This window comes from Felis catus, chromosome X, assembly GCF_018350175.1.
Source record: "Felis catus isolate Fca126 chromosome X, F.catus_Fca126_mat1.0, whole genome shotgun sequence".
NCBI classification, from domain to species: domain Eukaryota; kingdom Metazoa; phylum Chordata; class Mammalia; order Carnivora; family Felidae; genus Felis; species Felis catus.
Window position 1 is genome coordinate 80,271,106 of NC_058386.1, and position 576,716 is coordinate 80,847,821.

The following is a 576,716-nucleotide window of genomic DNA, read 5'->3' on the forward strand; positions in this document are numbered from 1 at the left end:
AACTATTGTCTCACAATGAACTAAAGAAATTACAGTTTGAAACTCAGAAATGAGCAATGATACATTTGTTCCAGGAGCAGTAAATTCAATTGATTCAATGAGTAGGAGTACAAGACAAAAAGGCAACAGATTATCAGGAGCAACTGGCAACAAAAATAGGTTTAATATCTTAAATATATATATAGCATACACATTCATTCTTCTATTTAGACAAAAATAAATTTTTAAGCACTTACCATGTTAAGGTCACCCACTGGTCTGGGTAGATGCACATAATGAATAACAACAAACACCCCAGATCAATTTCTAGTACCACAAATTTACTATAAAACAAAACCATTTCCAAATCATTGGCAGTCATTTTGGCTGCTGTTAATACAATGACACACCATCATTCCCAATCCTTTTTTCACTGGGTCTGAGAATAAAATATTGTGGCTGTTTTTTGTTTGGGTACATTGGGGGTAACATGACACCTTATTATTTTTCAAAATCTATAGCTAGAAATCCTCTGAGTCCAATTTCGTGCCTTAGTGAGTACAGTATAATAAGTTACATTAGTGAACAAAATTTAATATTTGAAGATTGAAGATATTACTGGGTCTGGGAGTCATCTTTCCACCATCTATGGCATCAGCCAAGATTAGTGATGTAGCTGTAAAAGGCTTAAGAGATTGTGTTTAACCCATAGTGAACTCACAATATATTGGAAATGGCCATTTTTTAAAAGAGTAGAACATGATGATCTTTTGATACACCTCTTCCTGCAAAAATATAATTTAAGAAATTGTTTAGTTAATTAAAGGTATTGGTTAAAGAAAATTGTATTAGTCACTTGGACACTTGTTTGGAGCTCACTGGAATGAGATTTTGAACTACATTAAAGGAAATGTTATTTAGTGGCGCCTGGGTGGCTCAGTCGGTTGAGCGTCCGACTTCGGCTCAGGTCATGATCTCGCGGTCCGCGAGTTCGAGCCCCGCGTCGGGCTGTGAGCTGATGGCTCAGAGCCTGGAGCCTGCTTCCGATTCTGTGTCTCCCTCTCTCTCTGACCCTCCCCCGTTCATGCTGTGTCTCTCTCTGTCTCAAAAATAAATAAACGTTAAAAAAAATAAAAAAATAATAATAAATAAATGAAATTTTATTTCAAATGATGCTGCAAGATTCTTAGACATTCCAGTAAGCTTTCTTCTTACTGAAAGATCTTTAAGATTGTTCACCATTATCATTTTGCCTTACTGAGTCTAGAATGCAATGACTTTTATATTTCCAAATAAGACTTGAATAAAGTGCTTATAAGCTTTCACAGCAGAAACTACTTATTAGGGCATTGATGTTATTCTTAAATATTTCCTGATGTTATTGTACTGCCCCAATATTGTTCAGAATCATTACAATTCTTGCTCTAATTTGAGAGAAGCTGTAATTAGTTAAAGAGATTCTTTAAACAAGTCACTAGGAGCATCTTGCCCTTCCCCTCAATAATTACATTTTCTACCTAATGATAAACTTGTGGTTAAAAAGCATCTCCAGTTATATCCAGGCAAAAACATGAAAGGAAGAGCTACTTACATGAATATATGAGATTTCATACCTTTTTAATTGCTAAACAAATTTTGCAGACTTGAAAGGGGCTAGTTTGACAGCCCTGAAGCAAAAGCCCAAGCTTATTAACAGTTGTAACCTTAACCTATTGAAAAACAATATGAGGCTAAAATAGAGAGCAACTCAAGGGTTTCTTAGGAATGGGAGTATAAGAGGTCATGAATGAAAAGTTGCCTAGCAGTTGAGGCAATTACCCCTGTCAAGGGAAGAGCAAAGTACCTTTATTTTTCTTCTCCTTTCCTCCCCCAAACCTGGTAGAAATTGCCCTTACATCAATAAGATAGGCTTGGTGATTAGAGCAGAAATATTCTCATCCAGGTCAACCACCACTTCCTCTTCACAGGATGTCTTAGGGAAAATTACAATGATTGATTTATGTGCATAGATGGTGGGCCACTCTAAGATGACAGTTAAGGAGGGCTTGAGAATGTATTGGAGAATGTCTTAACGGTAGCAGGGACATTTCTAGCAGCAGGGGAAACAGAGAAGGCTGGGTGGTGTATGGATGAACGCCAGCTAGCAGAAGCCAAGAGGCCCAGCCCAGGGCTTGTCTGCTAATCACATTCAAACCTACACCTTGCCAGAAAGCCACGTCCCAAACTCTAAATAGTGCTTGCTTCAGGGGTCAATTTTTCCAAGAGCTTTCTCTGAAAAGATTTTAAATGGAAATATAAGTTTCATGTGAGCAATACGGAAGAAAAATGTAAATCTCTTCTCCACCTGCATTTACTTTCCCTGGTGTGTTTTAGGCAAAAGAAAAACCCATCAGAAATGACTCCAGAACCCAGACTCTGACCTCCTCAGATCCTGCTCCCTCTAATCAGGCCACAGTTGACTGACAGTCAGGAAATAAACTCTTCTTTGAAGGTACAGCTGGAGCAGGTTTATAGCAAATGACTAATATGATCTAATCTTGCAGCAATTTCGACAGTTTTCAATTCTGGAAGATTCATATATGTCTGTTTAACTTTGTGATGCTGTCCTGTCACTGCTCATTGAATTATCCTTCAAGATTCAATCTTCTCAAATATTGCAACCTTCTTCATTACCAAACTCCAGTGTAATATCAGGATCCACAATGTGCCCAAGCCCCACAATATCAATCTGGACACATTGAAAAGACAAAAAAAAAAAGGCCTAACAGCCAAAACCTTATTGGTAGGAGGAGTAGATAACCATTTATCCAATTAGCAAATTCTCATTGAACTACTACTAGGTGTACCAGCCACTGTTAAGTATTTGGGGTGGTACAATCATCCATAAATTTCTGAGATGCCTAAGGTCTGGTGGCCAAAAATCTACCTTCCCCACAAGCTGGATGCCTGAAATCTATTTAATAAGAGACAGTATTTAATTCTATAATTGGAGATAAGCTTAGAAAAATGCTCTTTGTGAGGGGGAAGAAAGTTGATTTAAATCCATACGAAGTCATAAATGATTAATATTAGAGTGACTCCTCAGAGCAGATTTTAATAGGAAGGAAGAAAGAGAACAGGCAGTACTGGAAGCAGGGAAGGAGGAGAAGAGGTGGGGAAGAGGAGGAGGGCAGATAACACAAAGAGAAAATCCAGACAGAGTAAGGAAGCTGGGGGGTAGCGGAGGGGGAGAGGGTGTCCAAAAAGTAACTTGGTCAATTACACTGTTTTACCAAAGGCAATCTAGCCTGGAACTCAAGTAAGCAACACTGGGGCCTAAAAAGGAAGATACAAAATTCAGCTGGTGCTAGACCAGACTCCACAAGAGTTTTACATTTTCTTTTGAATCCAGTAATAAATTATATACCCAAAGGATACTTATTGGAATAAAAAACACTGCCTCAAGTGTAAAGCAGGATGAAATTCAAAACTTAAAATTACAAAGGGTATTAACATAAATATTAGCTATTCCTAAAAGATTTTCAGACTCACCTGTGCACATGGCTCATTTTCTTTGGCCCATTTTAATTACCTTTTACGTTTGTAGCTCCATTTTATTTTATTTTTATTTTATTTTTTTTCCATTATAAAAATTTATCAAGGGAATACTTTGAGTTTTTAAAGGTTTGGTTTGGCAAAGTAAAAGACTAAAAACCATGAAAACACTTTAAATTCTTTTTTAACCTACCAAGTAGGATGTAAATTTAATAAATCCTGTATTACTTTAGGAAAGAGACTGCTTTCCTAATTCAGAAAAATTGATTTCCAAGTCATGCTCTCTTATCTCTACTGCCTTGTAACCTGAAGGAGAACTGAACTTCATCAGGGTATGGCTCCTCTGGAAATCAAGGTGGGAAGAATAGTCAATATCCAAACACGGATTAGGTGGAGACCGAGCCAAAAGCAGAGTCTGTGAAACAGGGTGTGATCATCCAACCAGGGTACTTTTGAGAGAGAAAGGGTACTAATTACTTGAGAACAAAAGGCATAAAATGGGACATGTGGCCACTCTAGTGATAAGATAGTTTGAGAAACTACATTTCTCGGTATGCCCTGCCACTTGAAAGTCAAAAGGCCCAACTGGAGCAAAGCACCCTGGGACCTGTAGTTAGCGCCATTTAAGATATAAACAGTATAGGGCTCATTCTGACATGGAGCCTTCCACCTTCCACGGGATATTTAACCAGACACAGAACACAACACTTGAGGTGAAATTTCAATCGATATTAAGTCTGGGTGGAAGCTCTCTCTCCCTCACAACTTGAGTTTGCAAAGAGGTGGAGCTGGTAGAGCTGTCCACTGATCGAAGGCCCTGTTTCTCCTGGGTGCAGTGCTGCTTCTACCTTTCCACATCACCAGCGTCCCCATTGCCACTAGTCTTTTGGGGGATTCTGGGGCAGGCTGTTCCCACCCGACTTCAGCCAACTCATACAACTTAATGGTGACTTGAGCGTCTTCCACAGAAGAATGTCCACTTTTCCCAATCTGGATGTCCCATTTCAGAAGCTTCTTGGTGAGATTCTTCAGAGACATGGTAGCATTCTCCAGGCAGTCAACCTTCCGTTTGATGGCTGGGAGGATATGGGAGGTGTTGCAGGTGAGGGATGTGGTGTGGAAGTACTAAAGGGCTTTGAAATTGTGAATGGGATGCCCCACCACTATCTTCCCTGTGAGTATCTTCAAGATCTGGTTCTGAGTAATCTTAAAGGGTGTATCATTCATCATGCACTGCTTCCAGATGCCACTCTATCTTGTCCGGTAGTCCACGATGTGGCAGGGGGGAAGGATGTACTCATCATAAAGCACATCTCCATGGTAGTTGACAGTGCTACATCAGGCCAAAGAACTTATATGCCCCTGGGATCCTGTGCCCACCATCTCACAGTCAATTGGCATCATCTTCTTTGGCATCTTCTAGGATGCTCCAGAGCATTTATTCTCTGAATGAGATTGGGTAGAGTTCCATAGAGCATTCTTCTGAGTAGGGTTCTTCTGGGGTCCTTACTTCTAGAGGCAAGTTGAGTGGCTCATAATCTTTGGGAGGGCACTCTGGAACTCCCATTTTGGACTTCACTATCAGATCAGGTTCTTTATTTGCTTTGTTTATAATTTGATACATAGGGCTCCAAAATGTCCTAACATACAATTCAGACTCCATCCATCCTTATTTCTATTTTAATTTTCAATGGTCTGTGCAAGGGCTGTGCTTTCATAGCATGAGAGGGAGTATGTGTGCATGTGTGTCTAGTGGGGAGACAGGGGTTTCCAGATTCTCACAGAGTACATCTTTCAAATGGAGACACAAATGAAAGCATAGTTACAAAATCAGGAGAACACATTCTACACTGATGGAACAGGTTTTCTGAAGCTCATAACTCTACCAAAGAGGAGACAAGTCTTAGGTCTGACACACTGCTGCATTCGTGATTCCATTTCCTTCTAATTAGGAGGTGTTGAGATTGTAGTGCTCAGCCAGTTTCTGACAATTATTATGCTCTTTTTTGTTCCTTCACTGGGACTTTTAGAACCTTAGGATAGTTGGTAAAAAGAATGTTCATGTATAGCTGATAACATGAAAGCCTTTATGGGCTCCATGGGAAAGAGACATTTCATATTTAAGAAGAAAAAATTAGAAGAGAGGTTTCTTTCTGTCATTTCTCTGATAGAGTTATGTCTCTCCTGCTGGTAGCTTTTAAGACAAGGAGATTTGTATGAGTTGCCATGAAATTCATTATCATACATTTATGCTCTAAAAATGCAATTGCAACCACTCTTCATGTATGTCACATTTACAATAAGTATCCCAATAAAACCTTATCCACATAAATGACTAATAAGAACTCCAAGTGGGAAAAGAGATGTTTTTTTCATTATCTGATCATATCTCAGAGCTTAGGACAATCATGTTATATAAGCCAAATACAGCCTTCTCATGAGTGACACAATTACCTTTTCATCTAAGAATGCTCACTCCCAGCCAAAAGGCCTTTCCAAGCAAGGTCCATTGGACAAATCAGTTCACAATCCACCCGGCTCTCCAGAGTTTTCATGCTCCTTCATTATGCTGAAGAAACAGCATAAATGTGGGAGTTAGAAATGTAGGGGTCTAGGTTTGGCTCTGTGAGCAATTCATGGCATAACTTTAATGGGTCTCAACTTTCTGGTCTATGCAATAAGGCAAACAACACTACTTGAACACAGTAACATTTGAGCTTTCTGTTCCAAAAAAGTTTAAATGTGGTAATGAATATTAACATAATTTTAACTGTATAAAATGTAATACAAATGCAAGATGAAATTATTCCTTTTAACTCCAGAGAAGAAAGATGATCCAGTGGGGAAAAATCATGACTAATTTTCTCTTCTTGAAGATATGCACAAGACCTTTTGTACCATTAAACTATAGCTGTGGAAGCTTTTGATCAATTACCAATTAATTCAGTTCTTCCTCTGGTTTCTCCTCTCTCCCAGCCTTTTTATCTGTGACGCTCACCTATTAATCTCCTCAATGATAATTTATTTTCTTCTTACATCTAATGCTGCTATTGAGAAGTCTGAGATCAACCTGATTCTTGTTCCTTTGTAGGTGCACCATTTGTCCTTTCAGGACACTTTTAGAATTTTCTCTTTGATTCTCTTAATGTTTATTATAAAGTATCTAGTATAAGTTTTCCTTTTCTCTCCTGTTTGACTCTCTATGACTCTTTACTACATGAAGTCTCTCATTATTTTTCAATTCCAAAACATTTATCTCCATTATTTCTTTTTTTAATATAATTTATTGTCAAGTTAACTAACATACAGTGTATACAGTGTTCTCTGGGCTTCAGGAGTAGATTCCCATGATTCATCATTTACATACAACACCCAGTGCTCGTCCCAACAAGTGCCCTCCTCAATGCCATCACCCATTTCCCCTCCCCACCCTGGGCCCCATCAACCCTCAGTTTGTTCTCTGTATTTAAGAGTATCTTACAGTTTGCCTCCCTCTCTGTTTGAAACTATTTTTCCCCTTCCATTACCCATGCTCTTTTGTTAAGTTTCTCAAATTCCACATATGAATGAAAACATATGATATCTTTCTTTGACTTATTTCACTTAGCAAAATATCCTCCAGTTCCATCCACATTGTTGAAAATGGCAAGATTTCATTCTTTCTCATTACCAAGTAGTGTTTCATTGTATATATAAACCACATCTTCTTTATCCATTCATCAGTTGATGGACATTTGAGCCCTTTCCATAATTTGTCCCTTATTTCTTAAGGTAGTTACTTCTCCCTATTTTTTATTTTCTCTATTTCTTGGACTGCTTTTATTTCATGTTGGAATTTTACTTCCATCTTCCATATCCTACAGCTTTTCTTTTATATTTTCTATCTTTTTACCTTTTCCTGCTATCTTCTGGGAAAGTTCTTCAATTTTATATTTAACTCACTAATTTGTTCCTTAGCTAAATTTATACTGGTATTAACTCCGTCAGTCATATTTTTTTAATTTCAATTATTATATTTTTTATGAATAGAATTTCCACTTACATTCATGACAGAGAAACTGGCACGGTCTTGTCTTCTTACCATAAATGACTAGAAAACTGAACAAAATATAGGAGACAATTGTTTTCAGACAATAGACAACAGGCAGTGCAAGACTGCAATTTTTGAAAGAAGGGGAAAAAATGAGGTAATCTCTATGATTGTCTCACCTTGCTGCCTACAGGCAATTTCTGGACAACAGCATAGGGATGGAAAGTCCAAGCACAACATAGTGATCTTGCTGATTTGAAGAGTCAGAGATCAGAATTCAGGGAGGCTGAGGCAGCTACAATTAGTGGAACAGAGAAGTGGAGAGGAGAGAGCTATGCAAAGAAAGAACTCTACAAATTGGCTTAGCAACACCCTTGAATCTTTGATATGTACTGAGCTCTGCATACATAAAGCAAAATTCCAATGAGAATGGGCAAAGAACAACTGCTGGGGAATGAACAATTCCTAGAGCTCACACACAGCTAGGAAATGATTGATTTCCAGCCAGCCATAGCAGACAAATGTTGAGAATCAAGAAATTTAAGTAGAGACCCCAGGATGATGACACTTTAGTGTGGGATAATCTAGCCCTTCAATAAAGGCTATCCTAGGCCTACCATAACAAAACTTATCAACAATCCTTGAAAATTTGAAGCTGATATGAAACTGACTTTGCTTCCCAAAACAAAATTCAACATTCTCTAAAGTAAAAGTAAAATCCAGGCTCTCAACAATAAAACTTTCACAATATCCAGCAACCAATTAAAAAAACTACTAAACAAGTGAAAAAGCAGGAAAATATGACCTATAACCCGGAGAAATATCAGACAACATAAAAAGACACAGAAATGACAGAGAGGATGGAATTAGCAGACTAAAATTTAGAATCACTCTTAAAATATTAAGGTTAAAAGTTAAAGAAGGGTCAAAGGTTAAAGTAAAATATTGAAGTAATTAGGAAAGAAATGGAAAGTATAAGAAAGAACCAAATGAAAGTATTAGAGGTGGCTATATAATATTTGAAATGGAAATTTCACTGGGTACGATTGACAGCAAATTAGACACTGTGGAAAATGAGTAAATTTGAGGACATAGCAGTGGAAACTATCCAAATTGAAGCCCAAGAAGAAGAAAAAAAATGAGGGGCGCCTGGGTAGCTCAGTCAGTTAAGTGTCTGACTTTGGCTCAGATCATGATCTCACAGTCCATGCATTCAAGCCCCATGTCGTGTTCTGTGTTCACAGCTCAGAGCCTGGAGCCTGCTTTGGATTCTGTGTCTTCCTCTCTTTCTTCCCCTCCCCTGCTTGCACTATGTCTCCTCTCTCTTTCTCCTTTCTCTTTCTCTATTAAAAAAAATTTTGTAAATAGAAGGAGAAAAATGTAAGAAAAGATGAGCACAGCCTCAGTGGCATGTGGGTCAATATCAAATAGTGTAGCCTATAAGCAATTGGAGTCCCAGAATGGAAGGTTCAGAGAAAATGCTTGAAGAAATAATGGCTGAAAGCTTTCCAATTTGATGATAACTGTGAATTCACAGATCCAAAAAATTCCACAAGACTAAGCAGTATAAAGTCAAAGAAAAACATGTATAGGCACATCATAATCAATATGCTGAAAACTGATACAGGAAAATCCTAAATGCAGTCAGAGGAAGAAAAAGAATACCTTATATATAAGGGAATAAAGATAAGAATGAATACTGACTTCTTGTCAGAAAGAATATAACCTGGAAAAGAATTCTATATCCAAGGGGGGAGAAACTTCAAAAATAAAGACCAAAGGAATACTTTGCTAGGCAAATGAAAGCTGAGAGAATTTGTCACCAGCAAACCTGCACAAAAGGAAATATTAGACCCAGTGCCCAGATCTTGGTTTCTAATATCATTCTGCAATGAAAGAAACAAGGGCTCTTTGTAGAAATGGCAGACTCTAAGGCTGCAGATGGGAGTAGACAAGATGAGCCTGGAGCATCTTGTAATACCAGAAACTAAGGAAGTGTTAAAAAAAGAAAAAATGATGGGGTCATGTCAAAGAGATACAGCAATCAACTGAAAGAGCTCCCAGTGGCCAAAGTTGGAATTATGTGAAAAAGAAAATAAATTAGTATTAGATTATAACCCAAATTATAAAACAAATATCCATAAGTCCATATTGGTATAAATAAAAGATGTAGTAAACAAATAGAGGATAATATACCCATAATAAACCTCCTATATATAATAATTCCAAATAAATTAGGTATTGTCTCCGCTCGAGGAGGTAGAGCCTAAGTTCCACTCCTCAAATGTGGGTTGCACAAAATAACTCCATTCCAAAGAGAACAGTATGGAAAAATAGGAGAAAGAGTAACTTTAGAGTGGAGAAATCTAACAAATACTGCTTCCGACAAATATCAAGGTTAATATAATCAGTGATAAATCATGCTGATAGCATGTACACATGATAGGATATGATGAGAAGTGAACTTTGTGTCTTCCTCCCAAGAGCACATAACCCAGTCTAATCATGAATAAAACATCCTACAGACCCAAATGGAGGACAATCTACAAAATACCCGACCAGTATTCCTCAAAATTGTCAAGGTCATCAAGAACAAAGAAAGTCTGAGTAACCATCACAGCCAAGAGGAGCCTAAAGAGACATGATAAATAAGTGTAATGTGGTATCTTGGATGTGTGTCTAGAAATGAAAAAAGAAACGAGATTAAAAACTAAGGAAATCAAAAAAAGTATGGATTTTAGTTAACAATAATGTATCAATATTGGTTCATTAGTTGTGAGAAATGTACCATACTAATATAAGATATTAACAGTAGGGGAAACAGAATGCAAGGTATATGTAAACTCTCTGTACCATCTTTGCAATTTTTTATAAATCTAAATCTATTCCATAATAAAAATATACTTAAAAAGAAATGACAAGGGATTGTTTTCAGGCTGAAGTAAAATGTTATGAAATGAAAATTGAGGTCTACACAAAGGAATGAAGAGTGTCAGAAATGGTAAATATGTACATAAATATATGTTTTATGGCTAATATTTTCCATTTGATCCTTTAAAATTATTTTATTTCATATTACTAATTTATTACCTTAAATCTTTAAATATATTTACCTTGTATATTTTAAATTATTAGCCCATCTATTCCAGTAATTCTGAATTGAATGGTATATATTTTCAATTTGTTGTCCTTTTCTATAGTAGTCATCCATCCTTCTCAGAGGTTTAAGTATGCTTATTCTTATTTCCTGGGGGTATCAGCTACTGCATCTCATAAATGTATATCAAAAAAGGGTCAAGGATCAAGGGCCAGGCTCTAGTTCAGTCCTAGTGAAGAGTCCCAGATACCACAGAACTACTGTTACTCCTGCATCGTGGCACCTTATGAGGCAACTCTTCTTGTTAGTTGCCTTGAGTTGCAAACCATCAGATCAAAGAGTTTGGAGGGGGAGAGGTGGAGGAATGAATGTCAGAGGGCAACTGGTTAGTCCATCCTTATGTCCATCAAGTCACTCCAGTAAGACTTTTGCATTGCCTATCTACTCATGAGCCTGCTGATACAGGCAGTTTGGTCTATTGCAGCTGATTTCTTCAGTGAATGAGGTAGGCGGAAATTATACTAAGGATATACGAGGGATCATAAGGAACAGAACTCTAGAAGTTTTGTTCTGCCCTATCCCATCACCAATACCTCTGATCATCCCTTGCACCAAGCTACAACCATCTAACTTCTACACACATCAGTTCGAGGCAGTTTTCAGTTTCTCCAGGGACTTCTCACAGTGGTATTGCCATAGTTGTTGATATTTTTCCTGGAATCTATGTTTCCCTCTGGCTTCTCTCTCTATAGTTGATTTTGGGTAGGAAGTAAAAATCCATTTGTCAAGAATTGTAAATATAACTCTTGTTAGGAGCTTACTCTGTGCATAGAACTTTACTTGCATTAATCTCATTTAATCCTGTCAACATCCCTATGCAGTACATACTATTTTCATACCCATTCTACAGATGAGGTAACTGTAGCACAAGGACATTAAGCAACTCACACAAGATCACAGTGTAAGAGATGGAGCCAAAATTCAAAACCAGTCAATCTTACTTCAGAAACTAGGATCTTTGCTCACCACCAGATACCCAGTGATTAGCATATTATAAGTGCTCAAAAATATTTATTGAATGGTTTTCAAATAATGAACAAGTGGATAGATGGCTAGAAGTACACTGCCAGCTTCCTCAGCAATCCATTTCTCTGTTTTCCTCTATTCAATTGCTTTAGTGTCTCTGAAATACACTATGAAGCCTATCTGTGTATCTTTCACAGAGTGACACATTTTACTTTCCTTTTAGTCTTTATCATTTAAAAAAGCATATTTGTACTTCTAATGAAAAGAAGTATCTTTTGCTTTTTCAGAGTAAGTATAGGAGACACACCTTTTTCATTACCAGAGCTCTGTCACAAAAGCTGGATTGTTTTCCCTCTGCAATTTCTGATGAAAATAGGTCCTGCAAGAGAAAGAACATAAATGGCCATCAAACATATGGAAAGATGCTCTGCCTCACCAACTGTGAATGAAATACACATTAAAACAACACTGACCTGGAAAAAAAAAAACTTTTCAAACTGGCAAAAAATTACAGGATTTAAATACCCTGTATTGGTAAGGGTTATAGGAAACAGGCCCTCTTAGACATTGGTAGAGTTTAAATTGGTACAGCTTTTGTAAAAAGAAATTTGACAATCTACCAACATTTAAATATGTAGACATTTTGACCCAGGATTTCCATTTCTAATAATTTATGTTACCAAAAAGAACCTTGTGTCATACAACACATTTGTTGTAGCATAATTCATATAGAAAAAAACTGAAATAAATGAGATTTCTGTTAATAGGGGAATGGTTAAATAGATTGAAAATGGGATACTATGGAATCATGAAGTGAGGGAATTCTATATGTATTTATGTTGGAAACTATTCATAATATGTTGATAAATTAGAAAACATAGAAAAGTATATAAAATACCATCCAATTTATATAAACCAAAATAATTTATATATCTAACTGTATATGTTTACATATGCATATTAAAATTCTGAATTTATACCAATCTGTTAACAATTGTTACCTCTGAAGAGTGCGATTAAACAGAGAACAGATTGGTGGTTGCCAGAAGTGGAGGTTAGGGGTGAGCAAAATGGATGAAGGGGGTCAAAAGGTATAAACTTCCAGTTATAAGTTTTTGGAGTGTCACTGTACAGTATTGTGACTATAGTTAATACTGTACTGTATATTTGAAAGTTGCTAAGAGTACATCCTAACAGTTCTCATCACAATAAAAAATGTATATGTGAGGTGATGGATATTAACCAAGCTTATTGTAATAATCAAAAAAAGGGGGGAATGATGAAACTTCACTTATGTAATATTTGAATTTTTTTCAACATAGAAGCTCTTTTATAATTTTTAAAAAAGGAAGGAAGACAGAGAGAAAGGAAGGAAGGTTAACATTCACTTGGAATCTTCACTCAAATCAACTGGAATTGTATTTGAAAAATAGCCAGGAATCAGAAGGCCCTTGTTTTGAATTCCTCTAGGCTTGAGCTTATAGAGAATGCACACTAAGACACTCTAGGAAGCTTCTTGTGAAGAGTTCAGTCCTTCTTCACAGAAAACTGTTGTATTTTTAGGTTGCTGTGCTAGCGATTATGGCAGTCTACACCCTTTAGGTAGAAAAGAAAGCATAACAATTGCCCTAGCCATTAAAAGAAAATTTTATTTAAATGCAAAAGCAAAACTCCTTCATTTCTTCCTATGTGTTATTTTATTTTAAAATAAATATCTATAAAATATATATCTATATATATGTATATAGATAACCTCTTCCTTCAGCTACACATGAAAGTGGACCTCCAGGTGGTCAAAGGCTGCTGAACAGATCTTGCTATTTCCAGTGGTTAAACTTAGGTGGACGAAGACCTCATAAAGTCATACTAAGAATCTCAACAGATGGGTGTCCTAAACACTGAGAGAAAAGAAAAGGCAAGGGTTCAAATGGTGGGTCTCTTTGCTTCCAGATTCCAGGCTGTGTGAATATGTCATTGTTAGGCCAAATATATCCCATAAATATATTTGGGGGATGAGGTGAGGAATTGTGATCTTACCCTAAAGGCTGGCATCTTTCTTGATAAGGGTATAATTATGCACTCAGGCCTTTCTCAGCACAGCTGAAATGTGGCCAGGTGGTATTGTGTAATTAATTGGAAGCCAATTAATATATGCAACAATTTACCATCACTTTCATTTTCCTCATGGAGACCATTCCTACCAATTCTGACATTCACAATGATAGGAATAAATATTTTTTAATGGATCAATTTTTTACTTAGGTTCTTTGTAAGAAATTTAGAACATCAATTTGTGAAGATAAACTCCTTTTGTAAGAGAAAACACAGAGCAGAGGCAGCCCTGAAGAGGGAGAACAGCTTTGATTTTTGGCAGAATTTACGAGTCCACAGCTTTCTGATCAACCTTGTGCTGCTCTGTAATCTATTTCTCTTTCTCTGTGTTGAAGATCTCACCTTCCTGCTGTCTGGGTTTCCACAGCTTCTTCATCTTGAAGTAAGCAGAAGTGAGGTGTTTTGAGATTTTCACACTGTTGATAGCAATTTTGGCCGAAGTGTCAATGATACATTTCTGGTGTTTTCTATGGAGAGGAACTCATTTGAGGGCCAGAGGGCCAGTCACAAGTAGCAAGCCATTGCTCATTTGCATCAGGAAAACCACCCTCTTGCCTATGTGTTGCCCAGTGAGGATGATCAAAATGGTCCCAGGAGTGCTGAGTGCTAAATCTCAGCATCCACCCATCTTACATGCTGACTGAAAGGTTTTTTTTTTTTTTTTTTTTTTTTTTTTTTTTTTTGCCATGGCTCAACAGTTTTTGAGGCACATCTTCAGCAGAATAATGCTTAGGCATTTTGCAAAGTTTAACCACTCTGGTACCACCATTCTTGTCATAACCAACTGGCTTTGTGACAGTAGCAAAAATTTTCTCTTTCTTCTTCTTTTCAACCCTGGATTTCACTGCTAAATGGCCTTTCTGGAATACATAGCCAATGGGGAATGTCTGCCAATTCCACTGACTAGGACAGGGATTCTGTTACACTGGTGTTTCCCCTTCTTTGGCATTTTAGCTTTGAGGCTACTCTTCTTAACATTGTCACCAGCACCAGCCTTCTTGGCTTCAGGTTTCTTCTCCTTAGTATCCGGCTTCTCAACTTTTTCACCCACCATCTTGCGAGATGAGAAAGATGACTCTATAGGAATCAATATTAAACTTGTACAGCTCAGCCTACTCAAAAGATGAGGAAAATGAAATAAAAATAATAAGCACCCAGAAAAGGCACAACTTATGTTGTTACAGCCAGATTTATTTATATAACAATAATCATTTTGAGAATAGCAGTGACTAGAGTTTGTCCATTGTGTGAGTTATTAGCCTGAGAAACATAGGCTTGTAATTATTAAGGAGGAAATAGGCATGGAATTTAGACAGAAAGGATGTTCAATCAATAAATAAGTATCTATTTGGAGAGTAAGGGCTTACAATTACATTTATTTATTATTTATTTATTTATTCTCAAGTTAGTTAACATACAGTGTAGTCTTGGCTTCAGAAGTAGAACCCAGTAATTCATCTCTTACATATGACACCCAGTGCTCATCCCGAAAAGTGCCCTCCTTAATGCCCGTCACCCATTTAACCCACCCCCCATCAACCTTCAGTTTGCTCTCTGTATTTAAGAGTCTGTTAAGGTTTGCCTCCTTCTCTGTTTTTATCTTATTTTTCCTTCCCTTTCCCTGTTCATCTGTAAGTTTCTCAAATTCCACATATGAGTGAAATCATATGATATCTTTCTCTGACTGACTTATTTCACTTAGCATAATACACTCTAGTTCCATGCTGTTGCAAATGGCAAAGTTTTCATTCTTTTTGATCACTGAATAGTATTCCATTGTATGTATATACCACATCTTCCTTATCCATTCATCAGTTAGTAGACTACATTACACTCTGAGTCCAACCAGAAAGAACAATATTCATCAAAAAAAGTGTTTTAAATGGCATGGATTAGATGCCATTAGTACAAATATACCTCAACAATTCTAATGGCAGGAAATCTTTATAAGGTACTTTAAATTTGAGCTTTTCTATCAGCTATACTAAGTGAAGAATCCTTAGTTGTGCAAAATCATTTAGGAGTCTGGAGTCTGCAAATGTCAATGAATTGAGGGGGAAGGCATTTTCAAATCATTGCTACTCAATGTTTGGTCCCCAGACTAGCAACACAGACATCATTTGGGAGGTTATTAGAAATACAAGCTCACAGGTCCCACCCCAGTCAGCTGCATGGAATCAAAATCTGCACGTTAACAAGATCCTCAGGTGATTTATATTAAAGCCTAAGAAGTGCTGCTCCGGTTGTTAGCTGGGAGTTGGATTTGCCTGATTTCAAGCACCAGAATCATGTTTCTAGAAGCTAAATCTCAGCATCCACCTTTGTAGTTCTGACAGCCAAACTCTTATGAGATATAACTGCATCCCTACTGTGCACCTAGCCAAGTATCAGGCCCTTAGAGAGGAACAAAAGACAAGGTCCCCCTCCCCTCCAGTATTCTCAAGACTGAATCCTCTGGTTGGAGGAAATATAAGCGCCAAGCCAGTGCCTGCCTACCCTAAATTACTCTACCATTCCCCAAGAGTGCATTCCCATATGTACACCTTCACCATTATCCAGTAACATTTGGCTTCAGACTAGCTGAAAAGATTGATGAAGCTCTCTGAAGCAAAAAAAAAAAAAAAACAAAAAACAAAAAAAAAAAAACACAAAAAACAAAAACAAACTTCAAGCATTATTTCATCTTTCTTCAAGCTAAACACAATATCCCCCTTAATTCTTATATTTAGGGTTGTCTTTGACCTCCTCCTCTTCTTCTAAATGTTTTCATTTCATTTCCAAAGCACTATTGAGGTAAAGCATTGCCAAAATGTCTCTCCTAGTTTGAAATAAAATATTAGGACTTCACAGAAAGTTTAAATGTTCCACTCAGGGATCACACTATCAGTCCCCAAACACTGGACTGCAGTGAGAATATTTCTCACCCTCCTATATGACTTAAAAAAGCAACAAACACACAAACACATGCATGAACCTGAATTAATAGCAAACACTGGGTGTAATTTTAAGTGGATACTCTAGATGGTAGCATTGTGCATATTATTCTTGTACTTCTCTTTATTGCTTCCCTAATTCATTTTATACATCAGGAAAGGCATATGTGTGGAAGGGAGATAGAAGTCATATATTAATAGGTATCCATACGAGGTGAAAAATAGCAATGATATAATATTTCCAAAATTCTATTGCTTCTCAAGTCAGCTTTACAACTCTCTTTTCTTCATTGCTCAAATTCTCAGAATTGCACTCCCAAACCATTGACTTTACTGCCTCACTTTCATTCCATTTGCCAAACTTCTGCAGTCTGATTTTGTCCCCCTCACCACCCAAGCCTACTGAAATCATTATTTCTTTAATATCTCCTGTGGTCTCCTGGTCCCTAGATTCAGATGCCTCTTCTTAGGGCTCATCCTAATTTATTTCTCCAAAACATTTACAAAGTGATTACCTCTTCTTTTTTCTCACAATTTTTGCAAGTTCTTTATTTTGAAAATTTTCAAAATATATAAAATTGAAAGAATACTACAGTGATAAGCCATACAGCTTTAACTTAACTTCACAGGTTAATGTTTCACCACATTCCTCCATCCTTCATTCCCTCTCCCTCCTCCCCTCCTCCATCTCTCTCTCCCTTCTCCTCTATTTCTCTCCAGACATCATGACACTCTAATACTTCAGCATACATTTTTTAAGTTGCAGATATCATTACACTTGAACTCTAGATTTTTTAACATTCATCTCCTAAGAATAAGATTATCCTCCTTCAATACTCTCCTTGAAACTCTTAGCAATCCTTGCCTTCCCTTGATTCTCCTACCTCTGACCACACCTTTCTAGATACACAAGGCAGAGGGCAGGAAGGCATGAAGAGTCTGGTCCTGGCTCTGCCACAAACTGGCTCTGTGCTTTGAAAGAAAAACATTTTCCTAAATTATCAAAGTAATATATGCTCATTGTAGAAAATAGGGAAAATACAAGGTTTAAAGAAAATAAAAAGTATCTAAATGTACCATCTAGAGATGATTTCATTTTTTTAGTATTTACCAATGCATAATATATTTTATATAATTGAACTGATGAAATAGATACAATACTCTATCCTGTTTTTTATTTAACATTGAAAAGAAGCACTAAAATTCTTCACAAAACATTTTTATTGGCTGTGTATTATTTTATTGAATATAATCTTAAAGAAAAAGTTATGCTTCATTTTTTAAATGAGCAAAGCGTTAAACAGACAATTTATAAAAGAATACAAATGGCCAAAGGTTCATGAAAAAGTATCCAACATAACTAGGGATCAAAACTAATTTCAAATTAAATACATCATTTTCACCTACCAAACAAAATGTTTTAAGAAAAAAATTAATAACCAAGGTTGTAAAAAGATATGAGAGAACAGATATTTCATAAACATTGCTGATTAAAGTAAAATTAGTATAATTTTTGGTGAAATTTAGCAGTATATAATTTTAAAACCTTAAAAACACACATACACTTTAACCAGCAAATATACTTGTAGGAATTTATTCTAATAAGAAAGTTGTGCAATTGCACCACCATGTATGCACAAAGATGCTCATAGCAGGGGGATTTATTACAGATTGCTTCCAAATCATTGTTAAATAAATATAACATGGAACTAACTCAGTAAATTATGGTACAGCCGTACAACAGAATACTAAGCAGCCTTTAAAGTATATTGTTGTATTAACTATTAATAGAATTCTGAGGAAGTAATAAGATTATGTGAAATATTTGGTTTTCTGTGTTTGACATTTGTATTCTTTGAGATATTTTTCCAATGAGCATGCATTACTTTTGCAATTAATGGGAAATAAAGATTTTTTAAATGTTGTAGAAATATACTTATTACCATGAAATATGTTAACAATAAACTGATAATGAAATAGTCATTTATAGAAAACATGTGTGATGCTATCATTAACAACTTTAGTAAGATGCAATTTATACACCATAAAATTCACCCATTTAAAGTACAATTCCACAGGGTTTGGTATACACTATAAAATTTACCCATTTAAAGTGCAATTCCACGGGTTTTGGTATATTTTCAGAGTTGTAAAAACAATCACCATAATCTAATTTTAGGGCACCTTCATCATTTGTAATTTATTCCTTTTATGACTGAATGATATTCCATTGCATGGATATATGATATTTTGTTTATCCATTCATCAGTTGATGGACATTTGACTTCTTTCCATTTCTTAGCTATTATGAATATCCATGTCATGTGCAAGATTTTGTGTTGACATATGTTTTCCTCTCTCTTGAATATATAAATAGGAGGAGAATTGCTAAATCCTATGGTTAAACTATGTTTAACATTTCAAAAAACTGTCAAATTGTTTCCCATAGAGTCTGGACCATTGTACATACATACCAGCAACGTATTATGGTTCCAATTTCTTCACATCCTCACCAATACCTGTTGTTATTTATCTTTATTATTATAGCCACTCTACTGAATATGAAGTGGTATCACTTTGTGTTTTTTTAAATGTTCATTTATTTTGAGATAGAACGCACGAGCAGGGGAGGGACAGAGAGAGAAGGAGAGAGAGAATCCCAAGCAGGCTCCGTGCTGTCAAACACAGAGCCCAATGTGCAGCTCAATCTCACAACTGTGAGATCATGACCTGAGCCGAAATCAAGAGTCAGGCACTCAACCGACTGAGCCACCCAGGCACTCCATCACTTTGTGGTTTTGATTTGCATTTATTTTTGACTAATGATGTTGAACATCTTTTCATGTGTTTATTAACCATTTATATATGTGTTGTATTTTTTATCATTGAATTTTAAGAGTTCTTTATATCTTCCAGATACAAGTTCTTTGTAATGTATATGACTCTGCAAATATTTTCTTCCAGTCTGTGAGTTGTCTTTTCCTTTAGTGGCTGGTGCTTTTGGTGTCACATTTAAGGAAACACTGCCTAACCCAAGGTCATGAACATTTACTCCTATGTCTTCTTGTAAGAGTTTTACACTTTCAGCTCTTACATTCAGGTCTATGGTCTAGTTCAGCTCTATGAGTTAGTTTTTGTAAATGGTGTAATGTAGGGGGTCCAAATTCATTCTTTTGTATGTGGATATCCAATTGTTTTAGCACTATTGGTTGAGAAGACTATTCTTTACCCAGAATATTATCATGGCTACCTTGTCAAAAATCAATTGATCATAAATATTAGGGTATTTTTTATGGACTCTTAATTCCATTCCATTGATCTATATATCTATCCTATGCCAGCACAACACTGAATTACTATTTGTAATCATATATACATATGAAGAGAAAAACAATCTGAAAATAGATACACCAAATTATTAAAAATAAAATATTCTGTTGTATGGCTGTACCATATGTACTTAACTACTTCTTTCTTGTTAGGTATTTTAAACTGCCTCCACGTTTTCACTATTATAAGTAACATTGTGATGAGCACCCTCCACAAATCTACTCTATTTCAGATTACTTCCTTAGGGTAGATTCCTACCAATGGACTCACTAAGTCAAAAGTAAGAATATTTTTAAGATTCTAGGAGGGAGGGAGGGAGGGAAGGAAGGAAGGAAGGAAGGAAGGAAGGAAGGAAGGAAGGAAACATGCTGAAATTACATGATATCTTCGTTAATTTACATTCCCAACAAGATGTGTTACTTGGAGCAAATCACTTATCTTCTCTGTGCCTCAGGTTTCTCATCTGTTAAAAGAGGTTAGCAATGCTAGCCCTCTTTTGTTTACAAGGATGCTGTGAGAATCAAATGAAATCCTCAATACAACAGAGCTTTCACAAGTTTTAAAAGTGCTACAGGCATATAGAGCACTAATATTTCTGTTTATTTTGTCCAAATATATTCAATAAGCATTTATTGAACACCTATTTCCTATAGAGAACTATGAGAGGCACAAAAATGAAAAAATAAATTTAAAAGTGAAGAAAAAATCCATTTTTGAAATAAAAATGTGTTGAACGGATTATAAACTGCTGGGAGGCAGAAACCATATCTGGTAAAGGATATAAGAAAACTTGTAGTACAAGGGAATGTAATAGATGTTATAAACAAAACCCTTTTGATTCACAGAAGATGATGAGATTAATTTTATGTGGGGAAATTAGAAACACTTCTCAAAAAGGTAGTACTTGCACTAGGAATGAAAATTTGATGGGGTTATCATGTTGTGTCCTCAAGATTTATGGAGAAAATAGTAATTCTGTAAAGAGATGTTTCTTGTCTTTTCTATTTCTAATTCTGTTTCTGATTTGTTTTTCTTATTATTTTTTCCCAGAGTTAAGGTTTTATTCAACTAACTAGAAAGTTAGCATTACTGTATCAGGCCTGGAATGGTTAAAGACACTTGTTGATGGTCAAATAGAATACAGAGACTTGGGTATGCCTTCCACAGCAATTGTACTCTAGCTTTTTAGACAAAGGAAAAGGTTTATTTGTATAGTTTAACCTCATCCCCCATATCAGGAGATGTAAAAATAATTGACTTTGATCAAAAAGGGTTTTATTTCTTGTGACCTTAGTCTTATTACTATCACAATAAAAATGTACTGTTCTTCAATCCTGTCAACATTGTATTGGGAGGCAATTATTCACTTTTGCATGTTTTGCAAGCAGAGGGACTGACTATATTTTCAAGAACGTTTATAAAGCAAACATCCATGAAAGATAGAAATAGCATCTTCCTCTGAAGTAAAGGGCAGATTTGTTTATTGTCCAGTATGGTGTAAGTTTTCCTCCCACTCTGCTCTCATAGATAGGATTCCCTAGCCATACAACCTTCCTTATCAAGGGGACAAAGCATAGCTCCTGCTTATCCCAGAGTAGGGGGTTTCAGTTCCCTGCCATCCTGAAGAATTATCCAAGCAAACTAATCACATCTTCCCACAGGAACCAAGGGGAACCTCACAGGGTAGATGCTACAAAAGTTGCCTTTCACAGCCCCTGATTGTTAATTCAGTCCCTGTGTGCAACTCGATGTGCCCTGCAAGGCGTGTGGTATTTTCCTTGTCTGGGCTGTGAGTATATGTGAATAATAAACTGCTGTGGATCTCATCTGTCCAGTGTTATGTGTCATGTGTTTGGCCATCCCGTAACCCTAGAGTAGGATTTCCTCAATCACCAATAGGGTGCAGAAAAGGTGACTAAAACTAGTTATTATACTAGTTATACTTCTATTATACTATATTATACTTCTAGTATAATAACAATAATGTTTCCATTTAAAGTAAAAGTTAAATAGTTCAATGTACAGCCCATTATAATTGAGTTCCCTAAATGCAGGATTCCTCAGCTATGATGCAAACCCACTGTGTACACACATTCCACGCAGCCCCCTCTATATCACTCTGTGGGAAAGGAGGGGTAGGCATGGCAAAGGGGATCTGATATTGAATATGAAGCTCATGCTGCTTGCTGTGCAGTGAGTAGTGATGTCCTTTGTCTCTGACCCAGGAGTTTCCATATCTTCTGCTATCATCCATGAAAATGGCATGCAATTAAAGTCTTGGATCCTTCACATTCTTGACACATTGTACAGCCTGATGTAACTACCTCACAGTGTTTTCCTGAGTGTCTTTTCCTTATTAATCAATCAATGCAACTTTCAATGGTTCTGAGTGGTGCATGGTCTGGTTCAGTTCAAGTTAAAGCCTCTAGTCAATCTTGTTCACTGATATCACAAGTTTTCTTTCTTGTAGATTATGAAAACCTACAATATTGAGTATCACTGGCTGAAAAATGTCATTTATACCACTGGGGCACTGAAATCACTGACTGTTGCCTCCAGTAAAAGAGTCCTAATTAAATAAAGATGGAAATTATTGGGACATACAAAGATCTTATTGTTAACCAAGTATCCATTTTCAGATCTACACAGTAGGGACAAAAGTTGCCATAACACAAAAAAAATTCACAAATGAACTAACCATAGTAAAATTAGGTGCCATTTGAACATCCTCCTTGACTAGAGTTAGTGTCTACCCCTGGACATTGCAGCAATGGTATTTATTTGCCATAAATATCCAACAATGCATGGTGCAAATTTCAAAGTGAAATTGAAAATTTGCAAAAGATATAGAAATATGAAGTAGATAAAAGTTGTTGGTAAGTTACTCAAATAACTCACAAAGTCATTGGCAAATGATGATCTGACAGATCAGTTAACAATTGAAGAGGAGAAAATGGACAAGGATGATGATAGCATTGACATTCCAAAGAGATTTGAATGATAAAAGCTTAAGAGAGTTCCTTGTAAAAAAATGATGCAGCTTTCAAACATTTTTGCAAAAATGACCCTCAAATGAAAGTCAAAAGTGAAAGGTATTATAATACTATCGCATAAGTTTGTCAGAAAAATACACCCCCAAAAGCAAAACATCGTCCTTTGTTTTAAGAACTAGAAAATAGTTTAATTTGAGTCTGAATTAAGTTAAATGTAAAGTAAACTGCTTTTCATAATTGTTCCTTTCACTTTTGATTTAAAATCCCAATAAAACCTTTTATTTTTCCACCATTATCATGAAATGTCCCTTATTTTATGTACATTTTCTTTAAGTGCCTTTTTCTGCTACCAGTTTCTCCTAGATAATCAGAACTCCCTGTGATTAGTTAGCATTCCACTATATATATATATATATATATGTATATATATATATATATATATATATATATATATAATGGATTATCACTCACCAATCAAAAAGAATGAAATCTTGCCATTTGCAACAACATGGATGGAACTAGAGTGTATTAAGCTAAATGAAATAAATCAATCAGAGAAAGATAAATATCATATGATTTACTCATGTGTGGAATTTAAGAAAAAAAACAGATGAACATAGGAGAAAGGAAGGAAAAATAAGATATAAGGAGAGAGGGAGGTAAACCACAAGAGACGCTTAAATACAGAGAAAAAACTGAGGGTTGTTGAAGGAGTGTTGGGTGGAGTGATGGGCTAAATGGGTGATGGGCATTAAGGAGAACACTTACTGGAATGAGCACTGGGTGTTATATGTAAGTGATGAGTCACTAAATTCTACTCCTGAAACCATTGTTACATTATATGTTAAATAACTTGAGTTTAAATATTTTTTTTTAAAAATAAGCAAAGATGCAAAATACAAGGTTAATATACAAAAGTCAGTCACTTTCGTATACACCATCAATTAACAAGAGGAATTTGAAATTAAAAACATACCGTTTACACAAGCATCAAAAAAATGAAGTACTTAGGTATAAATCTAACAAAATATGCACAAGATCTACATGAGGGAAACTATAAAACTGATGAAAGAAATCAATAAAGAATTAAATAAACAGAAGGATATTCCATGTGTATGTATAGGATGACTCAATACTATCAAGATATCAGTTTTTCCTATCTTTATAGATTCAGTGCAATCCCAATCAAAATACCAAGACACTATTTTGTGGATATTGACAAACAGATTCTAAACTTTATACAGAGAAGCAAAAGACTCAGAATGGCCAACACAGTGCTGAAGAACAAAGGTGAAGGACTAACATTACTAACTTCAAAACTCTCTAATAAAGCTACAGTAATTAAGACAATGTGGAATTGGTGAAAGAATAGACAAATAGGTCAATGGAACCTAATAGACACTAATGGACCAACATAAATATGGTCAACTGATCTTTGACAAAGGAGCAAAGGCAATGCAATGGAGCAAAGATAATATTTTCAACAGATGACACTGCAATAACTGGGCATCCATATACCAAAAAACAGAAAAGAAAAAAAGAAAAGAAAAGAAAAGAAAAAAGAAGGAAAGGAAAAAAGGAAAGGAAAGGAAAGGAAAGGAAAGGAAAGGAAAGGAAAGGAAAGGAAAGGAAAGGAAAGGAAAGGAAAGAAGTCTGGACACATACCTTACAACCTTCGCAAAAGTTAACTCCAAATGGATCATAGACCTAAATGTAAAATTAAAGTCTATAAAAATTCTGTAAGATAACATAGGAAGAAACTTAGATGACGCTGGGTATGGTAATGCCTTTTTAGATACAACTCCAAAGCACAACCCATGGAAAGAAATAATGAATAAGCTGGATTTTGTGAAAATGAAAATCTGCTATGTAAAAGACATTGTCAGAAGAATAAGACAAATATACTAGGATAAAATCATTGTAAAATACATATATGATCAAGGATTGTTATCCAAAATAACAAGAAACTCTTAAAATTCAGCAATAAGAAAACAAACATACCAATTTAAAAATGGGCCAAAGATCTTAACAGACCTCACCAAAGAAGATATACAAATGGTAAATAAGCATATGAAAAGATGTTCCATATCATATGTCACTAAAGTAATATAAATTAAAAGCAACAATGAGATTTGACTACACACCTATTAGAGTAGCCAAAATCCAGAACACTGATAACACCAAATGCTGACCAGTATATGGAGCAACAGAACTCTCATTCATTGCTGGTGGGAATGCAAAATGGTACAGCTATTTTGGAATACAGTTGGACAGGTTTTTTTTTTTTTTTTTACAAAACTAAACATACTCTTACCATGTAACCTGGCAATTGTACTTTTCTGTATTTACCCAACACAGTTGAAAACATGTCCATAGAAAAATCTGTACACAGATGTCTATAGCAGCTTTATCCATAATTGCCAAAACATGGAAGCAACTAAGATGTCCTTCAATAGGTCAATGTATAAATAAACTGTATATATCCATCAATGGAATATTTTTTATCACTAAATTAAAATGAGTTATTAAGCTATGAAAGGAGGAATCTTAAATGCGTATTATTACTAAGTGAAAGAAGTCAATCTGAAAATGCTACATATTATATGATTCCAACTATATGACCTTCTGGAAAAGGCAAAATTATTGAGATAGTAAAAGAATCAGTGGTTGTTCACAGCTAGCAGGGAGGGAGACAAGGATAGGTGCAGCAGAGAGGAGTTTTAGGGCAGTGAAAGTATTCTGTATGATACTATAATGGATACATACCACTATACATTTGTCAAAACCCATAGTATGTACAACATCAAGCATGAATTTTAATGTAAACTATACACTTTGAATGATGATTATATGTCCATGTAGGCTCATCAATTGTAACAAATGTACTGTTCTGGTGCAGGATTTTGAGAGTGGCGGAGGTTATGCATATGTGAGTACAAGGGGCATATGGATAACCTTTGTACCTTCCACTCACTTTTGCTGTGAACCTATAAACTGTTCTAAAAATAATTTGAAAAACACTAAACCAATAGGTAAAGATATAAAAATCGTAGAGAAAAGATAATAAAATTTAAGCATCAATCTGGTGGGTCTAACATCCACATGATAATCAAAGTTCAGAAAGAGAAAATATAGGGATGAAATTATCAAATACATAGTGCAAGAAAACTTTCCAGAATTGAGGAATACAAGTCTCTAGGGTACTTGGTGAGCCCACCAAATGCCCAGCAAAATGCATAAAAAGAGACTGACCAGTATGATTTTTTTTAATCAATGGCAACTGGTCTGTAGTAAGCTTATGTTGACAAAGATATAGCTCTTTTTCAGTAGCTCTAGTTTAAGGCTTGGGAAGCCATTTCAGCCACCTCAGTGGAGCTTTCATTAGAATCAGTTGTCTGAGCCATGTTGCTAATAAGGCCCCAGTTATGGGCCCAAAGTCTGGGTGGGCCATTCCATTTATTCTGTTCCCTGGCAAGCCTCTTAGCACTGAGCATGAGGGAGGAAGAGTTAGAAAGTACAGATGGATCAATACAAAACCACCCCAAGTATGAAAAAAATACTCCAAATACCTGCCCTAATGCAAGTTCTGTACCTTCATATAAAAAATGCAGCATCCTCATTTTGGATAACCAAAAGCTACCAATTGTTTTATATGGTTAATTACTATCTACACGGTAGGCCAGATCTGGACTTTGAACTATTCTCTGGAGGAGAAAATAGTTGGATTCTCTGTGTTTTGGTGGATTCCTAGTTTTCTCTGTTAACATAAAAATTCAAGCAAGAGCCCAAAAGTAATTTTTCAGGCTAGTATTTCCAGCCACATGAAATTTATATGCCAGTCAGATTTATTGTAATAGGAATAGAATGAATTAAGTCAGCTGCTTCTAGATGATGTTTCTGATTGATTTTCCAGAGCACCTTGGAGACTGCCCATTTATCTCCTACTGTTCTCAGTTAAAAAAAAAAAATTAAAGCTCTTTGGCCAGGCACATGCTATTTTCCACCCATCCTCTTTGGCACTTACTACTACACAGCACCACATGTTCTTTTCACCCAAATTGCTTGACTTTACCACGTCTCTCTGAGGTTTTATTCTCCCTACAGTCATTGCTTTTTTGTAAAATTCTCTTTGAATGATCTATTTCTTTTCTTGTCTCTTTCTTTCATGTTCATTTTCTAATGAATCTTTTAGTAAAATCTAATAGGCCTATTTAGAAAAAAGATCAGTAGTAAGAAAAACATCTCCTACTCCAGAGTTTTCTCCCATTTCAAAACATGATATTCTCTTTATCTTGGAGAGTTTTTTTTTTAAGTTTCAAAAGTGAAAATTAATCAAGACACAGTGAGGAGTCCATTAAGCTTTCTTATCTTTTGTAAAAGGCAGTCACTAAGTTGTCCAAAGCTGATACTCCTTGAATACAAGTAACTTCTTTTTTTTAAGCAACTGCTTTCTCATTGGTCTCTGTCTAAGCACTCTGAGTAGAATCCTCTCTATAAAATGAAGAAACTGAGAGACAGAGGCTCATGATTTGATGAGGGTCACATGGCTGGTCAGTGGCATTCAGAAATAGCCTGGTAAACCCAGTATGCCAGACAGTCTTCCCACTCAATTGTAAATCATTTAAACTCAGATTTAAGTATAATACCTTGCCTTGGTCTCAGTGCTACAGCAGTCATTTTATTGTTTCTGGCAGAGATGAGGGGGAAAAATGAAAACTAATACAGTGGTTAAAAGTTAAATCTTTTTAACAGACTAAGCTTAAAAAGAAACTCACTATTTTCCTTCAGTTCTTCCTTTTGCACACCAGACTTGGTCCTACTTGAAGAACATATGAAAAATCATTAGTTTATCTTCTCTGGGGATAACAATCCCTGCTATAGTAGGAAATAGTATATATAGTAGCTTTGGAAATAGAATCAGAAGACCTTGGTCTGGTCTTCCCTGGGTCACTAACTAGCTGTGTTACTGTGGGCAAGTTGTTTCATGACTCTGGCCTTGAGTTTTCTTAAAATAAAATAAAGTAAAAATAAAATCTCTAAGTTCACTTTAGTCCCAACTTTCCTTGATGCTATGATCAATTAAAAAAAAAAACCCTCTGTGAATAAGCACAAGAAGTAAATAGTGAATTAAGAAAAGAGATTAGGGGTGCCTGGGTGGCTCGGTTGGTTAAATGTCCAGCTTCAGCTCAGATCATGATCTCACAGTTCATGGGTTTAAGCCCCACCTCAGGCTCCATGCTGACAGCTCAGAGCCTGGAGCCTGCTTAGATTCTGTGTCTCCCTCTGTCTCTGCTCCTCCTGTGCTCTCTCTCTCTCTCTCTCAAAAATAAAAATAAACCTAAATTTTTTTTTTTAAAAAAGAAGAGACTTTTTGGTCAGAAAAAAAGATAATGCACAAAGAAAAATTCAAAGAGGCATGAAGCTGAAAAGTATCAGAAGCTATTAACAACCTAGGAATAGATTTAGATATTGTTTGATATGTCAGTCATTTTATAGAAAACCTCAAGACATGGATTAGATGGTCAATTTCCACCCCTAAATTCCTTTTTTGTTTAAGTTGATGTAGTTACTGATCAAAAGGGATATAAGATAGATCAAAAGCAAGGAGTCTTGACCTTAAGAGACGAAGAATATAGAAAGATGAAACCTGACCAATAGAAGATCTTAACACTACTTAATAACTCACACAGGAAGGGCATCATTATTTTAACCAAATGCTAATGACATCATTGGAAACATAACAGAATGTTTGACAATTGGCATTTTTTGAGGCTGTGCACCCTTGTACCCAAAGTTAGCCAAATAAACTCATGTTGCTATAATCAGTGTCTCTTTTAAGTAGGTCTCATCTCTGTTGCATTCGAGTAAATGAGTCAGCTTAACTAACTTTTAGAAGGATGCTTCCTCCAGGACCAAGCTTTTCAAATTTAGGTGTGCATAAGAATTACCTGACGGAAGTTGTTAGGATGCAGATTCCAGGGTACCACTCCTGGGGTCGTGATCCAGTAATTATGTAATTTGTACCTTTAACTAACCAATTTGTACCTTTAGAAATATTGCTGGTGATGCTAATGCAAGTCAAAACATAGTTTGAGAAACTCTGGCATAAAAAGAATAGATCAGACCTCTTCTACCCGGAACCTGCTTATATATGACCTGTCTTCCAAGCAAAGAATCCCCTACAGTAAGTTTTCTACTATATCAAAAAGCTTAAGTAATATGCAGAAAATTCAGGTGTAATTCATATCCAAAGATACTATTCAGTGACTCAAATAAATATAGTTTACTGATTATCTCCTCTGTCTTTATTTAGTATCTGTACCATCACCTTTACTGGTTTTATTCGTTAAGCATTTTAACATGCCCTAATCTACCCAAGACATTATTTTACTAAAGTTTTCAGCACCACTGAAAGCATTTCATGTCCCCCAAACTAATGACTACTCTCATTTTTTTGAAACTCTTTCTTCCCTTGACTTCCATAACACTGCACTTTCAAGATTTAACTCTTAGTTTTCTGGCAGTGACTACTCAATTACCTTTGTGATCTCCTTCTTATCCCCATTATTTATGGGATATTGACCTCTGTTCTAGGCCTCGTTCTTATTCTAAACACTTTTCTTGGGCAATGTTATCTTTTCAAGGGATTCAATAAATATCTCTTTGTTGACATCTACTAAATCTGAATCTCCAGAGCAAATCTCTCTCCTAAATAAATAAATAAATAACCAACTATCTCCCTGACTTCTCCTCTTAAATAATGTTCAAGGACCTCTACCTCCGCATGTCTAAAACTGAATTTGCAAAACAAAACCAAAACCAAAGACAACAACAAAAAAATTTTCAAAAACCTCAATTTTCAAAACTCGGTAGATCTACTATAAAATCTATCCAGGATAATTGGGCAAATAAAAGAAATAAAAGCCATCAAATATGGAAATAAATAATTAAAACTATATTTGCATCTGACATGATCCTATAATGGAAAAACCTAAAGAATCCACTAAAAAAGTATTAGAGCTAATAAGTTCAGCCAGGTTTTAGGATGCAAGATCAATATACATAAACCACATGTATTTCTATACACTGTCAATTGATCCAAAAATGAAATTAAGAAACAATTTCATAATAACACCAAAAAAAATAAAGTTTTAGTAATAAATTTAGCCAAAAGTGTAAGACTTGTATACTAGAAACTAGAAAGCATTATTAGAAGACATTAAAGAAGATCTAAATAGGGGCTCCCGGGTGGCTCATTCGGTTGAGCGTCCAACTTCAGCTCAGGTCATGATCTCACAGTTCATGAGTTCAAGCCTTGCATCAGGCTCTGTGCTGACAGCTCAAAGCCTGGAGCCTGCTTCAGATTCTGTGTCTCCCTCTCTCTCTGCCCCATCCCCACTCATGCTCTGTCTCTCTCTGTCTTAAAAATAAATAAAACATTAAAAAATTTTTAAAAATAAAGAAGACCTAAATAAATGAAAATATGTCATCATACTTTTATGGGTTGGAAGACTTAATATTGTTAAAAAGGTAATACTCCCGGGGCGCCTGGGTGGCGCAGTCGGTTAAGCGTCTGACTTCAGCCAGGTCACGATCTCGCGGTCTGTGAGTTTGAGCCCCGCGTCAGGCTCTGGGCTGATGGCTCGGAGCCTGGAGCCTGTTTCCGATTCTGTGTCTCCCTCTCTCTCTGCCCCTCCCCCGTTCATGCTCTGTCTCTCTCTGTCCCAAAAATAAATAAACGTTGAAAAAAAATTTTTTTTTAAAAAAGGCAATACTCCCCACATTGATCTACAGATTCAAAAAAATCCCCATCAAAATTCCAACTGCCTCTTTTGCAGCAACTGAAAGGCTGGTCCTAAAATTTATATGGAAATGCAAGGGACCCACAATAACCAATAGTTTTCTTCTTGTAAAAAAAGGACAAAGTTGAATAAGCCCCATTTTCTGGTTTTAAAACAAGGTGATACTGGCATGAGGATAGACACATAGACCAATGGAATAGAATTGACAGTCCAGAAATAAGCCCAAATCTTTATGGTCAATTGAATTTTGACAATTGAATTTTGACAAGGGTACCAACATCATTCAATGGAAAAGGACAGTCTTTTTAACAAATGGTGGTTTGAGGATGAATGGATAAAGATTTGGTATGTATACAATGGAGTATTACTTGGCAATCATAAAGAATGAAATCTTGCTATTTGCAACTACATGGATGGAACTGGAGGGTATTATGCTAAGTGAAATTAGTCATAGAAAGACAAAAATTATATGTCTTCACTCATATGAAGACTTTAAGAGACAAAACAGATGAACATAAGGGAAGGGAAACAAAAATAATATAAAAACAGGGAAGGGGACAAAACATAAGAGACTCATAAATCTGGAGAACAAACAGAGGGTTACCGGAGGGAGTGTGGGGGGGCGATGGGCTAAATAGGTAAGGGGCACTAAGGAATCTACTCCTGAAATCATTGTTGCACTATATGCTAACTAATTTGGATGTAAATTTTAAAAATATATGGTGGTTTGAAAACTGGATTTCCACATGCAAAAGAATGAATTTGGATCCTTACCTTATATCATATACAAAAACTAACTCAAATGGATCAAAGATTGAAATGTAAGAGCTAAAACGATAAAACTCTTTGAAGAAAACATAGGGATAAATTTTCATGACCTTGGATTGGACAAGAGTCTTAGATATGACACCAAAACCACAAGCAACAAAAGAAAAAATATATATAAGTTGGAATTCATCAAAATTAAAACTTTTGTTCATCAAAGAGCATTATCAAGGAATAATATGGCCAAATAAGAAGAAAATATTTGCAATTCACATGAGAAACCAGGTATTTGTATTCGGAATATATAACAAAATCTCTTACAACTCAATAATAAAAATGCAAATAACCTAATTTAAAAATGGGCAAAGGATTTGAATAGACACTAAAAAGGGTACAATGGCTAATAAGAGCATGAAAAAATGCTAAACATCATTAGTGATTAGGGAAATGTAAATCAAAACCACGATGCAATACCACTTTACATCTACTTGGATGGTTATAATTTTTTAAAAGGACAATAACAGGGGCACCTGGGTGGCTCAGTTGATTGAGCGTCCAAATTCAGCTCAAGTCATGATCTCAAGGTTTGTGAGTTTGAGTCCGCGTTGGGCTCTGTGCTGACAGCTCAGAGCCTGGGGCCTGTTTCAGATTCTGTGTCTCCTTCTCTCTCTGCTCCTCCCCCATTCACACTCTGTCCCTCTCTCTCTCAAAAATAAACATTTCAAAAAGGACAATAACAATTTGTGGCAAGGAGGTGGACGAATTAAAACACTCATACATTGCTGGTGGGAATGCAAATGGTACAGCCACTGTAGAAAACAGTTTGGTGGTTCCTCAAAAAGTTAAACATCTAGGGGCGCCTGTGTGGCTCAGTTGGTTGAGCATCCAACTTCAGCCCAGGTCATGATCTCACTGTTCATGGGTTCAAGTCCTGCATCTGGCTTGCTGCTGTCAGTGCAGAGCCCACTTGGGATCCTATGTCCTCTCTCTCTGCTCCCCCCCCCCAAACTCTTTCTGTCAAAAATGAATAAACATTAAAAAAAAAGCTAAATATATATATATATACTGAAAGATATCAGATGACTCAGAAATTCTACTCCTAGGTATAATCCCAGAGGAATCTAAAAACATGTTCACACATAAATGTACATCATATTTCATAATAACCAAAAAGTGGAAACAAATCAAATGTCCATATACTAATAAATGATTGAACAAAATGTAGTATGTTCATGCAATGGACTATTGTTAAGCAATAAAGAAGAATTAAGTGTTTATACATGCTAAAATATGAATGAACCTTGAAAAGATTATGCTAAATGAAAGAAGTCAAATACAAAAGGTCGTATAACATATAATCTCATTTATATGAAATGTCCAAAATAGGCAAATCCATAGAGACAAAAATAGATTAGTGGTTGCCAGGGGCTGGGAGAAGGGAGAAATGGTAAGTGATAGTAATGGCTACAGGGTTTCTTTTGCGAGTGATGAAGATGTTCTGGAATTAGTGACGATGTTTGAACAACTCTTGAATATACTAAAAATGACCCAATTGCACAATTATAAATGGTGCATTTTTATGGTTATTAACAATCAATCCACATAAGAAATACTAACAGAACTGCAATTAAATTGAGATATAATTTTTTCAGCCTAAATGCAGTGGCTGCCATCCTTGTAAGGAAAGGGAGATTTGAAGATACACAGATTCACACATGGAGGGAAGAAGGCCATTTGAAGACAGAGGCAAATATTACAGTGGTGCAGCTATAAGCCAAGGAATGCCAAGGATTGCCCAGAGCCATGAGAAACTAGGAAGAATCAAGGAAGACCTGTGAGAGAATAAATTTCTATTGTTTTTAAGTCACCAAGTTTGTGGTTATTTATGGCACCCCGAGGAAACTAATATACCCTACTAAGAATCTATCCTACAGAAATGCTTATAGAAGTATGCAAAGATACTTATAATGCATCAAGGGACTTGTTGCAACATTCTTTATAATGTCAAAAAATAGAGGTCATCCACACGTCTGTCAATAGTGAACCTGTAAATAAATTACAGTATATTCTATTGTATGTGGAATGTCATTTAGCTATTAGAAATGAGCTCTTGTACTGACAAGGAAGGAGGTCTATGATATACTTCTTATTTTTAAGTTTTTATTTTAATTCCAGTTACTTAACATATAGTGTTATAGTAGTTTCAGATGTACAATATGATTCAATAATTCCATACATCAGCCAGTGCTCATCACCTATTTCACACATTCCACCACCCACCTCTTCTCTGGTAACTATCAGTTTGTTCTCTACAAGATCAAACAAGGCTGTTCCTTGGTTTGTCTCTCTTTCTTTTTTTCTCTTTGCTTATTTGTTTTGTTTCTTAAATTCCACATATGGGTGAAATCATATGGCATTTGTCTTTCTCTGACTTATTTCACTTATCATTATACTCTCTGGATCCATCCATATCATTGCAAATGGCAAGATTTCATTTTCTTATGGCTGAATAATATTCTAATGTATACATATTCCACCTCTTTCTTATCCGCTCATCGGTCGATGGACACTTGGGCTGCTTCCATAATTTGACTGTTTTAAATTAATGCTGCTATAAACATAGGGCACTGCATGTATCCCTCTGAATTACTGTTTTTGTATTCTTTGGTAATTACTCAGTAATGTGATTACTGGATCATAGGGTAGTTCTGTTTTTAAATTTTGAGGAACCTCCACACTATTTTCCACAGTGACTGCACCAGTTTGCATTCCCACCAACACTACAAGAGAGTTACTTTTTCTCCACATCCTCACCAACACCTTTTGTTTCTTGTTTTTTTATTTTAGCCATTCTGACAGGTGTGAGGTGATATCTCACTGTAGTTTTGATTTATATTTTCCTGATGGTGAGTGGGGATGAGCATCTTTTCATGTGTCTGTTGGCTATCTGTATGGTTTATTTGGAGAAATGTCTGTTCATGTTTTCCGCCCATTTTTTAATTGGATTATTTGGTTTTTGGGTGTTGAGTTTGATAAGTCTTAAAATATTTTGGATACTAACACTTTATTCGATATGTCATTTGCAAATATCTTCTCCAATTATGTAGGTTACCTTTTAGTTTTGTTGATTGTTTACTTCACTGTGCATAACTTTTTTTTTTTAATTTTGATGTAGTCCCAATGCTTACCTTGCCTTAAGAGAGACATATCTAGAAAAAAGCTGCTATGGCTGATGTCAAAGAAATTATTGCCTGTGCTCCCTTCTAGGATTTTTATGGTTTCAGGTCTCATATTTAGGTCTTTAATCCATTTTAAATTTATTTTTGTGTACGGTGTAATAAAGAGGTCCAATTTCTTTTTTTTTTTTTTTTTTTGCATGTTGCTGTCCATTTTCCCAACACTATTTGTTGAAGATACTTTCTTTATTCCCATTGGAATTGTTTCTTGCTTTGATGGAGATTAATTGACTACATAATCATGGGTTTATTTCTGGGGTTTCTATTCTGTTCTATTGATCTATATGCCTATTTTTGTGCCACTACCATACCATGTTGATTACTACAGCTTTGTAATATAACTTGAAGTCCAGAATTGTGATGCCTCCAGCTTTGCTTTTATTTTTCAGAACTGCTTTAGCTATTCGAGGTCTTTTGTATTCCCATACAAATTTTAGAGCTGTTTCTTCTAAACAGCTTCTTATTCTAGTTCTGTGAAAAATACTATTAGAATTTTGATAGAGATTGTATTAAATGTGTAGACTGTTTTGGGTAGTGTAGACATTTTAACAGTATTTATTCAATTTTTTCCATCAGTGTTTTATAGTTTTCAGTGTACAGGTTTTTCACCTCTTTGGTTAGGCTTATTCCTAGATACCTTATTATTTTGGGTATAATTGTAAATGGGATTGTTTTCTTAATTTCTCTTTCACTGTTTCATTATTGGTATATAGAAATGCAACAGATTTTTGTGCATTAATTTTGTATCTTGTGACTTTACTGAATTTATCAGTTCTAACAGCTTTTTGGTGGTCTTTCAAGTTTTCTGTATATAGTCTCATGACATCTGTAAATTGTGAATGTTTTACTTCTTCCTTACTTATTTGGATGACTTTTATTTATTTTTGTTGTCTTATTGCTGTGGCTAAGATTTGTAGTACTGTGTTAAATAAAAGTGGTAAGAGTAGACATCTTTGTCTTGTTTCTGACCGTAGGTGAACAGCTCTCTGTTTTTTCCCCAATATGGATGATGTTAGCTGTGGGTCATAGATGGCCTTTATTATGTTGAAGTATGTTCCTTCTCAATCTACTTTGTTGAGAGTTTTTATCATGAATGGATGGATGTTGTATTTTGTCAGGTGCTTTTCCTGTGTCTCTTGAAATGATCGTTTGGCTTTTATCTTTTCTCTAATTGATGTGATGTATCACATTGATTGATTTGGGAATACTGAACAACCTTTGGAACACAAGAGTATCTCCCCTTTGAACATGGTGAATGATTTTTTAATGTATTTTTGGATTTGGTCTGCTAATATTTTGTTGAGGATTTTTGCATCTGTGTTCATCAGGGATATTGGCTTGAAGTTCTGTTTTTTAGTGGTGTCTTTATCTAGTTTTGGTATCCGTGTAATGCTGGCCTCCTAGAATGAATTTGGAAATTTTCCTTCCCTTTCTATTCTTTGGAATAGTTTGAGAATAGATATTAACTCTTCTTTAAATGTTTCGTAGAATTCACCTGTGAAAGCATCTAGTCCTGGACTTCTGTTTGTTGGGGGTTTTGATTACTGGTTTAATTTCCTTGCTAGTTATAAGTCTGTTCAAATATTTTATTTATTCTTGGTTCAGTTTTGGTAGTTTATATGCTTCTAGCAATTTATCCATTTCTTCTATGTTGTCCAATCTGTTGGCATATCGTTTTTCTTAATATTCTCTTATAATTGTTTGTATTTCTGTGATGTTGGCTGTTATTTGTCCTCTTTCATTTGTGATTTTATTTGAGTCCTTTCTCTTTTTTTCTTGATAAGTCTGGCTAGAGGTTTATAAATTTTATTCATTTTTTTCAAAGGACCAGCTCCTGGTTTCTTATTCTGTTCTATTGTTTTTTCAGTTTCTATATCATTTATTTCTGCTCTACTCATTATTATTTCTTTCCTTCTACTGGTTTTAGGTTTTGTTGTTTGTTTTCTGGCTCCTTTAGGTATAAGGTTAGTTTGTCTACTTGAGATTTGTCTTGCTTCTTGATGTAGGCCTGTATTACTCTAAACTTCCCTCTTAGAACCACTTTTGCTGAATCAAAAATGTTTTACAGCATTGTGTTTTTATTTTCATGTTTCCATGTACTTTTTTACTTCTTCTTTCATTTTATGGTTGAATCATTCATTGTTTAGTAGCATGTTGTTTAACCTACATGTATTTGTGATCTTTCCAGATTTTTTCTTGTGGTTGACTTCTAGTATCATAGCATTGTGGTCAAAAAAGATACATGGTATGACTTCAATCTTTTTTAATTTGTTGAGACTTGTTTTATATGGAGTAATATGTGATCTTTTCTGGAGAATGCTCCATGTGCACTTGAAAAGAAGGTGTATTCTGCTTTTTTAGGATGCAATGTTCTGAATATATCTGTTAAATACACCTGGCGCAGTGTGTCATTCAAAGCCATTGTTTCCTTCTTGATTTTCTGTCTAGATGACCTGTCTATTGATGTAAGTGAGGATATTAAAGTCCTCTAATATTATTGTATTATTATCAACTAGTTCCTTTATGTTTGTTATTAACTTTTTAATGTATTTGGGTGCTCTTTTGTTGGGTGCATAAATATTTATAATTGTTATATCTTCTTGTTCAATTTTCCCCTTTATTCCCCGAATAGTGCCCTCTTCGTCTCTTGTTACAGTCTTTGTTTTAAAGTCTAGTTTCTCCGATATAAGTACTGCTACTCCAGCTTTCTTTTGACATCCATTCTAGATGTTTCTCCATCCCTTCACTTTGAATCTGCATGTGTCTTTAGGTGTAAAATGAGTCTCTTGTAGGCAACATATAGATGGGTCTTGATTTCTTATCCATTCTGTCACCTTATGTCTTTTGATTAAAGCATTTAGCCCATTTACATTCAAAGTGATCATTGATAGATATGTATTTATTGCAATTTTATTACCTGTTTTGTGGTTGTTTCTGATGATTTTCTCTGATCCTTTCTTGTCTTTCTCTCTTTCATGTTTTTCTGATTTTCTTTAGTGATATATTTCATTTCTTTCTCTCTATTCTTTGCATATTTATTAGTGGCTTTAATTTGTGGTTGCTATTTGGTTTGTATATAGCACCTTCTGCATACAGCAATCTATATTAAGTTGATGGTCATTTAAGTTTGAACCCATTCTTAGTCCTCTCCTCCCCACATTTTAAGTATATGGTGTCATACTTTACTTTTGTGTGTGTGTGTGTGAATCTCTTGACTGATTGTTACATATATACTATTTTTACTGCTTTTGTGCTTCCTAATTTCATTACTCTTACTTATGGTCTTTCCTTTCCACTCAGAGTCCCCTCTAGCATTTCTTGTAGGGCTAGTTTAGTGGTCATGAACTCCTTTAAACTTTGTTTCTCTGGGAAACTCTTTATCTCTCCTATTCTGAATGATAGCCTTACTACATAGAGTATTCTTTGTTGCATATTTTTCCCATTGAGGATTTTAAATATCATGCCACTCCTTTCTGCTGAAAAAATCCCCTGATAGCCTTATGGGGTTTCCTTTGTATGTAACTGTCTTCTTTTGTCCTGATGATTTTAAAGTTTTTTTTTTCCTTATCAGTGTATCTTGCCATTTTAATTATAAGTCTTGGTGTGTATTGGCTTTTGTTAATTTTGTTGGGAGATCTCTATGCCTCCTGCATCTGGATATCTGTTTTCTTCCCCAGGTTATGGAAGTTTTCATCTATTATTACTTCAAATAAATCTTCTGCCCCCCTCTTTCTCTTCTTCTTCTTCTGGGACTCCTATAATGTGAATGTTACTACATTTGATGGAGTCACTGAGTTTCCTAAGTCTATTATCATTTTGCATATTTTTTTTTCTCTTTTTTTCAGCTTGATTACTTTCCATTATTCTCCCCTCTAGGTCATTAATTCATTCTTCTGTTTCTTCCAGCCTGCTATTCATTCTATTAAGTATGGTTTTCATTTTGTTTATTGAGCCTTTTATTTCTGCTATGTTATTCCTTATCTCTGTGTTAAGGGTTTCATTCCACTCTTTTCTCAAGTCCATTGAGTATCGTTATGATAATTACTTTAAGTTATTTATCAGTCATGTTATTTATATCTGTTTCACTGAGATCTCTAGTTGTGGCCTTGTCCTATTCTTTCATTTGTGACAAATTTTTGTCTTCTTATTTTGTCTAAGTCTCTGTGCCTTCTTCTGTGTTAGGAAAGCCAGCTACTTCTCCTGTTCTTGAGGGCAATGGCCTTATAAAGAAGAGGTCTTGTAGTCCCTTTTTCCTCAGGGCCTAGGAATTTGGGAATTTCTCTAATGTGTGTTGCATGGGCTCTGTTGTTGTGCCCTGGCTGCTCTATCCTTCAGGTTACTCATTTTCAGAGGCTCTCTTTGCCTGCTGTGGGTAGTGTTTGGTCCCTGGCCTGAATGTGGCAAGTTTTAACTAGGTGTGCTCTGGTCTGCTTGTGAAATTAAACTTGTTGCCACTACCGCCAGATCCAAGGCCTTGCAAAACTTCTGGGTTAGGAGACATGGTGTGGGCAGGGGTACTGGCTAGTCTTCTGGTAGAAGGGGTCCACTTGGTGGAACTGAAGCAAGTGTGACTGGGAAAGGCAATTGCACTGGGGCATAGAGGGCCAGGCTTGCTGTAAGCAAGTTAGGTAGTGAGTGTTCGTGATCATGCTATTTTTACAGTCCAGAATGCTCTTCCACATTCCCCCTACTAAAAAAAATATATTTTTCACAGTATTTCAAACTTATAGAAGGTTTAATTGAGTTCAATGCCACCTTCTTTGTCAAACACACTTTTTTATTGGCTTTTGTCACACCTCAGTGTTTTCCTCCCATTATCCTGGCCACCCTATTTCTCATTTGCTCGCTCCATTTCCTCTATCGTCTGACTTCTAATGCTGGAATCTCTGCAGTGAAATATGGCCAACCAAAAAATAAATGGAGAGACCATAGTTAAAGGACCAGTGTAACCCACAATGCCAAAAGGTAGTGAAGCAATATCAAACTCTTGAGAGAATCAAAGTGTGACCCAAGAATTTTATATGCTATCATTTTTCCCTTCAACAGATATTTCCAAGTATGCAAAAGTTCAAGAAATGTAACATTTATGAGTGCCTCTTTTTTAAAAACTAGTAAATGAGAAAATGTAGACAACCAAGTGATATATCAAAACAAATAACTCAGGAATAAAGAATTCCTGGGTGTTACATATAACAGCCAGTGGTCATCATAACAAGTGTTCTCCTTAATACTCATAAACCATTTAGCCTACCCCTCACCCATCTCCCTGCATCAACCCTCAGTTTGTTATATATCATTAAATAGTCTCTTATGGTTTGTTTCCCTCTCTCTTTTTTCCCCTTCCCATATGTTCACCTGTTTTGTTTCTTAAATTCCACATATGAGTGAAATCATATGGTGTTTGTTTTTCTCTGACTTATTTCACATAGTATAATACACTCTAGCTCCATCCACCTCATTGAAAATGGCAAGATTTCATTCTTTTTGATGACTGAGTAATATTCCATTGTATATATATGCCACTTCTTCTCTATTCATTCATACATTGATGGACATTTGAGCTTTTCTATAGATTAGCTATTGTTGGTACTGCTCTTATAAACATCAAAATGCACATACCCCTTCAAATTTGTATTTTTGAATCCTTTGGGTAAATACCTAGTAGTGCAATTGCTTGATTGCAGGGTAGTTCTATTTTTAACATTTTGAGGAACCTCAATATTGTTTTCCAGAGTGGCTACACCAGTTTGCATTCCCACCAACAGTGTAAGGTTTCCCTTTCTCTGCATCCTTGCCAACATCTGTTGTTTCCTATGTTGTTAATTTTAGCCATTCATTGAATTCATTTAAACATAGAACCAAGACCAAATGTAAAGAATTCTGGGGTGGAGGGTGTGAAAAACAGAAGGTAAAAATAATAAAATAACTAACAAAAATCAGAAAATGGTAGGGAAAGTGCAAGGGGTCTCATTTTATCATGTTTCATAACAATAACACATTTCTTCACATTTATAATAATAGTTTATTATGTACCAGGCACTATACCAAGTATTTTATACATATTAACACATTACTCACAACAACTCAATGAAGTAGCTACTTGTTAATCCCTATTCTGGAAATAAGAAAACTGAGGCATGTAGAGATTAAATAATTTGACCACCTAATAGCTAGTCAAGTGGCAGAACTGATTTGAACCAAAGCAAGCTATCTACAGAACCCATGCTCTTAACCAACTACCCAAGGAATCAGTCAACACTATCAAAAATTTAAACATGGTAATAAAAATATAGTGACCACAACTTCTTTATATTTTTCAAATCGTTGATCTTAACTTTAAAATAGTTTTTCAGAAACTTCTATTTTTTGAGAGAGAAGAAACATTGATCTGAAGTATATCAATTCCTTTCACTTTGATTTATTTTTCTTTTGTTCAAACAATTAAAAAATCTCATACTTTTTAAAAATAGCATGTATATTACTTCCATTTAACTTTTGTATTCATTTATTAATCCTATATAATAAAATTGATGCCCAGAATAATGTTCATTAATCTTAGCAGCTAATGCTTATGAAGTGTTTACTATCTCCCAAGTAACAGAATAAGCACTTTAAATGGTTATCTCACTAAATTAGCACAGGAATCTCATAAATAGGTACTATATTTATCCGTCTTTATTCCGATAAGGAAAATGAGACCCAATAATGGCTATCCCTGGTTAGTGCTGATTTGGAAAGATTTTTTCCCCTTTGCTGGGTTTTTCTATATTACTTGCATATTTTTTAATGGGTATGTATCTTTTTCATAAAAATGTAAAAACTATTATAAAAGTACATTTTCAAATAAGTAACTGAAGATTCCCCAGGGCTTAATCTTGAGCCTTTTTCTCTTTCTATTCTGCACTTTTTCTCTATACCATGTCATCAACTGCCATAGTTTTGAATACCATCCAGTCAAAAGGCTTGCAAATCTACAGGCGTAACCTCAGATATATTGTGAGTTCAGTTCCAGATCACTTCAATAAAGTGAAAATCACAATAAAGTGAATCAAATGAAATTTTTGTTTCTCAGGGCATATAAAAGTTATGTATATACTATGCTGTAGTCTATTAAGTGTGCAATAGCATTATGTCTAAAAAATGTACATACCTTAATTAAAAAGTACTTCATTGCTAAAAAATGCTAACCACCATCTGAGCTTTCAGTAATCATAATCAGTGATCACGGATGACCATAAAAAATATAATAATGGGGGCGCCTGGGTGGCGCAGTCGGTTAAGCGTCCGACTTCAGCCAGGTCACGATCTCGCGGTCCGTGAGTTCGAGCCCCGCGTCGGGCTCTGGGCTGATGGTTCAGAGCCTGGAGCCTGTTTCCGATTCTGTGTCTCCTTCTCTCTCTGCCCCTCCCCTGTTCATGCTCTGTCTCTCTCTGTCCCAAAAATAAATAAACGTTGAAAAAAAAAATTAAAAAATATATATATATATAATAATGAAAAGTTTTTCAATATGAGAATTACCAAATGTGACAGACACAAAGTGAGCAAATGCTATTGAAAAAACGTGGCACCAACAGACTTGATCAATTCAGGGTTGCCACAAAACTTCAATTTGTAAAAAATGCAATATCTGTGAAGCTCAGTAAAGCAAAGTACAATAAAATTAAGTATGCCTGTATATTTCCACTCCAGGTCTTATCTTCTGACCTACAAAGACATATACCCAACTGCCAACTAGACACCTTTTGTATGCTTCATACATACCTCAAATTCAACGTGTCCAAAGCCATACTCATTACCCCAAACATGGTCCTCCTCCATGTTTCCTAATCCCAGTGAATGGCACCACACTCCACCCAAATTCACAAACAAACAAAAAAAAAAAAAAACATGAATCATTTTTTATTCCTCCTTTTTTCTCACCTTGTATATCCAATCTATCACCGAGTATGTGCTACCTCTAAAATATACCCCAAATCTGTCTACCACCTCTATTATCACTTCCTTGGTCCAGGCTACCATCATCTCTTGCAATTACCTCCTAACTGATGAAACTTTTAAAATTTTTGTCTCCTCACAATTGATTCTTCTCATAGCATCCAGAGAGATGCTAATAAATGAAAAAGGAATTGTGTGTCTCTCTTGCTTAAAACCCCTCAATGAATTTCCATTAGAATAAACTTCAAATCCTGTGGCAGAAACTGTGAGTTACCTGCCCAATATGTTTCCTCATTCTATAACAAACTCAGCATTTTGTTAGGAGTAGTAATAGGCTGAGTTGAAAATAAAACCTCCCCAGACTCCAGTATAGAGAACCCAGTTCTAGCCAATAAGATAAGCAGAAATCTACAATATAGGGATTCCAGGAAAACTCCTATTTTCCTGATGGAAAGAGATAGATTCACCTGTCACATGTCTTTTGCCTTTTACATTATTTTCTTTTTCCTGACTGGGAGTGAAATAGTCATCTTGGAAGCATGAAGATGGAATCGATGGTCAAAGGATCACAGAAAAAAAATTTGGAAGCTTGGGTCCTAGAACTTGTACAAGCCCTGGACTGCTGACACTGAGGTTGTTACCTCAGAAAAATAAACTTCTTGTTGTGTTAAGCCACCATAGCTTGGTTTCTTTTACATGCAGCCAAAAACAATCCTAATAGACACAATCTTATATGGGATGGTCCTTTCCCACTTCGTCAGCCTTATCTTAAACAACTTTCTTCCTTATTCACTGTATTACAGTCACACTGACTTTCCTTTTACTCTTCAAATACAAGATCTCTTCTGCTTCAGGGTATTTCCATGTGTTGTTCCCTCTGCCTGGGATAATCTTTTCTTCACTCTTCATCAGCTAACATCTACTCATTATTCATGTCTGAGCTTAAGATATATCTCAGCATGGACTTCCGTGACACCTCCAATTCAAATTAGGTGATTTCATAGCACCCTGAACTTTTCTTTCTTACCATGATTCATAATTTATATTTTTTCTTTATTTAAAGGATACAGGATATTTTCCTTTTAGTTTAGCTTTTCGCTCCCCAGCTAGACTCTGAGCTCTATAATGTCAAGGGCTGTGTTTCTCTTGTCCACTACTAAATATATATCTAGCCCATATAACAGTGATTATCACATAGAGGGCACTGAATAAACAGTGCTAATAAATGACCAATCTGAAATTCCATGTGCTTAGTGCAATTTTCTTTGCACTCCTGAATCAGAAGTGATCACACACACACACACACACACTGGCTATGCTTCCAAGGCATATTGCTTTGTCCTCAATTTTAATTAAATACTTTTTAACAAATGTGGCACGTTTCAAAATATCTCAAAATCTTCTCAGGAGAAAACACATATAAATGGGTTGTATTGCAGTATAATAAGTGCAACATTTAAAGTGGTAAGCAAGATACCAAAAAACAAACAAACAAACAAAGAAGGGAAATCTAAGCGAAGAGTATAGTGTGTGCAAATGCCCTGCAGTGTGAAAAAGTGCAGGGTCTCAGTATCAATAAAAGGTAAAGTATAAGGAAGGTATTTGAGGCATAATGTCACATTGGGGAGGAGGAAATAATCTAAAACAGTAAACATAAGTTTCTCATGACTTTCTCTTTTTCTCCAAGCTTGGCCAAAAATTGTAAAACAAATGGAATCATGAATTAAATTTCATAAATTACAGAATCAATGTCATGCAAAATTATGCCTGCAACAATTAGAAAATTATTTTTCTTTGAGACATTAGAACATGGATGAAGTCACATGAACATGCTTCATGGCCCTGCCCAGCTGACACCCCTGGTTGGCTCCATCTCTATGAAAGAAATTGTCTAAAATCAAAGCTGGAGTATGGAACCACAAAAGACCCTGAATAGCCAAAGTAATATTGAAGAAGAAGACCAAAGCGGGAGGCATTACAATCCCAGACTTTAGCCTCTACTACAAAGCTGTCATCATCAAGACAGCATGGTATTGGCACAAAAACAGACACATCGACCAATGAAAGAGAATAGAGACTCCAGAATTGGACCCACAGAAGTATGGCCAACTAATCTTTGACAAAGCAGGAAAGAATATCCAATGGAAAAAAGACAGTCTCTTTAACAAATGGTGCTGGGAGAATTGGACAGCAACATGCAGAAGGATGAAACTGGACCACTTTCTTACACCATTCACAAAAATAAACTCAAAATGGATAAAGGACCTGAATGTGAGACAGGAAACCATCAAAACCCTAGAGGAGAAAGCAGGAAAAAAATCTCTCTGACCTCAGCCTCAGCAATTTCTTACTTGACACATCTCCAAAGGCAAGGAAATTAAAAGCAAAAATGAACTATTGGGACCTCATGAAGATAAAACTCTTCTACACTGCAAAGGAAACAGCCAACAAAACTAAAAGGCAACCAACAGAATGGGAAAAGATATTTGCAAATGACATATCAGACAAAGGGCTAGTATCCAAAATCTATAAAGAGCTCACCGAACTCCACACCCAAAAAACAAATAATCCAGTGAAGAAATGGGCAGAAAACATGAATAGACACTTCTCTAAAGAAGACATCCAGATGGGCAACAGGCACATGAAAAGATGTTCAATGTCACTTCTCATCAGGGAAATACAAATCAAAACCACACGTAAGATACCACCTCACTCCCGTCAGAGTGGCTAAAATGAACAAATCAGGAGACTATAGATTTGCTGGTGAGGATGTGGAGAAATGGGAACCCTCTTGCACTGTTGGTGGGAATGCAAACTGGTGCAGCCACTGTGGAAAACAGTGTGGAGGTTCCTCAAAAAATTAAAAATAGACCTACCCTGTGACCCAGCAGTAGCACTGCTAGGAATTAACCCAAGGGATACAGGAGTGCTGATGCATAAGGGCACTTGAACCCCAATGTTTATAGCAGCACTCTCAACAATAGCCAAATTGTGGAAAAAGCCTAAATGTCCATCAACTGATGAATGGATAAAGAAATTGTGGTTTATATACACAATGAGGCAATGAGAAAGAATGAAATATGGACCTTTGTAGCAACGTGGATGGAACTGGAGAGTGTTATGCTAAGTGAAATAAGCCATACAGAGAAAGACAGATACCATATGTTTTCACTCTTATCTGGATCCTGAGAAACTTAACAGAAGACCATGGGGGAGGGGAAGGGAAAAAAAAAAGAGGTTAGAGTGGGAGAGAGCCAAAGCATAAGAGACTCTTAAAAACTGAGAACAAACTGAGGGTTGATAGGGGATGGGAGGGAGGGGGCGGGTAGGCGATGGACATTGAGGAGGACACCAGTTGGGATGAGCACTGGGTGTTGTATGGAAACCAATTTGACAATAAATTTCATACATTGAAAAAAAACTGAGAATAAACTGAGGGTTGATGGGGAGTGGATAGGACGAGAAAGTGGGTGATGGGCATTGAGGAGGGCACCTGTTGGGAGGAGCACTGGGTGTTGTATGGAAACAAATTTGACAATAAATTTCATGTTAAATAAATAAATAAATAAATAAAACCATCATATTGCAACCAAAAAAAAAAAAAAGACATTAGAGGTAATGCTTGGTATCATACTTTTTCATTAAGTTTACTAGGGTGAAGGGCGCCTGGGAGGCTCAGTCGTTGAGCGTCCGACTTCGGCTCAGGTCATGATCTCAGGATCTGTGGGTTCGAGCTCGCGTCGGGCTCTGTACTGATATCTCGGAGCCTGGAGCCTGCTTCGGATTCTGTGTCTCCCTCTCTCTCTGCCCCTCCCCTGCTCGTGTTCTCTCTCTCTCTCTAAAAAATAAATAAACATTCAAAAAAAAAAGTTTACTAGGGTGAAATATCGCTGTTATATAAGATTTGACGATACTATTGCTATTGATTGAAATCTGAGTTATAAACGATACCCGATTAAAAACCATTCAAAAGGAAAAATAAAAAATAAAAATTAATTAATTAAATAAATAAATAAAAGCTGGAGAGATAGGCAGAGTCCAGACCATGAAGTCCCTATGATGTCACCATAAGTAGCTTTGATATTAATTATAGATAATGAATATACAGGAAAGGATTTTAAGCAGGGGAAAGAGTATCCTCAGATTTGAGTCTTAGAAAGATCACCTTGAAGGCAATGGATTGGAGGCAAAGAAACCAGTTAGGATTCTAATGCAACAGTAAAAGTATAAGAACCTCAACTAAGTGGCAATTGTGGATGGAGGCAATAGAACTGGAGAGATAATTCAAAGGCAAAATTGACTGGATTTAATAGCTGATTAAGCATGGGAGTGAACAAGAAAACAAAACTAAGGATCACTTGGACTAATTATTGTGTCATTCAGTGAGGAAGGTAATACAGAAAGAAGAGTATGTTTGGAAGGGGAGATAATTAATTCAGTTTGGGACATGTAATATTAGAGGTGCCTATGAAATATCCAAGTGAAGAGTTCCAACAGGTTAGATAAGACACATGGATCTAGAGCTCTAAAAGAACAGCCTTGGTTAGAGATATGCATTTGAGACCTCTCAAAGACTTAGACTAAAGTTTTAATGGTCAACATAGAGAGGAAAGAATGGCTTTGAAGGATGTAAGAATTTAGAATCCATAAGATTTGGTGACTGATTAAATCAAGGGAATGTGAAAAAGAGGAGGGAGTCTAGGACAAACCTCAGTTTTCTGGTTTTGGAGCCAGGGTGGGTGATGGTTCCACGGTTCTGGGATGAATTGTGCCCTCCATGCTACCAAACTCATGTTGAAGCCCTAATACCCATTATCTTACAATGTAACTGTATTTGGAGATAGGGCTTTTAAAGAGGTAATTAAGGAAAAATACGGTTATATGCATTGGCTGTAGCCCAATATGACTGTTGTCTTCATAAGAAGAGATTAGAACATAGACATGCATAGAGTGAGAACGCCATGTGAATATGAAGAAGTCCATCTGCAAAGCAAGGAGAGAGGCTTCAGAAGAAAGCAAGTCTTCTGACACCTTGCTCTTGGATTTCTAGCTTCTAGAGCTGTAAGAATATAAATTTCTGTTGTTTACACCACCCAGTCTATGGTACTTTGTTATAGCAGCTCTATAAAACTAATACAGCCACCAACCAAGATTAAGAATATGGGGGGCAGGGAGGGGCACCTGGGTGGCTCAGTCAGTTAAGCGTTGAACTTCAGCTCAGGTCATGATTTCACTTTCAGTGGGTTCGAGTCCCGCATCAGCCTCTGTGCTGACAGCTCAGAGCCTGGAGCCTGCTTTGGAATCTGTTTCACCCTTTTTCTCTGTCCCTCCCCTACTTGTGTTCTGTCTGTCTCTCTCTCTCAAAAATAAATAAACATTAAAAATTTTTAAAAAAGAATATAGGGGGCATGGAATAGGTTGGGAGAAGAGGGTGTCAAAAGAAGAGTTTGATGTGGGACACATTGAGTTTGAGGTTTCTGAGGTATATCCAGGTAGAGATACTCAAATGGTTTTTTAATTCATGAGATAAAAAGTGGTTATAGATACAGATTTGGAAATCATTGATATGCAGCTGATACTTTATAGGAGTGGGTGAGATCATACAAGAAGTGTATGTAGATTAAGAAGATCATCAAGGATAGAACCACAAAGAATATCAACATTAAGGAACAGACTGAGGAAGAGGATTTAGAAAAGGAAAATAATCAGAGAGCTAGGATGAAGAGAGAGAGAAAAGTTATAAGTAATCTTTTAACCCTGTTTTTAATTAAAATTAGTTGATAACATATTGGTCTCTGTCCTCAAAGAACTTTATCATAGTGGCAGAGGCAGTCTCTTATTCATTTCTGAATTTCCAACACCAAGTACAGTGCCTGACATTTAATATTCCTGCAATAAATATTTGTTAAATCACATGGAATTGAAATCAGGACTTCATTCCTTTTTTTTTGTTTTGTTTGCTTATTTCTGGAGTGTGCAGCATGTGTTGCCACTGATACTTTAAGTTCATAGTGAAAAATCATTTCAATGTGTCCTAGGCTTGGTCCCATTCCAAACCAACCCCCAGGACAATAGTTTTCATTACAACCTTCTGTCTTTGCCAATCAGGATGGAATTCTGTGCACAGAAGTTATATACATATATGGGTATATCTATGTAACAAATCACAGCACAGGAGCCCCCTGGGTTACCTCAGGCTCTGGTATGACATATTTGAGCCATATAAATTCAGCTTCTCCTCTGGCATCTGTTAGCTGACTCACTTGCAACTCCACCTCAGCAGTGGTCTCTCAGTCCTCTCAAAGCAGGAAAAGAGTACTGTGCGCTGAGAGAGCATGGCAAAGAATCCTCCAGAGAACTGTGAGGACTGTCACATTCTAAATGTAAGTTGATTCATATTTTTTCCCTTTTGAGCAGAAGCATGGTTTCACAGATTTATTGTATCGCAATGTGAACATTAAAAAGAGAAATCAAAGGTGATTTTGAATTTGGCTTGCTATTTTAAGAGCTGTTGTGTATTGTTTTATTCTCTCTTAGGCAGAAGCTTTTAAATCCAAGAAGATATGTAAATCACTTAAGATTTGTGGATTGGTGTTTGGTATCCTGGCCCTAACTCTAATTGTCCTGTTTTGGGGGGGCAAACATTTCTGGCCGGAGACACCCAAAAAAGTAAGTAAATGCACATATTATCTAATGCTTCTGTTTTGAGTTTGATTGAATTTAGTGCTTGACGTGTATATTACTCTGAAAATGAAAATCATTAAGTCCCTTTTGCATATATTTTCTGGTTTTATGAAGAACTGAATCAAGATTTTGCTTTCTTTCATTTGTGTAATTATTTTGGTAAAGGAAAGTTTGTTTTCTGCATTTCAGTTAATAATGATAAGAGTAGAATTAGCCATTCTTTTATAATGCTTGGGTTTAAGAAGTTAAGACTCCTACTAGAAGCAAATTTTTTACTGTAAGAAAAAATATTTTTCATCTCCCTTTCAATTATCTGGGCAGAAGTTGATGGAAAAGTAATATACAACCACATAAAAAGAAATCACCAGAAATGGCAGCAAAGGATTTTCAGGGATTATGTTTCTGACTTAATGTATTTGTTCTGAGGTCAGGCAGAAAATACCTTTTCAGAAGAAGCAATTCTCATACCTGACTTCACATGCATTTATGACTTAAAAAAAAGCAGCACTTTTCTGCTCCTCACTAGCCATAATTGTCACTGACCCATGAGATAGTAATGCCACAAGGTAGAAACAAGGGACACCAAGTCATTAATCACAGGTATCTCAGAAAACTTCTGATATTAGGGTAATTTGGTAAACCTGACTGGCCATTGTCGTTGATATTTGTGTACCTTAGTGTTATTGTTATACCCAGACTCACACACAATAGGCAAATTTAGATGTGACCCAAAGAAAGTGGTCCCTTCATGCTAACCATTTCCATTTAAGAGAGAATTAATAAATGTATAAGCTACAAGGTGTGAAGATGGTTTTATGTCTTTGCCACATTTTTCTCTCTGCATGTGGGTTGTTGTTACTGTTGCTATTAATTTGTTATAATGAGATCATAATTTTTATTTGATAACAAATGTAGGAAGAGAAAGGCACATATCCAGGAGGGGGGATGAAAGATAAGAAGAAAATGGGTTTACATAGGCTACTGGGAGCCAAAGGAGTGATAAGAACAGACAGAAAAGAGTATGGATTGATGAAAAAGGAGAGGCAGTGGGGAGAAAATAGAAAATTAACTACACAAGTGTCCAAAAGAAAACAGAGAAATAAGGCATAGTGAAGGATTCTTCACTTTTACTGTCATATCCACTTTCATCTAGTCCTAGAGTCTACCTTATCAAGTTTAAGTAAGAGGGAGAATGAAAAGCAAACCAGTCCATCTTTGTCTGCTTTTTTATTTGCACCTTGTTCCAGAATGGATTTCAGGCATCACCCAATGGTTATAGTTAGCCATTTCTCTCATTCTCTCTCTCTCTCTCTCTCTCTCTCTCTCTCTCTCTCTCTCTCTCTGTCTCATCTCATCTCATCTCTTGCACTGTGCCCTGCTTCTGAACTACTTTCTGTTCACATATCTTTCTAGAGAAGCCACCTATATTCAGGCTGTCAAGGTGGGCAAAGAAATAGAGATCAGGAAGGAAACAGAAAATGAATAAGAGCGCCAAAATGCATTCCATTCCCATTCTGTTACCATTTAGCTAATTCTCTAGGTGATGTGTTGCCTCACATATTGAATATAGGGTCCTTTTGACAATTATGGGTGAGTTAGAGGACAATAAACCCTTTTGTTCTCCATGGCCATAATGTACTTAACTGAGTGTGGTAGGTAGCTAGCGCTTTTGACCACCTGTACAAGCTTGATTAAACAGTGGGTCAGATGGCCTTTTTTGTGACTGTTGGTACTGCAAATGCTATTTTGAAAGAGTTTATGTGTTTTTCTAAACGTTCAATGTTATTTGCCTCAGTACTATAAATGACAAGTGGGACCTTGCTTTTATCTTGCAAGGTGTCAAACTCACTAACAGGGCCCATGGTTCCCTCTACTTCCATATCATATCATCTTTGTTTCTCACTTCAGTTCTCTTCTTAATGCATTATAAGGAGCAATCCTGTGATTCCTCAAACCAAAACTAAAACCTAGTCAGTGCATGCACAGAAGAGGTCAAGTATGCTATGAAATAAAGTAATCCATCTTGGGATGAAGTAATCCATCTTGGGATGTACTTTTCAGCAAAGGGGTTCTCAGAAATGAACAAAATTATTGTGAGGTAATCTGGTAAAAGACAATATGTGTCCCCTGGGTCAAGTTTTCCCACCATGAACAAAGGTTATTTGTTCTCCATTCCAGTGGGGAGCTGTAATTTGTTGTCTTTGATATTTAAGTCCTGGCCTTCACCACAAGACCCAGCTGGCTCTGTTGCAAACTCAGGAACCAGCTGGAGATGTGGATGCTTCACTCAGTCCACCACTACCTTTAATTCCCAAAGAGCCCAAGAAACCATCTATGTTTCCAATGGCTGAGACTGCCAATAAGCCTGCCTCAGAGCTAACTTATGAATCCTAGGAAGGAAAAAGAAGTCAGATTAGTCTTGGAAGATTTGCAAGGGAAAAGGATCCAGGCACCTTGCACAAAGACTCTCCCCTTAAGAATATGGCTTAGCAAGAAATGTGGGGCACCTGGGTGGCTCAGTCAGTTGAGCTTCTGACTTCGGCTCAGGTCATGGTCTTGTGGTTTGTGGGTTCAGGCCCTGCATCGGGTTCTGTGCTAACAAACAGCTCAGAGCCCAGAGACTCCTTCGGATTCTGTGTGTGTCTCTTTCCCCACCACCCCCCGGCCCCCGCTCATGCTCTGCCTCCCTCTGTCTCTCAAAAATAAATAAATGTTATTTTTTTTTAAAAAAGAGTATGGCTTAGCAAGAAACAAAAGTTAACAAATTAAAACCCAGGTTCTTCTGGGCTTTCCTTTACAAGCCTATGGGACCTGTGGGAACCCGTGGAGACAGAATTGTTGAATTTGTTGTGCTTATGGATGGACTGATTTTTTTTGTTGTTCTCCTGGGGCTTCCTCCAAGCTCTTAGTGTTTGCTCCTTCAGCCTCCATCATAGCTTCTCTTTATTTTGCTTTTCTTTTTTTTTTTGACATCTGTTTATAATAAACAGTGTTTATTTAACATCTCACATCTGATGTTGACATTTCCATGCCAGTAAGTCCTCCCCCTCCTTCCATTACCTCCCACCTTGATGTGTACAAAAGACCCAGATGCTTGATCCCAAAGTGAGAGTAAGCCATGCTTGATTCCCTCTCCTCACACACCCCAGGCATAAACACATGTGCATGCATGCATGTGCAAATGCATACACACACATACACACACTCCAGAAAGTGAAAAGCATCAAAATGAAGTGAAATGAAAGGGACTAAACCTAGGGGAACAGCTGCACTCCCTTACAGGCTCCAGGCCCCTAACCCACAACCACATATAGGAGCCACTTAAGCTGAATGAAAGCCAGACCATCAAGTGCTTGTATTCAGCTTTCTCAGCCAAACGGAAGGTACCTATTAAGTCCCAGAGATTTTGAGAGTGCATCACAGTGAAGCTCCACTTCTAGGCAGTGACTGCCCAAGGATCTTTGAAGCCAATACCCTAGAGAAACATTCTTCCTTTAAAGTTCCCTGCATTACACATTTAACTTGAAACAATTAGAAGCCAACTCCCCAGCTAATTCATCCAACATGGAGAAAGCAAGTCATAAAAATCCCAGCCCTTATATCAACAATCTATAGATGTAGCACAAACCTTGTAACCTATCCACTCCAATCCTTTGTAAGATGAGGCAAAAGGATAATAAATTAAATAAATGAAATTCTGCCCTTCCTACCATATCCAGGAACTACCTGGTGACTTTAGGACTCTTTAGAAACTGTAAATCCTAAGGCCCACACAGCACTCAAGATTACTGGGGGTATCCTCACAACTCCTCCATACTATCAGTATGAGAAGAGAAGTGGTAAGGATTTGTGGGCATCCTTCTGCCTTCTCCCCACCTCAACTGCAAATAATCAAGACAGCATCACCCAGGATTGCCAGCTCAATATCATCGTATGCTGAAAATCCTTTGTTCAGAAAAAGCACTTCCTTGCTAAGTCTGGATCTAGCTTTCCTGTGCCTATTTCTCTAATACTAGCATTGGCCAGAGACCCATCTTCTTCTTCTTCAATGCCTCTTCTAGGCACATAAAGAATAAAACTCTCTTTCCTGAGTTTTCTGGGCTTTCCTACACAGCAGTTTGGTGGCTAAAATGTGGGTCTGGAGAAGCATTCATACCCTCAAGGAAAAAGTTGGAGTTATACCTGGAATCTCTTTAGCAGAGGGACTGAGCTTCACCAGATGGTGCCACATTGGCATTTTAAAAAAGAAGGCTTCTCTTCATTTTATTTTCCTCCCAAACCATTGCAGAAGGAAAGTCCACCCTTATACAGACAGCAGCTCTCACTGGGCCAGTTCTTGCTGTAGGTTATTAAGAGGTTAATACCAATCATGTAGATGAGAACTCTGGCTACTAATGGGCACATTCTGATTTAGTCCCTCCATTCTACCAGGCAGCATTTGCTGAGCAACTTACATGGCACCAACAAGGAAAACCTGGCTCCTCAGAGGGAACTGTCTTTTAGAGGCTGAGAGTGGGACTGGAGCTGTATAGGGAAAGTAGCCCAGGTGATCAACAGATAATAGCATAGTAGCAGTCCAATCATCAACCTGATAGGTATTAGTCCAAATCTGAGCAAAAGTAATTTTGTCAACTATTCAACATTGCATCTGGCAAGGAGTGGGAGATAAAGATGGGAACTGAACTTCCAGAGAAATTTGGTGACTTGCTCAAGGTCACACAGCTTTTAAGTGGCAGAGTTGAGGCTAGGACTAGAACCTGGTCTAAAGATTCTTTCTACTATTCTTAAGATGCATATAAGAATGAGGGGTAGTGGGGATAGTGGGTATGGGAAAACTTCCCAGCCAACTTGAGTCTGTAGATGAAAGAAATGTTTTTTTTTCCTCATTGAAAAAGAGGAATGTTTGTGCTGCTTATGCCAATTTTTTTCAGGGCTGAGAGCTGGTGATTGAAGATGCAGAAGTCCAACTTTGCATAAGAAACAATCTGTCTGCTCTGTGTTGGTAAAGAAATACCCAGAGGCCCTTTAATTCCCACAGGCTAGGTTGGTAATAAAATGGTACAATGCATTCCCTTCCCTTCCTTCCAGCCTAACACCTGATAACCAGCTATTCTGAGCATGTATTTCACCTTTGGAGAGTGTACCTCATAAACAGTAAAGGATGAAGGTGGAGAGAAGAGCAGCTAGATTAATCACAGGCTTTAAGAAACAAACTTAAGCCAAATGTCCTCAAATCCCTTTCAGGAAAGGCTAAAGGCACTTGCCCCCAAAATCAATCCGTCACACTGGGGTCTGAGGCAACAGTATTTTTTTACAAAAACTAATCTCAGAGATTGCCACAAACTGAGGCAAGAAATGGAAGACTGTGAAAGAGGGAAGTTAGGGCTCATTTGTACCTGAGTGGAGGATTTAACTGGAATGAGGAAAGAATGTATAAGGGCCAGGGAAGAGAAATGAGTTTGGTTTTGCTCCATGTTTTCTCAGTGTGGTCTTCTTACATCTCTCACCACCTGAACTTAACCACATATCTATTTCATTTCACTTCTGAGTCATATCCCACTCCATAGGCTTCCCTGTCCCACTCCAGTGTCCTTACAGTTAAGATGAGACCTATGTGTGGGTAGAATAAGAACGTATCAGAGTGGTGCTGGAAGGATGCCCTTGCCTCTCAAATATTTCCTATTCCTGGTGTCATTGTGCTTAAAATCCATCATTAGTAATTCATTCTTTTGACTTAAGTATTTCACTCCACTTTTTAAAGAGATAAATACCAATCACAGTCATCTTAGTGTGAAATCATTTGTCAAATTTATTTTTTCTTTGACATAAGGGACCTGAAGCGCCATGAGATTCTTTGATGTCTAGACAGGAAACAAAAGGATAGAGGAAGATGGGAAGAAGGGGAAGGACTAAGAGAGTACAAAGGAAACAGGATATGAAAAGAACAGAAAAGGGAACCTAGAAACGCCAATAATTAACTTTCCCTATTTGCCAATTTGACAGTAGTGTCGTCCTCATCACAGTCTGTCCTTGCTCTGTCCTTCCTGAAGTAAAGCTGAGTTGGGGACAGTGTGAGATGAGCTACTGAGCATCCAGTCATACGTTTCTCAGGCCAGTCATCCTGCCTCTGCTATAGTTAGTGCCTGGAAAGGACAAAACCATTTGGTCCTTTATCTCCAGAAAGACCCTCAGCCCCTGAGCCATTGAGCTTAGTAGAGAGAAAAGTACTTCTGAGGCCAAAGGCATGAGCTCAGTCTTCTTATGGGCCAGTGGCGCTTGCATAGCCATTTCCCAGGCAATGTGCTCCACAGGGACCTGGGCGAGACAGTATGTCTGGATTTGCTCAAACCCATCCCCAAACAGCCCAAAGTGGGCCACCAGCATCATCTTCCTAGACAAGGACAGTTTGTTCCAAAAGGATACTTCCGATAGTAGAATTCCATCTGGGTGAATATATAGCTTCCCACTCCTACCCCTTATCCAGGATTCACACGTAAATGAAGTCATTATGATCCCACTCCATTTAGCAGCCTATCATTGCTAAAAATAAGCCAATAATCTGGTTAATGAATGTGATCAGAATGGACCCCTTCTCTCCCACGAAATCAAACCAAACCAAAGAAAAACCCAAAAAACCTCTTTGAAGGAATGTTGAAAGTAATCAAGATCTGCTGAGCTTGGCAGTTTCCAATAGTTTTCATCTAGCAAGGTGTCCAAGTGAAGTGCATTGCCAACAGTGCAGGAAAAGTCATTCCACAGAAGTACACTGAAATTCTAAATGTCACCGGTATGGTTCCATAGTCTTCTACCAATGATTGAAAATACAGCCTGTATTTTTTTCTTTTGCCCAGGTAGGCAGCATTCCAACATCCCCTAGTCTCTAACCTCATTTTTCCATGCAATAATCCATCAGTGGTGCTGCTCATGAAACAAACACCCCACCCCACCCCCAATGACTAGTAGTGTCGACATTTGTCTCAACAATGTATAGTACTTCTAAAAAAATTCCCTCCCTTTAGGAGATCTGACAAGACTGGATCTGAAGTAGATGCCTCTCTCCTCTACTTAGGTCAGGCCTACTTAGAGTTCAATTTCTTGCCATAGGTAGACATTTCTCAAGCTGCCTGCAGAGCTGAAATTGAGGAAATATTTATAACTAGAAGCAAATAACAAGCCTAAAGGAATTTGTTTGCTACCTGTCACAAACCAGGCCAGAATTCCTGAGTTAACTCTGCAGTTGCTGGAAGGTTGTAAATACCATTTTCCTTCCCCCTTTAAAGTATGGTGTCTTAAAAGACCTTGCAAATGTTTAAAATCTCTTTATGAAGCTGAGAATTTGTCCCTGGTGGGAAAAACATATGCTGTAAAGTTAATATTTAATTTAGTATACCCAGTACTTAAGTACTGACCCTGTCCAAGGCACTGCAGAGCTACAAAGAGGTAAATGACATTATTGCTTCCTATTCAGCAGCTACAAAGACTTTTAACACTTGAAGCAACATTGTTTCTACAAACCCTTCCAACTTCTTTTTCTAGTTGAGCTAGGGAGAATTTGACCAGGTTAAACTAACATTCAGTCACAGACACCCGCAGACATTAAAAAGCATCCCAACCCAGTATAAGCTCTAAAAGGCCTTCTGTCACTGGAAGCCATATCATTAGAAAGCAACACTGGCTCTATAAATGACTTGTTTTAGGGGAATTTTCATTTACCAAATGTTTTTTGTAAGGAAAACTAAGTAGGAAAAAACTTGATAGCAGGAAGCATCCTAACAACAGGAATAAGAGATTTCCACCTGGCACCATCAGGTCTGGCTTGGTTTGTGACAGGTAGCATATTACTTTAGGTTTGTTATTTGCTTCTAGCTGCAAATATGTCATCAGTTATGGGTAATGGGCTTACTCCTAAACTGGGACACTTGATGGGACTGGTCCTCTTGGTCCTAAGAAAAAATTACCTCTTGTAGACAGCCAGAGAGAATCTGGAGTTTTGCTTCAACCACTCAGGAACAACCTGATAAAGAATCCTTTTCAAGGCACTATTCTTGTATGATACTGTATTACTTAGTGCAGGGAACTTGACACAATTGTCGAATTCTATATATATTCAAGTATAATATATTTCTACATATATTCAAGTATAATATACTTGAAGCCAACTGAATTACGTTTGGAAAACAAAACTCAGGAATAAACTGAGTGGGTTTAGTTAGCCCATAAAAGAGACGGTCAGGGGAAGGCAATAAATGTATCCTGGAGTCGAAATGGAAGGAAAAGAAGCAGTTGAGGTTAGATAAGAGTATTACCTAATATTGGCTGAGGAGAATGGTCTTCAGATTCTAAAAAAGACCCAAGACTGCTGAGGCAATGTTAAAGTCCTGGTTAGATAAGGAGATAAAGAGCAATACCTAAGCATTCTACATGTGTTCAAATCTGTTTCTCAGCCCCTAATGAATTTCATAGGGAGAGGGGGTGAACACTACTTGGAAGGGAAGTGGTAACTTAAAGAAGCAGCAGCAGTTTTACATGATCCCTCTGCTTAACATAAGGGAAAAATACTTTACAGGCTGGTTTGCAAAAATATCATTCACTATTTAATCAAGGCTGCCAAGAAAAAATGTTGGAATTTTAGTGATTAGTTCAGCAACTTGGGTTGAATACAAAATACTGGCTCTGAAAGGATCCCCATATCAGCTTCAGTGCCAAGAAGCACCTCACTTTAATCTTGAGTCTCAGAGAATTCCCAATGGTAAGCTGCTGAGATGGCACCTCACCACAAAGGCTCCAGAAACAGAAGGTGCCCCAGATATTACCCAATTAAAGTGTCTTATGAAGGGACACACTGAGTATCTTAGAGCTTGTTTTCCTCTGTTCTTCCAGACATATGACATGGAGCACACTTTCTACAGCAATGGAGAGAAGAAGAAGATTTACATGGAAATTGATCCAGTGACCAGAACTGAAATATTCAGAAGTGGAAATGGTACTGATGAAACATTGGAAGTACATGACTTTAAAAATGTAAGTTGGTTATTTCACCCCTCAAGGTTTCCCACTTAAAATATTAGAACATTTGAGTCAAGTTAAAAAATAGCCTTTAGCCTCCACTGAGTTTGTAAAACAAAAGCTTTCCCTTTGAATTCAAATTTTGCCATCCTGGGGCCTTAATAGATCATGGACCTCATTAACTGTCACTATTTCAGGAAGGTCTATTTTTTTGTCTGTTTATAGGGTTACACTGGCATCTACTTTGTAGGTCTTCAAAAATGCTTCATCAAAACTCAGATTAAAGTGATTCCTGAATTTTCTGAACCAGAGGAGGAAATAGATGAAGTAAGTAAGAATATTAATAGTGGTAGGAAAAGCCATCATTTATTGGGTGTTAACTATATGCCAGACATTGTACTAAATGCTTTACTCTCATTTGATGCTTACAATGACCCTACAGAGAGGTGCTATTATTATCCCCACTTTCCAATGAGGAAACTGAGTTCAGAACCAAAATGTGACTTTTCCAAGGTCACACAACTAGTGAGGAGCAGATTGGGATCTTGAACTTGGGCCTTTTGAAAAACGAAAGTTCATGCTATTAGGAGCAACACTATACTTTTATACCTGGGTAGCCATTAACATTCTGTACATTTGCTTCTAAACCAAAGATTTCTAGTAAGATGTGTGAGCCAGAGGAACCAAAGCAATCCTGCTTAAAGATAAAGTCTTAAAAAGAAAAGTCCCAAGGCCACCTGAGATCCTTGCCGCTTTTTTTTTTTTTCAACGTTTATTTATTTTTGGGACAGAGAGAGACAGAACATGAACGGGGGAGGGGCAGAGAGAGAGGGAGACACAGAATCGGAAACAGGCTCCAGGCTCCGAGCCATCAGCCCAGAGCCTGACGCGGGGCTCGAACTCACGGACTGCGAGATCGTGACCTGGCTGAAGTCGGACGCTTAACCGACTGCGCCACCCAGGCGCCCCCCTTGCCGCTTTTATAACACTGTGGCATTCACCTATTTAAAAGATTCCTGTTCATTCACTTTACCATTGTATGCTAGACTCTGCTAATGAAATAATCTGCATTTAACCTCACTAAGAAAGGCAAAAGCAAAGAAGGTAAGAACCGCAGTGTAATAACAAATTCTCTGAAAACATACTGTCAGGCCAAGGTAAGGCAACCTAAGATACTGGTGCAATCACTAAATGGCCCCTGAAAACCTAGTGGGTGATGGAGGATTATTCACTAAAACACAACTATCATTAAAGCCCTTGAGGCTCTTAATGCTTTCCTGATATTCCTCCTGTAACTAAAGTATGTTGCTATCAGTGAAGGAATAAGGGGAACCTTAGCTAAAGCCATATTGTGGCAGCATATTCCCACTGTAGCCAGAAAGAAACAATTATTTGTTTGGTTTATTTGGTTTTCTTTTAGTGTTTAACTGGCAAATGTAAAATGAAATTATGGCAATGGCACAGTGGCCTCTCTATGTACTGTAAAGACCTCTTTCTTCTTTCTCTCCCCCATTTTTTCACTATTTTCCTACATAGCTCTTTCTATTTTAATTCTCATCTACCCATTTATTTTTTTCTTCCCTTTTTCTATTTTTTGGGGGGTGATGTGGGATAGGGAGCCCTTTATCCTTTCCTTTACCCAAGTCTCAGAACTGTCATTGGCTCCCCCAGACATGCCACTGGTCTCCTTATGGCCAGGGAAATTACAGACCCTTGTTACTAGAATTTCCAAGGAAAAAAAGAAACTTTCCCAGAGACAATACTGTGTTCTCAAGGTCTATGGTAGTGAAAAATTTTGGTGATTAAAAAAAAGCATAAATTCAATGCATCTGAGGAACAGAACAACTTCCAGGATATTAGGAATTACTGCCTAATTAGGAATTAGGCAAGGATAAGATGAAGGGAGAGTCAATAGGAGAAAAAGGCAGTACATGTTGCTTTTTTTTTTTTTACAGAAAATAATGTAAACATTTGAGTAGGGCCAGGCAGCAATAAAACCTTGAACTAATACAACAGGATTTATTTTTCTGAAAAAGATAAAGGCAAAGGCTCATAATGTCTCATTTTGGCCCTAATTTATTCTTCAATTAATTTTGCCAAATCTTTTAAATAACATAAGTATTTATCTCATGATAGTGAGATTACTTTTATCTTCAATTATATATATTCAGGCTACAGATTTTTTATGAGTTAAGTTTGCAGTTCTGGATGACAAAATCCCTCTTATTCTGTTCTCACCACTGTATCTATGGTTTGCGCATGCTGAACATACAGAGCAGGTATATAAATAGCCCTGATTTTGCTAACAAAGCTAGTCAGCATACCAACCTCATTTTCTACAATCCGTTTCAACACATCCCAAGGTCTTTACAGACTCAAAGTTGAAGAAGCTAAGACTTGAGAGTTTTAAATAACTAGGGAAAAATTATAGAAAGCCATATTTCAGAGAACGTATTAATAAAAACACTGAAATCATAAAGCTAGAAAGAAACAAAAAAGAAAAATAAAAGCCTTATTAAGAGTAGGGAAAATGTCGGGGTGCCTGGGTGGCTCAGGTGGTTAAGTGTCTGACTCTTAATCTTGGTTCAGGTAATGATCTCACAGTTCATGAGATTGAGCCCCACATTGAGCTCCACACTGTCGGTGCTGGACCTATTTTAGATTCTCTCTCTCCCTCTCTCTCTGCCCATCCCCCATCTGCTCTCTTTCCTTCTGTCTTTCTCTCTCTCTCTCAAAATAAATAAATAAACATTAAAAAAAAAATTTTGAAGAGTAGGGGGAAATGTCAAGGCCCAAAAGACAAGTGAGTAAGAAAGTAGGTACATAGATCAACTACTTCCAATACAAGGAAACTGAAGAGAAGGCAGTGTTCTTGACAATATAAGAAAAGCTACCTAAAGAAAAATACACTGTGAGACAAACTCTAAGCATCTAGAATGAAAAGAGTAAAACAACGGTAAGGCCAGTGAAGTCACAATCTAAAGACTGGACTGTAACACACAAAAAAAGACATCTTTCACACTACAACTAGCCACCATTAACAGGCAAATCTTGTAAAACCAAAATAGTAAGTTCGATTGCTATTTAATTGATCTCACCAGTTTGGATTATAGGAGTTTTTTCAGCTTGAGATCAAATCCTGCTTGCAATCTTAGTTGCAAGCCTAAAACAAGGCAGGCACTCACAACATCCATTTAAAAGAGCAAAAACAAATGTAAATCACTCAGGGTTCCAGAAGCCCAATTAAAACATATATGGCCCAGTGGGAGGCCCAGAAAAAACGATGGATAACCTTCCTAACTGTAAGTGAAATGGTAGCAGAGCAAACTCCTGGTACAGTGACTAGCTTTACTGTTAGACCTGAGAGAGGGATCAATTTTTAACTCTCTCAAAGGCACCTACTGTATGCACATACACAGCTAGTTCACAGACAGCCCTGGGATTGGAATTGTTATCCAAACTTAAAATAGAGTGTTTTCCAGTATTCCATAATGTCTCACTCATTTTATTAATTTCTCTGCCTATCCCCACCCTGAACTTCTCTCAGAATGAAGAAATTACCACCACTTTTTTTGAACAGTCTGTGATTTGGGTCCCAGCAGAAAAGCCTATTGAAAACCGAGACTTTCTGAAAAATTCCAAAATTCTGGAAATTTGTAATAATGTGACCATGTATTGGATCAATCCCACTCTAATAGCAGGTATGACCTCCTTCTCCTCCTCCTCTTTCCAAAGTCAGTAACAGGTTAATTTTCCCATCATTTAGAAACTACATTTCTAGGAACACAAATGATCAGCTTGTATCTTAGATGAAACTGTATATGCTCACCACCAAGGGAGGAAGGAATTTCTCACAGCCAAGTTATAAATCAGATAAATAAATGCTGACAGGCTTTTAAATATCCCAGCAAAGTTAATGCCACCCTAATGTGACTAGTGATAGCAAAAAACTAATCTTTCTTTGCACATCTATATTCATTGCAGTTGAGATATCAGACTATTGCTCAAACCACTGTGTACCCAACCCAAGAACAGACGAGAGAAGCCAAAACAATTTTCTGTTGTCACAAGAATGATTCTCTGTGTTGACTGGTGGCATTCTCCCCAGAAGACAGGACAGTCATTGTAATACAAATTTCTTTGTGGCTGTTTTAGGAATCACTATAAAAGTAATTGAGGGCTAGAGATCCACAGTAGAAGAGGTCAGCTCTCAATTTCCAATCAGCTCATAGAAAAGGCAAAGGTCTCTGGACGTCTTATTCCTCACAGCTAATATAGAATTTGACCTCCCTCATTCTAGACAGAATAAATTACTATTTATTCAAGACAGACCACTCTTACCAAACCAAGAAGCTATTGGTACTTTTTGGCAGCTTAAAAAAAGAGGCAACTAAAGACAATGTGATATTCTGGATTGGATGCTAAAACTTCTGCTTCAACATTCTTTTTCTAAAAGACATTAATGGAAATAATGATGAAATCTGAATAAAGTCTATAGTTTAGTTAATAGAATTGTATCAATGCTAATTTCTTAGTTTTCATAATTGTACCAAGGTTATTTAAGATGCTAATGTTAGGAGAAACTGGATAAAGGGTATATAGGAACTCTGTACAATCATTGCAACTCTTCTGTAAATGGAGGATTATTCATAAATAGAAATTAAAAAAAAAACATTTTAAGACAGGAAAGAGAGGAGAAAGCAGGGGAAGACAGAGGGCACTAAATCAAATCCAGCAATCAAAAAATATTTACTCAGCACTTATCAAAGGTAAAATCATTGTTGGGAGACACCTAAGTCCCCTCTCCTGGTTTTTAAAATTAGGGTGCTAGTAAGGCAAACAGTAAGTATTCAATGCCAAATGAGCAAAGAAGAGATCTGCGTACATGGGAATAGTCAGATTTGTTTGGGGGGAAATCTCTTTATAATTGCAGCTGAAGGAGTTTGGAAAAGTGGTTCATGCTTGCCTAAATGATGGCATTGACAAGATAATGAAAATCTCTATTCCCAACACCATAACCCAAAGACTTCTTTTGGGAACCATTTGCGAAGGAGGTGCATCAAAACTTTGTGTTTATTCCCTTAGTTTCAGAGTTACAAGACTTTGAGGAGGATGGTGAAGATCTTCACTTTCCTACCAATGAAAAAAAAGGGATTGAACAAAATGAGCAGTGGGTGGTCCCTCAAGTGAAGGTGGAAAAGACCCGCCATGCCAGACAAGCAAGTGAGGGAGAACTTCCAATAAATGACTATGTAAGTTACATTCATGTCACTCTGTTAGAGGGATAGCAAAGAGCCCTCAAAAAACTCACTACCCCTTAGATCTAAGTCATTAAAAGGTGCATGGTCATTGTTTTCACAAAAAATATTTAAGAAACTTGTAATCCCTAAGGGGCTCATTCATAATCAATCTTGATCAATCTTGATCAGACTAAGGAATTTAGTTTCTCACCAGTCCCCAGTTCATGTAGTCTTATAGTCCTTCCCTGCTTGGTGGGCCTTTTCTTAGTGAACCTTACCCTCCAACCACGGTTTATTCTTCTTTCAGACTGAAAATGGAATAGAATTTGACCCCATGCTGGATGAGAGAGGTTATTGTTGTATTTACTGCCGCCGAGGCAACCGCTACTGCCGCCGTGTCTGTGAACCCTTGCTAGGTTACTACCCATATCCATACTGTTACCAAGGAGGGCGGGTTATCTGTCGTGTAATTATGCCTTGCAACTGGTGGGTGGCCCGCATGCTGGGGAGGGTCTAATGGCAAGTTTGAGCTCAAGTGCTTAAACTTCTGGCAGCCAACATATAATAAATGCATGCTATTCAATGAATTTCTGCCTATGAGGCATTTGGCTCCTAGTAGCCAGTACTCCAGAATTACTTGTAGGTAATTTCTCTCTTCATGTTCTAATAAACTTTTACATTATCATCAATGGCCTGATTGCTGTTGAATACACTAGGTAAATGTTTACTAAGAATATTTCCTGCAACTGAAATGGAGTAGATCTGTCTAACATGGATGACAATGATGAAAACTTGCATTGTATCAGGTTTGGGGAGTAGGAAAGGGCAAAGAATAAGGATTCTCAAATATCGTAGTTTACTACGTTGTATTGAGAAAGTAGAAATGAGGGGCTGATGATAAAATGTCCCCATAATTGATGCATAAAAAAACTTGTCCTCTTGTGCATAGCCCCAGTGTTTAATTATCTGAGAGACATATTGTGGTCTTGCTCAAGCATCTGTTAAGCTGCTGGCTAGGCAGTAAGTCACAGCAGGCCAGCACTAAAATGTTCCAAGTGCTCAGACTCAGCAAAGGAGAAAGGTAACCTAGCAAAAAGGGTCCCAGGCTCTCCTCCAATAAACAGGAACTCAACTTTGGACACATTCAACATTTATAACCTTCAGTCTGACTTCTTTTTAGATTAGGGTCTGGTTACATAAGTTTCCAAGGCAATTGTCTGGAAAGGGGTAATCCATAAATATCATTCACAAAAATAGGCATCATAGCAAATCACCCAGCTGAGGAAACAAATGGGATTTTTCCCCCTCCAAAACGACAAGGAACTAGCAGCATGCCACTTTCCTTTTTTTTTTTTTTAATGTTTATTTATTTTTGAGACAGAGAGTGTGTGTATGTGTGTGTGGGATTGGGTAAGGGGCAGAAAGAGTGAGACACAGAATCTGAAGTAGGCTCCAGGCTCTGAGCTGTCAGCACAGAGCCTGACGCAGGGCTCAAACTCACAAACTGTGAGATCATGACCTGAGCTGAAGTCGTAGGCTTAACTGAGCCACCCAGGCGCACCTAGCAGTATGCCACTTTTTTAAAGGAAGGGTAAGGCCTAGTTTCTGATCACATGACACTTTGCTTGGGAAAGGGAAAAGGGTCATAAGAGAGAGAAAAAGCAGTGGTTAGAAGATAATATTAACCTTGATGTCCCAGCCAGTTGTAGCTTCAAAATTCCTGTCTACCAATCTGTCTCACCTTCTAGTCTCATTTGACTTTAGTCCCTCCATTGCTCAACTCCTAGGTTAATGTGTCATGAAAATATCTGTCACTTTCATGGGGCACCTGGGTGGCACAGTCGGTTAAGCGTCCGACCTCAGCCAGGTCACGATCTCGCAGTCCGTGAGTTCGAGCCCCGCGTCAGGCTCTGGGCTGATGGCTCAGAGCCTGGAGCCTGTTTCCGATTCTGTGTCTCCCTCTCTCTCTGCCCCTCCCCCGTCCATGCTCTGTCTCTCTCTGTCCCAAAAATAAATAAACGTTGAAAAAAATTAAAAAAAAAATATCTGTCACTTTCCATCAGAAAAGCATTTCCAAAGAGTAAAGTCTTCACCAAGATGCCTGTGGGCCAGGAGTCATTTCCCCCCTTTTAATAGTTGAAGAAGCAAATAGAAACAGATTTGCCCAAGGTTAAGATTAGCCAGTCATTGATAATTATCATGCATACCATACTTGGATTACAATTTCCACAGAATGAGAGCACAATAAAACATATATAACAATGCAGCATCACTGCTTCCCTAAGCCCAGCCTCCCCATCATAAGAAACGACACCAAATCAACTCTGACCCTCCACACCAGAGACCTTGTAGTAATTCTAATGTTCCCTGTCCTCCACTCCAGTCTCTCACCAAATACTGCCAGCTTGCCCTCCTAAACCACCCCTCAATTATGCTTATAGTCTCAGCCACAGGTTATTTCTTAGCACAGCTGTCACAACTTCCTCCCTACTGAAGTCCCCAGGCTGTGGACTGAAGCTAGGACAAATGCTTTTAGATACAGTTAATTTTTCACTAACAGATTTTATGAATGCCATTTCCTTTCCTGAAAGTCTATAGTGGCTACTTACTACATTAAGAACTGAGCCTAACTTGCATTCATATAGTCCTTCCTCAAACCACTCTCAACCACCACTTCCTATCACTTTTCTCCTGATACACTACCCGCCCCTTTGCTTGTCTCAATCACATTAGCTTCATGCTCCATTTGTGCAGCCATTCCATCTCCTTCACAAACTTTTCTCTCACTAATTTGTGGAAATTTAAAAAAACCCACTTTTTTCTTACCTAAACATGAAACTTAAATCCTCTCTACTTCATACTATGCCTATGTAAGTTAATATATCACTCAATGCACACATCATTTACATAGGATTTTAATGTGCAAGTTCTAGAAGAGAACTCTCCCCCATTTTGCTCTGTTCAGAACCTAGCACAGTACCAAAAGCATGCAAGTGGCTTTTCCATTTTTATTATTGAAAGCAATGAGAAAATAGAGAGGGAAGAAGTTCAAACAAAACAGGAGGTTATAGAAGAGCACAACTATGAGATTGTTTAGAATATTATTACCGAAAGTTGGCTGTGAGTTCTAGTGAAATTTGGGATGAAAGTTCTTATGTTACTTAAATCCATTTTTGTATTCCTTTTCTTTTGACACAGTCCATTTCTAGAAGTATGAAGAATTCTTCTAATCCCAGAATGATCTAAAGTATCAATGATTGCCCACAGCTGATTATCTATTTCCATTATAATGCAGGCCTTTTGCATTTTCTTCAGAATTTTCAATGATTCCGTGTATAAAAAAGAAAAAAAGGCAAAAACCACATCTGCCATGAAACCACAAGAAATATCATATTACCTTTCAGATTCTTTGGGGTTCTAAATTCCAATCAAGGAAAGTCAGGTGAGGCAGAGCCATCCATTGCTCCCACTCAGCATAAGGGCACTATGCATTAGTGTGCTCATCACCTTCCTGCACACCTAAAATGGCTCTTTGGAAGGACTAGGGGCAAAAGATATCTAGTTTGAGTCTTTATATATAAGGCTCACTGTCTGGCTGAGTCCAAAACTGTCACTTTGGCCCCTAAAGTCTAATGCTGAAAGCTTACTGAGATAAATATGGACCTTCTCATTCAGGCTGTCAGGAAATGTGTGGATCTATTTTATTTATACCCTTTAAAATGATTTTATTTTGGATTTCCTTTTATGAAGAAATTTCATTCTGGGGCTTAATTTTGCTGACAGCATGCTGTTCCCTAACAAGAAGGAAAAGTGGCTCCACATTAAAAACCAGGTATTACTGTATACACACAAAAATACTGTCCATGACTCATTCCAAAGTCCTGTTCCTAAGTCTCCTCTGGTATCTTTAATTAATTCCCATGAAACCTACTTACCCAAGAACTACATTGATAATTCATTTATATTAATAGTCAACTCTGGCATTGTGTATCCTAATGAGTGAATAGTCACTTGTATGTTTACTGCTTTGAGTTCCATTTGCCTATGTTTTCTTTCACTTATTTGACACTCAGACCTATTGTCCTTGCTAAAAGGATTCAGAAAGAGACAGGTAGATTGAACACAAGGGAAATAGATTAAGTCACAATAAATCCTTCAACCAAAACAAATAAACAAACAAAACCAAGCAACTCCACAGTACTGCGATGATCTTAGTCTAACAGTGATATGAACACACTGTCTATATCCTTCCCTGCTGATGCTACCAATTGCGATTCTGAATTTTCCATTGACAGCAGTATTTCTGCTGGTCTTACAGAGATGTTGGCTACTAAAATACAATTCAGGCTCATACCCATATCAATCATCAGTTAACCAAGAAAAAGAAACTTGTAGGGGATTTAGGGTAAAGGCCTTAGCCATGGTTGAGTTGCTGAAGTAGAGAGTAAGAAAGCAGCAATGTGACGAGCCGCAAGTAGAACACAAGGATTTGAGCTTATTTTGCAAGGGGTCCATGTGTCATGCCAGCTCACAAATTCACTGTGTCCACTAAAATCCATTCCTTGTGATGGGGGTTGTTGCTTCACAACAATGTTGCTCTAGTCATGGCTATCTATCTGGTGCACTACTGTGGTGTAAATTCCCCACGTTCACAATAATAGCACTTGATGTTTTGTTTATGCTAAATCATGATTAAATCAGAATTGTTTGTAGTTGACCTTTTTACATTTCCTTTTCCTCCAAACTACTTCTCTTTTTGAGAGGTGTCTTTCTACTAGGGCATATCAATCTAGGGCAATTGTTTCACTAATATGATCTACAAGTTATGAAGAGTCCATCATCTACTCTGCTAGACACAGAGACATGCCAGAGAGAAAATAAGTTATTCTCTTTATTGTCTAGTCATTTACAATATATTTGGCACAATAAGATCTCTACTCTCTAAACAGCTAAGAAAGTATATGACAGAACTTTTCAGAAGGATTCAAAAAGGAGAGCAAGAATTCTACCTATGCTCTCAGACAGAGAACTTCTTTCTTCCAAAAGCCAATAGTGATGGTATTCTCAGAATTAGCCTACCAATTTTGCTGAGACATACCACAAATCCCTGATTTCCCAAATATGTTTGTCTTCTATCTCCTTAGAACCAATTTCAGTGGAATGGAACATAAAATCCCAAAATGACTTAAACAAAGTCTAAGTGGGCAGTCCAGGTAGTCCAGTCAATTGACCCATACACCTATCTTTCTTCTCTACCATCTTCAGTATGCATTTTCCATCCTCAAGGTCATTTTATGATCTGAGCTAACTCCAGCTCTAGTCTTCATGTTCATATTCCAGATTGGTAGCACAAGGAAGCTGGGCAGGATAAAAGGCTATCTTTCATGGAGACTTCTACTTACATGTTATAAACCTAAACTTAGCCACTTGGCCAAAATAGCTTCAAAGGAGATTGGTAATAGTCTTTGATCTCGATGCATTACCACACCAAATGAAATCATGATTCTGTTACTGAGGAAGAAAGACAGAAGTTATTCTAGGGAATGCAACTGCCAATGCTGGCCACACCTAGTTATTTGTTTAGGATTTAGAATCTCTATTATTAAAGCCATCCCTTTTGTATTCAGTACCTATCTTCCAAAATCTCTGAATATAAATGTAGTACTTGAAAAGTGGTAATACATTAACAAATTAAGATTCATTCTCATATGATCACAAACCAGTCTATGAGATATTTTTTCTCTGAGGAAGGTGACCATAAGTAAAGAAAATAAAAAACACTTATGGGGAAACAAAGGATATGTTAAGGGAAAGCATCCACAGGACTCTATGAAGTCAAGACACTACAGGTTGAAAGGCTGAGAGCAGGGAGAGAGCCAAAACCAATTTTGTTACTTCACAATCTTACTGAGGACTAACCCCACATGTCTAGGTTGATACAATGGTATGCAATTACTGTAGTATATACATCATGACCAAAGATAATGTGTCACAAAGCAGATAATTCCATTAACTAGTATCTTTTGTAAGGTTTTTATTTATTTTTCACTTTTATCAGGAAATTGGGGAGGTGGTTCTAAAAGATGTAGATCTGTTTGGAAAAAGGAGAGAAGAAAAAATTTTCACATAACTATAGCTCTTATATTGGAATCAAAATAGAGCATCATTTTGAAGAAAAGTATTTCTTTTCAAAAATCCTTATCAGTTTCTGGAGTAAGACCTTTATAAAATGAATATTATTCATCAAAGAGGTTTTGTTTTGACAGACTTAAATTGACTAGAGGAAGTTCATCTTCTACATTATGGGGAATCAAAATGTGTCTAATAGAGCAAATTTCATGACACATCATACACGGAGCAGATGTGAGAATTTAAGGCCAGAAAAAACAATTTCTATTTTACTGCCACCCAGGGAAATTTCCCTTTTGTTTCAAGTAACCAATAATCCACACTTATTTTTCTAAATCTTCATTTTTTTGCACCATCAATGGATCTCATCCACCATCCCTATGAATATAGCTTTGAAGATATAAAAGACTGCAACCAATTTATAGATCAATCCCAAGAGCTTAAGCCTTTATATTCAGAGAAACTTGGATGACTGTTTAGGCCACCAGAGAAAAAAAAAATTTTAAAAATTTATTAGTTTGAAACTTATTTACAGTATTCAGGCCAAGCCATACAAACTGTTTCCTTACAGCACATTCATTGTTGGTATTCAATAAATATTAACCAACATTCCCCAGTGTTCTGACTCACTATTATATTTAGGCATCTTAAGAATGAAATACATTTCAAGTACTGAGAGATTTCTTCACAAAAATTCTACTTGTCTTGAAACTGGGTCCAATTTTTTTCTAAAACTTGTTTTTCTAGTGTCTACATTTTATTAATGAACTAATCCTTCCCTTTGAGTTTATAAAAAGTTATACAAAAAAAAAACACTGAGAAAGGGTTTCATTTGAAATATTGTTATCATGGTCTCAGATATTTTTACTTTGGAGATTGGGAGAATGGTAGGGAAAGTTGATGTGTTTTAGCTTTTCTTCAAATCCCTCAAACCCTTGCCCTTCCAGTTTGTGTTTAGATGATAATTAAATGGTCTATAGGAGCTGAGAAAAAAAGTACCTCAAACCACAGAAAATTGAAATTTATCTCTCATCAAGCATTCAGGTATTTCCTGCCAGGTGTCTAATTTTACATACCAAAACACTTTGTTTTAAAAAATAGAATAATTTAGAAGATGGTGGCACAGGAGGATGCTGGGCTCACCTCGTCGTGCTGATCGCTTAGATTCCACCCACATCTGCCTAAATAATCCAGAAAACCGCCAGAAGACTAGCAGAATGGACTCTTCTGAGCCAAGCATAGACAAGAGGCCCAAGGAAGAGGATAGGAAGGGCACAGAGGCAGTGCGTGCTACACAGACTGGCAGAAGGGAGCCAGAGCAGTAGAGGGGCAGCCAGCCTGGCAAAGCAGAGCCCCCGAAGTCTGGCTTGCAAAAGCAGAGGGGCCTGACTCCGTGAGTTCTGACAGCCAGCGGGACTTAATATCTAGAATGTTAAAAGTGAACAGCTCTGCTCTCGGAGAGCCAGGAGGGTGAGAGGATGGCGGGAGGAAGAGTTGTTGAGCCCCAGAAGACAGAGCTCAGCTCAGCAGGGGAACAAAGGCCTTGGAAAGAGCCATCTCCCTCTCCCACCCCCCAGCCAAAATTCCAAAGGGAACCAGTTCCTGTCACCGAAATTGCTTGCACCACACAAACTACCAACACTGTGCTTCTGTGGGTCCATGCCTCCCTCCCGGTGCTGCAGGGCCCCTCCTGCAGTGGACCACCAGCAACAAATCAAGCTAAGCTTGCCCCTCCCGCCCCTGTGAACCTTGCGGATCCACCCCAGCTAATACACCAGATCCCATAGAAGCAGCACCAAAAGCCTGGCAGTGGCAAAGTAGTCCAGTCAGAGGCCACACTACTCCACAGTGAGTCGTGCCCCTGGGAGATGGTAAGATAAGGTACACATCAGCTCGACTATGGCCCCAGTGGCGGGCTGGGGGCAGACATCATGTCTGACTATGGCCCTGCCCAACAACACAAGTTACTCCAGACAGCACAGGGCAAGTGCCCTGAAGTTTAGAGCCACCTCAGGGACTACCCAAAATGACAAAACGGAAGAATTCTCCTCAAAAGAAACTCCAGCAAGTAGTGACAGTTAACAAATTGATCAAAAACAATTTAAGCAATATAACAGAACAAGAATTTAGAACAATAGTCATAAAATTAATCACTGGGCTTGAAAAAAGCATAGAGAACAGCACAGAATCTATTGCTACAGAGATCAAGGACTAAGAAATAGTCATGAGGAGCTAAAAAATGCTATAAATGAGGTACAAAATAAAATGGAGGTGGCCATAGCACGGATTGAAGAGGCAGAGGAGAGAATAGGTGAATTAGAAGATAAAATTATGGAAAAAGAGGAAGCTGATAAAAAGAAAGATAAAAAAAATCCAGGAGTATGAGGGGAGAATTAGAGAACTAAGTGATGCAATCAAACGGAACAATACCCATATCATAGGAATTCCAGGAGAAGAAGAGAGAAAGGGGCTGAAGGTATACTTTGAACAAATCATAGCTGAGAACTTCCCAGATCTGGAGAAGGATACAGGCATTAAAATCCAAGAGGCAAAAAGAACTCCCTTCAGACGTAACTTGAATCAGTCTTCTGCATGACATATCATAGTGAAACTGGCAGAATACAAGGATAAAGGGAAAATTCTGAAAGCAGCTAGGGATAAACAGGCTCTAGCTTACAAAGGTAGATACATAAAAGTTCTGGCAGACCTATCTACTGAAACTTGGCAGGCCAGAAAGGAGTGGCAGGAAATCTTCAATTTGATGAACAGAAAAAAAAATGCAGCCGAGAATCCTTTACCCAGCAAGTCTTTCATTTAGAATAGAAGGAGAGATAAAAGTTTTCCTAAACAAACAAAAACTTTAGGAATTCATCGCCACTAAACCAACCCTACAAGTGATCCTAATGGGGATTGTGTGAGTGAAATGTTGCAAGGACCAAAAAGTACCAGAGACATCACTACAAGCATGAAACCTACAGACATAACAATGACTCTAAACCCATATCTTTCAATAATAACACTGAATGTAAATGGACTAAATGTGCCAACCAAAAGAAATAGGGTATCAGAATGGATAAAAAAAAAAACAAGACCCATATATTTGCTTTCCACAAGAGACTCATTTTAGACCTGAGGACACCGTTAGATTGAAAGTGAGGGGATGGAGAACTATCTATCATGCTACTGGAAGTCAAAAGAAAGCTGGAGTAGCCATACGTATATCAGCTAACTAGACTTTAAATCAAAGGCTGTACCAAGAGATGAAGAAGGGAATTATATAATAATTACAGGGTCTATCCATCAGGAAGAGCTAACAATTATAAATGTCTATGCAACGAACACAGAAGCCCCGAAATATATAAAACAATTAATCACAAACATAAGCAATCTCATTGATAAGAATGTGGTAATTGCAGGGGACTTTAATACCCCACTTACAACAATGGATAGATCATCTAGACACAGGATCAATAAAGAAACAAGGGCCCTGAATGATACATTGGATCAGATGGACTTGACAGATATATTTAGAACTCTGCATCCCAAAGCAATAGAATATACTTTCTTCTCGAGTGCACATGGAACATTCTCAAAGATAGATCACATACGGGGTCACAAAACAGCCCTTCATAAGTATACAAGAATTGAGATCATACCATGCATACTTTCAGACCACAATGCTATGAAACTTGAAATCAACCACAGGGAAAAGTCTGGAAAACCTCCAAAACATGGAGGTTAACGAACACCCTACTAAAGAATGAATGGGTCAACCAGGCAATTAGAGAAGAAATTTAAAAATATATGGAAACAAATGAAAATGGAAAGAAAATAATCCAAATGCTCTGGGATGCAGTGAAGGCAGTCCTGAGAGGAAAATACATTGCAATCCAGGCCTATCTCAGGAAACAAGAAAAATCCCAAATACAAAATCTAACAGCACACCTAAAGGAACTAGAAGCAGAGCAGCAAAGCCACCCCAAACTCAGAAGAAGAAGAGAAATAATAAAGATCAGAGCAGAAATAAACAACATAGAATCTAAAAAAACTTGGAGCAGATCAATGAAATGAAGAGTTGGTGTTTTGAAAAAAATATTGATAAACCTCTAGCCAGACTTCTCAAAGAGAAAAGAGAGAGGACCCAAATAGATAAAATCATGAATGAAAATGGAATGATTACAACCAATCCCTCAGAAATACAAGCAATTCTCAGGGAATTCTATGAAAAATTATATGCCAGCAGACTGGAAAACCTGGAAGAAATGGACACATTCCTAAGCACCCACACACTTCCAAAACTCACACAGGAAGAAATATAAAACTTGAAAAAATCCATACCAGGGAAGAAATTGAATCAGTTATTAAAAATCTCCCAACAAATAAGAGTCCAGGACCAGAAGGCTTCCCTGGGGAATTCTACCAAACATTTCAAGAAGAGATAATACCTATCCTTCTCAAGCTGTTCCAAAAAATAGAAAGGGAAGGAAAACTTCCAGACTCATTCTGTGAGGCCAGCATTCCTTTGATTCCCAAACCAGACAGAGACCCAGCAAAAAAAGAGAACTACAGGCCAATATTCCTGATGAATATGGATGCAAAAATTCTCAATAAGATACTAGCAAATCAAATTCAACAGCATATGACAAGAATTATTTACCATGACTGAGTAGGATTCATTCCTGGGCTGCAGGGCTGGTTCAACATTGAATAATCAATCAATGTGATACATCACATTAATAAAAGAAAAGATAAGAACCATATGATCCTGTCAATCGATGCAGAAAAAGCATTTGACAAAATTCAGTATCCTTTCTTAATAAAACCCTCAAGAAAGTCGGGATAGAAGGAACATACTTAAAGATCATAAAAGCCATTTATGAAAAGCCCACAGCTAACATCATCCTCAATGGGGAAAAACTGAGAGGTTTTTCCCTGAGATCAGGAACACGACAGGGATGCCCACTCTCACCGCTGTTGTTTAACATAGTGCTGGAAGTTCTGGCATCAGCAATCAGACAACAAAACGAAATCAAAGGCATCAAAATTGGCAAAGATGAAGTCACGCTTTCATTTTTTTCAGATGACATGATAGTATACATGGAAAACCCTATAGACTCCACTAAAAGTCTGCTAGAACTGATACATGAATTCAGCAAAGTCACAGGATACAAAATCAATGTACAGAAATCAGTTGCATTCTTATACACTAATAATGAAACAACAGAAAGACATAAAAAGAAAATTATCCCATTCTCAATTTCACCAAGAATCATAAAATACCTAGGAATAAATCTAACCAAAGATGTAAAAGATCTGTATGCTGAAAACCATAGAAAGCTTATGAAGGAAATTGAAGAAGATACATAGAAATGGAAAAACATTCCTTGCTCATGGGTTGGAAGAATAAATATTGTTAAAATGTCAATACTACCCAAAGCTATCTACACATTCAATGCAATCTCAATCAAAATTGCACCAGCATTCTTCTCAAAGCTAGAACAAGCCATCCTAATTTTGTATGGAATCACAAAAGACCCTGAATAGCCAAAGTAATATTGAAGAAGACCAGAGCAGGAGGCATCACAATCCCAGACTTTAACCTCTACTACAAAGCTGTAATCACCAAGACAGCATGGTATAGGCACAAAAACAACACATCGACCAATGGAAGAGCATAGAGACTCCAGAATTAGACCCACAAAAGTATGGCCAACTAATCTTTGACAAAGCAGGAAAGAATATCCAATGGAAAAAAGAGTCTCTTTAACAAATGGTGCTGGGAGAACTGGACAGCAACATGCAGAAGAATGAAACTAGACCACTTTCTTACACCATTCACAAAAATAAACTGAAAATGGGTAAAGGACCTGAATATGAGACAGGAAACCATCAAAACCCTAGAGGAGAAAGCAGGAAAAAACCTCTCTGACCTCAGCCTGAGCAATTTCTTACTTGACACATCCCAAAGGCAAGGGAATTAAAAGCACAAATGATCTATTGGGACCTCATGAAGATAAAAAGCTTGTGCACAAGAAAGGAAACAATCAAGAAAACTAAAAGGCAACCAACGGAATGGGAAAGGATATTTGCAAATGACATATCGGACAAAGGGCTAGTATCCTAAATCTATAAAGAGCTCACCAAACTCCACACCCAAAAAACAAATAACCCAGTGAAGAAATGGGCAGAAAACATGAATAGACACTTCTCTAAAGAAGACATCCAGGTGGGCAACAGGCACATGAAAAGATGCTCAACGTCACTCCTCATCAGGGAAATACAAATCAAAACCACGCGTAAGATACCACCTCACTCCCGTCAGAGTGGCTAAAATGAACAAATCAGGAGACTATAGATTTGCTGGTGAGGATGTGGAGAAACGGGAACCCTCTTGCACTGTTGGTGGGAATGCAAACTGGTGCAGCCACTGTGGAAAACAGTGTGGAGGTTCCTCAAAAAATTAAAAATAGACCTACCCTATGATTCAGCAATAGCACAGCTAGGAATTTACCCAAGGGATACAGGAGTGCTGATGCATAGGGGCACTTGTACCCCAATGTTTATAGCAGCACTTTCAACAATAGCCAAATTATGGAAAGAGCCTAAATATCCATCAACTGACGAATGGATAAAGATATTGTGGTTTATATACACAATGGAATACTATGTGGCAATGAGAAAAAATGAAATATGGCCTTTTGTAGCAACGTGGATGGAACTGGAGAGTGTTATGCTAAGTGAAATAAGTCATACAGAGAAAGACAGATACCATATGTTTTCACTCTTATGTGGATCCTGAGAAACTTAACAGAAGACCATGGGGGAGAGGAAGGAAAAAAAAGTTAAGGAGGGAGAGAGCCAAACCATGATACTGTTAACTGAGAATAAACTGAGGGTTGACGGGGAGTCGGAGTGGAGAGTGGGTTATGGGCATTGAAGAGGGCACCTGTTGGGAGGAGCACTGGGTGTTGTATGGAAACAAATTTGACAATAATTTTCATATCAAAAAATATTTTTAAAAAAGTAAGTAAATGCTAAAAAAATAAAAATAAAAAATAAAACAAAATAGAATAATTCAACATCTCATAACTTTTCTTTCATGTTTCTCTACATTTCACACCTTATTCCAAAGTGCTCTATGGGGATGCATGTTACTCAAAGAAGGGCTCTTTTTCACTATAGAGTTGCAAGTCTAGGAGACCATATTTTCCAGATATAATATTTATAGATTTAAAAGTTTCATTCTGTGTCATCTTTGAAAAATGAGCAATCCCATTCTGAAGGTCACATTCCTATCCCACACAGAAGTGGCTGGCACCTGTCTCTTACTCTTCAACCCCTTGGAAAAGATTTCCATACTAAAATAGAGAAAAGACCTTCTCAGCCTTCTTTGTTATATAAAGCCTAAGATCAATAGTCTGACTGTGCTCCCTACTGGTAAAATTGAGAGCTACATCCAGCATCAAAAATTTATTTGGCAAAGCCTTACTAGAAGTTTTAAATTTGTTTATTATACCCAGAAACAGGGTAGGTTGCCATTTTAGGTCAAACTTTACAAAAAAGACTATTCATTGGCCTGAGACAAGAAGCAAAGTGAAGTCAGAGCACCTCCTGGTCAAGCTGAATAGGGATTCATATACTAGTACCATTCCACATTATTGTTGTTGTTACTAGCTGTTTACTGGGTTCTGACAAAGCCGTATCTAAATATAGCCTGACCCAGTGGTTCTGAAACTTCAGCCTGCATCAGAAGCTCCTGAGGTGTTTATTAAAAATGTATATTTTTAGATCTAAGGCCCAGAAATTCTGATTCTGCATGTTTGGGACAAAACTCTGGAATCTGCGTTTTATCAAGTCTTCCCTCCCCTGGTGATTCTGATGTAAATTACTCAAGGAATACATTTTTTAATAACATTGATATATTCTTTGCAAAACACCCTAATAGTATGGCCAAAATAATTACTTACTTATAGGTCAACAATACCATCATCAAAAGTATGACCTCTCTTAGTGGGACTGAAGGAATGCTTCGAAATTCCTTGCTTTCATACATATCAACCCTCTGCCTCTACCTGCCTTACTGGTTCCTGTTAGGTGCCTGGCCAAAGGAAAGCATTAATTAATAATAATAGCAATAATATCTGACATTTGTTGAGTGTTTTCTCCTTGCCAAACACAGAGTGCTTTTCTTATACAGGCTTCCCTGCTATCCAAAAGTAGAGGATTCCTATGAAATCCTTCATAAGCTCAAATGGAATAAAGCAAAGAAGCATTTATTTATATTAATTTATATTTATTTATGTGGAAAAATTTTGGAGCATTCCCACACCTCAAAAATTAACCTCCATAGGCTTTAGTAATATCTTAAGACACATCTTGCTAACAGATGCACAACGTAAATGGAGGTAAAACACAGATGCTCACAGACACAGTTCAAAACTATGGCAACTTGATGCTGAGATGCTGAGTGTAGCTCCCAGGGAAGGAACTTGGCAGAGCCACTCACGTTACCTGGGTGTACACTGCCTGTATAAGGTCTTGCTGCAAAATAAAGTCTGAACATTGTTTTTAATATTTCTTTTTTCATAAAAGTGAAAATCCTCTTCGAATATCTTTCAGTTAGTGAAAACACATGGTAATGTAGGTCTTTCTTAAAAGCAAAGTCGCATAATGTGAACTTTTGAAAAGCAAGAGATACCTGTATTAATTAACTTAATCCTCGTTAATCCTATGGATGAGTTAGGAATTATTATTATTATTATTATTTCACAAATGAAGAAACACACATTGCCTAAAGTCACACTTATCAGTGACAGAGCCAGGATACAAAGGCAGGCAGTCTGGCTCCAAAGCCCATGCATTTAGCCACTAAGTTATACTAACTGTCTATATTTAAAAGGAAAGTACTAGCGTTTTGCTTCTTTGTTAGGGTATGATTTTTATTTTTCTCACTAAGATACAAAATTACACAATTATTGTAAGGAGAAAAAAAAGATTTAAAGTATAGCTTTTCATCAGATCAGTATGTGATCATGATAATACCCACTATAATGCTTTTATAATGCTTTCCCTATTCCCAGCTAATTCATTGCCTCACTTAAGAGATTTGTAAACTGAGACATTAAGCAAAATTTTCAAGGCCACCATGGAGTTGATAATGATACACAGTAAAACCTGTTCATGTTCCCCTGAACCCCCAATTCCTGCATGCTCCCTACTCAGTTCCTCTACATAGAGGCCTGATTTGAATAGCACAGTATCTATAACCTGGGAATGGTCATGTATGGAAAATGTAAAAGAACAAGCTGTGTATTGAGCTTGGCATGGCTTTTGGAAAGCATGTTAATGCCTAAAAGACAACAAACACAATTGAAGACATCAGCCTAGACAAGAGATATGCTTTCTTTACAGTTGTCATAATAAATCTCTCTCTGAAATTTACCTGGTATTTAGGTATATCAAGTCTTCAATTGCAGACCTTTAATTTTTTTCCCTTTCTTAACCTCACTTTAAACATCACTATTTCCTTCTCTATACCCACCTCATAAAATACTTTTGAAGGAACATGGACAAAGCGCCTGGGTGGCTCTGTTGGTTAAGCGTCCAACTTCATCTCAGGTCATGATCTTGCGGTTTGTGAGTTCCAGCCCCACGTCGGGCTCTGTGCTAACAGCTCAGAGCCTGGAGCCTGCTTTGGATTCTGTGTCTCCTTCTATCTCTGCCCCCTCCCCCACTTGTGCTCTGTCTCTTTCTGTCTACCAAAAATAAATAAATGTTAAAAAAATTTTTAAAGGAACATGGACGTAATAGCATCCTTCACATGCCATGTACAAACAATTTGTGGGGTTAAAGCATGTGCAATTCTTTCTAGTTGCAACTGTAAAAAAAAAAGTCACCAGTAGCTGGTTATGTTCATGCACAACTGTAAGTTCCAGTTAGAACTTACCAGGTCCCAAGAGCAATTTATAAGAAGAAGTGGCATTCACTATCCTAAGTCATCAAACCAAATTCGAGGGTGTAGGATTCCATTTTTTCCAACAACAATAACCATGAGTCTTAATAGTGTGAAGTTATCCAAATTCATGACAACAATGGTAACAGCAGGTTTTGACTGACAGCTTTATCCCCAGACTGCTTTTGTAAACCATTGGAAAAGTCACTTTGATAATAAAACATTCTCTGCAATGCCCCTACATCTGTAACTGTTTTTCCTGTTCTTCTTGTTTATTATTACTATATAACAAAGGTCCAAAGGACCTTTCAAATTGTATGTGTGAGGTAAGCAGATAGTCATCCTTACACTAAGCTGCTTAATCATATTTATAGCATTAAAACCAAGAAAAAAAATAAGTGAATCAATGAGATGAAGTACCATTCTCTGAACTACTTAATTAGCAAAACTTAAGAAGATTCTCAGTGTTGGCAAGTATATGTGATAAAAGGCACTTTGATATAGTGGTAGAGAGAATACAATTGGTGCAGCTATTTTTTTAATATGAAATTTATTGTCAAATTGGTTTCCACACAACACCCAGTGCTCAACCCAAAAGGTGCCCTCCTCAATACCCATCACCCACCCTCTCCTCCCTCCCACCCCCCATCAACCCTCAGTTTGTTCTCAGTTTTTAAGAGTCTCTTATGCTTTGGCTCTCTCCCACTCTAACCTGTTTTTTTTTTTCCTTCCCCTCCCCCATGGGTTCCTGTTAAGATTCTCAGGATCCACATAAGAGTGAAACCATATGGTATCTGTCTTTCTCTGTATGGCTTATTTCACTTAGCATCACACTCTCCAGTTCCATCCACGTTGCTACAAAGGGCCATATTTCGTTCTTTCTCATTGCCACGTAGTACTCCATTGTGTATATAAACCAAAATTTCCTTATCCATTTATCAGTTGATGGACATTTAGGCTCTTTCCATAATTTGGCTACTGTTGAAAGTTCTGGTGCAGCTACTTTGAGGAAAAGTTGGTAATATCAGTCAAAATGAAAACTGCACATACTCTGAATAGCTATACTTCAGATGGGAATTTTACCTTAAGATATATACTTGCAATACAAATAAAAGATAATTCAAAAGGGTATTATTGCATTGGTTGTATTGGGAAAAAACTCAACAACTCAGTTATAAGGCATGATTAAATAAATTATGTCACAACCCTACCCTGGAACAATACAAAAAAATCTCCATGACCTGATATAGAAAAATCCTCAAGAGTCATTGTTAAGTTGGAAAAAAAATAAGTGAAGAAGAAGCTTGTATAATGAAATTAATAACTAACCAGGAAGGACTTCTGGAATGGCAAAGTAAGGACTTCTGTAAATCCATTCTTCTATTAAAGAAATGAAAATCCTGGCAAAATTATAAAAACCAACTTTTTTCAGAAATATGGAAATTAAAGCCTGAAACAATCTAAGGAACATTTAATCAAGAAAAACTATGTAACCTCTGTTAAGAACACTTTATGGGGGCATCTGGGTTGCTCAATTGGTTTAGCATCTGACTCTTGATTTCAGTTCAGGTTGTGAAGGATGAGTCCTGCATAGTGGGATTGAGCCCCATGGTGCACTCTCTGCTGAGTGTGGAGCCTGTTTGGGATTCTCTCTCTCTCTCTCTCTCTCTCTCTCTCTCTCTCCCTGCACCTCTGCCTCTTTCTCTGGTTCACATATTCTCTCTCTCCAAAAACAAAAGGAAAAGAAAAGAACACTATATGGCATTTTTAACTTGGTCTACTCCCATGTCCCTCTCTCCAGTTCCATAATAGCCTTGATAAACAGCAGATTCACAACTGTAGCAGCTGTAAAGAAAACAACAACAGAATTACAGCCATCAGAGGGAGCATACTGGGTTTGGAGCTCCTCAAAAAGTTCCACCTCTAGAGCATTGTCATTATTTAACCTGTTTCATATCTCTCTAGAAAGCCTCATTCATAGAGTGTTTTCTTTATTTGACCAGACATGGTGCTTGCTCTATGAGAAAAGCTTTATTTGCAGAACATTTATTGAAAACAATAAGCATCAATCTAACACCACAGTTGCTTATGATGACTATACCACTTTGGGCAAACAAGAGCCTAGCTAAAAATGTAAAATAAAGATCTAGAGAATGAGATGTCCATAGTGACCTTTAAAGAGCTATGATATATTTCAGGGCATCTAGAAGGCTACATATATGTACAGGGCTGTGCACATGCCCAGGAAAGCCCTGAGAAGACATCAGTCTCTCACCTCTGCCTGACCTTAAGGCTCTATGCAAAGTGAAAGTTAAGTCAGATTTGTAAACTGCCTAAGTGTTGAAAGCATGCCAAAGAGCACAGAGCCCCACCCTCATAATCCCCCTAAGCAAAGGATGGAATAATTATTGATTCAAGACATTTAAGGAAATATCTGATAAACCATTATGTACACTAAACTGTGTAGAGACTTTCATGGTCACATACTATACAATAGAATTAGTCCAGAAAAGTCACTAAACAAAAGGACAAAACAAAGTAACACAGTAACAAAACAGTAACAACAATAAATTCTGGGGATGATGAGGATGTGATCCAGAGTTGTTAAATTATACTATCTAAAATGCCCTGTTTTCAACAAAAATTATAAGACTTAAAGAAATAAGAAAATGCAGCCAATATATCAGGGAAAAACATTCAATAGAAACTGTCCCTAAGGAAGTTCAGGCATTAGACTTACTAGACAAAGACTTCAAAGAGCTTTTATAAATATGTTTTAAAAACTAAGGAAAACCATGTCTAAAAAATTAAAGAAAAGTATGACAACGATGTCTCACCATATACAGAATATTGATGAAAAGAAATATGTTTTTTTAAAAGATCCAAATAAAAATTATGGAGCTGAAAAATACAATAACTGAAATGAAAAATTTACTAGAAGGATTTAGCAGAAGATTTGAACTGACAGAAGAAAGAATCAGAGAACCCAAAAACAGGTCAATTAAGATTAGCTTATCCGAGTAACAGAAAATAAGAAAAATGAAGAAAAATAAACAGAGTCTCACAGACCTGTGGGAATGCATCAAACATACCCACATACATATAATGGAATTTCCAGAAAGGTGGGAGGGGGCAGGGAAGAGAGCAGAAAGAATATTTGAAAAAATAATGACCCAAAACTCCCCACATTCAAGGAAAAGCTTTAATCTACATATTCAAAAAGCCCAACAAACTCCAAGTAAGATAAAGCAAAGGATATATACAACCAGACACATTGTAGTCAAAGTATTGAAAGACAAAGACAAAAAGATTTTTGAAAGCAGCATGAGAGAAGCAATTTGTCATGTATAAGGGATCCTCTATAAGATTGATAGTGGATTTCTAAACAGAAACAGTGGAAGCCAGAATGCAGTGGAAACACATATTTAATGTATTGAAAGGAAAATATCAACGAAGAACTCTGTATTTGACAAAACTATTCCTCAAAAATGACGGAAAAAATGAAGACATTTCCACATGAATGAAAAAATAATTTTTTACTAGCAGACCTGCCATACAAGAAATACTCAGGGGAGTCCTTCAGTCTGAAACAAAAGGACTAGGCAGTAACTCAAGTCCACACAAAGAAATAAAAAGCACCAATAAAGGTAACTATGTAGCTTCATATAAAAGATAGTATAACTGAAACTAATGTAACATTGTGTGTCAACTATGCTTCAATAAAAAAAGATAATGTAAATGTATTTTTTGTAACTCTTGTCCTCTCCTACCTTATTTTAAATGAAATTTAATAAATAAATAATTATAAAACTGTGTTGGTGGAACTAAAAATGTGTGAAAGAGCAATTTCTATAATAATAGCTCAAAGGAATTATACAGAATGGAGCTGTATTGGAGTGAAGATACTGTATAGTATTGAAATTAAGTTAGTATTAATCTGAACTAGATTGTTTTAAAGTGATCATTGTAATCCCCAGGGCTACCACTAAGAAAATAACTTGAAAAATATATAGTAAAAGAAACAACGAAGTAATTTAAATGGTACACTTGAAAATACCTATTTATCAAAAAAGAAGTAAGTAATGGCAGAGCAGAGGTACAAAAAGACAGAAGACATACAGAAAACAAATAACAAAATGGCAGAAGTCAGTCCTTCCTTATCAGTAATCAAATTAAATGTAAATGGAATAAATTCCCCAATTAAAGGACAGAGATTGACAGAATGGATAAAATCAAAAATGATTCAACTATATACTATCTACAAGAAACATACCTTATGTTTAAAGATGCAAATAGGTTAAACATAAAAGGGTTGGTGGGGCGCCTGGGTGGCTCAGTGGGTTAAGCATCTGACTCTTGGTTTTGGGTCAGGTCATGGTCTCGTGGTTCATGAATTCGAGCCCCTTGCTGGGGCCCCATGCTGGCAGCGCAGAGCCTGCTTGGGATTCTCTCTCCCTCTTTTTGCCCCTCTCCACTCTCTTTCTCTCTCAAAATAAATAAACATTTTTAATATAAAATCATGGAAAATGAGATACAAATAGTATGTGCAAAAATATATGTAAACAATAACCAAAAGAAGACTGGAATAGCTATTATTAATAGCAGAAAAAATAGCCTTTGAGATAAAAATTGTTATTAGGATCAAAGAGAAAGATTTTATAATTATAAAAGGGATCAAATAAATGGGAAGATACAATTTGTATATTGCCTGCAAGTAATAAAAGACCCTCAAAATATGTGAACAAAAAATTAACATAATTGAAGAAATATGTGAACATAAAATTGACATAATTGGAGAGGGAAATAGATAATGCAATCATAATAGTTAGATACTTTAATATCCCACATTCACAATGGATAGAAAAATTTGGCAAAAGATCAACAAGAATATAGAAGACATGAATAACACTATCAGCCAAATCAGTGTAACAGAAATCCATTGAACACTTCACCTAATGGCTGTAGAATTCATATTTTTTTCAAGTGTACATTATTAAATCAAGAATGAAAAAGCATAAGAGACTCTTAAATATGGAGAACAAACAGAGGGTTATTGGAAGGATTGTGGGAAGGGAGATGGGCTAAATGGGTAAGGGGAATTAAGGAATCTACTCCTGAAATCATTGTTGCACTAACTCAGATGTAAACTAAAAAAATTTTAAAAGTTAAAAAAAAAAGATTGAAGGAGTAGACATCACTACCAACCTTAGAGAAATAAAAGTATTATAAGGGAATATCATGAATAATTTTATGCATCAAAGTAGATAATCTACATGAAACAGACAAATTTCTAGAAAGATGCAAGGTACCAGAACTAATTCAAAAAGATATAGAAATCTAAACAAATTTATAACAAGTAAAGAGATTGAATTGGTAATCAATAAATTTTCCACAAAGAAAAATACAGGTTCAGGTGGCTTCACTGGTTAATTCTTTCAAACATTTGAAGAGGAATTAATACCAATCCTACACAAACTCATAAGACAGAATACCTCACAACTAATTCTATAAAGCTTCTATTATCCAAATTAGACAAAGACATGATTAGAAAGATACAGACCAGTATTCCTTATGAATATAAGCACAAAAATCAACAAAATTCAGCAAATTTAATTGAGCAATATATAGAAAAGTTTACATACAATGACCAAGTGGGATTTAAGGTTGGTTCAATATGTGAAAATCAATCAATGTAAGATATCATTCCGATTGAATAGACAAAAACTACATGATAATCTCAATAAACACAGAAAGAGCATTTGACAAAATATAGTGTCCTTTCATGATAAAAACATTCAACAAACTATAAATAGAAGGTAAGTTCCTTAACCTGATAGAAGACATTTACAAAAACCCCATGGCTAACAGCATACTTAATTGTAAAAGACTGAAAGCTTTCCACTAAGATCAAGAACAAGACAAGAATATCTGTCCTCCTCATGTTTATTCAACATTGGACTGGACATTCCAGACAGGGAAATTAGGCAAGGAAAAGAAATAAAAGATATCCAGACTGGAAAGGTATAAGCACAACTATATTTGCATACGACACAATCTTGTGTATAAAAAATCCTTAGGAACCCACAAAACAAAACAAAAAGTAGAACTACACCAAGTCCACAGGATAGAAGCTCAATATACAAAATCAATTGCATTTCTGTCCAAGAGCAACAATCCAAAACTCAAATTAAGGATGCAATTTCATTTATAATAGTATCAAAAGAATGAAATACTTAGAAATAACTTTAACAAAGCAAAAGTCTTGTAAACTGATAATTACAAAACTTTACTGAGGGAAGTTAAAAGAGACACAAATGAGTGGACAAGCAGTCCATGTTCTTGGATTGGAAGACTCAATATTGTTAAGATAGTAATTCTCCCCAAATTGAGGTATAGATTTAACACAATTCCAGCAGGTCTTTTGCAGAAACTGATGAAGAGATCTCAAAGTTCATATGGAAATGCAAGAAATCCAGGATAGCCAATGCAATCTTGAAAAAAAGAAAATAGTTGGAGGACCTCATTTCCCAATTTCAAAAGTTACCATAAAGCTATATTTATCAAGAAAGATACTGTGGTGCTAGCATAAGGAGAGTCATAATGATCAATGAAACAGAATTAACAGTTCAGAAACAAATCCTGATAAAGTCAACTAATATTTGACAAAAGTATCAAGGCAATTCACTGGGGGAAAAGAATGTTCACAAAATGGTGTTGGGATAACTGGATATACACATATAAAAAGATAATCTTAGACCCTTATCTCACATTACACACAAAAATGTAGTCTAAATTTTTCACTTACATATAAGAGTTAAAAACATAACACTTTTAGAAGAAAATATAAGAGGATCTGTGGGACCTCAGGTTAGGCTAAGATAGAACACCAAAAGCATGGTCCATAAAAGAGGAAAAAAATGGATAAATGGGACCTCACCAAAATCTAAATTTTTATACTTCAAAAGACACCATTAAGATAATTAAAGACAAATAAAACTAGGAGAAAATATTTACTAAGCACATACCTGATAAAGGTCTTGTATCCAGAATACACAAAGAATTCTTATGTTAACTAAAAAAAAAAAATAATAACCAAGCTTTTTAAATGGACAAAAGACATGAGCAGAATTTCCACCAAAGATTTACAAATGACTAATAAGTACATGAAGGGGGCGCCTGGGTGGCTCAGTTAAGTGTCCGACTTCGGCTCAGGTGATGATTTCGCGGTTTGTGGGTTCGAGCCCCGCATCCGGCTCTGTGCTAACAGCTCAGAGCCTGGAGCCTGTTTCAGATTCTGTGTCTCCTCCTCTCTCTGCCTGCCCCCCCCCCCCATGCTCATGCTCTGTCTCTCTCTGTCTCTCAATAATAAATAAATGTGAAAAATAATAATAAGCACATGAAAATATGCTTAACATCAATCATCAGTCATTAGGGAAATGCAAATTAAGGCCACAATGACATACCATTTTGTGCTCAGTAGAATAAGTGTAAGTAAGACAATGCCAAATGTCAGTGAGAATATGGAGAAACTGGAACCTTTATTGGATGCTGATGGGAATGTAAAATGGCACTTTGAAAACAGTTTGGCAGTTCATCAAAATGTTAAATATAAAATTACCGTACAACCCAGCAATTCCACTCCTAGGTACCTATTCAAGAAAAATGAAAACACATGTCCATACAATGACTTGTATAGAAATATTCACTACAACATTATTCAGAATGGCCAAAAATTGGAAACAACCAAAATGTACACCAACTGGCAAATGGATAGACAAATATGGTATATTTATACAATGGAATGCTATTCAGCAATAAAAAGAAATGCACTACTGATATCATGGATGAACCTCCAAAGCATTTCATAAAAGGAAAGAAGCCAAGCACAAGAGCCCGCATATTATATGATTCTACTTCTATTAAATGTCTAGAAAGGCCAAATCTATGGAAACAGAAAGATTAGCGGTTGCCTAGGGTTACAAGTAGGACCAGGGTTTAACTATAAATGAGCATGAAAGACCTCATTGTGGGGATGAAAATGTTCATCATAGATTCAAATCATTGTATTGTATACTTGAAATGGGGGAACTTTAGGATACATAAAATATACCTCAATAAAGTTATTTTTTGAATTATAGCTAATATTTATATAGCCCTTTTTATGTACCATGCATTGTGTTGTTCTTAGCATGCAGTATCTCATTCAATATTTGTAACAGCCCTATAAAGTAGGCAATATTTATCCGTCCTTCATGAATTAAGAAACTGAGGAACAGAGAGATCAGGTAACTTGCTGAAGAGCACACAACACATAATTGGTAGAGATGGGATCCAAGCCCAGGTGGTCTGGCTCCACACTCTATGATCTTATCTGTGGCTTCCATTTGTGGGAGAGAAAAAATATGCAGATATACTTTTATATGGCAATATGTGGAAGGATTCACAAGGAACTTTTATCAGTAATTCCCTCTGGGAAGTGGCAATTAGGGTGGGCAGGAGAGGGAGACAAATTTATTACTTTATACCACTTTGAACTCTGAATTTTTTATATATTTTAGAATCCATGCCTTCATTTTGTAGATAAGAAACATCATTTTTAAATCAAAACATTGGTTATCTTTGATTTGTCAGATTTTTGCATTTTTAATTGTTCCTAAACTGTTTGATATTTTCTAAATTCTTCGGGGTAAACATTCAGCCATGTTTCCAAATAATATGATGACGTGTTTTGTTACATTTTGCTCTTCCAATGTCAGAGCCCCAGGATGGGGTTCAGGCCAAGAAGGGTAGGGATGGGAGCCGAGGAGGACTTGATGAAAGAAAGGCCTGTGTTGCTTGCTCCCCTGCCAGGGCCAGGCTATTACTGGGCTGGATTCAAGACTGCACTGAGCTGTGGTGTGCTGCTCTGAACTGCAGAGATGCCCTGAGGCACACCCTGGGGACTGGCTGCCTCCGAAATTGCTGCTATGCTGTAGGAGATAGATTATCTGCATGCATACGCATGTGTGCACACAAACCCATTCAAGAAAAGCACGTGTTTGGATTTGTGCCTACAGGATGTGAGTGATTCTACCTCAAGCCTATGTGTGCTTCTGTGTAGCAGAGGTTTGGTATTTTGGGTGGTTTTCCACTCAATATTTAAAGATATTCACAAGAGATTACATTATGAAAACAGTTAAGTATTGAGGAGTATCTTTACTAACATAGGAAATATTAGCTTGTAAACTTTAGGAAGCATTCACTGTGTGACAAGACACTTAAAAGAAAATGTACAGGGTTAATGTGTAGAATGTGATTAACTCTTTGCAAGCATATCTTTGGCTTAATAACGTTATTGGGGGCAGGGAGTAACAACAAGCTTTGTTTGTTTTTGTAATTGAATGTCAACACCCTACAACAGCATATTGTGAGAAAATGGGGTACTCTTTTTCATGAAAGCTTCCTTTTTAAAACTTCATATTCAGTAAAGACTAATTAAAAGGTATTTGAAGAGGGGGTGCCTGGGTGGCTTTGTAGGTTAAGTATCCTGCCTTTGATTTCGGCTTAGGTCATGATCTCACAGTTCGTGAGATGGAGCCCCGTGTTGGGGCTGTCAGCACAGAGCCTGCTTGGGATTCTCTCTCTCCCTCTCTCTCTGCCCCTCCCCTGCTCATGTGCGCATGCTCTCTCCCTCTTAAAATAAATAAATAAACATTACAAAAAGATATTTGAAGAATAATCTTTTTTTATTTTTGTACTTCTCTTCTCTGGATATGGACTAGCTTCACATAACCTCCAGAGTCTTTTTGCTATTGAGACACAGAAAAATCCAATGAAGGAAGCATGGGGCTTCAGAGTCATACAGATTAAAGTTCAAATCACAAATCTGTCTATTACTAGCTTATGTGATTTTGGGAAGATTAATTAACCTAATCTTCAGCTTTTTGTGTGTGGTTTTCTGAAAAGATGGAATAACACTACCTCCCCACACAAGTTAGTCGATTGCAGCACCTTACACAGTGTCTGGCAATTAGTGAGTGTTCAATAAACATTAGTTCTCTTATCTCCTCTGACTAGGAGAAAAAATAAAGACTTTTTACAAAGATTCTACCTTCTCTTATATGCTATTTTCCTGCTAAGGAAGTGTATTACAGAGTGAAAATGTATGGATGTCGTCCCTCACCTCTCAAAATCTCTTATACCCCAGGTGTGTTTCCCTATGTCCACAGTATAGCTACTCGTCCATTCCAGTGATGTTTCTGAGCAGTTGTATCAACTACTTAGATGCTGTGTACTCTCATTTGTGAACTGATCATCTATATCCAGGTAAGTACCATGAGAGTTTGGTTTGTTTTGAGGATGTTGCTACTAGGCACCTTTCCCGGAAAAGGTGGTGAGAAACTTGTGGGAAGACAGAAGAGTCTTTACAAGTTACTACTTCAGTCGTCTTTATTTTTTAAATAAAAATTTTGAGGACACGGTAATGAGAACAACACCAGATCAAATATGAGAATTTTACACAAATAACTTACATTAGCCTGATAAATAAATGCATGCGGCAGAGACAATGGTAATGAACTCTTAGAGCAACTGACCTATTTCCCCCAATTCCCATAAACTGTGTTATTCCTGGTGAAGGAGCCAGTTCAGTCAACATCAGATGAGGGCCTACTATGCATGGATTAGATGTTATAGGAGGAGTTTTTGACTTTTGAAGTGTTCTGAATGCTGAGCTTTTGGGTGTTGGAGCAGGGAGGACCTGCTATGACCAGCACACAACTAAAGTGTACAACCAGAGGGGCACTTTGTTGGCTCAATCGGTTAAGGGTCCAACTTCAGCTCAGGTCATGATCTCACGGTTTGTGAGTTCAAGCCCCGTGTCGGGTTCTGTGCTGGCAGCTCAGAGCCTGGAGCCTGCTTCGGATTCTGTGTCTCCCTCTCTCTCTGCCCCTCCCTCGCTCATGCTCTTTCTATCTCTGTCAAAAATATTTAAAATATTTTTTATTTAAATATATTTATATATTTTTATATATAAACATATATATTTATATATTTATTATTTATTATTTATGTATTTATTATATATATAAAATATATATTATATATATTTTATGTATTTATATTATAAATATATATTTATAAAATATATAAATTTATATATATAATTTATATATTTTTTATATATTTAATATATTTAAAATATTATATATTAATATATATTTAATATATGATATATATAAATATATATTAATATATATTAAAATATTAAATATATTTTAATATTTTAAATATTAATATTTAAAAAATTAAAGTGCACAACCAGAGAGCAAAGGGTTAGTTAGGCCTGATGATCCTCTACATTTAATCCTTCCAAGGCCAGCGTAATATAAGAGCAGAAAGTCAAATGCAAGCCTTTTGGGGGGAAGCCACACTTGAAAGCAGGAGGAAATTAAGACAGTAAAGTAAACTAGAAAGGGCAGTAAAAAGGAAAGAAAGCAGGACATTACAAGGTTAAAGCAAAAAACAAAACAAGAATCTTCAGCGGCATCAAAAGTAGCAACGAGTTCAAAAAATAGAAGCAGCAAAAAGTGATTTGACCAGGAGGAAGTTAGCAGTGGTTTCTGAGGTTAAGTGGTTCCTGATGGGGCAGGTGGTTTCTATTATATAAACAATGGTTTATATGGAGTGAGGTATTTAGATCAACTGCTTATTTCTCACAGAACATTACAGAGCCATTATAATTAGATTCACTCATTCATTTATTTCATTAACATTTGCTATACTCTTACAAATGCCTAATTCTACTGAGCTCCATGGGGTAGGGGTACCTAATAGAAAAGCCATAATTAAATCATGATGGCTTCTTTCTCACAAGGAATCTGGGTGAAGTTTTAGACCTATGACTTAAAAATTAAAGTCTCATTTCCCACAACTGTTTCAGTTTATGTATTATTTTCTGATATATTAGCCTTTTGTTTTCCTTTTTGATTTCAAAAAGTTTGGTTCGCCGCATCAGAGGCAAAGTGTCAATCTCAAAGGGCAGCAAGTGTAAAAAAAAATCTAATTGTATCTTTTTTTTAAAACAATGTTTATTTTATTTTTGAGAGAGACAAAGTGTGAGCGGGGAAGGGACAAAGAGAGAGGGAGACACAGATCTGAAGCAGGCTCCAGGCTCTGAGCTTGTCAGCACAGAGCCTAACACGGGGCTCTAACTCACAAACTGTGACATCGTGACCTGAGTCGAAGTCGGACGCTTAAACCACTGAGCCATGCAGGTGCCTCTCAAATTTCAATGTATCTTATGTACGCAGTGAGGAAAGGCAGAAATGGTATTTATACCTTGTGTTAGTTTTTTTTCTACAAATACAAAAGCCCACACAAAGGAACCAAAGTTTCCTCAGTTTCACAAAAAATGCGTACATTGCTTTGCCTTTCAATAGTTTAATCAGTTTGGTTAGCTGCATCACTGGCAAAGGACCAACTTGGATTCTGATAGGAGGTTAAAAGCATCAAGTCTCAAAGAATCCTGTGTGAGCTTTGAGGAGAAACAGAAATGACATTTATACCTTGTATTGGGTATTTGTTTCCATGAAAGTTTGATGCCTACAACATAAACCTAATCCCCCACAGGAATAAGCCAAAGTTGCCAGGCTTTCTACACGTTCAGAAAATATACCTGTGGAGCTCTGCTTCTCAAGGTGGAGTTCAGAGCCACTTTGCAGTAAATAACCTGGTTCCTGGAAGTGAGACAACCCACAGGATGCCTTTGGCACATTGAAGACGCAGGTGAATTTTACAGTCTGGGATGCACAGGCACACATCAGCTATAAGGGACTTTTGTAACTGGCCATCCAAAATAAGCCCACCTTAAAATAAATACACCAACCCATCTACAGCTGTGGTGGTTTTTTTCTTTCTACATTCTGTATTTTATGTTTTTTTTTCCTTTTTAACAATGAGGGAACGCTCTTAACTTTAAGAAAACTACTTAGACAACTTAAGGTTCTTCTAGGCCATCCTAGTGAAATATACCTATTTGAAAACTGGATTATCCTTTAAAAATGTTCTTCTTTAGATTTACTAATTCCAATAGCCAAAAATCTAATCTACTACATTTGGAAAGCCACTATTTTTCAACTGTTTTATCACTTTTTTTTTTTATTTTAAAAAGACAGTGTGCAAGAGGCAGAGGGAGAGAATCTTTTTAATTTTTATTTATTTATTTTTTAATTTACATCCAAGTTAGTTAGCGTATAGTGCAACAATGATTTCAGAGGTAGATTCTTTAATGCCCCTTACCCATTTAGCCCATCCCCCCTCCCACAATCCCTCCAGTAACCCTCTGTTTGTTCCCCATATTTAGGAGTCTCTTCTGTTTTTGTCCCCCTCCGTTTTTATATTATTTTTGCTTCCCTTCCCTTATGTTCATCTTTTTTGTATCTTAAAATCCTCATATGAGTGAAGTCATATGATATTTGTCTTTGAATTTTAAGCAGGCTCCATACCAAGTGTGGAGCCCAATACTGAGCTCGATCCCATGACCCTGGGATTATGACCTGAGCCTAAATCAAGAGTTGGATGCTCAAACTACTGAGGCACCCAGTTGCCCCTAACACTCCATCATAAGTCAAAAGCCCTGTCAAGGGGTGCCTGGGTGGCCCAGTTGGTTAAGCAACCAACTTCGGATCAGGTCATGATCTCACAGTTCATGGTTCTTGCCCCGTGTCAGGTTCTGTGTTGACAGCTTGGAGCCTGGAGCCTGCTTCTGATTCTGTGTCTCCCTCTCTTTCTGTCCTTCCCCTACTCGCATTCTGTCTCTCTCTCTGTGTCAAAAATAAACATTAAAAAATTTTTTTAAATCCTCGTCAAATGTTTTCATGGAGAAGGTTCTTTGCACAGTAATTCCAAGCATATAAAGACATGTACCCAAAGACACCATGATTCTTAACTAGTACTTTTTGTCCAATTTATAACTGTGATTGACTCCCCCTTACATCAAATTCAAGGACAGTGTGGATGCATGGCAAAGAAGAGCTAGGTTCTACTAACAGATGTGTAAAGAAAGTCAAAACCAAGGAAAGAATTCTCCACATTAGCTCAAAGTTTAGTTGATTATTAATTTCCTTATTACCCAGAAAGTACACGTTACATCTGTCCCTATCCAACTTCTTAATGTAAGCTATACAGTCAAAATAGCCGATCTTCAGGAGAATGCCAAGCATATGCTATTTCATAATACAGAAGGTTATCTTTTCACAGGGAATACTTTTTGTAAACAAATACTTTTTTGAAAATGACAGAGTCAAGACCTCAGTTTTATATTTCTTATCTGAAACCATACCCTAGTAGAAATGTGGGGTTTAGCCTTTTCCATGAAAACAACCATGCCAGATTTTCTAAAAGTTAAACATGATGGTTGTAGAGGAAAACAATATTTATCATGTAAAAGATTTATATTTAGTCAAAGGCACAAACTGAAACCAAGACTATGAAAGGTGACTATAATATTGACAAGTCATATCAAACTGAAAAATACCAACTAAAGCTAATAAAGATGAATTGCTTTAAATTCCTAAGGAAAGTACAGAATTCCAACACCATTATTAGAACCTTTCAAACAGTAGGGGCAAATATAAAAACATCAATATAAACACCTTAATTTGGAGGCAAAGAAATGCAAAGTGTAACATAATATTGGTACTGCTTTTAGCCTTTAGTGCCTCAGGTTAGAGATGGATCAGACCATCCGACAACTCCAATGATGAGTACCATCCAACTGCTGGCCAGAATTAAATTATACAGTGTGACTCTCCATCAGCAAAACAGAGATTACAGAACATACAACTTGATACAAGTTGTACAATAATTTAAACTTGTCTGGGAAATGGCCAGTTCAGAAGGGTCAATTTTCTGTCACACTATATCAGTAAGCAAATTCAGAGGGATCATTTTGTAACACTACATAAAATAGCAAATTCACAGCACCTTTCAAAAGCCCCACCTTGTAGGGCACCTGGGTGGCTCAGTCGGTTAAGCATCTGACTCTTGACTTAGGCTCAGGTCATGATGTCACAGTCAGTGAGATCAAACTCTAGAGCAGGCTCTGGAGCCTGCTTAAGATTCTCTCTCCCCGGGCACCTGGGTGGTTCAGTCGGTTAAGCGTCCAACTTCAGCTCAGGTCCTGATCTCACGGCTCATGGGTTCGAGCCCCACATCAGGCTCTGTGCGGACAGCTCAGAACAGCTCAGAGCCTGGAGCCTGCTTTGGATTCTGTGTCTCCCTCTCTCTGCCCACCACTACCCCTCAACTTGCATTCTGTCTCTCAAAAATGAATAAACATTAAAAAAAATATTCTCTCTCCCCCTTCCCTTCCCTTGCTCATATTCTCTCTAAAAATAAATAAAAGGCCCCAAGGCCCCACATTGAGCAAAATAAGAGTCAAGAGGAACACAACTTTGCTTCATTTACAATTTACTAGCTCTTCCAGTGTTTCACAGTGATACAGGGGTTTCAATGATCTAACATGAATGGGCCAAAAGGTGGACCTATATTGAACAAATGTCTTGATTGAATCAGGCTATTTATATAATTTTTCAGTGATCTAACATGAATGGGCCAGAAGGTGGACCTATATTGAATAAATGTCTTGACTGAATCAGGCTATTGATGTAATTTTTTGGTCTACTGGTAAGAAGTATTAAGCTGTCTTCCATCCAGGCAATATCATAGTTCACAGGGGGGGATGTAAATGTCCTAAAATTAAAGAAAAAAAGTTAATTTACTTATAACCCAAATTTCAATATCTATATTCACTTGCACACATTAGCATCTACTCTGCTAATGAAGACTTTCATGTGTTCCCAGTCAGTGGCTCAATTAAAATGTGAAGGATACCTTAAGGGATTAATTCAGCCAGCAAGAGTTTTCACGGTTTACCATTCAAATACTGGAAGTATTGAAACACATATTTCCTCCAAATCGGGTTCCAAGGTAGGCTAAATCCGTTTATGGCTCTAAGAATAGTTCACCAGGGGAGTGTGGTAAATGAAAACTCAGTAAAAGACCAGGGAAAATGCCAATATTGGGTCAAGAGCAGAGTGTACTTCCCAGGGAACCTGACAAGTAAGGTCACTACTAGGGTTCTCCATTTTTTTTCCATGTAGGTACAAATTTGTCAGAAAGGGGACCACTTAGGACCTTTAGATTGATGTGTAGGTAAAACCCCGAAAGGCTCTTCTGCCCTTTGTGGCCATGCCTTGTATTTTAGAGACCTGACCTACCTATGCAGGGCTAACACAGTACCAACAAGACTTGAATGCACCACTCGGCAAGACCTTGGCAAACTCAGTCCATCCATCACATGAACAGGCTAAAGGAAACACCAAGACAGAGTTGAGGACTAAAATGAACATACCTTAAAATTGGAGAGGAGTCAGCCCATGATTTGCTGATTACACTATCTCATACTGGTTATTTGTTATGGCTCGAGAGAGGCAGTAGGCTAGAAAGATTCCAATCAGCTAAAAACAAAATACAAAAACAATTAAACACACACACACACACACACACACACACACACAAAAGAGCTTAAAGACCTCAGGATATAGGTTTATTTTCCTTTCACGTCTAATTCACTAATAATTTCCTGAAGTTTTTCTCGACAGCTGTGTTTGATACTCAGCAGCACCTAAATAACATTCAAAGAATATAAGGGAAGTTTTACCACTACTGTGACCTGGAATTTCACAACAGTCACTGACAAAAGTCCTAAATGTCATTAAGTTTTGGGGAAACTTACCAGATAAGTTATCAGCTATCAGAACAAAAAGGATTTGGCTTAGCATAAGCATCACATAAAATCTCCATCTGTGAAGGCTGTTCCATAAGCAAACCACTAGCCACAGGTGGCTTTTGAGCACTTCAAATGGGGCTAGATTGAGGCATTCAATTTTTTATTTCATTTAATTAGAACCTTTCAAACGTGCTAGTGGCTATTCTATTAGTACAGATTGAGATACAGCTATATCTGCTATTTTAGAAATGCATTAAGGTTAGACTTCCAAAACCAATCACATAGGTCAAAATGAAGTGTATCAATTCTTTCAGTTTTATCTCCACGATGTTTAATATAGGAAAACCTCCCAACCCCTAAAAAAAATTGTTCAGAGCCACAACACAAAATTTTCATGTCACAGTGAGAAGTAGCACAACTCAGAAAATACAATTTGACCCACAACATAGCACATACCCAACGTAACAGGCACATATTCAATGTGGGGATCGTGTGATCAAAATTTTTTAAGTCAGACCTTATATGCAACTCATCAGGCAGTTGCAGCCCAGGAAAGAAAAATCTGAATCATGTAGAATCTTTACTGCACCGAAAAACACTGTTCCCATCTATCTAATGCTTTTGTTTAATTAATAAACTATGATGCTGGAAAACTGCCATTCCCAACAGGGAACCAGGTATGTACTACTAGGAGGTAATTCTAAGTCTTGCTTTTTGTAGTTTCAAAGCATGACAGGCTATGGTCAAAGAGCCGGTAAACTGAGAATAAAATTTAGAGAATTCTAATTGTGGAAAACAGTGTGGGAAAAGATAAGATCCAAGGCATCAAAATACTGGAATGAAAATAGCAAAACATCCCCTCCAAAATAAAACAAAGCTACTGTTTTCTTTACTGGGTCTATTTAAGAGCCAAATGCAAATGATTGACTCCATATGTGTCTTATATAAAATAAAAGTCATGCAATACTGTGATGAGAAGCTGACACTTTGTGAAAATGTGACTTCTCTGGAAGTGCCCTGAATCCTTCACAGTGGAAATATTCTAGCTTACATCTAACAAGAGTGACAAAACACTCCTAACTACAAGGACTTACCTGGAAGCAAGCAACTCCAAAGGAAATTCCTGCAACCACTCCCATTTCTGACTCTATAATGGTCATCACCTTTATAAAACAACCCTAATGGGAGTGGAAAATAAAATATTAAGTACAGCACAAGCAACAAGGAACACTTCTGCCAAAACAGGAGCTTTAGCTACCACTGCCTTTGTCATTGTATTAAAATTTACTCTTTTATATAACAAATCTTATCTCCTCTCAGGCACAATGTTCTCGACAGAAGTTTGAAGAGTAGAAGTTCCACCTCTTGGATTATGCATTTAAAAGTGTTATTTGCTCATTGTGTGAACTCAAGTGAAATTGTCTGAGCTTCAGTTTCCTCATTTACTCAATGAGACTAATACTTGCCCTGCCTATTTCTGATTATATTTATTGTGACTAAAAATTAAAAATGGAGTCAACTCTGTATTAAGTTAATATTTTCAAATAAAACAATTTTAAAGGCTCCTTACTTCATTGTTTACTTTATCAGCATCTCTCTGTGGAGAACAATTTTCAAGTTTGCAGCAACTCTTGGGAAATCCTTTTTCTAAGTAATAATTAGTATCCTTCCAATCTCTATAGTCGGTGACACCACAACAATGCAACTGAAAAAAAAAACACATTTATAGTTTACATCATTGTAGTCAAACATTTAACCTATCATCTTAGACTGCAATTTGTCCTCAAAACAATATTATACTCAATGATCCCTATCCTAATATTTTTAAGTGGCTGTCCTCAATCAGCATTGTAATTCAACAGATTAGCACCTTTTTTTCCCCTAATAACAAGTGTAACATTTTTGCACTGGACTCACTTTCCTGCTCTAGTTGGTACTAACAGTACTTGGTCTGTGATGTGAAGAGTGAAGAGGTGTACATGTGAGGAGAATGATTAGGAGAAAATGGAGATATGTGACTTAGTATCATCCCACACTTTTTCCAGGGACCTATCTTTCCAGGGACATATTTTCCCTGATCAAAGATTGTAATGAGAATATCGTACAAGTGGACAACACCTAGTAGCCAGGGGCCTATTTCTCTTCTCTAAGGAGATAAGGAATGTGTTCCCCACTTGAGAAGCCACCACCTATGACCACTTACCGTATTTTGAATCTTGTCTACTGCATCGCTTCTATAATCTCCCGTAGAGTTATACTGCTTTATAGTTTTCTCATAATTATTCTTAAAACTGTTCTTAATCTACAGCAAAGAAATACAATGCTAGTAAATAAAAATTCTACAAAGTCTCTTAGGTTTCTATGTCAAATAAAAAATCCCCACATCTGACCAATGATCATATCTTTGACGATAACAACATGTATGGTAATTAATTTCTATGGTGCAATCCTGTCCTCTATGGGATATAGTCTAGTTGAGAGGATTACTAAGCAAAACATTACAATAAAAGATGATAAACACTCAAGTTCAAAGTGCTATGGGAGCATTTATTCAAGTGGCAGCTCTGTACTCCTGTATCCCTCCCCCAAGTTTTTCTCTACTTTAAGTACAAATTTGATGCATGTAAAATTTTTAAGCTACAAAACCTTACTTTGGGAGACTGTACTACCACACTTTGTAAAACACTCTCATTGAAGAACCTTCACTACTCACCAAATGATTCCCCAACCCCAGGTTTAACAGTGGAACTCTGATTTCTAATTCAATATTAAAGTTTTGATGATTTGCACTAAGTATATCCAATCTGTTAGAAATATGTGGCATAATGGGGCATGTGGGCGGCACAGTCAATTAAGCATCCGACTTCCAACTTCAGCTCAGGTCATGATCTCACAGTTCGTGAGTTCAAGCCCGGCATCAGGCTCTGTACTGACAGCTCAGGGCCTGGAGCCTGCTTCAGATTCTGTGTCTCCTTCCCTCCCTGCCACTCCCCTGCTCATGCTCTGTCTCTCTCTCTCAAAAATAAATAAACATTAAATAAATAAAAAAATAAATATGTGTGGCATAAGTGGAGAAGGTATCAATCTTGTGTTATAAATTTTGTGCTTTAAATATTGTCCTATCAGTAAAGTTATAAATTGTACTATCTTCACTTCAGTAGGTACTTGTACACAGAAAAAGAACTGGAAATACATGTCATTATGGGTACCTGTAATTTCCTTCTGTGATTGTCAGTCTTTACAATTTTCTAATTTTTTTATTAAAAATGGGTTAGAATTTTTACAAGAAAGCCATTATTGTCAGCTACAGGCAGAAAAAATAAGCATTACTTAAAAGTAAGCTTTAAGAGTGGTTTTTGAACTTTTAAAAATTGCCTTTAACTCTGTTTTTTATGTCTAGGAGAATAACTTTTAACATATTAATAGGTTGCCTAATTCAAGCTTACCTCATGTCTAAAAACAAATCCTACGATGGCAGCGACCAGTTCAACCAAAAAAATGAGAGTCAGAAACATTGCATACTGTGGGATAAAAAGAAAGTCCAGGTCAGCATAAATAAGATATATCACAGCAGCAAAGAGAGTCAAAGAAAAATATAGTCTGCTCAATCAGTTCAGCATGTTTTTATTAAAAAGGACAGGGGAAACACAACAAAAGTGGGAACTGAAAGGTGAAGTGTTACTTGGGAAGTAACGGGGAAAATCCTAAAGGACCGTGGCCAGTTTCAAGAAACAAAGCCTACAACATATAAGACTCTTCTAAAACCAAGAATCAATTCTAAGGAAAACAAGGACTCACCAGTTTTAGCATCCATGCAGAAGCTCGGCAGGTAGCAAAACAGCCAAAGGTGCCCAAAAGAATAATGACAGTGCCGGTGCCAATGAGCACGAAGGGGACATTGGTGGCCTTCTCATTTAAAAGGGAAAAATAATTCTCCAGGCTCACCTTGCCCCAAATGCCAACGGCAAGAAGGATAACACCAGTGATCTATGTGGGAAACCAGAGAACAGAAAGTATAATATACACTGTATAATAGAGAACAGAAAGTATAATATACACAGCAGCACCTTCAAACCACAAACCACTGGGTATTTAAGATACAATAGGTGTACGAATTTAGCAGTCTGTGGCCACAGAGCTGTGGCTGGGATATGGGAGACAAGGGGTAGGAAGGGGATCTTCACAAAAGGACAGGCCTTGATAAATCCACGCGAGATCACCAGGTAACCCAGGAAACCAGGGCAAAACCAGGGGGGCTGCTAGAGAAGGAATCTTAACAAAATTCTTAAACTTCATCTTTTTTTTTTTTTTTTTTTGTATAAACAGAAGCCTGTGGCATATCTGTCCTAGGAATAACAACTTATTTAACTGCTTTACTCCTGCCCTAGGAAGAACACCTTCCTGGAGAAGGGAAAAAAGTGTTTCTAGGAGTTCCTGAAACTTCCCCCTCCCCCAACCCCAGTTCTGAGTTGAGCACAGCGTACAAAAGGATACTACACAAAAGCAAGCCGGATGGTAGGTTGGCGGGAGTGCAGCCATTAGTATACTTACCTGTGAAATACTCCCCTCTTACGAAGCAGTGAAAAGAAAGAGACTATTAAGCGAGTGAGCCCTCAGAGGGGAGGGACAAGCTTTGCCTCCGAAAAGGTCCGGGGACACCCTCTGAGAGCTCTGGGGTGTTAACTCCCTTCCTCGTCCCCCGCCTCAAATTCGAATCCTAAGCGCGTCTGTGTCCCAGCACAGCCTATTGGCTGCCACCGTCCAGCACTCCGACCCCGGAGTGGGCAAGATGCCCGAGCAAGACCCCGGCAACTCATTGCCACCGTCAGGGTCACTGCGGCGACAGCCGGCCAACCCCCTCCCGCGCCTCCCTCCCCACCCCGGACCTGAGCGCCCTCTGCTCAGCGTCACACCCCCCACCAAAGCCCGCAACCCCACCCGCCCCCGGGCTCCTCCGTTTCTCACCCAGAAGATGAAAGTGTAGATCAAGAGGACGCTCTTGAAACAAGTAATGACTGGTTTGGTCTGCAGTCTCCGAGACGGGGACGCCATGATTAGCTCAGGACCCTGCCCCGCCGCACCAGGCGAGCGGAATAGAGCAAGAGAAACGCAGAGTCCCCGAGTCTCCCCGGAAACTGCCGGAAACTTACGAGCGTCTACAACTGAGAAGAGCCACAAACACTGTACAATTTTCTAGAGGGTAAAGTCCGGGAGGCTATCCGGAAAGTGACGACAATTTCTGTGCGCCCCCTGCTGAAGGTTACCGAAAACCATACACAAAGTTCTATTGTCGGGAATTTCTTAGATCTTCAAGTAGAGCTTTCTTAATTTTTTCTCTCAAGGAATCTTTCCCGCTCCCCACCCCTCCCTACCCTTATAACTTGATCATATTGTTCTATCACCAGGAGTGCCAGCAGCACTCTGAGATTCGGCCTTGCCCGCCCCTGGTGCCCTAAAGGGAAAGAAAGGAATGAAAAAAGAGGTTAAAAGTGATCTAAGAATCTTTTATTACGTGGCTAAATATCCTCAAGAAATATATTTCCAATGAGAAAGCGTATTACAAAGCGACACGTACAGTCATATGTTTTTAGACAAAAACTGAGGAAAAGTAAAATTTACCTGAGTGGTGGTATTAAGCTGATTTCTTTTTCACTTGTTCTGTGATTTTCAATTTTTGAACATTGTTTCATGTGGTGGGGAGCGGGGCATTAAGAGTGAATGGACTGTGGGAAGTAATCACTTCTTGAAAGAATTCCAAAGTTAGTATGAGAGATTGTTAATGAATTTGACAATTTTCCTACAGAAATTTGCAAAATCCATTATCTTTCTCCTCTGTTATCCTCTAAACAATTGGAAAGTCGAGGGAAAATGTTCTAAAGTGATTAATATTGAAATGTAACATCAGCTATCAACAGTAAAGTTTTAAAAAGGGAAGGTGCTACTGAGAATGTCAGGTAAGTGTGACCTCCCCCCTCCACATTTTAAATGTTAAAACTGAACGGCACTGTATATTTGAGCCCCCTGGGTTTTCAGATCGAGAACCAGCTGATCACAGAGAGGCTGAAACCGAAAGCCACACAACTAACAGCAAAGCCAAAATTAGAGATCACTGTGCTTTTCGATCCCCTCCCCTGTTACACCAGCCGCATATGGTATTGAGATGTGGCGTGTCTGTCCATCTCCCTAAAATTCTCCCAATTGCTTAGATCTTCCTAGAACTTGAGACAGTGTGCTCCTGAGGAGTTAAACTGCTTACAGAATGGGATCAATCACCCAAAAGTTTTCTGTCCCAAATGTCCAGAGGCAGCCCTGAGTGAATCCAAGGGGTAAAGTGGAACAAAAGAAACCCAGCCCTCTTCAGGGTCTCCGAAACATTGGTGACAAAAGCTGAGGCTCTTTTTGTTTGGGGCTTGAGTTCAGGAAAGGCCAAATGTAAAGACAAGTCTCCAGATAGTTGAAAGGCCTAGAAAATTTGAACTATGCAAATCTGCAGAGCCCTAAAGGGTATTTAAAGTTTCTTGGTACATCTGTGAAATAGGGAAATCTCATAAAGGATTCATGTGCATGTGCTTTGCTCAGCACACAAGAATAAGCATATATTTGAGCTATAAGTTAATTCTATGCCTGTAGTTACAGGGAAAAAAGAAATGAGCCTAGACCTTATAGATACTCACTGTTTCCTGCTTTCTGGTACCTCTTAGGCTTCAAGAGTGACTAAATGAGCCATTGAAATTGCCCACAATTTAAATAGGTCATTTACTTTTCATGGGAACCTCAGAATAGAGAGGTTTTTTTATCTAGTCAGGTTCAAAGCAATTCACAAAATGAATTAAATACAAATGAATTAAGGAAGTGCTATAGGCATCCTGGTCTCCCATTTTACTTAGGAACATTAGTTAAATCCCTAGCATTCATCTTTCCAGGAATTCAGGACAGGTATAATCAAGAAGAAAAGAAAGATTACCAATGGGTGTGAAGACTCAATTTTCTGATTAATGGAAAATACATACTTTGTGAAATTTTCTCTGGCCCTTCTTGCTCCCTCCATAAAAATATATACTTGTGAGAAAAAATAGTTACTTCTAGGAAATCTGAGTTGATACCTAACACCAACAATACTATAGATATGTATGCTCCTTTATCCCTATGGTAAGACACAGAACATTTAAGTTTCAACCAAAAACAACTTAACTCTTAAGGAAAGTTTATAATTGTACATCCCTAGTAAACTATGGATGGCACTTAAAGTATGGAAGTGTATTTTTTTCCTATTAAATCATGTATGTAGATGACTCCACATTTCTATGTTATGTATAATAACTGGTTGATCTATATTATAGCACACAGAGTATGTATTAAGGTGTGGTTTCTTAACTAAGGTGTAAGCTCTTCAAGGGCAAAGACTGAGTGTCCAGTGAGTGTGTGCTGTTTCTTGAAGGATGGGAGTAAAAGACAATATCAGTCCCCTATGCAATCCATCACATCATCACTGACATAAGCTTAACATCACAAGTGGGCATTTACTGTATTGCTATTATATTGCTATATATATAAAGAAGAGGTGATGCCCAGACTTTTTTGCTTGAAACTTTGTTTTAAATATATACCACAGAAACAGAAAACAAGAAAGTTACATTGACTTGGTCACACAGAGCTTCCCTGTACTTTGAATATTGTCTTAGGACCAGCTCCTATAGCATCATGCCAGATGTCTGAGATCCAAGAGAGCAACTACTAGAGAATGAATATTGCACCAACAGTCTTTATCCTAAAATTTTATCCTAAAATTTTAAAAGCCTAACATATAAACACATGGGGAGAATGGGTAAAGTATACATCTCTGCAACTATAAACACTGAGGGAAGGTTATCAGGAAATATAGCAGATGTCAATTTTGAGAGAAACATGTGCCATAACTACAAGAAATGAGGTTGAGGAGGCTCTAAGTAAATGCAAAGCTTTCTTCCTAGGCTAAATAACAGTATGTGAGGGGTTCTCATATTAAAACAAACAAGTATCAAGGGAAGTCTTGCTAACTTCTTGTCATCTTAAATGGAAGCTTCCTCTGAAGCTTAGATTTGTACCACGTTCTGGAAGGGAGTTTCCTTGTGAGCCCACAAGCAAAGAAATATTTTTGTGGCTGAAGAGAAAATGAAATAGTTAAAGCAAAAGCCACATCTAATTTCCAAGAATGTGTTGATTTTCCGCCTCTCCCTTCCTCTACCACTTACAATGCTGCTTTGTTTGAATAACAGTCAGTGCCAAATTAAACCAAAGGCTGACACAGAATTTAATATTCCTATGGCCGCAACACCTTGCACCATTGCCTCTCACTCTGCTACACCCTCTTACCCTGCTGCCATGTCACAAAACCCAGAAGTTCAATTTACTTCAAATTCAGGCCTGGGTCCCAAACCCAGACCAAAGGGGCATCTAATCCCACCTAAAGTAATATAAGTAGTAATTCTCTAAGTCATAAGATACATATATTCTTTAAAGCATTAATATTGTAATACTTAATTGTACTATTGATATTACATTCTATTGTATATTTCTATTATATATAGTATTATCAATATTACATTCCATTATATATTATATATTGTAACTATAATATTGAGCATTGAATATGTACTGTTGCTAAGCGCTTGACAGGTGGTACCTCATGCATACATCACAAGAGCTACCTTATTGTGAGGTCAAGACTACCACTGCCCTCACTTTACAGGTGAGGAAACAGGTTCAAAAAGGCTAACTTGCCTAAGACCAAGCCCCTCCACCTTCTGTTTCTCTCATCAGAAATAGGGTCCACTCTATGATGAGACATGGCTGCCATCGTATAAATAGATGTCTTGGCTGGGAATAACCAAGCAAAGACTGCTATATTCAGATGTTTAACCACAAACAAGGGCTCTTAGAATCCCCTGAGTCATAAAAACCTCAATGATTTCCCCAATTCTTCCTTGTACTTGGGGGTTTTGTTGAGTTTTACTTGTGCCTTCATTCCAATAGCCCAATCACCTAAGACATAACCCTGCCCATCCCAGAGTGGCAAAGTAGAGAGTTCAGTACTTTTTCTGGTTCAATCTGTTTTCCTCCCTCTTTATGACCGCAAAAACACTTGTTTGATGCTGAAAATATGGGGGAAAGGCAAATATTTTCCTTAAGTATTGTTGCTCTTTGTTTTACATTCCATATTCAGTAGGGATTTGTGTCCCTTTCTATTAATTTCCTGTAACCTTCAAGATTAAGTTTAAGTGTTGTTCTTTGGAATTTAAACTATGTCTCCCCCAGGAAATATGATATCAGCTTATTTCCTACTGCTTTTCCAACATGAATTTCCTGTTCCACAATAAGCCAGTATGATTATCTCCCAATAAACAAGATCTGTTCCCTGTTCCCTTCCCATTCTCCAACCTCACTCAAAATTCCTACTCCTTACTTAAGGTACATCCCAATCCCAACTCAACGAGAGTGTGAATCTACCCCCTTTAACCATCTCCCCACACTAACCCACACACACCTCTTTATCTAGCATCAGAGCTCATAGTCTGACCACTCACATTAACTCAGATCCTTAGCCAATTACTATGGTACCTCCTTGCTTCTCTACTTACCTGTCTTACATCCTGCTGTCTACATGTTCAGAAACTACTGAAAAGCCAGTGTGGCAGGGCTCTTGCACCCCCTTTTATACTCTCCCCAACACCCTAGGACACAATGCTTAATTGATGAACTCATTTGGTTTCAACCAATCCCTGTTGAGCCCTTTGGTTACAGCTGGTCTCTGAGACTAACCACTTAGTAGTGACTTAAGGTTTGATCAATTCAATTAAATAAACTAAATAAATGTCTAAGCCATCCCAACATTACACTATCACAAACAAAACAATTAAGTTGAGCTGCTGGATAATGTCTTCGAACATTAATACTCCCTATCCTAGGAACCAGTAAAAAGACACCAACTATTTCATTCAGAATATATCTTATCTCTTATTCACATAATGACCTTACCATTTTCAGTTTCTAATACCTTTTATAGAATCCCTTCAACTACCTTTGGCTAAGTGCCCATCATAAAATTTAAAAAACACCTCTTGTTTATTTTCTTAAAATCTCATATTACACATTACAACCATCAGATTAGCATCATTTAAACAGGTAATTTGAACATCATCATTTAAATAGATAATTCATATGTACATAAGTTTCCTGAACAGGAATATCTTTATTCCTATTGTGTCTTGTGTATTGTTATTATTTCTTCTGTGAAATTCTCTTCTTTGTCTGTTTTTCATTCACTTTTTTTCCATCTACTCCTTTCATATTCTCCATGAATATTTTCCTCCCTTTCTAGCCCTGATCTTGTCTGCTTTTAAAAAGCTCATAATATACAATTAGGGACCCATAGAAATGAGAAATACTCTTGAATGGTATTAAAATTCACAATTTCATGTCAATTTGCCTTAGTGTTCTAAGGAAGTTGTTTCTACTTTAGTTTTGTTAAGCTTTGCTGAGACCTTATCTAGGCAAGTCAGTTTCCACATCTAACATTTCTTAAAATAATATGTTATTGACTGCCGAGGAACTTCGTATTGAATGTCTTCATGTTGAAAATAGTACTGAACTTTAAGAACTTTACATTTGTTTATGTATAGATGTTGTCGGTCTCTTTGTGTGTCTTTGTCTTATCTTCCCAACCAAATCACAGAGAGGTGTTTTATTTAACCTGACACCCACAATGTCCGACACAGTGTTATCCACACATAGTGGATGCTGAAGAAATGCTGGGTTTTTTTTAAATGACCCCTCTTATTTTGCATAAGCTTTTCATCTTGCCCATCTTTGTGCTTCACAGAACTGCTGCCGGTCTCCATATACACTTACTTTGATCTCCCTATGATTTCCATATTCTCCTCCTTCACTTTCTTCTTTAATTTCTCTCTGCCACACCTCTGTCCTGCTCCCTCCAGCTATGAGTGGGACCTGAGGCCTTACACAGCATCCTCAGCCTAGCATGTGCTAGGCTCTGTGTTGTGTGCTGGAGAAATGAGGAAGACTAAGGCAAGGTTGTTGCCCCCTAGGCTCTCATGGTCTGGGAGGGGACAAAGATGAGTCTGAGATGAACAAACTAGTAAAGCAGAGGATAGTGATTGTCATGGGTAAACAATGACAATGAATGTGATAAACTTGTAATTGAGATATGTACAAAGTAATGTGATAGAAAAGGAAGACAAAACCGATCTCGCTGGGGTGGGCTGAGGGAAATTTCTCAGCAGCAAAGATGGATACAGTTTCAACAGTCCAGAAAAGGGAGGAAAGGAATACAGGGTAGAGTCAGTATGCCTGGGCAAAGGTACCAAAGTATGAAAGGAAGAGTAAGAAATTCAGTATGACCTAATGAAGTGAATGTTTAAAACTAGGCTGAGGACATAGATGGGGTTTGCTTGTGAAGGGTATGGAATTCCCTGCTAAGAGCTCAGACTGTACTCTTTGCCAAAAGGGTTTTTTTTTTTTTAAGAATAAAAACAACCCTACTAGAAATTATTACTCTGCTCTCTCTCCCTCTCTCTCTTTACACACACACACACACACACACACACACACACACAAAACACATGCACTTAATAGATTTACTATTTCCTAACACCTGAGTTTAGAGTAAATTTTTATATCTGAGTAAAAAGGCCTCACAATCTGGCCCTACTGTATCTATTCAGTTTTGTTCCCTATCACTCTCTTGATCTGTCTAACCAGTTTGCCCATTCCCCTCTGACCTAACTATGAGCTATTATTTATGTGGTTTCCCTTGCCCCAGAGAAGACCAAGGCCTACCTTTCCCCACAGAGTGTTCACACAGTCCTCACAGTCTATACCATAACTTTTAGAATTTTATATGGTCATATATTATTTTCAAATTGTTTATGTCCCCCTTATCTCCCCTCCTAAACATAAATCCTCTGGGAGCTGTAGAGTAAGATTCATTAGATGAAGGATCAAACACTTCATGTTCACCACTGTTCTCTGTTCTTAGCTTATATTAGATGTCCAATGAAAGCTAATTCCCTAAACACACACAATTGTAATCAAGAACATTTTTATTGAATGTCTGCCTCCTACATTCCATGACGGCAAGGATTTTTTTCAATGTTTATTTATTTTAAGAGAGAGAGCAAGTGTATGAGCTGGAGGAAGGTCAGAGAGAGAGGAAGAGAGAATCCCAAGCAGGTTCTGGCTGTCAGCTCAGAGCCTGAAGGTGGAGGGGGAGGGGGGACTCTGAGATCACAACGTGAGCCAAAATCAAGAGTCAGTCGCTTAACCTACTGAGCCACCCAGGGTCCCCAGGGCAAGGTTTTTTGTCTCTTTTGTTCACTGATGTTTCTCAAGTACCTAGAACAGTATGTGGCGTATAATACATGCTCAATTAAAACTGTTGAATTAATTATGCATTAGGATGCCAGGGATTTTGTGTGTCTACCATCCTTAACATAATAGAAGCATGATAAACTTATTGAATAAATGAGGCCAAGATTGTCTTCATTTTTTTTTATTTTTTAATGTTTATTTATTTTTGAGAGAGAGAGAGAGAGAGCACAAGTCGGGAAGGGGCACAGATAGAGGGAGACACAGAATCTAAAGCAGGCTCCAGGCTTTGAGCTGTCAGCACAGAACCTGACGTGGAGCTTGAACCCACGAACCATGAGATCATAACCTGAGCCGAAGTTAGAGGCTCAACCGACTGAGCCGCCAGATGCCCCTGTCTTCAGTTTTTTATACCACTGTCACACTGGTGAACACATAGTAGACAGTCAATACATATTTCTGATTGGTGGATTGGAAATGAAACAGGCTTGCTACTGAATATTTTATTATCAGAAGCACAATTCTTCCCTTTATAACTGAGAAGAGGTTACTAATTTGCTTGCACACACAGCGAAGAAACCCTTTCTACAGCACCTAAAAAAGTTCTTCTACAATCACTGATTTTTCAAGGATGGAAATGCCCACTCTGAGAGGAGGAAGAATGTGGGAAGCTGGTGTGCACTATGTTAGAATACTCTCATTACCAGATACTAAAAAGAAAGGTTGATAAGTGAAGCATATCCCTCCATCAGAGGTCACTGGTAAATAGCTTAGTCAGGGCTATAATCTTGCCATGCACAGATCATCTAGGTGTGCTTGAATAGGCTCCCCCTAAAGCCTCTCTAAGCGTGCTTTCCCTGCACTCTTATTACAGGAATCAGTCTTGATTCTTCAGGCAAAAAGTGCATGATATTTTTTGTAAACAACATAATCTTATCAGAAACTAAAGTCCATAGAAGTTAGGTCATCAGTGAGATAGTTTCAAAGTGTGTTTGACCTTGTATATATGGATGGCAAGGCAACTGAAGAGCTGGGAAGTACTCAAGAATTACAGGGGAAATCTCTAGGGAATGTCAAAGTCAGCTACACTCTTCCCCTCTCCTTGGAGTTTGTGAAATTCCTTTTAATTCAATCCTGATGTCATGTTGAGTCATAAAAAGAAGTGTTCTTCAGCACACCACATCTCTGGAGGCCCTTTAGCCAGCCTCTGTTAGTTATTACTATACTCATGGGCTCTGGGCCAGCACCTTTCACACTTTCCCTCTGTTCTGTGGCAGATGGACTGTGTTCCTCTAATCCTTGTGTTCTTTCTCCCCCATCTCTCTAAAGTCCTTCTCTGAGGGAGGAATAGCTTATAGCTTTGGGGATAATACAGCTTTAAGGAAACTTTTGGCAGATGTGGATGTCCTAACATCTGGGCAGTGTTAACAGAATCCCGGAGGCCCGGACGGACCAAGAGCCACTCGTTCTAGGAATGGTAAAGTAGAAGTTTTTCCGACTGATGAGAGGAGCACAGAGGAAGGAGAAAGAGAAGGAGAAAGAGAGCACAAAAAAATATAAAACAGGTAAGTAAGATCTGCTGCTGAACCCCTCTACATTATACTACCTCATTTCACAATCATCAAAGGTAATGAGACCTAGGACATGGGCAATATGGGTTGTAGTGGGGGGTGGGTTCTTTTATGAAACTGGATTATATGCTACTTGCCATTTGAACCATGACCTGGCTGCAGATACAGGTTCCCACTACCTTCCTGACCTGCAGCAGAGGGTGGCTGACTCCCAGTGAGTCAGGTTTTCAGTCTCCGATCAGGGAGGAGATAGGGAAGCAGTCACAGATGCAGACTAGTGGGTTGAAAAGGAAAGCCTGTGTTCCAGGACCAAGGAACTGGATTGAGACTGCATATGTGAGAGGGGTCAGTGATTAGTTTATTTAGCTGTTCATTTTCCTGGATCTCTCTTGAATCCTCCCTTTCTTGTCCTTTTGTTCCCTCTTTATGCTTTTATCTCTTTCCTTCAGCCCTAACAGATTTTCTTTTTCTAGCTTCCTTCCCACATCTTTCCACTTTCCTTGCCTCCCTTACTTGTTCTCAATTTTTTTTTTCTATTCTGCTTCCTTGCCAGTGTCTGGACAAAATCTGAATTGAAGTGGAAAATGAATTTTTGCCATTCTTGGACTTTTCACATCCGTTAGGGACTCTGGCCAGAATCTGCCATCTTTTGTTTCTCCATTTCTGGAACTGACTCCTCCCCTGAGCATGGCATTTCATTGACATTATGTGGGTAAATGGGTGCTTACTGAAAAGTTCAGTGACCAGTTTATACCAATAAGCAGCAAGTTTTAATACTGTTTTGGATGAATTATTTGCCTACTGGGAACCTCAAAACTCTCATCCCATTGTGAAGACAGGACAGGAAGTGAGAAGGCAATTGAAGCTTGCTCACCCTCTCCTCATGTCCCTCAATAGGTTTTTCCCAACGTCATGGACTTCCTGCTAGCTCAGCAGAATAAAACAAGAAGGTTAGGCTAGACTTAAAAACCAAAAGCCACTACCAAACCACTAAGTCTCAAAACCCAAAGCTAAGAAAATATCCAGACCATAGTTAATGTCTGAGAGACTAGAGAAAGGAAACATGTAGTCCTGTCTAATACAAAGTGGGGTATAATAATATCTAATATATATTGATTGCTTCCCTATGTGCCAGGCAATAATCTATTGTATAAGGTAGATACTATTATGATTCCCATTTTATAGATGAGGAAACTGAGGCTCAGGGAAGTTAAGAAAGTTTTCCAAGACCCCATAGCTAATATGGACAGAATTGAATACACATACAGATCTGTGTAACTCCAGAGTTCAAGCTCTTAGTCCATATATGCTAATGCTTTCCCAGATTAATAGTTAGGAAATGCTAGTTAAACAGATGAAACCATCAACTGGCAGCTTTTAGATCGCAGGATTCCCTCTTGGTTCTATATGACTTTATGTTGGCCCCTTCCTGATTTTGGTTCCTCCATGTCCCTGTCTATAATTTGGACAATGAAACATTTGCATCTGATCTCACCATGGTTAATTGAGAATTGGTTGTTTTATGTCATCCTCCTCCTGGGAGGAAAGGAGATCAGAAATAACAAATAGAGTCTTGCTATTCTATAAAGTGGAAGGTCCTTACAGAGGACACAATGTAACAGGCATTCAATAATCTAAAAATTTCTCTTCTTCCTCACAGATCCGCATTTCTGCTTCTCACTTTTGGAAGTTCATTGATGGCTGATTTATGAAACATATTTTCTTTTCCCTGGTACTTCTGGCCACATATCTCTATTCTTGTCTCCCTAACCTCCCGACTTCTTTTAAGGATGGCTGGTCAACTAACCCAAAGAGGAGCTCTATCTATCCTGCTCTTCTTCACTCCAGCAGTGACAGCAACATGGTATGCAGGTAAGTTTTAGGATCTGTTGCCCATTATTTCCATGGAAGGCAAGACCTAGACTAAGCATTAGAGAAGGGAGAGTTAGACTGCAATAAGAGACAAATAAAGAAAAACTATTTGCACCAACAAAGATGGTTAAACATTCCAAGAGGCTACCAAGGGAGGCTTTTGAGGCAAATAAGAGATATTCGAAAACAGGCTGCATCAGCACAAAAGTGAGAGGGTTGGACAATATGACTTTTGAGGCCATTGTCTCACCTGCTCAGCACTCAGCTTCATCTCTCCCTTTCTCTCTCTCTTTCTGTTTCTCTCTCTCATCTGGTGTGTGTGTGTGTGTGTGTGTGTGTGTGTGTGTGTGTGTGTCAGTCTCTCCCTCCCTCTCTTTCCCCTAGACCTTACTTATAGGATGAGATTTTTATAGCCCCTTTCTGCCAAAGATGTTAATGACAATACAGATCACAATCTCTTAAACAGGAATTCCCCAGTCTCTTCTGGCTTGTTTTTTACTTCAGAAGAGATGGAGATTTCTGGATTCCTAAATGTTTCATCCTTTACCTATGGAGACATAGGGAGCTGAAGAGAACAGACTCAGTGAGAAGAAGGAAAGAGGGAGGGAGAGAAATGAAGGAAGGATAATGAGGTGGCAGACAGAGGTTTTTGATGGGGCCCATCTGGCATTCCAAGTGCTAAGAATAATCTGCGGCCTGCAGTGTCTACCTTCATGGGGGCTGGGAGGAGTAAAAGAAAGAGTTAGACCCAACCAATAGAGTTAGGAAAATATACAGAGATGAGTAAATAACAAACTGCTTCCATCACAGCCACAGGCATTGCAGCTAAAATTTTCCACATGCCCTTAGCTCCTGGTGGAGGCCTTTGGCAGTAGCTCTGTTTGTCTGGAACAGCTGCATCAAGCTTTTAAACAAATATGCAAACTTCTTCTCCTCTTTGGCTTAACCTGGCTTTGTAGGGGGTAAAGCACAAGGGCTGACATTGAGAAGAAATTCAAGTCAAGCCCTTGGCAGAGTACACACTGTTTGGGGTTAAAGGAACCCCAAGTCTCCAGAAGATAATATGTGCAGCTGTCATTCCCAACCTCCCCCTAGCCAATTCAAGTATATAACACCAAAATCCATCCAAAGACCAGAGGACTAAGGAGTGGAAATTAGATGGCTCAAAGCCTAGTTTCGAACCCCTGTAAGAAACTTCATGGAGGGGATGCCTCTGTGGCTCAGTCGGTTAAGCATCTGACTTCGGCTCAGGTCATGATCCATGGTTTGTGGGTTCGAGCCCCACATCGGGCTCTGCACTGATGGTGCAGAGCCTGCTTCAGATTCTCTCTCCCTCTCTCTCTCTCTGCCCTTCGCACTACTGCTCTCTCTCTCTCTCTCTCTCTCTCTCTCTCAAAAATAAATAAATAAACTTAAAAAAAAAGAAACCTCATGGAGTACAAGGGCCTTTACCTTTTCTAGAGTGGAAGCCCAAACTATTGGAGTCTTGAGGAGAGACCAGTTTTTTTTTTTAAACAAAAAACTTAGACTCATTTGAAGCTTTCAAAGGGCCATTTTCAAGGGTGCCACTGTTCACTTCCACAAGAATCACCAGGCTCTTTCTGGGGAGCCCAGGTTGGTGAGGTCTCTGACAGCCTTCATTCTGCCTTCTTCTGTTCTTGGAAGGCTACATGCTGAGAGAAATTCAGAAATTTTTTAATAATCCTACCCTACATCACTAGCTCAGCTGTCTGAGCTTGCTCTATTCATATGTTCATTCATTCATTCAACAAATATTTGTTGACCATTCCTCGTGCATCCAGCATTGTTTATTCATGGCTATAGCTTTGTCCTCAAATGAGAATGGCATAAGGAAAGCAACCAAGTGTGGATTGAGGGCTAATCAGGAAAAGGATCCAGGAATAATCAGCGGATGTTGGGAAGGGCTAAGAATATTAATAAAGCGAACAGTGGGTTAAAAAGTGTGGATTGACATATCTGTGCAGTTCAGGAAGTCAGACCATATTTGTTACCATAAGCCACGCATTAGTGTATATCTTAAAATAGTTCTCAACTATCAGTTACATTTCCAACCATACCTTTGTGAAGGACAGTGCTTGGAGGGTCTGACTGTACTATGGAATTTGGAGGGACCCAGTAACAGACCACTGATTGACGTAAAAGAACCGAGGAATGTGGCACAAACCTCCCATCCAGTGTGCTGAGAAGGGGCAAGCAGATAGAACAATGTGGGGAGAGTGTCCCTCTATTTTCTTATATCTCATCTCAGTATCGTAATATTTGCAAAATAAAATACCCGAACCCAGGCAAAGAGAGGGACATAGAAAGGCTTAAAGTGGTAAGGTGGCCTAAACCCATTCCCATCACAATGCAAACTTGGCACCAGTCCAGCTATCTCTGCACCCTGCTGGAGACTGTAATTATCTGACTGAGTCTTCCCTTCTGCTTTCCCACATCCCCTGTAATTCTAGAATGATAGAAATTGCTTTGTGGTCTTTTATCCCACACACGGAGTTAAAAAGCTGGATGGCAAGAAACATTTTGGATTTTTATGTCTGCTGGATATCGTCCAAAACTTTCTCCTACTACCATCTTTAGTGGTGTATCTGAGTTTGGTATCAAGGGGTCAAAGCACCCTGGGCTGGAATACCTATTCTGCTCCTTCCAAGGTGGGAGAAATTGGGCTACTCCCTTAACTCCTTTGAGCCTGTTTCTTCATTTGTATATCAGAGAACAATAAGAGTGTCTACCTCACTGAGATGTTAGGGTGACTTAAGAAGATAACATGTAATGGGCTGAACAGAGGACAAGTATGTGCTCAGTGATGTTAGTCATGCTGCTGCTGCCGCCGCTGTTGTTGTTATTGCTCTCCAGCCATAGGCTTCTGACACTCCTGTTTGCTCTTCTGGTAAACGGGCTTTCACCCTGCTGGGCATTTCTTCACAAGCAAGCTCTGGAACAGGCATGCTGGGACTAATCCTTTAGGGAATCACACACATCTGGCCTCCTGTTTACAGAAGCTATAAGGCTCTGAGGCTAATACTAAACTGAAACAGCTGACAAGAATTCCGTGCCCCACAAAGAACCCTCCCATGTGGGAAGAGAGAAAACAAGGGAGAGGACGCCTAAGGAGAACTAAAGGAAAGCCAAGAAAATAACTGAATTGGGAAAACAGAAAAAAAATAAAAGGAAAGTAAAAAATGAACTCTTTCCTCTGGAATGAGGGCAAACCAATGAAGACATGATTTCATAAGGCAAACTTTCAATTTGATTCATTCCCTTGTTCATTAAGATGGAATGGTTTCCCAACACTCCCCCAACCCCCAGTCTGGGCTTGTGGGTAATGGAAGAGCTCCATCATCTAGCCCTTTACTCCACCCTTTAGTGCTGGGGTTGTGTGTGTGTGGGGGGGGGGGCGGCTGTGCCTCTTCCCAGAGAGGAGGCAGACAAGCTTGTGGTCTGAGTGTTTACACAGGCCCAAGGCCTCCAGCACTAAACCCCAGCCCTGTCCTGAAAGCACACCGTCTCCTGGAAATGAGGAATTGTTTTCTGACTCCAGCATGGCTGGCTGTTCTATTCCTGTGCATACATTAGGGCTCAGAGAGGCTGGAAAGAGAGCTTCCAGAAACTTCACTCCGGAAAGGACTAAGTTATATTCCAACTAGTTTGTATTCATGACTGATTTCCCGCAGTCTGGTGGAATACACTGTTTAGTCTCCCAGACAGCCACAGATTTGCCTCCACTAGGGACTGGGCCACTTAACAAAATGGGAATGGATTGGGAATGTTCTCCTAGCTCAGCAGCTCCCTGCTAAAGCTCCTGATGATTAGAGGAACAGGAAATTTCCCCAAAGGACTCTGCCTTCCTTTTCCTGCAAACCAGGACAAACTGCTCAGGACGTGAAACTACGCTCATTTCTTCTTCCTTTTGAACCCTCCCTCTGCCTTGGAATGCCACCCCTAGCAATGGCAACCAAGTGGCAAAAGGGTGGTGCCCTGTGGGCTAGTGGGGGCCTGAGGAATTGTTTCTCTCTGAGGACCATGAGCAGTCCTGTCACTAGTGGCAAAGCCGTTACTCAGACTCTATTTTTAACTCCTACCTGAGACAACAGTCCTTCCTCAGAGCTTAGTCGTTATCCATATCTCATCAAAACCTTGCATGTTGCATCAAGGAAATGGGTCAGTTATATTCCAGATTGGTGGGATTGATGGATAGTGAAGAAGTTCATTTTTTTCTTTTGAATGGAAGCTTCTTGTGCTACCAGTAAGTCACCCCCACCTCCACCCATGATCATGAGCTCTCCTTCTATGCACCTGAGATGTTGAGATTTATGTATAATAGTTCTGCTGCTTTACAAGGTAGAACTTTCCACACTAAATATCCACCTGGCTCCCTAGCCATGGAGTGCCATGTCCTCAAGAAGGGACCAGGTTGGATAGGAGGAAAGGTTGGGAAGCACTTAAATTAATATGTCATCTTGGTATTATCTTCTTCATTGCAGGTTCAGGCTACCCAGATGAAAGCTACAATGAAGTATATGCTGAAGAGGTCCCACAGGCCCCAGCTCTAGACTACCGAGGTAAGCCTCCCTGCTTCTCAGGCTCAGGAAGGGTCTTTTCTGGCCTAAGGCCTAGATCTTCCCTGAAGCATCCTCCTCCAGCTTGGCTCATATGTGCCAAAACTGCAGCTCAGGGAATCAGGGGCTGTGATTTCCAATCATGAACTTGGTCATGACTTGCTGTATGACCTTTTCTGTCTAGTACTAAGGTTACCCATCTATTATTAATCATTAAGTATTGACTGAATACCTGCTGTACACCTAATCCCATGCAGGGTAGGCCTATGGATGATACAAAATGTAAGATAGGGTTTTGTCCCCCTCAAGGAGCTTACAGTCTGCTGGGGGTGGGAATGGGTGAGAGGGGAATAAAATTAACACATGCAGAGCAAGTTAGTGTGTATCTGTGGGGTAGCAGTAAATGCAATAGGAGTTAAATAAAAAGAAGTCAGGGCAGGGATCATGAAAGATGACATATATTAGGCCTTGAGTGATGGGTGGATTTTGAGAACTGGAGAAGGGAGGCAAGGGTGTTTAGCAAAGCATTTGGCCACAGATATAGAGGAAAGAACAAAGCTGTTAGAGGAAGGATCTAAGAAGAAACCAGCCTGATTGGAGGAGATGGGATGTGGAGGGAGTAGGAGAAAAATAAAGTTGAATATAAAGAGTAAGACAAAATTAGGAAAGGCTCCATAATCTAGGGACCATTCTTAGGCAAGGCAGGAGGACTCTCTGTGAAGAATGCCGAATAGGGACTCCTACATTAGAAAGGAAGTTAGAGAGGCACCTGGGTAGCTCAGTCATTTGGGCAGGTCTGCTCTGACTTTGGCTCAGGTCATGATCTCACAGTTCATGAGTTCGAGCCCTGTGTCAACCTCTGTGCTGACAGCTCAGAGCCTGGAGCCTGCTTTGGATTCTGTGTCCTCATCTCTCTCTCTCTCTCTCTCAAAATTAAGTAAACATTTTTAAAAATACAGAAAGGAAGTTAGACCAGGTGATATCTAGTATCTCTTCCATTTCTAAGATTCTTTGTTTCTATGCTTTACAAGGCATGTAGAGGAGTTTAGCTGTTGTGCTAGGAGTTATAAGGAGCCATCATATGTCTTCCCACAAGGGATGGCATGGTAATGATAATTTCACCATATCACCCTTGTTATTGTCTACAGAAGTAGGGGGTCAGGAAAGGTAGAGCCTGGGTCAGGGAGATTCTCCACTAATCAGCTACAGTAATGTTTATTAAAGATGATTGAGGGTATGGCAAAGAAATAGAGAGCAAGGATCAACCCCATGGGGAGCCTGGGTGGCTCAGTCGGTTAAGCATCTGACTCACATTTAGTGAGTTCAAGCCCTGCATCAGGATCTGTGCTGACAGCTCAGAGCCTGGAGCCTGCTTCAGATTCTGTGTCTTCCTCTCTTGCTATCCCTCTCCTGCTCATGTTCTGTCTCTCTCTCAAAAATAAAAATAAATGTTAAAAAAATTTTAATAAAAATAAATTTTTAAAAAATAAAAAAAAGAAACCATATACAGATGTGAGTAGAAGAAGAGAATCCAACAAAGGAAAAAGGGACAGAAATAAGCCATGTAGAAGGAGATCAGGGTACTATATATCATGTCACAGAAGCCACATAAGAAGAGAGTTTTGGGAAGGAGGAAGAATGAGAAATCTACTGTGTCAAATATTGCAGAGAAAAATTGAGGGTATTGCAAACATTATATTTGGCAAGAAGAAGGTAAATGGTGACTTTTGAGAGAATAATTTCAATAGAGAAATGATCAGATTTGGTGTTTCTCTATGCTTCTTTCCACCTACCTTCTATCTTCTTGCTGCCAAAGAGTCCACACCCACTGCCTCTCTGCCTAAGCACCCACTAACTCCTAAACTCCCTACAGTCTGTTTCCCATTCACCCACAAATCTACATGCTGAAACAACATTCCCTGAAGATCACAATTCTCTCGCAATGCATCAATCATATGGCCCTTTCTTGAACTTCAATCTCTCTAGTCTCTCAGCAGCAATGTGAAAGCCCCTCTCTTCTTACCACCACTTGGGCTCCATGGCATTTCAGTATGTTTATAGCAGCATTATCAACAATAGCCAAATCATGGAAAGAGCCCAAATGTCCATCAACTGATGAATGGATAAATAAGATGTGGTATATATATATATATATATATATATATATATATATATATATATACACACACACACACACACACAATGGGATATTAGCCATAAGAAAGAATGAAATCTTGCCATTTGGAATGACATGAATGGAGCTAGAGTGTACTATGCTAAGTGAGATAAGTCAGTCAGAGAAAGACTGTGTACCTTCAAATCAGTGTTTAATATGTGTATCTTCATATCAGTATTTTTGTATACTTTGGGTAAATACTTAGTAGTGCAATTGCTGGATTACAGGGTAGTTCTATTTTGGACTTTTGAGGAACCTTCATACTGTTTTCCAGAGTGGCTACACGAGTTTGCATTCACACTGACAGTGCAAGAGTGCTCCTCTTTCTCCATCAATGGCATTTTTAATAGCCTCTTTTCTTCATCACCTCTCACCAGCCATTCACCGAGAACTGTCATTTCTTTATTACTCCATGGGATCAAAACTTTTATTACCTCACACATGGATAATGACAGTTGCCCCCCTAACTGGATTCTTTGATTCATGCTTCTCCTTTCCCCAAACCTAGTAGCCCAATGTGACCATTTCGAACAGAATTTGGCCTCAGTTCAGCTGCCCAGGCTAACAACTCATTACCCCTTATCCCCACATGAAATCTATGCTTCAGCCAGATTAGTAGAATTCTACTCTGTTCCCTGACTGCTTTAGTGCACACTGAGCTTTTCCTCATTCATTCCCTCATTCCCTTCCATTCATTCAATAAATATTTATTGAGTATCTACTATGTCCCTCTTCTGAAATAAACTTTTATTATCTGGACCGCTCATTTGGCATTCATTAGGTATTGCCCCTTTGGTTTACTTCTTATTGCCCTCAACAAAATAGTTACCTGTTTAACAGAAGGAGCCATGTGTGATACCCCCACAGAACTATGTCAAAAGTAGTGCTCAAGAAACGTTTACTGGGTCATTGACATCCTGGGAGCAGAACCCAGACTGCAGAAAACTGTAAATGGAAGAAGTGGATAGGAAAAAGTAACAGATGCAGAAAAGTGGTTTCAAGGGGGTCCAGCAGCCCTATGATTAATATTAACCTGACTCATTGGTTATTTTTAAATGTCATAAAGCCCCTTAGAAAAATGTCAGCCACATGGTGGCCTTTGGCCTTGGGGTCATGTGTGTCATGGCTCTGTTTTGGAATTTGGTCTCCGGACACAAAACTAATTGAGTGGGGTTATCAGTGTTGAGTGGGGAGTGGGTGGCTGGGAAAGTACAACCTGAGATCCGAGCCTCCCCTGTAAGGTCTTTTTGTGTTTTCACAACAGCTCTGCAATTGTAGTGCTTGAGACTTTCTGTAATTTGGGGATGGTGTCTCCAGATGGCAGCAGCGTGTTGTTTCTTGACACCAAATGAGCTGGTGGCTCAAACCCAGGCACTGATTTAGGGAATATCATTCCCAGGGATAGATATATTTTACACATGCAATTTCAGATGATTCTCAGAACATCCTCATGAAATTGATCTATTATCCCCATTTTACAGATCAGGAAACTTAGCTCAGAGAAGGTAAATTTAGAGAGTTGCAGAGCTCAGAGGTGGCAGAACAGGAATTTAAAACCAGGTCCCTCTGTCTGACTCCAAAGCCATGGTCATTCCATCTCTTTCATCAAAAATGTAACCTTTCGTGGGGTGTCTGGGTGGTTCAGTGGGTTTAAGCGTCTGACTTTGGCTTAGGTCATGATCTCACATTTGGTGGGTTTGAGCCCCACATTGGGCTCTTGGGCTCTCGCTGTCAGCATAGAGCCCACTTTGGATCCTCTTTCCCCCTCTCTCTCTGTGCCTCCCCTGCTCATGCTTTCTCTCCCTCTTTCATAAATAAACATCAAAAATTTTTAAGAAATGTAATCTGTCATTAAAAGAAAAAAGATTAAAAGAGATAACTGGTAAAAACCAGATCTTTTTTTAGAGCAAGCTGACCATGTAGTTTGGTACCATTTTCACTAATCTTGAACGTTATTTCATTCCCTTAACCTGACTCCTGGCTTGGAGTCAGAAGCCCTTCTCTGAGGTATGCCTTAAGTCCTCTGGGGGCACTGCTTTCCCAGCATATTGCTTCAGCCCTGAGCTAACTGGTAACTCTGCCTGGGTTATCTGAAAATAATCACAGGCAAGGCCATTTCAACTCTGTTGCCAGCACTTTGTTTTCTTATAATCCCCAAAAAAGACAGGTGGATAGCTGCACAGAGAAGAGACCACGGGTCTGAGTTACAAGTCCCAGCCCCTCTACCTTCCAGCAATTTCACCCTGGACAAACACATATTGTGTGCCAATCATTGTGCTATGCATTTTATAAATGTTATTTCATTTAAATAAATTGCATGCTTGCTATGTAGTAATATGGAAAGATCTCTAAAACACATGGTGTTTATTTTTTAAAGCATTGGTGAGAACAATGGGCATAATATATTAGTCTATGTGTTAAAAGGAGGAGATAAAAAGAATCTATAGCAAGATTTGCTTTATATGCTTAAAAAACAGTTAACAGTGGTTCTTTATGGGGGTACTAAATGGGGGTAGATAAGGGAGCAGGGGTGGGAGGGAGACTTTTTCCTGTGTAACTTTTTATACTTTTTGTGTCTTGAATCATGTGGCTATATTACCTATTTAAGAATGTAAATTTATGCTTCAAAATGGCAGCCTAACATACTGCAGTGGCAGATATTGTGATCAGAAAAAATATGGGCTTTAGGGGCAACTGGGTGGCTCAGTCAGTTGAGTGTCCAACTCTTGATTTTGGTTCAGTTCATGATCGCAGGGTTGTGGGATCGAGCCCCAAATCAGGCTCCATGCTGAACATGGAGACTGCTTAAGATTCTCTCTCTCTCTCTCTCTCTCTCTCTCTCTCTCTCTCTGCCCTCTCCCCTTCTCATGCTCTATCTCAAATTTAAAAAAGGAAAGAAAAGAAAATGACTAACACATTTCCTACTAGACAGTTTGCCAAGCAATATTTTGCCACATTCTTAGTTTCAGTTTCCCATCAGCATTCTTTAGGTACAGTTGTTCAACCAGTTCTAAATCTCCACAACTGTACTGTCACCTCTCCTGTATGTCTTCACCTAATCCACATCAATGGCCTGAAAGGTATTGCCACATGCCTCACTTCCATATAGTGTACCCACCATTTACCTTGTTCTACCAGTCTGGTGACCATGAAGGAAATGAGGTCATTCTGGAATTGTTCTTGAGGGCACCTGGAGATAACCGCTTCTCTTTCTAACTCCTCATTTGCCTATGTTTAAATATTCTAGAACCCTTTGCTATCAGTGCTGTCAGCCTCATCAGGCTGTAGTTCCCAGAGGCTGCCTTCTTCCTTCTGGGGATCTAATATAAAACATAGTGACCATAGTTGATAATACTGTGTTACATACTTGAAATTTGCTAGGAGACTACATCATAAGTGTGGTTACTACAAAAAAAAATGGCAACTGTGTGAAATTATGGTTGTATGAATTAACTTGATTTCAGTAATCATTTCACAATGTATATGTATATTAAAACATCACGTTGTACACCTTAAATATATACAGTTTTATTTATCGATTGTACCTTAATAAAGCTGGGGAAAAAAGAAAATTAGAATAGTGTTTTTGCTTTTTACCAGCCTTCCAATGTGTTTGCTTTGTGCCACGATTCCTCAGGGCCAGCAAATTTGACCTTATTTGCAATAACTAGGCCCTTTCCTACTGTCTCAGCATTTATCCTGAACTTTATATTTCCCTGTGCTATGCTTGTTTGTTCCATTCATTCCAATCTGATGTGTATTTTCCTTGACAGAATATGGGTGAGCAATAGAATGGGAGTGCTTGTTGGGGTCCCAGCCTCCCATGTAAAGTCATTGTGTTGTGACATATAATCAACAGCTCTGCAACTATAGTGCTTCAGAGACTTTCTGTAATTTGGAGCTGTTGTCCCCAGATGGCAGTCGTGTATCACAGATGCAGGCTCAAAACTAACAAGGGAAGCCACAAGCATATTGTTGCTTAAAGGATAGTTTTCCCACTATCATCTGTCTTCATTCTCCAGCTGCCCTCAGGCAGAGGTTCCTAGCCTTTCTTTGTTCCTTTAGCTCCTATGTGTTGTTTTTTTTTTTTAAGCCCTCCCTTTTTTGGCTTTTAGGATTTGGGAGCTGAATCAGCTTTTATGGGGCTTTAGCCTTTCCAACCCCAGGCTAACAGTTCTGGGTCATCCTATGTATGCACCCTTGGGCATGTGGACCTTTGCCTGTTTATATGTGCTCCTTTAAAATCTGAAGCCACTGAAGAGTCATTTGTGTAGCCAATGAGGCATCTTTCTAATGTCTTTATAATTTAATGGCTCTATTACCTTTTGTGCTCAGTACTGAACTGGGATCTGACTTTTATTCCTAAGCAGCCTTCTTTGGTTATCACAATCCCTTCCCCTCTCTAGCTTATATCTTTGTGTTAATTTTTTTAAGTCATTTTAAATTTGCATACTGTAGGGGCACCTAGGTGGCTCAGTCAGTTAAGCATCTGACTTCGACTCACGTCATGATCTCACGGTTGGTGAGTTCAAGCCCTGCATTGGGTTCTGCACTGACAGTGCCGGGCTTGCTTGGGATTCTCTCTCTCTCCCTCTCTTTCTGCCCCTCCCCCACCTATGAACTCACAAACTGTGAGATCATGACCTGAGTCAAAGACAGATGATTAACTGACTGAGCCACCCAGGCACCCCTATAATTTAATTTTTTACATTTAAGTCCATGATCCATTTTAAGTTAATTTTTGTATAAGTTATGACACTTAGGCAGAAATTTTGTTTTGTTTTGTTTTGTTTTGTTTCATTTGCCTATGGAAGTTTGATTACTGCAGCACCATTTGTTCAAAAGTTTTGAACTTTTTAGTTCAAAAGCTTTCCTCCATTGAATTGCCTTGGTGCCCTTGTCAAAAATCATTTTGACAGACTTACTTGTATGGGTTGATTTATGGGTTCTCTATTCTGATCCACTGATCTATGTGCTGTCCTTTCACCAATACTACACTGTCTTGATTACTGTACCTCTAGCTTACTTTTCTTCTATTGCTACAGTCCCCCGATGGTGTTATACATTAAATATCCAGGATGGAGAAGCCACGTGCTACTCACCGAGGGGAGGAAATTATCACAGCACCCTGGGTACTCGTTGTGAGCTCTCCTGCGATCGGGGCTTTCGACTGATCGGACGAAGGTCGGTGCAATGTCTGCCAAACCGCCGTTGGTCTGGAACTGCCTACTGCAGGCGTAAGTGGTGTGTGTGCATATACTGACAAGTGTATGTGAGAGAGGCCAGCCAACCAGTCAACCACTTGAGGGTATATGTCCAGAGGTGTTACTATGCCCTCTGTCAAATGTAAATTGAGGATTTTCCACAGGTGTCCTGCAGGACCTATCCACATCCTAACATTCTAGCTCATTTTCCCTTCCTGTGGTTATTGCCCGAGCAATATGGGCATTTATGTAACAACAAGTCCTTCTGGCTCAGCAGGCCCAGGAATGCATATAAAGTTTGGGTGTGGGGCCTAATGCAAACCTGGGCTTTTCTCTCGAGTTCTCAAGGATGTGTGTGGTCTCATACTCTTTCCCAGTCATGGCCAACTGCTATATTTCCTGGCATAGAGGGCCTTGGCAGTGAAGGCACAAGACATCTGCTGTTCTTCATTTTCTTCTGAAAGTCCAGAAGAATCCCTAAAACTAGAATGTGGGAATACTAATACACACATTCTAAATCATGTCCCCCGCAGCTCCCAAATCCCTGCCTCTTATTCAAGCTCTACAGCCTACCCACTTTTAGTAGCTGAGCTTTGCCTGTCCATATGTCTATCACTGAATGCCATTTGTAGGGCACACATGTTGGAGGAGAGGGGGCGCTGAATTGGTCTCTTCATGAGCTCACTCAATTCCTCAATTACCCCCAAGCTGCTTATAAGACTAATGGGATAGAAACACAAATGTGTGCACATGAATGCTGTGTGAGTGGACACACAGCAATGAGCATCTAGAGACAGATGGGATTGGTCAGAGAAGATGCTGTGGAGGAAAGGGGAAGCTTGTTAGCCACAAAGAAAGAAGCCACCACACCCCTCTAGGTGATTGTAAGTAATTTGCTTTAGGACTTAGATGCCATCATTTCCAAAATGAATTTGAATTGGGATTACAAAATTAAAATAATATGTCTAGGGGCACCTGGGTGGCTCAGTCGGTTAAGCATCCGACTTCTGCTCAGGACATGATCTCCCGGTCCATGAGTTCGAGCCCCGGGTTGGGTTCTGTGCTGACAGCTCGGAGCCTGGAGCCTGCTTCGGATTCTGTCTCTCTCTCTCTCTCTCTCTCTCTCTCTTTCTCTCTCTGCACCTGCCCTGCTCGTACTCTCTGTCTCAAAAATAAACATTTTTTTAAAATTAAACAAAAATAAAATAAAATAATATGTCTGTAAATGAACATAAAATCAGTTAAAAGAATGGAGAGATACATATTTCCAGGTGCTTAAAATGGGTTAATTCCAATGTTTGAATACTGAATCTGTCTTTGTCCTTCCTCATAAGAGATAAAAGGGCAAACACCTTGGATCATTTTCAGTCATATAATACTAAGAAAACAAATTCATCTGAAAAGACAACCCTTTTTTCTTGGCCCTGATTTCAAGGAAGTCATTTTTTTTATAGGTCTTTAAATAAAGGATATTAGAAAACATAAAATGCACTCCTCTTCAAGTCTGGTTTAGCCAAGAAGCCAAGTGAACATAGTTTATATAGAATCTTTATTCAAAGCTCCAATAATTGAACATATGCAAGGCTAGAACTTAGATAGCCAAAAGTATAACTTGCCTACTTCTCTTGAGTATCAGGCATCTCAAACCAGACTTTGGCAAGCTCACAATCAGGGTCACAATCAATTCATGGAAGCAGTCTCCACTTCTAACACCTGTGGTGTCTAAAGCCCATGGATGCCTCTTTAATCAAATACCATCGAGTCTGGACGTCCAGGCACTGGTCTGACTTGTATTCTCACCCAGATATAAGACAAGCCTGCTTCCATATGAAAGTGAGCCTCAGCTGAGGGGTGAGGTGGTTAACGCAAAAATTATACTCGAAAGGAAGCTTTGAATTTGCTAAAGGGCATGTAGGATTTTAGGAACAAGATATGAAAGGAGCTGCTGAGGCCCTAAATGAGTCCAGAGGTTTATACGCATTATGTCTTTTAATCTGCACAACAATCCTATGAAATATCCACATTTTACTGATGAAAACAGTGAGACTCAGAGAGATGAAGTAATTTGCTCAGGTCACAGAGCTAGTAAGAAGTGGAGCTGGGATCCAAACTTGAGTGTGATTCTGAAGTCCATGCACTTGGACAAGTAATTTACTTCTTTAAGACTCCCCCCACCTCCAAGGGCACTGCTGTGCTTTATAATATGAAAATTAAAAGGCAATTAGGCACAAGAATATAAGGACAGTTTGGGGTAGGGTTTTCTGTTTGTTTGTTTTTTCTGATGTCTCTGATATGGTTCTTCCTGTGCTAGATGCTGAGGCATCACCTGCAGATAGTCCACAGGCCATTGAGCTTGCCACTTGGTTCTCTCTTAGAGGTGAGATGCCACGCACTGCCATTCATCACTAGTGGCACTTACACCTGCACAAATGGGGTGCTTCTTGACTCCCGCTGTGACTACAGCTGTTCCAGTGGCTACCACCTGGAAGGTGACCACAGCCGAATCTGCATGGAAGATGGGCGATGGAGTGGAGGCGAGCCTGTATGTGTAGGTAAATGGTGGTCACTCCCTGTTGTCCTGCTACAAAGAACCACCCCAGCATTGTATCCACAAAGGATGTGGAATTCTCACCACAGAAGACATTCCTGCTCACAATGAGGGTGGCACCCTGGTCATAAGCTTAACAAAGTCATCACTTCCCTCTGGAGCTGGGCTTCCTCCCCCAGTTTCATTGAGTATCTTGAACTGAGTGTGCATCTTTTATCTACCCAGTAGTGTAGTGCTGCTTCTATGGGTTACCTCAAGAGAAGGTATGGGGCCCATGAGTCAGCACTTGATTTCTGACCTTGACAGACATAGATCCCCCCAAGATCCGTTGTCCCCACTCACGTGAGAAGATGGCAGAGCCAGAGAAACTGACTGCCCGAGTATATTGGGACCCGCCATTGGTGAAGGATTCTGCTGATGGTACTATCACCAGGTGAGTATTGGATTCCCCTTATGCCTCCCAGCAGTTTCTCAGGCTCTGCCCACACTGAACTGCATGGGCCGATGCCACAGTGATTATGTGCCCCAAACCCCAATTCTAAGAGTCTCGTTCCTCATTGGCTCTCTTACTCTGTACCATGCAGGGTGACAGTTCGGGGCCCTGAGCCTGGCTCTCACTTTCCTGAAGGAGAGCATGTGATTCGTTACACTGCCTACGATCGAGCCTATAATCGGGCCAGCTGCAAGTTCATTGTGAAAGTACAAGGTCAGAAAGAAGTCTTCCATTTCTACATTGCTCGTTATTCCTGCTCTATCCTGACCCTTTACATGCCCACCAGAACCCTCTCCTCTGTAGGCCTGAAGCAGATGCCTCTTTTATATTGGAAAAGGGAAAAAAACAAGTTCACTTAAACAGGGTCATTCAGGAAGCTGCATTACAGGTGTATACATATTTCAGAAACCCTGACTCCCCAGAAAGACTTTCTCGCTCTTCTAAATCTAGATAAAATTCATGAAGATACTCTGTATAAAATTTGTTTCTTTTCTTAGTCTTCTAATTATCAAATCTAATCAGCTTTCATTCTCAGTCTTTCACTTCTGCTGAAATAGGTAGTGTTGGCTGCCTGATTCTTCCTCTTTGTTTTGTGTTGTATTGTGTTGATTTGGTTTTTCCATTATAAAGATAATTCATGCTCATTGTTGAACATTTTGGAAATAAAGAAATGTACAAAGGGAAAAAATCCATTTCCCAGTCATCCAGAGGCAATCATTGTTAATCTTTTGGTATCTTTCTTCAAGTCTTTTATCTACATATACTTTGAAAAAAATATATAGTTGACATCATACTTACATCCAATCTTAGATCGCTCTTTTTCATTTTTATTACAACACAAGTAATTTTCTCATACTCTTTAAAAATTCTTCAGAAATATTTTGAATGACAACATAACAATCTACTTCTAAGAATATATTTTGATTTTCTTAACACTCTACCACTAATGGATATTTAAGTCTTCTCCAATTTATTTTTTATATTAAAATTAATTTTGTAAGGTAGTCATCTTTGCACAGGGTATCCACAACATCTGAAAACAAACATATTTTTTTTACAGATTGATAGCTTTTTTTATGACAATATGTATACTCCCTGCACTTCCAGATTTTATGAACACCTTTGTCTGCATTTCAGATTGAATTCCTTAAGAGGAAAAATCTGGCTCCACTCTTGGCCACTGCAAACACAGAGAAAGCATTCATTCTGATCACCCTAGGTCTCCTGGTCTAGAAAACACAGCATGGCACCCTCTTAACACGTTTTCCCTAAAAGAGATACCATAGCTCCTAATTTGAAATTCTCCCTGACAGTGAGACGCTGCCCAACTCTCAAACCACCACAGCATGGCTACCTCACCTGCACCTCAGCAGGGGACAACTATGGTGCCACCTGTGAATACCACTGTGATGGAGGTTATGAACGCCAAGGAACCCCCTCCCGGGTCTGCCAGTCTAGCCGCCAGTGGTCAGGATCACCACCCATCTGTGCTCGTGAGTGAAACAAGGGGATGGGGAAAGTGGACATATTGATCAGGGCTACTTTTCAGTACCTTTCCTTATGTATGCCACAATGGTCCAATTGCAAGATGTATGATGTGGGAATGGGGGTTTCTGACCTGTGTTTATTTTAAGGGCTAATGTTCCCCCATACAATACTCTTACCCAAGAAGGATTCAAACTGTCCAAATGTTCTTTCAGGATTTCCCCCAAGGAAAGGCAGAAACACCCAAAAAGGGTTAACTTGAAAGACTGAAACTCACAGTGTTGTTATCTGCATTACAAGTAACAAAAAAGCCATACTCCGACTGACCATCTGCTTTTGCCCTAGCTATGAAGATTAATGTCAATGTCAACTCAGCTGCTGGCCTTCTGGATCAGTTCTTTGAGAAACAGCGGCTCCTTATCATCTCAGCTCCTGACCCCTCCAACAGATATTATAAAATGCAGATCTCTATGCTGCAGGTGAGACCCACCCCCTAATGAGGGCTTAATTCCTTTACATACCCCCTAACCCCACCCCATTACTGCCTTACCTCTTTCAAATCAAAGAGTTGCTTTTTCTGCAGCACAAACCCCACTTCCTCAAACTTTTTGTGGGGAACATTTGATCAGTTTTACTGTAGACAAATTTAGCACATTTTAAAAAGTGCTGTTTTTACTGAAAAGGCAGTGAGGGCACAGGAATAGTGGGTGTGACTTGCAGGGGGCATGGTGAAAGATGGCAAGGGAGCATGGCAAAGCACTCTGGAGAGACTGGTGAGACGGCTGTGAGCAAATGTAAATGTTGAGAATTAATTGTGTTTATGTTTTCAAGGAGTAATAGCACTAACACTTAGATAATAAGTGCTATTAAATACTAGTTATATAAGCACATGCTTTACACCTATTCATTTAATTCTCACAACAACCTTTATAAGGTAAGTACGATTACTATCCCCATTACATAGGTGAGGAAAGTGAGGCGTAGAGAGGTTAAGGGATTTGCCCACGATTACTAGATAGTAAGTAGTCATGCTGGGATTGAAACCAGGCAGTCTAACTCCAGGATCTGTGCTCTTCACCACTATAGTAGCAAAAGAGAAGGAAAAGTGTTGTGATATTACAAAATAAAATGAGATAGTTGCATGACAATTTTTAACATACTAAGAGTTATCTGGCTGAATCCACTTGTGGAAGAGGGGGGAGTTGATAAGACACAACACATATACCCACTGGGTCTTATAAAAAGGTTCTTGAAGAGAATGCAGGGTGCACTGACAGGACTAAGAGAAATGGCTCTGAGATGCTGCAAGAGACTGGATAGCCAGGTAAGGGAAAATGCTATTTAGGAAGATTTCTAAAGGTTAAATCGGGGGATTTCTAAATGTTAAATCTTAGAAGTTGCTAAGTCAATATTCAGAGGCCCATGATGGCAGCAGCTCTATCAAAAGGATGACCCTAGGTGTCTAGATCAAAAAGGACCTTGTTCCTCCAGCAATCCAAAGAAAATGGGGGCTAGGGGGAGGAGCAAAGGCAATACTTTGGCTTAAACAGAAAGCAAGAACAGGAACAGTCAGTAAGGACAGTGATTCTGAGGGTCAGGACTAGAGGATTAGCCCACAGATTAAATAAGGGGTCAGGCACCAGGGAGTGTTCAATGTTGTTTTAAACCTCACTCCCCATAACTGGCTAAGAGGCGATCCTGCAGGACAAAGTAGGATGAAGAGGCAGGGTGGGGTTACAAGGTGTCCTGCCCAGTGTGAGGAAGGCAACAAAGGGCAATGAAAAGAGCACTGGCACTACTTTGGAGAAATCTTGGAGACTGAGGGAAAGGCCATGGCCATGTTGCCTAGTGGTAAGGAGCATGTACAAGGGTAGGCAGCATCAGCCTTCAGTTTGGCTCAGCATCTCTTTGTCATGCAAATTTGGGCAAATTACTTTCTCCTCTACAGAATAAGAATGATACCACCTACCTTGTTAGGGTGTTGTAAGGATCAACTTATTCCTAGAAAGCATTAGGTATGTGTGTTCAATAAATGATAGCCATTATAATCATATCACCATAGCCATCTGTTAAGAACCTATGTAGTTTAAAGCCAATGCAATACCAAACAAGGAGAGATTATGTTCCTGCAATTTATCAATTACATTTCACTTTTCTACTCCCCGTGGTGTGACAGGTTTGGTTCATTTCATTAGAATAAAAGAAACACTATTAGGGCAAATGCTTCAGGAATGACAGATCAAAGAGGTTGTTAAATGCTATGGTATGATGGTTGGGGGAGAAGCCCTTCCTTTCGCACACTGCCTGGTCCCAGGAGGAATCAGCTAAGTAGCCTTAGGTTTGAGTCTGAGAGCCTATTCCATAAAACCTTCTCTTCCCTCCCAGCAATCCACCTGTGGACTGGACCTGCGCCATGTGACCATCATTGAACTGGTGGGGCAGACACCTCGGGAGGTGGGGCGCATCCGGGAGCAACAGCTGTCAGCCAACATAATCGAGGAGCTCAGGTCCAGGCTCGGAGGCCACAGGGAAGGGGTGGGCAGCAACCCTAGGCAGGACACTGGCAACAAGAGGGTTGGGGGGAAATCAGCAGACACTATCTTGAGGCATGCCTTATGTTTGAACACTTGGGATACATTAGGTAAAACTAGAGAGTGGTAGAACATCAAAATCAAATGGGTGGAGGGAGAGCATAAAAGACAGATCACCAGGCTCCACCCCAAACCACCTCAGGACTATGCTTTTATTAGGTACCTCAGGTGACTCTGAAGCACAGCCAGGACTGAGATACAGACTCAAATATGACTCAGAGAAGCCTCTGATTCTGTTGCCTCATGGCCTCATATGTCTTCAGTCTACAAAGGAACAAAAGGCATCTGTAGGCACTAAAATCTGAATCATACCCCTCTGCCCCTGGACAAAGAGTGGGTGGCAGGTGGTAGAAGTTGACTTTTCTCATTATCTATCCATTACCACCCCTCCAATGCTTCCACATACACTCAGTGCCAATAAAGTCATCATTGCTCTCTGTTCATAAACAATACCTGCCTTTAGGGCTCAGTCTCAGCGAGGACAGAAAGATTCAATCCCAGGTAGGGGAGAAACTGGGAAACACGCAGAGGAAAGAGACCGCAAACTTGCAGGTACAGATAGAAGAGTTGACCAGGTAATAATATTAATCAACCTCAGGGCTGCCATATATGCTTGTGCACGTTATGCCCAGCCTAACTCTAGAAAACACTAGTTACATCATAGTGCATATGACTTGTACTCCCTGGAGGTATTCTGTGCAGCCTGCATAGCTACCTGTGATAACCCTGCTTAAGGAAGGGGGCCTATGAGGGAAGCCTAGCCTGCTATCAATAAAGTTGCTCCATCTGAGGGGAAGAAGACATGGCTTAGCAGAGTTAGATGCATAGGGACAGCAAGAGTAGGGTCTGGGCAGAGAAAAACAAAGAGGCTTGAGATAGGTAGTAGAGGGGATGAGGACAAGGGAGGGAAGGAATTAGTCCATAGGCAGAGCTGTGAAAGGTCAGAGGGTAGTAGAACCTGGTGCGATGAAGCCCAGACAAGGTCTCACACCTCCTGGGCTCCTTTCTCTAGGCAATTTCAGCACCTCACTCCCTCCTACTTCAACATGGTGTTGATTGACAAGCAGGGAATTGACCGGGAACGCTACATGGAACCTGTCACCCCCGAGGAAATCTTCACATTCATTGATGACTACCTACTGAGCAACCAGGAGCTGACCCAACGACGGGAGCAAAGGGATATATGCGAGTGAACTTCAGCCAGGGCATAATTGAGGTCAAGGGAAAAAAGCTCTCTTAGCTGAAACTTGGGGCCTAATAAAAGGAAGAAATGGTTTTCCACAGTTCTAAGGACAGGACTCTGAGGTGGGTGAGATTTACCAATCCTGAGACATTCCCAGGTCCCTTTTTAGGGCTGTGTAATAGTTTCCCCAAGCAAATTTCTGCTTTCAGTAGCACTTAAGGAGCATAAGAAGCTAGGCAGGGACTGATGTCAGGCCCTGGGCAACGGGCTTGGGGTGAAAGTCTTCTTTCCCTAACTGGGCCTCTGCACAGCGCTCCAAAGTCTTCCAGATAAGTAAATTCTCAATTCATTCACTAAACGGCTGTGTTTTAAATGGTTCCTCTACCCTGAGGTGACAGCAGAGGGCAGCACCATCACAACAACCAGGACACTTAAGCAAGTGTAGCTGGATTTTCCCTATAGGCTAACTATATCATTGGAGGTGGTGGGAGCTTCAAAACATTCTGGAACTTGTCATTTCCCCTTTTAGGACTTGGGTTACAAATGTCACATTAACCATTGCTTCATATAAGAGTAAGGAAAATGCTGCAATGGGAGGCAGCTTGGGAAGAAAAATCAGGCCAGAGCAGAATCTTTTGCCCTGGCCCTTCCAGCTGGATCATGGGCAACAATCTCTTTTTACTGAGCCTCCAGTGTCATAGCAGAAGGTACCAGTGCTGTCCCTTCTTCAGGGAAGCCCCCAGCTCATGATCTAGAGAACCTCAAAACCACCACTCCAAGCCTCTGTAAAACTAATGGAGAAAAAAAAAAAAAAAAGAGAGAGTCAGCCTCATGTATTAACTTATTTAGCTAATCGCTTTTAAAAGATGAGCACAGGGGCGCCTGGATGGCTCAGTCGGTTAAGCATATGACTCTTGATTTTGGCTCAGGTCATGATCCCATGGCTTCGTGGGTTTGAGCTCTGCAACAGGCTCTGTGCTGGCAGTATGGAACCTGCTTGGGATTCTCTCTCTCTCCCTCTCTCTCTGCCCCTCCCCAATTTACCCTGACCTCTATCTCCCCAAAATAAATAAATAAAGCTTAAAAAAAGAGATGAGCACAGAGCAGGTGGGAGCTACCATGGCACAAAGTCAAGCCTTAAGAGTCAGGCCTGAAAGTAAATCTGCGGTTGGGCTCTTGTGAAATGGAGCAACACTCTATGGTGTGTCAGTGTTTGAAAGAAAGGTGTTCTTCCCATGCTGCTGAGAACTTTCTTTTCTATACTCATGGAACCTGATGTCATGGTTAAGACTCAGCAGCCTTTCTCCTTCAGCTTTGTCTAGGGGGTCACCGTGGAAAATTAGAGAAGCAGGCTCAATGGAGAGGCAGAGCTAATGCTTGAGCACTCACTATGTGCCAGGTGCCATTCCAAACCGTCTATCAATGGACTCTGAAATCTTCACAAAAGCCTTATAAGGCAGGTCTCATTTCACAGATGAGGGAATTGAAGCACAGAGAGATTAGGCAACTTGCCTAAGATTCAGACAGGAAGTGCCAGAGTTGGGATTTAAACACCAGCAGTCTGGAGCCAGAGTCACTGTTTGTAAATATTATGCTGCACAGCCTCTACTTTTTCTACTTTTCATTTAAAGAAAGCTGACTGCTCCAAGCAAAGACAAAGGTTTCTATATACAATCCTACTCAGACACAAGACTTGGAAATGGGCCCCGGTTAGGAAAAAGGGAAATGGAAGGCTTTCAACCCAAGAAAAGTCACTCTCCAAAGAAGAGGGATGGGACATAAATCATGAGCCCAGAATATATGGAGATAGTACTGAGTCAGAAAGAAGCTGTTTTCACTGTGGGCTCAGTGGAAATCTCATTTTTTTAATGCAAAATAAAAAGGCAGTTGCTGAATGGGACAAGACATGGAGTAAATGACCAAACTTGGAGCAAAAATGTCCCTTCTCCCTCTTCCCTCCAAGGAAATACAGGAGCTTGAAAGTCAAAAGACAAGTTATAGGCAGAAGATGAAATCCAATGAGCTAATGTGGGAAATCTCCAGTCAGACAGGTCTGTGGTTCCAAAGGCAAAGATTGCACATTAGTTAAATGCTCTTCCTTGTGTTTACCACTTACACCTCAAGTGCCAAGGCAGGGCATGCTACTAGGTCAAAGACCCAAATGATAACATGAAGAGGCCCACCGCCTCTTAAATCAAGTTTCCACCTGGGCCTGACTTTCGTATCAAATGCTCTTGTTTAAAAAAAATTGAGAAGCTTTTGTTTTGTTTCATTTTATTGAGTAGTCAGGCAAGTCAATCTTGCTTTCTTTAGGTAAAGATTTACTGTAACCTCTTTTGCATTATGATGCAAGAAATTCCAGGTGCTAAAGGAACAGAAGCAGGCAGCAGCAGAATCAGGTTCACAGCCAGACAAGGGGCTAGCCTTACCTCAACCTTATTTCCGTTTTCCTCTGACTCCCATCTCCCCCAAGATGTCTCTCTCTCTCTCTCTCTCTCTCTCTCTCTCTCTCTCACACACACACACACACACACAAGCTATTCAGTCAGCTGGTTAGGTAACATCCAAAGCATTCGGGTTTTCCTACTTAGCAAACTAAACTGATTCCTTTGAGATATTTTAAAAGAAAGGACTCATCCGTTCCTCTGAGCCTTTGCCCATAATGCACAGAACATCCTCACAGGAGGCAGCATAGTAGAGTCAGACCTTGATTCAAATCCTAACTCTGTTGCATAATAGTGGGCTTGACTTTGCTCACTTGTAAACAGGGAAATTTTCCTACTTCATAAGGTGCTTGGAGAAGTTAAGGAATAATATATAATGTGCCTAGCATAAAGCTTTGTACAAAAAAGGCATTCAGTACATATTAATGCCTTTTTGCACAAGAGGTCAAAAGTCACTTGGGCTCTACCTAGAAACCCAGGTTTTTTAACCCAGGGCCTTATTCCTGAGATGGGTTTGCTTAGTATGTGTGTGTGCGTGTGTGTGTGTGTGTGTGTTAAATTTTATTTTTTTAATTTATGTCCAAATTAGTTAGCATATAGTGAAGCAATGATTTCAGGAGTAGATTCCTTAATGCCCCTTACCCATTTAGCCCCTCCCCCTCCCACAACCCCTCCAGTAACCCTCAGTTTGTTCTCCATATTTAAGAGTCTCTTATGTTTTGTCCCCCTCCCTGTTTTTATATTATTTTTGCTTCCATTCCCTTGTGTTCATCTGTTCTGTGTCTTAAAGTCCTATGAGTGAAGTCATATATTTGTCTTTCTCTGACTAACTTTGCTTAGCATAATACCCTCTAGTTCCATCCACGTAGTTGTAAATAGCAAGATTTCATTTTTTTTTGATTGCGGAGTAATACTCCATTGTGTGTGTGTGTGTGTGTGTGTGTGTGTGTGTGTACACAACATCTTCCTTATCCATTCATCCATCGATGGACATTGGGGCTCTTTCCATACTTTGGCTATTGTTGATAGTGCTGCTATAAACATGGGGGTGCATGTGTCCCTTCGAAACAGCACACCTATATCCCTTGGATAAATACCTAGTAGTACAATGCTGGGTCATAGGGTAGTTCTATTTTTACTTCTTTGAGAAACCTCCATACTGTTTTCCAGAGTGGCAGCACCAGCTTGCATTGCCACCAACAATGCAAAAGAGATCCTCTTTCTCCGCATCCTCGCCAACGTCTGTTGTTGCCTGAGTTGTTAATGCTGCTTAGTATATGTGTTAATTATTTCTCAAGACTAAATGATGATAGTAGGAGCAAAGGGGAAAAAAGGCCCCACCTCCTATAAATACTGAAGGATCCAGAAAGAAACACAGCAAACAACATCTTCCTTCCCCTGTGCACATCTCTCTCCTTCCTCGTGGTACGGGGCTACAGAGCTAAAGGAAAAGTTCCCTTGGTACTTGAGAGAGAAAGAAAAGTGATGCACTTTTAAGAAGAATTCTCAGTTCTCTCCATAGATACCAAACACAAAGGTCAATGGATCAGAGTTTGGCAGAGGTATCAGGCAGCAATGTAGGGAAAGGGAAATTTTCTTTCAATATGCACAGAATGGTTAGGGAAGGGCATTTGTCACTTTGGTTCTTCTCCTTCAATCTACTGAGCAGCAACAACAGTAAGTGATGACATCAGAAAGAAAAGCATCTACAGAACTAACAAATGCAAACACTTGACAGGTGAAAAAGCTTTATTGAAGCACACATACATTTCAGGGGGTAGAGAACAAAGGAGCAAGTTACAGCCCAGGATCCCAAATGATGCTTTCTGTTACAATATTAATCCACACCCACACCAAACCTTTTAAAAACACTCCTCTATTCAGTTCACATGTACAATAGAAACCACTGCAGCCACCCGTAGTCCAGTGGCCTTATAGAAGAGTCAGCTAGCAGACTCTACCAAAAGGGATTTCTTCTCCAGTATACACTCCTTTTACAAACAACTCTGTGTAGATACTGTTGCAAGAATAACAAGGTCAGTTTGGTACAGTGAGTTTCAGAAAATGAACCTTAGATCACCAGACCCTTCTTAGAAAGGTCTCAGCACACCACACCCATGTTACATCTAGGTCAAGTATAGGAAACAACAGAAAAAATAGAAAGTGAAACCACTTCACGAAGGAAGTCAGAATAACTGGGAGATTCTCTGAACATATTCTCTTAGAGCCTTAACCGTGCCCAGTCTGGAGAAACACTGGGCCAGTTTAGACAGTACTTGGCTATTCTGGCTGGTGTAATGGTATGTCCAGTTTAGACAGTACTTGGCTATTCTGGCTGGTGTAATGGTATGTCCATCATATTCTGTGTGGTACCACACTGCAGACACAAATGCTAAGAAAGATGTGGTATATGAGAGTGACGATATCTTGTCTTTTATTAGAGAAATGAGGAGCTGTCCAACAAGAGCTGTATCTGTATAAAATGCAAAGATCCAGCATGGGCTGGGAGACATTTCACTGTCAGTCCCTCTGGTCCTATGAGACCACTGAGAAGCCATTGTGGACATGTCCATGATTCAGTCAAAAGGCCACTATCTCATTAAAGTGTTTTTCTAAAGAAGCTCCATTATAAGGGTCCCCTAAAGGTCTAGGGAAGGTGTATGGAGCTTGAAGAAACAGGAATTTTCTTAGCATTTAAAAGAAAACAATTAGACTAAAGTAATATGGAAATTGCTTAAAAACAATAAGAGTTAAAAACCAAGTTACAGAAATATATCAAGGTAAAAATAGAGTTCAAAACATAAATTGGAAAGGAAAGGGCAGACCTACTCACCTCTCTCCCATCTTCTCCTGTCTTTAGTAACCCAACCCTGCTTCCCAGAGCCCTGGCCTCAGACCTATACAAATGCCAAAGGTAGACAGGGCTTCCTGGGGAAGTAGGAAAAGAATTGCAAGACAGGAGATAAAAACTTGTTTTAAAGGATTTTTAAGCTAATTAAACATCATAAAGATAAAAGAATGGACTCTGGAAATATACTAGATTATGCACAAATGAAAACATTTTAAACAGACCCTTATTCTTGAGCCTGCTTTAAAAAGAGGAACAAACGTTCATCACTCTAACATAATGAGATTTGTAGAAATATATGTTTATTACACACACATAACACACATGCACACACACACATACATACACTAAATATAAATCTTTGCTCTTGGTTTCTTCGCTTCCTCTGACTTGCCCTGGACAGGACAAGACCTGCATAGAAGGACAGGGGCTCATAAGCCCAGCTTCTGCTTGGCCATCGAGGAACGGAGCTGCAAAGTCCCTTCCGCCCAAGACCCTGGGTACTGTCGCATCTTCTGCCACAGGCTCACTTCTTCCCCAGTCGAGTCCATCCAGTCTACCACTTCCCCATTACTGATCCCTGAGGAGAAACACCAGAAGAAGCTGAACAGGGAATCCACTCCACAGCCCACCAGAAAAGAAGGGTTATACAGCAAGGGTAGCCATCCTGTAAAAGACAGTGTGCTACGAAGATAGGTTGCTGGGACAACAGTATGTAAACTGCTCCCTGTTGACCCCGAAAAGCTATTTCTGTGCTCTTGAGACTCTATCAGGAGACTTCAAGTTGATGAAATGGGACTCCAAACAGCACATGGTAGCTTCAGACCTCTTATTCTGGGGCCATTACAGAGCTCTAAGTGTCTGACACCTCATGCCAGAGCTACTGCCCTGCTGTTATTGCCAACTTAACTGAAAAATTAAAAAAAAAAAAAAAAAAAGGAAGCAGCAGCAGCTGAACACCTTTTTCTCTAGCTGTAGATTCCAGGACTAGAGTTCAGATTGTATGTGGCCTCATTCCTGTTCTTTTGTACACTCATTCTTTCAACAAACATGTATTGAGTGCCTACTGTATACCAGGTACTCTTCTGGGCTCTGGAGATACAGTGGTGAACAAAAAAAGTTCTGCCTTGCAGGCAGCTTATATTTGGACAGGGAAAGCAGGAAATATACAAGCAAGTCAAGATACTTCAGATAATGAGATATATGTCATGAAGTAAATAAACAGGATGATCTGTAGTGCCTAGATCAGGGCCTTGTTTAGATGGAGTGGTCTGAGGGCCTGTCCAAGGAGACATTTGGGTTAAGCTCTGAAAGATGGGAAGGAGCCTGACTGAGGTTAACTATAATTGCAAAGATTATGAAATTGGAATAAGCTTGGTATATTTGGAGAGCAGAAAGAATCATTGTGCTTGGAACATGGCTGAGCAAGCAAGAGAGTGATATAGGATGGATCATAAAGGAACAAAGGGTCCAGAATCTATAGGGGCCTGTCAGAATGGCAAGAACTTTGGACTGTCTTCTAAAGTACAGTAGTAAGCCACTGAAGGGTTTTAAACAGGAGACTGATATGACCCGGCTTACATTTGTAAAAACATCATTCTAGACACTTTGTGTTAAATGCTTTGTATGACTTATTAATATACAAGTAGTATTAAAAGCTGCAGGCATGCAGAGACTATAGAGAGGGGAAAGAGGATTCAAGACTAAGTCTTGAAAAGTACCAATATTTAGAATGGGTAGAGAATGGGAAACCCACAAAGAAAAGTGTAGTATCAGTAGAAGCTAAGTATTTTAAGAAAAGGGGAGTGATCAGGGTGCCTGGGTGGCTCAGTCAGCTAAGTGTCCAATTTTGACTTATGTCATGATCTCACAGTTATGGGTTTGAGCCCCGTGTCAAGCTCTGTGCTGACAGCTCAGAGCCTGAAGCCTGCTTTGGATTCTGTGTCTTCCTCTCTTCTACCCCTCCCCTGCTCACACTCTGTCTCTCTCTCCTTCAAAAATAGACATTAAAAAAATTAAAAACAAAAAAAGAAAACGGGAGTGATCGGCTATGTTAAATAGCATGAATATTCTTGTAAGATGAAAACAAAATTTTGTCATGAGCAATTGCTCAGTGAAGTGGTCAGACAGAAGCCAGATCACAGTGGATTGAGCACTAAAAGAGATGTGAGGAAGTAGAGACAATTTAAGAAATTAGAAGGGGGATGTGGGGTCAATAAAAGATTTATTTCTGTTTATTAATACTGGAAATACCAGAGGTTATCTGTGTTCACCTCCAGGAGGGAGGCAGAGAGAGTGCAAGTGATCAGACAGGAGAGAGAAGAGATTCCAGAAGTGAGGTTAGGAAGGTGAGGGTGTGATCCAGAACACTTGTAAAGAGCTTGGCCTTTGCTAGAAAGGACCCTTCTTTCATTATAACACAATGGAAGATGGAAATTATAAGTACAGATACAGGTAGGTTTTTAGACTTTTTTGGTGGTAGGATGATGGCATTCTTGGCCATCAGGGTCACATTTATCTGTACAGATAACAGTGCATGAGCTCAGCCTTCCCCTAGGTCTGCACATAGTAGGCATTCAGTAAATATTGTCCAAAGGTTAACTGAAAGGAAAGAAGACAACTCTTGTTATAGAGGAGCTTTGAAGGAAGGGGGCTGGGTATAGTAGGAGTGAAATATATAAGAGGCCTTTAAAATAGTCAGGATGGGAGAGAGGCTCTCACCAGTGCCAACACCCAGCCTGACCCCTCCCAGGAAGTCATTGCTGGCCATGGGCTCCCGGTCCCACACAGTCAGTTCCAGGCACATGTGTTGTAGATCTTCCAGCCTCACGCCATTGTAGACAAATGTATGGTTGTAGTGGGGATTCAGAGTCTTCTTCATCACAGGAGTTTTACGCTTACTGGCCTTGTTCCTCATGGGAAGGAGGTATCTGGCAGAGGATGGGGAGTAATCAACAACCTACTCAAACCTGGCAAGTAACTATCTATCTAAATTCCCCTTTCCCTAGCTAGCCCAGGCAGGTAAGTCAACATTCAGATCCGAGTACACACACTCCCTCCTTTGAATATGCTGAAGCAGAGTTCTCACTACCTCCACTAGATCATTCACCTGATTCAATTCCTTTAACCTGGAGAGAAAATTAACATAATGTTATAGTAAACTGTTATCTACACTCTACCAGACATGGGTGTTAGATATTGGATCCCATTTCTTTCTTTCTTTTTTATTTATTTATTTTTTACATTCTTTAATTTAAATTCAAGTTAGTTAACATACAGTGTAATATTGGCTTCAGGAGTAGAACCCAGTGATTCATCGCTTACATATAACACTCAGTGCTCATGATTCCATTTCTATTGGACGAGGTTCTCTTTAAATAAAATCAATAGTAATAACTATAGGCCTAGCCAAACATGATTTTCAAGAGACCTTAAAAGTCAGTGGGGTGATGTATAATTTGGGGAAAGCTGGCATTGTTGAAATATTGTGGAGAACAAAGTCCTGAGTTCCTAAATCTTAATAGTCAGGGGACACAGATTTTTATTCAGGATTAATTAAAAGCATAAGTGTATAAGAGAGGGAAAGTCCAGCCTATTTACCACCCTCCTCTTTGGAAATCCACACTATGTCACAGTCCAAACTGAGCTTAGACCAGTACAAAGGTGGCTGTGGAGGCTTCGCTGTTACCTATTTTCAGGAGCAAAGTTGGTTGCTGGAGGTGGTAGGATATACAAGGATAATATCCACAGAGAAAGGTTAAATTGGGTTCATCTCTTAGCTCTCTTGTCCTAGAACTGGTTAGTTTGATGCTGGTCCAGGGACTCACCCCTTGACAAAGCTGTCTGAAGTCCCTCCTGATTTGGCAGCCGTCAGGTTCTTGGCTTCTTTGATCCACACCTGGAGCTCTCCCCCTTCCCCACCTTTACCTGTAAGGGATGTCAGCCATAGCAAGTGAGCCCCTACACCTTCAGATTTGTCTTGATCTTTATCTATATAGCACCTTCCATCCCTTGCCCCTAAAGGCAGCAAGCTTCGTGACAACTGGACCACACCTGACTTGGAGTCTTAGGACCTAACACAGTGCCTGACAGTAACCAACAGGTGCTCAATTAATAAGGACAACAGCAACAAATACTTTTAGAAAACTGGCTATGTGCCAGATCCTACATTAAGCATTTAATTCTCAAAGCAACCGTATAAGATATGTACTATTATTCCTATTTTATAGATGAGAAAATGGGAGTTTAGAGAAATAAAGTTGCCTGAAATTTGTTGAAGAGTTTTTAAAAAGGGAACGCCTCTACCTGTGTTCTTGATCCCATGCCCACTTCATAGGACTCATCAGATGTCATCAATTTCAATCCCCACTTCCCATTTTTAATATCTTTCTCTACCAGTCCTATCCCCTCAGTCTAAATATACACTAATATCTCTTCTTCTTCTTCTTCTTCTTCTTCTTCTTCTTCTTCTTCTTCTTCTTCTTCTTCTTCTTTTAAAAATCCTTTTAAAAGAAAATCTCCCTTTACCCTTATTGCCTTCTCAAACTATCCTCCATGTTTCTCCTTTCTTTCACCAACAAGTATCCTGAAAGAAAGAGCCCACATTCACTACTTCTACTTCTTTGCTTCATTCACTCAGGCTAGTTTCTGGTGAAATCTGGCTTCTGCTTCCACTTATCCACTGAATACTCAACCTAACGCCAGTGCACCATGTCTTCTCAATCCTCTTTGGCCTGATATCCCAATACTATTGACGACGCCACTCTTTTCTTCTTCAATATCTTTCCTAATAACCCTCTACCCTCACTGGCTTTTCTTCCTCTCTTCATGCTTTAAAATGTTGTCCTTGCTTCTCTTCTCTAGTCATTCTGCACTCCCTTTTTGAGGATCTCTTTGATTCCCCAAGTCCTATAGATTAGACCTTGCTACAGGTATCTTTCTAAGAACTCTGGCTTCTCATTGCACAAATGGATCGAATTCAACTCCTTACCATTATGTTCAAAGCCCGTTTCAGTTAGGCACCAGCCTCATCAACAATTCCAGCCCCACTCCTGTAACTCCAGTGCCACTGATCTTGATCCCATGTCACTACCTCACTACTTACATACAGCCCTTTACCATGCCTTTTTAAAGGCATTTACCATGCCTTTTTAAAACCTTTGCTCCTGCTATCTCTTCTGGAACTGCCCTTCTACCCCACCCACTTCCTTTTCTTCCCGGTAAAATCTTAATTCCAGTTTCATCCTTACTTCTTCTTTGAAGCTCTCCCACATATAACCAAAGAGAATTCAGGACTCCCATTATCGGTGGTCTTTTCCTGTCTGTCTTTCTTGCTAAACTAAGCTCTTCAGGGGAAGACAAATATGTCTTATTCATCTACATATCCACAGTCACTAGCACAGTGCCTGGTGTGTTGATTCACTCTTCCTCAACCTTGACCTTCCTGTCTCTCATACTTCACTACCTCTTGCAACCACCCGTTCTCACCCCCGAAGTTTCTGTTCTATTCTGCCCTCTTAATAGCTTGCCACAGCTAGACCAAGTTCAAGTCAGTTTAATAGCCTAAAAAAATAAGTGCTAACCCTAAAATATTCCCTTCTGGCTGAAAACAATGCAGAAAAACCTTACTCAGTAAAGGAATCTTCCCCAGAAGATGATCCAGGGAGCCTCTCAATCTGGTCTCTCCAACAGTGCTAGCCACCAGCTGCACTATCTCACAGACACCCCATAGAAAACACTAAGGGCTAAATCCAGCACACACACCCCAAACTCACTCTTTTTCCGGTCACCTCCAACAGGGAGTTTGGAGGCGGGGATGTATTTCAGTGAAACCACCAACTCGCCTTTGTGTGATGGCAAGCCAGTCGGGGACTCAGCACTGATCTGAAACACAGGGAAACCCGACAGGTCAAGCTGGGCTTCTCAGGAGTTGTTGAGACCTCTCGCTAAGGAGATTCTAAAATTAGCCCTAAGAACAGCTTCATAATGTAAGAGAATCCAGCTTGTGAATACAATCCAGGGTCCCAAGGCCATGGCAGCCACAGGTTTCCAAGGCAGTTCCTTTAGAAGGAGCTGCAGAAGAACCAACAAAGTCTTCCACAATTCCCACTATTTTGCTAATTTGGGGATACAGTTACTAGATTCCAAATACCCTCAAAGGTCTTCCAGCAAAGTTGCCACACAAACTCACAGGGACTGACACCATGGTGAAGAGTCTTGCTATCAACATCGTTAGTAAGAGCCAAAAAGTGGGAACAACCCAAATGGCAATCGATATAGGAAAGGTTAAATGAGTGATTTTAATGCCATGTATGGCATATAGATTATGGCATGCAATCATCAAAAAGAATGCAGGGAATCCATACATGCTGACTCAGAAAGATAGCCAAGGTGTACTGTTAAGTCAGCAAAGTGAAATGCATAAAAAGTTTCCCACTTTTATTAAAATATATTCATGTCTGTACATGTGAATATGTATGTATATAAATAATGATTATTATCACTTGTATAATAGTTACTATGTGCCAAGCACTGTTAGAAGTACTTTAAGTATATCATTTTGTGTAATCCTCAAGACAGTCCCTATGAGATAGGTACTATTATCCCCATTTACAGGTTATGGAACACAGAGGTTAAGTAACTTGCCAAGGTCATACAGTTAGCAATTGGCACAGGCAGGATTCAAATTCAGACAGATTGGCTCCAGAGTCTATGCTTTTAATCACTATACTACACTGCATAGAAAAACCCAGAAGGATACATACAAACTTAACACTTGTTTATTCTACAGAGAGGAGTGGACTGGGGAAAGGAGAGAGGGCTTTCACTTTTTACTGTGTGTATATCTTCAGTGTCTTTTTAAAGAAAATGGTATGTATCACTCATATGATTTTCAAAGACAAAGCATAATTTTTTTCTAAAGAGAGCTTGCAAAGATTTGAGGGCTAGGCGGAGGGAGCTCCACTGCAAGGATTTAAATATGTCACAATTTATAATTTTATATTTATTTACATTACTTTTGATTAATGGCTATCTCTACCACTCAATGCCAGGAGGACAGGAATCACCCTATTTTTGCTCAGCCTAGTATGCCTGACACTTAGCAAAGTATCTGGCACACAGGAGATGCTCCAGAAATATTTACTGAATGAATGTAAGAGTGAGTGAGTGAATGAATGAATGAATGAATGACTGGAATGAGCAGCAAGTGGCCTATTATCTTTGGCTGCTGGTAGCAGAATTGCTTCCCTCTATTGGCTCTCTTGGCATGGTTCTTTTCTTTTTGCTTTGGTATCTAGAATGTGAGCTGGTGCAGACTAGATGTACCCTGTCATCTGTGTTCGCTGGGGGTCCTCAGCATGGAGTATACCAATGCCAGGAAACCATAATCCCCACTGGTTTGGAAAAATGTACCACATACCCAGAATGCACAGTTTAGTGTATGGGAGAGATGCAAAAGAATAGGGAAGTGGATGCCAGGAAGAGAAAACTGAATGGGAGCAAATGGATTGCTAGGAGACACACACACATGCACGCACGCACGTAAAGATAGATCAGAGACAATAAATGTAAAATGTTTTAAGTTAAAATAGTTATGTAATACTGGAGTAGTCTTTTTTGATGTTTTTAAATGTCTACAGAATTTATTAACTCCTAGATTGTGAACTTCAGTAGACTCTTAAAAACTAGAGTTCAGCCTTAGTTAGAAATTGGTGTATTTTTTCAGTGGCATATTTTAAGAGCAAATGACTCCATTTTAATGGAGTTTTTTTCTTTTGATGTAAGACACATTTATTGGCAGTGCTTCATAATGGTTTATGGTGATGTTTCCAATATAATTATATCAACTGTAGGCCCCTGAGAGAATGACTTGTGTGCCAAATGCTTAAGAAATTCTAAATTTCTAATGTGCTATAGTTTGGTCATAATTGTTTTACTGTTTTTATTAGTATTTAAAGGGGCAGATTTAACATTGTTAATATTTTCCATGGAGGGCAGTAGCTATCAAAATATTGCATGTATTTTTCCTCTGACTCAGCAATTCCACCACCAGAAATTTCTTCTATAGTTACATTCACATAAGAAGGCCAAAACATATTACAGCATAGTTTTAACAGCAGAGAAAGCAAACAATTTATTATACAGGCACATGAAAGAATACTATACAGCAATGAAAATGAGATAGATATGTAAGTGATGACATAGAAAGAGGCCCATGATAAATAATCAATTGTTAAACTAAAACACTCAAGACATGTACATGATGAGGTTCATATAAGCCTATTTGCATAAAAAGGAAAAAAAATATAAATCCTTACGTTTATATCCATGCTGCTTAATACCAAATCTCTATGAAGATATCCAAGTAGTTGATAACAGTGTTTATTTCTAGGTAATGAAATGTACTTTTCTTTTTATACACTTCTATGTTGTTTTCATTTTTAACCATGTGCACAGAAATCCTTTTATTCTTAATTTCTTAAGCAACATATGCAGACATGGTAAAAAGCTCAAACGTCATGGAAGGACATACAGAGAAAACTAAACTGCTCTCTCATCTCAGTCTCTCTTCCCAGAGGCAGCCACTACTACTAGCTTCTTGTCTATCTTTCCAAAGATAGTCTCTGTAACACATACTACTTTTAGCATTTAAAATGGTGGTGTAAAAAATTTTTACCAAGGAACTTTTCCATTGAACAGTTCGTATTATCAAGAAATCCTAACTCTGTTTTAGCTATCTTAACCAGAATGACAGTAACCTACTGAATGTCCATTATATGCCAGGCACTGTTATCGCCATTTTGTAGATGAGTAAACTAAGACTCACAGAAGTTAAGTGATTTACCTAAGTTATTTTATAAGAGAGGTGACTTACCCAGCTGGCAAATAACAGAACCAGGATTCAAATCCAGGTTTGCACTCAGATCCCAGGCACTACAATGCATACTGCTATATTCTTGCCTGAGATGCCATCTCCAAAGTAAAATTGTCCCTGGCTTTTGTGACAAAGAGCACAATAATTAGATCTCCATGAATTCCTTTACTTCCCACTGCTTTAGTAAAAAGATTAGCTTGGAAAAGGAGTATAGATTAGGATACACCCAAAAGGTTAGCTTGGAGAAAATATGCAAGTTAGTATGTTAGAATATGCCCAAACTCTGGAACATTATGAGGCAAAGCTTGGCACACACATGAAAGACTTTTCAAAGGAAAACTATGGCTTCATCCTTTGCCTGGCCTACAATTGCATCTGAAATTACTGTCAAACTCAGAAGCTCCAGCAGGGTGCGCTAGAACTCTACAGAAGATTTCATTCAAAGACGCTACCAATATGTACCAGCAGAGATCAATGTAGACAATGCTACCTCAGAGCCAACTGTGTAAGTTGTGAAAGCAGACTACCTTCCCATGTAAAGGCAAGCAATGATCCAGTTTCTTATCAAGTTTCCAGGAATCCATCTGGACCTCTGCCTCTCCAAGGAAAGTGTTTCTGCCAAAACGACCATGATGCCAAACTGAGAATTGCAAAGTCCTCTGAGCCAGGAGAGATTCTGGGATCTCATACTGTGAAAAAAAGAAGCCCAGGATGATTAGTTTGTGGTAATTCCTCAGAAAAGATTATTCAAAAATCTGAGCAACCATACCCAAAGTCCATAATCCTGAATACCAAATTACTTTAATCCCTAAGAATTCTGAATTTCCTTCATGAAAGCCTCCACTTACCCCATTTCACAAAAACCTACCCTATTCTATGGAAGGACCTGGAAAATTAATTTTTCCTTGACTGGATGAAAGAACAATGGAACATTCAAAAAGGATTGCCACAGAAACTCCTGATCCAAAATAACTTTTTAAAATATTTGTGGTCACATGAACCTCCGATTTCACAACAATCCAAGAAAGCCAGATCACCTTTGTTCTCTGGGAAGTTAGTATATGAACAGATGCCCATGGTGCATCTTCAGAAACAGACATGGCCACTGAAAGCCATGTCAACCAGCTGTGTAGCAGAGGAATTGCCACATAAGACATAAGACAGGGCAAGTTCTACTCCCAGGGTCTAGATACTTACTCTGAGGGTCTCATCATATAGCGGATTGATAGTGTCCCGCTTGATGCTGGTTTTTCTTTTTCCTTGGCGGGACTTGTCAGGCAGAAGATAAGTCTTTACATATCTAGAGACCAAAGAGAGAACAGAGTCATTTGTTGTCTTTTCTGAAGCCCATTCTTCACTTCTCTGCTTTCCATATACATATGCCATGATGAAATGAAAATGTCACATCAAGTCCTCTTAGACATGTCCTTCTTGTATTTTCCCAGTCCTGGTCCATCTCCCATATCTTTCCTAACCACTCTCAGTCACACCTCCCTGTCTGCCCAGGAAGTGATAACCTCAGTTCAAGAATGCCCACATAGATGCCAGGGTCTGAGCTCTCATCTCAGAGCATCGGTCAGGTTCCAGAAGCACTCACGGGTTAGAGCGCTTCTTGGCTTCATCAGCACAGGCCAGCTGGTGGCACTCCTTCACATGGATGACCAGAGTCTGTGTTTGCTGCTCATACTTGAGAGAAAAGGTGATCTTGCCGGTCACAAGGATGTTTCCAAAATCGCCAGCTTCACTATAGATACTCATCATGCTGCCAATTGTACTCTGAAGATAAAGCACCCACAAACATCTGGTAAAGGCATACTCCCCTCCCACATTGCTCACATCTTCCTTCAAAATAAAGCCACAGTCATGGAACAAAACAAAAGCTTCAGAAGCCCCTGCTATAAGCCAGTACTGCCAATAGGCTTGTACTCAGAGCATGAGACAGCCTAGTAGCACACTCATAATTATTGAGGTTAATAATCAGTTCTTGGCTCACCTATGTTCTGTCTCTCTTCTTCCCTGCTTTTTATAAATTTTATTTTTAGTTTTCACTTGTCCCAGAAGGTAGACAAGGAGTACAGGTAGGAGGAAACTATGGTTTTAATATGTTACATACACTAAAATGTTGGCTAGAGGGGGTCAGTTGCTCATTAAAACAAAGTGCCTCAATTATCTTTGGGTTTCTTTTATCCACCATATCCCTATCAAGACCTATAGAAAAAGTGATTCTTTAAGAATGGTGGAGGGCAGGAATCCCACCAGAGGTGAAAATACCTCTTCCTCTCAGGTAGTAGTCGTCTCTGTAAGCCTGCCATTCTATTCCTGTGTGTGAGTAGAAACAAACCCTAATCACTCTGGTTCCTGACTGTGTCCCCTAAACACAAATCTTTGTACTTCTGACAGAACTAGGCCCTAATTCTTTACTGTCCCTTTAACTTTATGATTTTGATTTGTATTGTTACTCCTTAATCATACCCTGATGCCAATTACCCTGCCAGGGTCCCCTCATGACAATGTTCTTTTTCTTTTAAATGTTGATTTATTTTGAGAGAGAGGAAGAGAGAGAATTCCAAGCAGGCTCTGAACTGTCAGCGCAGAGCCCAACATGGGGCTCAATCTCACAAAGCATGAAATCATGACTTGAGCCAAAATCAAGAGTTGGATGCTTAACCAACTGAGCCACCCAGGCACCCTGACAATACTTTTGAATGTGAGATTTGGAGTGGGCTCTGATGAAGAAATATTATCTTGCTCACTTCATGGCCTGTTACCTTTTTAGAGGAGAAGTTATGGTTTACTGTTCACAAAGCTGTGATAAAGAATGTCTCTAGTCCTAATTACCGAATTACCTAACTACTTCCAGGGCACAGGCTGAGGGAAATCACCTAGCTGTGCACTAAGCAACTATTATCTAAACTGAGGATATGAATAAACAAATGTATCTCACTTACCTGGAAAGAGTGACTAGGATGATTCCCAGGTCCTGACTCTGCTCTAGAGAGATACTTCCTTCATTCCTGGTACCCAAACATGTCTATAGCCACAGAACCAATAGAACTTACCATGGACGAACCACTTCGCATGCTGCTTCTGGCTAGCTTCTGGCGATGCAGCTTCACCAGATGGTCAATGTCTTCTTCTTCCTCTTCCTCTTCCTGGAGCAATAAATATAGATTCAGGGTTAATAAAATGAGAAAAAGTTCAAAGACTAATGAACTTCCTTTGGTGGGAGCCATAATTATTGCTAAACTCTGAGGTGTCATGTACACATGCATGCACATATCCTTATTTTGTGTCTCCCATTTCACGTTTCCAAACTATATTCCAACCATCTTTCTCAAATTTAAAGACAATAAGAATATCTTTTTCTCATTTGTCTGCCCAACCCAACCACCCCTTTACATTTGAATCAAAATAAGTATTTATTTGAACCCCAACTATATATCAAGCAATGTATTTGAAGATGAAAGAGACAATGAAGACAGTATTTTTCTTTAAGCAATTCAGCAACAAGATTTACTTTACAATAAAGATTCATGTTGCCCTTTCCTAAAGAATTAGGTCGATTAAGAGTATCAAGTACTAAGGTCAACTCTAGATTTATAAAATTTCATAGAGTGGACAAGTGAAATACAAGGGTACTTACCATATCTACACTGAGGCCTGGGACAGATTTGCTTCTGTCTCCCAAGGAACCACTTTCATGTCCCACATCTTCCGGGTGAAGATCAATAACAGATTTAGTGTATTCTGAGTGGAAGAGCAAAAACCCAAATCAAAAGAAACGTACTCTTCTCCGTACCAAGAACCCATCCAGGGTATTGAGAACTTCAATCTCTAAGGCCATGAAGGGAAACCTACCTGAAGGCCTGAAGATTTTTCTGGTGTTCTTCTTAAATATCATTTCACCCTCATCAATTGATACTGCATTTTGACCCCCAGGCTGAGTTTCCTAGGAAGGAATGAGGGCCAGGAAATGGAAAAGGACTGCTGGGTAGGTGGAGGATGAATAAGGAAAAAATTGACTTAAGAATAAGGCTCAGACTCTGTTTCATATTCTGTGTCTCCTCCTCTCTCTGCCCCTCCCATGCTCATGCTCTGTCTTGGTCTCTCAATAATAAATAAATGTTAAAAAATTAAAAAAAAATAAGGCTCAGACTTTTGCTAAATTATGCAAAGTTAAAGGAAAGATTAATTTAATCTTAGGAATTTAATCCTAGGAAGTAGTACAAAACCTATTTTCTCACATGTTTCAACCAAACCTTAAATGCTCCCAAGTGAATCTGAACTAAAATTCATTTAACTGAATTCTTGATGTAAACTATTCCTGAGAAGGGAAAAAGAAAGAGAGAAGAGAGAGAGAGACCCCAACAGACCAATACCTAAAGCTTACCTTTTCTACTTGAGATGTGGGTGCAGACATCTTCTTCCATTCTGGAAAGAGTCCAGATTTATCCAGAGAGTCTCTCCTGGAGGTAGATACAGAAGTTATAACAAAATCACCTCCTCACCTTCCCCATCTATGGAAGCTCTATGGAAGGAGATCCACTGGCTTGGGGTGATTGTAGTAACCAAATCCAGAAGGTAAACTTCACATCTGATTTACCTTGAAGGAATGCAAACAATTAGATAAGCAACTTTGCACAAACAGAAGCACTCACTCCCCCCCTCCTAAGGGACATCAGGGACAGTTGCTACTGGTCCAGGAAGACTCCTCCAAGATGCAGCAGCCTGTGGAAGTTAGCATGCTCCAGAAGGCTGTGCTCAAAGCCAACAGTAAATGTACTACTGACAAACTTGTGGCAAGGTCAGAGAAAATACTTCGTTTGACTTGCTGAGGACAGAAGTCAGGAACACTGAAGGCACAGGACCCATGCATCCTGAGCTGGACAACAAAATGGAGACTTCAGTTGAGCAGAAGTGCAGAGACTCGCAGGGGTTTCACCTTGACATGCTATCCGAGTCAGCAGTGTAGCTATCCAGACTCTCATTCTCAGTCTCCAGTGCACTCTTTCCACTTTTCAGCTTGGGCACTTCAAATGGCACGCTAGAATAAAAACCAAGAGCCAATGTGTAAAGAAAGTGGGCTCTCCTGCTGGGAGTCAAGCTTCCTTCCAACCCATTCACAGTGGTAGCCTAAGCGATCTTCCTAAGATAAATATCTGAGTATATACTTTTAAAACTTTTCGGCAATTCCTCATTGCTGTTGGAATTGAGTTAAAACTCCTCAGCAGGGCAAGAAAATCCTTATGATTTTGACCCCTGCTGACCTCTCCAGACTCATCTTTCACCCTCAACCTCTCCTTATACTTTACATTTCCAGAAGGATTAAGCTCTTTTGGTTCCTTGACCATGCGAAAGTTCTCCCTTTTACTCTTGTCTCTTCCTGGGATGTTCTTTGTATGATGAGCACTTTTCTCCACCTGGCTAAACCAACTCCTTCTTCAGGTCTCTCCTTGTATGTCAATTCCTCTAGGTCTCTCTGACTATGCCCCCACTCCAAGTCTAGATTAGTAACCTTCTTATATGCTCCTAAAGCACCCTGATTTCTTGGTAGCAGTCATCACATATGTAATTATTTATGTCTTTCTAATTATTTAATTTATTCAATAATTTAAACAAATGATTTATTTAATGTCTTTCTCCTCCATTAGACTAAGTTCTGTGAGATCAGTGACTACAAATCTTATTCACTGCCGTGTTCCCAATGCCTAGAAGAGAAATTACCGTACAGGGAGGCACTCATATATTGGTTGACCGAATGTTCTCAGTGGGGCTTAATGTATACACATAAATAACTAGTATGTTTCAAAGACAGTATTCAGAAGACCAGAATTCTTTCTCGGCTTAATGAATGGGCATTCAAAACAGCAGTTCTCATCTCTAAAGGGAAGAACACAATTCCTGGGACTCAAGGAATTTGTGAGAGCAGTTAAGAAAAGGGGAAAAATCATTCTTCCTCAAGAATCTCAACTAATTTCACTTGACTCCCAGGACATGACACTCTCTTGGTCCTCTGACCTTGTTGGGGTCTCTTTCTGAGGCTCCTTTGCTGGTCCTTCATCTCCTAAACCTCTAATTTTTGGATTATGTCCAGGCTTATTCCTTAGACTGCTTCTCTTCAATATCTAGAATTATCCCTAAATGATCTCATCTAGTCTCATGGCTTTAAATATCCTCTATAAACTAATAATTCCTAAATTTATCTCTCACTCAAATGCCAGGCTGGTATTTCCAATAGCCTACTTCACATCTCTGTTTGGATATCTCAAAGACAACAAGTACAAGATTAAGGCCCTAATCCTCCCCCAAATCTGCTATCCCCTCAATTTCATCAACTGACAACTTCCTCCTTTCATTCTCTGGTCAAGGATCTTAATTTTCCTTGACTCTCCTTACTCTCTCACAATACAAATACAATCTGTTAGCAGATACTCTTAGCTCTCTCTTCTTTTTTTAATGTTTATTTATTTATTTTGAGAGAAAGAGAGAATGAGCAGGGAAGGGGGAGAGAGAGAGGGAGACAGAGAATCCCACGCAGGCTCTGTATTGCTAGTGTGGAGCTTGACACAGGGCTCAAACTCATGAAACATGAGATCATGACCTGAGCCAAAATCAAGAGTTGAATGCTTAACTGACAGAGCCACCCAGGCACTCTTTGGCTCTATCTTCAATTGTATGTAGAATCTGACCAGTTCTCATCCCCCACTGCCACTACTTTTGGTCCAAACCACCATCATCTAGCTACTGGATGATCACAATAGTTTCCTGACTGAACTCCCTACTTCTACCCTTGTCCCTATACAATCTATCCTCAATACAGCAGTCAAAATGAGCTTTTAACATATAAGTCCAAATATAGAATTACCATATGACCCAGCAATTCCACTTCTAGGTATATACCAAAGAGAACTGAAAACATATGTCCACACAAAAACTTGTACATGAATGTTCATAGCAGCATTATTCATAATAGCCAACAGGTTGAAACAGTGTAAATGTCCACCAATGGGTGAAAGTATAAACAAAATATAGTATATTCATACAATGAAACTTTACTGTCAATAAAAAGAAAGAAACTTCTGATACATGCTACAACATGAATGAACTTTGAAAATATTATGCTAAGTGAAATAAGCAAGACACATTTTACATGACTCCATTTATATGAAAGATCCAGAATAGGCAAATCTGGTGTCTCTAGAAAGCAGACTAGAGACTGGAGAAAATGGGGAGCCACTGCTTAATGTATGTTATGTGAATTTTACCTCAGTTTAAACAAAGAGAAAAAGATCACGTCATTCAGACTTCTCCTCCTCATGCGGAGTGAAAGACAGGGTCCTTACAGGTGCCAACAAAGTCTTACATGATCTGCTTCTCATCCCTTCTCTGTCCTCATCTCCTACTGTTCTCCCCTTGCCCATTCAGTTCCAGATTACCCAAACGTGCCAAATACAAACTCACCTTCGGGTCTTTATATCTTCTGCTTTCTCTGCCCACAGTGCACTCCCCCCATGTACTCCCAGGGATTGCTTCCTCCCTCATTTGCTTCATGTCTTTGCTCAGATGTCACCTTGTTATTAAGACTTTTCCCTGGTTATCCTAAGTGAAATAGCATATATACACACGTTTTCTTGGCACTCCCTATCCCTTTAGCCTACTTCATTTTCTTCATAGCACTTGTCAACATCTGATATGATATATTTATTTGATTACTGTCTGTGTCCATCCACCCCCAAATCTAAGCTCCACCAGCAAGGGACTTTATTGTATTTACCAATGTATCCCACTGCCTAAAATGGTGCCTGGCAAATAGTAGGTATTCATAGATATTTGTTTAAAAAATGAGTGAACTATTAAATGAACAAAGAACAAGGTAACCAGAATCTATAATGTTTTAGGCAGTAAATAATAAAATTTCCAGGTTATCACATGATGTTTGCAATAACTTCATGAAAACAGCAGGGTTTGAAATCCTAGGGTGTGCATGAAACAGTAGTCATTTCTTGAGAGATGTATTAGCTTTATAGTCTAAGGCACAGCAGGGAAGTTGATTTCATTTTTACTTTAGAATCATTCTTTTCCCCCCTTTGTTCCAAAGAATAAAGAACCCAAAGAGGAACCATTCCTCTAGAGAGGTAGTTGAACAATAACTCATGGAGTGTGTTTTCTGCTTGTATTTTTCCTAAATATTAATATGTACTAACTCAGAGATGATACAAATAACCCTGGGGAAAAAAGGCAATTATTGACATCTGTGCAGTAAAAAGTAGACTACGAGATTAGTCCTGGGCTCTAACTATCTGTATAATCTCAGGTAAATCACTTATCTTGCTTTCTTTTCTGTAAAAATAAGAGGGCTGAATTTGATTACCTCTGCGGCTCCATAATTTTATGGAAAAGATCATTTATGGCCACTTAATCTGCTTCCATGTTTATGGTAAATAAGTCTTCTGGGTCCAATGAGACAAGAGGTCATAGACAGCCAGAAGCAGCAGGTTTCAGAAATTACATTCTGATCGATGATGTCAGATGTGTTCATCAGATTCAGGAAATAAAAGCCATTCTTATCCTTATCCACAAAGGAAGAAGGGGGCCTCATCACCTAGAACAGATGAGTCACCCACCCAAAGCTGTGTGGAAATACCATACAGATAGCAAAAAGAATGAGCCAGACCCTTAGTGCTGACATGGAAAGATGTCGATGTTATATTTTTCTGTGATTTACACCTTGAGTTATAACTGACATAAATAAACTGCACATGTTTAAGTGTGCAATTTGATGAGTTTTAACATATACAGACACTTGTGAAACCATTACCACAATTAAGTTAGTGAACACATCTATCACTCTTAAAAGCTTCGTCTTGTTCCTTCATAATCCATTCCTCACTCCCTACCTGACCCCAGACAGAAAGTGCTGATCTGCTTTCTGCCACTAAAATTTGGATTGCATATTCTAGAATTTTATATAAGTAGAATCATACAGTATAGCTTCTATTTTTTGTTTGTTGTTTTTTGTCTCTTTGTTCTTTGTATCAATAGTTTATTCCTTTCCATTGTTGAGTAGTATTCCACTGTAAAAATAAGCCACGATTTATCCCTTTACCCTATTGGTAGACATTTGAGTTGTTTCCAGCATTTGGCTATTACAAATAAAGCTGCTGTGAATATTCATGTACAAGTCTTTGCATGGAAATACGCTTTCACTTCTCTGGAGTAAATACTGAGGAATGGGATGGCTGAATGACAAGGCAGTGCACATTTAAGTAAACTACTACTAAGCTGTTTTTCAAAGTGGCTGTACTGTTCCACGTTCCCACCAGCAGTGTATGAAAATTCCAGTTGTTTTACATTCTCACCAACAATTGGTATGGTCTGTTTTTTAATTTTAGCTATTCTAGTGGGTATACAGTAGTATCCTATTATGATTTTAATTTGCATTTCTCTAATAAAGATGTTGAGCATCATTTGACATCTATATAGTGTCTTTGGAAAAATGTCTGTTCAAATACTTTTCCAATTTTCTACTGGATTATCTATATTATGGAGTTTTCAAAGTTCTTTCTCTTTCATTTATGATCATTTATTAACATGTATGTAGTATAATCCTTTTTTAAAAAGAAATGAAAAATATAAGAATCCAATCCATATTTATACATTTAGACAGTTATGGTAGTCCATACAACAAAACTAGTAATGACTATTAATGATAATAGCTGGGGGCAGAAGCAGTGAGGCTACAGGGGACTCATTTTACATATTTCTATATTATATTGCTTTTCAACAATCATATAAAATATGATTAAGTTATTTTTCTTTGGCTGAGGGAAATGTAGGGGAAAAACACAAATAAAAGCCAAAACAATTCACCAGCAGCAGCCAAATAAGGAGTAAAGTGTCAAGTCATAAGTTCAAAAAGTCATGGCTAAGAAAACAGAAGAAAGATTTAATTCAGGGGCGCCTGGGTGGCTCAGTTCGTTAAGCATCTGACTTCGGCTCATTTCACGATCTCATGGTTTGTGGGTTCAAGCCCTGCATCAGGCTCTGTGGTGATAGCTCAGAGCCTGGAGCCTGCTTCGGATTCTGTATCTTCCTCTCTCTCTGCCCCTCCCCCACTTGCTCGTGTGGGCTCCTGTGGGCACATGTGTGCTCTCTCTCTCAAAAATAAATAAACATTAAAAAAATTAAAAACAAGCAGATGATTTATGGTTGCACAGCAGGATGTAAATGTTATAAGTGCTAACAAAGTAAAAGTAATTTGAGTAATAAAAAAAGGAAGTAGGGGAAAGCATTGGTAGGAAGTGTAAGAAAGCTAATTTCCTCCTCTTTCATAGCAGACAGTCCACTGATATTATTGAAACAGGTAGATTTTTTAAATGACTAAATGACTGGCCAAGCACTCCACTGCTAGGTATCTACCTAAGAAAAATGTAAATGTATGTTCATACAAAAACTCACAGTGAAAGTTCACAGCCGCGTTACTCATAATAGCCAAAAAGTGAAAACAACCCAAATGCCCATCTACAGATGAATGGATAAATATGGCATATACATATAATAGAATACTGTTTGTCAATGAAAAGAAATGAAGTCCTGCTACACGCTATAACATAGATGAACCCTGAAAACATTATGTTAAGTGAGAGAAGACAGTCACAAAGGACCACATAGTCTTTGATTCCATTGAAATGAAATGTCCACAATAGGCAAATACAGAGATAGAAAGATCAGTGATTGTTGAGGGATGGGGAAGGAAAAGGAAGTTGGGGGAGTGGCAACTAAAGAGTACAGGGTTTTTTATTAAGGTGATGAAAAGTTCTAAAATCAATTGAGGTGATGGTTTCACAATTCTGTGAACATATTAGAAACCACTGCATTATACACTATAAATGGGTGAATTGTATGGTTATGTGAATTGTATTTCAATAAGGCTGTTGCCAAAAAGATACTAGGAAAAAAATGATTGTTCAATGGTTTTTATATTTTTTTTCTTAAACTTAGTGGGATGTTAATGACTAATATCTTTTATGGTAAAGAAACATTTGAAGATTAGCAATTCTTCAATTTTCAGTGTTTTATTCTGTTAAATTCAAGTAAAATTAAATAGCATGCTTTTAATGTATATATTATGATCTAATATAATGCAGATTTTTCAGTCTACCCACCCATCCTTCTATCTATATATATGCACAAAATGTATTGGAAATAATTTTTACATGTGAATACTGTGGTAGTAGGAATTTGGGCAATTTGTTGCTTTCTTTATTGTTTCCTATACTAGTTAAATTTTTAATAATAAGTATGTGTCATTTTTATTCATCTTTAAATTGTTCTTAAAAGAACAGAGTAAATATGAGAAAATGTTAATGTTTACATGTGGGTAATGGGATTAGGATTTTTTCCCTCCTTCTTTATTCTTTTCTGTACTTTCCAAATTTTCCTGTAATAAGCAACTATTATTTTCTAAATAGAAGAAAGTTAAAAATGATAGAATTAAAAGGATGTGTAGCATTTCTGAAAGTGATTGCTAGTTCTTACCTGGGCTCCTTCTGTTGCTCCTGAATGATCTTTCTTCCTGGCCAGATATCATCCATCTGTGACTGATGAAGAAGGGACTGTCCCACTGTCTCTCTTTTATTCACTTCAAGACAAACAAAAGCATGGCAGGGTGGTGGTGATGAGAGGGGAAGGGAAATACATTACACTTGCAGACGGGATGGCAGTATTATCTTTATATTACACCCCCGCCCCCAGAGCCCATGAAGTGAAACTACCACCAGTAAGAACATAATAGGATTCCACACCAGAGGATCTATCACTGAAGTTAAGCACCTCAAAAAAAAAAAAAAAATTCCAGGAAGATCAGTACCTGAGGGTTTACGGCGCAGGGACATCCTAATTATCTCACTGCCTGTGTGGTAAGCAAAGCGATTCAGTTTCTGTTCATAAAACCAGTCACCAGTTGCCTTCTTCAGCTCTCTGGGAAGGCATAGAAGAAAATTACAGATGAATTTAAAAAAAAATGGCCCTCATGATTCAGCTAACAAAGGCCAAGGAGGGAAATTCTCACCATAGCAGGGGCCTCATTTCCTCTCTCCATAGGTGATACTCACATTTCCTTGGCGCACACCTTGCACCTCCAGGTACCATTGCTTTCCTGGATTCTGCAGTCCCGACATACCAGATGATTACAGCCCCGACAAGTGTTGGTCTTGGGAGTCAAACGGCCAAGGCTTTCCTGGCACCGAGCACAGGTCCGATCACTATAGTGCTGGCTTCCCCTCTTGGCCCCTTTCCTTTTTATCTCCAGTAACTCATTCTTCAGTCGCCTGCCAAGACCCCAAACAGAAGCACAAACACATTTGCGATCTGCACAGGTTGGATGGAGAGATGTTGAGGGGCAGAGACAGTAAGACTATTTGGTTCTGTGAAAGCAACAACTTCAGAGCCCAACCTGACCCAGTGAGGAATTGTAAACCTCACACATGTTCCTCTGAAAGTCACATGGGAGGTGTAAGGAGAGGTTCAGATAAAACTGGTCAAAGGTCTGGGAACTCATGCTTTTTTCTGGAACTCTTACCTAATCCTTTTCTCATCTGCTTTCCGGAGCTCCTCATCTCGTTGTAGAACACTGAGGATCAAATCCCTCTCCACCTCAGACAAAAAAGAGAGGTCAAGTATCTCTGACATGATTTATTCTATTTTTTCTTCTACTCTTCTTTCTTCAAAGCAATCAGACCAGCAGAGTTACCAGAGTTGCCTGAAATAAGATAAGAACTAATTTCACACAGATAATTTACTCCAGAGTAGACCACAGCCCTAGGGCCTTTTAATAGGTTACTTTCCCCTTAAGTCAGGATAAAAACACAATGTTGAAGTAGCTGACCTATTTACTATTCCTACTCCCACCTGAATCCTGCCCTGAAAATGAAGAGGCTTTGATTTTTGAAGAAAAAGGGTTGAGTCTTTCAGCATAAGCCACTTAGTCTGGAATAAGCACAGAACACCTGAGTCAAACTCCCCCTCTACCAAGTGGATCCTCAATCATCCAATTTTCAATACTTTAAATGTTCTCACATCCCAAGTGTATTAATCCAAATAATCAGACAGATGGTCTCTGTAGTAGAGGAGAAAACCACATGGGGACTCCTGCCAGTTGAAGCCATTTCTCCTTTCCTGACCAGCTTCCACGTTCTCAGGACTCAGCTTCATGCTACACTACAAAACTTCCATAAGCTATTCTATCTCCCAAAGTTCTTATTGCTGTCACTACTTCAAGAATGTCTTCACACATTTGTTAAGCACCCACTCTGACAGGCATTGTGCAAACTGCTAGGTATATAGAGATGAGTTAGACACAATTCCTGTCCTTAAGAAGTCCACAGACTAGTAGGGGAGACAGATACACATAAAAACAGCACAATGTACTAAATGCTATGAGAGGGATAATAAATTCAATGCTATGGGAACCTAAAGAAGAAAATAACTAATTCTATCTTGCATACAGAGAGAAGAGAAAGATTTGTATACATGGTAGGTTTTACAGAGAGGTGTATTTTTCATTATAAAACAGTAAATTTTTGTTGGTGGGGGGAAATGGTAGCAAAGATGGGGGGGCTAAATTTTATAACTCTCACTCTTAAAAATTAAGAATTTTTAAATTTATTACACAGACAATAGAAATCCATCAAACATCTTTATTGTTGCTTTGTTTTTGATGTTGAGAAATCACGTGATCAAATTCATCTTGCAGAGATCACTCTAGCTATAGTATGAAAGACTGATTCAAAGGACAAATTGAAGTTCAATTTGGAAGTACATAACACATTGTAAAATATGTACATTCCTTAGCCAAGCAATATCACTTCTAAGAATGTACCTGATGGAAATAGCCATATAGATGTGCATACAAGGGTATATACACAAGAATGCTACTGCAACATTTGTAAGAGCAAAACAAAATAGTTCTTTAAACAAAATAATATTTCCATATAACCACATATTATGCAACCATTTAAAAAATGTGGTAGATCTGTATGAAGATGCATCTTGGAGTGGAAAAAAAGGTAGTTGCAGGACTATACTGAATGATACCTTTGATAAAGTATTTATCCATACATTTGCATATGTAGAGAAAAAAGGTCTGGAACAAAAACCATGATCATTGGTTTTTCTTGGGGACTACAATTGGGAGGGGCAACGTTTAATTTTTGCTTTGTATGGTTATGATTTTTTTACATAAAAGTGTCTTACTTTTAAATACCAAAAAAGAAAATTCAGAAGAGACAGGAGGATTATTGTAATAGTCCAGACAAAAGACAATTTCAGTTTACTAAGTGTGCCTCTAACCAAATTGGCAAGCCATTTTATTTCCGTCACCCTCTGGTTTCTCATTCACAAAAATGACCTATCTCAAAAAGTTCTCAAGAAAATGAAATAATGTGTGTTAATTAATCACAATATTTGGAACACATGTTTGGAATACACATACTTGATGAATCTGCTACAGGGCAGGTGTAAACCAGGGCAGCAAGACAAAGAACAGAGAATAAAGTTTGCAAAGCAGAACTGACAGAATGGAGTGACTAAGAGGATGAAGAAGGAAGACAAAGTCAAAGATGCCCACCTTGCATGTCTGGGTTTATCAACTGGTAGATTAGTGATAATCTTAACTGTGATAAGAGCTATAAGAGAAGAAACAGGTATGGAAGTAAGGCAAGAAGTTTCATTTTAGTCATAATTGTGTTTGTACTATATATAGGACATCCAGGTAATTAGACCCAGAAAATTGTTGGAGGCACAGGGCTGGTCCTCAGGAAGAGAGACTGTATCTGAAAGTATAGATTTGGTAGTCACAGGAGTCAAAGAGCTCAGGGTAGACCCAGTGAGAAAGGAAGTGAGGCCCATATTTACATTCTCTGCTCCCCCTTGAAACTAGACCAAGAGCCCTTTTTCACTCTTTTGTTTTGTTTTACTAATTACCTACAGGACAATTGAGAGTATAAACAACACAGCACAGTTACAAGGTTCCTGAAACCTCAACAGTTTCTTGACTTGGCTATTTCCTGGTCTTTACTGAACTATAAGATACTAAGCTTCCTTCATAGACCCTTTCTTAGATAATCTTGAGGAAGAATGATTAGTTCTTTTTTTAATGTTTATTTATTTATTTATTTGGAGAGAGAGAGACAGAGTGTGAGCAGGGGAGGGGCAGAAAGAGAAGGAGATAGGATCCCAAGCAGTCTCTGCATTGTCATCGCAGAGCCTGATGCAGGGCCTGATCCCACTAACCGTGAGATGATGACCTGAGTGGAAACCAAGAGTCAGACACTTAAGCAACTGAGATACCCAGGTGCCCCAAGAATTCTTAGTTCTTATACCCATGGAGAATATATACACACTGCGAGAACAAAGACTTTTTCAATATTCTTCTATGTATCTGGCCCACCACCTAACACAATATTTGGCACATAGTGCTGCATATGCTGCCACTATTGTTGATCATCATCACTATCATCATCCCACCAGTTCCATTTATTGAGAATTTACTATATGCCAGGCAACAAGTACTTTATATATTAACTAATTTAATCCTCACAACAACCCCAAGAATGAAGTACTATTGTTATCCCATTTTATAGATGAGGACCCAGAAGAGGTTGGGTTAACTTGCCCATTAATAAACAAAAAGCAACTGAAGTTGCTGGGATTCAAGCCCAGGCAATCTGATTCCAGAGCTAGTGCTCTACTGGCCCTGTCCAGGCAGGATCATGGCCAAAACAATTATAAAATATTGAACAGGGCAATTAAAAGCATTGTACAAATTGATTCTCATATGGGTGATTATGAGTGAAGCACTGGCCAAAATATCAGCAGCTCATGGATAAAATAGATATCACCAATTGCCTGGCAGTTAAAGACTAAAGATGGCACTACTGGCACATTGGAAATGAGAATGAAGTCAGATTTGTGGAGTGGCAGCATAGTTCTGTGATGAGATAGGCACATTGGCACAATAATGAGACCAAGTAACATCAAAATCCAGGGAAATAAGAAAATCCTTGAGGAAATAAAGATAGCACCATAAGAAAATGGAACTGCTAATACTGTATATCTCTTGTTTTTCACTCTCATGGACTTGAACAACCAGAATTGCCTTCTTCTAAAATCTTAAATTCAGGAATCCCCATTTTCTGACCATAGCACACTCTCACTATACCTATTCTGCAACCTAATCAAGACCACAGTCTCTTGAGCCCATGTCCCATTTTCTCTTGGTCTACTTGATTCCTACTTATTTTCCTTTCCAACCCATTCTGGTCTCCAGATGGCTCAACATTTGAACTACTCTCACCAGTATCTTCCATATGCATATACCTTCATCCCTCTGTTGCATCTGCCCATCAAAATCCCAAACCTGTACCAATAATATAGTCTTGCCTTGTATGCTCCTATACCCAAGTCCTACATAATCCTCAGTCTCCAACCTCAGCTGGACCCTTTGTGTTATTCATGAGTCTTTTTACTTGCCCTTAGTCCAGTTCCTTTTCCTAGTCTTTTCAGGTTCTATTTTAAGCCTTCATTGATCTCACACTCCCATTTCCCGTTCTTCCAGTTCCCATCAGACATCTTTATTTCACACTTGTAAAGAATACACCACTCATGACTTCCTCAGCTCCCCACCTCCTCTCCCATTACTTGCCAATCTGACTTCTTTCAGAAAAGTCATATCCCACCCCAACCCCTCTTTGGACCATGGGTTGCTATTTCAAACACTAACCCTGTTGCCAGCCAGTTCACTTGAGATGCAATCTTGCACAATCAGTAGTGTGGAGAAGAAAACAGGATAATAAAAAATTTCTGAGGCAAGGAGAAAAAGGAAAGCATAGGAAAAAAATGAGACAAATATAAAAAAGAAGATGGTAAAAACAAACTCCAATATATCAATAAACATTAAAAAAAATATATGAGCAAAACTCACCCGTTAAAATGCAGAGGTTAACAGATTGTATAAACTTTTTAAAAATCCAGCTATGTGCCATTTTACAAGGGACACATCTAAAACAAAGATGAGGAAAGATTGAAAATAAAAAATATGGAAAAAGATATACCAGGTAAATGCCAACCCAAAGAAAGTTGGGTCAGCTATATTAACACCTATACAATAAAACTTTAAGACAATAAAAGCATTATAATAATAAAGAAAATTAGTACATAGAGTAAATAAACCTGTATGCACTCATAAAAACACTTCTAAATATATAAAGGAAGATTAAGTACGCTAGAGAGAAATTGAAAAATCAAGCATCAAAATGGGACATTAATATAACCTCTTTGCAGTTATTAATAGCACAAGGAGATAAAAAATTAGTAAATATATAGACAAGTTGAACAACAATATAAGCTTGATTTGGTGGACATATGTTGAAATCTATATCCAATTGGAAAATCACATTCTTTTCAAGTGCATATGGACCATTTACTTCCCAAAATAATCATGTACTAGGTTATAATACAAATCTCAGTAAATTTCAGAAAAATCATTCTCCTACAGATCATGCTCTCTGACCTCAAGAAGATTAAATACGAAGTTAATAACAAAAGATCATTTTTAATCCTAAAACATTTTAGAAATTTAAAGACATTTCTAAATAACTTATATGTCAAAGAAAAATTATAATTGTACTAAATCTATCATTAATATCTTAAAGAAGAAATCTGCTGCCTGCTTTACCACCACTACCACTCCCATATCATAGAATGTATTCTAGAAATTCAAAAAGGAAAATATGGAATAAAAATAATGCTTTCATGTGCAAAGTTTTATGGTAAATGATATAACACATTTTGAAAAACATAACTCAGAAAAATAGTGGAAGCACAAATGAAACCAGACAGATTTGAAGTTAGGAAATCTGTGACCTTTCATATTCTCCCAACTGATGAATATTAGGGTTTAGTGGAGAGACCAAAGTCCAAAAAACTTATTAAAGCTGTTGACTGAAATTCAGCCACAGATGTGAAGCCAAAAGAGCAAGGATTATCCACGGACAAAACCATAGCTCAGATAACATGAGTGTCCGAACCCAAGCTCTATGGACAATTTGTTCTATGTTAGTCATGGGGTGTCAAGACTCAGATTAAATATTTTAATATAGCATCCTTGTGGGACCTCATACACACAAGAAGTTATTTTAGAAAAGATGGTTTGTTTATTCAGAAAATTATGTACATTTAGTGCTCAAAATCCAAGATAATATTTTAATGCAAACACAAAAGCAAGAAGGAACTGAAAAATCTATGAAAATGAAAGGTTAACATACCTCTCTTGATTATATATCCAAATGGATATATCTAATTTATACCTTAAACCTATAGATTAGGAGACATCATTAATTAATAAGTGAACATTAACAGCTAGTTTTTAAGAAGGGTGGGGAGAGCTCTCTCAAGTTATTTTAAATTCTGAATACCAGTTATAAAAATGAAAAACTGGGCCAAACTGATAGGAATCATGGAATAACGAATATAGTGGTGTAAGACAGACTTGTGTTCAAATTCTAGCTTTGCTATTTATTAGTTATATGACCTTGGACAAGGGCCCAAAATATAAAAAGATTATCAAAAATATAGAAATCCTTATAAGAATAGTATGTACATTAAAAATCATTGTTGGTGTTCCCCAAATGGAAACTGATGTGAATTAGAAAAAACATCACATAATGTCCCTGGACTGGGCAGCAAATAAACAGATTTTGCTGTGTTTCATTTGTTGGACACCTTGGTACCTCCCCGTCTCCTAAATATATAGGGCATGTTCAAACTAGAAACTTCTACCATATGTAACCTCCTTGAGGGCAGACACTGTATCTGGACTTCATACTCCAAGGAACGTATTTAGCACACTGTCTGATACACAGTATAAGGTCAATAAATGTTTACTGAATATCTTCACCCAGAAATAAATCTATATTTATATGTTTAAACTTAACTCACAGAAATTGAAGAGCAGTAATAGAGCTGAGACAAAAGTGGTTTTGTTTTCCTGAAGTAGTATGGTGTCGTGGTTAAGAGCATGGGCTCTGGAGCCAGACTGCCTGAATTTGAATCCCAACTTCACCATTTACTAGTTGTGTGACCCTAGGCAAGTTACTAAACCTCTCAGTGCCTCAATGTTCTCATTTGTAAAATGAAGATAATAACTTTACCTACCTTTTTGGATTTGTTATAAAGATTAAATGAGTTTCTAAAATATGTAAAGTGCTTGAAGTAATATGAACACAAAGAATGCTAAGTGTTAGCTATTTTTATTTTGTCAGGTTTATATGTGTATTCATGCTTTAAGACTTACCTGAATGTCCTTGAAAAAGGACACGTACTTTCTTTTAAAGAATACAGTGAGTTAAAGTGCATCTATACACCATTTAAAGTTTCAAGCATTGTTTTTAAAAGTGAGAAACTATGCTAACAATATTAAAGATTACAGAAGAATCTCAGAAAAAGTGACCCATGCTCAAGGGCAAAAAGACTGAATTGGTATTAAAGTATTCCTCTAAGCCTACAAGTAGTAATTATTGACGGTTTTGCATATAAATCCTATTGGAATATCATTTATGTCCCACTAAAGTGATATAAGAGAATTTTGCTCTTTGGGCCAAGGAAAATAAGCAATTTTGGTAAAATTTATACTTCACTAAACACAAAAAAGTGAATCAGAGTCTTTCAAAGGAAAGAAACTGCTATTGTTAAGCAAATGATACTCGGTTTTACACAGAAACTAGTGATGTGAGAAGATTTACACTGCTACATGTCAGATCCTGTATACTTTTGAACATAATCAGAACTGATAAGGCTATGACAAGAAATGTGATGGTGTCTACATTTTTGAAAGGTTAATTGAAACTGGGTTACAAATTATACTTGGTAATGAAATTTGTAACTTTAGAAAGTCAGTGGACTTCTAATTCTAGCTAAAACAGAGTAACGAAACGTGGATTTCCACCTTGCCTAAAATAAGCCACCACCCTAAATGGATAAAATACATGAAACAGTGGTGGCTTCAGGCAGTGAAGAACTGTGATCCCTGAAAGAAAATAAACAATAGGGCAAGACCTCCAATTTTTTCCAGGTTTACGGTCTTGAGACAATTTCCAGACTATGGTGCAGGGAAGAGGAATATAGGCAGAACCTGGTGAACTGCTTGAGCTGAGGTGACAGAGCTGAGAGTCTGGGAAAACCCATGTGGCAAAAGTTCATAGGACAGAGTACTGAGAGAGCCACACATAGACAGATCTTTGGAGAGTTATCAAGGGTCTTCCTGAGTATTCAGCACAGCACTGATCAGTGCATGGCATGCCTGTGAGGAAATTACCTGGGCCAAGGACAGAACCAACTGAAAGGATTCAAACAACAGTGTCTGTCAACCACACAGGGCCAGGAGTAGTGCCTGTTCACCAGCCAAACTGGAAAACTTCATGATTCGCAGGGCATGGGACAAAGTACTCAGAAGGGTCTTGCTTCCATACTGGGAACTAATTAGCCCTATACTGTGTGCTGCTCTGGTCCTGCCTAACAAATCTAAACAAAGTAGCCTGAAAGGATCAATCTGTTTCCAAGTAATTCAAGTGCATCCCAGAACACAGTTCAAGCATATTTATAATAATATAAAAAGAATGCAGTACCCAGCAAAGTAAAATTCCCAATATCTGGTACCCAATAAAAAACTAACAGGCATGATTTGCAACAACATGGATGAACCTAGAGGGTATCAGGCTAGTAAAACAAGTCAGACAGGGAAAGGTAAATACCATATGATTTCATTTAAATGTGGAATCTAAAAAAAAAAAAAAAATGAACAAACAACAAATAAAAAAAAAAAAACAGAAAAAGAATCATAAATACAGAGAACAAACTGGTGGTTGCCAGAGGGGAATGGAGTGGAAGAAGGGGTAAATGGGTGAAGGGGAATGGGAAGCACAGGCTTCCAGTTATGGAATGAATAAGTCACAAGGATGAAAGGTTCAGCAGAGGCATTTTAATAGTGTTGTATGGTGACAGATGGTACCTACACTTGAGGTGAGTTCAACATAGCATAACATATAGAGTTATCAAATCATTATGGTGTACACCTGAAATTAATATAACATTGTGTGTCAACTATACTTCAATAAAAAAAATTAATGGGCATGCAGAAAAGCAGGAAAATACTGTCCATGATGAGGAGATAAAACAATCAAAAACTGACCAAGAACTGACAGAAAGGCTAGAATTAACAAAAAAATCAGTAAAACAGTCATTATAACTGTATTCCAATTTTAAAAAGTTAAATAAAGATATGGAAGATATTTAAAAATACCAAAATCAAACCTAGAGACAAAAACTACAATGTCTAAGATGAAAAATACACAAGATGGGATTAACATCAAATTACACATTGTAGTAGAAAAGATTAGAGAGCTTGAATACATTGCAACAGAAACTATCCAAATGAAACAGTAAGAAAAAATAATTTTATAAAAAGAGAGCATTAATGAACTGTAGAACAACTTTAAGCTGGCTATGCACATGTAATTGGAGTAACCAAAGGAAATGGGAACACAAAAAATATTTGAAGAAATTGGCCAAAATTTTTCTAAATTTGATGAACACTATAAACTCACCGATCCAAGAAACTCAATAAACTTTATGCAAAAGAAATATAAAGAAAAACACACCATATGGCACACTGCAGTCAATTTTTTTTAAACCAGAGATAATGAGAATATCCTCAAAGCAGCTAGGGCCGGGGGTACATGTTACATACGAAGAAACAAGACAATGATGAAAGGAGATTTATCACTGGAAACAATGAAATGAGAAGACAGTGGAACATCTCTAAAATACTGAAAGTAAAAAAAAAAAAAAAAAAAAAAAACACCTGTCCACCTAGAATTCCAAACACAGTGAAATATCACCCAAAAACACAGGTGAAATAAATACTTTTTTCAAACATGAAAAAGTTGAAAGAATTAATTGCCAGTAGACCTGCACTATAAATACTGTTAAAGTCTTTTGGGCAGAAGAAAAATAATCCAGATACAAATGTGGTCCTGCAAAAGGGAATGAAGAGCACATGCAATGGCAAACTATGTGGGTAAAAATAGTTTTTCTTTTAATGTTTATTTATTTTTTGAGAGACAGAGAGGATGAGCAGGGGAAGGGGCAGAGAGAGAAGAGAGAGAGAATCCCAAGCAGGCTCCATGCTGTCAGCACAGAGCTCAACTCAGGCCTCGATCTCACAAACTGTGAGATCATGACATGAGCCAAAATCAAGACTCAAATATTTACCAGCTGAGCCACCCAGGAACCCTAAAAATATTTTTTTCTCATAGATGAATGGGCAAAGAATATATGGTGTACACACACACACACACACACACACACACACACACACACACTGGAATATTACTCACCATAAAAAAATGAGATGTTGCCATCTGCAACATGGATGGACCCAGAAAATATTATGCTAAGTTAAATAAGTTAGAGAAAGACAAACACAATATGATTTCACTTACATGTGGAATCTATAAAACAAAACAAATGAGCAAACAAACAAACAAAAAGCAGAAACAGACCCATCAATATATAGAATAAACTGATGGTTTCTAGAGGGGAGAAACATGGGGGTATGGGCAAAATAGGTGAAGAGTAATGGGAGATACAGGCTTCCAGTTATGAAGTAAATAAGTCACAGGAATAAAAGGTATAGCATAGGGAATACAGACAATGGTATTGTAATAGTATTGTATGGTGACAGATGGTAGCTTTGCTTGTGAGCAGAGCATAATGTACAAACTTGTCAAATCACCATGTTGTACATCTGAAACTAATGTAACAGTGTGTGTCAGCTACACTTTAATAAAAAAATAATTGACTGCCAGACTGCCTGGGTGGCTCAGTTGGTTAAGCATCCTATTCTTGGTTTCAGCTCAGGTCATGATCTTATGGTGTATGAGATCAAGCCCTGTGTTGGGCTCTATGCTGATAGCATGGAGTCTGCTTGGGATTTTCTCTACCTCTCCCTCTCCCTCTGCCCCTCCACAGCTCATGCTCTTGTTCTGTAAAACTAAGTAAATAAACATAAAAAAATAATTGACTTAAAAAAAATTTTTAATGTTTATTTATTTTTGAGAGAGAAAGAAACAGAGTGTGAGTGGGGGAGGGACAGAAAGAAAGGGAAACACAGAATCTGCGATAGGCTCCAGGCTCTGGGATGTCAGTGCAGAGCCCCACACAGGGCTCAAACTACTGTGAGATCCATGACCTGAGCCGAAGTCGGAGGCTTAACCGACTGAGTCACCCAGGCGCCCCAATAATTGACTTTTAAAAGTAAAAAAAATATGTAACAATATATTGTGAGGTTCAAAACATATGTAGAACAAAGTTAGAAGATTTACATAACCTGATTTCAAGACTTATCGTAAATCTACAATAATCAAGTGAGAGTGGAATTGGCATACAGAAAGATAAAGAGAACAACAGAACAGAAGAGTCCAGAAATAAAACCTTATGTTTACAGTCACCTGATTTTTGATAAAGGTACAAAAGAATTCAGCAGAGAAATGATAGTCACTTCCACAAATGATGCTGGAAAAACTGGATATCCAAAAGTAAAATTTTTAAAAATGTGAAGATTTCCTAGTTATGACACTTAAAATATGATCCAGAAGTTAGTAAACTAGACTTCAGTAAAATTAAAAACTTCTTCTCTTTGAAAGATGCTAATAAAAAATAAAATGACAAGCCTTTTACTGGAAGAAAATATTTGTAAATAGTGTATGTGATAAGGACTTGTATCCAGAATATACAAAGAACTCTCAAAACTATAATTTAAAAAAAACCCTACACAACCAAAATTTTTAAGTGGACAAAACTTTGAACAAATACATCACCAAAGAAAATATATGAATAGTAAATATACATATGAAAATATACTCAACATCACTCATCATCAGGCAAATACAAATCAAAACCACCATGAGATACCACCTCACACCTGTCAGAATGGCTAGAATTAACAACTCAGGCAACAACAGATGTTGGCAAAGATGCAGAGAAAGAGGATCTCTTTTGCATTGTTGGTGGGAATGCAAGCTGGTTCAGCCACTCTGGAAAACAGTATGGAGGTTCCTCAAAAAAGTAAAAATAAAACTACCCTACAACCCAGCAATTGCACTAGTAGGCATTTATCCAAGGGATACAGGTGTGCTGTTTCAAAGGGACACATGCACCCCCATGTTTATAGCAGCACTATCCACAATAGCCAAAGTATGGAAAGAGCCCAAATTGTGCATTCATGGATGAATGGATAAAGAAGATGTGGTATATATATACCATGGAGTATTACTCGGCAATCAAAACGAATGAAATCTTGCCATTTGCAACAATGTGGATGGAACTGAAGGGTATTATGCTAAGTGAAATTAGTCAGTCAGAGAAAGACAAAAATCACATTACTTCACTCATATGAGGACTTTAAGAGACAAAACAGATGAACATAAGGGAAGGGAAACAAAAATAATATAAAAACAGGGAGGGGGACAAAACAAGAGACTCATAAATATGGAGAACAAACAGAGGGTTACTAGAGGGATTGTGGGAGGGGCGATGGGATAAATGGGTAAGGGGCACTAAGGAATCTACTTCTGAAATCATTGTTTCACTATATGCTAACTAATTTGGATGTAAATTTTTAAAAAAATAATTTTTTTTTAAATTGTAAAAAATAAAATAATAAATAAATAAATAAATAAATAAATAAAGCACATTAATGTCAGTTTTCTCACCAAAATGAGAGTAAGGGCTATGACACCATTAATAAATATTAAAATTAACTGTAGTGTTCATTTCATCTGTATTTCTATTTTTATAGAAATGAATGTCTTATATAATACTAGTACAGTGGTGAATATATACTTTATAAGGAAATATACATATATTAGGGGTGATAAAAATTTTTTGGTGGTGAGAGAGACTGATCAAAAAAGTTGTGAAATGCTTTGCTTAAAGTAGGGTGAAGGGAAACCATTCTTACAAATTGCCATATGTCATTGTGATTCTGCTTGCATATATTTATGATGTATGTTAATTAGGAAAGAATAAATCATTCTGATGATTGTAAAATACAGTTGCCCTGATGCATGTAGGGTAGCATAATGAATATGGATTTGTGCTGCCATAAAGTATATTCAGAAGTGAACTCTATTAACTAATTGTGACCACAGCAATTACAGTATCTGAGGCAGACCTATCTAAAGCACTGTCAGAATTAATACCTATTATATGTGTGGGTTTTCCAAAACATAAATGAAGCATAGCCCTTAAAAGCCAGCAAATCTGTCCCCTTTTGGAAAAAAAAATACTATTTGAAAATCTGAAGGTAAAAGAGTGAATTTTAGAGCACAGAAAAGTGAGACCAAAACAGATTATGTGATAAGTCTGCACACTGTACCAAAAAAAAAAAAAAATCCATTAAAGGAAAGCTTCCAGAAATGCAGGGTTTCCCTAAATCCCCTTGTCTGGATCCAGCCACCTATGCACAAAGGCACCAACTGATAACATTTTTTGGTTGGTAACAACTGAGTGAACATGTAACACTGCTTACAGTCAATAAAATGTTTACATTGGGATACTGTGTTGGTCATTTTATCAACTGTCCCTTTCTCTCTTTTTTAATTTTCTTATTAAGTTTATTTATTTATTTTAAGAAACAGAGAGCAAGCAGGGTAGGGGCAGAGAGAGAAAAAAGGAGAGAGAGAATCCCAAGCAGGCTATGCAGGCTAATATGGGGCTCGAACTCAACAAACAGTGAGATCATGACCTGAGCCAAAATCAGGAGTCGGATGCTTAACCAACTGAGCCACCCAGGTGCCCCTCAACTGTCTCTTTCAATTTTAGGGTGATGTCCCTCCAAGAAAACAACTCTAAATATTTTATCAAAATCTGTCTTAGACATCTAATCAAAGCCATGCAAACAAATTTAAGGTAGATTCAAACTATAAAGCTGCTAAATCTGGTTTCTCTATCTTTTTCCAAGTTTTCTTTGGATACAGACCCCTACTCCCATCTCCCTGAGCCCCTTCTGGCCCCTGGGTTAAATAATGTAAATGTATCTGGCCCAAAGATTCTTCTGTGACACCTCCCTCTACTGTCCTGGTAGTTACCTTTGAATGTCTGTGTGGTTTCCGGCCTTTAAAATCCGACTTCTTCCCCCGACCTGCAGCTCTGTATTTTGCACTGTTTACAGAATACACACTAGTTCAGAGGGCCAACTACATGTTAAGTGTTGTGCTAACTGGCTAAGGATAAAATAATTCATAGCCCCTGCCCCAAAGCAGTTCACAGTCTATTGAAATAGATACTTAAATAGATGATCATAAAAGAACATGGTGACCAAAGAAATATATTCACAAGGTATTATTGAAAATACCAAGGATGGACACTAAGTCCAGTTTGGGGAAAGAGAACTAGAAAGAGATACCAACAATAATAGCACATGAACTAGCTATAAATAATGTGTATGTGTTGATTAATCAAGTAGAGAACACAGCATGGAGGCATAAAGCAACACGGTATGGGCAAGCAGTATAGCAATAATGGATAGTAAATTGTAAAGGAGGATGTGAAAGAGACAGGGGGTAGGGTGGGATCATACCATGAGTTTGATATACTGTGCTCAGAAACGTATAATCAACCTTCCACAATGGGAACCATTGAAGGGTTTTACGTAATGCAAAGGCTTGTTAGAACACTCTGACAGTTGTGCAGAATATGGATTTGAGAAGGCTGTGATATAAATCTAGAGGGCAGATGATGAGAGCACAAGGTAGAAGGCAGTGGTAGTAGAGATAGAAAGGGGCATATTAAAGACATAACACTGAGGTAAAACCTTCAGAACCTGTGAATGTTCTGTAACACAGAACAGCCTCTTCTACTAGGACTTGGGGCTCTGATGTGCTAGATTTCTAATTACGAGTAGTACTGCTTAGAATAGTGCCTATAAGCACTGAATCTGGGGGCAGGCTGCCTGGATTCCAATCAGAGCTTTCCTACTTTTTTTTTTTTTTTTTTGCTGTGTGACCTTGGGCAAGTTATTTGACCTCTCTGAGTCTCTGTTTCCCCATTTATAAAAACAGTGATTAATCATAGGAGCTCCTGCCTAAGGCTGTGAGGATTCCAGTGTACATCATGAATAAAGGGTAGAACATAGTGCCCAGTCTACAATAAGCAGCCAATTTGGTAGATGTTTAATTATCATTCACCATATGTTTTGAAAAAGATACAAGCATATGGCTATTTTGACATCTTACTATGAAATTTGAGAAATCTAATCAGCAGTCTTGTCCAGATGGAAAGTCACCATATCTCTCTGCATGGAGGTAGGCTGACAAGCATAAATATTAAGTAAATGTTAGTAATTGGATATGATCAGTTTAAAAGATATTTATTTATACACTGTTCCAGACAGGATTTAAAATGACTTACAAAGATACATAAAACATAACAAAATAGCATAAATTTTAAAAATAGAATCAAAAAGAAGAAAAACAAGAGTGGTGATAATGTAGAAGAGCAGAATCAAGGCTCCAAACCCAAAGGGCAACTTAGGCTTCCCAATGGTCAACTGGGGTCCAGACTCCCACAACCTCACCCACAGAGCACATCCATGCCTCAGACAATGTGTCCAGGCCTTCCTACACTGAGGTCCATTCTTAGAAGTGTTATGGTAGCCAAGTTGTTATTTTCCCCTAACAACGAGAAATTTATAAACAAGTTCTCAAGTTTACAAGATTCTGATTTTGGGTTTGCACCATGGTTCTTTTGCCCCTTACAATCCTTTGCAAAACAGGTTCCATAAAAGTGGAGTTTGCATATAGTGAGGCATTGAGCAGTTTTAGATATCTTAAAGATAGCCAACAGCTGATGAAGATGAAGAAAGAGGAAGAGGAGTAGAAAGCCAGTAACACTTCTAGAATGCTTACTATGGACCAAACACTTTTCTAAGCACTTCATATAAGATGGAGTCATTTAGTCCTCATGAATGCTTACTATGGACCAAACACTTTTCTAAGCACTTCATATAAGATGGAGTCATTTAGTCCTCATGAGCATACTGTGAGGCAGATACTACATTATTATGTTTACAAATGAGGGTAGGGAGGCACATATTGGGCAAACAACTTGCCCAAGGTCATTTGTCCTATAAGTGACAGTCTGGTTTTGGAACCCAGTCTGGTTCCAGAGTCTGAGCTCTTTTTTTTTTTTTTCAACGTTTATTTATTTTTGGGACAGAGAGACAGAGCATGAACGGGGGAGGAGCAGAGAGAGAGGGAGACACAGAATCGGAAACAGGCTCCAGGCTCTGAGCCATCAGCCCAGAGCCCGACGCGGGGCTCGAACTCACGGACCGCGAGATCGTGACCTGGCTGAAGTCGGACGCTTAACCGACTGCGCCCCCCAGGCGCCCCCCAGAGTCTGAGCTCTTAACCACTATGTTATACAGTCTCTTCTTTGTCTGATAATATTGCTTATACATGGTAATGTTTGGAAAAGAGACATCTTACCCTAAGTAACCGGAAAAGAGTTTTTTAAAAGTCTTCAGCTAGTAACAGATAAACATTTGAGAGGCCCTCAGTCTGGCTTACTTTCTCAGTCCCCTGACCTCCCCTCATCCAGCATTTCCCTTCTAAAGGACAGTAGGAATATATGGGGGAAGTAACTAAAATATAATGTTTCCTTAGTGCTTAGAATCACACACAGGTGGGGATAATTTCCTCCCGATTGAAACCACATGGTTACCTTTCAATGCCACCAAATTCTGGTCATAAGTGGTTTGAAGAAATTCCCACTTAAAATAATACAAACTTTTCTAAAGTAAGTCCCAGAGGGAAGCTGTCTTAATACACATATTTCTCCTGCAGAGTGGTTTTTTTGGATACATGAAAATATGGTCTTATTTTCATGATTTCACACTTTTTCCTGCTCCTCAGCAACTCCAGATGTCTTAAACCTACCACCAGTTCTGGAAGGCAGATATCCATAAATATGGTACATAGAAGTAAGTATATATAAAAGATCATAAAAATGAGACCATGTGTCCAAATACCACCCTTGGCAACAGGAGAAATGCATATATAAGTCAAATTGCATTTTTCTTTCCAGCTTGCAAGACCTACACTTAGAGCTACCTCTCATACGAGCCAGGCAGTCTCATGAGAGCGCCATGAGATTGATGGGGGGCCGGGGAGGATGGCCAGTTCATCCTCTTCTCTGCCAAAGTCCCTTCCTTAACAGCTCAAAAACTTAAAAAGATCAAAAATCCCCAACTAAAAACAACCACAACGTTTTAAAATCCAGGTCATTTATATGCATAAAACATTTTTAAAGTGTGGTGAGAACCAACACGTTGTCATTCTTCATTAAGTCTCATGACTGTGTGTAACACCATTATCTTTCTTTAGTCAACAAGCTATTATAAACCATCATCCCTTCAGAGAAGACCCTCTTCTACCAGGGTCACCGATGATGGGGATTTCTAACTGAACTCTAGCTAAGCATCCAATTCTTTCTTGCAGGCCATGTCACCTAAAACTCACCCACGCAGTCCCCTTAGATGAGAAATCATGATGGTTTGTGACTAATCCAGCCCATGTTCACACCTAACTGTGATTTCATGCATTTGGTTTCTTTTTTAATTTTAGGGATACTGTGACCTAGCTATGGCCACAGAAACCTTAAACACAATCAAATAACCTGTGGTTAAACTTAACTATACCTGTGGCAGACAATCTTAAGGTTTATTTAAGACCTATAAGACATAAAATAAATGCTAATTTATTTCAAATAAAATATTAATAAATATATACATAAAATATATACACAAAAGAGTAGGTATACATGGAGAATATAAAATAAAGGTAAAATATGAATGTACTACGAGCCCTCCTTCACTTCTAAACTGCTTAACCATAATTACTTTACATATTACATCAAATCCCTGGAACAAGATTACTACATGCATTACCAACATCTGGTCTAAGCTAGAAACAATGCCTGATATTCAAAAATACTAAAGCATAAAAAATTAAAACTGCTAAAATGTTTAAATTATGCACATATATATTTGGTTTATCTTCAGTTCTGACATAGCATATGAAAGTACATTAAAAAGTTTTATGGGGGGAGGTATGCATTTTCATAATCCAGTTACTATAACTTACAATAAAGCAAGGCACTCAAAATGTCTAGATGGACTTTCCTCACCCTGTATATGTAAATATTTGACTTTATTATTAGTTCTAAGTAAAACTACACAATCAGTAATCAGCATATCAAGGAGGATGCCCTTTTATAAAAATGAATAATCTCCCCCACTAGATAGTAAGCTGGATGAGAAAAGGGACTTTGTTTTGTTCATCTCAGTATCTTCAGTGCCTAGAGCAGTGTCTGGCACATAATATTCATACAATAAATATTTGTTGATTGAATGAGCTGGCATCAAAAATATCAAATATCATATTCAGTCACACCTAAGAGTTTATCATCCAGGACTTTACTTTTCATATCATGAATTCAAACACCCTTCTGCTGCTATGTCAGCTCCTTCCTGTCTTCACTTCCTTTCCTAGATAGCTTGAGTTCTAATGTTTCAACTTCACTCTGTCAATATCCTCAATAACCCATTTTCATTGCAAATATCTGATAAAAATGTAACTCTAGAAGAGCTCAACTGTTGTGCTTTATGCCTGCACTGGAGCTACTGAGATCTACTGGGGAAAAAAAAAAAACACAATCTGGTAGATTATTATCAATATGAATTCTTTGTCACCAAGCTCACCTCAACACTGCCTGACACTCCAACTATGCTCTCCTGTTCACCACAATAACTATTTCAAACCTTCCTCAAGCACTAAAAATCTCCAACCCACACCTTACCCCACTGCAACCCCTGCTCTAAAGAATGACCTTTTCTGGGAATGCAAACTGTTGCAGCCACTCTGGAAAACAGTATGGAGGTTCCTCAAAAAACTAAAAATAGAACTACCCTACGACCCAGCAACTGCACTACTAGGCATTTACCCACGAGATATAGGTGTGCTGTTTCGAAGGGACACATGCACCCCCATGTTTATAGCAGCACTATCAACAATAGCTAAAGTATGGAAAGAGCCCAAATGTCCATCAATGGATGAATGGATAAAGAAGATGTGGTATATATATACAATGGAGTATTACCTGGCAATCAAAAAGAATGAAATCTTGCTATTTACAACTACATGGATGGAACTAGAGGGTATTATGCTAAGCAAAGTTACTCAGAGAAAGACAAATATCATGACTTCACTCATATGAGGACTTTAAGACACATAACAGATGAACACAAGGGAAGGGAAGCAAAAATAATATAAAAACAGGAGGAGGACAAAACAGAAGAGACTCAAATATGGAGAACAAACTGAGGGTTACTGGAGGGGTTGTGGGAGGGGGCATGGGCTAAATGGGTAAGGGGAATTAAGGAATCTACTCTTGAAATCATTGTTTCACTATATGCTAATTTGGATGTAAATTTTAGAAAATTAAAATTAAAATTAAAAAAAAAAAAAGAATGACCTTTTCTCAGGGCACCTGAGTGGCTCAGTTGGTCGAGCATCTGACTTCAACTCAGGTCATATCTCATGGCTCATGAGTTCAAGCCCCACATTGGGCTCACTGCTGTCAGCCTGTCAGTGCAGAGCCCACTTTGGATCCTGTCCCCCTCTCTCTGCCCCTCCCCTGCTTGTGCTCTCCCAAAAATAAAGAAATATTTTTTAAAAAATAATGACCTTTCCTCTTACATCACAGAAAAAATAAATGCCCTCAGACAAGTTCCCGTCACCAAATCTTTAAACCTATTTTCATCTATGTTCACTTTTTGTTCTTCCCAACTGTAATGTTCTTCCTCTTATTTCAGGGTAATCCCCTCCACTTCATTCTGGATCCTCTCTCGTCTGGCATAAAAACTTCACCCTGTAGGGACTTTGTTCCATTAATTATCCCTTTCTTCCGGGGTAGCTGGGTGGCTCATTCTGTTGAGCCCCCAACTCTTGGTTTCAGCTCAGGTCATGATCTTGAGGTTCATGAGTTCAAGCCCCACATGGGGCTCCGTGCTGATGGTGCAGAGCCTGCTTGGGATTCTCTCCCCTTTCTCTCTGCCCCTACCCCACTTGCTCTCTCTCTCTCAAAAATAAATAAAATTAAAAATAAAATTAAAAATAAAAAAAGAATCTTGTATAAAAAATTATCCCTTCCTTCCCATCAGCTTTTAAAGATGTCTAAGTCCCTCCTAAATTAAAAAAAAATCCATAAATCTCAACCCTTCCCCTACTACCACTCTCACTGCTCTGCAGAGCCAAATTTCTATAAGGAATTGTCCATATTCACTACCTCCACCTCCTATCCCCAATCATTTCTTAACCCACCAAAAGAAGCATTCTAACCCACTCACCCCCTGAAATTGCTCTAAGGTCACCAGAAACCTCCATCCAGTGGACAGTAGTCAGCCTTTATCTTCCTAAATTTCTCTGGATCTTTAGCACCACTTACCACTTTTCTGTTAGATTTTTTTGTTAATGTTTATTTATTTTTGAGAGAGAGAGAGAGCAAGAAGGTGAGAAGCAGAGAGAGAGGCAGACACAGAATTTAAAGCAGGCTCCAGGCTCTGAGCTGTCAGCACAGAGCCTGACATGAGGCTTGAACCCACAAACTGTGAGATCCCGACCTGAACTAAAGTCGGACACTCAACTGACTAAGCCACCCAGACACCCTACCACTTACCATTTTTCAATGGAGCAATTCCATTTTGAAAAACTAATGATATTCAAGTATATACACAAATACAGTAAAACCTTGGTTTGTAGGCATAATTCATTCTAGAAACATGCTTGTAATCTAAAGCACTTGTATATCAAAGTTAATTTCATGAACCATTGGCTCAGTTGTGATCATGTGACATTCAGCATCACATACTACTCATATTGCAAGACATCACTTATTTATCAAGTTAAAATTTATTAGAAATGTTTGCTCATCTTGCAGAACACTTGTAGAACAGGTTACTCACAATCCAAGGTTTTACTGTATATATCATAAGGATGCTCAGTGTTTGAATAATCAAAAAAGTAATACAATATAAACATATATCAATAAGAAACTGACTAAATAAATTATGGCATATACATATAATGGAATACTATGCCACTGTTAAAAAGAAAGAGATAATTTTATTTTTACTGACATCAAAGGCTTGCCTCAAATATTAAGTAAAAATCAATTGCAAAACATATACATGATGATTCCATGTGTATTTTTTAACATATAAGTGAAGACAGAATGGATGGATGGATGGATGGATGAATAGATGGAAGGAAAGAAGGAAGGAAGGAAGGAAGGAAGGAAGGAAGGAAGGAAGGAAGGAAGGAAGGAAGGAAATATTTTATATATGCATGGAAAATGTCTGGGAAGAGATATAAATTTAATACTGTTACCTCTGGGGAGTAGGATATGGAGAGAAGAACATAAGACTTATGTTTGCTATATTTTTGTTGGGTCAAGGAATAAAATGTGGCCAGATCCCTAATCACACCAACATTTCCAAGGTAGATAAGAAAGAAGTTCAAAGGAGATCCAAAGGGAATGGCCAGAGACTAAGTAAAATATATTTTATAATTTCCAGAGCTAAGGGAGGAGAGAGAGAAGGGTGGCTAATGGGTTCAAACACTGAGGAGAGATCTACTAAAAACAAGGAGAGGTAAGTAACGGAAGAAGAGCATGAACAGATAATTCTTGAAGGAAGATCAAATGGCCAGTAGATGTAACAAAGAAAAAGTTTTACTCTTACTGGTAATAACAATGCTTTCATATGCGCCTATCAATTAAGCAAATTTTTTTAAAAGACAATATTCAATTTTAAAAAGGGAAGATGTAAGAGGTACTCTCACACTTTGTTGGCAAATGTAAATTGATAAAACCTGTTAGAGAAAGCAATGTGACAATTTGATTTCTAAAAAAATTAAACTTCACTGAACTTACCACAAATGCAATGAAATCACTAATTATGTGATAGTTAAACGTTTAACACATACCTCTCCTGATGAAGTAAGTTCCATGAACAAAAGGCCATGGTCTTCTTCTCCACTCTCTCTCAAGTGCCTAGCCTAGAAACTAGCACATTGTAGGCCCTCAGTAAATCAACCCATGCTTTCTGGCAAGTTACAAACAATACTTTAAGGGCACTGTTAGTAAAGCTATTCTGATGCCTGAATTAATACAGCTACAAACAAAAAATAGTGCAAGATGCCATGAAAATTTTCCATCTCTTAAGAATTACTCAAGTTCAAAGTAGAATTAGATAATCACGGATATGAAAGCCACAGAGTTCCACCATTTCTATTCTATTTCTATTTCTATTTCTATTTCTATTTCTATTTATATTTATATTTCCATTTCCATTTCTATTCTGCCAGCACTGCCCAATCTCCTGCCCCTTTATATTTCTGTCACAGCTACCCAGAAAAATCCCCCAAACTAGATCACCTACACTCTGCTTCTACACCTGAGCTGATGAGTGCTGCTGGAGAGAATGGACACAGGATTCTGTGAGTAGGCATGGAGACAAATTCAAGTTATTCAAGCCTTTCTTGGCTCCCTATGATGTCGTAATCTGGATTATAGGCCTCTAAAAAGCTCCTCTTTTCATCCCTCTCAAATGCTATCCCAATCCCTCACTGCTTGCATCACATGGGACCTTCCTCAAAATCTTGTCCTTCCACAGCTCCTTCCTTCTCAACAGCTTCATGAATCCTGCCCCTTTCCCTCCTGTCTCAATGGAAGAACTATCTCCCCTTCTCTAAGGCCAGTCTTTCCACCTCTTTCAATTTGGAGCCCTCACCCTTCTGCTTCCTCAGCAATGACGTATCAAGTTCTACGCCATCTACACATAAATGGGTTCATCTCTCTCCTAAAATAAACAAAATTTACAAGATTATCTTGTTCCTTGAGCCCAACTGTCTATAAGAAACACTCTCTCCTTCCCATTGTAGCCAAGCCTTTCAAAGTGTATACCATATTCCTTATCAGTCATTTTTAGTGCTTACTCCCTAATCCTCTACAATCTGCCTTCTCTTCTCCTGCTGTACTGATGTCATCACTGATCTCCTAATTGTTAAATCTAATGAACATTTTTTTTAAGAAAGAGAGAGTGTGCACAAGTGAGGAAGTGGGGCGGGGGGGGGGGGAGAGAGAGGGAAAGAAAGAGAGAATCCTAAGCAGACTCCATGCTCAGTGCAGAGCCCAACATGGGGCTCGACCCCACGAACGTGGGATCATGATCCCATCTGAAATCAAGAGTCAGACGCTCAACCAATTGAGCCACCCAGGCATCCCATGAACATGTTTTTTTTTTAAATGTTTTATAGTGTGTTTTATCTGATTACAAGAGGGGTACACATCATGAACAAAGTTATGACATATGACAAGAGAAAAAAACTTGTACTGTGTAACAGGCTATGAATAAATACCCCTAATAAACATTGTGTTCTTACAAACAAATTAAATATGTAACTCAAAAGAAAAATGTTCAAAGGATATTAAGGAGCAAGTCTCAGAAAAAAACACAAATAGCTAGTATACACACAAAAATACTCAGCCTTACTAGTAATTAGAGAAATGAAAGTTAAATCAGTTAGATACCATGTTTAACCTACCAGATTAGCAAAAATCTGGCCATCCTCAGCAAGGGCATACAGAAAAGCATTCTCTGTGGTAAGAATGTAAACCTTCCTGGATGTCACTTTGGCACAGCCTATTCACATTTTTTAATGTAAATATCCTTTGACCCATCAATTCTACTAGAAAGCTATCCCATAGAAATATCTGTGTGTGTTATATATATCTACATCCATTCTTGAGTACTGTGCAAATATGTTTATTGTGGCCTTGTGTTGCCTGGACTAGGGTAATAGGCAGAGAAGATGGAGACATGTGGCAGAATATATGACACAGCTGGAAGATCAGGTCAACAGGACTTGCTGATGAATTGGATATGGAGAGGTGAGAGAAGGGGAGGAATCAAGGGCAAACCTAGGTTCTTGACTTGAGCAACTGAGTGGATGATGGTGCCATTTTACTGAGATGGGGAAGGCTGAGGGAAAGGGCTGGAGATTTGAGAAGAATCAGGAACCCAGTTTTGGCCCTGTTACATTTGATATCTATTTGACACCCAAGTAGAGATGTCGAATAGGCCATTGGATGTATGAGGCTGCAGCTTAGAAGAAAGATTTGGGTCACACAAATAAATGTGGGAGTGACGAGTGTATAGATAGATGGTATTTCAAGCCATGGGGCTGGATGGGTGCTTCTGGGAAGATTTTGGATGGAAAAAAGTGCATGGACTGAGCCCTAGGTCACTTCACTGTTCAGAAGCTGGGAAGATAAATTTAGGAGAAGAGGAGGCTGAGCAGACATTTTTTAATACAAATGTCAGTTTTAAAGAATTTAACACACATCACATGATAGAAAATCACACATTTACCACCCTATCAAGGACCCAACTCCTTCCAAGCCGGTCTTTTAGGGAATTCTAGCTTTTTTTTTTCTTGCTGAATATTTCAAACAACATTTAAACACAATGGTAACTTTTTTTCTTTAATGTCACATAGTGGTTTCCTCACACTGAATAATTCTCCTAGTATAAAATTAGTCAAGTACTACACACATAGCACTCAGCAGTGTCTTTTCCATAAAGTTTATAATCCAATAGTCTCCTCATGCCTAAAAAGCTAAGGGAAACTTGAGGCCAGAAACCGAACTTGGGCCACCTTTTATTCTTTGGAGCTGCACACTTCCCCATTGCACAATAACTTTCTTCCTCGCCAAATGCCTGAAAGGCTTCGAGACATCTGAGAATCTACACCCTCTCCTCTCAGTGTAAGTCCGCCCTCCTACCAACAAGAAGTACAGCCCCTTTACATTTTCACTTTAGAAGTTTCCATTCAGGAAAAAATAAATAAATAAAAGGGGACAAAAAATTAAATAAATAAATAAGTAAGTAAATAAGTAAATAAATAAAAATAATGCTTATAGCTGAAAAAAAAGAAGTTTCCATTCAGAAACTTGGGCCTTAAAAAAGGAGAGGAAGTACTTCCAACTAGGTCAAAGTTGTCATCAGGAATGCAGTCTCAAAGCAAAACTCAGCAGAAGGAAAGCTGTGTGAGAACTGAGCCTGAAGCAACCTTATAACTGTAAGGTGACAGTCTAGGGATACCTAGTTTCAGGTCCAGGAGAGCACAAACGAGCCAATTCCTAGAATGGTACTATAATTCATTAACTGATTTAACAACTATTAGTTAAGTACCTATGATGTGCCAGGCTCTGTTATGGGTTCTGGGGTCCACTGATGAATAAAACAGACACAAATCCTGCCCACATGGAATTTACATTATGGAGGGGCAAGGGAGAGACAGATAATAAGAAAAATGAAAAAAAAAACAAAATATGTTACATTAGAGTAATAACGTAGAGAAAGAGCACAGAATGTTCAGGGATGGGGTTGCAAGTTTAAATAGGTAATTGGATAAGGCCTCACTGAAGTGACATTTAAAAGTACAAACTCCTAGTTCTAGGATTTAGTGCCTCAGGAAGTTGTTTTGTGTACTTTAATCCCACCACCACCAGACCTCAGGCCCTTAAAGGCCTAGCATCCCCAGGCTGGCACCAATATTTGTTAATCTCTTGTACTTAAGAGAAAGGGAGCGCCAAGAGCCAGACCTTGCCCTTAAAGAGGTTACAACCTTCTAGGGGCATCTGGGTGGCTCAGGTGGTCAAGCATCCATCTGACTTCAGCTCAGGTCATGATCTCACGGTTTGTGAATTCAAGTCCCACATGCAGTTCTATGCTGACAGCTCAAAGCCTGGAGCCTGTTTCAGATTTTGTGTCTCCCTCTCTCTGTGTCCCTCCCCACTCATGCTCGTGACTCTCTCTCTCTCTCTCTCTCTCTCTCTCTCTCTCTCTCTCAAAAATAATAAACATTAAAAAAATTTAAAATAAAAAGAGGTTACAACCTTCCATGTGGAAAAACAACTAAGGGAGATGGTCAGGGCTTCCCTGAGGTGTAAAAAAAGTGCTCTAGGACAGGATAACCGGTAATCTGGCTTGGGGGAAGGAACTGTGTGTGTGGTAAGGTTGTCACAAAGGAAATTGCCTTAGAGCTAAATCTTGAGAGATGAATAGGAATTAAAGGCAGGAGGATGGGTACAGGTGGCAAGTTAGCTTTTCAGGAAAAAGAAACAGTTTGAGCAAAGGCCCAGAAATGGGATCAAGGAGGACATTTTCTTCTGTGGTGTCCCTGCCTAAAGGGCTCCATCCATCCCAGATAAAACAAGCACACACTCACCCTCAGGCTCTCTCAGATGGCTTCTGGGAAATCCTTATCATTTACCCCACCCCCATTTCTTCCCTAGCTAGCAGGAAAGGAAGAAGTTGAGTCAGGCACACATCCCTAGAATCCAGGGTTACCGTCTCCTAACTTCAGGATAATTACTACTGAACTGAGAGCCCCAGAAGCTTCATTAAGCCAGGTATACTCAGGGGTGGGGGTTTATAGTGGTAATGTGGCAATTGGCCCCATGTTAAAAGTGAAGTTGTGAAGAGGGTAAGAAATCAGTGAGGTAAGAGTGGCCCAAAGTCTCTGTAGCGCATCTGAGATGGAGTCAAGGAACAAAACTCATGCTTCAGCTTGGAAGAGAAATTTTTCATCACTTAGTCCTCACCTGTGAGCTATTTGGTGTTCCTAAAATATAAGACAGCACAAGTGGTGTAACAGGGGATAGGAACACAAGTCAGATGGCTCAGTTCAGCCCCTCATTAGTTGGGTGATTTGGGGGCAAGGCACTTAACCTCTTAGTCTCCTTTCCATCCTAACATGGCTATAACTGTAGTGCCTACAACACAGTTATTATGAGGATTACATGAGAAAACTAAGTAAAGAACTGATCACAGTACATGGCTCAATAGATTCTAACAATCATTACTAGTAGCACTAAGGGGATAAGTTCAGAGAGCTTCAACTAGAATGCTACATACAGTCACCGACAAACTATCCCAGAATAGGCCTCCAAGTTCCATTTCACTGCTCTGACCTAAAGTGAGGCACCTAAAATTGTGTTACCAGAAATGTTCATCCCCTGCCAGGAGAAGTCCCACAAGCCAAGCCAGTGGTCTTTTTCTACTTGGATTTCCAACAGGAGCTTAAAAACAATTTACAACTACAACAAAAGACTTCATCAGAGCCTCAACATTGTTCTCTCCACAGCCTAGTGAGGTAAACATATTAAGTCATTAACACCTTAATATTAATGGATTTATGAGAAGTGGGGTGTGGGGAGCTGAAAGAACAGAAAACAAGCCAGTTAAAAATAGGAGGTCCAGGATGCAATGAAGACCAATTTCTGTCACAAATGTACAAGGTCTAGGGTCAACCCTGCCAAAAGCAATATTCTGGAATGCTAGGTCCTCTGGTCCTGAAGAAGCCGGGTATTTACTGGGTGGAAGAGAATGTTGGCTAATGAAAAACAAATCACCTGTTCATTCACCAAGATTCTAACCAAATGATTTCATCGCCAAAAACCCAACCATCTCATTCAACTTTAGGGGCTAAAGGAACATCTGATGCTTGACAAACCATCACAGGGGATATGAGAGTTCTGTGCCCCTTCTGAGGGCTCTAGGGAACCTCTTCCAGGAGCAGATCTCCGAAGCCACCTTGAAAGGTGGCAAAATAAACCGGTTCAACTCCAGAGCACACAGCTGGGTCCCCAGCCCCAAGCGCAGAGGGAGCCCACTGACGCGGGGCTCAGCCTTTACCTTTGGCGGACCTACGGAGGCCAGAGAAGCTGACACCATGAGATCCCAGGTCCGGAAACAGTGAGAGACTGAGACCGGGCTCAATGACCAAGCGCTGAGAATGGAACCACGGAAAAGGTGACTCCGACAGTGCAGTTCCCGTTTAGGAGCTCGGCCCCACCCCCGCCCCCAGGGCCAGCTCGGGAGTGGCTTCAGCTCCGGCTGGCGGGAAAAGTCGAGCCACTCTGTGCCAAGCGAGACCCGGGGGAGGCAGAGCCCAGAGGGGTACCGCTCGAGTTAGCGACAGGTGGGCCAGGGAAGGGGCCAGAAGAGGCCCGAGAGAAAGCAAACTGGCGGGTAAGGACCGCCCCAAGCAGACGGGAGTCAAAGCGTGGGGGGTGCGGTCAAGACAGGCAGACAAGACAGAGGGAACAGGCGGTCAGCTAGGGAGAAGGAAAACTTGGGAGAGCAGAAGGGGGGTGAGGGAAGGGTTCAGGTCCCTGAAATAGGGGTGGGGGACGCTTAGGCAGCGAAAAAGGGCAAGGGGCCCAGGAGGAGCCTGGGACCGAGAGTGAAGGGGAGGCCGCTGGCCGCGGACTTACCTGTCAACTGCAACAGGTGCCGCGAGAGGGCGAGACGTCTCAGTGCTGGACTCAGGGGAGGGCTGCTCCGCTAAGACTGCAATCCTGTTCAAGTGGGCAGCCCTACTTAGCCTCCCGGGAGGCGGAAAAAGCTGCAACTTTCCCTGGAGTGGGGAGGAGCTGGACTCTTAAAGGGGCCGTACAGCTCTCCGGGCCCTTAGTAGGGGGCCACGCCCCCGGAAAGGGTGCTCGGAGAGCCAAAGCCTTAAGTCTCTGGAAGGATGCCCTCCCAGATTAGGAAAGGGAGGTTAAGGACTGACGATAGGGGTCTAAGACTGGACATGGCCCCCTTTTTCACTCTCTCAGATGATCAATCTCCTGCCTCTTCTGCTTAGCTGAGCCAAAAGTTGTCAAACTGCCATGTACTTATAAGAAGATGAAGACCCTAGACCATATAATTTGGGAAGATAAAATATGATACCATTCTGATCCTTTAACCTTGAGCCTTTTGTGGCAAATAAAAGTGTCCCTCTAAAATAGAAATGTTTGGGGCAAAGGATATAGACTAAATACACACACACACACACACACACACACACACACACTTGTTTAAAACATTGAACTCACCAGTAGAAAAAAAAATAAGAGCAAATTAGAACAATAATGCGATTCTTTGGCAAAGGTTTTTTTTTTGTTTTTATAACACTTGATGACAAAGTGGTATCAAAAACAAAGCTCTTCCATAAATGCTGGCAGGAGTGTGTTTTGTTTAAAAACCCTTTAAGAAGGCATGTGAGCAATATACAGTGTATCAATAGGCTTTAAAATTTTAGATCTACCCAGTAATGGTTGATTCCTCTCCCCCTCTCTCCCTCCCTCTCTCTTACCTTCTTCTCATTAGCTATTAACCATGCTCAAGTCCCTCTCACCTGTCATCAGCAATTAAACATGCTCAGGTCTGCCATCTTAAAAAAAAATCCTCCCTACACACAAGGTACTTCTCCAGCTACTCTTTATGGGCAAATTTATTGCAAATGTACTTTGCAGGTACATTTGCCATCTCCATTTTCTTCTTCTCACTTAGCAATTTGGCGTCATTCCCCCACACTCCACTGAAACTGTGCTCAACAAAATACCCAAACAATGACTGACCTCTGTGTCAGTAAATCTACAGAAATAAATTCAAAACTAAAGGGGATATTTTTAATCGTTATCTTGCTTGACATCTCCCTTACATTTAACGCTGTTAACTATTTCCTCCTACTTTAAAGTCTTCCTGTGGCATCTATAATGCCACACTCTTGCTTTTCCTCCTACCCCTTTGCCCTCTCCTCAGAATCATTTTGTAGATTCCACTTCTGCTATCTAACCTCTGGAAGTCAGACATTCTCAGAGCTAGGCTATGTATATTGTCTCCCTAAATGATCTCTTTCACTCACTTGGTTTTAATTACTATCTATATGGCCACAACTGTAATATTATAGCTCTATCCAGACCTCTTCACTGAGCTCTGTGTTCTTGACATGTCCATTTGGACATCTTCCAGGCACCTCAAATTCAACACAACCAAAGCTGAACACACCATATTGTCTCTTAAATTTGCTCCTTCTCCAGTCTTTCCTATCTCAGTAAATGATAGCATGCTACTCAAGGCAGAAACATGACATTTAGCATAGTACCTGGCACATAGTAGGCCCTCACTAGTATTTATATAATGCATGAATAAAATTATCCTAAGGAAAACAGATGTACACAAATTTTTTGTACAACTGTGTTAATCCTAGTATTACTTAGAATAATAAAATACTATGGAAAAACCTAATGGTTCAATGGTTAAGTAAATTACAGTATAGTTATACAATGGTATATTCTTTAGCCAATAAAAAACTGAAATTTACACATAGTTTATGACAGGAAAATGCTTATGCTCTAATATTAATTGCAAGTAGGATACAACATTTAATATAAAATGTGATCACAACAATTAATGAAAATGCATGAGAAAAAGACTAAAACAAAATATGCAAAATATTAGTAGTACCTGTTTCTAGGCGGTGGAACTAAATGAAATTTTGTTTTCCTCCTACTTTTTTCTCTATTTTTCAACTTTATTCTAATGAGAAGTGTGCAGCTTTGATAACATAAAGAATTGTTTTGAAAAATCTTAAAAAGGAAGGGCACCTAGGTGGCTTAGTCAGTTAAGTGTCCGACTCTTAGTTTCGGCTCGGGTCATGATCTCATGGTTTCGTGGGTTTGAGCCCCGCATTGGGCTCTGCAGTGCAGAGTCTGCTTGGGATTCTCTCCCTCCCTCTCTCTACCCCTCTCCCCGCTCACGCTGTCTCTGTCTCTCTCAAAATAAATAAATAAATAAAACTTAATTTTTTTTTAAATAAAAATCTTAAAAAGTAAAGAAAAAATCATTTCAATTGTGATAGGCAAAAAAGTAAAATTTAGCCCCCAGGCTCTACCCAAAGTTTTCTTCCATATTTTAGCTCTTCAGTACCCTGTGCACAGCCTGAAGTGTGAAGAAGCCATTTCAAAGAGGAAATCCTTTTGATCTGTTTAGTTTTGCCAACTCAGCCCTCAGGGCCCCTGTGCTGAACCCTAGGCCTTTGCCTGTGCTCCATCTCCCTCACCTGGCCTGTGGGAATTCAGACCAAGCACTTTTCTGCTCCTTTTTTGCAGGTGGTGGTTGGCAGGAGCTGGAAATACCCTCAGCCAGAAGGACCTCCAGAAAACATTTAGTCCAATCCCCTTATTCCTAAGCAAAACTTCCAGATAATGTTTTATGTTTTTATTTCTTTCTACTTGTGCAGTTTCTCCCTTTGTATGGTCTACCTCATTAAAGAGGATGTGGAGATCTGACTCTTTTACTCTAAGACGATCTCAGTGAACCAACTGAAAATACACAGAAAGAGACAAATATAAACAGTGAACCAAAACAAAATTAGTCAGTAACCTGTCCGCATAGACTCTGTGCTGTCCATTTCTGTTTGATCCTCCTTGCTTGCCACAAGGATTCTGCACTCAAATTCTTATAACCAAATATCATGAGGGGTCCAATGCAAGCAGACTCATGTTGTAGCATGTATCAGAATTTCTTTTTAAGGCTGAATAATACTGCATTGTATGAATACACCATATTTTGTTTATTTATTAATCTGTCGATGGGCATTTGATTTGTTTCCATATTTCAGCTATTGTGAACAATGCTGCCATGATCATTAGTGTGCAAGTATCTGTCTCTGCTTTCAAGTCTTTTGGTATATACCTAGAAGTGGAATTACTATATTAACTGGTAATTCTATATTTAGCTCTCTGGGGACTTGCCAAGTTATTTTCAACAGTAATGCACAAAGATTCCAGTTTTTCCATATCCTCACAAAAACTTGGTGTTTTCTGGGGTTTTTTGTTCTTGCTTTTTTATATAATAGCCATCCCTAATGAGTGCGGAGTGGTATCTCATTTTGGTTTTGATTTACATTTTCCCTAATGGTTTGTGATGTTGATCATCATTTCTTGTGTTTATTGGTCATGTGTATATTTTCTTTAGAGACATGTCTATTCAAGTCATTTGCCCATTTTTGAATTGGATTTGTTGTTGTTGTTGTTGTTGTTGTTGTTGACTTGTAGCAGTTCCTTAAATATTCTGGGTATTAATCCTTTATCAGATATATGCTGTGCAAATATTTTCTCCCCTTCTGTGAGTTGTCTTCTCATTCTTAATAGTATCTTTTGATGTGCAAAAATTTTTAATTTTAATGAAGTTCAGTTTATCTGTTATGTTGTTGTTGTCTGTGCTTTGGTATCACATCCAAGAAAAATATGCCATATCCAATATCCATGTGTTTTCTTCTAATAGCTTTATAGTTTTAGCTCTATGCTTAGGACTTTGATCCAGTTTGAATTAATTTTTGCCTATGTTTTATATATGTTGTAAGGGTCCAACCAGTTTCCCAGCATAATTTGTTGGAAAGACTGTCCTTTTCACATTATCTTGTTATTTTAAATGATAAACATCAAAGGATATATTCATAGTTTTGAAAAATAATGAATAATAATAAAATTAACTATATTTTTAGACTGTATAACACAAAATTTCAGTAAATATGTGCTTATCACAAAATGTAGACATTGCAGGGCAATACAAATAGGAACTTATGGAATATTATCCTATGTATAGTATGTAAGCTCCTGTCCCATACTGAAAGATTAGATTCAATGAATTGCTCGATTTTACCACATTGAGGGAGTTCTGGCTAGTACAAACTAGTAGGATAGAGATTAGATTTTCCTCAGCCCCAGGTGACAGGATGCCTCAGTATTGAGCAGTTGCTCTTTTATAAAATGTGTATAGAACAATATATCAAGGATATGCCCACTATCCAGGTTAAGAAATAAGGCATTATCACTGCAGCTGAAGCCCACTGTATACAATGCTATCCTGAGGTTTTCACTATTTCTTTATTTGCCAGATTTGATCTTTTCCATGTATATAGTTATACATTTACTACATATGTGTCTATACTTTAACAATATGTAGTACTTTACAGAAATAGTATCACTCTGTATGTACCTTCTGCAATTTGCTTTCCTCACTCACCATTATGCTTATATTTATCCCTGCTGATACATGTAGCTCTAATTCATTCATTTTTCACTGCTATAGAGCATTTCAGATTTAAAGATATTGTAACTGATATGGCTGTTCTCCTATGGATCAGGTACTTTTCAATTGTCAAAATCTTAATTCTGGATGCCAGGACAATCCCTCTATATTTCTTGTTGGGAAATAGTTTATTTTTATTAAAAACAATCAGGCTTTCTGACAAAGCAGATTTAGTACACTAGTGGTCTACAGTGAGTTTATGGTATAAAAAGTAGATTAAGTGTCTTATTGTGTCAAGATTAGGGTCTCTCTGCCTCTACACTAATGACATTTTAGACTGGATAATATTTTGTTGTGGGGAGCTATCCTGTGCATTGTAGGATGTTTAACAGCATCTCTAGTCTGTACCCACTAGATGACAGAAGTGACAACCAAAAATGTCTCCAGATATTGCCAAATGTCCTTAGTTGAGAACCACTGGCCAAGATGTACTGAGCACCCATTATATGTGAAGCACTTTAGTAGGTGTATGGGGAAAAAAAAAGAAAATGAATAAATACTGAAAAAAAGTCCCTTCATTCAAAGAAATATATTGAGCCTCTGTTATGTGCAAAGTATACTATGCTAGACCCCAGTATTTTGGTGACCCTTTCCTTAAAGAGTTAACAGTGTATTGTGTGGAGTGGAAGGAGGCAGAAAGAAAACATCAAATTATAATACAATGTGGAAAGTATAAAGCTGGGGAGATGCACAGGATATGTGGGAGCACCTAGGAATGCTATTTACACCATCCTCGTGGTGAGTAGTCAGTGAAGGGTCCTTGGAAAATGTAATAGCTTCTCTGAATCTTAAAGGATGAGTCGTACTAAGCTAGACCAAAAAGGCATTGCAGGCAGAAGAATAGCATAAGCAAAAACAAAAAGGCTGGAAACACTAAATCTACGCAAAGGAAGTACAAGAAAGTTAGCGTTGCTGGAGCATAAAGTGTAAAGAAAAAGTGATAGTAGATAGGCTAGAAAGATGGTATATTAGTGTGCTAGGCCTGCCATAACAAAGTTCCAAAAGTGAGTGGCTTAACCAAGAGAAACTTACTGTCTCACAGTTTTAGAGGCTAGAAGTCTGAGATCAAGGTGTAGAGTTAATTCTTTCTGAGGGCCGTAAGTATATGCTCCATGACTCACTCCTAACTTCTGGTGGCCTGTTGACAATCTTTGGCATTTCTTGGCTTATAGAAGCATTGCCCTGATGTCTGCCTTCATCTTTACGTGGTGCTCTCTGTGCATGTGTCCCTGTGTCAATATTTCTTTTTATAAAGATACCAGTCCTATTTCATTAGGGCCTACCCAAATAACTTCATCTTAACTAATTACATCTGCAATGATCCTATTTCCAAATTGGAATATATTCTGAGGTACTGGGGGTTAGGACTTCACCATATGAATTTGAGGGTGGGGGACACAATGAAACCCATAACAGATGGGTAGAGATTAGAACTTCAGAGGCCTTATACGTCATGTTAAGGAATTTGGACTTTATTCAGTGGCTAATTGCAACAATTCAAGGAGCCCTGGAGCCGTTATTATTGTTGACATTATTCAAATTGTTCTTCATTCTTTTTTTAGGGCTGACACTGAATATTCCACAGTTGGCTTATCCATTCATCAGTCGATGGACATTTGGGTAATATCCACATTTTGGCTATTATGAATAATGCTGATATAAACATTTATGTATGAAATTTTTTTGAACACATGTTTTCAAATCTCTTGTGTATATACCTAGGAGTGGAATAGCGAAGTCATATGGTAACTCTATGGGTAACTTTGAGGAATCACCAAACTGCTTTCCAAAGTGGCTGCACCATTTTCCATTCCTACCAGCAATGCATGAGGGTTTCAATTTCTCCACATCCCCAGTGACACCTGTCAGTACTGTTTTTGTTTTTGTTTTTGTTTTTTATCATAGACATCCCGGTGGGTGTGAAGTAGGATCTAAATATGTAGTTTTGATTTGCATTTCCATAATAAGTAATTATGTTAATAATATTTCCATGTACTTACTAGCCATTAGGATATCTTCTTTGAAGAACTGCCTATTCAGATCCTTTGTCCATATTTAAATTTGATTATTTGTCTTTTTATTATTGAGTTATAAGAGTTTTTTATACATTCCACTTATACTTTTGAGAGGAGGGAAAGTGGGTAGGAAGAAAGGGGAAGAACATTCTTAGGAAAGGAACTATCATAGAATTAGAAACAGATGTTCACAGCAGGTTTCATTGTTTGATTCAAGAGGAGAGTCCAGGTCAGGGGAAAATGTACTAAATTGTATTGAGGCTGGGTCCTTTGTGTTTATGAACAAAAATAAGTAAGTGCTGGACTGGTTTGTTCCTTGGAGGTTGATAATGCAGGGCTAAAAACTTTGAAGACCTATTCAAAGATTTATTATGAGTGGTTATTAGTTTTAATAAAAGCATCTATGGAGGAAAGAAAAACACTACATACCAGGATATAAAAGCAAAAGATAGCGTTCCTTGTTACAAAATGTACTGACTGTATTTTAGTTTTATTTTCCTTTGATATTCTAGTAATGTTTGATACTGTTGCCCTTCTTTCCTTGTTAAATTTTCCCCTCCTGTGGTTTCTGGAGCATCACAGCCTGCTGGCTCTCCTATCTCTCTGGCTATCTTTCTTAATCACCTCAAACCCCACTTTCTATGTCCACATCTTGACACTTAAGACTTAAATGTCATATTAATTTATTCAGAAGAAGTCTGAGAGCACTAACATTACTGGTGCTTGTACTATGCACTGTTTTAGCAGCTGGGAATGCATCAATAAGCAAAAAAAGATCTTGTACACATGGAGCTTACATTCTAAATCAAAGAAAAATAAGCAATAGCACTAATCACAAACACACATAGCACTTATTACTCTAAATACTGTTTTAAGGTATTAATCTAAGATATACACATTTAGTCCTCACAAAAATCCTATGATATAAATACTATTATAATTCCCATTTTACAAATAAACTGAGGCACAGAGAGGTTAAATGATTAAGTTAAGATTTGAAGTCAGACAGTATGGCTCCAGAGTCCATGTTCTTAACTAGTACTCCATATGGCCTCTTAACAATAAACAAATATATCAAATAGGACTTTCTAAGAGGTGGCCAAACTGGTATTTCAATGATCACTCTTCACCATTCAACTCCAGTCTATATAGTAGAATTCTAGAGATTAATTAGAGGAAGGAAAAGAGGATTAATTTTTTTTTAATTTTTTAAAAAGTTTTTTAATGTTTATTTATTTTGAGAGACAGAGACAGAGCGTGAGTGGAGGAGGGGCAGAGAGAGAGGGAGACAGAATCTGAAGCAGGCTCCAGGCTCTGAGCTGTCAGCACAAAGCCCAACACAGGGCTTGAACTCACGAATTGTGAGATCATGAACTGAGCCAAAGTCAGATGCTTAACCGACTGAGCCATCCAGGCATCCCATTTTTAAAAACATTGTAATGTTCATTTATTTTTGTGAGAGAAAGACAGAGCCCAAGCGGGGGAGGGGCAGAGAGAGAGGGAGACACAGAATCTGAGGTAGACTCCAGCCTCTGAACTGTCAGCACAGAGACTGATGCGGGGCTCAAACTCACAAACCATGAGAACATAACCTGAGCCGAAGTCAGACGCTTAACCGACAGAGCCACCTAGGCACCCCAGAAAGGAGGATTTTTTAAAGGAATTCATGGGAATAAAGATCACTGTGGTACCTCTCCTGTAGCTGAGCAAACAGGTCCTAATTAAACCTTTCCATAGGGGAGACTGGCATCTTACTTCCAGCTTGAAGGCTGACTATGCTACAGAAATTTTTAGGCCTGCTGTGTTGCCACTGAAACAGAAAGAGTTCATGAGAGAACCTCACCTATGTCATGTGGTGTCTGGAGAAGAAAGAAACTTGTGCTTGAGTTTAACCTGAAGAAGTCTAAAGGCAGAGGTCTAGTTGAAGTTGTTCACAGTTTCAGGGCAAAGAAAAGCATCTAGACTTCCAAGGAACTATGTTTTGTACAGGCCAGATAGTTTCCTCTGTGTGTGGATGGCAACCCAGGCAAAAGAATGAGGAGCTCATGAGAAGACAGTTGTGTGGAGTGAAGCGGTCTCTAAAGAAACCACAAAAGTAGGAAGATGGTGGTGAAGGATGACACTGGGCTCACCTCGTGCTGCTGATCACTTAGATTCCATTCACATCTGCCTATATAACCCAGAAAACCTCCAGAAGACTAGCAGAATGGACTCTCCAGAGCCAAACATAGAAAAGAGGCCCATGGAAGAGGGTAGGAAGGGCAGAGAGACGGTGTGTACTACACGGACTGGCAGGAGGGAGCTGGGGCTGTGGAGGGGCACCCGCCTAGCAAGGTAGAGCCCCAGAAGTCTGGCTTGCAAAAGCAGAGTGACCAGACTTTGTAAGTTCTGACAGCCAGCAGGACTTAACATCTGGAATGTTAAAAGTCAACAGCTCTGCTCTCAGAGAGAGGGGAGGGTGAGAGGACGCCAGGAGGGAGAGGTGTTGAGACCCGGAAGACAGAACTCAGCTTGCCTGGGGGAAAAAAGGCCCTGGCAAGCGCCATCTCCCTCACCCATCCCCCAGCCAAAATTCCAAAGGGAACCAGTTCCTGTCACCAAACTTGCTTGCACCGTGCAAACGCCCAATGCTGTGCTTCTGTGGATCCATCCCTCCAACGGGTCTGCCTCCCTCCCGGTGCCACAGGGCCCCTCCCGCAGGGGACCACCAATGACAAAGCAAGCTAAGCCTGCCCCTTCCACCCCTGTGCACCAAGTGGATCCACCCCAGCTAATACACCAGATCCCATCAAAGAATCATCACAAGCCTGGCAGTGTGCAAGTAGCCCAGACAGGGGCCACACCACTCCACAGTGAGTCCTGACCCTGGGAGAGGGGAAGATAACGTACACACAAGTCTGACTGTGGCCCCAGCGGTGGGCTGGGGGCAGACATCGGGTGTGACTGCGGCCCCACCCACCAACACATGTTACTCCAGACAGCACAGGGGAAGTGCCCTGCAGTTTGGAGCCACCACAGCGATTACCCAAAATGATGAAACAGAAGAACGCTCCTCAAAAGAAACTCCAGGAAGTAGCGACAGCTAACAAATTGATCAAAAATGATTTAAGCAATATAAAGGAACAAGAATTTAGAATAATAGTCATAAAATTAATCGCTGGGCTTGAGAAAAGCATAGAGGACATCAGGGAATCTATTGCAACAGAGATCAAGGGACTAAGAAATAGTCATGAGAAGCTAAAAAATGGTATAAATGAGCTGCAAAATAAAATGGAGGCAACCACAGCTCAGATTGAAGAGGCAGAGGAGAGAATAGGTGAATTAGAAGATAAAATTATGGACAAAGAGGGAGCTGAGAAAAAGAGACATAAAAAAATCCAGGAGTATGAGGGGAGAATTAGAGAACTAAGTGATGCAATCAAACAGAACAATATCCGTATCATAGGAATTCCAGAAGAGGAAGAGAGAGAGAAAGGGGCTGAAGGTGTACTTGAACAAATCATAGCTGAGAACGTCCCTGATCTGGGGAAGGAAAAAGGCATTGAAATCCAAGAGGCACAGAGAACTCCTTTCAGAAGTAACTTGAATCAATCTTCTGGACCATATATCATAGTGAAACTGGCAAAATACAAGGATAAAGTGAAAATTCTGAAAACAGCTAGGGATAAACAGGCTCTAACTTACAAAGGGAGACCCATAAGACTAGTGGCAACTGGCACAAGAACAGACACTCAGATCAATGGAATAGAATAGAGAACCCAGAAATGGTCCAACAAACGTATGGGCAACTAATCTTTGACAAAACAGGAAAGAATATCCAGTGGAATAAATACAGTCTCTTCAGCAAGTGGTGCTGGGAAAATTGGACAGCAACACGCAGAAGAATGAACTTGGACCACTTTCTTACACCATACACAAAAATAAACTCAAAGTGGATGAAAGACCTCAATGTAAGACAGGAAACCATCAAAATCCTCAAGGAGAAAGCAGGCAAAAACCTCTGTGATCTTGCCCCCAGCAATTTCTTACTCAACACGTCTCCAGAGACAGGGGAAACAAAAGCAAAAAATGAACTCCTGGAACCTCATCAAAATAAAAAGCTTCTACACAGGGAAGGAAACAATCAGTAAAACTAAAAGGCAACTGACAGAATGGGAGAAGATATTTGCAAATGACATATCGGACAAAGGGTTAGTATCCAAAATCTACAAAGAACTTATCAAACCCAACACCTAAAAACCAAATAATCCAGTGAAGAAATGGGCAAAAGACATGAATAGACACTTCTCGAAAGAAGACATCCAGATAGTCAATGGACACATGAAAAAATGCTCAACATCACTCATCATCAGGCAAATACAAATCAAAACCGCAATGAGATATCACCTCACACCTGGCAGACTGGCTAGAATTAACAACTCAGGCAACAACATATTTTGGTGAGGATGCAGAGAAAGAGTATCTCTTTTGCATTGTTGGTGGGAATGCAAGCTGGTGCACTCACTCTGGAAAACAGAATGGAGGTTTCTCAAAAAAATTAAAAATAGAACTACCCTATGACCCAGCAATTGCACTACTAGGCATTTATCCAAGGGATACAGGTGTGCTATGTCAAAGGGATACATGCACCCCCATGTTTATAGCAGCACTATCCACAATAGCCAAAGTATGGAAAGAGCCAAAATGTCCATCAATGAATGAATAGATAAAGAATATGTGGTATATATATACAATAGAGTATTACTCGGCAATCAAAAAGAATGAAATCTTGCCATTTGCAACTACATGGATGGAGTTATTATGCTAAGTGAAATTAGTCAGTCAGAGAAAGACAAAACACATATGAATTCACTCATATGAGGACTTTAAGAGACAAAAAAGAGGAACACAAGGGAAGGGAAACAAAACATAAAAACATGGAGGGGGACAAAACAAAAGAGACACATAAATATGGAGAACAAACAGAGGGTTACTAGAGGGATTGTGGGAGGGGGGATGGGATAAATGGGTAAGGGGCATTAAGGAATCTACTCCTGAAATCATTGCTTCACTTTATACTAATTAGGATGTAAATTTTTAAAAATAAAAAATAAAGTTAAATTACAAAAAAAAAAAAAAAAAGACTAGTGGCAGACCTAACCACTTTGGCAGGCCAGAAAGGAATGGCAGGAAATCTTCAATGTGATGAACAGAAAAAAATATGCGGCTGAGAATCCTTTATCCAGCAAGTCTGCCATTCAGAATAGAAAGAGAGATAAAGGGCTTCCCAAACAAACAAAAACTGAAGGAATTTGTCACCACTAAACCAGCCCTACAAGAGATCCTAAGGGGGATCCTGTGAGACAAAGTACCAGAGACATGACTACAAGCATAAAACATACAGACATCACAATGACTCTAAACCCATATCTTTCTATAATAACACTGAATGTAAATGGATTAAATGCGCCAACCAAAAGACATAGGGTATCAGAATGGATAAAAAAACAAGACCCATCTATTTGCTGTCTACAAGAGACTCATTTTAGACCTGAGGACACCTTTAGATTGAGAGTGAGGGGATGGAGAACTATTTATCATGCGACTGGAAGCCAAAAGAAAGCTGGAGTAGCCATACTTATATCAGACAAACTAGACTTTAAATTAAAGGCTGTAACAAGAGATGAAGGAGGACATTATATAATAATTACAGGGTCTATCCATCAGGAAGAGCTAACAATTATAAATGTCTATGCTCCGAATGCGGAAGCCCCCAACTATATAAAACAATTAATCACAAACATAAGCAACCTTACTGGTAAGAATGTGGTCATTGCAGGGGACTTTAATACCCCACTTACAACAATGGATAGATCATCTAGACACAGGATCAATAAAGAAACAAGGGCCCTGAATGATATATTGGATCAGATGGACTTGACAGATACATTTATAACTCTGCATCCCAAAGCAACAGAATATACTTTCTTCTCGAGTGCACCTGGAACATTCTCCAAGATAGATCACATAATGGGTCACACAACAGCCCTTCATAAGTCTAAAAGAATTGAAATCATACCATGCACACTTTCAGACCACAATGCTATGAAGCTTGAAATCTACCACAGGAAAAAGTCTGGAAAACCTCCAAAAGCAGGGAGGTTAAAGAACACCCTACTAAAGAATGAATGGGTCAACCAGGCAATTAGAGAAGAAATTAGGAAATATATGGAAACAAATGAAAATGAAAAGACAACAATCCAAACGCTTTGGGATGCAGTGAAGTCAGTCCTGAGAGGAAAATACATGGCAATCCAGGCCTACCTCAAGAAACAAGAAAAATCCCAAATACAAAATCTAACAGCACACCTAAAGGAAATAGAAGCAGAACAGCAAAGACACCCCAAACCTAGCAGAAGAAGAGAAATAATAAAGATCAGAGCAGAAATAAACAATATAGAATCTAAAAAAACTGTAGAGCAGATCAACGAAACCAAGAGTTGGTTTCTTGAAAAAATAAATAAAAGTGATAAACCTCTAGCCAGGCTTCTCAAAAGAAAAGAGAGAGGACCCAAATAGATTAAAATCATGAATGAAAATGGAATTATTACAAGCAATCCCTCAGAAATATAAGCAATTATCATGGAATACTATGAAAAATTATATGCCAACAAACTGGACAGCCTGGAAGAAATGTACAAATTCCTAAGCACCCACACACTTCCAAAGCTCACACAGGAAAAAATATAAAACGTGAACAGACCCATAACCAGTGAAGAAATTGAATCGGTTATCAAAAACCTCCCAATAAATAAGAGTCCAGGACCAGATGGCTTCCCTGGGGTATTCTACCAGACACTTAAAGCAGAGATAATACCTATCCTTCTCAAGCTATTCCAAGAAATAGAAGGGGAAGGAACACTTCCAGACTCATTCTATGAAACCAGCATTACTTTGGTTCCTAAACCCGACAGAGAACCCGCAAAAAAAGAGAACTACAGGCCAATATCCTGATGAATATGGATGCAAAAATTCTCAACAAGATACTAGCAAATCAAATTCAACAGCATATAAAAAGAAATATTCACCATGTTCAAGTGGGATTCATTCCTGGGCTGCAGGGCTGGTTCAACATTCGCAAATCAATCGATGTGATACATCATATTAATAAAAGAAAAGAACCATAGGATCCTGCCAATTGATTCAGAAAATCATTTGACAAATTTCAGCATTCTTTCTCAATAAAAACCCTTGAGAAAGTCGGGATAGAAGGAACATACTTAAACATCATCAAAGCCATTTATGAAAATCTCACAGCTAATATCATCCTCAATGGGGAAAAACTGAGAGCTTTCTCCCTGAGATCAGGAACGCGACAGGGATGTCCACTCTCACTGCTGTTGTTTAACATAGTGTTGGAAGTGCTAGCATCAGCAATCAGACAACAAAAGGAAATCAAAGGCATCCAAATTGGCAAAGATGAAGTCAAGCTTTCGCTTTTTGCAGATGACATGATATTATACATGGAAAATCCGATAGACTCCTCCAAAAGTCTGCTAGAACTAATACATGAATTCAGCAAAGTCACAGGATACAAAATCAATGTACAGAAATCAGTTGCATTCTTATACACTAATTATGAAGCTACAGAAAGACAAAGAAACTGATCCCATTCACAATTGCACCAAGAATCATAAAATACCTAGGAATAAACCTAACCAAGGATGTAAAAGATCTGTATGCTCAAAGCTATAGAAAGCTTATGAAGGAAATTGAAGAAGGTATAAAGAAATGGAAAAACATTCCGTGCTCATGGATTGGAAGGATAAATATTGTTAAAATGTCAATACTACCCAAAGCTATCTACACATTCAATGCAATCCCAATCAAAATTGCACCAGCATTCTTCTCGAAGCCAGAACAAGCCATCCTAAAATTTGTATGGAACACAAAAGACCCTGAATAGCGAAAGTAATATTGAAGAAGACCAGCACAGGAGGCATCACAATCCCAGACTTTAGCCTCTACTACAAAGCTGTAATCACCAAGACAGCATGGTATTGGTACAAAAACAGACACATCAACCAATGGAAGAGAACAGAGACTCCAGAATTGGACCCACAAAAGTACAGCCAACTAATCTTTGACAAAACAGCAAAGAATATCCAATGGAAAAAAGACAGTCTCTTTAACAAATGGTGCTGGGAGAACTGGACAGCAACATACAGAAGGATGAAACTAGACCACTTTCTTGCACCACTCACAAAAATAAACTCAAAATGGATAAAGGACCTGAATGTGAGACAGGAAACCATCAAAATCCTAGAGGAGAAAGCAGGAAAAAAACCTCTCTGACCTCAGCCGCAGCAATTTCTTACTTGACATATCTCCAAAGGCAAGGGAATTAAAAGCACAAATGATCTATTGGGACCTCATGAAGATAAAAAGCTTCTGCACAGCAAAGGAAACAACCAACAAAACTAAAAGGCAACCAACGGAATGGGAAAAGATATTTGCAAATGACATATCAGACAACGGGCTAGTATCCCAAATCTTTAAAGAACTCACCAAACTCCACACCCAAAAAACAAATAATCCAGTGTAGAAATGGGCAGAAGACATGAATAGACACTTCCCTAAAGAAGACATCCAGATGGCCAACAGGCACATGAGAAGATGCTCGATGTCACTCCTCATCAGGGAAATGCAAATCAAAACCACACGTGAGATGCCACCTCACGCCATTCAGAGTGGCTAAAATGAAAAAATCAGGAGACTATAGATGCTGGCGAGGATGTGGAGAAACAGGAACCCTCTTGCACTGTTGGTGGGAATGCAAACTGGTGCAGCCACTCTGGAAAACATTGTGGAGGTTCCTCAAAAAATTAAAAATAGATCTACCCTATGACCCAGAAATAGCACTGCTAGGAATTTACCCAAGGGATACAGGAGTGCTGATGCATAGGGGCCTATGTACCCCGATGTTTATAGCAGCACTTTCAACAACAGTCAAACTATGGAAAGAGCCTAAATGTCCATCAACTGATGAATGGATAAAGAAATTGTGGTTTATATACACAATGGAATACCACGTGGTAATGAGAAAGAATGAAATATGGCCTTTTGTAGCAACGTGGATGGAACTGGAGAGTGTTATGCTAAGTGAAATAAATCATACAGAGAAAGACAGATACCATATGTTTTCACTCTTATGAGGATCCTGAGAAACTTACCAGAAGACCATGAGGGAGGGGAAGGAAAAAAAATAAAGAAAGGTTAGGGAGGGAGGAGCCAAAGAGACTCTTAAAAACTGAGAACAAACTGAGTGTTGATGTGGGGTGTGAGGAAGGGGAGGTTGGGTGGTGGGTATTGAGGAGGGCACCTGTTGGAATGAGCACTGGGTGTTGTATGGAAACCAATTTGACAATAAATTTCATTATATATACATATATATATGTATATATAAACCATTATATATATATATACATATATATGTATATATAAACCATTATATATATATACCATTATATATATATATATATATATATATATATATATATATATATATATATATATATAAAGAAACCACAAAAGCACAGCGGTATAAAACCCAGTATTTGGGCATCAACCTCACAAAGGATATTGATAGGCTGATTACACCAGCTTCAGTGAATAAAGCCTCTCACTTTTCCTTTAAGACTCCCTCTCCCTGACCACCTTACTTCTCAACCCCAGAGGAGCCAGAAGAAGCACAGCATTAGGGGACAAGGTGCAGAAAGAAGAATGAAAGAACAGTCACTTTTTTTACACCGGAGATCTGTCCATCTCTAATCAAGCTGCACTAGAGGTTGGGAGCTGGAGAAGCTTAAAATGAATGTGAGTTGGAAATTTTTATTTTGAATTGCTGAACATTTTAATGCCTGTGAATTAAACTACTGTAAATATGTCGGAGTAACCAAAAAGTGAACGGGTTACATACATAACAAAGGATAGCAATGATATAAAAAAAAAACCAGGGTAAAGAAATATAGAGCCATAGGGGTGATAATTGTATACACTCTAAGGAAGACTCCCAGAGGAGGTGACACAAATCAAGTGAAGAAGCAAGCCATGGGAATATCCTTGTCCCTCATCTCTTTTCACACATTCTCCTTAGACGATCTCCTTCATTCCCATGGCTTCAATTTCCTCTGGTGACTCTCAATCTTGTACCTCTGTCATTAAATTTCTCCTAATCATCAGACTCAGACATTTAATGGCTACCAAATATCCCTACCTTGATGATTGCAACCACCTCAAACTTCGTCTTCCTTCGAAACTTCTGCCACCAATGTTTCCAACCCAGTGAACAGCACTACAATCTACTGAGTAGCACAAGCCAGAGACTTTCCTCATATCTGATAAGTCCCCAGATCCTGTTGTTCTAGCTACCTAAGTAGATCTTGAATTCCATACCACTGCCACTACTTAGGCCATAATCACCTGGACTACAACAATAGCCTCCTAACTGGTCACCTACTTCCAATCTATTTTCCACACTGCTGCCAAAGTAATCTCTTCTAAATCCAAATTGGATCATGGAGAAACTCAGTGACTCTTGGTAGTTCAGAAGTGAGTCTTTTACATGGCTTAGAAGGACTTTCAAGATCTGCTTCCTATCTATCTTTTAAGCCTTCTCTTCTACCACTCCTTGTTCCTGATTGCTCTTCTCCCAGTCAATCTAAATGATTTGCATTTCCCTCCAAACCCCAAATGCTTTTACATCTCTTCCATTCTCCCTTTATCTTTTCCATTCTAATATTTATTAATTCTTCAGTTCAAATGTAATCTCTTCTGGAAGGCTTTCCCTGCACTCTAGAGGATGGGTGCCCCTCCTCTAGCACTCACTGTAGTGTTCTTCCACTAAAATGTGAGCCCCCCAAAAGCAGGACCTACGTCTTCTTAATATTTGTATCCATAAGGCCTGGCATATGAACTAGGTTCTCTTCCTAAGCCTAGACTGTTCCTCTGCCTCAGCTTTTCTTTCCCTCACTCTTCCTTGCCCTTTGAATTTCCAATCATCTGTAAAAATTTCATTAGTCTTCCAGTACAGGATGTTTGTATGCCAAACAGCTAGCTGATTTGTTTCTCCTAAAACTAGTTTTCCACTGGTAACAATATTATCCCCCTCCCCAGGGGACATTTGGCAATATCTGGAGAAACTTTTGGTTGTCACAACTCAGGGAAGGGGTGCTACTCATATCTCATGGGTTGGGGCCAGGGATGCTGCTAAATGTTCTATAGTGCACAGGACAGTCACCCACAACAAAGTATTATCCAGCTGAAAGCATCAATAGTGCTAAGGCTAAGAAACCCTGCATGAGGACAAGGAAAGTCTCTCAACTATGATGTACTTTCTAGCTTTATTTCTCTTGTGCTGAATTACAGAGCTGCCTATGAAATTCAGTCCTGTCTTCTGGGGTCTAAGATAATGGGGAGGAGGACAAAGAAGTCATAAAGATAAAGTTCTTGTGGCCTGGGGTTTCACTTGGTCTTTCTGGATGAACAAAATTACACTTGAATGTATGCTAAAACCCATATTTGGAAAAATGCTCACTTACAGGGAGATGGGCCATTCTACATATGGTCTGAAGGGCTTTAACTAAATTCAGAGAACTGTTTAGAGCCACCATTTTTGATTCAAGCTAAACATACTAGACAAACTTCTGTATAAGTGGAAAAGGAAAAAGAAATGAGCATTTGTTGAGCTATTTTTATATGCCAAACACTGTATAAAGTGCTTCTATGCATTATCTCTTTTAATGCTCACAATAGCAGTATAAATTAGGCAGTTTTATTATCTCCATTTTACAAATGAGGAAGCTGTGGGTCAGAGAAGTTTGATAACATTAATTCTAAGTGAAGAAGTAAGTCCTTAAATCCAATGTCCTTCTATTATACCATGGTAGGATGATTCAGTGCTCAAAGCACATAAAAATTGAGTTCTCAAGGCAGAAGATATCTTCTAGAACTTTCAACATTTTGCTTGCTTGTATTAAACTTTAAAAAGAAAAAACATTTTTTACATCCACTCTAAAACCAGTTAACCCTTGCTTGATTCTTCCTACTTGAGTAGGACCCATCTTCCTTTGGTACATTTCCATTTAGAGGCACTATAATCCAATAAGATCATGCCTGAGCTGGGAATCAAAAGATATTAACTCATAAAGTTAATCATGTGTACTTGAAAAAATGATTATGGCATTTATCTCTCTATTCCTTGGTTTCTCATCTGCAAAATGATAATATTTGATTATGGTAACAACAGGCTATGATAGATGTGATATATTCCACATATAGGCCTTTTAAATGTGCAACTTCATGGTCCCTTTGCAGACCCAGACTCACTCCCTAGCCAAAAGTGTCTACAATTCAGTCTACTTTTCCATCTTTCCAAAAGTGCTGCTATCTCCTCAGCGTTCTCATCAATATTCTCCTTCCCCCATTCTGTAGAATGGGAAACAATCTCAGTATTCCAGAAAGCAATCACAAAGAGTTCTTTTTGCATAGACTTTTATATCATTACTAAACTAATCCTTCCCTTACAGGTAGTGACCTTGGGTGGACCAGAATCAGAGGAAAGCATGGATTGCACAATGTCTCTCTTTTATTAAGAACAACACTGAAGACTGCTCTAGCACCATATGTAATGGTTCACAGGAATAGTGGTCATTATAATAAAATCCTTCCTGCCTTATAATGTCTCAATTACTCAATTGTCAACAGTAGCCTCAATGCAAAGGACAATTTGTGCTGATATATAGTCTGATCATTTCACATCACAACTTGTGTTATTAGCCTTCCTCCCACTCTATTTATACCTTCCTCTAAAATCACAAGCTTCATCTTCAAGGATCTTGAGGTCCTATCTCCATCTAACTTGCTGTTGCCATTCCTTTTTGATAAAGTGTATCAAAATGTCCCTCTTCAGAGTTAAAAGGAGGCACTATCTGCACATCTCCTCACCTGGGTTTAATTCCTGCTTCTTTCTACTAAAATTCTCTTTGTGGTTCTTCTTGCACTCCTGCTAGACAGTCTTAAAGCTCTTCTTAATGTGTAGCCAAAGGTCTGTGAGAATGAAGCTTGATGAAAATAGATTTCAATTAGATGTGCAGGTAGTTACTAGGAAGCTTCAGCAAATTTGTTGAATCCTGGCACTCATTTTGAGCAAACAAGTTTACTCAGAGTCCACCCTTCCCAGATACTTTTCTATTTGAAGTTCAGTAAACTGACAACTAGTTCACTTCAACACTAACTTAAAAGGTGCAACAAGATTTCCAAAAAGAACATAGGTGACTAGCAGAGTTAAAGTGAAAGTAGTCTTTTTGTAAATAGGAAGATGGTTCTCTCTGTACTTTAAGTCATATAATTGGCCTATGACAGATTTTCCACATGATATCTCATTCTTCAGGTCTTTATAAAAGCAGAGTCACAATAGGATCTGTTTAGGGTGAAGCTAGGGACTTGAAGAATAATAGAACAAGAAAGGAAGGACAAGCAATAAGGATGATGTCTAAATTCCATCCTTCTGTTACTACTGCTCACTCTCCAGAGGAGGAAACTAGTAGAAAGTTGATGCTCCAGTTGCTATGAAGTAGTGAGACAAATAATCAGAGAGGACATTCCCCAGGAAGAAAAATTGTGCATTGGTACCAATCATCTAGCTTAGAGTAAGTCTTGTGTACATCTCTGCCTGTGCAGATTCCCCGCTCTCTGGGGTCTATTTTATAGACCCAGTCTAATTTATAAACTTGATGACAAAAGGCTGTATTATCTGGGGTCAGCATAACACTGAGCAGTGGAAAAGCAAATACAGGGGATAGGTACAAGATGTTCTACACATTCATATTGGTATAATTTTTTTTGAGGAGACACAGGAATCAAATAGGGATTTTTGCCTCTTCTCATTCTGAGGGAAAACATAATGACCTTGGCATCTAGAAAATAAGCTCCAGTTCTGAAGATTGCAGTTATTACCCACAATAAGATTAGATTCTGCCCTGTGGGAACACATTTGTGTTCTGCAGTCAATTTGGGATTAACCTTTTCAGGACTGCTGAAGAATTAATTGGTTCTTAACCTCTCTCTCTGGCTGCCTTGGGCTCTAGAGGCTTCCATGTATTCCAAAGGAGCTTTGTACAGGGCAGCCAGCTGTGCAACTGTGGCTTATTTACCCATGCTTCTGGCTTAGATTCCTTCGAGTGTGAGAACTGGAAAAGGCAGCCCCTCCCAGAGAGCACACAAGCCCAGCCCAGCATACCAGGACTTGGTGTGGGTGGGGTCCATCCAGTGCATCAAATATGACAGTCCAGATAGGGGCTTAATTATAAAACCACCCCATGTCTGTTTCCTGCTCCACTGTGTTTCTCTTTTCTTCAATTGCCCCTGCTTTGTACATACTCCCACAGATAGGGGAAGTTATGAAAATTCTAAAAGTCCAAGAATTCAAGCTACCATTGCTACAGGAAATGTGGATGTTTTAAAGAAGTGCACAACTTAGTTTAAAAAGGTATTTATCAAAATGTTATCAGTGGTTATTTCTGTGAAAAGGGAATACTGGATATTTTTATTTTCTCTTTGTAGTTTCCTAAATTTTCCATCAGGACCATATATTTATTACTTATATAGATTTTTTTAAACTTCTTTTTTAAAAAAGATAACATTCCTAGATGAGTCATTTTTATTTCCTTGGTGCTCTATCTCCAAGCACTGTAGAACAGCCCAGAAAGTGTACAGAAAAACACCCAAGTGAGGAGTTTTCCACTTCCAGCATTATTGTTCTTTAAAATCATGGAGATAAAACAAAGGATGAAGATACAAACAGACTTTATCAGCAGGGCCTTAGCAACAAAATAATTCACTCCAGATGGTTCATATTAATACAGTTTGTGAAAATACTATTTACAGTGAGTGGTCGGAGTCACAAGAAGAAACAATGGATAATGAGGTATGACTGGGAAAATATTACTACCCCTAAAGCCAAGGGGTCAGTGGAAGTAATAGAGTTACCAGAGACCAATGAGTGCTAGAACCATGGAAGAGGAGCCCAGTAGGTGCTCCAGTTGTACAGGGATGCAACTGCTGCCAGAGACACAGAGCCAGAGGAGGGAGAGAGTAAGGGAGAAATATCCTGGCCCCCCTCTCTTCCTACTAGCTAATCTTTTACCATTTCTACTACCCCTTTACCATACTCAACTACAAGCCAAAAGGAAAAGAGCCAGGAATATAGACTCTGCAGGGGTAAACCTCCTAGGTCACTTCAGCATGGTCTACGCTTTTTATCACTCAGAAGTGATTCCTGTCCTTTGTACAAAGGAATAACTCTCAACTCCAACAGAGGACACAGAAAATTTATGAGACATCATATCATCATGAGGTGGTGTTGATTCAATTATATTCCTATATATGGGATTCCTATATATATATATGAAGCAAGGAAAGAGAAGTGAGAAAAAGCGATAACTGAGTAACATAAAATATGCATAACCTTTACAGTCCTTTAAATAAATGCCCTGGGGCAGTTGCCAAACAAGATAATAATTAGCCTCCTTTAGATCCACATTCTTATATGCTCCAAGTCCATAAGGACAGTTTGAGCCCAACATAGCACAAATTAGAGAAAGCCTCTACCTCAAAAGACTCATTAAGACTTCACCAGCCTGTATTGACAAGAGCACAGAAAGCATGTACAGAAGTGAGTTCTAAGGGTGTTGACCAAGGGGGAAGAAATATAAGACTTAATTAATAGGGTGAAATTCATTCACGTACTCACCTAGAATTCAAAATTTAAAGTGTTGGCTCAAGCAACAAGATATGTGGTAATAGTCTATTAAACTGGCTAATCAAAGTGTAGACAGAGATGGCCTGCAGTCACTGAAGTCAAAATGCCCAACCTTCTCTGATATCCTTCAGAAAGAGTTCAAAGGTTCAGGGAATTGGATATAATGGAATGGGTCTACTTGCAAACTATTTGGCTACCCCTAACCATACCTCCTGGGAAGATACCTATGATACTCCCCTCTCCAAGGCATTTAAGAAATGCATTGATGCCCTTCCACTTACCTCCCATTCCTGAGAATTCCATCTGAAAGCCATTGGGTGAGGGCAGAGCAAGAGAGGCATTTGGAAGGCAGGGCAGTTAGAGCCTGAGTGGGGCAAGAAAGGCATGACATAGGGTTATGGAGCCCAAGTAAGGTATGGAGGGCACCTATGCAGATATAAAGGGAATCACACATGGGGGCAGTCTAGCATGGAGTGTCAATGCCCAAATGGGGAAAGGAGGGGATTCATGCAGGGGCATAGTGTGCTAGCACCCAACTAGAGTCAGGAGAGTGTTCATACTAGAGGTCAGTTCAGCATGGGGAGTCACAGCCAGGGCAGACTGAGAAGGGCATTCCCAAGGAGAGGTGACCTTGCATGAGTTATCAGAGTCCAAATACAGTGAGGAAACCATCCACATGGAATGAAAGGAGCTGCCTCGTATGGGGAATCAAAGCCTCTTGAAGGGGGGGGTGGCCTGATGACAGAAAGGCATCAATGGAAGAAGTGGCCTGGAATGGGATATCCCAGCCTAAGTGGGGTTAAGAGGGTATCCATAATGGAGCACAACTCAGCATACAAAGTCAGAATTGGGCAGGATGAAGAAGGCATAAACACAGATGCAACTTGGTATGCAGTATCAGAGCCCAAATGGAGTAAGAAAGGTGTCCATGATGGCAAGCAGCCTTGTACAGGAAGTCAGATCCTGAACAAGATGAAGAGTGCATCCATAAGAGTAATATGGCAACCTAAAGCAAGATGTCAGAGCCTGAGAAGGCCAAGGAAGGCATACATTCATGGGTAAGGCCTGGAATGAGGTATGAGGCCTGGAATGAGGCCCAGGAAGGGTGAGAAGAGTCTCCATACAAGGAAAAGACTTACTAGCATGTGATGTGAGAGTCCAAACAGGATGAGAACGGTTTCCATATAGGTAAGGAAGAGAGGGATGTTTGAGCTACTGAGTGAGGATGATGTCTCCAGGGAGAGGCTGCCTCATGTGGGGTATCAGAGCCCAAACAGTATAAGAAAAGCATCCATGTGGGAAAAGGGACATCCTGGCATTGAGGGATCAGAACCTGAGCAGGAAAGGGTGTGAAAAGAATTCTTGCAAAGGGGTGGCCTGGCATGTGATGTCACAACCTATGTGTAGTTAAAAGTACATTCACACTGTGGAGGAGAGGTGGAGTGGGCAGTGTGCAATATCAGAAACTTAGTGGGGTGGAATGGGTATACCCACAAAAACATAGACTAGTATAGGGTGTCAGCAGCCAAGAAGGATGAGGAGAGCATCTATGTAAGCTACAAAATGGTTGCTGCTTCACTTCCATCCTCCAAATCTCCCACAAAAATCTCTTTTGTGACCACCTCAATAAGAAACATACAGAAAAGGGAATTTTTGAAAATGGAGTTCACCCTAACCAGCTGATGCATTACAATGTCAACAGATATACATAATGTGAATATAATCATGAACAAATATCAAAATAATCCAAATTGGGGGACAGTTTACAAAGTAACTGTAACCTTCAAAAGTTTCAAAATCATGAAAGTTAAGGACAGAATGAAGAATCATTATAGACTAAAAGTGACTAAAAGGACATTGCTATTTAATGCAATGTAGGATTCTGTCCTGAAACCCTTTGCTTTGAAGGATGATCGGCACAATTTGAATGAAGTCTGAGGATTATATGGTAATAATGTATCAGTGGTAAACTCCTGATACTGATTGTTGTCTTGTGATTATTTAGGAGAATGTCCTTGTTTATCAGAAATGCATACTTAAGTATCTGGGGAAATATGTGCTTTCAGTATTCTGAGGTAGAAGGGCAGCAGGTTGGCAACTTAGTGTCTAAAGGCCCCAAGAAAAAAAGGTTACTTATATTTGCAACTTTTCTGTAAGTTTTCTATATACTTGTGATTGTTTCAAAATAAAAAAAAAATTCATAAAAATACACATTACTAAGGGGAGTACCTGCATCCTTGACACACTCAGTAGTGGCCATACTCTGAAGGCCAGAGGTAATGATGGGAAATACTGCGGTGGAATTGGGTTCCCTGATCTCAAACAGAACTTAATAGGATCTCAAAGTGATAAAAATCAGGTGGCAGCCTAGCACAAAATAAGAACTATTACCACAATAAAACGCAGGGACAGAATGGTAATATGAGCGTTTTGACCCGTAAGAATCTATGGCAATGGTTAATTGATTTTAGCGTTCCTGGAAATGAAATAGAGTGTATGATTAGTCCACAAAAGTTCTGCTTGGCATATATGTGGAGAAAAATTATAGGTCTGCTAGGCAGAAACCTAACTTTCTTTGGTCACCATAGAGGAAATTCATGGCTCAGTTCCCAGTCATAAGCCAGTTCAGAGACCCCAATCAAATAAGGATCTTGCATTGGGGCGCCTGAGTGGCTCAGTCGGTTGAGCGTCTGACTTAGCCTCAGGTCATGACCTTGCGATCTGTGAGTTCAAGCCCTGCGTCAGACTCTGTGCTGACAGCTCAGAGCCTGGAGCCTGCTTCGGATTCTGTGTCTCCCTCTTCTCTGCCCCTCCCCCACTCATGCTCTGTCTCTCTCTCTCTCTCTCTCTCTCTGTCAAAAATAAGCAAAATATTTTTTAAAACTTAAAAAAAAATAAGGATCTTGCAAGGCAGCCACAAATATGTACTATGAATCTGCCCCCAAGGGTCTTATGGCAATTTATCAGGGTAACTGTACAGGGGAAAAAGAAATATCCAGACATTATAGGGATTATTAGATACTGGCTCTGAAGGAATGCTGATCCCTAAGCAACTGAAATAACCACTATTATCCACTGACAATAGGAAACCTATGAAGTTTAGATGATAGATGGAGTCTTGGCTTGAATGTCTTATGTTGGGACTAAGGACACATCCTACAGTTTTTTTTTCCCAAGACCCAGAATATATAATGGAAGTAGATAGACTTACTAACTGGCAGACCTCACAAAATGATTCTCTGACTCATGTGATGATAACTATTTATGGGAAGAAAATCCAATTGGAAGCCCCTGGAAGAGCCCCCACCCCTACCATGATAGTTAAGCCAAAAACATTATTGTGTCCCTGGGGGAACTGCAGAAACCAATGCCATATCAAAAATTAAGAGATGCTATAAAAAGCCAATTTCTACCAAGTCTCCATTTAACTCATCTGCTTGGCCACTGTAAGTCAGATGGTTTGTGGAAAATTAGAGTAAATTATCACAAATTTAAATTAGTGATACCATTTGAAACTGGAGTTCCATATGTGCCATCTGTGTTAGTATGCAGTTATTGACCCAGAAAATACATTCTTTTTCATTTCAATTAACAAGCAAAATCAGAAACAATTTACATTTACAGGGCAGAGACAACAGGATAACAATATACCTTTACTGTTGCCCCAGGCTATGTCAACTCTTCTGCTCACTGTCATACTCCAGAAATTACTTGATTGTCTTGATATCACAATGTAATAATAGTCCAGTATATTGATGATATTATGCTAAGTGAACCCAATGAGTATGAAAGAACAAAAAAATAAATATCTTAGCAAGACATATGTATGCCAGAGGGTAGGGGATAAACCTTCAGGTATCTGCCACATTGATGAAGTTTCTAAGGGTCAAGTGGTATGGCGTGTGTCTGTATATTCCTTATAAAATAGAATATACCCTCCTGCCCTTGTACCATATAACATGAATAAAGAGGGACAATGCTCAGTGAGCTTCTTTGAATTTTGAAGGTAATATTTACCATATTTGATTATGCTGCTCTGACCCATTTAACAGGAACCTTGTAGGGCTGCACTTTTGAATGAACCTCAAAACAAGAAACAGCTTTGAGACAGGTCCTGATTCCGGTGGAAGTTTATCTGACCCTTGGGTCTTACTGGGTCCCAGCAGACCCAATACTATTCTAAATTTCATGTCTGTGGCAGGCAGAGAAGCAGTATGAAACCTCTAGAAAGTACCAGTAGGAATCACTGTGAAGATCACTATCACTTATGAGTAAGGATATGCCCTCCTCTATTGCCAACTTCTCTGCATTTGAAAAAATACCTACTGGTTTACTATTGGACCCTGGTAGGGACTGACCACCTGACCATAAGATACAAAGGGACTATACAAACCACATTTTTTTTTCATAAACTGAGTACTATCTGGTCCACCAAATCATAGTTCCTCACACAATGTAGCGTTTTGTTAAAGGTAGAAGTGAAGAAATTTCATATCCAGAATGACATATAGGGAGCACTGTAGATCCACTGCAGAAGCAAGCAAAACTGATTAAAATAATTTTAAAAGCCAACCATTTAAAGTCCCTGGAAATTGTCATAGGGTAAATAGCAAATGCAGAAACATTTATTTAAGAAAATCTACTAAAACCCAGTAAGAAAACCAAGAATCTGTAGCAGTTCAGCCAAGACACATTCCCTTCCTCCTCATACCCCAGCTGAGTTAAAATGGAGCTCCTCTCCAGGAGGATGTGGCCAAAAAGACATGTCTCTCTCACCCCTTACTTCAAATCAAGGGTTACTTCTTCACTGGGAGAAGCAAGCCACCAGCACTTTTTATTCCTTCCCACTCCCAGTTGAAAATGCTAAGTTCCTGGTGAATATGGCCAAGAAGTTGGGGCAGCAGCCTTCCCTTACCCAGCCCCTTCACAAGGCAGAGGTTCTACACCAGGCACAGCAGGCCAGAATACTGGGGCCCAAATCACCTTTGCTCCAGTCACTCTAAGTGTAAAGGCTCCATGTCAGGAGAAGAAAACTGAGAAGACCAGAGGCTTCTGTACTCATACAATACCCAGAGAATAGTTCAGAGATTTTTTTTCCTATGGGGAGAGGCAGCCCATAACAGAGAGTTCCAAAGTTCTCCTCCTAGGAACTGACTTAATTTGAAATGGTGTGTGGGGAAGTTCAAGATTAAACGTGGTCTTAGAAACAATAGACATTTTGGTAGTAAGAAATTGAAATATGGCCTTTTGTAGCAACGTGGATGGAACTGGAGAGTGTTATGAACACTGGGTGTTATATGGAAACCAATTTGACAATAAATTTCATATTTAAAAAAAAAGAAGAGACTGATAAATCCATTAAAGCAACATTGGTAAATAGTAGGATGACAAATTTCACAGAAAGAATTAGGGACTAAGACTAACCCTCCAGGGATCAGAACAAACTTCAAACCTGTGCCTCAGAAACTTTTCCTACAAAGGAGCCCAAATTTAATTGGATCAAACTGTAGAGCAATTTAAGCTCCAGGGAATTGTTTAAAACAATAGAACAATCAACCAGGCATTAGTGGAGTCCAACAATTGAGTGTGATATCAACAGAGGTAGATATCTTAACAGAAAGAACAGGAAGAGAGACATTTAGAGAACCTGCTGAAACATATGTTCAAGTCTGCACTATCTGAGAAGAAATATCAAAGGCTTCACACTGCCTGGAAAATACACTTTATTAAAATTGTCTAGTCAAGCTACTAAACAAATAAACAAGCAAACAACAACAAAAACAAACTAGAGGGGAAAATATCCAGACTTGCTACCTACCATATATTACCTAAAATGTCTGGTTTTCAACAAAAAATCATGATACATGCAAAAAAAAAAAAAAAAAAAAAAAGGAAAGAGTGACCCATATACAAGAAAAAATCAGACAATAAAAAGTGCCTAAGTGACCAAGATGTTGGGTTTAACAGAAAACAACTTCAAAGTAGCCATTATAAATATGTTCAAATAAGTAAAAGGAAATCATGCTTAAAGAAATACATGAAGGTATAATGACAATATCACATCAAATAGAGAATATCACTAAAGAGATAAAATTATAAAAAAGAACCAAATAGAAATTCTGAAGTTGAAAGTACAGTAATGTAAATGAAAAATTCAGGGGAGAGATTCAACAGTAGTTTGTATTGGAAGAAGAAAGAATTAGCAAAGTTGAAGACTGGTTAAGAGCTATCATATAATCTGAAAAGTAGAAGAACAGAGCAAAATAAACAGAGCCTCAGAGAAATGTGGGACACCATTAAGCACACCAACATACACATAATGTGAGTACTGGGAGGAGATGAGAAAGAGAGAAGCAGAAAACATTCAAAGAAATAATGGCTTAAAACTTCCAAAATTTGCTTAAAATGCAATTCTACATATCCAAGAATCTGTGAACTCAAATAGGATAAATACAAAAAGTTCATACCAAAATGCATTATGGTAAAAATGTCAATAGCAAAAGAGAAAATGAAAATCTTGAAAGTAACAAGAGAAAATGAACTCATCACATACAAGGAAATCCCATATGAAACAATGAAGGCCAAAAGGCTGTGGAATGACATATTCAATGTGTTGAATGAAAAAAACCTGTCAACCAAGAATCATATATCTTAAAAACTATCTTTCAAATGATGGCAAAATAGATATTCTAAGACAATGGAAAAACTGAGAAAATTCATTGCTACTAGATGTAACTTATAAGAAATATTAAAGAAAGCTCATCAAAGCAGAAAGCCAGTGACCACAGATGGTAATTTAAAACTACTCAGGAAAAAAAAAAAAAAAAAAAAACATTACTGGTAAAGGCATTTATACAATTATAAAAAATAGTATAATTGCTTATTTCTTCTCCTTTCTTATTTAAAAAGCAATTATATAAAACAATTTGTATATAATTGTATTTTTAAGTCTATTACATACATTAATGTAATAATATATATGATAACAACGGCAGACAGGAGTGGGTGGAAGAAAAGCTGTATTGGAATTCTGATGTGACTCAACTGTAACTCAAATCCATAAGAACAAGGGAAGACAACCAGAAATGGTACATAGGAAGGTTAAGACCACAAATTCTATAAATGTATACTTACTCTCCTTTCTTTTCTTGGCTTCTTTAATAGACACAAAATCATATAAAATAATAATTGTAATAATGTGCTGTTGGTTGGCAACATACAAATATAATATTATAACAATAATAGCATTAAAAAAGGGAAAGAGGAGGGACACCTGGATGGTTCAGTCGGTTGAGTGGCCCATTTCAGCTCAGTTCATGATCTCACGGTTCAGGTCATTATCTCACGGTTCAGTACAAGAGTTTGAGCCGGGCGTCGGGCTTGACGCTGTCAGTGCAGAGCTTGCTTCAGGTCCTCTGTCACACTCTCTCTCTGCCTCTCCCCTGCTCTCTCTCTCTCTCTCTCTCGCTCTCACAAGCACATGTGCGTGCTCTCTCTTTCTCTCTCTCAAAAATAAACATTTTAAAAAAGAGGAAATAGAGCTATACAAGGCTAATGTTTCTATACTCACTTGAATTGTTAGTATAAATTTGAAATCGATTCTCATAGGTTAAGATGTATATGGTAAGTCCTAGAGCAACCACTGAAAAAAATAAATATAAAAAGGTAATATAAATCCAATAAAAGATGAAATAAAAATATATAAGTATTACATAAAACTAAAAATATAAAAAATGATTAAAATAATTAAAATGTTACATTAAAAGTATTCATATAATGCAAAAGAAATAGTAAAAGAGAAATAAGTAACAAAAACACATGAGACTTGGAAAACATAAAATTTAAAATGGCAGATATAAATCCAACTATATCAATAATAACATTAAATGTAAATGAATTAAACAGTATAACCAAAAGGCAGAAATTGTCAGACTGGATTAAAAAATAGGTCCAACTACATGCTGTGCACTGGAAGCATACTTTAAATTCAAAGGTACAAATAGCCTGAATGTAAAATGATGGAAAAAGTTAAATAATGCAAACAGCAACTATAAGAAAGCTGGAGTGCAATACAAATGTCAGCAAATATGAGTTTAAAACAAAAAAGTCACTAAAGGTAAAGATGGGCATTTTATAATGACAAAATGATTAATCTTTCAGAAGATATAACAATTACAAACTTATAGGCCTAATAAAAGAGGTCCTAAAATAAATGAAGCAAAAACTGACAGAAATGAAGCAAGAAATACACAATGTAACATCATAATTGCAGAGTTCAATTACCCACCACACATAATGGACTTTAGACTCTCTAAACACAGTGTGTAATAATTGGAGACTACAATACTCCACTTTCAACAATGGATAGAAAAACCAGACAGAAGATCACCAAGGAAACACAAGACTTGAACAACACTATAAATCAAATAGACCTAACGGATATCTATAACACTCCATCTGACTACAGCAAAATACATATTATTTTCAAGTGCACATGGGACATTCTCTAGGATAGGCCTTATGCTAAGCCATAAAACAAGCCTCAATACATTTAAAAGGATTTAAGTCACACAAAGTATGCTCTCCTATAAAAATGAAGTGAAATAATGAATTAATAAAAGAACATATGTCGGAAATCCACAAATATGTAGGAATTAAACAACAGATCCCTAAATAAATGATGATGAAAGAAACAATTATAAGAACAATTAGAAAATACTTTGAGTTGAAAGAAATGAAGACACATCATACCAAAACTTATGAGACAGAGCTTAAAGAGTGCTTAGAGAGAAAATTGTAGTGTAAATGTCTACACTAAAAAAAGAAGAAAATCTCAAATAAATAATGTAACTATCGACTTTAAGATACTGGAAAAAGAAAACCCTAAATCAAAAACAAATAGAAGGTAAAATAATAAAGATTAGAGTGGGAAAAAATGAAATAGAAAATAGAAAAACATACAGAAAAACAGTGAAACAGTTTTTTGAAAAGGCATAAAATTGACACACGTTTAACTACAGTACCAAGGCAAAAACTGAAAAGATTCAAATTACTGAAATCAGGAATTATGGATGGGTAATGAACACTAATCTTACAGAAGTAAAAAGAATTATAAGATGATATTATGAAAAATTGTATACCAAATAATTATATAACCTAGATGAAATTAACACATTTCTAGGAAAACAGAAACTACCAAAACTGACTCAAGAATTTCTAGAAAATCTAAATAGATCTATAACAAGAAAATACATTGAATCAGTAATCAAAAAGCTACCCCCCCCCAAAAAAAAGTCAAAATCCAGATAACTCTTCTAGTGAATCACCAAATATTTAAAGAAGAATTGATATGACTTATACACAAACTGTTCCCAAAAATGAAAAAAAACAGAACAGTTTCCAACTCACACTGACACCAGTATTACTCTGATACTAAAGCCAGGCAACCACATCACATAAAAAAATTATAGACTGGGGTGCCTGGGTGGCTCAGTTGGTTAAGCATCCAACTCTTGATTTCAGCTCAGGTCATGATCTTATGGTTCATGAGATCAAGCCCCACTTAGGGCTCTGTGTTGACAGGGCAGAGACTGCTTGGTATTCTCTCTCTCTCTCTCTCTCTCTCTCTCTCTAAAAATAAATAAACATTTTTGAAAAATTACAGACCAATATTCCTAATGAATATACATGCAAAACTCCTCAACAAAATACTAGCAAGCTGAATCCAGCTTGATATAAAAAAAGATTACACATTATGACCAAATGGGATTCTGTCCCAGTAATGCAATTAGTTTAACATCTGAAAATCAATATAATACAAAATATCAATATAATTAAGGACAAAAATTACATAATCAGCACAACCGATGCAGATACGCATGTGACAAAATTTATCAACCTTTTAAGATAAAAATAATTAACAAACTAAGAGTAGAAGGTGACTTCCTCAGCCTGATAAACAGCATCTATGAAAACCCCACAACTAACATCATACTTAATGGTGAAAGACTGCATGCTTTCCCCTAAAATAAGGAACAACACAAAAATGTTGCTCTTGCCACTTCTACTTGACATCATACTGGAGGTTCTGCCCAGGGCTATTAATCTAGACAAAGAAACAAAAGTCATACAGTTTGAAATGAAGAACCAAAACATTCTATCTGTAGATGGCATAACCTTATATATAAAAAACTCAAGTAATCCAAACATACACACACACATACACACACACACACAAACTATTTGAGCTAATAAATGAGCTCAATAAGGTTTCAGAATACAAGAGTAATACACAAAAATCTAAACGTATTTATGAAAATATGATTGGATTTTTGTAAATCCAAAAATCAATTGTATTTATACAATGAACAATATGAACATAAAAATAAGAAAACAGGGGCACCTGGTGGCTCAGTAGTTAAGTATCTGACTCTTGGTTTCCGCTCAGGTCATGATCTCACAGTTTGTGAGCTTTGTGAGCTTGAGCCCCGCAACGGGGCTCCGTGCTGACAGTGCAGAGCCTACTTGAGATTCTCTGTCTCCCTCTCCCTGCACCTCCCTGCTCATGTTCTGTCTCTCTCTCAAAAATAAATAAACATTAAAAATAATTGGGGCCCCTGGGTGGCTCAGTCGGTTGGGTATCTGACTCTTGGTTTCAGTCAGGTCATGATCTCATGGTTCCTGGGTTTGAGCCCCACATCAGGCTCCACACTGACAGTATGGAGCCTGCTTGGGATTCTCTCTCTCTCCCTCTCTCTGCCCCTCCCCCCTCACATGCATGCATGTGCATGCTTGCTTTCTCTCAATCAAACAATCAGTCAATAATGGGCAATGTACCTGATTGTCACCTGGGCGGCTCGGTCAGTTAAGCATCCAACTCTTGGTTTCAGCTCAGGTCATGATCTCACTATTAGTGAGTTTGAGCCCCGAGTTGGGCTCTGTGTTGACAGTGCAGATCCTGCTTAGGATTCTCTCTCTCTGCCCCTCCCCAAGTCATTCCCTCTTTCTTTATCTCTCTCTCTCTCTCTCTCTCTCTCTCTCTCTCAATACAAAAGTAAACTTAAGAACAAAGGGGGTGCCTGGGTGGCTCAGTCGGTTGGGCATCCAGCTCTTGATTTGGACTCAGGTTATGATTTCACGGTTCGTGAGATTAAGCCCTGTGTCAGGCTCTGTGCTGACACCATGTAGCCTGCTTGGGATTCCCTCTCTCCCTCTCTCTCTTTGTCCCTCCCCTGCTTGTACTTTCTCTCTCTGTGTCTTTCTCAAAATAAATAAATAAACATGAAAAAGAAAAAGTGCAATGGACCTGAATAGCCATTTTTCCATAGAAGGCAGACAAATGGTGAACAAGTACATGAAAAGGTGCTCAACATTACTAATCATCCCAGGAAATGCAAATCAAAACCACAATGAGATATCACCTCATGCCTTTTAGGATGACTTTTATCAAAGAGACAATAGCTGGGCCACATTCGACTTCAGCTAGGGTCATGATCTCACAGCTTGTGGGTTCAAGCCCCATGCTGGGCTCTGCTCTCAAAGCAGAGCTTGCTTCAGATCCTCTGTCTCCTTCTCTCTCTACCCCTCCCCCATTTTCTCTCTCAAAAAATAAATAAACATTGAAAAAAAGACAATAGGGGTGCCTCTGGGTGGCTCAGTCGGTTAAGCGTCTGACTTCATGGTCTCACAGTTCGTGAGTTTGAGCCCCGCATCAGGCTGTCAGTGCAGAGCCCACTTGGATCCTCTGTCCCCTTCTCTCTCTGCCCCTCCCCTGCTCATTCTCTCTCTCTCTCTCTCTCTCTCTCTCTCTCTCTCTCTCAATTTCTCTCTAAAATAAATAAACATTAAAAAATATAATAACTAACAGTTGTTGGTGGGGATGTGGAGAAATTAGATCCCTTGTACACTGTTGGTGGAAATGTAAATTTGTACAGCCATTATGGAAAAAAAGTATGGAGATTCCTCATAAAATAAAAATAAAACTACTGTATGGTCTAGCAATCCCACTTCTGGGTATATATCCAAAGGAAATGAAATTAGTATATTTTTTTAAAAGTTTATCTATTTTGAGAGACAGAGACACAGCACATGATTGGGGAGGGACAGAGAGAGATGGGCAGTGAGAGAGAATTGCAAGTAGGCTCTGAACTGCCAGCACAGAGCCCAACGTGGGCCTTGAACCAATGAACCATGAGATCAGGACCTGAGCCAAAGTCAAGAGTGGGACTCTCAACCGACTGACCCACCCAGGCACTCTGGAAATGAAATTAGTATCTTGAAGAGATGTCTACTCGTCCCTTCTCACTGTAGAATTTTCATAATAGCCAAGTCATGGAAACAACTTAAATGTCCATCAATGAATGAATGGATAAAGATGTAATGCGCACGCGCACGTGCGTGCGCACACGCACACACACACAGGAAAATTATTTAGCCCTAAAAAGAATGAAATACTGCCATTTGCTACAATACTGATGAACCTAGAGGATACTATGCTAAGTGAAATTAGTGTAAAAAAAATACTGTTTGGTCTCACTTATATATGGAATCTAATGGGAAAAAAACCCATAGAAACAGACAGTAGGAATGTGGCTACCAGGTGCTTGGGGGTGGGATAGACGTTGGAAGGCTTATGAAGGTGTACCAGCCTTCAGTTTTAAATGAAAACTCCATGGGAATCTAATGTACATGTTATAATGTACATGGTGACTGCAGTTTATAATAGTGTATTGTGTACTTGAAATTTGCTAAGAGACTAGACCTTATTACCATACATAAAAAAGGTAACTGTGTGAGGTGATAGACATGTTAGTTAACCTGGTTTTGAGAACAATTTCAGAAATTATATGTATGTCAAATTATCTCACTGTAAATTTTAAATATATAGTTTAATTTGTCAATTATACCTCAAAAAAGCTGCTCCAAAACTTTTGGGATTCTGAAAAAGCCATACTAAGAGAGAAGTTTATAGTGTTAAATGCTTGAATTTAAAAAGTAGAGGGGTACAAGAGACTCATTTTAGACCTGAGGACACCTTTAGATTGAGAGTGAGGGGATGGAGAACTATTTATCATGCTACTGGAAGCCAAAAGAAAGCTGGAGTAGCCATACTTATATCAGACAAACTAGACTTTAAATTAAAGCCTGGAACAAGAGATGAAGAAGGACATTATATAATAATTACAGGGTCTATCCATCAGGAAGAGCTAACAATTATAAATGTCTATGCGCCGAATATGGGAGCCCCCAAATGTATAAAACAATTACTCATAAACATAAGCAACCTTATTGATAAGAATATGGTAATTGCAGGGGACTTTAACACCCCACTTACAGAAATGGATAGATCATTTAGACACACGGTCAATAAACAAACAAGGGCCCTGAATGAGACATTGGATCAGATGGACTTGACAGATATATTTAGAACTCTGCATCCCAAAGCAACAGAATATACTTTCTTCTCGAGTGCACATGGAACATTCTCCAAGATAAACCACATAATGGGTCACAAAACAGCCCTTCATAAGTCTAAAAGAATTGAAATCATACCATGCACACTTTCAGACCACAATGCTATGAAGCTTGAAATCAACCACAGAAAACAGTCTGGAAAACCTCCAAAAGCATGAAGGTTAAAGAACACCCTACTAACGAATGAGTGGGTCAACCAGGCAATTAGAGAAGAAATTAAAAAATATATGGAAACAAACAAAAATGAAAATACAACAATCCAAACGCTTTGGGACGCAGCGAAGGCAGTCCTGAGAGGAAAATACATTGCAATCCAGGCCTACCTCAAGAAACAAGAAAAATCCCAAATACAAAATCTAACAGCACACCTAAAGGAACTAGAAGCAGAACAGCAAAGGCAGCCTAAACCCAGCAGAAGAAGAGAAATAATAAAGATCAGAGCAGAAATAAACAATATAGAATCTAAAAAAACTGTAGAGCAGATCAACGAAACCAAGAGTTGGTTTTTTGAAAAAATAAACAAAATTGACAAACCTCTAGCCAGGCTTCTCAAAAAGAAAAGGGAGATGACCCAAATAGATAAAATCATGAATGAAAATGGAATTATTACAACCAATCCCTCAGAGATACAAACAATTATCAGGGAATACTATGAAAAATTATATGCCAACAAACTGGACAACCTGGAAGAAATGGACAAATTCCTAAACACCCACACGCTTCCAAAACTCAATCAGGAGGAAATAGAAAGCTTGAACAGACCCATAACCAGCGAAGAAATGGAATCGGTTATCAAAAATCTCCCAACAAATAAGAGTCCAGGACCAGAGGGGTTCCCAGGGGAGTTCTACCAGACGTTTAAAGCAGAGATAATACCTATCCTTCTCAAGCTATTCCAAGAAATAGAAGGGGAAGGAAAACTTCCAGACTCATTCTATGAAGCCAGTATTACTTTGATTCCTAAACCAGACAGAGGCCCACTAAAAAAAGAGAACTACAGGCCAATATCCCTGATGAATATGGATGCAAAAATTCTCAATAAGATACTAGCAAATCGAATTCAACGGCATATAAAAATAATTATTCACCATGATCAAGTGGGATTCATTCCTGGGCTGCAGGGCTGGTACAACATTGGCAAATCAATCAACGTGATACATCACATTGACAAAAAAAAAAAAGAGAAGAACCATATGATCCTGTCAATCGATGCAGAAAAGGCCTTTGACAAAATCCAGCACCCTTTCTTAATAAAAACCCTTGAGAAAGTCGGGATAGAAGGAACATACTTAAAGATCATAAAAGCCATTTATGAAAAACCCACAGCTAACATCATCCTCAAGGGGAAAAACTGAGAGCTTTCTCCCTGAGATCAGGAACACGACAGGGATGCCCACTCTCACCGCTGTTGTTTAACATAGTGTTGGAAGTGCTAGCATCAGCAGTCAGACAACAAAAGGAAATCAAAGGCATCCAAATTGGCAAAGATGAAGTCAAGCTTTCGCTTTTTGCAGATGACATGATATTATACATGGAAAATCCGATAGACTCCACCAAAAGTCTGCTAGAACTGATACATGAATTCAGCAAAGTTGCAGGATACAAAATCAATGTACAGAAATCAGTTGCATTCTTAAACACTAACAATGAAGCAACAGAAAGACAAATAAAGAAACTGATCCCATTCACAATTGCACCAAGAAGCATAAAATACCTAGGAATAAATCTAACCAAAGATGTAAAAGATCTGTATGCTGAAAACTATAGAAAACTTATGAAGGTAATTGAAGAAGATTTAAAGAAATGGAAAGACATTCACTGCTCATGGATTGGAAGAATAAATATTGTCAAAATGTCAATACTACCCAAAGCTATCTACACATTCCATGCAATCCCAATCAAAATTGCACCAGCATTCTTCTCAAAACTAGAACAAGCAATCCTAAAATTCATATGGAACCACAAAAGGCCCCAAATAGCCAAAGGAATTTTGAAGAAGACCAAAGCAGGAGGCATCACAATCCCAGACTTTAGCCTCTACTACAAAGCTGTCATCATCAAGACAGCATGGTATTGGCACAAAAACAGACACAGAGACCAATGGAATAGAATAGAAACCCCAGAACTAGACCCACAAACGTATGGCCAACTCATCTTTGACAAAGCAGGAAAGAACATCCAATGGAAAAAAGACAGTCTCTTTAACAAATGGTGATGGGAGAACTGGACAGCAACATGCAGAAGGTTGAAACTAGACCACTTTCTCACACCATTCACAAAAATAAACTCAAAATGGATAAAGGACCTGAATGTGAGACAGGAAACCATCAAAACCTTAGAGGAGAAAGCAGGAAAAGACCTCTCTGACCTCAGCCATAGCAATCTCTTACTCGACACATCCCCAAAGGCAAGGGAATTAAAAGCAAAAGTGAATTACTGGGACCTTATGAAGATAAAAAGCTTCTGCACAGCAAAGGAAACAACCAGCAAAACTAAAAGGCAACCAACGGAATGGGAAAAGATATTTGCAAATGACATATCGGAAAAAGGGCTAGTATCCAAAATCTATAAAGAGCTCACCAAACTCCACACCCGAAAAACAAATAACCCAGTGAAGAAATGGGCAGAAAACATGAATAGACACTTCTCTAAAGAAGACATCCGGATGGCCAACAGGCACATGAAAAGATGTTCAACGTCGCTCCTTATCAGGGAAATACAAATCAAAACCACACTCAGATATCACCTCACGCCAGTCAGAGTGGCCAAAATGAACAAGTCAGGAGACTATAGATGCTGGAGAGGATGTAGAGAAACGGGAACCCTCTTGCACTGTTGGCGGGAATGCAAATTGGTGCAGCCGCTCTGGAAAGCAATGTGGAGGTTCCTCAGAAAATTAAAAATAGACCTACCCTATGACCCAGCAATAGCACTGCTAGGAATTTATCCAAGGGATACAGGAGTACTGATGCATAGGGGCACTTGTACCCCAATGTTCATAGCAGCACTCTCAACAATAGCCAAATTATGGAAAGAGCCTAAATGTCCATCAACTGATGAATGGATAAAGAAATTGTGGTTTATATACACAATGGAATACTACGTGGCAATGACAAAAAATGAAATATGGCCTTTTGTAGCAACGTGGATGGAACTGGAGAGTGTGATGCTAAGTGAAATAAGCCATACAGAGAAAGACAGATACCATATGTTTTCACTCTTATGTGGATCCTGAGAAACTTAACAGAAAGCCATGGGGGAGGAGAAGCAAAAAAAAAAAGAGGTTAGAGTGGGAGAGAGCCAAAGCATAGGAGACTGTTAAAAACTGAGAACAAACTGAGGGTTGATGGGGGGTGGGAGGGAGAGGAGGGTGGGTGATGGGTATTGAGGAGGGCACCTTTTGGGATGAGTACTGGGTTTTGTATGGAAACCAATTTGACAATAAATTTCATATATTAAAAAAAATAAAATAAAATAAAATAAAATAAAATAAAATAAAATAAAAATAAAAATAATAAAAAAGTAAAATAAAATAAAAAGTAGAGGGGTGCCTGGGTGGCTCAGCTGGTTGAGCATCTAACTTCAGCTCAGGTCATGATCTCACAGCTTGTGAGGTCAAGCCCCACATCGGGCTCTATGCTGACAGCTCAGAGCCTGGGGCCTGTTTCAGATTCTGTGTCTCCTTCTCTCTCTGCCCCTCACCCACTCATACTCTGTCTCACTTTCAAAAATAAATACACATTAAAAAATTTTTAACAAAAAATAAAATAAAAAAGTAGAAAGATCTCACATCAACAACTGACCTTTAATGTTAAGGAACTAGAAAAAAAAACTAACCCTGATGTTAGCAGGAGGGAAATAATAAAGATTAAAACAGAGATAAAAGAAATAAAGAATAGAAAAACTAGAAAAATAGTGAAACCAAGAGATATTTTTTAAACCATCAACAAAACTGACAAGCCATTAACTAGACTAAGAAAAAAAGATTCAAATAACTAAAATTAGAAATTTTAGAGGGACATTATAATGGATGCAACAGCAATAAAAAGGATTATACGAAGTTATGAACAATTACACACTAACAAATTGGATAACCTAGAATAAGTGGACATATTCCTACAAACATACACCTACCAAAACTGAATCATGTAGACATGATGCAGACAGACATAACTAGTAAGTGGATTAGAGCAGTAATAAAAAGCCTTCTGAAAAGAAAAGCTAAGGACCAGATGGCTTCACTGGGAATTCTACCAAACTTTTAAAGAACAATTAATACAAAGCTTCTTCAAACTCTTTCAAAGAATTGAAGTGGAGGGAACACTTCGAAACTCCTTTTATGAGGTCAGCATTTTCCTTATACCAAAAGCAAACACAAGGAAACTACAGACCAATATCTCTGATAAGCATTAATGCAAAAATACTCAACAAAATTCTAGTGAACCAATTCAACAGCACATTAAAAGGAGTATTATGATCAAATGGGATTTATACCCGGAAATCAAGAGTGGCTCAACATACGAAAATCAATTAATGTAATATATATGAATAGAATGAAGGATAGAACCACATAATCTCAATTGATGCAGAAAAGGCATTTGAAAAAATTCAACATCCTTTCATGATGAAAACACTCAAGTAACTAGGAATAGAGGAAACTACTTCAACATAACAAAAGCCAAGTATGAAAAGCCTACAATTAACATTATACTCATTGGTGAAATACTGAAAACATTTCTTTTAAGATCTAAGCAATGATGTCCACTCTTACCACTGTTATTAAAAATACTACTGGGATGCCTGGGTGGCTCAGTCGGTAAGTGGCCCACTTTGGCTCAGGTCATGATCTCGTGGTTTGTGGGTTCGAGCCCCACATCAGGCTCTGTTGTTGACTCTGTTGCTCCCTCTCTCTCTGGCTCTCCCCTGCTCACACTCTGTGCCTCTCTCTTCCAAAAATGAATAAATGTTTAAAAAAATAGTACTGAAAGTTCTAAACAGAATAATCAGGCACAAGAAGAAATAAAAGGCATCCAAACTGGAAAGGAAGAAGTAAAATTATCTCTGTTCACAGCTGACGTGATCTTACATATAAAAACTTTAATGATTCCACACACACACACAAAAATTGTCAAGACCAATATATGATTTTAGCAAAGTCGCAGGATACAAAATTGGCAAACAAAAATGAGTTGTATTTCTCTACACTAACAATGACCAATTCAAAAAGGAAATTAAGCAACATTACTTCTGTGTATATATCCAAAAGAACTAAAATCAGAACCTCAGAGATACTGCTCTTCTGTGTTCATTGCCACATTATTCACGATAGCCAAGATATGGAAACAACATAAGTATTTGTCAAAGGATGAATGGATAAAGAATATATGGCATATATATGTAATAAATATCATTTAGCCTTAAATGTTGTCATTTGTGACAAAATGGACGAACCTGGAGGACACTATGCTGAGTGAAATAAGCCAGACAAAGACAAATATTGCATGATCTCCTTCCATGTCAAATCGGGGCTCTTCGGTGGCTCAGTTGGTTGAGGGTCCTACTCTTGATTTCAGCTCAGGTCATGATCTCACAGTTTTGTGAGCCTGAGCCCTGCATCAGGCTGTGCTGGCAGCCCAAAGCTTCCTTTGGATTGTTTCTCCCTCTCCCTCTCTCTCTGCCTCTCCTCCACTGACACTGTCTCTGTTTCTCTCAAACAAATAAATAAACCTTAAAAATAAATAAATAAATAAATAAATAAATAAATAAATAAATAAATAATAAGTAGAATGGTGGTTGCTAAGGGCTGGGAGGTTGATGGCAGAGATAGGGAGACGATGGTCAAAGCATACAAGTTTTCAGTTAAGCAGGATGCATAAGTTCTGAAGATCTAATGTACAGCAATGATGACTATAGATTATAATACTGTATTGTTTACTTGAAATTTGCTAAGAGAGTAGATCGTGAATGTTCTGACCACAGAAAAAAAGAAAGTAAAATGGTAACTATGTGAGGTAATAGACATGTTAATTAGCTTGATTATGGTAATCATTTCACAATGTATATGTATATCAGAATACCATGTTGTATATCTTAAGTATATGTAATTTCTCTTTGTTAATTAATACCTCTATGAAGATGAAAAATAACATACTTATATATCAAAATAGGTTCTAAATTAAGGTCATATTTTTTTGTTTTTAATTTGATAATATATTTTACTTAACCCAATATTATTATGTCAATATATAATCATGTTTATTTTTAAAACATTAAGTTAAACAATAATGCTACATACCAAAGCCATTAGGACCACTAAATTCGTGTTTAAAGATAAACAAATAGAGATCATTAAAGCTAAAATCCATCTTCAATTTTTCTTCTGAGACTGTAAGATTTCAAAACCCAAAGAAAAATATGCATTAGTTGATCTATGTAAAATGTCTACATCAACTAATAAATGATGGTCAATAAACTACAGGTATGAAATGTATGGGAAGTTCAGTTAAATTTTTTCAGATATTTGAAGCCCAAGTAATAATTTGTTAACAAATAATTCAAGCCTTGAACTCAAAGGTAAAAGCCTTTTTTAAAAATTACATCTTAAAATTACTCACAGTGAAAAATATTGTATAAAGTTATAAACTATATCCATGTAAAGTTATAAATTGTACCCATGGATTTAGTCACTAAAAACATTTTCTCTTTCTATAGGGATGATTGCAGATATCCAGTTATCTAGGAGGCAGAAAATATCCTATTTCTAATTGTTCATTAAAGACAGCATTGATTTTATTCAATTCTAAATTGTTTCTAAGATTGTGAACTGTTTAATATACTAGTTGATTTTCAATATCCCAGAATATAGTTTTATTTTTACCTAAATATAAAAATAACCAGAAAAGCAGGTGGTATTAATGAGCAGTCTATGTCATCTTCTATAAAAGGGATGAAAGGTTTATAACTAACATTTACAGTTTGTTGAAACTGATTAGGGAGCTAAATTATTGATACTCATTGAAAGAGTGAACACCTTTCTAAATAAACATCTAATATAGTCCTATATCAAAATATGAATAACTTTTACTAAGAGTCTGTTTGTAAATACTTCAGTATTTAAATATAAATGTTCATGAAACAAAAAAATAGCAAAGTTGATTGCTACTACAATGTATTAACTTGTAACAAAAAGGCAAGATGTTATATTAAGATACTTCAATAAAGAATAGGCATACAGGTTGGAAAGGAAATAATAAAACTCTATTTCACTGACATGGTTGTCTACATAGTTAGTCCGAAGCAAACTACAAAAAAAAAAAAAAAAACCCTCCAGGAAATAATAATTTCATTTGGCAAGGTCAGTAGATACAAGTTCAACACAAAAAAAATCAATCATATTTTCGTATATCACTAATGAACAATTTGAAAACTGAAATTAAAAACAATACCATTTATAATAGGTTCAAATAAATAAAGTATGTAGGTATAATTTTAACAAACCGTATGCAGTATCTGTATGGTGGGAAGCACAAAATACTGATGAAAGAAATAACGAAAAGCTAAATATATGGAAAGACATGTCATGTTCATGAATTCAAATACCCAACATTATAACAATGCCAACCTTCCCAAATTGATATGTAAGTTTTAATGCAGTTACAATCAATACTCTAGCAGGACTTTTTGTAGCTATAGACAAGCTGATTGCAAAATTTATATGGAATGCAAAGGAACTAACATAGCCAAGACAATTTTTAAAAAGAAAAATAAAGTTGATGGAATTACGTGATTTATTATAAAAATACATAATATAAAATTTACCATCTTAACCATTTTAAGTGTACACTTCAATGTATAAATTTGTAATGTTAGTGCCTGACATTAAGCTTTTGATTGCCAAGGCATCCATTTTAAAGACATCCATCTCAAAGAAACATATTGCCAGCTACTGAACTAGATAAAGAACAAGGCTATTCCACCCACGAAGTTCCCGTTTCAGAAAGCCCTGATTGACCTAGGTAACTGACCATTTGAGCGATTCTGTGTTTCTCTTCCTGTATTTTAATTCCTAATCTTATGTTTTAAATTCACCAATACAGAGTGAACCCATAAAACCCTAGGCACCCCCTCCTCAACCCCAATAACTGGAGAACTCCAGGTCTATGTTCTCTCTTTTTCAGCTTCAATCTTGCTGTGTAACTTCTCATGTGCCATGGACTCTCCAGGATTTATGAGTCATGAACATTTTTTCAAAGTTTCCTGATGGCTGTTGCTGTGGTAGATCTTGCAATAATAACAAGAACCACAAGGGCTAGTCCAGCCACAACACTGACTCTGGTTGGGGGATATGCCTATGGGGGCTCACCACAAGCACAACAGGCCCAGATGAGTGGTCCCAAGCATTGCTAACTGATACCATCACTATTAACACACTGAGGCTGACACAAATCAATTAGCTTAGTCAGCAGGATTGCAGGATTGCTCTTGTAATTAACTGAAGGGAATGCCCTTTAGCAGCAACTAACTTAATAACTGGTTAACCCAGGTGGGAAGGGAAGGTAGCACTGCTTACTGGAGACCTGTCCTGCCGCTTTGTGCTTTTGCATATTGCCTCTGTTGTGTGCTGCCTGCAGTATCCATCCTAAAATGTCACTGCTGCCATAATAATTCCACAATCTCCCCAGAGCAACGTGATCAAGGCCATATGGTCTAATGAGACAATTAGACCACTAATTATAAAGCCCTTAATTGACTATTAGTATGTGTGAGGGTCCTCCATGCCTCAAGGCCAAGGGAATCTAAGGACAGTGGACTTGATCACGAGCTATTGTTACTGCACAAGGAGAGTCTCAAGGCTAAAGACATGAGGAAAGATGTTATCCTAGGTAAAGAGGAAAGAGACCTCTGCCTGTGACCGCTGAGTTGGTGGGTCCAGTGAGGACTATGTGTCAACCCAGATGACTAAAATAGCCTTGCAACAGGAGACCAATGGCACCATGAAAAGGGAAATTCAGCAGGGACCTATTGTCTCTGTCTCAGTGCTTCAACTTGATGCTGTTGCTCTTCATCCCCTGACCTGATAGGATATTGTGGGTCCAATCCCTGGTGTTATGTCACTAAAAAATTACTATACAAATATAAAACTCCTGAACATCTGGTGCTAGCATCTCCTAAGAACCCCAAGGAGGTATACTAGCTCCTTCATAAATGCAAAACCCCTATGAAGATTCCCAGGTATTTCTTAGTGCCTTGGTATACCAACAGGCCAAGGCTTTGGTATTATGCTCCAGAGGTGTAGGGAATTTTTCCAAAGATTCTGCATCTTGTGCTAGTGAAGACTGATTCCAGTCCTGGGGAAGTGGATTGGGACACCCAAGAAAGGGAAGTGGCTGCCAATGAAGAAGGCTTACAGGATGTCATCCATAAATTTTTCTGGGAACACGTAAGGGTAAGGTATGTAAATCAGAAAGTAGAATCTGAGATCAGAAAATATACCTTAACTGAAATTAAAACCTTTTTTAAACAATTTCATGCAGCAGGAAGGAGAAAAGGGAACTTATTAGCTATTATGGGTTTTTCTAATAGCCTCTGAATTGTTACTTACAGCTGCCAAAATTCTTGAACTGACTGGTATCTCTAAAGACCCTAAAATCCATAAATTTCTCAAACATACATCTAGACTATATGTCCACTTCCTCTGGGACCACAGATCCTGGGCTCCCTTGCCTTTCCTTTAAATGGAGCAGAACCAAGAAACATGCCTCATAAGGCTTCTCTGCCACCAAAAGAAAATCTGACAGGGTTATCAAATCCTCTGTTGAGGTTGAAGAGGGAGAAGAGAATGCAAAGGCCCACTGGAGCCACTGATATTTGTACCATGGCCCTTCCTCTCCTCACATGGATAATTATTGCCTGGTATTATGCCCATTTTTCCTTCACAGTAATAACTGCTAAAGTTCACAGTGAATGGAAAACATTAGATGAGGTCAGTCTCTCATTGCACAGAATTGGCATGGTCCAGTGGGTTATCATTTCCATGGCCACAGTGACCCATATTACCCGCTCTTTATTTCTAACCATGAAAAGGCCCCATTTGACTATGAGCCCAGAGACTTCTTTTTGGAGGGTGTTCCCCTGTAATTACAGGGTGGCACTACTACATTTTATTGAGACTTCCAAAACCATATAAAAGGCACTGGAGAAATAAACTATAGGACTTTATCAAGATAAAAAGCTTCTGCACAGTGAAGGAAATAATCAACAAAACTAAAAGGCAACATTAAGAATGGAAGAAGATATTTGCAAAATACATATCTGACAAAGGGAAAGTATCAAAAATCTATAAATAACTTATCAAACTCAACACCCAAAAAACAAATAATCCAGTTAAAAAATGGGCAGAAGACATGAATAGACATTTTTCCAAAGAAGACATACAGACGGCTAACAGACACATGAAAAGATGCTCAACATCACTCATCATCAGGGAAATACAAATCAAAACTACAACAAGATATCACCTCACACATGCTAGAATTGCTAAAAATAATAGCACAGAAAACAACAGATGTTGGTGAGGATGTGGAAAAAGTGGAACCCTCTTACACTGTTGGTGCAGATGCAAACTGGTGCAGCCACTCTGGAAAACAGTATGCCGGCCCCTCAAAAAACTAAAAATAGAACTGCCCTGGGGCACCTGGGTGGCGCAGTCAGTTAAGCGTCCGACTTCAGCCAGGTCACGATCTCGCGGTCCGTGAGTTCGAGCCCGCGTCAGGCTCTGGGCTGATGGCTCGGAGGCTGGAGCCTGTTTCCGATTCTGTGTCTCCCTCTCTCTCTGCCCCTCCCCCGTTCATGTTCTGTCTCTGTCCCAAAAATAAATAAACGTTGAAAAAAAAATTAAAAAAAAATAGAACTGCCCTACAACCCAGCAATTGCACTACCAAGTATTTACTCAAAGAATACAAAAATACTGATACCAATGGATACATGCACCCCCATGTTTATAGCAGCATTATCAACAATAACCAAATTATAGAAAGAGCCCAAATATCCACTGACTGATGAATAGACAAAGAAGTTGTGAAATATATATGTCATGGAATATTACTCAGCCCTAAAGAATAAAATCTTGCCATTTGCAATTGCATGGATGGAGCTAGAATGTATTATGCTAAGCAAAATAAGTCAGAGAAAGACAAATATCATATGAATTTAAGAAACGAAACATAAACATAGGGAAAAAAGAGAGAGAGGCAAACCATAAAACAGACAGACTCTTAACTACAGATAACAAATTGAGGGTTGCTGTAGGGGAGGTGGGCAGGAGGATGGGTTAAATGGGTGATGTATGGGTTAAGGAGGGCACTTGTTATGAGCACTGGGTGTTGTTTATAAGCGATGAATCACTAAATTCTACTCATGAAACTAATATTATACTACATGTTAACTAACTAGAATTTAAATAAAAACTTGAAACTAAAAAATAGAATAAATAAAATAAAAAATAATAGGCACTAGGGCATTGACATAGTTGCTAGACATGGAGGAGAGCCCACCCAGATGCCCAGATACTCCAGACTCATGCCGCTCCACACCCACTGCCCCAGAAATTTCCATTGAACAAATTTCCCTCAACAAAAAGAATTCCCCATTCCTTCCCCAATAAATGCTCACCTACTTTTGCCCCTTATGGGAAAACACAGACAAACCTGTAATGGGAGTTACAAAAACTTGAGGTTCCTGGCCACTTAATCTCTGGACAGTCAGTCTCTAAACTCTAGGCCCTGAAACTAGCATTCTGCCAGCTACAGCTCTGTTCTGCCATCCATCCTCTTGTCACACAGCCACCCTCTAACCTCTCTGGCCTCAACCCAGTACCCACTACTCCCTCCTCCCCCTTCCCTGACCTCCAAGACTGGCAGGTATCTAACCCCCTGCCCTAGGAAATTGATGGCTCTCTGGGGCTTGTCCCACTTTTGGGAACAGTCGTCTCTATACCACTCTGGTAATCCATTGAGACAATAAAAATGCACAGTATTTTTTGGCCCTATTAGACACTGGGACCCAAGTCACAGTCATGTTAGGCAATCCCACTAAATTTTGCACAGGGAGCCTTTCTACCTACAGGGCATTGCTAGTGTACAAACCCATTTAGGTGTAACTATTAGGACCATTAACCTTAACTGGCTTCCTCTGGTGGTGGCTCCCCTTGCTCTTTCTTTCCCTATTATAGGCATGGACGCATTTGACACAATGCTATGCTACATGGAACAAGCCCAAGTTCTTGACCTTCCTGGTAGGACTTGCCAAATGGATGCCAGTGACTCTTCCCCCTCAGGTCAACATGGTAAACACTTCCCAATAACTGACTTAAAGATGACATTGAATGCCTACCCCTGTCATTAAAAATTTGCTTGAGACAGTAGTCCTTAAGCCCACAATCTCCCCTTTCAACAGCCCCATTTGGATAGCACTTAAGCCAGCCAATAATGAATAATATCTTATAATTGGCTATTGAAACCTCCCCCAATTAAGGCTGTAATTCCTATTATTATGGAACTGATTGGGGACAAACAATGATGCAAGAGCATCCACAGGTCATTGAGCTTGCTAATATGGTTTTTTCTGTTCCCATTGCAGTGAAATTCCAAAACCAATTTCTTTTCACTTTTGAAGAGGCTTATTATATATATGTATATATGTATATGTGTATGTATATATGTATATATGTATATGTATATATATGTAATATGTGGATTTCCATTAAGATATTTAAATAGCCCTGCAATTGTACATAACCTGTGCTGCCAGGATTTAAATCCCTCACAATTGGAAAGGTGAAAAAAACATTTTGGCATTATATTGATGATATTATGCTGAGGAGTCCCTCTGACGAGGTACAGGCAAATTTACACATCCTCACAGACTACCTACACCAAAAATTGCCCCTCACAAGGCTCAAGGCCCGCCTCACTTGTCAAGTTTCTGGGCATCATCTAGTCCTCTGAGGGCTGAGATATTTCTTCAAAAGTCAAACATCAGTTACTCACCATTGAAACATCCACTACACTCAAACAGTCATAATATATATTAGGACTTTACATGTTCTGGAGGCAACACATCCCTCACATCTCACTAATTCTTTGCCCTGTACATGCAATCACATGAAAGTCTCCCACCTTGAGGAGGAGGGAAGATGGCGGCATAGGAGGACGCTGGGCTCACCACGCGTCCTGCTGATCACTTAGATTCCACCTACACCTGCCTAAATAACGCAGAAAACCGCCAGAGGATTAGCAGAACGGAGTCTCCGGAGCCAAGCGCAGACAAGAGGCCCACGGAAGAGGGTAGGAAGGGCGGCGAGGCGGTGCGCCCTCCACGGACTGGCGGGAGGGAGCCGTGGCGGAGGGGCGGCTCGCCGGCCAAGCAGAGCCCCCGAGTCTGGCTTGCAAAAGTGGAGGGGCCTGATGGACTGTGTTCAGACAGCAAGCGCGACTTAGCGTCTGGGAGGCCATAAGTTAACAGCTCTGCTCGGAAAGCGGGAAGGCTGGAGGACAAAGGGAGGGAGAGCTGCTGAGCCCCCGGACTACAGAGCTCAGTTTGGTGGGGAACAAAGGCGCTGCCAGCGCCATCTCCCCCGCCCATCCCCCAGCCAAAATCCCAAAGAGAACCAGTTCCTGCCAGGGAACTTGCTCGCTCGGCGCAAACACCCAACTCTGTGCTTCTGCGGAGCCAAACCTCCCGCAGCGGATCTGACTCCCTCCTGCTGCCACAGGGCCCCTCCTGAAGTGGATCACCTAAGGAGAAGCAAGCTAAGCCTGCCCCTCCTGCCACCGTGCACCTTGCCTACCCACCCCAGCTAATACGCCAGATCCCCAGCATCACAAGCCTGGCAGTGTGCAAGTAGCCCAGACAGGCCACGCCACCCCACAGTGAATCCCGCCCCTAGGAGAGGGGAAGAGAAGGCACACACCAGTCTGAATGTGGCCCCAGCGGTGGGCTGGGAGCAGACATCAGGTCTGACTGCGGCTTCGCCCACCAACTCCAGTTATACACCACAGCACAGGGGAAGTGCCCTGCAGGTCCTCACCACGCCAGGGACTATCCAAAATGACCAAGCGGAAGAATTCCCCTCAGAAGAATCTCCAGGAAATAACAACAGCTAACGAGCTGATCAAAAAGGATTTAAATAATATAACAGAAAGTGAATTTAGAATAATAGTCATAAAATTAATCGCTGCGCTTGAAAACAGTATAGAGGACAGCAGAGAATCTCTTGCTACAGAGATGAAGGGACTAAGGAACAGTCACGAGGAGCTGAAAAATGCTTTAAACGAAATGCGTAACAAAATGGAAACCACCACGGCTCGGATTGAAGAGGCAGAGGAGAGAATAGGTGAACTAGAAGATAAAGTTATGGAAAAAGAAGAAGCTGAGAGAAAGAGACATAAAGAAAACCAGGCATATGAGGGGAAAATTAGAGAACTAAGTGATACACTAAAAAGAAATAATATACGCATAATTGGTATCCCAGAGGAGGAAGAGAGAGGGAAAGGTGCTGAAGGGGTACTTGAAGAAATAATAGCTGAGAACTTCCCTGAACTGGGGAAGGAAAAAGGCATTGAAATCCAAGAGGCACAGAGAACTCCCTTCAGACGTAACTTGAATCGATCTTCTGCATGACATATCATAGTGAAACTGGCAAAATACAAGGATAAAGAGAAAATTCTGAAAGCAACAAGGGGTAAACGTGCCCTCACATATAAAGGGAGACCTATAAGACTCGTGACTGATCTCTCTTTTGAAACTTGGCAGGCCAGAAAGAATTGGCACGAGATTTTCAGGGTGCTAGACAGAAAAAATATGCAGCCAAGAATCCTTTATCCAGCAAGTCTGTCATTTAGAATAGAAGGAGAGATAAAGGTTTTCCCAAACAAACAAAAACTGAAGGAATTTGTCACCACTAAACCAGCCCTACAAGAGATCCTAAGGGGGACCCTGTGAGACAAAGTACCAGAGACATCACTACAAGCATAAAACATGCAGACATCACAATGACTCTAAACCCATATCTTTCTATAATAACACTGAATGTAAATGGATTAAATGCACCAACCAAAAGACATAGGGTATCAGAATGGATAAAAAAACAAGACCCATCTATTTGCTGTCTACAAGAGACTCATTTTAGACCTGAGGGCACCTTTAGATTGAGAGTGAGGGGATGGAGAACTATTTATCATGCGACTGGAAGCCAAAAGAAAGCTGGAGTAGCCATACTTATATCAGACAAACTAGACTTTAAATTAAAGGCTGTAACAAGAGATGAAGAAGGACATTATATATAGTTACAGGGTCTATCCATCAGGAAGAGCTAACAATTATAAATATCTATGCGCCAAATACCGGAGCCCCCAAATATATAAAACAATTACTCATAAACATAAGCAACCTTATTGATAAGAATGTGGTAATTGCAGGGGACTTTAACACCCCACTTACAGAAATGGATAGATCATCTAGACACACGGTCAATAAACAAACAAGGGCCCTGAATGAGACATTGGACAGATGGACTTGACAGATATATTTAGAACTCTGCATCCCAAAGCAACAGAATATACTTTCTTCTCGAGTGCACATGGAACATTCTCCAAGATAGATCATATACTGGGTCACAAAACAGCCCTTCATAAGTTTACAAGAATTGAAATTATACCATGCAGACTTTCAGACCACAATGCTATGAAGCTTGAAATCAACCACAGAAAAAAGTCTGGAAAACCTCCAAAAGCATGGAGGTTAAAGAACACCCTACTAACGAATGAGTGGGTCAACCAGGCAATTAGAGAAGAAATTAAAAAATATATGGAAACAAACAAAAATGAAAATACAACAATCCAAACGCTTTGGGACGCAGCGAAGGCAGTCCTGAGAGGAAAATACATTGCAATCCAGGCCTATCTCAAGAAACAAGAAAAATCCCAAATACAAAATCTAACAGCACACCTAAAGGAACTAGAAGCAGAACAGCAAAGGCAGCCTAAACCCAGCAGAAGAAGAGAAATAATAAAGATCAGAGCAGAAATAAACAATATAGAATCTAAAAAAACTGTAGAGCAGATCAACGAAACCAAGAGTTGGTTTTTTGAAAAAATAAACAGCACTGACAAACCTCTAGCCAGGCTTCTCAAAAAGAAAAGGGAGATGACCCAAATAGATAAAATCATGAATGAAAATGGAATTATTACAACCAATCCCTCAGAGATACAAACAATTATCAGGGAATACTATGAAAAATTATATGCCAACAAACTGGACAACCTGGAAGAAATGGACAAATTCCTAAACACCCACACGCTTCCAAAACTCAATCAGGAGGAAATAGAAAGCTTGAACAGACCCATAACCAGCGAAGAAATGGAATCGGTTATCAAAAATCTCCCAACAAATAAGAGTCCAGGACCAGAGGGGTTCCCAGGGGAGTTCTACCAGACGTTTAAAGCAGAGATAATACCTATCCTTCTCAAGCTATTCCAAGAAATAGAAGGGGAAGGAAAACTTCCAGACTCATTCTATGAAGCCAGTATTACTTTGATTCCTAAACCAGACAGAGGCCCACTAAAAAAAGAGAACTACAGGCCAATATCCCTGATGAATATGGATGCAAAAATTCTCAATAAGATACTAGCAAATCGAATTCAACGGCATATAAAAATAATTATTCACCATGATCAAGTGGGATTCCTTCCTGGGATGCAGGGCTGGTTCAACATTCGCAAATCAATCAACCTCATACATCACATTAAAAAAAAAAAGAGAGAAGAACTATATGATCCTGTCAATCGATGCAGAAAAGGCCTTTGACAAAATCCAGCACCCTTTCTTAATAAAAACCCTTGAGAAAGTCGGGATAGAAGGAACATACTTAAAGATCATAAAAGCCATTTATGAAATGCCCACAGCTAACATCATCCTCAACGGGGAAAAACTGAGAGCTTTCTCCCTGAGATCAGGAACACGACAGGGATGCCCACTCTCACCGCTGTTGTTTAACATAGTGCTGGAAGTTCTAGCATCAGCAATCAGACAACAAAAGGAAATCAAAGGCATCCAAATTGGCAAAGATGAAGTCAAGCTTTCGCTTTTTGCAGATGACATGATATTATACATGGAAAATCCGATAGACTCCACCAAAAGTCTGCTAGAACTGATACATGAATTCAGCAAAGTTGCAGGATACAAAATCAATGTACAGAAATCAGTTGCATTCTTAAACACTAACAATGAAGCAACAGAAAGACAAATAAAGAAACTGATCCCATTCACAATTGCACCAAGAAGCATAAAATACCTAGGAATAAATCTAACCAAAGATGTAAAAGATCTGTATGCTGAAAACTATAGAAAACTTATGAAGGTAATTGAAGAAGATTTAAAGAAATGGAAAGACATTCACTGCTCATGGATTGGAAGAATAAATATTGTCAAAATGTCAATACTACCCAAAGCTATCTACACATTCAATGCAATCCCAATCAAAATTGCACCAGCATTCTTCTCAAAACTAGAACAAGCAATCCTAAAATTCATATGGAACCACAAAAGGCCCCGAATAGCCAAAGTAATTCTGAAGAAGAAGACCAAAGCAGGAGGCATCACAATCCCAGACTTTAGCCTCTACTACAAAGCTGTCATCATCAAGACAGCATGGTATTGGCACAAAAACAGACACAGAGACCAATGGAATAGAATAGAAACCCCAGAACTAGACCCACAAACGTATGGCCAACTCATCTTTGACAAAGCAGGAAAGAACATCCAATGGAAAAAAGACAGTCTCTTTAACAAATGGTGCTGGGAGAACTGGACAGCAACATGCAGAAGGTTGAAACTAGACCACTTTCTCACACCATTCACAAAAATAAACTCAAAATGGATAAAGGACCTGAATGTGAGACAGGAAACCATCAAAACCCTAGAGGAGAAAGCAGGAAAAGACCTCTCTGACCTCAGCCGTAGCAATCTCTTACTCGACACATCCCCAAAGGCAAGGGAATTAAAAGCAAAAGTGAATTACTGGGACCTTATGAAGATAAAAAGCTTCTGCACAGCAAAGGAAACAACCAGCAAAACTAAAAGGCAACCAACGGAATGGGAAAAGATATTTGCAAATGACATATCGGAAAAAGGGCTAGTATCCAAAATCTATAAAGAGCTCACCAAACTCCACACCCAAAAAACAAATAACCCAGTGAAGAAATGGGCAGAAAACATGAATAGACACTTCTCTAAAGAAGACATCCGGATGGCCAACAGGCACATGAAAAGATGTTCAACGTCGCTCCTTATCAGGGAAATACAAATCAAAACCACACTCAGATATCACCTCACGCCAGTCAGAGTGGCCAAAATGAACAAGTCAGGAGACTATAGATGCTGGAGAGGATGTAGAGAAACGGGAACCCTCTTGCACTGTTGGTGGGAATGCAAATTGGTGCAGCCGCTCTGGAAAGCAGTGTGGAGGTTCCTCAGAAAATTAAAAATAGACCTACCCTATGACCCAGCAATAGCACTGCTAGGAATTTATCCAAGGGATACAGGAGTACTGATGCATAGGGCCACTTGTACCCCAATGTTCATAGCAGCACTCTCAACAATAGCCAAATTCTGGAAAGAGCCTAAATGTCCATCAACTGATGAATGGATAAAGAAATTGTGGTTTATATACACAATGGAATACTACGTGGCAATGAGAAAAAATGAAATAGGGCCTTTTGTAGCAACGTGGATGGAACTGGAGAGTGTGATGCTAAGTGAAATAAGTCATACAGAGAAAGACAGATACCATATGGTTTCACTCTTATGTGGATCCTGAGAAACTTAACAGGAACCCATGGGGGAGGGGAAGGAAAAAAAAAAGAGGTTAGAGTGGGAGAGAGCCAAAGCATAAGAGACTGTTAAAAACTGAGAACAAACTGAGGGTTGATGGGGGGTGGAAGGGAGGAGAGGGTGGGTGATGGGTATTGAGGAGGGCACCTTTTGGGATGAGCACTGGGTGTTGTATGGAAACCAATTTGACAATAAATTTCATATATATATATATATATAAAAAAAAAGAAAGTCTCCCACCTTCCATTGGGATGAGGCCCAACAGTGTGCTTTGGAAGCTGCTGAGCAGGCAGCTCAGTAAGCCCTACGTTTGGTCCCACCTGGCTCCACTTTCCAAGTCAGGCCACACCTGACTATGCCTCCTGGAGTCTCTGGACCAAACAGGAGTCTACATGGCTTCCTATGGGGAGTTTGGACTAAAAGCCTACACCTAGTGGCAGCCTTGTGTACTCCCGTTGAGTGCCCATTTTTGTCATCCTATTGGGCTCTTTTAGAAACTCAGACCCTAACTGGCCCCCACTCTTTTGGTACCTCAGACCCAAGCTCCTATATTGCCCTGAGAGATGCCTCCTGGTAGAAGTTCAGCATGAACGCTGATGCCTCCTTGACAAAATGGAAATAATACCTTTAGGAGATGGCTAAACCTGATGTCAAAAGTCTTATCAAATTACAAGGGCATGTGGCTTCCCCCTTGCTCAACCCCTTGCGTGAGAGCCTTGAGGAAGTGATAGTAGTGTCCCATTTCCTCTTCTTCTGGATGCTTGGGGAACCCCTTGGGACCAACTGTCAGAGATGGACAAGGAGTCAATGTTGTTCACTGATGTCAGAACATACAACTTTGTACAATATTGTACACAACACAGCTTGCTGGAGGGTCACAGAATTCTCTATTTTTTTAATGTTTATTTTTGAGAGAGATAGTCCATGAGCAGGGGAAAGGAAGAGAGAGAGGGAGACACAAAATTAGAAGCAGGCTCCAGATTCTGAGCTGTCAGCATAGAGCCTGACATGGGGCTCGAACCCACAAATTGTGATATCATGACCTGAGCCGAAGTCGAATGCTTAGTTGACTGAGCCACCCAGGCACCCCAGGGCCACAGAATTCTAACTGGAATCAGGCAATGCACTAGTTGATGAGGACACTCCAGGTTCAGCCCACTTGGTAGAACTTGTGGCTGTTCACTAGCCCTTAAGGAAGCAAAAAAGGGCTTTTTGCAAATTCACATTTTCATAGACTCCTGGGCTGTTGCTAATGGCCTTGTGGTTTGGTCTGGCCAGTGGCTAAGGGACAGTTTTCTTATAAGAGAAGACCTTCTGAGGCACTCAGATATGGAAGTAATTAGCAGAATACTCAGTTTCTATTACTGTTACTCACATCTCTGTTCATGTATTAACCACTGTTCACTAGAAGCCATTTTCTTTATTTTTTTTTTACATTATATAACTTTATTTATTTTTATATTTTTAATATGAAATTTATTGTCAAATTGGTTTCCATATAACACCCAGTGCGCATCCCAACAGGTGCCCTCCTCAATACCCACCACCCGCCCTCCCCTCCCTCCCATCCCCATCAACCCTCAGTTTGTTCTCAGTTTTTAAGAGTCTGTTATGCTTTGGCTCTCTCCCACTCTAACCTCCTTTTTTTTTTCCCTTCCCCTCCCCCATGGTCTTTTGGTAAGTTTCTCAGGAGTCACATAAGAGTGAAAACATATGGTACCTGTCTTTCTCTGTATTACTAATTTCACGTAGCATAACACTCTCCAGTTCCATCCAGGTTGCTACAAACGGCCATATTTCATTCTTTCTCATTGCCACGTGTCTATAAACCACAATACCTTTATCCATTCATCAGTTGATGGACATTTATGCTCTTTCCATAGTTTGGCTATTGTTGAAAGTGCTGCTGTAAACATTGGGGTACAAGTGCCCTTTTGCATCAGCACTCCTGTATCCCTTAGGTAAATTCCTAGCAGTGCTATTGCTGGGTCATAGGGTAGATCTATTTTTAATTGTTTGAGGAACCTCCACACTGTTTTCCAGAGTGGCTGCACCAGTTTGCATTCCCACAAACAGTGCAAGAGGTTTCCTCATTCTCCACATCCTCGCCAGCATCTACAGTCTCCTGACTTTTTCATTTTAGCCACTCTGACTGGCGTGAGGTGGTATCTCACGTATGGTTTTGATTTGCATTTCCCTGATGAGGAGTGACGTTGAGCATCTTCTCATGTGCCTGTTGGCCATCTGGATGTCTTTAGAGAAGTGTCTATTCATGTCTTCTGCCCATTTCTTCACTGGATTATGTGTTTTTTGGGTGTGGAGTTTGGTGAGTTCTTTAAAGATTTGGGATGCTAGCCCTTTGTCCGATATGTCATTTGCAAATATCTTTTCCTATTCTGTTGGTTGCCTTTTAGTTTTGTTGGTTGTTTCCATTGCAGTGCAGAAGCTTTTTATCTTCATGAGGTCCCAATAGATCATTTGTGCTTTTAATTACTTTGCATTTGGAAATGTGTCAAGTAAGAAATTGCTGCGGCTGAGGTCAGGGAGGTTTTTTTCCTGTTTTCTCCTCTAGGATTTTGATGGTTTCCTGTCTCACATTCAGGTCCTTTATCCATTTTGAGTTTATTTTTGTGAGTGGTGCAAGAAAGTGGTCTAGTTTCATCCTTCTGCATGTTGCTGTCCAGTTCTCCCAGCACCATTTGTTAAAGAGACTGTCTTTTTTCCATTGGATGTTCTTTGCTGCTTTGTCAAAGATTAGTTGGCTGTACTTTTGTGGGTCCAATTCTGGAGTCTCTGTTCTCTTCCATTGGTCTATGTGTCTGTTTTTGTGCCACTACCATGCTGTCTTGGTGATTACAGCTTTGTAATAGAGGCTAAAGTCTGGGATTGTGATGCCTCCTGTGCTGGTCTTCTTCAATATTACTTTCGCTATTCAGGGTCTTTTGTGGTTCCATACAAATTTTAGGATGGCTTCTTCTAGCTTTGAGAAGAATGCTGGTGCAATTTTGATTGGGATTGCATTGAATGTGTAGATAGCTTTGGGTAGTATTGACATTTTAACAATATTTATCCTTCCAATCCATGAGCACGGAATGTTTTTCCATTTCTTTATACCTTCTTCAATTTCCTTCATAAGCTTTCTATAGTTTTGAGCATACAGATCTTTTACATCCTTGGTTAGGTTTATTCCCAGGTATTTTATGATTCTTGGTGCAACTGTGAATGGGATCAGTTTCTTTATTTGTCTTTCTGTTGCTTCATTATTAGCGTATAAGAATGGAACTGATTTCTGTACATTAGTTTTGTATCCTGCGACTTCGCTGAATTCACGTCAGTTTTAGCAGACTTTTAGTGGAGTCTATCGGATTTTCCATGTATAATATCATGTCATCTGCAAAAAGCGAAAGCTTGACTTCATCTTTGCCAATTTGGATGCCTTTGATTTCCTTTTGTTGTCTGATTGCTGATGCTAGCACTTCCAACACTATGTTAAACAACAGCGGTGAATGTGGACATCCCTGTTGCATTCCTGATCTCAGGGGGAAGGTTCTCAGATTTTCCCCATTGAGGATGATATTAGTTGTGAGCATTTCATAAATGGCTTTTATGATGTTTAAGTATGTTCCTTCTATCCCGACTTTCTCAAGGGTTTTTATTAAGAAAGAATGCTGAAATTTGTCAAATGATTTTCTGAATCAAATGGCAGGATCCTATGGTTCTTATCTTTTCTTTTATTAATATGAGGTGTCACATTGATTGATTTGGGAATGTTGAACCAGCTCTGCAGCCCAGGAATGAATCCCACTTGATCATGGTGAATAATTCTTTTTATATGCTGTTGAATTAGATTTGCTAGTATGTTATTGAGAATTTTTGCATCCATATTCATCAGGGATATTGGCCTGTAGTTCTCTTTTTTTGTGGGGTCTCTGTCGGGTTTAGGAATCGAAGTAATGCTGCCTTCATAGAATGAGTCTGGAAGTTTTCCTTCCCTTTCTATTTTTTGGAACAGCTTGAGAATGATAGGTATTATCTCTGCTTTAAATGTCTGGTAGAATTCCCCAGGGAAGCCATCTGGTCCTGGACTATTATTTGTTGGGAGATTTTTGATAACTGATTCAATTTCTTCGCTGGTATGGATCTTTTCAAGTTTTATATTCTTCCTGTGCAAGTTTTGGAAGTGTGTGGGTGCTTAGGAATGTGTCCATTTCTTCCAGGTTGTCCAGTTTGTTGGCATATAATTTTTCATAGTATTCCCTGAAAATTGCTTCTATTTCTGAGGGATTGGTTGTAATAATTCCATTTTCATTCATGACTTTATCTATTTGGGTCATCTCCCTTTTCTTTTTGAGAATCCTGGCTAGAGGTTTATCAATTTTGTTTATTTTTTCAAAAAACCAAGTCTTGGGGCGCCTGGGTGGCGCAGTCGGTTAAGCGTCCGACTTCAGCCAGGTCACGATCTCGCGGTCTGTGCGTTCGAGCCCTGCGTCAGGCTCTGGGCTGATGGCTCAGAGCCTGGAAGCTTGTTTCCAATTCTGTGTCTCCCTCTCTCTCTGCCCCTCCCCCGTTCATGCTCTGTCTCTCTCTGTCCCAAAAATAAATAAATGTTGAAAAAAAATTAAAAAAAAAATAAATAAACCAAGTCTTGGTTTCGTTGATCTGCTCTACAGTCGTTTTAGTCTATATTGTTTATTTCTTCTCTATTCTTTATTATTTCTCTTCTTCTTCTGGATTTGTGGTGTCTTTGCTGTTCTGCTTCTAGTTCCTTTAGGTGTGCTGTTAGATTTTGTATTTGGGATTTTTCTTGTTTCCTGAGATAGGCCTGGATTGCCATGTATTTTCCTCTCAGGACCACCTTCGCTGCATCCCAAAGCATTTGGGTTGTTGTCTTTTCATTTGCATTTGTTTCCATATATTTCTTAATTTCTTCTCTAATTTCCTGGTTGACCCACTCATTTGTTAGTAGGGTGTTCTTTAACCTCCATGCTTTTGGAGGTTTTCCAGACTTTTTCCTGTGTAGATTTCAAGCTTCATAGCATTGTGGTCTGAAAGTGTGCATGGTATGATCTCAATTCTTTTAGACTTATGAAGGACTGTTTGGTGACCCATTATATGATCTATCTTGGAGAATGTTCCAGGTGCACTCGAGAAGAAAGTATATTCTGTTGCTTTGGGATGCAGAGTTATAAATGTATCTGTCAAGTCCATCTGATCCAATGTATCATTCAGGGCCCTTGTTTCCTTATTGATCCTGTGTCTAGATGATCTATCCATTGTTGTAAGTGGGGTATTAAAGTCCCCTGCAATTACCACATTCTTACCAGTAAGGTTGCTTATGTTTGTGATTAATTGTTTTATATAGTTGGGGGCTTCCGCATTCAGAGCATAGACATTTGTAATTGTTAGCTCTTCCTGATGGATAGACCCTATAATTATTATATAATGTCCTCCTTCATCTCTTGTTACAACCTTTAAGTTAGAGTCTGTATAAGTATGGCTGATATAAGTATGGCTACTCCATCTTTCTTTTGACTTCTAGTAGCATGATAGATAGTTCTCCATCCCCTCACTTTCAATCTGAAGGTGTCCTCAGGTCTAAAATGAGTCTCTTGTAGACAACAAATAGAGGGTTCTTGTTTTTTTTTTTTTTTATCTATTCTGACACCCTATATCTTTTGGTTGGAGAATTTAGTCCATTTACATTCAGTGTTATGGAAAGATATGTGTTTAGAGTCATTGTGATGTTTGTAGGTTTCATGCTTGTAGTGATGTCTCTGGTACTTTGTGGTCCTTGCAACATTTCACTCACAGAATCTCCCTTAGGATCTCTTGTAGGGCTGGTTTAGTGGTGATGAATTCCTTCAGTTTTTGTTTGTTTGGGAAGACATTTATCTCTCTTTCTATTCTGAATGACAGACTCCTGGATAAAGGATTCTCAGCTGCATATTTTTTCTGTTCTTCACATTGAAGATTTCCTGCCATTCCTTTCTGGCTTGCCAAGTTTCAGCGGATAGGTCTGCCTCTAGTCTTATGGTTCTCCCTTTGTAAGTTAGAGCCTGTTTATCACTAGCTGCTTTCAGAATGTTCTCTTTATCCCTGTATTTTGCCAGTTTCACTATGATATGTCATGCAGAAGATCATGAAGGGAGTTCTCTGCACCTCTTGGATTTCAATGCCTTTTTCCTTCCCCAGATCAGGGATGTTCTCAGCTATGATTTCTTCAAGTACACCTTCAGCAACTTTCTCTGTCTCTTCCTCTTCTGGAATTCCTATGATACGGATATTGTTCCATTTGATTGCATCACTTAGTTCTCTGATTCTCCCCTCATACTCCTGGATTTTTTATCTCTCTTTTCTCAGCTTCCTCTTTGTCCATAATTTTACCTTCTAATTCACCTAGTCTCTCCTCTGCCTCTTCAATCCATGCTATGGCCACCTACATTTTATTTTGCACTTCATTTATAGCATTTTTTTACCTCCTCATGACTATTTCTTAGTCCCTTCATCTCTGTAGCAATAGATTCCCTGATGTCCTCTATGCTTTTTTCAAGCCCAGAAATTAATTTTATGACTATTATTCTAAATTCTTGTTCCGTTATATTGCTTAAATCCTTTTTGATCAATTCGTTAGCTGTCGCTACTTGCTGGAGTTTCTTTTGAGGAGCGTTCTTCTGTTTCATCATTTTGGGTAATCGCTGTGGTGGCTCCAAACTGCAGGGCACTTCCCCTGTGCTGTCTGGAGTAACATGTGTTGGTGGGTGGGGCCGCAGTCAGACCCGATGTCTACTCCCAGCCCACCGCTGGGGCCACAGTCAGACTTGTGTGTACCTTATCTTCCCCTCTCCCGGGGCAGAACTCACTGTGGAGTGGTGTGGCCCCTGTCTGGGCTACTTGCACACTGCCAGGCTTATGGTGCTGCTTCAATGGGATCTGGCGTATTAGCCAGGGTGGATTCACTTGGTGCACAGGGGTGGGAGGGGCAGGCTTAGCTTGCTTTGTCATTGGTGGTCCCCTGTGGGAGGGGCCCTGCAGCACCGGGAGGGAGGCAGACTCATTGGAGGGATGGATCCACAGAAGCACAGCATTGGGCATTTGCGTGGTGCAAGCAAGTTCGGTGATGGGAGCTGGTTCCCTTTGGAATTTTGGCTGGGGGATGGGTGAGGGAGATGGCGCTTGCCAGGGCCTTTTTTCCCCCACTGAGCTGAGCCCTGTCTTCCAGGGCTCAACACCTCTCCCTCCCAGCGTCCTCTCGCCCTCCCCGCTCTCTGAGAGCAGAGCTGTTGACTTTTAACGTTCCAGATGTTAAGTCCCGCTGGCTGTCAGAACTCACAGAGTCCGGCCACTCTGCTTTTGCAAGCCAGACTTTGGGGGTTCTATCTTGCCAGGCGGGCTGCCCCTCTACCACCCCGGCTCCCTCCTGCCAGTCCATGTAATACACACAATCTCTCTGCCCTTCCTACCCTCTTCCGTGGGCATCTTGTCTATGCTTGGCTCCAGAGTGTCCGTTCTGCTAGTCTTCTGGCAATTTTCTGGGTTATTTAGGCAGATGTGGGTGGAATCTAAGTGATCAGCAGGACGAGGTGAGTCCACCATCCTCCTACACTGCCATCTTTCCCCCTTTACTAGAAGCCATTTTCAGCAATATTTCATAGTTCCTCACTGAGCCCTCCACACTCTGGTACAGGCTCCTCTGGGTATTAACTTTTCCTACTAGGTCACCCATTGAGCCCACACAACCTCAGGTCATTGTGGGAATTCATGCCTTAATAATTCGGGCTCAAGTGAAGGGACTCCTTCAACCCTCAGTGGCAGCCAAGGTTGTGATAGATGAGTGCATTCTTTGCTCCCAAACCAAACAATAGAGACTATCAAAGTGGGGATATATTCCAGGGGGAAACCAACCATACTTCTGTTGGCATATAGTTTTCATCAGCCGAGTGCCCCCTTCTACTGGGGATTCCAAATATGCCATCACAATCATTAATACTTACATGGGACTCCTCTTGGTGACCCCCACCCAGAATTTCTCTTCAAAACAGGTAATACCTTCCTTGCTAAATTTGTTCTGGCTCCCTGTGGATCAACAAACATTATTGACTCTGACCAGCATACTAATTTTACCTCTCAGGAGACTCAACAGTGGTCAATCCATTGATTGGTACATCAATCTAGACTATTGCTGTAATGCAGCTAACTTCATTAAGCACCATAAAAGCCTTCTTTTTTTTTTCAAGTATAGTTGACATGTAATAAAGTATATTAGTTTCAGGTTTACAACATAGTGATTTAATGATTATGTCAATTAGGGGCAGGAGTTAAGATGGCAGAGAAATAGGTGTACCAGAATTTCCTCATCCCTCAAACACAGGTGTATTGAGGTCAGAACACTTGGAACACCCAGAAAATCTATTTGCAGAGTGACAAAAAATCTCCACAGGTAGAGGGAGACAGCTTGGCGGGACAGAGGTGGGTATACGCAAATTGGGGGAAATAAAACAGCGTGGGCACAGAGGTGAGGGATCCCATTCTGTGGAGAGACAAAAGGGAGAGAAAGAGAAGCTGTGGATTGAGGTATTGTGTTAGGACAAGAGAAAAACCTCTCCAGACCATGGACTAGAGAGCAAGAAATACAGAGAGGGCCAATCTCTACTTTGTAAACAGCCTTAGGAGCTGAAGATTGGAATTTTCAAAAGTGCATGACATTCTCCAGATCAGATGGAAGCCGGCTGTGTGCACACACCTGGGGGTGACACGGGGGGAGCCAGCTGTTGCAGTAATTATCTCAGAGCACTGGTAGAGAACAGTCCCTTCCTTGAGTACTGTGGAGAATTTATTGCCCAGCCCCCCCCCCCCCCCGCCCAAGGACAAAAGACCCTGCAGGCGCCAGCTATATTAGCAGAGCAGAGTGCCACTACCCTAGAACCAGGTCTGGGTGGTGCAGGATCCTTTAAGGCTTCAGGTTTTGAATCCCAGAGGAGCGTCTAGGAGGCCCAGGAGACTGTGGGGCAGGGCAAGCTGACCACCCATGCTATTCTGTGAGGGCTGCCTGAACAGTGTGGTTTGAGACACCCAGTCCAGGGAGGAGAGCTTGGGGTCTTGCCATTTTCCTCCCCATCACCAACACAGTGGGGCTTCAGGGAATAGGACAGCAGCCCCCAGTGGAGGTGGGACCTGCTTAAACCAAACCGCACCCTCCCATGCCTGGTTACTGCTTATCTACTGGAGTGAAACTAACACTGAGTGAACCAGAGGGCCTCTCCTCCAGAACAGCATAGCCATCAGTCCCAGGAGCCAACAGCCAACTCTCCTGCAGTTTTGTATGTTAGTCTGTTGCTCTTTTTCTTCTCTCTTTTCTTTTTGTTCATTCTCTTTTCTCTTCTTTTTCTTTCTACTTTCTTCTTTTTTTTTCCTTTGGAATCCAGCTCATGGTTTCTGATTTGATTTTTGGTCAACTCTTTATGTAGATAGATAGATAGATAGATAGATAGATATAGATAGATATAGAGATAGAGATAGATAGATATAGATATAGATATAGATATAGATATAGATATCTATCTCTAGATATAGATATAGATATAGATATAGATATAGATATAGATGAGATAGATAGATATAGATATATAGATATAGATATAGATAGATATAGATATAGATATATCTATATCTATATCTATCTATATCTATCTATCTATAGATATATCTATCTATCTATAGATATATCTATCTATCTATAGATATATCTATCTATATCTATATCTATCTATATCTATCTATATCTATATCTATATCTATCTATCTCTATCTCTATATCTATCTCTATCTCTATATCTATATCTATATATCTTTCTCTGCTTTGTTTGCCTGTTTAATCAGGCATTTTTATTCTATTCTTTTTACACCTTTTCTATATGTCCTTCTCTTTATTTTCTTTTCTCTCTCTCTAGATTAATCTTTATAGTTTTTTTGATTTTCTGCTTGGTATTTTTTTTTCCACCCCTTTCATTTTTCTCTTTGTATGAGATCAGGTCCCCTGCACTTTCCTTTTCTCCAGCATTACTTCAATGAACAAATCAAAGTACACCTGATGGAGGGTCTAAACACTCCACCACTATGAGCAAAGAAGAGTTTTGTAGAGGACTGACCAGTGGGGTAGAGCAGCTAAAACCAACAACAGAGTGCACACAACACACTTCAAAAACACTTCATAAAGTGCCAGGCCCTAGAAAGTGTATGACCCCTTTTTTAATATAGTAGTTCTTGGAGGTGTAGGACACATAACAAGCTATTAAAACACGTAAATGACAGAAACCTAGCCAAAATGAAAAAACAGAAGAATTCTCCTCAAAAGAAATTCCAGGAAGAAATGACAGCCAGAGAATTTCTCAAAACAGATATAAACAATATATCTGAACAAGAATTTAGAGTAACAGTCATAAGACTAACAGCTCAGCTTGAAAAAAGCATATAAGACAGCAGAGAATCTATTGCTGCAGAGATCAAAGACCTAAGAAATAGTCACAATGAATTAAGAAATGCTATAAATGAGATGCAAAATAAACTGGATGCTGTGAGAGTGAGCATGGAAGAAACAGAGGAGAAAATAGGTAAAATAGAAGATAAAATTATGGAAAATGATGAAGCTGAAAAAAAGAGGGAAAGAAAATTACTAGACCATGAGGGTAGATTTAGAGACCTAAGTGATTCCATGAAACAAAATAATATCCATATCATAGGAGTTCCAGAAGAAGGAGAAGAGAGAGAAAGGGGCAGAAGGTTTATTTGAACAAATCATAGTTGAGATCTTCCCTAATATGGGGAAGGAAATAGGCATCCACGTCCAAAAGACACAGAGAGCTCCCTTCAAAATCAACAAACACAGGTCAACACCACAACATATCATAGTGAAATTGGTAAAACACAAAGATAAAGAGAGAATTCTGAAAGAAGCTAGGGACAAATGGGCCTTAACCTACTAGGGTAGACACAAAAGGGCAGTAGAAGGCCTGTCCACTGAAACTTGGCAGGCCAGAAGGGAGTAGCAGGAAATAGTCAATGTGCTGAATAGGGGAAATACGCAGTCAAGAATCCTTTATCCAGCAAGCTGTCATTCAGAATAGAAGGAGAGATAAAGGCTTTCCCAGACAAACAAAAACTGAAGGAGTTCATCACCAGTAAACCAGCCCCACAGGAGATCCTAAAGGGGACTCTGTGAATGGAAAACAGCAAAGACTGCAAAGGGCCAGAGATACTACCACAAGCACAAAACCTATAGATAACACAATCACACTAAATCCATAGCTTTCAATAATCATTCTCAATGTAAATGGTCTAAATGCCCCAATCAAAATACATAGGGTATCAGAATGGATAAAAAACAAGACCCATCTATATGCTGCCTACAAGAGACTCATTTTAGACCTGAGGACACTTGCAGATTGAAAGTGAGGAGATGGAGAACTATCTATCATGCTACCAGATGGCAAAAGAAAGTCAGAGTAGCCATACTTATATTAGACAAACTAGATTTTTGAAACAAAGACTGCAACAAGAGATTGAGAAGGGCACTATATCATAATTAAGGGATCTATGCATCAAGAAGAGCCAACAATTGTAAATATTTATGCCCCCAACATGAAAAAACCCAAATATATAAATCAATTAATCACAAACATAAATAAATGTATAGATAATAATACCATGATTGTAGGGGACATTAATACTCCACTTACATCAATGGACAGATAATCTGGGCAGAAAATCAATAAGGAAACAATGTCTCTGAATGGCACATTGGACCAGATGGACTTAACAGATATATTCAGAATTTTCATCCAAAAGCAGCAGAATACACATTTTTCTCAACTGCACATGGAACATTCTCCAAAATAAATCACATACTGGGTCACAAAACAACCCTCGACAAATATAAAAGAATTGAGATGATACTATGGATATTTGCAGATCACAACACTACAAAATTTTAAATCAACCACAAGAAAAAATTTTGAAAGCCCCCAAACACATGGAAGTTAAAGAACATTCTACTAAAAAATGAATGGGTCAACCAAGAAATTAAAGAAGAAATTTAAAAATATATGGAAGTAAATGAAAATGAAAATATGACAGTCTAAACCTTTCGGGAGGCAGCAAAGACAGTCCTAGGAGGAGAATACATTGCAATTCAGCCCTATCTCAAGAAGCAAGAAAGGTCCCAAATACACAACCTAATCTCACACCTAAAGTAACTAGAAAGGCAGGAGCAAAGAAAGCCCAAAGCCAGCAGCAGACAAGAAATACTGAAGATTAGAGCAGAAATAAACAAGATAGAATCCAAAAAAAGAAAAAAAACAGTAAAAACAGGTCAAGGAATCTAAGAGCTGGTTTTTTGAAAGAATAAACAAAATTGATAACCCCCTAGCCAGACTTCTCAAAAAGAAAAGAGAGGACCCAAATAGCTAAAATCATGCATGAAAGAGGAGAGATCACAACCAACACAACAAAACTATAAATAATTATTAGAGAATACTATGAAAAATTATATGCCAACAAACTGGACAATCTTCAAGAAATTGAAAAATTCCTAGATACACACTACCAAAACTCAAATGGGAAGGAATAGAAAATTTGAACAGACCCATAACCAGTGAATTAATTGAATCAGTTATCAAAAATCTATCAACAAATAAGAGTCCTGGGCAAGATGGCTTCCCAGGGGAATTCTACCAGACATTTAAAGCAGAGTTAATATCTATTCTTCTCAAGCTGTTCCAAAAAATAGAAATGGAAGGAAAGCTTCCAGACTCATTCTATGAAGCCAGCATGACCTTGATTCCCAAAGTAGACAAAGACCCCACTAAAAAGGAGAATCACAGGTCAATATCCCTGATGAACATGGATGCAAAAATTCTCAACAAGATACTGGCAAATCGAATTCAATAGTATATTGAAAGAACTATTGACGACGATGAAGTGGGATTCATTCCGAGGCTGCAGGGCTGGTTCAATATTTGCAAATCAGTCAGCGTGATACATCACATTAATAGAAGAAAAGATATGATCCTGTCAATAGACACAGAAAAAGCATTTGACACAATATAGCATGCTTTCTTAATAAAAGCCATCAAGAAACTAAGGATAGAAGAAACATACCTTAATGTCATAAAAGCCATATATGAAAGACCCACAGCTAATATCATCCTCAATGGGGAAAGACTGAGAGCTTTCCCTCTGAAATCAGGAACATAACCAGGATGTCCACTCTCACCATTGTTGTTTATCAAGTGTTGGAAGTGGTAGCCTCAGCAGTCAGACAACAAAATGAAATAAAAGACATCCAAATTGGCAAAGAAGTCAAACTTCCACTCTTCGCAGATGACATGATACTCTACATGCAAAACCCAAATGACTCCACCAAAAAACTGCTAGAGCTGATACATGAATTCAGCAAAGTCGCAGGATATAAAATCAACATACAGAAATCAGTTGCATTTGTATACACTAATAAGGAAGCAACAGAAAGAGATATCAAGGAATGGATCCCATTTACAAATGCACCAAGAATCATAAAATACCGAGTATTAAACTTAACCAAAGAGGTAAAAGATCTGTACACTGAAAACTGTAGAAACCCTATGAAAGAAATTGAAGAAGACACAAACAAATGGAAAAACATTTCATGCTCATGGATTGGAAGAACAAATATTGCAAAAATGTCAATACTACACCCTTCTGGTTTCATTGATCTGGTCTATCGTCTTTGTTTCTCTATCATTTGTTTCTGCTCCAGTCTTTACTATTTCCTTCCTTCTGCTGGATTTAGGCTTCATTTGTTCTTTTTCAAGCTCCTTTAGGTGTAAGGTTAGGTTGTTTATTTGATATTTCTCTTGCTTCTTGAGGTAGAACCATATTGCTATATACTTTCATCTTAGGACTGCTTTTGCTGAATCCCAAAGGTTTTGGACCATTGTGTTTTCATTTTCATTTATTTCCATGTACTTTTTAATTTCTTCTTTGATTTCCTAGTTGACTCATTCATTGTTTAGTGACATGTTATTTAACCTCCGTTTATTTGTCTTCCCATTTTTTTTTCTTATGGTTGACTTGTTTCATAGAAGTCAGAAAAGGTGCATAGTATGACTTTCATCTTTTTTACTTTTTGAGTCCTCTTTTGTGATCTAATATGTGATCTATTCTGGAGAATGTCCCATGTTCAGTTGAAAAGTATGATTATTATGCTGTTTTAGGATAGAATGTTCTGAATATATCTGTTAAGTCCATATGGTCAAGTGTGTTATTCAAAGCCATTGCTTCCTTGTTGATTTGCTGCTTAGATTATCTGCCCATTGATGTAAGTGGGTGTTAAAGTCTCCTATTATTATTATATTATTATCAATTAGTTCCTTTATGTTTGTTACTAATTGTTTTATATATTTGGGTGCTTTCATATTTGGGTGCATAAATATTTACAATTGTTATATCTTCTTATTTGATTGTCCCTTTTATGATTATATAATGCTATCTTTGCCTATTGTTACAGTGTTTGTCGTAAAGTCTAGTTTGTCTAAGTATTGCTACTCCAGCTTTCTTTTGACATCCTTGTGTGTGATCAATGTCTCTCCCATCCCTTCACTTTCAATCTGCAGGTGTCTTTAGGTCTAAAATGAGTCTTCTGTAGGCAGCATATAGATAGGTCTTGTTTTTTAATCCATTCTGACATGCTATTTCCTTTGATTGGAGCATTTATTCCATTTATATTCAAAGTAATTATTGATAGATATTTATTTATTACCATTTTATTACTTGTTTTGTCATTGTCTCTAGACATTTTCTCTGATCCGTTCTTGTCTTTGTCACCTTTGGTCTCATTTCCACTCGAAGGATCTCCTTTAATATTTCTTGCAGGGCTGGTTTAGTGGTCACAAACTTCTTTGGTTTTTGTTTGTTTGTTTTGTTTGTCTGGGAAACTCTATTTCTCCTTTTCTTCTGAATGATAGCCTTGCCAGATAGAGTATCCTTGGCTGCAGATATTTCCATCCAGCACTTTGAAAATATAATGCCACTCCCTTCTGGCTTGGAAAGTTTCTGTTGATAAATCCCATAGCCTTATGGGTTTTCCCTTGTAAGTTAAGGACTTCTTTTGTTTTGATGCTTTTAAAATGTTTTCTTTATCAGTATATTTTGCCATTTTAATTATGTCTTGTTGTGGATCTGCTTTTGTTGACTTTGTTGGGGGTTCTCTGTGTCTCTTGTATCTGGATATTCATTTTCTCCCCAGATTAGAGAAGTGTTCAGCTATTCTTACTTCAAATTTTCTGCCCCCTTTTTTCTCTTTTTCTGGGACTCCTATAATATGAATGTTACTACAATTGAAGGAGTCACTGAGTTTCCTAAGTATGTTCTCATTTTGCCTAATTCATTTTTCTCCCTTATGTTCAGTTTAATTATTTTACTCTGTCTTCTAGGTCATTAATAATTCATCCTTCTGCTGTTTCCAGCTTGCTCTCCATTCCATCAAGTGATTTTCTCACTTTGTTTATTGAGTCCTTTATCTCTGCTCTTACTCCTTATCTCTATGCAAAGGTTCTCATGCATGTCTTCCATTCTTTTCTCAAGTCCAGTGATTATCCTTATGATCACTGCTTTAAATACACCATCAAGCCTGTTACTTATATCTGTTTTGCTTATATCTCTGGCTGTGTGGCCTTGTCCTGTTCTTTTGTGTGGGACAAATTCCTCTGTCTTCTCATTTTGTCTAAGTCTCTGTGCCTGCTTCGGTGAGTTAGGAAAGTGAGGTTTGTCTCCTATTCTTGAGGGTATTTGCCTTGTGAAGAAGAGGTCCTGTAGTTCCTTGCCATGCACTTCCAGGGGTGTCTCCAATGTGTGTTGAGTGTGCTATGCTGTGTTGTCCTGGCCACTTTATCATTCAGAGCAGTCATCTACAGAGGTTCTCTTTGCCTATTGTGGGCAGTGTTTTGTCCCAGGTCTGAATTTGGTGCTTTTTAACTAGATGTGCTCTGGTCTGCTTGTGAAATGAGACCTCTTTCCACCACCACCAAAACCAAGGCTCCGCAAAACTCCCCAGTGGGGAGACACGTTGTGAGCAGGGGATGGGGCCATTCTTCTGGGGAAAGGGGCAAACCAAGCTGGGACTGAGGCACGTTAGACTGTAAAGGGTGGTTCCACTGGAATGCAGGGGCTGAGGCTTGGTGTAAGTAAGTTAAGTAGCTAGTGTTGGTGCTGTGCTGGTTCTCACAGGTGGCCCTGTGATTGTGCTGAGGGGCAGGAGAGGGAAATGGTTCCAGCTAGCTTCTTTGTCTTCAGAAATGTCTCTTCATGAATGCTTCCTTTCTGGGATGCACTCTGAAAGGAAAAAATAACCTCCCCACTCTGTGCCCCAGGTGCTCTTCATTCACAGTTTCCATGCTGTATTTCTGCAGCTTAGTTAACTGCTTCCTCTCTAAAAGCAGAACAATGTCCTCAGGAATCTATCCCAGCCATGCCCACTGACTTTAGACATCTAGGCTTTACACCTCACAAGTTGCAAGAACTCAGGAAATTCATCCCCTCTTGCTTTCAAGCCAATTCCTATAGGGATTTGTCTTCCCTGTGTGGGCTGCCCTGTGTGCTAGTCTGTCTCTCATGCTTCTCAGGTACCACAGCTCCCTCCGCAGCACCCATGATCCATTTCTTTCCCAAACCATGTCTCCACACTTCCTACGTTCTTTGATATGACTTCTTCTCTACCTTTAGTTCTGGAGTTCTGCCAGCCTTCAAGTCAATCTTTGGGGCATTTAGGATGATTTAATAGTTATCTAGTTGTAATTGTGGGATGAGGGGAGCCTAGGGTTCTCCAACTCCACCCAAATTTCTTTCATTAATGTCTTATAGATTTCTTATTTTATTTTATTTTTTATTTTTAAAAATTACATTCAAATTAGTTAGCATATAGTGAAACAATGACTTCAGGAGTAGATTCCTTAATGCCCCTTATCCATTTAGCCCATGCCCCCTCCCAAAACCCCTCCAGTAACCCTCAGTTTGTTCTCCATATTTATGAGTCTCTTCTGTTTTGTCCCCCTCCCTGTTTTTATAATATTTTTGTTTCCCTTCCCTTATGTTCATCTGTTTTGTCTCTTAAAGTCCTCATATGAGTGAAGTCATATGATATTTGTCTTTCTCTGACTAATGCCACTTAGCATAATATCCTCCAGTTCCATCCACGTAGTTGCAAATGGCAAGATTTCATTCTTTTTGATTGCTGACTAATATTCCATATACCACATTTTCTTTATCCATTCATCCATCAATGGACATTTGGGCTCTTTCCATACTTTGTCTATTGTTGATAGTGCTGCTATAAACATGGGGGTGCATGTGTCCCTTCAAAACAGCACACCTGTATCCCATGGATAAATGCCTAGTAGTGCAAATGCTGGGTCATAGGGTAGTTCGATTTTTAGCTTTTTTAGAAACCTCCATACTGTTTTCCAGAGTGGCTGAACCAGCTTGCATTCCCACCAACAATGCAAAAGAGATCTTCTTTCTCCGCATCCTTGCCAACATCTGTTGTTGTCTGAGTTGTTAATGTTAGCCATTCTGACACGTGTAATGTGGTATCTCATTGTGGTTTTCATTTGTATTTGCCTGATGATGAGTGATGTTGACCATTTTTTCATGTGTCGGCTGGCCCTCTGGATGTCTTCTTTGGAGAAGTGTCTATTCATGTCTTTTGCCCATTTCTTCACTGGATTATTTGTTTTTTTGGGTGTGGAGTTTGATAAGTTCTTTGTAGATTTTGGATACTAACCCTTTATCTGATATGTCATTTGCAAATATCTTTTCCCATTCTGTCAGTTGCCTTTTAGTTTTGTTGATTGCTTCCTTCACTGTGCAGAAGCTTTTTATTTTGATGAGGTCCCAGTAGTTCATTTTTGCTTTTGTTTCCCTTGCCTCTGGAGACGTGTTCAGTAAGAAATTGCTGCGGGCAAGATCAAAGAGGTCTTTGCCTGATTTCTCCTTGAGGATTTTGATGGCTTCCTATCTTAACATTGAGGTCTTTCATCCATGTTGAGTTTATGTTTGTGTATGGTGTAAGAAAGTGGCCCAGGTTCATTCTTCTGCATGTCGCTGTCCAGTTTTCCCAGCACCACTTGCTGAAGAGACTGTCTTTATTCCATTGGATATTCTTTCTTGCTTTGTCAAAAATTAGTTGGCCATATGTTTGTGGGTCCATTTCTGCGTTCTCTATTCTGTTCCATTGATCTGAGTGTCTGTTCTTGTGCCAGTACCATACTGTCTTGATGATTACACAGAAAGAGAAATCAAGGAATCTATCCCATTTACAGATGCACAAAAAACCGTAAAATACCTAGGAATAAATCTAACCAAAAAGGTGAAAAATCTGTACACAGAAAACTATAGAAAGCTTATGAAAGAAATTGAAGAAGACACAAAAAGAGTAAAAAGATTCTATTCTCCTGGATAGGAAGAACAAATATTGTTAAAATGTTGATACTACCCAAAGCAATCTACATATTCAATGCAATCCCTATCAGAATAACACCAGCATTCTTCACAGAGCTGGAACAAATAATCCTAAAATTTGTATGGAACCAGAAAAGACCCCGAATAGGCAAAGCAATCTTGAAAAAGAAAACCAAAGCAGGAGGCATCACAATCCCAGACTTCAAGCTATACTACAAAGCTGTAATCATCTTATAGATTTCAATGTACACAACTTCCACCTCTTTGGTTAAATTTGTTCCATTTTATTATTTTTGATGCTATTGAAAAAGTGATTGTTTTCTTAATTTCTCCAAAAGTTCATTTTAGTGTATAGAAATGCAACTGTAGTTTGTATATTGATTTTGTATTCTGTTACTTAATTGAATTAATTAGTTCTAACAAGTTTTTGGTGGAGTCTCTAGGATTTTGTCTATATATGATCATGTCATATGTAGAGATTAATTTCCTTCTTTTTGATTTAGGTATCTTTTATTTTGTTTTCTTGCCTAATTGTTCTGGTTAGGACTTCCAATACTATGCTGAATACCAGTAACAAGAGTGGGCATCTTTGTATGTTCCTGACTTTAGAGGAAAAGCTTTTATCTTTTTACAACTGAGTATGATATCAGCTGTGGGCTTGTCATATATGGCATTTATTGTGTTAAGGGACAATCTTTCTATATCCACGTTGTTGAGATTTTTATCATGAAGTGGTGTTGAATTTTGTCAAATGATTTTTCTGCATCTGTTGAGATGATCATATGATTTTTAACATTCATTCTGTTAATGTTGTATATCATATTTATTGACTTGCATTCTTGCATCCCAGATAAATCCAACTTGATTATAAGACCTTCCTTTTGATGTAGGTGTTTATCTTTATAAACTTCCCTCGTAGAACTCTTTTTTCTGCATCTAATGAGTTTTGGTACGTTATGTTTCCATTTTCATTTGTTTCAGTTTTTTAATTTCTTTTTTAAACTTTTCTTTGACCTATTGGTTGTTTAGGTGTGTGTTTTTTACTTTACACATGTTTGTGAATTTCCCAGTTTTCCTCCCATTACTGATTCCCAGTTTCATACCATTTTGATAAGAAATGTTACTTTGTATAATTTCAATCTCCTTACATTTGTTAAGACTTGTTTAACTGGGGCACCTGGATGGCTCAGTCGGTTAAGTGTCCAATTTCTGCTCAGGTCATGATCTCGAAGCTTGTGAGTTTGAGCCCCGCGTCGGGTTCTGTGCTGGCAGCTCAAAGCCTGGAGCCTGCTTTGGATTCTGTGTCTCCCTCTTTCTGCCTCTTCCCCAGCTCTCTTCCGCGCTCTCTCTCTCTCTCTCTCTCTCTCTCAAAAATAAATAAGCTTTAAAAAGAAATTTTAAAAAAGACTTGTTTTAACTGAACATATAATCTGTACTGGAGAATCTTGTATGTGTGCTTGAGAAGAATGTGTATTCTGCTACTGTTGAATAGAACACCCTTTATATGTCTGTTAGGTCATTTAAGTTTAAAGTATAGTTCAAAGTTCAGTGCTTCCTTATTGATTTTTCTCTATGGATTATCTATTCAATGCTGAAAGTGGGATACTGAAGTCCCCAACTTTTATTGTGTTATCTACTTCTCCCTTCAGATATGTTATTATTTGGTTAATACATTTAAGTGTTCTAATATTAAGTGTGTGTGTGTGTGTGTGTGTGTGTGTACACATACTACACATACACACAGTTGTTACATCCTTTTGATGAGTTGACTCTTTAATCATATAATGAACTTCTTTGTTTCTTTTTTTAAAGGTTTCTTTTTCTAAATGTTTATTGAGAGAGAGAGAGAGAGAGAGAGAGAGAGAGAGAGAGAGAGAGAGCTAGCAGGGGAGAAGGGCAGAGACAGAAGGAGAATATTAAGCAGGCTCCATACTCAGTGCAGAGTCTAACGTGGGGCTTAATCCCATGACTGTGAGATCATGGCCTGAGCCGAAATCAAGAGTCAGACATTTAACTGACTGAGCCACCCAGGCACCCCTAAACTTCTTTGTTTCTTCTTAAAGGTTTTGACCTAAAAGTCTATTTTCTCTGATATAAGTATAGATACTCCTATTCTCTGTTGGTTTCCATCTGCATAGAATATCTTTTTCCATCCCTTAACTTTGATCCTATGTGTGTCCTTAAAACTGAAGTGGGTCTATTATAGGCAACACAGTTGTGTCTTTTTATATCCATTCATCTACTCCATGCTTTTTGATTGGATAATTTATTCAATCTTCCAAAATAATTTACACTTATTGATAGGTAAGGACTTACCAATGCCATCTTATTAACTGTTTTCTGGTTGTTTCATAGTTCCTTTTTTCCTTTCTTTCTCTCTTAAGGTTGGGCTTTGTGAATTGATGATTATCCATAGTGCTATGCTCTGATGCCCTTCTCTATCTTTTGTATATCTACTGTAAGTGTTTAATTTGTGATTACATAAAACATCTTACAGTTATAACAGTACATTTTAATCTATGAATGTAACTTCAACTGCATATAAAATCTCATTTTACTCCCCACATACACACTTTGTTTTTGATGTCAAAATTTACATCTTTTTAAAGTGTGTATCCATTAACAATTTGTAGCTATAATTATTTTTAATACATGTGCCCTTTAACCTTTATGCTAGAGTTAAGTAGTTAACATATGACCAGGATTAGAGTATTCTGAATTTGACTATATATTTACCTTACCACTGAATTTTACACTTTCATATGTTTTCATTTTACTAATTAGCATCCTTACATTTCAACTTGAAGAACTCCTTGCAACATTTCTTGTAAGGCAGGTATAGTGGCAATGAATTCCCTCAGCTTTTGTTTGTTCTGGAAAGTCTTTATCTCTCCTTCATATCTGAAAGATAATTTCTCTGGGTAAAGTATTCTTGGTTTGCAGGGTTTTGTTTTTTTCTTTCTTTCAGCACTTTGAATGTATCATCCAACTCTCTCCTAGTCTGAATGGTTTCTGCTGTGAAATCCACTGATAGCCTAATGGGTGTTCTCTTGTGTGAGGAATTTTTTAAAATCTCTTCTTGCTTTAAAAATTCTCTTTGTCTTTGATTTTACAGTTTTACTATAATATGTCTTGGAGAAGATCTTTTTTGGGACCCATTAGCTTCATGAACTTAGGTGTCCACATTTCTCCCCAGATTTGGTAAGTTCTCAGCCATTAACTCTTTAAATAAACGTTCTTCTATCTCCTCCTCTTCTCTTTCTGGGATTCCAATAATGCATAGATTGTTTCACTTGGCAGTATCTCATAATTTATGTAGGCTTTCTTTACTCTTTTTCATGGTTTGTTTTCCTCTGAGTAAAGGATAATACTTTGATATAATTTGTCTTCAACTTCACAGATTCTTCTGTTTCATCATCTGTTTTTGGTGCTCTCTATTGCATTTTTCATTTCATTCACTGTATTCTTCACCTCCAGAATTTTATTCTTTTCTATGTTTTTTTTCTGTGAATTTTTTTCCTGTATTGTTTTCCTGGTTTAATTGTCTTGCTGTGTTTTCTTATAGCTTACTGAGCTTCCTTAAAACAACTATTTTGAATGCTTTATTAGGAAAATCACAGATCTTCATTTCTTTGGGGTCAGTTACTGGAAAATTATTGTGTCCCTGTGACAGTGTCATCTTTCCTTGATTTTTCATATTCCTTCAAGTCTTATGTTGATCTCTTTGCATTTTTTTAAGTTTATAATTTTGAGAGAAAGAGAAAAGAGAGAGAAAGTGCAAGTGGGGGAGGGACAGAGAGGGGGGGACAGAGAGAATCCCAAGCAGGATCTGTGCTGTCAGTGCAAAGCCCCACACAGGTCTTGAACTCACAAACTGTAAGATCATGACCTGAACTGAAATCAAGAGTCAGATGCTTAACCAACTGGGCCACCCAGGCACCCCGATCTCTTTGCATTTGAAGCAGTCACTTTCAGTGGTATTTTTTGCCTGGCTTTAGGAAAGAGACACCTTCTGTCATCCCTGCTAGTGATTCTGAAGCTTTATTTTTTTCCTGCATGTGATCATTAACCATCTGCAAAGCCCACACATGTTATCCTTGAGGGTACACACAAGGAACCAGCCACATGGTGGGGGTGTATGTGGATGAGGAACATGGAACATTGAGGGTGTCTGTGGGCCAGTCAGGGGGGTTCACAGGTGAGTTATCCCCAGGAGCTTTGAGGTAAGTCTCCTGATAAAACCAGTTAAGAGTAGGGTTCATGTCCCTTTAATGCCCTCCAAGAGCCTGGTGTTATTTTCAGTCCTTCCCCACTGCCCACTCATGCAGTACACCTCAGTATTCTGAATCAGGTGAAAAAAAGAGTGGGCCTTTTTGGCAGCTTCCCAAATAGCTGGGATTCTTGTCACTCACTAATACTCTTACTTTCCCCATGGAAGAAATCATGGGTGGAGAGGATCTCTCTTGGCACAAAGCTATGCCACCCTAAAGGAAGGGCGATGCAAGTGCAGTAAAACTTTTCCTCTTATCGTTTACAATGTGTCCAATTTCAGATTATTTTTGCTCCAGTAGTGTGGTAGAACTTCTCCACTGGATTCCTGGACTTCCATGAAGGCACTCTTCTCTTTAGAGGATTGTAAAAATTGATGTTCTGATGGGGGAGGAAGATAGTAGAAAATTCCTAGTCTATCATTTTGCTGATGTCACTCTGAATCTGGTAAGTTCTGTTATCTTGTGCTTTTGTTTCATTTGTCTCAGATAATTTTCTAAATTCTCTTGTAATTTCTTTTTTGATTATTTGGTTAAGAGTAGTTTAACTTCCATACATTTGTAGATTTTCCTGTTTTCTGCTATTGATTTCTGATTTCATTCCATTGTGGTCAAAGAGACTTTGTATGAATTCAACCTTCTTAAATTTGTTAAAAATTGTTTTGTCATGTGATGTGAACATGTTCATGTATGCTTGAAAAGAATGTGTATTCTGTTGCTGTTGGATGAAATGTTGTATATACATCTGCTAGGTCTATTTGGTCTATGGTGTTGGTCCAGTACTGTTTCCTTATTGATCTTCTGTCTGGTTATTCTATCAATAACTGAAAGTGGAGTATGTAAGTCTCCTATTATTTTTTTATTGCCTTTTATTTCTCCTCGTTTTGTCAACGTTTCCTTCATATATCTGGGACCTCTAATATTAGGTGCACACAATCATCATATTCTCCTGGTGAATTGACCTTTTTATATTTATATAATGTCCTTCTTTGTCTCTTAACAATTAATGTCTTAAAGTTTACTTTGTCTAATGTAAGTGTGGCCACCCCCGTTCTCTCTCTGTTCCTGTTTTCACGGAATATCCTTCCCATCTTTTCATTTTTAGTCTCTATGTATCCTTAGTTCTAACATGAATGCCTTGTAGACAGCATCTGGTTGAATCTTGTTTATCATCCATTCAGCCAATCCATGTCTTTTAATTGAGGTGTTTAATTTACATTCAAAGTAATTACTGATAGTGAAAAACTATTGCCACTTTGTTCATTGTTTTCTGTGTGTCTTGTAGTATTTTGTCCTTCCTTTCATCTCTTGTGGTCTTCCTTTCTTTTTGTTGAATTTTTGTCATAATGTGTTTCAATTGCCTTCCATTTATCTTGTGTACATCCTATATTTTGTTACTATCATTGCAATTACATAAATATTTTAAAGTAATAATCTATTTTTTATTTTTTTTTATTTTAGAGGGAGAGCACACATGCATGTGCTAGCAGAGGAGCAGAGGGAGAGAGAAAGAGACTCTTAAGTGAGCTCCACACTCAGCGCAGAGTCCAATGTGGGGCCCAATCCCACAACTTTGGGATCGTGACCTGAGCTGAAGAGTCAGACACTCAACCGATTGAGCTACCCAGCATCCCAATAACAATCTATTTTAAACCAAAAGCAACTTAAATCCAATCACACAAAACACTGATCTTTAAATCTCTGTCCCCAAAACTTCATGTTATTGATTATACAAATTCCCTTTTTATACTGTGTATCCATCCATTAACATATATTTATAACTACGTTTTATGCTTTTGTTTTTTAAATTGCATACTAGTTTTTAAAGTGATGTGTGCACTTAGGACATTATGAGATTCTTTATCTATATATTTACCTACACCAGCGAGTTTTATATTTTCATATGGTTTTGTGTTGTTATTTTTCTTTAACCTCAACTTGAAGGAATCCTTTCAGTATTTCTTGTAGGGAAGATGTAGTGGTAATAAACTTCCTCAGCTTTTATGTAATAAAATATTAATTTCCTCTTCATTTCTGAAGGATAGTTTTGCTGGATATAGTGTTCTAAGATAGCAGGGATTTTTCTTTCAGCACATTGAATATGTCATCCCATTCCATTCTAGCCTGCAAGGTTTCTGCTGAGAAATCCACTATAATTTTAATAGTTCACTTGTATGTAGTGAGTTACTCTTGCTGCTTTCAAGATTCTCTCTTTGTGACTTGTGATAGTTTATTTAAATGCGTCTTGGTGTAGGCCTCTTTATATTTATCCTAGTAGGAGTTTTATGAGGTTCTTGAATTTGTATATTCATTTCTCCTCAAATTTGGGGTTTTCAGCCATTAGCTCTTCCAATAGGTTCTCTGTTTTTCTCTTTCGTCTACTTCTGTGACTTCCATAATGCATATGTTGTTCCTCTTGATGGTGTATCTTAAATTCTGTTCACTTTTTTTCATTCTTTTTTTTTTCTCCTCTGTCTCAGTAATTTTGAAGTCATTTGAGTTTACTGATTCTTCTGACTGGTCAAGTCTACTGTTGAACCTCTCCAGTGAATTTTTCAGTTCAGTAATTGTATTCTTCAGTTCCTGAATTTTATGTCTTTCCTTGATAATTTCTAACTTTTTCTTGATATTTTAACTTATTGCATGGATTTTTCCCCTGATTTTGTCTTTGCTCTCTTTTAATTCATTGAGCATCCGCATTATGGCAATTATTTTGAACTTGTTGCCTGGTAATTCATATATCTGTTATTCTAGGGATGGCTTCAGGATATTTAATTTGTTCCTTTGATTCAGCCATGTTTCCCTGTTTCTTTGTGTACCTTGTTAAGTTCTATTGGGTCTTTAGCATTTGAAACACCAGCCACCTCTCCCAGTTTTTGTGATCTGGTTTTGAATAGGGAAGACTCTCTTATCACTCAGCTAGAGATTCAGGAAACCTCTAAAGCTTTTTCTGGGGATACATTTTCTCTGGGCTTGTGTGTAAACTCCTAATTGAGATTTAACAATTTCCATTTGCAAGCTCCCCCTGGTGTCTGTTTGAGATACTGCAGGCTCTCAAGTAGTATACTAAACTACAGTGGTGGAGCAACATCTAGTGTCACTTTGTGGTATTGCAGACTCCGGTGCATGTTAATCTCTCTTATTCTCTAATGCTTCCAAACTGACACCATTCTAGAGTCCAGGCAAGTCAAAAAACAGTCTCTCAGGCAACTCCCCCAGAAGTCATAATATTGGCTGTTCTACTCTTCTCTTTCCCTCCCAAGGAAAAAGTAGGGGCTTGAGAGTTTTCTCTCAATCATGCCTACTGTGCTAGGAGGAGGGACTCTAGTGAGTACCATGAATTTTTCTACCCCGCTTTGATGCAGTTGGCTACATGCTCATCTGGGGCACAGGAACATCTTAACTGGTCTCTTGATTTCTTACAAAGGCAATTTGTCTGTGTATTACAGTTAAGTTGGTGCTTGTGTGGGGGAAGGAGGTTCTGGGGCCTCCTATTCTGTTTGCGGAAGGAGGTTCTGGGGCTTCCTATTCTGCTATCTTGCTGAATACACTACCCATGAGTCTATTCATTCTTTTTAAAACAGCGTTATTGAGTTATAATTCACACCCCACACAATCTAACCATTTAAAGTGTACAACTCAGTGGTTTTTAATATATTTACAGTGGCTTTTTATATATTTACAGATACAGGCAAGTACCACCACAGTTTTAGAACATTTTTATCACCTCGAAAAAAAAAGGAACCTTGTACAATTTAGCTATCCATACACTCTAATTTACTATGAGACTAATTTACTATGTCTATAGATTTCTCTATTCTGGATATTTAATATGAATGGAATCATGAAATCATGGTCTTTTAAGCCTGGCTTGTTTTGCTTAGCATAATGTTGTTAAGCTTCAACTATGCAGCATTTATCAGTACATCGTTACTTTTTATGACTGAATAATATTCCATTTTGTGGTTGTACTACATATACAAAAGAATTTTACAAATATCTCTCATTTTAAAATATTCAACAGGGGCGCCTGGGTGGCGCAGTCAGTTAAGCGTCCGACTTCAGCCAGGTCACGATCTCGCGGTCCGTGAGTTCGAGCCCCGCGTCAGGCTCTGGGCTGATGGCTCAGAGCCTGGAGCCTGTTTCCGACTCTGTGTCTCCCTCTCTCTCTGCCCCTCCCCCGTTCATGCTCTGTCTCTCTCTGTCCCAAAAATAAATAAATGTTAAAAAAAAATAAATAAATAAATAAATAAATAAATAAATAAAAATATTCAACAAAACAACTAATTAAGCCCAAAAATATATAAAAATAATTATATACCAGGACCAGTTTCTTCCAACTATGTAAGTCTTGTTCAGTATTTAAATATCAATATAATACATTATATTAAGAGGCTAAAGAAAAAGAATGGTATCAATTCTTGCTGAAAAAGCACTTGAGAAAACCTATATGTGAATTTCAATAAAGCTATTTTTTAAAGTCTCAGTAAACTATGAATAGAAGGGAACTTACTTTGAGTATTTTTACATCTATATTAATAAGAAATATTGTTCTGTCGTTTTATATTTTTTGTGAAATGTTTGACAACTCTTGGCATCAAGGCAGTATTGGTCTCATAGAACAAAGCTAAAGCTGTTCCTTCTTTCATTTTTCCAAGAGTTTATATAGAATTAATATTAATTCTCCTTTAAATGGTTAGTAGAATTTGCCAGTTAAGTGATATGGTCCTGGGGCTCTTGTTACAGGCATGTATTTTATTGATATAATTCGCATACCATAAAACCCAACCTTATAAAGTGTACATTTGTCAATTAGTATGTTTACAGAGCTGTACAACTATTACAATTAATTTTAAAATATATTCATCTTTAAAAGAAATTGTATACCAACTGGTATTCTCCTACCCACCATGCTCTCCACTATATTCCTATGTAACCAATAATCTTACTTGCTATCTACGTTTTTGCATATTACAGGCATTTCATATAAATGGAATTATAAAATATATGGTCCTTTGCGACTGGCTTCTTTCATGTAGCATACATGTTGTTAAGGTTCATCCATGTTGTATCATATATCAGTACTTCACTGTTTTTGATGTTTATTTTTGAGAGAGAGAACGTGATCAGGGGAGGGGCAGAAAGAAAGGGGAACGGAGTATCTGTAGTGGGCTCTGCACTGACAGCAGCAAGCCCGATGTGAACCTTGAACTCATGAACCTTGAGATCATGACCTGAGTCAAAGTCGGACGCTCAACCGACTGAGCCACCCAGGTGCCCCAGTACTTCACTGCTTTTAATTTCTGAATAATATTCCATTGTTTGGATATGTCACATTTGTCTATCCATTAATTAATGGACATTTAGGTTGTTCCCACATTTTTGGCTATTATCAGTAATGCTGCTATGAACATTGTGTACAATTTTTTGTGTGAACATGTTTTCAGTTCTGTTGGGTATACACCTAGGACTGGAATACCTCTATGTTAACTTAATGCCTAACCTTTTAACATTTTATTTCATATAGCAGTTGCACCATTTTCCATTCCTAACAATGTGTCAGGATTCCAATTTCTCCATGTCTTCACCATTTGTTTTTGTCTAGCTTTCTTATTATAGCCTTCCTGCTGTGTGTGAAGTGGAATCTCATTGTCATTTGGACTTGTATTTCTCTAACAACTGATAATGGTGAACATCTTTGCAAATGTTTATCGGTCATTTATAAATCTTCTTTGGAGAAATGTCTACTCAAATCCTTTGTCCATTTCTAAGTTGGGCTGTATGTATTTGAGTTGAAAGGCCGCTTACACGAATGTTAAGAGTTCACACATTCTAGATACTAGACCCTAATCAAATATATGATGCAAATACTTTCTCCTTTTTGTGGATTTACTTTTTTATTTTATTGAAAATGAATTTTCAATGAACAAAATTTTATTTCACTAATGTCATTTGAAGCAAAGAAATTTTTATTTTTGATAAAGCATAATTTATCTATATTATCTTTTGTTGTTTTTTTCTTTAGGTATCATATCTAAAAAGCCATGACATAATCTAAGCACAAGATGTACACCTATGACCTTTTTTAAATTAAGTATTTAATTCCACTATAGGTAAAATACAGTGTTATATTCATTTCAAGTGTACAATATAGTGATTCAACAATTCTATACATTACCCAGTGCTCATCACAAGTGCACTCCTTAATCCCCACCACCTATTTCACCATCAGGGAAATGTCAAGCAAAACTACAATGAGGGGCGCTTGCATGGCTCAGTCAACTAAGCGTCTGGCTCTTGATTTTGGCTCAGTTCATGATCTCACAATTTGTGAGCCCAAGCCCCACGTTGGGGTGTGCTCTGACAGCGATAAGCCTGCTTAGGAATCTCTCTCTCTGCTCCTCCCCTGCTCACATTCACTCTCTCAAGACAAACAAAACTTCAAAACAAAAACTACAATGAGATATCATCTCACATCTGTCAGAATGACTAAAATCAAAAATACAAGAAACAAGAAGTGTTGGCAAGGATGTGGAGAAAAAGGAACCCTCTTGCACTGTTGGAAATGCAAACTGGTGCAGCCACTGTGGAAAAAAGTATGGAGGTTCCTCAAAAAGTTAAAAATAAAAACACCTTACAATCCAGTAATTACACTACTGGGCATTTACCCCCAAAATACAAAAACACCAATGCCTTTTTATAAAAATTTTACAGTTCCAGTTCTTACATAGGGATTTTTGATACACTGAGTTAATTCACATATATAGTATGAGACAGGGGTCCAATTTTCCCAGCAAGATTTGTTGACAAGACTGTTCTTTTTCCATTGAATTGTCTTGGAATCTTTATTGAAAATCAAATGACCACAGACATATTGGTTTATTTCTGGACTCCCAATTCTATTCCACTGATCTATGTAAGTATCTTCATGACAGTATCGCACTGCTCTGATTACTGTAGCTTTGTAGTAAACTATGAAACAGCTAAGATTCTCTTAGCTCTTGTGGGTTCCCTATGAATTTCCATGTGAATTTTTTTAATGTTATTTATCGTTAAGAAACAGAGAGTATGTGCATGGGGGAGAGGCAGAGAGAGTAAAGAGTAAATTTGAGCAAAGAGCAAAGAGTAAATTTGCCCTTCCTCTGTCTAATCTATTTAGGCCCTCAATGTATTGGATGATAGCCACCCACATTAAGTGAGGGTGGCCTTTACTCAGTCTACAAATTCAAATGTTAATTACTTCTGGAAATATCCTCATAGACACACCTAGAAATAATGTTTTAGCAACAATCTGAGCATCCTGTAGCCCAGCATGATGATACATAAAATAACCAACATAAGTCCACCACTTGTCAACTTGGCACCAATACATATCTCCTTAATCTCCAAATAAATAACAAGGTCATAATTCTACCTAACATGATACAGTTCTCTTGCATATAAAATGTATTAATCCATTCTCCAGAAGATAAGGTAGAGTCCTTGAGTGGTGGTCACTCTTCTGATATTGTGTAACTTAAATACTATGATGTAAAATTAGCAATACTTAAAAACTGATATTAAGTCAATTCATGATAAGGAAATAAGGAAACAAAGATATTTGCTTAATTTATGTGTATATACACACAAACATTTATAACAAAATGAGGAAATATTCATGATAATTACAGTCCTCATTTCTGTAACTGGTAATGTGGTTGCAGGTGGTATTTATAACTTTCTTGTAATACCCATTCTATATTCCCTTTGCCTTCAGTGAACACCTACCTCAGCTGGTCACTGTTTCTTTAGCTGGCAGGGTAACCCTTTCATTCCTGAAGGGTCTGGGCTATTAGTAGTCCTGCCTCAATTTGTTTGTGGTAATTTTCCACTAACTTTGATCACAAGTCATGGTAACACTTAAGAAAAATCCTAAGAGATCTACTGTATTCCAAACATATTTTTCCTAAGTTCCATTGTGTAGTAGTAATCCAATTTTCCCAACAGTCAAGAACAATCACCCCAGGCAACATCGTAACTCCTTTTTTTGCCTGTTGATTCAGAGGCATAAGGAGCCTAACGTGGCTGAATGGCAGTCTTAACTTCCAGTTCAATGGAATCATTGTTGTGTCACTCAACAGAAGCTTTCCTCCCTCTGGCACTAAGTCCTCTAGGCCAGCAGAACATAATGAGAACAGAAAACAAAAATTGTGCTAGTGGGTCATTATAATAGTGAGTGGTGCACTTTCATTTCTACCCCTTGATTACTGGACCTGTGAATCCTGACTATAGGAGAAATAGCACCATATACTGGACACTTATTCAGAGCATATGGTTTTCTGAAGAACCTTGTCCTGGGCCTGCAAGGTATTGCCACCTAGCTTGGTACTGCAACTGAATCTTAAAATGTCATTCCACTGTTCTATTAAGCAAGCTGCTTCAGGATGATAGGGAATATAATAAGACCAGGGAATTCCATGAGCCCATCACTATACTTCTTTTGCAGTGAAGTGAGCTCCTTGATCAAAGGCAAAGCTCTGTGAAATACCGTGATGGTGGATAAGGCATTCTTTACGTCCACAGATGGTAGTTTTGGAGGAATCACTGCATGCAGTGTAGGCAAGTCTGTATCCAGTAAGACTATTCTGGTAAGGACAAATGTTGCCCCTTCCATGATGGGAGCAGCCCTATGTAATCAACCTACCACAAGGTAGCTGACTGATTATACCAGGGAATGGTACCACATCAGGGGCTGTCTTGGTCTCTACTGTTGGCAGGTTGTGCACTCAGAGTTGGCCATAGCCATGTTGGCCTTGGTAGGTGGAAGTACGTGTTGCTGAGTCTATGTATAAACACCACCCTGCCACCATGGCCACTTTGTTCATGAGTCCACTGGGCAATGACAGAAGTGTCTGTGAAAAGAGGCTGAACGGTACCTATAGAATGGGTCATCCTACCTACTTACATTAAACTATTCCTCTGGTAAGGTAACCCTTTGGTGACCATTCACACGGGACATAAATATCTTCACATCTTTTTCCCATTCAGAGAGGTCTGTCCACATACTACTTCTTCTCTAAATTTATTTGTCACCAATTTTTCAATCATGTTCTTTCCAAGTCCCTGACCATTGGCCACAGCCCATGAACTGGTATATAATCACATGTCTGGTCATTTCTTTCCAAGCTAAATGAACCATCAGAGGTACTACCTGAAGTTCTGCCCACTGCAAGGCCTTCCCTTCACCACTGTCCTTCAGGGATGTCACAGAGAGGAGCTATCATGCTGTAGCTATCCACTTTCAAGTGTGCCTGCATACCACATAGAACCATCTGTAAACCAGTTCCAAAGTCTTTTATTCCTGCCAATTGATTGTAGGGAGCTTCCCCATGAAACAATAGATGCAGGCTAGGAGAGAGAAGGCAGTATAGCAGGAGTGGGGACCATGGGCATTTGGGCCACTTCTTCATGTAACTTGGGTCTTTGGGGCCTGATCACATATATGCCAGTTCCATTTGATGATGGAGTGTTGTTGTGCATGCCCAACTTTAAGGCTTGCTGGGTCAGACAACACCCAGTTCATGAAAGGCAATGCAGGTCACATGATAATTTGGTGGCCCATGGTCAAGTATTAGTCTTAGGCCCAGGAGCGAGCCAAGAACAGTTTCTCAAAAGGATAGCATCTGCAGATGATGGCAGGGTCTTGCTCCAAAATCCTAAAAGACTGCACTGCAATTCACCTACAGAAATCTACCAAAGGATTCAAACACCATCTCTGTCACTGATACTTAAAGCACCAATGGATCTTCTGGATCATATGGCCCAAGTGCAGTACATCTTTCTCAGCAACCTGGACTTTTACAGAACCTTCTCTTGTTCTGGATCTGTCAAAACTAGCAATTTTCAAGTCACTCAGTAAATGGACTGTAGTAACACACCCAAATAAACAATATGTTCCTCCTAAAATCCAGAGGCCTACTAGGGACTGTGCCTATTTCTTAGTTGTAAAAGGGACCAAATACAACAACTTATCCTTCACCTTAGAAGAGATGTCTCAGCATTGATGCTCCACATCACTGGATCCATAGAAATTTCAGATAGAAGACCCCTGAATTTTAGTTGAATTTAATCCCCACCCTCTGACATACAACTGTATCACCAATAAGTCTAGATTAGTTGCTGCTTCTCACTCACTAGGTCCAATGAGTATAATATAATCAATACAATGGACCAGTATCACATCTTATGGAAGGGAAAGGCAATCCAGATCCCTTAACTAAATCATGACATAGAGCTAAACAATTGATATACCCCTGAGGTAGGACAGTGAAGGTATATTGCTGATCTTGCCAGCTGAAAGCAGACTGCTTCTGGTGGGTCTTATGGATAGGTATGGGGGAAAAAATACATCTGCCAGATCAACAGGCACATACCAGATACTGCATAATGTTAATCTGCTCAAGCAATGAAACCATAACTGGTACAGCACCTGCAACTGGAGTCACTACCTGGTTAAGCTTATAATAATCCATTGTCATTCTCCATCGGTCTTCTGTACAAACAGAAGATTTGAAGGATAATATGATAAAAATCACCTCTGCATCTTTCAAATCCTTACTGGTGGTACTAATCTCTGCCATCCCTCCAGGAATGTGGGGTTTTTAAATTTTATTATCAAAGTATTTTTGATTTATTATTTTCCTAGGTAAAGTTCTAAAGGCTTCTACTTGCCCTTTCCCACCATCATAGCCCTCACTCCACAGATCAGGAAACCAATATGGGGATTCTGCCAGCTGTTATATGTGTCTATTCCAGTTATGCATTCTGAACTGAGGAAATCCTCCAGTTCAGAATCCTCCAGTGGGTTTGGGGACCCACAGGACTCACTGAGATATAGATCTGAGCTAAAACTGCATTGATCACCTGACCTTCATAAGCCCATACTCTGACTGCAGGGCAACAGAAATGTTTCAGGTCTCCTAGAATCAATGTCAGTTCAAATCCAGTGTCCAGTAGTCCCTGAAAGGTCTAATTATTTCCTTTTACTATACAGTTTCCTTGGCAAAAAAACTACATGTCCTTTTGGACAATTCAGTAACAGTATAAATTTTCAGTAGTGTACTGGGGCCCTTCCTCAAAGGAACTCCCTTTGTTCAAAGGGTTGTGGGTCTGCAAACTGTTCCAAGTGTGGGAATTTATTGAGAAGCTGTGACTCTTGGTTTTTAGGATATGAATTAGACTTTTGTTTATGTGACCTAAAACTTTTCTGTTTACACAGATCAAGTAAGAATCTAGGAGGCTTCCTATTTCACTTTTTAGAACACAATAATTAACTAGTGCCATAAGTCTTCATGAATCAGAAAAATCTGCTACTTTGACTCTACTGTCCATTACAGTAACCACACCCACCTTCCCTTTGGTGTTTGAGTGCCACCACTTGGCCCCTACTACTCCAGGAACCAATTACTCCCAATGCATTTAGCTTTCCCAATTGAGTGTTTATGGTTCCCACTGTTAAGGTCTGGCCTACAGAGAAGAGTAATCACAAAGCTCTGTAAGGATGCTAGGGCTCCAAACACAAAATTATTTCTCAAAATATTGGTGAAAGGTGTGATTTCTGGACCCTCCCAGTATGGATGAGTACATCTTAAATAACAAATCCACTCTAACAGTCCAACTTCACTAAGCCTCTAAACTCCTTCATCTACGTTAAACCAAGGGAGATGAGGCATTTCCAATTCACATAAGGTAGGCTACCTTTTGGTCCATATTTCAGCCAATCAACCAATTAAAGCCCTTTCTAACTTCCCAAGCTACAACATTACATACAGAACCTCTGCTTAGTAAACTGTTGGAGGTCACTGAGAGGATGTGACCCCTGAATGACCCGTAAGCCAGACCCAGGCAATCAGATACATAAAGCTTTTAAATAATATTTGTGGAGAAGACTTTTAAGAGTTGTGTTTGCCCTTGATGAATAATCTTATGGAAACCATAAACTAAATTTTAAGTAATATCAGTCAGTATTTTATTTTTTTGTTTATTTTTGAGAGAGACACAGTGCAAGCAGGGGAGGGGCAGAGAGAGAGGGTGACACAGAACCCGAAGCCAGTTCCAGGCTCTGAGCTGTCAGCACAGAGCCCAATGCAGAGCTTGAACTCACAGACCACAAGATCATGAACTGAGCCAAAATCAGAAAGAAGCTCAACTGACTGAGCCACCCAGGCATCCCTACCAGTTGGTATTTTTTTTTTCAATATATGAAATTTATTGTCAAATTGGTTTCCATACAACACCCAGTGCTCATCCCAAAAGGTGCCCTCCTCAATACCCATCACCCACCCTCCCCTCCCTCCAACCCCCCATCAACCCTCAGTTTGTTCTCAGTTTTTAACAGTCTCTTATGTTTTGGCTCTCTCCCACTCTAACCTCTTTTTTTTTTTTTTCCTTCCCCTCCCCCATCGGTTTCTGTTAACTTTCTCAGGATCCACATAAGAGTGAAAACATATGGTATCTGTCTTTCTCTGTATGGCTTATTTCACTTAGCATCACACTCTCCAGTCCCATCCAAGTTGCTACAAAAGGCCATATTTCATTTTTTCTCATTGCCACGTAGTACTCCATTGTGTATATAAACCACAATTTCTTTATCCATTCATCAGTTGATGGACATTTAGGCTCTTTCCATAATTTGGCTATTCTTGAGAGTGCTGTTATAAACATTGGGGTACAAGTGCCCCTATGCATCAGTACTCCTGTATCCCTTGGATAAATTCCTAGCAGTGCTATTGCTGGGTCATAAGGTAGGTCTATTTTTAATTTTCTGAGGAACCTCCACACTGCTTTCCAGAGCGGCTGCACCAATTTGCATTCCCACCAACAGTGCAAGAGGGTTCCCGTTTCTCCACATCCTCTCCAGCATCTATAGTCTCCTGATTTGTTCATTTTGGCCACTCTGACTGGCGTGAGGTGATACCTGAGTGTGGTTTTGATTTGTATTTTCCTGATAAGGAGCGACGTTGAACATCTTTTCATGTGCCTGTTGGCCATCCGGATGTCTTCTTTAGAGAAGTGTCTATTCATGTTTTCTGCCCATTTCTTCACTGGGTTATTTGTTTTTCGGGTGTGGAGTTTGGTGAGCTCTTTATAGATTTTGGATACTAGCCCTTTTTCCGATATGTCATTTGCAAATATTCTTTCCCATTCCGTTGGTTGCCTTTTAGTTTTGTTGGTTGTTTCCTTTGCTGTGCAGAAGCTTTTTATCTTCATAAGGTCCCAGTAATTCACTTTTGCTTTTAATTCCCTTGCCTTTGGGGATGTGTGGAGTAAGAGATTGCTACGGCTGAGGTCAGAGAGGTCTTTTCCTGCTTTCTCCTCTAGGGTTTTGATGGTTTCCTGTCTCACATTCAGGTCCTTTATCCATTTTGAGTTTATTTTTGTGAATGGTGTGAGAAAGTGGTCTAGTTTCAACCTTCTGCATGTTGCTGTCCAGTTCTCCCAGCACCATTTGTTAAAGAGACTGTCTTTTTTCCATTGGATGTTCTTTCTTGCTTTGTCAAAGATGAGTTGGCCATACGTTTGTGGGTCTAGTTCTGGGGTTTCTATTCTATTCCATTGGTCTATGTGTCTGTTTTTGTGCCAATACCATGCTGTCTTGATGATGACAGCTTTGTAGTAGAGGCTAAAGTCTGGGATTGTGATGCCTCCTGCTTTGGTCTTCTTCTTCAGAATTACTTTGGCTATTCGGGGCCTTTTGTGGTTCCATATGAATTTTAGGATTGCTTGTTCTAGTTTTGAGAAGAATGCTGGTGCAATTTTGATTGGGATTGCATTGAATGTGTAGATAGCTTTGGGTAGTATTGACATTTTGACAATATTTATTCTTCCAATCCATGAGCAGGGAATGTCTTTCCATTTCTTTAAATCTTCTTCAATTACCTTCATAAGTTTTCTATAGTTTTCAGCATACAGATCTTTTACATCTTTGGTTAGATTTATTCCTAGGTATTTTATGCTTCTTGGTGCAATTGTGAATGGGATCAGTTTCTTTATTTGTCTTTCTGTTGCTTCATTGTTAGTGTATAAGAATGCAACTGATTTCTGTACATTGATTTTGTGTCCTGCAACTTTGCTGAATTCATGTATCAGTTCTAGCAGACTTTTGGTGGAGTCTATCGGATTTTCCATGTATAATATCATGTCATCTGCAAAAAGCGAAAGCTTGACTTCCTCTTTGCCAATTTTGATGCCTTTGATTTCCTTTTGTTGTCTGACTGCTGATGCTAGCACTTCCAACACTATATTAAACAACAGCGGTGAGAGTGGGCATCCCTGTCGTGTTCCTGATTTCAGGGAAAAAGCTCTCAGTTTTTCCCCATTGAGGATGATGTTAGCTGTGGGCTTTTCATAAATGACTTTTATGATCTTTAAGTATGTTCCTTCTATCCTGACTTTCTCGAGGCTTTTTATTAAGAAAGGGTGCTGGATTTTGTCAAAGGCCTTTTCTGCATCGATTGACAGGATCATATGGATTGACAGGATCATATGGTTCTTCTCCTTTTTTTTTTGTTAATGTGATGTATCACGTTCATTGATTTGCGAATGTTGAACCAGCCCTGCATCCCAGGAATGAATCCCACTTGGTCATGGTGAATAATTCTTTTTATATGCTGTTGAATTCGATTTGCTAATATCATATTGAGAATTTTTGCATCCATATTCATCAGGGATATTGGCCTGTAGTTCTCTTTTTTTACTGGGCCTCTGTCTGGTTTAGGAATCAAAGTAATACTGGCTTCCTAGAATGAGTCTGGAAGTTTTCCTTCCCCTTCTATTTCTTGGAATAGCTTGAGAAGGATAGGTATTATCTCTGCTTTAAACGTCTGGTAGAACTCCCCTGGGAACCCCTCTGGTCCTGGACTCTTATTTGTTGGGAGATTTTTGATAACCGATTCCATTTCTTCGCTGGTTATGGGTCTGTTCAAGCTTTCTATTTCCTCCTGATTGAGTTTTGGAAGCGTGTGGGTGTTTAGGAATTTGTCCATTTCTTCCAGGTTGTCCAATTTGTTGGCATATAATTTTTCATAATATTCCCTGATAATTGTTTGTATCTCTGAGGGATTGGTTGTAATAATTCCATTTTCATTCATGATTTTATCTATTTGGGTCATCTCCCTTTTCTTTTTGAGAAGCCTGGCTAGAGGTTTGTCAATTTTGTTTATTTTTTCAAAAAACCAACTCTTGGTTTCGTTGATCTGCTCTACAGTTTTTTTAGATTCTATATTGTTTATTTCTGCTCTGATCTTTATTATTTCTCTTCTTCTGCTGGGTTTAGGCTGCCTTTGCTGTTCTGCTTCTAGTTCCTTTAGGTGTGCTGTTAGATTTTGTATTTGGGATTTTTCTTGTTTCTTGAGATAGGCCTGGATTGCAATGTATTTTCCTCTCAGGACTGCCTTCGCTGCGTCCCAAAGCATTTGGATTGTTGTATTTTCATTTTCGTTTGTTTCCATATATTTTTTAATTTCTTCTCTAATTGCCTGGTTGACCCACTCATTCTCTAGTAAGGTGTTCTTTAACCTCCATGCTTTTGGAGGTTTTCCAGACTTTTTTCTGTGGTTGATTTCAAGTTTCATAGCATTGTGGTCTGAAAGTATGCATGGTATAATTTCAATTCTTGTATACTTATGAAGGGCTGTTTTGTGACCCAGTATGTGATCTATCTTGGATCTATGTTCCATGTGCACTCGAGAAGAAAGTATATTCTGTTGCTTTGGGATGCAGAGTTCTAAATATATCTGTCAAGTCCACCTGATCCAATGTGTCATTCAGGGCCCTTGTTTCTTTATTGACCGTGTGTCTAGATGATCTATCCATTTCTGTAAGTGGAGTGTTAAAGTCCCCTGCAATTACCACATTCTTACCAATAAGGTTGCTTATGTTTGTGATTACGTGTTTTATATATTTGGGGGCTCCGGTATTCGGCGCACAGACATTTATAATTGTTAGCTCTTCCTGATGGATAGACCCTGTAATTATTATATAATGCCCTTCTTCATCTCTTGTTCCAGCCTTCAATTTAAAGTCTAGTTTGTCTGATATAAGTATGGCTACTCCAGCTTTCTTTTGGCTTCCAGTAGCATGATAAATAGTTCTCCATCCCCTCACTCTCAATCTAAAGGTGTCCTCAGGTCTAAAATGAGTCTCTTGTAGACAGCAAATAGATGAGTCTTGTTTTTTTATCCATTCTGATACCCTATGTCTTTTGGTTGGTGCATTTAATCCATTTACATTCAGTGTTATTATAGAAAGATACGGGTTTAGAGTCACTGTGATGTCTGTATGTTTTATGCTTGTAGTCATGTCTCTGGGACTTTGTCTCACAGGGTCCCCCTTAGGATCTCTTGTAGGGCTGGTTTAGTGGTGACAAATTCCTTCAGTTTTTGTTTGTTTGGGAAGACCTTTATCTCTCCTTCTATTCTAAATGACAGACTTGCTGGATAAAGGATTCTCGGCTGCATATTTTTTCTGTTCAGCACACTGAAGATCTCGTGCCAATCCTTTCTGGCCTGCCAAGTGTCAAAAGAGAGATCAGTCACGAGTCTTATAGGTCTCCCTTTATATGTTAGGGCACGTTTATCCCTTGCTGCTTTCAAAATTTTCTCTATATCCTTGTATTTTGCCAGTTTCACTATGATATGTCATGCAGAAGATCGATTCAAGTTAAGTCTGAAGGGAGTTCTCTGTGCCTCTTGGATTTCAGTGCCTTTTTCCTTCCCCAGTTCAGGGAAGTTCTCAGCTATTATTTCTTCAAGTACCCCTTCAGCACCTTTCCCTCTCTCTTCCTCCTCTGGGATACCAATTATGCGTATATTATTTCTTTTTAGTGTATCACCTAGTTCTCTAATTTTCCCCTCATACTCCTGGATTTTTTTATGTCTCTTTCTCTCAGCTTCCTCTTTTTCCATAACTTTATCTTCTAGTTCACCTATTCTCTCCTCTGCCTCTTCAATCCGTAGCGTCTTCGTTTCCATTTTGTTTTGCATTTCGTTTAAAGCGTTTTTCAGCTCCTCCTGGCTGTTCCTGAGTCCCTCGATCTCTGTAGCAAGAGATTCTCTGCTGTCCTCTATACTGTTTTCATGCCCAGCGATTAATTTTATGACCATTATTCTAAATTCACTTTCTGTTATATTATTTAAATCCTTTTTGATCAGTTCATTGGCTGTTATTTCCTGGAGATTCTTCTGAGGGGAATTCTTCCGTTTGGTCATTTTGGATAGTCCCTGGTGTGGCGAGGACCTGCAGGGCACTTCCCCTGTGCTGTGGTGTATAACTGGAGTTGGTGGGCAGGGCTGCAGTCAGACCTGACGTCTGCCCCCAGCCCACCGATGGGGCCACAATCAGACTGGTGTGTGCCTTCTCTTCCCCTCTCCTAGTGGCGGGATTCACTGTGGGGTGGCGGGTCCCATCTGGGCTACTTGCACACTGCCAGGCCTGTGGTGCTGGGGATCTGACGTATTAGCTGGGGTGGGTAGGCAAGGTGCACGGGGGCAGGAGGGGCAAGCTTAGCTCGCTTCTCCTTAGGTGATCCACTTCAGGAGGGGCCCTGTGGCAGCGGGAGGGAGTCAGATCCACTGCGGGAGGGATGGCTCCACAGGAGCACAGCGTTGGGTGTTTGCACTGAGCAAGCAAGTTCCCTGTCAGGAACTGGTTCCCTTTGGGATTTTGGCTGGGGGATGGGCGAGGGAGATGGCGCTGGCGAGCACCGTTTTTCCCCAACAAACTGAGCTCTGTCGTCCGGGGGCTCAGCAACTCTCCCTCCCTTTGTCCTCCAGCCTTCCCACTTTCCGAGCAGAGCTGTTAACTTATGACCTCCCAGATGCTAAGTTGCGCTTGCTGTCAGAGCACACTCCATCCGGCCCCTCCACTTTTGCAAGCCAGACTCGGGGGCTCTGCTCGGGGGCTCTGCTTGGCTGGCAGGCCACCCCTCCGCCCCGGCTCCCTCCACCAGTCCATGGAGCGTGCACCACCTCGCCGCCCTTCCTACCCTCTTCCGTGGGCCTCTCGTCTGCGCTTGGTCCGGAGACTCCGTTCTGCTAGTCTTCTGGTGGTTTTCTGGGTTAGTTAGGCAGGTGTAGGTGGAATCTAAGTGATCAGCAGGATGCGCGGTGAGCCCAGCGTCCTCCTACGCCACCATCTTCCCTTGGTTCCTAGCAGTTGGTATCTTAAAACTTCATGTGTTTCACTGTAAATCACAACATTCTTCACTTTGTTCTCCTTAATTTCCCACTGATCCCACCTCTTAGTGTGTCAATCAGACTTTGTCACAAGCACTCAAACTTTTAAGTCATGACAGGTTGTGTCTTCCAAGCTGTGCAAAATACCTACCAGAGTCTCCAACTTCTTATTCTGCTCTCCCACCTTGTCTGCTAGCCCCAAAGCTACCAGAGTAGTAAGTTAACAGCACATCCTTCCTTAATTTGGCTCTTCTGCCAACTTCCTAACTGGAGCTTCAGCCTCTAATTGGGCTGAACTGCCCACAGTAGACAACCAGCTCAACAAAAGTAGTCATCGGTTTCCTTTCTTTGCTTTGATGCACTATGCAGTTTCTCAAACAAGCATAGAAAGAATCAGCATTTTCAGGTCAGGGGGTCTCTGTACTCAAGCAAATATCAACAAGAATCTAAGATATGGGCTACCCCTCCCACAGAGGTTGATGGCCAACTTAGGATTTCCCCCTATAGATGCCTCTTTCCCAAGACCCATTTCTCCAGTCTCCTGGCTGGTTCGCCAATTGTTTATTCACAAATGAGCCCCATACACAGAGGGCTAGGAGAGAACAAAGAAAGATACACTCCAGGGGTGCCTGAGAAGCCCAGTTGGTTGAGCATCTGACTCTTGATTTCAGCTCAGGTCATGATCCTAGGGTTGTGGGATTAAGCCCCACATTGGGCTCCATGCTGAGCATGGAGACTGCTTAAGATTCTCTCTCTTTCTCTCTCTCTCTCTCTCTCTCTCTCTCTCTCCCTCTCCCTCTCTCTCTCCCTCTCCCCTGCTTGCACTTTCTCACTCACTCTAAAATAAATAAAATGAGGGGAAAATTTTAAAACATAAAATAAAGAGACCACTCCAGATTGGTAGTAGTTTTAATAAGCAAGGGAACTTACATTCAAGATTTATCTTGGGCAGCTACAAGATGAATAAATCTCTGCATTCCATCACCAGAGCCTTACAAGTTTATATAGAGGCCTTAACTAGATTCAGTCACATATTCCTTCCAGATAGTCTCAGCCACACATTGCTCTCTCAAGGCTGCCTCCTTGAAAACAACTCCCACTGAGAATGGTGGATAGAATGTACATTCCAATGACAGGAGAGGGGGTAAGGAGACTCTGATTTCCCAGGTACAGCTTATGGGTCAACTGGCAGTCACATCCTCTCAATGACCTCCTCCGGCAATAATTCTAGTTATTTTAAAAAATGATGTCACAGTGGGGTGCCCAGCTGGCTCAGTAGGAAGAGCATGCAACTCTTGATCTCGGGGTCATAAGTTCAAGCCCCACTTTGTGTGTAGAGATTACTTAAATAAATATGACTTTAAAAAAATGATGTCACAGAAATAACGAAGTTCCCTTGCCAAATGCATTATAATAAACTCTCATCAGATCTTTATTATGCAGACCATTTTTAAGTCTTTTGTCATTTGCAGACAGTTATTCTTTTACTCAGATGCTTTGCAAAAGTGTTCTTGCAAAAGTACTTCATCTTCAAGGAGATTCATGGAAAAGGTTCTGACAAGCAAAGGTTTCTCTGATAATTAAGACCATACCACTGAACTGAATAAGAATTTACAGAACTCTACTAAAAAAACTGATGATTTCATTAAACTGCTAACAAAAGATCAAAATCAAGAATTACATGAGGCTAAATAAGAATATAATTATTTTCATGACTTTTTGTTCAAAACATTGCTAGTTCTTTTGTGTATGTGTGTTTTACACATTAAAGATAAACTTTTTCTCTTTTCTCTTAACCTATTAGCAATTTGCTAACATATACATTTGTCAATAATGATAAAAGTTTTCTCCCTACCTGATCTCTCCAGAATTCAGAAACTCTTACTGATTATTCTTATAGTCATGACAATATAGTTATTTGCGTAAGTTCAATGAAAATCCATTCTTCTTATAACAGGACACAATTAGAAACACTGGTTACATTACCAGTGCTTTGACTACAATATCATATTCAAAAACGTGCATAGAATCAGATATGACCAGACAGCATTAAGGAACACATTATCACGGTTAAGAACTTCCCTTCCTACCAAGGGATGGATTGGGAACATATTCCATCAACCCACCTCTGAGATACCCAACACCATGAAAGTAAAGGTATGGAAGTCACAGGAGACACCAATTCCCAGATTCTAAGCATGGATCAATGTGCTATGCTGCTGAGATACACCATGCCCCATCATTCCTCAAAAGGGGTTATCTACTGGAGTTTGCGATAGGACATCCCACCAGGATGGGTAAATTTCTTTGCACCTCTGGGTCACGTAGGATTATTCAATCTATACTGGGATCCCATTGTCCTGCTGCAAGCCAGACCTACTGAAATACAATATACCTGTAACAAAACATGTATCATTAGAAGAGAGGTAAAGGTGGGAGTTCTGCTCTAGCAGATCCCACCCCCAGTCTATCTCTTCACACCTGACAGTCTTGCCTCCCTCTGCCAACATGCATGGTATGTACAACCAGGTCAAATTCCTAAAGCTGCAGCCACATTAACATCTGAGGTTCAGGCCACAAGGGTAATTCTTATAGAAGGGGAAGACATTCCCATACTCAAGTACCCAAGTTCCTACTAAATATCTGTCTTTTCAACCTTAGATTTCTGCTGATCCTGTAGGATCCAGTCAGTGAATGAACACATTCTGTTTTCTGCCAATGCTATCATTTGGCCACTGTCTGTATACCCTCCATTGGCCTGGAGGACATTATAGCACACATAGAAGCCTTCACTAAATTCACCCAACAAGACTTAAATAATAGACAGCAAAACCTATCTTTACTGAACATTGAAATATCTGTAACGAGAAAAACTGTCCTCCAAAATGGGATAGTCTTGGGACATTATTACTGCCTCACAAGGAGGCACCTATGCCATTACCCAAACAAAATGTTGTATGTTCATACCTGATGAGTCTGCTAATGTATCATCTTAATCAAATCACATGAGGACACAAGTGAATGCCTGAGTGATCCAACCACTAGCCTAGGGGACTTAGGAAATCAGGGGTTTGGATTGTGGTGCTCCTGGTAGAAAAAAAGTTACAAGCTGTACCTGGTACATCAGAGGCTCTTGACTGACCCAATCTCTTGTCCTTTGGATATATGTTCTGGCCACTGTATACCTTTTTAGGTTCCACTTCAAGGATGCAGACTTGAGACCATCTGTGTATATGACTGAATTCCATTAAGACCTCTATATAAACTTTTAAGATTCTAGTGGATGGAAGCAGAGATCTACTCCTCTTGCAGCCACCTAAGACAAGCCTCACGTGTAAGTTCCCTTGTTTATTAAAATTGCCTCCTGCCAAACTATAGCAGCTTTCTTCTTCAGTCTCTCCATGCCCTCTGTATATGGGGGCCAATTCCAAATTTCACCCAAGGAACTCTCAAGGTTATGAATCAACATGAGCCCATATCAATAAATTTGGTCTGATCCAACTGTATGTTCTTTCCACCATTATTCTAACACTCTTCGTACACATTCCTACAATTTCCCCTGGATTTATGCTTGTATAAATTACTTGAAAAGACTCAAGTAATTCATTTGGAGTGTAGTACACCTCCTCATGAATCACACTTTATACCACATCCTTAGAGGCCTGCTGGGACTTGAATCTAGTTATAGAAGCAGTGAGGGGTGATGAGAGTGGATCCTGAGGAGTCTCGGTATTGTCTTGCATGGCAACTGCCTATGGAGAAGCCATTACCATTTCCTCAGGCAATGCACTGTTAATCCCCGTAGATAGGTGGAAAGGCCCATACCCCTGTGAGTAGGGAGGTGGCTGAGAACTTCTGCTGGAACTCTCTTGTGAGGGGAGAGGCTGGCCAGCACCGTTACATTCCCTCTCCACCTTTTTTTAAATAATTATTTTTATGTTTATTTATTTTTGAGAGAGAGAGAGCCACAGTACGAGTAGGGGAGGAGCAGAGAGAGGAGACACAGAATTTGAAGCAGGCTCCAGGCCCTGAGCTGTCAGCACAGAGCCCGATGTGGGGCTTGAACTCACAAACTGCGAGATCATGACCTGAGCCAGTCGGACACTCAACCACCTGAGCCACTCAGGCATCCCACCTCTCCACCTTTTAAGCACAGACAGGAGCAGGGTCCAAATGCTCTAGTGGGCCTACTGAGGGTAGGGAGGTCACTTCTGCTATAGTTGAGGAAAACATTTTTGTTGGTGCTGGGCAGGTCAATTCTGCTGGGGGCATGAATTCCACTAAGGATGAAGAGGCTGCTTCCACTGGGAGTGGGAGGACCTCTTCTACTGGCAAAAAAAAAAATTCTTCAGTATTTAGAACCTCAATGTCCCTAGCTTCATCAGGATCTTCCTACACATCCTCATCCCAATTTAGAGGATCCCATTCTTTCCCAATCAATGCCCTCACTTTAACAGAAGATACGTTGCAAGGCTAAGAGTTAAACTCATGTTGTAACTCAGCCAATTACAAGCTGAGATTCTGTATTTGATTTTCAGCAATTTCAAACCTGCAGCTATAAGAGGTAAGACTCTCCTTCAAGGCATACATGAAAGCTTTTAGGTCATTTATGTGACACTTGAGCTGGGAATTCAAATCCCTGAGCTCATTCTTTTCTTTCACCTCTTTGTCTGGCAACATTAGAAGCAACCAACTAATGTCATTATTATATTCCTTAGTTTTCAAAAAATGTTGAAAAGTATCATATACTGAGTCATTTAGCTCCTTGTTTCTTAGGTATGTTGATTACGAGTATCTGCTGCAGATATTTTGCATATCTTTGTGAACACTTTCCACCAGGGACTATTTGTGTTCAATTTCCTGATGGAAATAGAGTCATTAGTGTCTTTAAATCTAATTAGATTGGAGAGCCAATTCCAAAAACAGCAGAACCAAATCAGAAAACATCCGTAAACTTCTATTTCTCTAGAACCATTCTTGGTACCAAGATCTGTATTGGTCAATGTTCTCCCAGAAACAGAATAGGATACAGATAATGACAGAGACAGCCAGACAATGAGAGGGAGAAAGAAAGAGAGAGAAAGAGAGAGAGACAGGAGAGGAGAGAGAGAGAGAGAAAGAACAGAGAAGAGAGGAGATTTATTATAGGAACTGGATCACATAGTTATGGAGGCTGAAAAAAACCTACTTTCAGATATATGCACACCCATCTTCATTGTGGCATTACTTACAATAGCCAAGACATGGAAGCCACTCAAGTGTTCCTCAATGGATAAATAAAGAAAATGTGGTAGATATAGAGCAATTCCCCCTGAAGGAGAAAGGAGGGCTGACTGAAAACCAAAACAAAGGATAAAGGGACCACATAGAGAATGGCAGGAGAAATGGAGACACAGACACTATAAAGATGAAAATCCCACCCCAAAGACTGCAAAGTGAAGTGGAGAGGGTCAGTACTGAGGAAACAGGAGCAAATTTGTTTGTCCTGGATCAGAGAAAAAAGATGCAATTTAAAACGGCAACACCAATGGAAAAACACTAACACTCCACCAAATGGTGGGGGCTTACTGGAACTCTCTTGTGAGGGGAGAGGCTGGCCAGCACCACTGTTCACATTCCCCTTCCACCTTTTAAGCACAGACAGGAGCAGGGTCCAGATGCCCTAGTGGGCCCACTGCCACAGCATTCCCCAAGCCACTAGAATACACCAGCCCCAGACACCTTGGAATACAGAAAAAAAGCTGTGGTTTAAAAGAGCAACTGAAATATCAAGGAACAAGTCCTAAAGCTCAAACAGCGGGGAGCTATAGGAACTCACTGAAATCAAAAGGACTGGTGACTACATTCCCCCTCCACCTTAATAGTGCAGATGGGAACAGGGTTCAGGCACCCTAGCCACTTGCTGCTTCAGCAAGTAGCGGCCCCTGACAAACACCAGTCCCAGCTATACCCTCAAGGTGGCCCCACTGGCTGAAACCACCCTGAGCTCCAACCATCCCACCCAGACAACACTAGTGGAACACACATGGACACTCCCACATAGGGACCACTATACCTCCAGCCGAATGACCAAGGCAACCTAAGTGCAAAGAATCCTAGAACATTCCAGGCCCACACCCAATTCAGCCCCAAACAACTTGCCAGGGCAATCACTGCATGATATGCCATGAAACACATCTCATCTCCAGTTAGCCCATGAGGGTTGCCCTTCACAGAACATCACAAGGCCTCCCAGCCCACAGCCACTTTGGCTCCAGCCATCCTGCCAGTGTGTCCCATGTACAGAGTACCTTGAAACCACTCAGCCTGCACCCACTTCGGATCATGCAATCTTGCCAGAGTGTCCACTGTATGGAGCACTCCAGGACCCTGCAACTCATGCCTGCTTTAATTCCAGATGCCCTGTTAGGGTATCCACTGTGTGGCATGGGTCAAATAGGTCAAATAGATCTCCAGGCTGCACCCACTACAGCTCCAGCCACCCACCCAAAAGCACATAGTCTGTAGAGGGGATATCTCTACACTAGACCATTCCTTCAACCCTAGAAGTAGCTAGCTGTTCTGTGTAATTCATAGAAAGAAATACAAAAAGTCAAAATGAGGAGACAGGAATAAATATGTTCCAACTGAAGGAACAAAATAAAATCTCAGAAAAAGAACTAAATTAAATGGAAATAAGCAATCTACTTGATAAGTTCAAAGTCACTGTCATAAAAAAACTCACTGGGTGTGAAAGAAGAGTGGATGAAGTCAGTAAGAATTTCAACAAAGAGAGGGGCGCCTGGGTGGCGCAGTCGGTTAAGCGTCCGACTTCAGCCAGGTCACGATCTCGCGGTCCGTGAGTTCGAGCCCCGCGTCAGGCTCTGGGCTGATGGCTCAGAGCCTGGAGCCTGTTTCCGATTCTGTGTCTCCCTCTCTCTCTGCCCCTCCCCCGTTCATGCTCTGTCTCTCTCTGTCCCAAAAATAAATAAACGTTGAAAAAAACAAATAAAAAAAAAGAATTTCAACAAAGAGAGAAAATATATATTAAAAAAAATTACACCTGAAGAATATGGCTGAAATGAAAAATACATGAGAGGCAATCAACAGCAGATAGACAAAGAAGAACAGATTAATGATCTGGAATACAGGGTAGTAGAAAGTTACCCAAGCAACATAGCAAAACAAAATTTTTTTTAAAAACAAAGATAAATTAAGGGACTTTTGGGAAAACATCAAGTGTACTAACATTCGCATCATAGGGGTCCCCGAAGGAAAAGAAAGAGACAAAAACTTATTTGAAGAAGTAATAGCTAAAAATAATAGCTAACCTGGTGAAGAGAACAGACATCCAGGTGCCAGAAGCAGAGATGCTCAAACAAGATGAACCCAAGAGGTCCACACCAAGACACATAATTATGAAAATTATGAATACTAAAATATAAAAAAATCTTGAAAAATTCACGAGAAAATAATACTCACACACAAGGGAAATCTTAGTTGATAAAACTGAGTTTTCAGCAGAAAGACTGTAGGTCAGAAGGGGGTAACATGATACTGTATATTCAAAATGCTGAAAAGAAAAAAGCTACAAGGCACCTGAGTGGCTTGGTCGGTTGGGTGTCAGACTCTTGATTTCAGCTCAGGTCATGACCTCACGGTTCATGAGTCAAGCCCCACATCAGGCTCCACACTGTGTGGAGCCTGCTTGGGATTCTCTCTCTCTCTCTCTCTCTCTCTCTCTCTCTCTCTCTCTCTGCCCCTCCCCTGCTTGCTTGCTTTCTCTCTCAAAATAAATAAACTTAAAAAAAAATTTAAAAAGAAAGAAACTACAACCAAGAATATTTTAACCACCAAATTTATCCTTAAGAATTAAAAGAGAGAAAAACAGTTACCCAGAGAAACAAGAGTTAAAGGAGTTCATCACCACCAAACTTTCCTTATAAAAACTGTTAAAAGGACTTATTTAAGCAAACAAAAGACAACAATTATTTTAATTTTTTAATGTTTATTTACTTTTGAGAGAGAGAGAGCACAAGCGCGAGTGGGGAAGGGGCAGAGAGAGGGGGAGACACAGAATCTGGAGCAGACTCTAGGCTCTGAGCTCTCAGCACAGAGCCCAATGCAGGGCTCAAGCTCACGAGCACAAGATCATGACCTGAACCAAAGCTGGATGCTTAACCAACTGAGCCACCCAGATGCCCCCAAAAGGCAATAATTAGAAGTAATATTATGAAAGAAAAAAATTTCACAAGTAGAAGCATACACATAGGAATGATGGTAGACCAATTTTAAAGCTAGCATGAAGGGTAAAAGACAAAAGTAGTAAAACCAATTTTACCTAAAAAAATCAGTTAAGGGACACACAAAATAAAAAGATGTAAAATAGGACATCATATACATTAAACATGGAGGAAGGAGTAAAAAATGAAGGTCTTAAACCAAGAAACAGACTCTTTAGCTACAGAAAACAAAGTGATGGTTACCAGAGGGGAGGTGGGTCAAACAGGTCATGGGGATTAAGGACTGTACTTGTCCTGATGAGCACTGGGTGATGTGCAGAATTTATGAATCAGTATATTTTAACCTGAAATATAACACTGTACATTAACAATACTGGAATTAAACATTTTTTAGGGGTGCCTGGGTAGCTCAGTTGGTTAAGCGACCAACTTTGGCTCAGGTCATGATATCACAGTTTGTGAGTTCAAGCCCCATTTCAGGCTCTGTGTTGAAAGCTCAAAGCCTGGATCCTGGAACCTGTTTCCAATTCTGTGTCTCCCTCTCTCTCAGCTCCTCCTCTACTCACGCTCTGTCTCTGTTTCAAAAATAAATAAATTTCTAAATTTTTAATTGAAAAAACTTTTTAATGAAGGTCTGTTAAAATGTGTTCAAATTTAAACAACCATCAACCTAATACAGAACACTATACACTTAGGATGTCATATATAAACCTCATTATAACTACAAACCAAAACCTATAATAGATACACAAGAAATAGAAAGGAATCCAAATATACACTAAAGAAACTCATCAATCACAAGGGAAAGGAGTAAAAGAAGAAAGGAACAGAGAAGAACAACAAAACATCAAGAAAACAGTGAATAAAATGGCTTAACTACATACCTATCAATAATTACTTTAAATGCAAATGGTTTAAATACTCCAATAAAAAAATATAGGGTGACTGAATGAAAAATAAAGATCCCCCTATAAAATTCCTAGAAAAGATTTCAAACTGAACAACACAAATAGACTGGAAGTGAAGTGATGGAAAAAAAATATTCCATGCAAATGTAGAGGGAAAAAAAAGTACAGGTAGCAATACTTACATCAGACAAAATTGATCTTATTTTATGATATCTTTTTATTTTCATTTTTTTTAATTTACATCCAAGTTAGGTAGCATATAGTGCAACAATGATTTCAGGAGTAGATTCCTTAATGCTCCTTACCCATTTAGCCCATCCCCCCTCCCACAACCCCTCCAGCAACCCTCTGTTCTCCATATTTAAAAGTCTCTTATGTTTTGTCCCTCTCCCTGTTTTTATATTATTTTTGCTTCCCTTCCCTTATGTTCATCTGTTTTGTCTCTTAAAGGCCTCATATAAGTGAAGTCATATGATATTTGTCTTTCTCTAATTTCACTTAGCATAATACCCTCTAGTTCCATCCACGAAGTTGCAAATGGCAATATTTCATTCTTTTTGATTGCCAAGTAATTCTCCATTGTGTGTGTGTGTGTGTGTGTATGTACACATCACATATTCTTTATTCATCCATCAATGGACGTTTGGGCTCTTTCCATACTTTGGCTATTGTCGATAGTGCCACTATAAACTTTGGAGTGCATGTGCCCCTTCGAAACAGCATACCTGTATCTCCTGGATAAATACCTAGTAGTGCAGTTGCTGGGTCGTAGGGTAGTTCTATTTTTAATTTTTTGAGGAACCTGCATACTGTTTTCCAGAGTGGCTGCACCAGCTTGCATTCCCACCGGCAATGAAAAAGAGATCCTTTCTCTGCATCCTCGCCGACATCTGTTGTTGCCTGAGTTGTTAATGTTAGCCATTCTGGCAGGTGTAATGTGGTATCTCATTGTGGTTTTGATTTGTATTTCCCTGATGAGTGATGTTGAGCATTTTTTCATGTGTCGGTTGGCCATCTGGATGTCTTCTTTGGAGAAGTGTCTATTTGTGACTTTTGCCCATTTCTTCACTGGATTATTTGTTTTTTTGGGTTATTTGTTCGAGTTTGATAAGTTCTTTACAGGTTTTGGACACTAACCCTTTATCTGATAGGTCGTTTGCAAATATCTTCTCCCATTCCATCGGTTGCCTTTTAGTTTTGCTGATTGTTTCCTTCACTGTGCAGCTTTTTATTTTGATGAGGTCCCAATAGTTCATTTTTGCTTTTGTTTCTCCTGCCTCCAGAGACGTGTTGAGTAAGAAGTTGCTGCGGCCAAGATCAAAGAGGTTTTTGCCTGCTTTCTCCTCGAGGATTTTGATGGCTTCCTGTCTTACATTTAGGCCTTTCATCCATTTTGAGTTTATTTTTGTGTATGGTGTAAGAAAGTGGTCCAGGTTCATTCTTCTGCATGTTGCTGTCCAGTTTTCTCAATACCCCTTGCTGATGAGAGTGTCTTTATTCCATTGGATGTTCTTTCCTGCTTTGTCAAAGATTAGTTGGCCATATGTTTGTGGGTCCATTTCTGGGTTCGCTATTCTGTTCCATTGATCTGAGTGTCTGTTTTTGTGCCACAGACAAAATAGATTTTAAAACAAAGATTGTGAGGCTGAGAAGATGGCAGAGTAAAAGGACCCTATGCTTGCCTCCTCCCACAGATACAACTAAAGAATACTCACCTCAATGTAAATAACCCAGAAAATGACATAAAGACTAACAGAACAAACTCCACAACTAAAAACAAAGATGGAGCTACACAGAAGAAAGGAAGACGGGAGGAGACACGGTTTGGGAGTGAAATGGACTGTGGCTGTCCACAGTTGGGAGGATGCTGGGGGCACAGAGAAGGGCGAGAAACAGAATATAACACTGTGGAGCCACACATGGGGAAGAAGACACCCATAGTATTTGGCTTTGAAAGTGAAAGGGGCTAAATTTTGTGAGTTCTTACAATGAGTGAGACTTAAGACATGGAATTTTAAAAACCAGGAAGCTCTGCTCTGGGAGGGCATGGAGGAATAGGAAGCTGAGCTTCACCCTTAAAGAAACATGACAAACAACCCACAGAGATAAGTACATGGGGCACACGGGAGGGCAAGTGATTTACTCATTTCAAAGCTTGTGCTGTAGAGGCTGGGATCACAGGGAGATTCCTCAAGGAACAAAGGAGCTCAAAGGCACCATTTCCATTGTCTGCCCCTCAGCATAAACACACAGCCACCTACAGGAACCAGTGTGGTGCCAACACTCACTCCCTAATTTACACAAACCCCACCCCCATACGCCCTTTTGAGTCAGTCTCATGCTAAAGGGACCCATCCCCCAAAAGACATGCACAAATATCATCAGTCTCCCATCCTGTACATTTTGTGGGGGCCTAGATTCTGGTGGTGGCTATAACAACAGCTGCAACTGTGGCAGTCGGCCCTACTGAAGCCTTAGGCATGCCTTGTTAAGGCTGCACATACTGCCCACACATACTTTGCAGATCTTGGCCAGCCTGGTCTTGGCAGCAGCAGCAGCAGCAGCAGCAGCAGCAGGTCTCATTTCAAAAGCAGACCAGCACATAGCTTGTTAAACTTAATCCAACCCAAGCCAGGGACAAAACACAGCTCAAAATAGGCTAAGAGAGCCACTGCACACAACTGGACTGAATGAAAACATGGTCAGGACACAAAAGGGTACACACAACACACGTAGGAGACCCCCTCAAAGTGCTAGGTCCTGGGGAACACTGAATGCTGCACTGAAGGGCACTATAGGACCTCTACTTCATAAGGCCATTACCGTCAAGAACAGAAGACATAGCTGACTTTCCAAACACACAGAAACAGACACAATGAGTTAGACACAATGAGGAAACAGAGGAATGAAGAAAAAAAACAGGAAAAAAAACACAGCAAGGAACCTAAGCAAAACAGATATGAGTAATATGCCTGATAGAGAAATTAAAGTAATGATCATAAAGATACTTACTGGACTTGAGAAAAGAGTGGAGGACATCAGTGAGACCCTTAACAAACAGATGAAAAAAGAACCAATCAGAGATGAAGAACACAATAAATGAAATCAAAAATACACTTGATGGAATACATAGCAGGCTAGAGGAAGTAGAGGAACAAATTAATGACCTGGAAGACAGAGTACTGGAGAGTAATGAAGCTGAACAAATGAGAGAAAAACTTATGAAAACTGAGAATATACTGAGACAATGAACTCAGTGACTCCATCAAGCATTATGGGGATAATAACTGCATTATAGTGATCCCAGAAGAAAGAAAGGAGGAGAGAAAATTTATTTGAAGAATAGCTGAAAACATCCCTAATCTAAGGAAGGAAACAGATGTCCAGATCCAGGAGGCAAAGAGATCCCAAAAAACCTCAACACAAGGAGGTCTACACCAAGACAAATAGTAATTAAAATGGTAAAAAGTAGAGATAAAGAAAAAAATTTTAAGCAGCAAGAGAAAAGAAAACAACTTTATATAAAGGACACCCCATAAGGCTGTTAGCATATTTTTCAGCAGAAACTTTGCAGGCCACAAGGGAATGGCATGATATATTCACAGTGCTAAAAGGGAAAAATCTACAACCAAGAATACTATATTCAGCAACGCTATGTATGATTCACAATACAAGGACAGATAAACAGTTTCTCAGACAAACAAAAACTAATGGAATTCATGACACTAAACTACCTTATAAGAAATATTAAAAGGAACTCTTTGATTCAAAAGGAAAGAGCATAACTAAGGGTATCAAAATAAAAAACACCAAAGCAGTAAAAATAAGTGTATCTGTAAAAATCAGTCAACAGATTTAAAAAACAAAAGGATATAAAATATGACACCATATATCTTAATAATATAGGGGAGAGGAATAAAAAATGGGCTCAAACTTAAGCAACCATGAACTTAATATAGACTGTTATATGCAGAAGACGTTGCATACAAACCTAATAGTAACCACAAATCAAAAACCAGTAATAGGTATGGAAAAATAAAGAGAAAGAAATCAAAGTTCATCACTAAAAAAGGCCAAAAAAACATGAAAGAAAGCAGGTGAAGGATCAGAGAGAACCACAGAGTAAGTAACAAAATGGCAATAAATAAATATCTATCAATTACTTTGAATATAAATGGATTAAATGCTCTAATCAAAAGACATAAGGTGACAGAATAGAAAAATATAAAGAAAATTTACATTGGATGCAGTAGAATTTAAAACAAAGACCATAACAAGTAACAAAGAAGAACACTATATAACAATAAAGATGACAATCCAACAAGAAGATATAACAATTGTAAATATTTATGCACCCAACATGGAACCACTCAAATATATAAAACAGCTAATAACTAACATAAAGGAACTAATCCACAGTAATATAATAATATTAGGGGACTTTAACAGCCTTTTTACATCAATGAACAGATCATGCTAACAGAAAATCAATAAGAAAACAGTGGCTTTGAATGATACACTGGGCCCAATGGATATAACAGGTATATTCAGAACATTCCATCCTACTAAGGCAGAATACATATTATTTTCAAGTGCACATGGAACATTCTCCAGAAGAGATCACATATTAGTCCACAAAACAAGTCTCAAAAAATTCAAAAAGATCAAAGTCATACCATGCATCTTTTCTGACCACAACACTATGAAACTAGAAGTCAACCACAAGAAAAAAGAAAGACCATAAATATGTGGAGGTTAAATAACATGCTACTAAGCAATTAATGGGTCAACCAAGAAATCAAAGAAGAGATAAAAAATTAGATGGAAACAACTGAAAATGAAATCTTCCAAAATCTCTGGGATGGAGCAAAAGTGGTTCTAAGAAGGAAGTTTATAGAAATACAGACCTACCTCAAAAAGCAAGAAAAATCTCAAACAACCCAAACGTATACCTAAAGTATCTATAAAAAGAACAAACAAAATCCCAAACCAGCAGAAGGAAGGAAATAATAAAGACTAGAGAAGAAATAAATGATAAACAAACAAACAAACAAAAAAACACAAGAGAAAAGATCAATGAAACCAAGAGCTGGTTCTTTGAAAAGATCAACAAAATTGATAAACCTCTACCCAGACTCAAAAAACAAAAAAAAAAAAAAAAAAAAAAGAGAAAAAAGACAGGACTCAAATAGACGAAATCACAAATGAACGGGGAAAATATCAACCAACACCACAGAAATATAAATATTTCTAAGAGAATATTATGAAAAGTTACATGCCAACAAATTGGACAACCTAGAAGGAATGGGTAAATTCCTACAAACACATATTGTACCAAAACTAAAGCAGGAAGAAAAGGAAAATTTGAAGAGACAGAAAACCAGCAATGAAATTTAATCAGTAATTTTAAAACGCCCAATAAACAAAATTCTAAGACCAGATGGCTTCAAATATGAATTCTACCAAACATTTAAAGAAGAGTTAATACCTACTTTTCTCAAACTATTCCAAAAAATAGAAAAGGAAGGAAAACTTCCAAATTCATTCTATGAGGTCAGTGTTACCCTGATACCAAAATGAGATAAAGACACCACTAAAAAGAGAACTACAGGCTAATATCTTTGTTGAACATGGATGTAAAAATCCTCAATAAAATACTAGCAAACTGAATTCAACAATACATTAAAAAATTCATTCACCACAATCAAGTGGTGGATCAGTTGCAAGTGAGGATCAGTATTTGCAAATCAATCAATGTGATACATAATATTAATATAAGAAAAAATAAGAACCACATGATCATTTCTGTAAATGCAGAAAAAGCACTGGACAAAGTACAACATCCATTCATGATTAAAAACCCTCCACAAAGTAAATTTAGAGGGAGCATACCTCAACATAATAAAGGCCACATATGAAAAACCCACAGCTAGTGTCAATCCTCAATGGGAAAAACTGAGAGCTTTTCTTATAGAGTCAGGAACAAGACAGGCATATCCACTCTCACCACTTTTATTCAACATAGTACTGGAAGTCCTAGGCAGGAAGTCCTAGAGATCAGAAAACACAAAGAAATAAAAGGCATCCAAATTAGTAAGGAAGAAGTAAAACTTTCACGATTTGCAGATGACATGATATTATATACAGAATACCTAAAAACTTCACAAAAAAATACTAGAACTGATAAAATGAATTCAATAAAGTTATAGGATACAGAATCAATGTACAGAAATCTTTTGGATTTTTATACACTAATAATGAAGAAGCAGAAACAGATATTAAGGAAAGAATTCCATTTACAATTGCACCAAAAACAATAAAATATCTAGAATAAACTTAACCAAAGAGGTGACAGATCTGTACTCTGAAAACAAGAAAACAATGATGAAGGAAATTGAAGGTGACACAAAGAAATGTAAAGACATTCCATGCTCATGGATTAGGAGACCAAATATTGTTAAACAGTCTATACTATCCAAAGCAATCTACAGAGTTAATTTAATCCTTGCCAAAATACCAACAGTATTTTTCACAGAAGTAAAACAATCCTAAAATTTGAATGCAACCACAAAAGACCCCAAATAGCCAAAATAATCTTGAAAGAGAAAACCAAATCTGGAGGCATCACAATTCCTGAATTCAAGTTATATTACAAAGCTGCAACAATCAAAACAGTATGGTACTGTCACAAAAAACAGACACCATAGATCAATGGATGAAAATAGACAACCCAGACATAAATCTACAATTACATGGTCAATTAATCTTCAACAAAGCAGGAAAGAATATCCAATGGGAAAAAGACAGTCTCTTCAACAAATGGTGTTGGGAAAACTGGACAGTGACATGCAGAAGAATGAAACTGGACCATTTTCTTACACTATACATAAAAACACACTCAAAATGGACGAACGACCTAAATGTAAGACTTGAAACCAAAAAATTGTAGAAGAGATCACAGGCAGTAATTTCTCTGACATTAGCCACAGCAACTTTTTTCTAGATATGTCTTCTGAAACAAGGGAAACAGAAGCAAAAAATAAACTACTGGGACTTCATTTAAAAAGCTTCTGCACAGTGAAGGAAACAATCAACAAAACTGAAAGGCAACCTACTGAATGGCAGAAGACATTGTAAATGATGTATTCAATAAAGGGTTAGTATCCAAAATATATAGAGGACTTATAAAACTCAACACCCCAAGAAACAAATAATCCAGTTAAAAAACGGGCAGAAGACATGACCAGACATGTTTGCAAAGAAGACATAGAAATGGCCAACAGACACATGAAAAGATATTCATCATCACTTACCTTCAGGGAAATGCAAATCAAAACTACAGTGAGATATCACCTCACACCTGTCAGAATTGCTAAACTCAACAACACAAACAACAGGTGCTGGCAAGGATGTGGAGAGAAAGGAATCTTTGGGCACTATTGGTGGGAATGCGAACTGGTGCAGCCACTCTGGAAAACAGTATGGAGGTGCCTCAAAAAGTTAAAAATCGAACTACCCTACAATCCAGCCATCACCTACTAGGTATTTACCCAAAGAATACAAAGATCTTAATTCAAAGGGATACATACATCCCTGTGTTTACTGCAGCATTATTTACAGAAACCAAATCACGGACGCAGCCCAAGTATCCACTGATAGATGAATGGATAAAGAGGTGGCATACACACACACACACAGACACACATACACACACACAGAGGAATATTATTCAGCCATAAAGAAGAATGACATCTTGTCATTCGCAATGACATGGATAGAGCTAGAGAGTATAATGCTAAGTGAAATTAAACAGGGAAAGACAAATACCACATGACTTCACTCATATATGGAATTTAAGAAACAAAACAAATGAACAAAGGAAAAAAGAGAGAGACAAACCAAGAAACAGACGCTTAACTATAAAGAACAAATTGATGGTTACCAGAAGGGAGATGGGTGGGGGAATGGGTGAAACAGGTGATGGGGATTTAGAGTACACTTATCATGATGAGCACTGAGTAATGTTTTGAATTGTTGAATCACTATATTCTAAATCTGTAACTAATATAACACTGTGCATTAAATATACTGGAATTAAAATTGAAAAATTAATTTAAAACTCCTGCAGCAAGAAAAAAAAAAGAGCATTCCATAATGATCGAGAGGTCAATTCAATAAGAGGATATAACACTGGTACATGTTGATACATCTAACATAGGAGAACCTAAATAGAAAAAGCAAATATTAGTAGAAATACAGCTAGACACTGCCAGTAATGCAATCACGGTAGCGGACTTCAACAGTCCACTTAAATCAATTCATAGATCATCCAGACACTAGTAAATCAATAAGGAAAGAGTTGTTTTCAAAGACATATTAGACCAGGTGAACCTAACAGATATATACAGAACATTCCATCCAAAACAACGAAATACACATTCTTTTCAAGTGTACATATAACCTTCTCCAGCACAAATCACACATTAGGACACAAAATAAAACTCAGGCACTCCTTTGCTATATATCCAATAAACTTCTATCACCTTAGGGGCGCCTGGGTGGCTCAGTCGGTTAAGCGTCCAACTTCAGCTCAGGTCATGATCTCATGGTCCATGGGTTCAAGCCCCGCATCAGGCTCTGTGCTGACAGCTCAGAGCCTGGAGCCTGCTTCGGATTCTGTGTCTCCCTCTCTCTCTCTCTCTCTGCCCCTCCCCCACTCATGCTATGTCTCTCTCCTCTCCTCTCATCTCTCCTCTCCTCTCTCTCCATGTCTCAAAAATGAATAAACGTTAAAAAATTAAAAACAAAAAACTTCCATTCCCTTAAAAAAACTCAGTGAAGTTAACAAGACTAAAATCATATCAAGAATCTTTTCTGATAACAATGACATAAAAATAGAAATCAATTACAACAAAAAACTGGAAGAAACACAAACACAAGAAGGGTAAATAACATGTCAATAAACAACCAAAGACCACTGAAGAAATCAGAGCAAATCAAAAAATACATGGAGAGAAATGAAAATAAATCACAATGGGATTCCCGGAAGATGGTGGCGTAGGAGGACGCTGGGCTCACGGCGCGTCCTGCTGCTCACTTAGATTCCACCTACACCTGCCTAACTAACCCAGAAAACCGCCAGAGGATTAGCAGAACGGAGTCTCCGGAGCCAAGCGCAGACGAGAGGCCCACAGAAGAGGGTAGGAAGGGTGGCGAGGCGGTGCGCGCTCCACGGACTGGCGGGAGGGAGCTGGGGCGGAGGGGCAGCCTGCCGGCCAAGCAGAGCCCCCGAGTCTGGCTTGCAAAAGCGGAGGGGCCGGATGGAGTGTGCTCTGACAGCAAGCGCGACTTAGCATCTGGGAGGTCATAAGTTAACAGCTCTGCTCGGAAAGCGGGAAGGCTGGAGGACAAAGGGAGGGAGAGTTGCTGAGCCCCAGGACGACAGAGCTCAGTTTGGTGGGGAACAAAGGCGCTCGCCAGCGCCATCTGCCTCACCCATCCCCCAGCGAAAATCCCAAAGGGAACCAGTTCCTGCCAGGGAACTTGCTCACTCCACGCAAACACCCAACGCTGTGCTTCTGTGGAGCCAAACCTCTGGCAGCGGATCTGACTCCCTCCCGCTGCCACAGGGCCCCTCCTGAAGTGGATCACCTAAGGAGAAGCGAGCTAAGCCTGCCCCTCCTGCCCCCGTGCACCATGCCTACCCACCCCAGCTAATATGCCAGATCCCCAGCACCACAGGCCTGGCAGTGTGCAAGTAGCCCAGACAGCCACGCCACCCCACAGTAAATCCTGCCGCTAGGAGAGGGGAAGAGAAGGCACACACCAGTCTGACTGTGACCCCAGCGGTGGGCTGGGGGCAGACGTCAGGTCTGACTGCCACTCCGCCCACCAACTCCAGTTATACACCACAGCACAGGGGAAGTGCCCTGCAGGTTCTCACCACTCCAGGGACTATCCAAAATGACCAAACAGAAGAATTCCCCTCAGAAGAATCTCCAGGAAATAACAACAGCCAATGAACTGATCAAAAAGGATTTAAATAATATAACAGAAAGTGAATTTAGAATAATGGTCATAAAATTAATCACTGGGCTTGAAAACAGTATGGAGGACAGCAGAGAATCTCTTGCTACAGAGATCAAGGGACTAAGGAACAGTCACGAGGAGCTGAAAAACGCTTTAAACGAAATGCAAAACAAAATGGAAACGATGACAGCTCCGATTGAAGAGGCAGAGGAGAGAATAGGTGAACTAGAAGATCAAGTTATGGAAAAAGAGGAAGCTGAGAGAAACAGACATAAAAAAATCCAGGAGTATGAGGGGAAAATTAGAGAACTAAGTGATACACTAAAAAGAAATAATATACACATAATTGGTATCCCAGAGGAGGAAGAGAGAGGGAAAGGTGCTGAAGGGGTACTTGAAGAAATAATAGCTGAGAACTTCCCTGAACTGGGGAAGGAAAAAGGCATTGAAATCCAAGAGGCACAGAGAACTCCCTTCAGACGTAACTTGAATCGATCTTCTGCACGACATATCATAGTGAAACTGGCAAAATACAAGGATAAAGAGAAAATTCTGAAAGCAGCAAGGGATAAACGTGCCCTAACATATAAAGGGAGACCTATAAGACTCGTGACTGATCTCTCTTTTGACACTTGGCAGGCCAGAAAGAATTGGCACGAGATCTTCAGTGTGCTGAACAGAAAAAATATGCAGCCGAGAATCCCTTATCCAGCAAGTGTGTCATTTAGAATAGAAGGAGAGATAAAGGTCTTCCCAAACAAACAAAAAATGAAGGAATTTGTCACCACTAAACCAGCCCTACAAGAGATCCTAAGGGGGATCCTGGGAGACAAAGTACCAGAGACATCACTACAAGCATAAAACATACAGACATCACAATGACTCTAAACTCGTATCTTTCTATAATAACACTGAATGTAAATGGATTAAATGCACCAACCAAAAGACATAGGGTATCAGAATGGATAAAAAAACAAGACCCATCTATTTGCTGTCTACAAGAGACTCATTTTAGACCTGAAGACACCTTTAGATTGAGAGTGAGGGGATGGAGAACTATTTATCATGCTACTGGAAGCCAAAAGAAAGCTGGAGTAGCCATACTTATATCAGACAAACTAGACTTCAAATTAAAGGCTGGAACAAGAGAAAGAAGGACATTATATAATAATTACAGGGTCTATCCATCAGGAAGAGCTAACAATTATAAATGTGCACCAAATACCGGAGCCCCCAAACATATAAAACAATTACTCATAAACATAAGCAACCTTATTGATAAGAATGTGGTAATTGCAGGGGACTTTAACACTCCACTAACAGAAATGGATAGATAATCTAGACACATGGTCAATAAAGAAACAAGGGCCCTGAATGACACATTGGATCAGATGGACTTGACAGATATATTTAGAACTCTGCATCCCAAAGCAACAGAATATACTTTCTTCTCGAGTGCACATGGAACATAGATCCAAGATAGATCACATACTGGGTCACAAAACAGCCCTTCATAAGTTCACAAGAATTGAAATTATACCATGCATACTTTCATACCACAATGCTATGAAGCTTGAAATCAACCACAGGAAAAAGTCTGGAAAACCTCCAAAAGCATGGAGGTTAAAGAACACCCTACTAACGAATGAGTGGGTCAACCAGGCAATTACAGAAGAAATTTAAAAATATATGGAGGGGCGCCTGGGTGGCACAGTCGGTTAAGCGTCCGACTTCAGCCAGGTCACGATCTCGCAGACCGTGAGTTCGAGCCCCGCGTCAGGCTCTGGGCTGATGGCTCAGAGCCTGGAGCCTGCTTCCTATTCTGTGTCTCCCTCTCTCTCTGCCCCTCCCCCGTTCATGCTCTGTCTCTCTCTGTCCCAAAAATAAATAAACGTTGAAAAAAAATTTTTTTAATATATGGAAACAAACGAAAATGAAAATACAACAATCCAAACGCTTTGGGACACAGCGAAGGCAATCCTGAGAGGAAAATACAATGCAATCCAGGCCTATCTCAAGAAACAAGAAAAATCCCAAATACAAAATCTAACAGCACACCTAAAGGAAATAGAAGCAGAACAGCAAAGGCAGCCTAAACCCAGCAGAAGAAGAGAAATAATAAAGATCAGAGCAGAAATAAACAATATAGAATCTAAAAAAACTGTAGAGCAGATCAACGAAACCAAGAGTTGGTTTTTTGAAAAAATAAACAACATTGACAAACCTCTAGCCAGGCTTCTCAAAAAGAAAAGGGAGATGACCCAAATAGATAAAATCATGAATGAAAATGGAATTATTACAACCAATCCCTCAGAGATACAAAATTATATGCCAACAAATTGGACAACCTGGAAGAAATGGACAAATTCCTGAACACCCACACGCTTCCAAAACTCAATCAGGAGGAAATAGAAAGCTTGAACAGACCCATAACCAGCGAAGAAATGGAATCGGTTATCAAAAATCTCCCAACAAATAAGAGTCCAGGACCACATGGCTTCCCCGGGGAGTTCTACCAGACGTTTAAAGCAGAGATAATACCTATCCTTCTCAAGCTATTCCAAGAAATAGAAGGGGAAGGAAAACTTCCAGACTCATTCTATGAAGCCAGTATTACTTTGATTCCTAAACCAGACAGAGGCCCACTAAAAAAAGAGAACTACAGGCCAATATCCCTGATGAATATGGATGCAAACATTCTCAATAAGATACTAGCAAATCGAATTCAACAGCATATAAAAAGAATTATTCACCATGATCAAGTGGGATTCATTCCTGGGCTGCAGGGCTGGTTCAACATTCGCAAATCAATCAACGTGATACATCACATTAATAAAAGAAAAGAGAAGAACCATAGGATCCTATCAATCGATACAGAAAAGGCCTTTGACAAAATCCAGCACCCTTTCTTTTTTTTTTTTTTTTTTTTTTTAATTTTTTTTTTCAACGTTTATTTATTTTTGGGACAGAGAGAGACAGAACATGAACGGGGGAGGGGCAGAGAGAGAGGGAGACACAGAATCGGAAACAGGCTCCAGGCTCTGAGCCATCAGCCCAGAGCCTGGCGCGGGGCTCGAACTCACGGACCACGAGATCGTGACCTGGCTGAAGTCGGACGCTTAACCGACTGCGCCACCCAGGCGCCCCTCCAGCACCCTTTCTTAATAAAAACCCTTGAGAAAGTCGGGATAGAAGGAACATACTTAAAGATCATAAAAGCCATTTATGAAAAACCCACAGCTAACATCATCCTCAATGGGGAAAAACTGAGAGCTTTCTCCCTGAGATCAGGAACATGACAGGGATGCCCACTCTCACCGCTGTTGTTTAACATAGTGTTGGAAGTGCTAGCATCAGCAATCAGACGACAAAAGGAAATCAAAGGCATCAAAATTGGCAAAGAGGAAGTCAAGCTTTCGCTTTTTGCAGATGACATGATATTATACATGGAAAATCCGATAGACTCCACCAAAAGTCTGCTAGAACTGATACATGAATTCAGCAAAGTTGCAGGATACAAAATCAATGTACAGACATCAGTTGCATTCTTAAACACTAACAATGAAGCAACAGAAAGACAAATAAAGAAACTGGTCCCATTCACAATTGCACCAAGAAGCATAAAATACCTAGGAATAAATCTAACCAAAGATGTAAAAGATCTGTATGCTGAAAACTATACAAAGCTTATGAAGGTAATTGAAGAAGATTTAAAGAAATGGAAAGACATTCGCTGCTCATGGATTGGAAAAATAAATATTGTCAAAATGTCTATACTACCCAAAGCTATCTACACATTCAATGCAATCCCAATCAAAATTACACCAGCATTCTTCTCGAAACTAGAACAAGCCATCCTAAAATTCATATGGAACCACAAAAGGCCCCGAATAGCCAAAGTAATTCTGAAGAAGAAGACCAAAGCAGGAGGCATCACAATCCCAGACTTTAGTCTCTACTACAAAGCTGTCATCATCAAGACAGCATGGTATTGGCACAAAAACAGACACATAGACCAATGGAATAGAATAGAAACCCCAGAACTAGACCCACAAACGTATGGCCAACTCATCTTTGACAAAGCAGGAAAGAACATCCAATGGAAAAAAGACAGTCTCTTTAACAAATGGTGATGGGAGAACTGGACAGCAACATGCAGAAGGTTGAAACTAGACCACTTTCTGACACCATTCACAAAAATAAACTCAAAATGGATAAGGACCTGAATGTGAGACAGGAAACCATCAAAACCCTAGAGGAGAAAGCAGGAAAAGACCTCTCTGACCTCAGCCATAGCAATCTCTTACTCGACACATCCCCAAAGGCAAGGGAAATAAAAGCAAAAATGAATTACTGGGACCTTATGAAGATAAAAAGCTTCTGCACAGCAAAGGAAACAACCACCAAAACTAAAAGGCAACCAACGGAATGGGAAAGGATATTTGCAAATGGCATATCAGACAAAGGGCTAGTATCCAAAATCTATAAAGAGCTCACCAAACTCCACACCCGAAAAACAAATAACCCAGTGAAGAAATAGGCAGAAAACATGAATAGACACTTCTCTAAAGAAGACATCCACATGGCCAACAGGCACATGAAAAGATGTTCAACGTCGCTCCTTATCAGGGAAATACAAATCAAAACCACACTCAGATATCACCTCACGCCAGTCAGAGTGGCCAAAATGAACAAATCAGGAGACTATAGATGCTGGAGAGGATGTGGAGAAACAGGAACCCTCTTGCATGTTGGTGGGAATGCAAATTGGTGCAGCCGCTCTGGAAAACAGTTTGGAGGTTCCTCAGAAAATTAATAATAGACCTACCCTATGACCCAGCAATAGCACTGCTAGGAATTTATCCAAGGGATACAGGAGTACTGATGCATAGGGGCACCTATACCCCAATGTTTATAGAAGCACTCTCTACAATAGCCAAATTATGGAAAGAGCCTAAATGTCCATCAACTGATGAATGGATAAAGAAATTGTGGTTTATATACACAATGGAATACTACGTGGCAATGAGAAAAAATGAAATATGGCCTTTTGTAGCAACGTGGATGGAACTGGAGAGTGTGATGCTAAGTGAAACAAGCCATACAGAGAAAGACAGATACCATATGGTTTCACTCTTATGTGGATCCTGAGAAACTTAACAGAAACCGATGGGGGAGGGGAAGGAAAAAAAAAAAAGAGGTTAGAGTGGGAGATAGCCAAAGCATAGGAGACTGTTAAAAACTGAGAACAAACTGAGGGTTGATGGGGGGTTGGAGGGAGGGGAGGGTGGGTGATGGGTATTGAGGAGGGCACCGTTTGGGATGAGCACTGGGTGTTGTATAGAAACCAATTTGACAATAAATTTCATATATTGAAAAAAAAAAAGGAAATAAATCACACTGGCCCCAAATACTGGGACACAATAAACACAGTTCTAAGAGGGAAGTTAATAGCAATACAGGCCTAGCAAAACAAAACAAAACAAAACAAAACAAAACAAGGAAGATCTCAAATAAACAATCTAACCTTACACCTAAAGGTATAGAACAGCACCTTTATGAAAAGAACAAAGGCCAAAGTTAGTAGAAATAATGAAATAATAAAGTTCACAGCAGAAATAAATGAAATAGAGACTAAAAAACAATAGAAAAGATCAATGATACCAGGCTGGTTCTTTGAACAAAATTGATAAACCTTTAGCCAGATTCCTCAAGATAGAAAGAGGACTAAAATAAGTAAAATAAGAAATAACAGAAGTATCAACTGACACCACAGAAAAACAAATTACTAGTAATTGTGAAAAACTAGTAGTTGTGAAAAAACACAATTACTGGTAAGAAAACTGAATCTGTAATCAAAACCTCCCAATAAACAGAAGTCCAAGACCAAGTGGTTTCACAGGTGAATTCTACCAAATGTTTAAAGAAGAGTTAATATTCATTTCACCAAATTATTCCAAAAATAGAAGAGGAAGGAAAGCTTCCAAATTTATTCTACAAGACCAGAATTACTGATACCAAAACCAGAGAGACAATACAAAAAAATAAAATTACATGCCAATATATTGCCTGATGAACACAGATGCAAAAATGCTCAACAAAATATTAGCAACCTGAATTCAAAAATACATTAAAAGGATCATTCAACCCAATCAAGTGGAATTTATTCCAGGAATGAAAGTATAGTACAATATTCACACATCAATTAACGTGATACATCAAATTAACCAAATAAAGAGTAAAAACCATATGATCATCTCACCAGATGCAGAAAAAGCATTTGACAAAATTCTGTATATTCGTGATAAACACCGAACAAAAGGAGTAGAGGAAACCTACCTCAACATAATAAACACCATATATGACAAACATACAACTATCTTACTCAGTGTTGAAAACCTGAAAGCTTTGCCTCTAAAATCAGAAACAAGACAAAAATGTCCCCCCTCACCAGTTTTTTTTTTAATTTTGTAACGTTTATTCATTTTTGAGAGAGAAAGACAAAGCACGAATGGGGTAGGGGCAGAGAGAGAGGGAGACACAGAATCTGAAGTAGACCCCATGCTTCAAGCTGTTGGCACAGAGCCCAATACAGGGCTCAAACTCACAAACTGTGAGATCATGACCTAAGCCAATATCGGATGTTCAACCAACTGAGCCACCCAGGTGCCCCTCTCACCAGTTTTATTAAACAAAGTAGGAGATATCCTAGCAATAGCAATGAGAAAAAAAAAGAAAATCATTCAAATTGGTAAGGAAGAAGTAAAACTGTCATCATTTGCAGATGACATGATACCATATAGAGAAAACCCTAAAGACTCCACCAAAAAAAATATTAAAATAAATGAATTCAGTAATGTTGACAGACAAAAAATTAATATACAGAAATCTGTTCCATTTCTAAACATTAATAATGAGGTAGAAGAAAGAGAAATTAAGAAAACAATGCCATTTATGACTGCACCAAAAAGAATAAAATTCCTAGGAATAAATTTCACCAAGGTGAAAGACGTGTACTCTGAGAACTGTAAAACACTGATGTACAAAATTGAAAAGAACACAAGCAAATGGAAAGATATATATGTTCATGGATCGGAAGAACTAATATTGATAAAATGTCCGTACTACCCAAGGTAATCCTCAGATTCAATACAATCCCATCAAAACATCAATAATATTTTTTCACAGAACTAGAAAAAATAATGCTAAAATTTGTATGGAACCAGAAGAGACCCCAAAGAGCCAAAGCAATCTTAAGAAGAAAAAAGGTGGAGGTACACAATGCCAGATTTCAGGATATATTACAAAGCTAAAATAATGAAAACAGTATGGTACTGGTACAAAACAGACATATAGATCAATGGAACAGGACAGAGAGTCCAGAAATAAACCAATTAATCTATGACAAAGGAGGCAATAATATATAATGGGGGAAAAGACAGTCTATCCAATATATGGTACTGGGAAACTAGACAGCTACATGTAAAAGAATAAAACTAGACCAACTTCTTATACACAAAAATAAAGTCAAAATAGATTAAGGACCTAAATCTGAGACCTGAAACCATAAAACTCCTAAAAGAAAACACAGGCAGTAATCTCCTGGACATCAGCTCTAGCAACAGTTTTTTAGATGGTTCTCCTCAGGCAAGGGAAACAAAAACAAAATTAAACCATTAGGACTACACCAAAAAAAGCAGCAGCAGCTTTTGTACAGTAAAAACAAAAAAAAAAAAAGGATACCTACTGAATAGAAGATATTTTTAAATGATAGATCTGATAAGGGGTTAATATCCAAAGTATAAAAAAAAAAACTTTATACAAGTCAACACCAAAAAACCCCAAATAATCCAATTTAAAAATGGGCAGAGGTCCGCAGCAACTTCTTATTCAACACGTCTCTGGAAGCAAGGGAAACAAAAGCAAAAAATAAACTATTGGGATCTCATCAAAATAAAAAGCTTCTGCACAGTGAAGGAAACAATCAGCAAAACTAAAAGGCAACCGATGGAATGGGAGAAGATATTTGCAAATGACCTATCAGATAAAGGGTTAGTGTCCAAAATCTGTAAAGAACTTATCAAACTCGAACAAATAACCCAAAAAAACAAATAATCCAGTGAAGAAATGGGCAAAAGACATGAACAGACACTTCTCCAAAGAAGACATCCAGATGGCCAACTGACACATGAAAAAATGCTCAACATCACTCATCATCAGGCAAATACAAATCAAAACCACAATGAGATACCACATTACACCTGCCAGAATGGCTAACATTAACAACTCAGGCAACAACAGATGTCGGCGAGGATGCAGAGAAAGGATCTCTTTTTCATTGCCGGTGGGAATGCAAGCTGGTGCAGCCACTCTGGAAAACAGTATGCAGGTTCCTCAAAAAAATTAAAAATAGAACTACCCTACAACCCAGCAACTGCACTACTAGGTATTTATCCAGGAGATACAGGTATGCTGTTTCAAAGGGGCACATGCACTCCAAAGTTTATAGCGGCACTATCGACAATAGCCAAAGTATGGAAAGAGCCCAAACGTCCATTGATGGATGAATAAAGAATATGTGATGTGTACACACACACACACACACACACACACAATGGAGAATTACTTGGCAATCAAAAAGAATGAAATATTGCCATTTGCAACTTCGTGGATGGAACTAGAGGGTATTATGCTAAGCGAAATTAGAGAAAGACAAATATATGACTTCACTTATATGAGGCCTTTAAGAGACAAAACAGATGAACATAAGGGAAGGGAAGCAAAAATAATATAAAAACAGGGAGGGGGACAAAACATAAGAGACTCTTAAATATGGAGAACAGAGGGTTGCTGGAGGGGTTGTGGGAGGGGGGGTGGGCTAAATGGGTAAGGGGCATTAAGGAATCTACTCCTGAAATCATTGTTGCACTATATGCTAACTTGGATGTAAATTAAAAAATAAATTATTAAAGTCAAGCCATAAAAAAATGGGCAGACCTGAATAGACATTATTCCAAAGACACATGAAAAAATGCTCAATATCACTAATCAGGAAAATGCAATCAAAACTACAATGAGATATCAGTTATACCTGTTTGAATGGTTAGTATCAAGAAATAACAAATGTTTGCAAGGATGTGGAGAAGAGATCACTTGTGCACTTTGGTGGGAAGTAAACTGATGCAACTATTGTGGAAAACAGTATGGAGGGTCCTCAAAATATTAAAAATAGAATTACTCTATGATCTAATAATTCTACTACTGGGTAATAACCCAAAGAAAATAAGAACACAAATTCCAAAAGATAAGTGCCCCTATGTTTATTGCAATATGTTACAATATTCAAGGTATGGAAGCAACCTCCGTGTCTATCAATAGATGAATGGATAAAGGACATGTAACATATATATTCAGTGAAGTACTAGTCATAAGAATGTGATCTTGCCATGTTCAACAACATGGATGGACCTAGAGGGTATTATGCTAAGTGAGATACATCAAACAGACAAAAACAAAAACCGTATGCTTTCACTTATATGTGGAATGTAAAAAACAAATGAACAAAAAAGAGACAGAATCATAAATACAAAGGGGAGGGGATTGGGGACATGTGTGAAATAGGTGAAAAGGATTCAGAGTTACAAACTTCCAGTCATAAAATTGATAAGACACAGGATGAAAAGTATAGCCTAGGGAATACAGTCAGTAACACTGTAATAACACTGTATGGCAACAGATGACAATTACACTTATGGTGAGCATAGTGTAATGTACAGAATTTTCAAATCACTATGTTGTACACCTGAAACTAATACAACATTGTACATCAAATACGGTTCAAAAAAAAGGAAAGAAAATATGGTATATATATATACAATGGAATATAATCCAGCCATAAAAAAGAGAAAATCTTGCCATTTGGGACACCATGGATGGACCTTCAGGGCATTATGCTAAGTGAAGTAAGTTAGAAGAAGACAAATACCATATGATCTCACTTATATGTGGAATCTGGAAGAAAAAAAAAACCCAAACTCACAGATATAGAGAACAGTTTGATAGTGTCAGAGGTGGGGGTAGGGAATGGGCAAAATGGGTGAACTGGGTCAAAATAAATAAGTCATTGGCTACAGTGTACAGCATACAGCATGGTGACTAGTTAATAATACTGTATTGTATATTTGAGAGTTGCTAAGAGAGTAGATCTTAAAAATTCTCACAAGAAAAAAACTGTTAACTATGTGTGGTGATAGATGTTAAGTAGACATAGTGGAGTGAACATTTTGGAATGCATACAATTCACCTGAAACTAATTATGTTGTATGTCAATTATATCTCAATAAAGAAAAAAATGGGTAAAAGTGGCCAAAGACCAGTAAAAATATTTGCAAGAGACACATTTGATAAGGATTTTAACCCCGATTAAAAATGGGTCAAAGACTTAACAGACACCTCACCAAAGATATACATATGACACTGGGCATATGAACGAAGCTCCTCATCATATGTCACTAGGAAATTGAAAATTAAAGCAACAAAGATATACCACTACATACTATTAGAATGGCCAAACTCCAGAATAATAAGTAACAACACTTAATGCTGGTAAGAATGTGGAGCAGCAAGAACTCTCTAATTCATTGCTAGTGGGAATGCAAAATAGTATATAGCCCCTTTAAAACACAGTTTAGTGGTTTCTTACAAAACCACACGTTTTTACCATACAATCTAGCAATCATATTCCTTGGTATTTACCTAAAGATGAAAACTTACGTTCACGCAAAAACCTGCACACAGATATTCATAGGAGCTTTATTCATAATTGCCAAAATTTTGGAAGTAACCAAAATGTCCTTTAGTAAGTGAATGGATAAATAAATGGTAGTACATCTAGGTAACGCAGTATTATTCACTGCTAAAATGAAATGGGCTATCAAGCCATGAAAAGACATAGCGGAACCTTAAATACTATTACTAAACAAAAGAAGCCAATCTGAAAAGGCTACATGCTGTGTGACTCCAACTATAAAGTCACAAAAGGCAAAAACTATGGAGACAATAAAGAAGATCAGTAATAGCCAGGGGTTGCAGGTACAGGAGTTTTAGGGCAGTGGAAATACTCTGTATGACACTATAATGATAGATACATAAGATTATACATTTTTCCAAAGCCACAGAATTTACTTCAAGAGTGAACTCTAAAAGTAAACTATGAGGTTTTGGTGACTATAATGTGTCAATGTATCTACATCAATTGCAACCAAAGTATCACTGTGGTGGGGATGTTGAAAATGTGGGAGGCTATTTAAGTGTGGAGGTAGGGGGTATATAAGAAATCTGTGTACCTTTCTCTCAAATTTTCTGTGAAACTACAATTGCTCTAAAAAAAATTAAAGTCTTAAAAAAACCCATAGGATAAAAGAAAATATTAGCAAATCATGTATATGATAAGGGTCTAATATCTAGAATATATAAAGAACTCATAATTCAATAATAAAATGACAAACAACCCAATTAACAAATGGACAAAGGACTTAAATAAGCATTTTCCAATAAAGAAAGGTGTTTGACAGCATTATTAGAGAAATGCAAAACAAAACCACAAGGAGATACCACTTCACAACCAATAGTCTGGCCATAATTTAAAAACAACAGAAACCAGAGCGCCTGGGTGGCTCAACCAGTAAGCGTCCAACTGTGCCTCAGGTCATGATCTCGCAGTTAGTGAGTTTGAGCCCTGAGTCGGGCTCTGTGCTGACAGCTCAGAGCCTGGAGCCTGCCTTGGATTCTGTGTCTTCTCTCTCTCTCTCTCTCTCTCTCTCTCTCTCTCTCTCTCTCTCTCCCCCTCCCCCACTTGTGCTCTCTCACACTCTCTCTCTCTCAAAAATAGTTAACATTAAAAAAATTTTAAATACAGAAACAAGTGTTGGCAAAGATGTAGAAAAAATGGAACCTTTGCATATTGTTCGTAGGACTGTAAAACGGTGCAGCCACTGGAAAGTTTGACACTTTCTTAAAAAGTTAAATACAGAATTACCATATGACCCAGCAATTCCACTCCTATATATATGGCTAAAAGAATTGAAAACAGGAGTTCTAAAATGATCTAAAATGACTAATAATTGCATGCCTCTGTGAATACTATTGAATTGCTTACTTCAAATGTGTGAATTGTATAGGAATAATAACATTCACACATAAATATGGAATGAAGTACTGATATAAGCTACAACATGAATGAACCTTGAAATCATTATGTTCATTCAGTTAAAGCCAGTCACAAAAGAGCACATATTATATGATTTAATTTATATAAAATGTCCTTAATAGTCAAATATACAGAGACAAAATATACATTATTGGTTATCCTGGGCATGGAATGGGGAATTGGGATAGCTACAGCTAAAAATTAGAAGGTTTCTTTGTGATACAATAAAAATATTTTAAAATTGATTGCGGTGATAGTTTCATAATTCTGTGAATACACCAAAAGCGATTGAATTGTATACTTTAAATGTGAATTATACCACAATAAACTGTTTTTTGTAAAATAAAAAAAAAAGATTACTAGAAGACAAGGGGATTAGAACTTAGGTTGAGATAACATGTTAAAGGCATCAACTATGGGGGCACCCAGGTGGCTCAGTTGGTTAAGTGCCCAACTCTTGATTTCAGCTTGGGCCACGATTCTCGCAGTTCATGAGTTCGAGCCTCACGTTGGGCTCTGAGCTAACAGTGTGGAGCCTGCTTGGGATTCTTGCGCTCTCTCTCTGCCCCTCTCCCATTTGCACACGCTCTCTCAAAATAAACCTAAAAAAATAAATAAAGGCATCAGCTATGGACACTAATTCACACATGAAACCCATATGCCACAGGACTTACCTTCTCTAGTCAACTAAAGGACAGGGATAGATCCCCTGCTAACACAGCTCAGATCCAGGACTATGTGATATACATGGACAGTATAGGATTTTACCAGCTGAATATGTAGGATCTGTGTCTTCCATAGTTAAGTGTGCACTTTGATGAAGAATGGCAAAGTGATTTTCTACAGATTGAGCCCATCTTTGCCACTCTAGCTTGGTTACTGGCCAGATTTCCTCACAGAAACCCTGGTAGCTTTATATTTCTACTGGTCATTGATAATCTGCCAAGGATAATGACAGAGCTTATTCGCCTCTATTTCCATGCTTCCAGGAAAATGGAGATTCTCTCCCAGAAAAGACAACACATTTGGGTGAACATGAAAAATGCCCCCAGTCCTGATATAACATTTGATAAGCTATGAACCAGCCTTCTTCAGGGCCAAGGACTAGCCCCAGAATTACCCTGTCAGTGATGTTCAACAGTTTCTGCTACAAGAGGCACAAAGAAATGAAATGAGGAACAAAAGCAGTCCTATCAAATGGGACATCGCTTTGGAAAGCAAGAGAGAAAATGACTACCTATACCTTACCAATTCTCTTTTCCAGTTGTGTATCCTGAAAAGAAAAAAAAAATTCTTCTGCACTTTATTCTGTAGGAAGTGAGGATGACTCATCTTTCATGAGTTTTCACTTTAACATTTCGCACATCATTTTCCTTTCTAATTTATTTTAAGGCAGGCAATACACATCTTCAAACAGTATTAAATTTCCAAAGTCCCATATTCTATTTCTACCACTTTATCTTTCTGTATTAGTTCCAGATCTTGGCTTCCTACCTAATCCCCGCTTCCACCCAATTACATACAAATAACTTCCGACATTGTATCACTCAAATTTTGAGTAAAATCATTCAATATAAGAGCAGTACTTTGTATAGTTGTGATGAAGGCAAGCAATAGAGTTGGTCTTGTTTGTTTTTGTAAAGAAGGATATTTTCTGAAAGTCACTGCCTGGCGACTTTACTGTAGAAAGTCACTCTGAGTTATCAAAAGCTGTATTTCCCCTGCACTCAACTTTCTGTTATTTTCAAAGTATATTTGGCACCAATCTGCTATTACATCTATCTCTAGATTTTTGTTTTTCCTCAAAGCAGCCATAGTATGAAGATTCCAATCAGAGTCATGGAAGAAGAGAGCACAGCATGAACTGGGAATGGCAATGTAGTCAATCTCTACAAAAAGATTACACACTACTTGATACTATGGGCCCCAAGTGGCCAACTATAAATAAAGGTTCCAAGCTCTAAGACTCAGAAATAGCAATCTTCTTGAGGAAATACCTAGCTGTGGACTGAGTTGGGAGTTAGTTTCTTATAATCACACCCAAGGGACTGAAGAAGGCATGGTGAAACTGACTACCTCAATTTAAGAAGTACCCTTATTCAAATTTGTAGAGGACTATACTCTAGACTTATTAGAGAGCCTTTATCTTCTTCCTAATTATCAATAAGCAGATACTTAGTACTAACTTGACTGGGGTACTTACATACATGTTCTTTAGGGAGATGACAACATTAATACAAATATTTAGAAGATATATAGGAACATGACCAAATGTTGAATACATATTTGTATTTATAACATACACAAATCAAGGGCCAATGCATTCTAGGGGATAAAAAGCAGTGTTCAAAAAGCAGTAGACAGGGAGGTATTAGCACTCCTTAAATTACTCCAGGTAGAGTCTGAAGTTATTTGAATGTAGTCTAGTGAAGAAAATTATGAGAAAAGAACATATCATGTATGAAAGTCATGGGAGAAGTCAGGTATAAAAAATATAGCAATCTTAGAGGGGGGTGCTGACACTCAGGAGGAAGATTTTAGACATAATCTGTAGTGAAATAGGAAGAACCTTTAGGAGAAGAATCACATGATCAAAAGGAGGACAATTTCTTCTTAAAGGAATAATTTTAAAGAGGTCACCTAACAAGGGGATACAAAATTTGCTAGGAGGATACTAAAATCTTTTTAATTCTATTAACAAAAAGAGATTTGGTGTTCAGTTTACCTTAATATGAATATTTCATATTCAAATGACATGATTTTTTATGGTCTCTAAGATAAAGACCGATAGAGACTCAGGAGTGGACTGAACCTGATTATGGGTCTGGCAAAGAGACAGCTATATAACGCCAAATGTCCCTAGAAAGGTCACCTGCAGAGACCCCCCACATGCTTCTCCAGTACCAGGCAGTGATGCCACTTGCAGCTTCTTGGCGATCTCAAAGGGGAACATGTACTGGATCCCATCAAAAGCATTCCTACAGAGAGAAATACAACAAGAGGGAAGCTGAATAATATAGGCATCAAAGTGAGAATTCACAGTTGTTCATGACATTATAGTAGCTACTTCAGATGAGTAAAGAATTTAAACTAATAACAAGAGCTAACATAAGAATGCTTACTGTGTGCCAGACACTGAAGAGCATGTGTTTTATATCATTTAATCATTGTGCCAACAACCTAATGAGGTTATTATACCAGTATTACAAATAAGGAAATTTATGTTTACAGACACACAACTAGGAAGTGTCAGAGTTGGCATTTAAACCTAAGGTATCTGACTCTTATTTTATGCTCTTAAGTTGCCTCCAAATGTATAGTAAAGTATCATTCATAAGAAAATTGGATTATGACCCTTCCAGCTTTGTCCTTTTCTTTGGTCTTGTAGCCACCTCAACATACACATACCCTTCCAAATGAGTTTCTAGTGGCTACTACAATCTATTAGAACTTTGATATCCTGGAAGACATTTTGATTTACTAAAAGGAACTGCAGTTCTTTGGAGAGATGACTGATTATACAATAGCTGAGGCAAGGAATATACAAAATACGCATCTCATCATGCAAGAAAGTAAGGAAGTACTCAGGAAATACAACAATGGGGGCATGCCAAAGGGACATGGGAACCAATGTGAAAGAGCTTTCAATGGACAAAACTGAAACAATTTGAGAAACAAAATAAATAATTTATTATTATTATTATTTTATTCTTCTTATAGAAGAATGCTAAATAACTTATGTAGCTTCTCACCCTCCAGGAAGTGGAGATTAATCTTCCCCAACCCTTCTTAACTGTTGTATATAAAGTAAAAAAGTAAGTTTACAGAGCAGAAACCCAGCAAACGCTACCTTAGCCAGCTAATCAAGGCCCTGACATGACAGGATAAGAATGGCATTTTACCTGTGTGGTCTTCCTCCCAAATACCCATAACCCAGTCTAATCACGAGAAAAGCCATCAGACAAATTCCAACTCAGGCACAGTCTACAAAATACCTGAATAGTACTTCTCAATACTATCAAGGTCATCAAAACAAGGAAATTCTGTGAAACTGTGACAGTCAACAGGAGCTAAAGGAGACATGACAACAATGTAATGTGGTATCCTAGACTGGGTCCTAGAATAGAAAAAGATATTAGGTTAAAAATAAGGAAATCTCAATAAAGTACAGACTTCAATTAACAATAATGTATCAGTAGTGGTTCATTAATTGTAACAAATGTACTAGATTGATCTAACATGTTGATAAAAGGGATAATTGTGTAGGGCAGAGGGTAGGTGGATATGGGAACTCTGTACTACCTCTGCAACTTTCTGTCAAATATAAAATTATTCTAAAATACAAAGTTTCTTTCAAAAAATTCACGAAACCTGGAAAAAGAAATATAGTCAAATTCCAGCCTTTATCTTTGTGTAACCTTGTGCAAGTCACTATCTGAGCTTTGGTATTCCTGTTTATAAAATAGTTAAAATAATCTTTTTTAGGAACATCTACAAGATAGCAGACTAGGAAGCTCCGTCCAGACTCTCCATCCTCCACCTACACTGACATTTAAAACAACTAGAGGAGAACAGGGATTTGACAGAGTAGGAGGATCCTGAGCTTGCCTTCTCCCACAGACACACTAAGGCAATGACTTCATGTAATGCAATGCACTCTGAAAACCACCTGAACACTGGCAGAACAGATCCTCCAAAACCAGTAACACAAAAAGAAGGCCATATCAAGAAGGATAGAAGGGGCAGAGACACAGCCGGGAATCAAATGCTTGGCATGATGACCCAAAAGCAGAAGGGATATCACAGGCATGGAGGTCCTTTCCTTGAGGAGTGAGGGGATCAAGACCTACATTGTACACCAAAAGGAAGAGCTCCCATTATGTCTGTCTTAGAAAATCAGCAGGGCTCAAAACTGGGAGATTTGAAAATCAGGAGAGCTTGAATCAAGGAGAGCCACAGGGTGAGAGGAACTGAGACTTCACTCTGAAAGGGCCAGCACACTGTATCACTCAGTCTCAGACTCAGCACAGAAACAGCAGTTTGAAAAACACCTGTGTTATATGTGAAGGAGATTTACTGACTAATTTTAGGTATGTGTTAGAGAGACAGGGATCAACTAGAACTTTCTCCAGGAATGGGAGTGCTGGTGGGCACCATTCTTCTTGCCCTTCTTCAGTCTAGCTGGCCCAACACTGGTAGACATTAGTTCTGATACTGATACATCAGTACTCTGATACCATCTACCTTGCTAGCACTGCTTGCCCTGCCCTAGTATTCCCCTGCTGGCCCACCCCAGCAGGAGCCCCTCCAAAGCAACTATTGCCTCACCACACCTGGCTGGCAGCCCAGCCCTACAAAGTGACTCCTTCACTGAGGAGTCATTCCCATCAACCAGCATACCCACAGCCACTGTGGCCAAGCCAATTAGCCAGCTGTACCAAGGGACGTTTGCACCCAATAGTACACCAACAGTATCTATGACCCAGCCTCTCAGCCAGCTACAATGGGAACTAACACCACCTACCAGCACACCATCAGCAACTATAGATGGGACTCTCAACCAGCTGTGAAAGGAGCTACTCCACCCACCAGAAAGCTGGCAGCAGTTACAGTTGGACAACTTAGCAAGCTGCACCAGGGTCCATTCATGCCCACCAATATGCTTGCAGCAGTCATATGGATCACTGCTGACAACAGGGCTGATGGCCAGCCACATCCACAAGCGTACCAGCAGCAGTCACGGCCAAGTCACAACAGAAGGACCTATGAACCCACACAGGGGACACCCCCACAGTGATGGCTGGTTCTCTTGGCCAGGGAGACTGCACTACTGGGCGCCATAAGATGCCTTCTTCATAAGGCCACCACTTTCAAGACCAGAAAACACACATGACCTACCTAATATCCAGAAACAAACACAGAGACTCAGATAAAATGAGAAGACAAAGGAATATGTTCTAAACAAAATAATAATACAAAACTTCAGAAAAAGAACCAAATGAAATGGCAATCAACAATCTATCTGATAAGGACTTCAAAGTAATGGTCATAAAGATATTCACCAGATTTGAGAGAAGACTGGATGAACTAAGTGATAACATCAACAAAGACATAAAACAAAACATGAAAAATCTGAGCCTAAGAATTAAATCTGAGACTAAGATTTAAATAACTGAAGTGAAAAATACACTAGAGAGAATCAACAGTAGATTTTTAAATGCAGAAAAATTGGGCGCCTGGGTGGCTCAGTTGGCAAAGCATCCGACTTCGGCTCAGGTCATGATATCACAGTTCATGTGTTCGAGCCCCACGTCTGGCTCTGTACTGACAGCTCAGAGCCTGGAGCCAGCTTCAGATTCTGTGTTTCCCTCTCTCTCTGCCCCTCTCCCACTCACACTCTGTGTGTCTCTCTCTCAAAAATAAAGAAACATTTTTAAAAAATTTTTAAATGCAGAAAAACAATCAAGCAATCTGGAAGACAGGGTAGTGGAAAGCACCCAAACTGAAAAGCCAAAAGGAAAAAGATTTTTTTTAATTGAGGGTAGGTTGGGGAGACTGGGTGGCTCAGTCAGTTAAGCATCAGACTCTTTCTCTCAGCTCAGGTCTTGATCTCAGGGTCGTGAGTTTGGGCCCTGCATTGGGCCCCATGATAGTTGTGGAGCCTAATTAAAAATAATAAAAATAAAAAATTTAATTTAACACATAAGGGTAGGTTAAGGGACCTCTGAGAAAATATCAAGCATACTAACATTCACTTTAGAGAGGTCCTGAAGAAGATAAAGAGGGCAGAAAACGTATTTGAAAAAATAAGAGCTGAAACTTCCCTAAGCTGAGGAAGGAAAAAGACATCCAGGTCCAGCAAGCTCAGAGCACCCCAAACAAGATGAACCCAGGAAGGTACACACCAAGATACATAATAATTAAAATGTCAATAAATTAAAAATAATCTTTAAAAAAAAAAAAACGAGAAAAGCAAGTGGATAGCTCAGTCAGTTGAGTATCTGACTCTTGATTTCAGCTCATGTCATGATCTCATGGCTTGTGAGATCAGAGCCCCACATCAGGTTCTGCTGACAAAGAGCCTGCTTTGGATTCTTTCTCTCCCTCTCTCTCTCTGCCCCTCCCTTGCATGTGTGCATTCTCTCTCTCTCTCAAAAAAAAATAAACTTTAAAAAAAGAGAGAAAAGCAAATAGGTATGTATGTACAAAGGAAATCCTATGACATAATCAGCTGATTTATCAATAGAAAACCTGTCAGCAAGAAAGGAGTGGAATGATATATTCAAAGCATTGAAAGGAAAATACCTGCAACCAAGAATACTACTATACCCAACAAAGTCATCATTCAGAATTGAAGGAGAGAGAGTCTCCCAGAACCAACAGATACACGTACATCACCACTAAAACTGCCTTACAAGAAATGTAAAAGGGAATACTTGAAATGGAAAAAGAGAAAGTCATAACTAGAAGGAATTATGAAAAGAAAAAATTTCACTGGTAAAAACAAACTGAGGAAAAGTAGGTCAACCACCTATAAAGCTAATATGAAGGCTAAAAGACAAAAGTAGTAAATACAATTGTATCTACAAAAGTTAGCTAAGGATGCACAAAATAAAAAGATGTAAAATAGTACATCAAATACATAAAATGTGGAGTGGGGAGAATAAAAATATAGCGCCTTTAGAATGTGTTTCAACTTAAGTGACCATCAACTTAAGACAGACTGCTATATACAAAGGATGTTACATGTGAACCTCGTGGTAACCGCAAACAAAAAACCTACGATACACAAAAAATAAAGAAAAAGGAATCCAAGCATAATACTAAAAAAAGTCATCAAATCACAAGTGACCAAGAAAGGAAAAGAGAGGAAACATAAACACAACAAAAAACAATTAATAATAAGAACACACCTATCAATAATTAATATAAATGCTAATGGTCTAAATGATAAATCAAAAGACACAGGGTGAATGAATGCATAAAAAAACAAAACCCATCTATATGCTGCCTACAAGAGACTCACTTCAAATCTAAAGACCCATACAGAGTGAAAGTGAAGGAGCAGAAAAAGATATTCCACATAAATGGAGGCAAAAAAAGAAAAGCTAGGGTAGCAATACTTATATCAAACAAAACAGACTTTAAAAGACCATAACAAAAGACAAAAAAGAGCATCACATAATAAAGAGATAAATTCAACAAAAGGATATAACAATTATGAATATATATGTACCCATGGAGCGCCTGGGTGGCTCAGTCAGTTAAGTGTCTGAGGTCAGCTCAGGTCATGATCTCATAGTTCATGAGTTCAAGCCCCGCGTCAGGCTCTGTGCTGACAGCTCAGAGCCTGAAGCCTGCTTAAATTCTGTGTCTCCCTTTCTCTGCCCCTCCCCAGCTTGTGCTCTGTGTCTCCCTCAAAAAAATAAACGTTAAAAAATAAAAAAATATATATACATACATGTGTACCCAATAGAGAAGCACCTAAATATATAAAGCAAGTATTAATAGATCTAAAGGGAAGCATTAACAGTAATTCAATAATAGTAGGGGACAGTCCACATACATCAAAGGATCACCCAGACAGAAAATCAATAAGGAAACCATGGCTTTGAATGACACATTGGACCATAGACTTCAGAGATACATACATTAACATTCCATCCAAAAATAGCAAAATACACATTCTTTTCAAGTGCACATGGAACATTCTCCAGCATAAACCATGTTAGGCAACAAAATAAGTCTCAATAAATACATGAAGACTGAAATCATATCACATCAAGTATCTTTTCAAACCACAATGGTATGACCTAAAAAACAGCTACCAAAAAAAAAAAATGGGACAAAAACAAACATATGGAGGCTAAATAACATGCTACTAAACAACCAATGGGTCAACTGCAAAGTCAAAGAGGAAATAGAAAATACATCGAGACAAATGAAAATGGAAACATACTGGTTCAAAATCTGTGGTACACAGCCCAAACAGTCTTAAGAGAGACGTTTACAGCAAGAAATAAGAAAAATAAGAAATAAGAAAACAAAAAATTAGAAAAATCTCCAATAATCTAACCTTACACCAAAAGGAACTATAAAAAGAACCAAACAATGCTCAAAGTTAGCAGAAGGAAGGTAAAATAAAGATCAAAACAAAAATAGACTTGATCCTTCAACAACAAGGGTTTCAACAACATAGGGCCAGCTACATGCAGATTTTGTTTTATAAAGTACAGTACTGTAAATGTATTTTCCTTCCTTATAATTAAATTAAATATATTAATTAAATATAATTAAAATAATGACATTTTTTCCTCTAGTTTACTTTATTATGACACCAGAATACAACATATAAAATATGTGTTAATCAATGGTTTGTGTTCTCAGGCTTCCAGTCAATGGTAGGCTATTAGTAGTTAAGTTATGAAGCAGTCAAAAACTGTATGAAGATTTTTGACTGTGCAGGGAGTTGGGGACCCTAACCCCCACACTGTTCAAGGATCAACTGTAAATAAAATAGAGTCCCTAAAAACAATCAAAAATATCATGAAACTGTGAGCTGGTTCTTTGAAAAGATAAACAAAATTGATAAAACTTTAACCAGACCCATTAAGAAAAAGACAAAGAAAACCCAAATAAAATCAGAAATGAAAGAGGTTACAACTGGTGCACTTATGAAGTAAGTGTCTGACTTCGGCTCAGGTCATGATTTCACAGTCTGTGAGTTCAAGCCCCACATCAGGCCTGTGCTAACAGCTCAGAGCCTGGAGCCTGCTTCGGATTCTGGGTTTCCCTATTTCTCTGCTCCTCCCCTGTTGTGCTCTGTGTCTGTCTCTCAAAAGTAAATAAATGTTTTTTTTTTCTCCTTCTTAAAGCTTTTATTGGATTTTTGGAGGAAGATGGCGGTGTAGGAGGACGCTGGGCTCACTGCGTCCTGTTGACCACTTAGCTTCCAACCACATCTGCCTAAATAACCCAGAAAACTGCCAGAAGACTAGCAGAACAGACTCTCCAGAGCCAAGCATAGACGAGAGGCCCACGGAAGAGGGTAGAAAGGGCAAGAGGTGGTGCGCACTCCACGGACTGGCAGAAAGGAGCCGGGGCGGTGGAGGGGCAGCCCGCCCGGCAAGGCAGAGTGCCCGAGTCTGGCTTGCAAAAGCGGAGGGACCGAACGGCCTCTGTTCACCTTGCGGATCCACCCTGGCTAATACGCCAGATCCCATCGAAGCAGCACCACAAGCCTGGCAGTGTGCAAGTGGCCCAGACAGGGGCCACACCACTCCACAGTGAGTCCTGCCCCCGGCACAGGGGAAGATAAGGTACCCACCAGTCTGACTGTGGCCCCAGAGGTGGCCTGGGGGCAGACATCAGGTCTGACTGCAGCCCCGCCCACCAACTCAAGTTACTCCAGACAGCACAGAGGAACAGCCCTGCAGTTCTACACCACTCCGGGGACTATCCAAAATGACGAAACAGAAGAATTCTCCTCAAAAGAAACTCCAAGAAGTAGCAACAGCTAACGAACTGATCAAAAACGATTTAAGCAATACAACAGAAAGGGAATTTAGAATACTAGTCATAAAATTAATCACTGGGCTTGAAAAAAGTATAAAGGACAGCAGAGAATCTATTACTACAGAGATCAAGGGACTAAGAAACAGGAGGAGCTAAAAAATGCTATAAATGAGCTGCAAAATAAAATGGAGGCAACCACAGCTCAGACTGAAGAGACAGAGGAGAGAAAAGGGGAATTAGAAGACAAAATTATGGAAAAAGAAGAAGCTGAATAGGGGCACTTGTACCCCAATGTTTATAGCAGCACTCTCTACAATAGCCAAATCATGGAAAGAGCCTAAATGTCCATCAACTGATGAATGGATAAAGAAATTGTGGTTTATATACACAATGGAGTACTACGTGGCAATGAGAAAGAATGAAATATGGCCCTTTGTAGCAACATGGAGAGTGTTATACTAAGTGAAATAAGCCATACAGAGAAAGACAGACACCATATGGTTTCACTCTAATGTGGATCCTGAGAAACTTAACAGAAACCCAAGGGGGAAGGGAAGGAAAAAAAAAAGAGGTTAGAGTGGAAGAGAGCCAAAGCATAAGAGACTCTTAAAAACTGAGAACAAACTGAGGGTTGATGGGGGGGTGGGAGGGAGCGGAGGGTGGGTGATGGGTATTGAGGAGGGCACCTTTTGGGATGAGCACTGGGTGTTGTATGGAAACCAATTTGACAATAAACTTCATGTATTGAAAAAATAAAACATAAATTTAAAAATTTTTTAAAAAGGAAAAAGAAGAAGCTGAGAAAAGGAGAGATAAAAAAATCCAGGAGTATGAGGGGAGAATTAGAGAACTAAGTGACACAATTAAACGTAATAACATACGCATAATTGGGATTCAGGAGGAGGAATAGAGAGGGAAAGGTGCTGAAAGTGTACTTGAAGAAATCATAGCTGAGAACTTCCCTGAACTGGGGAAGGAAAAAGGCACTGAAATCCAAGAGGCACAGAGAACTCAGACGTAATTTGAAACGATCTTCTGCATGACATATCATTGGTCAAACTGGCATAATACAAGGATAAAGAGAAAATTCTGAAAGAAGCTAGGGATACACATGCTCTAACATATAAAGGGAGACTGGTAAGACTAGTGACGGATTTATCTACTGAAACTTGGCAGGCCAGAAAGGAATGGCAGGAAATCTTCAATGTGGTAAACAGAAAAAATATTCAGCCGAGAACCCCTTATCCAGCAAGTCTGTCATTTAGAATAGAAGGAGAGATAAAGGTCTTCCCAAACAAACAAAAAATGAAGGAATTTGTCACCACTAAACCAGCCCTACAAGAGATCCTAAGGGGGATCCTGTGAGACAAGGTACCAGAGACATCACTACAAGCATGAAACCTACAGACATCACAATGACTCTAAACCCATATCTTTCTATAATAACACTGAATCTAAATGGACTAAATGCTCCAACCAAAAGACAGAGGGTATAGGAATGGATAAAAAAACAAGACCCATCTATTTGCTGTCTACAAGAGACACATTTTAGACCTGAGGACACCTTCAGATTGAAAGTGAGAGAATGGAGAACTATCTACGATGCTACTGGAAGCCAAAAGAAAGCTGGAGTAGCCATACTTATATCAGACAAACTAGGCTTTAAATTAAAGGCTGTAACAAGAGAGGAAGAAGGGCATTATATAATAATTACAGGGTCTATCCATCAGGAAGAGCTAACAATTATAAATGTCTATGCGCCAAATACGGGAGCCCCCAAATATATAAAACAAGTAATCACAAACATAAGCAACCTTATTGATAAGAATGTGGTAATTGCAGGGGACTTTAATACCCCACTTATAACAATGGGTAGATCATCTAGACACAAGATCAATAAAGAAACAAGAGCCCTGAATGATACATTGGATCAGATGGACTTGACAGATATATTTAGAACTCTGCATCCCAAAGCAACAGAATATACTTTCTTCTTGAGTGCACATGGAACATTCTCCAAGATAGATCACATACTGGGTCACAACACAGCCCTTTATAAGTATACAAGAATTGAGATCATACCATGCATACCTTCAGACCACAATGCTATGAAACTTGAAATCAACCACAGGAAAAAGTCTGGAAAACCTCCAAAAGCATGGAGGTTAAAGAACACCCTACTAAAGAATGAATGGGTCAACCAGGCAATTAGAGAAGAAATTAAGAACTATATGGAAACAAATGAAAATGAAAAGACAACAATCCAAACGCTTTGGGACGCAGCGAAGGCAGTCCTGAGAGGAAAATACATTGCAAACCAGGCCTATCTCAAGAAACAAGAAAAATCCCAAATACAAAATCTAACAGCACACCTAAAGGAACTAGAAGCAGAACAGCAAAGGCAGCCTAAACCCAGCAGAAGAAGAGAAATAATAAAGATCAGAGCAGAAATAAACAATACGCAATCTAAAAAAACTGTAGAGCAGATCAACGAAACCAAGAGTTGGTTTCTTGAAAAAATAAACAAAATTGATAAACCACTAGCCAGGCTTCTCAAAAAGAAAAGGGAGATGACCCAAATAGATAAAATCATGAGTGAAAATGGAATTATGACAACCAATCCCTCAGAGATACAAACAATTATCATGGAATACTATGAAAAATTATATGCCAACAAACTGGACAACCTGGAAGAAATGGACAAATTCCTAAACACCCACACGCTTCCAAAACTCAATCAGGAGGAAATAGAAAGCTTGAACAGACCCATAACCAGCGAAGAAATGGAATCGGTTACCAAAAATCTCCCAACACATAAGAGTCCAGGACCAGATGGCTTCCCAGGGGAATTCTACCAGACATTTAAAGCAGAAATAATACCTATCCTTCTCAAGCTATTCCAAGAAATAGAAGGGGAAGGAAAACTTCCAGACTCATTCTATGAAGCCAGTATGACTTTCATTCCCAAACCAGACAGAGACCCCACAAAAAAAGAGATCTACAGGCCAATATCCCTGATGAATATGGATGCAAAAATTCTCAATAAGATACTAGCAAATCGAATTCAACAGCATATAAAAAGAATTATTCACCATGATCAAGTGGGATTCATTCCTGGACTGCAGGGCTGGTTCAACATTCACAAATCAATGTGATACATCACATTAATAAAAGAAAAGAGAAGAACCATAGGATCCTGTCAATCGATGCAGAAAAAGCATTTGACAAAATTCAGCACCCTTTCTTAATAAAAACCCTCGAGACAGTCAGGATAGAAGGAACATACTTAAACATCATAAAAGCCATTTATGAAAAGCCCACAGCTAGTATCATCCTCAATGGGGAAAAACTGAGAGCTTTCTCCCTGAGATCAGGAACACGACAGGGATGCCCACTCTCAATGCTGTTGTGTAACATAGTGTTGGAAGTGCTAGCATCAGCAGTCAGACAACAAAAGGAAATCAAAGGCATCAAAATTGGCAAAGAGGAAGTCAAGCTTTCGCTTTTTGCAGATGACATGATATTATACATGGAAAATCCGATAGACTCCACCAAAAGTCTGCTAGAACTAATACATGAATTCTGCAAAGTCACAGGACACAAAATCAATGTACAGAAATCAGTTGCATTCTTATACACTAACAATGAAGCAACAGAAAGACAAATAAAGAAACTGATCCCATTCACAATTGCACCAAGAAGCATAAAATACCTAGGAATAAACCTAACCAAAGATGTAAAGATCTGTATGGTGAAAAATATAGAAAGCTTATGAAGGAAATTGAAGAAGATATAAAGAAATGGAAAAACATTCCGTGTTCATGGATTGGAAGAATAAATACTGTTAAAATGTCAATACTACCCAGAGCTATCTACACATTCAATGAATTCCCACTCAAAATTGCACCAGCATTCTTCTCAAAGCTAGAACAAGTAATCCTAAAATTTGTATGGAAACACAAAAGAACCCAAATAGCCAAAGTAATTTTGAAGAAGACAAAAGCAGGAGGCATCACAATCCCAGACTTTAGCCTCTACTACAAAGCTGTAATCATCAAGACAAACAGACACGTCGACCAATGGAATAGTATAGAAACCCCAGAACTACACCCACAAAAGTATGGCCAACTAATCTTTGACAAAGCAGGAAAGAATATCCAATGGAAAAAAGACAAGTCTCTTTAACAAATGGTGCTGGGAGAACTGGACAGCAACATGCAGAAGAATGAAACTAGACCACTTTCTTGCACCACTCACAAAAATAAACTCAAAATGGATAAAGGACCTGAATGTGAGACAGGAAACCATCAAAACCCTAGAGGAGAAAGCAGGAAAAAACCTGTCTGACCTCAGCCGCAGCAATTTCTTCCTTGTCACATCCCCAAGGGCAAGGGAATTAAAAGCAAAAATGAACTATTGGGACCTCATGAAGATAAAAAGCTTCTGCACAGCAAAGGAAACAAGCAACAAAACTAAAAGGCAACCAATGGAATGAGAAAAGATATTTGCAAATGACATATCAGACAAAGGGCTAGTATCCAACTATAAAGAACTCACCAAACTCCACACCCGAAAAACAAATAACCCAGTGAAGAAATGGGCAGAAAACGTGAATAGACACTTCTCTAAAGAAGACATCCAGATGGCCAACAGGCACATGAAAAGATGCTCAAAATCGCTCCTCATGAGGGAAATACAAATCAAAACCACACTCAGATATCACCTCATGCCAGTCAGTGTGGCTAAAATGAAAAAATCAGGAGACTATAGATTTGCTGGAGAGGATGTGGAGAAACGGAAGCCCTTGCACTGTTGGTGGGAATGCAAACTGGTGCAGCCGCTCTGGAAAACAGTGTGGAGGTTCTTCAAAAAATTAAAAATAGACCTACCCTATGACCCAGCAATAGCACTGCTAGGAATTTACCCAAGGGATACAGGAATGCTGATGCACAGGGGCACCTGTACCCCAATGTTTATAGCAGCACTCTCTACAGTAGCCAAATTATGGAAAGAGCCTAAATGTCCATCAACTGATGAATGGATAAAGAAATTGTGGTTTATATACACAATGGAATACTACATAGCAAAGAGAAAGAATGAAATATGGCCCTTTGTAGCAACGTGGATGGAACTGGAGAGTGTTATGCTAAGTGAAATAAGTCATACAGAGAAAGACAGATACCATGTTTTCACTCTTATGTGGATCCTGAGAAACTTAACAGAAGTCTATGGGGGAGGGGGAAAAAAGAGGTTAGAGAGGGAGAGAGCCAAAGCATAAGAGACACTTAAAACCTGAAAACAAACTGAGGGTTGATGGGGGGTGGGAGGGCAGGGAGGGTGGGTGATGGGTACTGAGGAGGGCAACTTTTGGGATGAGCACTGGGTGTTGTATGGTAACCAATTTGACAATACATTTCATATTAAAAAAAAAAAAACTTTTATGTGTGTAGCAACAATTCCGGGTTTAACTTAAGCAGTGTCCATGATAGAAGCATCTCTTCCCCTTTTTAAAATCATAAAATCTATACTCCTCAAGGAAAGGATTAAACGTTATTAAAAATTTTTAGAAAAGGAGTTACAACCAGCAGCAGAGTAATACAAATGATTATAAGACACTATTACAAAAAAATTATATGCCAACAAACTGGACAAAAAAATTATAAATGCCTAGAAACATACACTGCTCCTAAACTGAATCAGTAATAAATAGAAAATCTGAACAAACCAATTACTAGTAACAAAATTCAATCAGTAATCCAAAAAATCATAGCAAACAGGAGTCCAGGACCAGATGGCTTCACAGGTGAATTCTACTAAACATTTATGGAAGAGTTAATACCTATCTTTTACAAACTGTTCCAAGAAATAGAAGAGGAAGAAATATTTTCAAATTCATTCTGTAAGATTAGCACTGCCCTAATACCAAAACCAGACAAAGACACTACAAAAAAATTTACAGACCAGTATCTCTTCTGATGGACAGTGATGCAAAAATCCTGACCAAATTATTAGCAAACCAAATTCAACAATACATTAAAATACATTAAGGGGCGCCTGGGTGGCGCAGTCGGTTAAGCGTCCGACTTCAGCCAGGTCACGATCTCGCGGTCTGTGAGTTCGAGCCCCGCGTCAGGCTCTGGGCTGATGGCTCAGAGCCTGGAGCCTGTTTCCGATTCTGTGTCTCCCTCTCTCTCTGCCCCTCCCCCGTTCATGCTCTGTCTCTCTCTGTCCCAAAAAAAATAAATAAACGTTGAAAAAAAAATTAAAAAAAAAATTATAAAAAAAAAGTAATAATAAAATAAAATAAAATACATTAAAACAATACATTAAACTGCTTAAGTTAAACCCGGAATTGTTGCTACACAGATAATAAAAGTTGTTTTTTTTTTTTTTAATACGATCAAATGGGATTTATCCTAGGGATGCATGGATGGTTCAATATCTGCAAACCAATCAACATGAAACGCCATATTAACAAAATAAAGGATACAAATCATATGTTCATCTCAGTAGATGCAAAAAAAGCATTTGACAAAATTCAATATCCATTCAGAATAAAAATTTTCAAAAAAGAGCATTTAGAGGGAACAAACCTCAACATGATAAAGACATTATATGACAATCCCACAGACAACATCATAATCAATCATAAAAAGCTAAAAGCTCTTCCACTAAGATCAAGAACAGGACAAGGATGTCTACTCCCATCATTTTCACTGAACATAGTACTGAAGTCCTAGACACAGCAATCAGACAAAAGAAAGGGATAAAAGCCATCTAAATTGGTAAGGAAGAAGTAAAAACTGTCACTATTTACTGACTGCATGATACCATACGTAGAAAACCCTAAAAATTCCACCAAAAAACTATTTGATGTAATAAATGAATTCAGTAAAGTTTCAGGATACAAAAATATAAAGAAATCTGTTGTGTTTCTATACACTACTAATAAAATAGCAGTAAGAAAACAACACAATTTACAATTGTACCAATGAGGATACAATACCTACGAATAAACTTAATCAAGGAAGTGAAAAACCTGTACTGTGAAAACTTTAAAACATTGATGAAAGAAATTGAAGACTACACAAAGAAAAAGAAACAGAAAGACATTGCATGCTCATGGATTGCGAGAAGAAATATTGTTAAATATTGTTAAATATTGTTAAATATTGTTAAAGCCACCCAAAGCAATCTACAGATCCAATGCAATCTTTAGCAAAATACCAACATTTTTCACATGACTAGAACAAATAATCCTATAATTTGTATGGGAACATAAAAGACCCCAAATAGCCAAAGCAATCTGTAAAAAGAAGAACAAAGCTGGAGGTATAACAATCACAGATTTTAAGATACACTACAAAGCTTTAGTAATCAAAATAGTATGGTAATGGCACAAAAAAAGATACATAGATGAATGGAACAGAAGACCCAGAAATAAACCCATGTTTATATGGACAATTCTATGACAAATTACAAGAATATACAATGGCGAAGGGCACCTGGGTGGCTCAGTTGGTTAAGTGTCGACTCTTGATTTTGGCTCAGGTCATGATCTCACTATTCATGAGATCAAACCCTGTGTCGGGCTCTATGCTGACAGCACGTGGAGCCTGCTTGAGATTCCCTCTCTGCCCATCTCTTTGCCCATACCCCACTCATGCACATGCACTCACTCTCTTTCAAAATAAAGAAACACTTTTTTTTTATAAAAGAATATACAATGGAAGAAGACATTCTCTTCAATAAATGGTGCTGAGAAAACTGGACAGCTACATGCAAAGGAATGAAACTGGACCACTTTCTAACACCATACACAAAAATATATTCAAAATGGGTTAAAGACCTAAATGTGAGACATGAAACCATAAAGTCCTAGAGGAAAACATATGCAATAATATCGTTAACATCAGTCAAGGCAGTATTTTTCTAGATATGCCTCCTCAGGCAAGGGAACCAAAAGCAAAATTAATCTATTGGGACTACACCAAAATAAAAAGCTTTTGTACAGTGAAGGAAACCATCAACAAAACAAAAAGGCAACCTATTGAATGGAAGAAGATATTTGCAAATGATATATCTATAGGCACCTAACATCCATAACCAGCTAACATCCAAAATATATAAAGAATTTCTACAACTCAATACCACAGAAACAAAGAATCCAATTAAAAAATGGGCAGAGGACCCGAACAGTTTTCCAAAGAAGATACACAGACAGCCAATAGACACATGGAAAGATGCTCAACATCACTAATTATCAAGGAAATACAAATCAAAACCACAATGAGATATCACCTCACACACCTGTCAAAACAAAAAATAAGTTTTAGCAAGAATGTGGACAAAAGGAAGCCTTGTGTGTTGTTGATGGGAATAGAAATTAGTGAAACTATGTGGAAAATAGTATGAAGGTTCCTCAAAAATTTAGAAATAGAATTACCATATGATCCAGTAATTCCACTACCAGGTATTTACCCAAAGAAAACAAAAACATTAACTTGAAAAGATATATGCACCCGTAGGTTTACTGCAGCATTATTTACAATAGCCTAGATATGGATGCAACCCAAGTGTCCATCCATAGATGAGTGGATGATGAAGATGTGATACACACACACACACACACACACACACACACACACACACACACACACACAAAGGAATATTACTCAGCCATAAAAAAGAATGAGATTTTACCATTTGCAACCATACCAATGGACCTAGGAAGTATATAAGGCTAAGTGAAATAAGTCAGAGAAAGACAAATGCCATATGATTTCACTGATATGTATATTTTAAGACACAAAACAAATGAACCATCTAAGAGACCATCAAAAAACCAAACTCTTAAAATACAAAACTGTTAGTGGCCAGAGGGGATATGGGTGGGAGGAGGGGTGAAATAAAGAGAATCAAGAGTACAGCTATCTCGGGGGGCGCCTGAGTGGCTCAGTCAGTTAAGTGTTTGACTTCGGCTTAGGTCATGCTCTCACAGCTCATGAGTTCAAGCCCTGCTTCGAGCCCTGTGCTGACAGCTCAGAGACTGGAGCCTGCTTTGGATTCTGTGTCTCCATCTCTCTCTGCCCTTCACGAACTCAGGCTCGCGCTCTCTCTCTCGCTCTCTCTCTCTCTCAAAAGTAAATTAACATTAAAAAATTTACAAAAAAAAGAGTACACTTATCTCGGGACACCTGGGTGGCTCAGTCAGTTAAGCATCTGACTTAGGCTCAGGTCATGATCTCATGGTTTCTGAGTTTGAGCCCCGCATCGAGTTCTACGGTGACAGCTCAAAGCCTGGAACCTGCTTCGGATTCTCTGCCTCCATCTCTCTCTGCCCCTCCACCGTTTGCTCATGCGTGCTCTCTTTCAAAAACAAACATCTTTTTTTCAAAAGCGTAAACTTATCCTGATGGCAAGAGTAATGTACATAATTGTTGAATCATTATACTGTATTGCTGAAACTCATAACACTGTATGTTAATTTTACATCAATACAATTACACATGGATATCTTTAAAGAAGAGTAAACTTAACAAAGGAGGTGCTTTTAATGCTAAAAACTACAGGGGCACCTGGGTGGCTTGGTCGGTTAAGCGTCTGACTTCGGCTCACTTCATGATCTTGCAGTCTGAGTTTGAGCCCCCGTGTCAGGCTCTGTGCTGACAGCTCAGAGCCTGGAGCCTGCTTCCGTTTCTGTGTCTCCCTCTCTCTCTGCCCTTCCCCACTCATGCATGTGTGCGCGCGCACACGCTCTCTCTCTCTCTCTCTCAAAAATAAATATTTAAAAAAATTTTAAATGCTAAACTCTACAAAAGGATTCTGAAAGAAATTAAGGAATACATAAATAGAAAGACACCTCATGTTCATGAGTTGGGAGATTTGATATTGTTTTGATGCTAATACCACTGAAAGCGACCTACAAATTCAAAGCAATCCCTAGTAAACTCCCAATGACATTTTTGCAGAGATAGAAAAATCTATCATAAAATTCACATGGAATCTCAAGGGATTCTGAATAGTCACAATAATCTTGAAAAAGAAAAAAGTTTGAGGTCTCACACTTCCTTATTTCATAACTTACTACAAAACTACAATAATCCAAATAGTTTGATACTGGCATATAGACAGACATGTAGATCAATGAACTAGAGAGCGCAAAAATAAACTCTCACATTTATGTTCAAATGACTTTCAACAAGCGTGCCAAAACCATCCAATGGGGGAAAAAAAGCAGTCTTCCAACAAATAGTGCTGGGACAACTGGATATCCATATGCAAAAGGATGAAGTTGAACCCTTATCTAAACCACATACAAAATTATCTCAAGTTACATCAAAGACCTAAATGTAACAGCTAAACCTATGAAACTCTTAGAAGAAATATAGGAGAAAAGTTTCATGACATTGGATTTGACAAAGAGTTCTTAGATATGACACCAAATGCACAGGCAACAAATAAAAAAGATAAGTTAGACTCCATCAGAATTAAAACCTTTTGTGCTTCAGAGGATACTATCAACAGAGAAAAGGCTACATACAAAGTGGGAAAAAATATTTGCAAGTTATATATCTGACAAGTGATAAGTATCCAGTATAAAAAAAATACTACAACTCAAGAACAAAAAACCAACCCAATTAAAAAATAGAAAAGGGGGAGGAGTTAAGATGGTGGAGGTGTATGGGGACCCTAAGCTGGTCTTGTCCCTAGAACACAGCTAGATATCAAATCATTCTAAACACCCAAAACATCAACCAGAGGTCTGAGAGAACAAAAACTGCAAGTCTACAAGTATAAAAGCAACCACGTTTTAGAAGGTAGGAGATGTGAGAGTTCACTTGGGGGAGATATAACTGTGGGTACAGTGGCGGGGAGGGAGCATGCCTATGGAAGCTACTACAAACTATCATAAGCAGCAGAGTGCAAAATATGAACTTTTAGAAGTCCACTACTGTGGCAGATGCGCCTGACTTAAACATGCTCAGGTGGCGACGTGGGGCAAAATCCCAGGACTGACAAGGTGATCTGAGGATCCCTTGGGTCACAAGAAGGACGGCTGGCACCAACGTGCTTCACTGTTTTCAGGCATAGGAGTCAGGACTCTGGTTGAGGGCAACGAGCCAGGGTGCCAGCTTTCTGCTCCATTTTACCATGAACTCTGAATGGCTGCACGGTTCAAAATTGCTACACAGCTGTGCAACCATACTCCTTACATGGCAAGCAAACGGCAAAAGTGCCCCGAGACCCTCCCCCAGAAGAACAACACAGGTCCATGCCACAGAAGTCCCTAAAATTTGGTGATTTGAAACTCAGTCATACGCCTGAGACAAAAAACTTGGACACAGGCAGGGTGAACACAGGGTTCTGACGGAAACCAGGAAGACAAGACGGGTGACTGATTGCTCTTCTGTGAAGAGTGGGGGATGCGAACTTCCAGCTCCAGGTCTAGAGAGAGGGGTGCCACCACATTCATCCCAACCATCAGCACTAAAAGTCTTCAGGGAGCAAAACAGCGCCAGTGAGCTGGCCAGGAAGCACCCAGATTAGGGAAGTACCAGATTAGGAAGCACCGCTTACACTAAGCCCCACCCCCCTGAGTCCTGCAGGTGCATCTCCACTAGGGCAGGTCCACCTGAGAATCAGTGTAACAGGCCTCTCCCCTAGAAGACCAGCACAAACAACTCACTTGTGCCAAGTCTACTGATCATAGAGTGCTGCAAAGCCTAATCTGGTGAAGAACACAGATATCAAAATCCAAGAAGCACAGAAAATTCCCACTAACTTCAACAAAAGCTGACCATTGCCAAGGCATATGATAGTCAAATTCACAAACTACAGACAAGGAAAGAATCCTGAAAGCAGTGAGGGAAAGACAGTCTTTAACCTACAAGGGTAGAGAGATCAGGTTCACAGCAGATCTGTCAACAGAAACCTAGCAGGCCAGAAAGGAATGGCAGGATATATTCAATATGCTGAATGGGGAAAATATGCAGCCAAGAAGTCTTTGTCCAGAATGGCCATCATTCAGAATAGAAAGAGAAATAATGAGTTTCCCAAACAAACAAAAACTAAGTTTGTGACCACTAAACCAGCCATGTAAGAAATTTTGAGGACTCTTTGAGTGGAAAAAAAAAAAAAAGACCAAAAGCAACAATTACTAGAAAGTACCAGAGAACATCACCAGAAACACCAACTCTACAGGCAAAACAATGGCACTAAATTCACATCTTTCAATAATCACTCTGAATGTAAATGGACTAAATGCTCCAACAAAAGAAATAGGGTATCAGAATGGATAAGAAAACAAGACCCATCTATATACTGCCTACAAGACATTCATTTTAGACCTAAAGACACCTGCAGATTGAAAGTGAGGGGATGGAGAACCATCTATCATGCTAATGGACATTGAAAGAAAGCTGGAGTACCTATACTTATATCAGACAAACTAGATTTAAAGAAAAATTCTTAATGTTTATTTATTTTTGAGAGAGACACAGACAGAGCATGAGCGGGGGAGGTGAAGAAAGAGAAGGAGACAAAGAATCTGAAGCATGCTCCAGGCTCTGGGCTGTCAGCATAAAGCCATACACAGGGCTCCAACCCACGAACCACAAGATCATGACCTGAGCTGAAGTTGGACACTTAACCGATGGAGCCAACCAGGTGTCCCCAACAAACTAGATTTTAAAACAAAGACTGTAACAAGAGATGAAGAAGGGCATGATATCATAATTAAGGGGTCTATCCATCAAGAAGATCTAACAATTGTAAATATTAATGCCCCCAAGTTGGCACCCAAAATATATAAATCTATTAATAACAAACACAAACAAACTCTTTGATAATAATACAATAATTGTAAGGGACTTCAGCACCCTACTTACAGCAATGGACAGCTCAGCTAAGCAGAAAATCAACAAGGAAACAATGGCTTTGTATGACACACTGGACCGGATGGACTTAACAGATATATTCAGAACATTTCATCCTAAAGCAGAATATACATTCTTCTCAAGTGCACATGGAACATTATCCAAAATAAATCACATACTGGGTTACAAATCAGCCCTCAACAAACACAAAAGGACTGAGATCGTATCATGCATATTTTCAGACCACAATGCTATGAAACTTGAAGTCAACCACAAGAAAAAATTTGGAAAGCCCTCAAATACATGGAGGTTAAAGGACATCATACTAAAGAATAAGTAGGTTGAGGTGCCTGGGTGGCTCAGTGCGTTAAGCGTCTGATTTCAGCTCAGGTCATAATCTCATGGTTCCTGAGTTTAAGCCCTGCATCAGGCTCCCTGCTGTCAGCACAGAGCCTGCTTCAGATCCTCTGTCTCCCTCCCTCTTAGCCCCTCTCCCGCCTGTGCTCGCTTGCACTCTCTCTCTCAAAAATAAACATTAAAAGAAGAATGAACTTGTTAACCATGAAATTAAAGAAGAAATTAAATACATGGAAGCAAATGAAAACACCATAGTCCTAAACCTTTGGGATGCAGCCAAGGCAGTCCTAAGAGGGAATTATATTACAATACAGGCCCATCTCAGGAAGCAAGACAGGTCTCAAATATACAACCTAGCTAGCCTTACACCTAAAGGGGCTATACAAGTAACAAATAAAGCCTAAAGCCAGCAGAAGAGAAATACTAAAGAACAGAGCAGACATAAATGACACAGAATCAAAAACAGTAGAACCTATCAATGATACTATGAGCCAGTTTTTTTAAAGAACAAAATTGATAAACCCCTGGTCAGACTTCTCAAAAAGAAAAAAGGACCTAAAGAGATAAAATCATGAATGAAAGAGAAGAGATGATAACCAACACCACAGAAATAGAAACAATTACTAGAGAAAACTATGAAAAATTATATACCAACAAACTGGGTAATCAAGAAGAAATGGAAATATTCCTAGAAACTTACAAACTACCAAAACTGAAACAGGAAGAAATAGAAAATCTGAACAGACCCATAACCAGCAAAGAAATTGAAACAGTAATCAAAAACCTCCCAACAAACAAAAGTCCTAGGCCTGATGGTTTCCCTGGGGAATTCTACCAGACACTTAAATGAAGAGTTAATACCTATTTTTCTCAAACTGTTTCAAAAGATAGAAATGAAAGGAAAACTTCCAAACTCATTCTACAAAGCCAGCATTACCTTGACTCCAAAACCAGAGACCCCACTAAAAAGGTAAGTTACAGGCCAATATCCCTGATGAACACAGATGTAAAAATTTTCAATAAAATATTAGCAAATCAAATTCAACAGAACATTAAAAGAATTTACCATGATCAAATGGGGTGTATTCTTGGGCTGTATACAGGGTTGGTTCAATATCTGCAAATCAATCAACGTGATATACCACATTAATAAAAGAAAGGATAAGAAGCATACGATCCTGTCAATATATGCAGAAAAAGCATTTGACAAAATACAGCATCCATTCTTGATTAAAACCTTCAACAAAGTAGGGATAGATGGAATATACCTCAACATCATAAAGGCCATATACAAAAGACACACAGCTCACATTGTCCTCAATGGGGAAAACCGAGTACCTTTTCCCTATGGTTAGGAACAAGACAAGGATGTCCACTCTCACCATTACTATTTAACACAGTATTGAAAGTTTTAACCTCAGCAATCAGACAACAAAAAGAAATAAAAGGCATCCAAATTGAAGAATTCAAACTTTCACTATTTTCAGATGATATAATCCTCTATGTAGAAAATTCAAGACTCCACCAAAACACTGCTAGAAGTAATACATGAATTCAGCAGTCACAGGATATAAAATCAACATGCAGAAATCTGTTGCATTTCTATACACCAATAATGAAGCAGCAGAAAATGAAATCAAGGAATCAACCCCATTCGCAATTGCACCAAAAACAATTAGATATCTAGGAATAAACCTAACCAAGAGGTAAAAGATCTGAACTATCTAAACTATAGAAGACTTATGCAAGAAATTGAAGAGGACACAAAGAAATGGAAAAGTATTCCATGCTCATGGATTGGAAAAACAAATTGTTAAAATGTCAATACTACCCAAAGCAATCTATACATTTAATGCAATCCCTATCAAAACACCATCAGAATTTCTCACAGAGCTAGAACAAGCAATCCTAAAATTTATATAGAACCATAAATTACCCCAAATAGCCAAAGCAATTCTGAAAAAGAAAAACTAAACTGGAGGCATCAAGATTCCAGATTTTAAGCTCTAGTACAAAGCTTTAGTCATGAAGACAATATAGTACTGGCACAAAAACAGAGACATAGGTCAATGGAACAGAACAGAAAATCCAGAATGGACCTACAACTATATGGTCAATTCACCTTCAACAAAAGAGGAAAGACTATCCAAAGGAAAAAAGACACTCTCTTCAACAAATGGTTTTGGGAAAGCTGGACAGCAACATGCAGAAGACTGAAACTGGACCATTTTCTTATACCATATGCAAAAATTAATTCAAAATGGATGAAAAGACCTAAATGTGAGATAGAATACCATCAAAATCCCAGAGGAGAACAAAGGCAGCAACCTGTTTGACCTTGGCTACAGCAACTTCCTACTAGACACATCACCAGCAACAAGGTAAACAAAAGCAAATATGCACTATTAGGACTTCATCAAGATAAATAGCTTCTGCACAGCTAAGAAAACAATCAATGAAACTAAAAGGCAACCTACAGAATAAGAGAAGATATTTGCAAACGACATACGTAAAAAATGGTTAGCATCCAAAATCTATAAAAAATTTATCAAAACACCCAAAAAGCAAATAATTCAGTTCAGAAATAGGCAGGGGCTCCAGGGTGGCTCAGTCGGTTATGTGTCTGACTCTTGATTTCTACTCAGGTTATGATCTCATAGTCATGAGAACAAGCCCCATATCAGGCTCCATGCTGACCACATGGACTGTGCTTGGGATTCTCTCTCTTCCTCTCTTTGTCCCCCCCAACCCGCAGTCTCTCTCTTCATCTCTCTCAAAATAAATAAAAAGAAAAGAGAAATGGGCAGAAGACATGAATAGACATTTTCCAAAGAAGACATCCAGATGGCTAACCAACACATGAAATATGCTCAATATCACTCATCATCAGGGAAATACAAATCAAAACCACAATGAGCTACCACCTCACACCTGTCAGAATAGCTAAAATTAACAACACAGTAAACAACAGGTGTTGGCAAGGATGCGGGGAAAGGGGAACTGTCTTGCACTGTTGGTAGGAATGCAAACTAGTACAGCCACTCTGGAGAATATATGGAGGTTCCTCAAAAACCTAAAAATAGAATTACCCTACAATCCAGCAATTGCACTATTAGGTATTTACCCAAAGGATACAAAAATACTAATTTGAGGGTGTACATGCACCCCAAGGTTTATAGCAGCATTATCAACAATAGCCAAAATATGAAGAGAGCCCAAATGTCCACTGACTGATAAATGGATAAAGAAGATGTGGTATATATATACAATGGAATATTACTCAGCCATCAAAATAGAATAAACCTTGCAATTTGCAATGATGTGAATGGAGCTAGAATGTACTATGCTAAGCTAAGTAAGTCAAAGAAAGACAAATACTGTATGATTTCACTCATATGTGGAATTTAAGAAACAAAACAGATATGATTTCACTCATGTGGAATTTAAGAAACAAAACAGATGAACATATGGGAAGGGAGAGGGAAAGATGAGAGAGGAAAACAAACCACAAAAGACTCTTAATGATAGAGAACAAACTGAGGGTTGATGGAAGGAGGTGGGTGAGGAATGGGCTAGATGGGTGATGGGTATTAAAAAGGGCACTTTTTATGATGAGCACTGGGTGTTGTATGTGACTAATCACTTAAGTCTCCTCCTGAAACCAATATTGCACTATATTCTAAACTTTAAATTAAAAAAATAAGAAAAGGACCCAAATATACATTTTTCCAGAAAAGATATATAAGTGGCCAATAGCATATGAAAAGATGTTCAACCTTACTCATCACTAGGTATGAGATAATAGAAAATACACATACAGGTCTTTGCACCTGATTCTCCATTTAGAATTCCTAAAACCCTTATAATTTCAAAGTGATAAAAGCACAAGGAGTGTCTCTTATTCTAATATTTGGTCTTTGACGCCATCCCTGATACAGGGCTCCTACGTCCCTTGTAAATTCCTAAGTGATAACTGTATTAGGGGCATCTTTTGCCATAATGAAGCAACTCTGGGTGGGCTCCTGGATGGGGGCTGGTCACCAAATAACCAAGCCATAATTAGATGTTGGAATTGTCAGCCCCTCCACCCCTATCCCCCAGAGAGGGAAGTGAGGCTGGAAATGGAGTTAGTGATTGATCTTGCCTAAGTGATGAAGTAGGTAGGGAGTTCGAGTTCATAGAGCTTCCAGGTAGGTGAACACATCCATATACCAATAGGGTCACACATCCCAACTCTACAAGGACAGAAGCTCCTGTACTCAGGACCTTCCCAGACTTCACCCTATGAATCTCTTCACCTGGCTGTTCATCTGTATCCTTTATCATATCCTTTATTTTTTTTTATTTTTTAATGTTTATTTATTTTTGAAGGAGAGAAAGAGTATGAGCAGGGGAAAGGCAGAGAGAGAGGGAGACGCAGAATCCAAAGCAGGCTCCAGGCTCTGAGCTGTCAGCACAGAAGCCCGACACGAGGCTCAAACCCACAGGCTGTGAGATCATGGCCTGAGCCGAAGTCAGACGCTTAACTGACTGAACCACCCAGGCGCCCCTATCATATCCTTTAATAAACTAGTAAATATTAGCAACTATTTTCCTGAGGTCTGTGAGCTGCTCTAGCAAAGTAACTGAACCCAAGTTTATAGCCAGTCAGTCAGAAGCACAAGTGACAACTTAAACTTGCAACTGCCATCTGAAATGGTGTAAGGGCAGTCTTGTGGGATTAGCCCTTAACCTGTGGGAATCTGACACTATCTCCAGGTGTCAGAATTGAGTTAAACTATGGGACACCCAGCTAGTGTTACAGAGAATTGCTTGCTGTGGGGAAAAATTCCCACACATTTGGCAACCAGAAATGTGAAAAGTAAATTATTCTGAGTGAAAATAAAGGAGACAGGAGAGGAGAACAGTAAGTTTTACAATATAGTAGTGAAATGCAAATCAAAACCACAATGGAATACACTTCACAACTATTAGGGTGGCTTTTACTCAAAAAAGAAATAAGTAAATAAAAAATATTGGTGAGGATGAAATGGGAACCCCTACGTATTGCTGATGGGAATGTGAAATGGTGAAGCCTCTGTGGCAAATGGTATGGTAGTTACTCAAAAAATTAAACATAGAATTACCACACGATCTAGCAATTACACCTCTGGATATATACCCAAAAGAATTTAAAGCAGGAACTCAAACACAATACGTATTTGTACTCCCATGTTCATAGCAACATTATCCACAATAACCAAAAGATGGAAGCGACCCAAGTGTCCATAAAAGGATGAATGGATAAACAAATTTTGGTATGTACAGACAACAGAATATTACTCAGTCTTAAAAGGGAAGGAAATTCTGGCACATGCTACAACACGGATGAACCTTGAAGACACTACGCTAAGTGAAATAAGCCCGTCACAAAAGGAAAAATAGTGTTAATATTCCACTTACATGAGGTACCTAAAGTAGTCAAATTTATAGACACAGAGAGTAGCATGATGGCTGCCAGGGGCTGATGGGAGGCAAGAATGGGGGATTAATGTTTAATGGTATGGATTTTCTTTTTTTTATTTTTTTAAAAATTTTTTTTTCAATGTTTATTTTTGGGACAGAGAGAGACAGAGCATGAACAGGGGAGGGGCAGAGAGAGAGGGAGACACAGAATCGGAAACAGGCTCCAGGCTCTGAGCCATCAGCCCAGAGCCTGACGCGGGGCTCAAACTCACGGACCATGAGATCGTGACCTGGTTGAAGTCGGATGCTTAACCGACTGCGCCACCCAGGCGCCCCAATGGTATGGAGTTTCTATTTGGGAAAATAAAGAGGTTCTAGAGATGAATAATGATGATGGTTGGACAATGTGAATATACTTAATGCCACTGAATTGTACACTTAAAAATGGTTAAAATGGTAAATTTTGTTACATACACTTTGCCACAACAACAAATATATAGAGCACACTTTTAAACAATCTCCCCGGTTTTGTGAGACTCAAGTACGATCTATGTAGAAAAGCTCTGTAACCTATACAGCCCTTCACAAATATTAGCTCTTTCTAATCACTATCACCCTGTTTCCCCCAACCTGATAGCATTATCTACATGTTCTATCTAGCCATGCTCACCCAGAAGCACACTGTTGGAGTTTAAGTGTGGTACAGTGATATCCACCTTTGTTTTGCTAAACCCTGAGTTCCATGTGTCAATGCAACAGTCTCCCAGAATTCTGGTTCTGAAACAGAAAAAGCCCACCAAAGACATAAGTTTTAGACAAGCCTGATTGGATTCTAGAGAAAAAATTCAAGAGACTTCCTCCTCTTACCCAGCTTTCCCCAATGCTTGGTTTGTAAGCAGTTCTCATTCAGCAGCAAGAGGTCACCATGCCATTGTCAACAACAAGGAAAATCTTACTCCAATTCAGTTGACCACCTAACTCCCTGGCCTGCTACCAAGCAATGTACCTCAGAAGGCAGCCCTTAAACAGGTGAACAATCTTGAATCTTCTGGATTCTAGGAAACAAATAGAGGAAATGTAGTCATTAAGCATCAACTGAGAAAAGTAATTAGATAATAAAAATGAAAATGCTAAAATCTAAAGACCACATGATCAGCTTTGATGGACTGCACAATTCTCTACACTGTAGCTTCAGAGATGAACCCTCAAATACTCATAGAAAGTAAAAATATTGCTGCAGAACCAGTGTGATAATGCAGTAGTGCAAAACTTAGAATGATGTTTCTGGAAAGCAAGCCAAATGGAACCTACAAACAAATACTGAGCAAGATCTGTGTCAGCATTTAGGTGTTCTCTGAGAGCCCCAAGTTTCCTTAACTATTACATGTGCTGCTTACTGAGAATTTCTCCTAACATAGGTAATGCTACAGTGCTATCTGAAATCTTTTTCATGCAATGATGTATACTCAGGAGTTCCTGCCTTTGCAGATAGTCCCTGGAGGACCAATGAGGGATTTTATTCCATGGCTCTTTGAGGAGCTTTAAATGCACATCAAACATGAAGTAGTACTTAGCCCAGCCTTGGAAATTTGACTTTCTACGGCCAAGTCTCTGTACCCTCACATTCTCTTTTTTTTAATATGAAATTTATTATCAAATTGGTTTCCATACAACACCCAGTGCTCCTCCCAACAGGTGCCCTCCTCAATGCCCATCACCCACTTTCCCCTCCCTCCCACCCCCCATCAACCCTCAGTTTTTAAGAGTCTCTTATGGTTTGCCTCCTTCCCTCTCTTTTTTTTTCTCCTTCTCCTCCCCCATAGTCTTAAGTTTCTCATGATCCAAAGAAGAGTGAAAACATATGGTATCTGTCTTTCTCTGTATGGCTTATTTCACTTAGCATAACACTCTCCAGTTCCATCTACGTTGCTACAAAAGACCATATTTCATTCTTTCTCATTGCCATGTAGTATTCCATTGTGTATATAAACTACAGTTTCTTTATCCATTCATCAGTTGATGGACATTTAGGCTCTTTCCATAATTTGGCTATTGTTGAGAGTGCTGCTATAAACATTGGGGTACAAGTGTCCCTACACATCAGCACTCCTGTATCCCTTGGGTAAATTCCTAGCAGTGCTATTCCTGGGTCATAGGGTAGATCTATTTTTAATTTTTTGAGGAACCTCCACACTGTTTTCCAGAGTGGCTGCACCAGTTTGCATTCCCACCAATAGTGCAAGAGGGTTCCCGTTTCTCCACATCCTCTCCAGCATCTATAGTCTCCTGATTTGTTCATTTTGGCCACTCTGACTGGCGTGAGGTGATATCTGAGTGTGGTTTTGATTTGTATTTCCCTGATGAGGAGTGACGTCAAGCATCTTTTCATGTGTCTATTGTGTGCCCTCACAGTCTTGAATGTCATTGCTTGCTTCACTTATACTTATCCAAGATTCTTAGTATCATCCACAAGACTAAATAAGAACTCAAGATTTTTTGACAAAACTTTCTGCCAATGCCCACAAATCTTGGCTGTGGTTTCCCAAATTCTTTGATTCTCCACCATTAACCCTTTTTCTTGTGCGCAAAGCCCATAAATAATACTTATTCTATATATAGTCCCATTTGTGTACAAATGCATCTTTCCTAGTTTTCCCCCCTACCTCTTCATACTGCACCTATATTTTTGTGTTAACTCAGGTTCAGTCATAACAGCTACGACAGCATCAGACACTTTACCTTCTGTCTTCATTTTGCTATAACCTATTGGCTAAAGATGTATGTCGCTTTGGGAGTGTTGCAGTGATGGAAAAAGACTCAAAGGGACAACACTGAGGCAGGGGACACCAGCACACAGCCTATAAATAGAACCCAAATATACAAAAGCAAAAGCTTATGAAACATCCCTTGCACACACCTCTTTTATAACCAGTTGAGTAGGACTGGTTGATGAAGTGAAAGAACCAACAATCCCTTCTCCACAAATGATTGATGTCAGCACAACAAGCCCCTGGCTACAGGTGCCTCAACATATTCTTGGGTGGTTCATTGTTGTGAGTCATTGGCCCACCATCACCAGGTCAAATACTCGAAGTTCTTTTCCAAAAATGGTAATAAATTTGGAGCCATTCATATTCCCTCAGTTATAATGGAAGGAAATAGCTACAGCAGTTAAGCATTCAGTCTCTGAGCCAAAGCGACCCGAGTTCAAATCATGCTTTAGCCGCTTGTTGAGTACCAACAGTCAACGATCTTTTCTTATACCCCACTTGTCCAAGCCCTCGGCCACCTCGCTCCCTCACCACCACCAAGCACAGGGTGTCCGGGGACTACACAAGAGCAGACAGGAATCTGTTCTCCCTTTACCTGTCCATCTCCTCAGCTATGTTGCCGCCTTGAAGTTGAGCGCTCCTCATTCTCTCATTCCCTAGACTGCCGCGACTCTCCTCATATTCCACCAAACACTCCAGCTAAATTTACAAAATAACAGGCACGCTGCTGGAGTGGAACCAAGCACTTCCTTTCCCTAACAAGGCGGAACTAAAGTGAAAGTGCCAAGGTTGTTAGCAAATGACTGCCCTGTTACCATGGTAAAGCGGCTATCGCCATCTTTATTGTAATCGATGATTCCTTGTGTCGGTCTAAGAATAAATGAATAATAAAGATTTCTACAAACTAAAAGCCTTCCTTCAAGTTAGTCTGGGCCGGCACAAACGTAGGTCGGAACGGAGTTATCCTCAGGAAGCAGCCCAGCCCGGAGTGGTTAATGCTTTCGTGGGCTGATCGCTGCTGCTGACGGAATGACGCCAGGGGAGGGGCCATGCGTACGCCCAGGCCAGTTGCTTCCGGCTTACGCGCCTTACAGACGCATGTTTAGCGCAGATCTCACGCGCCGTACGGAAGTGTGCTCTGGCGCACCGGAAGCGGCCGGAAGAGAGCGATGGCGGGTTTGACTGTGAGAGACCCTGCGGTGGATCGTTCTCTGCGTTCGGTGTTCGGTGAGAGGAATTCGTGGAGCCAAGCATCAGGGAGGCGCAGAAAGAGACAGGGGCTACGAGGAATTCCCCGTGCACCTCATGAATTGCCACAGGAGCTGGTTATGGGTTGGGCTTGCAGCCCTACCTGTCTATCCTGTGGGGCGGCCAACCTGGTGGACTCGCGGGCAAAGTGATGCCCCTTTCCCCTGAGGTCTCACAGCCTTTTTAAGATGTGGCTGAGAAAGTTAAACTAGCGTTCAGCTTCGATGCGTTTGTCCTTTCACGAGCTTCAATCATTGCCTGCAATTGAGGGCGCATGGCAACTGTCCCTACTACTTCTCACCCCCTTTCTCAGAATACAGATTATATGCTGAGTGTATAGATCCTTGTGTCCACTTGCCGCCCTCCATAAGGACTTTCCTCTGCTTTTTTACCGTAACATTATCTAGTTAGATACCTGTAGCGGCCACCTGGCTTCTTAGGGTGAATTGTGAATGAATTTTTAAAATACCAAATACATTGGTATTTTTAGTTCTTATTGATAAGATTCGCAGATTTTCAGGTAAATACCAATGCCAGAGTTTTTCATAACACTTGTCAGATAAGTCTACGAACTGCTACTAAGGAGTGCCTATACCTTTCATATTTACCCTTAGTGGTTTATTTGTTTTGTAATTAAAGCCAGCAGACAAAATTGAAATCTTATCTGAAGTACCATGGAACTGGGGTTGTAGGAACACAATTTTGAAGTAGTTATATTTTCAATGATATAAGTAGATACTGGTTTACTTTCTCACCAGAGAAATGGGTTACAAACTCAAAAGTTTTCATATGTTGTCTATTTTCTTCGTAGTGGGGAACATTCCATATGAGGCTACTGAAGAGCAGTTAAAGGACATCTTTTCTGAGGTTGGACCCGTTGTTAGTTTCAGGTGAGATCCCCTTTGACTACTTGGGGTCTTTAAAATCACAAATTTGGCCATTAGCAATAATGGCAAGGTTTTTACTGGTGACTTTTCACATTCTTCTGTTTTTTTGTAACAGTTTTATTCAGGTATGATTCATATACCATACAATCCACATTTATTTTTACTAAAAGATACTTTTTTTTCATTTAAAAAATATTTCAGTGAGGGGCATCTGGGTGGCTCAGTCAGTTAAGTTTGACTTCGGCTCAGGTAATGATTTCACGGTTTCAGTTCAAGCCCCACATCAGGCTGTCTGCTGTCAGCACAGAGTCCGCTTTGGATCCTCTGTCTCCCTCTCTCTCTGCCCCTGCCCCTGCCCCGCACACTCTCTCAAAAATAAGCATTAAAAAAAATATTTCAGTGGGGCGGTCAGAGTGATAAAGTTACTTGTCTTACAGTGGACCAAATTAAAACATGGCAATGTTAGCAGGAAACCTATATGTGTGTAACATTTGTGTCTGATACTTGGTTCTGCTCTTCCAGGTTGGTATATGATAGGGAGACAGGAAAGCCAAAGGGTTATGGCTTCTGTGAATACCAAGACCAGGAGACGGCACTTAGTGCCATGCGAAACCTGAATGGGCGTGAATTCAGTGGAAGAGCACTTCGCGTGGACAATGCTGCCAGTGAAAAGAACAAAGAAGAGCTGAAGAGTGAGTATAAACCTTATTTGTATGCAACATGAGTTAGTAAAGACATATTGAAGATTTTCCATTTATGACATGTTTTAGCATCTAGTGAAACGGTTAGCCATGTAGCTTTTTTACTTGACCCACTTAAGGCGCCTGAGGCGCCTGTATTGTGAGTGTATTTCTTTGAGAAACAAAGTACAGTTGACTTTAGAACTCCCTCTAGTTGCCAAGGAGTTGATTTCTAGTTAAAGATGAATTCGGGCTCACTAAGCCATTAGTTGCACTAATAACTGGGTCATTAGTTTGCCACTGCTGTAACTGTTTGTCAGATCTGTAATTAGTGGGATTACTAAGGCATTCTCTCGGCTTTTTTCATGAAGTAACAGATGAGGAATTACATTTTGAAATTGGTATCTTTATCTATTTTGCTTCTGAAAATTAGCATCTTTATCTATTGTTTTGCTTCTGAAATGAGTTGTCAAAAGAAATTGATATGCCCCATCCCTAATTTAGGTTAACATTGTCCACCTACGTGATCTTAGTCCCAGCTTTCCTCTGAGAGCAGAAAATACACTCTGTCACTTTCCTCTACAGAAATAAGAGACTTGCAAATCACTTATTTCTCAGTTCCAGAGAATTTAGAGTTATCAACGGGTCCTGGAAGGGAAGTAGCCCTGGAAAGTAGATACTTGAAATGATTTAGCTCTTAATTTTGCCTCCTTAACTTTTTGTACTTTCTTCCTGATCAGGCCTTGGCACTGGTGCCCCTGTCATTGAGTCACCTTATGGAGAGACCATCAGTCCTGAGGATGCCCCTGAGTCCATTAGCAAAGCAGTTGCCAGTCTTCCACCAGAGCAGATGTTTGAGCTGATGAAACAAATGAAGGTGGGAGGAGGCATTAGGTTAAGAACAAATCAAATCACAGCAAATTTTCAAGGAGTTAATTGATAAAGTTAATGGAAATGACTCCCTGAGCTCAAATATAAGGTGTGCCTGTTAATCACCATTTCTTGCACCTTTGATATGCCTTATGTCCATAGCATATTTTACATTTTGTGCAAGGAGCTTTCCATTTTTGTACACGAACACAACTATACAGTCTGGCTTTTTGTGGCCCATAGATATCAGATGCAGATATTCAAATGTGACTTTTTTCCTAAATGGTGGTATTATGGTATTTGAAATGCCTCTTTCTTCTCTTGCCTGTCATGACCAAAATTTTATGTGCTATGCAAAAACCAATGATAGCTTAAAAAGCTTCTTGAATATTACATTTCTCAGATGAGAATGGCTCTAAATCACTATTAATTTCTAAGCAATAAGTATTGAACCTGATGATGAATCTGTTTATCTTCTCAGCTCTGTGTCCAGAATAGTCCTCAGGAAGCACGGAACATGTTGCTTCAGAACCCTCAACTGGCTTATGCTTTGCTACAAGCACAGGTAGTGATGAGAATTGTGGATCCAGAGATTGCCCTGGTGAGTGCTGCTTGTTTTTTATGGAAATGCCACAATAAACTTTGAGTGGGGTAGGAACTACTTGATTGCTTTGTTAAACAGCTCATAGATTTGTCTTTTTGTTTTTTAGAAAATTCTGCATCGTCAGACAAATATCCCAACACTGATTGCAGGCAACCCTCAGCCAGTCCACAGTGCCGGCCCTGGCTCAGGATCCTCTGTGTCAATGAGCCAGCAGAATCCTCAGGCCCCTCAGGCCCAGTCTTTGGTAGGGCTTTACCTCTTGATATTACTTTTACCTGTTTTAGAATGCCATTTTCATTTTAGGAAGATATATTGAAAGAAGAATAGTCAGGAGTTGAAGATGATAATTTCAATTTCCAGACATGATAGCAATTTTCAGTTTGCAGGGTATATGGCCTCTGAATGAATATAGATTCAGTGCCAAGTTTGTAAAACAAAAAGGTCCTTTCTGTGTGCCCTTTTATAGAAGCTAATCTTTTGTTTACGTGCATGGATGGTACTGTGGTTGACAGTTTGTTATTCTACATAGGTCTCATTTAGTACTTCTAGCAATTGTATCAGGTTGGCACTCTTATTATCTCCTTACCAATGAAAGTGTAAAGCTTGCTTTCCAACCATGACACAAAACTTTGAAGCCATAAGAAATAAATACATTGGAAAGCTGAAAATTTTCTGTATAAAGAAAAAGAAATAGGGACGCCTGGGTGGCTCAGTAGACTAAGCATCTGAATTCTGCTCAAGTCATGATCTCATGGTTCGTGAATTTGAGCCCCGTGTCAGGCTCTGTGCTGACAGCTCAGAGCCTGGAGCCTGCTTCGAATTCTGGGTCTCCCTCTCTCTGCCCCTCCCCTGCTCACGTGCTCGCTCTCTCTCTCTCTCTCTCTCTCTCTCTCTCTCTCTCTCTCTCATAAATAAACATTAAAAAATTTTGAAAAGAAATAAACACCAAAGACAAATGACAAATTGGGGAAAGTATTTGCCACACCCATGATGGACAATAGGCTGATTACTTAATCATGTTCAAGAATGTTTATTGTCACAATATAATAGTGAAAAATTGAAACATCCTAAATGTACATCAGGGGGAGAATGGGAAAAATGTATATTTATCCACTGTGTCCCCATGAATGACTTTCGAAAACATAATTCCATATAAGCAGGTAAGATGAACTAGGATACAATGCTATCAACACAGATAACCCAAACATTCTAAAAGTGAAAATAAGTGGATGTAGAAGCCTTCTCAAAATATGGGATATATGTGTTTGCATATATCCCAAAAATATGCTGAAATGTGTTTAGTATGTATGTTTAGTTTGTAATGATTTATATATGGTTTCAAAACATCTGTAAAAATTCTTAAGTGGTTGTCTTAAGAAGGGGATATAGGGAGGCACCTGGGTGGCTCAGTCAGTTAAGCCTCCAACTCTTGATTTTGGCTCAGGTAATAATCTCATATGAGGTCATGGGATTGAGTCCTGCAGTGGGCTCCCTGCTCAGTGTGGATTGGGATTATCTCTCTCCATGCTCACTGTGCTTGAGATTCTCTCTTTCCCTCTCTCTCTCTCTCTCTCTCTCTCTCCCCCCCCTTCCCCTGCTTACACTCTCTCAAGATAAATAAATAAGCTTAAAAAAAAAAAGGATACAATATGCAGTTGGGAAAGACCATACAGCAGATTTCAAACATATATATTATTTATTTTCTAAACCGTACGTTTATTTTATTTTGTATATAATTTATGTATCTGGACTTTTTCGTAACAAAAATGTTCAACCTCAAAGTAAGACAAATGTGAACAGAAATTACAATAATCTATCATTTTTTACCTATCACATTGGGGGAGATAAACAACTTGAAGTCAACCATGGGTGCTACATGTGGCCTCACAACACATATCAGACTTGTCAGTCTCTACTTTTATTTTTTTAATAAAGTTTATTTATTTGGAGAGAGAGTATATGCATGTGAGTGGGGGAGGGGGAGAGAGAGAGACTATCCCAAGCAGGCTCTGCACTGTCAGCGTGGAGCCTGAGGTGGAGCTTGAGCTCACCAATCATGAGATCATGACCTAAGTTGAAATCAAGAGTCAGAAGCTTAACTGACTGAGCCACCCAGACACCCCGGTCTCTGCTTTTAGAATGTGGTCCATCTTAATTGTGTTCTATATAACCAGGCTCATCATGTGTGTTTCCAGAGGCATGTACATACTCTGTTTTTAATTTTGATCAGGGTGGAATGCATGTCAACGGTGCACCTCCTCTGATGCAAGCTTCTATGCAGGCTGGAGTTCCAGCACCAGGGCAAATACCAGCAACTGTAACAGGACCTGGCCCTGGTTCCTTAGCTCCTGGAGGTATGTTTCATTTAGAGTCTTCACCATTTTGGTATTTTGCTAAAGTTTTGTTGTAGCAATTGGTATGTTGTAGCCACATTATTACCTGGTAAAGAGATCTTGATATAAAATTAATATGCAGCTAAGAAATATATCCTAGGTGGAGGAAATAGTTGATATCTTATATATAGATCTATGTCTGATTAAGAGAACAAGGAAAAGAACTACAAAATGGGAAAATCCAGTAAAACTTCCAAACTTCCAAATGGAATGAATGTGAACTAGACCAAGCCAACAAATAGAAGGTACAGGAAACAACATTGTAAAGTAAGTAATGATAAACATAGAGTAAGGTGGAAGGAATAAAATCTTGTATAGAGGTTAATTCTACTAAATATGAAGGGACTCAACTTTCCCACTGAAAGCCAGAGATTTGGGTTAAATGGCACATAAAAAGACACAAAATAATTGTACTTGTTATTATTATATTTAACAAGTATAAAATTGCACTTTATTAAATGTAATCAGACAAAACTACAAAAAGAAAAAACATTTTGAAGCTGTATCTTTTCATTGAAAGCGTGTATATAGAAATTAAGAGTGTTGCTATTATGCTTGTAGTTTTTTCTCATTCAACACTCATAACTAAAAAAGTTATGAGTGAAATAGTGATTCCCTATATGAAACTCCTGTATGAACACATGACGTGTATCAATATTAAAGTTTTTTATGCAACGAAATTGCTTCTTGTTAATTTGTCTAATCTAGGTTAGATTGACTACAGCATTACTACGAGAGGATAATTGAATCTAAATTGTTCTGTATTGTAGAGAACCTGGTCTACAGAGCTAAGTTGACAAGGAATAGAGGAAGGGATTTTAAAAGAAATTTCAGCAAACTCATGATTTCCATTTATCTATGCAGTTAAAATATCTTTCAGTGAAAAAAATGAATTCTGTATTTTATACATTTTTGAGTTATGGGTACCTAACTTAAAAATATTACAAATTGTGATGTGGTCTTACTACACATGACAAGTATGCAACCCATGATATATGCAGCTCATAATGTAAGTTGAAAAACACCCAAAGTGGACTATACCCTGTTCAGGGAGACAAGTGCACTTGGATGTCACAACAGTGTCAATTTGCTGTAAAAGTTTCTGTGTCCTCCATTTCTACATTTGACATTGTCATTAATTGTTAACATAGTGTGTGGATCAGCATTGTCTGTGGACCACACTTTGAGTACCTTTGTACTAATGGACCAAAAATAAGTGAAGGCATTGAGGAATAAAGTAGCAGAACCAATAAGCACAATTTATTATTGAGCTTTGACTAAAGAATATACTTTTCCCCCCAAATGACCATGGAACAGTTAAAAAAAAAAAGTGACTATGTAGTTGGCCATAAAATTAAAAGTTTAAAAAGTAGAGATTTTACAGGCCACATTCTCTTATTATAAGCCAATAAAATTAGGGGCGCCTGGGTGGCTTAGTTGGTTAAGTGTCCGACTTCAGCTCGGGTCATGATCTCACAGTTCACGAGTTCGGGCCCCACGTCGGGCTCTGTGCTGACAGCTCAGAGCCTGGAGCCTGCTTCAGATTCTGTGTCTCCCTCTCTCTCTCCTCCTTCCCCACTGGCACTCTGTCTCTTTCTCTTGCTCACTTGCTCAAAAATTAATAAACATTAATTTTTTTAAAAAATAAGCCAATAAAATTAGAAATAATTAAAAGGTGACTGAAAAATAACCTTTACTTGGGAAATTAAGGAACATACATTAGGTATCCTTGAATTAAAGAGAACATAAAAAGGAAATTTATAAATTATCCAAAAGACAACAAAAATAGTATACTTTATACAAAAAAGTGTGGGAAATAGTGAAGGCAGTACTTAAAATGAGTATCTTTAAATGCCTGTGTTATTAAAGAATAAAAGAGCTCTAAGTGCTGGTTTTAAAAAATTAGGAAAATAATATTTTCGATGGTATGTTTTGTGAGTTTGTAGCACTTACACTCCTGAAGTTTTTAAAACATCACTAGGACTTTTAAAATAACCTCTACAAAGCTCTTTGACAATTGGTGAGAAGAGGGAACAACCTAGTAGAAAAGTAGGCAAAGAAAATGAGTAAGCACTTCAAAGAAGAGCAAATCCAAATGGCAACAAAAACAAATCCATTTATAGTCATAGGATTGGAAATTAAATAACAAGATTTCAAAGATAGATGACCCTATTGGTGGGGAAAGTGGTATCATAAATTAATTGGTAGCGGAAATGTGAAGTTTTTCAGCCTTTTAAGAAACTAGTCTCACATTTAAAATTCATGTACACTTTGACCCACCAATTCCACTTCTGGGAACCTAGCCCATACAAATAAAAGTGTCATCATGTGATAGTGTATAATATGAGAAGTTATGCCCAGAAGTCCTTCTGCCACTGCTTTTCTTAGATCCTAAATCTTTGTATTGTTTTACTGAGTGGTCTGAATAAATCCTAGAATGTTGTGATTAGAAGAGACCTTTGAAATCATTTAGACCTGTTCTCAAACTTTAATGTACATTAGAATTACCTAATTAGCTTATTAAAACTCAGATGCTGCTTCCCACCCTGAGACTTTCTAATTCAGCAAGTCTGAGTTAGGGCCCTGGAATTTGCAGTTCTAATAATTCCTTGGTGATACTGACACTTCTGGTCTGGGGACCACATTCTGAGAACCACTGGTTTAGACCAACTCATTCACTTTGCAGGTGAGGAGGCCTGGGCATATGCTAATTGTATTAAATCACTTGTTCAAAATCACAGTTACTTTGTTCCAGTAGAGATAGGGCTATCCCAGGTTCAGGTTCTTAATTAATGGCTCTTTGGTGCCTGGCATGTTAAATGGAGTAAGAGAATATTATGTATTTTTGATATTTTAGTTAAGTATTAATGAACTGCAAACAGTAAAGCTTGTCTTTTCTCCCCGCTCACAGAATATATTGTTGCTTTAAGAAAAAAAGAATTACTGCTATATGGAAAGGGCAAGATAAGGACTTGTGATGCATAATTATTCTTTGTGTAGCAATCCTCATATCCCAACTGGTTAGGGTAGAACTAAGTGGTTCTCAATCCTGTTAGACCCTGTGGCCTCTTTTCATAACAGATACTTTGCAGTGACTTTTTACTATCCTGAGATGAAATGCACACTTATAACCTACTTAACATGATTTCCAAGAAAATAATGTCCTAACTACAATATAAAGGAGAAACAAAAAGAAATTAACCTATAATAAAAAATATTTTTAATACACAAGTGTTCAGGCATGACTACACAAGAAACCAAAAGGTAGCAGTCAGATGCTTGCACCTATACCATGAAGTAAAAGCTACAAATGTAGACAAATACAGGTATGTTGTCTTGGCAACACAAATACCAAAGAGACTATTGATGTTAGTGATGTGATTTTTCTCAAGTGGTGAAAACTGTAGGTAAAATTCTTAACAAAACAAAAAATGCATTACCCATAATTAACTCAGTAATTGTATTTCTGGAAAATTCAGTACATCTGTGTACATACATATGTAGGGAAAAGAACTTTTTGTTTACAAATACAACAGACTTAGGTTCTAAATTCAGATGACCATAAGCAGGTTTTCATTTGTGTTAATGTTCACCAAGGCATTTGAGAGTTTTGCAAGACAAGATGATTCTGGATTCTGGAGGACTGTCTCAGACATTGCAGGGCATCTAGTATCCCTGTTGGCTTTTCATTAAATGCCAGCCATGCCCTCTAAATCTTTTCACAACTAAAACCCACACATTTACAAAATACCCTGGGAACAGTATTGCCTCCTATGAGAGGAGTTATGTGGATAAGTGCCGTTTTTCTCCTATGTAACAGAACTTCTGCCACGGTTTTGGTAACCGGTGAGATTAAGTATTGTCATTTAACTTGCTCTTCTGTCACTGAAGCCTAGAGTTTACTGACAAACTCTATCTTCTGTATACCTGCATTGTTTCAGGATAGTTATGATGTTCCTGAGTAGTTTTCTGCCTCTGAGGCCAAAAGAGAACATTTGTTAACTCAACCACTGTCCTAATTTTTTCTCCACTGTCATAATTTGTGTTTTTCTTTGCTTCCCTTTATCTTCTAGGAGGAATGCAAGCCCAGGTTGGAATGCCAGGAAGTGGACCAGTATCCATTGAGCGGGGACAAGGTAAATAAATATTAATATCTGATTAATGTGGATTGGACTTGGAAATATTCTACATCTGCACTATCTTACTATGGCAGCCACTAATGATATGTGGCTATTTGAATAAATAAATCAAATAAAGTTGATTAAAATTGAATTGAAATTAGGTAAAACTTAAAATTCAGTTCCTCATTCACACTAGCCACATTACAAGTACTCAATGGCCACATGTTGCTAGTGGATACTATACTGGATAGTGCAGATACAGAATATTTCCATCATTGCAGAATATACAGCACCAGTCTAGATTTTCCATCTAGTGACCCAGAGCCCAGCTGTATAAGAATTGATGATAAATCAAGTGGATCCTTTGTTTCTATTTAAGTTATATCACCTTTTCCTAATAGTCTAATGATTCTACTGACATATTCTCTGTCACTCTGTGGCTATCTGTTGCCTGAGTAAGGAATTTTAATAATAAGCATGTAACACATGACTGGGCATGAAGAAGCCTAAATTTAAACTGCAGAGAAAACTGGGAGGAGGTCAGAGGTCTAAAGCTTACTTGATAAGAAGAGCATGTTGTACTGTGGCAGTAACACTAGACACCACAGCAGAGCCACTCCAAAATCTCCACGTTATTTCCCTCTGTTACTGGAGTTTGAAGAAAAAGAAAATATAGTAGTTTGGTTGAAAACATTAGGAGGAGACAGAAAACAGAAGGAATGAATGATAAAACTGAGTGCATACTGTGGGCAAGGCACCTTAATTTTCACAGACAACTGTGTGAGTTAGGTGGCAGCACCTCAGTTTTCAGGTAAAGAGGTGGAGGCTCAGAGTTTTAAAGTTACCTATTTAAGGGGCATGATAGTAAGTAAGTAAATACTGCTGTCTGAGTAATGTGGACAGGACTCGGGCCACTAATCTCTTCCAGCCAGTAAGTGGCAGAGCAAGACTCTGAAGTCTCTGAAAAAAATCTATACTCTATCTGAAGAGTGCCTTCAGTGCTTTTTGTTCTTACTCATTTTGTCATTTGATGAGAAAGAACTGCTTTGGACGGCACAGAGAAGTTTAAGTTACTTCCTAGCATATGGCCTATAAGAGAAACTCATTTTTTAAAAGCAAAATATTAACATAGAGGCCTAAGTACTTTACTTCTTGTCTATAGTTTGTCCACTAGGGTTGGTTGTTGAAGTGACAGAACTAATAATCTTGTCAGATAATTGACAGTGGGACCAAGCTCTTGACCAAATGTCTCATCTAAAGCAGCCTGTGCTTTCGTGCTTTGTGCCCCTCCCTCTCGGCCACTATCAGCAGATCGTATGTGTATCCCAGAATATTTTTGCATTAGGGAGAAATTGGGGTTGCAGTCATATTCTTCTTCCCAAGCCATCAATCAGTCAGTCACGCTTTAGGTGTTTAATGCATACTTCCACAAGACATCTTCTTTCCTGCTATAATTGTCTTCACCTTTCTGGTCAAAAGTTAGCAAAGGGAAATGACTTGGATTTTGAAGGTAGATAGGTGTGTCTTCTTGAAGAGATAAAGTGAGATGAGTTTTCTTTTATAGTTTGTCTTCAGTACTTAGCAGAGGAAGCAAGAATCTTTCCGTTTGTACCCAGTTTTTCTTTTCCTGGAATCCATGCTTCTTATACGCATTTGTAATGGTAAAAGGAGACAGTGACATGTTTAAAAAGATACTTCTTGCCTTCCGCCACCTTTGTGTAGTATTAGCACCCTTGTCATCTCATTAGTCTTTGTTTGCTATTGTCATGTTTCATTATTACTAGAGACTTGCAGTGGCAGAGTATTTCTTGAGGGGTGATATTATCTTTCTTTGTCTAAAGCTCACTCACTGCATTTCCCATGGAAATTTTTGTGCTTAAAAATATGGCAAAAATAGTACTGTCCAACTTGTGTTGCCTCTTCAGAATAAATCTTGCCTTCTAGGTTCAGTACAGTCTCTTTCATGTTTTGCTTATGAACGTATGTTTATGTTCTTTGCCTAAGTAGGGGTTCAGAACCATCCTTTTTTTTATTTTGTTTCCTTTTTTTTGTAGTGATATAAGGAGATTTAGGTGGACTTGTAGTAGCAGAGGCGAAAATCGAAAGTGGCTGAGTAAAATCATTGACTGACAGGTTTCAACTTAGGAGGTAATCTCATCACAGCGGAACAATTTCAGATCCTAAAGAAGCTAATATAGTTCAGGAACATTTTGTAGCCTGGGGCAGGCTCCTTGGCTTTGTAACTTACGTGTATAAATCTCCAGCGTCTGTATGTGTATGTTTCTCTGTGTGTGCGCACATGCGCAAGCTGTTTCAAGTGTCTGCTCTTTCTCCTTTTGAACTTACTGCTCACCTAGGAACCCTACAGCACTCGCCCGTGGGACCCGCCGGGCCTGCATCAATTGAGCGAGTTCAAGGTACCCATTGTATCTGCGGGTTTCCTTTTGTTTGTGGTGTTCAGGGTGGGACGTTGAGAGGACAAGGGCTGCTTGGCAGTCATCCTCACGTTCGGAACCCAAAAGGGTAGTGTTTTGGGTTTTTGTTTTTAAATTTTTTTCCTGTTGGGGCCACAAGCCTAAGATTGACCTCTTCACACAGGGCAGAGAACATGGATGATATGGGCATCTGTCCGAGGCTGTACTCCCTCCCTACTGGTGTCAGGAGGCTTGGATGGAATAGCAGTCTGTAAGGAGACAGCAGGTTCTTGCAGAGCCATGGCAGTGTTCACATAATGCCAAGACCCTACCTCTCTTTTGTGACTCTGGTCCTTGAACTAAGATTGATTATAAGGAGAACCAGGAGCATAAACTTCTTCAGGTTGCAGTGCTAGTCCTTGGCAGGTTGCTCCCCACTTTGCTCTTTATATAATTCCATCCATACCTCTGACATGGCACAGATTCTGCCTACACCCTGCTTCTGTTCTTGAGCTGCAAGAGGAGTCTGCTGTGGTGAGGTTTCACCCACTCTCAGGTGTCTGAATTATGTTGTCAGTGGTTATATAGAGTCATTTCTTGTTTTCCTTATGTGTCCTTCACAACAGTAACTCCCTGTTTGTTTTCCTGTCAGTGCCAATGCAGGACCCCAGAGCAGCTATGCAGCGTGGTCCCTTGCCTGCCAACGTCCCAACTCCTCGAGGTCTACTAGGAGATGCTCCAAATGATCCGCGTGGAGGCACTTTACTTTCTGTAACTGGAGAGGTAGAGCCTAGGTAAGCACTAACAGAAGGAAAAGATTGGATGGGGCATCTGGGTGCCTCAGTCAGTTAAGTGTCCGACTTCGGCTCAGGTAATGATTTCATGGCTCATAAGTTCAAGCCCCTCGTCTGGCTCTGTGCTGACAGCTCAGAGCCTGGAGCCTGCTTTGGATTCTGTGTCTTCCTCTCTCTAGGCCCCTCCCACACTTGAGCTCTCTCTCTCTCAAAAAAAAACATTAAAAAAATTTTAAAAAGAAGGAAAAGACTGGAGGAATCAGAATTTTCCCTTGGTTTGAGAACAGTCTTTCTGTACCAGTGGTACCTATTTGTCTACCTCAGAAGATAGATAAGTATTCATAGCCACTGTCCAAGACTAAACATTTCTCCTTGGACAGAACCATATAGTTGAGTATGTCATTTTGAATGAACCATGGCTACTCCATCTTTACAAATGAGAAATTCTGGCATATGTACCTGAACAGGAAAAACTTCTTTTGCATAATGGTAGTAATGATATTAATAATAGCAGTAATGATAATAAGAACAATGATTGATGCTAATGGGGATTATGCCTCTGACTCTGCTGTGAGTACTTTACTTAGATCATCTCATTAAATCTACACAACCACCCTGTGAGATTGATACTAATATACCAGTCATATTTTACAGAGGAAGAAACGAAGCTATAGAGAGGTTAAGTAAATGTGCCCAAGATCACACAACTAATGTGTGATAAAGCCTGGATTTGAACCCATACAGTAACCCATGTTTTTAAGCACTGTACTACATACTCATTCTGTACAGTGGATATCTTACCTCCTCAGTTATGAGCACCCTGACCAAATGTGAAATTCTAGAATGCGTGGATTTACATCTCATTAGCACTTTTTTTGACCTGTTTGGTGTTAATTCTCTTAGAATTCGTAGACTGATGTTTGCATCAGTTCTTTGACTTTTTTACTTACTGATCTTCTGGTTAATAGTTTTGGTTGTTGTTTTGTTCTGTTTTAAAATATAACATTTTCCTCCATCTCTAGAGGTTATCTGGGACCACCTCATCAGGGTCCACCCATGCACCATGTCCCTGGTCATGACAGCCGTGGCCCACCCCCACATGAAATGAGGGGAGGGCCATTAGCTGAGCCCAGACCTCTAATGGCGGAGCCAAGAGGACCCATGCTAGATCAGAGGGGTCCACCGTTGGATGGCAGAGGTAAGGGGGAGACCACATCACAAGGCTGACTGGTAGTTGCGGGCTGATAATAAACCCAGCTATCTTAGGCCCTAAGCTGGTATAAAGAAGGTAGGGCAATGGGGTTGAAAAACATTTTTAAGGTTTATCTGCAAATCTGCGAAATTGGGAAGGAGAATGTAGTATCATGTGCACTTGAACAACACGTTTGAACTGCACAGGTCCGCTTATACATGATTTTTTTTTTTTTTTTTGGTAAATATAGTACAGTGCTAGTTTCCTTAAGATTTAATAACATTTTCTTTTCTCTGACTTACTTTATTGCAAGAATGCAGAACATAATACACATAATATACAAAATATGTGTCAGTCAACAGTTTATGTTTTTGGTAAGGCTTCCAGTCAACAGTAGGCTATTAGTAGTTAAGTTTTAGGGGAGTGCTTCAGTCCTCACACTGTTCAAGGGTCAGCTATAGTTGTGGGGGAGATGTGACTAGAGGAATAGATTTCTTCTTTGTTGGGTTTTTTTGCAGTAAGGATAAGTAGCTACACAGTGGTTTTCTTACAACTTTCTTTACAGGCGGAAGAGATCCCCGAGGCATAGATACACGAGGAATGGAGGCACGAGCCATGGAGGCTAGAGGATTAGATGCCAGAGGATTGGAGGCCCGTGCTATGGAAGCCCGAGCGATGGAGGCCCGTGCGATGGAGGCCCGTGCGATGGAGGCCCGTGCAATGGAAGTCAGAGGGATAGAAGCCAGAAGTATGGATACAAGGGGCCCAGTCCCTGGTCCTAGAGGTCCTATACCTAGTGGAATCCAAGGTCCCAGTCCAATTAACATGGGGGCAGTTGGCCCCCAGGGATCCAGACAGGTATGTGCAACACTCACTTCTTCTATGTGAAATCTTAATCTATTCAGGAATTGATAATTAAGCCTGTTACTGCTTTCTCATTTAGGCTATTTCTCAGTTTGTTAAAACGGGAAGATTAGAATCTCCCTTCTTTTATTTTCTGTGTCCCTTAAGGTGGTTATTTGCTAGGCACCAGGATTGTGGCAACCTTGTCCCACAATTTAAGGAGCTCTTCCATTCAGACCAGAGTCCCTGCAAATTTAGGAGACAGAGTGTGTCTCACTAGAATCTAGGCATGGATAATTTGAAAAACCTCCTCCAAATGATTCTAATGTACAACCATAAGAACTGCATTAGAGCATATGAACAGCTATAGGTAATCAATTCAGGTAATCTTAGTTTTGCATAAACCTATTTTAATTTACTTTCATCAAACAGCCTAAGTGAACAGTGGAGTATCAAAGGCAATTTACTAATGCTTACCTTAAAACCTGTGGAACTGAATTCTTATCTCTTCTTGTTTGGCTATTTCCAGCTCTGTGTATGTGGTGATCTATGATTGTCTATGTGTTGTCATCTCCTCCCTTTTCAACAAAATTGGTTGTGGGGAGATGGTGATATACATGTGGCTTCCCTGAGTTTTTAGGTGCTAGCACCTTCATCTCCCTCTAGCCCCTCCGTCTTCCTTTCTCCATTTGTCTTCCTCCTTCCTCTATGTACTTCTGGCTCTCTTCCCTCTTCCATATGTTTATGTGTCTTGCTCTCGTGTGTGTGTGTGTGTGTGTGTGAGAGAGAGAGAGAGAGAGAGAGAGAGAGAGAGAGAGAGAGAGATAGGGGGAGAGAGTCAGCTGGAATTGAACATGTCAGCCATCCATTTCTCTTGTTTTATAGATTTGGAAATTGAGATCCAAGAATTCAGGTTACTTGTCCAAATTCACACAACTAAAAAGTAACAGAGTAAGGAATAGAACCCACTATTTTTTTCCACTGTACCACTCTGTCCTGTTATCTGCATGTTATGTATGTGTGTAGACATACATGTATGTATGTCTGCCTCCCCCTCTTTAATAGGAAATACGAGTATGTCGTTTTCTGGTATGTGTGAAATAAAACCGTTCTCTATTTTTTTTCTTTCAAGTTATGCTTTTTAAAAAATGTGTGTGTGTGGGCCTTGTTTATTCTGCCCTCTATGGTCAGTAGCCTCATAACAAAAATGGTTTTTATGCATTTATTCAGTCATTCAACAAATATTTATTGAGCACCTCCTGTGTAGCAGAGACAGCTTTAGGTACTGGGGATATAGCAGTGTGAACAAAACAAAGTTCCTGCCCCCCTGGAGCTTGCATCCTAGCTGGGAAAACTGACAACAAATAATTGCATGATGTGCTTGTATAATTCTGTCAATATTTTCACTGAAAATAATGGTTGGAAGACTGTTTCTGGAGAAAGTCTTGCTCTTTAATCTCTGCTAGCACTTGAACTCATTACTCTGTAGTGTTAGGTTTATATAATTTTAATTAGTAGATTGTATAAAGCCTATTAGATCTGAGGTGAAAATAAATTTTATCTTCAAACTTTTTTTTAAATTGTTTAAAGTAGTATGTTCATTCATACATAAAAGATATACAGTGAGAACCTTGCTTTGTCCACTGTATCCATCTCCCTTGTGACCCCCATCTCCTATAGATAATTGCTTTTGTCCAACTTCTGTTATATCTTTCTAACAAAGAAGACTGTTAGAAAATATGCATTATTTAAAAAAATGTATATATTTTTCCTTTCTTTCACTGTCCTTGTGCCTAGGGCAAAAGCATAAACTAGGACTCTCTTAGGCAAACCTGGTTGTGTAGTCACCTATATTGTGACTAGTCTGCCTAGAATAGGCACTCCTGGAAACTTGAAATGGCCATTATTGAATGGTTAGGTCATGTTATAATAGTTCAAATTAGTATTAACTAAAATGTAAAAAATGTTATCCTCACAGATATTTCAGATCTGTAGCACAACATTAAAGTTCAGACCGGTCTCTGGATTCAGTATTGATAACAGAAAGTGATAGGGGTGCCTGGGTGGCTCAGTTGGTTGAGCGTCTGACTTCGGCTCAGGTCATGATCTCACGGTTCGTGGGTTCGAGCCCCATGTCAGGCTCTGTGCTGATGGCTCAGAGCCTCGAGCCTCAAGCCTGCTTCAGATTCTGTGCCTCTCTCTCTCTGCCCCTCCCCTGCTCACACTCTGTCAATCTCTCTCGAAAAATAAATAAGCATTTGAAAAAATGTTTTTCAAGAAGAACAGAAAGTGATAATGAAGTGTATTATGCTTCCTTCCCTTCTTAAACAAGATAGGAAAAACAATTTTCACCATTTTTTGATTACTCAAGGTCATCATTACATGTACCCATTACTGTATATGCTGTAACAGAAAACACAGTTACCTCCTGTTTGGTTTCTGGTCTCCTCCACTGTCAGTTTGTCACCTGGCTCTTCACATTGCTGTCCTGGTATCTGCTCCTAACGGTTTATCACATTTCTTTTTGAGTTTTGATGCTTCTGATTTTCTGGGGAAGCAGGTAACAAATTAACAATTTGTGTTTAATAAGAGTACCTCAACTCTGGGTGAATGCCTGAGTGTGAACATAATAGCAGAGGGAACTTAAACAGTGATTCTAGGTGCTCTGAGGCCTTTTCCTTGGGGTATGGTAGTCTTCCCAAAGATTGAAGTCACCGAAGATCTTAAATAAGTGATATAACTGCATTTTGTTCTTTTAGCTTGGGTCAGTGATATTTCTTGGTCTGTAATTTAGCAGAAAGTATCTGCTGCATATTCTCTCTGGAAAGTTATAAAAAGCAAATGTTGGGCTAATAACAGTCTTTTCCCCAGAGGCCTTCCCATCTCCTTTCTGCCTCTGCCATTATGATCGTCTCTGCCTTGCTTATGGGATAGGGCCCTTTGGAACAAACTGCCTATGTCTGATTGAACTAGAGGTAGGCGGTATCCCTGTGAATGTAGCTTCCCCAGTGGACCAGCATACATTATTTCTAGAATCTGCTGGCTTTCATTTCTGTTTCCACTGAGCACTAGTTTCTAGGATGCTCTCAGTTTTCTCTGTGTTTATGCAGCTGGATTTTGCTTGATTTGATGGTATCTGATTGTTCAGTGTTATATTTGTTGATGATGCTGGAGCTATTGTAAGCAAATGTGTCTAAGTTGCTAGTCGATCTCTGGCTAAACTCTGCCTTCTGCCATTGCTAACAGTAGGAAATGATCTTCAGAATCATTAATTTGCTTTTTTTGTTTTTTTACTCATATCCATAATCAGTTCATGTTTTTCACATTATTATTGGATCCTGAATACCTATATGAGAAGTTCTGAAACATCTCTCCTCATCTCTCTTTATGCATATAGGTCCCAGTTATGCAGGGAGCAGGCATGCAAGGAGCAAACATTCAGGGTGGAGGTCAGCCTGGGGGCTTTAGTCCTGGCCAGAACCAGGTCACCCCACAGGACCATGAGAAGGTAAGCAACACTGCCTCCAGTGGCACACTTCTCTTGGATTCTGCTTTTCTTTTTTCTTTTTTCTTTTTTAATTTTTATTTATTTTTGGGAGAGAGAGAGGGAGAGCAAGAGAGAACAAGCGGGGGAGGGACAGAGAGAGAGGGAGACACAGAATCCGAAGCAGGCTGCAGGCTCTGAGCTGTCAGCACAGAGACCAATGCAGGGCTTGAACTGAAGAACTGCGAGATCATGACCTGGGCCGAAGTTGGACACTTAACCGACTGAGCCACCCAGGCGCCCCTAAATTTTTTTTTTTAATGTACATCCAAGTTAGTTAGCATATAGTGCAACAATGGTTTCAGGAGTAGGTTCCTTAATCCTTGTTTATTCTCCATATTTAAGAGTCTCTTATGCTTTGTCCCCCTCCCTATTTTTCATATTATTTTTGCTTCCCTTCCCTAATGTTCATCTATTTTGCATCTTAAAGTCCTCAAATGAGTGAAGTCATATATTTGTCTTTCTCTGACTAATTTCACTTAGCATACCCTCTAGTTCCATCCACGTAGTTGCAAATGGCAAGATTTCATTCTTTTTGATTGCCAAGTAATACTCCATTGTGTATATATATCACATCTTCTTTATCCATTCATCCATCGATGGACATTTGGGCTTTTTCCATACTTTGGGTATTGTTGATAGTGCTGCTATAAACATAGGGGTGCATGTGCCCCTTTGAAACAGCATACCTGTATCCATCCCTTGGATATATACCTAGTAGTGCAATTGCTGGGTTGTAGGGTAGTTCTATTTTTAATTTTTTGAGGAACCTCCATACTGTTTACCAGAGTGGCTGCACCAGTTTGCATTCCCATAGTTTTTTTTTATGTTTATTTAGTTTTGAGAGCAAGCGAGCATGAATAGGGGAAGGGCAGAGAAAGAGGGAAACACAGAATCCAAAGCAGGCTCCAGGCTCTGAGCTGTCAGCACAGAGCCTGACACAGGGCTCGAACCCACAAACTGTGAGATCATTATCTGAGCCGAAGTTGGACACTCAACTGACTAAGCCACCCAGGCACCCCAGGATTCTGCTTTTCAATTACTATGTGAATGTCCTGGGTCTCTGGAGTTCCTTTGGAAGAAATGGTTTACTCCTATAACTTTTTTATGATCTTGCTATCTGAAAATTTATCAGCCTGGTCTTAAATATCTTTTCTTTTTTAATGTTTTGTTTTATTCCTGAGAGAGAGCATGAGCAGGGAGGGACAAAGAGAGCAGAAGACACAGAATCTGAAGCATGCTTCAGGCTGAGCTGTCAGCACAGAGCCCCACACAGGGCTTAAACCCACAAACTGCAGGATCATGACCTGAGCCAAAGTCAGACGCCCATCTGACTGAGCCACCCAGGTGCCCCTATGGGCCTGGTCTTAAAATTCTTTAGTGGATGTATATAAATGGCGGCTTATCTTACATTTCAGACTCAAATGGCAGCTTATCTTACATATCAGACTCATCTGCCATAACTGTTTTTGGTTTTTTTTTTTTGTAGGCCAGCTTGACCTGAAAATCCAAGTCTCTTTTTTCCCCACCTAAAAACAATAGCAAATCCCCCATGAGTATGTCTTTCTGTTTCTATATTTGACCATTGTGGGGAGCTCATGTCTGATGGAAAGACTAAAACTTGTAAAAGAGACTTTCAAAATGGGATCAAAAACTAAAGACTTCCCAAGGCTCACAGATAACGTGTTAGTCTGCAAGAACTTTGGGTTCATGCAGGTGTCTGATTCGAGTCTTCTAATCTTAGGTATTATTGTACTTGAGCTTTTCATTGTGCCCTTTCTCACCAGCTGGGTTTTTAACTTGGTTTGGGTGTTTTTTGTGTACAGTATTCTAGGTGTAAAATATCCTTCCTTTTTAGACAGAAGCTGGTGTTGTTTTTATGGCTGCCATCATGAAAACTCACTCCCTTTTTTTTTTTCCTCTTCACAGGCTGCTTTGATCATGCAGGTTCTTCAACTGACTGCAGACCAGATCGCCATGCTGCCTCCTGAGCAGAGACAGAGTATCCTGATCTTAAAGGAACAAATACAGAAATCCACTGGAGCACCTTGAAAGGTGAGCCAACTTAACCTGCCTAAGTTGGACAAGCTCCTTGTGCATTTGGGGTATTAGATGCTTTCAACCTTAACCAACAACACTCTCCTGATCTCAAGACTGTCCGAGGCCTGCAGTCCTCTTGGCTACACTCTTCACCCTTCATTAGATTAGATCAGCTCCTATGAAGATAGCAGAAGGCAGCAGGGTATTTGTTCAGTTGTTGAGTTGGTTGTAAGCTTTTTTTTAACCTTTCTTTCCTAATGGCAGAAGTAACATGTGATCACTTTTACAAAGTTAATCAAACACAGAAATGTAGAAAGGTCAGGGTAGGAAGCTCTGCTTCCTCAATCTCATTCCCCGAGCAACCTCTAAATATAGTTTGGTGGATATCCTTCCAGAATCAGTTGTGTTATTTTATTCCACATATTCTCCATCAAAATGGAGAAAATGCAAAGCATTTCAATAAGATGTATAAATATTTTAGTTTCCAGTATTTATTTAATATTGACTGTGTTGAGGTTAAACTGATAGAGCACCATCACCATCGGTCCCTTTACATTTTAGAGGCTGCGGTACACCTCTGCCCTTTATTTTTCTTGCTTATCAGTCATGTAAAAGGGATCATAATCACGTGACCTAACCTGATTCTATGTATTTGAGTTTCTTTTAAAAACCTTTTTCCCCAACACCTTGTATTTTGTAAATAATTATTTTCTAAAAACAGTTTAAAATTCACATTGTCCCAATATTGGCTGGAATATCACATCGTGAATTTCTACTTTCTACCCCATCTGTATTATAATTCCCATCCACATATTATAATAGTGAGGGGCGCCTGGGTGGATCAGTCGGTTAAGCATCTGACTTGGGCTCAGGTCATGATTTCACAGTTTGTGGGTTTAAGCCCCGCATCAGGCTGTGTGCTGACAGCTTGCTCAGAGCCTACAGCCTGCTTCAGATTCTGTGTCCCCTTCTCTCTCTCTGCCCCTCCCCCGCTCATGCTCTGTCTCTGTTTCAAAAACAAATAAATGTTAAAAAAATTATATAATAGCAAATTCATTTACACCATTTAGCAGTCTTTACTAATTATGTTGTGTTTTAATCCGTATTTGTAATGTCATTAAAACATCCAAACCAGAAACATGCGTCATATCCGTATTTAGACTTTAAATTTTTTTTTTTAATATTTAGTTTTGAGAGATAGAGTGTGAGCAGGGGAAAGACAGAGAGAGAGAGGGAGACACAGAATCTGAAGCAGTCTCCAGGCCCTGAGCTGTCAGCACAGAGCTCGACGTGGGGCTCGAACTCACAAACCATGAGATCATGACCTGAGCCGAAGTCGGACGCTTTAACCAACTGAGCCACCCAGGCACCCCTGTATTTAGACTTTAAATGACTAAAGTGTAATGAGAAGCTGTCCTAGATGGATGGCTAGCTAGACTTTAACTTTTTAGTCCAGATACCTGAGGCATTTTTTTAGTAAAAGAATAGGCTATTATATTTAGAGTAATAGATTAAAAACTATTCCTGTCTTTTACTTTTTCTAATTTATTTATGTCAGAGAAGGCATGCCCCACAACATGGAGAAATTACTCTTTTTGGATAATAGAGGTAGAAATATTTCTGAAAGTTCTTTCATTATGTATTCTTGCTCATAAGCTATTCCCAAGCCGTGCACACAAACCACAGGGCAAGGGTTTTTGTTTGTTTCTATTTTGAAATAATTAATATAAATTCACAGAAGGTTGGAAGAATAGTACAAAGAGCCTCGTGTACCCATCCTTAAGCAGTGCCTTTTTGGTTTGTAGTACAAAACCAAGAAATTGACATTGGTACATTTCTGTTGAGTACAGACCTTACTCAGTTTTCACTATTTTTTAGACATATTATTTGTGTGTGATCAGTGGTTCTCATCCAGAGGCAGTTTTGCTCCATATAGGAAATTTGGAAATGTCTGGAGACGTTCTTGGTTGTCAGAACTTTAGGGGATAGTGTACTACTGGCATTCAGTGGGTAGAGACCAGAGATGCTTCTGAACATCCTATAACCACAGGATCTCCCCCCACCCCATAACAAAGACTAACCTGTCTCCAAATGTCAATATTGCGAGGTTGAGAAACCCTGCTGTCAGGTGATTACTTTGGGGATCCTGGAGGTAGACACCTTAGGAATCTGTCCCTGGTGATTTGCCTTTTTGCATAGCCTCCCTCCCTTCCTTACTTTAATTTTTTTTTTCCTGATGTTTGGGGAAGAGAACTTTTTCTCCATTTCTAATGGCTTTCTCCCAACTTTTTCTTACAGGTTTTCAAAAATACCTGGCAACAAATCTGGAAATTAATTCCATAACTTTGTTGAAATGTTGCAAAAAGATGACTTCTGCATCCTAACCCTTGAATGACTCAAATTGGTGCCAGGTGGAGGATTCCCATCACCTTCTCTCAGAACAAAATCAGTTCATTCTGTTGTCTTAGTTTGTATATTTTCTGTGACTTGAAATAAACTTTGAACACAATTTTAGTATACTGCAGATTGATACACATGACCTTTTTGCTTTTAAAAAGGTGTACACCAAGGGTGAAACCTTAGATGTGTTTTCAACCCTTACCGCAGTATTGTACTTTAATGTTATATTGCCATAGCTCTGTTTTTCCTTTAAGTTAACCACTTATTCTTCTTGATGATATTTGAGAATTTCTCAGAAGCAGTGTTTTCTAGAACTTAGTTTTTGCTTTGTTTGCTTCCAGCAGAAATAATGCAATTTGCCCTTTGAGAACTTGCTAGAACTTCTGAGTTTACTGGGAGAAAATAGCCCATGCTTAGAGCTGTAAAATGGCAAGAAGGACAACAAAGCAAAGAGCCTAGCAGAGCAGTGTATTTAGTGTAGAAAAATCCAATTATCAGAATGTACTTTTGTTTATCAGTAGCAGGTTTGTTCACATGCATAGTTCAGAATTAAGACAAAATGTATTGGCACTGGTTCAAGTGTGTCAGCATGTCAGCAACACAAGAGACTGTTGACATTTACCTGTCCTAAAACTCTTCAGTCTCAGTAGTCAACCTTGAAAGTTAAAAAAGCCACTAATTTTTCACATGTTTGAGATGAAATAAAAACTAAATAGAAATCAAATGAACAAAATACATTCATTCTACCTTCTAGATAATCACTAACCTACAGTCTTCCTCTATAACCAAATTTATTCTGGGAAATTAAAACATAGAAAACCCTGAAACTTTTACATTCTTCTCATTTATTTTAAGAGGACCAAATGTAGAGCATAGTCAGATTGCCCATTAGGCCTGCCCCTGCCTGCTTCCTTGCAGATAGACGTGACCATAAATAGTGCCACTAGTTCTAACCTATGGCTCTTCCAGCCTAGCATTCTCTCTCTCATAGTGGCATTAAGGAGGAACATGATTTCTCTCCATCAGGCCAACCTCAAGAGGTTAAGAGATGCCTTAATAATTAGTAAAGTTCCACTGGAACTACTCTTTGAGCCTATTTATATTCTCAGAATCCTACCCCCTGGGTTAGGATTATGGTTAAGTGAATTAAAAGCCTGCCATAGGCTTAGAGAATGTAATAGCATATTGCTTACACGTCAAGCAAAAGAATGCAATGATAATCAACTTTATGAGAGACACTGAAATTGAGGGATTTTCTACTCTGATGTGTAAACATTTACTACAACAAAAGTTTGCTGAATAAAATATTTCATATTACAACTTAGGAAGAAAAACTTGCTCAAAACAGCTAAAGAGATTTCTAGGTATCCTGCTCATCCCCAATTTGGGCTTGGATGTTGATTATACATAGGATTATTATCATTACCTTTTCTGCCTACTTCCATGAATATTCTAGGCCTTATTGTGTTGATTTTAGCAGCAATCATATCTTGAAGAGTCAATATATTTAGACATTGAAATCAAGAGTGAAGCCTTTCTCATTAGGGACTCATAAGTTTCAAGGAACACTAAGATTCCAAATCAAAGTCAATGAAGATCAAATTATCATATGGTCAGCAGTTGTCTAAGAGGAACCACATCACCAAGGTTCCATTGTGCATTTTCCTAAATCATTACTAAGTTTAATTTAGATAGCTGAAATCCAGGAAGTCAATAGTAGGGGTATCCCACTCAATTCCTATGGAAATACCCATTACTAGTTTTTCCTGATGTCCAATTAATAAATGAAACACAATTAGCTATCATGAGCCCATGATAGCCTTTATTTTGTTCAGACTACTGAAAATGGATCTTATCCTTTAAGTCATAAAATCTTCTGGGTACTTAGAAATGACCGTTTATTCATTTTTGGACACTTAATGGTAGAGAAATAGGTGCTATAATGCTGATTTAGTAGGAACATTCTTACAAATCTGAGTTGAATTGTCTTTTGGGGTAATGAAGTGTGGGCCTCTTTTAAGGGCCCCAGTCTTTGCTTCTAATTCACTGTGACTACTAACATCCCAGAGCTGGGTGGATGGCAGAAATAAAAAGCATTCTGATAGGAGAAAAGACATTTTGCTTATGTCATTAGGTGAATGATTCCTTAATAAATAGGGAAGAGCCAAAACATGGTATCAAACTTCTAAATTATCTTTTTTTTTTTAACTAAATGTTGCTAAACCATCCCCTTTCATAAAAAATGGCAATAAAGAGCCCCGGTTAAGTCACCCTAAAATGGAGTTCAAGTTTTTGCAGTTATTTCCAACAGAACAATGCAAGCTAATGACAATATAGCTTTAAATTAAAATATAATTTCAATTACAATTAGCATAGTTACAAGATTTTCTTTCCCCAATGGAGAGCCTAAAGTAATGAGTCATTCATTAAGAGATAAAGTAATGAAAGATTCATTAAGAGGAAAATCATTTCACGACAAGCAAAAACAAAGCATAAATTGCTAGTCACGCTGGATAAGACCGTGTTTAAAATAACAGTAAGAATGTACATAGTGTTATATAGGGATGGGGTTCTTGGTGATTTTATGTTCATTGCTTTATTATTTATGCTTATTATGTTTTGTCATTATTCAATAAATTTTTTATTTAAAAAATAACCCTACTTTAGAAATCTTCTTTGAAGGTGAGAGGGTGGGAAAAATAATACCAAAAGCCTGGGAGAGAATAACAGAGTAAACCATATCAACTGGGGTAAAGTTGTGTAACTTAACCACCTCTGTTATCAGGCCTTGTTGCAGTCATGGCATTCCAGAAGGATTCACATTTTCCCAAGGAAGGATGGGCTTTGCAATTATTGTGACCTCATGAAGATCAGTGACATCAAAGTTGAATCCAATAAAAAAAATGAATTCTGGGGAGAGTTTAACATGCATGTTACTGTCCTTACGTGGCTGCTCCCACCTGACCAGACCAAGTTATTGAAGATTCAGAGGAGAGACTAAATGCAGATTACCATCCCCATTCCTATAATTCAGAAATCTTCTTTGTTGAAGTAGAATTGAACCTTCCTAGGATCTAGACTGGAGTACTGGTGACAGCATTTGCTCAGGCTCTTTGCCAAAGTCTGAGGACCACATAAAAAGACTCCCACCACGGACCTGCAGGAATAGAACAATAGGGCAAGAATACAGCAAAAGCTGCTATGTTCATGAGGATGGAGAAACTGCCTCCGCTAGGCCTCTACTGCTCCCAACAAACTTGCATAAAGATTCAGTTGACTCCCTCACATTCTTCATTGTAGTTTTCTCACGTTTTCTGCTTGCAAGCCCCAAATGTGCTCCCAGCCTTCTGTTGCTCTCAGCATGCATGCATCCTTACCTATTCTATGGAGAACAGATAGAAGATCTGATGCAGGGTAGAGGTTCAGTGCTAGACCCCGGAGCCCAGCTCTCGGTTGACATAACAGCTCTGATGGGGGACCTGGGTGGCTCAGTTCAGCATCCAACTTTTGATTTTGGCTCAGGTAATGATCTTGTAGTTCGTGAGATCTAGCCCTATGTCAGGCTCCATTCTGACAGTGCGGAGCCCGCTTGAGATTCTCTCTCTCCCTCTCTCTACCCCTTCCCCACTTGTGCTCTCTCTCAAAATAAATAAACTTTAAAAAAATAAATAGAAATAACAGCTCTGGCACTTATCCCTGCTGTGTGAATTTAGGCAAGTTTCTTTAACCTCTGTTTCAGTCCCCCCCCCCCCGTAAAATGGGTATAAAAATAGTACCCATCTCACAGGGTTGTTTTGGGGTTTATTTAAATGAAAGACATTTGTAAAGCAATTATAAAATGTGTGGCCCATAGCAAGTGCATATGTGTTAGCTGCTATTAGAGCCATCCATTGTGCACTTATCCCCACTTCAAAATTTCTCACACTGAAGAGGTGGTCAGCTTCTCACCAAGGATAATCTAATTATGCTCTGGGTCTCACCCTCTCCTTCCTTCTAGCATCCCTTCCTCTCCCCTCCTTTTGACTTCATTGAGATATAATTCACATGTCATAACATTCACATTTTTAAAGTGTACAGTTAGTGCTTTTTAGTATAGCCACAAAGTTGTGCAACCATCACCACTATCTAATCCGAGAACATTTTCATCATCCCCCACCAAAAAAAGCCCACACACATTAGCAGTCACTCCCCATTTCCTCCCGACCACCTCCTCCCAGCCCTCGACCATCAAATCTACTTTTTATCTCTAGATTTGTCTGTTCTGAACATTTCATATAAACGGAATCATACAATATGTAGCCTTTTGGGTCTGGTTCTTTGCACTTAACATGCTGTTTTCAAGTGTCATCCATGTCCTAGCATGTACCAGTACTTCACTTTTTTTTAAATAGCTGAATAATATTCCATTGTGTGGATATACCATATATTGTTTATCCATTCATCTGTCATTGGATACTTGGGTTATTTCCACTTTTTCACTATTCTATATATATTCATGTACAAGTTTTTGTGTGGATAGCAAAGGCTATTTTCCATTCTCCTGGGTATATACTTAGGAGTGAAATTGCTGGGTCATTTGGTAACTCTAGGTTAAATATTTTGAGGAAATGCCAGAGTTTTCCCAAAGTGCTGCACCATTTCACATTCCCACAAACAATGTGAGAGGAACTCTCCTACAATTTTTCCACTTCCTCACCAACTCTTATTGCCCATGTTTTATTATGACCATCATAGGGGCACCTGGGTGGCTCAGTCAAGCATCCAAATTTGGCTCAGGTCATGATCTTGTGGTCTGTAGGTTCGATCCCCACGTCAGGCTCTGTGCCAACAGCTCAGAGCCTGGAGCCTGTTTCAGATTCTGTCTCCCTCTCTTTCTCTCTCTCTCTCTCTGCCCCTCCCTTGTTTGCACTCTCTCTCTCTCTCTCTCTCTCAAAAATAAATAAACATTTAAAACAATTTTTTAAATTTGTTTTGAAAGAGAAAGAGCATGAGCAGGTGGGGCAGAGAGAGGGAGAGAGAGAATCCCAAGCAGGCTTCATGCTGTCAGCACAGAACCCAATGCGGGATTCGATCCCACAAACCATGAGATCATGACCTGAGCCGAAATCAAGAGTTGGACACTTAACCAACTGAGCCACCTACGCGTCCCATCCCCATTTTTGTATATTTATTTTATTCTATGTACTGGTTTCTGTTCTGTCTATAAACATGCTTAGATCATCTTTAAGTTAAATAAGCATTTCCTGGACCCTGCCACACCTCCAATTCTTTAATATTTCCTCCCTTGGTTTTTGTGACACCACTTCTCCACGTTCTCCTACTTCTTCTCGGCTTATCTTTCTCCATTCCCACACGATGTAAGCATTGCTTAATGCTATTGTCCTCCACCACTCTCTCCTGGCAATGTCATCCATTCTCACAACTTCAACTATGGTCAGCTCAACACAGTAATTAACATAATCTCTTTTGTTTAAATGCTGCTTTCCTGTTTACAGAGCATTTTTCATATAGGTATATGTTTAATGTTTATAATAATTCTGCAAGTGAGAAGAGAAGGCACTTACTCATATAACCCCCATTTTATAGATAAGAAGTCTGAAGGTTAGAGGATTTTCTAGCTCAAGGTCCCAGAAATGGAAAGATCAGAACTAACATTAGGACCCAGGATCATCTGAATCGGAGTGACTAAGTATTCTCACCACTGCCTTCATGAAGCCTGCTGTGATCACCCTATGTTGGCATACACTTTCCTTCCCTCGATATCTATGTACCTGTTTCATGGAGTGCATCATTCTGCTTTGGGTTGATTGTATGCATCTCTTATTAAAATGTATGCTCCTTGAGGGCAAGAACCATATCCTATTTCTCTTTCAACCTCCAAACCTTCTAGAATAATGAGTGCTGAACTTATAGAAGGTAACCAGTAATGTTTGTGAAATTGAATTGATCCTTAGTTGCCAACTTGTTCCAGGAATTTATCTAAATGATCAGCTTAATTTCTTTCCCATTAGAATGGCTGATTTCATGGCACCAGGTTTTCCTATATGCTCTAGCATGTCTCAAAACTCTTCCAGAAAGACCGACAATGTCAGGTCATCAGTTAACTAGACAATACACTCTAAACTTTTCTTACTTGACGTAGGGATTATTAAGCCCAAAAATAATGCATTTGAATTTTTCCAGTTTTCCATTTTATTCCATAATACTAATCGGAACTGAGTCTCCTTGCCTTGTTTGAATGGGGACTTGCAGGGGAACCAAACGTCGTCTTATCAATTACAAGGTCACAACCCTTATTTGGCTAAAACCCCAGATGCAATTTTTTCAGTTTTAAGCAAGAATCTGAGAATGATTCAAATAGTTTCTTCCCCAGAGATCTTTTTCCCAAAAATGCTCAACATGCTGTAATATCTTTCCTAAACTCTAACTCTGTAAACTCAACTAGAGGAAAATGCACTTACTTGGGGTGGGCATTAGCTATTGTAGAAAACTCATTGTCCCACATGGGTCTCCCAAATGAGGTTTTCTGTTTCAGACCTGTCAGGATGTCAGTGGCCTTGTCAAAGTTTAATGCGGCATGACCAGCCTGGAGCCAAAGAAATAAAAGTTAGAAAAAGCAGGCCCTGATAGCTGTTTCTTCCTTTAGCCACTTTTATTTTGTTTTGTTTTGTTTTTGTTTTGTTTTGTTTTGGCCACTTCTAAACTCAGGGGTGAGGGTGAGGGTGGATAAGAAATCATAAGAAATCATTATTTCCAATCAGCATTCATGACCTTGTCTAACATTTATCTTGCATCTAACTTGGGAATTAGTGTATTGTTTGAACTCACGATGTTGGTGTCCCATCCGGTGAGAAAGAGATGGTAGTTTAGAAAATCCACTTTGCCTAATTCTTCCATCTCATGTTCCAGAGAAGCCAATAGGTCACTGAACCAGGCAAAGGCACCTGTCTCCCTGCAGATCCAGAAGAAATAGATCTGGAATTAGCAAGAGAGAACATAGCCTTACTAAGTGCCTTCATGATGTACATTGTGGTGACATGATTATGAGCATATACTCTGTATTTGTTGATCAAATCTAAGAGTGACCTGAAAAATCACTTCTTCAGAGCAGCAGACTTTAGAAAGCATGAATGTTCAGAGTTCTTACAACATCCCTTAAGGAAAAAGACTTCCAACATCATCTTTGGTTCAAGGTGATTTTAAATTCCAAATTGAAAATGAAGACTCTATTCTTGTGATGAATCTGTAAAAGTGGATGCCTTGGCAGACAGAAGTGATCACTCACTCTCATAGCTCCAGGGATGGTTACTCTCTTATCAATTGTAAAGAGTTTAACCCATGAAAACAATGGACCTGTCCAGCCCAGTCCAGATGCAAAGTGGTATGAGGGAGTTACCGTTTGTGTTTTAAGGTTGTGATCTGCGTGCCGAAACTTGTACCAGATAGATTTTAAGATGGAAGCAAAGGGGGTGACCCCAATTCCTGCTCCAACCAACACAGCCACTTCATACTGGAAAACATCTTCACTGACAGTGCCAAAGGGACCATCCACCTCAATCCTGACAGAAGACAGAAGACAATGGGCAAGTGAAATCTCACTTCCACCCCCAACCTCAAACATCCTCCCAGAGACATAGCTGTTCCCATTGCTCATTTAGTGCCTATTTATTTTAATCATATTCTATCTTACAAGACTTAAGATTCAACAAGGAATTGCTTTCTCTTTTCTGCCTGTCTGTGTCTTGCTCTGGGTTTCCGCTGCTCTTGGGGACCTACCTGGGAATTGGTGAATGTTGTTGCTCAAAAGCCCTTATGAGATTTTCTGTCCAGTCTCCCACTGCTCTGATATGAATGGAGAAGAAGTCTTCCTCTGGAGCAGAGGTCAGAGTAAAGGGATGCCATTCCAAGTAAGAGATTGAAGGACAATTAACAAAAATATACTGTCCCACTTCCATGATGAAGCCACGCTTGCTCATCTGCAATTCCAAAACTTTGGATGGGTGCATGACAACCTAAGAATAGAGCACAGAGGCCAGAGGAAGTAAATTCAAATGGTGACAGGGGCAGGCAGATGAAATAAATGAATAAAGCTGGAGGGCAGGTCTTAGTGGTGAACTGCTAGCGAAAGCCCTTTCTAAAGGTGGCAGCAGTGGGGGGCCTGGGTGGCTCAGTCGGTTGAGCGTCCAACTTCGGCTCAGTCATGATCTCATGGTTCAGGAGTTTGAGTTCCGAGTTGGGCTCTGTGCTTACATCTCAAAGCCTGGAGCCTGCTTCACATTCTGTGTCTCCTTCTCTCTCTGCCACTCCCCTGCTTGCATTCTGTCTCTCTCACTCTCGAAAATAAATAAACATTTAAAAAATTAAAGGTGGCAGCAGTTACTTTGTCCAGACAGTGGTTGCACTATGGAACTGCAACTCAGCACATTCAGGTTGCCTGATTCTTCACTACTAGCTGTTTATCCAAAGGATACAAAAATGCTGATTCAAAGGGGCACATGCACCCCAATGATTCTAGCAGCATTATCAACAATAGCCAAATTATGGAAAGAGCCCAAATTTATATTGACTGATGAATGGATAAAGAAGGTGTGGTGTGTGTGTGTATATACACAATGGTATATATATATATATATATATATATATATATATATATATATACACACACACACACACACACACACACACACACACAATGGAATACTGCTCAGATATCAAAGAGAATGAAATTTTTTCATTTGCAACAATGTGAGTGGAACTAGAATGTATTATGCTAAGCAAAATAAGTCAGAGAAAGACAAAAATCAGATCATTTCACTCATGTGGAATTTAAGAAACACAACAGATGCACGTAGGGAAAGGGAAGGAAAAATAAGATAAAAGCAGAGAGGTGGGTGCCTGGGTGGCTCAGCCGGTTGAGCATCTGACTTCGGCTCAGGTCATGATCTCACAGTTGATGACTTCAACCTCTGCGTCAGGCTCTCTGCTGACAGCTCAGAGCCTGCAGCCTGCTTCAGATTCTATGTCTCCCTCTCTCTCTGCCCCTCCCCTGCTCATGCTCTGTCTCTCTTTGTCTCAAAAATGAATAAACATTAAAATTTTTTTTAAAAAGCAGAGAGGGAGGCAAACTATAAGAGACTCTTAAATACAGAGAACAAATGAGGGATACTGGAGGGGTTGCAGGTGGAGGGGATGGGCTAAATGGGTGATGGGCATTAAGGAGGGCACTTGTGATGAGCACTGGGTATCAAACGTTTATTTATTTTTGGGACAGAGAGAGACAGAGCATGAACAGGGGAGGGGTAGAGAGAGAGGGAGGCACAGAATCGGAAACAGGCTCCAGGCTCTGAGCCATCAGCCCAGAGCCTGACGCGGGGCTCGAACTCACGGACCACGAGATCGTGACCTGGCTGAAGTCGGACGCTTAACCGACTGCGCCACCCAGGCGCTCCGAGCACTGGGTATCATATGTAAGTGATGAATCACTGGGTTCTACTCCTAAAAACAATCCTACACTGTATGTTAACTAACATGAATTTAAATAAATTTTATAAACAAACAAACAAACAAACAAACAAACACACAAATAAATACCAGGTTGCCTGATTCTTTGGAAGAAGATAGAAATGCCATTTTTATTTTACTGTGAAAGCCTCTATCCAGATTTTTAAATGTTAGCAACCAATTCAACTTTCTAAACAATCAGTGTGTGGGCCAACCAAAATATGTCTGTGGGCTAGATCTGGCTCAGGCCACCTGTTTGCAGCCTCTGACATAGACCCATGCTGATGATTTCTGCCAAACCCTTTTTCCCATAGTTTTGTCCAACACTGGAGGAACTGAAATATATTGCCCCCCAGTTCTTTTTTTATTCCCTTCAGGGTGACAACATGACAATCTATTCCTATAATCAGGAAGAATAAGACTCTTTATCACAGCTAGGGGAAAGTGTATATTCATTACCTTGGTAATCACAACCTTCTGCTTTGAACGATAAAATCGGAGAATCCTTTCAAAGATATAAAGAATGCCTGGTGCAAGTATCCACTTCCAAGACTGCACAGAAAAAGAATAAAGTTGAGGTTACACATTAATCTCTTGTTTAGGATTTGTGTAGCAGTAATATTGAATATTACTTCATTCAGTAATATTTATTGAGTTTTCTGATGTGTATCATTATTAAGCCACTAATTTCACCAAAACTTGAGGATGGAAATGGAAAGGAATAAATTGCAATGGTTTCATTTGCTAATCTGTTACTCATAAAGCAGATCATTTCCTGAAGTTTTACAAGTCTCACTGGGAAGCATAGAAAAGCACAGAAATAAAATACATTATAATTATATGTATAATTATAATGTATACATATACCTATAATTATACATATACATATATATGTATATATATCTTAAATTATATATAAATTTTAATTTTAAGACTCCAAGACAGTATTCCAGGACAATTTGTCCAATCTGAAAAAAACAACAGAGAAAGTAGATGCAACATGGAAGCAGATTATTATAAACAAAACAACTAACAAAAAAAGGAAAGTGAGTGACTGACACTATTGGTAACAGTATATAAAACTTGGTATTTATCCATCACCTCTTTTTTCAGGTTTTCAAAACACCTAACATAGTAATATACTTTTTATCTTGTCTACGTTTTTTTAAAGTAGCCTTTCTATCCCTGAGATCCTCTCAAAGGTAGCAGGTTGCCCCCATATGTACATGAGCTGCTAAAAACATATTTCCTAGCAATGCTAAGTCATGTCCTTTCTTGCACAACTTCTTCAGCACGATACATCAGAACTATGTGGAATGAGGTTTCTTACGCTGTTTCAGGCAAACAACTTCCTTAGGTATTTCTAGGAAGGAAAGGGGCAGAGATGGGGCTGGTGAACTTGAAAGTGGGTATTATACAATTTGATATTATTCCTTATTTGGAAAAGATTCCCCATGTCTTCAAAGGATACACACAAAAAATATATTTAAGAAATGGCTGATAACAATATGGAAAAAATTGACCTCAGAAGTAATCAGAGAAATGAATATTAAACCAAAATAGCATTTTAGAGAGCCTGGGTGGCTCAGTCAATTGAGCCTTTGACTCTTGATGTCATCTCAGGTCATGATCCCAGGGTTGTGGTAATAAGCACTGAGTGTGCAGCCTGCTTAAGGTTCTCTCTCTCTCTCTCTCTCTCTCTCTCTCTCTCTCTCTCTCCCCCCCCCCTTTCCTGCTCACATGTGCTCTCTATATATAAAATTTTAAAAATAGTATTTTAGCCTCTAAGATTGGGAAAAACAACTTTAAACCATAATGCCTACCATTAACTGGGATGTAGGGAAATGGGCACATTCACATGTGCAGGTAATGGAGGACAAATTAGTAGTATCTTCCCAGAAAGCAAAGTGGCACTACATCCCAACAGCCTTAAAAGCATTCCTTCTCTTTGACCCAGAAATTTCACTTCTGGGAAATGAAGCATAAAGATATAATTAAGGTGTATACTAAGTATATGAGCATAGCAATGGCCATATTATTTACTAAGAAAAAAATGACAAAAATGGTATATCACAGAGATTTCTTTTGCCAATACCAAATTCACTTTTTTAAGTTTTTATTTACTGTTTTGTATTGAGACATAATTGACATGTCATTATATAAGTTTCAATTGTACACCATAATGATTCAATATTTATATATACTGCAAAATTATGACAATAAGTCTAGTTAATATCCATCACCATACATCGCTGCAAAATAATTTTTTCTTGTGCTAGGAAGTTTTAACATCTACTCTCCTAACAACTTTCAAATATGCGATACAGTATTATTAACTATAGTCACCATGCTATACCTGACATACCCATGACTGGAAGTTTGTACCTTTTGACCACCTTCACCCATTTTGCCCACCACCCACCTCCTGCCTCTGGCACCCACCAATCTGTTCTCTGTATTTATGAGCTAGGTTTATTAAAGTACAATTCCACATATAAGTGAGATCATACAGTATTTGTCTTTTTCTGTCTGACTTATTTTACTTTGCATAATGCCCTCAAGATCATTAAAAATGATCATGTAAAAAATTTGACAAAAATGGTATACCATACAGCTTTTTAAAAACAAATGTTTCAATGAAGCAGCAGAAAGAGAAATTAAAAAAAGCAATACCATTTACTATTGCCCCCCCAAATAATAAAATACCTAGGAATAAAGTTAACCAAAGATGTGACAGATCTGTACTCTGAAAACAATAATGCATTGATTAAAGAAATTGAAGATGACACAAAGAAATAGAAATTCCATGCCCATGGATTGGAAGACAAATACTGTCAAGATATCCATACTACCCAAAGCAATCTACAGATTTAATGCAATCCTTACCAAAATACCAACAACATTTTGCACAGAACTAGAACAAACAATACTAAAATTTTTTTGGATCCACAAAAGACCCTGAATAGCCAAAGCAGTCTTGAAAAAGAAAAACGAAACTGGAGGTATCACAATTCCAGACTTCAAGTTATATTACAAATCTGTAGCGATCAAAACAGTATGGCACTGGCACAAAAATAGACACATAGATGAATGGAAGAGAATAAAAAACCCAGAAATAAACCCACAACTGTATCATCAATTAATCTTCAACAAAGCAGGAAAGAAAATCTAATGGGAAAAAGACAGTCCCTTCAACAAATGGTGTTGGGAAAATTGGACAGCAACATGCAAAGAATGATACTGGACCACTTTCTCATACCATACACAAAAATAAACTCAAAATGGATTCAAGACCTAAATGTGAGACCTGAAACTATAAAAATCCTAGAAGAGAACACAGGCAGTAATTTGTATGACATTGGCTGTAGCAATATTTCCCTGTCTTTTTTAAGTTTATTTATTTATTTTTGAGAGAGAAAGAGCATGAGTGAGGGGGGGGAAGAGAGAGAAGAAGGAGAAGCCCAGGCAGACTCCACACTGTCAGCACAGAGCCCGAAGCAAGGCTTGAACTCACAGTGAGATCATGACCTGAGCTGAAATCGAGAGTTGGATGCTTAACTGACAGTCACCCAGGCACCCCACAACATTCTCTAGATTTATCTTCTGAGGCAAGGGAAATAAAAGCAAAAATAAACTGCTGGGACCACATAAGAATAAAAAGCTTCTCAACACTGAAGTAAACAATCATCAAAATTAAAAGGCAACCGATAGAATGTGAGAAGATATTTGCAAATGACATATCCAATAAAGAGTTAGTATCCAAAATATATTAGGAACTTATAAAACTCAACATCCAAAAAACAATCCAGTTAAAAAAATGGGCAGAAGACATGAATAGACATTATTCCAAAGAAGACACACAGATGGTCAACAGACACATAAAAAGATACTCAACATCACTTATCATCAGGGAAATGTAAATCAAAACTACAATGAGATGTCACCTTACACCAGTCAGAATGGCTAAAATTAACAACACAACAGGTGTTGGCAAGGAAGTAGAAAAAGGGGAAACCTCTTGCACTGTTGGTGGGAATGCAAATTGGTGCAGCCACTCTGGAAAACAGTGTGGAGGTGCCTCAAAAAGTGAAAAATAGAACTACAATCCAGCAATTGCACTACTAGGTATTTACCCAAAAGATACAAAAATACTGACTTGAAGGGATACATGCATCTGGATGTTTATAGCAGCATTATCTACAATAGCCAAATTATGGCAACAGCCCGAGTGTCTATCGACTGATAAATAGGTAAAAAAGAAGTGGTATATATACAATAGAATATGACTCAGCCATAAAAAAAGAATTAAATCTTGTCATTTGCAACGACATGGATGGAGCTAGATAGACAGCATTATGCTAAGTGAAATAAGTCAGAGAAAGACAAATACTATTTGATCTCACTCATATGTGGAATTTAAGAAACAAAACAAAAGAGTATAGGGAAAAGGAGAGAGAGAGAGGCAAACCAAGAAAGAGACTCTTAACTATAAAGAGCAAACTGATGGTTACCAGAGGAGAGGTGGGTGGGGGCTGGGTTAAATAGGTGATGGGGATTAAGGAGTGCACTTGTGATGAGCACCAGGTGATGTATGGAAGTGTTGAATCATTATATTGAACACCTGAAAGTAATATTACACTGTATATTAACTATAGAGGAATTTAAATAAAAACTGAAATATATATATACAATAAATTTTAATATATATTTATTCAAATTTATTATATTTTCTTTTCTGGCTTCAAGGTCTTTTAAAATATTTAGGGAATATTTTTTCTAACCCTCCGGTATTAGATAAAAATTTCCCATGTGTTGGGGCACCTGGGTGGCTCAGTCGGTTAGGCATCCGACTTCAGCTCAGGTCACGATCTCGCAGTCCGTGAGTTTGAGCCCCGTGTCAGGCTCTGGGCTGATGGCTCAGAGCCTGGAGCCTGCTTCCAATTCTGTGTCTCCCTCTCTCTCTGACCCTCCCCGTTCATGCTCTGTCTCTCTCTGTCTCAAAAATAAATAAACTTTAAAAAAAAATTCCCATGTGGTATTAGGGTGCTTTTATGATTTCCTTCCTTTCTTTAACATTTAAATCCTTGATCCATGCATTCCTGATTCACATTTTAATGTACAGTGTGGAATAAAGATTCAGCTTTTTTCCTGGATGGATATCCTATTATCTCCAAAACACTACTGAATGATATATCTATTTTTCCTACTAATTTGAAATGCCAACTTTTGGAGATTTTTTAAAGATATTATTCCCATTTTAGATGAGGAATGAGCTATTGCTCTTCTGCAACTGATTTAAAGATTTAAAGACTTTAATCACCTTCAGAGCACTTTGAGATACCACAAGTCAACCTCTCCCATTTATTCCTCCATCTAACATATTTTATGAGCAAGCAAAGATAAACCACGATATCCACAATAATTATCCCGAGGCACACCTTGAGTTCCCTGGAACCCAGTTTCTTGAATGCCCACTATTTAACAATAATTTCCAAACAGGTACTTATAACACCAAGGAAAGCTGACTTTAAGAATGCTGCTTGAGACACCTGAGTGGCTCAGTTGGTTAAGCGTCCAACTTCAGCTTGGGTCATGATCTCACAGTTCGTGGGTTCTAGCCCTGCATCAGGCTTTGGGCTGACAGCTCAGAGCCTGGAGCTTGTTTCAGATTCTGTATCTCCCTTCCTCTCTGCACCTCCCACGCTCACGCTGTGTCTCTCTCTGTCTCTCAAAAATAAACATTAAAAATTTTTTTTAAAAGAATGCTTTTTAAAAAAATTAAACTCAGGGGCGCCTGGGTGGCGCAGTCGGTTAAGCGTCCGACTTCAGCCAGGTCACGATCTCGCGGTCCGTGAGTTCGAGCCCCTTGTCAGGCTCTGGGCTGATGGCTCAGAGCCTGGAGCCTGTTTCCAATTCTGTGTCTCCCTCTCTCTCTGCCCCTCCCTCGTTCATGCTCTGTCTCTCTCTGTCCCAAAAATAAATAAACGTTGAAAAAACAAATTTAAAAAAAAAAAAAAGTTAAACTCACAGAAACAGACACTAGGAAGGTGATTAACCAGGGCCTGGGGAAGGGGATCGGGGAGTGTTAGAAAGATGTTGGTAAAAGGGTATGTGCCTTCAGTCATAAGATGAATAAGCTCTGGGATCCAATGTAAAGCATGGTGACTATAGTTGATAATAGTGGATAGCATACTTGAAATGTGCTAAAAGAGTAGATTTTAAGCATTATCACTACCAAAAAATTGGTAACTACGTGAAGTGATGGATGTGTTAATTAATCGCATTAGGGTGATCATTTCACAAAATATGCATGTATCATTCATCACATTGTACACTTCAAATATATACATTTTATTTGCCAATTGTACTTCAAAAAATCTGGGAAAAAAGAATGCTTGCTCCCACTCAAGAAAACTGACTTGATTTCACAGCTAATCTTTGGTACAGTACAGTATTTGAGAGCACATTCTTTGGAATCTAAAAGGCTTGGGCTTGAATTCCAGTTCCACTAGTTACTTACTGTAGGAGCTTGGCAGTTTAATCTCTTTGAATCATAGTCCTATCATCTCACAATGGAAACAAAAAACGTACGTACCTCATAGATTATTGCTATGTATAAATGAGACAATCCATATTACACAGCAAACCTGTCATATGGCAAACACTATTAATAATAGAGCTATCAGGGCATCTGGGTGGTTCAATTGGTTAAGGGTCCGACTTCGGCTCAGGTCATGATCTCGCAGTTCATGGGTTCGAGCTCTGCATCAGGCTCTGTGCTAACAGCTCAGAGCCTGGAGCCTGCTTGGGATTCTGTATCTCCCTCTCTCTATGCCCCTCCCCTGCTTATGCTCTCTCTCTCTCTGCCCCTCCCCCACCTGTGCTCTCTAAATAAATAGATAAATAAACAAAAAAACATTTTAGTAATAGTAATAATAACAATAATAATGTGAGCTATCATTATTACCTTTGGAGAGGGTCTCACAACATGCAATAACCATTAGTTCTTTCTCTTCAGGATCCCCTGCTAATGATAACTCCCTGGCCTGTTGTCATTGATATTGGAGTTCCTTGGTGGTAGGAACCTTGAAAATATATCCTCCAGAAGATCCAGCACAGTGCTGAGCTAATAATGGTAACAATAATAAGAGTAATAATAACAACAATAACAATAACAATAAAAGCTCCTGACAGGAGTCTGTCCCTGTCGGTGGGCTTCTTACCTCAGCAGGGAGCCCTTCAAATCGGGGATGCTTGCAGTGGGAGTCATGATCACATGATCACATGACCACTGCTCGAAAAATTCTGCACACCTGTGTGGATGACTCTCATTCAGGCTCTCTTCTGTTTGACCCCGGACAATTCCACTGAGACGGACAAAGAAGGACAGTTTGGGACAAAGAATTATGCAAGGCCAGGGGCTGGGGCATGAGAATGAGGGTTTGAAGTCCTTACCCAATGCCATGAATCCCTAAACCAATGAAGTAGACGATAAAAATACGATGAGTATACCAGAAGACCTCAAAATAACTCCTCCGGATAAACTCCATAGCTGAAGTCACCATGAGAACCAGAGCTATTGTGATGATCACTCCAGTGACACCGGTGATGCTGGTAAATGTCACATACTCCACTGTCTATGAAAGAAGAAATTTCAACTTAACACAATGTATACCAAGCATACCATGCCCTTCCTGCTCTTGACCAGATTCCAGATGCTTTGCCATTGAGTCAACTCACCATGTTTGGGGACTGGATAGGATTTATCCAAGAATCTTCATCTCTCTCTTGTTGAGATAGGGTGGAGAGAATGGAAGCAAGGGATCCATCTGTGGCCCATCGGCTTCTGCTGTAGTGTTCAAAGTTGAACAGGTGTGCAATGATATGAGTAGCTAAATGGAAAGATGAAAGGGAATTGAAAAGTGTCTCAGAAACATTATGGTAGGCATGCCCTACTAGAAAAGGAGAATCCTATATATAGTGTCTAGCAGAATGCCGAGTCTATAGAAGGTGCCCAATAAATCTTGACTGCAAAGAGAACCAATATTTTTTTATACTCATTCTGTTACCAAAAGAATCGAATGTAAGTTCCATGAAAATAGGCCTACAATGGTGTGTGGCAAGTAGTGCCAGGTTTTCGATAAACACTTTTTGAATGTCTAAATGCATAGATAAATGAAACTACACTCTGAATGCCTGCGACCTTGCAGTTTTGTGGTTTGCCTCAGTTACCTGTGTGTAGGCAGATCATATATGCTACCAGTTTGTGGAAGGCGAGATTGTGATCCAGTTGCTTTCTCAGGGCATGCCTGCAAAACTACAAATGGGAAGTGATCAAGGTCTGATGTCTGCAGGCAGCTTTATAAAATTCAGTAACCCATAACCAAAATGTCTTAAACAAAGCATACCTATACCCACCCAACCTTACCTCCCTCCTTGGCTATCAAAGGAGACCCCTGGCTTCCATTCCTAGGGGTTTGATATTAGGTCATCCTACTGAGGAGTTCAGGATCTCTTGTCTTTAGTGTGAACATTGACCTACAAGTGCCTGGGACTCACTGAGCAGGTGCCCCTCAGGAAGGACAGCAGATTTCGACACACAGGAAGCAGGATCAGCGTGCTGTTAAAATTCAGGCAGCGAGCAGAGGCTCGGGCCCAGGCCAACGCCGACTGGAGCAGAGGAGAGAAGAGACCATAAGCTGCTTCCCTCTCATCATCTAGCAGGTGACCACGCACCCAGTCCACTTGTCTGAGACATGGGAATGGACAGAGCTACATCTTCCTCACCTCCTATTCAGTAGTTAGCACAATCAGTGTAGACTCTCTGTTTGCAAATGACAGAAAATTTGCTGATCTTAATAGTGAATTGAGAAATTCTCATGACAGTGGTTTGGAAATATTTGTACAATACAAAAGAGAACAGGATTTTGTAATTTCACATTAACAAATACAGTCTATCAAAAAAAAACAAATACACTCTACAAATGTAATACTCTGCAATGAGTATTTTTGCCTAATACACTCAATTATTACTTTATTGTTTGTTATTTGAAAACAATCTCAAAGAGTGTATATATTTTTTAATGTTTATTTAATTATTTATTTATTTATTTTTAAATGTATATTTATTTCTTTGCGGGGGGAGGGGCAGAGAGAGAGACGGGGAGAGAAAGAATCCCAAGCAGGCTCCACACTGTCAGCACAGAGCCGGTCGCAGGGCCCAATCTCACAAATCCATGAGATCATGACCTGAGCTGAGATAAAGAGTTGGATGCTTAACCGACTAAGCCACCCAGGCACCCTGAAGATTGTATATATTTTTATTTGCACTTTAAATAAAGCTTATATATTTAGAGGTATAATTACAGATGGTGACTATTTTTTCTTTTCTGTATTTTCTAATGTAATTATAAGCATGTAATAATCATGTAAATAAACAATAAAAAATTTAACCATTTATATTTAAGATGTCTTTAATCATTGAATAAAGCTCAAGTAAAACTAGTGAACCCCTCAGAGCAAAAATTTTAAACTTAGGTAGAGATTTCAGAAGGGAGAAATTCTGAGAACAGAATTTCAAACTGACTTCGTTGGGTGGCCCGGAAGCATACATCAAATTCAATCTGATCCAGCAGTAGGAGCTGCCAGAAAAGGAGACAAGAAATCAATGCTTCAAAGAAGTATTTATCCCCAAAGAGGCTTGGTTAGGTATAAGCTGGACCGAATATGCTGAACTCCATGGTAGTTAAGTCCAACTTCTCTTCTTAACTCTGTGCAACTCATCTCTGAGTCAGCTCCACATACTTGGGATTGCAGGCTATGGAGTGTGACAATCTCCTAATAGCAGCAGAGGTGGTAGCAGCAGCCAGGCAATTTTTGTTGCACTTTAGCCAGCCTTACATGTGTGCTATCAGCAACTGGCTGAAAGGCAGAATGTGGGTTACAATTAACAATTTCTTGGACTTTTTCTAATAATCTTGTTCAGCACAAAAACTATTTTTCCATACAACCTAAACCCAGGGAAACGTGACATCAAGCCAGATAAAGATCTGCCTAACGTCCACAATGGCTTACAATGTCAGGCAGTGCAGTGAACAGGGCTGCCCCACTGTTTTCTGTTTCTGGCTCTTCCATAGGACCTGTGTTTTCTCCCTCTGCTGAGTCACACTCCAAGTGTTTTTGAGAGAGACATCCTGCTCCATTTCTGAGTAAATTTTCTCTGCTCATCTCAAAGATCTTGCATTTCCACATTGGTTCACACAGCTTGCTTATTTGAGTCACAGAGGTTTCTTAAAGTTAAAATTGGCAAGTAAATGGAAAATATAGGACTACAATTTCACAGTTCCATATTTTGTAGGGGCTATCTGTATGGGATAAATTATTTTTAGAGGAAATCTTTTTTTACCATTACAGCACATTGAAATATCCCAATTTATGTTCAGTTTTCAGTATCAGCACTACCTGATGTTCTAATTCAACTGTCGCTGTCCTTAATGTCTTATTGACTATAAATTTTCTTTAATGTTTATTTATTTTTGAGAGAGAGAGAGAGCGAGGGAGGTAAGAGAGAGAAGGAGACACCAACTCTGAAGCAGGCTCCAGGCTCCCAACTGTCAGCCCAGAGCCTGACACGGGGCTCAAACTCTCGAACGGTGAGGTCATGACCTGAGCTGAAGTCAGACGCTTAACCGATTGAGCCACCTAGGCTCCCCCTTATTGACTATAAATTTAAACTGCTTCTTATGTTACTTATTTGTTCTGCTTCATAGTGAATCAAGTAACTGTATTTTCCTAGAGGAAGCATGAATTTAAGAAATGCAGTACAGAATGATTAAATAAATTACGGCACATCAATGCCATGAACTGCTATGTTCTTAAAAGAATGACAGCTATAGGCACTGGAGTAGCAATGGTATATGTTTAACTTTCAGGTGAAGTGTGGGGGGGTCTTGATTTCCAGCATTTGCCAATTGACATGATGTGAATACTCCTGCCATGGCAGATTTCATGATACCAACTTGATGTCACTGAACACCATTAAACACAGGGTTGAGAAGAGATCCACATAACTGGCTGTTGTAAGCTGGTATGAGCTAGTTCCAGCACACCACTAGTTACATACTCACATGGAAAGATATCTGAGATACACTACGTGTAAGAAGCTATTTCCAGCCAATATCTACAATATAATCCCTGCTCTGGTTAAAACAAAAACCTCTTTGCTACTGTGTGTGTTTATCAAAACTCATAGAATGGTGAACCAAAAAAGAGAAAATTTTACTGGATACAGGGAATTAAGAAGTGTATAAGAATAATACCTATTGGGGTGCCTGGGTGGCTCAGTCAGTTGAGCGTCTGACTTCGGCTCAGGTCATGATCTCGCGGTTTGTGAGTTCGGGCCCTGTGTCAGGCTCTGTGCTGACAGCTTGGAGCTTGCAGCCTGCTTTGAATTTTGTGTCTCCCTCTCTCTCTGCCCCTCCCCTGCTCATACTCTGCCTCTCTCCGTCTCTCAAAAAGATATAAATGTTAAAAAAAATTTTTTTTAAGGATAGTACCTACCACAAAAACAAAATGTATGTCTGATATATGTGTGAGCATATGTCAATGTGTCTACACACACATGCACAACAGCACTATTAACAGTGGTTGTCTCTGGGGAATGGGATGGGAGGGCAATTTTCACATTTTACTTTATACACTTCAGTATCATTTGATCTCACTGAAAGTAGTATTGTTTATAATTAATTTTTTAATAGAGAGGATTTTTTAAAATGAAGTGAACGAAATGTCCACAGGATATCAATATGATTCATTTTTCTGTGGCTGACTTCTTGGTCATAAAGCAATTAAGCTCTTAATAACTAGTCACATTTATTGCATCATTCTCTTAACAAAAAGATGTTTTTAAAATAAATTAACACTTGCTTTGGAGTTATAATTTCCAAAGAAGGATCAAGGATCAACATTTAAAATGGAAAACAGCAGGATGAAATACGTCACAAACAAAACATTCAAATTAGTTGTGATCTCAACATGGATCCTTTGATTAGAAAGAGAAAAGAAGGATTTAAAAAAAATGACAATCTGTCTTTAAGCATGTACATTGGAAGGGTCTTTGTGGAAAGCTAATGATCTAATCAAGATGAAAGTGATTTAACCAAATCCCTTACCTACTGAAAAACTGACTAGTGTTAGCAGTCAAATTTGCTTTTCTAATCAGATAATGGCCAGGTTGATGAGCCTGTGAGAGAATAATTCTCACCTCCCTGCTTCTTCCTGGTCACCACCACACCAATGTGCCCTACTTCTTCTATTCTTGACCTGTGACTTCCACAGCTTTCTCCATCCCGTTATTCTCACCTGCCCCCTGCCTTTCTTCAGGCCTTGAGTTCTGCAGCACCACCCACCCCAGAGACTCCCTAAGCATCCCTCTTGTTTGTTAGGTATTTTTCTCTGAGATCAGTCCACAGCAGTAGCTTTCAAGTTGTTTGTTTACTTGTCTTATTTTATTATGTTTTAAATGTTTGTTTATTTTTGAGAGGCCAAAAGTGGGGGAGGAGTAGAGCATGGGACAGAGGATCAGAAGTGGGCTCTGAGCTGACAGCAGGGAGCCCCATGTGTGGCTAGAGTTCAGGAACTGCGAGATCATTACCTGAATTAAAGTCAGATGCTTAACCGACTGAGCCACCCAGGCGCTCCTGTTTACTGTTTTAAACCAAACTATTTCTTAAAACCATAAACAGGAGTCCATAAAACAGATAAAGGTTGCTTTGGTTGAAGTAGAGGCAGGGGCAGGAGCACTACTTGATTAGCTTTCCCTTCACACCTATAAGAGCACTTGAGTTTCTGTAGAAACCAGTTTGAAAATGATTGCTTAATAGTTTTGTTTACTGTGTGTTTTTATTATTGGATCAGGGGAGTGTGCCCTAAATAGGGTTCTGAGATTTTAGTGAACAAAAATACAGGATGCCCAGCTAAATTTGAATGTCAGATTTTTAAAAACGAATGATTTTTTAGTATGCATATGTCCTGTGCAATATTTGGTATATACTTGTACCAAAAAATGATTTTTCTTGAATTCAAATTTAACTGGGCATCCTGTATTTTTCTGGTAACCCTAGCCCTACAAGAAATCAGGGCATTGGGTCTCAAAGAGCTGAGGCCACAAATAACAACAAAAAACCCAAAGAGATTCCCCATATCACAACTATGATACTCACCCCCAGGATTTCTCTTGTATAGAAGTACTTATCGGCTTTTTCATATGACAGGAAGGCATGCACAAACAGGAAAACATTCAGCCCCAACCAAGTAGCCTAGAGGAAAAAACAAACAAACAAGCAAAGAATAAAGTAAAATTTGGGTATGGGAGGGAATAGGTAAGTCATAGGAAGTAATGTCACCATTTTGGCTATTTTGTGTTTGTTTTCATTTTAAATGAGTACAAGCCCTCTAGTATCTAGCTGCCTTTCAGAGAGAGTTAGTACTTCAAGACATGCATTAGACGCTAATGACCATGGTCAGTAAATCAAGGCCATGAGCCAAATGTAGCTCACCATTTGCTTTGTACAGCTTACAAATTAAGAATGGCTTTTACTTTTTTATTTGTTTTCACACATTTAAATGGTTGGAAAAATGAAAAGAAAAAGAATATTTCATGATGTGAAAATCACATGAAATTCTAATTTCAGTGTCTGTAAATAAAGTGGAATTGGAACTTAGCCATACCTACTTATTTTTATATTGTTTGTGGCTGCTTTCATGATTCAATGGGAGCATTCAGTAGCTGTGACAGAGACCATATGGCTTGCAAATCCTAAAATATATACAACCTAGCCCTTTACAGGAAACATTTGCCAACTTCTGGACTGGAGCAAACTATTGCAACTAAAAGATGCAATAAGTGAATAAATGGATTTCTAAGGAAACAAAGAATAAATTTAACATCTATAATAATACCCATCTGAAAGAGATTAAACCATTCCAGATGGGCCTGGGCCTGCCTCTTTAATTATACCCTGACACACATTTTCCTGTTTTTAGATTGTGAGTCTCTTTTCAAATTAACCTACCATTGCTTTGGACTCATTTGAGCTCTTAAGACTGCTTTTGTCTATCTCAAGCTCTGTCTCTGCACTGGGAAAAGGGGCAATTTGGACCCCACTGCCCCATTCATTGCCTTGGAAATCAACCGTTGTGGCCCTATCCCAAGCTTGGAGGTGCTAGTTTGTAACCAAGCAGGACTCTAGGGCATTAGGATGCCCCTAAAATATATTGTTGACCTCAGGATGGCTCAGAACCATCTCAGTCCCATGAGTAGAGGGCCGTTAGCCTAGGACATGGCCCATTCAGAGTCCCTAGATCTGGACTGTTCACACACCTTTAGCAGCATAGCATAGTGATTTAAAGTGATATCGAAGACAAATTCCTTGGGCTCAAATTCTAGTTCCACCACTTTCTTGTTCTGTAATCTTAGACAGACATGTGATTTAACTTCTTTGAACCCCAGTTTCTTCTCCTATAAAGTGAGGGTAGTAACAATATCTACCTCGCAGCAATGCTGTGAGGCTTATGTGAAATCAAGCATGTGAAGTGATTAATACAATGGTTGGAGCATAGTAGGAGCTCAACAAATGCTAACTACAGACTTGTGTCATTACCAGGCTGGCTTCACCAATCCACTTCTACCTGCATCCTTTGCTTAGACACCCTTTCCAGAACTGAGGATCTTTCAGAAATTCATTGACCCTAATAGAAAAAGAGAGGTGAAAGACACAGATACCTCAATAGTTCAAAATACAGAAAAGAGAAGTTTATTTAGAGAGAGCAGAAATATTTCAGGATCCAAGAGAAACACAAAGAACTCTGTGTCAGACTATCACCAACTGTAGACAAGGAGAATACAGTGACATTTGGGAGTAAGGAATTCCATTTCCCACCCTCACTATCATTTCTTCCATTATGAATGGATAATGAAGTCGAAGACCTGGCAAAAGGAGGAGTAATAATGTTTTCTGAGTAATTTAATTTTTATGTTAAAAAACAGTTCATAGGAAGGTAGCCTTAGTGGCTCAGTCGGTTGAGCATCCAACTTAGGCTCACGTCATGATTTCACAGTTCATGAGTTCAAGCCCCGCATCAGGCTCTGTGCTGACAGTTAGGAGCCTGGAGTCTGCTTCAGATTTTGTGTCTCCCTCGCTCTCTTCCCCTCCCCTGCTCACACATTCTCTCTCTCTCTCTCAAAAATAAATAAACATTTAAAAAATTTAAAAAAATAGTGCATAGGAGTATATGTCAGAGATAGCAAGAAGTCTGAGCCTACCAGCAAGGTTGGTAGGGGTGGAAATTCAAAGCTATATAGTTAAATGTGAGTCACCACAATGGGTGTTGAACTCTCTAAGCAAAAACTAAGGGAGGGATACAAAATGCAGGGGATTTTAGAACTAAAAACAGACTTATATTTGTATCTAGTTATTTCATTTATCTCCCCCCACACACAGATGACCTAAAGTCTAGGGAAGATAAATAATTTGATCAAGATTACTCAATTAATAGCAGAACTGAAACTAATTCCTGGGTTCCCTGTCTCCTAAACTAGTGCAAAAGGAATTACATACACTGCATTGAGCATTGAAAATATAAAGCATAGGGTAACTGGCCCAGTTAGGCACTTGGCCTTTTATTAAATGCAAAACAAAGAATCTGATTGCTCTTTACACCTTTTTTCCTTGAGCACCTGGGCAGTCCTTGGGGACCCAAAGAGGAGAAAAGATATAACCCCAGAAGGATGGATAACATGAAGATCTAGGAAACTGAGAAAGAACAGGGAGTTCCAAGCTCAATCAATTCACTGTGTGATATATGGAGTTGGTTTATATCTGCACTATGCAATGCCGTAGACACTACCCATATGTGATCATTTGAAATGTGGCTGGTCCTAACTTAGATATGCTATAAGTATAAAACACATATCGTGTTTCAAAAACTTAGTGAAAACAAATGACATTACATGCTCTCATTACTATTTTCTTTTTTTTAAAATATTTTTGAGTGGAAAGTTTATTGGAACATCTTTGTCAAGCATAATTTAAAATTATTTAAAATAGAGGCACCTGGGGTTCCCAATCAGTTAAGCCTCTGATTCTTGATTTGGGCTTAAGTCATGATCTCACGGTTTGTGAGATCCAGCCCCACATCAGGCTCTGTGCTGACAGTGTAGAGTCTGCTTGGGATTCTCACTCTTCCTCTCTTTCTCTGCCCCTCCCCAACTCATGTGCATGCACTCTCTCAGAATAAAAAAACATTTAAAAATAAAATTATTTAAAACAAATTAAAAACATCTACAAAAGGTCAGAACTTTCAGTATTTTAAGATGAAGCTAATTTAGTTGTAGTATCATGGTTAAGAAAATAACAAGTATGGCAAGCTATACATTTTTAAATTATAAAAAAAAACATTAAAAATTAAATATCTGGGGCATGTGGTGGCTCAGGTCATGATCTCGCAGTTCATGGGATTGAGCCCTGCATTGGGGCTCTCCACTGACAGCGTGGAGCCTATTTGGGATTCTCTCTCCCTCTCTCTGCCCTTCCCCCCACCTTGTGCACTCACAAGTGTGCTCTCTCTCTCAAAAATAAATAAACTTAAAAAAATTAAATATCTAACAAAATATGTCTTGCTGTTGCTTTGGGGGAAAAGGTGGAGACAAATATGTTTTATTTTAATTATATATATTTATTAAAAGATTTTCCATATGACATTATAAATAGTCCCATTTCTTTTGTATTTTTCTATAATACATGAATTCATACAAAGGAGATGGAATACATAAAAATAGAAATATGGTAGAAAAGTAAACCACATCACACCCAAATACACAGTTAATTATTACAGAAAGCATAATCTGAACATATAAGGCATATTAGTTTTAGAAAAGGAGCACTACCCACCCACATCTTATTAGTATTTTCAATATTGATTACATGTTGAAAGGATAATATTTTTGATATATTGGGTTAAACTAAATATATTACTACACATTAATTTCACCTATTTCTTCTTACCTCTTTCAGTGTAGGTACTAGAAATTTTTTACATTAGATATATGGCTCCCATTACATTTCTATAATCAACAGCACTGGGCCATGGTCTTGAAGAATATTTCTATATCAAACGTTCAGTGATTTTATGAAGTCTTGATGTTAGTTAGCAGTATAGAAAGGATGAAGAGAAATGAATGCTGCATGGCAATAGTTAGAAGTGAGATGGAAGAGAAAAAGAGAAGATGGAAAATGAAAACAAATTGAAATTTCAAATACTTGTGATCTATATCATTTGTCTCTTTACCAATCAATTTCTGGAGTTGAATTTTTCCCTTTTCTAAGATGGTGAAATATATCATACACAGAAGATTTTACAAAACATATATTTGTTCTCTTAGAGTTGAGTTTTTTAATAGATAACTGGCCTTAGTGGGCCTAATATTGACATGGAATATTTCCATTTCAAATAAGTTTACAAATGTTAACAAATATAATGTCTCCTTCCTCTGTTAAGAGTAATTAATAGATAGTGAAATGTCACTTACCAGAAACAAAACTGAGAACCAGTGGTTAACCACCCAGTTGCCCATTGTCAAGAGGTGGTTTGGAGTCTCTCTAGGCAACAGGGATGATTCAACAACTTGGATTCTGGAGACGTTCTTCAGGATTAGGTCTTCTGTCTAGCTCAGGGTGAGTCTTTAAGTTATGAAAGATGCACAATTACCCAAAAAGATTCAAGGAATGAATAAATGCATTCTGCCTTCCTCCTTCTACGGAACTATGTTATCAGCTTCAGTAGACCAGCCCTACCTATGAGAACCACAGGGGTTTTCCCAGGTGGGGTTTTATCCCTTCAGGAAATAGCAATCTTCTGGAGTGAGAATATTCTCTCTCATCATATCAACATGACCTAATGTGAGGCATTGCTTTCCTTGGTAAGACAATTTGCTAAGTTTCTCACTAAAGGCTAGGGCTATAAACAGATGACCTCAGGAGAAGCAGGGCAGGAAGCAAGCATGTGAAGCTTTAAGGTGGGCAATCAGAAGAGCTGCTACATCTACCACTGCGATTTGGACCTCAGCCTGGCTAGCTCAGAAACGTCACTATATATGTTCTCCGGGAGGATGAATCTGGCTCTAGGGACAGCTTGACTGGCTAGGACAAGTGACAAAATGGCTAAATGAATAAAATTTAGGAGATATAAAGGTACACCTTGGTTCAAATAAAAAAAAAAAACAGAGTACTCACAACGAGAGAGGTGATGATCTTCTAGTATGATGGATTAACTAGAGTTGTGTGTTCAGTTCTGTACACTGATTTTTTTCCTTTTCTAAAGTGGTAAAATATATCATACACAAAAGCAGGCATAAAACACATATGTGTACTTTAAAGAATAATTTTAAGGAATGAATATTTATTCATTTATTAACTACCCAGGTTAAAATAATAGAATATTTATTTCCATAATCTTAAAACCATCTGAGTATCCTTCCCTGATTACAATTCCCTTATTCCTCTCTCTCTCCCAACAGATATAACTACTACTTTGAAATTTGGGGTAATTATTGCCTCATTTCTCTTTATAGGTATACTAACTGAATGCATCCCTAAACAACATACTGTATTGTTTAATGTTTCCTGGTTTTGAACTCTTCAATAAACGGAACCTAGTTGTTTGTATGTATGTATGTTCCTGTGATTTGCTTCTTTTACTCAATATTGTGTTGCATGATGATAGAAAAATGTTAATGAAATGATACATATATGGTACAGTTACTCTAGAGTATATATCCTGGAGTGGAATTCCTGGGTCCTGGGATTTGCACATGTAGAATTTTACTACATAATGCCAAACCTTTTTCCAAAGTGCTCACATTAATGTATAATCCAACAAGGCATGGGTGAACATTCCACTTCCTTTGCATGCTCTCCAACACTTGGTATTTTTATTAGACTTTTACTATTAGACTTTTTTATTTTTGATTCCAGTGAGCATAAAACATTACTTTGTTGCGATTTTAATTTTCATTTCCCCAATTACTAATGAGGCTGAGTATCTTTTATTTCAACTGTTGACGCTTTGGATTTTCTTTTTGAGAAGTGCCTATTCTAGTTTTTGGCCTGTATTTCTATTGTTTTTTTGTTCTATAGTTTATAGATTTTAGAGTTCTCTTTATAATATGATATTAGTATTTGGTTACATTTATGGTTTATCTTATTCTTTCAAGAGTGTTTTCTGATAAATAGAAGTTCTTAACTTTAATGTACTCTGATTTATCAGTTTTTTCTTTTGTAATTTATACATTTTGGTCTTCTTTTAGAAATTCTTTAATACCCAAAGATCATTGAGATATTCTTTTACATTTTCCTCTACAAGTTTTATGTTTTTGCCTCTCACATTGTTTTGACTTCATCTGCAGTTGATGTTTTTATGTATAGTGTGAGCTTCCATATGGAAAACTGTGCCAGCACCATTTTTGAAAAGTACACTTTCTTCACTGATCGAAAATGTCAGTTCTATATACAGGTGGGTTTATTCTTAAACTCTATTCAGTTCACCCCATGCCACAACCTTAATTCCTATGGTTTTATAAGTCTTGACATTTGATACGGCAAGTTTCCCCATCTTGTTCTTGAAGAATGTTTCAAGGTATTCTTGACCTTGTGTACTTGTATGTAAATTTTGGATTCAACTTCCTTTTGCACGTCTTTTGTTACATTTGTTGTTCAGTACTTTATATTTTTTATAGGATTGTAAATTATACCGTTTTATTTTAATTTTTAATTGTGGCTATTGCATAAAAGGGCAACTTATTTTTACATATTGATTTTTATATCCAGCAATACAAAGCTTATTAATTTTATATCCAGCAATACCAAGCTGATTAATTCTAATATTTTAGTATTCAGTCTTTGGATTTTTATAAACTAAGTCATACTTCTGTTATAATGATAATTTTATTTCTACCTTCCGGATTCTTAAATCTTTTATTTTATTTATTTATTTATTTATTTTTTGGCTTGCTGCACTCACTAGAACTTCCAATACAATATTGAGCAAAGCTAGTAATAGCGATCTCCTTATCTAATTCCCAGTCTCAAAGGGGATTTTTTCTTTTTTTTATTCATTTATTTTTTAATTTACATCCAAGTTAATTAGCACAGAGTGAAATAATGATTTCAGGAGTAGATTCCAGTGACTCATCCCTTATGTATAACACCCAGTGCTCATCCCAAAAAGTGTCTTCCTTAATGCCCCTTAGCCATTTAGCCCATCCCCCACCCACAACACCTCCAGCAACTTTCAGTATGTTCTCTGTATTTAAGAGCCTCTTATGGGGGTGCCTGGGTGGCTCAGTCGGTTAAGCCTCCGACTTCGTCTCAGGTCACGATCTCACGGTTCGTGAGTTCGAGCCCCGCGTCGGGCTCGGAGCCTGGAGCCTGTTTCGGAGTCTGTGTCTTCCTCTTTCTCTCTCTCTCTCTGACCCTCCCCTGTTCATGCTCTGTCTCTCTGTGTCTCAAAAATAAACGTTAAAAAATATATATATTTAAAAAAAAAGAGTCTCTTATGTTTTGTCCCCCCTCCTTGTTTTATTTTTTTTTTATTTTATTTAAAAAAAATTTAATGTTTATTTACTTTTGAAGGAGAGGGAGACAGAGCACAAGCAGGGAAGGGGCAGAGAGAGACAGAGACACAGAATCCAAAGCAGGCTCCAGGCTCTAAGCTGTCAGCACAGAGCCAGATGCAGAGCTCGAACTCATGAACAATGAGATCATGACCCGAGTGGAAGTCGGACGCTCAACCAACAAAGCCACCCAGGGGCCCCACCACCTCCTTGCTTTTATATTATTTTTGCTTCCCTTCCCTTATATTCATCCGTTTTGTATCTTAAATTCCACATAGTAAAGTCATATGGTATTTGTCTTTGACTAATTTCGCTTAGCATAATACCCTCTAGTTCCAAATGGAAAGATTTCATTCTTTTTAATTGCCAAATAATACTCCATTGTGTATGTGTGTGTGTGTGTGTGTGTCTGTCGATGGACATTTGGGCTCTTTCTGTACTTTGGCTAGTGTCAATAGCACTGTTATAAACATATAAACATTGGGGTGCATGTGCCTCAAAGGGTTTTTTTTCAACATTTCACCCTTAAATATGATATTTGATGTAACTTTTTATAGGTACCTGGCTATATGTTCCTATTTTACTTTAGGCACAAAAGTAAATATGTAAAATAATAAAAGAAATGATAGCACATTTTTAACAGCTTTATTGAGGTATAATGTACATACCCTAAAATTTCCTTGTCATAAGGGTACAACTCAATGCAAAGCACATTTTACATTTTAAAAAGCTGAATATCTCTTCAATATCACAAAACTCATAAAAATAACACTTTCAGGGGCACCTGGGTGGCTCAGTCGGTTAAGTGTCCAACTTCAGCTAATGATCTCACAGCTTGTGAGTTCAAGTCCCGCGTCGGGCTCTGTGCTGACAGCTCAGAGCCTGGAGCTTCAGATTCTGTGTCTTTCTCTCTCTCTCTGCCCCTCCCCTGCTCACATTCTGTCTCTGTCTCTCAAAAATAAATAAAAACATTAAGAAATTTAAAAAAAAAATAACACTTTCATTAGCTAACACACCTGGAACTTAGCATCACAATGCTAAGTGAAATTAGCACAGTGGGTGGTAAGCATATTCTTAGAAGCCATTCCTACACTAAGACAGCTAGCAATCAGTTAACTATACGTGGAAGTGTCAGTGAACCACATAATATATATTCTCCTAAACCCAAACTAAATATACCACCAACACAAGTTCCCCTTAGCTCTACCAGAACTGCTCATCGCCACCCCAGTGTGCCTTGACTTGAGGGGAAATATGACAGGGGAAGGAGGAGCTGAAAGAGACCATTATCTTAACCATGTGTGATAAAAATATCTTACTTTTGCAAATTTTATGAAAGCACTTGACCATGCCCAAGACCACACCTTAAAATAGAAACTGAAGCCCATCCACGGGAGGTTAACCAGGATGATGTAATGATTTGAAACCATTTTATATTAGGAGGTGTTAATGGATTTAGGGAATTTGTCCTGGAAAAGAGGTTTGTCAGGAACATGAGCTTATTGGTTGCTTGGGTTTTGTTTTTTGTCTTTTTGGAGAAGGTTTAGTTTGTTTTGTATGGGATCCCAAGAGGTCTACCTAAGAATGAAGGCATTAAAGTAGTAACACATTTTTAAGCGGCCCTCTTGGTGCAGTGGGCAGAGCGTCAGTCTCATAAAGTAGTAACATATTTTTGTTCAATATAAAGCAGAATTTTCTAACACAGGTGTTTAGAGAAGTGATGAAGTAATGAGTTTCCTGTTATTTGAGATGCTTAAGGAAAAATGAATGACTCCTTGCCAGCTATTTTATACGGGGAATTTCAGCACTAGATGCATGGTTAATTAAATGTCTTTGAAGTACCCTCCAATGCTGAGATCCTGTGATTCATAAGAGAATGACTTATAATCTAGATGACAATTTATGCATTGTCTAAACGATTATACATGCCACACTGAATGGAGCCTTGTGTCTGTTGGGAGGGGCCCCGATTCCCAATATTAGAGTACTAGGAAGTCAGTTGATAAATTGGTGAGCATAGAATCTAGGCAAAGATGGTCAGATGATCTTAATGGAATATTATTATTAAACTGCAGCAGCAGGATCGGTTGGGCCCTTTCAAAATAAGATTATATTAATCCAAATAAAATATTCATGCCCCAAATCTGAGGCTCCTCTTTCTTGGACAATGTGGGACACACTAAAAAATCCTTACTGTCAAACTCCCTTTTTTGTAACTTCTCCAAGAATTGCTTTCCTTCTTTTGGCTGTAGACATTATAATACTTTCCTCCCTTTTGTTTTACCAGACTGTCTTAATGTTTGCATTTCCCAGGTTTATAGATTGACAAGTTTGAGGTTGGCTGCTTCCCGGAGACCTCTAGGGAGTGCTTAAATGTCATCAATAACCTATCCACAGTTATACTGTAGGCTTTTGTAAATATTTCCTGTAGACGGTTGATCCCACCCATTGTGGGTAGATTTTTGTAAACTGCAAACACATAGCCCCTCCCTGACTTGCTTGCTCTGTCTTCTTCCTGATCACTTGCTTCTGTCATTTACCCAAACTTACTTTTACAATTATAACTTTTGTACACCTTTTCCAGGAATTAATATATAACAGTAACAGTAAGTACTGAATTACCTAACAGTTGAAACATGTGCTTAAGACACCCAGAAAAATGCTTTTAAGAATTCTTTTAACAATATGATACTTGGTTTTCAAAAAGATAAATGTAAGAAGCCATGATGGAAAAAACTGGTATTTGTATTTACTGTTTTTAATTTGAATCCATAGTGGATAGTTTGGGGAAGACAGCCTTTTCTTTTTAAGAGTTTAGAGCCCCTGGGGCGCCTGGGTGGCTCAGTCGGTTGGGCTGCCCCCTTCAGCTCAGGTCATGATCTCACGGTCAGTGAGTTCTAGCCCCGTGTTGGGCTCTGTGCTGACAGCTCAGAGCCTGGAGCCTGCTTCAGATTCTGTGTCTCCCTCTCTCTGACCCTCCCCTGTTCATGCTCTGTCTCTCCCTGTCTCAAAAATAAATAAACGCTAAAAAAAATTAAAAAAATAAAAAAAAGAATTTAGAGCCCCTAAAGGTGTTAATCTGGCTTTGATCACAATGTCTAAAAATAAAGTGTCTCATAATGATAAAGGGATTAATGCATGTGGTATTGTTTGAAATAAATTCTTTTCAGAATGTTGGATCAGAACCAGACCTCACAAAGTGGCCTCGATTAAAACAAAAAAAAAAAGACAACATGGTGTGATGAAGCTGGATTTAACTCCTAGCTCCTCACTTACTACCAGTGTTGCCTTGGAAAAGCCTAAATTTTCTAGGCCTCAGTTTCTTCATCTGTAACTCAGTGTGCTGGTTTCTCATGGCAAAAATGTCCAAGTAGTAGTCTATATTAATTGGCAGAAGATGAGGTGGTGTAAGGAAAGAGGCAGTGATCCAGCATAGAAACACAGGTTTCAGAAGCAGTCTACCTGGGTTTGAAGTCTGCCTCATTTTACTTCTCCCTATATTGGGTTGTTGTAAGAATTAAATGAGTTAAAATATGTAAAGCAATTATACCAATGCACTCCATAGTTGCTTGCTGAGATGATGATGATGATCCCTAAGAAAATATAAGCAGAGAGCCTGAACCCAATGGTACTTTCTTATACCATTAAGAAAGAAAGTAGAAGGATATAAAATCAATGCACAGAAATCGGTTGCATTCCTATACACAAACAATGAAGCGACAGAAAGAGAAATCAAGGAATTGATCCCATTTACAGTTGCACAAAAAAACCATAAAATACCTAGGAATAAACCTAACCAAAGAGGTGAAAAATCCATACGCTGAAAACTCTAGAAAGCTTATGAAAGAAATTAAAGAAGACACAAAAAAATGGAAAAAGATTCCATGCTCCTAGACAGGAAGAACAAATATTGTTAAAATGTTGATACTACCCAAAGCAATCTACATATTCAGTGCAATCCTTATCAAAGTAACACCAGCATTCTTCACAGAGCTAGAACAAATAATCCTAAAATTTGTATGGAACCAGAAAAGACCCCGAATAGCCAAAACAATCTTGAAACAGAAAACCAAAGCAGGAAGCATCACAATCCCAGACTTCAAGCTATACTACAAAGCTGTAATCATCAAGACAGTATGGTACTGGCACAAGAACAGACACTCAGATCAATGGAATAGAATAGAGAACCCAGAAATGGACCCACAAACATATGGCCAACTCATCTTTGACAAAGCAGGAAAGGATATCCAAAGGAATAAAGACAGTCTCTTCAGCAAGTGGTGCTGGGAAAACTGGACAGCGACATGCAGAAGAATGAACCTGGGCCACTTTCTTACACCATACACAAAAATAAACTCAACATGGATGAAAGACCTCAATGTTAAGATAGGAAGCCATCAAAATCCTCAAGGAAAAAGCAGGCAAAGACCTCTTTGATCTTGCCCGCAGCAATTTCTTACTGAACACGTCTCCAGAGGCAAGGGAAACAAAAGCAAAAATGAACTACTGGGACCTCATCAAAATAAAAAAAAAAACTTCTGCACAGCAAAGGAAACAATAAGCAAAACTAAAAGGCAACTGAGAGAATGGGAGAAGATATTTACAAATGACATATCAGATAAAGGGTTAGTATCCAAAATCAATAAAGAACATATCAAACTCAACACCCAAAAAACAAATAATCCAGTGAAGAAATGGGCAAAAGGCATGAATAGACATTTCTCCAAGGAAGACATCCAGATGGCCAACCAACACATGAAAAAATGCTCAACATCACTCATCAGGGAAATACAAATCAAAACCACAATGAGATACCACCTTACACCTGTCAGAATGGCTAACATTAACAACTCAGGCAACAACAGATGTCGGCGAGGATGTGGAGAAAGAGGATCTCTTTGCATTGTTGGTAGGAATGCAAGCTTGTGCAGCCACTCTGGAAAACAGTATGGAGGTTCCTAAAAAAGCTAAAAATAGAACTACCCTATGACCCAGCAATTGCACTACTAGGCATTTATCCACGGGATATAGGTGTGCTGTTTCGAAGGGAAACATGCACCCCCATGTTTATAGCAGCACTATCAACAATAACCAAAGTATGGAAAGAGCCCAAACGTGCATCGATGGATGAATGGATAAAGAAGATGTGGTATATATATATATACAATGGAGTATTACTCGGCAATCAGAAAGAATGAAATCTTGCCATTTGCAACTACGTGGATGGAACTGGAGGGTATTATGCTAAGTGAAATTAGTCAGAGAAAGACAAAAATCATATGACTTCACTCATATGAGGACTTTAAGAGACAAAACAGATGAACATAAGGGAAGGGAAACAAAACTAAAAAACGGAGGGGGACAAAACAGAAGAGACTCATAAATATGGAGAACAAACTGAGGGTTATGGGAGGGGTTATGGGAGGGGGGATGGGCTAAATGGGTAAGGGGCATTAAGGAATCTACTCCTGACATCATTGTTGCACTATATGCTAACTAATTTGGATGTAAATTTTAAAAAAATAAAAAATAAGATTAAAAAAAAGAAAGCAGAAATGATTAGAGGCCAACATTATATAAACTTTGTAAGATTATGGAACATTTGTCACTTCCTTATATGTATTAGCTTTATCTGCTGTTTCTCCAGAGTAGTTAGCAGATAAGCCTTAAAATTACATGAGCCTGTATGCTTGGCTTCAATGGCAGCAAGGAAGTGGGGGAGGTAGACTGTGTCTCATTCTGCATTTAGGCTTAAAAGGACAACTACCAAAAGGAGAGAAAACAGGGATGTCCCTGTGGCTGCAAGGAAGAAGGAACATGGGAAGCAGACCTAAACCTGGAGAGGGGCCTGGGGACTTAATGATGGCAAGGTTCATGTGGTTCCCTGCCCTCCCTATGTCCCTCATGGGGCTATGGTGAGCATCAAATGAACTTATGACAGTGCTTTTCAAGCTGATAAGTGTTACAGAGACATCACTTTATTTATTTATTTATTTATTTATTTATTTATTTATTTTTAAACAGGCTCCAGGCTCTGAGCCATCAGCCCAGAGCCTGACGCGGGGCTCGAACTCACGGACCGCGAGATCGTGACCTGGCTGAAGTCGGACGCCTAACCGACTGCGCCACCCAGGCGCCCCCAGAGACATCACTTTAAATAGCAGTGAGTAATTTCATTTTACAACTGTTACATTGGAAAGCTGCACTCAAAACTGTATATTATTAAAACATAAACTGAGGCATATTAAAAAATATTGACAGTTTGAGCAAAGATCAATTCTAATCAGGCAGCACCAAAATGAAGTGGTTAGCTCCCTGGCAGGAGTTAGGGGAATAATTTACATAGGGAAGGTACAGAAGCAAAGGAAGGAAATTTGATTGACTATAGCTTCAAGCCTAGTTGGCTGCTTGTGATTGGTTGTCCTTTGGTTTCTACTTCTTAACCTTCAGGCATTTACAAGCATAGGTTTTAGTTTGTTTACATAGGCCACAAAGCACTAGAGCCACCTCAATCTAATGGTGTCCTTGTTTTTAATTAAAACAGTATGTAAGACTTATTGAACTCAGTTCGTTTCAGTATTGTCTGAACAATATTCAAATTTTCTTTAAGACTGATTGAGCAAGTTCTGCCTCTTACAGGAAGCCTTCTCTGAACATATCATCAATCTCACCACACCCTCTTCTAATTTTCATAGGAGTTCCTCTTATCTTCTTACCACTCCCACAGCCTGTGAAGCATTCTATTGTTATTTACCCTTCTCTGAATAAATCCTGTCTCACCCAGATGGCTCCCTCAGGTAGAGCACAAAGCTCTCTATTCTTAGTAGGTGCTCAAAAAATACTTATCAAGTGATAGCTAGGTATGTGGTGTAATGACCCCCCAAATGTGTCCACATCCTAATCCCTGGAACCTTTGAATATGTCACCTTATATATCAAAGTAAAATTAAGGTTGCAGATGGAGTTAAGGGTGCTAATCAGCTGACCTCAAAACAGAGAAGTTATTCTGGATTAGGCAGATGAGCCTGATGTAATCACAAGGACCCTTAAAACTGGAAGGAGGCAGAAGAATAAGTCAGAGTGACATAATGCGAGAACTGATCCTCTGTTGCTGCCTTTGAAGATGGAGGAAAGGGACCAAGGGCCAAGGAATGTAAGCAGCCTCTAGAAGCTGGAAAAAGCAAGGAAATGGGTTCTTCCCTAGAACTTACAGAAAGGAGTGCAGTCCTGACAAGACCTTGATTTTAGCTTAGTGAGACCCACTGCAGATTGCTAACATCCAAACCTGTAAACTGCCAGATAGGTAGTAATTTGTTACAGCAGCAATAGGAAACTAAAACAGATGGCAAAAACTGACTTTTCTATGACTGTATTCACTGGCTCTGAACTTCCAACTCAGCCTGAGAAAAAGACAAAGCTTGTTTTCAGAGCTAAAGGTTGAAAGTCTATAATCCCTATCATTAACATAACACGCACTCTGGGGTAAATGAGTTAGAACTATTTTGGTTGCAAACAAAGCAGGATATAAATGATTGGTCTTTTCAATAAGGAAAGGTACTGCTTTTTAAAAAACTTTTTCCTTCAGGGTGCTGTGTGGCTCAGTTGGTTAAGCATTGGACTTCGGCTCAGCTTATGATCCCACAGTTTGTGAGTTCAAGCCCAGTGTCAGGCTCTGTGCTAACAGCTTAGAGCCTGAAGCCTGCTTTGGGTTCTGTGTCTCCTCCTCTCTGTCTGTCCCATGTTCATGCTCTGTCTCGGTGTCTCAGTAATAAATAAACGTTCAGAAAAAAAATTTTAACTTTTTCCTTTGTTGTATTAGAAACATTTGGCTCATTCTAGGGGTAAGGGAACTCTCCCAAAACAGGATGCAAAATATTTGCCCTTCCTTTCAGAGAGCATGAGATGAGATTATCTAAATTTTGAAAACTGAGCTTTTCTTGCAGTTTGGAAAAAGGTTTTTGATTGTTACAAGTTTGGACTAGGGTTTTAGGCTTTTTACCATGGGTTAGCAAAGTCTCTTGGTAAAGAAAATAGAATTGGGCAATGGATAGAAAGGAGGCATCTTGAAACCCAAGAATTTGAAGTGGGGGAGAGAAGGAAGAGAATTGGTTAAATGTGTTCGGGAAAGTGGCCTCGGTGCTCTGGGGTTCAATCCTAGAATGACTATAGCTAGTCAAGTACACTAAGAGAATAGCCACACCAAAAGGCAAAACCTGCACCCAGAACCTGTGCCCATTGGTATTCCAGTATGCACATGGGCAGAAACATGATTCCATTCTGCCCAGTACTTTACCAGCCGAACATCCTATAGGAGGGAGCTATGTCTGGACTTCAGTAAGATTTTTTTCTAATTGTGGTAAAATACACATAATATAAAATTCACCATTTTAATCACTTAAAAATGTACAACTTAGTGGCATTTAGTACATTCAAAACACTATATACAACTATTGCCAGTATCTATCATTTCACAATGTATACAAGTATCAAATTATTATGTGAAACTAATGAAACTAACATGAAACTAATATGTTATATGGCAATTATGCCTCAATTAAAAAAATTTTTTTTCTGTCACCAACCACCTATCCCATGTAGATATCTCTCCACAATACTTATAAACACCATTTGTTAGGAGAGCTACTCCTCCAAGCGTCTCTTATGCTCCTACAAATCTTGCTGGATACGCCAAGGATGCAAGGTCCTGACCTGCTTTTTACCCAAGCCATTTCTCAGAGTTATATTTACATCAAGCAGCCTTGAAAGATGAGTTAATCTCTCCCTACAAACAAAAGGTGGGCTTTCTTCTGCTTGCTATAAATGAGTGAATTCCCAAGCTGAGTGTTCCTTGCCTGAAAAGCAAACCCATTCCATGCATAGTATCTGCCTGGCCCTACCATAACCTCTTTATACCTCCCCCGTGGAACTTGAGAGGCATGGGGAACCCACAGAAACCAAAGGAAGCTCATGCTACTTGCTGTGCTGTGGGTAATAAAATCCTATGTCTCTGACCCAGGAGTGTCATGTCTTTACCAGCATCCATGACACATTCAGTCTCACTTATTAGCCTATAAGTAAGGTAAAATCTCGGACCCTTCAATTCTTGACACCTATAAGCCTTAGATGTCTATTAGGGTAGTGCAGATGAGCTTACACATCTGTTCTGGGAGGGAATGTGAATTGAGCAAATTTAAAACCTAGGGCTGGGACACAGCATTTTGGTATTTTAAAATGTCTCTCCATGAAGTATTATTTAACCATAGAAGTCTTGTATATTTTTCTGTACATTTATACCTAATAATTTATATTTATTATTGCCTGACAATATGAATGATATTTTAGATTTCATTTTTATCTGTCATCTATATAGGATTCAATTAATATATTTATTTTGCACCCAAGAACCTAGGTCAATTGTTTTTAATTCTAATAACTAATTTGGACATTTTTTGGATGTTATGATTTGAAAGTTAATGAAGTTTGTGGCCACTTTATAAAAATATTACTTAATGCAGGTTAGACAATATTTTTCAAACCATAAAGTCTACAGAGGGAAATATAAGGAAAGAAGTTTTAAGTGATGAAAACATTGAAATCAAACTATGCTATCCAATCTTGGTGACTTCCATTCATCATAGAAAATTGAATTTTATATTTGATACTTATTGAATACTTGTTCTATACAAGGTGTGAGAAAGTCAGAGATGAATCAGACATAGTCCTTTCCTTCAAGGAGGTCACAGTGTAGCAGGAGGGATGGAAGGAGTGTCTTCAATGTTCTACTTATGTGGAAGCCACTGACTTCATAATCTACCATTCATTTATCCCTCTAGGCTCTAGTGTTTTTTCCTTAATTATTGCTTATTTTCTTACCCTTGTGATTCAAGGTCATGACCTGAGCTGAAGTCAGATGCTTAACAAACTGAGCCACCCAGGCACCCCTATTACCCTTGTGAATTAAAGAACAAAGCCAACTCAATGTAACTTCAAGAATAAAGAGGGCCCATTTTCAGGTATATTTTTTCTCTTATTTTTGTGGATTACTTTCTCTCTCATCTCTATACCTTCTCTGTTCTTTCACCAACACCCCTGAGAATAGAATTTAATTGGCTTAAGATGTGCTTGGGTGGCTCAGTCTGGTAAGCATCCAACTTTGGCTCAGGTCATTATCTCATGGTTTGTGAGTTCAAGCCCCATGTCAGGCTCTGTGCTGATGGCTCAGAGCCTGGAGCCTGCTTTGGATTCTGTGTCTCCCTCTATCTCTGCACCTCCCTTGCTCATGCTTTTCTCTCTCTCAAAAATAAATAAACATTTAAAAAAATTAAAAAAGAATTTGATTAGCTTACTCTTTCTTATGCTATGAGCCAGATGTGGTCTCTGACCATTCTATTGGGTGGGGTTGCCTAACCTTGGGCTATGTTATCATCCAATCTGTTAATGTCATTATTGGTGCAGGACATGGCCACTGAGGCAGGAGGAGGATATGAAAAGGTATGGCATAGGTAGAGCAGACAATCATGTACATCTCTAGTATGCAAATTTATCTCTTGCGGAGCCCATTTTTGTTCCTATAAATGGTCATGAGAATAAGCCATATAAAATACTTTGTGCTGTGAGTTGAAGGTCTAAATAAATAGTTTTAAATAAGTAGTTTCAATTCTACCAAGGTGAAGAAATTAAAGAAAAATTATTGGGTGAAGTATTGGTCAAACAATATCAGGATTCTTTTTTTTTTCCTCACTGTTGACCAAAACACAAAACACTTTCTTTAATTTACAACTTTCATGTACAATATGAAGTCTGTAATTGCTTGAAATTCCCACCTGGCTCTAGTAAAGATTTCAGTTGGCACTTTCAGTCTCCATCATCAGAAAGGATACCTAGTTCTTCATCTGTCCACTGGGAAGGATCTGGATATGGAAAGTGACTCCAGCACACCATCCAAGTCATGCCCAAAGCGCCAGAGAATCCAGAGCCACATAGTTGCACTGAAGAACTCAGCCTGGTCACCTGGACCTGGTCAGTGGGGGAAACTGTCTATACCAGGGCTCAATGGACTCCACTGCCTCCAGTCGCCTCTGAAGAAGTGGCCTCCAATGTGAATGAAAAGCTCCAATCACGTCAGAGTCAGCATGTCAGCACGTGTTCTCACTGCAGTCCCCAAACCAATATCAGGATTCTTTAAGCCTCAGTAAATACAAAGCAATGTACTATCGTCTGTAGGGAAACCTTTACTTAGATCTCTGTTGCTTCTCTTGCTTTGAAATTGAAACTCCATTGTACATAAACATGAAATAGCTGGTCATTTGACAGTTTAATGCTTCCACTTCTAAAATAAGACAATGTTGTTCTTAATGAGACCAGAGCAGATGAGAGGTAGAGCAGAAAGTACAAGTAGGTCAGGTAAGCAGTCTCCTATCGTGTATAATTTTTTGAGAAATTCAAATATTCCTCCTCCCTAACCCACCAAAAAAAAATAGCATTTTAATTAGTCTGTTATAGGGCAGGACATTCTTACCATTGGTTAGACTCCATTGTTACCTTGTAATGGTAGAGGAGTGGGTAGGGTTGGTCTTAAGGGAGAGAGAAAAAAGTGATCAATCCACTATCACCTGCTACTCATTATATTTTCACAGAGGGCAGTGTCCAGAGAGAAACAGACCTAAGACACGTACATTTGAAGACAAGGTAAAAACAGAAAGATCTGTAATCTGGGCATCTGGCAAGAAGGGGTAGTTAAAATGGGGTACTGTAGCAGAGGGCTTTAGAAAACAGGTGCCTTGGGTGTTTGGAGGGGGCTAAGGCACAAGTAAGTGCCTAACAGGGGCAGCTTTAAGAATCACTTGATCTACCTTATAATTCCCTCTCCAGATCTGAGTCAGAATTTTCATTTTAACAGCATCACCAGGTGATTCATGTGCACATTAAATTTGAGAAGTATTGCTCTAAGGTGTCTGCAATCCACAAGGGCCCAAAAAAACTACTGGCTTAAGTAGATTTAAGGAAAGGTTAAATGGAAAAAAATCTGGGAATTGATGTTGCAAAATGGTTTAATTAAATTCCTTCTCCCTTTATTTAACGAAATTTGTCTTTGAAGAAATAGTTTTGAAACTAAACATCCTTCCCCTCTTGTTTGAATCTTCCCAGATCACAAACCACAAACAACCCCTTTTTTATTACAGGAAAAGTATAAACATCAAAGATTCCGGTTAGAGTCCTCTTTTGACCGTTGAGGAAATATGAAAGCAAGCAATAGTCAAACCCCAATATCTAACTGAATATACTCAACAAACCACGGTCTTATTAGCAGTATCTGAGACTTTGTCACCAATACATATCAAAAATATTTTCACATTACAGCTGTTGCCCATATCTCAAAAGATCATTTATGCTCATCACTATTTCAAAATTATGGTGATTATTAGACCTAATGCTAGCTCTTGTTATTTCTGGGTTAATAAAGAAGCATACATAATAATATGTCAAAATTGTATCTTTAATATTTTGGTAATTGCTTTTCAACACAATTGGGTTTTTTTTCTTTTAATTTAAATTCAAGTTAGTTAACATATAGTATAGTGTTGGTTTCAGGAGAAGTTAGTGATTCATCACTTACATATAACACCCAGTGCTCATCCCAACAAGTGCCCTCCTTAATGCCCATCACCCATTTAGCCCATCCCCCCACTTAACTCCCTTCCAGCAACTTTAAGTTTGTTCTCTGTATTTAAGAGTCTCTTATGGTTTGCCTCCGTCTCTGGTTTTATCTTATTTTTCCTTCCCTTCCCTATGTTCACCTGTTTTGTTTCCTAAATTCCACATATGAGTGAAATCATATGATATTAGTCTTTCTCTGACTGACTTATTTCTCTTAGCATAATACATTCTAGTACCATCTACATAGTTGCAAATGGCAAGGTTTCATTCTTTTTGGTCGAGTAATATTCCATTGTATATATATACTACTTCTTTATCAATTCATCAATCAATGGACATCTGGGCTCTTTACATAATTTGGCCATTGTTGATAGCACTGCTATAAAAATTGGGGTGCATGTGCCCCCTTTGACTCAGCATTTTTGTATCCTTTGGATAAATACCTAATAGTGCAATTGCTGGGTTGTATTTTTAATTTTTCGAGGAACCTCCATACTCTTCTCCTGAGTGGCTGCACCAGTCTGCATTCTTACCAGCAGTGCAAAAGTGTTCCCCTTTCTCCACATCCTCCGCAACATCTGTTGTTGCCTGAGTTGTTAATGTTAGCCATTCTGACAGGTGTGAGGTGGTATCCCATTGTGGTCTTGATTTGTATTTCCCTGCTGAAGAGTGATCTTGAGCATCTTTTCATGTGTCTGTTAGCCATCTGGATGTCTTCTTTGGAAAAGTGTCTATTCATGTCTTCTGACCATTTCTTCACTAGATTGTTTGTTTTTTGGGTTTTGAGTTTGATAAGTTCTTATAGATTTTGGATACTAACCCTTTATCAGATATGTCATTTGCAATTGTCTTCTCCCATTCCTTAGGTTGCCTTTTAGTTTTTTGTTTGTTTGTTTGTTTTTTATTGTTTCCTTTGCTGTGCAGAAGCTTTTCATCTTGATGAGGTCCCAAAAGTTGATTTTTGCTTTTATTTCCTTTGCCTCTGGAGACATGTCCAGTAAGAAGTTGCTGTGGCTGAGGTCAAAAAGGTTGCTGCTTGTTTTCTCCTCTAAAATTTTTGATGGTTTCCTATCTTACATTTAGGTATGTAATCCATTTTGAATTTATTTTTGTGTATGGTGTAAGAAAGTGGTCTAGGTTCATTCTTCTGCATGTTGCATATGCAGTTTTCCCAGCACCATTTTTTAAGAGACTGTCTTTTTTCCATTGATACACTTTCCTGCTTTGTTGAAGATTAGTTGGCCATACATTTGTGGGTCAATTTATGGGTTCTCTATTCTCTTCCATTGGTCTATGTGTCTGTTTTTTTGCCAATACCGTACTGTCTTAATGACTACAGCTTTGTAATACGGCTTGAAGTCCAGAATTGTGATACCTCCAGTGTTGGTTTTCTTTTTAGTTTTAATTATAATCTTTTGTGTTTTGTGCATTAAAAACATGACTCTGAAAAGGGTTCACCAGTTGGCCAAAGGGGTCCATGGCACTAAGTGCTGCTTTAGTACAGGTTCAGATAGCAAAATGTGAACATCTGGGGTGTAGCTACCTTGGGTCAAGGACACCTGAGTAGGATCTTTCAAGTGCTAACCATTCCTGAGTGTATATCCTCAACTAGGATAATTCAAATGTTAATTAACCATCCCCAGAGTGTGGATTAAAACTAATTTACAATGAGTTGTATAAATTGTTTATCAATATGAATAACATTGCCTGTTTCTTCTCCACTTCAAAATATGTATTTACGTGTTTACCTGGAATGTATTTTAACTATTTTTATATAAACTAAAACATACACATTTTGTACACTGTGCTTTTTTTGTTGGACATATGTAGTGTGATCCAGTTATTTTCCATCATTTGGTTGTGCTGACCTAGAAATGTTGGTTATATCAATCATTCAATTTAAAAATGACCATTCTTTTAATTAAAATTAGCTTTTAACTGTTTATAGAAGTAGTGCTGTGATCTGAATTTTGTAATACTTTTGTCATAAACTGTAATGCTCTTAATTATTGTAACAAATATAGTTATGTTGACTATAATAGTGTGTAAAGAAAAAACCAAAATATATATTAAATCCACCCCTTCTTCCTACCTCCACTGACCCCATATTAGACTAGTATTTCAAAAGATCATTTTGTAGATGGATGTAATACTTCATTAAATCATTGATTCTATGAATCCAAGAGATCATGGATTGTAAGACCCATCATTCTTTTGTGTACCAAGAAAGAAACACTGCTCTCATTTAAACTATGCCATGCCATTAATGGTAACATTCATCCCAATTTTAGAGGTGTTAAAAAGTGAAAAAAATGCATCTTAAAACAAATTAAATAAGGTATATTGCATAGCTGATACTGAAGTGTTTTGAAGTAAATTATAGACAATATAAAACATTGCACATATACAATATAACACAGCAAGGAGTTTAGATTTTAATTTAAATGTAATAGAAAGCAGTTTTGAGCAGGGAAGGGATGGGATGTGTTTTCCATTTTTTTTATAACTATACTGTGGTAGTGAGGCAAAGAACAAATTATGAGAGAGGGGGCTGTGACCAGAGTGGCTTGGTTCAGGGTCAGGGCAATGGAGGTAGAAAGAAAGGTTAGATTCAGGGTATATTTTGAACAGGAGAAGGAACCAGCAATATTTATTCATATTGATAACAAATTTATACAACTTACTAAGCAAAAACAAAACATTGCTACAATATCTAAATAATTCCCAGCATTATTAATGGTTGTTTTGGCATTTATTAACTAAGTGCTACCAAGTATCTGTGACTTCCAGAAGCTCTGCCAATCCTTAATTAGCTGCAGCTAGTTCTACCTTCAGGTGCCAGTATTTCACTTCATTGTAAAGGAGAAAGCAGCATATTAAATTAAGTAATACTTGGGCATGTATGTCTGACAACATCAGCCCCTTATGTTAGTCTTCCCCAGGAACATTGACATTTTGACATGGCTGCTTTGTTTTTTTTTTTTTTTAAGTTTTTATTTAAATTCCAATTATTTAACACATTGTAATATGAGTTTCAGGTGTGCAATATAGTGATTCATCACTTCCATACAACACTTGGTGCTCATCACAAATGCACTATTAATCTGACATGGGTGCTTTAAAATACAAAGTAAGTATGTGTATCAGTCTTCATGTCCTGCCTTAACAAAATAGCACAGACCGGCTGGCTTAAACAACAGAAATTTCTTTTCTCACAGTTCTAGAAGCTAGAAGTCAAGATTAAGGTGCTCTCAGGATTGGTTTCTGGTGAGAACTCTTCCTGGCTTGCAGAGAGCTGCCTTCTTGCTGTATCTTCACAGGGACTTTCCTCTTTGTGCATAGAAACAGGGAGTGAGAAAGAGAAGAGAGGGAGAAAGAGATAACTCTGGTGTCTCTTCTTCCTTTTATAAGGACAAGAGCCCTACAAGATTGAAATGCCATCCTTATAATCTCACTTAACTTTTATTACATACTTATATGCCCTATCTCAAATACAGTTGCTTGGGGGGGGGGATGTTAGAGCTTCAACATATGAATTTGGGGGGCACACAATTCAGTTAATAACAGTAATCATTTTTCAGAGTATATATTCTAGGGAAACAATTTGAAGTACAGAAAAAAATTTTTAAGTTTTTTTTAAATGTTTTTATTTATTTTTGAGACAGAGACAGAGCATGAGCAGGGGAGGGGCAGAGAGAGAGGGAGATACAGAAACTGAAGTAGGCTTCAGGCTCTGAGCTGTCAGCACAGAGCCCGACACGGGGCTCGAACTCACAGACTGTGAGATCATGACCTGAGCTGAAGTCAGACACCCAACTGACTGAGTCACCCAGGCACCCCAAAGTACAGAAAAAAAATTATGAATCGAGATGTTCATTGTTTATTGAAGCATTAGCTATACTGCCCCTCACCAAAGGGAACGGTATAAATGCTCAATAGTAGAAAATAGTCAAATCAATGTTAGTATATATACACAGTGGAACATTACAGAGCTATTTAAAAGAATGTAACAGGAGAATGTATATGCTTTGAAGTTAGAGGAGAAAAAAACCAAGATACAGTATAATCACAATTATGTAAAATTTGGCATGTAAAACACCTGAAAGGAAATATAGCAACATATTAAGTGTGGCTATTTATAAATGAGTTTCTGGGGCAGCTGGGTGGCTCAGGTCATGATCTCACAGTTCGTGAGTTTGAGCCCCGCGTCAGGCTCTGTGCTGATAGCTCAGAGCCTGGAGCCTGCTTGGAATTCTGTGTCTCTCCCTCTCTCTGCCCCTCCCTCCCCCGAACATGCTCTGTCTCCCTCTCTCAAAAATAAACATTAAAAAAACAAGATTCTACCAAACCCTTAATATTAAAAAAAAAAGATAAGTAAGTTTCTTTGTGACTTTATTTTTACACTTCCGAGTTTTATAAAATTTTATAAGCATGCATTGCTCTCATATTTTTATTTTTATCAAAGTGATACATTATCATAATTTACAGAGTTAAATATTTCTATAAGTTTTGTTATGAAAACAATTTATGAATAACAATTTGTTATTGAAAACAATTCCCCATAATTTCCCACTTCTAAGGGGGGCAAGAACTCTCAACTCTTTTAGCTGACTCTTTTGGTACTTATCTTGGTTCTCTAAATAACATTATTTTATTGCTACTTCTTTTAAGTTTTTGGCATTGTCTATTGACATACCTACCCACACCCTGCCCCCCATCTCACCCAAAGACCCTTCCTATTCCTACATTCTTCCAATATAGATAGGCGTATCATAATTTTGGTTGGACCACTATTCAGTCATTACAGTATAGTGGCCAAATAAACAAAGTAAACACTATTCACAGCTGAGCTACGAAATATCACAAGTAACTTTCCTTATACAACTTATTGTTTTTCCTGGAGCTAATATATACTTTGTGTTTTTTTCTTTAAATAATTTTCTATTTACTTAGCAGAAGTTCAATTTTAAATTCTTCATCAGTTGCTTCCATCTCCTCTCCATGTGTTTAGGTGTATCAGGTATCTTGAAGATATCTCTTCTGATGCTTTCTAACCTGTGTGAGCATGCTGCCCTCTATTTCTTCCTGGTGTGCAGCTGTCATCCTGGAACCATCATTCTGCATCTTCCCTTTTGCATCTTTCTTATAGTGGATCCTTTCCACAGTAAACCAAAACTTTCCTCTTCCTTGGTTTTAAACTCTTGTTTTAGGGGCACCTGAGTGGCTTAGTTGGTTAAGCATTCGACTTTGGCTCAGGTCATGATCTTGCAGTTTGTGGGTTAGAGCCCCACATTGGGCTCTGTGCTGACAGCTCAAAGCCTGGAGCCTACTTCAGATTCTGTGTCTCCCTCTCTCTCTGCCCCTCCCCTGCTCATGCTCTGTCTCTGTCTCAAAAATAAGTAAACATTAAAAAAAATTACTCTTGTTTTCACCAAGAGGTGTTTGAGGATTAAATTTTTGAAACTTTGCTTGTTTGAAAATGTCTTTATTCTGTCCTCACACTTGATTGACAGCTTGGCTGGTACAGAACTCTAGGTTGAAAATAATTATTCTTCAATATTTTGAAGGCACTTCAAATTATCTCCTAGTTTACATTTTTAATATTGAGAAATCCAAAGGATTCTGATTTGTGATCCATTATATATGACCTGTTTTTACCTCTGGGAGCGTGTAGGATCTTCTTTTTAACCCAGTGTGCACAAATTTTATGAAGATGTGTCTTGGTGTGGGTCCATTTTCATTGCTCATGGGATCTTCCATCCTAAAAACTTATGCCTTCAGTTTTGAGGAAATTTCTTGAATTAATATATTAAAAACTTCATTCCTTTCATGTTCCCTTCTTCTATGATTAGAACACCTATTTTTTTAAGTTTATTTATTTATTTTGAGAGACAGAGAGAGCAGGGGAGGAGCAGACAGAGAGGGAGAGAAAGACTCCTAAGCAGGTTCCATGCTCAGTGTGGAGCCTGACATCGGGCTCAATCTCACAATTGCGAGATCACGAACTGAGCTTATATCAAGAGTTGAACACTTAACTGACTGAGCCACCCAAGCGCCCCTGACTAGAACACCTACTATTCAGATATTGGACTTCTTTTTTCCTATGTTATTTAAAATGCAAATGCATAAGACAATAATTATAAATCTATGTTAAGTAAAAAATAATGTATAGAGATATAATTTGTGACAACAACAACATAAAGAGGGCATGATGGAGCTGTATAGGGGCAGAGTTTTGTGTACTATTGAAACTCACAGTATTAATGCAAACTTGTTTGTTACAAAGTTAAGGTAATTGTAATTCCAGGATAACTACTAATAAAAAACCTAAAAAACAAAATACAGAAAAATAAATGAGAAGAAAATCATATTGGTACACTACAAAATATCAAAGACAATATCCATGAAGTAAACGGAATACACTCACCAATTAAAATGTAGGGATTGGCAGAGTGGATAAAAAAACGTGTTCCAACTATATGTTATTTACAAGAGACTCACTTTATACTAGAAGACACAAATAGGTTGAAATAAAATGGGTGGGAAAAGGTATTCCACCCCAATAATTACAAAATGAGAGCTGGGAAGGCTATATGAATATTAGACAAAAAAACTTTAAGACAACAATTTCTACAAGACACAAAGAACATTACATATTAACAAAATGGTTAACCCATATAGAAGATATAAAAATTATAAACTTATATGCACTAACAACAGATCCCCCAAAATATGTGAAGCAAAAACTAACATGATGGAGAAAGGAAAAATAAACAGTTCCACAATAATAGTTGGAAACTGCAATACTCTTAATAATGGCTACAACAGGGGAGGTAGGGAAGATGGACGATTAGTAGGACGCTGGGCTCACCGCGCATCCTGCTGATCACTTAAATTCCACCTACACCTGCCTAAATAACGCAGAAAACCACCAGAAGACTAGCAGAACGGAGTCTTCACAGCCAAGCACAGACGAGAGGCCCACAGAAGAGGGTAGGAAGGGCGGAGAGGCGGTGTGCGCTCCACAGACTGGCAGGAGGGAGCCGGGGTGGAGGGGCGGCTCGCTGGCCAAGCAGAGCCCCTGAGTCTGGCTTGCAAAAGCGGAGGGGCCTGACGGACTGAGTTCTGACAGCAAGCACGACTTAGCGTCTGGGAGGTCATAAGTTAACAGCTCTGCTCGGAAAGCGGGAAGGCTGGAGGACAAAGGGAGGGAGAGCTGCTGAGCCCCCGGACAACAGAGCTCAGTTTGGTGGGGAACAAAGGCGCTCGCCAGCGCCATCTCCCTCGCCCATCCCCCAGCCAAAATCCCAAAGGGAACCAGTCCCTGCCAGGGAACTTGCTTGCTCCGCGCAAACACCCAACGCTGTGCTTCTGCAGAGCCACCCCTCCGGCAGCGGGTCTGACTCCCTCCCACTGCCAAAGGGCCCCTCCTGAAGTGGATCACCTAAGGAGAAATGACCTAAGCCTACCCCTCCTGCCCCCCCCGCCCCGTGCACCTTGCCTACCCACTCCAGCTAATAGCCACATCCCCAGCACCACAAGCCTGGCAGTGTGCAAGTAGCCCAGACCAGCCACACCACCCCACAGTGAATCCTGCCCCTAGGAGAGGGGAAGAGAAGGCACACACCAGTCTGACTGTGACCCCAGCGGTGGGCTGGGGGCAGACGTCAGGTCTGACTGCCACTCCGCCCACCAACTCCAGTTATACACCACAGCACAGGGGAAGTGCCCTGCAGTTCCGCACCACTCCAGGGACTATCCAAAACGACCAAGCAGAAGAATTCCCCTCATAAGAATCTCCAGGAAATAACACCAATGAACGGATCAAAAAGGATTTAAATAATATAACAGAAAGTGAATTTAGAATAATAGTCATAAAATTAATCGCTGGGCTTGAAAACAGTATAGAGGACAGCAGAGAATCTCTGGCTACAGAGATCAAGGGACTAAGGAATAGTCACGAGGAGCTGAAAAGCGCTTTAAACGAAATGCAAAACAAAATGGAAACGATGACAGACTGAAGAGGCACAGGAGAGAATAGGTGAACTAGAAGATCAAGTTATGGAAAAAGAGGAAGCTGAGAGAAAGAGAGATAAAAAAAATCCAGGAATATGAGGGGAAAATTAGAGAACTAAGTGATACACTAAAAAGAAATAATATACGCATAATTGGTATCCCAGAGGAGGAAGAGAGAGGGAAAGATGCTGAAGGGGTACTTGAAGAAATTATAGCTGAGAACTTCCTGAACTGGGGAAGGAAAAAAGCATTGAAATCCAAGAGGCACAGAGAACTCCCTTCAGACGTAACTTGAATCGATCTTCTGCATGACATATCATAGTGAAACTGGCAACATACAAGGATAAAGAGAAAATTTTGAAAGCAGCAAGGGATAAATGTGCCTAACTTATAAAGGGAGACCTATAAGACTCATGACTGATCTCTCTTTTGAAACTTGGCAGGCCAGAAAGGATTGGCAGGAGATCTTCAATGTGTTGAACAGAAAAAAATATGCAGCCAAGAATCCTTTATCCAGCAAGTCTGTCATTTAGAATAGAAGGAGAGATAAAGGTCTTCCCAAACAAACAAAAACTGAAGGAATTTGTCACCACTAAACCAGCCCTACAAGAGATCCTAAGGGGGATCCTGTGAGACAAAGTACCAGAGACATCGCTACAAGCATAAAACATACAGACATCACAATGACTCTAAACCCATATCTTTCTATAGTAACACTGAATGTAAATGGATTAAATGTGCCAACCAAAAGACATAGGGTATCAGAATGGATAAAAAAACAAGACCCATCTATTTGCTGTCTACAAGAGACTATTTTTAGACCTGAGGACATCTTTAGATTGAGAGTCAGGGGATGGAGAACTATTTATCATGCTACTGGAAGCCAAAAGAAAGCTGGAGTAGCCATACTTATATCAGACAAACTGACTTTAAATTAAAGGCTGGAACAAGAGATGAAGAAGGGCATTATATAATAATTACAGGGTCTATCCATCAGGAAGAGCTAACAATTATAAATGCCTATGCACCGAATACCAGAGCCCCCAAATATATAAAACAATTACTTACAAACATAAGCAACCTTATTGATAAGAATGTGGTCATTGCAGGGGACTTTAACACTCCACTTACAGAAATGGATAGATCATCTAGACACATGGTCAATAAAGAAACAAGGGCCCTGAATGACACATTGGGTCAGATGGACTTGACAGATATATTTAGAACTCTGCATCCCAAAGCAACAGAATATACTTTCTTCTCGAGTGCACATGGAACATAGATCCAAGATAGATCATATACTGGGTCACAAAACAGCCCTTCGTAAGTATACAAGAATTGAAATTATACCATGCATACTTTCATACCACAATGCTATGAAGCTTGAAATCAACCACAGGAAAAAGTCTGGAAAACCTCCAAAAGCATGGAGGTTAAAGAACACCCTACTAACGAATGAGTGGGTCAACCAGGAAATTAGAGAAGAAATTTAAAAATATATGGAGGGGCGCCTGGGTGGCACAGTCGGTTAAGCGTCTGACTTCAGCCAGGTCACGATCTCGCAGTCGTGTTCGAACTCGAGTTCGAGCCCCGCGTCAGGCTCTGGGTTGATGGCTCAGAGCCTGGAGCCTGCTTCCTATTCTGTGTCTCCCTTTCTCTCTGCCTCTCCCCCGTTCATGCTCTGTCTCTCTCTGTCCCAAAAATAAATAAACGTTGAAAAAAAAAATTTTTTAATATATGGAAACAAACGAAAATGAAAATACAACAATCCAAACGCTTTGGGACGCAGCGAAGGCAGTCCTGAGAGGAAAATACAATGCAATCCAGGCCTATCTCAAGAAACAAGAAAAATCCCAAATACAAAATCTAACAGCACACCTAAAGGAAAGAGAAGCAGAACAGCAAAGGCAGCCTAAACCAAGCAGAAGAAGAGAAATAATAAAGATGAGAGCAGAAATAAACAATATAGAATCTAAAAAAACTGTAGAGCAGATCAACGAAACCAAGAGTTGGTTTTTTGAAAAAATAAACAAAATTGACAAACCTCTAGCCAGGCTTCTCAAAAAGAAAAGGGGGATGACCCAAATAGATAAAATCATGAATGAAAATGGAATTATTACAACCAATCCCTCAGAGATACAAACAATTATCAGGGAATACTATGAAAAATTATATGCCAACAAATTGGACAACCTGGAAGAAATGGACAAATTCCTGAACACCCACACGCTTCCAAAACTCAATCAGGAGGAAATAGAAAGCTTGAACAGACCCATAACCAGCGAAGAAATGGAATCGGTTATCAAAAATCTCCCAACAAATAAGAGTCCAGGACCACATGGCTTCCCCGGGGAGTTCTACCAGACGTTTAAAGCAGAGATAATACCTATCCTTCTCAAGCTATTCCAAGAAATAGAAAGGGAAGGAAAACTTCCAGACTCATTCTATGAAGCCAGGATTACTTTGATTCCTAAACCAGACAGAGGCCCACTAAAAAAAGAGTACTACAGGCCAATATCCCTGATGAATATGGATGCAAACATTCTCAATAAGATACTAGCAAATCGAATTCAACAGCATATAAAAAGAATTATTCACCATGATCAAGTGGGATTCATTCCTGGGCTGCAGGGCTGGTTCAACATTCGCAAATCAATCAACGTGATACATCACATTAATAAAAGAAAAGAGAAGAACCAGAGAATCCTGTCAATTGATGCAGAAAAGGCCTTTGACAAAATCCAGCACCCTTTCTTGAAAAAAACCCTTGAGAAAGTCGGGATAGAAGGAACATCATTAAAGATCATAAAAGCCATGTATGAAAAGCCCACAGCTAATATCATCCTCAATGGGGAAAAACTGAAAGCTTTCCCCTGAGATCAGGAACACGACAGGGATGCCCACTCTCACCGCTGTTGTTTAACATAGTGTTGGAAGTGCTAGCATCAGCAGTCAGACAACAAAAGGAAATCAAAGGCATCCAAACTGGCAAAGAGGAAGTCAAGCTTTCGCTTTTTGCAGATGACATGATATTATATATGGAAAATCTGATAGACTCCACCAAAAGTCTGCTAGAACTGATACATGAATTCAGCAAAGTTGCAGGACACAAAATCAATGTAGAGAAATCAGTTGCATTCTTATACACTAACAATGAAGCAACAGAAAGACAAATAAAGAAACTGATCCCATTCACAATTGCACCAAGAAGCATAAAATACCTAGGAATAAATGTAACCAAAGATGTAAAAGATCTGTATGCTGAAAACTATAGAAAGCTTATGAAGGAAATTGAAGAAGATTTAAAGAAATGGAAAGACATTCCCTGCTCATGGATTGGAAGAATAAATATTGTCAAAATGTCAATACTACCCAAAGCTATCTACACATTCAATGCAATCCCAGTCAAAATTGCACCAGCATTCTTCTCGAAACTATAACAAGCAATTCTAAAATTCATATGGAAACACAAAAGGCCCCGAATAGCCAAAGTAATTTTGAAGAAGAAGACCAAAGCAGGAGGCATCACAATGCCAGACTTTAGCCTCTACTACAAAGCTGTCATCATCAAGACAGCATGGTATTGGCACAAAAACAGACACATAGACCAATGGAATAGAATAGAAACCCCAGAACTAGACCCACAAACGTATGGCCAACTCATCTTTGACAAAGCAGGAAAGAACATCCAATGGAAAAAAGTCTCTTTAACAAATGGTGCTGGGAGAACTGGACAGCAACATGCAGAAGGTTGAAACTAGACCACTTTCTCACACCATTCACAAAAATAAACTCAAAATGGATAAAGGACCTGAATGTGAGACAGGAAACCATCAAAACCCTAGAGGAGAAAGCAGGAAAAGACCTCTCTGACCTCAGCCGTAGCAATCTCTTACTCAACACATCCCCAAAGGCAAGGGAATTAAAAGCAAAAATGAATTACTGGGACCTTATGAAGATAAAAAGCTTCTGCACAGCAAAGGAAACAACCAACAAAACTAAAAGGCAACCAACGGAATGGGAAAAGATATTTGCAAATGACATAGCAGACAAAGGGCTAGTATCCAAAATGTATAAAGAGCTCACCAAACTCCACACCCGAAAAACAAATAACCCAGTGAAGAAATGGGAAGAAAACATGAATAGACACTTCTCTAAAGAAGACATCTGGATGGCCAACAGGCACATGAAAAGGTGCTCAACGTCGCTCCTTATCAGGGAAATACAAATCAAAACCACACTCAGATATCACCTCATGCCAGTCAGAGTGGCGAAAATGAACAAGTCAGGAGATTATAGATGCTGGCGAGGATGTGAAGAAACGGGAACCCTCTTGCACTGTTGGTGGGAATGCAAACTGGTGCAGCCACTCTGGAAAACAGTGTGGAGGTTCCTCAGAAAATTAAAAATAGACCTACCCTATGACCCAGCAATAGCACTGCTAGGAATTTACCCAAGCGATACAGGAGTACTGATGCATAGGGGCACTTGTACCCCAATGTTTATAGCAGCACTTTCAACAATAGCCAAATTATGGAAAGAGCCTAAATGTCCATCAACTGATGAATGGATACAGAAATTGTGGTTTATATACACAATGGAGTACTACATGGCAATGAGAAAGAACGAAATATGGCCCTTTGTAGCAACGTGGATGGAACTGGAGAGTGTGATGCTAAGTGAAATAAGCCATACAGAGAAAGACAGATACCATATGTTTTCACTCTTATGTGGATCCTGAGAAACTTAACAGAAACCCATGGGGGAGGGGAAGAAAAACAAAAAAAGAGGTTAGAGTGGGAGAGAGCCAAAGCATAAGAGACTCTTAAAAACTGAGAACAAACTGAGGGTTGATTGGGGATGGGAGGGAGGGGAGAGTGGGTGATGGGTTTGAGGAGGGCACCTTTTGGGATGAGCACTGGGTGTTGTATGGAAACCAATTTGACAATAAATTTCATATATTGAATAAATAAATACATACATACATACATACATACATACATACATACATAACGGCTACAACAACTAGACAGGAGATCAATAAGGAAATAGAGGACTAGAACAATATTATAATCCAACTAAATCTATGAGAAATATATAGAACATCTACTCAATGGTATCAGAATACACATTCTTCTAAAGTACACACTTATCAGAATAGACCATGGTAGGCCACAAAACAAGTCTTAATAAATTTAAAATGACTGAAATCATACAAAACATCTTATTTAACAACACACTCTTTTTTTTTAAGTTTATTTATTTTGAAAGAAACAGAGAGAGAGCTTGAGAGCTGGGTAGGGGCAGAGAGAAGGACAGAGAATCTTACAGAATGCAGGGCAACTGTAAGATCATGACCTGAGCTGAAATCAAGAGTCAGATGCTTAACTGAGACACCCAGGTACCTCTAAACAACACACTCTTAAACAACCAGTGGGTCAAAGAGAAATTACAAGTGAAATTATAAAATACTTTGAGACAAATGAAAATAAAAATGTAATATACTAAAACTTATGGAATGCATCAAAAGCAATGCAAGAGGTAGAATTATAGCTGTAAATAATTACATAAAAAAAGAAAATCCTAAATCAATACCCTAACTTTATCCCTTTATGAACTAGAGAAATAAGAGCAAGCTAAACCCAAGTTAGTAGAAGGAAGGAAATGATTAGAGTGAAAACAAGCAAAATAGAGAACAGAAAAACAATAAAGGGGAACAAGATAAAAACTTTGTTCCTTGAAAACAACAACAAAATTGCCAAACCCTCAGGCTAGACTGACAAAAAACAAAGAAAGAGGATTAAAATCACTAAAATCACAAATTAAAGTGGGGACATTATAACCAACTGTGCAGAAAATTGAATTATAAGAGAATTCAATGAGCAATTGTATGCAAAAAATTAGATAACATATTTGAAATTGACAAGGTCCTAGAAATACACAAACTACCAAAACTGACTCAAAATGCTATAAGAAATATGAACATACCTATAACAAGTTATTGAGTCAGTAATCTAAATCCTCCCAACAAAGAAAAGCCCAGGGCTAAACTATCATAAACCCAGGAAGGCTAAGGAGGTGGGACAGTTAAATATGATGAGGTATCCTGGATAGGATCCTGGGACAGAAAAAGGGCATTAGGGAAAAGCTAGTGAAATCTGAATAAACTATGGAGTTTAATTAATAACAATGTACCAATATTGTTTTCCTAGTTGTGACAAATATATTATAGTGTTGGAGAAGTGGATAAAGTACACCAAAGATGGCTGATTGGACTAAAACAAACTCTGGTCTCTAGCTTAGAGACCCCTCTTCCAGTTTCTTCTTCCTTTGTTTGCTGTGCGCGAAAACCCCCACAGATATGGAGGTTGTCGGCTATAAATTACCCTACCCGCTTGCATTCCGGTCTCAGACCGTTCAGAAACCTCAAAGCTGTCTCCTCTGAGCCCGCCGGTGTAAAATATATCTCCAATTCACCAAGATATCCGAGTGCCACTTGGTTTTTCCGCCAGTGTTCCAGCCTGGTTCTGTAACAACAGCAATGTAAGATGTTAACAATAGGGGAAAATGAGTCAGGAGTATATGAGAACGCTGTATTATCTTTGCAATTTTCTGTAAACATAAAATTAGTCTAAAATAAAAAATTTCTTAAACAAAAAATGACTGCATTGGATTGAAGCACATCAAAATATAAAATATATGAAATCATAATGATGCTAAAAGCAAAAAACCATTGTTGATCACTATTGGAGGTTATTAAGGCATCAACTCATTACTCAGAAAGCTGATAAAGAGGGGAAAATGCAGCATTTATCCTATCTTTCCTGTATAAATTGTGTCTCAAAGTAAGCAATAGCTGATGAGAGGAAACTCTTATTTATAGAAAAATTCCAGCTAATAAATGCAGAAGAAATGTTAGCATTAGAAAAATCACCATTTTGCAATTCCATAATAAAATAATGGATCTAGGTAATGACTATTAGGTAAAGGGTTGATGGAGATCTTTAGAATGGGGAGATAAGCTGGCATTGTCTGAACCCTACCCACCAATTTTTAGCGTCAATCAAAATGAGATTATGTAGACATAATGCCATGTAAGGCAGTAGGAAGTAAATAACACCATCCATCAGGTATCCTTGCCTAAAAATTGACACTGAATCTATTCAAACCTATTGGGTCATAGGAAATACAGGGGGCAGAAGAGCAAGTTATACAATATCATACGGGAGCAACTGGCCAAATCTAGAGTGAAGGACAGTCTACAGAAAAAATGACCCAGTTTCTTCAAAAACTCAGTGACATAAAAGAAGGGAAGATAGACTATTATAAAATAAGAGAGGCTTAAGAAATCTATTAACCAAGTGGATCTTGTTTGGATCCTGAGCTGAACAAATCAAAGGCAGAAAGATATCTTGAAAACAATTGAGAAAATTTGAATATGAACTGAGAATTAATGAATTATTGTTAAGTTTGTTGAATATGATGATGGCATAGTGATTATGTGTATTTTTTGATGTCCTTATCTGTTTTAGATTGCATGCCAAATTAATTACTGTAAAGTTTTCTTTAAAATCCTCCAGCCAAATTGGTGCATCCACTGTGAAAAAGAGTATGAAGATTCCTCAAAAACTAAAAAATAGAATTACCATATGATCCAGTAATCCCACTACAGGTATTTACCCAAAGAAAACAAAAAAAGTAATTTGAAAATATATATTCATTCCTATGTTTATTGCAGTGTTATTTACAATAGCCAAGATATGGAAGTAACCAAAGTGTCCATCCACAGATGAATGGATAAAGAAGATGTGGTTTATATATACAATGGAATATTACTCAGCTACAAAAGAAGACGGCATCTTGTCATTTGTTAACAACATGGATAGATCTAAAGGCTATAATGCTAAGTGAAATATTAGAGAAAGACAAATACCATATGGTTTCACTCATATGTGAAATTTAAGAAAACAAAAAGACAAAGAAAAAAGACAAAAAAAAAAAAAAACACCCAGACTTAAATACAGAGAACAAACTGGTGATTGCCAGAGGGAGCTTGGTGGGAGAAGGGGTGAAATAAAGGTGATTTAGAGCTCACTGATTGTGATGAGCACTGAGTAATGTATAGAAATGTTGAAACTAATAGAACACTGTATATTAATTATACTTCAATAAAAATAATAACAAAATAAAATCCTCCAGCCAGTTGAAAAAATGATTGGAGGCTAGATGAAATAATAATGGTAAAATGATAATTGTTGAAGCTGGGTGATGGTACATAGTAATACATTATATTATTTCCTCTTATGTATGTTTGAACATTTTCATAATAGAAAGTTTAACCCTACCTATTCTTCTACCTATTCTCAAGTCATCAGGGGGGTGAAGGAGCAGGAGGAGATGGATTTTGGAAATGTTATATTTTAAACTTTATAATATATAAACTGTATATAAATATATATAAATGAATATTATAAATAAAATTCTCACCTCTAATTCCACCATGGAGAAATAACAAATTAAGGTCTTAGTGTACATTTTACACCTTCCAGACATTTTTTTTTTCTTCCAGACATTTTTCTATGAATACATATGCATGTCTTTAAAAAAAAAGACATTTGGACTATATTGTATGTGTTCTTTCATGGCCTGATTTTCTCTTGTTTGTGTGTGTGTGTACTATTATATCCTTTGGGTAATCATACTAAAGTATATCAAAACATTGTAGATATACAAACATGACCTAGTTTAGTGCCCTTTCTTCCCACAGCGATTTCATTAACTTCAATCAGCCTTTTAATGAATATGTACCACATGTGCCAAAGGAATGGTCATCTCTGGTTTGAACTCCTGCAGCTGGTCTCTTGGCTCCTAGTTTTGCCCTACTCTAATCCATCCTTCACACAAACACCAAAATGATCTTCCTGAAATACCCCTATGTCACAACTCTGCTCAAAAACCTTCAAGAGGTTATGTACTGAATGATTCCATTCATATGACATTCTCAGAAAGACAAAGTATAGGGACAGAGAACAGATCAGTGGTTGCCAGGGGTTAGGGGTACTGGGGAGAGTGTGACTACAAAGGGGCAGTATGAGGGAATTTTTCAGGGATACTGGAATTGTTCTGTGTCCTGCTTGTAGTGGTGGTTACATACATTTCTACATGTGTTAACATTCATCGAGCTGTATGTACATTACTCCAGGATGTCAATATTTCTGTATATTTTTTAAAGCCTTCAATGATTCTCCATTGCTTAGATTCAAGTTCAACATTCTAAGCCCACATATGTAAGGCCCTCTGTGGTTCTCCCACCTCCCAGTCAACCTCTCTAACCTCATCTTTTACTGAGCCTCACCACCCCAATACACACTATATTCCAGCCACACTACAACTGCTTGGTGTTCAGTGAAAATATATGTCATATATGAACCTTGATACCTCTATGTCTTTGCTTATAATGTTTCCTCTGCTAAAATGCACCCCCACCCACCACCACTGGCAACCATACTTATCCTTCAAGGCCTACTTCAAATCCCACATCCTCTGTGGACCTTTCCTCAGCTCCTCAGTCAGAACTGAATCTCTCTTTCCTCAAGGTTCCCACAGGACTTTGCTTAGATCTCATTGCCTGACACCACCACGTATTACAGGGAAAGCCCAAGCAGAAGCAGGCTCCAATGATTAGGCAATAAAACTCCAAACCTCATTCAGAAGTGTTCACTTAACATCAAGCATTTGCATTCCTTCTTTCCTCAGTGCCCAATGCCCCACTTGTTTCCAGGCCAGGTTACACCCATAGGCTTTAGATTTACCCTATTATTTACCTCCCCATCCTTCAAAGCTCAACTTCAACTTCATTCTCAAATACATTCCTGCTTTACTGCCCTGGTGCTGAATTCCTGGCTTGGCCCCCTAAGCACATGATTCTTTCATGCCACTCCCAGGGATGGTCTAGATTTCTGACCTATGCCTGTTCAATCCTACTCTCCTGGTTTGAAGACAAGGGAGCTTGCCTAGCAGGTGTGGGTACCTGGGGCTGAAGCCGGTGGGAGGAATGTCTCTTTGGCAAGTGAGCCAATCCAATGAGGAAGAGCAAACTGGAGAGTCAAGTGAGGCAAGCAGAGGTTGGCAAACCAGAGAAGCAGAGCCAAATTACATCAAGAAAGCAAGGAATGACCGGAGACCAAAGCCAAGAACATGAACACATATGGATGGCCAGGAACCATATAGAGCAGGCTAAGCCATAGGCTAGTTTGGGTAGTACAGATAGGGGACCTTTGCCTGTTCCCTTGTGTGTTATATGTAAATGCACCTGCCCCATTCAAAGAGCCAAAGATAAGTATAAAATACTCACCTTCTTCAGTCCTACCCAATCCAGACCATATGACCCAACATCTATGGGATGCAGTGTGGTAGACTGGAAAGAATATAAGCTTTGAAATCAGAAAGACCAGAGTTCAAATTCTGGCTCTTCCCCTTATTACTCATGTGACTTTGGTTCATCACTCAACTTCAGCTTTTTCATCTGAAAAATGGAGACAGATAGCATCTACCTCAGAGGATCATTATGATGATGAAATCAAATTATGTAAATGACCCAACATGTACCTTGGTATCTAATAAGCACTCAACATGATAGCCCACTTTCTTCAAGGGCACCTGCCATATTTTGCCTCATATTTCTAGTTAGTTGTATACAATACATGTCTCTCTCTCCAATCAGATCTTAAACTTGAAGGCAGATGGTGTATTTTTTGCATATACTTATACAAAATTTAAATTTTACAAACTATTTTACACAGAAGAAATCCCCCTAACCCCACTCCCCAACCAGAGACCTGCTAGAGCATTTTTTCCAGTTTCCCCAACTACCATATTGTTTGTTTTGTTTTTACAAAAACAGGATCACTGTTAAAATATGATTTTCAAATTTTTTTAATGTTTCATACAAATAGAGAGTGAGCATGTGTCAAAGTTTAATTTTAACTCACAAAGGAGGAAACCAGCAGGATGGCAAAGTTAACTCAAAGGAGAATTTGAGAACTGGTATTTTATAGTCAGTTAAAAAATAAAAAAATGCTAAAATAATATTGCTAAGTTAGAATTAAAGCTGATTAATATCCTACAGGGCAGTACAAACCAAAATCATGCTGTCTTCTTTAGGTGGATATATATTGTTGCATTTTATTGGTTTTACAGATTTTTAAAATGACTAATTTTGTGCTAAATTGTAATTTTCTAGACCTAGAGAGTCAGATGACCCTCAGGCCTGTTAGAAAATGCTCTTAACATGACATTAAAGCATCAAATAATCATCTTTTCCCTTTGTATTAGTTTCCTAGTGCTGTTATAATAAATGACCACAAATTGTCCTTGCTTAAAAAATACATTTATTTTCTTACAGTTCTTTCTTATGGTCAGAAGTCCAATATCCGTTTCACTGGGCTGAAATCAAGGTGTTGGCAGGCCCTGTTCCTTCTGGAGACTCTATAGAAGAAATCTGTTTCCTTGTGTTTTACAACTTCTAGAGATGCATTCTCAGTATGTGGCCTCCTTCCTCCATCTTTAAAGTCAACAGTGTAGGTGCCTTGGTTGTTCAGTCATTTAAGCATCCGACTTTGGCTTAGGTCATGATCTCATGGTTCATGGTCTCAAGTCCCACTTCAGGTGAGTTCGAGCCCCATTTCTCTCTCTCTGTCCCTTGCTCACTTGCACCCTCTCTCTTTCTCAAAAACAAATAAAGCCAACAGTGTAACATCCTCAATAACCCTGCCTCCATTTTCACAACACCTTCTCTCTTATGAGGACCTTTATGATTACATCTAGCACACCCACATAATTCAGGGTAATCTCTCCATTTCAAGGTCAAGATTAGCAAACTCAGTTCCACACTTAAATCCCCCTTACCATGTAACAAAACATATTCAAAAGTTGTGAGGATTAGGACATGGAGATCTTGGAGTGGCAGGGGCACTATTCTTCCTATGATACTCTTGTTTCCACATTTTGAATAATTTTTCATCTCAGCCTGTACATTTTATTTTTCAATTTTTTTCACCAATCTTTTCACATAGCACATACTGTATACATCTACCTCATTTTTTTAGTAGACACACCACACCACTGGTGGGTTCACCACCACCAGTGTAGCTACCATCTGTCACCATATAATGCTATTACAATATTATTGACTTATTCCTTATACTGTGCCTTTTATTCCCATGACTTATTCATTCCATAACTGGAAGCCTGTGTCTCCCTCTCTCCTTCACCCATTTGGCCCAATCCCCCACTCCCTTCCCTTCTGACAACCATCAGTTTGTTCTACATATTTATAGGTCTGATTCTTTTTGTTTATTCATTTTTTTAAGATTCCACTTATGAATGAAACCATATGGTATTTGTTTTTCTTAATCTGACTTATTTCACTTAGCAGAATACACTCTATGTCCATCCATGTTGTCTCAAATGGCACAATCTCATCCTTTTGTGGCTGCATGATATTCCAGTGTGTGTGTGTGTGTATGTGTGTGTGTGTGTGTGTGTGTGGGCGAATAGGTAACTTCCTTATCTATTCATCTATTGATAGACACTTAGGTTGCTTCCACATCTTGGCTATTGTAAATAATACTGCAATAAACATAGGGGTGCACATATCTTCTTAATGACTGGAAAGCATTCCAACTATAGAACTGCTAGAATTTAATCATTTACTTATAGATGTAAATTTAAATTGTTACCAATTTTTCACTGTTACAAACAGTGCTGTCATGAACTTTCCTGCACGTATCTCTTTGCACAACTGTGGCTATATTGCCATAGGAAAACATTCCTAGAGGTTAAAATTCTGAGACAAAAGTATGCCCATTTAATTCTGACAAATTGCGTTCCAAAAATTTGCACCAATACTTTAGTCTGATACCAGTGATGAGAACCAGTGACTGTTACCTCCAACATCACTTAAACTCAATATTTTGTATTCACTTTTGAGTCTTTCAGCATCTATAAAGCACTTTGAAATATCCACATATGTTTTCCTGGCACAAAATGAGTTTAATAATTGTTTGATAAATTAAAGGTCAGAACACAAATTCACACGTACAACTCAGAGGGCTTGTCCTAGCAACAATACAATGGTAACAGAGCTAATATGTGTAAATGTGCCTTGAATATAATATAGTGTTATTCAGATGTTATCTCTATACATGAAAATGTATTGTTTTCACACTTGGTTCCCATATCTCACACAGGTTGGCCTTGCTACTTCCCAGTTTCACATGGTGTGTGCTTTGTTGCCAAGGCTCATATACTTTCACTGTGCATCCCGGAGCCTCTAAGGTCTAAAGTGTGTGCTGGTCCTTCAAGAGGAAAGGCCTAAGGTTACGGGCATGTGTGTCCCCTGATGACAGTAATAAAGCCCAATGACAAAACTTTCAGAGAATGAAGATCCCCACTCTTGGGTAGGTAAATATTTTGGAGGGTCCAGAGTCATCTGCTTTTATACTAAGGGACTTTTCAGAAACAGAACTCCATAGGTTTAGATGGAATGTCCTGGTGAACATTCTTCTTCAGCTGCACATACCACTCTTTCCCTGGAAGGAGCCATCAACTCTGTAATGCCAAGAATCATGACCTTGTGAGGTGCAGGTGTGAGCAGGCTGGCTGAAAGAGCACCAAGTGTTGACCTAGGCTCTCAGGACTGTGACAGCTGGGGGAGGGACATTATTATTCAACATCCATATCCCATGGCCTGCTTTAGAACTAGGACTCAGCTTCTCAGTAGAAGTAAGGGCAGTGTTGATAAGAGGAAGTATAAGAGAATAGGCTTTAGCATTCCCCTGCTATGACTGGTTGTTTTGAGGGGAAGAATTCATATGAACCTGAGTAGTAATTGCTCCCTCCAGCTTTATTCCCACGACTTGGATCTGGAAGGTGTGTGTTTAAGAATATACAAGAGACAAAATCCTGAAACTAGAAAGGAAATGGGTCCATCTACCACTCTCCCCAATGCTATTCCCCCACTCCCAATACCAACCTACAAGTAAATATGAACACATACTCAATTTTCATTTCAGGCTTTTTAGGACTTGACCTTTTTCTCTCTAGAGTAAATTGAGTAGTTCCCCTTGATCAGGAGTGTTTGTAAGAAAGAATCCTCGATATGAACCCAGCCATATCCCAGAAAATATTCCTCAAATCACTAACATATTAAAATAATTCCACAAATGACCTAACAATTTAGAGGCTTGTGTCATGATTAAGAGTATAAGCTCTGGGGGCACCTGGGTAGCTCAGTCAGTTGAGGGCCTGACTTGATTTTGGCTCAGGTCATGATCTTACAGTTTTCTGAGTTCAAGCCCTGTGCTATCAGTGCAGAGCCTGCTTGGGATTCTCTCTCTCTCCTCCTCTCTCTGCTCCTCCCCACAGCTCACATGCACTCTCTTTTTCTCTCTCAAAATGGGTGATGGGAATTGAGGAGGGCACTTGTTGTGAGGAGCACTGGGTGTTGTATCTAAGTGATCAGTCATGGGAATCTACTTCCAAAACCAAGAGCACAGTCTATACACTGTGTGTTAGCTAACATGACAATAAATTATATTTAGGGAAAAAAAAAAGAGTATAAGCTCTGGAGCCTGAATGCTTAAGACTGAAACCTGGCTCTTACACTAGCTGTGACTTTTGCAAGTAACTTCATTTTTGTATGCTTTGGAATCTTCATCTGTAAAATGGAGGGAAATAGTACTTACCTCATAAGGGTTGTTTTGAGGATTGAATGCAATAAAGCACCATGCCAGACATATAGTAAATGCTTATAAAGTATTAGCTATTATTTAATTCACCTACAGTGCCCACAATTCTATGCCCATAGTCTTTAAAGACTTTGCAGAGCAAATAGACAACTATTAGTTTATTTAATACATTTCCTTAACATGTTCATTTGCCCATACTTAGCCTACCGAATTTCCAATAATATGAAAAAGCTGTTGCTACAATAGACTCTTTTTTCCCCTAAACTTCATGGTTTTGCCTTCCTCTTCCATGACCCTTTTGCTGGTCCCATCTCTGCCTCTTCTCCCACCCAGGAAGACTTGCCCCTACACAAATACCCTGTGTTACTTTAAGATTTCAAAGGGTAAAAATAGAGTAGTCAATTAAAGAGGCATTTGCAGATGGGGGGGGGCCGCCTGAGTGGCTCAGTCAGTTAAGCGTCCAACTCTTGATTTTGCCTCAGGTCATCTCATGGTTTGTGGGATCAAGCCCCACATCAGGCTCTGCACTGACAGTGTGCAACCTGATTGAGATTCTCTTTCTCTCTGTCCCTTCCACGTGTGCATGTTCTATACCTCAAAATAAATAAATAAACTTAAAAAAGAGGTGTTTGCAGATGTAAGCATTTCCCTTGCCCTGACACCATATTCTGAAACTCCTCCTTTTCCTGTGTATCTAGAAGATTGCTATGAAACAGAAAGGCCAGCACCTATAGGAGGTTCTGAGAGTTCATTTGCATAATGTATTATTACAATCTCTTCTCTTTGGGTAAGGACAGCAGGTTTTTCAGGTTGGAAGCTGATTCACACCCCTCACCCTGAACTCCCAGCATTCCAGAGATGTTAGGTTACTGAGGCTGGGGAGGATACCTGGGAAAAAATATGTCTGGTCTAGTAGAAAGGCACATTTTTCTGCCCCATGTATCTCTACTCTAGCTCTAATTGGCCTGCCTGGCTCAGTGTGTGTTGCTGTGTTCCCATAGCACCTGTACCTTAAGAAACTGATTCACATGACTTTTATGGGCCAAATTATAGTTCTATACCACTTCTGATTTTAATGTAAGGGTATATTAACCACTGGGAAGAAATTTTTGCTTGAATTCCAAAGAGACAGTGGGTTTGTCTGGAGGCCTAATAGATTCTTTCAAAATCACCTTAAACAACAAAGTCAGAAATAGGTTGTTGTCATAAAAAGCTCACACTGCTAAGTCTCTTCATCAGAGATAAAATGAGAAATTGGATTGAAAAAGAAAATATTCACTGCTCCAAAGCAAGTCAATTTACTCTCCCCCAAATTAATTATCCAATCCTTTTAGCCCCAAACAATGGTTGAAGATGGGAAAACCACACTAGACATGCCAGGAAATAGGACAATTCTGGCTAATAGTCCTGTTACTTAAAAGAGGGAGCTCCTCCACCATCATGTCCTGACATTGGGTAAAAGGAAGGGAAATGGCTAAAGATAAATTCTTAACATGATCCCAAGAGTAAAACTGGATGGGGATGAGAAGCTTTAGGTCAGATTGTTTGCGGTTTCTCACAGCACTGTGGTAGCAATAATTGGGACGTGCTACTAGGAATTCTCACTTTCCTGGTCTGTGAGGGGTAAGCATTAGTTAGGTAAATGCTGGGATACCATGTCCCAATAGGCAGTGGTCATACTAACCTCAATTCCTTGGTTACTTTAGAGGCATCTGGTGGCATTCCCATTAACATGCCCAACTGATAGGAGATGTAAACACCGAGACACCCAAGAAAGGTGGATGCATTCATCCACCAGGGGTGTGGGAATGAGCAGAGGGTTGATAAACATTTACTTATTAGAAAATAAAATCCTGTGGGCAAAAACCAGTACCAATGATGATTTAATGTGATCTGGTTTCCCTCCTCTGCCTTTACTCTACCTTGGAGTATTAGCCACCATCCAAACCCCAAACAACATGAAGGTAACGTCCCCTTCTCTCTCTCCTAAAAATAAAATAACAACAAAATACTCAGAACAGTAGGAGACACAAAGCAATCTTCATTTCTCCCATACGTTAGAAACATTTTCAATTACAGTTCACCTTTTCTGAGATCCACATCAACTAGTAAAACACCAAGCGCACAGAAAGGCCAGTTTGGAGGGAATTCCTGAAAATGAGGCTCCAAGTGAGAGATTTTACTCAACCACTCCATTCCATAAGCTGGAGGGAGGCCTATGCAGATCCATGAAAAAGAGTCATTCTGGCTTATGCCCTGAAGGATCCTACTAGGCACTCCCTCCTCAGAGTGTGCCTATGAAGAGCCACTAGAAAAGAGAAGTTTTTGATGAGTGATCACTAGTAAAATCCTGATGGAGAAATAACTTGTTTGAGGAGCGGCTCTTTTAATAGTGGGGGTTTTCTTTTTAAACCAGAGTTTCTCCTTGGATTTTTAAAAAGCCAGCCAGGCTTACAGTTACAGGTTCCACATTAATCAGCCAGTTTCCTGGGAGGTACTGATAGCTAGCAAGTTGTCACAACCTCTTATCAGTCAGGATATATTCTAGTGGGATTCTGGGCTTTCAACCATAGGAAAGCTCAGTAATGCCTCAAGCAAATGAACAGAGCTACAATATCACACACAGAAAGCCTAAAGTGCTTGGAGATAAATTATCCCCAAGGGCAGCCAGACAACTGACCTGGGTGGGAGGGGTGTTTACCATATCCTCGGCCCTTCTAGGTATACAACAGCTACCCTGGTTTCCAAACAGCAGTCAATCTTAAGGAAATAAAACCTATCTGGGAGCTGCTCTTTCTTCTTATAGGTTTACCAGAAACTTTAAGAAAATGTCCCGGTGGGTACTCACCTATGAGCCTCATCCTCTCCTTCAATTTCACAGTTGCTCTTGGCAAAATCCAACCTATCCCCAAATACCCAGAAGATAGAATCAGACAATGCTTTGCCTTGCTTCAGCATCACAGGATGGTTCTGAGTTCTCAACCCTGCCCCGGGGGTGCTGGTGGCAGCAGACACAATGGAGGTAGTCTACTACATTGTGGGTAAAGAGTGATCGCAATGGGTGCAAGTACTGGAAGAAAAGGAGCATGAAGCCAATGGAAATCAGATAAGCAATGATGAGCTGCAAAGCAATCAAGGAATGACAGTAATTCAGCAACACTTTCACTCCAAAGAACTTGAAAACCAAAACCATGATCACATTTTCTACCAATCTCACAATATAGTGCAGGCCCATATGTCCCCAGTTCTGACCTTTGTCAACAAGGTCCCTATCTGCCAATTTCAACTGCAAAGCTGACCAGCAAGAGAAGTTGATGCCAGCATAGAGGACGGTAATAGAAATCAGCACCACCAGGGTGCCGACCCGGCTGAAATTTTTCTCAATGTTATTGGGCATCTGGGCACCACTCCTCCAGAACTTCACCCAAGGCTCAAAGAGGATGATCAGGAAGTCAAGCAATAAGAAGGGCACAGCTTTCAATTTCAATGTGGCTGAGAAGAGCACCAGAATCACGAGGCGGGAAGTGATCTCCAATGTCCGCCAGATGGTGATGCAGAGGACTTCTAATGGCCCAAGGCGAATCTTGTATTCATCATACTTGATCTGGATAGCCAACATATTGCAGAGGGTAGCCCCATAGGTGACAGATATCAGGGAAAAGACCATTAGCACAGCTGTAAAAAACAAACAAACAAAAAACAGAAAAAATTGACAATCAGACTATGTTGGTGAAGCATAGACTCTGACCCAGAGGTCCAGAGAGGTCATAGGTGAGACTTGAGGGCCCAGTTAAGAGCAAACTCACGTATGAACACAGCTATGTTAGCACAGAAAACAGCATGCACAGGGGTGCCTGGGTGGCTCAGTCAGTTAAGTGTCTGACTCTTGGTTTTGGCTCAGGTCATCTCACAGTTCGTGAGATAGAGCCCTGCATTAGGCTTCATGCTGACAGTTTAGAGCCTGCTCGGGAGTCTCTCTCTCCTCTCCCTCTGGTCCTTCCTCTGCTCAGGTGTGCAAGCTCTCTCTCTCAAATATTAAACAAAATTTTTTAAAAAAGAAAACAGCATGCACAGAAAAAAATGGGAATAAACTGAAATATATTTTTTTGTGATAGGTATTATACCACTTTTAAAAACCTTTTTTCTATTTTCTAAATTTCCCACAATTAACACACACTGTAATACTTTAATAATCATCTAAACATACAAAATGAACTTTGTAAAGTTTATTTACTTCAGAGAGACAAAGAGAGCCTGAGTGGGGAAGGGGCAGAGAAAGAGGGAGAGAGAATCCCAAGCAGGCTCTGTGCTGTCAGCACAGAGCCCAACATGGGGCTCAAACTCACAAAACTGTGAGATCATAACCTGAGTGGAAATCAAGAGTCAGAGGTTTGACTGTGGCACCCCACAAAATGAACTTTTTAAAAACAGTGGATCCCAAAACTAGCATTGAGAGGTCACTAACAAAAGAAGAGCATATATCAAGGGGATAGGGCAGCATCCACTTGATGAAACAGGCTTTTGAGCAAACAATGAAGGCAGAAGGAGTTCTGAAAAAATCCAGTCCTAGGAAATTCATGGGAGTGCCTTTGATTATAGATGTCCCTTCTTTGGCATACATCCTCTTTAAGGAACTAATTTTGTATGTGCTTGTAGAATGTGTCAGAATGTATACTGTAAATTCCATGAAGGCAGAAAAGATCATGTCTATTTTGTTCACTGACTGTATCCCCAGAGTCTAACATACTGCCTGGAACATAGTAGGTGCTGTTTGTGGAATTAATGAGGAATTCTGAGTTTAGAAAGGCAGCATAACATATCTACAATTAGAAGCCTTTGGTTCAGCTCTGTGAAAGCTGTGTGAAAGTCACTGAATATCTATGTGCCTTAATTCCCCAATTTACTGAGTTACTCTAGAATTGTTTGCATTAATCATCAGCAATATCAATTTATCACCCAGGTGCTTTGGTATATTTTAGGAATCTCCAAAATTCTACCAGAGTGGTTTAAAAATTTAAAAAAAAATCATAGCCCATAACATCCATACGACTATATAGAGTTGGCCCTCAAGGGTCAGGGTGCTCCATAACTTGCTACATGAAGTCTCAACTATAAGTCACACAATGGCCCTTTCTTTTTACTCCTTTCTATCAAAGAATACCAATCACTAAGAAAAATCTAGTGCTCTCAAGGAGAGTGAGAGGCCTGAGGGGTAACTCATCCAAAAAAAAAAAAAAAAAAGCTGGAACTTTCTGTTCCCATAAAAATACTGGATCCAGGGAACTGGAGGCATGGAGATGTCAACTTAATCTGCAAGAAAAGTGAAGACTTCCCCATGGAAACCCAAAAAGCAGCACAGCTTTGTTTCCAAGATCCTTTTCAGCTCTAAGTAGAGTGTTGGAATCTCAAAGACTGGAATGAGAGACTCTCTTGAAGTGTCTACCCTTAGCCTTATTTTTATTATTTTTCTATGTTTATTGAGATATAATTGACATATAATATTGTATTAGTTTAAGGTGTACAACATAATGATTTGATATATTCAGCATTATAAACCACTCTTAGTCCCAGCCTTAAGAATTGAAGCTCCTTGTGGACTTGGGAACATTAGAGTGTATATACATGTAGCTAAGTGTGGTGATGCTTTCCCTTAAATTAAAACTCATTTATTGATAGTAATGTAAAACAAGGAAGAAAGCCTGATGCTTCCCATAAATGTAAAAACACCTCCCATCTGTCTCCCTACAAATAGACTCATGCCATAAGATATCATAATGCTGTTAGTGAATTTGCTCATCTACACTGATCCAGATGGCCTCCAACAGAAAAAGAGATTAGAAAAGGGATAGCAAGGAGAAGACAGAAGAGTGGATGAAAATGAGGAAAACGAAACCAAAAAACTGGTTGCAAAACCTTAAGAGATGGTACTGTCAGAAAGTTTTTAATAGGAGAAATCACCAAAGAATCTAAAACAAGGCCTTGGAGAAAGTTTCCCTTATATTCTTTGTATAGTGATATACGACTAGAAACATGGGTTCTGCAGGCAGACATCCTGGAGTCCAGTCCAATCTTTTCCAACTATTACTTATGAAACCATGGGGAATTTGCTTAACCTCTCAGGGACTCTCTTTCCCCATTTGTTAAAATGGGGATGACAATAATTATATCACAGGGCTGTTGTAAAAATTAAAATAATCACTTATAAAGGGTTTAGAGCAATGTTCAGAACACAGTAAATGCTATCTGCTAGCTCCTATCATTATCATCATTCCCTGTTTCCAAAATGTGTAATACATGCATTTCCCCTACTTAGGCACTACCCTGACACTTAGGAAGTCAGGTGATTTAAAAATTAATGGAATACATAGAAATAAGCCTTACAAAAATGTGCAAAACCTACAGGAAGAAAATTATACAACTTCACTAAAGTACATTTCATTACATATTTTTTAATGTACTTCAGTAAACTTGTATAGTTTTCTTGCTATAGGCCTTGCACACTTATGGTATAGATTGTGGTGATATTTCACGGATGTATACTTATCTCCAGATTCATCAAAGTGGATAAGTTTAAATAGGTTGAGACTTTTGTCAATAATACCTCAATACAGTAACTTAAAAATATTTAACAAAATGGAGAGATATATCATCTTCTAATATGAAACCAATTGATCCTGTAAAGATGTAAATTCTCTCCAAAATAACCTAAATAATTAAACGCAATCCCAATATACAGTCTCAATGAAATGTTGTTTTTTTCTTTTGTTGGTGTTATTGTTTTGTGTTTTGGTGGGAGAAGTGACAAATTGATTGTGGAAATTCATCTATTTGGAAGATTAGGCTAAATTGACCTAACAGGAGCTGTTAAAGGCCTTTGTAAGAAGTACACACAATCTAAAAGCAACAAGGAACTTAAATACATAAAAATTTAATACTTCAGAAAGCCAGAATATATAATTATATTGTGTATCTTATATGGTGTGTTGCACATGTATGTCACACCTTTTACATGTATAACATGTACATGTACTTTTAAATCATTTTTTTAATGTTGGGGCCCCTGGGTGGCTCAGTCGATTAAGCGTCTGACATCGGTTCAGGTCATGATCTCACAGTTCGTGGGTTCGAGCCCCACATCGGGCTCTGTGCTGACAGCTTAGAGCCTGGAGCCTGCTTCGAATTCTGTGTCTCCCTCTCTCTCTGTTCCTCCCCCACTCATGCTCTGTCTCTCTCTCTCCTTCAAAAATAAATAAAAAAACATTAATGAAAAAAAATTTTAATACAAAAATTAATTTAATATTTATTTTTGAGAGAGAGAGAAAGAATGGGAGTGAGGGAGGAGCAGAGAGAGAAAGAGGGAGACACAGAATCTGAAGCAGGCTCCAGGCTCTGAGCTGTCAGCACAGACCCCGATGTGGGGCTCGAACCCACGAACTGTGAGATCATGACCTGAGCCAAAGTCCAACACTTAATGGACTGAGCCACTCAGACACCCCAATGCACTTTTAAAATGTATATATGTACACACATATAAAACATTACACAAATGTATACATACACATTTATCTACAGCAGAGAAAGGATTAATACCAGAATAAGAAAATAACTCCTACAAATTAATAAGAAAAAGACAACCCACTAAAAAGTGTCAGTAAGAACATAAACAATTTAAAGAACACAAGAACCAACCATGAAAAGATGTTCAGCTTCCATCACAATTTAAAGCAAGTGATTTAACTAGTCAGTTTTTTAATTTTATAATTATACAACTAAATAATATTAAGTTTAACATATAAAGAAAAAGTACATTCATACACTACATGTGGGAATATAAATTCATACAACCTTTTGGGAGGGCTCTCTGATAAAATTCCAAACATGCATATCCTTTCACCCAGTACTTCTATTGCTAAGAATTTAGCCTATCATGTCTCATTCCAGTACACAGATACTTAGAAAGATCTTCACTGGAGCAGTTTAGAATTAGAAAAAACTTTTTTGAATGGAAAAATTAGAAACAAACTTTAATCCTACCAATAGATTAGGGAACAAGAAAGAATGGTCCAATTCATATAAGGAAAATGTACATTATATATACATATATAAATAACCAATAAAGAAAAATAGATTGGCATACTTTTGAAAAAGTCATGTTGCTGAACAAAATGATTAATACAGTCCTTTTTGACAAAAGTACATAGATGTATATATTGTATGTATGTTTATATAGTAAAAAAATAAGTCTGGAAGGATGTATACTGAATAGTTAACAGAGATTACCTTTGGGGAGCAAAATTACATCTCTTATTTCATATATCTATTCTGTGTGGTTTTGAATTTTTACTATAATCATGCCTGATTTTTATAATTAAAAAATAAGGACTAAAAACAGTAACACATGGTCATAGTAAAAATTTTAAACCATATACATTTCAAACCATATAGAAGGATATAAAGTAAAAGGTAAAAGTCAACGGACTTCTCATTTTCACTGCCCAGAGGTAAATGGTTTCTTGCATATCTTTCCAGAAATTTTCTATGCATATAGGACTACTTGTAGGTCAATTGGTTTGTGCATGTATTACTTTTGTAATGTATACATATTTTAATTAGATGATTTGATGACCTTCAAAATTCTCAGGAGGAAAAACATCATCATATCCTTTTCTCTTCACACTACTGTCAATTCTAGGTATGTAAAAAGCATCAAGACCAACAGAACATCATGAACAATTTGTAGTGGAGAAAAGGGAACAAATTCCCTCTTTACATTTATTTGCGGCATGGGGCTTTGCCACACAGGATCAGTATCTAATAATGAGGAACTGGTTCAAAGCTGTACCCACAGCTGTACAAGCTCCAACCCAAGCAGATGAAGCTAATCTTGGGCTGTTAAAACTCATTAACAGTACTTTATCTTGACTCACTGACTCACATTTCCTCCTCTCCTAGAGGTCTTACTCATCTCAGGAGCCCTCTTTTACAAGTGGAAAATTAAGACTGTGACCTCTTGGGTAACTTACTCCCCAAATCACACAGAAGGTCAGAACTGGGAGCAAGCCTCATTCTCATCAGGATTCATTCCACACCCCTCTTCCTTCTCCCCACTGGAGTGATGACATCAGTGGTTCCCAAATGCAGCTGCTCAGAATCAACTGGGGTATTTAAAAAAGATACAGATTCCTGGCCTCCCCACAGAGAGTGAATCAGGTCTGAGTAGGAGATATATATGTTTTTTAAAGGGGCTTTCATTCAGCAATATGTTTTCTCATGATCAGTAATATTTGGGAAACTCTTATTAAAAGATGACCATCCCTAAAGCAAATCAAACAAAAAAAACCTTAGTATAATTTAAACACCCTGGGCTAGGGAAAATGTCCTACTGAGTTCTGGTATTATCAGCTTCTTCTGGGCCCAGAGAGAGTTTATTGTTAGTCTAAATGGATTACCCCAGTTTAAGAAATGTGGGAGGCCTAAATGTCTGGCTCCTGAAGTTCTCTAACAGTGCTGTCTACCAGAACTTTGTGCAATGGTGGAAATGTTGTGTAATACCTGTGCTGTCCAATACAGTAACCACTAATCACAGACAGCTAGTGAACATTTAAAATGTGGCTAGTATGACTGAGGAAGTAATTTTTTTATTTTTCATTTTAATTTAAATAACTACATGAGGCCAGTATATTAGATAGCTCAGGTCTGAAGTTCCTTTTTTTATTAAAATTTTTTTTTACCGTTTATTTATTTTTGAGAAGAGAGAGACAGCATGAGCAGGGGAGGAGAGAGAAAGAGGGAGATACAGAATCTGAAACAGGATCCAGGCTCTGAGCTGAGCCAGAGCCCTACATGGGGCTCGAACTCACAAACCGTGAGATCATGTCAGATCTAAAGTTCTACGACCCCTGATTTAAATGGAGCCCTCCCCTCTCCTGACCCTACTCACCTCTACCCAGGGGGACCTCTGCAGAGATCAGAGTCACATAGAGCTGATAGGTCAGCTGGGGCACTGAGCCCAGGAAGGCTTGGATCTGTGACATACGTTTGTAGGCATTGCGGTGCATAGCCAGGGTCCGGATGGAGTGGCCCACCTCCCATTCTATCAGCACCTCCTCGCCATTTATTAGCATCTTCTTTCGGGTGAGGCTGACATAGGGCTCCTCCTGCCCCTCTTTCTTCCACAGTGTGAGGTACTTAATTATGGCCTCCAAACATCTGTGGAAGTAAAGCATCACAGGCACTTAACTAAAGCTGTCCTGGGAAGGAAGGCTGTAGTGGGGGTGAGAGGAGAATAATACATAAACTTGGGGAGTTTGTGCTACTTTTTACCATTCCTTTTTTCCCATTCTACTCATTTGTCATGAATCAAAGAGTTGGTCATGCCTTCTACAAGTTACTTGAGTCTAAATCTTTTTTTTTTTTTTTGTCCAGTTGGTCATCTACTGACTTAAGAACACCATTTCAGAGTGGGGGTTTTTTTTTTTTTTGAAGATTTAAGGAATTGCTTTGTCTCAAGAACAGGTATATGGTAGGGGAACCTGGGTGGCTCAGTTGGTTAAGCATCCGACTTCAGCTCAGGTTCTGATCTCACGGTTTGTGGGTTTGAGCTCCACAGCGGGCTCTGGGCTGACAGCACAGAGCCTGAAGTCTGCTTCAGATTCTGTGTCTCCCTCTCTCTCTGCCCCTTCCCCCACTCATGCTCTGTCTCTATCAAAAATAAACATTAAAAATTTTTAAATAAAAAAAATAGGACTATGGTAGAAAAGTGCCTTGAACACAAAGATATTATGTAAATAATGTGGTGAGAGAAAATGATAAAGTTTTTTTTTTTAAGACTCTGTGGGTGATTTTTTTTCCTTCCAAACTTTTAAATTCTAGTCAGTTAACATACAGTGCAATATTGATTTCAGTACAATTAAGTAATTCATCAATTACATACAAAAAATATGAAATGCTTCATGAATTTGCAGGTCATCCTTGTGCAGAGACCATGCTAATCTTCGTTGTATCATTCCAATTTTAGTATATGTGCTGCCAAAGTGAGCACAATGATGAAGGTCTTAAAGGCCCTGGTTTTGGGGCGCCTGGGTGGCGCAGTCGGTTAAGCGTCCGACTTCAGCCAGGTCATGATCTCAGGGTCTGTGAGTTCGAGCCCCGCGTCAGGCTCTGGGCTGATGGCTCAGAGCCTGGAGCCTGTTTCCGATTCTGTGTCTCCCTCGCTCTCTGCCCCTCCCCCATTCATGCTCTGTCTCTCTCTGTCTCAAAAATAAATAAATGTTGGAAAAAAAAATTTAAAAAAAAAAAAAAGAAAAAAAAAAAAAAGGCCCTGGTTTTCATAACACCTCAAGTTCCTGAGGTAAAGTTTTCTTTATGCAAAGCATTTACCTCCATACTTGGGGCTTCTGAGTTCTGCTTTTTTCAAGACAAAGCTGACAACTATAACTGTCTTGCCAAAACGTCTTACATCTAGAAAACACATCAGCTATACAGTGATGCCACTCAATAACAAAGGTACTTAAAAGACTTGACAACTCAGAACTGAATGTGCTCCATACCTAGGGAACATCAAAAGCTCTAAAAGTTGCTTCAGGGGGGCGTCTTGACCTATCTGGTGCCAAAAACCTTTTAAACTTCTTTATTTACAAGAGGAAAACATCCTTATGAGAGCCTACCAACCTTAGTGATAAGTGTGATAGCGATAAGACAATATTTCCTGCTGTATCCCTCCCATCTCCCCCATGTAAATCAGAAATCTGTAAGCAATTCTGATGTGGTGAATAGAAGAAAAGCAACTAGAACATTTTGTTTCAGAACACCTTAGTTATCACTTCCTCCACTCACCCTGACAGGAATGGAAACTGTGGACCATTATGATAAGAACAGCTATGGTGAAAATTAAGCCATCTTTCCTGATTAAGGGCATGGGTTGTATTTATCTTACCCACCACACTTACCACATGGTGAGTATTTGATCAATATTTTCTGAGCAAATGAAAGAGTAAGAAGGAAGAAAAGAATGCAGGGTGAGAAATGATGGGAGGAGAGGATGATCATAATGGCAATGTAATTTAATGGAAAAAATAGGCTAAAGATGAGCTCAGAGATTTATATGCTTTCTAGGCCTTTGGCTCCCAATAGGAAGGTTTGGAATATGTGCTGGCTGCCATTCTCCACAGGATCCTTTGAGACTGGGGCATATGTGTTATTCTGAAGCATGATGTTTCAAACTCTAAAATCTGGGAGAGGAAAAGATGGAAGGAAGAGAGAACAGAGTAGAAAAAAGCTAAATGCGTTTCCAACAAAAGATTTTAAATTTTTAACCAAGGCTCATCAGTGCTATTCCTGAATAAAATATTGGGGGAGGTAGTGACACAAAGCATTCTGTTTACGCTTCTAAAGGCTGTTTACTAGTTTAAGTAAGGGTGTTTGCCTTGCTTCTAAGCTTCAGTAAATTAGAGTACATTTTCATTTTCAGAAGTAGCTTTGCTTTTCAGATAAGGGAGCCAGGCCCTCTAAATACCTCCCTCCATGTGCCTAATAGCACTAATCAAGTTCCTCTCTACCAAAAAGTAATTTGCCTTGAAAATAAGCATATCAAGGATACAATTTACGAGCTTTTATTTTTTTTTTTATTTATTTATTTTTGGGACAGAGAGAGACAGAGCATGAACGGGCGAGGGGCAGAGAGAGAGGGAGACACAGAATCGGAAACAGGCTCCAGGCTCCGAGCCATCATCAGTCCAGAGCCTGACGCGGGGCTCGAACTCGCGGACCGCAAGATCATGACCTGGCTGAAGTCCGACGCTTAACCGACTGCGCCACCCAGGCGCCCCTATTTATGAGCTCTTAATATTTCTTCCCTGCTGTCAGGTTAGCTGAGATTATAAATGCTTTCCAATCATTTCTAGTGAAAGCTAAATAACAAAAATGAAATACAGTACACAACACTCCAAATGGAGCATCCACATCAAAGATGGCTTGGGAGCCCACAAAGCAAAGGAGGGAAGTCTAAACTATGGACTGGGGAGGACTTGCTGAAATTTGTATCTTGACAGTGCTTGATCTGTTAATTCAATATACTGCATTTGAAAAGGGAGAGAAGAATGGTTTCCTTGCTCCTCTAGTGACATCTATAAATTTCTTTGCCAAGTTCAAGATGAGGTCTGTTGCAGCTTACCTTCAAAGATTTAGAATTGGAAAGGACCTTTGGATTCCTTAGTCCGAAGGGTGCATATAGGCCAGCTGAGTCACATCTCACCAACAGCTATGGTTTGGCCCACACTGTGTTTTTATGTAATGAGTCAAATTACCAAAATTTAAAATGATGTTTCATATAATATCCTGTCTTGGAATCTCCTCCTGAAAAGTTGGGGAATCTGGCAACATTGTGTCTAAATTCTAACAGTGTAACAATGGGTTGGAAATGTAGTGCAGCTGCCTCCTTTAGGCAAATCATGCAGACTCCATCTTGCCACTGCTATTCACCGCTCTATACTATTTCTCTAACACTGAGATTTTGTTTTCCTTTATCATCATACATTGAAGCTACTGGTTTTCCCATACTTGGCCTGCTTCACTCATTTATGAGACCTGCCTGGCCCTTGTAAGCATTTGTCTTTGAGACCCATGATCTAGCCCAACCCATTTATTGTACAGATGAAGAAACTGGGGCCTAAGGCATTTTCAGAAATTTCACCAAAGCCATGCAACTAGTCAATGACACAGGACTAGACTCCAAGCCACTGGAATTCCAGACTACTATTTCTGTTGATATCCAATATTTTCTCTAATGGAGCCTGATCAATCCCTCCTTGAACATAAATTGATTTAAATTTTTTTTAAGTAGGGGAGTTCCATCCTTAAACAGTTTCACACTGTGTTTAGTTCTGTAATGATGAAATATCTTCCCACTGCAATTACATCAACACTCTGACACATTCTTCAGCTGATTGCAGGTTTCTGCCTCTCTTGCAATCAAGACAAACCTGGTCCATTCCTTCCTCCTGACTTCATAAGTTTTGCAATGTCTCCCTACCTCGAAAATCTCATAGCATCCAGATGAGACTGCTGACACAGATGCCTGTCTCCCTAAGATAAGGCACATTCTCATCCCTTCAAGGCAATCTTAATGGAAAGACTTGATACTATTATATTGCACTACAGTATCCAGATGGAGAGATGGACTATCTTTCTTTGCCCCCTTTAACCATGTACCTTTATTGCAGAAAGATACAAAGTGATAAACAGGAGACTGATGAACCAATACAGAAAATGAACTACAGGGTGCCTGGGTGGCTCAGTTGGTTAAGTTTCCGACTTCCTTTGGCTCAGGCTCAGGTCATGATCTTGTGGTTCATGAGTTCAAGCCCCACATCAGGCTCTGTGCTGACAGCTCAGAGCCTGGAGCCTGCTTTGGATTCTGTGTCTCCCTCTCTCTCTCTGCCCCTCCCCACTCATGCTCTCTTTCAAAAATAAACATTTAAAAAATGAACTACAATGGGTTGGGGTACTAGACAACCACAGATAGCTTAAAATATTTTTGGATGGGGGCGCCTGGGTGGCGCAGTCGGTTAAGCGTCCGACTTCAGCCAGGTCACGATCTCGCGGTCCGTGAGTTCGAGCCCCGCGTCGGGCTCTGGGCTGATGGCTCGGAGCCTGGAGCCTGGAGCCTGTTTCCGATTCTGTGTCTCCCTCTCTCTCTCTGCCCCTCCCCCGTTCATGCTCTGTCTCTCTCTGTCCCAAAAATAAATAAACGTTGAAAAAAAAATTAAAAAAAAAATATTTCCTGGATGCCAAATAACTCTAAAAAATTTGGAAATGGCAGCAGCACCAGCCCAAGCAGCTCAGGGTAAAGAAATTGAATGTGAGATCCAATTTATAGAGTGTTTTAAAAGGCAGAGTCAAACTAACACACTCTGAAGTTACGGCCCGTGTGCACAGGTTGACCTCATCAGCTGGTCCTCCCGATACCAATTTTCACAATTCAAATCCAAATAGCAAACACTGTCTAATGAAGTCTTATCAGTGGTACCGTACCTGGTTTTACAACATAGGTACATGGCACATGTTCATTGCGGTGGCATTTAAGGTTTCAGATAAAGGTTTTTTTAGATGGTAGGCAGGGAAGCCAAGAGTGGAACGGAATGGGAGAAATGATTAGATCAGAGACACAGTTTCAGTCTTGTGAATATTAGCTTCATCTTTCTCTGCATAAATCGGATGGGGGAGAAATTCAAAAGTTGCTCACCGGGGTGCCTAGATAATTCAGTCGGTTAAGTGTCCCACTTTGGCTCAAGTCATGATCTCCCAGTTCGTGAGTTTGAGCCCTGCATCCGGCTCTGTGCTGACAGCTCAGAGTCTGGAGCCTGCTTCAGATTCTGTTTCTCCCTCTCTTTCTGCCTCTCCCCCACTCGTGCACGCTCTCTCTCTCTCAAAAATAAATAAACAATTAAAATTTTTTTTTTAAAGTAAAAAGTTGCTCACCTGACAATAGGTCCCAAGAGGATTAGATGCATAAACAATGATAGCGGCTTGTCTTTGGCCAGATCTCTGTGGACAAAAATGAGGGTCAATTGGACCATAATGGATGAAAACATAAAGAAGGATAAGGTGTATGTCATCCAGTAGGTTTCACTATTCTTACGATATATTCTAACCATGTACAAGGCAGATGCAGCCTCCCCACAGTACAAAAAGGTAGAGAAGAGGATGCCAAATGGAAAGGTAAATCGGGGGTTGGCCCCACGGATGACATCTTCCTCCAGAGATGAAATTGGATCCATGTTAGGCTCCTCAGGAATTTCAAAAACTCGGTCCATTGTCGAGGTTCTGAGTGTTGCAGTCTGGTCTTCAGAGCAACCCCCACCCCACCCAAGGGAACCCTGTAGCCACTGCAGTTCAAGTATCGGTGAAGAGAGCTGTCAAGTACAATTCCAGAACGGAGATCTGTTAGAGCAGGAGACCCCTCTTCCTAGTCTCAAGTTACACTTGGAGTCTGGGATGGTGAGTCCAGAAGTACCACTTTGAACTTGACTCTTCATTGACCCAGGATTCCAATCGTCCACATACGTGCTGTGAAACCTGGGCAAGGTAAAAGCAAGCATTTTAGCGCCCAGTCCGAAGTCCAATTCCAGGCACGTGAAAGGCCATGGGGACTGCTGTTTCCTGTGCCGCTTCTTGGCGCAGCCCCCCCAGGGAGGGGGGTAGCCACTCTGTCCCGGCACCAACACTCGGCAGCTACTCCGGACGAGTCCTGACCAGTATGCCCTCTCAAACCGGCCGAGAACTGAACCAGGGCGGAAGAGCGGGTGCAGCCTGAGCGTCCCTTCGGGGATTCATTTCAGTGCCCAGGTATCCTAGCCATCGCTAGGCTCTGGCTATTAGCTTTCCTGCTCGCCGGCGCTCTCTCCAGGACGTGCGAAGAGTCGAGGGTACTCGGGGGACTCCACGGATTCCCCAAGCCCCGCCCCCAAGGCAGCTAGCAGGCCGGGGCCCAGAGCGCAATCTCCAATCTCCCAGGAGAGAAGCAGGGCGCGCGCGGTAGGATCAACACAAGGCTAAAAGTACTTCTTTTCTACAGAGAAACTTTGCTAGCTAGAAGCATGACGTGCGGGACGCCAGCCCCGGAGGGCAAAGGCAGATGTCACCAAACTCTTGGGTGCCGCCTGCCGCTGGGGTCCTCCCTGGTCTGCAGTTCTAGCTGCGGGAGGTCGGCGGCTTCAGGAACTCAGGCAATTATGGCGGGGACGGGCGAAGTGGGAGGGACAGCTGGGGCAGAGCAAAAAACCAGCCTGCGAGTTCCCGGGCAGGCAGCCCAAGGATGCGCCGGGCGGAGAGGCGTGGCAAAAAAGGGCTTGGGCCAGTCTTCGGAAACGCTTTCCACCACGAACCCCGGATCCCAGAGGGAGCCACAGCTTTCCTCTTCCCCAAAAGCAGCAGACGCTCACTTCTACCCCGCCCTCCCGAACTAGCTCGCTTGCACACTTGCTCAACCCACGCTGTTAGGCAGGTGCGTCTCTGTCTGACTCAGGGTTGAACTTCCCTAGGTCCTATTGCCCTCCAGATAATATCATGGTGGGGTGGGGCGGAGGAGACCTGAGAGGCAATTGGGCCATAGTTTCCTTTCTGGGCAAGACTGTGTGCAGCAAAGGTAAGATAGAAACGGCTAGTGGGGTGTCAGGACTCAAGGTCAGCCTACAGACACCTGAAAACTCAAATGCCTTGATTTCCCCATTTGCAAGATGAGGCCAGGATAGGAACTTTAAAATGAACTTTCAGGTCTTTGGCTGGAAGGTTCTGAAGACGTGCCAAATTCTAAATAGACTGGAGACGAGCCAAAGGAACTGCTAGTAAAAACTGAGAGGGATGTCTTACAGAGCTCAGAATATTGACAGGATTCTTAAGATCACCCCTCCCCCACCTCACTGAGCCTTTGTTTTCATGCCTTCATTTTCATAATTCTAAATCCCAGAGAAAAAGAGAAAACATCTGCCTCCTAGTAATAATATAAATGTAGCCTCCTGTGCCAATCTCCTTTTTCTGCAGGAAGTCATTAAAAAGAATCTATGTGAGGAGTGGCCAACTAGCAGCCACCAAAATGATGGCCTCAAGAAAGATTTATTCTTGGCGTGGTGTTGAATTTGAAGATTTCTGCAATTGCTATTCCCTTTCCCCAGGGCTGATTCGGGGATAAATCAATGTCTAAATGTTGTTGCCTTTGAAGCAGGCACACTATCTTGGTCTGCACCTGTGCTAGCAGCTGGGTTAACAGGCCCATCCTTCCTCCTTTCCTTTTCACAAGGCAGGCCAACATGCAGAACACTTTACATAGGGTGTTAATTGGCTTGACCTTTCCAACTGGGTTCTCCACCAACAGTACAGGGGGAAGAGCTTCTGGGGGGCTTCTTAGGAACCTGTTCCTCAGATGGATCTCAAGTAGGGTGACAATCTCATCTCAATTTGCTGAGATGGGATAAATTGGTAAGCTAGCACGGGAGACCAAAGTTTTTCTTTTAGCCTTTCTTCCTTCCCTGTGCCCTCACCACTCCCCAAATACACAAATCTAAAAGGCCTTCCTACTTTGTTCCTAAACAACTCCTTTTGTATGCTATTAAAGGCTTTCTGTTATCACCATGCTGCTTACCTCTCCAACTTCATTGTCCACATTACCCTATCACACATTCTTTGCTCCAGTCCAGCAAATTTTCTCATTTAATTATACTTGCCTTGGTCACTCCCACCTCTGTGTCTTGAGGTCATTTACAGGCTCCTTCACTCTTTTCTCCATTTATCCAAACCCTAAACTTCTTTCAAGGGTCAGCTCAACGACTACCTCCTCCAGGAAACCTTTCTCCTCCCCAACCCTCACTTTTCTCTTTTTGTGCTCCTGGCACAAGCTTTCTTGCACTAGGCCTTCAACTGTTTCTGTGTTTGCCCTGCCTACCCAACAGAAGTTTAGACTGAGGGGGGGATGCTCAATTAATGTTTACTATGGTTCTTGTTGATGACAATAATACTTTAAAAATGGTGATGATGAGGGGGGCCTGGGTGGCTCAGTCAGTTAAATGTCTGACTTCTGCTCAGGTCATGATCTCCTGGTTTGTGTGCTCGAGCCCTGCATTGTGCTCTGTGCTGACAGCTCAGAACCTGAAGCCTGCTTCAGATTCTGTGTCTCCCTCTCTCTCTGCCCCTCCCCTGCTCATTCTCTCTCTCTCTCTCTCTCTCTCTCTCTCTCTCTCTCTCTCTCTCTCTCTCTCAAAAATAAACAATTTTTTAAAAAAATTGTTTAAAAAATTTTTTAAAGAATTAAAAAAAATGGTGATGATGATGAATCTTCCTCTCCCACACTTCCTCCAGAAAACCATGCAAGACTCAGGCACACTCCTTTCTAAAAGCTGTAGCCACTGTAGCTGGGGCATAAAGTCCTTTGGGACACCTACTGCCTCAGCCATTCAGCTCACAAGAGGATGCCAGCCCACATGATATGTCCCTTCTTCAAGTTCCTACAGCACTTTTTTTTTGTCAACACCATGGTTTACTACCAAATTACAAATTATTTCAAGTATATTAATTTTTATTCCACAACTACATTTTGCCATAAGCTCCTTAAAGGCAGAGCCTCTACTGTTACACTTTTTTTTGGATTCCCCCATGGGTGATATAGACCTGTAAGTTTCCTGCCATCTGATACTCCTCACTCACCAGCTACTCTATTTTCAGCTCTAGGACTCTCTTTAGGTCACTAAATCCTCTGGTCTCATTTCTTTGTTCCTTTTGCCTTGCTGGGAGAAACTGAGAATTTGCCCTGTTTCTGTCCAACTCTCTTTCCTTATAGGCAATCTCTCCAGTCCTTTATTCTTCTTAGGAGTAGAGATACTGGAAATGTTGACAGTCATGAGACTACTGAGGCCCTGGGAACACCATCAAAATTAAGACCACTCATCTCCCAAAAACTGGTCATCTGAGGTGATATCCCTAGGCAGCCCCCTGAATAATTGCTAGTGTTCATGGTCAATTTCCTCTTCTTGCAGAACCAAAGTTCTGCAGGCAAGGGAGACCCAAGATTTTACTTTCCCTTGAAACACTTCCAACCCCAACTCAGCAGGAAGAGTCTAAAAGCTCTTGGCATCTTTATTAGCATTCAGAACCCCTCTGAACCATACAAGACTCTGGGATAGGTTTAAGCTTTCAAAGCCACTGAGGGCAGGGCTGACTTGTAAGAGGTAGCTGGCATGCAGGAAAGAAGAGGAAAGGACAGGTGCCCAGGTGGCTCAGTCAGTTAAGCGTCTGACTTCAGCTTAGGTCATAATCTCCTGGTTCGTGAGTTTGGGCCCCGCGTCAGGCTCTGTGCTGACAGTTCAAAGCCTGGAGCCTGCTTCAGATTCTGTGTCTCCCTCTCTCTCTGCCCCTCCCCCGTTCACACTCTGTCTCTCTCACTCTCTCTCAAAAGTAAATAAACATTGCAAAAAATTTAAAGAGGAGAGGAAGGAGTGAAATGTACAAGTGGCTGATAGTTGTCATAGAATACTAGCTGGTGGGAGGTGATGTGCAAGGCCCAGAGAATCTGGTAGCTAGGATGGAACAATGGTTTCCTTCTATAGAAAGCTCAGTTTGAACTGTTAGAATCATAATAATTTTTTAATGTTTATTTTTTTCTGAGAGAGAGAGACAGAGTGCGAGCAGGGGAGGAGCAGAGAGAGGGAGACACAGAATCTGAAGCAGGCTCCAGGCTCTGAGCTGTCAGCATAGAGCCAGATACGGGGCTCAAACACACGGACTGTGAGATCATGACCTGAGCTGAAGTTGGACGCTTAACTGACTGAGCCACCCAGGCGCCCAGAACTGTTAGAATATTTAAAAGATATCTAATGCAAAATCAGTTACATAGCCTCTGGACCTTCTCTTTTCACTGTAAGCTCCTTAAGGACAGAGAATTTTTCCTATCCTTTTCAGAGCCACTCCTACATCAGTATCATCCATAGGTGAGATCTGGGCCTGGAGTTAAAACACAAGGCAGTTCCCTGAAGCCCTTCTCCCTAGCATTTTTGTTTTTTAAAATCTGGTTAAAGGGCATCTGGGTGGGGGTGCCTGGGTTGCTCAGTTGGTTAGTCGGCCAACTTCGGCTCAGGTCATGATCTCACGGTTCATGGGTTTGAGCCCCGCATCAGGCTCTGTGCTGACAGCTTGGAGCCTGGAGCCTGGAGCCTGCTTCAGAATCTGTGATTTCCCCCCCTCTCTGTACCCTTTCCAGCTCATGCTCTGGCTCTCTCAAAAAATAAATAAACGTTAAAAAAATTTAAAAAAAAAAAAAGGGCATCTGGGTGGCTAAGTTAAGCATGACTCTTGATTTCATCTCAGGTCATGATCTCACCGTTTGTGGGTTCGAGCCCTGCATCAGGCTCCGCACTGTTAGTGCAGAGCCTGAGGGAGATTCTCTCTCTCCCTTCTGTCTCTGCCCATACCCCACTTGCTCTTTCACAAAATAAATAAATAAACTTTAAAATTTTTAATAAAAGTCTGGTTAAAATTACCATCTAAATTAGCATTGTCAGGAAAGAACTGCTATTGCAAAATGTAGCATGGAATTTGGGGACAATGGGTGTTGCCAGGCAGATGGCAAGCTCTACATACATTGCCTAGTAGACGGGAAGGACAGGACAGAGGAGTGTGATAGATAGTATTTATTTTTTAAGTCTTGTTTTTTTTTTTAAATAATGGCTATACTGAGATCTAATTCACATACCATACAATTCACCCATTTAAAGGGTAATATTCAATGGATTTAGTACGAAGTTGTGCAGCCATTACCATTACCTAATTCCAGAACATTTTCATTACCCCCAAAAGAAACCCCATACCCATTAAGCCCTTGCTACCCATTCCGCTCCCCCACCCAGCCCTAGACAACCAGTAATCTACTTTCCATCTCTATGGATTTATCTATTCTGGACATTTCAAATAAATTGAATCATACAATATACGGCCTTTTGTGTGTCTGGCTTCTTTCACTTAGCATAATGTTATCAAAATTCATCCACGTTGTAGAATGTATTAGCATTTCATTTCTTTTTATGGTGAATAATATTCCATTGTATGAATATATCACATTTTGTTTATCCATTTATAAGTTTACGGACATCAGGGTTTGTATTAGGGTTTTCCAGAGAAACAGAACAGGAGGGTAGGGCAGGGCAGGGAGATAGTTTAAAGAATTGGCTCACACCATTATGAGGGCTGCTTTGCAGGGCAGGCAAGCAGGATGCAAATTCAGGAAAGAGTTGATGTTGCAGTCTTGAGTACAAAGGCTGCAAACAGAACTTTTTTTAATTAAGCTTTTAATTTAAATTCCAGTATTATTAACATACAGTGTTATATTAGTTTCAGGTGTATGATATAGTGATTCAACAATTCCATACATTACTCAGCACTCATCAGGACAAATGTACACTCCTTAATTCCCTTCACCTATTTCACCCATTCTGCCCCACCCACCTGCCCTCTGGTAACTATCAGTTTGTTCTCTATTGTTAAGAGTCTGTTTCGTAAACAGATGTGAACATATGGGAAGGGGAGGAAAATAAGAAGAGAGGGAAACAAACCACAGAGACTCTTAAAGATAGAGAACAAAGTGAGGGTTGATGGAAGGAGGTGGGTGGAAGATGGGCTAGATGGGTAATGGGTATTAAGAAGGGCACGTGTGGGGCGCCTGGGTGGCGCAGTCGGTTAAGCGTCCGACTTCAGCCAGGTCACGATCTCGCGGTCCGTGAGTTCGAGCCCCACGTTGGGCTCTGGGCTGATGGCTCAGAGCCTGGAGCCTGTTTCCAATTCTGTGTCTCCCTCTCTCTCTGCCCCTCCCCCGTTCATGCTCTGTCTCTCTCTGTCCCAAAAATAAATAAACGTTGAAAAAAAAAAATTTAAAAAAAAAAAAGAAGGGCACGTGTGATGGGCACTGGGTATTGTATGTTAAGTGATGAATCACTGAATTCTACTCCTGAAACCAATATTGCACTGTACACTAACTAAAATTTAGATAAAAAAGGGTCTGTTTCTTGGTTTGCCTCTCTTTTTTTTTTTCTCCCTATGTTCATTTGTTTTGTTTCTTAAGTTCCACATATGAGGGAAATCATATGGTATTTGTCTTTCTCTAATTTATTTCGCTTAGCATTATACTCTCTAGCTCCATCCATGTTGTTGCAAATGGTAAGATTCCATTATTTTTTATGGCTGTATAATATTCCATTGTACATATAATACATATATACAATATTTGTTGAGGCTTGTTTTATGGCTAACGTGGTATGTTCTGGAAAATGTTCCATGTGCATTTGAAAAGAATATGTATTCTGCTGTATTAAGATAGAATGTTCTGAATATATCTCTTCAATACATCCGGTCCAGTGTGTCATTCAAAGAAACAGGCAGAATTTCTGTGTTGCAGTCTGAAGACAGACTCCTAAGGTCTTCAACTGATTGGATGAGGTCCAGGCACATTATGGAGGGTAAGAGATTTTACTCAAGGTCTACTGATTTAGATGTTGATCACATCCAAAAAAAATACTTTCACAGTACATCTAGACTGCAGTTTGACCAAACAACTGGGCACCAAGGCCTAGCCAAGTTGACACATAAAATTAACCATCATAGGGTCATTTTCACTTTTTTGGCTAGTATGAATAGTACACTTAGGAATATTCATATACACCTTTTTGCATAAACATGTTTTCAATTCACATAGGTACATATCTACAGATAAAATGCTGGATCATATGATAACTACATGTAAACAAAAAGTCACCTGTAGTTTGCTCCCTCGTATAATTCAGTAAGAATTAAACTGTCTGCATACACTTTCATATTCTTTCTTATTGGGCACATTATGCACTCATTGGACCTTGAGGTATTCAACCTTATGGCCAAGGAAAGGAGATATTCCAGCAGGACCAAGAGGAGAAAGAGACTCCCCCTAGAGTACATGATGAGTCAATGAATGAGTTAAGAGTAGAAAGCAACAGTTAAGATCATGAATCTTGTGCCATTACCAAATTACCTGCCTGGTACTCCTGCCTCTCCTACTTGTCTTCATTACTAAAGGGTCGCCAAACCATAAAAAAACTTCAGCTCTAATTAAAAAAATTTAAAGATGGAGTTTTTATTACTGGGAGAAGTCAGAGCAGCAGGAAAAGTAGGGTAAATTAGGTTGGAAACGTCAGACCCTGGAAAGAGAAATCAGGTAAACACAGGCTAGTGAGATCACAGTGGGCCAGATAATACACAGTCATGCCTATCAGGACAGAAATCAGGCTGTGCCAAATCTCTCTGACGTAGCAGTGTGTAGTAAAAAGAGTCGCATTATGGACTGGAGTAAAAAACTGCAGGTTTTAAATCTGGATCTGCTTCTAAACCTCTGTGTGTCCTTGGCCCTCTCTGGAATCTCTAAGATGCCTTCTAGCCTAATATCCTGTGACATCTGTGTAGTTAGGTATGGCTAGACATCCTAGAATCTCTGATTTCATGCATAATACTGTGGTTTTATAGCCATCAAGCAACCAAAAACAAGCCAATGACCAAAGAGCCCTTACCAATTTCTCCTAGAGTCCTAGAGATATATTGTCACATGTGAAATATAATATATATAAACATGTTTATAATAGCCAAAGACTGGATGAAAGCTAAATATCCACCAACAAAGGACTGCTTAAATACATTCTGCTCATCTACAAGAAGAATGCAATACTGTGCAGCCATGCAGCCATAAAGATACGCAAGTATCTTTAAGTACTGATATGAAACAGTAGTCTATAGATTAAGTGAAAAAAAAGCAAGGTGCAGAATAGTATTTATGGTATGCCACAATTTGTATAAAAATTAAGGGTGTATATATACAAATATACAGACAGTATCTCTGGGAGGATACACACATGCACAAAAACTGGTTAACAGTGACTGACTCCAGGGAAGGGAAATGGACAACTAGGGAGACAGCAGGGAAAATAGGTATTCATCTGTTCAAAACAGAACCTTAACCTGGGGTGCCTGGGTTGCTCTGCTGGTTAAGCATCTGACTTTGGCTCAGGTCATGATCTCACAGTTCGTGAGTTGGAGACCTATGTCGGGCTCTGTGCTGACAGCTCAGAGCCTGGAGCCTGCTTCAGATTCTGTATCTCCCTCTCTTTGATCCCCGCACCTGCCCCTGCTCATGCTCGCTCTCTCTCTCTCTCAAAAATAAGTAAACATTAAAAGAAAATTTAAGAAGAACTTTAACCAACCATGTAACAGACCCATCTTTTTCAACTATCTAATAGAATTTAAGTGAACAAAGTTAGGAGTGATTTTGTTTTTGGAAGTTGAAAGAAGAGTCTAAGGCAATGTTCTTGCTCAGCCTATCTCAGAAGTATGTATGTGGCCATCCCAGGTCTCTAGCTATTTCCCTCGTTCTCTGCCCTCAAGGCTTGAAGGTGTATCTTGAGAGTTGCTTCAGGCAGCTGACAAAGGAAACTGGAGAGGCTAGGAGAAGGTTCTGTTTGGGTGAGGCCTGGAAAGAAGAGTGAAGACAGAAGTTCACAGTGACCAGGAGTTCACAAACTCCCAAGTGAGGTACACAGGAGTTTCTCATTCCTTGAAAAAGCTGTGGCTGATGCCATGGTATATCATGGGGTCACTAATAGCAGGACATATACCATACCAATACCCAGACGAGAAACTGAATTCAATTTTAATTATCAGTCCCCTAGAAGAACAAAAAGAAGTCATTCTTGTTTCTCAAATAAATATCATAAACAGCATTCATTGAAAGTTAGTAACAGTATAAAAAATACAAAGTTTAAAAAGATGAAATTCATAGCCAGTAACTTAACCATAGGTTAATACATTCAGTGAGAAGAACAATCTGTCCTCTATGGAGATTTAATTTATGAAGGATACCCATACGTTAAATTAAGTGAAGAATTAAGCTTTGAAATATAACTCAATAAGCAAAAAGTCTAGGGCCTGGTTTTAATATTGTAAGTGGGAAATTTTAACACTTTTTTTGAAATGCAACTGCTCAACTTTATTATACAAGTTAGAATAAACTAAAAGAGCTTTTTAGTTTAAATAATATTAACAACAACACTGAGTGTCTACTATATGCCAAGTACAGTTGTAAGCTGCTTATGATCTCATTTAATACTCACAATGTCCTTAGGAGATAGGAGCTAGGATCATCTCCAGCTTATGAATAAGGACACTGGAGCACAGAAAAGTTAAGTGGCTTCTCTAAGCTAAAATAGTTTAGATCGTCGGGCTAGGGTTTGAACCCAGGAAGCAGGCTCTAGTGCCTGGGCCCTAGTCATTTCAAACAGCAGAAAAAATTGTGTGATAAATTGAAATATAGGAAATATTAGGAATCAATTTGACAGTTTGAAGGACACCAGCCAGAAATAAGACCTGCATTTGTGAAATTCATATCTGAACTGTTTTAACAGTCACCTGGCTGGTTTCTTTACCTAGTTTCTATATGCTACACTTTCCCACATTATCTAGCTTCCTGTGATACCTCTATCATCATGTCACTCCTTTGACCTAAAGCTTCCAAGGGCTCCATTCTGCCTATCTAATATATCTCAGACCTGAATTTGCATCATACACACCTGAGGAGTTTGCTTAAAATACTGATTTCCTAAGCTGCAACCCCCAAAATTTGATTTAGTAGGTCAGGGTGGGTCCTGGGAATCTGTGTTTTGAGCAAGCCTTGCAAAAACACTGGCTTATGTGGACAAAGCTCAAATATTTTGTTCTAGCATTCAAGGTTGTCCATGACCTGACCCCAAACCACCTAAATGCTAATATAAATGCTCTATTCTAGAATGCCTATTGTCCTCAAACTTCTCATATAGGAGGTATTTCTAATTCTAAATCTTTGCATACCCCCTCCAACCCATCTGCAATGACCTTCTGCCTTCTATCCTACTATTCAAATACTCTATATCCTTCAAGGTGAAGCCCAAGTTTCACCTGCTCTACACGTCTCTCCTTAAATTATCCATCCCATAAAGGCATCATTCTTTTTCTGAACAATTAAGTCTCTACTGTCTGACCCCAATCCTTTTGGCATTTAACTGGTTTCAAGAGTATATGCCTTGCTTCCTCAACTAGACTTATGGCTGCCACTACCTACATGTGCCTATTTAAACTAATTAAGATTAAATAAAATTAAAATTTTGGTTCCTCAGTCATACTTGCCACATTTCAAGTGCTCAATAGCCACAGAAAACATTTCCACATCACAGAAAGTTCTAATGGACAGCATGGCAAGAGTCACCTTATTGCTGTCACGGCTGCCTTTTTACATACTCTAAAGCTAAAGTAAATATGTATCCTGACCACAAAAAGTGATAGATTTTTCCCTTTAAACTGATTCCCATTTCCAGTAAATGGAGCTCAGGAGTTAAGTCTCAAATGTAAATATCATTCTGTATTTCTAATCGAGTTTCAAAATTCTTGGCTTTTCTCAATTCTCTTTCTCCTTGACCTCTCTGCTACATTTGGCATTACATAGAGCAGATTTCCCTCTCCTACTAGAAATGCTCTCCTCCTTTGCTTCCATGACATTGTAATAACAGGAATGATCATCATTAATTTATTGAGGTCTTACCATTTGCCATGCTAAGTACTTTATATACTTCAACAACCACATTAAGTAAATAGTATTATAATTGCCATTTTATAGATGAGGTATCTGAAGTTTGAAGAATATTAATTTGCTCAAGGACACAAAGCTAGTAAGTGGTGGTGCTCAGAACAGAACCCAAACATCTCTTTTAAGGCTCTTCTTAAGGATCATCAGTAGGGGTCCCTGGGTGGCTCAGTCGATTAAGTGTCCACCTCTTGATTTTGGCTCAGGTAATGATCTCACAATTTGTGAGATGGATCCCTGCTTGGGATTCTCTCTGCCTCTCTCTGCCCCTCCCCTGCTCTCTCTCTCTCTCTCTCTCTCTCTCTCTCTCTCTCAAAATAAATAAACATTTTTTTTAAAAAAAGTCATTATTAAATCAAAGATCAAAGAGGAAGACCATCAATTCCAACATCGAAAAACAGAAGTAACCCATTCAAGAGTCTCCTCTTTTCTTTTTTGCCTGCCTTTCTAAAGCTTTATCTTATTCTGTGTCACATGCCACTCTGGTAGATTGTTGAGGTCTTAACAGCCTGGGGAATTTAAAGCCAATTACTAAGTAATCGAGAAAAAAGTAACCATAGTAGGTCAGGGAGAGCAGGGACCAGGTACTGCCTTTTGCTTTCAAAAATTCTGTTTTCTCCTAAATACCCTGTAGGCCCTTAACATTAAAATCTGTGTTGTTCAGGACTTACAATTTTGTTTTGAGTATTCTGCCAATAGTCCATTTTAATTATACTGGAGAGCATTTATAGCTTTTCTGTTCTCTAGGCTGGGCTTTGTGTACAGTAGCTGCTGCCAGAACTAGTCAAATAAGACAGTGAAGTGCTGGAGGAGTTTGGCTTGAGGTTGGAACAGTCACCTGCTTATTAGTGTTTCACATTACGTTGTTTACTGATACACTTAAGCAGCATTCCTGGCCAGTAGACAGAGGGTGAAGATGTAGAAGAAAAACCTTATAGAAACCTAGCCACCTGACTTCATGGTTAAGAGACCATCAACCCTGTTGATCTCCCAAACTCACCAGGCTCCCATAATGTATTCTCAGGTACACAAAGCTTAGCTACTGGAAACAGGGAGCTTGGTTAATGATTGTACAGATCCTTTGGAGTTTGAGGCCTCCATTACTTAGGTTAAGAAAGAATAAGGAATATGGTATATCTCTGTATCTTCCCTTTATTTTACTGTGAACTTTAAACTACTCTAAAAAATAAAGTCTTAATAAAAAAAAAAAACAAGAAGGAATACTGGCTTCTGGTCCTGGCTTCTACAACTAACTGGCTCTATGTGAGTGTGTGTGTGGGGGGGGGGGGGTACACATGCAAATATTCAGTGAAAACTTTTTTCCTTTTATTATCTCTGTATGTACCATAAACACTATAGGATATTGTTTTGTGTTCTTATATTGTATATAAATATAATTATGTGGAATTTTATGCAAATTTTTCCTCAACAGTATGTTTTCAATACATTTTGCTCAAGTTCTATGTTGCTACCTATATTTATAATTCATTTTAACTGCTTTATGGAATTCCATCAGATGAATGCACCATAATTTATATATTCATTCTGTTGATGGTCACTTAGTTTTCCATTTTTTACTATCACAAATAAAATTCTTCAAGGGACATCTGCATACGCATGTGCACACGTGGGAAAGTTTCTTGTGATTAAAAATCCATGTGTGAACCACAGGACTTTTGTTGCTGACAGTCTGTATCAGTACTAAGGCAAAATGGTAAAATCCTTTCTTTAGTTACTGCAATTAAAAAAGTTTTGAAGGGTGCCTGGGTGGCTCAGTTGGTTGAGCATCAGACTCTTGATTTTGGCTCAAGTCATAATCCCAGGGTCATGGGATTAAGCCCCACTTTGGGCTTCACGCTGAGCATGGAGACTGCTTGGGATTCTCTTTCTCCATCTCTCCCTGCCCCTCCCCAACTCAGGTGCATGTTCTTTCTCTCTCTCTCTCCAAATAAATAAACATTAGAAAATGTTTTGAAATGTATTGAGATTTTTTTAAATGATGGTAAAGATTTTTAAAATAAAATATTTGAAAAACATTTAATAATCTTTCATAAGTTTACTTATTTATTTTGGGAGAAAGAGAAAGCAGGGAAGGAGCAGACAGAGTGGGAAAGAGAGAGAATCCTAAACAGGCTCTGCACTGCCAGCACAGAGCCCAATGCAGGGCTCAAACCCATGAACCATGAAATCATGACCCTGGACGAAACCAAGAGTTGGATGCTTAACTGACTGAGTCACCAAGGCGCCCCCTGATATACTTTCTTAAAGCAGATATTGACAGGGACAAGAAAGGGGTAAGAAGAAGGACATAGAGTACCTAAGGGATGGGGGTGGGAAGCAAACACTGTGGAAAGGAGGCCCTAAGGGCATTAAATCAAACTTTCTGAGCGGACCTGTTTTTCTGAGGACTAGCCGGTATACACAAATTTGAGAGTGTCTTAAGAGCAGCAGCTACAGGTGCTGTAAAGGTGCACGTAAAAATGTACATACAACATGTTTGAAATCTAACCATTAAAAAATCCTGGCAGTGGGGCACCGGAGTGGCTCAGTTAAGTGTCCAACTCTTGATTTCGGCTCAGGTCCCGATCTCACAGTCATGAGATTGAGCCCCAAGTCAGGCTCTGTGCTGACATCTCAAAGCCTGCTTGGGATTCTCTCTCTCTCTCTCTCTCTCTCTCTCTCTCTCTCTCTCTCTGTCTCTCCCCCCACCCGCTCTCAAAATAAATAAATAAATATTTAAAAAATCCTGGCAGGGATGCCTGGGTGGCTCAGTTGGTTAAGTGACTGACTTTAGCTCAGGTTATGATCTCACAGTTCGTGACTTTGAGCCCTGAGTTGGGCTCTGTGCTGACAGCTCAGAACCTGGAGCCTGCTTTGGATTCTGTGCCTCCCTCTCTCTCTGGCCCTCCCCTGCTTGCGCTGTCTCTTTTTCTCTCTCTTTCAAAAATAAATAAACATTAAAAAAAATCCTGGCAGCAACCTGTGTCCAAGCTCTCCTTTCTATAACAGCAACAGTTCCAGTGGCTTCCTGGCATCTCTCAGTAGGTTAGGTTCCTAATTGACTCTCAATGCTCTTGTCTCAGAAATGATAGCACTGGCTTTGCAGATTCCAGCCAGAAGGTCATATGATGCCAATGTTAAAGAGGATAGAATGGTAAACATTCTTTTTTCTCCAGCTTTATTGAAGCATATTTGACAAAATTAAATTATATGTATTTAAGGTGTATATCCTGATGTTTTGATATACATATACATTGTGAAATGATCACTACAACTAAGATAATTAACATATCTATCACTGCATATAGTTACTTTTTTGGGGTAAATGTTCTTTTTACCTGGCACCAGTCAAATACAACTTTCTACAGTAGTCAGACTGCAGAGTGACATGGTTTAGAAGGCCATTTCTCAAACTTTCATGTGCATGTGAATCCTCTGGAGGTTTTGTTAAAATGCAAATTATGATTCAAGAGTCATGAGGTGAAGCCTGAGATTCTGCATTTCTAACAAGCTCTCAGATGCTGCTGATCTGAGGACCACACTTTGAGTTTAGAACATGAACTATGAAGTCACACAGACCTGATGTTATAGCCCAGATCTGCTTTCTTAGCTGTGAAATCTCTGACAAGCTATTCAATCTCTCTGTGCTTTTGTTTCTTCGCCTATGAAAACATTTTTAAAAAAGCATTATCTACTTCACAGGGTTGCTGAGGAGGTTAAATGAAATAATGCATGTAAAACATGTTTAGCCACAATGTATGGAAAGAATAAGAAAGAATGGAAAGAATTAAAAAATGCTAGCTATTGTTAATATTCCATGAACTGGTATTTTTACACACCAATGATACTCTGCAGACTATGGGTTTATAATGATTATCTGGAAGCACTGCAAGAGCCTAGATTAATCAGAGAAAGACAGATTGAATCATATTTAGTCATATTTTATGTTGGGCTTATTTTATTGCATTCTAAGTCTTTGAAAATTGAGACTTCATCTGTATCAGTCAGGGTCCCAGCAGGAAACAGATGGCACACTCTAAATTAGCATAATTATGGAAATTTTAACAAAAGGACTATCTACAAAGGTATGGGCAGGGTATAGAAAAACCAAGAGGGATACAGAGTACAGTACCTTGGGGCTGTTACCACCAAAAGGATTAGGGGAGGGAACAGATACCAGAAAAAAAGGAGAACATTGCACAGAAAGGGTCCCCTTTAGAGAAGCTGTGAGCTTTAGTTAAGAGACAGCAGCCAGCCTACAGCAATCCTACAAGGCAGAAGCCAGAAATAAACACCCTAACCTTAGTTTCTTCCCTCCCTTTGATGTCAGGCCAGGGATCTCCACTGCCTAAACCCTACCAGAAGCCAAGCAGAGATGGAAACTCATTAATATAATCCATATAGGTTAGTCTCGCAGGGCAAAGAGCAGGTGCAGAGTGGATCTGGAGGGATAAGCAGAACATAACTGGTATACTATCTATAACACATATACTCAACCAAAATTCTATCCAAACCAGAACACTGTATTCCTCTGACCAAGCCAAGAGAATAGACTACTGTTTTAGACAAAGCTAAACTCAATTAGTTTATCACTGAATGAGGATCAATAACTTCCAGGATATTTCCCTCTTGGATATCCTATAATCATCCAAAACTCAACACATCTAAAAGTGAATTCATCTTCCTCTACCAGCACAACTCAACTTTCCCATTTCCATGAATTGTAGCCTGTGATATGTCAATCTCTCAGCATGAAACATGTTTCCATTTCCTCTCTGCATACTTAAATTGTCCCTATCCTTTATGGTTTAACTCAAATACCCCCTCCTCTAAAAGGTCTTCCCTCAACTACTTTAGCCTACACTGATTTCCCTTTCCTCTGAACCCCCATTACCAGTAAATTAATCACTACTGTGAGGCACTGTATTTAACTGATCTGGGTATACATAGCAACACCCCCACTAGATACTATACTTCTTGAAGTCAGGAACTACATCTTAACTTTATTTTCTTCTATTTGTCAAGACCAAGCATATTGAAATTTATTGAATATAAGTACAGAATAAACATGTAAAGAATGAAGAACTAGGAAAGAACAGCGGGGGACCAAATTTCAAATCTCATTTTTCCATTAGAGTGTCTCAGAAAAAGTCTGACTCTCTGAGGACTTGCCTGGCCTTGTGTAGACATATGCAGGCATAAAGGACAGCTCTGCCTCCCATCTATCCACTTGGCATTTTAAAACCACTCTTCTAGGGGCGCCTGGGTGGCTCAGTCGGTTAAGGGTCTGACTTCGGCTCAGGTCATGATCTCATGGACTGTGAGTTCAAGCCTTGCCTTGGGCTCTGTGCTGACAGCTCAGAGCCTGGAGCCTGCTTCAGATTCTGTGCCTCCCTCTCTCTCTGCCCTTCCCCATTCACACTCTGTCTCTCTCTCTCTCAAAAATAAATAAACATAAAATTTTTTTTAAATAATAAAAAATAAGATAAAATAAAAACACTCTTCTAAGTAACCCTTGGGTTAAACAGAGAACCAAAACAGAAATTATAAACTGTTCATAAATGATTACAGGAAAATCAACACCCATCATAACCCATGATATGCAGCTAAAGTGGTACTTATAAGAAAGTGGTAGCATTAAATTCATTTTTTTATTCCAATATAGTCAAATATATTCCAATATGATAATATTGAACTGATAATATGAACTATTTCAGCTGACAATAAATGAACTAAATAGTCAACTCAAGAATACAGATAAATAACAACTAAATATACCCAAGGAGGGCAGAAGGAAAGAATAAATATTTTTTTTTCAAAATTAATGGTCCATTTTTCAACAGTCCTCCCTCCTACAACAACAACAACAACAACAACAAACCCTGGATAAAATAACAATCAAGCACAGGAAGAACCTGAAAAGTAGAAAGGAGAAAGTGGACTTTCTAGGGAATTTAGGATGTAAGGAACACTACAATAGTAAGTTGTCTGGGGGGCTCTTTTTGCCTCCTATATATTGCAGATGGGGCACTGGAGAAGCCTTCAACCTGAAACTGCCAATAAACCTTTTTATTGGGGGGCCAATAAAAAGGCCCTAAGACAAGTTTGCTTCCCTCAGTTAAATAATCAGGGAAAGGGAGACCTAGCAGAACAGAAAACCTTTTTGATAATAACCACCCTACTCTAGCCAAACACCAAAGGAAAAACTGCCCCTTCCCTGTAGTGTCCATGGTAGCAAATAGAGTCACCCCCACCTGGCAGCAATGAGTTGATAAGAGTTGAACCTCCATCGCCCATTTTCCCACCTGCTGTTGGAGGGACCTAGCAGGGTGCTGAACTCCTAACCCCTCCCAGCAGTAACTAGAAAGAAATGAATCAAGCATGAGGACTTGTGAGAAAATGAAAAAAAGGACAGAACATTCATATTATGGGAGTCTTAGAAAAAGAGAAGAAAGACTATGGGGCTGAAAAAGTATTTGAAGAAATAATGGCTGAAAGCCTTCCAAAGGCTAAAATGTTGGCATTAGTGGGCTGTGATAAGTTACTTATATATAATGTAATAATTAGAACAACCACTAAAATAATCTACACAAAAATATATAGATTAACCAAAATGGAATTCTTAAAAAAGGTTCAAGTACCACAAAGCAAGGCAGGAAAAATGAAGAGAGGGAACACAAAACAGAGAGAACAAACAGAAAACAAAAAATAAAACAGCAAACTTAAGCTTTAACGTATCAACAATTACATGAAATATAAATGGCCTAAGCAAACCAATTAAAAAACAAGATTGGCAGAATGCTTTTTTTACATTTATTTCTTTATTTTGAGAGAGACCAACACAGTGTGGGTGGGGGAGGGACAGAGAGAGGGAGAGAGAGAATACCAAACAGGCTCCATACTGCCAACACAGAGCTCAATGTGGGGTTCAAACTCATGAACCACGAGATCATGACCCAAGCTGAAACCAAGAGTCAGATGCTTAACTGAATGAGCCATCCAGGTGCCCTGACTGGCAGAATGCTTTAAAAAACATGACCCAAATATAGTGTCTATGAGATATCCACTTGAAACATAATGATATAGATAGATTGAAAATAAGAGAATGTAAAAAGATGTATCATATAAAAAGAGTGAAAGGATAAGGTAGACTTATCTAAAGAAAATTATCAGAGACAGAGGAAGACATGACATGGTGATTAAAGAGTCAATTCCACAAGAAGACATAGCAAATCTAAATGTGTAGGCACCAAACAACACAGCTGCAAAATACATTAAGCTAAATCTAATAGAAATGAAAAGACAAATAAATCCACAATTATACTTAGAAACTTCAACATTCCTTTCTCAACAATTGCTAGAACTATTAGAAAATCATCAAGGATAGGGGTCAAGAGTTGGATGCTTGAGCCAACCAGGCACCTTGGTTACAGAACAGTTCTAAGTCTTTATTATGATGGTAGTTATGTGAATCTATGCATATGTTAAAATTGCACAGAATTTTGGGACAACTGCATATCCACCTGCAAACAAATACAGTTGGAACCCTATCTCATACCATAATGTCAAAATTAATTTAGGGGTGTCTGGCTGGCCCAGTTGGTAGAGCATGCAACTCTTGATCTTGGGTTCATAAGTTCAAGCCCCATGTTGGGTATAGAGTTTACTTAAATAAAAACAAAACAAAAAATAATTTAAAATGGATGAAAGACCTAAATATAAGGGAAAAAGTTTAAAATTCTTAGAAGAAAACAGGCATAAATCTTTATGAACTTAGATTAGGCAGTGGTTTCTTAGATGTGATACCAAAAGCCCAAGCAACAAAAGGAAAAACAGATAAATTGGACTTCATTACATCTTTTTTCATTTTATTAAATATAATTTATTGTCAAATTAGTTTCCATACAACACCCAGTGCTCATCCCAACAGGTGCCCTCCTCAATGCCCATCACCCACTTTCCCCTCTCCCCCACCCCCCATCGACCCTCAGTTTGTTCTCAGTATTTAAGAGTCTCTTATGGTTTGCCTCCCTCCCTCTCTGTAACTTTTTTTTTCCCCTTCCCCTCCCTCATGGTCTTCTGCTAAGTTTCTCAGGATCCGTGTGACTTCATCACATTTAAAATTTGTGCTATGAAGAACGCCATTAAGAAAGTGAAGAGGTTATTACTCAGCCATAATAAAGAATGAAATCTTGCCATTTGCAAGGACATGGACGGAACTAGAGAGTATTCTGCTAAGCGAAATAAATCAGGCAGAGAAAGACAGATACCATATGACTTCACTCATATGTGGAATTTAAGAAACAAAACAAATGAATAGTGGAAAAAGAGAGAGACAGAGAGACAAGCCAAGAAACCGACTCTTAGCTATAGAATAATAAACTGATGGTTACCAGAGGCAAGGTGGGTGGAAAAATAGGTTCAAAATGTGATGGGGATTAAGGAGTGCACTTGCTGTGATGAGCACTGGATGATATATGGAAGTTTTGGGTTGCTGTGTTGTACACCTGAAACTAATATTACATGCATGTTAACTAACCAGAATTTAAATAAAGACTTAAAAAAAGTGAAAATGCCACCCATATGACAGGAGAAATTTTTTGTAAATCATATATCTAATAAAAGACTTGAATCCAGAATATATAAGTAACTCTTACAACCAAATAATAAAAAGACCAATAACCAATTTTCTTTAATGGACAAAAGATGTGAATAGATACTCTCCAAAGAAGATACACAAATGGCCAAAAAGCACATGAAAAGATCCCCAACATCATTAGACATCAGGGAAATGCAAATCAAAATCACAATGAGATACCTTTTCACACCTACTAGAATGGCTATAATCAGAAGGACATAAAAAACGGTTGGCAAGTATGTGGCAAAATTGGAACCTCCCTCCACTGATGGTAGGATGGTAGGATTGGAAAGTGTGGCTGCTTAAAAAACAATCTGGAAGTTCCTCAAAAAGTTGAGCATGGAGTTGCCATATGACTCAGTTACCAGAGGAGTTACCATATGATCCAAACCTAGGTACGTAATCAAGAGAAATAAAAAGAAATGCCCCCCCCCCACAAATTTGTACATAATGTCCATCACAGCATTATTCTTAATATCCAAAAAATAAAAACCATCCAAATGTCCATCAACTGGTGAAAGGATAAACAAAATGTGGTGTATCCAATAAATTGAAATACTATTTAGCACTAAAAAATAAAGTATGGAAAGGGGAAAGTGGGTGGTGGGCATTGAGGAGGGCACCTGATGGAATGAGCACTGGGTGTTGCATGGAAACCAATTTGACAATAAATTACATACAAAAAATATAATAAAGTACTGATACATGTTACAACATGAATGAATCTTCAAAATATTATGCTAAGTTAAAGAAGCCTAACACAGGAAACATTAGGAAGATGGTGGCTTAGGAGGACGCTGGGCTCACTGCGCATCCTGCTGATCACTTGGATTCCACCTACACCTGCCTAAATAACCCAGAAAACCGCCAGAAGACTAGCAGAACGGAGTCTCCAGACCAAGCACAGACGAGAGGCCCACGGAAGAGGGTAGGAAGGGCGGAGAGGCGAGGCGGTGCACGCTGCACGGACTGGCAGGAGGGAGCCGGGGCGGAGGGGCAGCCTGCCGGCCAAGCAGATCCCCCGAGTCTGGCTGGCAAAAGCGGAGGGGCCGGAGGGAGTGTGTTCCGACAGCAAACACGACTTAGCGTCTGGGAGGTCATAAGTTAACAGCTCTGCTCCGAAAGCGGGAAGGCTGGAGGACAAAGGGAGGGAGAGTTGGTGAGCCCCAGGAAGACAGAGCTCATTTTGGCAGGGAACAAAGGCGCTCACCAGCGCCATCTCCCTCACCCATCCCCCAGACAAAATCCCAAAGGGAATCAGTTCCTGCCAGGGAACTTGCTTGCTCTGTGCAAACACCCAACGCTGTGCTTCTGTGGAGTCACCCCTCCAGCATCAGGTCTGACTCCCTCCCGCTGCCACAGGGCCCCTCCTGAAGTGGATCACCTAAGGAGAAACGAGCTAGGCCTGCCCCTCCTGCCTCCCCATGCACCTTGCCTACCCACTCCAGCTAATAGCCACATCCCCAGCACCACAAGCCTGGCAGTGTGCAAGTAGCCCAGACCAGCCACGCCACCCCACAGTGAATCCTGCCCCTAGGAGAGGGGAAGAGAAGGCACACACCAGTCTGACTGTGACCCCAGCGGTGGGCTGGGGGCAGACGTCAGGTCTGACTGCCACTCCGCCCACCAACTCCAGTTATACACCACAGCACAGGGGAAGTGCCCTGCAGGTCCTCACCACGCCAGGGACTATCCAAAATGACCAAGCGGAAGAATTCCCCTCAGAAGAATCTCCAGGAAATAACAACAGCTAATGAGCTGATCAAAAAGGATTTAAATAATATAACAGAAAGTGAATTTAGAATAATAGTCATAAAATTAATCGCTGGGCTTGAAAAAAGTATAGAGGACAGCAGAGAATCTCTTGCTACAGAGATCAAGGGACTAAGGAACAGTCACGAGGAGCTGAAAAACGCTTTAAAAGAAATGCATAACAAAATGGAAACCACCACAGCTCGGCTTGAAGAGGCAGAGAAGAGAATAGGTGAACTAGAAGATAAAGTTATGGAAAAAGAGGAAGCTGAGAAAAAGAGAGATTAAAAAATCCAGGAGTATGAGGGGAAAATTAGAGAACTAAGTGATACACTAAAAAGAAATAATATACGCATAATTGGTATCCCAGAGGAGGAAGAGAGAGGGAAAGGTGCTGAAGGGGTACTTGAAGAAATAATAGCTGAGAACTTCCCTGAACTGGGGAAGGAAAAAGGCATTGAAATCCAAGAGGCACAGAGAACTCCCTTCAGACGTAACTTGAATCGATCTTCTGCACGACATATCATAGTGAAACTGGCAAAATACAAGGATAAAGAGAAAATTCTGAAAGCAGCAAGGGGTAAACGTGCCCTAACGTATAAAGGGAGACCTATAAGACTTGTGACTGATCTCTCTTTTGAAACTTGGCAGGCCAGAAAGAATTGGCAGGAGATCTTCAATGTGTTGAACAGAAAAAATATGCAGCGTAGAATCCTTTATCCAGCAAGTCTGTCATTTAGAAGAGAAGGAGACATAAAGGTCTTCCCAAACAAACAAAAACTGAAGGAATTTGTCACCACTAAACCAGCCCTACAAGAGATCCTAAGGGGGATCCTGTGAGACAAAGTACCAGAGACATCGCTACAAGCATAAAACATAAGACATCACAATGACTCTAAACCCATATCTTTCTATAATAACACTGAATGTAAATGGATTAAATGCGCCAACCAAAAGACATAGAGTATCAGAATGGATAAAAAAACAAGACCCATCTATTTGCTGTCTACAAGAGACTCATTTCAGACCTGAGGACACCTTTAGATTGAGAGTCAGGGGATGGAGAACTATTTATCATGCTACTGGAAGCCAAAAGAAAGCTGGAGTAGCCATACTTATATCAGACAAACTGACGTTAAATTAAAGGCTGGAACAAGAGATGAAGAAGGGCATTATATAATAATTACAGGGTCTATCCATCAGGAAGAGCTAACAATTATAAATGTCTATGCACCGAATACCGGAGCCCCCAAATATATAAAACAATTACTCACAAACATAAGCAACCTTATTGATAAGAATGTGGTCATTGCAGGGGACTTTAACACCCCACTTACAGAAATGGATAGATCATCTAGACACACGGTCAATAAAGAAACAAGGGCCCTGACTGACACATTGGATCAGATGGACTTGACAGATATATTTAGAACTCTGCATCCCAAAGCAACAGAATATACTTTCTTCTCGAGTGCACATGGAACATAGATCCAAGATAGATCATATACTGGGTCACAAAACAGCCCTTCATAAGTATACAAGAATTGAAATTATACCATGCATACTTTCATACCACAATGCTATGAAGCTTGAAATCAACCACAGGAAAAAGTCTGGAAAACCTCCAAAAGCTGGAGGTTAAAGAACACCCTACTAACGAATGACTAGGTCAACCAGGAAATTAGAGAAGAAATTTAAAAATATATGGAGGGGCGCCTGGGTGGCGCAGTCGGTTAAGCGTCCGACTTCAGCCAGGTCACGATCTCGCGGTCCGTGAGTTCGAGCCCCGCGTCAGGCTCTGGGCTGATGGCTCAGAGCCTGGAGCCTGCTTCCTATTCTGTGTCTCCCTCTCTCTCTGCCCCTCCCCTGTTCATGCTCTGTCTCTCTCTGCCCCAAAAATAAATAAACGTTGAAAAAAAAATTTTTAAATATATGGAAACAAACAAAAATGAAAATACAACAATCCAAACGCTTTGGGACGCAGCGAAGGCAGTCCTGAGAGGAAAATACATTGCAATCCAGGCCTATCTCAAGAAACAAGAAAAATCCCAAATACAAAATCTAACAGCACACCTAAAGGAAATAGAAGCAGAACAGCAAAGGCAGCCTAAACCCAGCAGAAGAAGAGAAATAATAAAGATGAGAGCAGAAATAAACAATATAGAATCTAAAAAAACTGTAGAGCAGATCAACGAAACCAAGAGTTGGTTTTTTGAAAAAATAAACAAAATTGACAAACCTCTAGCCAGGCTTCTCAAAAAGAAAAGGGGGATGACCCAAATAGATAAAATCATGAATGAAAATGGAATTATTACAACCAATCCCTCAGAGATACAAACAATTATCAGGGAATACTATGAAAAATTATATGCCAACAAATTGGACAACCTGGAAGAAATGGACAAATTCCTGAACACCCACACGCTTCCAAAACTCAATCAGGAGGAAATAGAAAGCTTGAACAGACCCATAACCAGCGAAGAAATGGAATCGGTTATCAAAAATCTCCCAACAAATAATAGTCCAGGACCAGATGGCTTCCCAGGGGAGTTCTACCAGACGTTTAAAGCAGAGATAATACCTATCCTTCTCAAGCTATTCCAAGAAATAGAAAGGGAAGGAAAACTTCCAGACTCATTCTATGAAGCCAGTATTACTTTGATTCCTAAACCAGACAGAGACCCAGTAAAAAAAGAGAACTACAGGCCAATATCCCTGATGAATATGGATGCAAACATTCTCCATAAGATACTAGCAAATCGAATTCAACAGCATATAAAAAGAATTATTCACCATGATCAAGTGGGATTCATTCCTGGGCTGCAGGGCTGGTTCAACATTCGCAAATCAATCAACGTGATACATCACATTAATAAAAGAAAAGAGAAGAACCATAGGATCCTGTCCATTGATGCAGAAAAGGCCTTTGACAAAATCCAGCACCTTTTCTTGAAAAAAACCCTTGAGAAAGTCGGGATAGAAGGAACATACTTAAACATCATAAAAGCCATGTATGAAAAGCCCACAGCTAACATCATCCTCAATGGGGAAAAACTGAAAGCTTTTTCCCTGAGATCAGGAACACGACAGGGATGCCCACTCTCACCGCTGTTGTTTAACATAGTGTTGGAAGTGCTAGCATCAGCAGTCAGACAACAAAAGGAAATCAAAGGCATCCAAATTGGCAAAGATGAAGTCAAGCTTTCGCTTTTTGCAGATGACATGATATTATACATGGAAAATCCGATAGACTCCTCCAAAAGTCTGCTAGAACTGATACATGAATTCAGCAAAGTTGCAGGACACAAAATCAATGTACAGAAATCAGTTGCATTCTTATACACTAACAATGAAGCAACAGAAAGACAAATAAAGAAACTGATCCCATTCACAATTGCACCAAGAAGCATAAAATACCTAGGAATAAATCTAACCAAAGATGTAAAAGATCTGTATGCAGAAAACTATAGAAAGCTTATGAATGAAATTGAAGAAGATTTAAAGAAATGGAAAGACACTCCCTGCTCATGGATTGAAAGAATAAATATTGTCAAAATGTCAATACTACCCAAAGCTATCTACACATTCAATGCAATCCCAGTCAAAATTGCACCAGCATTCTTCTCGAAATTATAACAAGCAATTCTAAAATTCATATGGAAACACAAAAGGCCCCGAATAGCCAAAGTAATTTTGAAGAAGAAGACCAAAGCAGGAGGCATCACAATCCCAGACTTTAGCCTCTACTACAAAGCTGTCATCATCAAGACAGCATGGTATTGGCACAAAAACAGACACATAGACCAATGGAATAGAATAGAAACCCCAGAACTAGACCCACAAACGTATGGCCAACTCATCTTTGACAAAGCAGGAAAGAACATCCAATGGAAAAAAGACAGCCTCTTTAACAAATGGTGCTGGGAGAACTGGACAGCAACATGCAGAAGGTTGAAACTAGACCACTTTCTCACACCATTCACAAAAATAAACTCAAAATGGATAAAGGACCTGAATGTGAGACAGGAAACCATCAAAACGTTAGAGGAGAAAGCAGGAAAAGACCTCTCTGACCTCAGTCGTAGCAGTCTCTTACTCGACACATCCCCAAAGGCAAGGGAATTAAAAGCAAAAATGAATTACTGGGACCTTATGAAGATAAAAAGCTTCTGCACAACAAAGGAAACAACCAACAAAACTAAAAGGCAACCAACGGAATGGGAAAAGATATTTGCAAATGACATATCAGACAAAGGGCTAGTATCCAAAATCTATAAAGAGCTCACCAAACTCCACCCCCGAAAAACAAATAACCCAGTGAAGAAATGGGCAGAAAACATGAATAGACACTTCTCTAAAGAAGACATCTGGATGGCCAACAGGCACATGAAAAGATGCTCAACGTCGCTCCTTATCAGGGAAATACAAATCAAAAGCACACTCAGATATCACCTCACGCCAGTCAGAGTGGCCAAAATGAACAAGTCAGGAGACTATAGATGGTGGAGAGGATGTGGAGAAACGGGAACCCTCTTGCACTGTTGGTGGTAATGCAGACTGGTACAGCCACTCTGGAAAACAGTGTGGAGGTTCCTCAGAAAATTAAAAATAGACCTACCCTATGACCCAGCAATAGCACTGCTAGGAATTTACCCAAGGGATACAGGAGTACTGATGCATAGGGGCACTTGTACCCCAATGTTTATAGCAGCACTTTCAACAATAGCCAAATTGTGGAAAGAGCCTAAATGTCCATCAACTGATGAATGGATAAAGAAATTGTGGTTTATATACACAATGGAGTACTACATGGCAATGAGAAAGAACGAAATATGGCCCTTTGTAGCAACGTGGATGGAACTGGAGAGTGTGATGCTAAGTGAAATAAGCCATACAGAGAAAGACAGATACCATATGGTTTCACTCTTATGTGGATCCTGAGAAACTTAACAGAAACCCATGGGGGAGGGGAAGGAAAAAAAAAAGAGGTTAGAGTGGGAGAGAGCCAAAGCATAAGAGACTCTTAAAAACTGAGAACAGAAGGTGATGGGGGGTGGGAGGGAGGTGAGGGTGGGTGATGTGTTTGAGGAGGGCACCTTTTGGGATGAGCACTGGGTGTTGTATGGAAACCAATTTGACAATAAATTTCATATAAAAAAAACCCAAAAAACAAAAAGAACCCTAACACAAAAGATTGTGTATTATATGATTTCACTTATATGAAATGTCTTGATTAGGAAATTACTAGAGTAAACTAGTGGTTACCTAAGGCTGGGGGTGGGAAGAAAAGGCAAGTGACTTTCATCCAAGAATACCCTACCCAGCAAAGTTATTATTCAGAATTAAAGGAGAGATTTCCAGTGAAGCAAGAGCTAGAGGAGTTCATCACCACTAGATGAGTCTTACAAGAAATATTAAAGGGATTTCTTTAAGCTGAAACGAAAACATATGAAAGTACAAATCTTGGGGTATCTGGGTGGCTCAGTTGGTTAAGCATCCCATTTTGGCTCAGGTTATGACCTCATGGTTTGTGAGTTTGGGCCCCACACTGGGCTCTCTGCTCTCAGCACAGAGCCCACATCAGTTCCTCTGTCCCCCTTTCTCTCTGCCCCTCTCTTGCTCTCTCTCTCAAAAATAAATATTTTTTTTAAAAAAGGAAGTACAAATCTCACTGGTAATGGTAAATACATAGTGAAATTTAGAGTAATCTAATGTAAAATTGGTGGGTTAATCACTTATAAAGCTAATATGAAGGTTAAAAGAAGTATAAAAATAACTAAGTAGTAAAAATAATTTGTTGATGGATACACAAGGTAAAAATATATAAATTGTGATATCAAAAACATATTGAAGGGGAGTAAAAATGTAGGGCTTTAAAATGTGTTCAAACTTAAGTTGTTATCAACTTAAAACAGACTGTTATGATAATATGTTGTTTTATGTAAGCTTCATGATAACCACAAAGTAAAAACCTATAGAAGATACACAAAAGATAAAGTGAAGGAAATCTAAGCATACCACTACAGAGAGCCATCTAAATCACAAAGGAAGAGAGCAAGAGAAGAAAGGAACAGAGGAACTACAAATGAACCAGAAAACAATGAACACAATGGCAATAAGTACATATCTATCAATAATTTCTTTAAATGTAAAAAGACAAAATGCTCTGGGGTGCCTGGGTGGCGCAGTCGGTTAAGCGTCCGACTTCAGCCAGGTCACGATCTCGCGGTCCGTGAGTTCGAGCCCCGCGTCAGGCTCTGGGCTGATGGCTCAGAGCCTGGAGCCTGTTTCCGATTCTGTGTCTCCCTCTCTCTCTGCCCCTCCCCCGTTCATGCTCTGTCTCTCTCTGTCCCAAAAATAAATAAAAAAGTTGAAAAAAAAATTAAAAAAAAAAAAGACAAAATGCTCAAAAGACAGAGAGGCTGAATGGGGAAAAAAAGTCTATATGCTGGCATAAGAGATTCACTTTAGATGTGAGGACATGCAGAAACTGAAAGTAAAGGGATTGAAAAAGATGTTCCATACAAATGGCAACCAAAAGAAAGCTGGGGTAGATATACTTAGACAATATAGACTTTAAGACAAACACTGTAATAAGAGACAAAGAAGGTCATTAAGTAATGATAAAGGCATCAGTCCAACAAGAGGGTATAACATTTGTAAATTACTTATGCAACCAACATAAGAACATCTAAATATATAAAGCAAATATTAACAGACCTGAAGTGAGAAACAGACAGCAACACAATAATAGTAGGGGACTTTAGTATCTCAGTTTCACTAATGGATAGATCATCCATACAGAAACTCAATAAGGAAACACTGGCTTTAAAGGACATGTTAAACCAGATGGACTCAACAGACATAGAGAACATTCCATCCAAAAGCAACAGAATACACATTCTTCTCAAGTGCACATGGAACATTCTCCAGGATGTATCATATGTTAGGCTACAAAACAAGTCTTAATAAATTTAAGAAAACTGAAATCATATCAACCATCTTTTCCAAACACAATGGTATAAAACTAGAAATCAACTACCAGAAAAAAAAAACTGGAAAATTCACAAATAGGTGGAGATTAAACATCATACTACTGAACAACAAGTGGGTCAAAGAAGAAATCAAAAGATAGCTTGAGACAAATGAAAATGGAAATACAACATGCCAAAACTTACAGGCTGAAGCAAAAATGTTCTAAAATTGATTGCAGTAATGGATGCACAACTCTTTGAACATAATAACCACTGAATTGCAGATTTTAAGTGGGATAATTGTCTGGTTTGTGCATCATGTCTCAATAAAGCTGTTATTTGAAAAAAATTCATAGACCTGTACACAAATGAGTGCATGTAAAACTGGTGAAACCTGAGTACAGTTTGTACATTTTATTAATGTTGGTTTCATGGTTCTAATATTGTAGGATAGCTATATAAGGTATTACCATTAATAGGGAACACCAGGTGAAAAGTACACAGAACTTCCTTGTACTATTTTTACAACTTTCTGTAAATCTATAATTATTTCAAAATAAAAAGTAGAAAAGGCAAAAACAAAAAATCCTGAATATGGATGCTTATTCTAGCTCCATTCATAACTGTCAAAAATTGGAAAGAATCCAAATGTCTTTCCAAGGACCAAAGAAATACACTGTAGTACATCCATACGATGGAATATTACTCAGCAGTAAAAAGAAACCAACTATTTATACACACAACAACTTGGATGAATTTCAAAGCCATTAGACTGAGGCTAAAAAGCCAGTTTCAAAAGGTTATATACTGGGGCACCTGGTGACTCAGTTGGTTGGGTGTCCAACTTTTGATTTTGGCCCACACCATGATCTTAGGGTCATGGTATCAAGCCCTGTATTGGGCTCAGCACTGAATGTAGAGCCTCCTTGGGATATTCTCTCTCTCTCTCTCTCTCTCTCTCTCTCTCTCTCTCTCTCTTTCTCTCTCTCCTCCTGTCCCTCTCCCATATTCATGTTCTCTTACTCCCTAAAAAACAAAACAAACAACCACAACTTTACAAAAGGTTATATACTGTATGATTCAATTTATATAACATTCTCAAGATGATGAAATTATAATGATAAGCTGCCAGAAGTTAAGAGTGTATAGGGGGGAGGGTTGAGGGTTAACTATAAAGAAATAGCAAGAGGGAGTTTTTTGGGGGATGATGCAACTGTTTTATATATAGATTATGGTGGTGGATACATGAATCTATTTGTGTCAAAATTGTATGGATAGATGTGTTTTTAAAAGCCTATTTTAGGGGTGCCTGGGTGGCTCAGTCAGTTAAGTGTCCAACTTCAGCTCAGGTCATGATCTCATGGTCTGTGAGTTCGAGCCTCGAGTCGGGCTCTGTGCTGACAGCTCAGAGCCTGGAGCCTGCTTCGGATTCTGTGTCTCGCTCTCTCTCTACCTCTCCACCACTCATGCTCTGTCTCTCCTTCAAAAATTAAATAAACATTAAAAAATTTTTTAAATAAAAAATAAAAAGTCTATTTTAAAATATGAAAAATTTTAAAAAGAAAACAAATGACAAAAGAAAGGAATGAAGGGTCAACTTGTAAATTAAAAGAGATACTAAAATATCAAGCTTTCTCAAATGGGCAATACTACAGTATGTAAGGGAATGACATCAGCTAATGGCAGAATAGGGAGCTCCAAACTCCCATCCGACCACAGAAACACTGAAAAACAAGCATTAACTGTCAGAATCAATTTTGTCAAAACACTGGAAAAAAAAATCAAAGGTTTACAAGTAACAAAGTTAACACTGACTTAAAAAAAATGAAATTTAAAAATGGCAATAAAGCTTTGTGGTATATTTACCCACCCTTGCCTCACCCCTTTCCCAGCTCAGTGGTGGTCTTGAAGATGGCAGCCTGCATTCCCAGTGTGGGACTCTGGTCCCTGATTCCAGAGATGGCAGAGCAGACCTTACAAATGATTGTGTGTATCTGTTCTAACCCACCTGGGGGCTACCTGAAGCACTGATACAGGTTCTAGTCTTTGTTTCCCCTAAATCAGAATTCCTTCAGGGCAGAAAAGTGATGGGCATTTCTCAAGAATATTGTAAGGTAAACAAAATCCTGCAGCTGCCTGAGGCGAAGATTATCATTGAGCCATACCACCAATATACCTCCTAAAGCCTGCGAGAAAAAGCCAGGAAGAAAGTTCCTTTGAGAAATTCAAGCATTCAAAAGTCTCTCTGTATTCTGGGGGATTTATAAAGCTACATGCATATCCAGGGTAAAATGTATGCTCAGAAAAGACCTGAGAAGACCCCAGGCTTGGTCGTCTGGCTCATCTCTAGGTTCAGTACAAGCAGGAAGGGAAGGCTAAGGCAGAGGTGTAAACAGCCCAGATAAGAATTGAAGTAGTCCCCCAATACAGAGCCAGTGTGCAAAGACTGGAAGAAGCGAGTTATTTTTCTTTTGTTTCTTTTAGTTCCTTGTGTTCAAAGAAATCTCTTCAAAACTAGTTGAATACAAGCTAAAAACCAGGACTTCAGTGACAACATATAACACTGAATATAGTTTTTGTAAAAATAGTTTGAAAACATCACTAAACAAACAGATGACCACAGCCCTCAACAATAAAACAACAGAGAAATCTGCGAAAGAGGGAATATGATTTCCAGAGTTACCACATTACCACATTATATTTAAATATCTAGTTTTCAGTGAAAAAAACACGAGGCATACAAAGAAACAGGAAGGTATAGTTAATTCACAGGAAAAAAAAATAAACTGATAGAAACCATCCCTGAGAAAGCCCAGACATGAGACTCATTAGACAAATATTTTAAATTAACTATCTTAAATATGCTCAAAGACAGAAAGGATACTATGGACAAAGAACTAAAGAAAACCTGGAAAACAATGTATGAAAAAGATGAGAATATTAATAAAGATACAGAAATAATAAATAGAATCAAGTAGAAATTCTAGAGCTGAAAAGTACAATAGCTGAAATAAAAAAAATTACTTGAGGGGTTCAATAGCAAATTTGAGGAGGCAGAAGAATTAATTAACTTGAAAATAGGACCATCAAAGTTATCAAGTGTGAGGAGTAGAAAGAAAAAAGAATGAAGAATGGTGAACAGAGCCTAGGAGATCCATGGGACACCATCAAATGAACTAATATGAGCATTACAGAAGTCCCAGAAGGAGAAGAGAGAGAGATAGGTGCAGATAGAATATTTGCAGAAATAATTGCTAAAAATTTCCAACATTTGATGAAAAGACATGAACCTACACACTCAAGAAGCCCAGTGAGCTCCAAATATGATACTCAAAGAGATCCACACTGAGACATAATGAGTCCCATAATGTGTCAAACTATTGAAAGTCAAAGGCAAAGAGAGACTCTTAAAAGCAGCAAGAAAGAAGTGACACAACACATACAAGGGATTCCCCAGTAAGATTATTAGCTAATTTCTCATTGGAAACCTTGCAGGCTGGATGTCGGTGAAATGATGTATTTAAAGTGCTAAAATAAAAATCTGTTAACCAAGAATCTTGTAACTGGCATAACTGTCCTTCAAAAATGGAGTAATTAAGACATTCCCAGATAAACAAAGTTGAGGAAGTTCATTACCAGTACACCTGCCCTACAGGAGGTGCTAAAGGGCATCCTTCAAATTGAAACAAAAGGATGCTAGATAGTAACTCAAAACCATACACAGAAATAAAGATCATCAACAACAACAAAAAGAAATAAAGATCTCCAGGTAAATAACATAAAAATAATACATAAACAAACATAAAAGCTAGTATTATTGCATATTTGGCTTGTAACTTCACTTTTATTTCCCATATGATTCAAAAGATAAATGCATAGGGGCACCTGGGTGGCTCAGTCAGTTAAGCATCCGACTTTGGCTCAGGTCATGATCTCACGGTGTGTGAGTTGGAGACCTGCTTTGGGCTCCGCGCTGACAAGTGTGGAGCCTGTGTGGGATTCTCTCTCTCTCTGCCCCTCGCTCACTTGCACCCCCCCCAAAAATAAATTAAAAAAAAAGAAATGCATAGAATAATTTTAAATTATTATTATTGGGCACATGATATACAAACTAAGTTCTGACAACAAAGTTAGGGTTGAGTTATAAAGTAGCAGAATTTTTGCATGCTTTTGAAGCTAAGTTGGTTATCAATTTAAACTAGATTGTCATGGGGCGCCTGGGTGGCTCAGCTGATTAAGAGTCCGACTTCAGCTCAGGTCATGACTTCGTCTCAGGTCATGATCTCACAGTTCATGGGTTCAGGCCTTGTAGGGCTCTCTACTGACAGCTCAGAGCCTGGAGCCTGCTTCAGATTCTGCGTCTCCCTCTCTCTCTGCCTCTACCCAGTTTGTGTTCTCTCTCTCTCTCTCCCTCAAAAATAAATAAACATTAGGGGTACCTGGATGGCTCAGTCAATAAAGCAACTGACTTTGGCTCAGGTCATGATCTCGCAGTTCGTGAGTTGGAGCCCTGAGTCAGGCTCTGTGCTGACAGCTCAGACCTGGAGCCTGCTTCAGATTCTGGGTCTCCGTCTCTCTCTGCCCCTCCCCCACTTATGCTCTTTCTCAAAAATAAGTAAACATTAAAAATTTTTTTAAATAATAAATAAACATTATAAATTCTTTTAAAAAAGAAAATTTGTATCTATTACAGGCAAGGCTTTAAAAATAAATCAACTAGATTGCCATAAATTTAGTGTATTCATGGCAATCACTAAAAAAATCTCAATGCTGTCAAGTAGAAAGAATCTTCTCTTACTTGGGGGAGGGTCAGACTTTTTGTTCTTTTTCTTTTTCAATATATGAAATTTATTGTCAAATTGGTTTCCATACAACACCCAGTGCTCATAACAAAAGATGCCCTCTTCAATACCCATCACCCACCCTCCCCTCCCTCCCACCTCTCATCAACTCTCAGTTTGTTCTCAGTTTTTAAGAGTCTCTCATGCTTTGGCTCTCTCCCACTCTAACCTTTTTTTTTTTTCCTTCCCCTCCCCCATGGGTTTCTGTTAAGTTTCTCAGGATCCACATAAGAGTGAAACCATATGGTATCTGTCTTTCTCTGTATGGCTTATTTCACTTAGCATCACACTCTCCAGTTCCATCCACGTTGCTACAAAGGGCCATATTTCATTCTTTCTCATTGCCATGTAATACTCCATTGTGTATATAAACCACAATTTCTTGATCCATTCATCAGTTGATGGACATTTAGGCTCTTTCCATAATTTGACTATTGTTGAGAGGATGCTATAAACATTGGGGACAAGTGCCCCTATGCATCAGTACTCCTGTATCTTGGGCAAATTCCTAGCAGTGCTATTGCTGGGTCACAAGGTAGGACTATTTTTAATTTTTTGAGGAACTTCACACGGTTTTCCGGAGTAGCTGCACCAGTTTGCATTCCCACCAACGGTGCAAGAGGGTTCCCATTTCTCCACATCCTCTCCAGCATCTATAGTCTCCTGATTTGTTCATTTTGGCCACTCTGACTGGCGTGAGGTGATATCTGAGTGTGCTTTTGATTTGTATTTCCCTGATGAGGAGCGACGTTGAGCATCCTTTCGTGTACCTGTTGGCCATCCAGATGTCTTCTTTAGAGAAGTGTCTATTCACGTTTTCTGCCCATTTCTTCACTGGGTTATTTGTTTTCCAGGTGAGGAGTTTGGTGAGCTCTTTATAGATTTTGGATACTAGCCCTTTGTCTGATATGTCATTTGCAAATATCTTTTCCCATTCCGTTGGTTGCCTTTTAGTTTTGTTGCTTCTTTCCTTTGCTGTGCAGAAGCTTTTTATCTTCATGAGGTCCCAATAATTCATTTTTGCTTTTAATTCCCTTGCCTTTGGGGATGTGTCAAGTAAGAATTTGCTACAGCTGAGGTCAGAGAGGTCTTCTGCTGCTTTATCCTCTAGGGTTTTGATGGTTTCTTGCCTCACATTCAGGACCTTTAATCCATTTTGAGTTTATTTTTGTGAATGGTGTGAGAAAGTGGTCTAGTTTCAACCTTCTGCATGTTGCTGTCCAGTTCTCCCAGCACCATTTGTTAAAGAGACTGTCTTTTTTCCATTGGATATCTTTCCTGCTTTGTCAAAGATTAGCTGGCCATACTTTTGTGGGTGTAGTTCTGGGGTTTCTATTCTATTCCATTGGTCTATGTGTCTGTTTTTGTGCCAATACCATGCTGTCTTGATGATGACAGCTTTGTAGTAGAGGCTAAAGTCTGGGATTGTGATGCCTCCTGCTTTGGTCTTCTTCTTCAAAGTTACTTTGGCTATTCGGGGCCTTTTGTGGTTCCATATGAATTTTAGGATTGCTTGTTCTAGCTTTGAGAAGAATGCTGGTGCAATTTTGGCTGGGATTGCATTGAATGTGTAGATAGCTTTGGGTAGTATTGACATTTTGACAATATTTATTCTTCCAACCCATGAGCACGGAATGTTTTTTCATTTCTTTATATCTTCTTCAATTTCCTTCATAAGCTTTCTATAGTTTTCAGCGTACAGATCCTTTACATCTTTGACTAGATTTATTCCTAGGTATTTTATGCTTCTTGATGCAATTGTGAATGGGTTCAGTTTCTTTATTTGTCTTTCTGTTGCTTCATTATTAGTAAGAATGCAACTGATTTCTGTACATTGATTTTGTATCCTGCAACTTTGCTGAATTCATGTATCAGTTCTAGCAGACTTTTGGTGGAGTCTATCAGATTTTCCATGTATAATATCATGTCATCTGCAAAAAGTGAAAGCTTGACTCCATATTTGCAAATTGCAATGCCTTTGATTTCCTTTTGTTGTCTGATTGCTGATGCTAGCACTTCCAACACTATGTTAAACAACAGCGGTGAGAGTGGATATCCCTGTCCTGTTCCTGATCTCAGGGAAAAAGCTTTCAGTTTTTCCCCATTGAGGATGATGATAGCTGTGGGCTTTTCATAAATGGCTTTTATGATCTTTAAGTATGTTCCTTCTATCCCGACTTTCTCAAGGGTTTTTATTAAGAAAGGATGCTGAATTTTGTCAAATGCTTTTTCTGCATCGATTGACGGGATCATATGGTTCTTATCTTTTCTTTTATTCATGTGATGTATCACGTTGATTGATTTGTGAATGTTGAACCAGCCTTGCAGCCCAGGAATGAATCCCACTTGATCATGTTGAATAATTCTTTTTATATGCTGTTGAATTTGATTTGCTAGTATCTTATTGAGAATGTTTGCATCCATATTCATCAGGGATATTGGCCTATAGTTCTCTTTTTTTTTACTGGGTCTCTGTCTGGTTTAGGAATCAAAGTAATGCTGGCTTGATAGAATGAGTCTGGAAGTTTTCCTTCCCTTTCTATTTTTTGGAATAGCTTGAAAAGGATAGGTATTATCTCTGCTTTAAACATCTGGTAGAGCTCCCCTGGGAAGCCATCTGGTCCTGGACTCTTATTTGTTGGGAGATTTTTGATAATTGATTCAATTCCTTCACTGATTATGGGTCTGTTCTAGCTTTCTATTTCCTCCTGATTGAGTTTTGGAAGCGTGTGTGTGTTTAGGAATTTGTCCATTTCTTCAAGGTTGTCCAGTTTGTTGGCATGTAATTTTTCATAGTATTCCCTGATAATTGTTTGTATCTCTGAGGGATTGGTTTTAATAATTACATTTTCATTCATGATTTTATCTATTTGGGTCATCTCCCTTACTTTTTGAGAAGCCTGGCTAGAGGTTTGTCAATTTTGTTTATTTTTTCAAAAAACCAACTCTTGGTTTCGTTGATCTGCTCTACAGTTTTTTTAGATTCTATATTGTTTATTTCTGCTCTCATCTTTATTATTTCTCTTCTTCTGCTGGGTTTAGGCTGCCTTTGCTGTTCTGCTTCTCTTTCCTTTAGGTGTGCTGTTAGATTTTGTATTTGGGATTTTTCTTGTTTCTTGAGATAGGCCTGGATTGCAATGTATTTTCCTCTGAGGACTGCCTTTGCTGCATCCCAAGGCGTTTGGATTGTTGTATTTTCATTTTCATTTGTTTCCATATATTTTTAAATTTCTTCTCTAATTGCCTGGTTGACCCATTCATTCTTCAGTAGGGTGTTCTTTAACCTCCACGCTTTTGCAGGTTTTCCAGACTTTTTCCTGTGGTTGATTTCAAGCTTCATAGCATTGTGATCTGAAAGTATGCATGGTAGGATCTCAATTCTTGTATACTTATGAAGGGCTGTTTTGTGATCCAGTATGTGATCTATCTTGAAGAATGTTCCATGTGCACTGGAGAAGAAAGTATATTCTGTTGCTTTGGGATGCAGAGTTCTAAATATATCTGTCAAGTCCATCTGACCCATGTGTCATTCAGGGCCCTTGTTTCTTTATTGACCGTGTGTCTAGATGATCTATCCATTGCTGTAAGTGGGTTATTAAAGTCCCCTGCAATGACCACATTCTTATCAATAAAGTTGATTATGTTTGTGATTAAATTGTTTTATATATTTGGGGGCTACCGTATTTGGCACATAGACATTTATAATTGTTAGCTCTTCCTGGTGGATAGACCCTGTAATTATTATATAATGCCCTTCTTCGTCTCTTGTTACAGCCTTTAATTTAAAGTCTAGTTTGTCTGATATACGTATGGCTACTCCAGCTTTCTTTTGACTTACAGTGGCATGATAAATAGTTATCCATCCCCTCACTTTCAATGTGAAGGTGTCCTCAGGTCTAAAATGAGTCTCTTGTAGAGAGCAAACTGATGGGTCTTGTTTTTTTATCCATTCTGATACCCTATGTCTTTTGGTTGGTGCATTTAGTCCATTTATGTTCAGTGTTTTTATAAAAAGGTGTGGGTTTAGAGTCATTGTGATGTCTGTAGTTTTCATGCTTGTAGTGATGATACTTTGTCTCTGATACTTTGTCTCACAGGATCCCCCTTAGGATCTCTTGTAGGGCTGGTTTAGTGGTGACAAATTCCTTCAGTTTTTGTTTGTTTAGGAAGACCTTTATCTCTCCTTCTATTCTAAATGACAGACTTGCTAGATAAAGGATTCTCAGCTGCATATTTTTTCTGTTCAGCACATTGTAGATTTCCTGCCATTCCTTTCTGGCCTGCCAAGTTTCAGTAGAGAGATCCGTCACGAGTCTTATAGGTCTCCCTTTATATGTTAGAGCACGTTTATCTCTAGCTGCTTTCAGAATTTTCTCTTTATCCTTGTATTTTGCCAGTTTCACTATGATATGTCGTGCAGAAGATCAATTCAAGTTACATCTGAAGGGAGTTCTCTGTGCCTCTTGGATTTCAATGCCTTTTTCCTTCCCCAGATCAGGGAAGTTCTCAGCTATGATTTCTTCAAGTACACCTTCAGCACCTTTCCCTCTCTCTTCCTCCTCTGGGAAACCAATTATGCGTAGATTATTTATCTTTAGTGCATCACTTAGTTCTCTAATTTTCCCCTCATACTCCTGGATTTTTTTATCTCTCTTTTTCTCAGCTTCTTCTTTTTGCATAATTTATCTTCTTTTTCACCTATTCTCTCCTCTGCCTCTTCAATCCGAGCCATGGTTGTCTCCATTTTATTTTGCAGTTCATTAATAGCATTTTTTAGCTCCTCCTGGCTGTTCCTTAGTCCCTTGATCTCTGTAGCAATAGATTCTCTGCTGTCCTTTATACTGTTTTCAAGCCCAGCGTTTAATTTTATGACTATTATTCTAAATTCACTTTCTGCTTTATTGTTTAAATCGTTTTTGATCAGTTTGTTAGCTGTCGCTATTTCCTGGAGATTCTTTTGAGGGGAATTCCTCCATTTCATCATTTTGAACGTTTATTTATTTTTGGGACAGAGAGAGACAGAGCATGAACGGGGGAGGGGCAGAGAGAGAGGGAGGCACAGAATCGGAAACAGGCTCCAGGCTCTGAGCCATCAGCCCAGAGCCTGACGCGGGGCTCGAACTCACGGACCACGAGATCGTGACCTGGCTGAAGTCGGACGCTTAACCGACTGCGCCACCCAGGCGCTCCCCATTTCATCTATTTGGATAGTCCCTGGAGTGGTGCGGAACTGCAGGGCACTTCCCCTGTGCTGTCTTGAATAACTCGCGTTGGTGGGCGGGGCCGCAGTCAGACCTGATGTCTGTCCCCAGCCCACCGCTGGGGCCACAGTCAGACTGGTGTGTAACTTCTCTTTCCCTCTCCTAGGGGTGGGATTCACTGTAGGGTGGCATGGCCTGTCTGGGCTACTTGCACACTGCCAGGCTTGTGGTGCTGGGAATCTGGCGTATTAGCTGGGGTGGATCAGCAAGGTGCACAGTGGCGGGAGGGGCAGGCTCAGCTCGCTTTTCCTTTGGTGATCCGCTTTGGGAGGGGCCCTGCAGTATTGGGAGGGAGTCACACCGGCCCCGGGGGGGGGGGGGGATGGATCCGCAGGAGCACAGCATTGTGTGTTTGCGTGGTGTAAGCAAGTTCCCTGGCAGGAACTGGTTCTCTTTGGGATTTTGGCTGGGGGATGGGTGAGGGGGATGGAACTGGCAAGTGCCTTTGTTCCTTGCCAAGCTGAGCTCTGTCATCCGGGGCTCAACAACTCTCCCTCCCATTGTCCTCTAGCCCTCCCACTATCTGAGCAGAGCTGTTAACTTATAATGTTCCAGATGTTAAGTCCCACTTGCTGTCAGAACACACTCTGTCCAGTCCCTCTGCTTTTGCAAGCCAGACTTAGGGCCTCTGCTTGGCCGGCGGGCTGCCCCTCTGCCCTGGCTCCCTCCCACCAGTCTGTGTAGCATGCACCGCCTCTCCGCCCTTTCTACCCTCTTCCGTGGGCCTCTCGTCTGTGCTTGGCTCCAGAGAATCTGCTCTGCTAGTCTTCTGGCAGTTTTCTGGGTTATTTAGGCAGGTGTAGGTGGAATCTAAGTGATCAGCAGGATGCGGTGAGCCCAGCGTCCTCCTATGCCGCCATCTTCCTATAAGAGTCCCCAGCCTTTTTATTCTATTCAGGCCTTCAATTGATTGGATGAGGCCTACGTATTAGGGAGCACAATTTACCTTACTCAGTTAAATGTTAATCTCAGCCAAAAACACTCTCACAGAAACACTGAAAATAATGTCTGACCAAATATCTGGGCACCCCGTGGCTCACTCAAGTTGACACATAAAATTAACTTATCATGGTATGTGTATTACAAACATATGAAACAACTTCACTAAAGTAGGATAAGTACTGACCCAAGTAACTTTCGAAATAAGTGGAACCTGTAACAGCAAAGGCAAAAGGAAAGTGCACACAACACTACATTCTAGCTAATCAAGTTCTAACAATTCTAATTCTAATACTGCTATATATTTATATGGGATTTGAAAAATCAAGTAAATAGAACATAGATGGTGGAAGCTGGGTTTCTCCTTGTTGGAGTGGGAGGTTACAGATGAGCAAAGGAAGAAGGCTGGAATGATCCACCTGGTGATGGGTTAGAGTTGAAGACATCAGTATGATCTCATGTTTAGTTCAATATACATAAACATTGTCACATAAATATTTATAGACATATACACAAGTTAGTATACACACATATATTTCCTTGCTCTGTCATCTGAGAGGGCCTAGAAGCAATGGCACTTAAATAGCAATGAGCACATCTACTACCTAGATCTTAGTTTCTAAGACCATTCTCTAATGAAATATCCAGGGCTCTTTGAAGAAATGGCTAATTCTATAATGAGGGCAGGGTATACAGAAGATGAGCCAGAAGCATCTTATAGTGCCAGAAAGTAAGAAAGTTCTCAAAACAAACAAACAAACAAACAAACAAACAAACAAAACCACAATGATGGAAATATTTCAAAGGGATAGAGGAATCTATTGAAAGAAATCCCAGTGCCAAAGTTGGAACAATATGAGCAAGAAAATAAAGTAGTATTGGATCATAACTCAAAGTGTAAAATGAATACCCATGAGTCCATATTGTATTAATAAATGATTTAATAAATGGGTGAAAATAGACAAACCTCCTATATAGAAGAATCCCAAATAATTTATGTAATTTATGTAGATACTCCACTTTCAAGGAGGTGGAGCATAACTCCCCATTCCTTAAGTGTGGCCTACACATAGTGACTTTCTTCCAAAGAGTCATGTACGGAAAGGGGAGAATAGAGTAACTTTACAGTGGAGAGACCTGACAACCACCACCTCAAAGTCAACATCATCATTAATAAGTCATGTTGATAGCATGTAGTCATGATATTATGATAAGAAAGGTCTTTGCCTGTGTGGTTTTCCTGTCAAGAACACATAACTCCATCTACTCATGAGAAAAATATCAAACACCAAATGAAGAACATTCTACAAAATAACCTGCCCTAGATCTTGACTAGGTCATCAAAAGCAAAATATGAGCAACTGTCACAGCCAAGAGGAGTTTAAGGAGAATTGACAACTAAATGTACTGTGGTATTCTAGATGAGATCTTGAAACAGAAAAAGAATAAAGAATACTGGTTCATTAACTGCAAAAAAAATGCACCATACTAAGGTAAGATGCTAAAAATAGGGGAAACTGGGTGCAGGGTATATGGGAAACAGGTGTAGTAACTTTGCGATTTTTCTGTTTATCTAAAATCATCCTAAAAATGAAGCTTATTTTTTATTTTATGTTTTTTAGGACTGTATTTATTTTATTATTTTTAAACTTTATTTTCTAGTTAACATACAGTGTTATCTTGGCTTCTGGAGTAGAACCCAGAGATTCATCTCTTACAAATGACACCCAGTGCTCATCCCAAAAAGTGCCTTCCTTAATGCCCATCACCCATTTAACCCAACCCCCCAACTTACCCCACCTCCAGCAACCCTCAGTTTGTTCTCTGTATTTAGGAGTCTCTTATGGTTTGCATCCCTCTCCGTTTTTATCTTATTTTTCCATCCCTTCCCCCATGATCATCTACTGAGTTTCTCAAATTCCACATATGAGTGAAACTATATGATATCTGTCATTCTCTGACTTATTTTGCTTAGCATAATACCCTCCAGTTCCATCCACTTTGTTAAAAATGGCAAGATTTAATTCTTTTCTTGTTACCGAGTAGGATTCCATTATATATATACACCACTTCTTTATCCATTCATCCATCGATGGACATTTGGGCACTTTCCATAATTTGGCTATTGTTGATAATGCTGCTATAAACATAGGGGTGCGTGTGCCCCTTCATATCAGCATTTTTGTATCCTTTGGATAAATTCTTAGTAGAGGAAATGCTGGGCTATAAGGTAGTGCTATTTTTAATTTTTTTAGGAACCTCCCTACTATTTTCCAGAGTGCCTGCACCAGTCTGCATTCCCACCAGCAGTGAAAAAGTGTTCTCCTTTCTCCACATCGTCACCAACATCTGTTGTTGCTTGAGTTGTTAATGTTAGCCATTCTGACAAGTATGAGGTGGTATCTCATTGTGGTTTTGATTTGTATTTCCCTGATGAGAAGTGATGTTAAGCATCTTTTCATATGTCTGTTTGCTACCTGGATGTCTTCTTTGGAAGAGTATCTATTCATGTCTTCTGCCGATTTCTTCACTGGATTATTTGTTTTTTGAGGGTTGAGTTTGGCAAGTTCTTTACAGATTTTGGATACTAACCCTTTATCCGATATGTCATTTGCAAATATCTTCTCCCACTCCTAGGTTGCCTTTTGGTTTTGTTGATTGTTTCCTTTGCTGTGCAGAAGCTTTTTATCTTGATGGGATCTCAATAGTTCATTTTGCTTTTATTTCCCTTGCCACTAGAAACATGTCAAGTGAGAAATTGCTGTAGCAGAGGTCAAAGAGGTTTCTGCCTGTTTCCTCTTATAGGATTTTGATGTTTTTCTGTCTCACATTTAGGCCTTTCATCCATTTTGAATTTATTTTTTGGTATGGTGTAAGAAAGTGGTCCAGTTTCATTATTCAGCATGTTGCTGTCCAGTTCTCCCAGCACCATTTGCTAAAGAGACTGTCTTTTTTCCATTGGATACTCTTTCCTGCTTTGTTGAAGATTAGTTAGCCATATATTTGTGGGTCCATTTCTGGGTTTTCTATTCTCTTCCATTGATCTATGTGTCTGCTTTTGTGCCAATACCATACTCTTTGATTACAGCTTTGTAATATGGGTTAAAGTCCAGGATTGTGATGCCTCCAGTTTTGGTTTTCTTTTCCAACATTACTTACTTTGGCTATTCGAGGTCTTTTTGGTTCCATACAAATTTTAGGACTGTTCTATCTCTGTGAAGAATGCTGGTGTTATTTTGATAGGGATTGCATTCGATGTGTAGATTGCTTTGGGTAGTATCTACATTGTAACATTTGTTCTTCCAATCCTTGAGATTTCTTTGTGTCTTCTTCAATTTCTTTCATAAGAATTCTGTAGTTATCAGTGTACAGATTTTTACCTCTTTGGTTAGGTTTATTCCTAGGTATTTTATGGGTTTTGGTGCAATTATAAATGGGATAAATTCCTTGATATCTCTTTCTGTTGCTTCATCACTGGTGTAAAGAAATGCAACCAACTTCTGTACATTGATTTCATATCCTGCAACTTTGCTAAAGTCATGTATCAGCTATAGAAGTTTTTGGTGGAGTCTTTCAGGTTTTCCATGTAGAGTATCATGTCATATGCAAAGAGTGAAATTTTGACTTCTTTCCCAATTTAGATGCCTTTTATTTCATTTTGTTGTCTGATTCCTGAGGATAGGATTCTAACACTATGTTGAACAACAGTGATGAGAGTGGACATCTCTGTCGTGTTCCTGACCTCAGGGGGAAAGCTCTCAGTTTTTCTGCATCGAGGATGATATTAGCTGTGGGAATTTCATATATTGCTTTTATATTGTTAAGGTATGTTCATTCTATCCTAGCTTTCTTGAGGGTTTTTATAAAGAAAGGATTGCTGTATTTTGTCAAGTGTTTTTTCTGCATCTATTGACAGGATCATATGGTTCTTATCCTTTCTTCTGTTAATGTGATGTACCACATTGATTGATTTGTGAATACTGAACCAGTCCTGCAGTCCAGGAATGAATCTCACTTGATCATGGTGAATATTCTTTTAATGTACTGTTGAATTTTATTTGATAGTATCTTTTTGAGAATTTTTGCATCCATGTTCATCAGGGATATTAGCCTACAATTCTCCTTTTTATTGGGGTCTTTGGTTTGGAAATCAAGGTAATGATGGCTTCATAAAGTGAGTTTTGAAGCTTTCCTTCCGTTTCTATTTTTTGGAACAGTTTGAGAAGAATAGGTATTAACTCTGTTGTAAATGCTTGGTAGTATTCCCCTGGGAAGCCATCTGGCCCAGGACTCTTATTTTTGGGGAGAATTTTGATAACTGATTCAATTTCTTTGCTGGTTATGTGTCTGTTCAAATTTTCTGTTTCTTCCCATTTGAGTTTTGGTACTGTGTGAGTGTCTAGGAATTTTTCCACTTCTTCCAGATTGCCCAGTTTGTTGGCATATAATTTTTCATTATTATAAGAGATTATAATTGTTTTTATTTCTGTGGTGTTGGTTTTGATCTCTCCTCTTTCATTAATGCTTTTATCTATGTGGGTCCTCTCTCTTTTCTTTCTTTTTTTTTTAAGAAGGAATTTTTTTTAAGTTTATTTTTATTTATTTTGAGAGAGAGCTAGAGAGCAAGTGGGGGAGAGGCAGAAAGAAAGGGAGAGATAATCCAAAGCAGGCTCCACACTGTCAGCACAGAGACCAATGTGGGGCTCAAATTCAGGAACCACAAGATCATGACCTGGGCTGACGTCAAGAGTTGGCCACTTAACCAATTGAGCCACCCAGGCACCTCCCCCTCTCTTTTCTTTTTGAGAAGTCTAAGTAGGGATTTATCAATTTTGTTCATACTTCCAAAAAAAAAAACAGCTCTTGATTTTATTGATATGTTCTATTGTTTTTCTGGATTCTATATCATTTATTTCTGCTCTGTATTATTTCCCTTCTTCTGCTGGCTTTGGGCTTTATTTGCTGCTCCTTTTCTAGCTCCTTTAGGTGTAAGGTTGGGTTGTGTATTTGGGACCTTTCTTGCTTCTTGAGATGGGCCTGATGAATTGCAGGGTATTTTCCTCTTAGAACTGCCTTTGCTGCATTCATTTTCATTTGCTTCCATGTATTTTTTATTTCTTCTTCTTTAATTTCATGCTTAACTCATTCATTCCTTAGTAGGATGTACTTTAACCTCCATGTATTTGGGGACTTTCAAAATTTTTTCTTGTGGTTGATTTCAAGTTTCATAGCATTGTGATCTGAAAATATACATGGTGTGATCTCAATCTTTTTATACCTGTTGAGGGCTGTTTTGTGACCCAACATGTTATCTGTTTTGGAGAATGTTCCATGTACACTTGAGAAGAATGTGTATTCTGCTGCTTTAGGAGGAAATGTTCTGAATATATCTGTTAGTTCCATTTGGTCCAATGTGTCATTCAGAACTGTTATTTCCTTATTGATTTTCTGCCCAGATTATCTGTCCATTGTTGTAAGTGGAGTATTAAAGTCTCCTACAATTATGGTATTATTATCCCAAAGCTTGCTTATGTTTGTGACTGATTTATATATTTGGGTTCTTTCATGTTGGGGGCATAAATATTTATAATTATTAGCTCTTCTTGATGGAGAGACCCCTTAATTATGATATAATGCCCTTCTTCATCTCTTGTTACAGTCTTTGGTTTCAAATCTAGTTTGTCTGATATAAGTATGACTACTCTGGTTTTCTTTTGATGTCCAGTAGCATCAAAGATGGTTGTTTATCTCCTCACTTTCAATCTACAGGTGTCTTCCGGTCTAAAATGAGTCTCTTGTAGGCAGCATATAGATGGATCATGTTTTTTTATCCATTCTGATACCCTATGTCTTTTGATTGGGGCATTTAGTCCATTTACATTCAGAGTGATTATTGAAAGATAAGAATTTAGTGCCATTGTGTTATCTATAGATTTCATGCTTGTAATGATATTCTCTCATGCTTTGTAGTCTTTGCAGCTTTCCACTCACAGAGCTCCCCTTAGGATCTCTTTCAGGGCTGGTTTAGTGATCACGAACTCCCTTAGCTTTTGTTTGTCTGGGGAAGCCTTTATCTCTCCTTCTATTCTGAATGACAGCCTTGCTGGGTAAAGGATTCTTGGCTGCATATTTGTCCTGTTCAGCACATGGAATATTTCCTGCCACCCCCTTCTGGTCTTCCAACTTTCAGTGGACAGGTCTGCTACTACCCTTACGTGTCTACCCTTGTAGGCTAAGGCCCATTTGTCCCTAGCTGCTTTCAGAATTATCTCTTTATCTTTGTATTTTGCCAGTTTCACTATGATATGTTGTGGTGTTGACCTGTTTTTGTTGATTTTGAATGGAGTTCTCTGTCTCTCTTGGACTTAGATGCCTGTTTCTTTTCCCAGATTAAGGAAGTTCTCAGCTATAATTTGGTCAAATATACCTTCTGCCCCTTTCTCTCCCTCTTCTTCTTCTGGGACTCCTATGATACAGATATTGTTTCATTTCATGGAATCACTTAGTTCTCTAATTCTCTCCTCATGATCTAGTAATTTCCCTCTTTTTTTCAGCTTCATTATTTTCCATAATTTTATCTTCTATTTCACCTATTCTCTTCTCTGCTTCTTCCATCCTCACTGTCACTATATTTAGTTTATTTTGTATCTCAGTTATAGCATTTTTTAAAATTCATTATGACTAGTTCTTAGGTCTTTAATCTCTGCAGCAAGTGTTTCTTTGGTGTCTTGGCTTTTTTCAAGCCTAGCTATTAGTCTTATGACTGTTATTCTAAATTCTTGTTCAGATATGTTGTTTATATCTGTTTTGAGCAATTCTCTGGCTGTGATTTCTTCTTTGAACTTTCTTTTGGGGATAATTCCTCCATTTTGTCATTTTGGCTCAATTTCTGTCTTTTGTGTGTTTTAAAATCTTGTTATGTATCCTGCATCTAAGAATACTACTATATTTAAAAGGGGTCATACACTATCCAGGGCCTGGAACTTCAGGAAGTGTTTTTGGTGTATGTTGTGCACACTCTGTTGTTGTAATTTGGCTATGTTATCCTACTGGTCAGTCCTGTGCAGAGCTTCTCCTTGATTATAGTGGTGGATTTTTTAGACCCTCCACCAGGTGTACTTTGATTTGTTTATTGAAGTAACCCTGGGGAAAAAAGGAAAAGCGTAGGGGGAAGCCTGATCCCATAATAAGAGAAAACTGAAAGGGGAGAAAAGAAGACCAAACAGAATTTAAAAAAAAACTATACAGCTAAATCCACAGAAAGGTAGTGGAAAATAAAGAATATGAAGAAAGAGTGAGGTTGGAAAAGAATAGAATAAAAATGCCTGATCAAACAAACAAAATTTATATATATAATAAGAATTGACCAAAACCAAATCAGAAACTATGAGCCTGATTCCAAATGTAAAAAAAGAAGAAAGAGGGTAGAAAGAATAAGGAAAGAAAGAAAAGAAAAAAAGAAAAGAAAAGAAAAGAAAAGAAGACAAAAAAACAGTTGTCTGTTTGTACCTGGGACCCATGGCTGTGCTGATCTGGAGGAAAGGCAGGCTGTGTTGGGTCAGTCTTGCTCTAGTAGATAAGCTGTTGCCAGGCATGGAGGGGAGGAGTTTGGTGTAAGTGGGTCCAGCCTCCACTTGGGGCCACTGTGCTGCTCTCTGAAGTCCCACTATGTTGTTGTTCCTGAGAAAAATAGCGGCACCCCAATCTCTCCTCCCTGGACTGGAGGAGAGTACAGCGTCTCAAACCACACTGTTCAGGCAGGCCTCACAGAGCCGCAAGAGCGGTCAGTTTACCCCACTCCACAGTGCCTTCTAGGCACTCAGCTGGGATTCAAAACCCAAAGTCCTAAAGGACCCAGCTCAGTGGGGCTCCTTTCCCCTTTTCCAGAGTAGAGCCACTGTTTCCTGTTGATAAAAAGCCTTTGGCTGGCACCTGCAGGATCTTTTGTCCTTGGGGAGGCAATTAACACTTTCCTAAGCATACTTCAGGAAGGGGGCTGTTCTCTCCCTGTGCACCCCTGAGATAGCTACACACCGTGCTATGCACTCCAGGCTAGCTCCCTACTCCCCAGAAGCATGAGCCAAGGCTCCCAGCTTTGCTCAGGAGAAAGTCACGTACTTCCAAACCTCTGAGTTTCAGCTCCTAAGGCTGTTTGCAAAAAAGAAACTGGCACTCTCTATATTTCTTGCTTCCCAGTCCATGGTCCAGAGAGGTTTTCCTCTTGTGCTAACTCAATGCCACCCTTTCACAACCCCTCTTTCTCTCCCTTTTGTCTCTCCACAGAAAGTGTTCCCTTTCCTCCATTCCTATGCCGTTTTATCTCTTCCAATTCACATACACGCACCTCAATCCTGACAAGCTGCCTCCCCCCACCTGTGGAGCTCCTTCTGCCACTCATCAGATCAATTTCCTGAGTGTTTCAAGTGATCTGACCTCAATACAGCTGTGTTTGGGGGACGAGGAAAATCCCGGTCCCCCCTACTTTTCCACCATCTTAATTCCCTCTCCTGAAGTTTATTTTTAAAAACTTCACTAAAAAAATGAATAAGATATAGTTTGACCAGAATAGATAGGCCCAGAGCAGAGGCGGTTTCTCTGGTACCTGAGATCATCTCACTCAGCCTGTGGAAACCTTTAACCTAAGATACAGACCCTGAAGCCAGAACATCTGGGTGTGAATTCTGGCTTTACCACTTACTATCTGGGTAACCTTGGGAAAATAAATTCTTTGTGAACCTCATCTCCAAAAAGTAAGAACAATAGCCCCTACTTTTTGTCAATGTTGTAATGAGGATTAAATGAGTTAATATGTATAATGTGCTTAAATGAGTGCTGGCACATACTAAGTTCTATATAAATAAATATATACTTTGTATACTATATATAAATACTTTGTAAACTAAAAAAAAACCCATGATGACTAAAAGTTAATTTAGTAATAAGCTGTAATCATACAAGATAGGAAGATGTGGGTTTGGTTGCTATGAACCAGGCAGTGGTTGCCATAGATATGTCAGAACCTTGACAGCCATTGTTAGGCCATTGCCTTACCCCTCATAAGCAGGCAACTGAGCTGTATTAATCTGGCAAGAAAGCTATGAAGCTAAATACACCTTCCTATTACTCTACACATCTTATGTCTTTCATACAAAAAGAACCAACTTGCAATCAGATAAATAATTAACCACCTCAAGGTAAGCAAAATATATCATTATCTCCATTCTACAGATAAGAGATCTGAACATTTAATTTAGGTGATTTCATCCCAGGATACATAGAATAGATACTGGAAATGAAAGAAAGGACTGGGAACCCTTAGTCTAATTGTTTTCTTCCTCAGTTATCCTATTTATTTATCCTTCTTTAGAATGAGTCCTTGAGGAAAAACTTGTGTGATGTCAGTTTTACCTTTCTTGGTGGCACTAACAAATACACAGAGCCTGAGATCAAGCTAGGAAGCTCTGCCAATTATCAGGAACTAGACATGAAGCTGCTACTGGCCTCATCTCAAAGGGAGATAGCTATCATGGAACCCAGGCAATCAGGCTCTGGTGTTTCAGGCTTTAGGTCTTATCAGCTTCATAAGCAAAACAGGAGTAAGGCTGGATTTGATCACAGGCCATATATAAGGTTTCCCTTTCATTTGGCATAAGCCATAGCCATTCTCCAGGGGGTCCTTATGGGGAGGCAAGTGATTTTCCTAGGGAATAAATTGTACTATCAGTAATGCCATGAAGTGTGAGTCTCTATTTGGGGATAGCAATTCTCCAAAATAGTGAATGATTCTGCAGAACCCTGCTGAGTTATCCATTGATAAGTTGGACATGCACTGTGCTCATTAGATAGCTAAGCAAATCCCATCTGAAGTATTTGCTAACCCAAGCAGCACTTCCCCCAGCTCCAAGCTCCAATGTAATTAGTGATTATGAAAATGTAAATCAAAACCACAATTAGATACCACTTCACACCCTCTAGGATAGCTATAAACAAAAAGACAACAAGTGTTGGTGAAGATGTGGAGAAATTGGAACCCTCCCGTAGTGCTGGTGGGAGTGTAAAATACTGCAGCCACTTTGGAAAACAGTCTGGCACTGCTTCAAAAGGTTAAACATAAAGTTATCATATGATTCAGTAATTACACCCCTAGGTATATACCCAAGAGAGCTGAAAACATATGCCCACACAGAAGCTTGTACACAAATGTTTACAGCAGCATTATTCCTATGAGCCAAAAAGTAGAAGCAATATCAATTGATGAATGGATAAACAAAATGTAGTATATCCACACAATGGAATATTATTCAACCACAAAAAGGAACAAAATACTAACATATGCTACAACATGGATAAACCTTGAAGTGATTGTCTAAATTGCCCTTTTTACTTAGGCAATGACTTCCAAATATGGATGCACTTTGAAATCACCTGGGGAGCTTATGCAGCTCTCTGGAATCTTTGAGAGTGAGGCACATGGACTGATGTTTGAAATCTATTAGACTAGGTAATCTCTAAAGTCTCTTTTTTTTCAGCTTATTCATTTATTTTGATAAAGAGAGCATGAACAGGGGAGGGGCAGAGAGAGGGGGAAAGAGGGAATCCCAAGCAGGCTCTACCCTCAGTACAGAGCCTGATGTGGGGCTTGACCCTACGACTATGAGATCATGTCCTGAGCCGAATCAAGAGTTGGTCACTTAACCAACTGAGCCATCCAGGTGTCCCGATTTCCAAGGTCTCTTAAAGCACTAGAAATTGTATGAAATCTATGAGACTGGGTCACCAACACCCACATTTTTGAAGCAGAAACAATAAGAGAACCAAGCCCAATGTACTGTTGTTACTTAGACTAGGTCTCCCAATAGGTACTACTTGAAATCTAATGTGATTCTTTTCCAAGGCATCAGCGCATACCCTGTCCCCATCCAGGATTGAATGAAGATATTCCTAACAGACATGAACTATGACTGAAGAAATAGGCCACACCTGATGTTATCATGCCCATGGTGGGTTGCTTTAATAAGAAATTCCCCACTTTGCAGGTACCTATCAGTGGAGTTGAGAATAACCAGTTTCTCCCTCTAAGACATTTATAGACAAGATTGGATAGAATGAAGTTACAGACTTCTGTTGTTTATAGGCACCTGTGTACTCATAAGCTGACAGGTTCAGTGCTAATAATGGGGCTTATTTTTCATTTACTTGTTTCACTTAATATTAAAGAACCAAGCTGAATCATGTTCCGGCTATTGACATCCTGCTGGTCTCAGCTAAAGACAGCTGAAGAGACACAAAGGTAATTTTGCAGTTATTTCTCTAGACCTATTCCACCATTTCTTCCAACATATCTTTCCACAGTCCCTCAGGGGACAAATCTTCATGATATATATTATGAAGGAAAGTGATTAAGCAACATCTGCAAGACTGGAGACAAGTTTGGGGGAGGATGGCCAATTCTACAAGGCAAGTAAATCAGGGAAGAAAAGTATCCTTAGAGGTTTTGGGAAGGGGTTCCCATACCACTTTATACCGCCTTGGGTGTGCTTTTTATGGTACATGCATTGGGACTACGACAGGCAGAGCCTCAGTCAATCAAGGAAAAGTAGAATTCTTTGTTTCTCCTGAGAACGAACAGTGCTTTTTAAGGCCTTGGCTCATTTTTCTTTTCCATTTCCAGGAATGTGACCATCATTATCATTGGATTAGACAACTCAGGCAAAACCGTTCTTGTGGAGGCTTTCCAAAGACGTAAGGAATTAAGAGCATTAGATACTAGTTTAGGTCTCCCATGGGCCCCAGAGACCAATGAAATAACCATTCCTTCCTAGCTGTATTTCATGGCCCTCAGGTTCCTTCTTTTGCTCTTTTGAAGATAAACACTTCCCCCACACACACTCCTCTTGTTGGGTATTATCAGCCTGTTTATGTAATGTCTGTCACCTCTCCCTTTATAAGATATCCTAATTGAAGGTCCTCTCATAGTGTAGTGTGAATGAGCTCAAACTATGTTAAGTACTGCAGTCAATTATAAAGGATAGCATGTTTGAAACAGTGTCTAGTTTCAGAACTCAATTAAAGTGGAATTTGGTCTAGATAAGAGAGACAAGTGTGGGATGATGAAGAAGTTTAATAACATGAAACTCTTTGTGACAGTTAATATAGAGGGTTGGAGCTTGATAAATGCTGTCAGTTCAGAGACATGCAACTTTAATACCAGATCTCCAGTTTAATACCCTGACACTTCAAGAAGAAGTTACACAGAATTTCAGGAAGCTACTATTCTAGTTGTGAAGACCCATCTAACTGCTAACCAGTCAATCAGGGATCCCAGCATAGGATGCCCTCCATTAATGTTTATTAAATAAAAGAAGGGACATGATGATGTGGCTGAACTTTATATAACCTGGGCTCTCAGCAAGATACAGGAAAAGGCTAACTTGACTCTTCTACTACTTGTCTACTTGAAGTCTGCATCAATTTCCTTGAACCACAGTAACTGCCTGCTGGCTGATTTTGCCATCTCTAGTTGTCCTCCACCCCCAGTACTCAATCCACATGGTTGCCTGAAAGACCTAATGCAAAACCCTGATCATGGAGCTTCCTTATTCAAAACCATTCAATTCCTCTCCAATGTTATCAAAACAAAACTTAAATTCGTTAGCAGTATACAAGGTCCTCCACGATTTGGCCCCTGACTTCTCCTCCAATTTCATTTCCCATGCTCTCTGCATATGCTCCCTGATAGAGCCAAAACAAATTATTTGCCATTCTTCTGTGATCATACCATTCTAGTTCACATGCACACACTCTTTACATGCTATCTCATTACCTAGCATTTCATTCGCTCCAATACCTAACTGCTTAATCAAATGCCCTGAGTCACAAGCTTAAGCTTGACCCCAGTGTGACCTGGGCTACCCCTAATGCTCAGTACCTCCTTCCTAGATCCCACTCTATTCTGTGCCTCCCTCTATCATGCACTTAAGACACATCACTGTACAACAGTAAATCCATCCCCTAGACTGTGAGCCCCTTAAGAAGTAATGGATCTTTTCAGCTCTGTATCTTTAGTCTGTACTTTTAGTACCATCAGGCAGGCACTCAAAAAGTATTTGTGGAATGAATGTTCTCCCCCATTCCACCATTCTCCTCAGACAACATATTGCCTCTTTACAACTTCTCCATTCCCCTCCTTTCCCCTAATAGGCAGCAAAATGGATTCCCTGTCTCTCCCAACTTTCTGATAGGCAGAAAAATGAAGAAAAAAAAAGGTAAACAGTAGCAGGAAAATCAAGGAGCCAAGATAAATCACAAGATTACTGATAAAAGTGGGGATAATTTTCAGAGCCCCAACTCAGCCCCACCCCTAGATTCCCATCCACTCTGGGTGAGGCCTGGGAATCTATTTTTTAAAAATTCCCCAGGTGTTTCTGATGGCCAGCCAGCTCTGGGAAGCATTCATCTGCAATTAGCCATGTACTATTTTGTCTGTGAGAATAGTACCTGCTTTTCATTCTAATTCCTAGAGGAAAAAGCCTGTAGTCTATTTAATGCGTTACTGTATAACTTGCCTTGTGGCTGGTGACTAACTTGGGGGTTGATTCATAAACCAATAGGCTTATGGTTGTAACTTCATTCAAAGAATAGTTTTTAATGGTCAAGAAGCAAAGTGCTAGATTTCACATTGTGAAGAATGTCTCAGGCCATCTCTGTCCATGCAGGACAACCAGAGTCAATCTAGTAGGTTGCTCTGTACCCAAATACAATAGATCACCTCACCTGCTCCTGCAAATGTTTATGATTGTTAAGAACAGACAACAGCCTAGGAAAGAAATTCTATTCTACAAGTCATAACTCGTGTGAACATTTGATGATTCCAGCTATAAAATATTTTGGGACATAAGCCATTATTATCAAGGATACCATTCACTATAACTTTTTGTCTGGCATAGTCACGTGGGGCAAGAAACCCCCAACATGAGCACAAGCAGATGCCCTAGATGAGGGCATTTAGAGCAGTGCCTCTCAAATCGGCTATACATTCAGTCACCTGGGGAGCTTAAAAAAAAAAAAAAAAGGATGCTTAAGCCCCACCCCAGATCTATGGCATCAAACCTTCAAAGAATGAGGCCTAGCGTCTTAGGTTTTAAAAGCTCCACAGGTGATCATGGAGCATAGTGAGTACTGAGAGCCAAAATCCAGAAGTACCTGGAGAGATTTCATACCTACTGATCCAGGTGCCTGGAGGTTCAGTTACTTTGGTCTGGGTGGACCCACAGATTCAAAATCTTAACAAGTGCACCAGATGATGCTGAGACACAACAGGCATGAGTTTCACTGCTTTCTACGGCAGTGGGTCTCAAGCTTTGAAGTGCAGAAAAATCACCTGGGGATTTTCTTAACTAAAGGAGTTTGTTAAACATACAAATGCCAGTGTCCCAAACACAGAGGTTCTGATTCATTTGGTATAAAGTAGAACTTAACAGTCACCCCCATGTAACTCTGAAGCAGACAGTCCCAAGACTATCCTTTATGAAATACTCTTCTAGGGATACAGAGATGAATTACACTCAGTACTTGTATTCAGGGAGTTTATAAATTAATAGAGAAAATAAAAGAAATGTAAATTATCAGGGAACAACTTCTCATGGTTTCTAAGGTTCACCAACAATACATTGCATTACTGAAGGAATTGGTAAGTTTTCAAGTAAAAGGAAAAAAAATCTAGGGGAAATGATTTGCTCTGACAGGGAAAAAATAATATAAAGCTTGCTTGGATGCAGGAAACAAGATTTGAAAATTACCTTTAGTTTCACTCATTATTTTTAAGTAGTCTAATACAGACACAGCAAATATCACACCAAAGTTGTAACTGAAAACTATGTTATCTGAAAACTATAATTAAAAAGGTGAGGGGCACTTGGGTAGCTCAGTTGGTTGAGCATCCAACTTTGGCTCAGGTCATGATCTTGCGGTCCATGAGTTTGAGCCCCACGTTGGGCTCTGTGCTGACAGCTCGGAGCCTGGAGCCTGCTTCAGATTCTGTGTCTCCCTCTCTCTGCCCCTCCCCCACTTGTTCTCTCTCTCTCTCTCTCTCTCTCTCTCTCTCTGTCAAAAATAAATAAACTTAAAAAAAAAGATGATTGACATGAAAACAGGAATTATAAGATCACATTAAAATGTAATGATAATAATACACACACACACACACACACACACACACACACATACATGTAAATGTGTGTGTAATCATACATTTCCAAAGATCTGAAAGCATCTTACTAACTTCTCAGCTAAATGACTCATTCTTGCAATGCCATGGAAAAATGTCACAGGTAGGTCTAAGACTATATATAAATAAGCTACCAATGTTGGTGTGAGAACTTCCAGGTATGAGTGTATAGAATCTATAAAATCACTTTAGTACTAATGTGGGGAGAGAGCTAGGCCAGGACTGTCAGTTCAAAAGACTGAAATGTGTATAAAGATTGTCATTTTGAACTGCATTTCTATGAGAGCTGTAAGAGGTATGGAATGCCCTATGGGATACTATGCTCTGGCAATAGCCTTGAAATGGTAAATGTATCTGAGTTAGGATGGTTTCTTGGAGGAGATATGAGGAAGAGAACTTCATACTTGTATCCACAGTAACAGGCACCATAAACATTTGTTGAACACCTACTGTATGTAAGGTAATGCAGAGCCCTGCCATGACAGAGTTCATATTTTAGTTGGGAACATAGGACGTGCAGAGAATGAGGTTAACAACAAGTTTAATATACCACGTGCTCAACAAGAGAGAAGTGAGAGCTGGATAGGTCAGAGAAGCTTCCTAAAGAAAGTGCTACTTGAGCTGGGCCTTGAAGAATGGGTGGGAGAGAAGGGCCGCTTGTTCATTCACTCACTCATTCATTCATTCATTCATTCATCAAAATCCATTGAACAAATATTCATTTGTGCTAGCTGTATGCCACCTTCTGTGCTCAGCATAATGAGTATAATAGTGAATGAAACTGAAAGGGTTCCTGTCCTGTTGTAGTTTATAACTCACATAACAAAATCATAAAATTTCTAACACGAATATGTGCTGTGAGAGTGGTTAAGCCCAGAAGAAAGACACCTGTCTAGACGAGGGGATGGTGGTGTGAGTTAGGGAAAACTTTCTAGAGAAAACAAGATCTAAATTGATATAAAAGGAAAAAAAACTAGGTTTATTTATTTATTTTGAGAGAGACAGAGTGCAAGCAGGGCAGGGGCAGAGAGAGAGAGGGAGACAGGGGACCCAAAGCAGGATCCCTGCTGACAGCAGAGAGCTCGATGCGGGGCTTGAACTCATAAACTGTCAGATGATGACCTGAGCTCAAGTCAGATGCATAACCAACTGAACCACCTAGGTGTCCCTAAACTGATATTTTTTTTTTATTTATTTATTTATTTATTTATTTATTTATTTATTTATTTATTTATAAAAAGTTATTTAATGTTTATTTTTTGACAGAGAGACACAGCATGAGTGGGGGAAGGGCAGAGAGAGAGGGAGACACAGAATATGAAGCAGGCTCCAGGCTCTGAGCTGTCAGCACAGAGCCTGATGCAGGGCTCGAACCCATGAACTGTGAGATCATGACCTGAGCCAATGTCGGAGGCTTAATTAACTGAGCCACCCAGGTGCCCCTAAATTGATATATTTTTTAAAAGGCATTAACCAAATAAAGAGTAATGGAAGAGTGTTCTAAGCAGTGGGAATAGCATCTTCTGAAGGCCCAGAACAAGACAAAGCATGACATTCTTGTGGAATGGCCGGGGGCGGGGGCGGGGGGGGGGGAGCGGGTAGAACATGAGCCAAGGAGCAGAAAGAGGAAGAAACTGGGTGTGTACCAGGAGCACCGTGGACACCAGTCAGGTCTGGGAGGTTAGGTGGCAAAGGAGTGTGTATTCTATCCTGGGAGCAGTGGGCACTCACCAAAGGTTACTGAGCCAGGAAAGGGTAGCATGACCAAGTGCTGGTTTAGGAAGATGAATCCGTGAGTGTGAGCAGGATGGCAGGATGCCTCAGTGGGATTCCTCAGGGAAGGCTCTGGTCAAGCTTCAAATCACTGCTTAACAAATTCTCACATCTAACTCTATTCCCCTGCTTTGTGGTTGCTTCTCCTCTCTTCCCCTATGCATAGTACTTCCAAGTAGGATGAACAATTGTATGAAATCTGAATTGACTACACTCCTACTGCATGAGTATGAAGTTTCCATCTATGACTTGAGTGGAGACATGAAGGGCCAAGAAACCTGGCCGAACTACTATGCACAGGCACACGGACTTGTTTTTGTCCTGGATTCCAGTGACTTGGGACGCATGCAGGAAGTGAAGATCATCTTAACGCGTCTGCTCTCTGATAAAAGAGTGGCAGGGATATCTATCCTACTGTAAGACTCTGCGTTTGTGACCAATTTCCCCTTCCCATTTTGTACCTTCAGAAGAGTAGATGGAGGAAGGGTGGTCCCTTTGTCATACCCAGCTTGACCTTCTCCTCCCTTGGGCTCAGTGAAGGGAAGTGGGCCAGTCCTTTGGAGGCTGTTTTTAAGAGCCACTTTCTATCACATATTGCCATGGGGGAACATGTTACCTACCTATAGAAAGGTAATTCTGAAGGCAAGCATCAAAGGGAAATGGAGAGTAATATCTGGATCTTCCACCCCCTTCCCTCAACTCTTCTGGAAGACTGCCTTCCTGAATTTTTTTCTTTTCTGGCTTCAGTTTCTAGCCCTGAGAAGATAGCAGAAAACAATCCTTATTTTGTATAATTGATGCCAATGGACTCCTCCTTTGGCTAACTACCCAAGAGTTATGTAACTAGCACTCATTCCAAGGTGATAATTCCGGTGGCCCCTCAATCCTCACTCCTCCCCCACTCTGTTTTTGCCTTTTTCGTTCCTCATTAGCACCCCCAACTCAAGCATGAACAAAGGTTGGGAGAGTGTGTAAAAACTCCAAATCTGTTCATATCCTGGTTAGCAATTCTAATTAAAGTTTTGTGGCATAGTGTAGAGGAAGTGAGAGATGAAGCCTGGGAATTATCTTGAATTAAAATTATTTGTGCTCTTCTTTCCTCCACTGAGAGTTGGCTGGAAAAATCTCTGACTCATCTCATTGGTTATGTCTTTGAAGCAAGTTCCTGGATATGTAGTAGTTGTACTAGAATTGGTTCTCCTCCTCTTTCCCTTCTTTGCTTGCCCTTGGACTCTATTTCTGTTACACTCTTCCTCTTCTGTTTCCTCCTTCTCTCCTAATGCCCTGCTCTAGCATGGCAAACAAACAGGACAAGAAGGATGCCCTCCTACCCTGTGATATTATTGAATATCTATTCCTAGAAAGGCTAGTGAATGATAACAAATCCCTGTGTCGAGTGGTAAGTATCTACCCACCCCCTTCATCCCCTCCCTTACCCTCTTGAGCCCAGTTGATGCATCCCTGGGCCCATTCCATAATCAGCCACATATGCCAGGTCTCAGGCAAAGCCTCCCCTGCAGGCAACATCTACAGTGATGATTTTTGACTCGACACTGACAGTAAATAACACATTCTTATAACACCTTCACATCTGTTTTCTCATTAGGACTTCAAAATAGCTCTTTACAGTTAGAAGTTTCAGTATTGGATACTTCATTTTATGGATAAAGAGGCTAAGGCTCAGAGATTATGAGTGACTTGCCCAAGGTCAGACATCCAGGACATTACACCACAACTTATTAAAAGACCTTAACATTTGTCTTTCATTTACTTTCTCAAGAGTGAGTGCTAAGTCTCTCCTAGGAAGTCTTAGAGCCTCTCTAGACAGAGCAGAGCTTAAGTGTACCTCTGTTCTTGGCTGATAATAATTAGGACTTTGGGCCTCCGGGGTCCCAGGCTCCTGAGTTACAGCCTTCTCTTCTCTTTTTTATCATAGGAACCCTGTTCAGTCATCAAAAACCTCCAAAGAGGGAACCATCAGCCCATAATTGAAGGGCTGCACTGGCTATTAGCTGCCATTGGGGATAAATATGAAGAGCTGTGTACTCGCCGACAGCCACTCCCCTCAAGCATCCCAACCTCCAAGGGCACCAGAAGCTCTGGGGAAAGACCCTCATCAGACAGGTACTGAGCTGCCTCTATTAGGTGTACTGATAAGAACAGATGCAGGAGTCCATATTCAACATATGCAGGAACTTCTGGGTAGTGTTTGGATTCTGTGCAGTGCTGACCAATGTCTCAAGATCCACTGGCCCAAATGAGGCTAGAGCAATGACCACAAGCATTCCAACACTGTGAGGTATACCCTCCCTTCAGCACAACTTGAGTGGTCATGTTAGTGGGATGAGTTGTATAAAGGTAAAGCCAGCCTATTAGGATTAGAGCTTCTCCAAAACAGGGTTTCTGTTGTTTCGTTGGGCCACACAGAGGAGAAAAAGAGCAGGAACCACTTAAGAAATTTATTGGAAACCTTCTATGGCTGAAAGTCTTGGAGCCACCCCACATTCTTTGCTTTCAGTTCTCTGATCCTCCCGATAATAAGAAAAGATGAGAGAGAACAGGAATATGGAAAAGAAGAACACAAAGGAAAAAAAGAAAACAGGAGTTGATTAAGGTTTTGAGGAATAAAAGGTCTAAATGTCCTCTTGCTCTGTCCTTTCCTCCTTTCAATGTCCAAAGGCATATGGCAGGGATGGGGAAATAGCTGCATTCAATTAAGGAGCTTCAAGTGTGTCTGTTTGCACTATTGCTTTTTCTCTCCTGTCTTCCCCAGCCACACTACCAGGATGGGAATGTCAAAAGAAAAAAGACAGCATCTAGGACAATGCTCGATGGAAGCTAGGCCCCTAAAGCCAATCCTACAGGTAAATGGCTCTTTAAATGTTACTGTCCAAGGGACCAATCACTGAACTATCAGAGCACCAACTGACTTTTTTCTCCATTTTCTTGTTGTACAGAAAGAAGGTTTAAGATTAAGGCCAAAAAAGAACATATCAGTAACATTTGCTTTAGATGAACCTATGGAGGGAGGTGAATGTTCTGGGGGAAACAGAACTTGGAACACTACTGAGCTTTGTGACAATCGAAGCGATGACTTGCAGCCCCCAGCTCCACGCATTGAAGATGATCCTTTTATTTTATTTTATTTTATCTTCAATATATGAAATTTATTGTCAAAATGGTTCCCATACAACACCCAGTGCTCATCCCAAAAGGTGCCCTCCTCAATACCCATCACCCACCCTCCCCTCCCTCCCACCCCCCCATCAACCCTCAGTTTGTTCTCAGTTTTTAAGAGTCTCTTATGCTTTGGCTCTCTCCCACTCTAACCTCTTTTTTTTTCCTCCCCCCCCCCGTGGGTTTCTGTTAAGTTTTTCAGGATCCACATAAGAGTGAAAACATATGGTATCTGTCTTTCTCTGTATGGCTTATTTCACTTAGCATCACACTCTCCAGTTCCATCCACGTTGCTACAAAGGGCCATATTTCGTTCTTTCTCATTGCCCTGTAGTACTCCATTGTGTATATAAACCACAATTTCTTTATCCATTCATCAGTTGATGGACATTTAGGCTCTTTCCATAACTTGGCTATTGTTGAGAGTGCTGCTATAAACATTGGGGTACAAGTGCCCCTATGCATCAGTACTCCTGTATCCCTTGGGTAAATTCCTAGCAGTGCTATTGCTGGGTCATAGGGTAGGTCTATTTTTAATTTTCTGAGGAACCTCCACACTGTTTTCCAGAGTGGCTGCACCAATTTGCATTGAAGATGATCCTTTTAAAGGTAATGCTGGGCCAGTGGTTAGTCAGGAAAGATATATAGGCCTTCTCTCATGATTTATACAAGAATATTCATATTTTGAGTCTGAAGCTCTTTTCTCATACTATGGTTAGTAGTTAGAAGAAGTTAATGAAGTACAGGGAGAGTGCTTGGGGACCATCATCTAGTAGCCCAGTATGATGCCCCAGCACTCCAGCACTGGCTGACACAAGATTTTTGTTTGCACAGCTATCAGGTTATCTTAAAGGTTATGATTTCCAGTGGTGTAAGTACAAATTAGTACAACCTTTATGTATTACTCACTACTTTATGGTGAGTAGTTTGGTTGTCTGTCTCTCTTCTGCTCTCCCTCTCTCAATATGTATATATACATATTAAGAACTTTAAAAATGTGGAAACCCAACATTGTGTACAATAGCTAAAAGTTGAAAACAAGCAAAGGGCTAACAATAGGGAATGGCTAAATAAATTATGGTGCATTCATACAATGGAATATGATGTAGACATTAAAAGGGATAATGTCGACTTATATTTACTGACATGGAAAGTTTTCCACAACCTGATATTTTGTTAGAGAATATGGTAAATCAGAGTCTAGCATGTTTAGAATGATGTGTATACATGCACAGAATATCTGGAGGGAAATCACCAAAACACCAGCACTGGTTTTCTCTAGGGGTAAAATACTAGGTGATTTTGAGAAGTAAAAGGCCTAGGTGACTTTCTTTGGATTTTTGCTTTTTTGGAAATTCCAGGTTTTATAATAAGCATTTACAATGTCTCCCAATACAATAAAGGCATTAAAAAAAGCTATGAGGCCTTGAAGGCCCATTGTTGTTTTTTTTTTTGGGGGGGGGGGGTCTGCTTATTTTATTCAGAACAATGTACTTAAGAGTCATCCATGTTGTTGCCTGAATCACAAGAGTTTTTTTAATATTAAATATAATTTATTGTCAAATTGGTTTCCATACAACACCCAGTGCTCATCCCAACAGGTTCCCTCCTCAATGCCCATTACCCACTTTCCCCTCTCCCCCACCCCCCATCAACCCTCAGTTTGTTCTAAGTATTTAAGAGTCTCTTACGGTTTGCCTCCCTCCCTCTCTGTAACTTTTTTTCCTCCTTCCCCTCCCCCATGGTCTTCTGTTAAGTTTCTCAGGATCCACATATGAGTGAAAACATATGGTATCTGTCTTCCTCTGCCTGACTTATTTCACTTAGCATAATACCCTCCAGTTCCATCCATTTGCTACAAATGGCCAGATTTCATTCTTTCTCATTGCCAAGTAGTATTCCATTGTGTATATAAACCACATCTTCTTTATCCATTCGTCAGTTGATGGACATTTAGGCTCTTTCCATAATTTGGCTATTGTTGAAAGTGCTGCTATAAACATTGGGGTACAAGTGCCCCTATGCATCAGCACTCCTGTATCCCTTGGGTAAATTCCTAGCAGTGCTATTGCTGGGTCATAGGGTAGGTCTATTTTTAATTTTCTGAGGAACCTCCACACTGTTTTCCAGAGTGGCTGCACCAGTTTGCATTCCCACCAACAGTGCAAGAGGGTTCCCGTTTCTCCACATCCTCTCCAGCATCTATAGTCTCCTGATTTGTTCATTTCAGCCACTCTGACTGGTGTGAGGTGGTATCTCAGTGTGGTTTTGATTTGTATTTCCCTGATGAGGAGTGATGTTGAGCATCTTTTCATGTGTCTGTTAGGCCCATTGTTGTTAATGGCCACTCCTTCTCAATGTTCCTTGGGACCCCATTTTCAATGATGGTCAACTGTCAATATTATGTCGCCTCTGCTCTCCAAAGTATCTAGCCCTTCAAGCCACCCCAGAGCCTTGGGTTGTTATACCTATATGGAGGGGCCTAGACTTGGCCAGACCCATTGAGGAAGAGAGAGGCACTGCTCTGGGGATGAGGGGTGAGGATGAGAGTTGAGTGGGAGAAATCTTGTAGAAGAGCAGAGGAAGTGTTTTTTGAGATGTCAGAAACTACCCCTAAATCTCGGTCTAAAATTGAAATCCATTTTTCATTTCTATAACCTCAGAACCCAGAGGGAAAAAAAAACACTGGATACCTGGGACACAGAGGAGATATTACTGGAAAATCCCTGTGAAGCTTCCTCTGGATCCTGTAGTTAGTATTCCTTATATGAAGGGGAGAGGGGAGACAACAAGACTGAGAGAAAGTATGGGGCCAGGGGCAGAGGGCAGGTGCCTGGAGGGGAGCAGTCTTACATCCTCTTGTGCATAAGGGCCAACACCCTCCCAACCAGGAGTGATCTGGGAATGACAGGAAATCTGGTGTTTAGCTTCACTTGCACTGACTGGCTGTTTTCTTTCTCTTATTAGACTTTTAGCAGGGTATTAAAGAAAAAACTGGAGGGAAATCCAAAAAAAAAAAACATCTCATATCCCTCCCTCAGGAAATGGGCTCATCTCTAGAATCGTTAGTACTGCTCAGTTTTTTCACTTCTACTTACTAATACCTCTAAAGTCCCCCTACAAGTCCACCTATCTAACATCATATCCCTGAGGATTCCCATTGTTCCTGTACATCTATGTTCTAGCCGTCAAATGAAGCTTATACCTGCGGAGAGGCTTAAGAAAAGTTAGGTGGCATCCGTTTGAGAATGAAGATGACCTTGGCAAAGAAGAACAGAGGCTTTAGGTCTTTGCACCCAAATGTTCCTCATGAAGCCTATGAACAACATGTTATGGGTGAACCAACTGAAATCGAGTCTTAGAAGTGGAGGGTCATTTTGTGATTACATTTTTCCCCTAAGGTTCTTGGGTTTAAGAGGACTGGCAGAAATAAATAGAACTTTTCTGCTGAGAATTATGCCCTGCTGAATCATTTTCAGTCATGCACCTGAAAACAAGTCGGTTTTAAGCTCCCTGCCATGGTCTGTGAAGCCTGGCAGCAATTCCCTTGCTATCCCGCCAGGAAGAACAATTACTGCCTCTCCCAACACTTTGGTTAGGTATGCAAAAACTGTACAAACTTGAACACAATCAGTCTTCCATCCCATGGAGGGTAGTGGTAGTATTTACTATTATTACAACTATTACTTTCACCATCAGTATCACAGCCAACATTTATTGAGAGCCTTCTGGATGTCAGGCCTTAGGCACAGGCCTAAGTTCTTCACATTCATGATCTTATTCACAACAACCCTTAGGGGTAGGCAGTACACCTGCCTGCATTTTACATATTAGGGAACTAAGGAGCAGAAAAGTTAAACAATTTGCCCAAGGTCCCACACTCTGTAAGAAGCAGAGCAGGGATTTGAATCCAGGTCTGACTCTAGAGTTGGCATTAGGCCAGAAAGATCTACTTATGCTTTTCTCAAATTCCATGCAGAAAGAGAAAGCTATATCCAGAAAAGTGCAGAAATGTAGCCATGCACAAGTCAAGAGAATTACATTGATAGAAATAATCATGACAATAGTTGTAGCAGACATGGATGACTGAGTACTTCTATTTTGCCAGGTGCTGGGATAAATGCCTTACAAACTATTGCCTTTCATCTTCACAAGCCTATGAGGCTGGTACTATTTATTACATCATCTTACAAAGGAGAAACTGATGTTCAGGGAGGTGAAATCATTTGTCCCAGGGCACCCATTAGGAAGTGGCATAACTGGTTTTCAAACTATGGTCCAACTCCATAACTCATGCTCTTAACTTCTAACCCTACTAGTCCATACTTGTTTCTGAAGGATAGAAACCTTGCACAGAATGATCGGTCTTACAACCCCATCTAGAGGGTATGACACTAAGATTGCATCATTTGCTATTATGCATTACACATGACCTTATTTCCAAAAGAACTACCCCAGGCACCTTGTGGGTTTTTGACAGGGTTCTGAGACAGAGCCTCTAGTCCAACCTCGGTTGTTAAACAGATGAAGGAGTTTGGGGTACAGAGAGGTTAAGTGCAAAGATTGTACAGCTGATTACTGACAGAGATACTCTTAAAATCCAAATATCCTGTGTGCCCAAGCCAGTACTCTATCTTTCCTGTCCAAAAGTACTGCTTCCTCCTTGGGTCTTCTCTGGCCACTCCTGACCCACCTAGTTTCCTCCAATTTGCCTAATAAATGTCATTGAAGAATTATGTTGACAATCATTCTCACTCAGGGATTCTTCAACTATTTCTACTGAAGAAGGGTTTTATCAGACAGAAAATGTAATTCAACAAACCAGTGTTCTTAAGAAAAGTGAATCATCTACATTTGCCTTTCTGGCATGTATATTTATGAGACAGGCATAATTTCTCAGCCAAAAGGGAAGTGTGGTTAAAAGGGGGTGGGAGTGCTACCTATAAATGTGGGCAAGTTGGAGAATTTAGGTTGAAACAACCTGATAAATCTCAGTTTCAGTATATTGGCACACTTGTATAACGTATGTGTTCCTGGGTGTCAACTAAATTTTCCTATACACAGTCTATCAATCACAAAGTTATTTAAAGAATATCCCCTCAATACAGTCAGCATACCTCTATTTACTTGTCAAGTGAACCTTAATTTTGTTGCAGCAGGCTGTTACTGTACTTCCCAAATCCCATATCAAGCTGGGTAACCCTGGCAATTTCCCCCAGTGAAGACAGGAATAAGGACACCTACCTCACAGGGTTGTTGTCAGGATCAAAGGGGAAGTCCATATAAAAATGCTTACCATAGTGCCTGACATATAATAAGTAGCTCATTAAATCCAAGCTACTATTATTATGATTAGGGGAGGGGCTTAGATCATTAGACAGCTATGCCCTCCTTCTGGGAGAGGTATCCTCTTTTCTGTAAAGGACAACCCAAAGAGAGAGGTCTTGGATTCTAATGTAAAAAGAACACGGAGAATTTAAGGTAACTCTAACCACTGCCAACCACTGCCTCCCATATTCTTGTCTTTGAAAATCCTAAATCTGCCAAAAAGGTCTTACAAATCTGGAGATCTAGATTAAGGATACTTTCTTGACCCTAGGTGGGGCAAATTTACTCTCAGGCAAATGGTTGCCTTGGAGTTTCTCTTCTTTCATTGTCAAGGTCTTAGCCTCCCTCCTCCAGGACTTTTAAAGCTTAGCTCCTGCCATAGCACTTTGTGAGCAAAAAGACCCTGGTCCATCATTCAACAAGCCCCATGTGGCTCTGAGTACTTTTTCATTTTGTCTTGCAAGACAGGCCTTGGTTTTCTGACTAGAGAATTCAATATGCAGAGGTGGAGGGGGCGTCCCTTTGCTTGGAATGGATTTCAACTCCTGACATCTAGTCACCACTCTTCATTTATATGTTGTTTCTACCTGCCAAAAGTACCCTGCCAGCAGTACTGGTATCCAGTGTGATCTGCAGAACACAGGTCATAAAGTGAGGACACAAAAAGAGTCAAGAAAGAACAGCGATCATTTAGGGTTAGAGCATGCAAAACAGTAGTAGCTAACATAGCAATAAATCCCCTGAATATTTGAGTGTTTGGTGTTTGGGCCATACCTGTTGTGTTTTGAATATCATTCTTCCCTCCCAGTAACCAATTAGAATCACTCATTTTCAAGGCAGTTTCTACTAGTGAGATTTAACCAAGTTCAATGAATACAACACCACTCTTCTCAGGAGAATCCTGACAACTAGCATTCTTAACCATAAAATGCCATTGGCCATGAGTGGAGCAGGGGTCACCTGGACTCACTGCTTTGTCACTAACCCCTGTAAACCCTTTACTGGGTTGACCCAGTAACTGGGTCAATGACCAAAACTGGGATTTCTGACAGGAAGGGGTGTGGAGTATGAGAGTTATTGCCAGTTTTCCAGGAATGGAAATCATCTCTGCATCCTACTTTATTTTCACAGGTATTGCTAAAACAACTGTAGCCATGGCACCCTTGGCCTATGCCTTATTTCTTTAGCTATAACAATCCATCCTCCTACTCTCCTTGCCTTTTCTCTCATATCAATCTCTGTGCAAAACACAGGTGGTGTTATCCCAGGTGAGTGAAAAATCAGCAAGAACTTCCTGCTGTTGGCACAGAAATAGTATCAGCTGGGGGTTGTGGGAGTCAGGGGGCTTGTACTTCCATCCCTATGCCTATGAAGTGCCTGGCTCAGGTCCAGGGAGCCCAGGAGGTTCTGCTGTCAGGTGGTGGGCAGAGTGATGTTAACAAAGCACTCAAACCGTGCTGTGTGATGATGACTCAAGAATCCCACGCAATCCCACGCTCATGCTAGTCGCCACTTACAGGAACTAAAATAGAACTCTGGTGCTAAGAGACAGCAAGCCTTTTATATCTGCTTGGAAAAATGAGCCCAGTCCTAAGAATTACCATGCTATTCAATACATGGAATGTGTTTCCATTTGTTTGTGTCATCTTCAGTTTCTTTCATCGGTGTTTTATATTTCACAGAGTATAGGTCTTTTGCTTCTTTGGCTAGGTATCTTATTGTATTTGTTGCAACTATAAATGGGATTGATTCCTTAATTTTTCTTTTTGCTGCTTCATTATTGGTGTTTAGAAAGGCAACAAATTTCTGTACATTGATTTTGTATCCTGTGACTGCTGAATTTGTTGATCAGTTCTAGCCAAATTTTTTGTGGGGTTTCTTTAGGGTTTTCTATACAGAATATCATGTCATCTGCAAATAATGGAAGTTTTGCTACTTCCTTGGTGATTTGGATGCCTTTTCTTTTTGTTGTCTGATTGCTGTGGCTAGGACCTCCAGTACTATGTTAAATAACAGTAGTGAGGGTGGACATCTCTGTCTTCTTCCTGACTGTAGAGGAAAAGCTCTCAGTTTTTCCCCATTAAGAAGGATATTAGCTGTGGGTTTTTCACATATGGCCTTTATTATGCTGAGGTATGTTCCCTCTAAACCTACTTTTTTCATGGTTTTCATCATGAATGGAAACTGTACTTTGTCAAATGTTTTTTCTGCAGCTATTGAAATGATCATATAGTTCTTATCCTTTATTAATGTGGCGTATCACATGGATTGATTTGTGAATACTGAACCACCTTGCAACCAAGGAATAAATCCCACTTGATAATGGTGAATTACTTTTTAAATGTATTGTTGGATTTGGTTTGCTGGTATGTTATTGAGAATTTCTGCATCCATGTTCATCAGGGATATTGGCCTGTAGTTCTCTTTTTTAGGGGAGTCTCTATCTGGTTTTGGTATCAGGGTAATACTGATCTCAGAATGAGTTGGGAAGCTTTCCTTCCATCTCTACCTTTTGGAATAGTTTGAGAGGAACAGGTAATAACTCTTCTTTAAAATGTTTGATAGAATTCACCTGTGAAGCCATTGGCCCTGGAATTTTGTTTGTTGGGAGTTTTTAAAATAACTGATTCAATTTCTCTGCAGGTCATCAATCTGTTCAAATTTTCTATTTCCTCCTGTTTCAGTTTTGGTAGTTCATGTTTCTAGGAATTTATCCATTTCTTCCAGGTTGTCTAATTTGTTGATGTACACTTTTTCATAATATTCTCTTATGTTTTTGTGGTGTTGGTTGTTATTTCTCCTCTCTCATTTGTGATTCCGTTTGGGTCCTTTCACTTTCCTCTTTGGTAAGTCTGGCTAGGGGGTTATCAATTTTTTCAAAGAACCAGCTCCTGGTTTCTTGATCTGTTCTACTGGATTTTTTTTTTTGTTTTGTTTTATGTCATTTATTTCTACTCTAATTTTTATTACTTCCTTCCTTCTGCTAGCTTTAGGCTTCATCTGTTGTTCTTTTTCTAGCCCCTTTAGGTATAATGTTAGGTTGTTTGAGATTTTTCTTGATTTTTTTTTAAATTTTTTTGTTTAACGTTTATTTATTTTTGAGACAGGGAGAGACAGAGCATGAACTGGGGAGGGTCAGAGAGAGGGAGACACAGAATCTTAAACAGGCTCCAGGCTCTGAGCTGTCAGCACAGAGCCCAACGCGGGGCTCGAACTCACAGACCGCGAGATCATGACCTGGGCCGAAGTTGGCCACTTAACCGACTGAGTCACCCAGGCACCCCAATTTTTCTTGATTTTTGAGTAGGCCTGTATTGCTATATACTTCCTCTTAGGACCATTTTTGCTGTATCCCAAAGGTTTTGAACCATTGTGTTTTCATCTTCATTTGGTTCCATGTATTTTTTAAATTTCTTCTTTGATTTCTTGGTTGACCCATTCATTGTTTAGTAGCATGTTATTTAACGTCCATGTTTGTGGTCTTTCAAAATGTTTTCTTGTAGCTGACTTCTAGTTTCACCGTGTTGTGGTCAGAAAAGTTGTGTGGTATGACTTCAATCTTTTTTTATTTGCTGAGGCCTGATTTGTGACCTAATATTTAATGTATTCTGGAGAATGTCCCATGTGCACCTGAAAAGGATATTTATTTTGCTCTTTTAAGATGCAATGTTCTGAATATATCTGCTAAGTCCATCTGGGCCAGTGTGTCATTCAAATCCCTTGTTTCCTTGTTGATTTTCTGTTAAGATGATCTGCGCATTGATGTAAGTGGGGTGTTAAAGTCCCCTACTGCTGTTGTATTATAATCAATTAGTTCTTTTATGTCCATCAATGACAGTTTTACATATCTGGGTGCTTTCATGTTGGATGCATAAATATTTACAACTGTTATGTCTTCTTATTGGATTGTCCCCTTTATTACAATATAGTGCCCTTCTTTATCTCGTTACAGTCTTTGTTTTAAAGTCTAGATTTTCCAATATAAGTATTGCTACTCTTTGACACCCATTTCACCCATCTCACTTTCAATCTGCAGGTGCCTTTAGGTCTAAAATGAGTCTCATGTAGGCAGCATGTAGACGGATCTGTTTTGTATCCATTATGACACCCTATGTCTTTTGATTGCAGCATTTATATTTGGACCTCTTTTAGGCCAGGCTGCTGTGTTTTGAACTAGGCTAGCTTATACTGAAAGAAAGGAACTGCTTTTTGATAGGCTGCCAAAAATTCCTTATTATAAAAGAATTGCTACATGCTACTCATGCCCTTTGTCACCTTATCACAGGTAGTGCTTGAGCACATATCTGGGTATCTAGGTGAGCACTATTCTATCCCTGGAGTCCTGGCCTCAACACCTGCCCAGACATGGTTTTTCTAGAATTAGTTTTCAATCAGTATGTCTTGTTTTTAAAAGACTACACTTAGAGTTTTTAAAAAATTGTTTTGAAGTAATTTTAGATATGTGGAAGTGTTGTAAACAGAGTTCCCATATACACTTTATCCAGGCTCCTCTAACATTAACACCTCACATAACTTTAATTCATTGATCAAAACTATGACACTAACAATGGTACAATTTACTAAACTACAGACTTTATTCAGATTCTGCCAGGTTTTCCACTAATGTCCTTTTTCTGTTCAGGATCCAATTTAGGATACTATGCAGCATTTATAGTACATTTAGTTTAAGAAAAAAAATATATTCCTACAAACAAGTTTCTTTTCAGGAGGTGGAAAGGGTGGGCCAGTAGAGGTTCTGGGCAATTTATGATCCTGAGCTATTCTACCCATAAAGGAACTTTATCAGTTCTGCACCAAAGCCCTTAATTCATGACACCTCATCACAGTTATTTTCAGAAAACATGTCTTAAAGTTAGCACTTCTCACAGAAGTACAAAGGGATTTGACAAGTGGGTTATTTTAGCAAACAATATTTTGAGGGTGACAAAATGAAAGGGATGGCCTTATCTGTTTTCTTTGCTTCATTTTTTTCTCCAAACTGTAAACTTTTTACTAGAAGTTGCAATATTTGACTATAATATAAATGCTGAGAAACACCAACACCACCAGGGAAGACACTCTTTCCAATGTGTGCTTGGTTTTATTTGCCTGAAATTAAGTATTGAAATCCTACAGAAACCAAACTGATTAGGTTATTTTTGCCTGTTAATCTCAAGAGAGGGAAGGGAAAGCAGGCTATGCCATCCATTTATTCCTTCAAAAAATAATGGGATTATTAAGAATACTCTCACTGGTATTACTAAGAATAACTCCCACCTTAATGCACACAAACTATGTGCCATTCAATGTGCAAGGTGCTATACAAATACTGTTTTGCTGAATGGGTCACAACAATCCCATGAAGTAAGTTATTATGCTATTATTACCCTTATTTTACAGGGAGAGGGGCAGGAAACAGAGGGTTGGAGAGGATAAGCAACTCACCCAAGGTCACACAGCATGGAAGTGATGGGAGTCAGGATTCAAGGCCAGGTCAGACTGATTCCAAAGCTGTCCTCTTGGCTAGTATACTACATTGCCTCTCTGAGCACCTGTAAATTTCAGACACTGGACTGGGTGCTAAACAGAGATACAACAGTGAACACACTATAGCTCTTATGCCCTCAAGGCTCACAGTCTAGGTGGAGGAGAAAACTATTAAACAGCTGAGTATAGATATACAACCCTCTCTTTGCAGGTATTCCTTGTATTGGTTACAAATAAAGGTGCTCAGTAAAATACAAGTAGTAAATGCCAACACTTTTAAATATAAATTCCTTTTATATTTTAAAAATAATTTATTTTAAAAATAAAATAAATACATTTATTTAAAAATAAATTCCTTTTTTAGGTCCTCAGAGCAAACACCTCTCACCCTCCATGTCCTCTGAGGATCCCAGACAATTAGGAATGGACTTGATATTGACATGCTCCTCTACTGTATGGATCTGGGCTAGATGTCAGCATTGCCACCCCACTTAGTCTCCTTTGAGAAGAAACAATGGGAAACATAATGTGGAAATACATACAATGACAGAATCAAATCAGCTGATGGAAAATTTTTAAGTCTGGGACATAATTATATTCCATTTCAATTGTCCTTTTGGACTTGAATTAATTGGTAAGTTCTAAGGGAGCTTTAATTGGTTCATGACTGCATTTTATGGCCATGCCACTTTGAAATACATCTCTCAGAAAAATGACAATGATGATCCTGTAAATTATAAATTGGCAATGTGATTTTGAAGGTGAAGGGTTGGAAGACTTACATCTCAGCAAATGACAATCATTCTTTTCTCCCTTCCAACCCCCAAACCATCAAATACCCTAACCCTGTGGTTCTCAAAACTGGCTACACATTGGAATTACTGGGGGAAACTTCAAAATTACCAATGTGTGCGTCCCATCCCAGGGGCTGTGATGATTTAATTAGTCTGGGGTGTGGCATGGATTTTGGAACCTTTAAAAGATCCCTGGGGAATTTTCTTATGCAGACAAGTTTGGGAACCACAGCCCTAATTGGAGGATCATAACCCTGACTGCACATTAGAATCACCTTGAAGGATCTTTTAAAACTCCAGATGCTTGAGCCACACCCCGGAACAAGTAAATTAGAATATCTGGGGGTAGGGCCCAAGTCCCAGGAACCGGGAGGTCCATCGTGCAGCTAAGACTGGGAACCACTGCAGTAGATAAAACTCCACACCTGCAATAAGGGCAATGTCAAAATTTCATTCATAGGTTCAGCAACCCTAAGACAAGCCTAACAAAAGAAGCCAGTTCTGGGGGAACCTGGGTGGGTCAGTCAGTTAAACATCAAAACTGGGCTCAGGGCATGATCTCATGGTTTGTGAGTTTGACCCCACATCAGGCTCTGTGCTGACAGCTCAGAGCCTACAGCCTACCTTGGATTCCGTCTCCCTCTCTCTCTGCCCCTCCCCTGCTTGCACTTTCTCTCTCTTTCCCTCTCTCTCAAAAATAAATAAAAACATTAAAAACAGAAGCCAGTTCTGGAAGACAGGTAAGAGGCAGGCTGAGAAAAAACCCTTAAAACAACTGTCATACATTAATAATAAAATGAGCTCACTTTTTTCTTGCCCTATATGAAGGTTAATTTTACGGCTTGGCTAGGGTTACTAGCAACTGATGGTATCTCAGCCCCACTCTCTACCACACCCACCAGAATAACTGTTGAAACCATGGGAAGGAGAATGCTTTCAAGGGATGAAAATCTTTTCAAAGGACTGCAAATCAGTGCTTAGAGACCCTGGGTGGGTCTAGACAAGGAGGAAGCAAAAAAGCAAGCTATTTGGCCTATGTATTACACAGCTAGTTTTTTATCTGCAATTTAATGTGCACGTTCACTCATCAAGCCAAACACTGGGCTTGGAGACAAAAACCCCAGACCGGGTTTTCATCCTTACTTGCACATTAGAGCCCTCTAGGGAGTTTTTAAAATAATGATGTTAGGGCCACACCCAAAATGAATTAAATCGGAATCTCTGAGGGAGTGACACACAGGAACCTTTGTTTTAAAAGGTCCCCAGGTGGGCGCCTGGGTGGCTCAGGTCATATCTTGTAGGTCGCAAGTTTGAGCCCCTTATCAGGCTCTGTGCTGACAGCTCAGAGTCTGGAACCTGCCTTGGATTCTGTGTCTCCCTCTCTATCTGCCCCTCCCCTGCTCGTATTCTTGTCTGTCTCTCCCTCTCTCTCCAAATTTGATAAACACATTCAATAAATAAATAAATAAATAAATAAATAAATAAATAAATAAATAAATGGTCCCCAGGTGATTCCAATGCACAACCAAGGCTGAGGAACAGTGGCTCAAAACCACTGGTTCACAAACTTGAGTGAGCATCAGAATCACCTGGGGAACATGTTAAAACATGTTGCTGGTCCCCACACTCAGAGTTTCTCAACATCTTCCAGCCCCCAATTAAATCACCAAGTCAGAGAATACATTTTAAAAATTAGAAAAATGAATTACTGAGTCAGGAAACAGTAATCAGTAGATGTTAAAATTTTTGGTTGAGATGTTACTGGGGAACAGGACAATCATGTGGTACCAAAGAAACACCCCACAGATTTCTAGTTAATTATAAAGAGAAAATTACATGGAGCATTCTGAGGGCCACGACCTAACTGATCACCTTTACTAAGAGTGGACAACTGACACTGCATGCCTCCAAATAAGATATGACATACAGTACATGACATTACTTATGAAGCATTCTTGTCAAAAATGGTTTAATTTCAATCTAACCAAGACTTTCGACCCAAGAACTTCTCATTTACAGGAAATTCAGAGCTGGAAGGAGGACCCAAACACCACCATAAGGAAACAGAGATCATCCTATCCCAGGATACAGGATCACTGCTAAAACCAGGAGAGTCTCAGGCAATCCAGGATGGTTGGTGACACTACAACCAGCCAGATTCCTAATGTGGGTCTCTAAAAGGTAGGGCCATTAAAAAAAATGGAGAGACTGTTCTAGATTCAAAGAAACACCACATCCAAATGCAACATATGAACTGGCCATAAAAGACACTTAGGAGACAGCTGGGGAAATGTGAATACAGAACACTGCTACTCAGCCATCCAATAGATGTAAATGAACTATGTCACTAAGCACATTGTTTTATTCAGCTGACATTGTTCTGTGACAAAACTTTCTCAGTGAAGTATGTTGTGCACTGATCCACTGTGGCGCAAGTTCCTTATCTCCCTGTAAACCATCAAGCAGTCTGCAAAACATACTTCAGGAAGCACTGGACTAGATATTAAAAAATATTAGTGAAGATCAGTGAGGAGCTGTTAATTGCTTTTAGCAGTACTTATGGTATTATGTATCATACACTTATGTGGAAAAACATCTTTATGCTTAGAAGATGTATGTTGAGGTATTTAAAGTGAAGTGTCATGATGTCTACAACTTACTTTCAAATAGTTTATCAAAGAACAAATATACACAGAGATAAAGCAAATATGGCAAAATGTTAACTTTGTTGAATCTTGGTAAATATACTGGTGTTCATTGTACTATTCTTTCAAATTTCTTGGGGCGCCTGGGTGGCGCAGTCGGTTAAGCGTCCGACTTCAGCCAGGTCACGATCTCGCGGTCCGTGAGTTCGAGCCCCGCGTCAGGCTCTGGGCTGATGGCTCAGAGCCTGGAGCCTGTTTCAGATTCTGTCTCCCTCTCTCTCTGCCCCTCCCCCGTTCATGCTCTGTCTCTCTCTGTCCCAAAAATAAATAAACATTGAAAAAAAAAATTCTTGTATATTTGAAAGTTTTCATAATAAAAATGACAGAAGCATGATTCTAAGATCACCTCACAAGATAATAACACCAACAAAATTATCAGGAAGCTGATTATCCCTGGCCAATTCTGTATTTATTCATTACATATTCATTAGATATTCCTTGTGGAATATCTAAGAAACAGAAAGAGAAGTAGAATTAGCCAGGAGAGGTAATAAAAAGCACCTTACAAACTGAGGAAACAGTATAAAAGGACCAGAATGGAAGACATTTTTCTTTTTCAGGGGAAGGAATTCAATATGTATAGACAAATGCGCTGCCCAGATTATGAAGGGGCTTTGAAGCTACATCAAGAATTTTAAACTTTAAAAAAAATTAATATTTAAAAAAAAATTTTTAACGTTTATTTATTTTTGAGACAGAGAGAGACAGAGCATGAACGGGGGAGGGTCAGAGAGGGGGAGACACAGAATCTGAAACAGGCTCCAGGCTCTGAGCTGTCAACACAGAGCCTGACTCGGGGCTTGAACTCACGGACCGTGAGATCATGACCTGAGCCGAAGTCGGCCGCTTAACCGGCTGAGCCACCCAGGCGCCCCTTAATGTTTATTTTAGAGAAAGAGAGAGAGACAGAGCATGAGCAGGGGGAGGGGCAGAGAGAGAGAGAGAGGGAGACACAGAATCTGAAGTAGGCTTCAGGCTCTGAGCTGTCAGCACAGAGCCTAACGCAGGGCTTGAACTCACAGACAGTGAGATCATGACCTGAGCCAAAGTCAGACGCTTAACCACCTGAGCCACCACCCAGGTGCCCCAAGAATTTTGGATTTTTTAAAAGCAATAAGAAATTAATTACAGATTTTAAGCACTGGGAAACCACAATGAGATTGACATTTTGGAAAATTCACTATGGCTGTAGAGAATGGAATGGATGGGGTCAAGAGTGGATACAGCAGCATCAGTTAAGAAGATGGCCTTTTGAGCAATAACGTGGTGACCTACAGAGATGGAGACTTGGTGCTATGTTAGATGGGAGCAGGAGGTACAAGAGAAGAAGGACTCAGAATTCTAAAGCTTTTGGATTGAGTGAGTAGATTGGTATATTCATCAAAATTGGGAATATAGGAGCAAGAACAAGTTTGGGGGAAAGATGTGAAGCATGCAGAATTAGATATGTTGAGTTTGGTGTATCAAGAAGATATCCAGGTGGAATCCCCCTTGCAGGCAGTTGGGTATGAGAATGAGAAAGATAACTCTGGTTTCTGGCTTAGGTAACTAATAGACAGTATTGCCATTTACATTATGGGGAACAAAAGAGGAGAAATAAAAGTCATTTTCCCATTACATAAAATGAAAAATAGGGAAATGAACATAAAACTTATCTAACTGCCGTAAGTCAACACTGTTTTCAATCACATTATTTCCTTCTAGTATTTTTTAAAATGGATATGTATATAGTAACTTTAATAGCCACACTTTTCTGAGGAGACTTCTCTAGAAGTTACTTAGGATTGAGAATTAAAAATAGTAGTTGACCCAATATCATTTTGTAAATCAGATTTTTGTACACATACTTAGGCTGTTAAAAAGATTCAAAACACAATCTAAATCGTTGGACAAGTAACCAAGAACAACTCCAGAGTTGAATAAATCATGGACTAGAGAAGCCAGTTTCAATATCCAGTTTATTATAGTATGTACTGGATCATTAGGGGATTCTAGAACTTTCTGTATCCATACTACATAGCACAATTACAGGTATTTGGTCTCTTCTTTGAAGATCTTCTTTCCCATAAGGTGTCTACTATAACAATTCTCTCTCCATAGATGAGAGATCATTGGTGCTATTGCTCCCAGGGGTAACCACATTTTTAAAGGGTATTCTAGAACTTCACAGCCTAGAAAACCCAAAGGAATAAAGCCCTGAGATCATGAAGTTACCCTGCAATGACATTATAGCTTCCTCTGCTTTTTAAAAAAGCTAGATTTGTTTCTAGTTCTAATCCTTGACTAGTTCATAAATGCAGAACATTATCTAACAAAATCTTTGCAAAAATAGAGACCCAAGTCAATTTGATATTATTACCAGCTGTAGTGAAAAGCTCAGTTATCACCACACTACAAACAGAGGAGAGAAGACCAAACGACGACCAAGGGAGCCATGACAGGCTGACTGCAAAAGGAACAATCTAGATTCAGGGCCAAGGAGTGGCTACACCAGGCAAACACACATGAAAGCAAGGGACCCTGAAAGCTAAGGTTATAAATCTGCATCAGATATGGTTGACCCCTGATCAACACTGGTTTGAACTACACAGATGGACTTACACACGGGTTTTTTCTTTCAGTAAATACCATACAGTAAATGTATTTTCTCTTCTTAATAACATTTTATTTTCTCTAGCTTACTTTATAGTACAAATACTGTATGTAATACATATAACATATAACATACAACATATGTGTTAATTTACTGGTTCTGTTATCAGTAAGGTTTCCAGTCAAAGGTAGGCTCTTCATAGTTAAGTTTTTGAGGAATCAAAAGTTGGATGCAGATTTTCAACTGTGGGGTGGGGGGGGGGGGGTCAGTGGCCCTAACCCGTGTCGTTCAAGAGTCACCTGTAACACTCTTCCTGATCATGATCCAAAGACTGGTTTCTCCAATAATGCTCTCAGGGTCTGCAATGTAGCAATATGCCAAACCTGGAAGTTACTGAAACTTCAGCCTTAATAAAGAGCCTGCAGTCTCGTAGGAGGCTGCTTATCAAGTGAAGAGGAGCACCAGCTCACAGTGCAGGGTGTGAGGGAACAGATCCACAGGCACAGCTTTTCTGAGGACAAAAGGCTCACCGAGGAGCTTCTTAGCAGAGTCTGGAGGACAACACATCCTGTAGAAACAGATAATTATCAGTTCCTAGAAACCAAGGAGAAACTATAGGAACACCATTTTTTTAAAAATGTAAGCCCTTCCCAGGGCGCCTGGGTGGCTCAGTCAGTTTAGCATCCTACTTCAGCTCAGGTCATGATCTCACGGTTTGTGAGTTCGGCTCCGCGTTGGGCTCTATGCTGACAGCATGGAGCCTGGAGTCTACTTCAGATTCTGTGTTTCCCTCTCTCTGCCCCACCCCCACTGGTGCTGTGTCTGTTTCTCTCAAAAATAAACATTAAAACAGATATAAGCCCTTCCCTGTGTTCCAACAGCTCCCTGTGTTTCTCTCTACAATAACATTTATTATATTTAATGTAATTACCTGGGATTTTTTTTAACCATCTTCCTCAGTGGAGTATAATCATTTCAAGGGTAGAAACGAGGCAAAAAGTGCTTATTGTTTATCTCTGTGTTCCCAGTTTGTGACACAGAGTAGGGGTTCAATAGTGAATAGAGCAAGCAGCCCAAGCCATATACTTTTCTGTATGATTCATATGACAGGAAATTAATTAATAAATATTATTGAATTAAATTATTCTATTGAAATTTTTCAAAGTAGATTACCTTTTTCCCTTATTTCAAAGGCAGTCAAGCAAAAATAAGCACAAAAATTCACCACTAAAATCACAAAGGATAATCACTGCTGACTTTTCGGGTTATATCTTTCTAAATATGTATATTTAAACTGGTTTCTTAAAATGGAGTCACATTGTACATATTGTACATACTGCTTTACAACCAGTTTCTTCAGTTAATCATGTCCATCTCTCCACTATATGTAAGGCTACCTCACATTTATTGGCTATATGGTATTCCATTAAATATGTGTAACACACTTTATCTAATCCCTTGCTACTGGAAATGTAAGCTGTTTCTAACTTTTTGCTATTTCAAAAAGTCCCTCCATGAATATCCTTAATAGTTATATCTTTGCACACATTTTTAGTTATTTAGTACAATTGCTGAGTTGAAGGGCCTGTATGTTTGTAAGACCCTAAGATATGTATCTCTAAACTGTTCTACAAAAGGTTATACCAATTTACTCTCAAACTGACAAAACAGAAGAGCTCTTGTTTCCCTGGCTGACTCTGAATAGTTCTTCTTTTTTAAAATATGAAATTTATTGTCAAGTTGGTTTCCATACAACACCCAGTGCTCATTCCAACAGGTGCCCTCCTCAATACCCATCACCCACCCTCCCCTCCCTCCCAGCCCCCATCAACCCTCAGTTTCTTCTCAGTTTTTAAGATTCTCTTATGGTTTGGCTCCCTCCCTCTCTAACATTTTTTTTTCCTTCCCCTCCCCCATGGTCTTCTGTTAAGTCTCTCAGGATACTCGTAAGAGTGAAAACACATGGTATCTGTCTTTCTCTCTCTGACTTATTTCACTTGGCATAACACTCTCCAGTTCCATCCACGTTGCTACACAAGGCCAGATTTCATTCTTTCTCATTGCCATGTAGTATTCCATTGTGTATATAAACCATAATTTCTTTATCCATTCATCAGTTGATGGACATTTAGGCTCTTTCCATAATTTGGCTATTTTTGAAAGTGCTGCTATAAACATTGGGGTACAAGTGCCCCTATGTATCAGCACTCCTGTATCCCTTGGGTAAATTCCTAGCAGTGCTATTGCTAGGTCATAGAGGAAACAAAATCAATTTACAGAAATCAGTTGCATTCTTATACACTAATAATGAAGCAACAGAAAGACAAATAAAGCAACTGATCCCATTCACAATTGCACCAAGAAGCATAAAATACCTAGGAATAAACCTAACCAAAGATGTAAAAGATCTGTATGCTGAAAACTATAGAAAGCTTAAGAAGGAAATTGAAGAAGATACAAAGAAATGGAAAAACATTCCGTGCTCATGGATTGGAAGAATAAATATTGTTAAAATGTCAATACTATCCAAAGCTATCTACACATTCAATGCAATCCCAATCAAAATTGCACCAGCATTCTTCTTGAAGCTAGAACAAGCAATCCTAAAATTTGTATGGAACCACAAAAGACCCCAAATAGCCAAAGTAGTGTCGCGCACCCAGGTCAGGGTCCTGAGGGTAGGGGAATGCAAGAAAAAAAGAGAGAAGAGAAAGTTTGGGAACAGGAGGGTCCCCTGGACTGATGGCCCAAGTGACGGCTTTATTGTTGCTGTACACAATCTTTTATAACCAGACTCTTATGGGTTAGGTCATTCTAAGAATAAACAGGTTTCACATAATTGCTGCCCACCAAAACATTTAGTTCTGTGTTTCTTGTGCATTTTCTAGATGGGTCACAAGACCTTGTTGATAAGATTGCTAGCAAAACACAATTCCCATGTTTGTTTCTATCTGACTCGGGGTAGAAAAAGGGAGGTAGCATTACTGCCAACACCTGCAGACCACAGTCTTCAGGAATTAACTTTCTCAGCCTTGACAAGGCTTTCGTATGCCCTTGAAAATGGGGGAATGGGAGGGGGAACCACCAGGTTGGCTTGAGTCAACAGGGAACGTTGCTCGACCCGGTCTCAGCCTGGCACCAGGGCCCGGCCCCCCACAAAGTAGTTTTGAAGAAGACCAAAGCAGGAGGCATCACAATCCCAGACTTTGACTCTGAATAGTTTAAACAGCACTGTCTCATTGAAATTAGGAACAAGACAAGATATTCACTATTGCTTCTATAATGGAACATTTTCTTATCCAATGTAATAAGAAAGAAAACATATTAGAAGGAGAGAGATAAAACTATTTTGATATGGTGATCATATTGCCAGCTATCAAGAAAATGCAAGAGAATCAACAAGAAAACAAATAAAACTAATAAAAGAATAAGGTAGCTGGACATAGGTTGGCAATAACCAGTTAGAAAAAGTAATGATGGGGCACCTGGGTGGCTCAGTCAGTTAAGCGTCTGACTCTTGTTTCAGTTCAGGTCATGATCTCACAGTTCGTGAGTTCGAGCCCTGTGTCAGGCTCTGCACCACTAGTGTAGAGCCTGCGTGGAATTCTCTCTCCCTCTGTCTCTGCCCCTCTCCTGCTCATGCTCTCTCTCTCTCTCTCTCTCTCTCTCTCTCTCTCTCTCTCTCAAAATAAATAAATGAACTTTAGAAAAAGTAATAAAAAAGGTCCCATACATAATACCAATAAAGGTTTACAATGTCTTATATTAACCTTAAGAAGAAAGACCCATGTCGTAATACACACACACACACACACACACACACACACACACACACACACACCTTTACAAAATTACATAAGACTACAATAATGGAAGAGACATACCACATACTTGGACATAAAAAATACTGTAAGGGCGCCTGGGTGGCTCACTTGGTTGGGCGTCTGACTTCGGCTCAGGTCATGAGCTTGTGGTCAGTGAGTTCGAGCCCCGTGTCAGGCTCTGTGCTGACAGCTCAGCTTTGGATTCTGTCTCCCTGTCTGTCTGCCCCTCCCCAGCTCACACTCTGTTCTGTCTCTCAAAAGTGAATAAATGTTAAAAATTTTTAAAAAACACTGTAAAAATTTCAATTTTTCCCTAAATTAGTAAGTTCAGTGTACTTTCAATCACAGTCCCAAAAAAATATTTTTGATAAGTTGATTTTAGAGCTGTTAGAAAATACCTGAAAACGTTAAAAACATATATCCTTTTTAAAAAGATGTTTATTTTGAGAGAGAGAGAGATAGAGCAAGAACAGGGGAGGGGCAGAGAGAGAGGGAATCTGTCAGCGCAGAGTCCAACACAGGGGGCTCAACCTCTCAAACCATGAGATCTTTACCTGAGCCGAAATCAAGAGTCAGATGCTTAACCGACTGAGCCACACTGATGCCCCAAAAGCATATATCCTCTAACCCAGTAACTTGACAACAGGAATTTATCTACTATATATATTATCACCTACACTTATTCATCACATATGCCTATACACTGCACACATGTGCAAAGGTATAGGTACAAGGATATTCACTGCAGCATTGTGGTAACAATAGAGTAGAAACAACCTTAAAATTCAGGAGCAAGGAACTGGTTAAATGACATTTATGTAAGTTAAAACTATATTACCTATTTAAAAAATTAAGTAGACCTATAAGTATTGATGCACATTATACATTATTGTAGAACAATCTCCAAAATCTACTGTTAAGTGAAAAGCCTGGTGCAGAACAGTGTTTTAGTCTGTTTCTATTTGTTAAAAAAAAGAGGGATAGTATATATACATACATGTATGTGTACACACACACACACACACACACTTGTACCATCACAGAATATCTCTGATAGGCTACACAAGAAACTGGTAAGAGTGGTGACATCTGAAGGACTAGGGGTCGGGAGCAAGAAAGAGACTCATTATCCCCTCCATAATCTTTTGTATTATTTGAATTCTCCTACCATACGCACATACTGTCTTTTCAAAATAAATTTTTCTTGACTTTTTGAGGCCATGTTTATTTTACTCAGTAAGAGTGTTTAGCAGAATCCTAGGTTTACTCTTAATCACTGCATTCTTAAATATATTGTCTTACATAATAAATATTTTCATTTTATTCAACAATGAAATAACATAAAAAAGTATTCGGTGAAGTTTTCCTTCCCAACTGTGGACCTATCTCTGCAGTTCTCTCCCACTATAGATAGCTGTCATTATCATTTTCTTATATAATTTACCAGTTTCTTTACGCCTATACAAGCAAATATAAATCTATATTCTCATATTTTGTCCTTTTTTTCCAAAGACAGTTTACTATTACATAAACAATTCTGCATACCTTCGTATTCCCACTTAGTAACATACCTTAGAACCAAAATCACAAGCCACAAAAGAAAAAAGTCTGGACATATTCAAAATTAATACTTTTGTGCTTCCAAGGACACCATCAAGAAAGTGAACAAAGAACCCACAGAATGGGAGACAATTTTGGCAAATCATGTATTTGATAAAGGACTTGTATCTAGAATATATAAAGACATCTTAAAACTCAATGATAAAAAGACAATCTTATTAAAAATGGGCACAGGATCTGAATAGATATTTCTCCAAAGAAGATATACAAATGGGCAATAAGCACATGAAAAACTGCTCAATATCATTAGCCACTGGGAAAATGCAAATCAAAACCACAAGGAGATACCACTTTTCACCCATTAGGATGAAAATAATAAAAAAAGACAGACAGTAACAAGAGTTGGTGAGGATATCAAAAAGTTGGAACCCTCATACAACCTCTGGTAGAAATATAAAGTAGGGCAGCTTTTTGGAAAAGAGGCTGGCAGTTCCTCAGAAGGTTAACATAGAGTTACACATGACCCACCAATTCCACTCCTAGGTATCTTAGATACCCAAGAGAAATGAAAGCGTATGTCCATACAAAAATGTGCACATGAATGTTCACAGCATTATTCATAAAAGGCAAAAAGCAGAAACAACTCACATGTCCATCAACTGATGCATGAATATATAAAATACGATACATCCATGAGGTGAAATATTATTCAGTCATAAAAAGGAGTAAAACACTGATGCATGCTGCAACATGGATGAACCTTGCAAACATTATGATAAGCAAAAGATGCCACTTTCAACGAACCACATGTGGTATGACTCCATTTGTATGAACTTTGCAGAATAGACAAATCCATAAAGACAGAAAGTAGATTAGTGGTTGCCTAGGGCCAGGGGGTTGGGGAAAAATGGGGAGTAACAGGGAAGAGGTGCAGGATTTCTTTTTGAAGTGATGACAAAGTTCTGGAAATAGTGGTGATGGCTGTACAAGTCTGAGAACATAGTAAATTTTTTTTTTCAACGTTTTTATTTATTTTTGGGACAGAGAGAGACAGAGCATGAACGGGGGAGGGGCAGAGAGAGAGGGAGACACAGAATCGGAAACAGGCTCCAGGCTCTGAGCCATCAGCCCAGAGCCTGACGCGGGGCTCGAACTCACGGACCGCGAGATCGTGACCTGGCCGAAGTCGGATGCTTAACCGACTGCGCCACCCAGGCGCCCCCTGAGAACATAGTAAAAACCACAGAATTGTGCACTTTAAATAGACCAATTTTATATGTGAATTATATTTCAATAAAGCTGTTTTTTTAAAATAACATGCCTTAGAAATCTTTCCATATCTGCACATGGAGAACATCTGCATTCCTTTTTATGGCAGCACAGTATTCCGTTGTACGGATATAGCATAGATAGTTTAACTAGTTTCCCACTGATGGACGTTTAAGATATTTCATTGTTTGCTGTTATAATATTGCAATAAATAACTATTTTACATATGTGTCAGTGTATTTGTAGGATAAAGACTCAGGAATGGAATTACTGACTTAAAGGGTATATATATATTTATAATCTATATTGCTAAATTTCCCTCTCCAGGGATAGTACCAATTTATACTCTGACCAGTAATTTTTTAGAGTTCATAGTATTGCTAACAGTGTAGTATCAAACTTTTGAACTTCTGCCAATCTGAGATGTAAAAAGTGGTATCTCAGGGTACATTTAATTTGTATTTCCATTACAATAGAAGAGACTGAGCATCCTTTCATGGTTCATAAACACATTAAATTTTCTTTATGTCTTCTGTCCATTTTTCTTCAGTGCTGTTCATTTTTTTTCTTATCGATCTCTAGGAGTTTGTTATAACTTAAGGAAAAAACTCTTTGTCTATGATATGAACTACAAATTTTTTTTCCAGTTTGTATGTCATCTCCCATCTTTGATTTTGGTGCTTTTTATCATGCAAGTTATTTATTTTTAACTATTTTATCAAGATGTAATTCACATACCATAAAGCTTACCCATTTATACAGTTCAGTGATTTTTTATTTCTTTTTTCAGGGGTTTTTAATTTTATTTTTATTTTTAGGAGAGAGAGAGTGCATGTGCAAATAGGGGAGGAAAAGAGGGAGAGGAAGAGAAAGAATCTCAAGCAGGCTCCACACCCTGCACAAAGCCTGACATGGACCTCAATCTCATCAACATGACATCATTAACCAAGCCAAAATCAAGAATAGGATGCTTAACCGACTGGGTGCCCCAGGTTCAGTGGTTTTTAGTATATTCACAAAGTTGTGCATCTATCACAACAATCAATTTTGGAATATTTTCATTAACCCAAGAAGGTACCACGCACTCTTTGGCCCTCAGTCTCTACTTCTCTACAATCCTCCGACCTTCAGCCCTAGGCAACCACAAATCTACTTTCTGTCTCTTGAGATCTGCCTACTCTGGACATTGCCTATAAATGGAATCATACAAGATGTGGCCTTTTATGTCTGGTGTTTGGGTATCAGTCCCTTATCAGATAAATTATTTGCAAATATTTACCCTCATTCTATGGGTTGTCTTTTCATTTTCTTGATGGTATCATTTACAGCACAAAAGATTTTTAACTTTGATGATGTCCAGTTATATACACACACATATTTGATATATATGTGTGTGTGTATGTATATGTATATATTTTGTTGTTGTTGCTTGGGTTTTTAATGTCATATCTAAGAAAGTTTTGCCTAACTGAAGGTCACAAAAATTTACTCCTATGTTTTAACTATTATATTTAGTTCTATGACCCATTTTGAATTTATTTCTGTGTATGGTGTAACAAAGGGAGAAGTTACTTTTTATGTAGGCAAACTTAACCTTTTATTATATGGCTTCTAAATTTTCATAGTTAGAAAGGGTTTCTGCATTCCAAGGTTATAAAGAAATTTTATGATTTCCTGGGGTACATTTATGGTTTCCCCTTTTTACAGTTAAATCTCTGACTGCTTTGTAATTTATCCTGGTATAAAGTGTGAGATATGGATCCAACTCTGTTTTTCACCCTGGTTACCCAGTTGTCCACCATGATTTACTGAACAGCCCATCTTTTCCCCACTGAGACACCCAAATGCCCCTCAAAAACATTTTTAAACAGTATAATAAAATTAAAATAAAGGACAATTGGAAGAGGTAAATGTGCAAGAATAGACAAGGAAATAAGATTGTGAAAATATATCGGTCTCATGCTTTTATTTTGGGGAGAAGAAGTTCTTTGACAACTTTCTTAATTCTTTTCCATGGTTACTGGTCTATTTAGGTTTACTTAAAATTAGTATTATCCATTTGGATTTCCCCAGAAAATTGCCCATCTAGGTTTTCAAATATATTGTGAGTTGTACAAAGTATTTTCTTATAATTTTAAAAAATTTGGGGCACCTGGGTGGCTCAGTCAGTTAAGGGTCTGACTCTTGATTTTGGCTCAGGTCATGATCTCACAGTTTTGTGAGTTTGAGCCCCACATTAGGCTCTATGCACTGATCACGTGGAGCCTCTTTGGGATTCTCCCTCTCTCTTTGCCCCTCCCCCACTCGCACTTTGTCTCTCTCAAAATAAATGAATAAACCTAAAAAAATTCTTCATATCTGTAGTTATGCTCTTTTTCCTCTTTTAAGACTTTATATTTTCATGTTTTATTCTTTCATATTCTTGATTAGATTTATCTGTTTTATTTTCTTCTTCCAATAACACTTTCTTGTTTATTTGTCATGTCTATAGGTTCATTAATTTCTGGATTCTATTCAGAATCTTATTGATTTTTCCCTTCAGTTTCCTTTAGGTTTATTACTCTTTTTCCAGATCATTGACTTGAAAGCTCTATTCATTTATTTTTAACTCTCACTTGTTCCATCCAGGTATATCATCTATACTTCATACCCACCTATGTTGTTTGAATATTAGAAATTGTTTTCCTTATGTAAAAAGGAGAGGGAGGGAGAGGGAGAGAGAGAGAAGGAAGAAAACATTTGAAAAATCAAAATAATTGACCAGTACCAGGACTGGAGTAAAGCAAGAGGCATTTACTCTGGGTGAAAAATTTAAGAGGGTGCCAAAAAACTCAGTAATCAAGACAAAAATACGTTAATGCAATATTTTGGAAAATCAAATTGGAAACAACCCTCAGCCTGGATGCCTGCTTTGATAAATAAGGTTTCATTGGAACCAGGACTAGGATTAGAGTAAGGTCACTGAGGCAGGGTTTAGCAAGCACAGGAGTAGATCTTGTTTTTTTAAAAAAAAAACTTAATATGTTTTTCATCATAGATTACTTGGACTAATTTTGATTTCTGAAAATACTGCATTAAAAATGTACCTTAATGACTGAGATTTTGTGCACCATCTTACTAAATTTTGTGTTACTAAACTTGCCCTAAGCGAGTTGCTTTACTTGCCTTACCCAAGACCTGGCCCTATAACTGACTGTTGATGATAGTATAATGACTTTTTTCTGTTTCTTTATATTATATTATATTACTCTGCGTTTTGTAAGTCTGTATAGTATGAATTACTTTATATATTATATTACTTTATATATGTTACATATTATATTACTCTATGTTTTCTAAATCTGTATAGCAAGTATGAATTACTTTTATCATCGGGAGAAAATAAAAAGGGAAGTCAAGACTCACTCAATGATGTTCCTTGTGGTTTCACCATGGGGCTTACAGGAAACAAAAATCAGTATGCAGATAGCCCTGCAGTTTTGAATGCCTTGAACCACGTAGTAATCTGAAGGAAGAAACACATTGGTATTAATATGATTAACCTATCATGGTCTGGGTTATCAGAAATTACCAACTGGCCAGCACGTAGGATTTCTTGGGAATAGAGAAATAGGATCAGAGCCAGCCCGCTGGGAGCACCCTTAGCATAGTATGGGAATAAGGGACTAAAAGTGGTGGACATCATGAGAATACCCAACTAGTTCTGTAACAGGAAAGCTATCCATCCTTACGCAGTCCCACTTGGTCTGAGTTCACCACAGCAACAATGAACCACCCATCTTCCTTTGACTTTAGTAACTGTGGCAAAATATTCTCTGCTTGACCAGTGTGGAATTCACAGTTGGTGATGCCTGCAGAAGAGAGGCCCACGTGACATAATTCAAAACTCAAGCCCAGCATTAAAGGAAGTGGGGGGCTTCAGCTTTACAGAAATGTACAGGAGCCAGGGCTCTGCCATCTTCCCTTTGGATCTGGTATACCTCTGAATAACAGTGAAAGAAATGCTTTTGGACTTGCCTTGTTTTTGCCAAAGCACTTTTCCTTCCTTCCTTTCCTCAGTAGGCCTTTCATCTTGAGTTATTTTAAAACTTAGTGACACATAGCACATAAGTACTTCTACCAAGAAGAAAACCTTGACTTCTACTCAAGTGCTCTTTCTGCTCTATTAGAGATTTTCACAGAGCCTCAGGAGTCGTTTGCAGGTAGGGTACAGGGAACAAAGGGATCTGTGTTCTATACTGTAGTTTGGCATACAATTTTGTTCAAAAGGTTCTGTTGCCAAAAATTATTTGAAACCTATCACATATTATGATGCCTCATGAGTTTAATGTCAAGAAAGCTCTTCTATATTATCAAAAGTTTTGTCAAGTTCTCTTCCTATCATCGAGGCTTGTTCATCACCTTGATGAAAAAAAAGGCAGGGGGAGATTAGCTATTGGGACCTCTTTCAGAAAAACCATCAGGACCCAATTCCAACCACTCCAGGACACCCTCCTTTCGCTCTGCACAGGTCACAGATCTAGCAGATGCCCTTTTCCCACATAACCCTTTACACAGCACAGAAACACTGCAGCTCTTAATTTCTCTCCAGACTGTGAGCAGTGTACCACTGAAGGCTGCAGTCCACCTGGCATGCTCTACTGCCTGCTCCACCAACTCCATCCCAAGGACCTGGGAGGTATACTGAGCCAAAGAGAGACCAATCACACCTGAGGAAGTAAAAGGATAAGTGGAGGGTATTTTAAGATTTTGAACCACTGGCATTATGCCTGCACCACTACCACCACCTCCCCACCTGGGCCCTGGGTGCCAGGCAGATAGGGTTTGGAAACTAAGAAGCATGTAGATTCTGCCCTGGGCTGTCACTTGCCAGTTCCACAGCAGATATCAAGGAGGATGGTGTTAGAGTTCACTCCACTCAGCTCCCCCACTATCAGATACAGCACCTCAGCACCAGCAGTGTTAATCTGGAAAAAGGCATCTGGAGAGATGTGGATCTTCAAGCCCAAGAGATCTTCAAAGAGGTGGGGATCCCCAAACAGGAGCTGGTAGGGGGACTGCTGATGGCTGAAACACATCATGGTGCTGGAAAAGAATTTTTGAAAAAAGTATTTTGGGATGGCAGACCATTCTATCTCTGGTGGTTGGCAGGGGACAGCATCTCACTCAGGTGACTCAGCCCCATGGCATGGCCCTGAGGAGTCTGTAGAAGTTCCCTCTCAGGGGAAGGAGGTCTATGCGGACACTCCCTCATCTGAATCTGGCCTGCGTTCTCATGCCAGTACACCTGGCTGGTGTACAAGGGCTAGTATTACTTAGTTCAGTTCCTCCACAATGAGCAGCCCAGCCCCAGCAATCCACAACCCAGACTATGGCAAGCCATCAGCCTCCTGCTTGCTGTTTGGCTATCCCAAGTTTACCTTTCCTGGAAGTAAAGTGATGTCAAGTCACAGACTGCTCCTGGCCTCGTGGTGAAAAACTTCTTTACAGCCTCCTTCTGAACACAGAAGGTCCTTCTGTCCAGACCACAAAATCAGGAATCAAGCAAAGACTCCTCTCTGACAAATTTTCTCTCCAAGCCGTACAGTAATCAGCCCTGCAATAGTCAGACAAGAAGGCACATTTCTCAAATCCTATTATAAATAACACTTAACATAAAGCAATGTTCTATATGACAAAAAATACACTATTTTCACATCTCAGGAGAAGCACTGCTTTACTTATCAGGTTTTGACAAAACCTATATAATAGACACAGTGCTTACTCTAGTTTGAGCCTTTTTCATAGTTTTCTAAAGAAAGTGTGAGAGTTATTCTTGTTGTAAATAAGGAACTAAATTAAGCCTCTGCCCCATCATGAAGAAGCAATAATTTTTCAATTCTCTTCATACTTCTCCACTGCAAATATCCCAACCACCCACGGAAACACCACCTCAAAGATGTGAGTCCTCAAAGAAAAGAAAGAGGTCATGGAAGGGAATGATCATGGTAACTAAGTTCTTCCTTTGAGTTCAGAACATTTTAAAATTCTTACATCACTGAAGAGAGCCTAAACATTAGCTTGACACAGGGGTGCCTGGGTGGTTCAGTCAGTTGAGCGTCTGACTTCGGCTCAGGTCATGATCTCACAGTCTGTGATTTCGAGCCCCGTGTCAGGCTCTGTGCTGACAGCTCAGAGCCTGGAGCCTGCTTCAGATTCTGTGTCTCCCTCTCTCTCTCTGACCCTCCCCCGTTCATGCTCTGTCTCTCTCTCTCTCTCTCTCTCTCTCTGTCAAAAATAAATAAGCATTAAAAAATTTTTAAATGTTAGCCCTTCACAAGGATAAATCACAATAAACTATGTTGGAGCTCTACAGTTAAAACGCCAAGAATTATATTTTGGGGGTAAATACCCAGTAGTGTGATTACTAGATCCCAGGGTCGTTCTAAAAAATAGAACTTTTTGAGGTACTTCCATACTGTTTCCCACGGTGGCTGCACCAGTTTGCATTCCCACCAACAGTGCAAAAGGGTTCTGCTCTCTCCGCATCCTTGCCAACATGTGTTGTTTCTTATATTATGTTTTAGCCATTCTGATAGGTGTGAGGTGATATCTCATTGTGGTTTTCATTTCCATTTCCCTGATGATGAGTGATGTTGAGCATTTTTTCACGTGTCTGAAGGCCATCTGTATGTCTTTGGAGAAATGTCTGGTTCATGTCTTCTGCCCATTTTTTATTACAAGAACACTAATTCAGAGGGATACATGCATCCTGATATTTATTGCAGCATCATTTACAAGAGCCAAATTTTGTAAGCAACCCAAGAATCCACTGATAGTTGAATGGATAAAGAAGACATGATATACATATAAAATGGAATACTATTCAGCCATAAAAAGGAATAAAATCTTGCCATTTGCAACAACATGGATGGAGCTGGAGAGTATAACACTAAGTGAAACAGGTCAGTTGGAGAAAGACAAATACCAAATGATTTCACTCATATGTGGCATTTAAGAAACAAATAAGCAAAGGGGGAAAAAAGAGAGAGAGACAAACCAAGAAACACTCTTAACTATCGAGAACAATCTGATGATTAGCAGAGGCTAGGTGGGGGTGGGGGACTAAATAGGTGATGGGGATTAAGGAGTGCACTTGTGATAAGCACAGGGTGATGTATGGAAGTGTTGACTCACTATATTGTATACCTGAAACTAATCTAACAATGCATGTTAACTATACTGGAATTAAAATTAAAATAAATGAATTAAAGGCTTTTTAAACATAATACAATTATAATATAATATATAATATGTATATTATTATATAGACATAATTTTAAATTGTTTTATTTTCCTTTTACATTGAACCTCCTACCTTTATTAAGTCTTCTTTTTTAACTCCAGTAATACCTGTTTCACAATCTACTTTTATATTAATAAAGTTGTATCTATTTAAATAAATGCATACATACATACATAAAAATAAAAGGCTAGGAACTGTGTGACAACTATAGTCAAACTTTTTTAATTACAAAAAGGTCAGGAATCAATGACATGGGTTCAAGCCCTAGGTTGGCTATTCACTGGCTCTTTAACCTTGGGTACCTCTATGCCTCCATTTGCTCATCTGAAATGAGGGTTTCAATACCTCTCCTCTTACCTACTTCACGAATTGGTTGAGATGATCACGTTAAGTATAGGAATGTTTTAACGTGGGAACATTTGAAAGCCTTAAGTGCATTACAAGTGTAGAGTATTATTTGAGTTATGAAATTCTAACTATATTCTCATCTCTATTGAATTGGCTTTTAGAGTCAGTAGAGTACCTACCAACTTCCATGGGCAAAGTTCTTGTGAAAATACCTGGGAGTCCTCACATGATAATTAACTTGGTAACCCCACCTCAGTCTCTGTGGTTTGCTTATGCAAGCAGCATGGTTAAAAATACCCTTGCCACCTCCTCATCCTCACCTCCAACCCCTCCTCCCAACCCACACAAATACTCAGTGGATGTGTAGTTTCTGCTATCTGCCCTGAAACTTCCAAAACCAACTGGAGGATAGTGAAAATAAGGGCTGCTACAAAAGCTGCCCCTTATTAATTCTGTGAGTCCCACCTGTCTTAATTCCTGAGGATGGAAAGTGATGATGGCCATTGTGTCCTCAGCTACTGGTGTGAACTGTGAACTCACACCAGTACCCACCTTCATGAAACAGAAGGCAGGGCTCAACTGGGGACTGTCGAAGGAATACTTCATAGTACTAGGAAGAAAACAGGATTATTATGCAGGCAAATCTAACAAGTTCTGCAGCTGATTATTCATGCTGAGTGATTGCTATGGGTTAAATTGCATCTAGCCCTATTCATATGTTGAAACCTTACCCGTAGTACCTCAGAATGCCACCATATTGGAGATAAGGTCTTTAAAGAGGTGATTAAATTAAAATGAAGCCACCAGATGGGTGGGCCCTAATACAACCTGACTGATGTGTCCTCATAAGAAAGGGAATATTGGGACACACAAAGAAACATCAGGGATGCACAGAGGAAAGATCATGTGAAGACACAGTGAGATGGCCACCTACAAGCCAAGGAGAGAGGCCTTGGAAGAAACCAAACTTGCCAACATCTTGAACTTGGGTGTCTAGCCTTCAGAACTGTGGGAAAATATATTTCTGTTGTTTAAGCCACACAGTCTGTGGTATTTTGTTATGGCAGCCCTAGCACACTGATACAGATTTTGGTTACCAAGAAGTGGGATGTTGCTGTAACAGATACATAAAAATATGGAAGTGGCTTTATTTTTTTGTTTATTTTAGAGATATACAGAGAGATTGCTAGCAGGAGAAAGGGGCAGAGGGAGAGAAAGACAGAATGTTAAACAGGGGAGCCCAATTCGGGGGCTCAATCCCACAACCCTGGGATCACGAACTGAGCGGAAAACGAGAGTCAGATGCTCAACTGACTGAGCCACGCAGGCGGCCCTAGAAGTGGCTTTAAAACTGGGAATGGGCAGGAGTGCCTGGGTGGCTCAATTGGTTAAGCATCCAACTTCGGCTCAGGTCATGATCTCATGGTTCGTGAGTTTGAGTCCTGTATGGGGTTCTGTGCTGACAGCTCAGAGCCTGGGGCTTACTTCAGGTTCTGTGTCTCCCTCTCTCTCTGCCCCTCACCTGCTCATGCTCTGTCTCTCTCTCTCTCTCTCTCAAAAATAAATATTAAAGGGGCACCTGGGTGGCTCAGTCGGTTGAGCATCCGACTTCGGCTTGGGTCATGATCTTGCGGTCCATGAGTGCGAGCCCCGCGTCGGGCTCTGTGCTGACAGCTTGGAGCCTGGAGCCTGTTTTGGATTCTGTGTCTCCCTCTCTCTCTGACCCTCCCCCATTCATGCTCTGTCTCTCTCTGTCTCAAAAATAAATAAACGTTAAAGAAAATTTTAAGACAAATAAATAAATAAATATTAAAAATTTAAGGAAAAAACTGGGAATGGGCAAAGACTGGGAGAGTTTTGAGGTGCATGTTACATAAAGCCTAGATTGCCTTACAGAGATTTTTGGTAGGAATACGGATATTAAAGATGATTCTGGTGAGATCTCAGAAAGAAATGAGGAGCATGCTATTGGAAACTGGACAGAATTTGACTGATATAAAGTAAAAAAGAACTTGGATGAATTGTGTCCTAGTGTCAGGTGGAAGGTAAAAATTGTAAGTGCGGAACGTGCATATTTAGCTAAGGAGATTTCTAAGCAATGTTGAAGGTGGGGCCTGGTTTCTGCTTGCTGCTCATAGTAAAATATGAGAGGAGAAAGATACATTGAAGAAGGAATTGTTAGGCAAAAAGGAACCATAACTTGAAGATCTGGAAAAATCTCAGCCTATCCATATAACAAAATGTGAAAGCATGCTCAGGAGGCAACACCAAGGTTATGGCTGGATAGTCTTTTGAGTAAGAGGTCACAGGTGTGACTCATGGATCCTAATCAGCCAACTCAGCAGAAGCCAGGAATAGAGATGGAGTTCTATCAGCAGAAACACTGCCAGCTTAGACTAAAGGGGAAAGAGGACATAATGAAGGAAGGCTTTCACACTTCTGGGATTCCACAGGACAGGACAATAGACCTATGTGACTGCCAAAAGGTGTTATCCTTCAAGAAGAGGGAAGAATTACCTCAAGGCAATTCAGAGTCAGCAGGGCTGCTGCCACCACTATAGGCCCAGAGGAAAGAGGCCCTAGGGGGAAAAGGCTGAATCCTCAGTTTCAATGGGCCAGACTGCCAACGTCCAGGGCCTCAAGGGTGAGCCTGCCACACACACCAGTGGGCCAAAGAACAGAGCATCAACCCAAAGAGGATAATTCTTGAGCCTTAAAATCTAATGGAATTTGCCCTGCTAGGTTTCAGACTTGCTTGGAATCTAGGACATCTGTTTTCTTTCCAATTTCTCCCTTCTGGAATGGGAATGTCTACCCTATTGTCTGTCCCACAGATTGTATTTTGGAAGCAGGTAATTTGTATGGTTTCACAGGTTCACAGCTGAATAAGATTTTTGCCTTAGGATGAATTACACCTTGACTCTCATCCACATTTGATTTAGATGGTACCCAAATAAGATTAGGGAGTTAAGGTTGATGCTGGAATGGGTTAAAAATCTGGGGCTGTTGGGGGCACTTAGGTGGCTCAGTTGGTTAAGCATCCGACTCTTGGTTTTGACTCAGGGCATTATCTCACAGTTCATGAGTTTGAGCCCCGTGTTCGGCTCTGTGCTCAGCATGTAGAGTCTGCTTAGGATTTTCTGTCTCCCTCTCTCTATGTCCCTCCTGGCTTGCTCTCTCTCTCTCTCTCTCTCCCTCAATAAACAAACAAACAAACAAACAAACATTAAAAAAATTAACATCTACACGTTTACATTACCCGGATTCCTACTCTTAAACCTCTAACCTATCCAACCATTTAACATATTCACTCAGATGTCTAATACGGATTTCAACCACACCATTCTAAAACTGAACTACTAACTTCTCCCCACCCAATCTGCTCTACCAGTCTTTCCTACCTCAGTTGACAGTAACTCCCTCATTCCAATTGCTCCCCCCAGCAACCTGAAGCCATTTTTCACTCCTCTCTTTCTCTTACCTTTTTCATTCGACCCTTCAGGAAATCCTATTGTTCTAGCTTCAACATACATCCATCTCCACTGCTACCTACCACTGCTCTATATCATCTCTCACTTTCCCTCCAATAATCCATACACAACAGCCAGAGTGAGTCTGTGAAAGCTAAATCCTATCATGACATGTCCTCGCCATCAAAACCTCCACTGGCTCAGAATAAAAGCCAAAGTCCCTGCAATGACCCCCCAAGTCACTACATAATGTTGCCCCTCTTCATCTTACCTCATGTCCTATTGTGCTTCTGGGCCTACATTCAGTTTCTCTAAAAAACCTGTCACATTCTCATCTTAGGGCCTTTGCCATGGCTTTTCTCTTTTGCTAGAATGCTCCTCCCTCAGACCTCTGCATATCCAACACCCTCATTGCCTCTAAGTTTTAAATGCAAGGTTTCTCATCCTCAGCACTACTAATATTTTGGGCCAGATAATTCTTTGTTGTAGGGAGCTGTCCCATGCATTGTAGGATGCTTAAGAGCATCCCTGGCCTCCACCCAGTAGATGCCAGCAGCACTGCTGAATCATCCCCTAGTGATTACAACCAAAAAGGTCTCTAGACATTGCCAAATGTCCTCCACAAGGCAAACCCCCACACCCACAGTTGAGAGTCACTGCTTTATTCAAATACCTTCTTCTTCATGAAGCCTAGGTTAACCCTATTTAAAATTACAGCCAGTACTCCCTTCAGCAGCACATATACCAAAATTGGAACGATACAGAGATTTAGCATGGCCCCTGTGCAAGGATGCTACAAATTCATGAAGCACTCCATATTTTTATAATTTCAAAGGATAAACACAAAATTTGCTACTTGTAGAAACATGATTTAACTCCTTACCTCTAAATAAACTTAGTTAATATTTTTAAGTTCTAGAACAACAAAAAAAAGGTACAACCTATGCTTCCCCCAACCCGAGAATTTCTTATCCTCCTGATCCTGCTGTACTTTTCCGTGGCACTTATCTTACTCTGAGCTGCTAGAACAAAAATACCACAGACTGAGTGGCTTATAAACAAGAGAAATTTATGTCTCACAGATCTGGCGGTTGGGAAGTCCAAGATCAAGACGCTGGCAAATTCAGTGTCTTATGAGAACCTGTTTCCTCACTGGTAGCCATCTTTTCACTGTAACCTCACATAGCAGAAGGGACAAGCTAGCTCTCTGGGGTCTCCTTCACAAGGGCACTAATCCTAATCATGAGGGCCTAATCACCTCCTGAAGACCTCACCTCCTAATACTATCACCTTGGGTGTTAGGATTTCAACATATAAAATTTGGGGTGACACAAACATTCAGATTATAGCCACACTTGTCACCTTATAACATAACGTACAATATACTTTATTATGCTTTTTTAAAACTATCTCTCTAAAATGTAAGTTCTACAGGGAAGGGATAGATTTTCTTCCTTATTGTATCCTAAGCACCAAGAATAGTGTCTGGCACTTGAAAGTACTCAATAGTATTTGATGAATTAATAAATGAAAGGAACAACAAGGATAATGATAGAGAAGACAAGACCAAAACAGAAAAGACAAGAAGATGGAAAACATGCTGAAGTGACAACTGAAGCAAGATGAAAGAAGCTACATCTGGATTGCCTATAAAGGGGGACCTGATAAGATACAAGGCTGATCTGCTCCACACAACCCAGGCAAGACTCAAACCTGAAGATACAAGTAAGGCACAAGGCTAAAAAGAGGGTCTGATTGAAAGCCTAGACACAAAACTGGTAAACATCTTCATCCTACCAAGAACATCCATTTTTCTGTAGCAAGAGACTGGAAATCTTTTTCCCCCGAGAAAATGAACCCACAAAAGCTCTTAGTTTGGAGATACCAGGCACTGTTGTAGTGGTAGAGGGGTGGAACCAGGAACATTCCATGCAGATCTGCATTCTACATGGTGGGAATCCCACTCCTCTGGGATGCTCCAACTCTAAAAGTCCAGCAGCCAGGCAAGAAACTTGGAGATAATTCTCTCAAGAAACTGAATAGTCCCAAAGTAAAGATCTCCTGAGACACATATGGGGGGCACCCCGACATAATCACTAGCAGTAAAGCCAAGAATCAACAAACCCACTCAAGCTGAACTGCCAATCAGGTTTTTAATGCCTCACTCTATTTTTTTTTTAAGTTTATTTATTGGGGCACCTGGGTGGCTCAGTTGGTTAAGCATCCCACTTCGGCTCAGGTCATGATCTGAGCTTCATGAGTTCAAGCCCTGCATTGGGTCCTGTGCTCACAGCTAGGAGCCTGGAGCCTGGAGCCTGGAGCCTGGAGCCTGGAGCGTGGAGCTGCTCAGGATTCTGGGTCTCCCTTTCTCTCTGCCCCTCCACCACTCACAGTGTCTCTCTCTGTCTCAAAAATAAATAAATATTTTTTTAAAAGTTTATTTATTTTCAGAGAGAGAGAGAGAGCACAAGCAGGGGAGGAACATTTTGAGAGGAAGACAGAATCCCAAGCAGGCTCCACATTGTCAGCACAGAGGCCAATGTGGGGCTCGAACTCAGGAACTGAACCATGAGATCATGACCTGAGTTGAAATCAAGAAACAGAAGCTTAACCAACTGAGCCCCAAGGCCTCACTCTTAAATATGAACAGAATAGTCAACCAAGTATCACCAGCTGTTTGATTGAAGTCTCAATTGTGAAAGACAGTGACAAAAACAGGAAAAAAATTCCTGAAGGAAACAGACAATTCAAAGAACAGAAAAAATACACACACACACACTTAATCATATTACTAAAAAGAGAACAAGATGTTATACTAAAGGAACAGAGAAGAAGAAAAACCTTTTGAAAATTAAAGGTAGCACGGTAGAAAAAATTTCAATGAAGATGTTGTCATTTATATCAAGAAAATTTCACATAAATGAAAACAAAAAGGCAGCGATGGAAAATAGGAGAGGAATGAGTAACACATTATGGAATCAATCCACGAGGTCCAAAATCCAAACAATAGGAGATACAAAGAAAATATAGAAAATGAGGGGAAGGAGGAAATAATACAGGAAAATTTCTGAAAGTATTAGCTTCCTGACTGACAAGGCCTAAAATGTACCCACCACAATGAATGGGGGAAAAAAAAGCCCACATGGTCAAGAAGTTTCAGGGATAAAGAGATTCCCTAAACGTTTCTAGAAAAAAAAAAAGAGGAGAGAAATTACCTATAGGACCTAAAGTAGCATTTAGACTCATACAACACTGGCAGCCAGATGACAATCAAAAAATGTCTTCAAATTTATAAAGGCCAATTATTCAAACACAAATCTAGAAATCTAGAGAAAGTTTAAGTCATGTGTCAGGAATGAAAAGACACTTACAGACATGCAAAAGCCCTAGAAGTTTACCTCCTAGGCACTCTTCCTCAGGAAGCTAATGGAGGTCATATTCCATCCAAAAGGGGGTATAAACCAGAAAAAGGAAGACAGGGGCTCTGGGAGACAGGACAGGAAAGCAGCAGAGGGTCTCAGGAGCCTAGGATGGAAGATTCTCAGAAAAATGTCTTCCGGGGAAAAAACTGAACTCAAGTTGTCGAGCATAGGGAGAATATAGATGAATGTTTGACAGAGCTCTTAGAGCATTTGCGGAAAAAATTAGCAACAGGTTCATAAAAAACTAAACCAATGGAAAAATGAGGTAATTATTCATGTCAATAAAAAGTTATAAACATCCATCACATCATACACTATATATACACACATATATACACACATACACACACACACACACACACACACACACACACACACACACACACACAAAACAGAGGGATGCCTGGGTCGCTCAGTCACCTGAGTGTCTGACTCTTGGTTTCGGCTCAGGTCACAATCCCAGGGTTGTGGGATGGAGCCCCGCATCAGCCTCCCTCAGTGCAGAGCCTGCTTGAGATTCTCTGTCTCTCTCTGCCCCTCTCCCCCACGTGCTCTCACTCTCTCTTGCTAAAAAATAAAAAAGATGAAGTGCAGTATTATGTGAAAAAAAAACAGGTGCAGAACAGAGTCCATATTAAGCTACCTTTGAGCCAAGAAAAGCTTATTTTTTAAAAATAAGCAAAAACAAAATTTGTTACTTATAGAAGGAGGTGGGGAACTGGGTAGAGATGAAAGCTAGACCTTTCTAAATATCCATTTATTTTGCAGATTTGACTTTGCAACCATGTAAATATTTTACAAATACAAAACAAAATTTAATCAAAATGAAAAAACTACAAGCCCTAAAATTTGAAAGCAAGCAAAATGAAAAAAAATTAAAAAGAACCCATATATCAAGTATCAAGTTAGTGGCTTAACTACAAAGAACATAGAGAGGTACTATTTCAAGAGGCATGATAATTAAAAAAAAAAAAAGAACTGGACATACATCTTGAGCTCTTTTCAGTTATCATTTGTTGGTAATAATATTGGTACTCTTGTTTGGAAATTATTATATATATATATATATATATATAGTAGGATACATATATGTGTGTGTGTGTGTATACATATAAGATACATATATGTAGTAAGATACAATAAATAAGTAATTATTTTAATGTTGTCAGGACTAAAATTTTCATTGTAAGACAAAAGACAAAAATCAAAGGATTTAAGTAAAAGTTCTGTCATTCCAAATTCGATTTGAATATATCACTATGAACTAATATTTTCTCTTTAAAAAATATTCCCTAGCTCTGTCCAGTAGAAAGGCCTTGAAGTATTACCAATCCAGTATAAATAAGCACCCCTAAGCACCCATACTGTAGCCTCCAAATACCATTTCCCACTAAAAGAGACAAGGATTCCTTGAAGAAATGGCTGATTCCCAGTCTCAAGCAGAAAACACATTAGATGTGCTAGAAATATCTTAGCTTTACACAACTATCAGGGCCATCCTAAGGCTCTAAGACAATGTAGAGAGGTTCTGATTGGTTAAAAATGGAACTTGAGTATCAAAAAATAATAGTAAATGCAATAGACTAAAACATATCAAGTATGTTAAATATCCATGAGTTTACAGTGATACTGAAACAAACAAATGTAACTAATCATCGTTTGAAGAAGATGAAAGAACCAAGGATTTAGCCTGTATTGATTGTATCAGTACATCAGGGTAACCAAATAAGGATAAGGAATAAGGAAAAGTGATTTTTAGAAGAATTCCAACTAATAAATGAAGAAAACATGATAGACTAGGCAATGATCACCAATGGCTGCTAAAACCATTACGTGAAAAGCTAACAGAATTTTTTTTGAGGGGGAGAGAGAGAGAGAGAGAGAGCGGGAGAGCATGAGTGGGGGAAAGGCAGAGGTGGGGGCAGGGAAGAGAGGGAATCTTAAGCAGGCTCCACGACCATCGTGGAGCCCAACACAGGGTTCAATCCCATGACCCTGAGATCATGACCTGAGCCGAAATACAGAGTTGGACGTTTAACTGACTGAGCCACTCAGAGGCCCCTACAGGAAATTTTTCAATGAGTGGATTGAGCTGATGACACTGAATCCACTGTTCAATCTTAACATCACCAAGAGGGCCTATCAGACATATATGCATTAAAAATATTCTCACCTCAAATTAAATCTGAATCGAATCAACATTCTAGATCTACCAGTTTACAGGAAATACTGGCGATAGAGGAAGAACATTAAATGACATCATGAGAATTCAATAAGCAAAATCCAGCACAAGAGGAGCATTGTACAGTTCAGTTGGTTGAGCGTCTGACTCTTGACTTTGGCTCAGGTCATGATCTGACATTAGTAGGTTCGAGCCCTGTATCAGACCCTGTGCTGGCAGCATGGAGCCTGCTTGGGATTCTGTCTCCCTCTCTCTCTCTGCCCCTCCCCTACTTGGTCTCTATCTCTCTCTCAAAATAAACTTACAAAATCCAGAACGAGAATTTCCACAGGAAAACCAATCAGTTTCTTCAAAAAATAAATTGTAAGAACAAAAAAATTAAGAAGGAAGGGTACTTACAAATCAAAAGAGAAGGAAGGGACATGTTAATTAAATGCAAAGTGTACACCTTGTTTGAATACTGATTTGAACAAACCAAATGTAAAACTCAAACCATTTATGTAATAGGTGTCAAATCTGAACATTTATTGGATATTTGATTATATTATGGGTTAAATATTTGTTTCCAGGTGTAATAATGTTATGAAGTTATGTTTAAAAAATTAAGTTCTTTATTTTTTTTAATATTTATTTTTGAGAGAGAGAGAGTATAAGCAGGGGAGGGGCATAGAGAGAAGGAGACACAGAATCTGAAGCAGAATCCAGGATCTGAGCTGTCAGCACAGAGCCCAACGCGGGGCTTGAGCTCGTGAACCGCAAGATCTGAAGTCGTCATGACCTGAGCCGAAATTGGACGCTTAACCAACTGAGCCACCCAAACACCCCTGAGTTCTTTCTTCTAGAACTCACACTTAAGTATTTACATTTTATATGATACAATATCTGGAATTTGCCTCACACTAATCCAAATATGTTGGTGGAAGGTGAGGTGGGTGAGAGTATAGATAAAATAAGATTGTACACATACTGATAATTGTTGAAGCTGGGTAATGGATATGTAGTGTTCATTATACTACTCTCTACTTTTATATGTTTTCAGTTCTTCAAAATATAAAATGAAAGGAAAATTTGTACAATAAAGGAAAATACAATCATATACATGTGCTTGGCTCAGGAGTGAATATCTACATAACTATAACAATGTCAATACTAAATATTTATTTAACCAAGAATTGTGCTATAAACATAGAAGAAGAAGGGTAATTTGGGAAGAAAGACAAAATAAGAGAGAATTCTTATACACCATAACTGGAAGTCAACAAATAATATGTAACTTCGATAAATCAAAATACATGAGAATAATGTACTATTTGGAAATATCGAACCCCAGAAGAAATAGCTAAAATAATTGCTGTTCTTTCTGGGGAGCAAGATTCAAGAGCATGGAAGGGTGGGGCAGAAGAGCACCATTTTTCCTTACTAACCTGTTAGTAGTATTTGTCTTTGAAAACTATGTACTTCTATTTCTTTAAAGGATTTAAAAAAATTTTAAGTGTGTTTATTTTGAGAGAGACAGCACAAGTAGGGGAGGGGCAGAGAGAGAGAGAGGGAGAGAGAGAATCCCAAGCAGGCTCCATGCTGCCAGTGCAGAGCCAAAGGTGGGGCTTGAATCCACAAAGCTGTGCAATCATGACTGGAACTGAAAGCAGGAGTCAGATGTTCACCTGAGTCACCCAGGTGGCCCTTTGATAGTATTTTATTTAAAGACTGCTTCTTAGGTCTTGGTGCTCTGGCTGTCCACTCCCATAAAATCCATATTTTGACTCAATATTCAAGACTAGGGTTCAAAATCCATATTTTGACTCAATATTCAAAACTAGGGTTATCCTATCGTCTTAATGGAATGGAATGTCACTACCACTAACACAGAAAGAGAGATGAAGGTATAAAAAAAAGTGAGAACAACCTAGTGCTATAATATATACAATATTACTTTTATTACAATGGGCATCTGGTCTTTATTTGACTCATGACACCAGGGTTGTGGGATCCAGCCCCATGTTGTGTTCCACACTGAGCGTGGAGCTTGCTTAAGATTCTCTCTTTCTTGGGGCTTAGATGGTTAAGTGCCTGACTTTGGCTCAGGTCATGATCTAACAGTTCTTGAGTTCGAGCCCCATGTCAGGCTCTGTGCTGACAGCTCAGAGCCTGGAATCTGCTTTCAGATTCTGTTTCTCCCTCTCTCTCTGCCCCTCCCCTGCTCACACTCTGTCTCTGTCTCTCAAAAAGTGAATGAACGTTAAAAATTTTTTTTTAAAAAAAGATTCTCTCTTTCTCTCCTCTGCCCCTCTCTCCCATTCACATGCTCTCTCCCTCTAGAATAAATTAGAAAAAAATATGTGTCCTATTAGAAGGTACCACCCAAGTGTTAGAAACCTGAATCATTAGGAGGGTGGGCGTTGGTAAGAAGCAAAAGGGAACCAAGAGTGTCAGCTGGGAGTCCTATTCAGTCCTTATGAGCAAGGCTTTTGACTTTTTTTTTTTTTTAAGTTCCACAAGGGCAGGTACCATATCTGCTTGAGTCATCATTGGATCCCCAGCACCTAGCACAGTGCTGGACACACAGGAGACACTCAATAAATAGTAGGTGCATGAAAGAAAAGGATATAAAAATGTCTTAGAGGCCAACCTTATGATGTAGATGCCGTATCACCTACATATCTCTTGATATTTCTCAGTTCTATTCTGCCAAAAACACTAGTCTTCCAAATATTTCAGACACTCGCCACTTGTTATACTGCCCTCATCAGTACCTCTCTCCTAATACCTCCTTCCTATTAAATTCCTTGGATGCCTGACATGTGCAATAATGGATTCAGTTCCCTGTCTTGCTCTCCACCCTTCTGGAAATGAAACACTTAGCAATGTTCTCTTTCTGTGTTACAAGGTATGCTTACAAAACAGAGCCCCTCCTCCCCTGTAGCACCAGTAGCCACTCTATTATTAAAATGTCAGGGACACTACTATTACAGACTGCAATGCCTCAGGTCATCTTCAACCAGCCCTTGTTCCTCATTACCTGTGCCACTTGATTGTGTTTCTCAGGGATGTTTTTCAAATGGTTAGACCACACACAGATGATGTTTCTGTCTAAAGAAAGAAAAATAACTTGATTTACATTGTTTTCTTGATAAAAGATTATTTAAAAGAAAATGTCTGTCAATTTAAATTCCCTCCTTCAGAGAGGCAAACACAGATTTGAGGCAGCAAAGTGCCTATTCAAGCTCAAGGCTATTTTTCAGAGAAAACCTGTTTCCTGGTCTAGCCATTATGAAGCTTATTCTTAATGGAGCTAGTCTGCAATATTTTCTCACATGCTACAAATGCACAGTATGACAAGGTCTGCTTTCTGTTAAGATTTTAACAGGGAAATAAAAGGTAATGGGTTTTGTTTTTGTTACTGAATAATAGAACACTGACGTCATATACTCATTTAATTCAGCACACAGAGGGGGGAAAAGCCAAGTGCCTGCCCTAATGAACTGTAGTTTAAGCATATGGGTATTAAACAGTGTGACTAATATAAAATGATGGTGTTTCAAGTGGATTTGTTGAAAATGGGTAAATGGAAAGTTCAGGAATGGAATCTTGGAATGGGTACTGGGATTAAATCTCAGAAATATGCCATTGTGATTTCCCTTACTACCACTCACCCCTACCAATTATTTTAAGGCAGATTTATGACAGAAAGCTCTAGTTTTTAGGGATGTAGGACTATGAAACAGAAAAGCCAACTCTGTAATAAAAAGGAGACTGCTCCCAGCACAGAAAGTAGCATAAAATGATGATGACGATAATGTGTGGGCAGCAGCAACATTAACATTTACTAAGTGCTAAATGGGGCTCAGGCATATGACTTTTCGAGGAAAAAAGGGTGAGGGTTGTGATTCCTAGCACTATGTTACAATGACTACCCACCAAAAGGAATCCAAAATTAACTTTGTGATCACGTTCTGCATCAAAGAATTCATCTTTCTCCTTTAAGGCCACCATGTTTTCCACCCCTCTCCACTCCCACTGACACTGTTCCTAAACCTTCCCTCTCCTCTCAGCCCTTGGTTTGTTATTTCTACTACTCATGGTCTTCAACTGACCTCTCCAGATTCCCAAGTAGTGCCCCACAGTCTTTGGATTGCCATCTGGACCTCAGTTCACAGAGAAGGTGGACTTGTTTCAGTAGCCATTGATGACAGGCTGGAGAAGGCAGGGCAGGAGAGGCACAACAGGACAAATGAAACTGAAGAGCACAGCAGTAAAAGGGATGTAAGAATGTTCTCTCATGAGGGCAAATAAATGATGCTTGCTTGGAAGGTATGGCATATGTGAAAGTCCATAGCTGAGGTCAAGACTCTCCAGATACTCCATAGTGCAAAGGAGTTTCAATCTTGTCATGAAGTATGGGTCAGCAAGCTTTCTCAGTAGAGAGCCAGATAATAATTTTAGGTTTTGCAGGCCATGTGGTTCCTGTCACAATCACTTAACTCTGCCATGCAGTGCAAAAGCAGCCACAGACAATTCATAAACAAGTGAGCTCAGTTATGTTCCAATAAAACTTTATTTATAAAATAAAGCTCAGGTGTGGGACAGATGTGGCCTAAGGCCCATAGTTTGCCAACCTCTGCCATAAATTAAGTTCTGCCTCTCTGAGGCCTCATTAGGTTTCCAAAGTCTGAAATCCTTCTAAGGAGAAAATACTATAGTGGTTGAGAAAGTAGGCTTTGCATTGAATAGACCTGAGTGTGAACTTCAGCTCTGGCACTTTCTAGATGTGTGTCTTGGGGCAAATTATTTAATCTCTCGTCTGTAAAATAATAGTGCCTACCCCTCAGGGTGACTATAAACAGTAAACTAGACAGTGATGTGTGCTAATCACTTAGCACAGGGCCTGGTCCCCAGGAAATGCCCAATAAGTGCCCGGTGATATTATTAGCTTAATAGCTAATAAGGGGACTTAGCAGATAAAGGACAGGGAAGTGGTGGCTTACAAAGGGATGGAGAAGACAACAGAGCCCCTCAGGTCTGGGTATAGATGTTGTCACATTGACACCATTGAGCATTTGGAGGTAAGACTCTAGTCTCTGTAAAATCTTCTTCTGAGCTTCAAATTTCATCTAAAAGGAATATATATAATGAAACAAGAAGTCTTATGTAATATCACCTCAAAGAATGGAAAACAAACAGGATAAGAGAAGGTTGTCCCACAGATTCTTGTGTCATGGTCTGAGCAAATAAGGAACTTATAATGATGGAACAGTAACAGACCTAAGAAGGTATTGGGAGAAAGGTCAAGAGTGAGCTCTTGTATAAGCTCTTTATTTTATCTGACCTTTCAGACTGAACACTCAAGCTATAGGTCGGTGCTGTCCAGTAGAACTTGTTGTGATAATGAAAATGTTTTATATCGGTATTATATTCTATATAATATGGTAACCCCAAGCCACACATGGCTAATGAGCATGTGAAATGAAGCTCATGTGACTGAAGAATTTAATTTTTAATCTTATTTAATTTTAATTAACTTATACAGTTACCTTTGCTATAATATGGATTTCTACACTATGCTATGCAAATTACACAAAAGAAATCACAGGGTATTAAAAGTACACTTGTCTTGGGGCACCTGGGTGGCTCAACTGGTTAAGCATCTGACTTCAGCTCAGGATTCGTGGGTTCAAGCCCCGCATTGGGCTCTGTGCCAACAGCTCAGAGCCTGGAGCTTGCATCAGATTCTGTGTCTCCCTCTCTCTCTGCCCCTCCCGTGCCCGCATGCTGTTTCTCTCTCACACAAATAAACAAATGTAAAAAATTTTCAAAAAAGTACCCTTGCCTTGATGAGCACTAATATACAGAATTGTCGAATCACTATAGTGTACACCTGAAACTAATAATGTATGTTAACTGTACTGGAACTAAAACTTAAAAAAAAAAACAACACAGGGCTCATGTTAAAAATGGGGTCAGGCACACACATTCCAAAACTTTATCAGTAATGCATATAGAAAAGATAGGAACTGGGGTGCCTGGGTGGCTCAGTTGGTTAATCATCCAACTCTTGATTTTGGCTCAGGTCATGATCTCACAGTTCATGAGTTCGAACCCCTGCATCGGGCTCTGTGTCAACAGTGCAGAGCCTGCTTGGGATTCTCCATCTCCCTCTCTCTCTGCCCCTCCCCCACTCACACAACACACTCTCTCTCTCTCTCTCTCTCTCTCTCTCTCAAAATAAATAAACTTAAAAAAAAGAAAAGACAGGAGCCTAACAAAAAAGAGTAATATAGTTTTACACGTTTAAATGGTTGAGAAATGTATAGATGCATACCACAATAAGGATGGCACTTTACCCCAACAAAGACCTGAAGTTTGCTTGTGGAAGTGTCCACTTGTGAGTTATCATGAAGTGGTAAAAGGAGGGTTATGTGTCACACACAGAAAGATACAGCAGCAGAAGTGGCTGAGTGTGGTTCATAACACAGTGCGCAATGGTACGCGGCAGACGTTTGAGGTATGTGTGCATGTTCACTTCAGGTATTCTTATGCAGCTCAGTTCTGCCGGGTGCAGTTTCCTTCTTTCATCTGGTGTTTCTCGTGGACAAAATCACTCCTAAGCCAACGTGAAATGTGCATTATGTTCAAATTGTTCCCTGATCTATCAATCCCTTGAACAAATTTCAATTTTTAAAACAAGCATCATAGCAGAATTGACTGTATTTAAAATCAAACAGCCACATGTAGCTTAGTGGCTACTGTGTTAGAAAGTGCAGGTATTGATTTTAAGCACCTGCTTGGGTATCTGGGTAGAGCTGTGCAGTCAGGTTTCCTACAAGTCTGGCACCATTCATCCTGATGGAATGGAGAAGTGAAGACTTAAGCTGGGTACCAACCTTGAGCTGTTCCTCATAGCTCAGCCATCCAGAGTGGTGTCACAACATCAGCCAGCCTTAAATAAAATGATTCAAGCACTTCATTCATTATATAAATATGTACTGAGCTCCTACTATGCATAAGTACTTTCTGCCACCATTTTTTCTGGCATTTTACTTATTCAGAAAACCTAACTCTCATGTCCCTGGGGAGATACAGTCTGGGAGAAGAGCCCATTTTGGCGCTGTCTACTTAAGAAAACAGAACAGATGGGCAAAGTTAATATAAGAAAAATCCAGATTTATCAGGAGGTAATTAATCATATTACAAAAGGCTTCACTGTTGGGTTCCTTTAAATAGCTCACCTCCCTAATGCTTTTAAAATATAGTTTGATTTAGAAAATACATTTGTTGTATAAAATGAGGTATGTTTGTGTTTTCATCGCTGCAACAGGACTATTCATTTGTACGTTCTTTCTCCGGATCCCTGATTTCCAGCATACCTTCCCTGGACCTTTTTAGAGACAAGGTCCCAGTTTAAGATTTCATTTCTGTGAAAAACACACTTAGAGGCAAGGAGAATATTTTCTGCCATCACAAAGCATTTCCACCAACGTTCCTCCAATGTCTTCAAGACTGCCCTGGGTATTCTAACTTGGGTGCCCCCTAGAATCCTTGTAATGCCATGTTAGTTACATCAGGCATACAGAATTTTAGTAGGCCCAGAGATTCACACTTGCTAAGGGGAAAGGATATCAGCCTGGGCCTTACCTTTCCTCCTAGGAACCATCGAGTGGTCCAAGATGGCTTGGTTTCTTGTGCCTTTTCTGTCCTCTTTGACACTTCTTGCCTATCATATGCATGAAGTTTCCCTTACATGCTCTGCCCAAAAAGAGCTGTGACCAACCTGGAGGTTTTATGGCACACCAAGGGAGCAGTCCTCGTTTGGAGATGAGACCAAACTTGGAGAAGAAACACCTTAGGCTATGCATTGGTACTCTTCTCATAATCCCTGCCAAGCACCAAAATACTGAAATTCACCTGCATGAAAGGTGAACAAACAGAAGTTGGGAAACAGAAGCACGACTCCCAAAACCCTTCATTCATTTACAAACCCTATGGAAACTCAGCACCCAGCACAGTGCCTGGCAGAGTCAATACTTGGTAAAAACAGGCCTGCTGAAAGGAACTGAATTACTGCATGCCGGGCACTGGCTTAGGTTCCCAAAATAAAAATATGAGAAAAATACATTCTTTGTCCTCCAGGGAAGAGATCAACATACTTGGATACACTTCTATGGCTAATCCCTGTCCATATTCTACCTTCCCACCCAAAAACCAATCATCCCACTAATATTTAATAAGTGCTGACTATGTGCAAGGCACTGTGCCACACAAGATATGAGAAGGGTCACGAAGGTTACAATCTAATTGAGAAGATCAAGTGCAGATGCAGGAAATGACAATAATAAATAATGTAATATGCTTAGTTCCTGACAAATGCTCAAGAAAAACTTCCCAGAGCAGGTAAGCCTTGCATCAGGTCTTAAAGGATGGCAGGTAGGTGAATCAGATGTTTGTAGGACAACAGCTAGATGAGTCTGGCTAAAACAATAGTTCATTTTAGGGAACAGAGGAAATGAAGCTGAAAAGTTACATCAAAGTGAGATCTGGAAGAACTTTAATGCCTGAATAAAACATGGACTTTATTGTGAAGGCAACAGTGAGTTGAGGGAGGCTTTATGTAGAAAAATAAAGATGAAATGGGGAGGTTAATAAAAAGCAAGTTCATGGGGCACCTGGGTGGCTCAGTCAGTTAAAGCATCTGACTCTTGATTTTGACTCAGATCATGATCTCACAGTTTGAGGCCCACGTAGGGCTCTGTGCTGGCAGTGTGGACCCTGCTTGGGATTCTCTCTCTCTCTCTCTCTCTCTCTCTCTCTCTCTCTCTCTCTCTCTCTCAAAAATAAATAAATAAACTTTTTTTAATGTTTATTTCTTTTTGAGAGAGAGAAACTTTTTTTAAAAAAAAGTTCATTTTTGAGGCATGTGTTTGCAATTGTAAGGAAAATGTCCAAATGGAAACATCTAACAAGTAAATAGAGAAGCAGTACTACAAGTCATGAGAGAAGTCAGAGCTAGAGATTTGAGTGTCTATAAAAAATACAAGCTGTAAGATTCTTTAAAAAAAATAGCTTTCAGTGAAGAGAAGAGCAAAAGTCCAATGACTACACCTAGGAAAAAGGCAATATTTGGAGAACAAGAAGAGATGTTGGTGACCCAGGAAAACCAGGACAACACAGGGCTTAGAGGCCAAGGGAGATGCCTTTAAGTAAGGCACTGACATACCCAGTATGTCTGAGGCCAAAGAAAGGTAAAGAAGACAATAGTAAGTGGCAGACAGGAGGGACAAATGAAGGTTTCAGATCCTAGGCATGCAGACCCTAGAGGGAGGCAGACCTGGGTGGTCCCCTGGCTCCACCACTTACTAGTTACTTGGCAAGTTAATCATTCCCTATCACCTTCCTTTTTTTATCTGTAAAATGGAGATAATAATTGTTCCTACCTCATGTCGTGGTTATAAGAGTTAAATAAGGGATAATTAATAAAAAGTACTCAGCAGAAGATTAAATAGAGATGATGTTTGTAAAACTCTGAGCACAGCATCTAGCACCTGGCAAAAACTCGGTATGTGTTAACTATAAATGTCATGATGTTTAAAGACAGTATGGGACTGAGTAGGGGGAAGTTAAAGTAGGGGTAACTACAAGGCATAAGCTGTAAGAGTTAGAACAGGTGAAAGCCTCACTCTGGAAGGAAGAAGGAATCCATTTTCCTCTAACACATGACTCAGTGTTTTGCCTATTTACCTTATGGTGCCTGATCATTTCTGTGTAACTTGTTTGAGCACCAAGAATATGTGAATGGACTTGGCTGGACACATCAATGATGAGCTGTGAAATTACCTTTTTGCCCTTGTCCTCTATCTTGGATTACATCCCAATGGTAAGTCATACCTAATTCAGAATACACACACACACACACACACACACACACACACACACACACACATCTCCAATGTATGTAATAATAGATTTATTAACAAAGATTCCTCCATGGCTTCCTCTTATTACTGTAAAGTTAGTATGCCATGACCACTAGGTAACTTAAAGGATGCCAACATGGGTGGTATAATATTTAGCCCATATACCATTTTGTGTGTTTACAAAGTACTAAAGAAAGCAACTGTCACAACATGGAAGCATTTGGGGGGAATTTCAAATTTCTAAAAAAAATATTTAAGTTGTACCAAAGTTCAGGTGTTAATGCATAGCACCTTCCATCCAATTTACTCCCAGGAAGAGGCAAGTCATTAATAACATGAGCTTTGGAGCCATATTCTAACCTCAGCTCTGCCTCCCACTAGCTATGTGACTTTAGGCAAGTTACTTAAGCACTAGGAATCTCAGTGTCACCACTCATAAAAACAGGACTAGTAACACCTATCTTTCAGGGTTGTGCTAAGAATCAAACAAGCTCATATGTATGAAGTGCTCAGGGCTGTGCCTAATATGGCAGGCATTCAACACGAGTCACTGCCCTTCCTTAGGCTCTGATATGAAGCACATCACTTGACTTCTTCATGGTTCCATGTGTTGGACCTGCAAAACTAGTGGGATGTAATAAAGTATGCAAGTGCTGTTAGGATAAGTAAAATTATGTAGGAAACTTAAAAAAACAAAACACAAACAAAAGAACTTTAATAACATTCTGCATTAGTGCCTGCTAGAGTGTGGTGAGTTTAAGACCTGCTTTGGACCACCTATTAACACTATCAAAAGTGTGTAACCTGCAATAAACATTTTTCTAAAGTGGCACAAATGTATGTATTTGATATGAAGAAATACAAAGGCCAGAGAGAGGAAATGAGTGAAGAGGTAAGAGACAAAGAATAAAGAATGGGCACTGAGAGGGAAAAGGGAGTGGTACTGGTCCCTCCAGATGACAGATAAGGATGAAGGAAGCTGCAGGCCCATTTAGGGATTGCCAGAGGAGGGATAGGAGAGCTGAGAATTGAAGACAGCTATCCATACCCCACAACAATCAGAATTTGTTTTGAGTGTGTAGGTCCTCTCACTGGTGAATGCCACCATGACTGTGCTCCACTTGCCCTGTACCCCTCAGCAGGAGGGCCTTTGTCCATCTAGGTCTCTTCCTCCAAATCATCAGATATGGTCTCAAATAGGACCCTACTATCGCCAACCAGTCATCTGTCCTGGTAAAGAGCCTTTCATCATATTTAGTAATTTCTCTAGTGAAATATATTTTTCAAGGCAGAATAATACTAAAGTGGATTATATTTCTTTGTTTCTTGATGTCACAGGAGGCATTTGTCCACTCAAAAGACTTTTCTTTTCATACCTTTTCTTGTTTTAAATAAATGCTTGGGTTTAAAAAAAATGTGAAAACTGCTCAGTTTCTGCCTCAGGAATTAATCGGAAAGGAACTCAGGGTCCAGAGCTGCCAGATAGGAAGGTAGACTACGTTTCTAGGGCTAGGATAGCTAACCTGCCTGAAATGCCCAGAGAGGTTCCAATCTGTGGTGGGTCTGATCCGTGTGGGGTCAAGGAGCTTCTTGGACCAAAATGTTCACCCACAGACAAGGGTCCTGCTTACACTCTCTGTTCACTCTTCCTTCAGTTGGCCTAGTCCCAGACACGGTTCTTGGATAAACCAGATGGACATAAGGGTGTAGTGCTGAGTCCTCACGGCAACCCACATTCAATCAGGTCCTTCCCCACCAAACCGCTTCACCAGCCCCTCCCTCCCCCTCTTCTTCGGGCAAGTTCTACCCACCTTGTCTGTAATTAAGACTGTCACTGAATTTGGGCGAGAGGTGCAGGGCCAGGGGAGGGCTGAGGTCAGAGCACCGGCTGCCGCAGGGCTGCACGCAACCTCGTACAGGCAGGTCCCTTCCATGTCCATGCCTGCCTGCTCAATGCCCCGTCCCGCGGGCAGACTGGCTCAGTAAGCAGTTTTCTATACAGTGAGGGTTCAATCGGGCTTTCTGAGCTCTCCACGTACCCCACCCCCATACCTTTGTAACCAATAAATCCTCTTACGAACCTGAGGCAGCGAACGAAAAAGCCAGCCAACGGCCTGAATGGCTGCCGCTAGTGAGAGTCACTTCCTGGTACGCAGGGCTGCTCGACTCCCGACGCACACGCAGCCAGCCCGGGGCAGTGCGCGACGGGACGCGGGGCTCCTCCCAGGCGCCGGGCAGCCGCCCCTGCCCTGGGCAGCCAGTTTCGGGGGGTCCTTTTGTCTACTTTGCCGGGGCACTTCTCTAGAGACCTTCCTCAAAATCACTAAACGCCCCGTTGCCCCCCACCTGCCCTCCCTAAGGTTTCTGCCCTAGGTCCCCTCTCCTCCCCTCCCAGCGACCCCGCCCACCGTCTGCACTTCTCGTCCCATTGGTGGATCTGGATAAGTGTGAACAGTGTGCTACCCACCTCTGGGGTGCTTGCAATTTAACTCAACCAAAATTGCGGGCTCAGATCCATGACGGATTGGAAAACTGGGAGATGAAGGGCGGGGTGGTTTCTTCAAATCGCAACCTTTCGTAAAAGTCGGCCCTATTAGGGGCCCTATGGTTTTCAGGCATTCGTTCCCCTATTTTATATTGCTTCAGAAAAGTGTTAAGTTCTTATGACAAGGTAAACCTGGTTTCTGAAGTGGATCCCACGCAGGGCTATTAAATCCTAAAACCTCAGGACAAGAATTGTTTTTTCAACTTCAAAATACAGAAGGAGGCTAGCTAGATACCACTAATTCATTTGCCAGCTCCTGGACTACATTCAGTGATTCCTCTAATTTTTACAGAGGTCAGGAGCCCAGCCAAAGGAGTAAGAGAACGTTGAAGTATGCACACACATGTGTGCTGGAAAAAAATTGTTTTGAATAGAATTAAGGTTTACAGCAAAGTAAATCTACATTAAATGACACTTAATTTTTATGTTTTTTTTTAAGTTTACTTATTTTGTGAGAGAGAGAGCGGTGGAGGGGCAGAGAGTGGGAGACAGAGGATCCCAAGCAGGCTCCACACTGTCAGTACAGGTGCCGATGTGGAGCTCGGAACCCGAGAACAATGAGATCATGACCTGAGCCGAAGTCGGAGGTCTAACGGACTGAGCCACCCAGGCTCCCCAATTTTTATATTTAATAGTAATCGGGCTTTACTGGAAAGCACTTTATAGCCAACATTTCAGTTATTTATTTATTCAAAGTATAACATGCCTATTAAGTGCAAGGCATTAGCCCTAGTGAGTACAGTAGTGAGTTAAACATGGCCAAGTACCTCAAATAACAGCAAACATTAAGTCAACCAGACCAAATTTCAAAGCCCAGACCCACCAGTCATAAGCTGTGTGAACTTGGGAAAGTTACTTAATTGCTCAGTGCCTCAATTTCCTCATCTGAAAAAAATGTCCATAATAATCGCACCTACCTCACAGGGTTGTGATAAAGATGAAATAAGTTAATATATGCAAAGTACTTAGAACACAGTAAGTACACACTCAGTAAGTGTTAGCTATCATCACCCAAAAATAATTTTATATACTGTGTATATATACACACATGCATACGTGGGTATATACCATTTCAAAAAAAGAGAGAAAGAGAGAACTTTTACTTTCCATTCCAAAGGCTTGTGTAGGTAAATGCTTGACTCTATTTATGGTCCTCCTAACCACTCTAGTGGTTCTTAAGCACTATTAGAACTCAAACCATTGCTTCAGCTTTCTAGGCCTGCACATTGCTATCAAGTGAGACCAGGCTGGAGAATGTACCTTTGGTTCTCTTCTCCCTTTCTCTTCTTTTAGTCCCTTGTTATGCATATAACTGGCTTTATTCCTTTCCTCACTCTTTTTTCTTCTCCTTCCCATGCCCTTTTGCTCCATTATCAGTTTCTCATCTTGGCATTCATTGTTGTGCCTAGCACAAAGTCAGATTCCCTAATAGGAGCTCAATGAATATTTGATGAATTGATTTGACTCCTCCCCTTGTCTACCTGAAAGGGAAAGGGCATATATTCACTCACTCCCAACCCTACTTTTCTGAGCATCCAAGCGAACTCCTTAAAGCAAGTCTGTCATTTGAGAAGGTAGACCCCTGAGGGGTAAAGAGAGAAAAGAGATTAAGGAAGCTATAATGTAATTATTTAGCCTTTAACCCTTTTATATTTATTTAATCTGATAAAGCATGTTCTTCTATAAAAGAGAAATCATTAGCTTTGTAAGAGGGGAAAGAAATATCCCATATTAAAGGTTGGACTCTTCAACTGGAAAGTCAATAAATGGACATGTCATAAGTGACAAGCAATATTGTTAAATTAAATAAGAGCTGAAACTGAGATAACCTTTGCTTGACTTTGTTATCAGCAAACCAAATCACAACAAGGTGAAGTCTCTAGAAATTTGTCAAATGTTCTCATTTTGATCCAAAGAAAAGATTTCTGAGAGACTACAGCATTAGCATTCAGAAATAACATGTATTACAATCACTTCTAAGGGCACCTGGGTGGCTCAGTCGGTTAAGTGTCTGACTCTTGATTTCAGCTCAGGTCATGATCACGGTTCATGGGATCGAGCCCTGAGTCAGGTTCTGTGCTGACAGCATGGACCCTGCTTGGAATTCTCTGACTTTCCCTCTATTTCTCTCTCTGTCCCTCCCCTGCTCACGTGTGCAAGAGCACTTTCTCTCTCAGAATAAATAAATAAACATTTTTAAAAAATCACTTCCATTAACCAGATTCTCCACTAATCACATTCTTGACCTTAGGACTTCATTAGAGGTTGTGAGGGATAAATGTACAGACCACAACCTCTAAATTGTGTGACCTGATGGGAAGACTCACAACGGAAGATTACACAGCTTTGGGCTTTGGTAATTCTAGCAAAGCAGTATATCATCTTAATAGTCAGGGAAGGAAAAGAATGTGAAAATTGAGTTGAATGCATAGGATTTGAATAGCCCGAGGAGAGGTAGGAGCTGCAACAGGAAAACAAGAATGAGCAATTTGTGTCCAAGGCCCAGGAGGAGGCAGGCCAGGCTAGACAGGAGAGTTGTGCTGAAGTCATTAGTGATCTGGTTGATCAGGTCAATAGGTCAGGGAAGATAATAAAGGGCCTGGAGTGCTGGATGAGGGATTTGATCTAGTTTCCTTCACGATAGGCAGCTAATGAAGAGTTTTGCATGAGATGTTTCTGAAACAGAACTCTAGATGCTGTGTGTAGGATAGATTTTAGGGTGCAGTGATCTGGAAGCTGAGGGAGACTGCTGCAATTATCCAGATGGGAGGTGCTAAGTCTATGTGCCAAGGCAGAGCACAGAGCACTGAGTTCTGCAAGAATTTCTCAAAATGTGGGCAAGGGCTCATCTACAATGTAATCCTCAGGGATGATTGTAATAAATGGGGATTACTGAGCCCCACCCCACACCTACAGAATAGAAATCTCAGGGGGATAGGCTCAGAAATATTTGGGTCTGTAACAAGCACCGAAGCTGATGTCCATTAAAATTTGAGTCTTCCCACCATGCATCAACTAAAATGCCAGATGAATTAGTTGAAAGTCAAAAAAATCAAATCATAAAATCCCTAAAATAGAACATAGATAATTATGCATCTGAAATTTGTTTATAGGAGGACTTTTCTAAACTGAAAACCAAAGAAGCGGCAAGATGGCGGCTTAGGAGGACGCTGGGCTCACCGCGCGTCCTGCTGATCACTTAGATTCCACCTACACCTGCCTAAATAACCCAGAAAACCGCCAGAGGATTAGCAGAACGGAGTCGCTGGAGCCAAACACAGACGAGAGGCCCACGGAAGAGGGTAGGAAGGGCGGCGAGGCGGTGCGCGCTCCACGGACTGGCGGGAGGGAGCCGGGGCGGAGGGGCGGCTCGCCGGCCAAGCAGAGACCCGGAGTCTGGCTTGCAAAAGTGGAGGGGCCTGACGGACTGTGTTCCCACAACAAGCGCGACTTAGTGTCTGGGAGGACATAAGTTAGCAGCTCTGCTTGGAAAGCAGGAAGGCTGGAGGACAAAGGGAGGGAGAGCTGCTGAGCCCCCTGACAACAGAGCTCAGTTTGGTGGGGAACAAAGGCGCTCGCCAGCGCCATCTCTCCCGCCCATCCCCCAGCCAAAATCCCAAAGAGAACCAGTTCCTGCCAGGGAACTTGCTGGCTCCGCGCAAACACCCAACTCTGTGCTTCTGCGGAGCCAAACCTCCGGCAGCGGATCTGACTCCCTCCCGCTGCCACAGGGCCCCTCCTGAAGAGGATCACCTAAGGAGAAGCGATCTAAGCCTGCCCCTCCTGCCCCTGTGCACCTTGCCTACCCACCCCAGCTAATACGCCAGATCCCCAGCATCACAAGCCTGGCAGTGTGCAAGTAGCCCAGACGGGCCACACCACCCCACAGTGAATCCCGCCCCTAGGAGAGGGGAAGAGAAGGCACACACCAGTCTGACTGTGGCCCCAGTGGTGGGCTGGGGGCAGACATCAGGTCTGACTGCGGCCCCGCCCACCAATTCCAGTTATACACCACAACACAGGGGAAGTGCCCTGCAGGTCCTCACCACGCCAGGGACTATCCAAAATGACCAAGCGGAAGAATTCCCCTCAGAAGAATCTCCAGGAAATAACAACAGCTAATGAACTGATCAAAAAGGATTTAAATAATATAACAGAAAGTGAATTTAGAATAATAGTCATAAAATTAATCGCTGGGCTTGAAAACAGTATACAGGACAGCAGAGAATCTCTTGCTACAGAGATCAAGGGACTAAGGAACAGTCACAAGGAGCTGAAAAACGCTTTAAATGAAATGCATAACAAAATGGAAACCAGCACAGCTCGGCTTGAAGAGGCAGAGGAGAGAATAGGTGAACTAGAAGATAAAGTTATGGAAAAAGAGGAAGCTGAGAAAAAGAGAGATAAAAAAATCCAGGAGTATGAGGAGAAAATTAGAGAACTAAGTGATACACTAAAAAGAAATAATATACGCATAATTGATATCCCAGAGGAGGAAGAGAGAGGGAAAGGTGCTGAAGGGGTACTTGAAGAAATTATAGCTGAGAACTTCCCTGAACTGGGGAAGGAAAAAGGCATTGAAATCCAAGAGGCACAGAGAACTCCCTTCAGACGTAACTTGAATCGATCTTCTGCACGACATATCATAGTGAAACTGGCAAAATACAAGGATAAAGAGAAAATTCTGAAAGCAGCAAGGGGTAAACGTGCCCTCACATATAAAGGGAGACCTATAAGACTCGTGACTGATCTTTTGAAACTTGGCAGGCCAGAAAGAATTGGCACGAGATTTTCAGGGTGCTAGACAGAAAAAATATGCAGCCGAGAATCCTTTATCCAGCAAGTCTGTCATTTAGAATAGAAGGAGAGATAAAGGTCTTCCCAAACAAAAACTGAAGGAATTTGTCACCACTAAACCAGCCCTACAAGAGATCCTAAGGGGGACCCTGTGAGACAAAGTCCCAGAGACATCACTACAAGCATAAAACATACAGACATCACAATGACTCTAAACCCATATCTTTCTATAATAACACTGAATGTAAATGGATTAAATGCGCCAACCAAAAGACATAGGGTATCAGAATGGATAAAAAAACAAGACCCATCTATTTGCTGTCTACAAGAGACTCATTTTAGACCTGAGGACACCTTTAGATTGAGAGTCAGGGGATGGAGAACTATTTATCATGCGACTGGAAGCCAAAAGAAAGCTGGAGTAGCCATACTTATATCAGACAAACTAGACTTTAAATTAAAGGCTGTAACAAGAGATGAAGAAGGACATTATATAATAGTTACAGGGTCTATCCATCAGGAAGAGCTAACAATTATAAATATCTATGCGCCGAATACCGGAGCCCCCAAATATATAAAACAATTACTCATAAACATAAGCAACCTTATTGATAAGAATGTGGTAATTGCAGGGGACTTTAACACCCCACTTACAGAAATGGACAGATCATCTAGACACACGGTCAATAAAGAAACAAGGGCCCTGAATGAGACATTGGATCGGATGGACTTGACAGATATATTTAGAACTCTGCATCCCAAAGCAACAGAATATACTTTCTTCTCGAGTGCACATGGAACATAGATCCAAGATAGATCATATACTGGGTCACAAAACAGCCCTTCATAATTTTACAAGAATTGAAATTATACCATGCATACTTTCAGACCACAATGCTATGAAGCTTGAAATCAACCACAGAAAAAAGTCTGGAAAACCTCCAAAGGCATGGAGGTTAAAGAACACCCTACTGAAGAATGAATGGGTCAACCAGGCAATTAGAGAAGAAATTAAAAAATATATGGAAAGAAACGAAAATGAAAATACAACAATCCAAACGCTTTGGGACGCAGCGAAGGCAGTCCTGAGAGGAAAATACATGGCAATCCAGGCCTATCTCAAGAAACAAGAAAAATCCCAAATACAAAATCTAACAGCACACCTAAAGGAACTAGAAGCAGAACAGCAAAGGCAGCCTAAACCCAGCAGAAGAAGAGAAATAATAAAGATCAGAGCAGAAATAAACAATATAGAATCTAAAAAAACTGTAGAGCAGATCAACGAAACCAAGAGTTGGTTTTTTGAAAAAATAAACAAAATTGACAAACCTCTAGCCAGGCTTCTCAAAAAGAAAAGGGAAATGACCCAAATAGATAAAATCATGAATGAAAATGGAATTATTACAACCAATCCCTCAGAGATACAAACAATTATCAGGGAATATTATGAAAAATTATATGCCAACAAATTGGACAACCTGGAAGAAATGGACAAATTCCTGAACACCCACACTCTTCCAAAACTCAACCAGGAGGAAATAGAAAGCTTGAACAGACCCATAACCAGCGAAGAAATTGAATCGGTTATCAAAAATCTCCCAACAAATAAGAGTCCAGGACCACATGGCTTCCCAGGGGAGTTCTACCAGACGTTTAAAGCAGAGATAATACCTATCCTTCTCAAGCTATTCCAAGAAATAGAAAGGGAAGGAAAACTTCCAGACTCATTCTATGAAGCCAGTATTACTTTGATTCCTAAACCAGACAGAGACCCAGTAAAAAAAGAGAACTACAGGCCAATATCCCTGATGAATATGGATGCAAAAATTCTCAATAAGATACTAGCAAATCGAATTCAACGGCATATAAAAAGAATTATTCACCATGATCAAGTGGGATCCATTCCTGGGCTGCAGGGCTGGTTCAACATTTGCAAATCAATCAACGTGATACATCACATTAACAAAAAAAAAGAGAAGAACCATATGATCCTGTCAATCGATGCAGAAAAGGCCTTTGACAAAATCCAGCACCCTTTCTTAATAAAAGCCCTTGAGAAAGTCGGGATAGAAGGAACATACTTAAAGATCATAAAAGCCATTTATGAAAAGCCCACAGCTAACATCATCCTCAACAGGGAAAAACTGAGAGCTTTTTCCCTGAGATCAGGAACACGACAAGGATGCCCACTCTCACCGCTGCTGTTTAACATAGTGCTGGAAGTTCTAGCATCAGCAATCAGACAACAAAAGGAAATCAAAGGCATCAAAATTGGCAAAGATGAAGTCAAGCTTTCGCTTTTTGCAGATGACATGATATTATACATGGAAAATCCGATAGACTCCACCAAAAGTCTACTAGAACTGATACAGGAATTCAGCAAAGTTGCAGGATACAAAATCAATGTACAGAAATCAGTTGCATTCTTATACACTAACAATGAAGCAACAGAAAGACAAATAAAGAATCTGATCCCATTCACAATTGCACCAAGAAGCATAAAATACCTAGGAATAAATCTAACCAAAGATGTAAAGGATCTGTATGCTGAAAACTATAGAAAGCTTATGAAGGAAATTGAAGAAGATTTAAAGAAATGGAAAGACATTCCCTGCTCATGGATTGGAAAAATAAATATTGTCAAAATGTCAATACTACCCAAAGCTATCTACACATTCAATGCAATCCCAATCAAAATTGCACCAGCATTCTTCTCGAAACTAGAACAAGCAATCCTAAAATTCATATGGAACCACAAAAGGCCCCGAATAGCCAAAGGAATTTTGAAGAAGAAGACCAAAGCAGGAGGCATCACAATGCCAGACTTTAGCCTCTACTACAAAGCTGTCATCATCAAGACAGCATGGTATTGGCACAAAAACAGACACATAGACCAATGGAATAGAATAGAAACCCCAGAACTAGACCCACAAACGTATGGCCAACTCATCTTTGACAAAGCAGGAAAGAACATCCAATGGAAAAAAGACAGCCTCTTTAACAAATGGTGCTGGGAGAACTGGGCAGCAACATGCAGAAGGTTGAAACTAGACCACTTTCTCACACCATTCACAAAAATAAACTCAAAATGGATAAAGGACCTAAATGTGAGACAGGAAACCATCAAAACCTTAGAGGAGAAAGCAGGAAAAGACCTCTCTGACCTCAGCCGTAGCAATCTCTTACTCGACACATCCCCAAAGGCAAGGGAATTAAAAGCAAAAGTGAATTACTGGGACCTTATGAAGATAAAAAGCTTCTGCACAGCAAAGGAAACAACCAACAAAACTAAAAGGCAACCAACGGAATGGGAAAAGATATTCGCAAATGACATATCGGACAAAGGGCTAGTATCCAAAATCTATAAAGAGCTCACCAAACTCCACACCCGAAAAACAAATAACCCAGTGAAGAAATGGGCAGAAAACATGAATAGACACTTCTCTAAAGAAGACATCCGGATGGCCAACAGGCACATGAAAAGATGTTCAGCGTCGCTCCTCATCAGGGAAATACAAATCAAAACCACACTCAGGCATCACCTCACGCCAGTCAGAGTGGCCAAAATGAACAAATCAGGAGACTATAGATGCTGGAGAGGATGTGGAGAAACGGGAACCCTCTTGCACTGTTGGTGGGAATGCAAATTGGTGCAGCCGCTCTGGAAAGCAGTGTGGAGGTTCCTCAGAAAATTAAAAATAGACCTACCCTATGACCCAGCAATAGCACTGCTAGGAATTTATCCAAGGGATACAGGAGTACTGATGCATAGGGCCACTTGTACCCCAGTGTTCATAGCAGCACTCTCAACAATAGCCAAATTATGGAAAGAGCCTAAATGTCCATCAACTGATGAATGGATAAAGAAATTGTGGTTTATATACACAATGGAGTACTACGTGGCAATGAGAAAAAATGAAATATGGCCTTTTGTAGCAACGTGGATGGAACTGGAGAGTGTGATGCTAAGTGAAATAAGTCATACAGAGAAAGACAGATACCATATGGTTTCACTCTTATGTGGACCCTGAGAAATTAACAGGAACCCATGGGGGAGGGGAAGGAAAAAAAAAAGAGGTTAGAGTGGGAGAGAGCCAAAGCATAAGAGACTGTTAAAAACTGAGAACAAACTGAGGGTTGATGGGGGGTGGGAGGGAGGAGAGGGTGGGTGATGGGTATTGAGGAGGGCACCTTTTGGGATGAGCACTGGGTGTTGTATGGAAACCAATTTGTCAATAAATTTCATATTAAAAAAAAATTAAAAAAAAAATAAACTGAAAACCAGTAGGAAAAAAAATACCAAGTAGGTAGAGATTACTATATAAACCTTAAAAATTTCTATATGACAGAGATACAATTAACACATTAAATAATAAGCAACAAACAGAAAAAAATACAGAAGTATGGCAGAGGGTCATTATCTTGAGTGTATAAAGAGCTTATATAAACTGATAAGAAAAACACAGTGACCCTAATAGAAACCTTGGCAAAGGTTTGAAGACATAATTCACAGGAAAAGAAATATAAATAGTCAAAAAGTACATTGTTCTACCTCACTAGTAATGCCAGAACATGCAAAGTATATTGATTGGCAAACATTTTAAAAGATCTGTTATTCCTTGAAGTAGACCATGGACAGTGAGGCAGATGCTCTCACACATTGCTGGTGGGATTTTAAACTGATAGAAACTTCCTGGAAAGCAATTAGAATCAAGAATCATTTATTGTTTTATTTTATTTTTTTTAGTTAGAGAGAGAGAGCACAAGCAGGGGAGAGAGACAGAGAGAGAAAGAGAGAGAGAGAGAGAGAGAGAGAGAGAGAGAGAGAGAGAGAGAGATCTTAAGCAGGCTCCACACACTCAGCACAGAGACTGATGTGGAGCTTGATCCCATGACCCTGGGATCATGACCTGAACCCAAATCAAGAGCTGTTGAGCCACCCAGGCTCCCCTCAAGAATTTTTAAAATATCACACCATTTGCCCCAGAAATTTCACCTCTGGGAATCTATTCTAAGGAGATAGAGATGTGAACAATGATATATGCCCAAAGGGTCTCACAGTTACAAATTAAAAAGCATCTTCAAGGTCCAACATTAGAAAAACACAAAATGATTACATAAAATATGGTCATAAGATATGGTCTATTCATAGACTATCACAGAGACACTAAAATGACACTTACGGTATGGTGTTAGAAGTCTGAATGGCATTACCTTTTGGGTGTGGGTAATGGCTGGCAGGGGGAATGTGGGGGCTTCTGAGGTACCAATAATATTCTATTTCTTCATCTGGGTGCTGGTTACAGAGTTGTGTTCACTTTGTGAAAATTTATCAGTCTGTACTCTTAATATGTGCACTTTTCTGTATGTAGATTACACTTTAGTAAAAATTTAACTTAAAATTGTGCCTTGGAAAAGTTTGTAATGACATGGAAATATGTGTAGAAGTCAACCTTAAATGAAAAAAGCAGGATAAAGAATTATGCATTCAGTACGATCATAAATGTATAAAACAAAAAATGCTTTGGAAGGCAATACACCAACTGTTTACAGTTGTTGCCTCTAGATATCAGGCTTAGGAATGACTCATTTGTCAGCTTCTTTTACATTTCTGTACTTTCCAAATTTTTTTTTTTACAATGGATATACATTACACTGATAACAAGGAAAAATAGTAAAATATCAGAGAAAAAAAAGTGAATTGAAGCACCTTGGTAAAGCCCTCATATTCCAGACTGTGAAACAGAGATTTTATCAGTTCCTATGGAAGTGATTTAGACTCAGAGGGGACTAACTTACAAGAAGCAGATTTATAGGATACTGGCTTACAAGCCAGATGCCAGTGAGGAATAGTTTCTAGTGACTGAAATATTCTATATAGGGTGATACTCACCAGCTATTTATGTACCAGAGAAACCAAACTAGCAATCAGAATATCACTTGCAATTTAAACAGATGATGGTGAATGGTTTTGAGAGAATTCTTTGGGTTATTTGTAACATGTCTATCAGACCAGTATCTCTGTTACTTGAACGGTGTTGGATAAACACTGACTCTCCACTGTTCTTTTTTCCATCACCTCCAACTAGTTACCAGAATTCTCTGTCATTACAATATTACCTGCCTCCTATCCTCATTACATGTCACAGTTACCAAGGTAACAGCTCATCTTAACCTGAATTACATTCTAGATTGGTAGCTCCCAGGTGAGATATTGGTAGGCATCTCAATCTCATCTGCAGTATATCTACAAATTATATTTACAAGAAGTTGCTTCAGGGAAGTCACACATGGCTAGTCTCATCCACTTTGAGCTTTTTTTTTTTAATTTCAGTTGAAGAGTCTATCATTTATTTGTCTAATTTTTTCTAAACTGTATCTCTTAGGTTTGGAGATACATATTACTTATGGGGCCCTTCCGTTCACTGATAAATATCAAGGGCTTTTGAAGAGAGTACTTAGGAGAATGGCATCAGCACTAACAAAAACAGGGAAATCAGAAAGGGAGGTTTTTTTTGTTTTGTTTTGTTTTTTGTTTTTTGTTTTTTTTAGAGAGAGATGATAGTGGAACATTGAGTGAGGGTCCAGTGGGCATGTAGAGAAGGAGTTAACATAATAGGCAAGCTCTTATGTTGTATGTGGGAGGAATTACCCTGGAAACTGTCACCAAACTACCTAGCTACCTTTATGTTCTGGTTTCTTTTTTTTTTTTTTTTCACCTTTTGTAATTGTTTTTTTTTTCATTTTATTTATTTATTTATTTATTTATTTATTTTTATATATATGAAATTTATTGACAAATTGGTTTCCATACAACACCCAGTGCTCATCCCAAAAGGTGCCCTCCTCAATACCCATCACCCACCCTCTCCTCCCTCCCACCCCCCATCAACCCTCAGTTTGTTCTCAGTTTTTAACAGTCTCTTATGCTTTGGCTCTCTCCCACTCTAACCTCTTTTTTTTTTTTTTTCCTTCCCCTCCCCCATGGGTTCCTGTTAAGTTTCTCAGGATCCACATAAGAGTGAAACCATATGGTATCTGTCTTTCTCTGTATGGCTTATTTCACTTAGCATCACACTCTCCAGTTCCATCCACGTTGCTACAAAAGGCCATATTTCATTTTTTCTCATTGCCACGTAATACTCCATTGTGTATATAAACCACAATTTCTTTGTCCATTCATCAGTTGATGGACATTTAGGCTCTTTCCATAATTTGGCTATTGTTGAGAGTGCTGCTATGAACACTGGGGTACAAGTGGCCCTATGCATCAGTACTCCTGTATCCCTTGGATAAATTCCTAGCAGTGCTATTGCTGGGTCATAGGGTAGGTCTATTTTTAATTTTCTGAGGAACCTCCACACTGCTTTCCAGAGCGGCTGCACCAATTTGCATTCCCACCAACAG

The 576,716-nt window shown here is 39.1% G+C and overlaps 8 protein-coding genes, 1 long non-coding RNA gene, 3 other non-coding genes and 2 pseudogenes across 28 annotated transcripts; 7 read left to right on the plus strand and 7 right to left on the minus strand.

The window, feature by feature from the left end:
* Positions 1–3,801: 3,801 nt before the first annotated feature.
* Positions 3,802–13,861, minus strand: LOC101090675 (annotated as a pseudogene).
* Positions 13,862–13,944: 83 nt separating this feature from the next.
* LOC101084859 lies at positions 13,945–14,832 on the minus strand (annotated as a pseudogene).
* A 34,187-nt stretch (positions 14,833–49,019) lies between these two features.
* Positions 49,020–64,391, plus strand: TNMD (tenomodulin). 2 transcript variants are annotated; one of them, XM_004000699.5, is made up of 7 exons: positions 49,020–49,155; positions 49,310–49,441; positions 58,337–58,477; positions 58,688–58,789; positions 62,010–62,163; positions 63,548–63,714; positions 64,010–64,391. In XM_004000699.5, exons 1-7 carry the CDS (start codon positions 49,108–49,110, stop codon positions 64,217–64,219), a joined length of 954 nt encoding a protein of 317 aa, XP_004000748.2. In that variant the 5' UTR covers positions 49,020–49,107; the 3' UTR covers positions 64,220–64,391. The 2 variants fall into 2 exon arrangements, with proteins under 2 accessions (XP_004000748.2, XP_023105044.1); XM_023249276.2 differs by lacking the exon at positions 58,688–58,789.
* Positions 64,392–95,216: 30,825 nt separating this feature from the next.
* TSPAN6 (tetraspanin 6) lies at positions 95,217–106,195 on the minus strand. 3 transcript variants are annotated; one of them, XM_045050960.1, is made up of 8 exons: positions 106,172–106,195; positions 100,353–100,541; positions 100,001–100,075; positions 98,758–98,856; positions 98,125–98,259; positions 97,649–97,732; positions 96,177–96,282; positions 95,217–95,515 (listed from the first exon to the last, which is right to left on the minus strand). In XM_045050960.1, the coding sequence occupies exons 2-7, from the start codon at positions 100,362–100,364 to the stop codon at positions 96,214–96,216; spliced, it is 474 nt and encodes a 157-aa protein (XP_044906895.1). In that variant the 5' UTR covers positions 100,365–100,541; positions 106,172–106,195; the 3' UTR covers positions 95,217–95,515; positions 96,177–96,213. The 3 variants fall into 3 exon arrangements, with proteins under 3 accessions (XP_044906895.1, XP_044906896.1, XP_006943921.1); XM_045050961.1 differs by lacking the exon at positions 106,172–106,195 and adding an exon at positions 101,927–101,949; XM_006943859.4 differs by lacking the exon at positions 106,172–106,195 and adding an exon at positions 101,520–101,916.
* A 3,885-nt stretch (positions 106,196–110,080) lies between these two features.
* Positions 110,081–133,435, plus strand: SRPX2 (sushi repeat containing protein X-linked 2). 3 transcript variants are annotated; one of them, XM_004000701.5, is made up of 11 exons: positions 110,081–110,482; positions 112,149–112,360; positions 116,863–116,940; positions 124,159–124,350; positions 126,693–126,869; positions 127,172–127,298; positions 127,450–127,571; positions 128,672–128,851; positions 129,189–129,322; positions 131,229–131,350; positions 132,447–133,435. In XM_004000701.5, the coding sequence occupies exons 2-11, from the start codon at positions 112,279–112,281 to the stop codon at positions 132,625–132,627; spliced, it is 1,395 nt and encodes a 464-aa protein (XP_004000750.1). In that variant the 5' UTR covers positions 110,081–110,482; positions 112,149–112,278; the 3' UTR covers positions 132,628–133,435. The 3 variants fall into 3 exon arrangements, with proteins under 3 accessions (XP_004000750.1, XP_006943922.1, XP_044906868.1); XM_006943860.4 differs by having other exon boundaries at positions 112,278–112,360; XM_045050933.1 differs by lacking the exon at positions 110,081–110,482 and adding an exon at positions 110,668–110,833.
* Positions 133,436–136,792: 3,357 nt separating this feature from the next.
* Positions 136,793–347,463, minus strand: SYTL4 (synaptotagmin like 4). Of its 6 annotated transcripts, none has more exons than XM_045051316.1 (20): positions 347,020–347,463; positions 344,521–344,708; positions 163,766–163,842; positions 163,565–163,644; positions 159,365–159,544; positions 158,898–159,113; positions 158,654–158,763; positions 158,323–158,425; positions 151,727–151,828; positions 151,175–151,250; positions 150,643–150,733; positions 150,428–150,531; positions 149,844–149,936; positions 148,382–148,560; positions 147,982–148,084; positions 147,312–147,473; positions 143,684–143,792; positions 141,737–141,836; positions 140,631–140,839; positions 136,793–138,489 (listed from the first exon to the last, which is right to left on the minus strand). In XM_045051316.1, the coding sequence occupies exons 5-20, from the start codon at positions 159,472–159,474 to the stop codon at positions 138,341–138,343; spliced, it is 2,016 nt and encodes a 671-aa protein (XP_044907251.1). In that variant the 5' UTR covers positions 159,475–159,544; positions 163,565–163,644; positions 163,766–163,842; positions 344,521–344,708; positions 347,020–347,463; the 3' UTR covers positions 136,793–138,340. The 6 variants fall into 6 exon arrangements, with proteins under 6 accessions (XP_044907251.1, XP_044907253.1, XP_044907252.1 ...); XM_045051318.1 differs by lacking the exon at positions 347,020–347,463 and adding an exon at positions 346,571–346,996; XM_045051317.1 differs by lacking the exon at positions 163,565–163,644.
* Positions 186,917–206,680, plus strand: LOC109496554. The gene is made up of 4 exons (XR_002152656.3): positions 186,917–187,057; positions 193,513–193,570; positions 203,643–203,820; positions 206,532–206,680. It is a non-coding gene; the product is annotated as an uncharacterized LOC109496554 (long non-coding RNA).
* A 30-nt stretch (positions 347,464–347,493) lies between the features above and the next one.
* On the plus strand, positions 347,494–370,563 carry CSTF2 (cleavage stimulation factor subunit 2). 3 transcript variants are annotated; one of them, XM_019824062.2, is made up of 16 exons: positions 347,494–347,651; positions 348,484–348,562; positions 349,082–349,251; positions 349,980–350,116; positions 350,591–350,710; positions 350,820–350,957; positions 352,944–353,067; positions 357,180–357,242; positions 359,585–359,644; positions 359,826–359,912; positions 360,294–360,435; positions 361,458–361,633; positions 362,193–362,485; positions 365,868–365,978; positions 367,944–368,069; positions 370,353–370,563. In XM_019824062.2, exons 1-15 carry the CDS (start codon positions 347,594–347,596, stop codon positions 368,064–368,066), a joined length of 1,881 nt encoding a protein of 626 aa, XP_019679621.1. In that variant the 5' UTR covers positions 347,494–347,593; the 3' UTR covers positions 368,067–368,069; positions 370,353–370,563. The 3 variants fall into 3 exon arrangements, with proteins under 3 accessions (XP_019679621.1, XP_044907254.1, XP_044907255.1); XM_045051319.1 differs by lacking the exon at positions 359,826–359,912; XM_045051320.1 differs by lacking the exons at positions 359,585–359,644; positions 359,826–359,912 and having other exon boundaries at positions 347,495–347,651.
* TRNAR-UCG lies at positions 364,528–364,612 on the plus strand. The gene has a single exon. It is a non-coding gene; the product is annotated as a tRNA-Arg (tRNA).
* A 2,454-nt stretch (positions 370,564–373,017) lies between the features above and the next one.
* NOX1 (NADPH oxidase 1) lies at positions 373,018–397,611 on the minus strand. The gene is given in 14 exon segments (XM_004000704.6): positions 373,018–373,611; positions 376,916–377,040; positions 377,283–377,429; positions 377,851–378,013; positions 378,231–378,466; positions 380,415–380,507; positions 387,179–387,229; positions 387,232–387,322; positions 387,411–387,592; positions 387,696–387,847; positions 388,188–388,272; positions 388,515–388,625; positions 393,176–393,271; positions 397,543–397,611. Coding segments are annotated over 14 exon segments (1,704 nt in total). The 5' UTR covers positions 397,588–397,611; the 3' UTR covers positions 373,018–373,484.
* Positions 397,612–436,098: 38,487 nt separating this feature from the next.
* On the minus strand, positions 436,099–453,064 carry XKRX (XK related X-linked). The gene is made up of 3 exons (XM_006943861.3): positions 451,523–453,064; positions 445,986–446,254; positions 436,099–439,720 (listed from the first exon to the last, which is right to left on the minus strand). The coding sequence occupies exons 1-3, from the start codon at positions 451,855–451,857 to the stop codon at positions 438,975–438,977; spliced, it is 1,350 nt and encodes a 449-aa protein (XP_006943923.1). The 5' UTR covers positions 451,858–453,064; the 3' UTR covers positions 436,099–438,974.
* On the minus strand, positions 446,980–447,086 carry LOC111558785. Its single transcript, XR_002739925.1, has one exon. It is a non-coding gene; the product is annotated as a U6 spliceosomal RNA (small nuclear RNA).
* A 47,540-nt stretch (positions 453,065–500,604) lies between the features above and the next one.
* On the plus strand, positions 500,605–526,263 carry ARL13A (ADP ribosylation factor like GTPase 13A). Of its 5 annotated transcripts, XR_006592941.1 has the most exons (10): positions 500,615–500,810; positions 502,511–502,616; positions 502,834–502,906; positions 503,288–503,358; positions 508,782–509,031; positions 509,909–510,014; positions 510,552–510,739; positions 511,389–511,479; positions 522,972–523,241; positions 525,421–526,263. XR_006592941.1 is itself a non-coding variant. In XM_045050654.1 (9 exons), exons 3-9 carry the CDS (start codon positions 502,848–502,850, stop codon positions 511,777–511,779), a joined length of 972 nt encoding a protein of 323 aa, XP_044906589.1. In that variant the 5' UTR covers positions 500,605–500,810; positions 502,511–502,616; positions 502,834–502,847; the 3' UTR covers positions 511,780–511,809. The 5 variants fall into 5 exon arrangements, 2 of the variants coding, with proteins under 2 accessions (XP_044906589.1, XP_044906588.1); XM_045050654.1 differs by lacking the exons at positions 522,972–523,241; positions 525,421–526,263 and adding an exon at positions 511,573–511,809 and having other exon boundaries at positions 500,605–500,810; XM_045050653.1 differs by lacking the exon at positions 525,421–526,263 and having other exon boundaries at positions 522,972–523,994.
* Positions 526,264–547,175: 20,912 nt separating this feature from the next.
* LOC111558806 lies at positions 547,176–547,278 on the plus strand. The gene has a single exon (XR_002739945.1). It is a non-coding gene; the product is annotated as a U6 spliceosomal RNA (small nuclear RNA).
* Positions 547,279–576,716: the final 29,438 nt, after the last annotated feature.

What these genes read in the sequence shown, in the direction of transcription:
- TNMD (XM_004000699.5), top strand. Translation starts at nt 49,108, where the DNA reads ATGGCAAAGAATCCTCCAGAGAACTGTGAGGACTGTCACATTCTAAAT. An exon ending in AGGACTGTCACATTCTAAAT is followed by an intron (nt 49,156 to 49,309) that starts GTAAGTTGATTC and finishes ATTCTCTCTTAG; the next exon opens with GCAGAAGCTTTTAAATCCAA. An exon ending in AAGTACATGACTTTAAAAAT is followed by an intron (nt 58,478 to 58,687) that starts GTAAGTTGGTTA and finishes GTCTGTTTATAG; the next exon opens with GGTTACACTGGCATCTACTT.
- TSPAN6 (XM_006943859.4), bottom strand. Translation starts at nt 101,606, where the DNA reads ATGGCGTCCCCGTCTCGGAGACTGCAGACCAAACCAGTCATTACTTGT. An exon ending in GATTTGTTTTTAGACATGAG is followed by an intron (nt 98,857 to 100,000) that starts GTAAGCTTGAAT and finishes TCTTTGCTGTAG; the next exon opens with ATTAAGAACAGTTTTAAGAA. An exon ending in TAGACAAGATTCAAAATACG is followed by an intron (nt 98,260 to 98,757) that starts GTAAGTGGTCAT and finishes TTTTTTTTTCAG; the next exon opens with TTGCATTGTTGTGGTGTCAC.
- SRPX2 (XM_004000701.5), top strand. Translation starts at nt 112,279, where the DNA reads ATGGCTGGTCAACTAACCCAAAGAGGAGCTCTATCTATCCTGCTCTTC. An exon ending in GCTGATGGTACTATCACCAG is followed by an intron (nt 127,299 to 127,449) that starts GTGAGTATTGGA and finishes TGTACCATGCAG; the next exon opens with GGTGACAGTTCGGGGCCCTG. An exon ending in AACATAATCGAGGAGCTCAG is followed by an intron (nt 131,351 to 132,446) that starts GTCCAGGCTCGG and finishes TCCTTTCTCTAG; the next exon opens with GCAATTTCAGCACCTCACTC.
- SYTL4 (XM_045051317.1), bottom strand. Translation starts at nt 159,474, where the DNA reads ATGTCAGAGATACTTGACCTCTCTTTTTTGTCTGAGGTGGAGAGGGAT. An exon ending in TATATGATGAGACCCTCAGA is followed by an intron (nt 147,474 to 147,981) that starts GTAAGTATCTAG and finishes TTTTTTTCACAG; the next exon opens with TATGAGATCCCAGAATCTCT. An exon ending in GCTTGCCTTTACATGGGAAG is followed by an intron (nt 143,793 to 147,311) that starts GTAGTCTGCTTT and finishes CCTGTGTTTCAG; the next exon opens with ATCAGTGCTGAGTCCCCGAC.
- CSTF2 (XM_019824062.2), top strand. Translation starts at nt 347,594, where the DNA reads ATGGCGGGTTTGACTGTGAGAGACCCTGCGGTGGATCGTTCTCTGCGT. An exon ending in CCCCTCAGGCCCAGTCTTTG is followed by an intron (nt 350,958 to 352,943) that starts GTAGGGCTTTAC and finishes AATTTTGATCAG; the next exon opens with GGTGGAATGCATGTCAACGG. An exon ending in CTTGGATGGAATAGCAGTCT is followed by an intron (nt 359,913 to 360,293) that starts GTAAGGAGACAG and finishes TTTTCCTGTCAG; the next exon opens with TGCCAATGCAGGACCCCAGA.
- XKRX (XM_006943861.3), bottom strand. Translation starts at nt 451,857, where the DNA reads ATGGACCGAGTTTTTGAAATTCCTGAGGAGCCTAACATGGATCCAATT. An exon ending in CTCTTGGGACCTATTGTCAG is followed by an intron (nt 446,255 to 451,522) that starts GTGAGCAACTTT and finishes TTACTTCCACAG; the next exon opens with ATGTTTGGAGGCCATAATTA. An exon ending in AGAGGTCCCCCTGGGTAGAG is followed by an intron (nt 439,721 to 445,985) that starts GTGAGTAGGGTC and finishes TGTTTTTTACAG; the next exon opens with CTGTGCTAATGGTCTTTTCC.
- ARL13A (XM_045050654.1), top strand. Translation starts at nt 502,848, where the DNA reads ATGTTCCGGCTATTGACATCCTGCTGGTCTCAGCTAAAGACAGCTGAA. An exon ending in ACAGCTGAAGAGACACAAAG is followed by an intron (nt 502,907 to 503,287) that starts GTAATTTTGCAG and finishes TTCCATTTCCAG; the next exon opens with GAATGTGACCATCATTATCA. An exon ending in TGTGGAGGCTTTCCAAAGAC is followed by an intron (nt 503,359 to 508,781) that starts GTAAGGAATTAA and finishes CCCTATGCATAG; the next exon opens with TACTTCCAAGTAGGATGAAC.